Below are 500,445 nucleotides of genomic sequence, written 5' to 3'. Positions count from 1 at the left end.
AACCTACGGTTTCCTTTCCTCTCTGGTATTTTTCCAAAAAGCCAGTGAGAAACAGAGACACAGAAAAAGATGCATTTCGAAAAAAAGAAAAAAGAAAGAAAGAAAAAGATGCATTTGAAAATCTTCCACTAAATCCAGGTGGTGGTGTGTGTGATCAGTCTGCAGGGTATGGTTGAGAACACCTTCTGACTGACTTCAAATGTGGTTCAGGCTGTGAATCGTGGTGCATCATGTACTATTTTAAGACCACAAATTCTTTTTTTTTTTTTTTTTTAGAGGAAAATATGGGATATAGCAATCTGTCCTTATGTTAGGTTGACTTAGTTATGATAGCTTGCTTTAAACTTTTCCTTCTCCAGATTTCTAAAGTGTAAACTCCTTGAAGGAGGGACCTAGTCATGTTTGCAACTTCTTTCCCATAGCTCAAAATCCAGAAAAGTTCTTTGCATATGATGAGTGCGCAGTGAAGATTAGTAATTAAGCATTGCACAATAGGCCAAGTGGCTTACAGTTTGCTATTTGTTGGTACATCTTTCAAAGGATGTCCTTAAATGAAGAAAATTTTTCTTTAAATGGCGGGGAGGGGGTGTTACTGATCAGGTGAAACTGATCTTGGTTATTTATAAACAGTCAAGAAACTTGACAAGCCATTTTCTCTTGCTGTCTAGCTTCTTCACTATTTTTTCAATCAGGTGGACATCTCTGATTTATTTGATACAAATCTCTTCTGAAAACAGAATCTTCTTCCTGTTCTACTCTCCCCACACCATCCATGCACATAGTCTTCTGATAACTGCTATGTTATCACATCAACCCAGTTAACCATCTTGGTTATTTTGGAAGGAGACTTCTGACCAAATGACGGAACATCCAGAGAATCAGAGGATCCTGACTGTTCAGACCCTAGATTCTGCCTGTTCCTAAGTCACATCTTTAGTTTCTATGAGATAGCCAGTGGTGTGTTGATAATACATTGTGCTGTTTGTGTATGTCAGTTTTATTTGGTTTTTCTGTCAGTGCAACCAAAGATTCTAAATATTTAGTCTTTTATCTTAGTCTTTATTCCCCCTTGTTTTCTAAAATAGCCTCATTTGGGGATGGTCCACAAATAATCTTGTACCAACTATTTGGATGATGGCAGCTAACCTTTTACCAGGCTTGGTCTTTAGTACTTTCCAATCATTTCACAAAGTTAATAGAATTCAAATGCTTAAGAAAAGTGGGGAAATAGAAATGCCCCCTTATAAAATAATATCACTATTAGAAGGAAATTGATCAGTTTCATCAACAAATCAAAAAAAATTTAGAACCTATTTTTTAAATTTTTGTCCTCAGTGAACATACCAGATCATACAGAGTCTTCCATGTGTAAGACCCAGCTCTTTTACTCTCACCTGAAAATGGAGTTGCGGGCAAGTTGTAAAAATCTAGCTTATTAAGAATGGCCGATAGCATGGCCATCTAGGGGTATCTCTTTTTTTTGAAAGTGTAGTATTCTAGATTTTTTTAATTTATTTTTATTTATTTAATTGAATTATAGTTGATTTACAATATTGTGTTAGTTTCAGGTGTACAGCAAAATGATTCAGCTATATAGATATACAGAGAGATTTATATAATCTTTTTCAGATTCCTTTCCATTATAGGTTATTACAAGATACTGAATATGGTTTCCTCTGCTATACAGTAGGTCTTTGTGGTTTATCTGTTTTATATATAGTAGTGTGTATATATTAATCCCAAACTTCTAATTTACCCCCCCATCTTTCCCCACTGGTAACCATAAATTTGTTTTTTATGTCTGTGAGTCTATTTCTGTTTTGTAAATCAGTTCAGTTCAGTTGCTCAGTTGTATCTGACTCTTTGCCACCCCATGGATTGCAGCACGCCAGGCCTCCCTGTCCATCGCCAGCTCCCAGAGCTTGCTCAAACTCATGTCTATTGAGTCAGTGATGCCATCCAACCATCTCATCCTCTGTCGTCCCCTTCTCCTCCTGCCTTCAATCTTTCCCAGCAGCAGGGTCTTTTCCAATGAGTCGGTTCTTTGCATCAGATGGCCAAAGTATTGGAGTTTCAGCTTCAGCACCAGTCCTTCCAATGAATATTCAGGACTGATTTCCTTTAGGATTGAGTGGCTTGATCTCCTTGCAGTCCAAGGGACTCTCAAGAGTTCTCCAACACCACAGTTCAAAGGCATCAATTCTTCGGCGCTCAGCTTTCTTTATAGTCCAGCTCTCACATACGTACATGACTGTGGAAAAACCATAGCTTTGACTAGACAGACCTTGGTGAGCAAAGTAGTGTCTCTGCTTTTTAATATGCTGTCTAGGTAGGTCATAGCTTTTCTTCCAAGAAGCAAGCATCTTTTAATTTCATGGCTGCAGTCACCATCTGCAGTGATTTTTGGAGCCCCCCAAAATAAAGTCTGCCACTGTTTCCCTTGTTTCCCCATCTATTTGCCATGAAGTGATGGGACCAGATGCCATGATCTTAATTTTCTTAATGTTGAGTTTTAAGCCAACTTTTTCACTCTCTTCTTTCACTTTCATCAAGAGGCTCTTTAGTTCTTCGATTTCTGCCATGAGGATGGCTTCATCTGAGGTTACTGATATTTCTCCCGGCAATCTTGATTCCAACTTGATTCCAGCCCAGCATTTCGTGTGATGTACTCTGCACATAAATTAAATAAGGATGGTGACAATATACAGCTTTGACGTACTCTTTTGCTGTTTTGGAACCAGTCTGTTGTTCCATGTCCAGTTCTAACTGTTGCTTCTTGACCTGCATACAGATTTCTCAGGAGGCAGGTAAGGTGGTCTGATTTTGTAAATAAGTTCATTTATATCATTCTGTTTTAGATTCCACATATAAGGGATGTCATATGATATTTGTCTTTCTCTGACTTACTTCACTTAGTATGATAATCTCTAGGTCCGTCCATGTTGCTGCAAATGGCCTTATTTCATTCTTTTTTATGACTGAGTAATATTCCATTATATATATATATGTGTACATCATCTTCATCCATTCATTTGTCAAGGAATAGTTAGGTTGCTACCATGTCTTGGCTATTGTGTTAATAAATAATTCTTCTATGAACTTTGAGGTGTGGGTGTCTTTTCAAATTGGAATTTTCTCTGGATATACGCCAAGGCAGTTGTGTCTGTCATAGTCCCGACTGTCCCCTCCAACCACAGGTAGATAAGTGCATCCATCAAACTCTCCTGAAAAGTGAAGGAAAAGCACTCCAAAACTATAGGCAAATAACAAAGCTTTTGACTCCAAAGGCAGCACATCAGGGCTGTGCTGTGTGCGCTAAGTTGCTTCAGTCATGTCCGACTCTTTGTGACCCCACGGACTGGAGCCCGCCAGGCTCCTCTGTCCATGGGGATTCTCCAGGCAAGAATACTGGAGTGGGTTGCCATGCCCTCCTCAGGGGATCTTCCCAACCCATGTATCAAACCCAGGTCTCCCACACTGCAGGCAGATTCTGTACCGTCTGAGCCACCAGGGAAGCTCTTTTATCTTGCTTCATATTATTCTTTAGCCTCTCAGCTTCAGTTTTCTCCCTCCTTCCTAAAAAAGAACCAAGAATATTTCCTGATTAATACCACCTTTTTTACTCCCTCCACAGGCTCTCAGTACTAAAGTTTTCTCTTTGTACTGTATCTGTAAATACTTATCAGTAAATATTTATCTGTAAATGATCAGGGTATGTAGGTTGTATTCATTAACTTTCAAGTACATCATTAACTTTCAAGTACATTCATTAACTTTTAAGTACATCAAATGCAGAGCTCAGTTCTTTTTTTTCCTAAGAAATTCAATAAATAATGTTTGAGATATTTTTATATTATAAGGCAACTAATAATACCAATGTGAATTTCTCTGAAGATAATCAATACTTCCTTGGCATGTTTAGGAGATTTTATTTTATTCTATTTTGCATTCCAAAACACTAATCTAACAAAGCAAACTTACGTGAGAAAAATTAGAACAATGTCCAGAGTTTTTCATTAAAGCCAAATGCATTCAGTTTTAAGAATTGTATATAAGTGTTGAACTGTATGTGTAAATATGACATCATGCTTTCCTATTTTTTTTCCTAGTGGAAAAAATAAAACAATGGTAATTCTTGCCAAATTAGTCTATCCTTATTTGGGCAAAAAAGAAAAATGGGCTACTAGAGTTGGCTTTCAAAATCAATATTTTTAACTGAATTTTTTTCCTTATCCTTGAAATCAAAAAGTCTATAAACTACTTGCTTAGATTCTTGGTTTTCTTTTTTTTTTTTTTTCTTTTAATAAACTTTTTATTTTGTATTGGAGTATAGCCAGTTAACAGCATTGTGATAGTTTCAGGTAAACAGTCAAAGGACTCAGCCATACATATACATGTGCCCATTCTCCCCAAACTCCCCTCCCACCCAGACTGCCACATAACTTTGAGCAGAGTTCCTTATGCTATACAGCAGGACCTTGCTGGTATTCCATTTTAATAGATTCTTGGTTTTCTTAAAAGAGAGTTAGACATACTGCACTCCAGCTACCTGCTTTCAAGCTTTTTCTCAAGCTTTGCTCACACCAACTGTAATCTAATGTATTTTCTAGGCATTCTTGTTCCAGGGTTTATCATTAAGTCTCAAAAGAAAATATTGTCTGCCATTTGATTTTAAAAATATTTCACAGATGACTATTGTTCAGACCAAAACTTTCTTTCTACTCCAACCTCCCAATAAAAATCCTCAGTCCCCTCACAGAGGCTTATTTTCCCTTCTCAATGAGAAATCCTTAGAAGCGACTGCGGTGGCCAGGCCCCGCTCAGCTGTTTCTTCCAGTTCTCTCCAAGATAAAGCAGAGCTCTAGCTCCTTGACCAGGGAGTCTTATTTACGGCTTCCTTTCCACGGCAACTTCTATTAAATGGAAAAACCACAAAATCGGGGCCATCGAGATAGCAGTCTCTAAGAGGCTCTCTGAATGACCAGAGAGGAGCCATCTGTGAATGAGTTGTTTTATGGGCTTTAATCTGTGTGCTAGTTCATAAACATACTTGGGCTTAGGATAGAATGCCAATTTTGCATGACTTTTATTATTTTTAAATAATATTTTTAAAAGTACATGTATATATGATATAGCCAATTGTGTAGCAGAAAGATAGCATTCTGACCTAGTACTTATGAGACATATAGCATTTGGAAAGAAACTATGAGGAAAATATAGTCTGGATCACTCAGGTGAGAAAACGTAATAAGAAGACTTTCTTTGGCTTAATGAGATTGATATCTCCTTAAGGAAAAAAATATCAGTGACCAACAGCGGACCCTCTGGTTCCTGCCGGAAGTTTGTTAAGTGGCTACTAGGGAAAAAATAATGGGACAGTAAGGACAGAAGGGGCCCAGCTAACTGGACTTTGATTTATAAAGAAATGTATTTTACATACTGACTTTTTAAAGATGTGACTATATAAATGTTAGGTCATATGTAGGAATAGATAATAGCTTTACTGTGATTTATTTTTCCAAAAATTCACCTATTCTTTATATTAGCTTATTCGTGTATACATAATGCATATTATGTTATTGGTTTGTAGTGTAATGGATATATGAAATATTTAAGGGAACCAGCTGTTTGTATACAAATAAATTGGTTAACTTGCATGCAGAAACTGAAGCAGCACTATCCTTTATATGTACCCCTGAAGATCCCCTGGAGGAGGATGGCAACCCACTCCAATATTCTTGCCTGGAGAATCCCATGGACAGAGGAGCCTGGCGGGTTACAGTCTATGGGTTTCCAAAGAGTCGGACACGACTGAGCAACTAACACTCAGGAATCGTGCATAAAGGGCTTCATTGCCAAATAAGTTTGAGTTCAAAAGGTTTAGAAGTTATTTTACTCTAGGACCTCTCAGAGCCTTTGATATGTTAACATGCATTGTGAATATGCAAGAGGGAGAGAGGATGTACATCTCTGGGGTGCCAGCAATGCAGGAGTTTGATCCCTGGGTCAGGAAGATCCCCTGGAGAAGGAAATGGCAACCCACCCCAGTATTCTTGCCTGGGAAATCACATGGACAGAAGAGCCTGGCAGGCTACAGTCCATGGGTCTCAAAAGAGTCAGACATGACTTACATGTATAAATACATAGGATTGGCCAAAGAGTTCATTTGGGTTTTTCTAGTGAGCTGTAAACAAAAAACCCGAACGAACTTTTGGCTGACTCAATATATATATAACATTAACATGTCTAACATGTGCTTAGTTATATATGTTAGCATATGTGTAACAATCATAATGAGGCTTCCAAGGTGGCGCTAGTGGTAAAGAAACCGTCTGCCAATGCAGGAGATGCAAGAGACGCGAGTTTGATCCCTGGGTTGGGAAGATCTCCTGGATTAGGAAATGGCAACCCACTCCAGTATTCTTGCCTGGAAAATTCCATGGACAGAGGAGCCTGGGTGGCTACAGTCCATGGGGTCACAAAGAATCAGACACGACTAGAACACACACACAGCAGCAGCAACATACCTAATAAATAACACACGTATATAGCATAACTATGTATATAATAAATAAGAATTTACCACCAAATCAATATTTTAAATAGGCCAAGTGTCACTAACGCAGCACCTCCAGTAAATACTGTTCCAGGCCTATTGTTCATTAGGTGGATTTTAAAGGAACTAAGAAGTCTTCCTATTTATACTTAAGGTACTTTGCATCTAACTAAAACAGTAATTTATATGTTCCCTCGGGACAGCTTTAAGACTCTTGATGTCATTACAGGGCTATTTTCCAAAGCCAAGGCTATCATTACTGCCTTGTCAGATGCAGAACTGGGTTGGGGGGTGGCGTCCCAGAGTGGCTGCTCTTCCCCAATTTAGTAGGAAATGCACTCTGGCTCTGAGGACATTCCGAGCTGTATCTCAGATCATTCCAATGCATCATTTGAAGAGGGGTCAGACCTGGACCCAGGAATAAGGCCTGCTGATGAAGTGACATTGCAAAAACAGGAACAGGATCATCCCAGGCTTATCTCCTGGCAACCATATCAATGGGGAGCGCAACCTACCGTGGGTTTAGAAGCAAAACCAGTTAGAACTTCCAGCAGTTTCTGGTTGGTGCAAAAAGAGCCAAGTCAGGATTAGTGGGATTCAGACTGGACCCCTGACCAGAAAGGAGCTTCACTCCAGGGAGGGTGAGCAGTGCTAGAATCCCTCACAGGAGCCACAGGGGGCGTGTGGTCTGAAGGTCCGTCCCAGACACCGGCAGCCCCAGACAATCGAGAGAGAACAAGGACAGTTTCAGGTCTGCAGCTTGAAGCAAGCTGCAAGGGTGTGTCCTTAGAGCCCAGCTCTGGGAGAAGTGTCCAGGAGGCAAACGGGCTCCCCAACCCAGTGGTTGGAAGATGGAGCCCCAGGCCCAATGGTGAGCTGCAGGCCAATCAGGAAGCACTGCATCCACGAACTATCTCTGCAAAGATGGGCAAGGATGTATAAGAAACTGCTAACAGTGATTGCTCCTGGAAGGAAAACTCAGAGAAGGGTAGAAAAGAGATTTTATCTTTCTCTGGTACCTTTTGTTCAGTTTAAATGTTTCATTTGTGCATCCATGGGCTTCCCTGGTGGCTCAGACAGTAAAGAAGGTGCCTACTGTTACAGGAGCCACAGGAGACTCGGGTTTGATTCCTGGGTCGGGAAGATCCCTTGGAAATGGCAACCCACTCCAGAACTCTTTTTTTCAAGCAATTAATTACATTTTTTAAAATACCCATTGAGAAGATGGAGCTTGGGTCAATAGTCCCTGGGGAACTGTTGGTGAGTCCTGAGGAAGAGTGCTCTATGGGATAAATCAGAAGTGAAGAAGTGAGCCAGAATATTGCTGCAGTGAAAGGGGGGTGAGATGAGAAGGGCTTGGACTGCAAGGAGACACAGGATGGGAAATACCTGGAAGAGGCAACAGAGCCTCAGTTTTCAGCCAAGGTTTGCTGAGTCACCAATGCTGCTGCTACTGCTAAGTTGCTTCAGTCGTGTCCGACTCTGTGCGACCCCATAGAAGGCAGCCCACCAGGCTCTGCCGTCCCTGGGATTCTCCAGGCAAGAATACTGGAGTGGGGTGCCATTTCCTTCTCCAATGCATGAAAGTGAAAAGTGAAAGTGAAGTCGCTCAGTCATGTCCGACCCTCAGCGACCCCATGGACTGCAGCCTTCCGGGCTCCTCTGTCCATGGGATTTCCCAGGCAAGAGTACTGGAGTGGGTTGCCATTGCCTTCTCTGTGAGCCTCTGCTAAGTCAGGTCAATGCTAGGCACTGGACGTGAATGGAGGGACATCCTATCTATACCCTGCATTTATATCAGATGCCAGAGGCAAAGAGGAGACGTAGAAAGCCCTGCTTGGAGAGAGCAAATACAGAGCAGCTTATGAACATCCAGACTGCAGACACTGGAAGAAGACAAGGGAAGCAGAAACAGGAGGTATAAGCTATTTACTGGGCTTCTCAAGTGGTGATAATGGTCAAGAACCCATCTGCCAATGCAGAAGACAAGACATAAGAGAAGCAGGTTCGATTCCTGGGTCAGGAAGGTTCCCTGGAGGAGGATATGGCAGTTCATTCCAGCATTCTTGCCTGGAGAAGACCATGGACAGAGGAGCCTGGCGGGTCCATGGAGTTGCAAAGAGTTGGACGCAACTGAAGCAACTGAGCACTCAAGCACACAGCTATTAACTCAAAGGATTAGGAGATTGGGAAAAGGAAAAAGTTTGAAAAGTGGCTAAAAAGACAAGTAGGCTTCCCCAGTGGAAAAGAATCTGCCTATAATGCATGAGACGCAGGTTCAATCCCTGGGTCAGGAAGACCCGTTAGGGGAGGGCATGGAAACCCACTCCAGTTTTCTTGCCTGGAGAATCCCACGGACTGAGGAGCCTGGCGGGCTTCGGTCCATGGGGTCACGGTCAGACACGACTGAGGTGCACCAAGTACGCGTGCGTGTACAAAAAGGCAAACAGAACAGAGAAACTGGTTTAATGTTTAAGATAAGGAAGATCTGAGAAGACCTGGGAAGAGAATGGAAAGCCCGTGGGGAAGGCAAGATTGGAGCCCCCATAGGAGAAAGCAGCATGAGTGTGGAGCGGAGGGTTAGAAGTGGGACATCCAAAAAGGGGGTGGAGATGAGAAGGATGGAGTCCAGGAGAGAATAGAGGACGCAGAGCCCCCTCTTTGAGCCTGGAGTGAAAAAGTCAAGAGACCTGAGTACAACTGATATGCCAAAGTATTGGTTCAGAGCACTTAGGGCTTATACGCTGAGCAGTTTAGAATCTAAATGTATATGATCTGCTAAGAACAGAACTGGAGGTTGGAGGCAGGAAGGGAGATGTGTGAACAATATTTCCAAATCAGAAAACACACATTATAATCAGAAATATTTGATCTGTGACTCTCGGATCTAACGAGCACATTGACCCATCACTGAAACCTTGATGGTGTGCTCAAGTGATGTTTTTCCTCCTGGACGCATATATTTTCTTATAATCCTTTCCTAATCACAAAATCCAACATGTCTTAAAACATGTAGCTTGGTGTTTAAGATGGAAGAATAAACTGGCTCCTAATAAAAGACCCATTCCTTTCTGAATACCTCCCACAGGCAGGGCCACACCATAAAGCTTGTCCACAGCCTGTCACGTCCTCAGCTATGGAGGCCTCAGGAATCCAGTCCAACTTCCCCATTCTACAGACTAGGAAACTGAAATAGACGCGCTTCCCCATTCTACAGACTAGGAAACTGAAATAGACGCATGAGGGTGACTTGCCCAGTGCTGCGTGCTGGCCAGTGCAGACATGTGGACCAGGACTCGGGTATCCATTTCCTGTCCGCTGTGTTCTCCTTGTCCCTCGTGAGACTGGAAGTTAACTGCCTGCCATGACCTACCCTGCTGGAAGGTCTGCTCTTATCCTCCCATCATGATGGATCATTTGCTTTCTGCCTGAGTGCAACTTTATTATAGGGGTGTCATCTAGGGCACTAGCTCACAGGGGTGATGCTGGACAAGGGCTGTGTTGGGATCTGGTTGGAGGGGCCTGAGATGGTCTAGCTACTTGACTCTGACACAGGCAGTGCGCCCTGGGCCAGCTGAAGGGTGATGAAGATGGAGGTACCCAGAGACCAGGCGACATACAAGACCATGAGTCATCCCACATCCACTTCATGTGCAGTAACCCTCCAGGATTCTTTCTGTTATGATCAGAAAGGCTGAGTTCAAAAAATTAAAGAAAAGTTGAGCTCTTCTGACCTTTATTCAAGTGGCTACAAAATATTTTGGAGTCATGGATCTTTCGAGGTTCTTTGGACACAATTTCAAAGGTATTTGAGGCTTTCTGAATCATCTAGGGCAGATCAAGCACCACTATTCAACTCTGACCAAGCCTTCTTTATTGAAAAAAAAAATTCTCAAGCAGTCTGTTCCATGATACAATCTCAAAGAAGATTCTACTTTTTATGTGCAACAAGTTTTTCTTGTCCTGAACCCCTGACCTTTCTTTTGGGCACAGAGGGGACTGGGTGACGTTGGAATTGTCTTCCCACTCAGAAGTAGAAGAGGGGATAGCTGAGGTAAGGCTGATGCTGAAGACTCCCCCAGCGCCCCCATTTTTAACACCTTCAACACCTGCTCAAGCTTCTCCAGCCCTGCACCGGCTTTGATCCCCACCCAGCTGGTCCTAATTGCCTCCCACAGCCCAGATTAGATTATTCATGTGTGCTCAGGCCTTTCCCAGCATTGCTGCCATCTGGCTAATGACGGGGCGCCATATGTCAGCAGCAGGGTATGGGTCCCCGCCTGTGGGTTGGGGCGCAGACCTGCCCTTGTGAACAGCATGGCTTCCCAGTGTGTGGCTCACTCCCCGCTGGCACAAGGCGTTTCTGTGACGTGAGTCTGTACCTAGGACACAGATGATGGAGCTTCCTCCCACACTGAACTGAGGTGGTGGTAAACGGCATAGATGTGTTTCCGTTCCCTTCAAGTCATCCATCACCTTCCATTTACCCAGAGCTGCTTCCCATATAGGCCCAGAGATTATCTAACTAAGCAACCCATTACCCCTGCAAGGTTAAAAATCAGAAGTGGATGCATGCTAAAGTCATTTCAGTCATGCCTGACTCTTTACAACCCCATGAGCCATAGCCCATGAGTCTCCTCTGTCCATGGGGATTCTCCAGGCGAGAATACTGGAGTGGGTTGCCATGCCCTCCTCCAGGGAATCTTCCCGACCCAGGATTCAAACCTGTCTCTTGAGTCTCCTGCATTGGAGATCTCGTTCTTTACCACTGCTGCTGCTGCTGCTAAGTCACTTCAGTCGTGTCCAACTCTGTGCGACCCCATAGACGGCAGCCCACCAGGCTCCGCCGTCCCCAGGATTCTCCAGGCAAGAACACTGGAGTGGGTTGCCATTTCCTTCTCCAATGCATGAAAGTGAAAAGTGAAAGGGAAGTCGCTCAGTCGTGTCCGACTCTTCACAACCCCATGGACTGCAGCCTACCAGGCTCCTACGTCCATGGGATTTTCCAGGCAAGAATACTGGAGTGGGGTGCCATTGCCTTCTCCACCACCTAGAAAGCATCCCCACCACCCCCCAAAAAATCAAGAGGCAAACACTTTACTATTGAGTTCAGTAGATGCTATGGTAAACACCCAACACCCTCCCCAAGGGGTTCCAGATTACTCAGGTCATGCAGTGAATTATGACTGAGAGGAAATGCACTTTTCAAGCCTGATGATAAAAACATATTAGATATCTGTAACAGAAGCAGGTACTTTCTGTCTTCATACTTCATCAGATGGGAAACTGTTAAGTGTGTTGGTTACCTTGTGTGAGTGGCGCTTCTATGTGTAAACACAACAGGGGAATCGAAAAGTGCAGGTTTATGGTAGCCTCATGATCGGACAGGGGAGAAACACACTTCTTCCAGGTCCTTGATTAGGCTATGCTGTGCTCCATTGGCTCTTTCTAATTACACGAGCCTCTTCCTGTAGAACAGAACCATTTGGGTCCACATGACTGCATTAAGTCCTACCTGTTTCCTTTTATCATTCTTGAAAATCCAAGAGATCCTCTAGGCTTAAGGTTTTCAGAAAATAAAGCCTGGCTTTCCTTCACTTCCCCTGGCCCAAGCTTCCTTTTCAACTAAATAATTATTTGAATGCAAATGAGTGGTATTAAATGCAAGACTCTTCATAATGGGCCATTTTCTTGAACTGTTGACTTTAGTAGGCAAACAAATGTGTGGTCAGTATCCATTGGCCAATCCAGTCTAACTTGAGCAAGCCCAGGAAAACTCCAGAAGGCCTTCGTAACATGGAGGAAGGTGGAATGTGTGACAGTCATAAGATCTAGTCCAGTTAGTTGTTCTCACAATAACAGTGAAAATCTGGTGTTCACTTAAAATTTATTTTTGTTGTTGTTCTCACAACAACAGTGAAAATCTGGTGTTCAAGTTGTCATTGAAGTGCAAATTTGCTGCCATTGACCTTGTCCTTGATTTTTCCTTCAAGTACCTAAAACAATAAGCTTTTTTAAATTGCATGATTTCGGAAGACCAGAGAAGTTCAGGAAAATAATGTGTGTTATATAGTTATATAGTTCAGTTATTAACTACTGAACTAACCAGAGTTCTTGAAGGCCAAGGTTATTGAAACGCTGTGTATCATGGAAAGAGAACTGAACTGAAAATGAGGGGGCAGCCCTCTTCCTAGCAAAGCCCACAGTGAGCTGTGTCACTGTGACCAAGTCATTTAATTTCTCTGGAATTCAGTGTCTGCTATGTCAAATGAAGGGATTGCACAGTGCATACCTAAGATCTTTTTTTCTCTAAAATGTCATTATTCTCAAAAGTATAGTTTAATCAATTATTTCAAGTTTCTGTACTACCAAAAGTATTTTGATAGTACTACTTATCTAGAAGAAGGAAAAGACACATTTCTTTTTTTTTTTTAGTTCTATTTTTTTTTAAACTGGAAGATAATTGCTTTACAATGTTATTTTGGCTTCTGCCATGCAACAAGATGAATCAGCCATAAGCATGCATCTGTCCCTTCCCTCTTGATCCTCCCTCCCACCACCCAGCCCATCCCACCCCTGTAGGTTGTCACAGGTCATCCAGTTGCGCTCCCTTTGCTATACAGCAGTTTCCCATTGGCTGTTTTACATATGGTAATGTATGTATTTCAGTGCTACTCTCTCAATTCGACCCACCCTCTTTTTTCTCCACTGTGTGCACAAGTCTGTTCTCTAGGTCTGCATCTTTATTCCTGCCCTGCAGATAGGTCCATCAGTACCATTTTTCTAAATTATATTTATATGCATTAATATACGATATTTGTTTTCCTCTTCACTCTGTGTAACAGGCTCTAGGTTCATCCACCTCACTAGAACTGACTCAGATTCATTCCTTCTCATGGCTGAGTAATATTCCATTTTAGAGAGAGAGAGAGAGAGAGAGAGAGAGAGATAGATATATAGATATGTACCACGACTTGTTTATCTATTCATCTGTGGATTGCTTCCACGTCCTGGCTATCGTAAATAGTGCTGCAGTGAACAGAGTAGGGTAAAATTAGGAATGGCTAATGAGAAGCCTGAGGAAATGGCAACCCACTCCAATGTTCTTGCCTGGGAAAGCCCACAGACAGAGGAGCACGGTTGGCTGCAGTCCATGGTGTGACTGAAGCAACGTGACTGAAGAGTCCTCATGACAACGAGGAGCCTAAGGCTGGCAGAATGAGAAACTAGTATCTTGAATAAGCCAGGAAACACATAATCATCTGTCATACAATGAGGAGTATGAAGTATTGCAGGAAAATTTAATTCTAAGATTCATCGTAATTAGACTATTATTGGATCTTTCCCTTTTATTTACTTTTTTGAATATTTATTTATCTATTTGGCTGTGCCAGGTCTTGTGGCATGTGGGCTATTTAGCTGTGACATGTGGGATCTAGTTCCTAGGCCAGGGATCAAACCCTGGCTCCCTGAATTGGAACACAGAGTCTTACCCACTGGACCACCAGGGAATCACTGAATCTTCCCCCTTTGAATACTGTGTTGTTTCTCTGGAAGCAGTAAGCAAGGAATCTTAATGTTGCAGAAAACAAAATCCATTTCAGAAGGAAATAAGAGGATGCAATGTTAGCACTGGAGAAGAAACTGAGGGAAAGACCATCTCAACGTCAATCTCAAAAGCTAGCCAGTTGAGTGAGTTTAAGCAAAGTCCAGAATTTTCATATGGCTTGATATGTTAATGTGGTGGGCACCTAAGTTATGAAGAAGGAACCATGATAGTGAAATAACGCTGACACTGTTTCTGATTATATTGATGCATGTACACAAAATAAATTCTATTAAAATAACTTTTATGTGTAAAATTAAGAGTGTCATCCGTACATAAAATAAACACATCAAGGAATTTAACTCATTAATGCATCATGTTTCAGCTGCTTCAGAGGAGAATTCAAATTAGGGACCTCCCTGATGGCCCAGGGGCTGAGACTCTGCTTCGAATCCAGGAGGCCGAGGTTTGAACCCTGGTCAGGGAACTAGATCCCACATAGCTCAACTAAGAGCCATGCCACTCAACTAAGAGTTCGCATGGCATACCTAAAGATCCCAGATGCTGCAAATTAGACCCAGCATAGCCAAATAAAATAAATGAATAAATATTCTAAAAATTAATACACAGATACAGATACAGATAAGGCATGCTGAAGTGAATGCATAAGTAGCAAAGGTATCCACGGGGCACTTGTCAACTGCCCTCCACCAGATACAACTGATTTGCAATTCTGTGGACAAGAATCATTTTCATTATTACTGGTTTCCTACAATTTACAGAGTTGTAAAATAGCTCTGAGGCAGAAAAAAAGGGGAGATAACTCAGAAAAAATGCACTGGACAGAACATTCAGTAATCTTTTTCTTTTTTTTAATTCCTTCCAAGTCTTTCACAATTTTTCCTGCCAATTTATACTGAAGGGCTGTAACGCTGTAGAACATAAGGAACCCAGGACATGGCCATAGGCAGCCCTGGGTTTGAATTCCTTTGTTATTTTGATCAATATACTCGACTCCTGTGAGTATCAGTTTCCTTTTCAGTAAAATGGGGGAGGACAATCCCTACCTTTCAGAGTTGTTGTTAGGATTAAATAAAATAAACATATAAAGAAATGAATGCCATTCACCAAATAGTTCAGAAGAAGCGCCTTTATTATTACTGCCTTTATTTGGCAGTAATAATTACACAGAAAAGTCCATAGCATACCAAAGAAATAATATGGCTTTATTGTTCAAGAAATGTGTCTTTCTGGGATCCAGAAATAGACGTAACAGTGCTCTGTAAATTACAAAAATCATGTATAAAAGCTTAGTTATTTGTCATTACTTGCTGATGGGAGTAGAAAACTATATAGTCCTTTGGAAGACAGTTTGGGAGTTTTGTAAAACTAAACACACTCTTACATATGATATAGCAATCAGGCTCATTAATATTCAGCCAAATGAGTTGAAAAGTTATGTCCACATAAAAAGCTTCACAGGAATGTAGGTGGCAGCTTTGTTCCTAACTGTCAAAACTTGGAAACTACTAAGATGTCCTTCAACTGAAAAATAAATGGCGGTATATCCACACAATGGGATATTATTCAGTGATGAAAAGAAATGAGCTATCAAGCCACAGAAAGTCACAGAGGAAGCTTAAATGCATATTGGTAAGTGAAAGAAACCAATCTGAAAAGGTTACATACAGTATAATTCCAGTTATATGACATTCTGTAAAAGGCAAAAATATGGAGATAATTAAAAGATCAGTGGTTTCCAGGGGTTGTGAGAGGGAGGGAGGGATCAATAGGAGTACAGAGGATTTTAAGGGTGTTGAAACTCTGCTATGTGCTATTTTCATGCTGGGTTCACATCATTATACATTTTTCAAAACTCATAGGAGGTACACACTAAGAGTGAACTCTAAGGGGAATTTGGGGGGAATGGACACATGTATATGTCTCGTTGAGTCCCTTTGCTGTCCACCTGAAACTGTCACAACATTGTTAATCAACTATAATATAAAAAAAAAAGTTAAAAAACAACAGAGTGAACTATAATGCAAACTATGGACTTCAGATGATAATAATGTGTCGATATCAGCTTATCAAATATCACATGTACTACACTAGTGCAAGATGTTAAGGGATACACTGAAGGTGCACAGGTGAGGCAGTGTGTGCGAACTCGCTGTACCTTTCACTCAACTTTTCTGTCAACCTAAAACTGCTCCCTTCAAAATCCATTAACTGTTTAAAAATTAATTACTACCTTGTACTGAGTGTGTGATCTTGAGCAAGGTCTCATTTCCTTCTGTGTAAAAAGGATATAAATGTAGGATCTTCCCTCACAGAGCCGTGGTGGGCACAGGGCGTGGCAGTTCTGATATTCAGCAGGTACTTGGTGCATCTGGACCATTATTCAAATATGGATCACTTCCTTACCCTTCAGCAAATGCCTTCCCTGCACACATGCTCCCCACCACAGACACCCTCCCCCTTAGATTCCTCACACTTCCTCAGGTGGTTAGCTGCTCTAATCATGGTACATAATTCCTTTATCCTTCCTGTAACATTCAGAACCTATTGGGCCATCACTAGAGATGAGAATCTTGTCGCTCCAGTGACACAAGTCAACAGCACTGTCATTAATTTGGATGACTGTTCTTAGATGTTGCCATCACCAAGAAATAATTTTAAAAAAGAGACTGTCAGAGTATTCCCAGTGAATCTGAGGCTCTTGCTTTGGAGACAAAGTGAGAGGAAGAAGTGAATTTATTTAGAGAGAAATACTCCACAGAGTGTGGACCATTTTGGAAGGCGAGAGAATCCTGAAATATGGTGTGGTTCATTTTTAAATTTTTGTTTATTCATTTGTTTAATTTATTTTTGGCTGCATGGGTCTCTCACGGCAGTGGCCTCCCTTGTTGCAGACCACAGGCTCCAGGTACGAAGGCTTCAGTAGTTGCAGCACTTGGGCTACAGAGCCTGAGCTCAGTAGCTGTGACCCACACACGACAGGTGAGACCCTCCCGGACCAGGGATCGAACCCATGTCCCCTGCACTGGCAGATGGATTCTTAACTACTGGACCACCAGGGAAGTCCCTGGCATGGTTCGTCTTTATGGACTGGGTAATTTCATAGGCTAATGAGTGGGGGGATTATTCCAATCACTGGGGGAAAGGGGCAGTGGTTTCCAGGAATTGGGCCACCACCCACTTTTTGGCCTTTCATAGTCAGCCTCAGAACAGTCATGAACCTGGTGGGTCTGTCATTTAGCATATGCTAACATAGTAAAATGAGCATAAACGGAGGCTCAAGGTCTACTGGAAGTATATCTTCTCTCATTTTTAAAATGTCACCTTTCCATAAAGTATCATTTTTATATGGGTGCCGAGAGCATGTCTAGGGATCATTAACTCACTGAGTTCACTGGGCAGGATGTGGGTCTCATGCCACCATTATTTTATTGTTTTGGGGCATGCCTCGTGCTTCTGTTGCGTGCTTTGGTTGCTAAGCAAGTCTGCCTGGTTTTGCGGTTAAGCAAACCTTCTTTCTTGAGTGATCATTAACTTCCAGGGATCTCCCAAACTTCCTTCTTTACTAACAATCCCCTAGAGGGATTAACTCTTTAATTACCTACTTTGTCCCTCCCTAGCATTATTCTCTCTGACCAATGCACCAGTCACAGACTGAATGGCCAAGGACTCAGGGTCGGAAAGCTCTCTGTTGGGCTGACGGAATAAAAGGAGGAGGGAGGGAGGAGATCTCTGCTTGTTGGCAGATAAGAGCCAGAGTCCTGGTCTCATTATTCCCATGGGTCTCTCCACCATGGGGAGGAACCAGCTAGAATGTTTCCTCCCAGCTTTTCTCAAAGAGGGCTGAAGGGCTGGGTGAGTTCCTCAGCATCTCCGGGAGTGTCCAGGAATTTGTACTCCACAGCCAAGGAGGCAGAGCGCTGCACAAGAATGAAAAGAAATCCTACTCTGTTGTGACTTAGGTTTCATTCATTCATTTCTTTCTTTCTTGGCTGATTGGTCCCCTGGCAGATGGACTGTGGGCTCCATGAGAAGAAGCTTCTAATGGGGGAAAAACTTAGTGTGGAACGGAGATGAAATCAAGCCAATTTTTAATGTACCTGACATCCTCAGAAAATGAATTATCTACATCGTAGCCCTTGTATTATAAAAAGCAGCCTCTGAAGTTAACACAGAGACATAAGGCTGCGGAAAAAAGTAAGGCTCAGTCTTCCCTCAATCTCACTGAAATGCTATCTGGCTGTTTCAGCTAAAATGTAATTAAATGGTAATCACTGTGATGAAAGCCAGCCATGCAAAATGAATATCAAATGGACAGGATTATGAACTTAAAATAGCATGAGAAAGATTTTTATCTTGAAAATTTCTCTCTCCCCTCTCTTTTTTTGGTCTTATTTTTATTTCAGGAAGAGGAAAGACGTGTATGGGCGAATAGCACTTATAACAGAAAGAAACATTTTACCCAGCAGGCTTAATCTAGTCTAAGGAACAACACAACTATGTGACAATAGTTTTAAGTTCTTAAAACCCCTGCAAAACCTTGGATGAAACGAATCGATAAATGATTCATTAAACAACCCCATTTTTCCCCCAAGAGTCTGGAGAATAAACATTGTGAAGTTAAATCACCTTAGGGACCTCAATAATCTGCTCTAGTGCATCTGCCCTTGGAACACGTTGACAGAGGTGTTGGAGGCGGGTGTTGTCTCAGAGGAAGGCTGGGTGCAGACACCAGAAGGGCAGATGGACTGTGAGCAGAAAAACAATTGGGAACTGTTTCATCTGCCCGTGTGTGCCCTACCTTCATGCTCCACCTCTGCTTAAGATGCTGCCTTTTTTCTGGCCACGAGGCGGCATGTGGGGATCTTAATTCTCCAGTTCCCCCACCAGGGATCAAACCCACGCACCCTGCATTGGAAACATGGGGTCTTAACCACTGGACCACCAGAGAAGTCCCTGGTGCTATTCTTCTTAATCCACTTCAACACTTGGACAATTCGACTTTGAAGTATCTTCACTGGGTGCAGGACTCCATAAAGACTAACAGAATTCCTTAGGATTCAAGCAAAGGGACAAGAATCCCACGGCTGCCATGAAGTGTCACCTATATGAGTGATGAGGGACAAAACAACACTCTTTTTCATTTTAAGGAAAAATTTTAAGAAGTATCATTTCAAACACAGACAACACTAACAGAAATTGAGGTAGAAGAAGAAAAAAAAATTCAGCCAACTCTGCTGCTGCTGCTGCTGCTACTAAGTCACTTCAGTTGTGTTCGACTCTGCAGCTGCATAGACAGCAGCCCACCAGGCTCCCTGTCCCTGGGATTCTTCAGGCAAGAACACTGGAGTAGGTTGCCATTCTATGTCCTCTAAAATACCAAATAGTTTTTAATCTGAACTCCCTTTTTAGTTCTTTTTCATACACATCCATATTTTTTATAAAATTATGGTAAATGAGCCTGAGTTCTAGGGCCAGGAAGCTGCAAATAATGAGCCAATCCTCTGCAACAAGAGAAGCCACTGCAATGAGAGAGAAACCCGCTCTCCACAACTAGGGAAAACCTGACTGAACAAAGCGACGAAGACCCAGTGCAGCCATAAAAAAATACGTAAGATAAAATTTTGTTAAAGTAGAAAAACGTGACATGAATCGTCTTCATTCAACTTGTATCACAGTCATTTCCCCATGGTTTCCAGTTGCTGCTGCTACTGCTAAGTCGCTTCAGTCGTGTCCAACTCTGTGCGACCCCATAGACGGCAGTCCACCAGGCTCCGCCGTCCCTGGGATTCTCCAGGCAAGAACATTGGAGTGGGTTGCCATTGCCTTCTCCAGTGCATGAAAGTGAAAAGTGAAAGTGAAGTCGCTCAGTCGTGTCCGACTCTTCGAGACCCCATGGACTGCAGCCTACCAGGCTCCTGCACCCATGGGACTTTCCAGGCAAGAATACTGGAGTGGGGTGCCATTGCCTTCTCCTGGTTTCCAGTTAAATCAATGCAAAAACTTTCATGAGTCATTATACAAAATGAGTACTTCCATTATTCTCCGTTTCTCCATAAAATAACACAAGTAAATAACGTTTGTATAACTAGGAGTTCTACACTTTGTTTCACCTGAGGCTTCCAGCAACTCCGTGAAGATGACTTTGTTATTCATTTCCTTTTCACAGCTGAGGAAAGAAAGACTCTGAGAGATGAAGTTACCTGTTTTTGAATACAGAGCCTGGAGGCCTTGGGTGTTGACTTGAGCCCTGTGCTTCCAGGGCTCAAGACTCCATTTGCTTTGCAGATGTTGGTTCTGGAAGATCTTTACTTTTAGAACCTAACTGCCCAATAACTTCTTACCCGTGACACAAGTATCCCTGTCAATAAGCAGAGCTCTCTGGCTTTATGAAAGGACCTCACAGCCCCCTACATGGGGTAATTTGAAGACTCTGAGACGTCTTTTATGCTCCTAAATATCCCATCCCTCAGGCCTCCTGCAATGCCTCTATTAGAAAGGCATTTCTCTGAGCTTGGGTGACCTTTTGGTCTTTAAGAGGCCCTTATTAAAATCTCCAAAACATTGACAGGGATGACTGCATAAACAAGGTTTTGCTAAACCTAGCAAGAGATTGTTTTCCAGTCCTTGATGTGCATGGGCTACCAGACATCTGCTGTTTTCTTTGCTCCGTACCCTTCCCCCACTCTCACGTAATGGAATTGCCTCTCCCTCCCAGTGACATGGTTATTATGGAAACAGTCGTGTTAGAATAATATAATTATTGGTGCTGCTCGTTCCAGTGTCAGGATTGAGTTATTCAAATCTATCTTGAGACTTTGGGATTGAGATGCAGAGAAAAAGACACCCCCCTCCCCACCTCCTTTTTTCTCTTGCTCACTAAAAACCAATTTTACAGTCCTACTGAAAGCAAAAGCAGAAACTCTCTGCTCAGAGGATTGGGAAGACAAAAATTGAGTCCAGTTCTAAAGAAACCTATAAAACCACAAGTTTTGAGCAGTTTTAATTTCAAGAAGGAGTTAAATAAATGTTAGTAATCACTCACACATCATCACAACTTGCGTACATTTAGTTCATCCTCTAGTCAATAAACACCGACTGAAAACTGACCATTCCAGGCCCCGGAGACACAGAGATGAAATCAGCTTCCTCCTCAAGGCTGATGAGAGAGCCTGGCAGGCAAACAAATTATTTCAATACACGTGACCAGCTCCCTAAGGACAATAAATGTGTTAGGTACTATAACCAAGGAAGGTATGATTATGGAAGAAGAGGGGCCCAGCATGGGGTCAGATGAACTTCAAGAAGGTGTTAATGTTTTTTAAAAAATAAGGTCTTTTTAAAAATTTATTTATTTATCTGGCTGCATCGGGTCTTAGTTGCAGCAGGTGCTCTAGATCTTTCCTTGTGGCACTCAGATGCTCTCGTTGTGGGCTCCAAGGCATGTGGGATCTTACTTTCTGGATCAGGGATTGAACCGAAGTCTGCTGCATTGAAAGGAAGATTTTTAACCACTGAACTCTACCAGGGAGGTCCCAAGGCATTAACTTTTGAGCAATCTTTGCTGGATGAGTGGGGTTTTCTGATGAAAGACGCTGGGCATATAGACACCGAGTCTGGGTGTGTACAATGCTCCATGTGGGGAGAGCAGGGTATGTGAATGAACGGAGGAGAATAAAGTGTGGTGTTTGGGGGAAGACTTGCAGCCTGTGGGGATGAACCTCAGGATGCAGGAGGAACAGGAGCCCTCAGGGAAACAGAAGGACAGGAAGCAGAAAGTCAAGGAAGAGCCATCCTGTGCTAGGCTTCGCTCTGGGCTGATAGACTCCATCCTGTGTTTGAGGATGATTTCTTTGAAGGCAGAAGAGTAAGAGGTTAAGCACATGGGGTCTGTGGGCAGCTAGACTGGGGTTCAGAGTCCCAGCTCTGATGCCAGTAGCTGTGTGACCTTGAATAAACTGATGATCCTCTCTAAGCAGTAGTTTTCTCATTTGCAAATTGGTGCTCTTCATGGTATATAGCACAAGGCTTCTTGAGAGAATTAAATAGTCATGTTTTGAAAGCACTTAGCACAGAATCTGACAACTGTACTGATGACTTAATATAAAGTAGATCCTATTAGTACTTTGAGTAGCAGTAGGTTGATGGCTCCAAAAGGGAGTAAAGACACAGGGTATATCTAAGGATCTCTCAGGGCTTCCCAGGTGGCTCAGTGGTAAAGAATCTGCCTGCCAATGAAAAAGACCTGGGTTTGATCCCTGGGTCAGGAAGATTCCCTGGAGGAGGAAATGGCAACGCACTCCAATATTCTTGCCTGGGAAATCCCATGGACAGAAGAGCCTGGTGGGCTACAGACCATGGGGTTGCAAAAGAGTCAGATGTGACTCAGTGACCAAACAGTAACACGGATCTCCCAAGGAGGAGAAAACTATCACCACTTCTGTAGAGAAAGTTTAGAAATCTTGTTCACCGGACATCATTTCCTGTCCACCTTGCAAATTGTCTGGAAATGTGTTTCCAGGTAGCCATGCAAGAGAAAAACTATTAGGAAAACCAGTGAGATAAGTTTCATCGAATAGTTTATGTAAAATATACAAAACCAAAGACACTTGAAAATTGCTAAGAGAGCAAATAAATCTTAAAAGTTCTCATCACAAGAAAAAAAGTCTTGTAACTATGTATGGTGACAGATGTTAACTAGACTTACTGCAGTGATCATTTTATAATATATACAAATATCAAATCATCACATTGTACCCCCTGAAACTAGTATCATGTAACATGTCAATTAATCCTAAATAAAGAATAAATTAAATTAAATAAATTCAAAGACAAGAGTCAAGGAGGTTTAACGTGTCTTGTTTACATCAGTTTGGGCTTCACCACACTGGGGAAAACCAAGATTTCATTTTTTTTCTCAACAGAAGAACAAACTGGCCTTTGATGCAGATGTGTTTAGCTGATTAAAGAGTTTGTAAAATGTGCGGGACCTTTTTCTTTTTGTCAGATTGGCAAGCAACAAGGAAAGACGATCGATGCACTGGAAAATAGAATGTGTGGGGGCCTTTTGTTGTGGGCTACTTTGGGGAAGCTGAAATATTAAAATCTAATCACTTCTAAGCAAACAACGAGTCTGCAGAATGACAAAACATTGGAGCATATGTTGATTATTTAGATGACAATGGACTATTTGGCCAAAGAATCAAAGCTTTGTTGTCCATGATGCCAAACATCTGGATACTTAGAAGCAGCTGTTTGGCAACCTGTGGACCAAATAGAAGCATCATTGTACCACTGTGGGTCTAGACTGCTTTCTGTCTGATCTGCCCACTGTCCATAAGATACGATCCCACAAACACTGTTGACAAAGCAAGGGCAGATATTAGCTTGGGTTAAGGTCAGGTAGTAAAGTCAATGGAGACAATTTTTCACTGGATTTAGATCTAACCAGCAGATGTGGGGCAGATCTATTAGACAGACCGAACCTCTTAAATGCAATAGAAATGCAATTCAGAAAGCTGCAGTGCATCAGTACAATACAGGAAGTAGTCTGGAACCCAGGGCAAGAGTGATACCTCCTTGCTTCATCTTTTGCTGTCACTAGCATGGTGTAATGAAAAGAGCATAGGGGACTTCCCTGATGACCCCATGGTTGAGAAGCCTTCTGCCAGTTCAGGGGATCTGGGTTTGATCCCTGGTCCCAGAACTAGGATCCCACGTGCCTTGGGGCAGCTAAGCCTGTGCACCAAAGCTCCATACCTGGCTCAGAGCACACACACAGGAGCTGCTGATATCAGGTAAGCTTCTCATCAGGGACAGGCTGAACCCCAGTCCCTCCAAAGTGTTGATGGTATGTGAGGAGGTTGGACAAAATGATTTCTAAATGTCCTTCAAATTCAAAACTCCCCTGAGTTCCTTTTTTCTTAATTTTTAATTAATTTATGTACTTATTTGGCTATGCCAGGTATTAGTATTCAGGATCTAGTTCTCTGAGCAGGGATTGAACCCAGGTCTCTCACACTGGGAGCTCAGTCTTAGCCACTAGACCACCAGGGAAGTCCTCAACAGCCCCCTCCCTGAGTTTCTGACATCAATATTCAATTGGAGGAAAGCAGCAAGAACTAAACTTGATTCCTGGAAAAAGATCATTTCATTTACATGCAGAATGAGAAACTCCATATGAATAAACATCAAACGTGACTCTCCAAAGCTTTTTACTAGCTCCGAACCCAGACTATTACTTAGCAAAGCCTAACACAAACAACTCACCAGCGTGTTCACAATGTCCTGTGCTTTAAAGTGTCAGAATTTCAGCTTCTCCCGCTCTTGTTGGGTTGGCCCCAGAACAAGATAAGGGACCAGAGGATCTTGTTGGCAAGTGAAAGACTGAAAACAGTAACAGCGGTTATCAGGGTAGCTGTGCCATTCAGCCTCACTTAGGCTGTAATTACTGGCTGCCCAGATAAAAGTTCTTTGGAGCGGAGCTATCAATGTCTCTTGCTTTGCAAACAAAATGCCATTCTTTCCATCAAACTCGCTTTTAGGCGAGAGAAAGGACAGCCCAGCTTTGGACACAGAGCCCTTGTTGAAAAATCAGTGTTGTGAAGAGAAAAATTCTCTTTGGAAAAACGTGAATTTCTCTTTGTCAGAAGTAAAGTGTACTGTGAAGACTTCAAGAAACATAAGTTTTCTTTAAATATTTTTCTTCACATTTTCTTAAATTCTTTCACTCCTTTTTTCCTCCCAGTTTTATTGAGATGTAATTGACATACTGCTGCTGCTGCTGCTAAGTCGCTTCAGTCGTGTCCGACTCTGTGCGACCCCATAGATGGCAGCCCACCAGGCTCCTCTGTCTCTGGGATTCTCCAGGCAAGAATAGTGGAGTGGGTTGCCATTTCCTTCTCCAATGCATGCATGCATGCGAAGTTGCTTCAGTCGTGTCCAACTCTGTGCGACCCCATGGACAGCAGCCCACCAGGCTCCTCCGTCCATGGAATTCTTCAGGCAAGAGTACTGGAGTGGATTGCCATTTCCTTATTGACATACTGCTAAGTCACTTCAGTCGTGTCCGACTCTGTGCGACCCCATAGACAGCAGCCCACTAGGCTCCTCTGTCCCTGGGATTCTCCAGGCAAGAATACTGGAGTGGGTTGCCATTTCATACATACAGTGCTGTATAAATTTACAGTGAACAACATTATGACTTCACTTACACACGTTAATAAACGATCACCACAATAAATTTAGTGAATATCCATTATCTGATATGATACAAAATAAAAGAAAAAAATTTCCCATGTGAAAGGAACTCTTAGGATTTACTCTCTTAAAAAATTTTGTATATAACACACAGCAGTGTAATTATATTAGTGACATAACACATTACATCCCTCATACTTACTTATCTTATAATTAGAAATTTGTATCTTTTTTTTTTACTTTTTATTTTATACTGGAGTAGAGTTGCTTAACAGTGCTGTGTTAGTCTCAGGGGCACAGCAAACTGACTTAGGTATACACATACATGTATCTATTCTTTTTCAAATTCTTTTCCCATTTAGTTTGTTATATTTAGACTGTTTATTAGTCTGTTATTGAGCAGAGTTCCCTGTGCTATACAATAGGTCCTTGTTGCTTATCTATTTTAAAGATAGCAGTGTGTACATGTCAATCCAAACTCCCTAACTAGCTCCCCCCACCATTCACTCTTTTTTATTTTTCCGTGTCGACTATGTGCTCAGCACACTGCTAAGCCTTCTATGTTTTGTGCTGGGGATTCTCCACATGCTGCTCCAGATAGACTTTCAAACCCTGCTCTGAGCCCCAGGAAGCTGACCTCATGTGGATGGCATCCTCTAAGCTCCACCGACTTCTGGTTTGTAGTTTGACCATTGAGGGGCAAGAGCAAGAGTCAGAAGGATGGGAGGACAGAGAAGTTAGGCTATTTGTTCCCAGCCTCCCATCTCATATCCACTCCCTGAGTGGCAGCTACTGAAAATCCAAGACCTCCGCTGAGTTGTTGGCAGCTTTGGTAGGTCTCATCATCTCTTGTGGTTTCTTTTAACCCTGCTTTGCGTGCTCATGTTCAATCACTACTTGTATGCGACTCTCTGTGACCCTACGGTCTGTAGCCCACCAGGCTCCTCTGTCCATAGAGATTCTCCAGGCAAGAAAAATGGGAGTGGGTTACCATGCCCTCCTTCAGGGGATCTTCCTGACCCAGGGATCGAACTCACATCTCTATGTCTCCTGCATTGGCAGGTGGATTCTTTACTACTGATCCACCAGATAATTCCCTTAACCCTGCTTACAGTTTTGTAAATAACCCATTCAATAAGTGGCCCTTCAAGGGATGTTTACTTTTTACTCCAATTATGACTGATCCACATGCTTATTTCCAAAGGACTACAAGCAGAAAGGACATAGTTACTTTGAGACCAAGGGTGTAAAGAGCTAATGCAGAGCCTACATTCACTGGGAAGCAAAGACCTTCAAGACGTCAGAGATGCTATCTGGAAGCAGCCCAGAGCCTTGATTACCTTTGAAGGAAAGCCACCTGCCCACCCCTCAGACTGTAAAAGAAGTAAAGATTTTCAGGTAGAGCCACTCAAATATTGGGGTTCATTTGTTACTGCAGCAGAACCTATAATATCCTGACTAATCTTCTTATCTAAGTCTTGGGAATTCCCTGGTTGTCCAGTGGTTAGAACTCTGAGCTTTCCACTGCCAAGGGCCCAGATTCGATCCCTGGTGGGGGAACTAAGATCCCACAAGACACACTGTGGCCAAAAAAATTTTTTAATTGAATTCAAAAAAAGAAAACTGTAATTTTAGCCTTAGAACCAACCTAAGAAATAGTAATATTAATCCTCATTTTGTAGCAAAGACCTTAAGTAACTTGCAACAGCGACAGAAGCAGTAGAGCTGGTGCTCAGATTTTTCTGACTGCAAAGCCTAGGTCTTAGAGGACATAGTACAGTTTTACCCTAATCCATACTCCTTTATGTCGGATGGGGGAATGACTGAAGAGACTCCGCACGTAGGAAGATGTACTTCCTATCAGTGAATCTTCAAACGGTATGAGCCCAGGACTGGCCTGCTTGTCAGGCACCCAGTATGTTCAGAAAATATTGGAGGAACCTTGCCTAAAGCTGAGAGGTGAGTGGAGATCCCCTTAATACCCTAGCTCACCTTCCCTACCACGAAAAGAATGATACGGGATTTTTTCCCCCTTGCTCTAGGCCTGTAAATTATTCATATGAAAGTATCACACTTTTCCATCCTTTTCTAGAATAAAAACCGTAGCTCTTTTTTGGTTGCCTTTATTGAGTATATTTCTTCAGAGAGACTTAGGGACCTATTTATATTTATTTTAAAAACATGATTCTTAATGTGCATAATGCCACTGAATTGTACACTTTAAAATGGTTTAAATGGTCAATATGTTACGTATGTTTTACTGGAATAGAAAAAAAATTGTTTTAGATTCTTCAAATTTTGATTGAAAAGGGTCCAGGACTGCACCCTTGCATGGGATGATTTGCTTCTGAAAATGCAGGCCTTTCCAGGGTTTCATTATCAGCTGGAGGAAACAGGCTTTGTCACTTGCAGGAAGAAATCATTGACTCCAGGTCAGATCAGTTCCTTGCATTCAACAATAATGGCTGTTTTTTCTGTTACCAAAGGAAATTCAGCAACACAGTGACTTCTGAAATTTTGCGCATAGGAAGGAAAAGCCAAAGGAGGGCTTGGTGGCCCAAGCCGGAAATGTGACCTATTGAGCTTTTCTGAGGCAATGAGGTCAGAGAAATCCTTTTTCCTTTTAAGCTGGATGGTCCAAGCCTCAGCAGTTTGCATTCTATGGCTTTGTGGAGGATGAACTCCAAGGCTTAACATTCTGATCCAAACGTCCTCTGTGTTTTCCCATAATTAGTTTGCCCTGGTTTCTTCGTTGAGTTTACAACACATATGGAGTAGGTCTTAGTGTGTGGAAATCATTCACTCCTATTTATATTTTCTTAGATATGAAAGTGGTCCTTGGAAAAGAAAGCAGGAATTTACTTGGAAAAACCAGCACTGTTCCTAATATTTAGAATAGTGTCTGAACCATGTATACTTGCCCAGGATCCTTTAAAAGACTTGTCAGGTGAAGTGGGAGTTGGAGGTCAGATTCTCTGGGTGGTGTCTGCAGCCAAAGCGGGCAGGGAGGGAACTATCCTGAGATGGCCACCACACCTACTGTTTGCTTCCTGGAGGTCAGGGTGTCCAAGAGGCCAGTCAAGAGTGGCCTTATCCCTACTCTGTCCTTATGGATGATCTGTTTTAAAACAGTCACACATCTCTACAAAGAGGATGAGAACTCACAATCCAGTTTGAAGCTTTTATTCTAAGAACTGATGAGCTGCTTAAGTTTTCCACTAACCAGCCCCTATCCATTTCCCGCCCTTTTCTGACCTGCTCTGACACTGTATAACCTGGCTCTTGCAGAGCCTAGAGCTAGTTTTATGCTTCAATCACGACAGAGTTCTGGTTTGTGGTCATGAAATTTTACTCCGAAAGAGATTATCTAAGCTTTTGCCACCCAGCGGCCTCGGCATCACCAGGAACTTGTTGGGAAGCTCAGGCTGCACTCAAACCTCTTGAATTAGAGTCTGCATTTCAATGAGATTCCAGGCAATTGCCCTTCTGGACAAGCACTCTTGTAACCCAGAGACTGGGCTTCCCAGGAAGCTCAGTGATCAAGAATTCTCCTCCCAACGCAGGAGACCTGGGTTCGATCCCTGGGTCAGGAAGAGTCCCCTGGAGAAGGAAATGGCACCCCACTCCAGTATTCTTACCTGGGGAATCCCATGGACAGAGGAGCCTGGCGGGCTGCAGTTCCTGGGGCCGCAAAAAGTTGGACACGATTGAGCGACCAAACAACCACCCACAGATTATTGGGATCACTGGATACTACTGCAAGGCTGAGCCTAGCTGCCAAAGCCTTGTCAGAACACAGGGGCTCTCTAGCCCATGGCTCTCCCATCTCTCCACGTGGCCTTTTATGCTTGCCCACCGCCCGGGGCGACCTCGGCACGCGCAGGCGCACCTGCTCTTTGCCTGCCTTGGCAAGGCCCTGCGCATGCCCAGTGACGCCGCCACGGCCCTCGTGAAGGATCCCAGGTTCATCCCCTGGTGTCCTGTGTGCCGCAGAGACTTCGCCCAGAGCTTCCAGGAAGCTCCTGGTGGGCGGCCCAGACGGTGAGCCCTTGCGCAGGTACAGCCGCCGCTTTCTGACCCTGGACACCGATACAGAAGCCCCGCTTCCCTAGGGCCCCGCTGTGCCCAGGGCACCCCTCCTAGCTCTGCTGCCTAGCAGTCACAGGGCTGCTCCCTGGGGAGTTTATCTGTGAGGGTGTTTTCCTCCTCTAAACGTGCATGGAGGACCGCCTGATGTCCAGGGAAATCTGCCGAGAATGGGAGCTAGTCCTGTCCATCCCATCCCCCCGCCTTTCTCAGACCTCGGTTCCTCACCAATAAAGTACTGAGTGTCAGGAAAAAATAAAAAAAGACAGGACAGAGGAGCAACTTTGAAGTATTTCAATGAGAGGCTGAGGAGAGCAGAGGAAATTTGGGTTATATCCCCTTTGATCATGCCTTCCTCTCAGGCATCTCCTGAAATCCTGTTCTATTTTCCCTCTTCAGCTCAACTCTAGAAGAGTCTGATCGTCATTTACCCCATAGTAAACAGACAGGAAGATCCTTTTTCATTCAGGCAATAATAAGGGTTGATAAGGGTGTCTTAAGACTGCTTTACAGGAAGAAATGCTGAACTAGCAATGGAAAAGGAGAGAAGGCTGGTGGGAGGAACTGAGAATGAGTTAGGAGATAAATTAGCCAGAATTTAGTAAGTGGTGCTGGGGTGGAGGGTGGGATTGAAGGAGAGTGTGGGGATGAGATGGTCTCTCAATTTTTAGCCTGTGTGGCTAGGTGGTACCAATACCAGAAAGAAGACAGAGGAGATAGTCAGAAAAGGTGCACGTTTAGGGAAGAGGAGGAGGAGTTTAGCATTGCCCAGGCTGAGCCAGGCATCTTATGGGCATTTAGTTATATGAATCTGAAGTTTAGGAAATGAATTGCAAAATGAACCAACAAGGAAACATATGATTGACCTGGAGCTACAGTGTGGGAGTAAGTGATTGTTCCTCTAAATTTGTGAATAAACTACAGGACATAGCCCTCCTGAAATCTGTAAGTTTAAGCGCATGCGTGCTCCGTCACTTCAGCCGTGTCCGACTCTTTGCGACGCTGTGGATCATAGCCCGCCAGGCTCCTCTGTCCATGGGATTCTCCAGGCATGAATACTGGAGTGGGTTGCCATGCCCTCCTCCAGGGGATCTTCCTGACCCAGGGATCCAACCCGCCTCTCTTATGTCTCCTGCATTGGCAGGCAGCTTCTTTACCACTAGCGCCACCTGGGAAGCCCAGGTTTGAGTGGGGTCAGGGCACTCCTTGTCATCCTCTCTTCACACTTCCTCCCAGCCCGCAGCACGATTCTCCCTCCACACCAGGATGGGGAATAGGATGTGACTGCCCTGGTCTCCATTCTCGGTAGTTCCTGGACGTGGCACGCAAGCCTTCGGTTTGGGGCTTTTCATGCCGATCCCTATAGGAAATAAGAGAAGGAGGAAAATGAAAGCAAGAACAAAAATGGTCTCCTGTGTAGTATTTCTACTCGGAGTCAATAGATTTTCTGAACCATTTAATTTGGCGTTTTTCCTGGACACCCCAAAAATGTGCCTTGGGAATTAAATGGGAAAGAAAACATGTTGGCTGCCTCCATTGAGGGTGAAAAACAAGGGAGTTCTAATCATGAAAATGATGGTATGTGTTTTCTTCCTCGATTAATAGGTTGCTGTTTTTTTTTTTTTTTTTTTCTTCTCTTCCTTTTAGCTTTGTTGTGTGTGTGTGTTTTATTTGTCCTCCTCTTGAGACCAAATCTTGACTCTTGTATTAAATCTAATGCATGCAGATCGCTGTCTGTGAGGTCCCCTCATTGCTCTGGAGAATGAAATCAGAGCCCCCAGCTATAGGTATTATGAACCCAAGGCTAGGAAACTCAGATAAATGAATTCCAAATGCTGCCCTGTGCGTGATGAATAGCAATTCCTTGCACTGAACAGGATATAGGATTCATGTGACATTTTGTGCTGAGAAATAAAGTGTCGCTAACCAGGCAAATCGCTTGTGGTTCCTCCTGTTTTCTCTCAAATTATAATGATATTCATTTTTCTCCTCTTTTTGACAAAGGGAAAAAAAAAAACTTGACCATCAGCCCTTTAGCCTTCCTGCAGAGATTTTGTGCAGCAGGAAGTAATGCTGGCTTTTTTTTTTTTTTTTTTTTTGTGAAATTCAGTAATAAAAAGACTAATCTGAATAGTTTCTCTCAGTTGACCATCCTTCACCCTCGGTTACTTGAGTAGCTCAGGTGAAAGTCATTTCTCCTGAATTAACAGAGTATTTGTTGTAGGGTGATGATAGTTTTTTGAAAAGGTTTCTGGGAAAATCCTTTGGGTTTTTCATAATGGAGGTAAACATACCCTTTGTATTTGATTGCTGGAGATAACTGGTGGACTTCCACCTAACAGAAAAATGATCAGTGCATTTTATTTACACACATTCAATCAATAACATTCCTTGACATGTATGATGAACACAGATTATGCTTGGTGTGGAGAGAGTCTTGCTCTTGGGAAATACATGTTCTTGGCAGGAAACAGATATATAGTGATGAAAATAGTGTGAGAGTGATGCAATAGAATGATGTAGAAAGGGCCAAGTGGGCGTGAAATTGTTGTTAGTCGCTCAGTTGTGTCCGACTCTTTTGTAACCCCATACACTATAGACCACCAGGCTCCTCTGTGCATGGGATTCTCCAGGCAAGAGTACTGGAGTGGATTGCCATTTCCTTCTCCAGGGGATCTTTCCTGCACAGAGAGCCAACCCACGTCTCTAGCATTAGCAGGCAGATTCTCTACCAATGAGCCATCTGGGAAACCTGGGGAGGGGAATAGAGACATGCTAGTTTTGTGGGAAGGAGAAGAGATGGATTGGGAAGCTTCATAGTAGAGGTGTCATTAAAGCAGGGTTTTGAAGGACAAGTAAGAGGAAGACAGGTAGCCTGGGCAAAGAAAGAAGAGTGAGAAGGCCATGGGTTTAAGGTATGTATGAGTTTAGGCTATGGATGTAGGGGAGGGAAGAGGGCAGGGTGACTGTTGGGTGGGCTAGGTCAGTGCAGTTCAGTACAGCAGCTCAGTTGTGTCTGACTCTTTGTGATCCCATGGACCGCAGCACACCAAGCCTCCCTGTCCATCACCAACTCCCGGAGTTTACCCAAGCTCATGTGCATTGAGTCAGTGATGCCATCCAACCGTCTCATCCTCTGTCGTCCCCATCTCCTCCTGCCCTCAATCTTTCCCAGCACCAGGGTCTTTTCAAATGAGTCAGCTCTTCGCATCAGGTGGCCAAACTACTGCAGTTTCAGCTTCAACATCAGTCCTTCCAATGAACACTCAGGACTGATCTCCTTTAGGATGGATTGGTTGGATCTCCTTGCCATCCAGGGGACTCTCAAGAGTCTTCTCCAACACCACAGTTCAAAAGCATCAATTCTTCGGCACTCAGCTTTCTTTATAATCCAACTCTCACATCAATACATGACTACTGGAAAAACCATAGCCTTGACTAGATGGACCTTTGTTGGCAAACTAATGTTTCTGCTTTTTAATATGCTGTCTAGGTTGGTCAGGAAGTTTAAATGTTATCCTGCAAATAGTGATGATCTGCTGAGAGGGTTTTAATCAGGTAAACTGCTGCTTTCTTTTATTTTCAGGGAAACATCCAGCACTTCTATTATTGCACTCTGGTACTATAAATTAAATACAAGTAGGATTATGCAATTTATATAGGATTATACAGTTTATGAAATGTTGCTTGCTGTTGGGATGTGAAAGTCTGGTTCCATCTAGCTCCAGGTCTCCCTTTTTACTTGTGTATGCAAAGCACACCCACATGCGTGCATGTGGATATACCTATGTGAGTGAGGGTGGGGATGGGGCTGGAGATACTACTCCTGGACACCCACCAGACAACAGTGCCTGCTTAGACATCTAACTTCCTTAAAGTCTACCAGCTCTTTTAAGCTAGGGTTCCCCCATAACATTAATCCTTAATGCCTTAAGGCATCTGATGTATTTTTAATAAATCAACTTCTCTCTTATGTATCTAGAATGGAACTAGATATGGACTTGGAGTATTCTTGGGCTTCCCTGGTGGCTCAGCTGGTAAAGAACCCTCCTGCAATGTGGGAGACCTAGGTGGGGAAGGTCCCCTGGAGAAGGGAATGGCTACCCACTCCAGTATCCTGGCCCAGAGAAATCCATGGACTGTATAGTCAATGAGGTTGTAAGAGTCGGACACGACTTAGTGACTTTCACTTCATGGACTTGGAAGAACTGAGAAATGTCACTCACATCACTTTCTGTGGGGCTTAGTTCTTCATTCTCTTCCAGTTAATGAAGACTGGAGACAGGGAGACAAGTTAAGATGGCACTTGAGCGGCCCAGGTGTTGGATGTGTCGTCTTTGTGTGGTTCACAACAGAAAAGTGGGCCCCCAGGAACAATGTCTGTTCTGTGCAACTGTGTCCTCAGTTATAATGGACTTTAAGGGAAGACATCTCGCAAAGACTGGGGAATCCTCTGAGCTGATTCAGTATGGCAGAACTTGGAAGCAATGCTGTTGAATTCTTGGTGTTGTCTTGCTTTCTGCCTTCTGGAAGCTGGGTCAGTAATTTCTTTTAAAATTTCAATGTTAACATATGTATTTCATCACGAATAATAAAATGAAAAAATAAATTACAAGGTAAATCCTCCCCCCATACATACACTCTGTCCATTATTTATAAAATGTGACTATGTAAAAGTCTATAGAAGTATGTACATATACAGGGGCCGTTTACTGTTTTATAATATGGGTCAGAGTTTTTTTGGGTTGGTTTTGATTTGATTTTGGTCAAAAAATGTATTGTGGTTATCTTTCCATATCAATTGGTACAGAACTTTTAACACTTTTTAATGGTTTCATAACATTCCATTACATAGGTAGAATATAATTTATTGATTGTTAATTTCTTCTTGGGCTTCAATTAGAAGCATTCCTAAAAACCTAATGAAGTTTTACTGAGTAAATAGTAGAAGGGCTATGTAGATCTGTGAAGCATAAAGACGAAGAGTCCAGAAATAACCCTCATCTTTATGATCAATTGATTTTCAACAATGATGCCAAGACAGTTCAGTGGGGAGAAGATCAGTCTTTTCAACAAATGGTTCTGTGATAAATGATTATCTATATGCAAAAGAATGAAATTGCATGCCTCCCTCCAACCATATAGAAAAATCAACTCCTATTGATCAAAGACCTATATATAAGCATTAAAACTATAGAACTCTTATAAGTAAACTTGGGTGTAAATATTCATACATAGTTTTGAATGAGTTTCTTAAACATAATATCAAAAGCACAGGCAAGAAAAGAAAAAACTAGACATCATTAAAATTAAAAACGTTTGTGCTTCAAAAGGCACCACCAAAAAAGTGAAAAGACAACCTACAGAATGAAATTTTTTGGTAAATCATATCAAAAAAGGTACTTGCATCTAGAATATATGAAAAACTCTTACAACCCAGTAATAAAAATATGACTCAATTAAAAATGGGCAAAAAATTTGAGTAGACATTCCCCATTTGTATAGGCAGATGCACAAATAGCCAAGAAGCATATAAAAAGATGCTCAACGTCATTAATTCTCAGGGAAATACAAATCAAATCAACAATGATATTCACTTGTACCCACCGGGATGATATAATCAAGAAGACAACTAATAACAATTGTTGGCTAGGAGGTAGAAAGGTTGGAACTCTCCTACATTGTTCACAGTAAGAACATACTATGATGTAGCCGCTTTGGAAAACGACCTGACAGTTCTGCAAAACTTAGAGCTACCTACCTCAGGACCCTGAAATTCTCCTTTTAGACATATACCCAAGAGAAATGAAAAAGTATGTCCATACGGAAAATTGTGCTTGAATAGTCATAGCAGAATAATTCATAATAGCCAAAAATCAACAGTGCAAATAGCCATCAACCGAAAAATAGACAAATAAAATGTAGTATATCTATACTATGCAGAATTACTTGAAAATAAAAAGTTTCAATACTGATACATGCTGCTGCTGCTGCTGCTGCTGCTGCTAAGTCACTTCAGTCGTGTCTGACTCTGTGTGACCCCATAGACGGCAGCCCACCAGGCTCCGCCGTCCCCGGGATTCTGCAGGCTAGAACACTGGAGTGGGTTGCCATAACATGGATAAACTTTGAAAACATTATGCTGAGTAAAAGAAACCAGTCACAGAAGACCTCATATTCTGAGGTTCCATTTATATTGAAAGTTCAGATCAGGCAAATCTAATAGAGACAGCAAGTAGCTCAGTGGTCGCCCTGGGCTGGAGGGAAGGAGGGAAGGGTTGTTGAGGAAAGCTGGGAGGTGACTGCCAATGAATTTCTTTCTGGAATGATGAAACTGTTTCAAAATTGACTGTGGTGATGGTTGCATATGTCTGTGAATATCTTAAAAATCATTTGGTTTACATGGGTGAATTTGATGAAATGTGAATTCTCTCTCATAAAGGTGGTATTTAAAAGTCTATGGAGAAGTGGGTAGCAAGATGATTTTGTGAACTCCTCAGCAAGCTTGGGGTTCGGCAGAGACTCTCCTGGGACTCAAGGCTCAGGCTCACAGGTGTAAGGACCTAAGGTGTGGTAGCGGGCACGACGCTGTCCCAGTGACCCCTCTGGGATTGCTCTAGCAGCGTATGTGGGTCCAGCTGTGCTTGTCCTCTGATCCCAGGGCCCCTGATCTGCAGGGAACAGATCAAACCTGAGCCCCAGGTGTTAGGAGAATTCCTGGATTCAGCATCTGGTGACGTTTCATTTGGCCTTTGACCTCAGCAGCTGGAGCCTAACATTCTTTGTGCAGAAAATGAATCAGTGCCTCTAGGTTTGCTGTCATGATCAGGGCAGGATACCGTTGCCATCTGAGGCCAGCCCTGTCTGCCATTAATCAGAATAACTCAGAATACCCAAGATAGAGCTCTGTGAGGCCTACCCTGTCAGACTAATGAATGGGAGGAATGAAAACCATGTTTCCAGACCTGGCGTGAGTAGTTTGAAAACTCAGTCATGCCATTCAGACCATGTAATTCACCATTAATATTCCGAAGGAGAGATCTCCAAAATGGAAGGTGTCCCCCTCAAAGTGAGGCAGGAAGATCTACTGGGATACAACAGCATCATATGAGAATTTCTATGCCTTTTAAAAAAATTTTTTATTGATTTATTTATCTGGATATCCTGGGTGTTTTTGTGCAGGCTTTTCTTGTGACAAGTGGGGGCTACTCTCTAGTTGCGGTGCACGGGCTTCTCATTTCTGTGACTTCTCTTGCTGCAGAGCTCAGGCTTCAGCAGTTATGACACGAGGGCTCAGTAGTCGGTTCCCGGGCTCTAGAGCACAGGCTCAGTTGTGGTGCATGGGCTTAGTTGCTCTGCCGTATGTGGCACCTTCCCAGATCATGGATGGAACCCACCTCTTCTGCTTTGGTGGGCAGATACTTTACACTGAGCCCCCAGGGAAGCCCTGTGCATTCTTTATTTCGTCTTTTTTAAGTTTCTATTTTTGTTTTTTAATATACATAATATTTCAGGAAAGTGTACACATATATTACTTATACATGGATAAATTAATGTAAATGAAGGTGCTCAAAAGCTTTTTACTGATGGTTGTACACAATTTTTCAAAAAAATGTTTAGAGACTGCTGCCCTAAAGGATGTTTTGGCTTTCAGCTAGATGGAGGAATAAAGATAGACTTAAACGATATGTTGATTCACATTTGAGACCTAGCCCCCAGAGAAAAATGAGGTTTGCAAAGATTTCTTTTTCAGTATAAATCCATCATACCAGAATTCAGATCTCTAGAGTTGAAACTGTCCTCCCACAGTGAATGAGAGTAAACCTCCTGTGGCTGGCCCTGCTTGGGATCCTAAGCCTTTTGTCCCTCTTTTTCACTAATCAGGCAATTAGGCCTACAATGATAGATTCGCCATTGCCCTAACCTGAAAGATCTACCCTGAATTTTTTTTTAATATTTATTTTTTGGGGTGCACCAGGTCTTAGTAGCAGCATGTGGCATCTAGTTCCCTGACCAGGGATTGAACCTCAACCCCCTGCATTGGGAGCTCAGAGTCTTAGCCACTGGACCACCAGGAAAGTTCCAGCATGTACTCTGACTTTGAACTTACGGATTTAAAATGCTCGAGAACTATGTTCTTAGCCAAAGTTATCAGCTTGCCCTCATCTCTAGTCTAACTTCAGGCCGCTTTTCCCATTCTGAGACCTGAGCTTGTGTTTTGATCCTGAGACTCATTGCAGTCAACACACTGGTTCTGGTCGTTGAATCGAATCTTGTACCCTGTGTTTAAGTCTAAATCCGAAAACCCACCTACTACTCTGTCCTACAAAGGTTGGAACCGCAAAGGCCTCACCAGTCTCCAGGCAAATGATTAGGGCCTGGGTACTTGCTGACTTAGGTTTCAATGTTTTGGATTTTTGGAATGTTTTACATGTAAGTGACAAAATAAAGCTGTGTGTAACCATCTCCAAGTATTCTCGTAACTGGTTTTTAGTACCGGTAATCAGAAGGACTGTTCTTGATCAGCATTTGAAGGTTCTCTTTAAACGAAGCTCAGCTTTCGAAGAATATAAAGCTGCTGGCCAGCACCAGTTCCTTTCTAATTTAAAGCAAAATCAAAGAGTATACAGTCTCCAAGTGTATACAATCTGGAGACCATAGATAGCAATTTGCTAAGCCCCCTTGGAGAACTGGGTGCTGCTTACAATGGTGAGGAATTTACCATGGTCAGCCCACTCCCTGAAGCTTATTTGCACACTTGCAGATAAGCTCTCTGCTTCTCCATCTCCAATCCTTCTTAGGTTGATGCTTATAAAATGCATCTATGAATTTAATTAGCTCCGATTTCCATTAGTAATGTCTTTTTCTGCTTTCCAACTATGTTCACTTTTCATATGCTCTCCAGATTGAAAAAAGAAAAATTAACTGTAGGAAATAGGCCCATGAGTTACCATAAAGTGTTCTGAGGAGAATTTAGATCTGTCTCACTTGTATGTCAGTGTTCTTTTTTAACTTCTTCGTCGACCTGAGCACATGCCCATTCATTAGATTTCATGGCTGACTAAGAGAACTGGATTTTATTCCGGTTCAGGCGGGGTCTTGTTGGTTTAGATCCATTATACCTTAACTAATTACACCTATCAGAGAGGCAGGTTTGATCACTGATGACCTAATAGCCAAACAACTCCTGGAGGTGTACCTAGGAGTTACTACACCTTGCAGAGTTACTTCATTTTTCAGTTACTTCATATCTTAACATTGTTACAGTAATCTACCTCACAGGATGACTGGGAGTAAAGACTGTTAAAATTATTACAAACCATTCTTATTTCCCAGATGTCATAATAGCTAAAACACAACACATCAAGTTCTCCAGATTTTTTGTAAGAATTTTTCATATGAATATTTGTGCATCTGACTATACAGGGTGAGAGTCCTTTTTAACGTCTAACTTAAATTTTTCTTCAATAGTCCATCAGCCTTGCTGTCTCAAACTAAGATCATGGCATCAGGTCCCATCACTTCATGGCAGATAGATGGGGAAACAGTGGAAACAGTGGCTGACTTCATTTTTCTGGGCTCCAAAATCACTGCAGATGGTGATTGCAGCCATGAAATTAAAAGACACTTACTCCTTGGAAGGAAAGTTATGACCAACCTGGACAGCATATTAAAAAGCAGAGACATTACTTTGTCCACAAAGGTCCATCTAGTCAAGGCTATGTTTTTTCCAGTGGTCATGTATGGATGTGAGAGTTGGACTGTGAAGAAGGCTGAGTGCTGAAGAATTGATGCTTTTGAACTGTGGTGTTGGAGAAGGCTCTTGAGAGTCCCTTGGACTGCAAGGAGATCCAACCAGTCCATCCTAAAGGAGATCAGTCCTGGGTGTTCATTGGAAGGACTGATGCTGAAGCTGAAACTCCAATACTTTGGCCACCTGATGCAAAGAGCTGACTCATTGGAAAAGACCCTGATGCTGGGAAAGATTGAGGGCGGGAGGAGAAGGGGACAACAGAAGATGAGATGGTTGGATGGCATCACCAACTTGATGGACATGGGTTTGGGTGGACTCCAGGAGTTGGTGATGGACGGGGAGGCCTGGCGTGTTGCGGTTCATGGGGCCGCAAAGAGTTGGACTTGACTGAGCGACTGAACTGAACTAAACTTGCTGTCTCTAGGGGCTCTCACCATCACTAAGACTAGACCTTTCAGCAGATGGAAGCTAACTGTGACTCTCTCCAAATTTTACCCAATAATAAGTAGCATTCAGATAAGAAAGAGGTCCTTTAAAAGAAACAATGTTTGATATTTTATTTATTAATAGCACCTCACCTTTCAGAGTGTAAACCATATACTGACTCTGAGTTTTTATGAATTGCCTTCAGTGAGCAGTAAAACTCCTAAGGAAGCAAATGGAAAGATTTGAAGTTCTGAGATGAAAAAGCAGAGCAAAACCAATTCAGGAGGGAAAAACATTCTCTGATACCTGGAGTTGAATTACCTGGCAGCTTGCATTCTAGCTGTGGAAACCAGGGGAAGGTATATGAGTCCTCCGATCTTCATTCCCTTGTCTGTAAGATGGATGTATGTGTTAGGTTAATCTGCTGTAGCAAAGAGACTTAAAAATGCATCCCCCTAAAGAATCTAGAAGCTCATTTCTAGCACATGTAATAATTTCTGAGTGAATAATCAGGTTGGCTGGGCAGTTCTGCTGCTGAACAATCACTTAAGGATCCAATATCACCTTGAAATCCCACATGTAACCCCATAAAAGTGTCTGCAAAAATCCATTCTTCATTCTTCTGGGGCATGTGGCTGCCCACTTATGCTTTGCCCCCTACTTTGTGACATGAAGTGGCGAGGGATTTCAGAATGCATCTTGAAAACATAAACCGTGAGGCAAAATGTGATGAATTTGATTTGTTGAATCACTCAGTTGTGTCCAACTCTTTTGTGGCCCCATGGACTGTAGCCTGCCCAGGTTTCTCTGTGGGATTTCTTGGGCACCAATACTGGAGTGGGTAGCCATTCCCTTCTCCAGGGGATCTTCCCCACCCAGGGATCAAACCTGGGTCTCCTGCATTGGCAGGAGGATTCTATACCACTGAGCCACCTAAAAATTAAACATTATTGTACTCATGCTATAAGAAACCCAGGTCCTATGGAGGGACCATGGTAGATGCTCTGATTGACAGACTCAGCTGGGCTCTGACTTAAGACTCAGCAGAAACTGCCATCGTCCCATCCCAGATGGAGAAATGGAAGTGAAGAGGCCATCGTGAAGTGGCTCCTCCAGCCCTAGTGACTCAGCTAATGCTACAGAGATACATACTAACCACTCAGCTGAGCCCTTCCTGAATTCCTGACCTGCAAAATGCAAGAAAGACAAAAAGGTGATTAAGCCAAAGTACTGGAAGAGAATTGAAGACAAAACCTGAGTCAAAAACATAGATCTGAGACTTACAAGCATACACATGGTGATCGAAAGCCCTGGAAATAGAAAATATCCCTAAAAATGGAGAGTAATAACAAGTAGGAGTCAGTGCTAACCCTTGTGTGTGGTCTGAGGAGGAGGAATCGACAGAGGAGACTGGAGAGAAAAGAATAAGGAAGAGGACATAGAAAACAATTTTGCTTTGTCAGCTTGTTCAGTAGCTCCATCGTTGTCGGAGTCTTTGCGACCCCACGGACTGCAGCACGTCAGCCTTCCCTGTCCCTCACCATCTCCCAGAGTTCGCCCAAACTCATGTCCGTTTTTACTATTTAACTCTCAAAGGGTTACCTGAAACTCTGTAAGTGAACTCAGAGCAACACATTCATTCAGATAATACACCTGTAGAACCCATATGAGGCAGGGGAGAGAGAATAACTGCTTCCCTATTGAATAACTAACCGGAAGGAAGAAGTTGCCTATGGATGAAGATACACAACTCTTTCAGAGGAGGAGAAAGAGGTCAGAGGAGTTCACACCCCTTTCTGTTAGTTCATAGAGAGCCACAGGGAGCCTTGGTGAAGTGCTTGCAGAGCAGTGTTACTCAAAGTGTGGTTCTCCCAGTGGCAGAACTGCTACCAGCCCACCCAAGATAGCTCTAGAAATGGACAAGAAGCATTTAGAAACTTGTCGGGCTTTAGTATTGCTGTGAAATGCAAATGTTTGGTCACCAGACTCTTCTTACTGAGCAGGGCGTGGCCCAGTTGGGATGTTGTCAAACTCCTTTTGCGAGTGGGATTCCAGCGTGAGCTGGCGGCTGGTTTGTGGGGTAGGTCCCCATTTGTTGTCGTCGTTTAGTTGCTCAGTTGTGTCCAACTCTTTTGTGACACCACAGACTGTAGCCCACCAGGCTCCCCTGTCCGTGGGATTCTCCAGGCAAGAATACTGCAGTGGGTTGCCATTTCCTCCTCCAGGGGGTCTTCCTGACCCAGGGCTCAAACCCCCGTCTCCTGCATTGGCAGGCGGATTCTTTACCACTGAGCCACCTGGGAAGCCCGGTCAACTTAATTAACAGAAAAGAAACAAATACATTTGTCATGTTAAACATGGATACAATGGTATTCATTGAAAGTATGCATTTAATAACTGATATTTAGGGACAAAATTAAGTAATGGAAGGAATTCTTGGGGAGACAGAATTGAGAACCTCCCCTAGTTCAACCTCTCCTTAAAGTGGTATCATTACCTTGAAGTGATACTATTCATTGAAAGGTTAATTTGTGTCCTATTTTCCTTGGATTCTAACCTTCTCTTTTGATTCTAGAAGATGGCTGGGGCCTTATATTCTTGTATTCCGAGACCCAAAGCACAGGTGTCTTAGACACAACTCCTCTAAAACCACTACCTTCCTGGCATTTGCTCTTAAAAGCCTAAAGTATCTTCCTGGAGAGGGAGGAGAGGAGCGAATGCCTTTGTGGAAGTAAGTAGTAGAAGCTGTGCTAATAGGGTGGGGAGAAGGCTTCTCCTGAGCCCGGAAAGTGGATGGGGTGCAGTAATGATGACCTGAACCTCCATCCTTTGCAGCATCACGAGGGGGTGACCAGGCTTTCAAAGGGTGGGAACAGCAACGTTGGGTGGGCACCCTACATGGCGGCTCCCATACCCAGCCAGCACCCTCTGCTGGTTTGGCTGAGAAGGAGCAGAGTGACCCGTCTTCAAAAGGCTTGGACAAAGGACAGACCACCAATGCAACTCTTGGACTAAAGACAGAAGGCCCTTTCTCCGGTGTTGGTTGGGGAGAGAGGAGCCTATTAACAAGACTGAGACTAAATTTCCTCCCTCCCAGATAGGGTCAAGCTAAGAGTAAACTTGGCTTTAGAAAAACAGAAGATTAGTATCTAGTGCACCCCAGGTTATGGAGTCAATTGGTATCTGCTTCTTCATCATTATACAGATGATCGCACTAAGCTTTGAGATTAGTGATTTAACGATTTCTCCAAGGTCAGGTAATGGCAAGGCTGTTGGATTTTTCTATCGCATGCTACCTTATTGTATCTGCTTAAGAATAAGAGAAAACAGATCCAATCACAAAGCCATTTAGTAGTAATAGTGATACCAAAAATACCACTGTGCTGGGAGTTGACATTTATCATTTAATGTAATTCTCATAACCCTAGGATATCATTATGATTCCACCTTATAAAAAATGGAAGCTTGGGGACTTTAGCTTATAGGCTATACATCTTGGAAAGGTTGGACCAGGGTTTAAACCAGGCAGTCTGATTCCAGGGCCTGCCCACCTAACCCCCACAATATTCCTGCAGCCGACCCACAAAACCAGGCTTCCAGGAATGAGGGCAAAAGACTTGCCATCTGTTTTCTATTCAACCAACCTGATTTATCTTAGGCTCAAGGCATTGAGAATGCACTAATATGAAATCCTATGTTAGTCGTCTGTTTCAATTAGGGGGAAAGGGGAGCTTTGTACCAGTGATGCCCTTTATTTTTAATGTGGAATTCTTTTAGCCTCGCAGTGAACTGTGCCCAGACCCCAGTTCTGCCATTTCACTCTTTGCCTCCAGAAAGTTTTCCGGCCGAGTGGGGATTTAAGCAACTGCAAACCTCCAAGAGAGTCACACAGCTGAGGCACTCTGCAAATAGAACCATATTATTTTACTGTAGGTTTGGCAAATGCTCTCAGAGTCAATATATTCCTTGTCTGGTTTCCAGCAGCAATGCTTTTTGCCAGTGGGTCACCTACGTGCCTCCAGTCTACCTTTGAGTAAGAAATAAAATTCTTCGAACAAACTGGCTTTGATTTTTCTCCTTCTCTCAGAAATCTAATTCCTCACGACCACATCACTGAGCAATTCCACATGGTTGTAATTAAGACCACATTTCCCATGCTTGGCTTTCTGGTCTCTGATAAAATGGCATGAATGGAGTATTCAGGTTCGAAACTCCCTGGACACACGGCCCATTTTTCTGCTGGCCTCTCGTGTTGCCGCTCTTTCGGGTTAGGAGATGCTGTGAGCTGAATGTTTGTGTCCCTGCCAATTCCTCTGTTGAGATCCTAGTCCCCCAGTGTGAGGGTGTTAGGAGGTGGGCCTTTGGGAGGTGATGGGGTCATGAGGGCGCCACCCTGACAAATGGAATTAGTGCCCTTATAAGAAAAGACCCCAGAGAGTTATCTCCTTCTCTTTCTGCCAAGCAAGGACCCTGGAGAAAGCAGTCATCTGCAACTCGCAAGCAAGTCTTCACTGGAACCCAACCATGCTTGGCACCCTGACCCCAAAACTGTAAGAAATAAAACCACTCAGCCCAGACTCACACTTATGCAAAACGCTATGAATATTTTATATTTCTAATTTTATGAGACAATAAAAATACATGTTAAGTAAGAGGAGCTAATTCCCTTCCACTGTGACCTGCATTTGTACCTTGCATTGCCCACGTGGTTTCTTCATCTAGAAAAGTGAAGTCTGGTGCCCTCTTGTGGCCTTTCATTTTGTTGTGCTAGGAAATTTTTATTCCACTAAATCGGCAATGGCACCCCACTCCAGTACTCTTGCCTGGAAAATCCCATGGACGGAGGAGCCTGGTAGGCTGCAGTCCATGGGGTCGCTAAGAGTCGGACACGACTGATCGACTTCACTTTCAGTTTTCACTTTCATGCATTGGAGAAGGAAACGGCAACCCACTCCAGTGTTCTTGCCTGGAGAATCCCAGGGACGGGGGAGCCTGGTGGGCTGCCGTCTATGGGGTCGCACAGAGTCGGACACGACTGAAGCAACTTAGCAATAGCAACAGCAAATCACATCTGGCGTCTCTCTGGAGGAAGATGGCTTCCTTGAGCAAAAATCATTGCTTCTACTGCTAGCCATGTCTCTCAACAACTTCAGATTGGAATATGCCACCCACCAAAGATGTAGTAATACTGGTTGGGACTTTTCTGTTAGTAGCCAAGGGCTCCAAAATCACTGCAGATGGTGACTGCAGCCATGAAATTCAAAGACGCTTGCTCCTTGGAAGAAAAGCTGTAACCAACCTAGACAGCATATTAAAAAGCAGAGATATTACTTTGCCAACAAAGGTCTGTCTAGTCAAGGTTTTTGACTAGATGATTTTTCCAGCAGTCATGTATGGATGTGAGAGTTGGACTATGAAGAAATCTGAGCACTGAAGAATTGATGCTTTTTAACTGTGGTGTTGGAGAAGACTCTTGAGAGTCCCTTGGACTGCAAGGAGATCCAACCAGTCCATCCTAAAGGAGAACAGTCCTGGGTGTTCATTGGAAGGACTGATGCTGAAGCTGAAGCTCCAATATTTTGGCCACCTGATGCAAAGAGCTGACTCATTTGAAAAGGCCCTGATGCTGGGAAAGATTGAGGGCAGGAGGAGAAGGGGACAACAGAGGATGAGATGGTTGGATGGCATCATTGGCTCAATGGACATGAGTTTGAGTAAACTCTGGGAGATGCTGAAGGACAGGGAAGCATGGTGTGCTGCAGTCTATGGGGTTGCAAAGAGTTAGACATGACTGAGTGACTGAACAGACAACAACAGCTAGAGCAGATACTTTGAGGTCCTAGGGAGTTTCTTTTCTTTTTTTTTTTTTAGTTCTACCAGTTTATTGCTACCAACCCTCATCCTCCACCCTCATGCACACATGCTCAGTCATATAACCCCATGGACTGTAGCCTGCCAGGTTCCTCTGTCCATGGATTTTTCCAGGCAAGAATACTGGAGTGGGTTGCCATTTCCTTCTCCAAGGGAGTTTCTTTAAAAAAAGAGAATGTACTAGTAGGGAGAGACCAGTTGGCTAGGTGGCGGTGGTCAGGCACTCTCACCCCACTCCACTCACGTCCTACAGCTGGGGTCATTTGGGGCACTGTGCACACGCATCCTGGTGTGGTCCCCTGTAAGCACCACCAGAAAATCTCCTGTAGGAGGTCAAGTCTTGTAGTTGTTGTTAACCATTAGAGAGTAAAGCATCTCTGTCTTGCTATGGTAAATAAAGAATGTCTGCAGTTCCTACAGCTCCTCGCATCTTCTTCCAACTTCCCCTGCTCTCGCCTTGCCTGCCCTGGGTTCAGCGAACAGCAGAGATACAGTGAGACACAGTGAGACAGTACTTAAATGAGATGATTCCAAAATTCTGACAGGTCAAGCCCAGGTATCATACGAGGACCGTCATGATCCAACCCACGTCTTGCTTCCAGTCTGTCCCCATCCTCGTGCCTCTCGACCCTCAGAAAACCAGCGGCTCATCTTGCAAGACCACTAAAGTGCCATTTCCTTGTTAAAACATTTTCTAGGTGAAAAACAAGTGTCTATTTTTTCCTTGGTGCTCCACCCCCTCCGACCTTCAGTGATGGCCAGCAACTACTGTGCTGCTTTGTGCTATGTTTATCTGAGTCCTTTTTTTTTTTTTTAATGTTTATTTTTATTTTATTTTTTTTTCCAACTACAATTTTATTTTATTTTTAAACTTTACAAAATTGTATTAGTTTTGCCAAATATCAAAATGAATCCACCACAGGTATACGTGTGTTCCCCATCCTGAACCCTCCTCCCTCCTCCCTCCCCATACCATCCCTCTGGGTCGTCCCAGTGCACTAGCCCCAAGCATCCAGTATCCTGCATTGAACCTGGACTGGCAACTCGTTTCATACATGATATTTTACATGTTTCAATGCCATTCTCCCAAATCTTCCCACCTTCTCCCTCTCCCACAGAGTCCATAAGACTGTTCTATACATCAGTGTCTCTTTTGCTGTCTTGTACACAGGGTTATTGTTACCATCTTTCTAAATTCCATATATATGCGTTAGTATACTGTGTTGGTGTTTTTCTTTCTGGCTTACTTCACTCTGTATAATAGGCTCCAGTTTCATCCACCTCATTAGAACTGATTCAAATGTATTCTTTTTAATGGCTGAGTAATACTCCATTGTGTATATGTACCACAGCTTTCTTATCCATTCATCTGCTGATGGATATCTAGGTTGCTTCCATGTCCTAGCTATTATAAACAGTGCTGCGATGAACATTGGGGTACATGTATCTGTTTCCCTTCTGGTTTCCTCAGTGTGTATGCCCAGCAGTGGGATTGCTGGATCATAAGGCAGTTTTTTAAGGAATCTCCACACTGTTCTCCATAGTGGCTGTACTAGTTTGCATTCCCACCAACAGTGTAAGAGGGTTCCCTTTTCTCCACATCCTCTCCAGCATTTATTACTTGTAGACTTTTGGATCGCAGCCATTCTGACTGGTGTGAAACGGTACCTCATCTGAGTCCTTCTTTAAGGGTTGTTGTCCTTCAGTGCAGACTTTATGTCTTGAGATGAGGCATCTGCTCATGCCCATTTACCCAGTGTTTAGCACAGAGATGCAATTAATGTTGATTAAATTACTGTAAATTGAAGATCAAGGCAGTAAGTTGCAAAAAACAGGCAAAAACTAATAGTTGTCCTGGTGTGGTGTGTGCAATTCAATTGTGTCCAACTCTTTGCAACCCTATAGACTGGCGCTGACCAAGCTCCTCTGTCCATGGGAGTCCCCAGGCAAGAATCCTGGAGGGAGTTGCCATTCCCTTCTCCAGGGGATCTTTCTGACCCAGAGATCAAACCCATGTCTCGGGTCTTCAACATCGGCAGGCTGATTCTTTACCACTCTGCCACCTGGGCTTCTCTGTATTTGTCTCCAAGGGCTCTCCAGTTCCCCTTCCTTTTGATCTCACTAACCCAGCTGTTGGTACAGAGACTCTAAAGGCAGCATCACTTGCCGGCAGATCCCCTTGGCCTCACAAGCGAGGAAAATGTCCATTTTCCATCGCCTCTCTCTGCACTTTGGAAAGCATTGAGTCAAGCCAAACTCTTGAGGCAAATAAAGGTTAAAGAGAGCTAGTAAGCACTGCATTTTTCCTGTAATACTAATATGTGAGGAGGGCAGGGCTTGAAGCACTGGTAAAGAAGACAGGCTCAGAGGTTATGCTTGACCTAGGTTGTGTGGCTTTTGAGTGATGGAGCCAGGACTGGAATGTGGGCCCTCCGATGCCCAATTCCCCACTCAATTCGCTGTGTTGTGCAGGGCCTCCTCCTGGCAGGGGGCTCTACTACTGATCTGGACGTTTCGACTGTCTGTGTACCACAGACACACAATAGCTCAGTAAACATTAAGAGACTGTTAGATACCACAGGCAACTCTCACTGCCCAGGCAGCCCCACCCCCAACTAAAGTAAACGAAACAGCCCCACCAAGGAAAAGCACATTCCCAGAGGATCAGCAGAATACCAGGAATATGATGGAGGAATCTAGGCTCCCTGGGCCTGCATTTGGATCTGTGCTTTGCCATTTACCTGTTTGTGGGCCTTGGCAATTGATTCTTCTCTGCCTTCACTTCTTCATACATAAAATAAATTAAAAACTGTGTGTGTGGAGAGAGTTGGGTGAGTTCTGGTATGTAGTCAAATATTTGATCAATTTTAGCTATTACTGCTATTATTTAAAGAATTGTTTCAGTTTTCCAGACCTTCGACATTGCTGAAACTCACTGCGCAATTTAAAATGTTTCTTTGTATTGGCTATAGTCTTTGATGGGTGATTTCTTTAAAGAAAGCATATTTGAGCACACAGGCATGCACACACACACACAGTTATTTTACCTCCTGTGCTATATACAGCAGAGGACCATCTGGTCCCTCTCTGTCTCTGTCTCTCTCTTTTGATTTCAAAGTTGAGAAACAGTTTCAATACCATCATTTCATGTAGGGTAAGCCCTTCTGTACTCTTCCGTCCGTCCTGTTTCCAAGGTTCAGGAGCTTAAGGTAAGACACTCTTTAAAGAACTGGCTAAGACTCTTGTCAATACAGAAAAAGGAAGCCCTGCCTATTTGCCTCCCAGAGGCAGCTGTTCTCTATTCAGACTCACCCCCAAAGGGAAGTTGGGTCTTGGGGCGTTATTTGATTATTTTTATTTCCCTGCAAATGGCTCCATCGCTGTGACCTGTCGTCTCCTTTAATACTGATTCGTGATACAAATGGCCCTTGATGAATCAGAGAACTAATACTGCCTTCCAGCCAGCTGACTTCTGCATCCAAAAACGCCCGCTAGCAATCACAGCTCCCTGACCTCCCGGAGCCTCCCTTTCACTGTTGGATGGAGCAGACCTCCTTCATCTTAACACACGCAATCTCCCATCAGACATTGGTTCCATTAGGCAGTGTGCGTTTTCGCCCCAGAAAGTGAAAAGAATGTCTCTCTCCCAGAGCACGGGATTAAATCTTTTATCTGGAAGAAGTCAACAAATGGATTTGTGGTGAGATCTTTGAACTAAGTCTTAAGAACATCTACCCTTAAGACACCACTTGAAAGTGGAATGCCACCGAAAGTTTCCTAGAAAAAAATGAAAAATGAAGTGTGGGACTAAACAGACTTGACTGTTACCCATGACAACCTTGAATTTAATAAAACAGAGGAATCTCAAAACAGGCGCCTGTCAGTACCTAAGCACGTAACTCCTATAAGGAGCCCTAGAGCTGCGACCCGAGTGTGTAGACAGAAACTTGGGCTGATATTTCCTGACTTTGCACTCCAGTATCCTGGTTAAACTGCAGCCCCACAATCTGGTAGACTTCTTCTCTTAAATTCAAACCACATGTAGTGACTTATTAAATAAGCATTTGTCATAACATATCCGGGTAACTATTGGGCAAACGAGAAGGTTGGCAGCAGATCTCCTGAAAGTTACTCCATCGTCTGGTAATGTAGGGTGGCTTTTGAAAGCACGGCCATTTGCCATTTCTTGAAATCCTCGATGTGAGCAGCTGCAGGGTGGATGAAGACTGAAAAAGTTGCTTTTCTCTTCCTGGGTGGGTGAAGAGGAAGGTGTGGAGGTCCAGGCAGGGCTGTGTCTGTGCTGTCTCTAAGAAAGATGGAGCCCAGCCAGGCCCCACGCTCTGCACCAGATTTACTGGAGCGATGGGTGAAAACCCAGAAAGCTCATCCAGGCAAGTGTGCTGAAACTCCTGCCCTCTGCAGCTCTGAGAAGTATGTTGGAAGGCTGTTAGATTAGTTGGGAGCCTGTTCTTGACTCTTAGTAACTTGTTTTGTTGTTGTTCAGTCGCTACGTCATGTCCGACTCTGCGACTCCATGAACTGCAGCACGCCAGGCTCCTCTGTCCTTCACTGTCTCCCAGAGCTTGCTCAGATTCATGTCCATTGAGTTGGTGATGCTATCTAACCATCTCATCCTCTGCCACCCTCTTCTCCTTTCGCCTTCAATCTTTCCCAGCATCAGGGTCTTGTCTTCACATCAGGTGGCCAGAGTATTGGAGTTTCAGCTTCAGCATCAGTCCTTACAATGAATATTCAGGGTTGATTTCCTTTAGGATTGACTGGTTTGATCTCCTTGCAGTCCACAGAACTCTCAAAGAATCTTCCCCAGCACGACAGTTTAAAAGCATCAGTTCTTTGGCACTCAACCTTCTTCATAGACCAATTTCATATCCGTACATGACTATGGGAAAAACTATAGCTTTAACTATATGGACCTTTGCTGACAAAATGATACCTCTGCTTTTTAATACCCTGTCTAGTTTGTCATAGCTTTCCTTCCAAGGAACAAGCGTCTTTTAATTTCATTGTCCACAGTGATTATGGAGCCCAAGAAAAGAAAATCTGTCACTGCTTCCACTTTTTACCCTTCTGTTTGCCATGAAGTGATGGAACCAGATGCCATGATCTTAGCATTTTTTTAAATTTAATGTAGTCATTTACACATGATGAAAAATACCAAGTATCCCCTAAACACACTCACCCACATCCTCCTTGCTGATGTACAGCAGCCAGAAAATACAAAAGTGTTTATTGAGTCATTTGGATTTGCAGGTTTGTTGGAAGTTCCACTGCTTCTCTGTGATTATTGTGGCTGCTCAAGATGATGGCAGAAAAATAGGCCTATATGTTGAAAGTCAGCAGGCCAGACCCTAGTCTCATCTCTACAGCTACTGTGGTAGCCTCTTCCTGCATGTGTGGGATGGCAGGAAGTGATCAGGGGAGCCTGGAAAGGGAAGCATTTGGAAAAGAATAGCATTGTCAGATTCCCCAGATACTCTGGATAAGTCAGTATAGGACCAACTTATCTAGATAAGTCGGTATAGGACTGATAAGTACATGGGGCTTTTAGAAACAACTTTATTGAAGTACTGACCTGGAGTAAGACATACATATTTAAAGCACATAGTTTAAAAGTTTTCCTGTATTTATCAAAATTCTGGTGGTACAGGACTATCAGTCCTAATTTCATTTATTATTCAACTTTTACATTATGTACATCTGTCATCTTCTAGGCCAGTGATTTTCAAATGGGGTTTTATAAAAATATCGATATCTAAACTTGATCCCTTTCTTACTGAATCTCTTTTCTTGATATTCTTGGTATAATTCCTGATACATTAGGTCTCAGGATTATTATGTTATATCTCAAGACTTTTTTCATCTAGAAAGAATTATTCATATTTATAAAACAGATGAAGGAATCGCTCTTCTCTTTGAGAACAGACTTAATCATCCTCTGTAGAACTATTCTTGTTTAGAAACTGTTTTGGAATACAGGCATAGCTCACTTTATTGTGTATCACAGATATTGTGGTTTTTATAAATTAATGACTTTGGTAATTGATGATTTGTGTTGTCAGATAATAGTTAGCATTTTTAGTAATGAAATATTTTTAATTAAGAAAAAAATAAAGCATATAGATGGTTCTCACATATGTATAAACCCTAAAACCCTCACCTCAATGAAGCTAATGAGCACATCCATCACCCCCCAGATTTCCCTCTGCTTCTTTGTAACCCCTCCTCCCCACCCTCTCCTATCTGCCCTCCATAGAGAGCCACTGTGAACTAGTTTAGATTTTCTAGAGTTTTATATAAATGAAATCACACAGTTTTATATAAATAAAATCGTAACTCTTTTTAAAATCTGGTTCCTTATTTTGAGAGTTGGCCTAATTCTTTTGAGACTGAGACTCACCCTTGTCGAAGCATCTATCAGATAGCTCTCTATCTTTCTCCAGCACTTGCTCTCTCCCCCGCCTTCTGGCCCTGTCTCTCTTTCTTTTTGCTGACTGGTCTTCCATTATAGATACACCATGGATACATGGATAAATCTTTGGTGCTTTTTAAATGTTTTTTTAAATGTTTATATCCCAGTTTGTTTTTATTTATTTTTGTTTTGCCACGCTGCACCACGTGCAGAATCTTAGCTCCCTAACCAGGGATTGAACCTGGGCCTCTGGAGCGGAAGCTTGGCATCCTAACCACTGGATTGCCAGGAAAGTCCCTATCTCTGCTGAGCCATCCTCCTGTTAGTGGACACTTGAGTTGTTTCCAGTTTGCAGTTAATACAAATAAAGCTGTTTTGAATATTCACATTCATGTTTTTGTGTGAACACATGCTTTCTTTTCTCTTGGATAAATACTTAGGCTGGCTTATATGGGTGTGTGTATATTTAACTTTTTCAGAAACTGCTAAACTGTTTTACCAACCGATTGTACCATTTTTCCTTCCCACCAGCAGTGTCTGAGAATTCCGGTTCCTTCACATCCTTGCCAGCACTTCGTAAAACAGGCTTTTTAACTTCCAGCCATTATTATATGTGTTCTTCATGAACTCTGACGATCAAATGTTCTGATAACCTTTAGAAAACATCTGTGTTTTAACTGTGGACGCATAAACGAGACAACAGAGGGAGGAGACAAGGAATAGAGGCTGTTTTCAGAGACTTTTGGTTATAAGGGCATGCTCCAAATCTATGCAAAAGTCCTGGATATACTCAAAATAGGTCCCATCTCCATCTGCATTACAACAGTTTAAAGTTTATTATTTGCCCAGTTCACAGTATGGTAGTTAGGTAGGGACTTAGAGGGTAAAATACCTCTTTTTTAATTTTACCAAATCATAAGGCCACATTGCTTCTTGAATAGTATCTAAGTATGAAGGTTGGATAAAAAAAATCAGCTGAAGTTCCTCACAGTCCTTTCAGCAAGCTATAAATACATCCCGTGTGTCCTCATCCTTTTCAACAGGGCACACCCACACCGATGACAAACACGGAGGCTGGACAGGAGAGATGAGACAGAGCGAGAAACAGAGAGGGTGACCGACCATCTGTCCCAGTTTGTGGGGACTGACCCAGTTTTAGCACAGAACGTCTTGAGTCTGCGAGTTCGTGTGCCACTTTGGTCAGAGCGGAAGCAAGAATCAGATCAGTAAAGCCTGAGGGCTTGGGTGGAGGAAAGGCGATGTCAGACAACCTCAGACTGGCTTAGGGAATGCTTCTCATTGCTCCCTAGAAAGGGGAAGTGTCGCTTTCATAGATCACCAGTGAGCTATGTGTGGAAGAGCTGACTAATGAACTCCAGCTCTGCTTGTTCCTCAAGTCAGATGAATGATTTTCCTGACTATTTAAACTGTGTGCCCTCCCTTTGGGCCAACCACATATAACTCACATTTCTTAAATGTGTATGTCACTCTATTTCCTTGTACCTACAAGCAGCTTTGTGAGGAGAAAAAAAAATCGTATAGAACTGAGAGATAAGGGGGTAATGTTTGAGTGGAGACAGGAGTAGAACTACCCTTACGGGTTAAATGGAATCAGAATGGGCACGATTCCACAGCTGCTACTTCGTTGGGCATCAGCTGTTTTCTTTTCGGCTTCTCCATACCTTAGGGTGAATGGTTACATAGTTAGGAGACACAATTATAGCTCCACCTATAAACTATAGAGACGGAGAAGGCAATGGCACCCCACTCCAGTACTCTTGCCTGGAAAATCCCATGGACGGAGGAGCGTGATAGGCTGCAGTCCATGGGGTCACTAAGAGTTGGACACGACTGAGTGACTTCACTTTCCCTTTTCACTTTCATGCATTGGAGAAGGAAATGGCAATCCACTCCAGTATTCCTGCCTGGAGAATCCCATGGACAGAGGAAGCTGGCAGGCTATAGTCCATGGGGCAACAAAGAGTCGAATACGACTGAGTGACTAAGCGCACACACACATGTAAATATACAAGCTCTTATTCTATAGACAAGAAAGAGAATTCTTCAGGCCATTTTCCTGGTAGGAAAAGTATATTGATGAGTTGGCTGATCTTGGATTAATAACCACCAACCTGAAGCAACTAAATCTCTTATGAAGAGAAGCTTTTCTCTAGGGCTTTAAAAGGGTACACACTAACACATTTTGAAGTACCCCAATTCTAGAGTATATTCGTATCACTTAAAGGATATTGAGATCATATAATTCTAGATTATAACAACTTTTTGAAAGTAGTGATGTGAGCGAGTGTTTGGTTCAAGCTGAAACTTTTGGGAAACCTGCATGTGCAGCTATATTTGTGTCACACAATTATATCAATAGGACCCAAGTGTGTTCTCTGTTGCCATGAGTCATGAAAGTCTCGCCTCTTGTCGTTGTTCCAGACATAGCTTCCTGTATCAGTGGTGTCACCCAGAACTGACTTACACTGAGTGTGGTCATTTTGAGGCAGAGAATGAAAAAAATAAAATGAAAAATTAAAAACCTTTTATATTGGCAATCAAGTCAGATACTTCCATTGTGGTTTGGAGAAATTGTTGCATAAATGCACCCAATGCTCCGAGCTCATTCATGCTCTGCACTGGGGCAGCGTGGGCCAGAGTGTGGTGGTTACAAAGGCCTGCATCAGCAGGTTCTATTTCTTACCCAAGCTCCCAGCTGCTGAGGTCTGAAGAGGGGTCTGACTGTGCAATCTTAGCAAAACACTCTTTTTTTTCTACTTCTTCTTCTAAATTTATTTGGCTGCACCAGGTCTCAGTTGCAGCACTGGGAATCTTCAGTTACAGTTTGCAAACCCTGAGTTGCAGCATATGGGATCTAGTTCCCTGCCCAGGGATCGAACCCCAGCCCCCGGCATTGGGAGCATGGAGTCTTAGCCACTGGACTGCCAGAGAAGCCCCCAAATACTCTTGACTTTCAGGAATAAGAACCTGTAGCACCACATTCCCAGGCATACCCTCACGACCCGGATTCCTTGCACAGCTGAAAATTCTTTTACCAATAAGATAAGGAACGGGTGAGATTAACTTTCACATACCCTTTTGTGGGCTATCAAATACAGGAAAAAAGAGGAAACAAAACATGAAGTTTATGATGACTTCTTGTTCTCAGACAGACTTCAAGTCAGGACCTCTCCTTCCTGAAGCAAAGACATCTGGTGGCTCCATGCAGAGGGACATTGGGTGACTGCAAAAAGCAACTGAAGTTGTCTGCGTTAGCCACGAAAGTGGGATCCTGTGACTTCTGGAAACTTCATACAGCAGAATTTAATGTAAAAATACCCTTCAAAGGGCTTCCCTGGTGGCTCAGTGGTAAAGAATCCGCCTGCCAACGCGGGAGACTTGAGTTCCATCCCTGGTCCAGGAAGATCCCTTGGAGAAGGAAATGGCAAGCCACTCAAGTACTCTTACTGAAAAATCTCGTGGACAGAGGAGCCTGGAGGGCTACAGACCATGGCAAAGAGTTGAATGCGACTGAACAAGAGCAACCCTTCAAAGAGTCAATGCTGGGACTTCCCTGGTGGTCCAGTGGTTAAGAAAAGTGAAAGTGAAGTTGCTCAGTCGTGTCCGACTCTTCGCGACCCCATGGACTGCAGCCTACTATGCTTCTCCGTCCATGGGATTTTCCAGGCAAGAATACTGGAGTGGGCTGCCATTTCCTTCTTCAGGGGATCTTCTCATCCCAGGGATCGAACCCAGGTCTCCTGCATTGCAGAAAGGCACTTTACTATCTGAGCCACCAGGGAAGCCTCCTTCCAATGTAGGGAGTTTGAGTTCAATTCCTGACTGAGGAGCTAAGACCCCACATGCCTCGAGGCCAAAAGACCAAACCATAAAACAGAAGCAATATTGTAACAAATTCAATAAAGACTTTAAAAATGATCCATGTCAAAAAAAAAAAAATCAGCGCTGAGAGTTTAATTTCAGAGCTGACTTTACCTGTGCAAGCTGGTAACACACCCAAGCGGGGCTGGGAGTTGTGTTCTCCCTGTCCTCTCCTTGGCTGCCATCAGATTAAGAAAAGAAAAATCCCAGCACAAAGTGATTAGATGTCCTTCCCCTCCTGCTGCCTCCTTCTCATCCCTCTCCCAAAGTTCCTCTTCATTTCCACTTGCCCTGGATAAAATCTAGTCCATGCACATCCCACTCCACCAGAATGTAGGACAACTTTTTTTGTTGTTATTACTGAATGAAAGATTATTTGAATTCTATAGCGCTGTATAAGTTTCAAAAATAGTGTAGCTGGGTATATGGCTTCCTTTGAGTGTTTTAGATAAGGATAAAGAGATGTTTGCAGTGATAGGGTTTTATAGTCAATTACTCTCACCCTCAGCTGCTCTATCAATAAGAGACTATGATTAAAATGAGCAGAAGCAGTGAGCAGAAGGTTTCTCATAAGCCCATCCCTAGAGGGCCAGGGAGAGCTCACAGCTGGGGGTGGTGGGTATGAGGGGCTGGCATGAGGCAGAGAGTGGGGCTGGGGCTCACGGCAAAGCTAGGCGATGCCAGAAAAAGAGTTTTAATGAAAGAAAATCAATTGACACCTCACCTTTGAAAATAAAAGGAAGAGCTAGGTATGTTTAGGATTTATAGGAAGAGTTTACATTTGTTAGGTTGTTTTTAAAGCTTTGTATTGCTTTTTAAAAAGATTTTAAATTTTTTATACAAAGGTTGTTTTCCATTTGCAGCTATTCCAAAATATTGGCTGTATTCCCCATGTTGTATAATGTATCATTGAGCCTCTCTTACACCCAAGAGTTTGCAACTCCCACTCCCATTATAACCCCTGAATTGCCGCTCCCCACTTTCCCATTGGTAACCATTAAAGAAGATGTGGTATATAGACACAATGGAATAGTCGGTCATAAAAAACAATGAAATTTTGCTATTTGCAGCAACATGGATGAATTTGGAGGGAATTATGCTAAGTGAAATAAATCAGACAAAGACAAATCCTGAATGATATCACTTATAAGCAGAATTTAAAATGTACATTTAACTTAGTTTGAGTATTCCTTTTCATTCAATGGTAAATACCAATCTCCTCTTACATTAGAATTCATTCATCTGTAACTCAGCACAGGCAAGAGGAACAGCAACAATTGGTAGGAGTTAGTTTATCAAGTGAACTAATAATTAATTGACAAATGGGGCTTTATTATTTAGGATCCTCTGGGAGCGACTTCACTTTCACTTTTCACTTTCATGCATTGGAGAAGGAAATGGCAACCCACTCCAGTGTTCTTGCCTGGAGAATCCCAGGGATGGAAGAGCCTGGTGGGCTGCCATCTATGGGGTCGCACAGAGTCAGACACAACTGAAGCGACTTAGCAGCAGCAGCAGCAGCAGGGAATACGTGAGGGAAAAACTAAGAATGGGAATCAGGTAAAAACTTACAAGGTGTTTCCCTTCAAGGCAAAGTTTAGGGATTGTGAAAAATGGAGATCTAGTCAAAGTACTTCTTTGCTGTCATTTCTTATATATCTTCCACTTCAGGTATTTAAACTATTACAGTATCCTTTGGTCTTTAACTACAGAAATAGAGCTTGACTCACCCTTTGCATTAAAAGACCAAATTATATCCCCAGAAAGAGAATATATATTAAGCAATACATGAGATGCATTTCTTTCTTCCCATTAATACAAGATTCCCTGTGGTGGAACAATAATTTTATCATCTGAAGAAGTGAGTGTTGTGGAGAAGGAAATGGTAACCCACTCCAGTATTCTTGCCTGGAAAAATCTCATGGACAGATGAGCCTTGTGGGCTAGTCTATGGCATCGCAGAGCCGTACACAACTTAGCAAATGAACAACACAACACACAGTCAGGCAGATTGTGATTTAGGGAAATAGTTTTTGATGGAAATGTGACATAAAATGAAGAGTGAAGAGACCTAGCGATATGGAATACAGAGCTTTGTAAGAAATTAATGTTTGTGTATAGAATAATAATTGCAAATAGTCAAACAATAAAGTCCATGGCTAAAGAAAAAAAAGAGGTGACTGTTGGTTAAATAAACTGTGTGTCAGTTGTATGATGGGCTGCCACACAGTCACTCAAAATCAAGTCTTTTTCAAAGATATTTCATGAATTGCAGAAATGTGTATGCTATAGTACTTTTTAAATGAATAATACTGTACATACATTTCTTATTTGTAATATGTGTGTATACATATACATAAACATACGTACATATGTATGCAAAAAAGATAGAAGTAATATAACACAATATTAAGCATGGTGGTTTGTAAGTTGTAAGATTATGTATGGTTTAGAAATTTAGGATATTTTTCCATTCCAACTATCCTTTAATGGATTCATTTTATTTAAAATCAGGGGGGGGTACTCTTTCTGCCCCCTTCTGATGCCTATGTCAGAAGCTTTCTCTATCTCCTTTATACTTTAATAAAACTTTACTACACAAAAGCTCTGAGCGATCAAGCCTCGTCTCTGGCCCGGGATTGAATTCTTCTCCTCCGGGGGCCAAGAATCCCGGTGTATTCGCGTGATTCAACAACAACCTTTCATCTTCCTTATAAATAAATTCAGAAATTACATGAAATTCTTAGAATCTGAGATGTTCTAATATAATGTCATATCATAATTCCATCTTAAAATTTAAACTTTATCTTGAAATATTCTTATATCACACACACACAAAATAAATAAATAAATAAATAAAATCAGGGGGGGAAAATCTACATTTTGAATATTTTAAAGAATTGTAACTCCCAGATTAAATAATATATTTTCTGGAACCACTAGCAAAGGTGATTAAAGTAGATGTCATTAAGGCCAAGAAGATAAATTTCATTGTCTTGTGAACTGTTCACTTTGGTTTCTGGGCCACATGCTACAGAGTTGTCTGTAAAAGAAAAGCCACTGAAAACTGCTGAAGAAGCAGTTCAAAGTCCTTTTCCTTTAGAGGGTCAATGGCATGATCACTGCCAGGAGATAAGTGATGCCCAGGAATAACCTGAAGGTGCTTATTTGCTTACAACTCCATTGAATACCCTGCATAACTGGTGTGCTGGCATTGAGGGGGTTCCTCCCAGGAAGCCTAGAGATTGGTTTGGACTTGCACTCACGGTGTAGGCTCTGACAGGAACTGCAGGAACCTGGGGCCCTGCGCTCTACTTCCGCTCTACCTGGGTCTACACAGAGCACTGCAGGACACTGGAAATGGTGACCACAAAGATAAATGTGTAGTGACTCTATGGGAAATAGGAAAACTTTCTTTCCTATAAGTTAGATGCCTTTAACAGATAATTCGTTGTCTAAAATAAGAATAGGACTGTACTAAATATTCATACTATCAAATTTTCATTTTTAAACCAAGACTAAGAGAAATTAACCATCTTGTCCAAGATAAAAAAAAATGCACATCATTTATCAGTTCAGTCGCTCAGTTTTGTCTGACTGTTTATGATCCCATGGACTGTATGTAGCACACCAGGTTTCCCTGTCCATCACCAACTCCGGGAGCTCACTCAAACTCATATCCATAAAGTTGGTGATGCCATCCAACCATCTCATCCTCTGTCATCCCCTTCTCCTCCCATCTTCAATCTTTCCCAGCATCAGGGTCTTTTCAAATGAGTCAGCTCTTCGCATCAGGTGGCCAAAGTATTGGAGTTTCAGCTTCAACATCAGTCCTTCCAATGAATATTCTGGGTTGATTTCCTTTAGGATGGACTGGTTGGATCTCCTTGCAGTCCAAGGGACTCTCAAAAGTCTTCTCCAGCACCACAGTTCAAAAGCATCAATTCTTTGGCGCTGAGCTTTCTTTATAGTCCAACTCTCATATCCATACATGACTACTGGAAAAACCATAGCCTTGACTAGATGGACCTTTGTTGACAAAGTAATGTCTCTGCTTTTTAACATGCTGTCTAGGTTGGTCATAACTTTTCTTTCAAGGAGTAAGTGTCTTTTTATTTCATGGCTGCAATCACCATCTGCAGTGATTTTGGAGCTGCCCAAAATAGTCTGCCACTGTTTCCACTGTTTCTCCATCTATTTGCTGTGAAGTGATGGGACTGGATGCCATGATCTTAGTTTTCTGAATGTTGAGTTGTAAGCCAGCTTTTTCACTCTCCTCTTTCACTTTCATCAAGAGGCTCTTTAGTTCTTCTTCACTTTTTGCCATAAGGGTGGTGTCATCTGCATATATGAGGCTATTGATATTTCTCCTGGCAATCTTGATTCCAGCTTGTGCTTCTTCCAGCCTGGCATTTCACATGATGTACTCTGCATAGAAGTTAAATAAGCAGGGTGACAATATACAGTCTTGACGTACTCCTTTTCCTATTTGGAACCAGTCCATTGTTCCATGTCCAGTTCTAACTGTTGCTTCCTGACCTGCATACAGATTTCTCAAGAGGCAGGTCAAGTGGTCTGGTATTCCCATCTCTTTCAGAATTTTCCACAGTTTATTGTGATCCACACAAGCAAAGGCTTTGGCATAGTCAATAAAGCAGAAGTAGATGTTTTTCTGGAACTCTCTTGCTTTTTCTGTGATCCAGTGGATGTTGGCCATTTGATCTCTGGTTCCTCTGCCTTTTCTAAAACCAGCTTGAATATCTGGAAGTTCACGGTCCACATATTGTTGAAGCCTGGCTTGGAGAATTTTGAGCATTACTTTGCTAGTGTGTGAGATGAGTACAATTGTGTGGTAGTTTGAGCATTCTTTGGCATTGCCTTTCTTAGGGATTGAAATGAAAACTGACCTTTTCCAGTCCTGTGGCCACTACTGAGTTTTCCAAATTTGCTGGCATTTTGAGTGCAGCACTTTCACAGCATCATCTTTCAGGATTTGAAATAGCTCAACTGGAATTCCATCACCTCCACTAGCTTTGTTTGTAGTGGTGCTTCCTAAGGATCATGTGACTTCACATTCCAGGATGTCCAGCTCTAGGTGAGTGTGAGTGATCACACCATAATGATTATCTGGGTCGTGAAGATCTTTTTTGTATAATTCTTCTGTGTATTCTTGCCACCTCTTCTCAACATCTTCTGCTTCTGTTAGGTCCATACAATTTCTGTCCTTTTTTGTGCCCATCTTTGCATGAAATATTCCCTTGGTATCTCTAATTTTCTTGAAAAGATCTCTAGTCTTTCCCATTCTGTTATTTTCCTCTATTTCTTTCCACTGATCACTGAGGAAGGCTTTCTTATCTCTCCTTGCTATTCTTTGGAACTCTGCATTCAGATGCTTATATCTTTCCTTTTCTCCTTTGCTTTTAGCTTCTCTTCTTTTCACAGCTATTTGTAAGGCCTCCCCAGACAGCCATTTTGCTTTTTTGCATTTCTTTTCCATGGGGATGGTCTTGATCCCTGTCTCCTGTACAACGTCATGAACCTCCATCCATAGTTCATCAGGCACTCTATCAGATCTAGTCCCTTAAATCTATTTCTCACTTCCACTGTATAATCATAAGGGATTTGATTTAGGTCATACCTGAATGGTCTAGTGGTTTTTCCTACTTTCTTCAATTTAAGTCTGAATTTGGCAATAAGGAGTTCATGATCTGAGCCACAGTCAGTTCCCGGTCTTGTTTTTGCTGACTGTATAGAGCTTTTCCATCTTTGGCTGTGAAGAATATAATCAATCTGATTTCGGAGTTGACCATCTGGTGATGTCCATGTATAGAGTCTTCTCTTGTGTTGTTGAAAGAGAGTGTTTGCTATGACCAGTGCATTCTCTTGGCAAAACTCTATTAACATTTGCCCTGTTTTATTCTGTACTCCAAGGCCAAATTTGCCTGTTACTCCAGGTGTTTCTTGACTTCCTACTTTTCCATTCCAGTCCCCTATAATGAAAAGGACATCTTTTTTGGGTGTTAATTCTAGAAGGTCTTGTAGGTCTTCATAGAACCCTTGAGGTTCTATGATCGTCGAGGGACTCTCAAGAGTCTTCTCCAACACCACAGTTCAAAAGCATCAATTCTTTGGCACTCAGCTTTCTTTATGGTCCAACTCTCACATCCATACATGGCTACTGAAAAAACCATAGCTTTGACTAGACAGACCTTTGTCAGCAAAGTAATGTCTCTGCTTTTCACATCATTTATACTCAATTGCTTTGTTTCATTGCCACAGAACAACAGAACACAGTTCCTTTCCTAAAAATATGTGGAGGAGGAAAAAATGTATTGAGTAATTACTATATTTAGCCACTTAAACAAATGCTCCTTTGTTAAAAAAAAAAAAAAAGACATTTACTGGGACCCATTACCACATTACCAAGTTACTCATACGTCTCAACATAAAAGTCTGTGAAAAAAGATGATGTGGATTCACTGAGAGCGAAATGACCTGAGGGCTGATGGACAAAGACCACACCAGTTGGGCTTTATGAGCTGCCAGATGGGAAGTGACTGGCTTCTTATGACAATGACTTGGGGAGAGAGAACAAGCCCACAGGGAAATCTGTGTTTCAAACAGATTATGTGGTTTATGATTTCCATTTGGATTGGAGGGGGTGGAAATCAATGGACATAGGATAAATAGAAATGGCCCTTTTATCCCTCAAAGTACAATCTTTTTGATGCTTCCAGGAATTTTATTTTATTTATTTTTACTAAGTATAGTTGATTTATAATGCTGTGTTAGTTTTAGGTACACAGCAAAGTGATTCAGTTATATATAATATGTATCTATTCTTTTCAGATTATTTCCCTTTTTAGGTTATTATAAAACCCCCAAGTATAGTTTTATTCAGGGAAAAGAATACATTAAAATGGACACCCCTTTTGTCCCTTTTCAACAATATCAATGGTGACAAGGGAAAATGCGCATACAGGTGTGTGTGTGTGTGTGTGTGTGTGTGTGTGTCTACGTGGCTAGTGAAATAAACAGCTAACAAAAGTTTGTTTTAAAAAGCTAGCATTTAGTAATTTCTTACACTGATCAGAAACGGTACCACACATATCTTAAAACATTATCTCATCTAATATTCATAAAGACCTATACAACAGGTATTTTATCCTCTTTTACAGATGGAGAAATTAAGTCATAATGAAATCATCAGCATTAAAAATCAACAACGTTTTGAGTGTTTACTATACAAGAGACTATACTAAATATTCATATATGTATTTTAATCTTCATAATCACTATTTGAATTAGATACTCTTCTCACTGAACATGCTTTATGAATAAGCAAATGGAAGCTTAGAGACCTTAAATGTCAGGTCTAATGTCAAACATACATCATTTATACTATTATTTTTTTTATCCAATTAATAATAGGAACTTTGTTATAAGATTCTTCCCACAAACTGAACTATTCCCAAGTGCAATTATAAGATTTTTATCTTATAAAATCTCATAATTATATCTCACAATTATAAAGATTTTATCATCTTATTTGCACTTTATGTTCATAACTGCAATTCATTAAAAATTCAAAAGCTGATGGCTGTGAATTCGACTTCACAGCTGCATCAAGTATAATTTAGTGTTGCTCAGTCGCTCAGTCCTGTCTGACTCTGCGACCCCATGGACGTCAGCACGCCAGGCTTCCCTGTCCTTCACCATCTCCCAGAGTTTGCTCAGCCTCATGTCCATTGAGTTGATGATGTCATATAGTGTAGTATATACTATTGATTGCTCTGCGTCCTTGATTAAAAAAAAAAAAAATTAGTCCCCTTTAGTCCTTGGCCTATCTCTGTGAAATACATTCCAAAACCAATAGACAAATTTGGGCAAGTTACTTTTCCATTGATGATCATCAGTGAATGGCTGGGATAAGGAGGATCCCCATATCCTCAAACTGGCATCTCAGTCTCTTAAAGGTGTCCATTTTTCTGTAGTTTCCACAATAATGTGATGTACACTAGTGTTTGGGACACGGAGAAGCTCAGATTCTAGGAGTTAAGGAAAGTCTGACTGCACAGGAAGCCTTTGGGGGTTGAATCTTATGGAGTCTCAGTGTAGGGTGAAAAGAGAGTGCAACTCTGGAGCATCAAAGAGGTCTGATCATCCCATGAATAGTTAGCTTCCCCGCTCCAGACCTTGTGCTAAGATCCGGATGTCTAATGCTATGTGCTAAATGGTTTTAGTATTAGGTCTGTTTTGCAAATAAGGGAAGTAAGGCTCAGAGAGAAGTATTTTGCTCAAGGCACATAGCTCATAAGTGACAAAGAGGATGGGAACCTACAGATATTTGCCTCTGAGCCCCAGCACTAAACACCCTGCTCAGCATTTCCCCAAACAAACAGGAAGACTTCTGGCCGAGGAAGAGAGACTGGGCTTAGATACCAACCCTGTTTCAGCTTGTTCTTTTTGTTAACTTTGAAATAATTTAAGGAGGGAACCAAAAACCATAAGGGGAAGACGAGGATTTATGGAAGAAACTAAAATGAATAAGGTGGTGTATGAAGTCAGTGAATCAAATGTGTGACGTAAATTTTAGCTTGGAAAAAAGCAGTTAAAGTGATAAAGGATCAGACTTTCCTGATTAAGACTCTGTGCTTCCACTACAAAGGGGACTGGTTCAATCCCTGGTGGGGGAAGTTCTGCATGTTACATGGTGCAGCCAAAAAAAAAAAAAAGGTAATAAAGAATCATGATGTTACAGGGCTTCCAGAAATTATCTACTTTATTGTCCTATTTTTCCGATAGAGAAATCCAATGTACCATTCATTGCACAAATCATGGTCTTGCATTTTATTTAAAGACTTCCCCAGAACTACCCACCTTTTAATATTAGTAAGTTCATCCTTAGGTCTGATGGTGAATCACCTCCTGAAAAAAGTTTGAACAAAGCAAGATCATCACTCCAGCAGCTGGGAGGGTCCCGTGACTCAAGTCCTGCTGACACCCCACCAGCAGCTCTGTGCACTGAGAGGTGGTTTTCTTTCCATCCTATGGCCTTTTTAGGGGGATTCTAAGAGCGCAACTGATTCCTCTTTTTTGTTCTTTCTCTCGTAAATCATGAGTTGGGAAAGGTCTGGTATTTTGCAATTGTCATGCAGCCATGAAATCAATGTGAAATGTAATGCTGTGTGTGTGTGTGTGTGTGTGAGAGAGAGAGAGAGAGAGAGAGAGAGAGAGAGAGAGAGCGAGCGAGCATCTGGATCCATCTGAGTAGTCATTCACAATACCTTGTGAATCTCTAACAAATGAAAACCACAGCTGATACAAAAGACAGCTAAATTGTAGGTATTATTAAATGTATTATTTCAAATACCATCATATCTTTTATGATTAGTGCTTCTTATGTCCTGATTAGGTAAATCTTTGTTCACTTTCAAATCATAAAGCTATTTATTCTTCCATGTGAGAGGTCTTTCCATGTGGCTTAGTGGTAAAGAGTCCGCCTACCAATGCAGCAGACACCAGAGAGGCAGATTTGATGCCTGGGTTGGGAAGATCCCAGGGAGTAGGACATGGCAACCCACTCCAGTATTCTTGCCTGGATAATCCCATGGACACAGGAAGCCTGGTGGGCTACTGTCCATGGGGTCACAAGAGTTGGACACAACTGAGCAACTGAGCACACAGGAATGCAAATAGGATTGAGCTGTTACCAAATCATATTTGAGCCCATCAATGACTACTTTAGATAGGAAATAGAAAAGAGAAGAAGGCTTAACGTGTGTTAAAGTAAATCTGTAGCCATTTAAATTTGAGAAGAAAGAAAAAATAGAATCCCAAGCATACAAGCTGATGTGGAGAATTTGAGCTGCTTTTAGAATTAGGCCCATTAGCACTTGAACCAAACCCATATGGGCAAGGTAGCCTTCTTTCATGGATTTTCCAGGTAAGTGTGATTAACTTCCATTGTTCTCTTTCCAACAAAAGCAAATTAGTAAATGTTTAAGTAAGTTTAGTGTAATTTTTTATAACTTTATAAATTCTATGATTACAAATCAGAAAAAGTCATTTATCAGACATTCTCTTAATACCATATTTAAAGGTATTGCAGACCTCTCTTGAACTCCCGACTATGCTTTTTTCCTTCCTTTTTCCCCAGAAGTGTTATCTAATAGCCTATTATAATTGCATTAGGGTCAGCTGCCTCCGAGGGCTCTGCTGCTGTGATGTGATCCAAGGGATCCAAGACAGGCGCCTTCACTCATCAGAATAGTGAGAGCGGATACACATGTGTATCTGGGTTGATAGGGGTGATGAGGAGAGATTAATTTGCAGAACAGGATTCAATTCCCCTTGGTATGAGTTAAAAAATAATTGTGGTTACCTGGATACCCCTGAAAAAGTAGGCTGTGAACTTTTGGAGAGCATCTCCTTACATCCTAAGGAGTTAAGAGCATTCTAGAGCTGGAGAGAAGCACCCAGCACCCTGACTTTGAACTTAGGTCACTCCCTGGTCACCATCCTATTGAATTAACCTAATAGGCTGGGGAAGGGCTGATGTGTCATTATGTCAAGGAGATGCCCACAACCTGTTCCTAGGGCTCATTTCTGTCTTGTGTGCTTGAGAAGTGACTGAGGTTGAAAGTTTTACTTTTATTTTTTGATAAGAATTAGCCATTTAGAGACTTGCCTGGTGGTCCAGTGGCTAAGACTCTGAGCTCCCAATGCAGGGGGCCCAGGTTTGATCCCTGGCTAGAGAACTAGATCCCACATGCCTCAAGTAAGACACAGCACAGCCAAATAAATAATTTTTATTTGAAAGACTTGTGACTCAGCTGGTAAAGAATATGCCTGCAATGCAGGAGACCTGGGTTCAATCCCTGGGTTGGGAAGATCCCCTGGAGAAGGGAAAGGCTACCCACTCCAGTATTCTGGCCTGGAGAATTTCATGGACTGTATAGTTCATGGGGTCACAAAGAGTGGGACACAACTGAGTGACTTTCACTCACTTCATTTTAAAGATATAGCCATTTACTCTAGTACTCTTAGAGTAAGAATGCTGTATTCTGATAAAACTACATTCAGTTCCACAAATGTTAGCTAAGCCCTCACGATGTTGTGGGCTCTGTGCCAAATACTGTGGAAGCCATGGTCAGTTGAGTAACTTGAAGTGGTGGTAAAAAGTGGTATTTGGAGAAGGGGGATGCTTGGGTGTAGATTCTGGGTATAATGAGTTAGAGGGGAGGGGGAAAGGAATTCAATGAAGTGGGGGTGGGGTAGAGTTATGAGAGGGATCACCTTTGACCACACTCAAGAAATGCCAAGAAAGGGTTTGACTTACGTTGTAATTGTTGGTTGTCAAAATGAGCTTAAGCATGTTACCTGACCTCCTTCAGTGCAAGCATAGTTGCTCAGTGGTGTCCGACTCTTTGCGAACCCATGGGCTGTACCCTGGCCAGGCTCCTCTGTCCATGGAGTTCTCCAGGCAAGAACACTAGAGTGGGTGGCCATTCCCTTCTCCAGGGAATCTTCCCAACCCATGGATGGAACCCAGGTGTCCTGCATTGCAGCAGATTACCTCCTTAATCCTCCTGAAGTCTCATCATAGGAAGACAATTCTATTGAGAGAAAAGGGAATGGAAGCTCATCATCGTTATACCCTCTTCCTCATTATCATCATCACATGATTATAACCAAGCAGGACCCTATGGTTGGATGGCATCACCGACTCAGTGGACGTGAATCTGAACAAAAACTCCGGTAGGAAGTGAAGGACAGGGAAGCACGGCGTGCTGCAGTTCATGGGGTTGCAAAAAGTTGGACAGGGCTTAGAGACTGAACAACAAGAACCCTATGGGGCCTTCCCAGGACAGACCACCATGGCCCCCGCCACCATACCCTCTGCTTTAGCCCCTATCTGGAGTACCTAGATAATAGTATCTGATGGACATTTCCTGAGCTGTTTTGCAGATGGGAACCACCTGCCCCCTCAGATGGAGGAAGTACTTGCTGACCATGAGCACACAGCCTCAGGCCTCCTGGAGCCCAAGGACTGATAACCTCTGTGATACCACCTGACTGTCTCAACATCAGCCAATCAGAGAATTGGCCGTGCACAAGCTGATCACTACCTTTCGACCTCCTCTTCACCTGCCCTTTAAAAATGCTCTGCCAAAACCTTTCAGGGAGCTCAGGGCTTTTCAGGGCATGAGCCACCTCGTCTCCTTGTGTGACCTTGCAATAAACCTTTCTCTGCCCCAGACTCTGACATTTCAGTTTATCTGCTCTCACTGCGCACAGGGGCACACGAACTTGCATATACATGATTGCTGTAGTGTGATTGACATCTGCCGTGTGCGATTCTAAGTGCTTTTCACATGTTAGTTCACTCTCACAGCTTGACAAGTACATATTTTGATAATAATAGCTGCTGTATATCGGATGCTTCCTGTGTGCTAGATAGACACTGTGCTAAATACATTTACCATTTCATTTATACTATACAATGGTGTATACGTGTCCTATATTGACAAAACGAAGGCTGGAAGAGTCCTGTGTTTGTCTCTGCACTATCAATTTAAATGAACCTGTTTGTTTATTTGCAGCCTTCCTTCACATCCCTAAATTAACCAAACCACAACACGGTGATCATTTTTGAAGAATGTGAAGTTGTTGGTTTGGTGTCACCCTCAAGAGTTCTGGAGAAATCTATCCTGCTCAAGACAGCAGGAAAAAAGAATTTCAACGCCTATTTGGTTACTAAGTACACAGAGAGCAAGACGAGACAGAGAGTTCTGAGCTCAAAGTGCAGAGAGTCCGAGTAATTGTCCAGAACAAATGAAGCGCTCAGAATGAATGACTAAGGACATTGCCACAATGTTCTCTGCTCAGGCTATTAGATCACCCCAGAAAAACACACAGCTATTTTTGAGGATGGAAAGGAGCTTTGTGTTTGCGCTCCAGCTGCTCCCTTGCCTTCTGGTAGGCTCTGAAAAAAATCCATGATGCATGCAGACAAGCGATTCTGTTCCAGCCTTTGCTACTGAAAGCATAGTCTAAGGCTCAGCAGCCCTGGCTTCACCCAGGAACTTGTTGCAGCCTGTGGGGCCCCACCTGAGAACTACTGGATTGGAATCTGCATTTTATGTAGACTCAAGGTAATTCCTACACACCTGGAAGTTGTTGTTCTGTCACTCAGTCATGTCCGACTCTTTGCAACCCCATGAACTGCAGCACTCCAGGCTTCCCTATCCTTCGCTATCTCCCTATCCTTTGCTATCTCCCAGAGTTTGCTCAAACTCATGTCCATTGAGTTGATGATGACACCAGCCGTCTCTTCCTCTGTCGCCCCCTTTTCCTCCTGCCTTCAATCTTCTCCAGCAGCAGGGTCTTTTCCAATGACTCAGCTCTTCGCATCAGGTGGCCAAAGAATGGGAGCTTCAGCTTCAGCATCAGTCCTTCCCATGAATATTCAGGACTGGTTTCCTTTAGGTTTGATCTTCTTGCTGCCCAAGAGACTCTCAAGAGTCTTCTCCAACACTGCAGTTCAAAAATGTCAATTCTTCAGTGCTCAGACTTCTTTATGGTCCCACTCTCACATCTGTACATGACTACTAGAAAAACCATAGCTTTGACTATATGGACTTTTGTCAGCAAAGTACCAGTTAGGAATGATGAATATACAAAAGAGGTTTCCTAGCTCATAGAAGCCTGGTAAGTGTGGATGTGGTCAGGTTCAGGGCATTAGCTCTGCACACAACTCAGTTTGAGAAGCACATCTCTTCCCAGGAGGGCTCTTGAGTCAGCAACTTGCAACTGATGACATTTTCCAAGGGACCTTTTTATTTACGGACTTCCCTTGTGATTTGGGTGGTAAAGAATCTGCCTGCAATGTGGGAGACCTGGGTTCGATCCCTGGACTGGGAAGATCCCCTGGACTCCAGAATTCTGGCCTGGAGAATTCCATGGACTGTTTAGTCCAGGGGGTTACAAAGAGTAACACGACTGAGTGACTTTCACTTTTTTATTGACACTTGGTTTGACTCTCTGACAGCAGCTTCAGCTCCAGAGAATGACTACAGGACTCTTGGGAGCCCTTCTTAGCTGACCAAGTGTTGTGATGATTCACTGATACGCTCTACTTGCCTTTCCTCCTTAAAAAAGGCCTAGCGTTTAGTGTTGGAGGTGATATGGGTGTCAGCTGTGTTGACAAGAATGTCACAAGCTCTTCCACCAGCCTGAAGAGGTTCCACATGCCTCAGAATAGAAATGAAGCTTCCTCTTGCAGCGGCGAAATTACTACTGGAGACGAAGACTAGGCGTTGATTTTTTTTAAATTTTATTTTATTTTTAAACTTTACATAATTGTATTAGTTTTGCCAAATATCAAAATGAATCCGCCACAGGTATACATGATTTTTTAAACTGAATCCACATTTTCCCTGTAACTGGAAAAGATAGCCAGTCATTCTCATCACAAACTCTGTGTTACTTCAATTCCATATAATTTAACTATACATTTTTTGATAGAGGAGGCATTCATACATAACTGGAGAGAAAGAGGGTTAAGCCTTAAATGTTTTAGACTATCAAAAACACACAAGTTATGGCTCACAGTCTCTATATTTTGCCAAAAACTCATTGATTCACCACATATTTTTAACAGCCTGTATTATGTTTAGAGGAATTTGATGATCAGAGAAGGGGGAAAAACATTGAGCTATCTTCAGGGGAGTCCAGGAACCAATTTGGCAGGGATACCATACTGTAACTCCAGGAATAGTATTCATCAGTGTGAGCAAAATCACTCAGTCCCTTGGGGTCTGTACTGGTTTCCGCCTGCTCGATGTGATAGTAATAGTTCCCTATCATAGAGCTGTAGCAGTCTCCTATTGCCGATTCACACCGTTAAGAATTTAGTGTCTTAAGGGACTTCCCTGGTGGTCCACTGGGGGAGATTCAGCACTCCCAGTGCAGGGGGCCCAGGTCCCATCCCTGCTTGGGTATATGATACTGCACACTGCAACAGGGGGCCCAAGTCCCATCCCTGCTTGGGTATATGATACTGCACACTGCAACAAACACTGAAGATCCCACATGCCACCACTAAGACGTGCTGTGGCCAAAACAAACAAGTAAATACATAAACATTAGGGAGAAAACAGAATTTAAAAGGATACAAATTTGCTGTTGGACAGTTCTGGAAGTCAGAAGTCTAAAATGAATCTCATGGAGCCAAAATCAAGATGACAGCTCGGCGACGCTGCAGCACTCAGGCTCAGTAGCTGTGGTGCACTGGCTTAGTTGCTCCAAGGCATGTGGGATCTTCCCGGACCAGGGATTGAACTCGTGCTGCCTGTATTGGCAGGTGGATTCTTCACCACTAGACCACTAGGGAAGTCCTCTCACTGGATGAGTCCAACCCACTCTATCTGCAACCTAAACTCCCCCTTGCTGTGCAACATAACTACATCCTAATCCCTAACCTGGGGACTAGGATGTGGACATTTTTGGGGGACCATCATTCTTCTGGGGCTTCCCTGATAGTTCAGTTGGTAAAGAATCCACCTGCAATGTGGGAGACCTGGGTTTGATCATCTGGATTGGGAGATCCCCTGGAGAAGAGAAAAGCTACCCACTCCAATATTCTGGCCTGGAGAATTCTATGGACTGAGTTGGACACAACTGAGAGACTTCTTTTCATTCTCCCTATCAGAGGATGTGATTTAATCTGAAGAAATTCTCTGGAGATTCATGTGTAAGCAAGAATGATAATTTATTACTATTTACTGTGACACATAACACCCAAAAAAGATGTCCTCTTCATTACAGGGGACTGGAATGCAAAAGTAGGAAGTCAAGAAACACCTGGAGTAACAGGCAAATTTGGCCTTGGAATACAGAATGAAGCAGGGCAAAGACTAATAGAGTTTTGCCAAGAAAATGTACTGGTCATAGCAAACACCCTCTTCCAACAACACAAGAGAAGACTCTACACATGGACATCACCAGATGGTCAACACCAAAATCAAACTGATTATATTCTTTGCAGCCAAAGATGGAGAAGCTCTATACAGTCAACAAAAACAAGACCAGGAACTGACTGTGGCTCAGATCATGAACTCCTTATTGCCAAATTCAGACTTAAATTGAAGAAAGTAGGAAAAACCACTAGACCATTCAGGTATGACCTAAATCAAATCCCTTATGATTATACAGTGGAAGTGAGAAATAGATTTAAGGGACTAGATCTGATAGAGTGCCTGATGAACTATGGACTGAGGTTCGTGACATTGTACAGGAGACAGGGATCAAGACCATCCCCATGGAAAAGATATGCAAAAAAGCAAAATGGCTGTCTGGGGAGGCCTTACAAATAGCTGTGAAAAGAAGAGAAGCTAAAAGCAAAGGAGAAAAGGAAAGATATAAGCATCTGAATGCAGAGTTCCAAAGAATAGCAAGAAGGGATAAGAAAGCCTTCCTCAGTTATCAATGCAAAGAAATAGAGGAAAACAACAGAATGGGAAAGACTAGAGATCTCTTCAAGAAAATTAGAGATATCAAGGGAATATTTCATGCAAAGATGGGCTCGATAAAGGACAGAAATTGTATGGACCTAACAGATGCAGAAGATATTAAGAAGAGGTGGCAAGAATACACAGAAGAACTGTACAAAAAAGATCTTCACAACCCAGATAATCACAATGGTGTGATCACTCATCTAGAGCCAGATATCCAGGAATGTGAAGTCAAGTGGGCCTTAGAAAGCATCACTGCGAACAAACCTAGTGGAGGTGATGGAATTCCAGTTGAGCTATTTCAAATCCTAAAAGATGATGCTGTGAAAGTGCTACACTCAATATCCCAGCAAATTTGGAAAACTCAGTAGTGGCCACAGGACTGGAAAAGGTCAGTTTTCATTCCAATCCCAAAGAAAGGCAATGCCAAAGAATGCTCAAACTACCGCACAATTGCACTCATCTCATACGCTAGTAAAGTAATGCTCAAAATTCTCCAAGCCAGGCTTCAGCAATATGTGAACCGTGAACTTCCAGATGTTCAAGCTGGTTTTAGAAAAGGCAGAGGAACCAGAGATCAAGTTGCCAACATCTGCTGGATCATGGAAAAAGCAAGAGAGTTCCAGAAAAACCTCTATTTCTGCCTTATTGACTATGTCAAAGCCTTTGACTGTGTGGACCACAATAAACTGTGGAAAATTCTGAAAGAGATGGGAATACCAGACCACCTGACCTGCCTCTTGAGAAATCTGTATGCAGGTCAGGAAGCAACAGTTAGAACTGGACATAGAACAACAGACTGTTTCCAAATAGGAAAAGGAGTACATCAAGGCTGTATATTGTCACCCTGCTTATTTAACTTCTATGCAGAGTAATCATGTGAAATGCCAGGCTGGAAGAAGCACAAGTTGGAATCAAGATTTCCAGGAGAAATATCAATAACCTCAGATATGCAGATGACACCACCCTTATGGCAGAAAGTGAAGAGGAACTAAAAAGGCTCTTGATGAAAGTGAAAGTGGAGAGTGAAAAAGTTGGCTTAAAGCTCAACATTCAGAAAACTAAGATCATGGCATCCAATCCCATCACTTCATGGGAAATAGATGGGGAAACAGTGGAAACAGTGTCAGACTTTATTTTTTGGGGCTCCAAAATCACTGCAGATGGTGACTGCAGCCATGAAATTAAAAGACGCTTACTCCTTGGAAGGAAAGTTATGACCAACCTAGATAGCATATTCAAAAGCAGAGACATTACTTTGCCAACAAAGATCCATCTAGTCAAGGCTATGGTTTTTCCAGTGGTCATGTATGGATGTGAGAGTTGGACTATAAAGAAAGCTGAGCGCCGAAGAATTGATGCTTTTGAACTGTGGTGTTGGAGAAGACTCTCGAGAGTCCCTTGGACTGCAAGGAGGTCCAACCAGTCCATTGTGAAGGAGATCAGCCCTGGGATTTCTTTGGAAGGAATGATGCTAAAGCTGAAACTCCAGTACTTTGGCCACCTCATGTGAAGAGTTGACTCATTGGAAAAGACTCTGATGCTGGGAGGGATTGGGGTCAGGAGAAGGGGACGACAGAGGATGAGATGGCTGGATGGCATCACTGACTCGATGGATGTGAGTCTGAGTGAACTCTGGGAGTTGGTGATGGACAGGGAGGCCTGGCGTGCTGTGATTCATGGGGTCGCAAAGAGTCGGACATGACTGAGCGACTGAACTGAACTGAACTGTGACACATATAACTTTGGGGGCATGGAGGAGGTGGGAATGCCCATGTTGGCTAATCAGCATCTCCTTTCCCTGTGGGCAAATGGACACAGAGAATCAATTTTTAAATAAAGATAGCTTGAGGAGCATGAAATCAGAACATCAAATCAAGCTGAATGATTTTAAAGACTACTGAAATGAATTGGTGAGAAAGAAGATGTTGGTTGGATCCACCTATGTTATAAAGATATAACCTCCATTCATCCATTGGTATTCATTGTACTGGTACAATGCATGTGTTTTAATTTTTAAATTTTATGTGGCAAAATATTGAGAAATTCAGTTGTTGTGTTCTTACTGCTTTGCAGAAAAACTTGAATGAATGAGATCACTTTTTTCTTACCTCCTTGAAAAGGATGGGCAGGGATTTGAGTCCCCCAGGGCAGAATTAAGATATTTTTATATTTGGTATAATTGTGGTTTTGTCATATAATAAGAAGAAAGGCAGGAGTCACCTGAGTGGGAAGTAGCTTCCTCAAGAAGGAGCTAAGGAAGAGAGATTTTGTTTTGTTTTCTTTTTTTTTTTGAATGGAAAAGACATAGAGAGCCTGTGAGAGAGAGGCAGATTCTCTGAAGGGGCATTTGGTTGCTAAGTAAATGCATCCCAAAGAGTTTGGTTAAGGAGCCTTGTGCCCATGTTTGGCAGAGAGTGATGGAAATTTCCAAATTAATAGACTTCAGAACATGCAATGAGAGGCCTTCCCTGGTGGTCTAGTGGTTAAGAATCTGCCTGCCAATGCAGGGGCCAAGAGTTCAATCCCTGGTCCGGGAAGATCCCACATGTCTCGGAGCAACTAAGCTCATGTACCACAGCTGCTGGGCCCGAGTGCTGCAAATACTGAAGCCCTTGGACCTAGCGTCCATGGTCTTCAACAAGAGAAGCCACTGCAGTGAGAAGCCCGAGCACTGCAACTAAAGAGCAGCCCCTGCTCTCTGCAACTAGAGAAAGCCCTCGCAAAGTAGCAAAGACCCAGGGCAACCAACAATTAAAGGGGAAAAAAAAACAAAAAAACATGCAATGACCATGATGGAACAAAGACCAGAAATCTTCACTCGGATGTTACATAAGCATCTGGGCTCTTGAGAAACTCTGGGAGGAAACAAGTCTCTCTACCACATGACAGATTTTTCTTCCCACTTATTCCAGTGGGAATACCAAGTCCAACTTACTTTACTTAAGAGAAAATTTTAGAAAAATTGGGTAACTTTGTTCTGGTAACAGAATTATGGAGAAAATTCAATACAAGCCATACAGGATTTTTTTTCTAGGTGTTTTAGCCTTCTTTTTAATAAAATAGTCCATGGGGAAATGACTTGAGGTATTGTCTGCCCTGGGCTAGGAGGCTCCCGCAGAAACGAATGCAGTGTTAGGCATGAGACTGGGAAGCAGGTGTGCAAAGTATAAGATGTGGCTAATGGCTTGAGATACAAAGGTAGGAAAATATGGAGAATTCTCCCAGAGCAATTGGTAAGCCTTTGTGGATCTTAGGGTAACTGAAGCAGGGGTGGAAATGAAGTGAAATTGTTAATTGTTCATTCTTGTTTGACTCTTTGCACCCCCGTGGACTGTAGCCCACCAGGCTCCTCTGTCCATAGATTTCCCAGGCAAGAATACTGAAGTGGGTTAGCATTCTCTTCTCCAGGGGATCTTCCCGATCCAGGGATCAAACCAGGGTCTCCTGCATTGCAGGCAGATTCTTTACCATCTAAGCCACCAGGGAAGCCCTGAGGCAGGGGTAGAAGAGACTGAAAATTTGGGTTGAGATTATAGTGAAGAACACTTTCAATGTTGACACTGAACTTTGAGCATGCTAACTGTCCCCGAACATGGGATCATCTTAGCTGAACGCCTTCCTCTTTTGTAAGATGGCATTTAAACCACACCCCATAAGCCATGTGAATAGTTACAATTTTTATGAAGCACCTAAAACATATGAAGCACAGGACTAGGTTCTGGGGAGGAAGCGACATGAGGGAAGGAATTCAGAAATGAATAAGGTCCCCTGGAGCCACCATCCAGTGGGCAAAAACAGAATACTAACAACTCAATATTTTTAGTCCTAATGCAAATAACTGTTTACCACTGCACTCATGCGAGACGTCAGATTTTTATGTATACCACATTTTTTGTCATAAAAATAGACCACAGGACAGGGGAAGCTTCCGGTTCTACTCGTCCAGCTAAGGGCATCTTCAAAGAGGAAAAGCAGGACCTGTGTAATGAAGACAGAGGAGGAGGACTCGAGGACAAGAATTTCTCATTATCTGTCAGACAAGGGCACAGTCCCTCATCCTAACATCTCAGTAGAACACGCTGACCCTGCGGATCAGGGTTTGCTTGAAGCTGTGGGACTGCCGTGTCTCTTTCTTTTGTCTTAACTGCTTCGGTCCCTTAAAGGTAAAGAGGCTCTTTCGGGGTGTGGCATCTCTGTGAGCCTCGCAAAGCTCTGATTTGAACATGGCAGGGCTCTTCTTCCTTCTGAATGGGGGATGTGCAATAAACAACCTGAAAGCTGGGCTGTGGCACCTCTCAATGAAAGCAAAAGAGAGCAAGGTTTATTAAAATTTAAGAAACTAATACCCAGGGGTCAGAGCCCCTCTCTTATTAGTGTATTGCTCTTACCTGGTCTTTCACTCTGGGGAAGTATCACATTATGATAGTAGATTTTCTTTTTTCTTTTTAAAATATTGTATTTATTTTTTGGCTGAGCCACTAGGCATGTGGGATCTTAGTTCCCCAACCAGGGATTGAACTCACATCCCCTGCATTAGAAATGCAGAGTCTTAACCACGGACCATCAGGAAGGCCTCGTGATAGTAGATTTTCAATACACATGTATGTATTTATTATAAAATACAATAAAATAATTATAAAATACAATAAAATATTAAAATATTTTATTATGGTAAGATATTAATGTGTGAGTGCTCAGTCATGTCTGACTCTTTGTGATCCCATGGACTGTAACTTGCCAGGCTCCTCTGTCCATGGAATTCTCCAGGCAAGAAGACTGGAGTGGGTTGCCATTCCCTTCTCCAGGGGATCTTCCTGACCAAGGGATTGAACCCATGTCTCCTGAACTGGCAGGTGAATTATTTACCACTGCGCCACCTGGGAAGCTAAAATAACCTTTACTATTGAAACTATTTTCCCTTTTTCAGTATGTTTTGACTGAATATTCAAAAATCTTGGAGTCCAGTCTCACCGAGTCACTTGGCATGAAGTGAAATAAAAGAAGATGGCAAGTTGGACAATTTGTTAAACATTTTTTAAGACTATAATTCAGTGGCATTTAGCACACTTGTAATAATGTGCAACCGGTTATCAGCACCATCCATTTCCAGAACTTTCTCAGCATCCTAAACGGATGCTCTGTACACATGAAACAACTCGCCCCTCCCCCTCTCCCAGGACCTGGTACCCTCTGTTCTACTTTCTGTCTCCATGAATTTGCCTATTCTAGCTTCCACATGTAAATGAAATCATACAAATTTGGGGTTTTGTGGATTAAAAAAAAAAAGTGGGTATCTTTCAGGCAGACAGACGGGAGGAAAGGAAAGGGAGACAAGCCAAATGCCACTTTCCTTGGCTCTTTCACTCCCTGGCGCGTGTCCTGGCTTCGCTCCCACACAGGATGGTCCCTCCTTCCCTGCACATCTGCGTGGCGACGCTGCCCATGAGGATCCTCCTTGCAGCCCCTTCTGCTGTTCATCTCAGCTTGTTTGGTTTCCTTCCTGTTCTGCAAGAGGCTGATTTCTCCTTGGCCGGCTCTATCAGATGAGCTCAAAAGCAGGGCTGCCTCTCTCCTGCTGGCACAAATCCCTTCTTGTGCAGCCTGGCAGGGTTGGGGCGGGCGGCTGCCAGGCTTCTAGTCTCCTCCAAGGGCGCCCTGGCCACAAAGGAACTTTGTGTGTGTGACCATCGGGCACTGGCGGAAGCCCGGCTGGCTAAAGCGGTGAGTCGTTCCTGGTACTCGCTCTCACTGCCCTTGAGACCTGGGGCCTGGGGGGCACTGCGACCAGGAAGACGACCTTCTCCAGGAAAAATAAAATCTGCCTCTGCTTCTCCTGCATGGTTCTTGGTTTGTAATTACCTGTGACTTTCATAGGACTGACCAGTCGATGAGGCAGTCTTGGAAAGGCTATTCCTCAGCACTTAGTGCCTGGGAAATTCTGCTTCCAGATTCCTGGGGGCTGGGGGTTGGTGGGGAGAGGGGAAGGGTGAATAGAGCAGATTTCCATGAGTATTCCTAATTTGGAAAATCTGGGAACTTCTCTGGTGGTCCAGTGGTTAAGAATCTGCCTTCCAGTGCAGGGGATTCATGCTCGATTCCTGGTCTGGGATCTAAGATCCCACATGCTGTGCCAGGCAACTAAGCCCGAAGCATGCTACAACAAAGACTCAGCACAGCCAAAAAAAAAAAAGAAAGAAAAAGAAAATCTGTCCTCTAACTTTCTTAGTTCTAGAGATACTCTTCCAGAATGTGGGCCTCCTCTGTCAGTGACTAGACATGGAATGTGGATATTCAAATTTTAGGATGCCCCTCACAGCAGTGCAAGGCCAGTATATTTACCTCTCTGTGAAAGTTAGTTGTTCAGTCCTGTCCGACTCTTTCAACCACAACTGTAGCCCACCAGGCTCCTCTGTCCATGGAATTCTCCAGGCAAGAATCCTGGAGTGGGTTGGCATTCCCTTTTCCAGGGGATCTTCCCAACCCAGGGACTGAACCTAGGTCTCCTTCATTGCAGCCAGATTCTTTACCATCTGAGCCAGCAGGGAAGCCCATATACCTCTCTGCTGCTGCTGCTGCTGCTAAGTCGCTTCAGTCGTGTCCGACTCTGTTCGACCCCATAGATGGCAGCCCACCAGGCTCTGCCATCCCTGGGATTCTCCAGGCAAGAACACTGGAGTGGGTTGCCATTTCCTTCTCCAATGCATGAAAGTGAAAAGTGAAAGTGAAGTCGCTCAGTCGTGTCCGACTCTTAGTGACCCCATGGACTGCAGCCTTCCAGGCTCCTCCGTCCATGGGATTTTCCAGGCAAGAGTACTGGAGTCGGGTGTCATAGCCTTCTCTGATATACCTCTCTACCTGTTAGTAAAGATGATTTCAAAGTGGCTTCAGAGGGAACTGACCAAACCATACCATCTTGGTCTAAAATCTCCTAGTCTCCCTCCAAGAACACTATCCTAATCTGGGACTCTGTGCAGTCTACCACCGACTCAGTTTGTTTACTTGTTTTTTGCTTTGTTTTTTTGACTAGTAGACTCTCTGATTTACTTTGCATGACGTTGGCCTCCTTCATTTCATTCTTCTGTGTCTTGCTAGTGACTGGCTGGCAACTGGATACACAGTTTAACGTTAGATACCTGCCTTCAAAGCCTGACTCTGCTACTTCCTAGCTGTGTGACCCTGGGCAAGTAACTTAACCTAGCTTAGCCACAGATCCCTCCTCTGTGAAAAGGGAACAAATGATTTTTCTCAGGGATGTTGCTAGGATTGCTGAAAATAATTAGGAAAAGTGCCTGCTGCATACCAGAGACTCAGATGTTAGTACGCACCCCATACGCTTTTCCTTCTTGATTTAATTTAATGCAAACTGTTCCCAGCCGGCCTTCAGTGGACTTGAGTTCCTGGGACAGAACACCAAGCCTCCAGAGTTCTTTCAGGTCAGGCCAATCTAGGCTCAGCAAGAATGCAGTGTGTGCTAAGAAGCTTCGGTCGTATAGGAGTCTTCCTAACCCTATGAACTGTAGCCCGCCAGCCTCCTCTGTCCATGGGATTCGCCAGGCAGGAATACTGGAGTGGGTTGGCATCGCCTCCTCCAGGGGATCTTCCCAACGCAAGGATCCAACCGGGTCTCTTATATCTCCTACATTGGCAGGCGGTTTCTCTACCACTCAGGCCACCTCCTCAAAGGAAGCGGGTAATTGATAGCACGCACTCATTTGGCTCGTGATCCTGATTCTCACTTAGGGCTTCATCCAAGAAGCCACGTCTACGCGGCGCTGCCCCTTAACTACTCCATGCCAGGCTGCACCTAGGAGGGGGGGTGTTCCGAAGAGACACCCGGCAATATAGCCCCAAACACCTGCGACGTGGTTACACAACCTGGAACTGACACAGGGCAAAGCCAAAGAACCTAAAAGGAGTGCGGTGCGGGTTTGGTTTTACCGAGCAGAAGGGCCTCTTCTAAGCCAGCCAGGACTGGCTCACCTGTGTGTTGTTACCCGGCAGGTAACTGGGAGATTCTTTCCCCAACAGACGATGGGGGCGCTGCTGGAGCGCGCTGAAACTCCCTGGGGGGTGGTGTGGGACGTGATGCATTCGGCCGTAGAAACTGTCAGGGCTTGGGCTTCTATTTGTGAAAACTTTCTGTATTGGTTGGTTGCTTCTCCCCAGCCTCCCCCGCGATGCGCGTGCTCCCCGCGGCACAGCTGTGATGGGATTCTAAACCCTGGCTGCCAGCGGACAAGGACGTTTAGGTTGGACGGATGCTGACCCTGGCGTCCTCCGGGTGGGGTTCCGCGGGGTGCAGCCCGCTGAGGTCAGTGAGACGTGGCTCACGCTCCGGGTAAGTTGCAGGTCCCCGCCAGGCCCAGAGCTTGCAGCGCACACTTGAATCCAAATGGCTAAGATAATCATTTCAGGCAATTGTACTGGTGCTAGAGACCACCCGTCTGGGACTCTGGGGTTGGGCGTGGACGTCCGCCAGGTCTGTGATGATCTCGTTTCCACCCCGGAAAGCAAGGTTCCATCCGAGTCCCCCGGCTAGGGTTAGGGAGGGGTTTCCGGAGGCAACCGGGCGGAGAGCTGGGGGCGGGGGGGGGCGGGGTGCACAGCTGCTCCGGCGGACCCCAGCCCGCGCCACCAGGGCCCGGGGTCGGGAGGAGGGCAGGGGGCCCGCGTTCCTTCCAGCTCGCCTCCCCGTCGCCTCCCAGCGAGCAGCAGGCGGGGAAGTGGCGCTTCGCTCCGCTGGGGGCGTTTCTCGGATTTGCTGCTGGAGCCCGGGATATTTTTGGCTGGCGCGGGGAGATGTGGGCGGGGGACGGTGTCAGGGCGCCGCTACCCCCTCGTCGCCCCCTCTCTCCGTCGCTGGGGGGCGCAGTGACCTCGCGACGCCGCTCGGAGCCGGGCCCGTAGAGGAGCCGACGCGCGGCGCCCAGCTGGCTTTTCCGCCGCTGAGGTGAGCGGAACCCGGCCCGGGAGGCGGGGGAGGGCGAGGAGGGTGGTGGAAGGGATGCCAGAGAGGCGTGCGCACAGCGGAGAGTGCGGGGGAGGGGGACCCCAAGATAGGTCAGGGCAATGCTGAGTCCCCCCGACCCGGGGAGATCTTTGCGGAGTTGACCTGCAAAGGGATGAAGTGCGGGGTGGTGGGCGACCCTGTGCTCGGCTTGGGTCCGGAGGGGCGCAGGAGCCGGACCGCCAGGCATGCAGGGCGCAGAGCGACTCTCCCGTGAGCGCAGACCCTGAAGCGGTCCCGGATGCAGAGTGGCTTTTCTCGGTTCCACAAAAGCGCTTACCCAGATGGCGAGGGCCCCCCAGAGGACCACGTCCCCAACACGCCCCAATAAACTGCTGGCACAGCCACTTTCTGCGGCTTAACCGAAGTAGGTGAGAGCCCGAAAGCGGCGCACGGGGCTTCTCTTCGGCCGAGCGCCAGGTGTGGGATCCACCTGCTGAGATTGCGGCGGGGACGCGCCGGTTGCGTTTCACCCTCACCCCACCTGGCCGGTGACCGCACGGGAGGTTTGCTACCGATCTCCCGCGGAGTTGATGCTGTCAGCTTGGGGACTGTAGAGAACCTTCCGAAGAGGGGTCATCTAGCCTCAATGGGAATGAAGACCCAAAGGAAAGGGGATGATCAAGCGCTGCCCTATGTTACTACAGTGCAATTTGAAAGGATCTTTAAATAGGTTTGCAGGCAAGAGTGCAAAGGACTGGGGTTCGGCCGACTTGGGTGTCTTGGACCCTGTCCTGAAGTCGAATAATAGGTCTCGGCAAATCAGGAAACCTCGTTGAACTTCAGTTTGCTCGCGTGAGACGTGGGAGGATCGGAGGTGCTCCACCTCCCTGGGTGGTTTGGAAGATAACGGAGGGAGGGTGGGGTTTTGAAAAGCATCACCTGTGGTTTCTACAAATTTAGCATCGCAGACCACACCTCCTTCCTGGCCCCTAACCGAACCTTGCTTGTAGCGGAGATAAGGACCTTCTCAGCAGCGCTGGAGTTTTCCTGGTTACCTGCCGGGTGAGATGTGCCGATTTCTCAATTTCTTGTTGCAATTCCTCTTCACGGCACAGGCGCCAGTTACTCTGCCCAACAGAGTGTGACATCAGGGCATGAGAACTTTGCTTGGTTCATCAACTTTAGGACGTGTACAAAGTGGGGGCGGTGCTCTGAGAGTTGAGCAAAGTTGAAAGTCGTCGTTGTGGCGGCTAGGTGGGGGGGACTTAGAGGTTTTTTAAAATTTTTATTTATTTATGGCTTTGCAGGGGTTTTCCTGTGTGCAAGCTTTCTTTAGTTGCAGCGAGTCGGGGCTACTCTTTGCTTATTTTAGCTGCATTTGGGGGCTTCTCATTGCAGTGACTTGTCTTGTTGCAGAACACGGGGCTCTAGAGCACAGACTCAGTAGCTGTGGCTCGCTGGACTTAGTTGCCACGTGGCATGTGGGATCTTTCCCCATCAGGGATCCAACCGGGCCTCCCTCATTGCCAGGGAGATTCTTTCCCACTGAGCCACCGGAGAAGCCCCTGAGGGGTTAGATTTGATTGGGCATATTCTCTGGGAGATCAGTTAGCTCCAAAAACATTTTCTGAAGTTGGAGTTCTTGTTTTCTGACGGGAAAATTCTGTCAGAGCCAAGGGTCGACATCCAAGAATAAGCATTTTAATTCGAACATCTTCAGAGGAAGATGGGAGCTCTGGATATGTTTCCTACACAAGTCACACACAGCACATGATAATAGCAGGGAGGAATCTGAATAGTTTCTCTTATTACTAATTTTAGATTCATATTTCTAATACTGAAAGGAGAGATTTGCATGGTTGGTTGGTTGCCTTACTGTTAAAATTTAAGCAGTCCTTTTTAGATAAGCATGTTCAGCCTTCCAGAGATTATAAACGTGAGCAATACTAGAGCGCTTGTGTCATATTTTATCTTTTTATGATACCAAATAGGACCTCTGATTGGCTTTTCCATTTTAACTAAAAGGAGTTGAAAGATGACTCATTTAAGAGTTTGGGAAATACAACTGAGACTGTCTTGCACAGAACTGTAAATCTTATAAAATAACCCTGATGGTGATAATAAAGCCAACTTTTAGACTGTTGTGTGCCAGACTCAGATATGCATATTACAGTCCATTTAGTTCTCACAACAATCTGTTAAGAAACTGAAGCACAGAGAGTTTGAGTGCCTTGCCCAAGGTCACACAGTGAGCAATGAGGAATTTCTCTTCGATTGGCATAATGATTGTAATTGATTGGTACTCTTTTTTTTTTTTCTTCTTCTTCTTCTTAACATCTGCACTGGGTTTTCTCCCAGCCGGGGTGAGAGAGACTGAAGGCTTTGGAGCAGGGATCCTGGATGCTGAACTAGTTGCCAAATTGCTGTGTGGTCTTTATTTTTTTTTTAATTTTATTTTTGGCCGTGCTGGGTCTTCATTGCTGCTCCCTAGGATGGCTCTTCAATGCGGTGCGTAGGTTCTTGTTGTGGTGGCTTCTTTTGCTGCTGGAGCATGGGCTCTAGGGCTCACGGGCTTTCGTAGTTATGGCTCTTGGGCTCAATAGTTGCGGCACATGGGCCTACCTAGTTGCTTTGGGGCTTGTGGCATCTTCTCAGATCAGGGGTCGAACCTGTGTCTGCAGCATTGGCAGGCGGATTCTATACCACTGAGCCACCAGGGAAGCCCTGCTGTGTGGTCTTTACTTCCTTTTTCTGATCCTCACTTCTCTCGTGGACAAAACAGTGCTAATAATCCTATTTTGCTGCTGCTGCTAAGTCGCTTCAGTCGTGTCCGACTCTGTGCGACCCCATAGACGGCAGCCCACCAGGCTCCCCCGTCCCTGGGATTCTCCAGGCAAGAACACTGGCTTGGGTTGCCATTTCCTTCTCCAATGCATGAAAGTGAAAAGTGAAAGTGAAGTCGCTCAGTCGTGTCCAACTCTTCATGACCCCATGGACTGCAGCCCACCAGGCTCCTCCGTCCATGGGATTTTCCAGGCAAGAGTACTGGAGTGGGGTGCCATCACCTTCTCCGATCCTATGTTGAGTGAATGCTTTATTTCTCACTGGAACGTGGAGTGTGAACTGGAAAGAAATGCTTCTCAGAGTGTAAAGGGAAGTTGCAGAGTCCTGTTTTTGTCAGCTGTAACAAATGACTGGCAGATGGCAAATAAATAAAACCTGGAGGGAACTACACATGGGGTGATTTGCCCAGCAATTATGTCTGAAAATTGTTTTTAAAAAAGTCTTTAGTTTCTTCTCTTAGATCCTTAGCATTACCGTCATTAAAAGAGATAAACGCAAATTAGACCTCAATCGTTTTCTGGCAGGGAACATTGAATGGCACCCAGGGCCAACTCATGCTTTTCTGTGGTTGATTTCAGGCGATGAAAATTGGAGGGTGGAGGGTTTTATTTTTTTATCCTTATATTCTTATACGTTCTTTTATTCCAACAAGCTATAGTGAGTCAGAGAACAACTAAGTCCTGAAAATGTATGTAAGTTATTCCTGTGTTCTCTCTTTGTTTGGAAATTGAGGACGGCCACTTTAAATCTGGTAGGTGAGGAAACTTGAACTTCTGAATATACTTACTTTTAAGGGCATTTTTTTTAAGTTTGCTTTTTTTTTTTTTTTTAATGTGGACCATTTTTAAAGTCTTTATGGAATTTGTTACAATATTGTTTCTGTTTTATGTTTTGTTTTTTTGGCCTGGAGGCATGTGAGATTTTAGCTCCCCAACCTGGTATGAATGCACATCTCCTGCATTAGAAGGTGAAGTCTTAACCACTGGGCAACCAGGGAAGTCCCAAGGGTACTTTAAACAATATGGTTCAATTGTCAGATCATTTGAACTGTCTATGACCTACATACAATCTTTTTCTGGGGCTGGGGTTCTCACTGTTAGTTTAGACTCTGGTCTGTAGGGAGATTTGGGCTGGGGGAGGTCACTGTGTCAGTGTTACCAATGTTACCCGGCTCCCAGCAGCTACTCTCTGCTTGGTGACTGATAATCTTCTGGAGAGATGGTTAAGTCCATGAGATGTAAGTCTTCCCTTCACCCCTGTGGTGTTGTGGGTAAGAGCGTGGACTGGGAGCAAGACTAGCCTGGGTTGGAAACTGGCTCCATTGACTAACTGTGCCTCAGTTTCTCTTCTGTGAAATAAAGATGGTGTGGTCTTATCTACCTCTTAGGTTGTTAGGAGGATTGAGTGTGTGTGTATGTGTTTAGAAAGCTTAGAACCGTGTCAGGCATGTAGTAAACGCCCTCCAGGAGTTAGTAATGAATGACTGCTGATGGGTAAGCAATCAGAGGCTAAGTGCTATGGAGCACAGTAGGTCAGTAAATGGGGAGAGTGTACACTTGTAGGGATGCACCTTTTAAAAGGGTGATGGGGAATGTCTCAATCCAAAGGTAGACTTGAATAAGATCAGGACAGGGGTGGGAAGAGGAGGGTAGAAGGGTGTAGGGTGCAGAGGGGTATAGAGGCGTAGGTTGTAGAGGTGACAGGTGAGGAGGACAGACAGGTAACTCGGGGACACAGAAAGACATAGCACATGTTGAAGGTTGTTCGTTTGTTTTTAACCTGGGAATTGTCTTATCGAAAATTTCAAACAGTAAGTAGAGAGAACAGTCCATGTGCCCTCCTCCCATCTTTAACAATGATCAGCGTGGCCCATCGTGTTTCAACCATATCCCTCCCTGGACCTTCCCGCTGTATTATTTTAAACACATCCAAGAAATTCTATCAATTCTAAATCCTTCTGTATATGTTTCTGAAAGATAGGCACTTAACTGAACATGACCATGATACCTAACCGCTCTGACTTTGTCGTCCCATCTATAAATTGGGACCAGTAGAAGCTCCCCTGCAGTGCTGGTGTAAAGAGAAGGGTGGACGCCTGGAACCCTCAGCGCAAACAAGCAGTGCCCGGAACTCAGCCATCTCACCGATGGTGGTGGTGTCGTTACCGGCCCTTGGGGGTTTTCCTGCAAGGTTCAGTCGTGGCATTCTTACTTCTTGCTCTCTCCCTCTCCATACTTACTTTCGGCATATTTATTCCTGCTCCCTTTGTCTAGTCTCTATTTCCCCTTTCACCTTTCAGTTCCACTGTTCTCAGCCTGACTCTCAGCTCATGCTCCTTGGATGCCCATGGTCCACAGACTAACAGCATCTCTAGTCTTTCTAGACCTTTTGGAAGGGAGATGGCCTTGGCCCATTTCATTTTTTCAACAGCATTATTGAGATGCAGATAGAATTGACATCGCATAAATTCACCCATTGGAAGTGTACAATCCAGTGGTTTTCCTATCTTCACAGATATGTGACAGCATTACCATAGTTGATTTGAAAACATTTAGAACCTCAGAAAGATATTTTTACCTGTCGCCCCTATCTTCCCATCCCCCAAAGGAACTGCTAATGTACTTTCTGTCTCTATGGGTTTGCCTATTCTGGACAATTTCATTCATTCATAAAGAAATAACTATTTTTTGTCAATGAGTTCTTTCACTTAGTAGGATGTTTTCAGGGCTCAGTCATATTGTAGCATGTATTAGTACTTCCCTTCTTACTATGGCTGAACGATATTACACTGTATGGCTGTCTGTCTGTCCAGTTGCTGTGCTGTGTTCAACTCTTTGCGACCCCATGAACTACAGCATGCCAGGCTTCCTTTTCCTTCACCATCTCCTGGTGTTTGGTCAAACTCACATTCATTGAGTTGGTGATGCCATCCAACCATCTCATCCTCTGTCGTCCCCCTTCTCCTCCTGCCCTCAATCTTTCCTAGCATCAGGGTCTCTTCCAGTGAATTGGCTCTTCACATCAGGTGGCCAGAGTAGCATCCTTTATTTATTGATAGATGGACATTTGGGTTGTTTCTACTTTTTAACTGTTCTGAACAACGCTGCCGCTAACACTCATGTGTGTATAGAAATAACAAATCACTGTGTTGTGTAACAGGAACTATTACAGTGTAGGAGGTCAACTATACTCCAAAAACAAATTTTAAAAGAGGAGATCAGACATTTGGTTGCCAGTGATGACAGTGGAGGGAGCGGGGAGGGACACCTGGATAAAAGCCGTCGAAGGTACAGACTTCCAGCTCTAAGATAAATAAGTACTAGAGTTGGAATGTACAACAGGATGAATATACGTAACACTGCTGTGTGTTATGTGTGAATGTCGTCAAGAGGGTGAACCCTGAGCGTTCTCTTCACGAGGAAAAATATTTCTTTCTCTTTCTTTACTTTTATGACTTTATGAGAGGATGGATGTTCACTAAACTTACTGTGATAATGGCTTCATGATGTATGTAAATGAAATCATTATGCTGTACCCTTAAACTGAAATATATCTCAATTTAAGAATATTTACATGGGAGTTTTTATGTTAACATATACTTTTGTTTCTCTGGGACATGTAGCCAGGAATGGGATTGCTTGCTCATGTAACTGTGTGTTGAACCTTTTGAAGAACTCTCAAACTGTTGTCTAATATGGCTCCCCACTTTATTGAACCGGCCAAAAAGTTCATCTGGATTTTTCCAACCCAATATTTGGCCCAAACATGGGAATCTAGCCATTTTTCAAGTACAGGTACCTAGCCTTACTTTGGGTAAACTTTTATATTAATATTTTTCTAAGTCTTATTTAGTTATCTAATTATATTCATGTATAAGTCTTTTTTGTTATTGACTTTTGTATGTAAGATTTTGAGTAAAGCATTACTTGAGCAGTGGCCCCTAAAGGGGAAGTTATGTACCTTTAGGGTACAAGATGAGTCATTGGAAAGCAAGAACAAAATGCTATGCTCTTGGATCTGTTTCAACAATGCCTTATAGTTACACAATGTATCAGAATATCTATGCATATGTAAGATTTATAAGTAAATAGTCATATCAAATAGGAAGTCATATAAAATTCTGGGGACAACTGTTCTAAAGGCATGGGATCAAATATATGCAGCGGTGTGGTTCTTAATCCCATGCTTGTGACACATCTGATGGGGAAATTCTTAAAATTACTTTGCTAAGGAAATTGAAAATATCCTGCTACTTTCAGCCCACATGGAACACGTAACTACCAGGGGAAGGAGCTTTGCATCAGGTGTCGGACTTTTATTTTTGTTCTGCTGATTGCTAATAGACTTTGGGTGAGTCCCTTGATGGGCTGCACTTCAGTTCCCAGACTGGCCTAAGAACACCTGAAACGTCATAACTTTTCACTGTGCAGAATGAGAGTGTTAAGTGTGACATATGCAGTGACCACAGCGGAAGTCAGTCATTTGTGCATCTTGGGCAACCCTGAAGTCTTCTTAGGCAAATATCTGGGGTTCCTTGACCTCTGCCCTGGCTGGGTCTTCCCCTTCCCACCCCACCCTGCTTTCTGTCCTTCCTCTGTGTTCTTCTGACAAATGACCTTCACGAGTAAGGGTCACTGCCAAGGTTAAGCTGCCCAGAGAGGAGTCAGGTGGTGCCACCAGCCACCTCTGCAGGCTGGTACTGCTTGCTCCCTGCGCTGTTCTCTTGAGAGCACAGTGTGCAGCACATGCGCAGGGAAGGTACAGCTGTCTGCAAACTGCAGTTGACTCCGATTCCCAGCCCCTGACATGGAAGCCGCGAAGTCTCCTTAGTGGGCATCTTGATGATTTCTGGGTGAGCTGTGATTGCTGGAGTCTGCAGATGTCCTGGAGGGATATGAGCCTTTGTTTAAAGTCAAAACACAAAGGGAAGTGGATACAGAGAGATGGGAAGAGGTTCTGGGGAACTGTCTTAACCAAAGGGCTCACGTGGCATGGCTCAAGATCGTTTCAGTCTCTGGTTGCTTCTGTCTCTTACTGGGCATGCTCACTAAGACACCACAAAGCTGCAAAGAATGAATGTGACCTTTCACGCTCAACTCTTGTGTGCGATTTCTCTTCTCTAACATCCTCTGTTCTAAGGAAATTGTTGGCAGCCGTTTTAGGTCGTGATCTCCAGTTTCTTCTACAGGGTGATGCCTGTTCTTGGATTCCTTTCTTAGGCAACAGAAATAGCCAATATAACCATGCTTAGGTACTATTGGTGAGTTTGTTCATTCTTTTATTCATACACTCAATGTATTTGTTGGGCACCTATCTATTATGTGCCCCTGTTCTAGATACCAGGGGCAGAGCAGTGATCAAAATAAAAATTACATCACTGATTCACTTCATTGTACAGCAGAAACTAACACAGCATTGTAAAGCAATGCTTCTCCAATTAAAACAAAAAAACCCCAAAACCTGGGGACTTCCCTAGTGGCTAAGACTGCATTCCCAATGCAAGGGGCCCGGGTTTAATCCCTGGTCAGGGAACTAGGTCCTACACTCCCCAACAAAGGTCAAAGATCCTACATGCTGCAACTAAAACCCAGTGCAGCCAAATAAATAAATAAAAAGAGCCCTCAAAGATTTTACATTCGAGTGGGTGTTAGTCATTGAGGTTAAACAAAATGATGATTAGTGGTGAGGAGTAAGGAGGAAAAAAATAGAGTTGCCAAGGGGGAGAGGAGCTATTAGGGATGGGCAGTTGCCATTATTTATAGGGTAACCAGGGAGGCCGATCTGAGAAGATAACATTTAAGCTGAGCCTTTACTCTGATGCTCCCAGCGATGTGTTCAGGCACTAGTTAATGCTGAGGCAGAGAAAACCCCAGATCCTAAACCTGACGTACTTTACCTATTCATCGAGTATCTTTAAGATTGTTAGGGGTATTGGCTGCTAAAGGTGTTTATCTACCATTAAAACGCTGGCTGCTTGGGCCTCCCTGGTGACTCAGATGGTAAAGAATCTGCTTGCAATGCAGAAGACCTGGGTTCGATACTGGGTTGGGAAGATCCCCTCTTGAAGGGAATGGCAACGCACTTCACATTCTTGCCTGGAGAATCCCATGGACAGAGGAACCTGGTGGGCTACAGTCCGTGGGATCAGAGAGAGTCGGACACAACTGAGCGACTAATACTGTGATCTACTGGGCTTTGGGGGGCCACTCTAGAGGTCATGGTGGCTCACAATGAGTCATCTTCCCCTTTTGCAAAGGTTGCATCTTTGGAGTGGATGTTGTACCCCAGTCATTCTCTGTGGGACCACTGAGTCCAGTGCACAGGGACCTTCCAGAATGACTTAGGGTGGGTGGGGGAAGTCCTGGAGTCTCTCCTTTGTCTAGGGCCTTTGCTGCTGCCCATGTGTTGGGAAGTCCTGGAATCTCTCCTGTGTCTAGGGCCTTTGCTGCTGCCCATGTGTTAACTAGTAATCTGGCCTGTGTTTACTCTCAAAAGGAAAATCCCAGTAGCAATGACAGTAAGCTTTGCAGCTAAATTTCTCTTCCTTTAATATGTGGTTGGAGATTGATTTTTATCTTTGCACATAAGCATCTCTGATCCAAAGGAGCTCATTTATGACAGTGGGAAGGACTTTGAGAAGATGCCAATCATTCCTTAGATTCAGATGATCTACTGCCAGTCAGTACCTGTGATGTATCAACGTATGTGCTTAGTCCCTGTCCCCTCTCTGGCAGAATGTAGGCTACTGGAAGGCAGGAAGCTTATCTTAGTCACCACTGTTACCCCCCCGTGCTACCAAAACAAAAACAATGCCAGTCATGTAGTATATGCTCAATAAATATCTGTTTAGTTGAATTACAGTTTGTAACCAGTGTGGCAATAAGCAACATAACCAGCAACAATTTCTTGATAGCTCATGAATCATCTGTTGCCCCAAAGATCAAGAGATAGAGACGATATCTTCTCACCAGGAACTGGACTTTGTTTCCAATCATTGCTGTACCCTCTGTGTTCAAGTGCCTCTCAGGGAAACTCTTGCTTCTTAATGAGTGTTCAGCCTGGCTTGCCATCCTTTCTCTGCCACTACCCAGCTGTGACCTTAGATATAGCTTGAATTTCTGTGGTTCTATTCCCGCTCTAAAAAGTTCTTATTTTATAACCTGGCACAGCCAAGATCTGTGGGCTCTTTGTGTGAAACAAGAACATTTTTCTAGAAGGAAGTAGAACAAGCACCTGCTTCTGAAAATTACTTTTTATAAGAAAGTCTGTTTTTGCTCAGTGCAGTTGTTTCCATATCTGAGAGGCTCATAATTAACATCATTCTCTTTGAATTATTAACTTTAATCTGTTTATAAAAACACAGGGATCACACTATTACTTACCATATGATTTCTCAGCTGTAATCATCTATCACAGAAAACTAAATATGATATGTAGAAATATGAGAATAAAACATGACTTACATAGCTCCATTCTTTTGGAAGTAGTAAGATTATCACAGGCCATGGGCTGAGAACTAAAATTAGAAGTAGTAAAAGAAAAGATATAATAAAAGAAAATCAACAAAAGCTATGTGAAGATGTTCATTGCTGTATATTTTATTATAGTAAAAAACTGAAGATAAATTTTCATTAATAGGAATATGACTAAGAAATTATGATACATTTATACCCTAAAAGTGGTAAGATAGTTTAAAAAAAAAAGAGTATGTGCCCTCAAGACATATTATTGAGAGAAAAAGAAAGTATATTCAGCATATGTCCCATGTGATCACGTGTGTATAAAAAAGAAAACATGACAAATCTTCTGATCTGACATATGTATGTTAATTCATAGAAGATCTGGAAGGAATAAAATGGTTAACAGTGTTATTTCTGGGAAAGAATTGGGGTTGGTGGGGCTTGGTGTGATGAGAAGGCCTCACTTTTTACTCTAGACTTCTATGTTTGGGGCATTTTATAAAACCATAGTCATGGGTTGGCTTTTTTTTTTTTGTAATTATAACTTGAAATTACTGGAGAGGAAAAGATGTGTGACAGAAATTGGGGCACAGGTGGGATTTGAGCTCAGGAGAAGGAAGATGAAACACTTCAGATAGTGACAGCTGGCAGTTTATCGCCAAATCCTGTGATATTTTGTGACTGATGATCTGGAGATTGTGTTCTCAGGATGGCATATATATACACATTCAGTTCAGTCCAGTCGCTCAGCTGTGTCTGACTCTTTGTGAATCCATGGACTGCAGGACGCCAGGCCTCCCTGTCCATCACCAACTCCCGGAGTTTATGCAAACTCATGTCCATTGAGTTGGTGTACACACACACACACACACACACATATATGTCTGTCTGTCTGTCTCCTGCATCAGTCTTCCCTGGTAGCTCAGTGGTAAAGAATCTGTCTCCCAATGCAGGAGACATAGGTTTGATTCCTGGTCTGGAAAGATCTCCTGGAGAAGGAAATGGCGAGCCGTTCCAGTATTCTTGCCTGGGAAATGCTATGGACAGAGGAGCCTGGTGGATTACAGTCCATGGGGTCACAAAGAGTCGGACACGACTTAGTGACTGAACAACATTGTCTCCTGCATCACTCCAAAAGCTGTGACCTAGAATGGAAGACCCCCAAATCAAGAAAACCCAAAGATTTTTAGAACGATTTTCACATTGCCTTTTTGGGTCTATTTGTAAGCATTGGGTGAGAAAAATTTCATATCTTTAGGAAACAGGGACTCACTCTCATCTCTGATGAGAAGGTCTGCCATGATACTACAGCAGTTGTATCAATCACAGAAGTCTTTTCTCTAGCCTGTAACTCTGTTTTCATTTTGGTGGATTTGTTCACTCAGTCTGTAGCTCTTACTGAGCCCCCATTGGCCACTCTGAGACAAGGCCCCTGCTTTCCTGGAGCTTCTAGTCGGGGGTGGAGAGCTAGACGAGGATGACAGTAAGCAGCAGGAAGTGACAGCTGCTGTGCTGAAGATTAAGCAAAGTGGTGTGATAAGGTGTAACCAGGGAACTGTGTGGTGGTTAGGAAAGACTTCTTTGAGGAAGTCATTCATAAACCCAGGAGTGTATAAGACAGGAAGGTGTCAGATGTGTGGTCATTTGAGGGGAGAGCCGTCCACGCAGAGGGACTAGAACAGAAGCTGAACAAGAGCTTGTGGGAGTCAAGAGCTTGCTTCGTAGCTGGGACTGACAGAGGGTGGACAGGCCAGAGAAGTCTGCAGGACAGGGTTGTGTCGTGCGTGGAGAACAAGGTAAGGATTTTGGATTTTATTCAGGATTTAATGGGAAGCTATGATGGAGGTGGGAGTTGTCAACTTTAAAAAATATACGTGAGAGTTACAAGTTAAGTTTTATTTTATATAATTTTATTTATATTAATATAATTTATAATTATTAATATAATTATTGATGTGATTTATAATTATATAATTTTCATTTATATATTTTTTAGCTGTGCTGGGTCTTTGTTGCTGCACAGGCTTTTCTCTAGTTGCAGCTCATGGGCTCAGTAGTTGAGTTCCTGGGCTGTAGAGCACTGGCTCAGTGGTTGTGGTGCACAGGCTTAGTTGCTCGTCAGCAGGTGGGATCTTCCCAGTCCAGGGATCGAACTTGTGTCTCCTGCATTGGCAGGCGGATTCTTTACTACTGAGCCACCAGGGAAGCCTGTGAGTTAAGTTTTATTTGAGGCAAAATGAGGGGTCTCGCCTGGGAGACAGCACCTCTGATAGCTCTGAGAAACTGCTCCAAGGAGGCGGGGGAAGGTCAGTATATATGTGATTTTAGTATTGCGAGAGTATATGCAATCAAGCACATATTTTCCCAAAAGTTTTCTGCTAGTCTTCGTGATGCTTTCTGCTAGTCATGAGTAGTCATCACCATGAAGGATTTTAGGGCTTTTCTAGATATGAGGAGATATACGAGTTGGATCATAAAATCAGCTCCTGAAAACATCTAACTATCTGGAGACCTATCCTGCCGGTCCTGCTCGCCCCCGGAGCACAGGGTGCCTCCTTTCTGCTCTCCACCCTGAACCCCTTCAGGGAGTGTTGAAAATCAGTAGCTTCAGCGTCTCGTTTAATCCTTGTAGAGGTAGACGGCAAGTGCCAATGTGTAGTTGACAGGGTCAGATAGGGGATTGATTTAGATTTATAAAAGATATCTCTGAATAACTTGATTATAAGCAGGTGAGAGAAGAATCAGGGAGACCACTGGAAAAATGGTGCCTTAGACTAGGTGGCAGCTATAGATGTAAGCTCGTTGTTGTTGTGCTCAGTCACGTCTGACTCTCTGTGACTCCATGGACTGTAACCTGCCAGGATCCTTTGTCCTTGGGATTTCCTAGACAAGAATACCAGATTGGGTTGCCATTTCCTCCTCCAGGGATCTTCCCCACCCAGAGATCGGACCTAAGTCTCCTGCCTCTCCTGCATCAGCAGGCAGATTCTTTACCTCTGAGCTACCGGGGAAGTTCAGGAATAAGCTTGCTGGTGGGTTAAAGATGGAGAGCTCTGGAAGATAGGGTCATGATGACTCCTAGATTTGAGACTTCAGCAACTGGGGCGGGGGTATGTTTCCTGAGATGGGGAAAACCAGGAAGGAGCAGATTTGGCTGGAGGGGCGGGGTGGGGGGGCAGTGCAGAAATCGGTGTTTCTTTGGATATATCAGGTGTGATGCCCCTAGACAAATGTCAAATAAGCAGTAGGATACACTCGTCTGGAGTTCAGGGGAGGTCAGGGGAGGTCAGGAATACAGATCTATGTGGGAGTCACCTGTATACATAAAGATGACGTTTAAAGCCCTGGAACTTTATGAGGACCAGAGCCTCGGCTCATTGAACTGTACCCATGGACTTCACCCTTCATTTAGGCTCAGTGTCCAAGCAGACACCTTCATTGCTAAACCTTCCCCTTGCCAATCTCACAGTGACTGTTGAAGGCTCAGCTTTACAATGTGAGGGACAGTGGGAGAGTGTTAGGAAGACACACGTGCTGGGCTGTAATTAGTGACGAGTGCTTCTCATCTGTGTCGCTCTCAACATTGTAATCATTGCCTAATTTACTAATGCTAAAAATGGAGCTAAAAAGCGAGTGGACCGTTTTAAAAAGACAGCATCTAGATCACAGTGTGTTCTTTAGATATTGTAAGCAAATCATGAATTTTTATTGCTTTTATAATCTAAGTAAGTTTCATAAGCTCGTGTAAAGTTACACAAAACCAAGTTTTTAGTGCTGTTGGTTGTTCTCGGTTTCACATGCCATGGGTCCACTTTGTTGAAATACGACCACAAACTAAATAAAAAGAAGAAACATAAATATACTACCATATGTAAAATAGCTAGCTAGTGGGAACCTACTGTTAAGCAGGCAGCTCAGCTCAGTGCTCTGTGATGACCCAGAAGGGTGGGGTGGGGGTTGGGAGGAATATCCAAGAGGGAGGGGATATAGGTATACTTAGAGCTGATTCACTTCTTTTGTACAGCAGATGCTAACACAACATTGTAAAGCAATTATACCCCAACAATAATAATTTAAAAACCTACAAAAACATGTCTTTACTCCTAGGCAGCATTCCCATTTTGGGTTTGACATTTAATTTTGAAATAATGCATGGGATGTTTTACATTTTGCTGTTGTTTTAGTTTTTTATCAGCAGTATCCTTATACGGCTTTATCCTTGCATGAAAAGAATTATTTTTATGCTTTGAAACCCCTTTCCTATCTCAGTGTCATATCCCTTACATTTGCTGCTAGTTTTATGGCAAACTTATTTATTAATATTTTACTTGTAAATCTAAGTGGAATTTACTGTGTTGTATAGGGAAAAATCCAGACTCTGTTGAAACATGAAGTTTCTTTGCTTCCTCATAAGAATGTGGAGTTAAAAAAATATGACTGAGCCCTTGTTTATGGTAAATGTTTCTCACTCATTGCAGATAAGCTCTCCAGCCCTCCAACTCACCATGTGGTGAGTTCAAGGTCCAGTCCAACAGCACAGGGGAATTCACACTAGCCCTGAGCCCTGAAGATGGTGTCACAGTCTTCGGGCCGGCAGGACTCACCTGTGGACCCCTGGGAAGGGGTCAGCGATGACCCAGGCAACACTGATGGCTTGCCCAGCCTCCTGGACACTGAGCACCCCTTCTGCCCCTCAGACATCAGGTTCACAAGGCACAGAGCTGCCTGGATTAACCCTCCGTGTGCGCAGCAACAGCTGCAGGATGCATCCCCCCAGGTGCTCGCAGTGGGGAACAGAGAGAGCCACACTGCGTCCAACACCAAATCTCCCTTGGGCACTTCACCCTTGTCTCTTGGTGACTCCGTGGTGGAGACATCACTGCCGAAGGGCACCACAGACTCTCTGGGCAGCTCCTCTGCCTGGGGCACAGCTGGCAATGGCAGTGACTCCTCTGTTACCTTGAAGGAAGAGCGGGCAGGGCTTCCAAGACGCTGTCCTCACACATCTCTGATCACGAGCTCCAAGACTGTGTCTGGTCCCCCATGTCCTGAGGATGGCAGGGCTTTTTTCAAGCCTTCCCAGCTGACAGCTTCTGCTGATGCAGGTAACTCTAGTTTGGACTTCCACCCTTCCTGTCTGATCTCACACCTGCTCTTGCTTGGGGCTGAGGCTGAGTGTTCCTCGTGAGGAAAAGGCTACCGGTTTTCCAGGATGCTCACCAGCCAGGGCACCAGCTCAGTTCATATCTTCTTTAGCCCAGCCACTGGGAGGGTCACAACTGATGGAGTCAAGAATTCCCTTTCTCCTGAGACTGTAGGAGAACTTACTCAATAATCAGTGTCAGCTGTCATCTTGGAGCATGGGTATGGGCCCTGCAGGAGAGCACCAGAAGTGCTCTGCATTTAGCATGATGGTGGAAGGTGATCCCCACAGAGTGAGCCCCGGTTCACACCAGTGCTCATGTGGGAGAGGAACACGCCTCACCTGTTAGATTTACCTGGACAGGGTGTGACTAGAAAAATAGTAAGGTTTAAAAACAGGAACCACAATTCCTCCAAACTGGACAAAACTTTTTTCCAATTAAAACCAGGTCTCCCGTTGCTCTAAGGTCAGGCACATATTCCTAAAATGCCAAAATTCTGAAACCCAAGTAATCCATGCCAGATGCCACTTGAGTCAATAAATTAAGCTGTTCTTGTTATGATTTCTGGCATGGTTAGGTAATTTTAAATATTAATTATACTATATTCACACTTTGCATTAATTTGTGTTTTTGTTGGAATCCTAGTTCAAATAGTCAAGGAAGTTTATTTCAAAGCAATTTAAAAGCTGCCTGTGTGTGTGTGTGTGTGTGTGTGTGTGTGTGTGTGTGTACACGCACGTATATTTATTTCTCATTAGCAGAAACCAGTCCTCTCCCTTTTCTAAGATATGAGGTTTATTTGTTCTACTGAAACTTTTGAAAACTCAAAGATGGTGACAATCTTTAACATACAATTTAAGAATAAGCAGATTCTGGACAATCTTTTCAATGAGCTAACTTTGAGATAAGAACCAAATTTGAGCAGTATGGCACAGTCAGATGGCGTGCGTGCTCAGTAGCTCAGTCTGATTGCAGGCCTTTTTTCTCCTTTTGCTCACCTGCCTGGATAGTTCTCAGGAAAAAAGTGACTTGCAAATTTAGTGGTTGAAAACTTAGAAATTAGTCTCCTACTTGATTGTCTCACGGGAGGGTGAGGAGAAAAGAGAGAAAATTGGAAGTCTTCTTTCCCACAGACCACCACCACGACAAGTTATGAAGAGCAGATGATCTTTAGGACCTAGGGTACCCCTGCCCCAAATAACTTTTTGGCTCCTGTGCAAGAAGTTGTTCTGCAGTTTAAAATTATCCTTTCTGGGACTTCCCTGGTGGTTCAGTGGTTACAACTTCGCTTTCCAGTACAGAGGGAGCAGGTTAAATCTCTGCTCAGGAAGCTAAGATCCCACATGCCTCTCAGCTTAAAAACAAAACAAAACATAAAACAGAAGCAGTATTGTAACAAATTCAATAAAGGCTTTAAAAAAAATGGTCCAAATCAAAGGATATCTGTAAAGAAAAGTAAATAAAATTATCCTTTGCCCCAGAAAGAAAACAAACACACCAGCCCCTTTTGTCCAAAGACAGTGACCCTAGCAATCTCTCTAAGGACCTTTAACAAACCACTCAATTTTTGTGGCCACCTGTCTTAAACCTGGCGAGGGGATTCATTCCCCGGGCTTAAGGAAAAGAAGTCCCGAGTGACCTGGTCCTTTCTTTCTTTGGTGTAGGGGCAGCAATGGGCAGAACAGGCATTTGCCATTATGAGGCATTTTCCTGTATCGGCTGCATCTCAAATGGCAGTAGCGGGAATTTCCTTTCTTAGATTATATGGGAAGGAAACACAGCTGAGCCTGTCTGCATTTCCTGAGGCTGTAAGAAACAGTTCCTTTTGTTGGCAAAGCATCTACACGTTTACAGTGCTTCTACATTCCTTAGCTCCTTCGGTTTCCTAATAAAATGATTATCCTAATTCCTAGGATGAGGAAATTTTACTGTAGAGGCACGGCTGGTGTGTAGAGAGCTGGAACTGGAAGCCACTGCTTGACTTTTCTCTGCATTTCCCCCTCTATCCTCAGAGTCCCCAAACCAGGACCTGTAACCAAATGCCACCAGACTTCTGATTTTATAGATAAAGCTGTGTTTGTTTTGTTTATAGCTGCTTTCTCAGGGCAATGGCAGAACCAAGTAATAATTGCAGCAGGTGCTGTGTGGCCCTCAGGTCCTACATTTATTATAATTAGTCCTTTTCAGAAAAAGTTTGCCCACCCCAGATGGCTTCTGAAGCTAAGAGGACCAAAGTCTTCAATGGAACACTGGAGTTCTTGAACACGAGGCAAGGAAGGGGTTATGTTACTGAGTCCAAACCCACTCTGCTCATCACACGACAGGTCAATTAACTGAGAGATGAGGTATTGCGGCAAGGACTATGACTTTATTCAGAAAGCTGGCTGACCCAGAAAATGGTAGACTAATGTCTCAAAATAACCATCTTATGAGGGTCTGGATGCCAGGTTCTTTTATAGAACAGAGATGGGGGAAGTGAGGATGTAAAGTAAAAAAAGACCATTAATCTTACAAATACCTCCTGGAATGGCCAGCCTCCAGGAAGGAATGTGTTAATTTCTTCCTTCCTATAGCCATCCACTGGAGGACAGGGTCCTAAACAGAAGGCATTTTGGTTTAACATTCAGGCAGAGCAGCAGGGTTCCCTGAGGCAGACCATTAGGTATGGACAGGATAGTGAACCAAAGCAATGGGGAAGCACAGGTTAAAGTAAAAGCAGCAGACCCGTCATGGAGTCAGTTTTCCCTGCAATAGTTGGAGGAATCCTGCTTGCCTGTCTGCTTGCCACCCCGAGAGCTTTAAAACCATCAAGACATCTGTAGCACTTGGTTCTGATTCATCAGGTTGATACAGCAGCGCTCATGGATGTCACAGAAATGTTTTGCCTTATGTGCTGCAATCAGATATCACATGACAGACCTCATTTTTGTCTTGGTGGCGTTCATTGCCAGTAATGCAGTGGCTTAATAAGGATGCAGAATGGATGAGTCAGCCGAATATAACCTCTGCAGTTTCTTCTTGTTTCTGACTAGAGGAAGATCATTTTAGAGAAGCGGTGCTGACCTTTTTCAGATAGATTTTGTTACTGTAAACAGGAAGTTTTAGGTCATTTGCAGTGAGCTGGAGGAAGGATCCCGTAATTCTTATGGTCTTGCTTCCAGACAATTCCTTCTCACCCTCCATCTCCTGTAGGTAGTTTCCATGACTCTCTTCTCTTTCCCCTCTTTCCTCATTGCTCTCCTCCATTCCCATGGTTCTCCCGTGCCTTCTCTAAGGGTTCCTCTCAAGTTATTCAATAGCTTCTTGCAGAAATAATGACCCTCTGCCACCTACAAGGCCTACCATCAGAGGAGTCTTTCTTCTTGTGTCATCCTATTTTATTCTAGAATTGTGCTAATATTTTAAACAACATTTGAAAGTCACTCCCTAAAATTGTTTTCGTAGATAAACTTTGAATTTCTTTTTCTCCATTTTTAATAACTTGCTGTATTGGCAGATGCTGTTCAAGTTGGCGGAAGAACTGTTTCCTCAAATTCCTTCTCACCGGAGGCATTCGTTCTTCCTGTTGATGCAGAAAAGGTGAACATGGCTTCCTTCTTCTTTTTAAAACCACCAAGAGGGTTAACACTTTGGAGTATGCCTGTTCTGATTTCAGTCTGTAAACCGCACTGGAGGAGGCATGGCAAATGTTTCATTTCAACATTTGACTGGTAGGGTCTGACCTCAGCTGGGAAATTTTCCATGATTGATGAGTAATGTCTCCCATTGCAACACCACCAATCTAGGATTTAATACCACAGGAAATTCAACTTGCATCATCTTTTGGTTGCAGTGGGCTAAATCTTCCACCTCTGGAAGATATGGGCTATTCTTGATGTAATGACCTATGATAACACAGTGAAATAAATACATGTCTATGCATTAACTTCACGTAAATATAACTTCTTGATGTTTCAATCTAATACACCCTCACTGGGGGGAAAAAAAACCAAGTTGATTATGCTTGTGAGAACTTTAACTGATCATCTTTGCCTCTGCAGGAAAATGCCCACTTTTACGTTGCAGATATGATTATATCAGTCATGGAGAAAATGAAGTGTAATATTCTAAGTCAGCAGCACACAGAGACCTGGAGTACAGAAGAGGCCGGCAGGTCACTTGGGAACAGTCGGGCAGACTTGGAAGGGACCTTTTATACCCACGTAAAGCAGGAATCTGGGTCTTCCACTTCGTCTGACAGTGGCTATGAAGGTGAGTGGGGGAAATATGAGGAAGCTTTCTGCTGTATTCTCCCCACACATCTGTCAAACCCTGTCCTTCTGGAGTAACCTGATGATCCCTGCCATTTCTGCTACTTGGCTTGGAATTGGTCACCATGTACCACTCAGTTGTGAAATCCACGAGCTTTTTCTTAGGCTCCATCCTGCTCTTCCCCTTCCTCTGTCTTGTCACCCAGCATTCCTCTTCTTTACACTGGCTTCCTTCCCCACGTTGTCCTCTTTCATTCATCCTGGTAACAAGGAGTCCGTGATGCACTGGGGTATCCACAGATGTTGGGAATCCACAGGTAGGGCTTTGCCTGAAATACTTTATAAGTATGTGTTGAATGGTTGACTGGAAGCTCATGTCTAGCTGAAATTTTTTTAATATTAATATATTCAATAAAAATTTAAAATATTTCTACCACCCAGATAAAAAAATTGATCTTATATCAAGTATCACCCTTGTGACATTTGTGTTCATAGAGGTTACTTCATGAGGTAGAGCAGAGTTCAACAAATTGCAGCTTGATCCAGACAGTATTAAAAAGGCAAGCAAACAACTGCACAGTATCAGCACATGCCTCACATGGGGTGAGCGATGCTTCCTGGAACTTTATCAGTTATATATATTTTATGCCTGTGCCAGGTTGCAAAGTAAATTGTATGTTACTGCTGATCATGATCAAAAGAGTGTAAGAAACACAGAAGTGGGTGAAACTGCCCCCATTAACCCAGGAGGAAACCAAAGCTGAGAAGCTGATATCCCCCAGCTAGAATGGTTTATCTGTGATCACAGTTTTTCAGTGAGGGTGTTTCTTGAAGTAACAGCATGATTTGCAAAGTCTTTCCCCAGTTATTTGGCATTTAGGTGGCTTTCAATATTTTAACACTTTAAATGGATTTAAAAACTCCTTTGTGATCACAACCTTCCTTTTTCACTTTTCTGTCTCTCTGTGTAAAGACATTCTTAGGCTAATTCTCCAAACTGGTATTAGGGATAGGAAAGCATGAACATATCTGTATTAGTGTCTTGAAGGTCCTGTAGCAAAATACTCAAATTGGGTGGCGTAAGACGACACAAATGGATCCTTTCACAATCATGGAGGTCACAGGTCGGCCATGGAATTGTCTGGAAGGTTGGTTTCTTCTAGAGGCTTTGAGGGAGAATTTGGTCCCTGCCTGTTTCCAGACTCTGGGCCGTTGCTGCTGCTCCTGGCTTGTAGAGCATCCCTCCATGTTCACAGGATGTTTGGTCTCTGAGTATCCGTGTCTGTGTACAAACTTCTGTCTTTTTTACAACATCACTCACATTGGCTCTAGGACCCACCCTGATCCAGCATGACCACAGCTTAACTTGATTACAATGACCTTATTTCCGTATGAAGTCATGTTCACAGGTGCTGGTAGGGGACATTTAGGGGAACATATTCAACCTAGTGGGCTCCCCAGGTGGCTCAGTGGTAAAGCATCTGCCTGCCAATGCAGGAGACACAGGAGACATGGGTTTGATACCTACTCCAGTTATTCTTGCCTGGGAAATCCCATGGAGGGCTGCAGTCCACGGGGTCACGAAGAGTTGGACACGACCGAGGGAGCGAGCACGCACACTCAACCTAGTGCAATGTTCATGTCACCTGTACTCCTTTCCTTACTGTGAACGACAACAACAAAAGATTGTTTCTCCCGTCTCTTCCATTTGTTAAACTTTGTATTGTAGAAATTTTCAAACTTCCAAATAAGTAGAATACTCCTATGGACCCCAATAGACTCATCAGTCTGTTTCACTTAATCTTGTGAACATAAGGACAACACAAAAATAGCTCCCTGCCCTTTCTAATTGGAGGATAAGTACTTTACAATATTGAGATGGTTTTTGCCATGCATCAACATGAATCGGTCCTAGGCATACATGTGTCCCCGCCATGCTGAACTCCCCTCCCACCTCCCTCCTCACCCCCTGACCTTCCTGATTATTGCAGCTGAATTTTAAAATTCTTTTCAAGTCAACGCAGCCCTTTCATTCCTCCGTTTCAATTTAGCCGGGTGTTGCAGGTTGGACAGTCTTTTTCTCTTCTTCCTTTCTTCTCTAGGTTGCGTGTTACAGGTCAGCCCGGTGGTTGAAACACCTACTTTCTCTGAGGTGACGGAAGAGGACTGCAAATGTGACTTTGATGACTTCGTTATCGTAGGTGAGATTTGGAAACTCGTGGGCCGTGACGGAGGCACCCTCCCCCACACGCCTGATGACACGCATCACGCACGATACATGACGGTGTCATTCAGGGAAAGCCCTCCCCAAATCAGACCGTGTCCCTGGTATTAAAAAAAATACGATGTCTTGATATTAATCCCTCATCTCACGTAGATTTGAATGCAAAAGCAGATACCATTAGGGTCTGATATCTGTTTGGCCCCCTCCTTTATATTTTGGTGAAATTTCAGATAAGCATATATAAAATCCCATCTGTGGCCTCATAATAGCTGTTGTCTCACAACAGAAACGCAAAAGAACCTGAAGGATGGAGATCTTGAATAACTGGTCCTTTCTGAGATGTAGGCAGCTAGTTTTGTGTTAGGAGAAGGCAGTGGCACCCTACTCCAGTACTCTTGCCTGGAAAATCCCATGGATGGAGGAGCCTGGTAGGCTGCAGTCCATGGGGTCGCTGGGAGTCAGACAGGACTGAGCGATTTCACTTTCGCTTTTCACTTTCATGCATTGGAGAAGGAAATGGCAACCTGCTTCAGTGTTCTTGCCTGGAGAATCCCAGGGACCCAGGGACGGGGGAGCCTGGTGGGCTGCCGTCTACAGGGTCACACAGAGTCGGACACGACTGAAGCGACTTAGCAGCAGCAGTTTTGTGTTCGTATCAAATTGACTGTGGTTAAGAGAAACAGACTAAAAGCCCTCCATTACCTTTTCTTTGATTTTCCCACAGAACTTGGAGATTTCAGCAATACCACAGAGCCCTGTGGATGTTCCTCCGACACCTCTAAGAGGTATCTCTCCCTCCCACTTTCATTAGCACACAGACCCCTGGGCCATCACACCAGGCCTCTGACATCTTGGGCCAAATTCAGTCAGTTCCAATGACAGGGATCACTGTTTAGAAATGAAACAATCACCACGAAAGTTCCTACAGTGTTTTTAGAGTGTTTGAAAGACTTTTGTACACATTCTCATTTAATCCTCATGGGTGGGATGGGCAGGGGTTTTTAAACCCAATTTTATGGGTGTAGAAACTGAGGTTCAGATGAGATGTACATCCAGACACCATGCTGTTAAATAGCAGCGGGGGAACTTGAACTTGCTTCCCAGTTCGTTCAGTGGAGAAGAATCCACTTGCCAATGCAGGAGACATGGGTTCGATCCCTGGGTGGGGAAGATCCCCTGGAGAAGGAATGACAACCCACTCCAGTATTCTTGCCTAGGAAATCCCATGGACTGAGGAGCCTGCTGGGCTGCAGTCCATGGGGGCACAAAAGAGAGGGCTTGAACCCAGGTCTTCTGACTTTAAACCTGGTCCTCTTCTCACCACCCCTCCCCACCTTGGTACCCTCAATAAACACAAGCTGCTCTGTGGAACGTGGAAGGATTGAGTTAAGTAAGATAACCACTGGGGTGTGGTTGACACACACATGGTCTGCTCTGTGTCATCTCCTCTGCTTTTTTCAAGGGGGGAGGGGAAATAGTTAAAAACCCGCAGCAAAAGACCCTTAACACACTTCTTATGAAAATAATTTTCCATGTTTGCATCTCTTACATTGCAGTGTCATTCATGAGCCAAACTTCAATTCTGCTGAGCTAATAGCCAAAGAGTTATACCGCGTATTCAGGAAATGCTGGATGCTGGCAGAAGTTCATTATCAGCTGACAGGCTCTCTCGATGCAGCTGGCTCCATAGTAAGTCTCAACAGAATTTGATCTTCAGTTCTTAAATTCTCATTTTGCCTGCTCTCCACATCAGAGGTTTCTGTGTTTCCTTGTATGGCTGCTGGGCGTTAGGGGAGACTCGAAAGGAAGGACGAATCTGATGTTTATTGGGCATTTGTAATGCACCAGGGCCTGTGCTCAGCAATTCATGTCTTAATCCTCACATATCTCCTGTGAGGTAGATGCTATTGTTAATTTAATTTAATTTATTTACTCATTCATTTATGGCTGTGCTGGGTCTTCGTTGCTAGGCACAGGTTTTTCTCTAGTTGTGGTGAGCCGGGGCTAGTGCAAGGGCCTCTCATTGCAGTGGCTTCCCTTGTTGCAGCGCATGGGCTCAGTAGTTACAGCTCACAGGCTTAGTTGCCCTGCGGCATGTGGAATCTTCCCGGACCAGGGATCAAACGCATGTGCCATGCATTGCCAGGTGGATTCTTAACCACTAGACCACCATGGAAGCCCGTTATTTTAAGTTTAAGGTGTTAGTTGCAGACCCTCAGTGGGGCTGGTCAGTGGTAAAGCAGGAGTTGAGCTCCCAGGCTGCCTCATTTGAAAGTCCAGGCTGGTCCCCTTGTGGAGTGCTCTGCCCTCCAAACAGGCAGCTCAGTGCGGGCAGAGGATGGGGTGGCAGAGGCTGTCATCGGGTAGGAGAGAAAGCACACTGGAAGTGCAAGGGAGGCGGTATTCCACGTCATCAGGGGAACCTGGAAAGGCTGAATGGAGATCTCAGGACTTGAGCCAGGTATCAGGCCAGGCAGAACTGTAGCAGGTCAGGTAGGGGTGTATGAAGGGCACTCTTGGCAAAGGAGCAGCTGGAGTAGAAGTGACTGGGAGGTGCCCGGTGCTTCTGGGTTTTGGTTCTTTTGGCTGCGTCATCTTAGTTCCCTGACCAGGGATCGAACCCACGCCCCCTGCGGTAGAAGCACAGAGTCTTCACCACTGGACCACCGGGGAAGTCCCCGTGGTGTTTGTTGAGCAGAGTCATTTAATGTAGTTGGAGAACATGTTTGTGGGTAGTGGGGTATGTTTGGGGGATCGTTCATCTTAATCTTCCTGGGAAATAAGGCTCAAAAGCGGCCAAACTGTGGAGGATGTGGATGGTAATCAGAGAAGTCTTGATTTTAGATGCTAAGAGATAAGTTTCATGGTCAGAGGTGGGGTCTGCACGTGTACAAGCTGGGCAGTGTCTGCAGAGAACAATTCCTGGAGAAGGAGATTCAGATCCACAGTGTCTGTCAGCTCTTGACTAGGCAGGGTGAGGCTTCGGCTTCTGCAAGGCAGGAAGGCATTCCAGTTCACACTGACCTACTTACAGTAATTCGCAGTCTGGAAACAAAAGAACTAACTAAAAATACCGAGCAGAGTGATCTCAGCTGGGTGGCGTCTGAAGCAGTTCTCCTGCAGAGGGTTTTAGACACAGAGACGGCTCTGGCCAGGTTCTGTTATTCACTTAAAGGCAGTTTTTATTTTTGAAGGTAAAGGTTAATGTTGGGAATACATCTGAACATTCTTTTTATTTCAGTTCCTGAAATGTGCTTGTTTAAGTTGCTCCTGAATCCTTTTCTGGGTTATTTATGCAGGTTATAAATGAAGAGCGGGTTCAGAAAGACTTTGAATCCAGCACAGATGTTGTCCAGGAAATTAAACTGAAGTCGAGGATCAGAGGGACTGGAGACTGGGCGCCCCCTAGGTTTCAAATCGTATTTGATATTCATCCACCACTCAAGTAAGTCTAGGTTGCTGCTTGGACCACCAGTCCAGTTAAAACAAAAGTTGTGATGGGTTCCTTCTGTCTCTTCATAGAGATGGGTGAAGGCAAAAAATAAAACACCAAGGGACAAAGGAAAATTTGTTTTAGGAAAAAGAAACTTGGGCACATTTTTCTGAGTTAGCTTTCTTGGCACCCCATATATAGTGGGCTTTTGGTCTCTGTAAGTTTTGACACGTTGAGAACTTAACTATGTTTCCTTAACTATGAACATTACATAACAATTGAAAAGTAAACAGGCTCATATTAAGTGGCTAATGGTGAACCTTAAAAATATCATACAGTAATTTTAAGACTAGACCACTCTATTTTCCAGGGCAATGTGAAATAAAGTCAGTGAATTCATTTTTTTAAAGGAAAATTTCATCTTGAGGAGAGCTCTTACAGTTAAAAAACGTGACAGAATGCAAATGAAAACATCTCTGTTCTCTAAGAAGTAACAAAATTCTAAAAGACAAAGAAATAAGATGGTGCAAAAAGGATATAGATATAGATATATATATATAAATATATACAATAATTTAAAGTAGTGCTGTGCTGAGTTGCTCAGTCATGTCTGACTCTTTGTGACCCCATGGACTGTAGCCTGCCAGGCTCCTCTGTCCATGGAATTTTCCAGGCAAGAATACTGGAGTGGGTTGCCATTTCCTCCTCCAGGGGATCTTCCTGACCCAGGGATGGAACCTGCATCTCCTGCATTGGCAGGTGGGTTCTTTACCACTGAGTCACCTGGGAATCCCATAATTTAAAGTAGTAGTTTAATTTGTTTATTCTGAGAGTATATGACATTGTAGACAAAAGGATATTTTAACCAAATGCATTCTTTTTCATTCCTCTTGGTTGGTATTTAATACAGTGTACAAACTGCAGAGTTATGAAGGGGCTGGCAGTGGTCATTGCCTGTGCCCCACAGAGGTGCCTTATATCCTTTTTTCCTCTTGGGAGAGTATGAGGAAGTTCTCTGGGGCTGCTTAGGGAGAAGAGTTCCCTCTCCAAGCCTTGGGCAGGGTCACTTCCCTTGACGTGGATTGTCTTTCCTCTGGGATTTTTCTGGGTTCTCTCTAAAGCACACATTTTTTACCACGCACACATATTTTTACCATGCATTTTTACCTTGGCCATTTTTCCTGACCTTAAACTGTATTAAAGTGTTACAACTTTCTCCATATTGCCAAATCCCATATGGAATTGTAACACTAACAGTTGAATAGCAAACACTTCAATATTCTATCTTTCACCAAAAATCTTTGACAGCATTGTCTTACAATACCTCATATTCATCTAAATGTCCCTGGATCCATTTGTAAACTTCCCAAGTAAGTTTGGGGATGGTGTCTTATCCCCCTGAACCTCCTCCCATGTATTATATGCTTCTAGTTCTCTCAGGAGAGAGAACTCTGTGATGCCCCATGAGAAGTCTCTAAAGACTCTTTGGTGGAATGGTTATTTGTGATACTGACATCTGCTTTGGTGGTAGCAAGAGCTTTTAAAAGACCCAGAGATTTCAACTGGAAAGCTCTGTTCTTGGGAACGAAAAATTTTATTTCTTTCCCAAATGAAAAAATGATAAAATTAAGCCCTGAAGCTAAGAAGAACATCCTCATGTCAATTTCTTTTCCAATCAGTGAAAAATGCTCTGTTGGCCTTTTTTGAAATATAACTGTTATCATTTTCTGTCCTCAGGAGGGATCTCGTGGTAATAGCCCAAAATTTTTTCTGTGCTGGCTGTGGAACTCCAATAGAACCTAGTAAGTATGGATATTGGGTTGCTTACTTATTAGGCAATGATATTTTTACCTTAAAGCATAAATATTGGTATATTCATTTCTCTCAAGTGCATGCAAGACAATATATAGCAACAAATCTTTTGTTCAACAGTGATTTGATTAATAAGCATATGAATGAAATGTACAAAATTTCATAGCCATACTCTTACATTTTTAAATATCATAAGTAAAAAAGGCCCCCAAATAACCAATTTTAGATTTCCTATTTATCTCTCTATACATCCAAAGAAAGTTGAGCAGTTTGCATCATTATTTTTTTAATGTTTTTTAATTGTCTTGAAAGTCACATAATATAAAACATACTCTTGTTGTTGTTCAGTCACTAAGTCCTGTCCAGCTCTTAGCGACTCCATGGACTGCATTAATGCAATCTTCCCTGTCCTTCACTATCATCCTGAGTTTGCTCAGATTCATGTCCATTGAGTCAGTGATGCTTTCTAACCATCTCATCTGCCACCCTTTTCTCCTTTTACCTTCAATGTTTCCCAGCATCAGGGTCTTTTCCAATGAGTCAGCTCTTCACATCAGGTAGCCAAAGTATTGGAGCTTCAGCATCAGTCCTTCCAGTGAATAGTCAGGGTTGATCTCCTTGCTGTCCAAGGGACTCTCAAGAGTCTTCTACAACACCACAATTCGAAGGCATCAATTCTTCAGCTCTCAGCCTTCTTTATGGTCCAACTCTCACATCCATACATCACTAGTCCATCCACATTAGTCATGTATGGATAAAACATACTATTTTAACCATATTCAACTGTATAGTTCAGTGGCACTAAGTATATTCACACTGTTGTGCAACTCTCACCATCATTCATCTCTCAAACTTTTTACCTTCCTAAACTGAAACTCTGTCCCCATTACACACTGTCCCCATTCCCTCTGCCCACCTCCTATCCCCCAGCCCCTGGCATCTACCAATGTACTTTCTGACTCTATGAATTTGACTTTTCTTGGTACCTCACGTAAGTGCAATCAAATAGTATTTGTCTGCACCTAATGTATATTGTAAGCTGAAGCTGAAACTCCAATACTTTGGCCATCTGATGCAAAGAACTGACTCACTGGAAAAGACCCCGATGCTGGGAAAGATTGAAGGCAGGAGGAGAAAGGGACAACAGAGGATGAGATGGTTGGATGGCGTCACCAACTCAATGGACATGAGTTTGAGCCAGCTCTAGGAGTTGGGAGTTGGTGAAGCACAGGGAAGCCTGGCATGCTGCAGTCCATGGGGTCACAAAGAGTTGGACACAACTGAACTGAATGTATACTGGAATATGTATTTAAGGTTCACTTAATGTATGTCCTACAAATAGACTGTACCTTCTTTTTTGGGGGTTGGAGATTGGGATTGATGTATGTATACAACTATGAATGAAGTACATGACTAGTGAGAACCTAGTGTATAGCACAGAAAGGGGGGACATGCGTTGTTTTTATGAGAGGTGTCCACGATGAGAAGTTGTTATAGTCATTTCATAACACTGCCCTCTCTTTGCTGAAGAGGCCACTGTGACCTTCACTGTGACTGCCCATTACTTTCCAACTCTCATCTCCCAGCTCTTGCCCCATCGGGCGTTGAGCTCAAGCCACATGGCCTCCCTGCTGGTTCTTGAAGGTGACAGGCTCACTCCTGTGAGCATCTGTGCTTTTCTCTCCCTGGAATGCCCTCCCCTGGTCACGCACCCCCCCACCTCCCCCAACCAGGCCCAGTTCCCTTCCTTCCTTCCCATCTGCACTCTCAGGTCTTCCTTGGCTGCCCTATTGAAACTCCACCTCATCACCCTCTTGGCCACAAACACACACATACACTTGATATTCGCCTTCCTTTTTGTTTTTATTCAAGTCCTTATCTCCCTAAAATACTCTTATTGATTTTTCTTACTATTATCTGTCTCTCACTAGATTCTAAGTTCCATGAGGACAGATACATGGTTTGTTTTATTTTAATTGACTGTTATTAAAGTATACTTGCTTTACAATCTTGTGTTACTTTCTGCTGTACAGCACAGTGAATCCGTTATATGTTTACATATATCCCCTCTTTTTTGAATTTCCTTCCCATTTAGGTCACCACAGAGCACTGAATAGAGTTCTCTGGGCTATACAATAGGTTCTCATTAGTTACCTATTATATACGTATTATCAATATGTGGTCTGTGTTATCCATTGCTTTATCTCCTGCTCCTACAAGTATGCCTGGCACACAGTTGGGACTTGAAAGATATTTGTTAAATGATTGGATGGCTTACCTAGGACCTAACCAGACTCCTCTGAGAAAGTTTGAGGGAGTGGCCTGAGGGCCTAGAAAATCAGATTTCACCCAATCAGAAAGGCGAGTTGCCCACTTGAGAGTGGGAATCACTTATTTTGCTGTGAGAGCATCCATAGGTCTGACCTGTGAAAGCCTAGGAAGAGATTTGCTGGAAAGGGTTCCCTTGGCCTTTGATAGGCGTTCTGGGATGGAGTAAGACTTTGAGCATCTCCACCTCAAGAAATAAAAACAAGAAGCATAAGTCCATCTGAACTTCCTTCTACCATGCCTGCCATGGTAGAATGATAGTGCCTGCCATGCATCAGAGTTGGAAGTGATTTTCTTTCAATGACTCATCTTCCCAGCTGAAGTCTAATGGGGACCATATCTCTCTGGTTAACCACTGTATCCTGGTGCCTCAGTAAATACTGAATGTATGAGTTTGAAACTGTGAAGATGTGTGACTATGATTCCACCAACTTTTAAAGTACCTCCCAGAGTTTGTTCAGATGTGAAGATGTAGGTGTGCAATGTTGATTGGAATGTGGTCCTTCCCTCTTGGAGCTTGCTGACAGGATGTCATCAGCCAAGTAAACAACTGGGTGATACTTTCAATGAAAGAGAAAGTCAAGAATGCTATGGTTTTTATAGCCAGGGAACTTAATCCAGGCTTATTGGCTTGGGAGTGAAAAGTTGCCTAAGGAAGTGATTGTCCCCAAAGGAGTGTGTGTGTGTGTGTGTGGAAGTGATTGTCCCCAAAGGAGTGTGTGTGTGTGTGTGTGTGTGTGTGTGTGTGTGTGTGTTTAGGGGATGGGGGTCACCATATATGTTTTTCAGATCTTTACTGGTTATGTTTTCTCTTCCCATGTATTTCCATCCTTTGTGCATTTTTCTGTTTGTTTTTTTTTCCTCATGGATTTATCCAGGAACTCTTTTAGGGTACTACTTTTCAATAGCATACATAGAATGCGTTATCATTTACAAAGCATTTTTCATACCTGTGGTATCACAGAATCCAATTCTGGGCTGTTTTGGTGGCTTCAGGACAATTAGCCTGAAGAGATTCGGGCTTGTCAGAGTCTTCCTGCCAAGTAGGAGGTTGGGTCTGCACGCCCACCAAATCCCCAGACCTTGAATCTCATGTTCTGTTGGCCCCGTGTCAGTTTAAAGGCCCATATTCCAAATCCAGGAGTGCTGGGGGGAGGGTTCTGTTTTCCAACACCCATTCCACAAAAGTGAAGCTCATGACCCTCCGTGACTCAGGGCCTCCAGTGTCTGCTGTTCTCCCCAGCATGGCTTCAGCAGCATGAGGACAGCCATCTTGAGTCTTGACCTTGCGCCGGCGTTGGAGGCGAGGGCGGGGCGCGGGTGGGTTTCCGGCCTCAGGTGACCTGGTGCTCATCGTCCTTTGCACCCCGGCAGAGTTCGTGAAGCGGCTCCGGTACTGCGAATACCTGGGGAAGTACTTCTGCGACTGCTGCCACTCCTACTCGGAGTCCTGCATTCCCGCCCGGATCCTCAGGATGTGGGACTTCCGGAAGTACTACGTCAGCAACTTCTCCAAACGCCTGCTGGACCACATATGGCACGAGCCCATCTTCAACCTGCTGCACGTCAGCCACGGCCTGTACACCAAGGCCAAGGAACTGGACAGAGTGAGGGTGAGCAGCCACCTTTCCTGGGGGAGGGAGTCCAGCGGCCGAAAGGGCCCTGCGGCAGTAAGTGGACGTCTCCCCTGGCTCCGGCGATCCAGACAGACCCTTGAAGGGGTGGACTTACCATACAGCAGCTGGAGCTTATGCTTCAGAGACCTTCTCCTGCTTTGGCTCTTTTCAAAGCCCCTACCCAAATCTTACCTTTATGCCTAGTTTTGTTTGTAACCTAGCTTTTGAATTTTATTATCTTTTAAATGGGGCTTCCCTGCTAGCTCAGTCAGTAATGAATCTGCCTGCATTCCTGGAGACCAGGTTAGATCCCTGGGTCGAGAAGATCCCTTGGAGAAGGAAATGTCAACCCCACTCCAGGATTCTTTCCTGGAAAATCCCAGGGACAGAGGAGCCTAGTGGGCTACAGTCCATGGGGATGCAAGAATTAAACACAACTCAGCGACTCAACCACCACCATCTTTTAAAGAAAAATTGTATGTGTTTAAGGGGTACTACCTGATGACTTGATGTATATATATACACAGTGAAATGATTGATAGTCAAGCTAATTAAGACATCCATCCCCTCACAGGGTTACCTGTGTATGTGATGAGAACACCTGAAACTTACTCTCCTAACAAATTTCCAGTTTTTAATACAGTCTCGTGAATTATAGTCATCATGCTGTACATGAGATCTCTAGACTTATCCTTGTTGTTTAGTTGCTAAGTCGTGTCCAACTCCTTCGCGACCCCATGGTCTTATCCTAGGTAACTGTAACTCTGTGTCCTGGACCAATTATCTCCCCATTTCCCCACCTTCTCAGTCCAGGATCCACCCTTATAGTCTGTGCTTTTATGTACTTGACATTTTTAGATTCCCTGTATAAATGAGATCAGGCAGTTTTTGTCTTTTTGTATCTGACTTCACTCACTTGGCATTATGTCCTCCAGGTACATCCATGGTGTCTCCAATCACAGAATCTCCTTCTTTTGTACATAGTTTGGTGTTTTTTAAAAAGAAGGCCCCCAACATTGTGTAAGCTTTAGAGTCCCCAAGACCTGGGTCCTTCTTGGACCCTCTGTAGATCTCTGGACTCAGTCATGGGCCCCTTTATAGACTGTGCATTATATGCTTTATATATATGCACAGTCAATATGCTTTATAGACTGTGCATTTCAAAGGCTTATTGTCTAGAGTTGTAGCATTTCAAGGTTAGAACTAACATTTAATTTTGACTTATGCATGTCCAGTGTTACTAATCATATTACACTTCCCCCCCTCCCCCCGTTTGGTTTCTCACATTAGGAAATCCAGGAGCAGCTGTTTCATATCAAGAAGCTGTTGAAGACCTGCAGGTTTGCTGAAAGGTACTGCTGCGGGCTGGGCTGGGCTGGGCTATGAATGGGAGGTCTGATAACCTCCACACTCTGTGGTCCGTCTCCACCAGTGCAGAGTGACCGTCTCATGCCTCTCCTTGGCGATGTAGACACTCTTGAACGTTGCTAAACGTTCTTACTCACTACCAGGGAATTTAACACATTAAGAAGAATGGACCAGTATAAGCATAAAACAACCCTAGCCAGTGGACTTTTATTATTATTTTGGGGAAAAAAAAAATGAAAGTGAAAGTCGTTCAGTTGTATCCAACTTTCGTGACCCCATGGACTGTAGCCCACTAGGCTCCTTTGTCCATGGAATTCTCCAGGCCAGCATACTGGAGTGGTAGCCTTTCCCTTCTGCAGGGGATTTAAGTTGTGATAAAATACACATAACATAAATTTTTAAGTGTACAGTTAAGCGGTTAGGTACATTCATGTTGGTAGGCAACCACCATCACCATCCATCCACAGAGCTCTTTTCATTTTGTAAAACTGAAACTCTTTACCCACAGTAGTTCTCCACCCTCTGTTCCAGCCTGTGGGAACCACCATTCTCTGTTCTGTCTCTATGATTTTGACTATTCTAAGTACCTCATATGAGTGGAATCACAGTGTTTATTGTTTTGTGCCTGGGGTTTCATGTAGCATCATGTCTTCAAGCTTCACTCACACTGTGGCCCATGTCAGGATTTCCTTTGAAAGGCGGAGTGATGTTGAGTATTCATACATTGTCTGTATAGTCCATCTTTTGTTGATTGATCCATCTATCTTGGGTTGCTTTCTTTTGGTTTTTGTGACCAGTGCTGCTGTGTTCATGGGTGTACCACTGCCTTTTAAAACACTGTGATAAAGAGGCATGTCAACTTTTATTGGCTGTATAATATTTTTCTGTACTATGATGTGGTATTCATTTAAGTATTGTCCTGTTACTGAACACCTAATACATTTTAAATATCTTTTGTTATCCAAAAAAAAAATATCACACCCAAACACTAAGCTTCAGCTGAATCTCTGACCACGTCCATAGGTATGTCCTGAGGATGAGTTTTTGGAGGCCATGACCATAAAGGCACAGGCATGAATTCATTCAGCAGAGATATTGTTAAGAGGAGGGAAAGTAGCTTACTCAAGGAGTTAGGATTATTTGTTTTAATAGCTGAGCTCATAGTGTTAGTCTCTCAGTTGTGTCCAACTCTTTGTGTCCCCATGGTGCGTCCATGGGAGTCTCCAGGCAAGAATACTGGAATGGTTGCCATTCCCTTCTCCAGGGGATCTTTCTAACTCTGAGATTGAATCAGGGTCTCCTGCATTGCAGGTAGATTCTTTAGCATCTGAGCTACCAGTTGGGATTACAGGTTTTCAAAAAAATTTTGTTCTCTTTTAAAGCTGCTTTCTGTTTCTGATCTTTATTTAATGATGCACTACTTCTGAATTACATTTCTTGGGGAGGAGGTTGTCCTTTATAATCATATGGCCTTGAGCTCTACCACCTGGCTTTGGGGTGAAAAATTAGTTTCTTCTCAGGGCCTCAGTTTTCTCTGTAACATGTAACAACATCCACAGTTCTTACCATCTGCAAAAATGTCTTGAATATCCACTCTGTGCTTCAGATGAAAAAGCCACAGGACACGTGTTCAGAGGAAGTCTGGAGAGGAAGTCAGCACAGAGAGATCTTTGCCAAAGATTTGCCTGTCACTGGTGCACGTGCTCCTGAGGGCATGGGGGAGGGGCAGCACATATTTTTTAAGGGACAAGGTGGGGAGGCAGGCACACAAGGCTTCCTAGGGACAAAGCCAGAGCTTGAAGAGCAAGTCAGAGGGAAAATGAGGGTTCAGGGGCCCTCCGGCCGAGGAAATAGTGTGAGCCAGGACCACCCGTAGCTGGGCAGAGAATTAAACTGGGTTCAGCAGCAGTATCCCTAGAGCATCAAGTTCAGTGTAGGCTTGGGAATGCAGTGCATGGTGATGCTGCTAACTGACATAGGGGGTTCAGAAAGAGCCCGGAGGGCTCGGAGGAGATTACATACAGTTCTGAATGCCCTCGGGGCATCCAAGTGCCTTTAAGCAGCCCGCCCTTTGGTTGTTGCTTAGTTGTGTCCGATTCCTTGTGGGACTGCAGCCCACCGGCTCCTCTGTCCATGAGATTTCCCAGGCAGGAATACTCGAGTGGGTTGCCATTTCCTTCTCCAGGGGATCTTCCCAACTCAGTTGGATGCTTGTGTCTTAATATCAGTGCTGGACCTGAGGTTTGGGAGTCATAGCATCAATAACTCTTCCTGAGATATCCATCAGTCACACTGATGGACTTGAAACTGAGCTGGAGTTGAAGAAAGTGGTCATTATTATCTCAGTACGTGTTGTCAAGACTCAAAAACCAAATTTTAAGTTTTCTTTCACTCAGAGTGTACATGGGCAGCTGTCAGGGACACTTTTCTCATTCAGCTTTTTGAAATCATTATTTACGGAATTTTAACTTTCTGGCTTCCAAGCAAAACTTGCAAAATGTAAAGTAGGGAGTTAACTTGTTCCTACGGCTATTTTTTTTTTTAAGTTGAGTTGAAAAATTTCAGTTTTGAGAGCCAGGAAAAAACAAACCCTTCTCCCCAGTCCCTGGTTCCTGCCCCGACCTGTGTGGGTGGGTTTCTGATTTCCTCTGGTTTTCTCTCCGGAAGCACATTAAAGGAGTTTGAGCAGCTGCCGGGACACTTGACGGAGGCGCTCCACTTGTTCTCCCTGGAGGACATGGTCAAGGTCAAGAAAGGGCTGCTGGCGCCCTTGCTCAAGGACATTCTGAAAGCTTCCCTCGAGCACGTGGCCAGCTGTGAGGTGAGATCTGCTTGCCCCAGCGGGTGTGTCCCTGAGCTGTCCTTTCTGCGGCCGATCCTGGGTGGGCTGTTTTGCACTTAGCTGCTTTACCCTCACAAACTGAGGAAAGTGCCAGCAACACTTTTCATTGCCGTAGTTTAGTCACTAAGTCGTATCCGACTCTTTGCGACCTCATGGACTGTAGCCCCCCAGGCTCCTCTGTCCATGTAATTTTCCAGGCAAAAATACTAGAATGGGTTGCCATTTCCTTCTCCAGGGGATCTTCCTAGTCCATGGATTGAACCCACGTCTCCTGCATTAGCAGGTGGGTTCTTTACCACTGAGCCCCCAGGGAAGCCCCTGCACTACTTACAGATGAGTGAAATGAGGTTCAGAGCTGTTCAGTACCAGACCAAGAGTGTCCTGCTGGTATGCAAGCCTGGGCCAAGCGACTGGTTGTCTGAGCACCCAGCCCGGTGCGTGGTCTCCCTCCATTCTCGTCTGCTCTGGTGTGCCAAGTGCAGCCACATAGACTCAGGATCCAGTGGGACAGGAGCTCTGTGTCTTCACGGACTGATGAATTGCAGGGGAGCTCCCAGAAATAACATGAAATCATTTAAGAACACATGTTTAAAATCATGATCTTTCTCTGGTGCCTCAAACTACCCTGATGCAGTTGTCCAGACAAAACGGACGCACATTCATTGCTCTGACCCATCCACTGTGGCAGGAGATAGTATTCTGTTCCTTCTAGAGGCTGGAGTCACAGACACTTAAAAAATGATGTTTTTGAAACTGTATCATTAGAACTCTTGCATAGTGAGAGGAGTTTACCATCTTGGCTTATAGAATACCAAACTGAAATTTTTCTTTCATTTGACATAGACAGGTTTTTTAATTGTTACTTGTATCCATGACATTTGGTGGCCTTCTGCAAATATGATCTGTTGCTTAGGCCTATCTTTTGTCCTGTGCAGAATGTTTCATTTTGACTTCTATGAAAATTGCAATTCACAGATTTATATAAACCTTTTAAATGCAGAAACGTGTTACTTCCACAACCAATTTAGGGGATTTTAGAATAAGAACTTTTAATACCTGGGGTGGAGGACTGTGGAAATCTGGTGTTTATAGAGTTCTGTGAAAGTGGAACTCAGTTTCTCCATCAGGAGAAATGTTAGCCATGAAGACTAACTTTTGACTCCTATTCTTACAGCTATGTCAAGGAAAGGGCTTCATTTGTGAATTTTGCCGGAGTACAGCTGTCATTTTCCCATTTCAGACTGCAACGTGTAGAAGATGTTCAGGTATCTTAATACCATAATACTGTACGCTTAATAGCAGTATAATAACATAAGCGCAAAGTTTGTTAGCTTAAGCTTGAAACTGAAAGTCGCTCAGTCGTGTCCAACTCTTTGGGACCCCATCAAACTCAGGTCTCCTGCATTGCAGGCGGAGTCTTTACCAACTGAGCTATCAAGCTTAATAACAGCTTAATAACTAAAGCATAGTGTGATTTCCTTAAGGTATAATGATCTAGTGTGTGCTTCTCTGTTGAATTGGAGCTGGTAAAGTTTTGGATGCACAGGGAGGAGGTGTGAGTGGGGCAGGGATAAAGGATGATGTCTCAGGCAACAGAGTTCAGAGGTAGGAGGTGGCCCTGCTTGACCTGTCCCCCACTTCTTCTACATCAGGGCAAGTTACAGCTGCACCTGTTTTGTAATTGAACAGTCAACCCCAAGTTCACTGCAGGGGTCCCCAACCTCTGGGATCTAATGCCTGATGATCTGAGGTGGAGCTGACCTAATAATAATAGAAATAAAATGCACAAAAAATGTAATGCACTTGAATCATCCCAAAACCATCCCCCACCCTGACCCATGGAAAAATTATCTTCCACAAAACTGGTCCCTGGTGCCAAAAGTTTGCAAACCGCTGCCCTGGGGTTTGTTCTCAGGCTCCACACCCACGAGGGTATGAAGGCAGCAGGACTGGGCCAAGGAAGAAGTTGAAAATGGTATGGTTGTCATGAAGGCTCAGTGCATCTCTCAGGGAATTCTAGAGCTGGGGTGGATTTTCACCATTTTCCCAAATTAAGGACAGAGAGCCAGCCAGGCCTTTAAACCTCATATTGACCAGTCACTGGATATGGTCTGGGACCAGCAAGGGGGCATAACCTTGATAGAGGCAGCTCTCTTTAGTTAGGGTCATTTCTAGAGAAGGGATGTCACCTCCTGAGCCATCAGCCACCAGCTCGCCCGGCACCCATGGTGGATGGTCTTTGAGCAGATCTGGGAGGCACTGCAGTCCACTACCCAGGCTCTTTGGGCCGGTTTCACTGGTCCTCATGGCCTTGTTGTTGTTTTTGTTTAGTTGCTAAGTTGTATCTGAGTCTTTGTGACGTCATGGACTGTAGCCTACCTCTGTCTATGGGATTCCCCAAGCAAGAATATAGAGCAGGTTGCTATTTCCTTCTTCAGGGTATCTTCCCGACCCAGGGATGGAACCCGTGTCTCTTGCAAGTGGATTGCAAGTGGATTCTTTACCACTGACCTACCAGGGAGGCCCATCCTCATGATCTACTGGAGACAAATCCTCTTGTCTTCAAGGGACCTCTTGGCTTTAGGTCCTCTTTCCCCAGGCTGGGGATGAGTGTCTGTTACATATTTGAGAAACCAGCTACCCATTTGCTGACGGCTCTCCTCCTTGCTTGCAGCGTGCAGAGCTTGCTTTCACAAGCAGTGCTTCCAGTCCTCCAAGTGCCCCCGGTGTGCGAGGATCACAGCGAGGAGAAGACTTCTGGAAAGTCTACCCTCCGCAGCAACATGATGTACTTGACTATATCGAGAAAGACCATGCAACATGCCTTACGATCACATCGCTTGTGTCTCCTGTTGATAACATTGTTTGACTATTGTCTATTAAGAAAAAAGATGACCAATATTCTCTTTATTATATATATTTAATATTTTTGGAAACTTCGGATCTTTGTTATTAAGAGTAGAGTTGTTACTGGTGCCAAAGAATGCTCAAACTACCGCACAATTGCACTCATCTCACATGCTAGTGAAGTAATGCTCAGAATTCTCCAAGCCAGGCTTCAGCAATATGTAAACCATGGACCATGAATGTTTCAAGCATGGACCAGATGTTTAAGCTGGTTTTAGAAAAGGCAGAGGAACCAGAGATCAAATTGCCAACATCTGTTGGATTGTTGAAAAAGCAAGAGAGTTCCAGAAAAACATCTATTTCTGCTTTATTGACTATGCCAAAGCCTTGGACTGTGTGGATCACAATAAACTGTGGAAAATTCTGAAAGAGATGGGAATCCCAGACCTCCTGACCTGCCTCCTGAGAAATCTGTATGCAGGTCAGGAAGCAACAGTTAGAACTGGACATGGTACAACAGACTGGGTCCAAATAGAAAAAGGAGTAAGTACGTCAAGGCTGTATATTGTCACCCTGCTTATTTAACTTATATGCAGAGTACATCAGGAGAAACGCTGGGCTGGATGAAGTGCAAGCTGGAATCAAGATTGCTGAGAGAAATATCATAACCTCAGATATGCAGATGACACCACCCTTATGGCAGAAAGTGAAGAACTAAAGAGCCTCTTGATGAAAGTGAAAGTGGAGAGTGAAAAAGTTGGCTTAAAGCTCAACATTCAGAAAACGAAGATCATGGCATCTGGTCCCATCACTTCATGGCAAATAGATGGGGAAACAGTGGCTGACTTTATTTTTCTGGGCTCCAAAATCACTGCAGATGGTGATTGCAGCCATGAAATTAAAAGATGCTTACTCCTTGGAAGGAAAGTTATGACCAACCTGGACAGCATATTGAAAAGCAGAGACGTTACTGTGTCAACAAAGGTCTGTCTACTCAAGACAGACTATGCCAAAGCCAAAGCCAAAAAGACTATGGCTTTTCCAGTGGTCATGTATGGATGTGAGAGTTGGACTATAAAGAAAGCTGAGCGCTGAAGAATTGATGCTTTTGAACTGTGGTGTTGGAGAAGACTCTTGAGAGTCCCTTGGACTGCAAGGAGATCCAACCAGTCCATCCTAAAGGAAATCAGTCCTGAATATTCATTGGAAGGACTGATGCTGAAGCTGAAACTCCAATACTTTGGCTGCCTGATGTGAAGAGCTGACTCATTTGAAAAGACCCTGATGCTGGGAAAGATTGAGGGCAGGAGAAGGGGACGACAGAGGATAAGATGGTTGGATGGCATCACTGACTCAATGGACATGGGTTTGGGTGGACTCCAGGAGTTGGTAATGGACAGGGAGGCCTGCTGTGCTGTGGTTCATGGGGTCGCAAAGAGTCGAACACAACTGAGCGACTGAACTGACCTGAACTGTTACTGGTGATTTTGTTTACAAATGTTCAATGTTTTTGCTGCTACTGGTGTTTTTTTTAAGGGTTTTTTGATACTTCTTAAATTGTATTTAAATGGTTGTATTTAGCTAATGGTGGAGCCTGTTTTTTATGAATTATAACTGACAAGGTGAATTACTCAGTTCCTATTCCTATAAAGCTTGTTTTGTGAAAGGAATTGTTACTTTCAATGAACAAAAACTGAAAACAAAAATCTGTATTCTCTGGCTTTGTTTCTGGCCTAAATTCAATTTTGTAACTGTATCATAGAGACTTTACTTCTTCCAGGGTTTGTGTCCGGGGTATGCTTTACTTTTGCAGTTACATGTATGTATGGATGAGTTTTGAGTTTCTTGAACAGAGCATGGAGGTGCTATTTGAAGTACTTGCCTCTAGATGGCGCCCTTCAAAGGGCACAAATCAAACCTCTTGTCAACTCTATTCCACAAAGTCAGAGGATGTGTGGGTGACTAGAACTTTATCCCTGCCTTTCAGAACTTCGTCTTGCAGATATAAAATTGAACATAAAGTAGTTGAAAACGTAAATAAGCTATTTATGTCTTCAAATACAGGGGAAATGCTGTTAATGAACAATGTGATGCTAGTAATAACTACAATCACAGACATTCCATTAACAAGGTTCGGTGAATCACTGAACCTTTATGAATCCCTTTTTCCTATTATTTCTTTTTTTTAAATTTTATTTTATTTTTAAACTTTACAATATTGTATTAGTTTTGCCAAATATCGAAATGAATCCGCCACAGGTATACCTGTGTTTCCCATCCTGAACCCTCCTCCCTCCTCCCTCCCCATACCCTCCCTCTGGGTCGTCCCAGTGCACCAGCCCCAAGCATCCAGTATCGTGCATCGAACCTGGACTGGCGACTCGTTTCATACACGATATTACACATGTTTCTATGCCATTCTCCCAAATCTCCCACCCTCTCCCTCTCCCACAGAGTCCATAAGACTGATCTATACATCAGTGTCTCTTTTGCTGTCTCGTACTCCTATTATTTCTTATATTTGCATGCTTTCTTGAAACATGTGAGCTTGTTTTTTCTTCCACCTCCTATATACTTTATCCTGCTTGAGAAAGAGCCCTGGGGCTGGGTCCCTTCTCAGCACATCTTTAGTTTGGAATGTGGTGTCATATCCCCGGGATTCCCATGCCCTGAGGAAACCTGCTCGGAATGAGCCTGTCAAACATCACGGCCGGCAGTAAAGTGGGACAGGCGGTTCCCCCCACCACCACCCCCCCGAGTCCTGTGTGTGTGTTTCATTCAGTGGGTTAATGTTGTTGTTTAGTCACTAAGTCATGTCTGACTCTTTGTGACCCCATGGACTGTAGCCCACCAGCCTCTGCTGTCCATGGGATTCTCCAGGCAAGAATACTGGCGTGGGTTGCCATTTCCTCCTCTAGAGGAGCTTCTTGACCCAGGGATGGAAGCCCCATCTCCTGCATTGGCAGGTAGATTCCTTACTGCAAAGCCACCGGGATAGTCCTGGGGTGAAATTGAATCCATGCAAGAAATGAGTGTCTCCTATGAAACGGGTATTCTCTCATTCTGTCCATGTTTTCTTGTCTCAGGTACCTCTGCCAAAACAGGGCCCCTTTTCATTATTTAAGCTGGGTCTTTTTTAAATAGAAATTTAGGCACATAGATGGACAGGGAAGCCTGACGTGCTGCAGTCCATGGGGTTGCAGAGTCAGACACGACTGAGCAACTGAACTGAGGATAAGTGAGATGAGATTTAAGACAATGTTTTATTCCTTTAAAATATTTTATTTATTTATTTGGCTGTGCTGGGTCTTAACTGTGGCATGTGGGATCTAGTTCCCTGAGCAGGGATGGAACCCAGGCACCCTGCATTGGGAGCGAGGCGTCTTAGCCACTGGACCACCAGGGAAGTTCTGATAATCTTTTAGTCTTACCCATAGCTTACATTCCCTCTTAGGAACTCAGAGTCCGAGGGACATGTTGATATTCCTGAGAACAGCTCCACAAGGTTCCTGTCATTATCTCCTCTTTGCAGGTGAGCACACTGGGACTTAGAGAAGAGAAATAACTTCCCTAGGTTCCCGCAGGTAGCGTATTCTGCCTGCCTCCAAAGACTGTCACAGCCTCCACTTCTTCCGTGGTCTCTTTTGGAAATGATAACAAAGACACCTTTAACTTGTAAGAGCTGGTCACCCCCAAGTTGGTGGCATCGTGCCGAGGGCATTCTCGCATCCTTCCCTTGTGTGTATTTGCGCGAGTTGCTGTGGCTCACGCGTTGCATGAAGGGCTCTGTGTTCAGGCTGCCATGTCTGTGAGGCACTGGTGAGTGTGTGGGTCTGTGTGAGTATGTATTCGTGCTTGCGCACGGGTGTGTGACACATCTTTTGTTGAGGAAGAGTGCACAGGAGCTACCCAGGAAGTGATACTTGTGAATTTTTGTTTTGAGGAAGAATGCAGCCATTGGAATAGCCAGTGTACACATCTGACTGGACTGTGGTTCCTCCCAGCCATGGTAATAGAGGCTCTGTCTCACTCAGGTGCCTGCTGGAACAGAGAAGCGGCCTGAGCTCACGTGCAGCATCTTGGGGGGAAGTAATCAGCTGTGACTTTTGTTGTTGTTTGGTTTGTAAGTTGTGTCTGTCTTTTGCAACCCCATGGACTGTAGCCCACCAGGCTCCTCTGTCCATGGGGTTTTCCAGGAAGAATACTGGAGCCGGTTGCCATTTCCTCCTCCAGGGGATCTTTCCAACCCAGGGATTGAACCTGAGTCTCTTGGGTCTCATGCATTGGCAGGCGGATTCTTTACCACTGAGCCACCTGAGAGGCCCTTGTTGTCACATAGATTGCTCTTTAATAGGATTTACTCCTTGCCTGGTTTGCCCATGTGATTCTTCCTCGATTGCCGGAAGGAAGATGAAGACCTGGCATTTCTCATCAGACCATGGTCCACTGTGGGGCACCGAGATGCAGAACCCGGATCCCAGTGATTAACTTTGTGCCTTTGTATTCTTCACTTGGAAAATCCCAGTAACATATGCTTTACAGTCCGATGCTCTGCAGGTAGGGAGTTATACCAAGGCACATGGGGTGAGGAGGGCGAGCCATCCCAAAGATGTTCTGCTGTGTTGACTTGGGTGAGAATCATTGGCTGAAACTACGGATCAAATCCCACATCTGTGCTTCCTACCCAAGTGACTCTGACCACACTACATCCATGACCTGAGTTGTTTGGAAATAAGGGGATGGTAACAGTGTGTAGTTGATATGAGGATCTGACATGAAAACAAATCACCCAGCAGAGGGCTGACTGACCCCAGGCGGGAGCGTGGAGGCAGGAACCCAGCTGGATGAGGGTCGTGGTGGACCTGGGGCGCGAGGCCCCTGGAGGGCCTGGCAGAGGCCTAACATGATGCAGAGAAGAGCTCAGGACTGGCTTCAGCTCTGTGATTAATCTCTGGGATCCCTCTGCATTGGAGAACTGCCCCTTCGTGTGTGAGGAAGCGGGGAAGTGTGTTTCTCAGTTTAGGCTGAGGTTTTCCAGCTGTGTTTGCACTCTGCCTCCCACAGCACCACTCATGAATACACTGCTTGAGTTTCTGGTGAAGTGAAAAAGAGAACTCTGCTTCTCCTTCCCAAACCAGTTGGGGAATTATTTCAATAGAGAGGTCCTTAAATGTTTGTTTTGAGGAAACATCTCACAAGGATGTTGACAATGAGGCGTTGCAGTGCTCCCCCACATTCCGCTTTGGAGAAGACCTTGAGAAGTCTCGTGATGGAGGCTTCCTGATGTGGCATCTGGCTGGCCTGAAACCCACTGCACCATGGTGACTGGGACTGAAGTTCCCAACTCTCTCCTGACACGCTCACAACGTGCCCCTCGGTGAGAAGAGGAAGCCGGTTGCAAGAGTCTGGGATACGTGGAGTCACCAGCCCCGCCGTCTGGGGCCCTGGGCCTGTAAAGCCTTCCTGCCACACCCAGGCAGGGACAGAAAAGCTTCTAACTGCTCACTGGGAAGAGGCCCCTTCTCCACCTGCCTGAAGTGAAGTGAAGGGTCCAACTCTTTGTGACCCTATGGACTGTAGCCTGCCAGGCTCCTCTGTCCATGGGATTCTCCAGCAAGAATACTGGAGTGGTAACCATTCCCTCCCTCAGTGGATCTTCCCAACCCAGGGATCGAACCCAGGTCTCCCACATTGCAGGTGGATTCTTTACCAGCTGAGCCACCAGAGAAGCCCAAGAATACTGGAATGGGTGCCCTTCTCCAGGGGATCTTCCAGACCCAGGAATTGAACTGGGGTCTGCTGCATTGCAGGAGAAGTCTTTACCAGCTGAGCCACCTCCCTTCCCCCACTCTGTTGTTCTCGCCTGCAGTCTCATTCACTTAAATAAGTTTCAATATTAAAGGGAACTGCTGTATAGCACCGGGAGCTCAGTTCCATGCTCCGTGGTGACCTAGAGGAGTAGGGGCACGTAGGAGGGAGGGGGTTCTCAGACGGGGGGGATATGTGTATACATCCAGCTAATTCACTTCATTGTGCAACAGAAACTAACACCACATTGTAAAGTAACTATACCCCAATTAAAAAAAAAAAATGAAGCCATTCCATTGGCCACTTGTTGAGTGGGTGCTGTTGCCAGGCAGATAAAGGTGACTTTGGGAAAGGGCTGGACTCCAGACTCCAGTTACCCGGATCTGAACTCCTTCCCCTGAACTCCGTTCATTACGGGCCCAAGGAAGGATCAAACAAGAGTACCTTGTCTTCCCACTAAAAGGGGGAGACCCTGGGGATAGCTTTTCAATCAAAAGTCAACAGAAGATGGCTTATTAGTAGCTGGTGGACAATCTTCATTATATTAAGGGAATGGACAATGGCTCCCATTAACCATGGGCCTATAAAACACAAAAGGAAAGATGTGTTTACAGCTTGCAGCATGTCCACCAATATCTGCTCTTCTCCTAGGTACACCGTCCTAGCCTCGTGCGTCTGGTTGAGCCAATGCAGCCAAAGAGGGACCAGTGAAGTTCAAGTAGAGGTAATGCCACTACTTCCGGTCTGGCCTTGAAACATCCTGCCTTTCCTTCCACTCCTCTGTGCCCTGAGACCCATCTCTGACATTTAGCCTGAGAGGAGAGGGCTAATCTGGATCTGGAGTGTTTGTTTTCATACATGTGGATTGGTGATAGCTGTGAGGAACCCAGGCAGTGGGCAACTGGATAAGGATGTAAGAGGAACAGGTCAGGCTGTGGGGGAAGGGTGGCTGTGGCCCCCAGCCTTCCCTGAGTTTAGTCCAGTTCCTTTAACAAGGTTCTCTGGTGTTCCAGCTAGACCCCCTGTCCCAAGGATCTCAGCCTCACATGGACACAAGCTGAACTCACCTACTTATGACTATGCCCTTAGTCTTCCCAACTTTACTAAATTATGCTAACAGGTGAACGTGTCCTCCCAGTTCTGTACCACCTTCAGAACTGGGGGCAGGTGAGGACTTCAAATGATAATTCTTTCTACCCATGGCTTTGTCTGTGTTAACAGCACTAGAGCCTTAGATGTCTGGAGAAAGGAAGAAAAGGAATACTCATTGTGCATCTGTTATGTAGTAGAAGTAGGGGCTTCCCAGTAGCTGGGCTCAGCTGTGCAGAATCCACCTGCCAATGCAGGAGACACAGGAGACATGGGTTCGATTCCTGGTTTGGAAGATCACGGAGTAGGAAATGGCAACCTACTCCAGTATTCATGCCTGGAGAATCCCATGGACAAAGGAGCCTGGTGAGCTACAGTCCATGGGGTTGCGAAGAGTCAGACATGCTGCACAACTGAGCACACACTGCAGTAGAGACTGAGATTTTCATTTTAAAATGAATGGCCAGAAATTCTCTCTGGCGAAATGACTTTGATTCTGGGCCATAAATAACAAAAAGTAGACAGGCGTGCAAATGTCTGTGGCCTGAGCTTTCCAGGAAGAATGGCAAATGCCAAGGTCCAAATATGCCTGCTCTGTCCCCAAACCAGATCATGACTGGAGCAGCCTAGGCAGTGGTTAGAGAGCAGTCAGGAGCTAAATCTCCTAAGGCTGCAGAGGCCATGGGAACAAGTCCAGATTTAAATCTGTATGAACCTGGAGCCCATTGGAGGATATATGAAGGGGAATAGCATGCTCTTTGTTGTTCAGTTGCTAAATCATGTCCGACTCTTTGTGACCCCATGGACTAGAGCACACCAGGCCTCCCTGTCCCTCACCATCTCCCAGAGTTTGCCCAAGTTCATACCCATTGAGTCGGTGATGCCCTCCAACCATCTCATCCTCTGTTGTCCCCTTCTCCTCCTGCCTTCAGTCTTTCCCAGCATCAGGATCTTTTCCAGTGAGTCGACTCTTCACATCAGGTGGCCAGAGTATTGGAACTTCAGCTTCAGCATGCTCTGGTCTACATTTAAAAGTGATCACTTCAGAGAAGGGTGTGTTTAGGGGAAGACACAGTGGCTGGGTGATCATTTGGAGACCATCCAGGTTCAGGGAAGGGCTAAACCTGCAGTGGCAGCAGTGGGGTTGAAAGAAGCTGATGGGTCTGTTGTCCAGACATCACTTTAAGACTTCAGAGTATACCTGTGCTCACTCGTGAGAAGAAATGCAGTAACACAATTGTGTCTTTGGCCATGACCACAGCTAGGCAGCGACTCAACACTTAAGGAGAGTGATTGAAATTGATCATCTCCTCTCTCCCTTCTTTGTTTTTATGACTGTTAACATTGTTTTAGGAAACAGAAAAAAGTATCAGCCCATCTCTACAGCAGATGGCAGTCTTGCTTGGAGTTTGAGCCTTAATGATGCATGTGCGTATCAAAGCTACCAAAATCCACAGTACTTCAAGCCTGATTTGGTGTCTCCATGGGAAGAGAAGCAGCTAATCAATAATTATCATTATCTAGAAAATCACCCTTTAGGAAGGTGGTCGATGGGAGTATAAACATGTCATTTTCACTAAGGATAACATGTCACCTTTTTATAAGGAAGAGTTGGTTTTTCCTGCCTTTCCAGTCATTACAAAGCAACACACCGCACCAGGAGTGTTTCCTGGTAAATCTTCACTGTCATTATCTCTTTAAAGGTGGGGCTCCCAGGGCCGTTTTAGAGCTGGGGTGTAGGGTATGGGTGCCGGACAGCACAGAGGTTCAGAGCCTCAGACCTCTTGGGTTTCAAAGCTGGCTCTTACTAGTCTGTGACCTTGTGCAAGTTATGTAAGGCTTATGTCTCAGTTTCCTCATCTGTAAAATGAACATAACAGCAGCATCTGCCATGTGGGGTTGTTGTAAAGATTAAATGAGTAGTAAGTGTGAAATATGGGCTTCCCTGGTGGTAAAGAATCTGCCTCCCAGTGCAGGAAATGTGGGGTTCAATGTTCAATCCCTGATCCAGGAAGATCCCCTGGAGAAGGAAATGGCAACCCACTCCAGTATTCTTGCCTGGAGAATCCCATGGACAGAGGAGCCTGGCAGGCTACAGTCTATGGGGTCGCGAGAGAGTCAGACACAGCTTAGCAACTGAACAACAGCAAGTGTAAAGCATGTAAAACAGTACTGGCCGCGTGGAGGTGACAGCATGAAGTGAGTGACGGTGAATGTTGTCGATACAGCGTATATGCATTTCAGGGGTGGGAACAGCTTTGCAGTGCACCGAACTGCTCATCACCCCAAGCCAGGGACAGCTGACCACAGAAACTTCCTCTCCCCCAAGGAGAATCTAGGTGGTAGAAACCTCAAGTTGGAGTGGACGGAGAGGCATGAGGTGTGTCTCTGCTTTTAGAATGGACTACACACCGAACTCGTGGAGAGGCAGTGCTCAGTTGCTCAGTTGTGTCTGAACTCTTTGCAGCCCCATGGATGGTAGTCCACCTGGCTCCTCTGTCCATGGAATTTTGTCCATGGAATTTTGTCCATGGAATTCAGGCAAGAATTCTGGAGTGGGTTGCCACTTCTACTCCAGGGAATCTTCCTGACCCAGGGATCAAACCCTCCTCTCCTGCATTAGCAGGTGGATACTTTACCACTAGCGCCACCTGTGGAGAGGCAGAGTAAAACCTAAATTTGTACCTGGTCCAACCTCCCGCTCCTGTGAAGTTCTGGTCTCAGAAAGCACAGTGGCGCCCCCTCTGCCAAAGTCCCCTGACTCCCCTGCCATCTATACCCCAGTCCTAACTGCACATTCAAATCAGCCTCAGTAAATGGAAATCTGCCCCCATTCCAAAGGTTCTGCAGGGAAAGAAAGCGTGAGATGCAAACTTTGCCCCAACACTACCACTGCCACAAAATCCATGAGGAGAAGGGACTATTGGAGAATTCAGTAAGGAAAAGGACTCTTTCTGAACTTAGCCTTTTTCTTTTGTTTGAAAAACAGAAATTCATTACGGTAGGACTTTTACCATAGGGTCAACCATGAGCTGGTCTGTCCTTCAGTGAGTGTCCAAATGCTCTGGGTCCATAAGCTGCTTCAATAGGAGAGGGAAAGACGTGTCCAGTATTGTGTAGCTGTGAAGCAGCACCAGTGAAAAGATAGCGCTTCACAGAGCTGAGTTAGGGCTGTCCCCTGATCCCATCCCCAGCCCATACTGCCAGCATCACCTAAGAGAAGCTAGGCTAGTCTTGAAGCCCAAAGAACCAGGGTTTACTTGGAGCCTTAGTTTTCACACACATCACTCAAGTTACATGATGGACATAAGCGAGTCACCTCACTTCCCCAGGCCTTCATTTCCTCTCCCATAAACTGAGCATAAACGAACCAAGTCAGTGTTTCCAGAAGTGAATTCCCTGGAACATTAGTCCTTTGAGTTGCTCCATGAAGAAAAGAGTTCTATGGTCTAAAGCAGTAGTTTCAGTCTTGTCCCTCTGGAAACAGCTGGCCGTGTCTGGAGAGAATTTTTTTTTTAATTAAAATTTTTTTTAATTTATTTTATTTTTTGGCCACACCACACGGCATGTGAAATCTTTGTTCCTCAAACAGGAATCGAACGCACACCCCCTTGCAGTGGAAGAATGTTTTCCTATCCACTGGACTGCCTGGAAAGTCCCTGGAGATAACTTTGGTTATCAGGACTTGGGAATGGGGGCTGTCCTGGCATAGAAGCCAGGGATGAAGCCAGGAATGCTGCTAACTATCTCTCAATGCATAGAACAGTCCCCACAACAAAGAATTATCTGGCCCAGAGTGTTATAAGGTTGAGGAACGAAGATATAATGAGCGTGCTCCCTCGCCCTGTGGTGACCCCACGGAGTGGGTTGCCATTTCCTCCTCCAAAGATATAATGAGAAGCCCTGATCTGATGAGTTTGAGATTTATGGAGCACATCCCATCACTTTCTTTATCCACATATATTAGTGCAATGAAGACAGAAAGTGTTAGTCGCTCAGTCATGTTCAACTCTTTTGCAACCCCATGGGCTGTTGCCCGCCAGGGTCCTCCATCCTTTGAATTCTCCAGGCAAGAATACTGGGGAGTGGGTTACCATTTCCTTCTCCAGGGGATCTTCCCGACCCAGGGATCGAACCTAGGTCTCCTGCATTGGCAGGCGGATTCTTTACCATCTGAGCCACCAGGGAAGCCCTTGAAGACACAAGTGTCACCATAATTTTTTTTTCACCCCGTGTTTCATTTGATCACGGAATATTCTGCTTTCCCACCCCCACCATCACATACCCACAACCTTATTATCCTCATGCAGAATGCCCTCCAGATAATGGGCCACTGGGGGAAAGGCTGGCAAGACTATCTCCAACGTGGTTTTCCATTTTCAAAAACATCTGAAGGAATTTTCCTCTGATGAGGCCTCCGAGGCCTCACGCTGAGTCGTGAGGACAGCTCTTGAAATCCTCCTCCGTGAGTTGGGTCCCTCTGTGCCCTGTGTGCTGCGTGACTGGACTGCTGGCTTCAGCCCTGGGTTCCTCGGTTTCCTCTGCTCCAAGAGGAAGTAACATCACCACCACCGGGCAAGGGTGCCGTGTGGTTACCGCAGGGAACAGGTGTTGACATCCGTAGACCAGCGCCCTCGCTCAGTGAGCTCTCAGGTCAGCTTCACCCATTATCTTTAAATTTTGTTCATTTCCTCAAGGCGCTGAGATGTCAGATCTGCCCACAAGAGGGCGCGAGGCACACGGTTTTTGCCTCAAAGCGTTTTCAAATCCATTTGGAAGGCCCTGCAGGCAGTTTTGCCAGAATGCACCTCCTCGGTCAGATTTCTCCTGAACGACTGAACCGCGGACTTCAGAGCTGGAAGTGTGTGTGTCAGTCACTCACTCATTGTCCGACTCTTTTCGACCCCATGGACTCTCCAGGTTCCTCTGTCCATGGGATTCTCATGGCGAGAATTACTGGAGTGGGTAGCCATTTCCTTTTTCAGGGGATCTTCTCAACCCAGGGATCAAACCCACGTCTCTTGCATGGCAGGCAGATTCTTTACTGCCTGAGCCAGAAGAGACCCTGCAAAGGATGGGATGCGACCATCAGATTTTGCAGTTAACAGCCACAGAAGGCTAACTGTGAAGCTGGTGAGAGTGACTTGCAAAACCAACAGAGTGGCAGGGAACCGACTCCAGGAACATTCTCTGTGGAGTTGGATGGCCTGGCAGAAACAGTGTTTCTGGAAGGAAAAAAATAATGCATCAAGTGAGTTAACAGCAATGTGAAGCTGAAATGAAAGGATGCTGCTGGTGCGTGACTGTGTGTGTATGTGAGACAGATGTCGAAAAAAAGAGAGAGGAAAGAAAACACCAGATTCTGTACTGTTCCTTTCCTCTGGACCAGCTTGGTGGTGGTTTAGTCACTCAGTCATGTTCGACTTTTGCGACCTCATGGATTGTAGCCCACCAGGCTCCTCTGTCCATGGGATTCTCCAGGCAGGAATACTGGAGTGGGTTGTTACTTCCTTCTCCAGGGGATCTTCCCAACCCAGGGATCAAACCTGCGTCTCCTGTATCGCATGCAGATTCTTTACCACTGAGCCTTTTGGAGGACTGAAGTATTCAAGACTACATTTGACAGACTGAGCCCACACCCACAGCCCCTTTAAGGGACATCGTTCCACCCACCCCGCTGGGGTTCAGACACCCATATTTTGTCCTTCTCTCTCCTCTCCAGCCACACCTGACCCTAGGTGTCCAACCCTTCAACTGGCTGGGACCTGTGGTTCATTGCCTGGTGGGGTGGTTGAACTGGGTCCCTTGTTCCCTGAGATGTAAGTTATCAAAAGATAGAGGTGATGAGGGGTGGGAGTTCCAGGTGACAAGTCACAAGGTGGAAAGGGACAAGGGTGGCCTGAGTGACCACACCAGGCCAGAGGGTGAGGGGAGAGGATGGAGGTGTCCCAGAGCAGTACACACACCCCGAGAAGCCAAAGTGCTGTGAGAGGGGATGAAACCGCACGCCAGGGGAGGGCTAAAGGAGAGGGAGGGTTACTGCAACGTTCTGTCCTCCGTGTTTTTTCAAAGCAAATTGTTTGGGTCTTTAGGCTGCCCTGATAGGTTAGTGGTAAAGAATCCGCCTGCAATGCAGGAGACACAGGAGACGGGGGTTCGATCCCTGGGTTGGGAAGATCCCCTGGAGGAGGAAATGGCAACCCACTCCAGGATTCTTGCCTGGAGAATCCCATGGACAGAGGAGCCTCGTAGGCTACAGTCCATGGGGCTGCAAAGAGTCGGACACGACTGAGGGACTGAGCACACACAAACTAGTTTCCTACAATTAAGTTGCTTAGTGAAGATGAAGTTTTGAAGGCACTGTCAGATTGGAAATCTTATGACAAAAGCGACTCTGACGGTGTGTTTATAGAGTGAAATCATATTGCAGGGGAGCCTGTGGGTGTGTGCGGGCTCAGGGGGCACAGCCTTCCTCCCCTCCGCCTCCTCCCCCTCCCTCCCCTCCCCCACCCCTTCCTCTTTCCTCTTTCTCTTCCTCTTTCTCCTTTACTTTCTCTTTCTCTCCCTACTTCTCCTTCTCCTCCTTGGCTCTAATACCTTAATTTTTAAAATCTTTCATATTTTGAAATAGTTTCCACATTACAGAAAGTCGCATTCTGCTGCCCACCTGCCCTGATAGCTTCAGGGCTGACTCCCTTTTGTCTTTCAAATTTGAGCTCAAACATCCCCACTTTCTGGCTCCCCAGGTGGCGCTAACGGTAAGGAACCCCCTTGCCAGTGCAGGTGACAGGCGTGTAAGAGACTCGGGGTTGATCCCGGGCTTGGGAAGATCCCCTGGAGGATGGCAAGGCAACCCATTCCAGTATTCTTGTCCGGAGAATCCCATGGACAGGGGAGCCTGGTGGGCTCCGAGTTGCAGAGTCTCTGGACACGCAAAGGACATGACTGAAGCGACTGAGCACAGCACAGCACATCACCACTTTGAGACAGCTCGTCACTCTTAACTTCTTGTTAAGGGAATTTATATAAGGATACACAGGGCAATCGGGGAGGGTGAAGGGATCCAGTGTTGCCTAACTGAGTCAAGGAGTTGGCAGGTTTTGCACAAGGACACTCCTGCTAAAAGTGGGGGTTGGAGGGCTGTGACGAAAGACCTGGAGCAGCGAGCTCTGGCAATAAATACAATATTAGGAAAATGTGGGCCGCTTGCTTGAAGAAGTTGTGAGACTATTACTTGTATCTGTGGGCACATGGGGGCAAAGTCACCACGAAGGATAAAACTCTGTTTGTGGTGGACATGCACCACGAACAGGCATCATGTCTCAATGTATCTGCTTGCATGGGTTGTGAAACTGGAGTCAAGAAGCGACCCTGCAAACCGGCCCAGAGCCACCGAAAGCTCTAGCATGCACGCATGTGTGCGTCCTCAGTTGTGTCTGACTCTTTGTGACCCCATGGACTGTAGCTCGCCAGGCTCCTCTGTCCATGGAATTCTCCAGGCAGGAATACTGGAGTGGGTTACCAATTCCTTCTCCAGGGAAAGTGCTAGAGCTGTGGCCAAAACAAATGTAAGATTTTCTTAACCCAGGGCTCACTGGGACTCCCACTGAAAAGAAACCCTTAGTAAAGGTGAGTACAGTTAAAAAATAGTCTACTCAAAAGAGGAAATGAGGGACTTCCCTTGTGGTCCAGCGGCTAAGACTCCACACTCTCAGAGCAGGGGACCCAGGTCTGATTGCTGGACAGGGAACTAGACCCCACATGCCACAACCGAGGGTTCTCACGATGCAACTAAAAACAAAATATCCTGTGTACCACGGCTAAGACCTGGTACAGCCAAATAAATAAATAGTTATTTTATTTTATTGATGTTTATTTATTTATTTTTAATTTTATTTTATTTTTAAACTTTACAATATTGTATTAGTTTTGCCAAATATCGAAATGAATCCACCACAGGTATACCTGTGTTCCCCATCCTGAACCCTCCTCCCTCCTCCCTCCCCATACCCTCCCTCTGGGTCGTCCCAGTGCACCAGCCCCAAGCATCCAGTATCGTGCATCAAACCTGGACTGGCGACTCGTTTCATACATGATATTATACATGTTTCACTGCTATTCTCCCAAATCTCCCCACCCTCTCCCTCTCCCACAGAGTCCATAAGACTGGTCTATACATCAGTGTCTCTTTTGCTGTCTCGTACACAGGGTTATTGTTACCATCTTTCTAAATTCCATATATATGCGTTAGTATACTGTATTGGTGTTTTTCTTTCTGGCTTACTTCACTCTGTATAATAGGCTCCAGTTTCATTCACCTCATTAGAACTGATTCAAATGAATTCTTTTTAATGGCTGAGTAATACTCCATTGTGTATATGTACCATAGCTTTCTTATCCATTCATCTGCTGATGGACATCTAGGTTGCTTCCATGTCCTAGCTATTATAAACAGTGCTGCGATGAACATTGGGGTACACGTGTCTCTTTCCCTTCTGGTTTCCTCAGTGTGTATGCCCAGCAGTGGGATTGCTGGATCATAAGGCAGTTCTATTTCGTTTTTTAAGGAATCTCCACACTGTTCTCCATAGTGGCTGTACTAGTTTGCATTCCCACCAACAGTGTAAGAGAGTTCCCTTTTCTCCACACCCTCTCCAGCATTTATTGCTTGTAGACTTACGGATTGCAGCCATTCTGACTGGCGTGAAATGGTACCTCATAGTGGTTTTGATTTGCATTTCTCTGATAATGAGTGATGTTGAGCATCTTTTCATGTGTTTGTTAGCCATCTGTATGTCTTCTTTGGAGAAATGTCTATTTAGTTCTTTGGCCCATTTTTTGATTGGGTCATTTATTTTTCTGGAGTTGAGCTGTAGGAGTTGCTTGTATATTTTTGAGATTAGTTGTTTGTCAGTTGCTTCATTTGCTATTATTTTCTCCCATTCTGAAGGCTGCCTTTTCACCTTGCTAATAGTTTCCTTTGTTGTGCAGAAGCTTTTAATGTTAATTAGGTCCCATTTGTTTATTTTTGCTTTTATTTCCAATATTCTGGGAGGTGGGTCATAGAGGATCCTGCTGTGATGTATGTTGGAGAGTGTTTTGCCTATGTTCTCCTCTAGGAGTTTTATAGTTTCTGGTCTTACGTTGAGATCTTTAATCCATTTTGAGTTTATTTTTGTGTATGGTGTTAGAAAGTGTTCTAGTTTCATTCTTTTACAAGTGGTTGACCAGTTTTCCCAGCACCACTTGTTAAAGAGATTGTCTTTAATCCATTGCATATTCTTGCCTCCTTTGTCAAAGATAAGGTGTCCATATGTGCATGGATTTATCTCTGGGCTTTCTATTTTGTTCCATTGATCAATATTTCTGTCTTTGTGTTTTGGCTGTGCTGGGTCTTCCTTGCTGCAAGGGCTACTCTCTAGTTGCGGTGCGTGGGCTTCTCACTGTGGTGGCTTCTCTCGTGGTGGAGCACAGACTCTAGGGCACAGGGCTTCAGTAGTTGTGGCTTGTGGGCTCAGCAGTTGCGGCTCCCAGGGTCCAGAGCACAGGCTCAACGGTGGTGGCGCATGGGCTTAGTTGCTCTGTGGTACGTGGGGTATTTCCAGACCAGAGATCGAACCCGTGTCTCCTTCATTGGCAGGTGGATTCTCTACTGCTGAGTCACCAGGGGAGCCCTATTCCTGCTTTCTTAAAGCAGTCTTTACATTATCTTTTGGAAGACAGAGCTTTTTGCAGGACACACCTCATAGTATTATCTGGGGGTAGAATATGCTCTAACAAAACCAGCCAAAGCAGAAAGCCAGCTTCTTTTTGGAGTGTAGCTTCTCTCCTGCTGCTTCTCAATTGCTTTGAGCTACTTTGGTTAGAAAACAATGGCTTCTTTTGGGAGTCATCCCACTTGGGAATTCAAATGTCCTCTAAAATGGCTGATAAGCTGTTTTTTTTTTTTTTGCCTGATTGTACATTTTAGTTAGAGTGGCCCTCTCATGCTGCATCAGACACTGTTTGCCAGGAAAGGGTTGAGAGGGTGTCAACTCTGAGGTTCCGCGGTGCCTGGCAGGGGTGGCAGACGGTTTGTGATCTCTGCCCCTTGCAACACCCAACATCCTGTTTGATGCAACCCTTTGATGCAGAGTGAAAGGCAGCAAGCGCCTCTATTTGACCCACTTCCTTATTCTCGAGGACAGGTATTGGGATTGCATGTGTGATAACTGGGTATTCATTATGTCGCACTAAATTCTTAGCACGTGGAGATACCACAACATGACCATTGGCAGTGATGGGTTTTTATTAAAAAAGGAGAAAAGGCAGAGTGAGGCTCCACCTAGTTTTGACACAGAACTTGCCCACTTGCTTCCATTCACATGGATCTGTCGCCCTCAGCTTCTCCGGTGACACCGATGCTGGTGGGGATCCACTGGCTGTTGAGAAGAGGAACAAACTTTTTTCTGGTTCTTCAGTGTACAGGAGCTGCTTCTGTTTCCGGAACAGCTCTGGAAATGTGGGATACTTTAAGCTTCCCCCTTTTCTAATTTTTTTTAAAGAATAAAACAACTAAATCTGGCTCCAGGTAAAATAGTGAAGCATTTAATTCCTTTCCTTAGGATTTGTACCGTGTTCGTTCCCCCAAAAAGAAAGACTACAAAAGTAAACTAGTAGAAAACGGGAGATTTTTAAGAGAGAGTTAAAATAATCACGACAAAGCACCCATTTCCCCTGCCAAGTGATTCTATATTTTAAAGTACAATCCTCAGTGTTTTGATGAGTATGTGGTAGAAAAGATGATGTTGGCTGCTGGTGTGTACATGAGTAGGGGCATGAATTTTCCAGAAAGCAGAGTGACTTTCTGTATTAAGAGCCTTCAGCAAGTTTATACATATACATACATATATATATGTATGAAATGATACTATTCAGAATATATCCTTTTTAAACTCACCCTTTCAGTTTCCTTGTGTCCAAAATAGAGATATTAACAGGGACTATTTCACAGAGTGATTTGAGAATTAACTTCTGGAAAACTAGCACACAAATGTGTGCTTGACAATTGCTAGGCATAATTACTGATGAAAAACTAAGCATCTTTTCAGATAAAAATTATTACAATATGGTGGCCTGAAAATTTGGAGTATTGTTACTCTATGTTCTAGAGCAAACCTAAATACCACTTTAGGATGAGATCTCTGGTCTACTCCCTGCCCATTCACTTCTGGAAATAGATCTCTTTAAATGTCTCAAAGTTATGTAAACTGGAACTTTCAATTTAATTCAGACATATTGCCATAAAAAGGGGTGAGGATTTCTTCGACATGAAACTACACACGTAAGCTTTATGGGTTGCTTTTAGGGTAATCTTCGTGTTCCGAGGGAGCATTTTAGCGAACACTGAGTGCCTGAAACTGTGCGTTTCATGTGAGCTGATGAAGCTTTCTAAGCGGCAGGTTTGTAGGATCAGGCTCTGGATCTCTTTGAAGGTTTTCAAAGGTCTTTGAAGACCAGCCTTCTTGGCCCCCAAGGAAAGGCGGTTCAGATTAGCCTTGGCTGGTAATGATGGGGTTGTGGTTAGGATGAGCAAGTCAAGGCCTGTTGTGAAAGAAAAGAGAATTCGGCTGTTTTGGAAGGCAGTAAAGTGAGTGTTCAACAGGAACTCACAGAAAATACGGAAGAGAACACTGCAAGCAGTGTTTCCGGGATGGAGAGCTAGTCACCTGGCACTTGACAAAGAGGGAATGGTCAGAATGGGGAAGGGCTGCCTGAAAGCGAGAGGAGGGTAGACTAATCGACCTGTCCCAGGTCCTTCTTAGGGCACTTCTTATGCATCTAGAAGCCTCCTTGAATGGTGTCTTCAATCACGGATCCTCAAGCCTTCTTCACACGCTTGGAGACTTCTGTCCCCTCCACCTCAGAGCTGGGTATAGAGTAAACCTGGGCTTCACCTGCCCTCTGCTTTGTCAACTGAAAGATTAGATCCTCAGGCTGGGACGGTGCTTAATGGTATCCCCATTACCATTATAAGGTGCATTGTCGTTCAGTTGCTAAGTCGTGTCTGATTCTTTGTGACCGCATGGACTGTAGCACGCCAGGCTCCTCTGTCCTCCTAGAGGAGGACTCTCTCCCAGAGTTTGCTCAAGTTCAAGTCCATATATAAGGTAATATGGTTTTCCTATTTTTTAAAAAACCTATTTGTCTTTTACACAGGATGTGCTCTCTGCTTGCGTCCACTGGGAACTACAAATAGCTGTAATTCCATTTGCACTGTAAAAAGCGGGTCGAAGAGACAGATCCAGTGGTTACGATAACAAACAGCCTCTGTTATTATAATGGAATGAAAGCAGCTGCAATCTAAATTCAGGGTTGTTTGAGGGGTCTTTGAGAAGTTGCCAAAAGGACTACTAGAGATCATTTGGGGTCTCTTTCTCAGTGGTCTTGCCAAGTGGAAAGGGAAAATGAAATTGAAAAGTTCCGGTTAAGGCAATTCTGCCTATGATACATGATGTTACAAAAAAGTGCCCTTGTCTGCATGCTGTTTCAAGGACTGTCTATTATTGTGCTTTTGGGGCCAAGAGAATCTTCAGTTAAGGTCAACTGAAAATCTGGTGTCTGAGCATTTATCTCCCAATTAGATAATGGCTTTTTGTAACTGTCTCTGCATCTGCCCTAGGCCTTATGGAGACTATTGATCTGTGTGCTGGGCCAAGTTTTGCATTGCTATAAATTACTCGGGTAATTCTTACTTTTTAGTGCCTCACTCCTTAAATTAAAAGTTTATGACCGAAGCAAGAGTAACTCAGGGATCAAAAAATGCAATTAGTGTACATCTCTTTTTAGTACAAAAAAAAACCTTTTACTAAAACCTATATGGATTGAGCTAAAAAAAGGAAGAAAATCAAGCTGATGATTATCTGTACAGTTTTAAATTAGCCCATGGTTCTTACTGAACTTTTTAAAATTATGTTAAGTGGCCTGAGTTCCTGAAAAATATGCCAGTTGTCCCCATAAAGTTCCAACTGTGGCTTCTGCAGAATTTCCTAATGTCAACTTTCTGTCTTTGAAACAGTAAAAATTTAATTGGTTCAGCTTTTCCAAGTGATCAACATATTCAGGCTTCCCAGGTGGCTCTAGTGGTAAAGAGACAGGCTGCCAATGTGGAAGCGTTAAGAGACGCAGGTTCAATCCCCGGGTTGGGAAGATCCCCTGGAGGAGAGCATGGCAACCCACTCCAGTGTTCTTGCCTGGAGAATCCCAGGGACGGGGGAGCCTGGTGGGCTGCCATCTATGGGGTCGCACAGAGTCGGACACGACTGAAGTGACTTAGCAGCAGCAGCAGCAGCAGCAGGAGTGAGTTAGCATGCATACAAACATATTCAGCAATTGTTAAGGAGGGTCAAACAACATTTCAAAACTAATGAGACATTTTGAGGAGACTTATCCTTATTCTTTTGATGAAAGTGAAAGGAGAGAGTGAAAAAGTTGGCTTAAAGCTCAACATTCAGAAAACGAAGATCATGGCATCTGGTCCCATCACTTCATGGGAAATAGATGGGGAAACAGTGGAAACAGTGTCAGACTTTATTTTTTTGGGCTCCAAAATCACTGCAGATAGTGACTGCAGCCATGAAATTAAAAGATGCTTACTCCTTGGAAGAAAAGTTACTACCAACCTAGATAGCATATGGAAAAGCAGAGACATGACTTTGCCAACAAAGGTCCGTCTAGTCAAGGCTGTGGTTTTTCCAGTAGTCATGTATGGATGTGAGAGTTGGACTGTGAAGAAAGCTGAGCACCGAAGAATTGATGCTTTTGAACTGTGGTGTTGGAGAAGACTCTTGAGAGTCCCTTGGACTGTAAGGAGATCCAACCAGTCCATTGTGAAGGAGATCAGCCCTGGGATTTCTTTGGAAGGAATGATGCTAAAGCTGAAACTCCAGTACTTTGGCCACCTCATGCGAAGAGTTGACTCCTTGGAAAAGACCCTGATGCTGGGAGGGATTGGGGGCAGGAGGAGAAGGGGATGACAGAGGATGAGATGGCTGGATGGCATCACTGACTCCATGGATGTGAGTTTGAGTGAACTCCGGGGGTTGGTGATGGACAGGGAGGCCTGGCGTGCTGCGATTCATGGGGTTGCAAAGAGTCGGACACAACTGAGCGACTGAACTGAACTGAACTAAACTGATCCTTATTCTTCTCACACTCTGGGTGCCAGGAAATATCCTTTCCAATTGTAGAAGCAGCTGGGGTGGAAATCCTCTCAGAAAGGACCCTGCACCCATGCAGTGTCCGTGGGCCATGAGGGCCCAATGGTGAGGGCGCTGCAGCTGCTTTTTTGAGCAAGTGGGACCCAGCGAAGGTGGAAGTAGTGGCCACGGATTAACTTGACCCTTTTTCTGCACATACAACCCTTTATATCCACATCTAAGGACTGGTTTTTTTTAACTTTTTACTATTCACTCATTTATTCATCTGTGCCAGTTGCAGTGTGCAGGATTTTTAGTTGCGGCATGTGAACTCTTAGTTGCAGCATGTGAGATCTAGTTCCCTGACCAGGGGTCGAACCTACCTAGGTCCCCTGCATTGGGAGTGAGGAATCTTAGCCACTTCCACCACCAGAAAAGTCTCTAGAGCTTTGCAGATGAAGCACATGGTGCTCATTATCTAGTAGGTGCTCAATAAATCACTGATGACTTGAACCAGCTGAAAAAAATTAGTTTGAAAGTCTTATTTAAATAATAGTGAATGTGACTATTATTTGTTTTCTTCCTCCCTTACCAAAAAAAACAAAAAACAAAAAACACTAATCTTCAGGTCTCACTGGAAGTATGAGCAAGACCTGTTGAATCCTTTGACCACCTACATATATATGTTTCCCAGCCACCATTTTCTGGTCAAATATATAGCAATTCTTATTGGTGGGAAAATAGAGATTTCCAAAACATGTTAGAAAAAGTGGTTAGGTAGTAAAAATGGGCTGGCACTCTTGATTTGTGGAGGTATGGATTTCTGAGCGGAGAAGGCAATGGCACCCCACTCAAGTACTCTTGCCTGGAAAATCCCATGGACAGAGGAGCCTGGAAGGCGGCAGTCCATGGGGTTGCCAAGAGTCGGACATGACTGAGCGACTTCACTTTGACTTTTCACTTTCATGCATTGGAGAGGGAAATGGCAACCCACTCCAGTGTTTTTGCCTGGAGAATCCCAGGGACAGGGGAGCCTGGTGGGCTGCTGTCTATGGGGTTGCACAGAGTCGGACACGACTGAAGTGACTCAGCAGCAGCAGCAGCAGGATTTCTGAGATTAATTGCACTGGGAACATTTGCACTGCTGGCCTAGCCAAAGGAATCCTATTTAAAGATTAGAAGTGCTTAACTAAGCACATCTTGGAGAAAATAGAAAGAAGAATCAATTTTCTGTCATTAATCTTTATATCATCTCCCCCTACTCAATGTAATGAAAACAACAAATAAAAATAATCAGAGATCCTCAACTGACATTCAGTCAACTGGAAGCATCACTGTGTCAAGAATTTTAAAAAAGAAGTTGGAAAATATGTTTAAAATCTGTTTAAAAAAACAAACCATAGGACTCCCCTGGTGGTCCGGTGGCTGACTTTTCCTCCCAGGTGGCACTAATGGTTAAGAATCCCCCTGCCAGCGAAGGAGGTGCGAGAGACTCGGATTCCATCTCTGGGTCAGGAAGATCCCCTGAAGTAAGGAGTAGCAGCCCCCTCCAGTATTCTGGTCTGGAAAATTCCACGGACAAGGAGGCTGGTGGGCTACCTTCCATGGGGTTGCAGAGTCAGACACAACGGAGCACGCATGCGTGAAGTGCGAGCAGTCCATTGCAGGCAGCAGGAGCTCCATCCCTGGTTGGGGAGCAAAGATCCGCATAACTTGTGACCAGAAAACCAAACATAAATAGCAGAAGCAATAGTCTGACAAATTCAACAAAGACTTTAAAAGTGACTTAAATGAAAAAAAAAAAATCTTGAAAAAACAAAAACCCAAAACATAACTCTCTTGAAGGCAGATATGGAACAGAAGTGAGGACTGGGCTGGGGCTGAGGAGCCACATACTGATGTTAAAAGTAAGAGCTACCCTTTTCTGAGCCCCAACTCTTGCCAGGTCCCATATTAGGGATCTTAGCAGTCCTATATCGAGTGGAGGAGCTTTGGGCCTCTCACCTTTTCCTGGCCTTTTTTGAAGGATGGACTCTGAATCTCGGCTTTGGGACAGGAGAGAATCGACTCCTTTCCCCCCACCAGCCCTGCTGCATAGCAGCTGCCCAAGTGGTGGTGTCTGCTGGCTAGAACAACTCTGCACACATATGTGGCTTTCCAACCAAGCATCAGCCCTCGCTGCCAGAAAGTGGGAGGAGAGAGAGGTTGGGGAGGGATGGATCATTACCAGAGGAGGGTGGTTGGGCTGTGGAGCACCTGCTCACCACAGGACACTTGTCTGCCCTTTGTGAGCAAGCCAGAAGGGATCTGGCCCCCGAGCCTGCAGGCAGCAGGGCCCTGGGGGTGGGGGACCACCTGGAATGCTCATTGCAACTGCCCCAGCCAGGGCTGGAGAAAGCCCCGGAAGGTGAAGCTTCCCCACCCCCACCTCTGCTATCTCAGTGACAGTGAGTGACCCAATGGAGAACCTTCAGATGTCATTCATGGAGTGTTGTAAGAAGGGCAGTATATGTAAGTCAGATTATCAAGAGTCCAGGCTCAGGGTGTAGGATGACAGGTGTATGAAAAAACCCAAAGCACTGCCTCTATGGGCAGGTTATGGTTAAACTGGTTAAACAGTGACATCAGTGAGTGACCTCTGACCAGGAGATGTCACACACTCCTTAAATTCTAAGCAGCGGACTTCCCTGGTGGTTCAGTGGTGAAGAGTCCGCCTGCCAATGCAGGAGACATGGGTTCGATCTCTGATCTGGGAAGATCCCCATGCTGTGGAGCAACTAAGCCCGTGTGCCATATAGTTGTATATATTAAAATAATTTCATCTCATCAGGTTTCATTAGAAATAACATTTTAGTTTTAATTGCACTTTAAAGTTATGCCATACATGAAACAATTCTATGCCTTTCTAAAATTGTTTGTTATATCATAATGCCCTTTTACCTTCCTCTTCAGTTCAGTTCAGTCGCTCAGTCGTGTCCGACTCTTTGAGACCCCATGAATTGCAGCACGCCAGGCCTCCCTGTCCATCACCAACTCCCGGAATCCTCAAGTTCTACTGTATGCATATGTTGCTTTGCAATGTAATTTTGTACTTTATTTTCTTGCCGGACCATTACTGAAAGCCTAATGAATGCTGACACGGGCCTATGGATTCAGGCTTTACGAGATGGTGGTCAAGATAATTGAAAGATGGTACCAATTTTCTAAGAGCCTGGGTAATGAATTCAAACAACTAAATATAGTATTGGAATTAATCCTTTATTCTCCAAAGCAATCCGCAATTAAGACAGTTGGCACTGGACAAATTTCCATAGAAATGCACAAATATTGAGAACCTGGCTGCATGACTTTGAATCCATATAGGCTCAAGCCCCACCAATGACTAAGACCAATTGTAAGATGAATCCTTTTTGCAAAGGATTTTAACATTTTTCTTTTTAGACTAAACATGCTCTGAAAGAAATTTTCTAGATCTTTTTCGAAATCCTCAAAGACTTTTTTACTAATCCTTCTCAAAAAAATATTCTGAGAAGATTCCCTAACAATCACAAACGTTCATAAGGAGCTAGGATTACAAAGAGGATTCATGTGAGAAGACATCTCCACACAGAAACTGTGCTCTTAAAGACATGAATGATTGTATATGTCAACTTTAATGGTTTTTAAAGTGGGATTCATACATCACTGTAGGATTCATCAATTCAGGATTTAGAGATATTCTTTTTTCAGGAACATGATCGAAAACAATGTTGCTTTCCTTTACTTTCCTATAGCAGGAAGAGGAACAGACATAAAATATAACAGGAAGCTGTGTTACTCCAAAAACATCGTAGGATCGGATGATGCGAAAGCCTTCACCGAACATTGGACCATGACACCACTCGCATTGTGATGTGCTGCAATGAAGGAAACATGACTGTCTACTAGAGGAAAGACATTTTGCTTGAGGCTATGTCAGACTCAAAGCAGTATGAAACATGGCCTTTCCCATTATTGATCTTACCCTCTCTCTGAGGATTTGACATACACAAGTGAAAAATAAAATGCTAAAAAAAATCTGTACAAAATAATCCTAATTTTCTAGAATAGGAAAGTATAGCTTTAGAGTAAGAAAACACCCTAAGGACAATTCCCACAAAATGTGTATAAAATAATCCTAATTTTCTAAAACAGGAAAGTATAGCTGCTCCTATATGTGACCCCAGGGAATTTTTCTGTATTTTCCAAATTTTTTATAATACATACATATCTTATTTATCACTCAAAATAAATATATATGTTGTTTTAAAGACAAAGGGACTATTATAACCTAGTGTAGGATTAGTAGCCACATGCATATATTCCGTGTCTGTGAGGTCCATATATATTCCACAGTCCATGGAGTCAGAGTCAGACATGACTGAGCACACACGCACGCAGGCATATTTCTAAAGGCTCACAGTTCAGTTCAGTTGCTCAGTCGTGTCCAACTTTTTGTGACCCCATGAATCGCAGCACACCAGGCCTCCCTGTCCATCACAAACTCCTGGAGTGCACTCAGACTCACATCCATCGAGTCAGTGATGCCATCCAGCCATCTCATCCTCTGTCGTCCCCTTCTCCTCCTGCCCCCAATCCCTCCCAGCATCAGAGTCTTTTCCAAGGAGTCAACTCTTCGCATGAGGTGGCCAAAGTACTGGAGTTACAGCTTTAGCATCATTCCTTCCAAAGAAATCCCAGGGCTGATCTCCTTCAGAATGGACTGGTTGGATCTCCCTGCAGTCCAAGGGACTCCCAAGAGTCTTCTCCAACACCACAGTTCAAAAACATCAATTCTTCGGCGCTCAGCCTTCTTCACAGTCCAACTCTCATATCCATACATGACCACAGGAAAAACCACAGTCTTGACTAGATGGACCTTTGTTAGCAAAGTAATGTCTCTGCTTTTGCATATGCTGTCCAGGTTGGTCATAACTTTCCTTCCAAGGAGTAAGCGTCTTTTAATTTCATGGCTGCAGTCACCATCTGCAGTGATTTTGGAGCCCAAAAAAATAAAGTCTGACACTGTTTCCCCATCTATTTCCCATGAAGTGATGGGACCAGATGCCATGATCTTCGTTTTCTGAATGTTGAGCTTTAAGCCAACTTTTTCACTCTCCACTTTCACTTTCATCAAGAGGCTTTTGAGTTCCTCTTCACTTTCTGCCATAAGGGTGGTTTCTTCTGCATATCTGAGGTTATTGATATTTCTCCCGTCAATCTTGATTCCAGCTTGTGCTTCTTCCAGTCCAGTGTTTCTCATGATGTACTCTGCATATAAGTTAAATAAGCAGGGTGACAATATACAGCCTTGATGTACTCCTTTTCCTATTTGGAACCAGTCTGTTGTTCCATGTCCAGTTCTAACTATTGCTTCCTGACCTGCATACAGATTTCTCAAGAGGCAGGTCAGGTAGTCTGGTATTCCCATCTCTTTCAGAATTTTCCACAGTTTATTGTGATCCACACAGTCCAAGGCTTTGGCATAGTCAATGAAGCAGAAATAGATGTTTTTCTGGAACTCTTTTGCTTTTTCCATGATCCAGCAGATGTTGGCAATTTGATCTCTGGTTCCTCTGCCTTTTCTAAAACAAGCTTGAACATCAGGAAGTTCACAGTTCACGTATTGCTGAAGCCTGGCTTGGAGAATTTTGAGCATTACTTTACTAGCGTATGAGATGAGTGCAACTGTGCGGTAGTTTAAGCATTCTTTGGCATTGCCTTTCTTTGGGATTGGAATGAGTGCTCGCTTCGGCAGCACATATACTAAAATTGGAATGAAAACTGACCTTTTCCAGACAGGTCAGTTAAAAAAAGACACCGGCTCATTAGTACTTTTAACAGTAGCACATGAACAGACTATTCACAGAAGTAGAAATTTGAACGTCCAAGAACCTCCAAAAAAATAAAATTTCATTAGTAATTGGGGAATACAAAACAAAATAACAAAGGAATGTGTTCAGTCGTGTCTGAGTCTTGTGACCCCACGGACTGTAGCCCACCAGGCTCCTCTGTCCATGGAATTTTCCAGACAAGGATATGGAGCAGGTTGCCATTTCCTCCTCCAGGGGATCTTCCCAACCCAGGGATTTGAACCCAAGTCTCCTGCATTGGCAGGTGGATTCTTTACTATTGAGTCACCAGGAAAGCCTCGTGGTTCACAGAAGAGACTTAACTAAAACTGTATAGAAGTTGCCAGCTCCATCTCTGCAATCCGTCCTTCACCTTAGATTTAAGTAATAGCTTGAGAGTATTAGAAGATCGGCTGAATATATTATTATGCCAGAAAAGCCAGAGGAACAATCTAAAGAATTGCATGTGTGGTGTGGTGTGGTGTGAGGTGTGTGTGTTGTAACTATAAAACTATCATCTGGCCCTATAATAAACTGTATTTTAAAAGCTTAAAAGTGTGTCTTGGTAAAAAGGACTTCAGAATTTGCTCACCATTTTAGTAACTTCTGGATTTCCTCTGGGATCACATTATAATATTTATGTAGATTATTCTTTAGAAAGAACAAAGCTGCAATTTGAGTAAGATGTTGTGGATCATTCATAGAGTTCTCTTTCCAAAAAATAGGATTAGTGAAATTATTCTCAAATAGGATTTTTTTCAGGTTAAGCTTTAAAATTCCATGTGGAAAGCTAGTCAGTTCGTTTCCATCAACCATCAATTTTTCAAGTGATCTGCAAACAAAGGAAACCATATTTTAAAAGGAAAAAGTGGACATCTGTCCCTGTGCGCCCCAAAATTGGTATAAAATTTAGTAGTAATAAAATATGAGTGTCAAGTATTTCCTTAAAATCCAGAGATTTAACTTAAAAAGCAACCAACCGATATATTACGCAAATTAGCGCATTTGTGTAAAGGGTAGCGTTAAAGCACATGTTTTGTGCAACAAGTCATCACTGTGGAAAAAGAAAGAATCACAAACATAGCAGAGTGAATGTTATACTACATAACGTATAATATAATAGGGATACAAAGAAAATTTATTTTCATAGACAAATTAAACATCAACACATGCATTTTGTTTCATTCAGGGGAGAAGTCTCAACTATTAGTTGAGGCAGAAATGGGGGGGGGAGACAGACCATTGTGTTAGGTGAAGCTTTTTATAAAATATTAAGGAAAAAATGTGTTTATGAATTTTAGGGAAGGAAAGATAGCCAGTAATAGACTTGGAAAATTCAGTGGAGTTCCAAAATTAACAAGGGAGAAAAAAAAAAGAGAGAACAAATAGCATCTTGAAAAAAAAAATCTCCAAAAAAAAAGAAAGAGATATGAAAAGGAGAAAGTGAAGAGACAGTAAATACAATGTTAAACAGAAGGCAAAAAATTAAATATATCAGCCATAACAAATATGAACAGGCTGAATTCTTCTATGAAAATATGAAAATTGTTACACAGGAAATTAAATAATTGGTCAAAATATTAGAAAAGCAGAAATAAAATTATCAAATTTTACTAAAGATAATAATGCTCCTTAGAAATCAACTAAAATCTAGTAAAAGGCATTCAGAGATAAGATAATATTTACATAGTTTGATTTTAAATGAATGTAAAGAAGTAAATAACTGTATTTTGCTCTATCCTTAAGGGGCATATGTCTTGTGGGTACTCACTACTTGCAAAGTACCTGAGTTTCTGGATATCATTTGGAATAAAAGCAATACTATTGTAGGAAATATCAAGTTCCTCAAGATAACGCAAGCAAAATAGCCTTTAATAGAAAGAGAAAATGAATTGTAAAAATGTTTATATGCTTATCATTACTGGATATAAATCATTTCATTCCTCAGTAGGTGGAAGTACAGAGATAAATCATATATTTTTAAGATCTTGAAACTTATACAAATAGGCTTTTGTTTGCATTATAGATGGTATAATTACAATAATTTTCCTAAAATAATTCATCTATCCCTTAAGACTAATTAGAAATGTTTGGAGTGGATAAAGCCCCACCTAGAAAAAAAACCACCTGAGAAATTCCTTGTACTCAGCGGTGTCTGACTCTCTGAGACCCCATGGACTGTAGCCCGCCGGGCTCCTCTGTCCATAGGGTTCTTCAGGCAAGAATACTGGAGTGGGTTGCCATTTCCAAGGGATGTTCCTGACCAGGGATCAGATGTCCTGTCCCCGGCATCTCCTGCATTGGCAAGCAGATTCTTTACCACTGCGCCACCTGAGAATATGCTGAGAAATTCTTAACAATATTTTAAAATATATATTTTATTGGTTGCTGTATTAGTTTCTAGGACTGACGGAACAAATTCTCACAGTCTGGGTGGGCTTAAAACAACAGAAATTTATTCTCTCACAGTACAGGAGGCCGGAAGTCCGAAATCACGGTATCAGCAGAGTGGGTTCCTCTGGAGGCTCTGAGGAAGAAGCTGTCCCTTGCCCCTCTCCTAGCTTCTGGGGGCTGCCAGCAGTCCTTGGTGTTCCTTGGTTTGTGAGGCATAACTCCAGTCTCCATCTCTGTCTTCATGTGGTCTTCTTATGAGGACACCATTTATTGGATTTAGAGCCCCCTCAAATCCCACCCTAATCAAGTATGACTTCTTGTTAACCAGTTCCATCTGCAAAGATCCTATTTCCATATAAGGTCTCATTCTAAGGTTCTGCACGGAGATGAACTTTTGAGGGACACCTTCCAACCCAGTGCAGTCTCATTAAGACTTTCCTAGGGAAATATCCTTGATTTTTCCTTCCATTAAGCGAAGTATGGTGCTCAGTTGCTTCAATCGTTTTCGACTCTTGAAACCCCACGGACTGTAACCCACCAGGCTCCTCTGTCCATGGGATTTCCCAGGCAAGAATATGGGAGTGGGTTGCCATTTTCTTCTCCAATTAAGTGAAGTACTTAAAAGTAAGAACCAAAGAATACGAAGACTAAGGCAGAGAGCCCTGTCTGGGGGAGAGAAGTGGGAGTTGCTTTTTGAAGACTGGAATGGAAAGGCTGAGTATGACATTCACCAAAATCCCTAGTAATTATCCCCTCTTTGTGAATGCTGTTATCAAATACCTTCCTGTTTTCCATAAAGATGAAAAGTTACTTGCATGATTATTAACTAAAGCACCATGAACAGAATATTTCATAACTTCCTACTATTTTTGTGTGGATTGTAATGGTCCTCATGATCTGTCCCCAGGCTACTCGTCCAGTTCACCCTATATTCACATATAGGCCAGGATTTGTTTGCTAAAATTCCCTGAATTAGCCCAGTTCTCACATATCTCCAGTTCCCCAAAATTTGACCCTTTGATAAATAGCTTCCTTTTTTTAAGTCTTGACTTGGAAGTCAACTCTTCCAAGGAACTCTTCCTGAATTTTTCAGACTAGGTGAGCAGCCTCTTCTGTGCTTCTCTGTTTACCTCTATCAGAGAATTTGTCACGCTATATGACAAATGCCTGTCTCCTAAACAGTGACATTCTGCAGGCCAAGGATTCAATTTTACATTTCAATGTATCTAACGCTTTGCATGCTGCCAAGCACATCAAAAGTATTTAGGAAATCACAACTGAACGAAAAGCATGGTGGTTATTGTTCAGTTGTGACCCCACAGACTGCAGACACCAATCACTGTCTCCCAGAGTTTGCTCAAGCTCATGTCCATTGAGTCAGTGATGCCATCCAACCGTCTCATCCTCTGTCACCTCCTTCTCCTCCTGCCGTCAATCTTTCACAGCATCAGGGTCTTTTCCAACGAGTCGACTCTTCACATCAGGTGGCCAATGTATCAGAGCTTCCGCATCAGTCCATTCAATGAATATTCTGGACTGACTTCCTTTAGGATTGACTGGTTGGATCTCCTTGCAGTCCAAGGGACTCTCAAGAGTCTTCTCCAGCATCATAGTTCGAAAGGTGTGGTGATCCTGGTTAATTTTAAATCATTTGCTCTGAGAAATGAATGAGATCAAATAGAAAAGCAAAAAAAAAAAAGGATAAACAAACCTTTTCAGTTTAATGTTCATCTTAGACTTTTTCACCTCTGGAAAGAAAATATTAACACTGTCTGTTCCAATTTTTTATTTATTTAAAATTATGTTATTTCACTTTTTTACCTCAGGAAGTTTCTAGAATCATTTTGTCTTCCTTTATTTCTTTAGTACAGGCAAACTAGTCTGATTCCAGGCTTTCATCTTTGATGATATATTCTTGTTGATTGTGATGTTTAATTGGGCTTGTAGGCAGCACCGAGAAAGCTAAGAAACTTTATAGGCTCTAGAGATGAAATTTATCTCATTTATATAGGATTTTAGAGAGCAATCTGTTTTAGAGAGCGATCTGTTTTAGAGAGCAATCTGTTTAAAAATCCTCAGTTTGGTCTGACAATCTATACCCTACTAGTAAAAAATCTATCACAATTTTTAGGATGTATAGAATGTTTTACATTTATTTCATTGTTTTATTTATCAGCACATCATTGAGCAATGAGCTATTTAAACCAGACCCCTGGTGATGGCTCTGAAGATTGTGCCAGCATTAATAATTGCATGTAATAACATCACACTACCATGGAAATACAACTTATTTATTGAGAGCCTATCATATGTTCATGGCAATTTAGGATGATCTTAGTGCTCACTGGACCACTGCATTACTATTATTTACAGATTTTTAAAAATGGAAGCTATAAGAATATTAATAGTTTATCCAAGTTAGTATGAAATCAAACATACCACTCAGTTCTTCAGATATATGGGCATAAAGTAATTCAATCCCTATCTTTAATCAATGGCAATATGGGAAAATAAATTTGTTCATTTTCAGAATCAGCTCTTACTTCAGGTATGAAGTAAGTATGTTCACAAGCATGTTCTTAGGTTCTTTATTTCAAACAGCTTCTCTCTCCCAAAGAACATGCTGGCTAATCAAATCAAACTGTATCAGAAAAGCAAGGCAAAAATTTCAGTCTGTCAGTTAAAAGTGGTAATTTTCTATGTCATTTTTCTCCTGTTATTCACTGAGAAAAAAATTAAGATTTTTTTTTTAACCTTTGTTACAGTCACGCCTGCATAACTTCAGAGGGTGAGTTGTGTGTACATATGTGTGTATGTACACACAGAAACAATTATAGACATGTGTGTACACACAGATTAATATACTTCAGTTACTTATCTCTGTCCACTGAGAGTATCTACAAGCAATATCATTCCAGTAGCAACTGGACTATCCAGCACCCAGCTCTTGCTTTTGAAATACCATCCTCCAATTAAAAAGGAAATAGGATTTCCTAAGAGAAATGGCTGATTCTCATATCAAGGCAGGGCAAGGCACTACAATTTATGTTACTGTGGAGATATAGAGGAGTTAAACAAAAATAAAACCCATAATGCAATATCTTTACTCCCTTAGAATTGATTCTTTCTTTTTTAATACATTTTATGTGTGTTTAATACATTTTATATGTATACAAGTATTTTTACACAGTAATGATATAATTTTTACATACTTTTTAATTTTTTAAATGACCGAATAGTTTTACAATGTATGAATATAGATCTTGTTGGATTGTTAATTGCAAACAATGCCAGATGAACAATTTTATAAACAAATTTTGATGTACATTCTTAATTACTATAAGAACCCTCTTTTGCAAAACATTATTCAACTCTTTAGGAGTCCCTGTGCTCTTAACTTGTTGCCCTTAACTTACATTCAGTTTGTTAAAATCTAACTAGAAGAAATACCTTGTTTTGGCATTTGGTTAGGGTTTTGGTTCAAAACTTTCGTTAGGAGTTAAACAGTTACCAGTCCATATGTGGAAAAAAAAAAATCCATCTCTTTTATATCCATATGTCAACATTCTTATTGGAGTTTAAAGTATCTGAGATATCATACAGGTAGATTCTTAGTTTATAGATTAGGAAATTGAGGTCTAGAATGGTTAAGTGATTTTCTCCAGATCAAATAGAAAATTCTCAATTATAAGGCTAGAATTCTTAATTCCAAGTTCAGAGTTCTTTCCATATCCAAAGAGGCTCCCCAGGGATAGGTATAAAGTTCTCACCTGAGCTTCTTTAGATGACTTCATCCATACTCAGACAACGCATGTCTAGATGTGCATTTACCACCCCCACATTAATTGCCATCAATGTAGCTTATAGGTTTTTGGTTTTTTTTAAACAAGATAAAAAGAATCAAGTCAGCTAATGGGAGCAGAAGAAGAATTATCAAATGGCTCAAAAGTAGCTAGCTGCTTTCAAAAGGGAGATTGATCCTTTTCTAAATTATAAATTCTTTATTTTCTCTGTTTATAATCTCAGACTATCAACCTTACCCGGGTGGAAGAGTGGTAATCAAATTAAAGGCAACATTCAAAGATTTAAGGAGCTTAAGTTGTTGAATTGTAGACGGGATTTCTTTGATAGGATTATTTCTCAGATTCAGTATTTGTAAATGTTTGAGACAATATATCTAAGGAATAGAAAAGAGAAATAAACATGAGTAGGACAATAAACCCTTTGAACTAAAGCAGAAAAATCAGTAGCTTACACTCATTTTTCTCAATATATCACATATCTCAATAGGTACCTTTGCTAAGTCTTCAAAATAACTAACCCTCCTCATTCATATCTATGATCTGGTAAGATAGTGTAACTACTATACTTATATATCCTTGACTTAAGGATGTTCCTTTTCTAAATGGGGAAATCATCCTGTTTAATCAATCTCGTGGTTTTGTAAGAAGCAACTATGCAAAGAATGAGGAATGTAAGAGATACCTGTGTGATATATCTTCTCCTATACTTTCATTTTTAACCTCTTTGTTTCTTTCACTCTATCTCCTTTAGACAGAATATCACTGGGGCTTGTTTTTTTAAATCCAGTCTGACACACTGTAGTTTTTGACTGGGGTGTTTGAATGTACTCACATTTAATGTTACTATTGACATGGTTGGGTTTACATCACAGTTTAACTCACAGTGTTCTATATGTCTTGTCATTTTTGCTCCTCCTCTGCTGTCTTTGTCTGCATCAACTGAATATTTTATAGTACAGCATTTTAATTACTTTAATGATTTTTTTCCCACTATATTCTCCCCAGTTACTAGTGATTGCTCTAAGGCTTGTAATATCCACCTTGACTTATCAGAATCTACTTCAGATTTACACTAACTTAATTCCAGTGAGATATGGAAATGTTACTAAATAGCTCTATTCCCTCTTCCTTTTTTGTACTATAATTGTTATACATACTACATTCGTATATGTTACAGACCTGCATTATTTAATTACCACTGTATGTGATTTTGTGGCTAAGAGAAGAAAGGAGACCAAGTAAATATTTATACGGTTTGTTACATTTACCATTTTTGCTTTTACTTTTTTCTATCCTAAACTATTGCAGTAGGCTCTGTCCTCTGCCAGCATCTACCACCTTGAATTTTCCATGAAACTTGTAATAAATCCAGTTACCACATTTATGCCAGCCTCTGGTCTTCTATTCATTTCTTTTACACTAAGCATCATTTAACTTGGCATCATTTGCCTGCCCCTAGTAAAGCACTTCCAAGTCTGGATATTGCCATTTTCAATGGAATATTTTATCTATAGCTATACAGCACGGATTTGCCTTTTAATGGCAAGTTCTACTTATTTCTATCACTTTAAAAATGAGCACTTTATATTTTACAACAGAAAATCTCCCATACAGTTATATGTTTTAGTGGTTAAAGTAGTCTTTGACAGATCCATATGTCTCACATATAACTGTTTAGAAGAAAGGTTAAAATTAACATGAAGAACTAAGATCCCTACACTCCTCAGGAATTCTTGTCAATTTGTCTTAGTCAAATTAAGCAAACTAGTGTGACATACTCAAAAAGAAAAAATAACTCTTCTAGCAAAAATAAAAACACAGTTGTTGTTGAGTCTCTAAGTCCTGGCCAACTCTGCGACTCCATGGACTGCAGCAAGCCAGGTCTCCCTGTCCTTCACGGCCTCCCGGAGTTTGCTCACACTCATGTCCATTGAGTTGGTGATGCTGCCTAACCATCTCATCCATGGGACACAGTGAAGAGTTCTGACAAAATGTGGTCTCCTGGAGGAGGGAATGGCAGACCACTCCAGTATTCTTGCCATGAGAACCCCATGAACAGGATGAAAAGGCAAAACACAATATTATAGAGAAATTATGAAAATGTGTGTTTTCAATACTGCATATTTGAAACAGAAAGCAAGTCAGTTTGCTGGAAATCAATTCGCTTTAAAAGTCAATATTCTGGAAATCAATTCACAAAACAACAAAACACCCCATGACCAATTAAACAATGACTAAAGACACAGAAAACATAATCTGTCCTGAGCTTCCCTGGTGGCTCAGATGGTGAAGAATCTGCCAGCAATGCAGGAGACCTGAATTTGATCCCTGGATCACGAAGACCCCCTGGAGAAAGGAATGGCTATAATTGTCCTCATTAGTCATAATGACTTATTTATATAAAATGACACTGAATTACCTCTTCCCATATCTGATTATCCTTGATATGTTTTACTGAGCAGAATATCCTATTTCAGCCTACGATAATTAATACTTGTTACAACATCATATTACCTGGTCACTAAAGATTGTCTTTAAAACTTCCAATTAACATAGATAAGGTATATCTTAGATTTTATTCAGAATCAGGAAAAAAATAATTTTACATGCATTGTTTAATTATGAGAACATATTTGAGAACCAGACTGTAACACAATCTTTTGAGGATTGTGTCATTCGGACAGCCTAAGAAAAATGTACTATACTTTTGGTATTTTTGAAAGTAAGTCTTTTGGGATGCAATCCAAAATACATTTACTCTACAGTAACTCCAGGGTACCATAATTGTCTATTTTAAACTAATAATTATTATAAATAGTAAGAAATTATGACAATCTATACAATAATAAAATGGACTTACTTCTGTGGGGAAGTAACAGATGTTATTATATGATAAATTAAGATATATCAACTGGAAAGCCAAAGGTGTTAGATCTGGACAATTTAGGAGAAAAAAGCCCTAGAAGAAAGTGACAAGAGAAAAAGTTATTTACCATGCACAAAATATTTTATACAAGAGTTTAAAAAGATGAGCACATAATCTAAATGACAATGTTTGATATAATAGCAAGCCTAGAATAATCTTCCATTCATTTACTTTAGCCTTTCATGATAATAATTTCTTAAATATGTAAATAAACAAAATAGAAAAACTACCAAGTATTTATGCATGTAATAAATACAGTGTCATATGTGTGACAGGCATTATTTCAACTGATAACAAGCAAACTCTTATTGACTGTCCACTACATGCTGAAATAAATAAATATATTTTATATTTAATTCTCTCTTTTTTTTTTTTTTTATGTGCCCCAGGCATGAAATAGCTCTGGCCACCAATCCAGGCATCAAGCTAGGATGAACAAAGGACTAGACATCTGCTTTGCCCCTGACTGATATAAGAGCAACCAACCAGGTGCCTCTTTGCCCATTGCCAGGGAGTTATTTAATTCTCTTTACCCTCTATTTTTCATGTCTCTACTTCTACTTCTCTGTTATCTTTTTATTAATCTAACATCTATCTAAGATTTTTAACTGCCTAAATATGCTAGTTTCTGACTTAGGAAGATGTATCCCTTAATTTGGACTAAAATTTTTCCATTTTATCACAGTTGTATTTATTGGGAAAATACTGTTCTTATTATTTCATTATTTTCTATTTTAATGTCTGAGAAAATGTGATTTCTCCTTAAGTTTTGAATTTGGTGTTCAGAGTTTCTTTTTTTCTTAATCATATCATGGATTTAGCAATTTTATTAATTAATTAACAAAGTGTATTGATCCATAGTTTTCTTGTGGTGTCTTCATCTTCCTATGATATCTGGGTTATACTGATAGCATAAAATGTGTTCTGGATTGTGATATTTTTACTTAGTAAAAAATACATTTAGTCATCTGAAAGACCAAAATATATTTCTTATATATAGTTCGACTTCGTCCATGGTTCCTGGCTACCAGCTCCCGGAACCCTTGGAATTTCCTAGACAATAAGAGCAATGTGAACATTTTTTGCCATAATAGTTATTTCCTTATCTTCAGTTCCTGAAGTTGCTTCAGAGCCATAAAAGCAAAATGGGTGTCTTGTTATTCATAACAAACCCCTTTATAGCACAACTGTCCTTATGTAAATGCAGTAAATTTTGAAAAGCTCCTAAGAATGGAGACTGGTTATCAGAGGAACCCACCATGTGATTAGAAGGTTAGAACTTTCAATCCCCTCACCTCTGAAGAGGGGGATGATTAAAGACTAAGCTCAATCACCAATGGTCAAAAATTTAATCAATTATACCCATAAATGAAGCCTCCGTAAAACCAGAAGAACAGGGTGTGGAACATTCCAGGCTGGTGAACACATGGAGATCTGGGAAGAGCAGCACCTGAAGAGAGTGTGGAACCTCTGAACCCTTTCTTCATATCTTCCCCAATGTATCTCTTCATCTGGCTGTTGATTCATATCCTTTAATATCCTTTGTAATAAACCAGTAATCAAGTAAGTAAATCGCTTTTCTGAGTTCTGTGAGCCACTCTAGGAAATTAATGGAAGCCAAGAAGCGGGTTGTGAGAATTTCTGATTTACGGCCTGTCAGTCACAAGTATGGGGCTTCCCAGTGGCACTAGTGGTAAAGAATCTGCCTGCCGGTCAGGAGACGTAAGAGCCGAGGGTTCAGTCCCTGGGTTGGGAAGATCCCCTTGAGGAGGAAATGGCAAATCACTCCAGTATTATTGCCTGGAAAATCCCATGGACAGGGGAGTCTGGTAGGCTACAGTTCATGGGGTTGCATAAAGTCCAACATGACTGAAGCAATTTAGCATGGACATGGTCAGAAGTATAGGTAACACCTTATGATTGGCATCCTGAGTTGGAGGGGGTCCTTGGAACCTCCAATCTGTAGATGGTTGGTCAGAATCGCAGGTCAACATCCTGGGCTTGTGATTGATGTTCGAAGTGGAGGGCGGTCTTGTGGGACTGAGCACTTTCCCTGTGGAACCCAATGTTATCTCTGGATAGACACTGTCAGAATTGAGTTGAATTGTAGAACACCCAGCTGGTGTTCAAGAATTGTTTTGTGGCATGGAATTCCCCTATTCAGCAGTGGAATTGGATTGTGTCCCTATCTCTTTTATTTTCTGGAAGTTTTAGGGAAGTATAGATGTTCATTTTCCTTTAAACAATTAGCAAAATCCACCCATGAAGCCAGTCAGTCCTGCATTCTTCTTTGTTTGGTAGTTTTGTTATTTATTAAATCTATTTACTTTTTAGGGGTCTGCTCAGATTTCTAGTTGTCGTTGAGTCAGTTTTGTTAATTTGTGATTTTCTAGAAAATGTTTCATTTCATCCAGGATATTTAATTTGCAGGCATATAACTGTTCCTACTGTTCTCTTATAATCCCATTTACTTCTGTGTTTACTTATAATCCCATTTACTGAAGCCAGTAGTAACTTTTCCATTTGCATTCCTGATTTTATTTATTTGTCCCTTCTGCCTTTCTTTTTAAGTCTAGCTAAAGGTCAACTTTGTTGATCTTTTCAAAGAACTAACTTTTGGTTTCTTTGATTCTCTTGCTTTCCTTTCCTATTTCATTTATCTCCATTCTAATCTTTGTTATTCCCTTCTGCTAATTTTGGGTTTAGTTTGCTCTTTTATTCAAGTTCCTTAAAGTACAAAGTTAGGTTATTGATTTGAGATCTTTCTTTTCCACATATCTATTCCCCACACATACCAGTGTATCTCCCAACATCAATATCTCACATACCAGTATGTTTTGTTATAATCAACGGACTAATGATGCTATTGCTCAGTAGCTAAGTCATGTCCAACTCTTTGTAACCCTATGGACTGCGGCATGCCAGGCTTTCCTTTCCTTCACTATCTCCGGAATTTTGCTCAAACTCATGTCCATTGAGTCGGTGATGCCATCCAACCATCTCATCCTCTGTCGTCCCCTTCTCCTCCTGCCCTCAATCTTTCCCAGCATCAGGGTCTTTTCCAATGAATCAGCTCTTTGCGTCAGGTAGCCAAAGTATGAGAGCTTCAGCATCAGTCCTTCTAGTGAATATTCAGGGTTGATTTCTTTTAGGGCTGACTGGTTTGATCTCTTTGCAGTCCAAGGGACTTTCAAGAGTCTTCTCCAGCATCACAGTTTGAAAGCATCCATTCTTCAGCTCTCAGCTTTCTTTATGGTCCACCTTTCAAATCCATATATGACTACTGGAAAAATCATAGGTTTGACTATACAAATCTTTGGCAGTAAAGTGATGTCTCTTCTTTTAATACACTATATGGGCTAGTCACAGCTTATTTTTCAAGGGCAAGTGTCTTTTAATTTTGTGGCTGCAGTCACAGTCTACAGTGATTTTGGAGAAATCAAGAAAATGAAATCTGTCACTGTTTCCACTTCTTCCCCTTCTATTTGCCATGAAGTGATGGGACCAGATGCCATGGTCTTTGTTTTTTGAATGTTAAGTTTCAAGCCAGTTTTTTCACTCTCCTTTTTCACCCTCATCAAGAGGCTGTTTATTTCCTCTTCACCCTCTGCTATTAGGGTGGTATCATTTGCAGATTGTTGATATTTCTCTTGGCAATCTTGATTCCAGCTTGTGATTCATCCAGTCCAGCAATGTGCATGATGTACTCTGCATAGAAGTTAAATAAGCAAGGTGACAATATACAAGGAGCCTTAATGTACTCCTTTCCCAATTTTGAACTAGTTCCTGGTTCTAACTAACCATTGCTTCTTGTGCTGCATACAGGTTTCTCAGGAGGCAGGTTAGGTGGTCTGGTATTCCCATCTCTTGAAGAATTTTCCAGTTTGTTGTGATCCACACGGTCAAAGGCTTTAGCGTAGTCAATGAAGCAGAAGTTTTTTCTTGGAATTCTCTTGCTTTTTCTATGATCCAACAGTTTGATCTCTGGTTCCTCAACTTTTTCTAAATCCAGCTTGTTCATCTGGAAGTTCTCGGTTTATGTACTGTTGAAGCCTAGCTTGAAGAATTTTGAACATTACTAACATTAGCACATCATTATCAACCTAAATCCAAAATTTATGTCAGAGTCCAAACTTTGTGTCATAGATTCTATGGGTCTTGACAGGTGTATAATGAAATGTGTCCATTATGATAATATTAAATCATACAGGATAATTTCACTTCCCTAAAAAACCCCTTTGCTCCTGCTGTTCATGCTTCCCTCCCTCCCCCCAAAACCATTACAAGCACTGACAGCGTTACTGTCACCATGGTTTTGCCTTTCTAGAATTTTGCTGTTGTTGCTATTCCTCGTTCACTCCATTACTACCTCCTTGGCATTCAATTAATTTTTTGTAATCTGTCATGTTGATTCCTTTCTCATGCTCTTTTGTGTATATTTTATAGACAGCTTCTTAGGAATGGTTACCATAAAAATTAAATTGGCACCCTAAGTTTAAATCATCTAGTTTGGATTGATACCAAGTTAACTTCCAGAGAACACAAAACTGTTCTTACTATACAACTCCATTGCCCCAACCACTTCATGTTATTCCTTCAATACCATGGAGAGTAACCTAAGTTAGGAAACCTAAAGAAAAAATACCTGACAATACAACAGGAAATTGCCATTAAAAGTATCCAGCATACCTTAAGATTAAGTGCATTTCTTCCATGGATTTGACAGTTTATTATGGCCAGGTTGGTCATGGCTACTATTGTTTCATAGCGTGTTGCCACAACAGTCTTGAAACCTTCACCTTGTATGACAGGTGCCACGGTGGGTTCTATTTTTTTAGATTTAATGCTACCTAAATAAACAAAACAAAACAAAACGTGAAACATAAATGCGTCATCACTTAGAATGAAACTTAAAAGGTATTTTTGTATTGTAACAATTGTTGCTATTGTTGTTTAGTCACTAAATCATGTCAGACTTGTTTGTGATCTCCAGGCTCCCCTGTCCATGGGATTTCCCAGGCAAAAATACTGGAAAGGGTTGCCATTTCCTTCAACAGAGTATCTTCCCAACCCAGGGACTGCCGGCATCTCCTGCATCTCTTGCATTACAGGTAGATTCTTTAACACTGAGCCACCATGGAAGCTTCTATGACAGCAGTGAAAAGTGAAGGTGTTAGTCACTCAGTTGTGTCTGACTCTTAGGAACCCATGGACTGTAGCCTGCAGATCCCTCAGTCCATGGAGTTCTCCAGGCAAGCACATGGAACAAGTAGCCATTCCCTTTTCAGGGGATCTTCTTGACCCAGGGATCAAACCTGGGTCTCCTAGATTCTTTACCATCTGAGCCACCAGAAAAGCCCAGTAAGTCAACAGAAGTAGGTTACCTAGATACATCCTTTGGAAGAGATTCCTTTTAATCTTCAAACCTCATGTTAGAAATTCCCTACAACCTTCATCCACCCAACCTCAGTTGGTTCTACTGGCCAAACTTTTTAATATTAGATAGCGCAGATGTCTTTCAAAAAGAAAACCATAAGCTACTAGATTTCTACCTCAATAATTTAGATTCCATCAGACTTTTGTACTATATATAAAAATATCTGATTTTACAATGAATTACAGAAACAACTTCTTGCTTCACAAAATGAAGAAAGGGCATCATATAAATATATCTCAGATAGAGACCACATCCCAAGGAGCAATCTTGCTTTTTTCCTTAGTATCACCTTGACACATGATTCCAATACCCTATGTAACTCGGTTTGAAGACCTCACACAGGGAAAGGAAAATAAAAACCTAAACAACTCAGGAGTAGCCACACAGCAACCACCTGCATTTACTTTATCATGATCCTTGTGGGTTTCACCTTTCCTCAAGAATGGTCTACTCAAGGGATTTCCCTGGCGGTCCAGTGTTTAAGACTCTGAACTTCAAATTCAGGGGGTGAGGGAGTGGTGGTTCAGTCCCTGGCTGGAAAACTAAGATCCCACATGCAGCTTGGCCAAAAATAAATAAATAGAACTATCTTTTTTTTTAAGTCTTATTTAAGCAGACAGCCAGGAGTGGCAGGAAGATATTTTGAAATATATTTTACATTCCCAGCCATTCTTGCTGTATTACTTGTGCCAACAAATGTTATCATCTCAGCAGCTCTTATATTATGCTTCAGTGAAAAGAAATGGGGCATGCTAGACCAGAGACAACAATGTTCAGTTGTTAATTTCTAAAATAGACCCACTTCAGATCAACAGATGTGAAAGTTAGCCACAGAATGAAGACGTATGATGTGATACAGAGATTCCTTGTCTTGTGGGAGGGACTAGAGCGACAGGAATGGAAAATGAGTGAAGACATTAGTCTGCGGCCTGCTTTCTGTCCACCCACACTCATAGCTAAGCTTACACAGTTGGTTTTTGATTGAAAGGTAGGGAGATGGAGGCGGCAGAGGTGGTTAGAAATTCCCTGACAGATCTCTGAAGGATCTGAGGATGCTAAAACTCACCTGGAACTTTCAAAGAGGGAAACATCAGAGAGGAATAAACTCTGTAAGTTAGAGACGCTAACCTGATTTGTTCAGGCCTATGATATCGAGGGGCTTCTCAGTGGTTCAGTGGTAAAGAATTTGCCTGCAATGCAGGAAATGCAGGAGATGAGGGTTCAATTCCTGGGTCAGAAAGATCCCCTGGAGAAGGGAATAGCAACCCGCTCCAGTATTCTTGCCTGCAGAATCCCATAGATAGGAGCCTGGTGGGCTACAGTCCATGAGGTTGCAAAGAGTCGGACACAGCTTAGCGACTAAGCACACACACCCACGTGACATGGAGGACACCCAGAAGGTAATTTATGTCACAGACAGGGACAGGAGTGGCTAGAAGGCTAGTGTGCGCAGACAGCCCTGTGGTTGCTACAGTTAATGATATTACACACAAATATTTGAAACTACATCTGAACGTTGCTGAGAGAGTAAAGTTTAAAATTTTCATCACAAGAAAAAATTGTGAAGTGATGGGTATTAACTAAATTTATTGTGGTAATCATTTTACCATATATTCATGTATCAAATCAGTGTGCTGTTCCCTTTAAATGTATACAGAGTTACATGTGAATTATATCTCAATACAACTGAGGAAAAAAGAAAGTTTTATGGTTGGAGTGTTCTTCTGTGTAAAGTGTGAGATTGAAAAGTGTTAGCCACTCAGTTGTGTCTGACTCTCTGAGATCTCAAGGACTACAGCCCGCCAGGCTCCACTGTCCATGGGATTTCCCAGGCAAGAATACTGGGCTGGGGAGCCATGCCCTTCTCCAGGGGATCTTCCCAACCCAAGGATCAAACCTGGGTCTCCTGCATTACAGATTCTCTACTATCTGAGCCACCATCTCCTACTAAACCCATCCATTGAATCACTAATTTGTTATGTTATGCTTCCTGTTCTAAAATTTTATGTGATTATTTTTAAAAACAAAAATTTTTGTTCTCTGATAAAATTCTCCAACTATTTTTTTTCAACATAGTAATCACAATTATTTTAAAATCCTTGTTTGAAAATTCTAGTATCTGAACATGCGATTCTCATCCTATTACCTATTTCTTTCTACTGGTTTTCAGACATTTTATCCTGTTTCTAGGATGTTGAAAAAAATTGTGATTTTACAATTTAAAGCTGGACATTCTGGATAACAACTTTAAAGGGTCTGGACAATATCATCTGTCTCTAGGTTTTCTTTGACTGGACAGGAAGTATCACTGTGATTTATCAAGGATTGGTTTTGAGTTTTGTAGGGGATAACCTATTTTAGTTTTGTCCTTTCTCCTCAAACACCATTCTTATTGCCAAGGCATGGGTCCTCTGGGTCTTCAGCTGAAAGCTTACCAAAGCCCTTGCACTTCAACAGAACTTGAAAACTTTATGAATTGTCTCCTGTGCAACTGGTAAAATTCATGCTCACTTAGCGTCTCAGCCGATGTTTCCTGCTGTGTTCCTTAGTGCGTTGTCCAGCGCAAGCCCAGTTTAGAGACACCCAACACCCTTAACACCTGTGGGTCCGTTTCTACTGCTTACTCTTTCTGCCAGTTCCCATTCATTTTGTCTTTCTTTGTGTACCTGAAAACTGTGAACTGTTAACTACACACTATTTGTGAAATTGCTTATAGAAATAATGTGAGGTGTAGGATGAAGTAATCTTTCTTTAAACACGATTTTTCATTTGTTTCTGCTCAGTAACTAAGGTCAAAGCATTTAAAACAGTGCTGGCACATGGCAAGGAGCTGTCATGATGCCGTATCAGTCTTCCCCACTCAGATTAAGAATACTCTAGCTTTTATGATCCCAACATCAGTACAAAGTTGGGTTTATAGTCAGCACTTTAAACACAGTAGCTGGGGACTTCTGTAGCAGTCCAGTGGTACAGACTGTGTTCCAAATACAGGGGGCCCAGATTCCATCCCTGGTCAGGGGACTAGATTCCGCATGCTGTAACTGAAGATCCTGCATGCTGCACCCAAGACCCGGCACAGCCAAATAAATTAAAAAAAAAAAAAAAAGTTGCTGAGTAAATAGTTTAAGGACTGATAATGAGGTGTGACATATATGTGAATCACACACATATACACAAATGCACAAAATCACAAATACTTCCATGGCGAGAGAATCATACATATAATTTTTTAAAGAACAATATAAACCTTCTATTTACCTTCATGTAGGCTCAGCATGCTTTGCTTTGGGACAGTTTCTATATGTTCGTGTTCTGTTACACGGCTTTCTAGAAAAAAAATTAAAATAGGACCATGGTTAGATGTGCATGAAATTTCATGTTGAGGATGTTAGGACATTATTATAATTGTTCATCTTTTAATGAATTGAGGTTACCCATGGAAAAAAATGCACCCAGGAAGGCATCCATCTGCACTGGCATTCTGCTTCTAGAGTTCATCAAAACCACCTTACAGAGGCCCATTCATTCCTACTGCTCCTTTTTATGAGCTTCTGTCCATCTAGTCAAGGCTATGGTTTTTCCCGTGGTCATGTATGGATGTGAGAGTTGGACTGTGAAGAAGGCTGAGCACCGAAGAATTGATGCTTTTGAACTGTGGTGTTGGAGAAGACTCTTGTGAGTCCCTTGGACTGCAAGGAGATCCAATCAGTCCATTCTGAAGGAGATCAGCCCTGGGATTTCTTTGGAGGGAATGATGCTGAAGTTGAAACTCCAGTACTTTGGCCACCTCATGCAAAGAGTTGACTCATTGGAAAAGACTCTGATGCTGGGAGGGATTGGGGGCAGGAGGAGAAGGGGACGACAGAGGATGAGATGGCTGGATGGCATCACCGACTCGACGGACGTGAGTCTGAGTGAACTCCGGGAGTTGGTGATGGACAGGGAGGCCTGGCGTGCTGTGACTCATGGGGTCGCAAAGAGTCGGACACGACTGAGCGACGGAACTGAACTGACCCTTTGAAAGGCTTGATCTGGTTCCCATCACCACCGTCGGGGGTGGAGCTTCCAGTCTGTCCTTGCCAGACCGGCAAGGTCAGGATTCCTGTCACTGCATTCTGCCCCATCTATTAAACATACAGGCGAAAAGGAATCCCGTCATTCTATCCTGCAAACCCAAGCGGGAACCACCATGTGCTGGGATGCACCTCTGCCTTTGCTCTACTTGACCCCATTATTACAGACCATCTCCAGACTGGATTTACCTATCACAGACTGTCTTAGAGGTTTCCTCGGTAAAACTGGTGACGGTATGAGCATGGGACCTGGGAAATCAGTAATATTGAGTGTCACCGTTCGGCTGCGTACACGGTCAGACCACTGACGGGCTTTCACAGGCGTCCTCGGTACAGGGATCGGCACTGTTGCGCTTAAACGAAACAGGGGCTGCTTAAAAGTATAGATGTTGCTCTCTTGTAAAAAGTGGTCGGAGTGAACCTCCTTGAGCTTGGGACTAGGCGCTGAAGGAGTGGCACTTGGAACTCTGGAGAACTCCGAAGAGAGAATCAGAATGTCTTTTAAAATGCTGGCGTAAATGTTTTGTATTTTTAATGGCCCTTCTGATTTCTCTGGACCTTCCATTTTGCTTATTTCTTTCCCAAAAACCCGAGCTGAAGCTGAACGACACCTGGGGAAAAATATGGAACCAGTAGCAGTCTCTGGAATGTGCCAATAGACTTGCTTAGAAGATTTTCTAGTTGTTGAAATAGTCATCACTCTTTGTTGTACATGATGATCAAGGAAGAGGTTTTGAATACTGACAGGGGTTTGTGCTCGATCCCTTGGAACGACAGGAAAACTAGTTTTATCTCTTTCAAATGAAGTGGTTTTTTCTTGAACGAAGTGTACATGTGGTAGGCTAGTTTCACCAGTCCCGACTAAACCAGAAAAAGAAAAAAGAAAGCAGAATTAGATTATGTTTATCAAGGTGTCAGGAGCAAAACTATTAATGTATTAGCATTCATAGCTTTTTTAATCCACTCACCCTCCCTCACCTTCTTAAAATGTTTCTGTAATACTCACTCAATTATCAGGACTTTTGTTTAGCTAACAGGGATAAAGTTTGAGTGAATAACTGGAGAACTAAAAAGGCTAAACTGTGTTAGAGTATGGAGCTATTCTTAGAAGAATAGAATGGATGGAGAACAGCATGACATAAAGGGAGATTTTTGAACAGTTGCCACTAAAATCTCTGGCAATATAGAAGGTTAAAATGGCTTGAAGTTGGGTTGTTTATTATTTATCATTATCTCTTCCTCATCTGAAACTTCTTTGAGGAAGGATTTACATTTCTTTTCAAAGCCAGATGTCAGACCAAGGAGTCTTTTGAGCATGATAGCATTCTGATGCTGGCTAAAGGTACCACAAGTTCATCCGGGTTACAACCAGAAGTATTCTTTTCTCTCTTAGGTCCAGAAAATGCAATGTGCCTGCATTCTTAGGGACTTCGCTATATCCTTTCTCTTTCTGATGTGATGGAATGTTAAATGACATTTTTGTCTATTGTCTCAGTTGAGCACAATAAATGATGAGCACTTCAGTATTCTAATGAGGAGACAGTAGATTCGTTAAGGCAAGATTTGGCCAAAGAGATGGCCAAAGCAAGACCAACTCTCACCTGTTGTTCGTACATTAGAGATGGCAAGAGCCTGATCTGTATTTGTAGAGAGAATTTTCTCTGAATAGAGCTCTTGGAGTGTTTTGTGTTTCCCTGATCTTCCTCTCCTTATGGTGGGTGGAAGAAGGATTTATCCCCACTTCCAACCAAGTTAGGGTCTAAATCATCTATAGAGAACAGGAGTGTATGCCACAAGGAGAAAATAATATCTCACCACTCCCTACCATGGTTTCCCCACCCTCATACACCTACAGAGTAACAAAAATGATTCGGCCCTTCCAGTGCTGTGTCCCAACTGCAGGAAGACAAGAGAATCCTTAAAGCTACTTGACCTCTACCTCCTGGCATTTGGCTGGGGGGGGGGGGGGAGGGGGAGCAGTGCAGAGACTCAGGACTGACGGTCACATTCACTCTTAACTCCTTAACTCTTCCTCCCCCATAGCCCCCACCGATGAAAATACCAGAAATTATGAGTGAGGCAAGAGAAGCAAAAGAACAAGGTATTTCTCTGGGCTTGTCTAAAAATTAGCAGACCTAGTCTGAGTTGGGTGAAAGGGCAAGGTTTAACTGCATGCTAGATGAAAGTATCGATTTAGATTGGACTTGTGGTTTAATAGGACTTCCCTGGTGGCTCAGACGGTAAAGCATCTGTCTACAATGAGGGAGACCCAAGTTTGATCCCTGGGTCGGGAAGATCCCCTGGAGAAGGAAATGGCAATGCACTCCAGTACTATTGCCTGGAAAATCCCATGGACAGAGGAGCCTGGTAGGCTACAGTCCATGGGGTCGCAAAGAGTCGGACACGACTGAGCGACTTGACTTCACTGTGGTTTAGTATCTAAAAATGAGACAAGGCTAATAGATGAAAGTGACTAGAAAAGCCTTGGGAGAGAGATGTCACATCTGATAAAGGGCTTGCATCCAAATAAAGAGCTCTTAAATTCAACAAATAAGAAAACACGCTAGGACTTTGCTAGTGGTCCAGTGTCTAGGACTCTGGGCTCTCAAGGTAGGGGGATCAGGTCTGATCAGTGGTCGGGGAGCTACATCCTGCACTCAGCAACTTGCAAACAAATGAATAAATACTTTTTTTTAAAGCCAATGAACATAGATACTCCAGAATTCTTTTGATTAGTATTAGTATGAGTATCTTTCTCTGTCCTTAAGATATACCCATTTGAATGCAGAGTTCCAAAGAATAGCAAGGAGAGATAAGAAAGCCTTCCTCAGTGATCAATGCAAAGAAATAGAGGAAAACAATAGAATGGGCAAGACTAGAGATCTCTTCAAGAAAATTAGAGATACCAAGGGAACATTTCATGCAAAGACAGATTCAGTAAAGGACAGAAATGGTATGGACCTAACAGAAGCAGAAGATATTAAGAAGAGGTGGCAAGAATACACAGAAGAACTGTACAAAAAAGATCTTCACCACCCAGATAATCACAATGGTGTGATCAATCACCTAGAGCGAGACATCCTAGAATGTGAAGTCAAGTGGGCTTTAGGAAGCATCACTACGAACAAAGCTAGTGGAAGTGATGGAATTCCAGTTGAGCTATTTCAAATCCTGAAAGATGATGCTGTGAAAGTGCTGCACACAATATGTCAGCAAATTTGGAAAACGCAGCAGTGGCCACAAGACTGGAAAAGGTCAGTTTTCATTTCAATCCCAAAGAATGCTCAAACTTCTGCACAATTGCACTCATCTCACACGCTAGTAATGCTCAAAATTCTCCAAGCCAGACTTCAACAGTACTTGAACCATGAACTTCCAGATGTTCACGCTGGTTTTAGAAAAGGCAGGGGAATCAGAGATCATATTGCCAACATCCGCTGGATCATCGAAAAAGCAAGAGAGTTCCAGAAAAACATCTATTTCTGCTTCATTGACTATGCCAAAGCCTTGGACTGTGTGGATCACAATAAACTGTGGAAAATTCTGAAAGAGATGGGAATCCCAGACCACCTGACCTGCCTCTTGAGAAATCTGTATGCAGGTCAGGAAGCAACAGTTAAAACTGGACATGGAACAACAGACTGGTTCCAAATAGGAAAAGGAGTACGTCAAGGCTGTATATTGTCACCCTGCTTATTTAACTTCTATGCAGAGTACATCATGAGAAATGCTGGGCTGGATAAGCACAAGCTGGGATCAAGATTGCCGGGAGAAATATCAGTAACCTCAGATATGCAGGAGAAACCACTCTTATGGCAGAAAGTGAAGAACTAAAGAGCCTCTTGATGAAAGTGAAAGAGGAGAGTGAAAAAGTTGGCTTAAAGCTCAACATTCAGAAAACGAAGATCATGGCATCTGGTCCCATCAGTTCCATTCAGTTGCTCAGTCGTGTCCGACTTTTTGCCACCCCATGAACTGCAGCATGCCAGGCCTCCCTGTCCATCACCAACTCCTGGAGTTCATCCAAACTCATGTCCATTGAGTTGGTGATGACATCCAACCATCTCATCCTCTGTTGTCCCCTTCTCCTCCCACCTTCAATCTTTCCCAGCATCAGGGTCTTTTCAAATGAGTCAACTCTTCGCATCAGGTGGCCAAAGTACTGGAGTTTCAGCTTCAACATCAGTCCTTCCAGTGAACATCCAGGATTGATCTCCTTTAGGATGGACTGGTTGGATCTCCTTGCAGTCCAAGGGACTCTCAAGAGTCTTCTCCAACACCACAATTCAAAAGCATCAATTCTTTGATGCTCAGCTTTCTTTATAGTTCAAGTCTCACATCCATACATGACCACTGGAAAAACCATAGCCTTGACTACATGGACCTTTGTTGACAAAGTAATGTGTCTGCTTTTTAATATGCTGTCTAGGTTGGTTGTAACTTTCCTTCCAAGGAGTAAGCATCTTTTAATTTCATGGCTGCAATCATCATCTACAGTGATTTTGGAGCCCCCCAAAATAAAGTCTGCCACTGTTTCCACTGTTTCCCCATCTATTTCCCATGAAGTGATGGGACCAGATGCCATGATCTTCGTTTTCTGAATGTTGAGCTTTAAGCCAACTTTTTCACTCTCCTCTTTCACTTTCATCAAGAGGCTCTTTAGTTCTTCTTCACTTTCTGCCATAAGGGTGGTTTCTTCTGCATGTCTGAGGTCACTGATATTTCTGCCAGCAATCTTGATCCCAGCTTGTGCTTCTTCCAGCCCAGCATTTCTCATGATGTACTCTGCATATAAGTTAAATAAGCATGGAGACAACATACAGCTTTGACGTACTCCTTTTCCTATTTGGAACCAGTCTGTTGTTCCATGTCCAGTTTTAACTGTTGCTTCCTGACCTGCATACTGGTTTCTCAAGAGGCAGGTCAGGTGGTCTGGGATTCCCATCTCTTTCAGAATTTTCCACAGTTTATTGTGATCCACACAGTCCAAGGCTTTGTCATAGTCAATGAAGCAGAAATAGATGTTTTTCTGGAACTCTCTTGCTTTTTTGGTGATCCAGCAGATGTTGGCAATTTGATCTCTGGTTCCTCTGCCTTTTATAAAACCAGCTTGAACATCTGGAAGTTCACGGTTCACATATTGCTGAAGCCTGGCTTGGAGAATTTTGAGCATTACTTTTCTAGAGTGTGAGATGAGTGCAATTATGTGGTAGTTTGAGCATTCTTTGGCATTGCCTTTCTTTGGGATTGGAATGAAAACTGACCTTTTCCAGTTTTGTGGCCACTGCTGCGTTTTCCAAATTTGCTGACATATTGAGTGCAGCACTTTTACAGCATCATGTTTTAGGATTTGAAATAGCTCAACTGGAATTCCATCACCTCCACTAGCCTTGTTTGTAGTGATGCTTCCTGAGGCTCACTTGACTTCACATTCCAGATGTCTGGCTCTAGGTGAGTGATCACACCATCATGATTATCTGGGTTGTGAAGATCTTTTTTGTATAGTTCTTCTGTGTATTCTTGCCACCTCTTCTTAATATCTTCTGCTTCTGTTAGGTCTATACCATTTCTGTCCTTTATTGAGCCCACCTTTGCGTGAAATGTTCCCTTGGTATCTCTAATTTTCTTGAAGAGATCTCTAGTCTGTCCCATTCTATTGTTTTCCTCTATTTCTCTGCACTGATCACTGAGGAAAGCTTTCTTATCTCTCCTTGCTATTCTTTGTAACTCTGCATTCAAATGGGTATACCTTTCCTTTTCTCCTTTGCTTTTGGCTTCTCTTCTTTTCACAGCTATTTGTAAGGCCTCCTTGGACAGCCATTTTGCGTTTTTGCATTTCTTTTTCTTGGGGATGGTCTTTATCCCTGTCTCTTATACAATGTCATGAATCTCTGTCCATAGTTCATCAGGCACTCTGTCTATCAGATCTAGTCCCTTAAATCTATTTCTCACTTCCACTGTATAGTCATAAGAGATTTGATTTAGGTCATACCTGAATGGTCTAGTGGTTTTCCCCACTTTCTTCAATTTAAGTCTGAATTTGCCAATAAGGAGTTCATGATCTGAGCCAAAGTCAGCTCCTGATCTTGTTTTTGCTGACTGTATAGAGCTTCTCCATCTTCGGCTGCAAAGAATATAATCAATCTGATTTCGGTGTCAGCCATCTGGTGATGTCCATGTGTAGAGTCTTCTCTTGTGTTGTTGGAAGGGCGTGTTTGCTATGACCAGTGCATTCTCTTGGTGAAACTCTATCAGCCTTTGCCCTGCTTCATTCTGTAGACCAAGGCCAAATTTGCCTGTTACTCCAGGTGTTTCTTGACTACCTATTTTTGCACTCCAGTCCCCCATAGTGAAAAGGACTTCTTTTTTGGGTGTTAGTTCTAAAAGGTCTTGTAGGTTTTCATATAATTGTTCAATTTCAGCTTCTTCAGAGTTACTGTTTGGGGCATAGACTTGGATTATCTTGATATTGAATGGTTTGCCTTGGAAATGAATAGAGATGGTTCTGTCGTTTTTGAGATTGCATCCAAGTACTGCATTTCGGACTCTTTTGTTGACCATGATGGCTACTCCATTTCTTCTAAGGGATTCCTGCCCACAGTAGTAGATATAATGGTCATCTGAGTTAAATTCACCCATTCCAGTCCATTTCAGTTAGCTGATTCCTAGAAGGTCGACATTCACTCTTGCCATCTCCTGTTTGACCATTTCCAATTTGCCTTAATTCATGGACCTAATATTCCAGGTTCCTATGCAATATTGCTTTTTACAGCATCGGACCTTGCTTCTATCACCAGTCACATCCACAACTGGGTATTGTTTTTGCTTTGGCTCCATCCCTTCATTCTTTCTGGAGTTATTTCTCCACTGATCTCCAGTAGCATATTAAGCACCTACCAACCTGGGGAGTTCCTCTTTCAGTGTCCTATCTATTTGCTTTTTCATACTGTTCACAGGGTTCTCAAGGCAAGAATACTGAAGTGGTTTGCCATTCCCTTCTCCAGTGGACCACATTCTGTCAGACCTCTCCACCATGACCCACCCATCTTGGGTGGCCCCACACGGCATGGCTTAGTTTCATTGAGTTAGACAAGGCTGTGGTCCATGTGATCAGATTGGCTAGTTGTCTGTGATTGTGGTTTCAGTCTGTCTGCCCTCTGATGCCCACTCTCAGTGCCTACCCTCTTACTTGGGTTTCTCTTACCTTGGACATGGGGTATCTCTTCACGGCTGCTCCAGCAAAGTGCAGCTGCTGCTCCTTACCTTGGATGTGGGGCATCTCCTCACGGCTGCTGCTCCTGACCTTGGACGTGGGGTATCTCCTCTCGGCCATCACTCCTGACCTTGGACGTGGGGTAACTCCTCTTGGCCACTGCTCCTGACCTCGGACATGGGGTAGCTCCTCTTGGCTGCTCCTGATTTTGGATGTGGGGTAGCTTCTCTTGGCCACTCCTGTGCCGCGCATCCGCTGCTCCATCACTTCATGGCAAATAGATGGGGAAACAGTGGAAACAGTGGCAGACTTTATTTTGGGGGGCTCCAAAATCACTGCAGAGGGTGACTGCAGCCATGAAATTAAAAGACACTTATTTCTTGGAAGAAAAGTTATAACTAACCTAGACAGCATATTAAAAAGCAGAGACATTACATTGCCAACAAAGATCCATCTAGTCAAGGCTATGGTTTTTCCAGTGGTCATGTATGGATGTGAGAGTTGGACTATAAAGAAAGCTGAGCATCAAAGAATTGATGCTTTTCCATTGTGGTGTTGGAGAAGACTCTTGAGTGTCCCTTGGACTGCAAGGAGATCCAACCAGTCCATCCTGAAGAAAATCAGTCCTGAATATTCATTGGAAGGACTGATGTTGAAGCTGAAACTCCAATACTTTGGCCACCTGATGCGAAGAGCTGACTCATTTGAAAAGACCCTGATGCTGGGAAAGATTGAAGGTGGGAGGAAAAGGGGACGACAGAGGATGAAATGGTTGGATGGCATCACTGACTTAATGGACATGAGTCTGAGTAAACTCCAGGAGTTGGTGAGGGACAGAGAGGCCTGGTGTGCTGCAGTCCATGGGGTCGCAAAGAGTCGGACACGACTGAGCGACTGAACTGACTGACTCATTTTTATATTTAAAGGGAGTTTCTTGCAGACAATATGTAATTAGCTCTTGTCTCTTATCTACTGTGACAGTTTCTACCATTTAATTGGCATACTTAGACCATTCACATTTTAACAAATGATTGACATTGCTGACTTAACATCGGCCACATTTGTAAAGTTTTCTATTTGTTGCAGCTGTTTTACTTTGCCATCTCTTTAAAAATCTTCCGTTCTTCTTCTATCTTTTCTGGTTTTAGTTGAGAATTTTATGAGTCAGTTTCTGTCCTTCGGTTTTATTCCTCTGTTAGCATATCAATTACACTTATAAAATTCTTTTAAATGCTTGCCCTAGAGTTTGCAATAGATATTTACAATGAATCCAAGTCTACTTTCAACAAACACTACACTGCTTATTGGCGATGGTCAGTATCTTTTTAACAGTGTAGTCCCAATTCTTCCCTCCTTTCCATATAAAATTGCTGTCATCCATTCCATTTATCCCTGTACTATACTCACCCAATACATTGTTATTATTATTGCTTAGAATAGTTACTTATTAGATTGAGTGAGATCACTTTTCCTTTTCTGACACTGTTCTTTTTTTAGGCAGACCTGAGTTTTTTGTCTTGATCAAACAGTGTGTAACACCTTCTCTTACTAACCAATTTAAATCATTTTCTTCTTTCAAAGTATACCTTAAACCTTATATTGGATGGCTAAAATTCAGGGTTTTTTATGTAAGATATTACCAAGCCAATACAATCCACCTTTCTTGATTAACACAACCCATACTTTTTGTTCTCATTAATTAATTCAACAAACATTTAACACCTCCTCAGACAGTAAAGAATCCACCTACAATGCAGGAAACCCGGGTTCGATCCCTGGGTTAGGAAAATACCCTGGAAAAGGGAATGGTTACCCACTCCAATATTCTTTCCTGGAGAATCCCATGGACAGAGGAACCTGATGGGCTATAGTCCACGGGGTTGCAAAGAGTTGGACACGACTGAGAGACAAACACTTTTTCACCTTTTTACATGTGCTAGCTGTACACATAGTGCTGAGAGTACAATTACACAGCAGAAATCTTACTCCCATCAAAGGTCTTGCAATTTAATATAGAAAATAGGCTTCCCAGGTGGCGCAGTGGTAAAGAATCTGCCTGCAATGCAGCAGACTCAGGTTTGATCGCTGGGTCAGGAAGGTCCCCTGAAGAAGGAAATGGCAACTCACTCCAGTATTCTTGACTGGAAAATACCATGGATAGAGGAGCCTGGAGGGATACAGTCCATGGGGTCAGAAAATAGTTGGTTCTGACTATTTAGTCAGACACAATAATAGTAGGACACGATTTAGTGACTAAACAACCAGTCTTCTTGCCTGGGAAATCCCATGGACAGAGGAGGCTGGTGGGCTATGGCCCATGGGGTTGCAAAGAGTCAGACACAACTGAGCAACAGATACTACTAGGCAGAAACAGTTAAACTAGAGAATTAGAGGTCAGCAGAGGGTAGGTCGGGGATACTCTGGGACCATAAAGGAAAGTACTCTGACTGGATGCAAAGAGAAGAGGTGCTTAGGGAAATCTGCTCAATGAAGATGATATCTGTCTTCTCAGTTCAGACTTCCCTATTTTGGGATACATTTCCCCATGATTTCTATTTTATTTTTTCTCTTAGAATGTTAAAATTCTACTTTTCCAATAGACTATTCTGCCGTCAAAAACTATACCTCTATAATTAAATATATAATTTATTTATAATTAAATATATTTCACTTCACTTTTACTAATTTCTCAAGTCTTAGCTCATACCCCATTGCTGCCCCAGGGTTTCTCACATTTATGAACTACTGCTGTCTGTACCATTAATTGGACATAAATTCTATGCTGCTTTGTATTGTTATTTTAGGTTCTCATTGCATGCATATCAATACATACAATAGAGTTTAACTAAAGGTCTTGAAAAGTCCTGAAAGACAGGGACCAGATTCATGTCATTAATTCTCTACAGCATTTAGTGTTGTATGCCAATTGTACATATTTATTTCAATTTTATTTCGATATTTGACTACTCATTTTTATAAATCGTACTTCAGACATTTTAGGTATTCATTCATTCATTCATTCAACAAGTATTTTGAACACCTATTACATACAAAGTACTCTGCCAAGAGCCTTTGGGGACATAGGATTAATAACAGTCAAGGTCATTAACTATCCGAGTTGCCAAAGCAAGATGATCCATCCCTGCACTCCCCCTACCCACCCCCCTCCCCACCATAAAAAGAATTATCCAGCTCAAAATGGCAATAGTGAGAAACTCTGTGCTAGATGATGAACTTCAACAGAAAAACAAATGGAAAACTACAGCCAAAGAACTGGTAGTGAGAAGTATATCTATATAACTGTGGGTATTACTATTATAGAACAGATTGTAAATGCAGAAATATAAAACACTGTAGAAATATATAGAAATGATATAACAAAAGTAGGTGGGAAATGTAGGAAAGAAAATTGTATATAACATAGGTGTATTGATTCACACATCTTTTATGGCCATGCATCAATAGGATTTAGCACTGTACATCAAGTTATAGACTAAGCATATTTTAATATGCTTATAAATGTTGACACTAAAATAATTAATATAATCAACTAAAATCAGGTGATAGAAGAGAAAGAAAAGGGGGAAGAAAAGGATGTATGCTAATTTTATCATTGCTTATCAGTAAGGAGTCAATATATACCATATAGAGAAATAGAGGATTAAGAGTATTATATAAAGTTATAATCATAAGTGGCTCTCCTTTACTTCATAGCATTTATCACAGGGTAATTTTACATTTAATTATATGATTGTTGGATCTCACCAAAGGGTAACTAATAAAGAGAATTGGCAGAGTTTGTTTTACTCACTATTATATCTCCAGTTCTTAGCACTGTGCTTATAAATACAGTCAATTCTCATGATTCAGGGCAGTTCTGTTCTCTATCTCAGTAAGCACTGAATTATCCAACACTGAGCTATTATTTCTTGGGGAAATACAGGGTCAGGTTCCTGCAAGCCTCTGATCTCAACATTATCAGCAACCAATCAATACACACAACCTTGTTTTAAGTATGCTCCTATTTAAAGACACTTTAGATTGTTGATTCATCAACACTGAACTTTCAGCCAACAACACTGTAACTCAGGCTTGAAGGAAGGTTATCTAAAGCATATGTTCTCTCTGGAAGGCACATCATAGCCTTCTTGGGGGCTATTTTAGACAATTAAATCACCAACCAAAAGTACAGAATTCAGAAATTATGGCACTATTTATACCGGAAAGGTGGCAGCTGTTTATGGGAGCTAAAACAAGAAGGCAGAGCAGTATCCTGTTCCCACCACTGTTGGGAATATGTATGCTTTCACTGCCTTGGCTGTATCCAAGAATTACCATATACGCCCTCTTGCTGCACACAGTCTCACTATTATAAAAGGAGAGAGAAAGAGCTCCATATACTGCTCCAAAGTGTTCTTCATGGTATATTTTGAAGTTAAAAAGACAAAACATAGTACAATGTTCTGGGTTGGGGATTACAAATGGATTCTAGCAGTTAGGTAAATTCACTCCTACAGAATCCACAAAAAATGAGAATCAACTGTATTTGTAATTTGAATTAGATGTTACCATATTACACAAAAATCTGTAAGTTGTAGTCATTAGTGAGTATCTTTATATTTATTTATTTGGCTGCTGCAACATGTGGGGTCTAGATCTAGTTCCCTGACCAGGCATCAAACCCTGGGGGCCCTGCATTATCAACTTGGAGTCTTCACCACTAGACCACCAGGGAAGTCCCCAGTGAGTGTCTTTACTGTGATGCTGAACTGTGCAGGTTGAGAAAATTCTATGAAAAACCAAAAAAGCTAATAACATATCTGATTAATACACATACCTGCATGGACTTTCTTCTGACATAAAGACAGCTTAGGGAGATTTGGAGGTAAAGGTCTTCGAAGAAGTTGTGGGTGTTTTTGCATTTTAATAATAAGCACTATTTGTCACAGCTATGGGTGAAGAACTTAAAAGTTTTTGAATATGTTTCAATTGTTGCTGAAAAATTCATTCGAATCCAGATTAAATCCTAATGAAAATCATTCCGTGCTAATACTATACTGAGTCCAAGCAGAATTCTGTAAAAGAAAAAGAGGGTAAGAAAAACAATTCCTTAAGTCTTATAGAAAGAATCTAGATAAAATTTTGGCTTATAATTAACACAAAATGTAAAAATACATAGACTATTACCAATCAGGACCATCTTAAAATTTCAAATGTTAACCAAAAATTCAATCTGGCAGTGTTATTTCAGCTAGTAAATACTGCTTTTCCAGAATGGTAGAAATGACACTCATTTTCTCTTCTACCTCCAAAATGTTATCAATTTATAAACTAGGAAGAGTTTTTCGTCAAAAAAGGTGAGGAAGTCCCTCCATGGCCTCTGAAAATCCACAATATCTAACTCTTCACCAAAAAGTTGTTTTCTTTCTGTAATAATGACTTATTTTAAATTCAGTCACTACAGTTGGCCCGTAACTATTTAACCCCCAAATAAAATGCCTTCAATATAATGAGATTTTCTACAATCCCAGTCCCGATTAGTACTGTTTAGAAATGATGCCTGAAGATCGAACCAAATATTGTGTGCTTCGTCGTATCAAAGAGCCTAGTACATGGCTATTCTGTTGTCAGTCTAGACGGGTACGCTCCGGAGCACAAATGGCCTGCTTTATACCCCTCCAAAGATGACTTGGCACGCAAGCACTCACGATCTGTTTCCTGGTAGTACGTCCCACTTGATGCTGGTAATTTCCCGTTCTTATTTTTGGAAGAGGTGCCTGGAAAAGTTGGACCCCGATGCTATCCTTTAGGGCAATCAGCTGCTTTTCAAAACAATCAGCTTTTCCTTTTTTAATCTCCTCTTCCTGGGAACGGAGGCAGATTAAGGTGAAGTGAGGTCGCAGGTCTTCCGGCGGGATGCTGTCCCGAAAGAAAGCACTCACCCAGGTCACCTTCACCCGCCGGCCAGGTGGGGCCAAGCGGGCAAGTCTCCTAGCAACCAGAAGCCAATACCCACGTCCCTTCTGCCGGGCGCGCAGGCGCAGGAGGGAGGGCGGGGCCGGGCGGGGCGCGCACCCGCCCGCGGAGCCCCGCTCAGCTGGTCCCGCCCCAGCGGGCGGCGCGCGCGGAGCCCTCTAGCCTTCGTCGGCCGCTGTGCGCGACTGCAGGAGAAGCCCTCTCCACGTGCACCTGCTGTACGGAACCCCGTGGTGACGATCGTTATTACTGCTTTTATTCTTAATGACAGTGACCACTATCATGTATTTACTTTTCTCACTTGCAAGATGCTTAACTCGGGTATCTAGGGTCCGGGCTGGTGTTCTTTCGTCCTGCACTTCTGCGCAGCCTTAGTCGCCTGGCTGATTTTGCAGGGCTCCAGAATAGCGAGCATTCTGTTTCTCTTCTTTTAATGCAACCTGTTTTGTCTTCCTGATCCTTTAAAGTTCTTCGCTGAAGAGGAAACTTGTAGAAAGAAATAGGGCATAAAAGGATCGAGCGGGCTTTGAAAGAAACCCATTTCTCACTGCCCTCGTTATTTATCCTGATTCATTTCGTGATTTGTGACCTGGGTCGTGGTGTTGATGAACCTGCATGTCCAGTAATTGATACATCGTGTGTGTTTGCATGAATGTGCATACGTCTCTTTGGAGATTTGAGGGAGAAAGTGTGAGAGAGAAAATTCATTAGGCAGGTGTGTGAATCCCAACTCAGAAAGTAAAGTAGATGGAGTTTCCTTCCAGTCTTGTGTTTTGTTGTGCTTTATTTTACAAGTGTAGGAACTTTAGTAACAGCTGTTGGAAGATGAGACTTGTGTGTAAATCTTTGTAACTTTAGGGATATTTGAAGATTTTCTCCCTAACTACTCTTCCTTTTTCTCCGTAGGAACAAGCATACATTTTTAAATAGTCAATTTTAAAAAGTGGAAAAGTCAAAAAAGTATTTAATCAGATTCTGGGAAATATTCTGCACCTTCTTTTCCTTTGCATGTGGTTTCTTTTAATTTTAAAATAGCTATGTCCCGATTACACTGCTGCCCCAGACCATGAATTTATTCCATTTTTGTCTGTATCCACTGCATAGATGAATTAGCTTCTCAGCAAGATGAGAGAGTTGACAATACGCAAATCTGATTTGCTAGATTTTATCTCAAGTAATATGTGTTGTGCATTTTTTGTAAGTGTGAAAGATGTTTATATTTTTACCCATAAAAAAGGTTTATGTTCCAATAGATAGAGCCGGGTTCCTATCCTCTTGGGGCTTCCCTTGTGGTTCAGATAGTAAAGAATCTGCCTGCAATGCAGGAGATATGGGTTCCATCCCTGGGTCAGGAAGATCCCCTGGAGAAGAGAATGGCTACCCACTCCAGTATTCTTGCCTGGAGAATCCCATGGGCAAACGAGCTGTCGGGCTAGAGTCCATGGGGTGGCAAGGAGTTGGACTTGACTGAGAGACTTAACACTTGCACTTTTTACCCCCTCTGTCCTCATAAAAGTTGTTTGAACTGCAAGAACTACTGAGATTAAGTTTTACCCACCAGTGCTTGGCCTTTGAAATTTATGCTTAGGATTGCATAGTCAAAAATCAAAGCAATATGCTTATCAATAGTTTTTTAAAAAATGCTTTGTCACACATGGAATCAGGCATCAGGCTTCATTGCCTGCAGATTTCTTCTAGCAAATACCAGGCAGAAACTAGGGCTGATTAATATGTAACCTCCAGAGGTGTGAATATTTTGTCTTCCACTGCTTCCTACTTCTGTTATTTAGCATGCAATGTTTAGGCAAATGAGATTGTGATTATGAAAATTAAATTCATGGCTTGGTGTTATATGTGTGTATATATATACACACACATATATATCAGTTTTTCTAACACAAATTATATGCTTTATCTATGGAAATGATATACAAGTGCAGGCCAGATTTAGAAAGTACACATTACATTCAATTTGGGTTCTTTTATTATTTTTACTTAATTTATTAATTAAAAAAATTTTTTGGAGAGTATTGCAGCCTCAATCTCATTTTCTCCTTGTTTTTGTTTAAATAATCATGTCTCTTTAAATAATACAACTCCCTCTTTGATTTTAAAGGCTTCCTTTACCTGATGTACAGTATAGGCAGCCTTTTGATTGTCCCATTAGCTTTGCAGTTTGGCAGAACTGTGCGATGAAGCTTGACAAACTGAACCACAACACTTTTAACAGATTGTGTTCAGGAGGCCACGGTAATGGTGAGTGCCAAGGTTGTGTACATCCTGCATTTTTTTAAAAGTGTTGCTAAAAATGAGATAAAAGCCTTATGCACAAGCAACCTTGTACACCCAGCAGGTAGTGCTATTGATTTTTCTAATGAGTGGGGGATACTTGGGGGATCTCAGATTTGCTATTGGTGAAAAGACTCAGTTTTGTTGGAATCGTGTAGAAACTGTTGGTAGAAATTTTCTCTGTTTTCTATATAAGGCTCTGTTAATTTGTTTTCCTTTTTAAAAGGATTGGAGGTTTCTGGAATAGTTTGGTCAGCGTAAATTTAATTTAGCATTTTACTTTATGGAAATAACGGCAGTGATTTTTATGTTTATGCTCGTGTTAATTCTTAGAAGTTCTTTTAAAAAATGAATAGTTCATTTTGAGAGCACATTGGGTAAACCGTTAAGTCTCCAAGGTAAGCCAAGGCACAAAAATGCTTTTGAAAAGGAGGTATTTTCTTGACCTGAGTTTTTTATATATATACTAAAAAATGTCTTTACTCTTTTTATCAGTCACAGTGGCTTAAACATATACTTTTGTTTCATGTTCTTTCATTCTGCTTCATACAGAACAATTTTGTATTTTCTTAAATGTTAATAAAGATATTTTAAAGTAGCTTCTTTTTTTTAAACCTCTCCTATCTCACGGTAAAGAGTCTGCTTGCAATGCAGGAGACCTGGGTTCAATTCCTGGATGGGGAAGATCCCCTAAAGAAGGAAATGGCAACCTACTCCAGTATTCTTTTCCAGAAAATCCCATGGACGGAGGAGCCTGGTGGGTGCAGTCCATGGGGTTGCAAAGCGTTGGACACGACTGAACGACTAACACACACTAACACAAACACGTCTTGTTGCACAAGCAAAAACTTCATTTCTGTTCTTAATTTTTAACCAGTTATTTAGTTTTTTCTTGTTGTCTTTCAGGATGATAGTCCTGGGATTTTTTTTTTTCCAAAAAAATTATTAATAAGGGAAGGTCATACAACCTGCCAGAGAAGGCACTGGCACCCCACTCCAGTACTTTTGCCTAGAAAATCCCATGGACGGAGGAGCCTGGTGGGCTGCAGACCATGGGGTCGCTAGAGTTGGACACGACTGAGCGACTTCACTTTCACTTTTCAGTTTCATGCATTGGAGAAGGAAATGGCAACCCACTCCAGTGTTCTTGCCTGGAGAATCCCAGGGACGGGAAGCCTGGCGGGCTGCCCTCTATGGGGTCGCACAGAGTCGGACACGACTGAAGCGACGCAGCAGCAGCAGCAGCAGCATACAACCTGCATCACAGAATAAAAAAAAAAAAAAATCCCAAACGTAATGAAAGAACAATGTCTATCTGTTTTAAAAGCACATTCATGAATTCAGCCATTCATTCCAGAATGATTTATTGGAAATTATGCGTAAAGCTCTTTACTAGGTGCTCAACTTTAAACTTTAAGAAAACAACAGGTGATTCACTGGGAAGCTTTATAATTTTAGACATTAAAATGACATTTTAAATCTTTTCAAAGGCTTTATTTATAAATAGTTATGACAACTTGAAGTTTTTAAATTTTCAAACATTTTTTATTACGTTGGTCAGGTAGAATAATGTTATTGAGTCACACTACCTGGAATACTCAGAAAGACTTCTGTATTTCCTTAGTTTCAGTGATTGTTTTAGGTTATCTGTGACCTGCTGATATTGTGCGTGCGTGCACGTGTTGCACGCATGCTCAGTCGTGCCTGACTCTTCGCAGCCCCATGGACTGTAGCCCGCCAGGCTCCTCTGTCCATGGGATTCTCCAGGCAAGAAAATTGGAGTGGGTTGCCATTTCCTTCTCCAGGGGATATTCCTGACCCAGGGAGCGAACCTGTGTCTTCTATTGTTCTGGTATTGGCATGCAGATTCTTTACCACTGAGCTACCTGGCAAGCCCTTCAGATGGTATTAGGCATCTGTATATGTTGTATGATTGTGTCCTTCACCAGAAAAAGGTAAATAATATTTGTTTCCTTAACGTTAAGTTGACTAAGCATTGTCTTTCATTCTGTGAGTGATGAAATGTTGATGGTGGTTACTTACCATGTGGAAGGGACTCGTCTAAGTGTTGATTTTATGTTGTATATTACCCCAGAGTTCTCATGTTAATTGAAAATTGTGTTATCTGCATCAAGTCTCAACCAAAAGCAGCATAGCTCAGCTCTGCTGTGTTCAGATCCCTGGCCACCGCTTGATAACTCTATGCCCTTGATCCAGCTACTCAACCCCTCTAACCTCCTGTGGTTTCTTCACTTATAAAATTGGGGTAAAATGGTACCTGACTCAGCGTATTGTGAGGATTTAAAGAGAGAACTGGGTCAAGGACTTAAGTTCTTGCAGGGTAGAGTTGAGTTCTCATTAGATGCTAGTGATTAAAAACAAATGGCTCAGATTTCCCGTCTGTGTTGTCCCTGCTTTATGTGATTATAGTTGATGTTAACTGAAGTTATTTGGAGGGTTCAAGGGTGACTCCTGGGCAATTATCCATAAAATATCACACTTGGTGTGCTAACATCTCTGATATGTTGGTGAAAGAGGCATGCAGTTCTCAGGTCGTTAACCAATGCTCCGGGCAGGGCCCTCTGTTCTGTCATTGGTCTGTATGCCCCTCTGGGCTATGGAGCAACCGTGGGACAGCTCGTGCCTGACAATGTCCTGGTGCAGGGTGTGCCTTGACCCGTGTCGTTCAGGTGAGTGGAGTCCGTGAGTTGCCATCCACGTGGATGGAACTGGACCTAATCCATGATGGATGTCAACCAGTGACCCAGAGATGAAAGCTGCCTTGTTCTCCGTGTCCTCCAGGCCAGCTGGCGAGCCAGACAAAAGTGAAAAAGCCCAAAAGAGCTGCAGAGTGACCCTCTTTGGAATTGCTAGAGGGAAAGATGTTCTGAAAGCATATATTTTTCTGTTTTTTTTTTTTTTCTCTAATGTGCGCTCCGGACTTTGGGAGAACAATCTACTGATTCCTTGGGACCTTCTAGGGTTTTGTACCAAACTTCAAAGGCACATGCAGTTCCCATGAGGTGTAGAAGTTCCTTGCTCTTGGTTCAGTCCTCAAAAAAAGACGTCTAGCATTTAGATCCGTAGGTGAGCAGAAATGCTTTGTAATGAACTTACTCTTCATTCTAAGGCAAGTAGCAATTTATGATCATAAACAGTAAATATGGTGGATTCGTTTTTCAAACCTATCGTTCTGTTTTATGCCCTTGGTCCTAAGTGTTGTTGATTAGTTGCTAAGTTGTATCGGACTCTTGTGATCCCATGGGTTGCAGCCCGCCAGGCTGCTACGTCCATGGAATTCTCCAGGCAAGAATACTGGAGTGGGTTGCCATTTCCTTCTCCAGGGGGTCTTCCTGACCCAGGGGTCATACTCACATCTCTTGCATTGGCAGGATTCTTTACCACTGAGCCACCAGTGAAGCCATATTATGCCGTCTGTCCTAAGTTGCGTGGCTTAAATTGTGTGTGGGGACCGTGGGTAGGCAAGAGCACCGGTTGCCTGGACCTGTTGTGGTGCTTGATATGCTCTGTGTTGGTGAAGAACTTTTCACTTGTTACATCACAACTGGTCACACAGAACCATCCCTTTTATTTCAGTATCATACAGCAAGTTTGCTTTTGACAGTTCAAGATTTACAACAGTCTCAATCACCCCACCTTTATGCTTTCTTTTAAAGATTTTTTTTTTTTTTTGATGTGGACCGTTTTTAAAGTCTCTGTTGAATTTGTTATAATATTGCTTCTATGCTTTGGTTTGTTGGCGGTAAGGCACATGGGATCTTCGCTCCTGGAAGTTTTGATGTCGAACGTTATATCAGGATTGAAATCCATGAGTCCCAGGACGTTGCTCTTTTCCTCACCCTGTTCCTTCGTTTCCTCCACCCTGCCAGTTATTCCAGGTGAACCAATACCCTCCAATGGGAGAGATATGGAGTCCAGCTCTGCTCAGGGGCTTTAGGGAAGACAGATTATGGGGCTTTATTCTTCCCTCCACTGCAATTCCAAGCAAAGAAACTACCCTTTTAATCTGTTTGACATGTTAATATATGGCTCTGCATAAGACTTGCTTTAGAGAAGAGGTTCCGTAACTACAAGAGATTTTCAGCCAACCACCAAATAGCATGAGAGTAAGTCTGTGCTCCTGCTTCTCGTTAGAGGGTACCTTGTCCTGAGTCATGGAGACCTTGCATGCCATTTCTGGTGGGGTACTTCCCTTGCACCCAGGAACCCCGCACCCCCATCACTCCCCAAACCACCTGTATCAGACCCATCCGGAGATACTTTTAGTCACTTCTTCTTCCAACAACATCTAAGGAAACCAGACCATCCCCTTCTTCCCAAACCCAGACTCCCTGCATTGCAAAGGACTGCTTCCAGAGAGGATTTGTACCTTTGCATATCACTTTGCCCAAGTGATCCCTTTGGGGAGGAGAAAAAAACATCTCTTCACTTTCGGTCTCTGCTTCTTCTCAGCACATAGTTGTGAGGCACTTGATGTCCCCAGTGAAGGGAGATGGGGTCAGTGAGGAGCTAAGGTGAGCCACCACAGTGATTGAAAGTGGAACCACGCGTGTAACAAATCCGGCTTGCCACCATTTGCATAGTAGGAATTATTTCGTTAGGAACAAGAAGGACCGGTTTTGCTAATCTCGTCCTGTGAGCTGTAAGAAGAGATTACAGCTCTTAATGATTTAGAGCAGCTGTAATTTCTAGACCCACACCTGAGGACTAGACTTGGTCCAAGGTGTTTTTAATACATGCATTTTGGGAATTCCATGGTGATCCAGTGGTTAAAACTCTACACTTTCACTGCGGGGGATAGAAGTTCAATCCCTGGTCATGGAACTAAGATCCCACAAGGCATGTAGTCTGGCAAAAAAAAAAAAAATTATTTTATTTATTTATTATTTTCAAGAGGAAAAAGTCATTTTCAGAGAGAAGTGTTTTCTATAACATGTGGAAGTATTAGAACACTGAATGCTTCAAGAACTTGCTCTAGTTGTGAAAGGTATGTCTATGAAGAGGTTAGAATTTTTCTGAGTTAACCATTTGTGGCTGGAGGATGAGGCAGCCTCAGAGGGAAGGACTTTGGTTAAATGCAAGTGAGGACTGTGTCTCCTGCTTGACCTCTAGGACTCCCCCAGATGACCTGTGCCCTTCAGGAACATCTGCACAGAGATGAACAGGCACCTCTCTGCCAGGTGCCTCATAGTAACTCTCTTAGAAAGGACAGGCTTTTGAAGGGGTCTGGGTGAAGCACAGGAAGTTCGAAGTACCACAGCCCCAATCAGAGATAAGATCAAGATCCTGTCTCCTAAAACAGTAAATTGCCCTTTATAGGGTTTTATACATTGTTTTTTAAACAATGGGTATGTTTGTTGAATGTGCGATGGTGAAATAAGAAATACCTTTACTGAGTCACTCTAGGAGAGCTCCATCCTCAGTCTCCATAGGAAGAGCCATTAGAACTGTTGGGATGGTTGTCATCTGTGTTATCCATCTAGAAATTTTCTAAAACTGAACTGGGACTCAGGGGACTATTACTGCCTCCCATGGTCTTCTTCTGAGAACCTGTTGCCTCACCTCTAAGCCTCCTTCCATATTCATGCTCTGAGGTTCTATGACTAATTTACATTCATGAGCTGTTATTGATCAATTAATCAATAGGTGTGTGTGTGCATGGTCAGTCACTTCAGTTGTGTCCAACTCTTTTGACGCTAAGGACTGTAGCCCACCAGGCTCCTCTGTCCATGGGATTCTCCAGGCAAGAATACTGGAGTGGGTTGCCATGCCCTCCTCCAAGGGATCTTCCTGACCCAGGGATTGAACCTGAGTGTCCTGTGTCTTCTGCATCACAGGCGAATTATTCACTGCTGAGCCTCCAGGGAATCCCCAATTAGCATGTGTAGCTAAATAATTATTGAATATGTTAGTACTTTCCAGCATTGACCAGTATTTTCCAATATTCAATTCAGTTATACCAACATTGGTATATTTCCATATACTAGTCTTAGAGTAAGAATGTCTATAAATCTATTTGATTTTCAGGTATTAGACTGGGTAATGTTATTTGCCATTAAATAACATCTGTTAAGCTTTGGTGGATGGAAGCACTTGAGTTTGATATTTCTGTGATTTAATGAACAAAAATATGTGCCTGCTTGATGGATTTTGATCAGCGGCTCTTCCAACTTTCATATTTTTAATTGAATGTTTTAATTACAAACTGATTAATGCTTATTGGGAAAAAATAATACAGAAGGATAGAAAATAAATGTCTTCTCTGGCTTCTCCCCAATCCTAAATGTTTGGTGTGTATAATAATCTAGAATTTATATATATATATGATGTATATAATATATAACTTTTATGTGAAGAGATTATATTATCTATAGTATTTGGTAACTTAATTTTTTTCACCTGATATTTTATCTCAGCCATCTTATGGGACAGTACAGACCTACTTTACTCTTTCCAATCCCAGCCTTTGATTTTTCAGGCTCAGGAGTCAGGAAATTAATGTATGTTTATTGTCGAAAAATCAATTATACAGATTAAAAAAGAGAGAGGAAAAATTTCCTGTAACTCTTTCAAATAGCGATAACTACTGTTAACAGTTTGATATGATGTAGATAATTAACAGTATTTTATATACATGTACACACACACATATATATATTTAAATTTTAAAATATTCTGCCCCATTGCTATTTTATAACCTTACTGTTCTCTCAAAAATGTGAGAATTTTTTTCCATATTACATATTCCCTATTTGTCTTCTAGAAGTCTTGATTTAAGCACCCACCAGTTGTATGTAAGAATAGTTATTTTCCTTCAGTCTAACTGATCCTGGGAATTCATCAATTTGTTAATCTTTGCTACACTAATAGGTGGGAAGTAACATCTTATTTTAATTAGCATATGATTGTTAATGAGCTTAAACATCTTTTTCTCTGTTTATTACTGTTTTATATTATAAATGACTTCTTCTAGTGTCTTGCCTACGTTTATATTTTAGTATTTATTCCCCCTGATGATTTTGAAGGGATCTTTGTGTGTGTGTGTGTGTGTGTGTGTATGTGTATGTGTGTACCTAATGTACCCAGTTTATCAACCTCAGCTATTTAAGATGAGATATTATGTATATTTGGGCCCCAAAGCCAAACAAGCATGGTTTGAGTACCATCTCCACCATTTACTAGCTGTATAACTTTGATCAAGTTTCTCAACCATCTGGCTGTTAATGTTCACATCTGTAAAACTGAGACAGTAATGGTGCCTCCCCTACGTGGAGTTATTGTGAGAATTAAATGAGAATGTCCTCAAAACTGACACCCATTCTCCAGAACTAGAAAATCTACACCTTAGCCAATGAAGTGTCAAGGAAGTGGACCATTAGGCTGGGCAAAAAGTATACGAATATTGCAAAGTAGTCTCTCATGGACTTATTTTTTAAGGATGCAAGGAAATGATTCATCAAGATGATATGCCAACATCAGACTGTCTGTACCAAACAACATAACTTCTAAATGCATGAAAAAAAAATCGACCAAGTTACAAGGAGATGTTATTGATAAATTCACTTCTAAAATGGGGATCTTTTAAAAACACGTTTCTCAGTAACTAAGAGCTTGAGCAAACAAAAGATTACTAAGGATATAGAAGAATTGAACAACCCAACTGATGTTTGATCTGACAGGCATTTATAGATAACTGTATCCAGTAATCAGAAAACACACAGTGTCTTCAGTACACAAGAAATATTGACCAAGATTGATGCCTCAGTTCAGTTCAGTTCAGTCACTCAGTTGTGTCCGACTCTTTTCGATCCCATGAATTGTAGCATGCCAGGCTTCCCTGTCCATCACCAACTCCCGGAGTTCACTCAAATTCATGTCCATCGAGTCAGTGATGCCATCCAGCCACCTCATCCTCTGTCGTCCCCTTCTCCTCCTGCCCCCAATCCCTCCCAGCATCAGGGTCTTTTCCAATGAGTCAACTCTTCGCATGAGGTGGCCAAAGTATTGGAGTTTCAGCTTTAGCATCAGTCCTTCCAATGAACACCCAGGACTGATCTCCTTTAGAATGGACTGGTTGGATCTCCTTGCAGTCCAAGGGACTCTCAAGAGTCTTTTCCAACACCACAGTTCAAAAGCATCAATTCTTCGGCACTCAGCTTTCTTCACAGTCCAACTCTCACATCCATACATGACTGCTGGAAAAACCATAGCCTTGACTAGATGGACCTTTGTTGGCAAAGTAATATCTCTGCTTTTCAATATGCTATCTAGGTTGGTCATAACTTTCCTTCCAAGGAGTAAGCATCTTTTAATTTCATGGCTGCAATCACCATCTCTGCTGCTGCTGCTGCTGCTAAGTAGCATCAGTCGTGTCCAACTCTGTGCGACCCCATAGACGGCAGCCCAACAGGCTCCCCCGTCCCTGGGATTCTCCAGGCAAGAATACTGGAGTGGGTTGCCATTTCCTTCTCCAATCCATGAAAGTGAAAAGTGAAAGTGAAGTAGCTCAGTCGTGTCCAACTCTTAGCGACCCCATGGACTGTAGGCTCCTCCATCCATGGGATTCTCTAGGCAAGAGTACTGGAGTGGGGTGCCATTGCCTTCTCCGACCATCCCTACTTGGCCATAAAGAAAATCTCAGCAAGTTCTAAAGGAATATTTTGCAAGTGTCTTAGTCTTTTCTAGCTGCTATAGCAAAAATACCACAGACTGGGTGCCTAGTAAACATCTATTTCTCATAGTTCTGGAAGCGGGAAAATCTAAGATCTAGGCACCAGCAGATTCGGTGTCTGCCGAAGCCGATTTTCTGTTCCGTAAGTGACTGTTTTCTTGTTGTGCCTTTACATGATGGCATGATGGAAGAGACAAGGGCGCTCTCCAGGTTTCTTTTATAAGGGCACTAATCCCATTCATGAGGGTTCCACCCAGAGACCTCACCTCCAGAACCATCACCCTGGAGATTAGGTTTCAACATACAAGTTTTGAAGGGACATGGAAATTCAATTTATGATGGAGTTCTCCTAGGTTGGCTAGAGAGAAGTTGGGTAGGTAAGGCTGAAAATGTAAGTCTGGGAGAGACTTAAATATTAGGATCCTGACAGGCAGTAGAGAGTGACTAAAAGACTTGGAGCTGGGAATCCATGGTATCGGCATTAAGAGACGCATCTGGAATTGAGGCCAGCTTCCTCCCATAATTTTCAAGAGCTAATGAGAAAGAACCAGCTCCAAGTAAATCATGAGTTCATGTAAAGTGAAGGCCAAGCGATGCCATTGAAGGCTGCAGTAGGTCAAATAAAGTGAAGCGGGAAAAATGAGAACACAGAAGACAATGTGAGTGGTGAACACAAAAGGGCTGCACCACAGGGGAGCGGCACCACGTTCATGAGGCGATTTGATTCCAGAAAATCACCACTAGCCTCATTAAAATGCTTAATTTGATTTGGTTCTTATTGTTTTGAATTTCATTTTAACCTGATTTTGGATTTATATTTTAGGAATCTAATGGCATACGCAGTTTATGCCAAGTTTTATGTTTGCTTTTTAATAAAGATAAAGACAACTCGCAAAGTTTGGGATCATTTTTTCCAGATTTTTATTCATGTTAGGGAAATTCTGGTCTAGTTGCTGCCATTCATTTTACAGTTATGTAGAATGAAGTGCAGAATGGTGACTAATAATAATGCTGCTGCTGCTGCGTCGATTCAGTCGTGTCCGACACTGTGCGACCTCATAGACGGCAGCCCACCAGGCTCCCCCATCCCTGGGATTCTCCAGGCAAGAACACTGGAGTGGGTTGCCATTTCCTTCTCCAATGCATGAAACTGAAAAGTGAAAGTGAAGTCGCTCAGTCGTGTCCGACTCTTAGCGACCCCATGGACTGCAGCCTACCAGGCTCCTCCGTCCATGGGATTTTCTAGGCAAAAGTACTGGAGTGGGGTGCCATTGCCTTCTCTGGACTAATAATAATAGTAACCATAATGAAGATTGTTAGCTATGACTTTGTTCGGTGCATATGCTGTGTATTGTTCATTTTGCTAAATTCGCTCTGTGCATCTCTTCGTGTAGCTTGTAACTAGGCTAGGTTGTGAGTGCTGTTTACTGCTCCTGTTGTGATGAAGAAACAGACTTAGAGGAATTGAGAAGTTTGTCCAAAGGCACAAAGACAATAACCCTAGTAACTAGGTTAGGAACCTAAGCTTGTGTAACTCCAGAGCATGCGCTCTTAATCACCTTGCTCTGCAGACTTCATCGGCCACACAGGTTGAAACTCAGTCAAAGTTAGATCCGGGCTCTCTTGACTTGTAGTCTGGTATGTTTTTCATCTCGCCCCTGGCCATTTCTTTGAGAGTATACAGCTGAAGCCACATAGTAGCTCAAGATCCTATCTCAAGAAAAATGTGTAATAAGGCACATCTACTTTATCAGAAGTTCAGGATATTTCATCGTATTTTCAGTTTCATTTGGGAGAACCTTGACTTTTCGCTTCCCTGGGGACTCAGCTGGTAAAGAATCCACCTGCAATGTGGCAGACCTGGGTTCGATCCCTGGGTTGGGAAGATCCCCTGGAGAAGGGAAAGGCTACCCATTCCAGTATTCTGGCCTGAAGAATTCCATGGACTGTATAGTCCATGGAGTCACAAAGAGCAGGGCATGACTGAGCAGCTTTCACTTTCACTTGATTTTTCATGGAGCCCCTGGAATGTTTTAATTAGGTATTTGGCACATCTTTTTTTTTTTTTCTATGACCTGTAGTACAAATCAGGTGTTCAAATTTGGGACCTGATATTGGACAGGGAAGCCTGGCGTGCTGCAGTCTGTGGAGTCCCAAAGAGCCGGACACAATTTAGTGACTGAACTACAAATTGGTCCAATAAATATTTGTTAGATGGATGAATGAAAGTCTAGAACATCTTTTCTACTTATGAACAGGATATATTTCAGAAGGCTGTTTTCAGATATACTTATTTTTTTATAAAATATTCTTTTTTTCTTAATTAAGTTATTTATTTTAATTGTAGGACAATAACTTCACAAGACTATGGTGGTCCCTGCCACACATCAACAAGTATGCTTACTTAAGTCTGTTATGACAAAAATGGATTTAAGAAGTATTTCCCAGAAGTATTTCCTGTAAAGATGGGTATAAATCAACCAGTCTTGGAAAACTTTAAAATCAGGACAGTTTATCTTCTTTGATAATCAGTCTGTCAAACATCTTTTTCTGTAATTGATTATCTTGATTTACATTGAAAATCTATTGAGGCTGTTAACCCTTCTCTTTAATGGCATCTGCAACTATTCAAGGTTATAACTTGATTGAGGTCCTCGCTTAATAAACCACGTTTTTAAATCAGCCCTCCACCTGCTCAGTACCTACTCCAGTGGAGATGTGTGGGGGTGGGGGGAAAACCATGCAGAATGCTTATATTTTAAAATCCATGATCACCTAATTGTCACTATTAATTACAAAGGAAACCGTACCTTTACAGTGGAAGACCCTGGCAGAGGTCATGTGGCCCATGATGCAGTGAACTGAAAAGGACACCTCACTTTTGTCAAAAACACAGATCTGATTTAAATTGTGAGGAGACAGACAAGCCCAAACAGAGGCATCTTCTGTGACTAGCCTTTTCGAAGGTGTCAAGGTGATGAAAGACAGATTGAAGACTTGTCCCAGATTAGAGGAGACTGAAAAAACAACTAAGTAGAATATGGGATTGTGGATTGAATCCTAGTCTAGAAAAAGAACATTCATACGACAGTTTGCTAAATTTGAAAGTTTTTTTCAAAATTTCAGTAGTTTCAGTCTGTAGTTTAGTGAAGGTAGATCTGTGATAACTTTCTGATATGGACACTTATACTGTGATTAAATAAGATGTTAACATTTGGGGAAGCTGAGTGAGGTGCATATGGAAATTCTTTTGAACCATTTTTGTGTCTTTTTTGTAATTCTGAAATGACTTCAAAAATGAAAGTTTAAGAAATTAAAAGAAAAATATTTTTTAAATGTAATCCCTAGCCTTGGATATTGCTCAGCAATCATACCCTCTGTTCCTAAAGCATTCACTCTTCCAAACTCCTAGACAATTATTTGTATTAAATAGTTTTTTACAACCCTTCTACGGCTCCTTTCCCCAAATCCTTCGTTGTGAAAATAGAGGCAGTGGTTAAGACTTCGCCTGGCAATCCAGTGGTTAAGACTTCGCCTTCCAATGCAGAGGGCAAGGGTTCAATCTCTGGTCTGGGAGCTAAGATCCCAAGTGCCTCTCAGCCAAAACATCAAGACATAAAGCAGAAACAATATTGGAAAGACTTCAAAAATGATCCTCAAAAAAAAAAAATCCTTTAAAAAAACGCACCATAATTGATCCTTAAAAAAAAAAAGCGATCAGAATTCCCACAGTCCTGCCTCTCAGTCCCTGTGACCATTCACTCTGTCTGTGGATGAGTTGTCCCACTCCTAACCAAGGCCAACCCCACCTTTTGTCCACTGGAGCTCATCTTCTCTTATCTATTCAAGAAAATTGCTCCAACAGATCTCTCCTCTGTCTCTTGGATTATTTTTATCTTTCTCTCTGCTGGGTAATTCCTGGAATCATAGGAACAAACTGTTATTACTCCTGTCTTAAAAAAAAAAAAATCTCTTAAGCCCACTTCCCCCTTGAATAAGCTTCCGCAACATTTCTCTGCTTCCCCTTACAATAAGCCTTTTGAAATCGGTTTATAGTTGCTGTCTCCAAGTTCATCCCTCCCATTCTTTTGGAGCCGTGCTCCCATGGGACTTTAGTCCCTCTCTTCCACCAAACTGCTCTCGCCTGTTTACTCACGGCCTCCATGTTTCTGGGTCCAGTGGTCAGTTGCTGTCTGTCCTCATATGACCATCAGCAGCTTTCCAGAGGTTGAATCTTCTCAACTTGAGATCTATCTTCCCTAGGCCTTAGGTCATCACAGTCACCTGATTTATCTCCTATCTCTCTTCGAATTCCTTCTTAGTATGCTTTACTGGTCCTCTTCATTTTCCTAACCTTTTATGTTGGAGTGCCCCAAAGCTCAGAACTTGATCTGTTTTCTTCTTTATCTGTATTTACCCTGTAGGTGATCTCATCCAACCTCACAGCCTTAAATACTGAATATATGCTGATGACTTCAAATTTAAACCTGCAGTGTGGACCTCCAGATGCTGTATCCAACTGACTACTCAGCATCTCTTAATTGGATCCCCATCAGGCTTAAAGGGTCTCAAACTGAATTCTTGCTGTTCTTCCCCACCCTCTCAAACCTGCTCTTCATCCAGTCTTCCCCATGTCTGTTAATGCCAGCTCCATCCTTCTGATGACTCAGGCAAGAGCCCTTGGAGTCATCACTGACTCTTCATTTTCTCATGTGCTGCAGAGCAGGTCAGCAAATCCTTTCAGCGCTGATGTCAAAATCTACACAGAATCTGATGCCTTCTTGCCATCTCCACTGCCAAGACCTTAGTCCAAACCACTGTTGTCTCTCACCTAGATTATTGCAACAGCTCCCAGCTGGTCTCACTGACCCTGCTTTTGCTCTCTTTTAGTTCAATCAAGACAGCAGTCCAAAGGATTCTTTGAAAACATGTCAGGGATTTCCCTGGCAGTCCAGTGGTTAGGACTCCATGCTTCCATTGCATGGGACTTAGGTTTGATCCGTGGTTGGGGAACTAAGATCCTGCAAGCTGTTTGACGTGGCCAAAAAACAAAAAGAAGTAAAAATAAAACATATGTCAAATCCTGTAACTCCTTTTATTAGACCGCCTTCCCTGGAGTGACTTCCTGCAGGGAAAAAGCCAATTCTGGTAAAAAGCCAACCCTTTGTGTGATCAGGCCTCTCTGACCTCAACTGCTACTGCTCTGGCCCTTCCTAGTTCTTGGCTTCATCGTGTTGTTATTAAGAGTGACGCATGCGCCTTTCCCTTGGGGCATTTGCGCTTGTTCCTTCTGCCTGGACTTTTCTTGCCCTGCCTCAAGTCTTGGTCCATTTCTGCTCCCTCACCGTCAGCCCTCACCTCCCTCATGTGTCTATGCAAATGTCACTTTCTCAGTGAGGCCGTTCCTGTCCCCTTATTTGGAATCTTAAATCCACTTCACCCTTCTCTCTGCAGAAGGATGCACACATTCTACACACAAACTTCTATTCTCTTTCCCTGACTCAATTTTTTTCTCCCTAAGACGTATCACGTATCATCTAATATAGAATAAACCAGTGTATCTTGTATTAATATATTATCTGCCTCAACTGGAATGCCAACTTGAAAAGGTCAGGAACTTTTTGTCTGATTCATGCAGTATCGTATCTCCAGTGTCTCTGATGGTACTTGGCACATAGTACTTGCTCAATAAATACTTGTCAAATGAATGAATGGATGCATGAATCTGTGCTAGAACCTTAACACAAGCTTTAGTGAAACAGGCCTTGAACCAATGGACTTACCCATACTTTGCCACAACTTTCAGCAGTCATTTGCCGTGGAATGTTATTACTCAAAATACTTAGCTTTCATCCTCTGAATTAATATTAGATATACGATATTTATCACACTAAAGACTTTCCCCTAGATTCTAGCAGATGATGATGGTAGTGATAATTAAAACATAGGTCAATCCTGTTTCAACATTTTGCATGATTTGCTATCAACCTTTTAGTATCATTTTTACTATCAGCCTTCATCCAGTATGTACACCAGTAATGGTCATTATTTTTTCATCTTTCTAAAGTTTTAAATTTTTCTCTTTTTTCATTTCAATTATAGCTGTATGCCTCTTCCTTTGGGTCATTTTAGCATTCTTATGTATCTTGCACTGATTTCCAGCACTAAGATGAATCATGTTTCTAAACCTGTAACGAGTTCCGTGTTTCCGTGCAAACACAGCAAAGTTGCCATAGACCAGCAGCTGTAAATTGATGACCTCTGGATGAATCACAGATTGACCAAGATGACATTTAAGTTTTTTAAAATCCATTGCTGATATTTAAAAAACATCAGGTGGTTTCCCGGAAGAATCCAGATTATTGGTTTCTCTCATTTTCATTCCTTCTTCTACTATCTTGGATAAGACATACATTTTCCAGAGTGTGTCGGCCCCTGCCACTTACACTTGGCACCTTTAGCTCAGTTTAGTTACCTCTCTGGTCTGGGGAGGTATTTGAGAATGACTCAAATCACACACAGGAAAATGGCTTAGAGATTGGAACAATCCTGTGTGCTCACTGATGCCTGCTGCTGCCATCTTGCTAGAGTAAGCGGAGTTGGTACACTTCCTCTGAAGTTTGCTTCCTCTCTCTGAATACTTACAAAATGAAAATTTATAAATTCAGTAGCTTCAGTGAATCTACCCCACCCCCCGAAATAGTTTTGGAGAAGTTCATTCTTCCAGGGCCTGTTTTTGTTTTTATTCTTAATTTTAAAAATATATATTTTTTCATCTTTTTAAAGATTTTTTGTGTGTGTGAACCATTTTTAAAGTCTTTGTTGAATTTGTTTCAATATTGCTTCTGTTTCATGTTTTGGGTTTTTGGCCGAGGCATGTGGGGTCTTAGCTCCTTGACCAGGGATCGAACCTGTAACCCCTGCATTGGAGGGCAAAGTCTTAACCGCTGAACCGCCAGGGAAGTTCCTGTTTATCTTTCATTTATCCTTCATTTCTCTTGATTTACATGGGAAGGAGCAATGTGATGAGAAAGATGAGGTGACAAAGGATTCTTCTCCGTCTCATGTTCTTATTCCTCTCACTGGTTATAAAGGACTAGGAGGCCTCTGTTCTCCTTGAGAGTCCCTTGGAGAGGAAGGAGAACAGAGGCCTCCTAGTCATTTCTAAAGGAATTCAACCCTGAATATTCACTGGAAGCACTGATGCTGAAGTTGAAGCTTTAATATTTTGGCCACCTGATGCAAAGAGCTGACTCATTGGAAAAGACCCTGATGCTGGGAAAAATTGAGCACAGGTGGAGAAGGGGGCGACAGAGGATGAGATGGTTGGATGGCATCACCAACTCAATGGACATGAGTTTGAGCAAACTCCAGGAGGTGGTGAAGGACAGGGAAGCCTGACGTGCTTCTGTCTGTGGAGTCTCAAAGAGTCGGACACGACTGAGTGACTGAACAACAACAAGGAAGCCTCTGTAAGGCCCCAAACCTCACTGTAGCAACCAACACAGCCCTCTGGAGTGGTAGCAGGAACCACACAACTACTCAGGTTTAAATGTGTAACCACTGGGGCATATATTTGTCCCATTTTCTGACTAGTTCATCTAAAAGAAGTTCATCCACTTACTGGTTACCACACCCTCAGCCTTCATCCATAAGAAATACAAGGGACTTCCCTGGTGGTCCAGTGGTTAAGAATCCACTTTCCAATGCAGGGGATATGAGTTCGATCCCTGGTCTTGGAACTAAGATGCTGCATACCGCAGGGCAACCAAGCCTGTGCACCGCAACTAGAGAGCCTGCACAGTGCAAGTAGGGAAAGCCCACGTGCCACAGTGAAGACCTAGCGTAGTCAAAAAATAAAAAGAAGTACGTGACCAAAGGACAATAGAGATGTCACTGAGGTTCAATCCTGATTGCTTTGGGGTGGAAGCAAAGAGGCAGGTTATAAACCATCATGGACTAGACTATGAACTCCACAAGAGCAGTGTGTCCATCTTCACCACCACTGACCTTTTAGTGTCCGGCTGAGTGCCTTGCAGTAAGGAGGATGAGTGAGGAAAATAGTGGGTGAATTTGTTGGGATCAGTGCGGCAGAAGCACGTTTTCAGACTTGCTGAACACTTCCAGGGACTTGCTGATGGAAGCAGGGCTTACACATTGGTGTAAATGGAAATGGACTTTTAATATTCCTATTTGGTTCAAGAGACTTCATGTTCAGCTGTCATTTCCGTTCCCTGAGTACAGTTCTTCTCAAAATGGACAGAATTTAAAGTGTGCATGCCTTCTCTCTTATTGATACTTAACCTTTACTGGATACAGAAAAATAAAATGTAGTCCTTTATTATCGTATCTAATCTATAAAGTAATAGAAATAACAAAATAGCCTTATTTAAATATAGTCCTGTACATGCCAAAAAATTGAGCAAATTGGCTCTTTTCTCCCTCTCTTTTTAAAAACTTTATTTTTAATGAAGGATAATTGCTTTACAATATTGTGTTGGTTTCTGCCACACATCAACATGAATCAGTCGTAGGCATACATATGTCCCCTCCCTCTGTAGCCTCCCTCCCACCTCCCAGCCCATCCCACCCCTCTAGGTTGTCCCAGAGCCCGAGTTTGAGTTCCCTGAGTCATACAGCAAGTCCCCACTGGCGATCTGTTTTGCGTATAGCAGTGTATCTATTTCCATGCAGCCCTCTCCGTTTGCCCCACCCTGTCCTTCCCCAGCTGTGTCCACAAGTTGGTTCTCTCTGTCTGAGTCTCCATTGCTGCCCTGCCAATAGGTTCCACAGTACCGTCTTTCTAGATTCTCCCACTTAATGTTAAGATGTCAGTCCTGGAGCTTCTGCTCATGTACTTCTAAGTGCTTTTTCCTGCAGGAAGGTGGACGCCATCTCATGGTTTTCGTTAGCTCTATGGTGATGAAGCTCCAGTCTGTATCCTCTGCCTTCACCCAGCCTCACTCTCCAGTTACGTAGCTTGCATTTTGCACGGGTGAGCTCCGCTGAGCGTTTTCAGTGTGGCCCTAATCTCCTTGTGGCCCAGTGGATTTCATCTCCTTGTGGCCCAGTGGATTTCACCCTTGCCTTGCCTGAATGCCACATGTCTATCCAAGAGATCCCTCTTCCCTGAATTCCTTAGCTGACTGACCTCAAAGTCATCCTTGAGTCACCTTCTCATGTATCTTCTGGAGGTAGTCAGCCTCAGAAATATCTCTTGCTTCCGTGCCCACTGCTACCATCCAGGCCGGGCAGTTGTTGCCTCATACCTTATCCACAGCCCTGTTTTTCTATTCTTCCTGTTTCCAATCACTTCCCATCTGTTCCTTTTGTCTGCCACCAGACTAATCTAAAATCTTCTATTTCATGGTTTTACTTTCTACCACACAAGTTTCCTAAGATTCTCTTTACCTCGGTGATTTGTTTTGTGTCTTCCTTGTCATATCGTTGTACACAATAAACACTTGCTTGATGAGTGAGTGATTGAAATCTGGAAACTGTGTCGTATGAGTTCACTGACGGAGAAGGCGATGGTACCCCACTCCAGTGTTCTTGCCTGGAGAATCCCAGGGACAGAGGAGCCTGGTAGGCTGCAGTCCATGGGGTCATGAAGAGTCAGACACAACTGAGCGACTTCACTTTCACTTTTCACTTTCATGCATTGGAGAAGGAAATGGCAACCCACTCCAGTGTTCTTGCTGGAGAATCCCAGGGACGGGGGAGCCTGGTGGGCTGCTGTCTATGGGGTCGCACAGAGTTGGACACGACTTAGCAGCAGCAGCAGCATGCTGACTTTCCTTTGGCCTGGAATGTAGAGAATTAGTGGCTGATTCATACCTCTCTTTAAAGAATGGAGAACTTGACTAGAAATATTTTCCTGTTACAGTGCAGATAAACAGAAAGCACAAAGACTTTTCATCTGGGCCTCAGTTTCTTTACTTTAGAATAGAGTAAGGACTTCCCTGGTGGTCCAGTGGTTAAGACTCTGTGCTCCCAATGCAGGGGCCCAGGTTCAATCCCTGGTCAAGGCACTAGATCCCACAAGCCTACAACTAGAGATCCTGGCAAGTGGCAACAGCGATCCTGCTTGCCGCAGCTAAGGCCTGGCAGAGCCAAATAAAAAAACAATAAATAGATAAAATAAAATAAAGGCCACTTGGGTTTGTTGAAAGTATTCAATAAGATGTGTTATGGTACCCAGCACAGAGCAAGAGTAGATGCAAAATCAATTCCAGTTGAATTTGAGTTTTAAAGATTGACTGAATGAATTTGAATCAATATAGTGAAATATTTCATTATTTTCATATAAATAACAACTTATGAATTCAGAGTCAAGTAAAATTTGGCACTAACAAGGACCACAGTTAGTGTGTGTCAACTGATTTAATTTTTGAAGTTCCCCTATGATATAGGTGGTATTTTTCTCCAATGTACATATAAGTTCAGCCAAGGAAAGAGGAAATGCCTGACTCAAGATCTGCTAGTGTACCCTGGAATCAGGATTTGTCTTTAAAATTTTAAATTTCAGTCCTTTTGCTTTTCCTGTCTACCGTCCTCAAATATTTTTCTTGTGTGTTTTAAAATTTTGATTATTTTTTGGTTTGCATTGATAAAAGGCTCTGGCTTTCTATCTGAATACTTGCTTCACACTTTTTCTTTTATTGTTTTCTATGTGCATGCTCAGGCACTCAGTCATGTCCGACTCTTTGCGGTCCCGTGAACTGTAGCCCGCCAGGCTCCCCTGTCCAGGGGATTTTCCAGGCAAGAATACTGGAATGGGTTGCCATTCCCTACTTCAGATTGTTTTGTTGGTGCTTATTTAAACATTCTTGTCCTTGTATTTCTATTCTTGGTGGTTGGGAACGTCTCAAACATGGTCTCAGCTGCAGTAGCAGCATACCTGTTTACAAAAGTTGAAAAAATATTGTATTTCCTGCATGAGAAGTTGAACTTAGGTAGCATACGTTTCAGCCTGCATCCGTTTTAATGATTCTGTTGGTGCCAACGGGTTATTAAATGTCAGTGAGTATCTAGGGCATTGTTATAAACTAAAGATGCACAGACCTTCTGCTTTTGAAATGGTCATAGCCCACGTAGTGTGCTGGATTCAACTTTTTAATAGTTAGAAACATTGCAGAGATAATATTTTTATGTACTTAACATTTTGTGAAAATAAAGTTTGCAGCTATGAGCAGCCTCTTCCTTTTATAATCTACCTGGCGATAAGAGCTCTCATCAGCTTTCACTGAACTGTTGTCAAAAACGGATAGTAAAATTAGTATTAAACAGGTGTAAGAGTCAGTCTTTATATGGCAGCTGCATATATAAATTCTCTAGAAGTACTGTCATGCTTAGAGAGTATAAAGTTTAGAGGTATATTTGAAACATCTAATTACTTTTGCTCTCTGATTTAACTTTGAAATGCCATACTGTTTATAGAATCAACCTACCTTCTCACTGAACCAGATATTTATTGTATTTTTGCTATGAGCAATGAATCATGTTAGGTGCTAGGAGAAGGTGCAATTCCTGTCCTCTGGAAGCTGACGTTTCAGTTGGGAGAGGCACGTAACATCCTCTGCACTATCTGTCTATGCTGGTCCCTCTTTCTGAAATGCCCTTTGTCACTCTCTTTCCGCTCCTTTGCCTGGCCAGCGTCTGTGCACTTTGGCAAGTTCAGCTCCACATCTTCTAAGAGGCCTTCCTGCCTGCTTCTCGATTCCCATGCCACTGGTACCCCGGGCGTGTCTCTGTCACAGTGTTTGTCACGGGGGATGATAATTGTCAGTGTGTTTGGTAACCTCCCAGATTGTTAACTCCTCCAGTTTGTGAGACTGAGTCTTTCGATCTTATTTTCTGAGGGCTTGGCACATAGTAATTTCCTAATAACAGCTGGGAGGCTTCCCAGGTGGCACAGTGGTAAAAGAATCTGCTTGCCAAGCAAGAGATGTGGGTTCAATCCCTGAGTCAGGAAGATCCCCTGGAGTAGGAAATGGCAACCCACTCCAGTGTTCTTGCCGGAAGAATCCTGTGGACAGAGGAGCCTGACAGGTCACAGCGCATGGGATCACAAAGAATCAGACACAACTATGCATCTGAGCACAGCATAGCACACCACCACCACCACAACAAAAGAGCTTGAGGAACCAGCAAAGATGCTGCAAACACAGAGAGTCATAGAGATTAACTGACAAAGGTAGTATGCTGTCAGTATAAAGAATGGGTTATAAACAAACAATATGGATTTTAGGAAGGGAAGAAAGAATAGATTGATGGTCAAGGAAGGGTTCTTGGATCGGGGGTCACTTCATGAGCGTGTGGCCCATGCCACACTGGGCCCTGTGCTCAGAAGGGCTCCATGCTCTGCTGTCAGGGTCTGAAAATTCTTAATCATTTTTGAACAGAAAGACCATGTTTTCACTTTGCACTGGGGTTCATAAATTATGTAGCCAGTCTTATTGTTGATTCTAGGAGAATGACTGAGATTTATAGATAGGAGGTGGGGAGACCAGGTAGGAAGAGGGCACGGGAGTCTGACACATGAAGTGAGAGGTGTGCCAGGCATGTCAGAGGGTTGACAGACCAGTTGAAGAGCACCAGAGGGTTTATGGTATTAGTATGAGGCTTGAAAGATGGATGGAGGCTGAGTTTGGACACTGTCCTGGAAGTGATGAGTGCTGTCAGCTGATTCACAAGCAGGACAGTGTTGGGAGGACAGTGTAGCTTTATGAAAAGTAATGCAGTGAGTGGTGAGAGGCAGGGTGGGTTAAGGAGCAGCCAGGCAGGAAATTGTGAATCGGGAAGCTGATGCAAGGCCCAAGGGTTATGGTAGTAAGGGCTTAAATAAGGTAGAAGAGGCAGAGAGCACAAGATTGGAGAAGGCAATGGCACCCCACTCCAGTACTCTTGCCTGGAAAATCCCATGGACGGAGGAGCCTGGAAGGCTGCAGTCTATGGGGTCATGAAGAGTCAGACACGACTGAGTGACTTCACTTTCACTTTTCACTTTCATGCATTGGAGAAGGAAATGGCAACCCACTCCAGTGTTCTTGCCTGGAGAATCCCAGGGACGAGGGAGCCTGGTGGGCTGCCATCTATGGGGTCACACAGAGTCGGACACAACTGAAGCAACTTAGCAGCAGCGGTAGCAGCAGCATGAGGGAAAAAGGGGCTTCCCTGGTGGCTCAGCAGTTAAAGAATCTGCCTACAATGCAGGAAATGCAAGTTCGATCCCTAGGTCAGGAAGATCCCCTGGAGGCAGGCATGGCAACCTACTCCAGTGTTCTTGCCTGGAGAATCCCACGGACTGAGGGAGTAGGACATGACTGAAGTGAATGAGCATGCACGAACGCTTGAGAGAAAAATAGAATCAATTTTGACCACGTGTGAGAATGAGAAAAAAATATGGGTCGAGAATACTCTGGTCTGTCCTGGGCTAACGGTAGACCACTGGCTGGACTGAGGTTAGGGATGGGGTATGGATGAGCTTTTTTGTCAGAAGAACTATGAGTTCAGTTTTAGGTATTTGAGGTGACAGCAGGATTTCAAAATGGAATTATTCATTTTGCAATTACATATAAATAATCATTCATGGAGGAGAGAGTTTGCAAAAATAAAAAATGGGTAACAGGATCAAATATTGCAAGGCCATTAAGACTGAGTCAAGTCCTTCAGATCAGTTTTAGAAGAGCTAGACCTATAAAACCTTTGAGAAAATTGAGGAAATAAGGTAGCATTTCCTAAATTCAGAATCCTCTTTTCCAAATGCACTCCTCCTGAATTCCTGTCTTGTGTGTGTGTGTGTGTGTGTGTGTGTGTGTGTGTGTGTGCACCTGCCTAGCTGCTCAGTTTTGTCTGACCCTTTGTGACCCCATGGACTATAGCCCACCAGGCTCCTCTGTCCATGGGATTCTCCAGGTAAGAATACTGGAGTGGATTGCCATTTCCTTCTCCAGGGGATCTTCCTGACTCAGAGAGTGTACCCTCGTCTGCAAATTCTTTATCACTGCGCCACCTCCTGACTCATTGAACGGTACCATTCTCCACACCCAGGTTCCCATCCAGAAATGGGGGCATCCTTGATCCCTCCTACCCCTTATTACTCTCATCCTATATGTCCACTCAGTCCTTTCTTGTCCTTTCATCTGAACACATGTCCCTTGAATCTACCCACCGCTTGTCATCACCTTATACTGTGTGGAAGCAAGCCACCTGCAGTGGTCTGATCTTTATCCTCCTTTCCCTGACTCCAGCCCTCAACATCTCCTTCTTCTCATTGGAGGTACCGTTATTTGTCTGAAATACAGGTCTGACTGTGACACTTTCTAAGACCCTTATGAATTGTGTCCCCCCAACTGCCACTGCCCAACACACACACACACACACACACACACACACACACACACACACACACAGGATGTTGAAGTTCTAATCCCCAATGCCCATGAATGTCACTTTTATTTAGCAATAAGCCGTTTGCAGATGATCACGTTAATATGAGGTCATCGGAGTGGGCCCTCAGCCAGTATGACTGTCTCCTCATAAAAAGGGGAAATTCAGACACGGCTGGCATGTGGGTGATGCCTCTGCAAACCAAAGAAACCAAAGGCTGCCAGCAGCCAGCAGAAGCTGGGAGAGGGGCATGGAACGGATGGTCCCTCACAGCCCTCAGGAGGAACCAGCCTTGCTGCCATCTTGACACACCACCATCTTGTCTCTGCTACACTGTCCAGCCTTTCCTCTTTCTTTGCACCCTCACCCACCCCCACCCCTAGCTGCCTTGCATTTTTTTTTAATATAAATGACGTAAAATTTTTTATATATATATATATTTTTTTGCTGCACCAAGATCTTAGTTGCGAGATATTTCGTTGCGCCATGTGAACTCTTAGTTGCCGCCTATGGAATCTAGTTCCCCAACCAGGGATTGGATCTGGGCCCCCTGCATTGGGAGAGCAGAGTCTTAGCCACTAGACCACCAGGGAAGTCCCTGCCTTGCACTCGTCACTGCAGGAATGCTCAGCTGTGTCAGGTTCTAGATGTTCCTTGCTTTCTGTCACCTACGACCTTCTGCACATGCCAGCCCCTGTGGTCAGAGTACATTTCTGCCTCTCCTTTCCATCTCATCCTTGAAAGCTCAGCTTAGCCCTCTTCACTTTATTTATTCAACAAATACTTTTGAAATGCCAGGTGTCGTGTTTAGAGGTTAACAAGACAAACCCAGCCCTTGGCCTCATGGGATTCCCAGTCTAGTAGGAGAGACCAATATCAAATGAGGCAACATCAGCAGGATGTTGAAGGCGTTAAATTGATGGATTGTGGAAAGTGCCTGAGCACACATGCCAAAGTTGGACCCCAAGCTTGTAAAGAGAGAGAACACGAAGGAATTCAAAGCCTACTGTAGACTCTCACAAAGCTCAGGCCTCTGAGGTGACATGTGTCTTTGAAGGCAGGGGTGCAGGAAAGAGCTGTCAGACAGGAGGGCTGGTAGAAAGCTTATATAAGGATCACCAAGACACTCCTCACCCCATCCTGACCCCTACCTTGCATTTAAAAAAGGGAGATTCAAATAAAGAGCTTTGGGTTATTTTTAAAAATGATAAAAGAAATAAAATGTTCAATAGGAGTTTTGAAGAAAAGGTTAAAAAACTTCCCTGACTGTAGAACAGAAAAAACCAAGGGGGCAGAAAATTAGAAGATCAGTTCAGGAAGCCCAACACCCAAATAAAACTAATCCCAAGGAAAAAGAACATCAAAAAAGTAAGGAAAGAAGAGAGAAAGAGGGAGAGAAAAACTTCCCAGAACTGAAATACTTGAATTTCCAAATTAAGAGACCACTGAGTCCCTAGCACAGTGGATGGAAATGGACCCACTTTAAGACATAGCATAAAGTCCTGCAATGTCAGGCATATAGTAAAACCCTTAAATATTTCCAGAAAGAAAGAAAAAATGATATACAAGGGTCATGTCCTTGTGGGTATGGTCCCAAGCCAGGGCCATATGTTGGCAGACCTCTCAACAGCCAGCACTGGAACAGTTTCTTCATAATTTTGAAAGAAAATGATTGTGTGGACTTCCAAGAACGAAGGTAGATTGAGTATGTTTTCAGCTATAAAACATCTCAGGAAGTTTCTGTCCCATGCAGTCTTCTTTGGGAATCTAACTAAAGGATGTGCTAATGAAGAAAAGGAAGTAGACCAAGAAAGTGGAAAGTCTGTGGTCCAGAAGCAGAAGATCCAATGCAGAGGAAGAAGGGGATTCCCAGGATGATGGTGAATGGAAGTTTCTAGATGGCAGCTGGACAGCAGGACCAGAGAGCAAAACAGAAGACTCTCGGAAGGACCTCTCCAGGAGGAAAAAAAAGAGCACTGGATCCATTGTTTGGATTTTTGGTTTTTCATATTGTGTTTTAGCTCTGTTGGAGAGAGTTTGGTATAGAATTAATAATGGGCACACAGAAGCCAAATAGATGGAAAAGAAAAGATACAAGAAAGGAAGTGTAAACATTTTTCTCTACGGAACTCAGCTCTGAATATTTACATAGGCGTTGTGAAAACTGCGCGTTGGTTTGAAGAGCGTCATAGCCTTTAAGATCTTGTTGTAGAGAATGGTGGGAAGGCTGATGTGTACACAGTGTGAGGGATAAATCTCCACCTCCCAAGTAAGAAGTTAAAAAAATATATTGAACCTGAACAAGCAAGGCATAGTATAAGCAAAGCGTCAAGAAATATGACGCGGCAGAGAGATGGCCAAACTGTTGAAAATAATTGTTTTGGTGGAATGGGTGTCAGAGGTAGAGAAGAAGTGTGTCAGGAGACCAGTGTTTCATTATAAACCAGGAGGTAATATTTGACTTCTAAAACTATGCACATGTATTATTTTATTAAAAAATTGAAACTAATATCCACACAAAAGACATGTACACAAATGTCCATAGCAACGTTATTCAGAATATCTAAAACATGGAAGAAATTCAAATGTCTATCAGTTAATGAATGAATAAATAAAATGTGATATCTCCTTATGGGCTTCCGTGGTAGCTCAGATGGTAAAGAATCCACCTACGATGCAGGAGACCCAGATTCAATCACAGAGGAGCCTGGTGGGCTACATACAGCCCATGGGGTTTCGAGGAGTCAGACACAACTGAACGACTGGCACAACATATCCATACAGTGGGTATTATTCTCCTGTAGGAAGGAATGAAGTGCCCATGCAAATATGCTGCTAAGTCGCTTCAGTTGTGTCTGACTCTGTGTGACCCCATAGACGGCAGGCCACCAGGCTCCCCCGTCCCTGGGATTCTCCAGGCAAGAACACTGGAGTGGGTTGCCATTTCCTTCTCCAATGCATGAAAGTGAAAAGTGAAAGTGAAGTCACTCAGTCGTGTCTGACTCTTAGCGACCCCATGGACTGCAGCCCACCAGGCCCCTCCGTCGATGGGATTTTCCAGGCAGGAGTACTGGAGTGGGGTGCCATTGCCTTCTCCATACAAATATGGATGAACCTTAAAAATATTCTGCTAAGTAACAGTGTCAGACTATTTTTTTGGGCTCCAAAATCACTGCAGATGGTGACTACAGCCATGAAATTAAAAGACGCTTACTCCTTGGAAGGAAAGTTATGACCAACCTAGATAGCATATTCAAAAGCAGAGACATTACTTTGCCAACAAAGGTTCGTCTAGTCAATGCTATGGTTTTTCCTGTGGTCATGTATGGATGTGAGAGTTGGACTGTGAAGAAGGCTGAGCGCCGAAGAATTGATGCTTTTGAACTGTGGTGTTGGAGAAGACTCTTGAGAATCCCTTGGACTGCAAGGAGCTCCAACCAGTCCATTCTGAAGGAGATCAGCCCTGGGTGTTCTTTGGAAGGAATGATGCTAAAGCTGAAACTCCAGTACTTTGGCCACCTCATGCGAAGAGTTGACTCATTGGAAAAGACTCTGATGCTGGGAGGGATTGGGAGCAGGAGGAGAAGGGGACGACAGAGGATGAGATGGCTGGATGGCATCACTGACTCGATAGACATGAGTCTGAGTGAACTCCAGGAGTTGGTGATGGACAGGGAGGCCTGGCGTGCTGCGATTCATGGGGTCGCAAAGAGTCGGACACGACTGAGCGACTGATCTGATCTGATCTGATCTGCTAAGTAAAAGAAGCAAGTCACTAAAGACCACATGTTGTATGATTCCATTCATATAATATGTCCATAACAGAGAAATCTGTTGGTGCAAATAATAGCTGGCAGTTTGGGAGGTGGGGTTAAATGGGGAGTAACTGCTGATGGTACAAGGTGTGTTTTGGGGGTGATGAAAATGTTCTGGAAGCACATAGTGTGATGTTGCCCAACTCTGTCAGTATACTAAAAACACCTGAATTTCACTTTTAAAAGATGAGTTTTATGGCATGTGAATCATATCTCGAAAGAGCCATTATTAAAAAAGAAGAATTAGGTTGCATGAGGATAGAGTTGGAAAATAATATTTTTACTGAATAATTTATTGCATCTTTTACATTTTGAGCCCCGTGAAGATCTTATTAATCAAAAAAGTAATTTTTAAATTTAAATGAATAGTATTTAAAATGTGATGAAAGAGAGTATCCTAATCAACACTCATGTATTCAACACCTACTTTTGCCAAGTCTCAACGTTTTACTGTGGACATAGTTGGATTCTTCTGCCTGCCTTCCCACTGTCTCCCTAACTTGCCAGAGGTAACTATGTTCTTGAACTGCTATCTATTATTACTTAGACATGTTTTTATTATGAACACCCACATATACAGAGACATCCAGAAACCACACTATAATAGTTCTTTAAAATGTATAGATTATATTGGTATTATTCTGCAATTTTGCTTTCCACCACCTTTATATTTTTAAGATTTTCTCTTGCTTTGGCAATCTAGTTCTACTTTACTCATTTTCCCTGCTAGACACTATGCTGCTGCTGCTGCTGCTAAGTCTCCTCAGTCGTGTCCGAGTCTGTGCGACCCAATAGACGGCAGCCCACCAGGCTCCCCCGTCCCTGGGATTCTCCAGGCAAGAACACTGGAGTGGGGTGCCATTGCCTTCTCCACTATACTGAACCACAATTTATTCACTCCCCTGTTACTTTCATATTTTTGCTGTTAAGCAAAAGTGCAGTAAACATTCATTCACTACTTCATCTCATTCCATAACTGAGCCACTAAAGACCTGCCTATAATTAAGCTTATGTTATAAACTTAATTACAATAAAGGACAGGAATGGTATGTACCTAAAGGAAGCAGAAGATATTAAGAAGAGGTGGCAAGAATACACAGAAGAACTGTACAAAAAGATCTTCATGACCCAGATAATCACGAAGGTGTGTTCACTCACACTCACCTAGAGCCGGACATCCTGGAACGTGAAGTCAGATGGGCCTTAGGAAGCATCACTACGAACAAAGCTAGTGGAGGTGATGGAATTCCAGTTGAGCTATTTCAAATCCTAAAAGATGACTCTGTGAAAGTGCTGCACTCAATATGTCAGCAAATTTGGAAAACTCAGCAGTCACCACAGGACTGGAAAAGGTCAATTTTCATTCCAATCCCAAAGAAAGACAATGCCAAAGAATGCTCAAACTAACCACACAATTGCACTCATCTCACACACTAGTAAAGTAATGTTCAAAATTCTCCAAGCCAGGCTTCAGCAATACGCGAACCATGAACTTCCAGATGTTCAAGCTGGTTTTAGAAAAGGCAGAGGAACCAGAGATCAAATTGCCAACATCTGCTGGATCATGGAAAAAGCAAGAGAGTTCCAGAAAAACATCTATTTCTGCTTTATTGACTATGACAAAGCCTTGGACTGTGTAGTTCTGAAAGAGATGGGAATTCCAGACCACCTGACCTGCCTCTTGAGAAACCTATATGCAGGTCAAGAAGCAACAGTTAGAACTGGACATAGAACAACAGACTGTTTCCAAATAGGAAAAAGGAGTATGTCACGGCTGTATGTTGTCACCATGCTTATTTAACTTCTATGCAGAGTACATCATGAGAAACGCTGGGCTGGAATAAGCACAAGCTGGAAACAAGATTGCCGGGAGGAATATCATAACCTCAGATATGCAGATGACACCACCCTTATGGCATAAAGTGAAGAAGAACTAAAGAGCCTCTTGATGAAAGTGAAAGAGGAGAGTGAAAAAGTTGGCTTAAAGCTCAACATTCAGAAAACTAAGATCATGGCATCTGGTTCCATCACTTCATAGCGAATAGACAGGGAAACAGTGGAAAACAGTGGCTGACTTTATTTTTCTGGGCTCCAAAATCACTGCAGATGGTGATTGCAGCCATGAAATTAAAAGACACTTACTCCTTTGAAGGAAAGTTATGACCAACCTAGACAGCATATTAAAAAGCAGAGACATTACCTTGCCAACAAAGGTCCGTCTAGTCAAGGCTATGGTTTTTCCGGTAGTCATGTATGGATGTGAGAATTGGACTATAAAGAAAGCTGAGCACTGAAGAATTGATGCTTTTGAACTGTGGTGCTGGAGAAGACTCTTGAGAGTCCCTTGGACTGCAAGGATATCCAACCAGTCCATCCTAAAGGAAATCAGTCCTGAGTGTTCATTGGAGGGACTGATGTTGAAGCTGAAACTCCAATATTTTGAACACCTGATCTGGAGAGCTGACTCATTTGAGAAGACCCTAATGCTGGGAAAGATTGAGGGCAGGAGGAGAAGGGGATAACAGAGGATGAAATGGTTGGATGGTATCACCAACACAATGGACATGGGTTTGGGTGGATTCTGGGAGTTGGTGATGGACAGGGAGGCATGGCGTGCTGCGGTTCATGGGGTCGCAAAGAGTCGAACACAACTGAGCGTCTGAATTGAACTAAACTGCATGCACGTTGAGTCTCTTCGTCGCTTTAGTCATGTCCAATTCTCTAACCTTCTGGAATGTAGCCCTCCAGGCTTCTCTGTCCATGGGATTCTCCAGGCAAGAATACTGCAGTGGGTTGCCATTCCCGTCTCCAGGGGATCTTCCTGACCCAGGGATCAAACCCGAGTCTCCTGAATCTCCTGCATTGACACGTGGGTTCTTTACTGCTAGTGCCACTGAGCTTATGTTTGGAAGGAGACAGTACGCTTAATTTAAAAGGCTATACTTTAGAAGGTATTAAATCTGTAGAAGCTATAGAGCAGGATGAGGGTGATTGAAAATGACAAGAGTAGGACTGCAATTTTAAACGGTTGGGGAAGAAGTCCAAGTCATCTCTTTTTAAAAATATTTATTAATTTAATGTTTATTTGGCTATGCTGGGTCTTAGTTGCCTCAGGTGGTGGGATCTTCATTGCCACCTGTGGGATCTTTAGTTGCAACATGTGGGTTCTAGTTTCCAGACCAGGAATTGAAGTCAGGCCCCCTGCATTGGGAATGTGGAGTCTCAGACACTGGACTTACAGGGAAGTTCCCATGTCATCCATTTCTGTGTTAAGGCTGCCTAGTAAACAACTTCCAAATCTCAGTTGTTTACAGCAAGGAACCTAGGTTCCTGGGTCAGCTGGGATGACTCTGCTTCGGAACATGGGTCAACTGGAACTGGCCTGGGCTGTGCAGTGGGTTCAGGTTCACCTCAAGCATCTCCTCTTTCCTGTTGAACAAAGATGTGGTTTTCTCAGGGCTTCCCTGGTGGCTCAGTGGTGAAGAATCTCCCGCAATGCGGGAGACGTGGGGTTCAAATCCTGGATCAGGAAGATCCCATGGAGGAGGGCATGGCAACCCACTCCAGTATTCTTGCCTGGAGAATCCCATGGATAGAGGAGCCTGGTGGGCTACAGTCCATGGGGATGCAAAAAGTCAGACATGAGTGAAATGACTGAGCCCACAGGCATGCTCGTGGTTTTCTCATGGTCAGTGGACTCAGAAGTACAGGAGACCAAGTCGAATCATGGAAGCACATTCAAGACCTCTGTTTGTGTTTTTTCTGCTAACAGTCAAAAGCTCAAACAAGTTGCATGAAACAAGCCCAGGTAGGAGGAGAGCACGGAGAAGGCAATGGCACCCCACTCCAGTTCTCTTGCCTGGAAAATCCCATGGACGGAGGAGCCTGGTGGGCTGCAGTCCATGGGGTTACTGAGGTTAGGACACACTGAGCGACTTCACTTTCACTTTTCAGTTTCATGCATTGGAGAAGGAAATGGCAACCCACTCCAGTGTTCTTGCCTGGGGAATCCCAGGGACAGGGGAGCCTGGTGGGCTGCCGTCTGTGGGGTTGCACAGAGTCAGACACGACTGAAGCGACTTAGCAGCAGCAGCAGCAGTAGGAGAGCATGCTGTACCAGCCTGGGTGGGAGGTCCTGAGTCATCTCAGAGCAAAGATGTCAGTGTATAATTCTACAGTGGAGAGGTAGTGTAGATTTGGAAACTGTAGTTTTAGAAAAATTGAAGGAAATTTAAAAATAATACCTAATTCATAGGATTTTTTGAGGAATAAGTAAAATAATGTAGGTGAACTATCTAGTCCAGAAAGTGAAAGCGTTAGTCGTTGAGTCATCTCTGACTCTTTGCATCCCCATCCATGGACTGTAGCCCACCAGGCTCCCCTGTCTGTGGAATTACCCAGGCAAGAATAGTGGAATGGGTAGCCATCCCTTTCTCCAGGGGATCTTCCTGACCTAGGGAATGAACCCAGGTCTCCCATTTTGCAGGCAGATTTTTTTTTTTTACCATCTGCGCCACCAGGGCATCCAAGTCCAGAGCCTGGTCTAAAGAGTAAAAGACTAGTTAACACTTACATTGCATTTCCTATGTGCCACACGTTCTTCCAAGTTCTCTGTGTGCATCAGTTGATGTCACCCTCACAGCAGCGTACCAAACAGACACTATCCTTCTCCCCACCTTCTAGATGAAAAACAGTAGATAATTTGCCCAAGGTCACACACCTAATACAGCAGTGCATTCTCAGTTGCTAAGTCATGTCTGGCTCTTTATGACCCCAAGAGCTATAGCCTGCGAGGTTCCTCTGTCCATGGGATCTTTCAAGACAAGAATACTGGAGTAGATTGCCATTTCCTCTCCAATACAGCAGTAGAGTTGAGGTTTGACAACCAGAGAAGTGGCCCAGCATCTGTACTCCTAGTCTTTATTCTGCATGCCTCCCAGACCCTGAGTCTGGGTTAGTAGTGTGTATTCCCATGGGCACCCAGCTTTTCTTCTGTCGTGGTTCTGAGTACCACTGCGAAGTCACTGGTCTGCATCCTTGACTACAGTGGACATTCTGCAAAAACGGAGATTATGTTCATCTTAATTACTCTTATGCCCTGCGCATCAAATATCAGGGGCAGGGGAGGGGCAGTAGGGTGAGGTAGAGGTGTTGTCCCCTTTGATCAATTCCCACAGTGTGTGAAGGGCAGATGGAGAAATCATAAGCAGCTAAAGATGCTAAAAAAACACGAGATAATTGATGGAGCAATGTATCGAAACAGATGATACAAGATAAAGATTAAAATGCAGACCTATTGACCTTGAAAGGAGAGATGACACCTCCCCCTCTAAGCATGAACGAGAAGGAGAAGGTGGGTCTTGTGAGAGTTGAGGAGGCTGGAGAAAGGGATTCACACCTGATGACTTAGGTATCATCTCAGTCAACAGGGGCAGGAATCTTGGGGCAGGAAAGGATGCAGGAGGGTGGAATGAGAGATTGAGGTGAGAGACGAGAATCTCTTCAGTCTAACTTTGGGATTCTGTGATGATCTCTTTGATACTATGATAAATAGTTTGATGAAGCCAGAAAAAAAGCCCACATACACAAAATCATGCATAAAATGCTTGGAGTCCGTGAACCCCAGTTTGAGGATGCCTGCTGTCAGGCAGGAATGAAATTGAACAAAAGTATGTCTAAGAAGTAATTCAAAGGCAAGTAGCTTGAATTTATAGCATTTCAACTCTGTTTCTGGGACTTTCTGCAGCAGCGGTTCAGTGGCTGGAGCATAGCAGCTGATGTTTTAGGGACTGAGGCTGTGAGCATACGGGGGTGGGATACAGGAGGGAGGGCTGCAGGAGTAGAGGGAAGGCAAAGCACAGGCCAGGGGAGTGGCGGAGGTGGCAGGACAGGTGTGTGCATGGTGGGGTAGGAGGTGGGAGGAGTCCTCTCTGAGCACAGGCCATCTTCGGGGCATGATTTATAGAAAGTGAAAATGAAAGTCAAGCAGCATCAGTGGGGCATGATCTATAGAAAGTGAAAGTCACTCAGTCGCGTCCAAGTATTTTCAACCCCATGGATATACAGTCCATGGAATTCTCCAGGCCAAAATACCAGAAAGGGTAGCCTTTCCCTTCTCCAGGAGATCTTCCCAACCCAGGGATCAAACCTAGGTCTGCCACATTACAGGTGGATTCTTTACCAGCTAAGCCACAAGGAAGCCCAAGAATACTGGAGTGGGTAGCCCATCCCTTCTCCAGGGGATCTTCCCGACCCAGGAATGGAACTGGGGTCTCCTGCATTGCAGGTGGATTCTTTATCAACTGAGCTATCAGGGAAGCCCCTAAGAATAATGAAACCCAGATGGGTCTACTGTTCATTAGCATGCTGCACAAGCAATTTTAAACACTGACAGAGATAAAATACTCCTCTGAAAAAACTTTGGTCTAACACGCAAACAGTTGCCTGCCTCCACTGGGTGGCCTGGTGCTGCTGGGAGGCAGATGGTGAGATTACAACTGAAGGAGTGGCTCAGGATGTGGGTGAGGTGCTGGTGGTTGGCTGAGGTGGGGCCAGGGCTGAGCCAGTGCTCGCATGGAGGGTTCCTGCAGGTGGGTGGTTGCAGGCAGCACAATTCAATGGCTTTCATCTAGAATGTAGATGTCGCCTGGAGTCCGATGTGTGTTGTTTTTTTTTTGACCTGAATCAGCTGCTAGGCATAACCACACATTTCACCCTCTTCCAACATCCTCTCTGCTGACATCTGCCTCTGGCTCAGTGTTCCACTGCCTTTTCACCTCTTTCATCGATGACATTTACTGACTTACATGTTTTTCTCCTCTAGACTGTGTGCTCCTTGAGAGCTGCGGTCGTGTCTTACTCATTTCTGAATCACCAGCGCTGCCAGACAGGCACTCAAACACCCACTGAAGCCACGCTGCAGTGTATATTGTTCTTCCTTTAGATCCTCGGAGGTCTGATGACCAGGCTCCAGTAGACACGGGAGAGCAGAGGGTAAATGAGATGAGTCTCTGTTCTTCTTTATGAAACATTACTGTCACCCCTCCATTCCATCCTGAAACCACAAGGGAGATCCACAGCGATCTCACATACTTTCATCCTTTAGGACCACTACATTATCTGTGCTGCTGCATGGATGACCGATGATTGACCCACCAAAGTGGAAACCACCAGCCTTTGGCTGCTTCGTAGGGTGATCAGTCCTGTCACAGTGATGCATGGATGTGTCTCTGGTGTCCTGAAAGAATTTAGGTGCCTCTTGAACCCCAAACTCCTTGGAAGGAAAGTTATGACCAACCTAGATAGCATATTCAAAAGCAGAGACATTACTTTGCCAACAAAGGTTCGTCTAGTCAAGGCTATGGTTTTTCCTATGGTCATGTATGGATGTGAGAGTTGGACTGTGAAGAAGGCTGAGCACCGAAGAATTGACGCTTTTGAACTGTGGTGTTGGAGAAGACTCTTGAGAGTCCCTTGGACTGCAAGGAGATCCAACCAGTCCATTCTGAAGGAGATCAGCCCTGGGATTTCTTTGGAAGGAATGATGCTAAAGCTGAAACTCCAGTACTTTGGCTACCTCATGCAAAGAGCTGACTCATTGGAAAAGACTCTGATGCTGGGAGGGATTGGGGGCAGGAGGAGAAGGGGACGACAGAGGATGAGATGGCTGGATGGCATCACTGACTCAATGGACATGAGTCTGAGTGAACTCCGGGAGTTAGTGATGGACAGGGAGGCCTGGCGTGCTGTGATTCATGGGGTCGCAAAGAGTCAGACACAACTGAGCGACTGAACTGAACTGAACTGAAAGATGCAATGGAGAAAATGAGGTCTAGTTCACCCCCTCAGTCTTCCCTGGGGAGTCACAAAAGGGTTGAGGGTTCTCTGTGAGGTGAAGCACTCTAGAACAGGCTGAATCTCCACCATCTCTTCCTGTTCTTCTGCCCACCCTCTCCCCAGAGATGGCCCCTGTAGGGTTCTGACCAAGACATTGTCACACCGCTGGCGAATGAAGTAGATGGAGATACCAGAAGGGCTTGATCTGACATTTGAGGTCAGAAGCAAGAACTTTCTAGAGGAGAAATCAAAGAAGCAAAAGAAGTATAAGGGCAGCTCCCCGCCCTGCCCCAACCAGAGCCTTTGCAAATACAGAAACTTATTGAATGATCAAAACATCTTTAACTCACTATCAGCTGGAGCAGAGCCTCAGATCCTCTTTCCTCCATAGCAGGCTGGTCGCTGGAGCTACACAGGCTCCAGGCAACATGGAGACAGGCAATGAGTAACATTCTGTCATGCATGACTCAGGATGCTACACAACCTTCACAACCAGTGTTTAGGCTTTTTGAGCATTGAGCACTTCCCTTTGAAGATAAGAATTAGCCCTCAGGATGGGCAGTCAAGGTTTTGGCATAGAGTTGAGTTTTTTTATTCTTTTGCTAATTTTATAAAATGTGTATTCAGAAAATAAACCTGGTCCATAGGATTAATTTGTGTGCTCAGTCATGGAATTTTTGTGACCCCGTGGACTGTAGCCCCACCAGGCTCCTCTTTGCGTGGGATTTTCCAGGCAAGAATACTGGATCAGGTTGCCATTTCCTCCTCCAGGGGATCTTCCCTGACTCAGGGATCAAACCTGCATCTCTTGCATCATCCTGCATTGACAGGTGGATTCTTTACTGCTGAGCTACTTGGGAAGACTAGGAAGGAATTTAGCCAACCCACTGAACCTGGTCACTGCTGTAGGTGTTCTTGGTAGGAAACGTCTAAATAATTGAAATCTTTAACTGGGTTAAAGAGATCCCTAGTACATAGGTGTTCTATAAATAAAAGAGTGAGTAAATAATATATCTTTCTTTTTGAGCCCTTTCCCTTAAAGAGATCTTTTTGGTTTGTTTGCACCAATAAGATCATTGTTCAGGACTCTTAAGAGGGGTTTGGTTTCTCCTGGGGCGAGGCTTTCCCAAGGAAATCCCTTTTAGCTGGTTTTGGGGACACCGCCACCTCTTCCTTTGGCTCTTTCATTAAAAATGAATAATTTGTTTATCTCTGCTGTCAGAAGCTAAGCACCAGAGCATTGCATTCTCAATTAGGGTCAGAGTGAAAAGTCAAGGTAGTTATCTGAAATCAAACAGGTTTCAGTAGCCCAGCGTCTACAAGCCAGCTAGAGGAGAAAGAAAGGGAGGGAGAGAGAAAAATGCTTTATAAAGAGGAAGTGGTAAGAAGCTTCTGGATTTCAGTGTGACCTGTCAGGTGATTTTTGTGGGGGAGGGGACATGAGGAAAAAAAAAAAAAACAACACGTTAAGTAAAATGTCCTTATAAAGACAAAATCTATTTCTTTCCTGGCTGATGATTTGTCATTCTAGTCACTTCCTGCCTTGTGACCACACACCCGGGGTTAACAAAGTTGTTCTCCAGATCAGAAAGAAGGGGTTTTCTGGTCACACGCCAGCACCACTGAGAACAGTTTGGCTGCCAGGTAAATTTTCTCTCTGTCTTTTTTTTACCGTTCCCGAGTGCTTACGATGTTCTGCTTGTTGGGCGGTTCTGGTTCTCTGGGTTGTGGACTCTGCTTTCAGGGGACTAGAGATCCGAGCACCTGTCACGCTTGTCCCCCGTGAACTCTGCCCCCACCCCAGGTGAAGTGCTTAGCAAAGCTGCAGCCACCCCGTGTGGTCGCCTAGAGGGGAACCCCTCCCGTCCCCTCCGATCTTGCTCTGGGAGGTGACTTCTCCAGCTGTCCACAGTTATCACTCCTCCCCCAAAAGCTATGTTTTGTTTTGTTTTTCCTTTTTAAAATCTTTTTGTTTTGTGTTGTTGTCATTCAGTCGTGCAATCCTGCGCTCAGTCTGCAACCCCATGGACTGCGGCGTGCCCGGCTTCCCTGGCCTTCACCATCTCCCGGAGCTTTGCTCAAACTCATGTCCCGGTGCTTGCTCATACTTTGCATTGAGGGGTAGCCAGCTAACACTGTTGTGATGGTTTCCGTGAACAGGGAAGGGACTCAGGCTTACATATACATGCATCCATTCTCCCCCATCCAGGCTGCCACATAACACGGAGCAGAATTCCCTGTGCTATGCCCTATAGCACATGATTTTTTTTTTTTTTTTCGTTTTAAAACCAAACCATGTTCTGATTTATTTCTATTGCTTTATTTCAGGGAGGCTGTTTACTGTGATTTTATCTACTTTCAAATGTTCTCAGGAAAGTGGATATTGATCATTTAGATGGTCATTACTGCTCATTGGCCTGATGGGGATAGTTTAATTTTAGCTCCTGTAGTTATGTTTTTCTTTAAAGGAAAAAGCTTCTTTACGGTACTTTAGTGGATATGTTAACGTCTTGAGTGTGACACTGGTGGTTTGAGTGATTTTTGGTGCCAACGGTTTTTAATGGGTGTGCTTAGTAGCCACATTGAACTAGAGGCTGTCTCTTCTCCATTTATTCTCTAAAAATAAAAGCAATTTGTGTTGCTTAATTGTACTGCTTTGTAGAATTGTCTGAACTACTTGATGTCCTCATAACCATACAAATGACCGTTAAGTTATGGAGGAAGGGCTTCTGTTTGCAATAGAAATTCTTATAAAGTTGCTATGGGATATTTATTCCAGAAACTTTGTTGAAACTCAGTCCTTGAAACTTGTAACATCAGCCTTGATTAATTGTCATTATTCAACGATATTAAGAACCGTTGACAAATGATAAACATAAAAGCCATTCAGATTGCAAATGGATTCATTTATCAGCATACTTATCAAAACCTAATTTTTCTTAATTAAGTATGTGCTAAGTTGCTTCAGTCAACTCTTTGCGACTCCGTGGACTGTAGCCCACCAGGCTCCTCTGTCCACAGGATTCTCCAGGTAAGAATACTGGAGTGGGTTGCCATGCCTTCCTGCAGGGAATCTTCCCAACCCAGGGATCGAACCCATGTCTGTTATGTCTCCTGCATTGGCAGGTGGGTTCTTTACTACTAGAGCCACCTGGGAAGCCCAATTAACTATAGCAACTTGTTTTCTAAAATTACCTCCTCAGGACAACTTAAAAAACTATCATTAAAATAAAGGTGGTTTATCCACACACACCTTGATTTTGAATTTGCATAAATTTATCATAATTGGTTTCTAGTAAATAAAATGGTTTAAAGAACGTCTTTGCACAAATTTGAATGGAATTAACGATTTACCTGTAAATGTGAATTTCTGAAGTTGTAAAATGTGATCATCAATATTGTTGGACACATCTCACTTGAACCCGTTTTAAACTAGCAAAAATGTGGAGTTGAGGGAGAAGGATTGAACCCCCTAAAAGAACAGATTGAAAATATACTGTGTCATGTTTTAAGTAAAAATATTGATGAGAAAAAAATGAACTAGGATGCAAAATTATGTCAGTATTTTCTTTACATTGGGAGGAAGTGAAAATGGAATCAAGTTTAGATTGTTAAATCATCAATTATCATGATATGTTACAAAATACCATTTCTCTTCATTCTCGTTTACCCCCAGTAATATCAGGGAAAAATGTTCTGGATCATGCCCTGTGAACAACACTGCTGAGGTGGGACATTTTATTAGCTATCCCAAAGATGTTTTCTTTTGTCACATTTTAAATTTTGTCTCCTTCATAGATTATGCCTCGAAACAATCTGTAATTTGGGAAACAATTTCAGTATTTTAACACCATTTCTAATTTCCAGGTGGCTCAGTGGGAAAGAACCCGCCTGCCAATGCAGGAGACGCAGGTTCGATCTTTGGGTTGGGAAGAACTCCTGGAGGAGGAAATGGTAACCCACTCCAGTGTTCTGTCCAGCATCCCATGGACAGAGGAGTCTGGCGGGCTGTAGTCCATGGGGTCACAAAAGAGTCGAACATGATTCAGCGACTGAACAACAAGCTAATTCTTTTGCTGAACCCTTTGGGGAATGGAAGACCAACAAGTAACGTTCTCATTCAAATATATTTATTTAAATTAGAGAGGACAAAGAAAGTAGTAATAACACTTACTGTTGATAAGTGCACTGCGTAAGCCACTCTCTATGCGTGACTTCATTTAATTCTCCCCCTTCTCCCTGCCCACACCCAACAACCTTTAGAGATGAGGAGTGGGCTTAGTTGTTGAAAGAAGTGGCCCAAGGTCACTGGGCAGTTGGAGGTGGGGAGGGGCTGTGAGAAGCCAGGATTTCAGGCTCTATCCTGCCTCTCTGGAAGCATCTGTGTATTCCAGGTCCTCTCTTCCACACCAGCATCTTTTCCCCAGATGTAGATCGTGATAGGTTTTTAGTTCTGAAGCTGAATGAAGAGATGTTGGCATTTACGATTTGAAGAAAGAGAGAAAGAAGAAAAGAAAAAAATTGCCGTAAATCCAGAAACATTTTCATAAGTAAGAGATAGCACTGTGGGTTTCATATAATAATCGAATGAAGAAGTGTTCTCTTTTAATGAATGCGTAATTTTACTCAAGAGTTGTGCGCCTCCACCGACCTGCCTCAACCACTTCCCCAACCTCATTTCTTTGTCACTTCCTTCTGCTCTAGCTGCCGCCCACCATCTTCTTACTCCCCTGACACCCACATTCTAGGTGCCCAAGACCACAAGCCGCCAGAAAGTTCCGTGCTCTTTTCACTTCTTTTCACTCCAGTGGTTTTTCCAAGTGCTTTCTTTTTTATGTAAACACCTCTGTCCTTTTGCAGGTCTTTCCTACTGCTTCCTGCCCCACCTTCCTTGCCTCCATTTTTTCTTCTGTGTTTGTTTGCGTAATGCTTTAAGTAGGGCAGTAATCATATTGTTTTCAAGCCCTTAATTTGCCGACAGTCTGAGCTCCTGCTCTGTGTCCATCCTGGCAGGTAGGAGGTGCTCATGATCTTTATTCAGTTTTTCTCAGTTCCTTAGAAATGCATGGAAGTCTTTTTGTAGGTCTCACTTGTTAATTTAATATTTACTGAGTTCCCCCAGTGACTGCTATGCAAGAAGATATAACAACAGTATAGTATTTTACATTCTAACACGTTTCCTTTTTGTCAAAGCACTAGTCTTCATTTTAGAGCACTAAATGGACATTGACTTCAAGGAATTGAAGAAAGTGTCTGATGACTGTAGCCAACAGGCAAAATCAATCTCATTATTTTAGTTTAAATACATTAACTGAGCTTTAAATGTTTTAAACACATTAGCTTAGCTACCCATACCAAAATTATGTACCTGATCATAAGCATATGACCAAGAACACAGGAACAGGTATCATTGATTTTTCCTTATTCACTTTGCACTCTTCTCAGAAAAATCTCTTGCCAACTTCTTCTTGTTACAAAAAGAGCAAAGGCCTCTCTGTGTATATAGGAGAGGTGGCAAATGAATATTTAAAAAAATCAAGTTTGATAAAATAAAACTAAGACATTTTCTCATAAGATTATATTTATGAAGAGTCAAAAGTCTGTGAAGATTATAAAGTCTAATGACTTTATGACTAATAGATTTTATAGCAAAATGACATTATTTATTTATTGTACTTTTCACAGAAAAATCATGTTTTATCCTTCCTTGGTTTTAAATTCAGCTACTTAAGAAAAAACCTTTTGATTTTATATTGGGATATAGCCAGTTAACAATGCTGTGACAGTTCCAGGTGGACGGCAAAGGGACTCAGCCGTACACATACATGTATCCATTCTGCCCCAAACTCCCCTCCCACCAGGCTGCCAAAGTGACATTTAGGTTCATCTAATTGCCTTCTTAGGATTTTTTTGTTTGTTTGCTAGCTTTCCAACTCACAGATACCATCCAATGATTCTATTCTATCTACCTATTGAATCCTGAAGAAATAAAAATTAGAATGGCCCACCAAAATATAAAACTAATCAGTGTCTGCAGTTTACAAGAGTTTCAAGTTTCCCTATTTTGCCAGATGGCAATGCACTTCTTTTTCTTTTTTTTTAACACACTTCTGAAATCAAAAGATTTCATGTTTCTCGTTGTTCTCATTTGAAGTTCTAAGAAGTTCCACTTGATCAGATATTCATCATCTGGGGCATCTCCCTCCAGTTACTGTGAACACCGAGTTCCCCGGATGGCCATCCCCCCTTGCTTTCCTCAGTCCCCTCCTGATTCAACTTCCTTATGCTACTGACCGTTCCCCTTGTTTTGTTAGTCAATTTCAGTCATTACATCAGTCTTCCCAGTAATTTCATAATCGCTCCGTCTTATAAGATACTACAAACAGCATATAGGGAACAAAGAATTTCAGTTCATTACCTTTATAGTAACAGCTAAGCCTTCTGTAGCACTATTTTGAATTGTTTTTCTAAGTGTTTTGACCATATTAATACATTTAGTCATCCCAGCAATCCTGTGACATAGGTACTTCATGTATGAAAGCAGGTTAATGCTTCGAATATTTGATATTACTTCACTTTTCTACAGTTGAATCAACTTTGTATTAACTGCTAAATTCCAGGGAAAACCTCCTGGAATAAACAGGTAGCAGACCATGATGGTTATTTGTGCCTAGACCCTTGAGTTGCACTCAAGTAATAATAATGTATCCCAGATAAATGCATCTGTATTATTGTTTTTTTTAAAGACTCTTCTTTGTCAACATCATCAGTATTTACTCAGTCCCTCTTTGCTCTTGACTGTTTTGTTTTTACCAACTTATAGACCAGAGCCTAGGTCACAAAATATCTCTACCCCTAAAGCTTTGAAAAGTTCTCCATCCTAGAAGGTTAGAATACTTTAGCCAAGTGGCTTTCCCATTTTCTAACTATTGTGATTGATAGACATGAATAAATTAAACAAGTTTGTATTTATACCCAAGCACACAATCTTTCACAGTTTTAGGACACCTATATTTGGCTATAACTATATAATTATAGATATACCAAGCACACATATCTATAATTATATAGTAATGGCCAAATATAGGTGTCCTAAAACTGCCAAAGAATAAAAGATTGTTTTAATTGTGAGCTGAAGAATAGAGGTAAAAAGTGACCCACTTACTGAGTTAAAATGAGTTTTGCTCAACTTCAGAGCCATGCCTGCCTCAGCCCCACTTTAAGTTCTAAGGAGGCTTGTTTCTCCAATATGGTCGGTTGTTTTTTCTGGCGGAAGGAAAAGCTAAGATGTTAAATTGAGGAACCTGCAAAGAAAACCACAGTTTTGTGGCTGCAACATTGATTCTTGTTTTAGTCTAGCAGCGGTTCCACGGACAGATGGACACACTCTCATGCTGTCTCTCTTTGTCTGTCTGTCTGTCTGTATTATCTCCCTCTACCTCCCCCCTCAACACCTGTTTTTGTCTCTCTCTCTCTCCTTCTCTCTCTCTCTCTCTCTCTCACACACACACACACACACACACACACACACACCCACACACCCACACACCCTCTTGACTGGCTGAGCTAAAATGGAAAAGAGATTATGGATTACATTCTCTACAGGCAGAAAAGCCAAGACACCAAATTTGACAGACAAATTAACGCTGCCTGTGAATTGCAACCTCCCAAATAATTTATGTTCCTTTTTTTTTCTCCTGGTTGTACTTTCGAGAGGGAAGTAAATGAATGAACTAATTACTTTACAATTCAATGATAGCCTGCAGTTGGATCCCTCAGTTTGGTAGTTGTCACCAGTATTTATCCAAACTGTAGATCCAAATGAAGAGAAGAGGTGCACGAATGCATTTGTATACTATCTGCATCCTCTTCGCTTTCGCCATTCCTCAGGCAAAATTTCGAACTAGAATTGCATCTTTGTTAACTTCAGGTGTCACATTTTAAAATGTGGATCCTTTGCATGTCCTTGATGTCATCTGCTCACATTACCTTCACCAGGGGGGCCAGATGAGAAAGAAGAGTGAAATATACACTCCTTATAGAGAAAGCTACATCATGGAAGCAAAGAGAAAGTGAGAAGAAAATGAGGAACACGTATGCAGTTTTGCATATTGAGCCCCCTTTTCGTCATCTCAAAGACGTGAATGAACTTTCCCCTCACTTCCCATGCTTTATAACATTTAAGAAAATTTCCCTTTGACAAGATGGACAATCATAGGCACCTTTGAGGACTTTTTTCAGATTTTTCCCTTCCTTCATTGTCTTTTGAGATTCTTCACCAAAATATCCCTGAGTCCCTGTTTCTTTCCTGTGACCATGGAGAGAGATAGTTGGGACACTTAATCTGTCTGGTGATTGAATATAATGCATGTAATATAAATGGATTAAATATCATACATAATGTCAGTTTTTTTTTAAAGCTTGTGAGTCTCAGTATCTACAGTTTCTGTGCATGAGACAAATAAGCATGGTATAAAAAGCAAGCAAATTTGGGTTCCCTTTTCTAGTTTTTCACTAAACGTGGAACCCCAGCAGGTCTCTTAAGCTTGGTTTCCTCATCTACAAAATAGAGGAAAGTGCTTTCTACTCCCTGGCTCTGCTCTTGGGTCCATTTCCTCTTCCGTTTCCCCAGTTCATCAGTCTGTATACCTCTCACTCTGCCACACTCACCATCAATGCCAACTCGTGTGTGTGTGCACGCTCTGTCGTGTCCGACCCTTTGTGACCCCAAGGACTGTAGTCCATCAGTCTCCTCTGTCCATGGAATTTTCCGGGCAAGAATACTGGAGCAGTTGCCATTTCCTCCTCCAGGGGATCTTCCCCACCCAGGGATCAAACCTGCATCTCTTGCACTGGCAGGTGGATTCCTTACCACTGAGGCCTCTGGGAAGCCCCACTGACTTGTTGAGCCCTTACTATTTGTGGGGCATCGTGCCAAGCACTTGACAAGTATTTGCTTTTATATCTCTACACAAAAACTGCCTAAGAGCGATGTTATCATCATCTTACGATAGATGACCAACTGAGGTTTGGGGAGACTTACGTCCAAGGTCACAGAGCTGGTCGGAGTGGAGATTGATGCCTTGCCTCTTTCCCATTCTAATATTCACAGTTTCTTAAATGTGTAAACCTCGCCTGTTTTCTTTGCATTGTATTTTCTCACATGATCCACTGGCTGCTTTCTAATAAGTCTAAGTTTTCCTTTCTGTGATGGAATATTCAATGATTATTCCTAATTTTCTATCAGGCAGAGATCCGAACTCTGCTTTTCATGGGTCTCCTGGTATACAAAACATAATTGACAAACAAATATATAAATGCTTGAGGATTCGATGGTGCAAAGTCCTTAAAATAAGAGTTAGGAAGGGATTCAACTAGGCTATTTAGTTATTTAAAATTTTGACAAAAGAAATGTTACAGCATACCCCATGAGTAAACTGGAATTGGTAAATATTTGCCCCCTGAACTGTGGCTTCCAACAAAGTGAAGATAAGTATAGTACATCAAACAAATACAAATTTCTGCCTCAATTTACCTGTAACTCCTGTCTTTTTTTTTATGAGAAGGAGCTTGTCTTTAGAGATTCCAAAAGAACTATTCCCAGGAGCCCATAGAAAATGAGGTTGCCTTATTGAGAATAAATAGAAGCTTCCGTTGTCGGCCCTAGGACACGATTGTCAACTGCACAATGTTTTAGTGTTTTTCCAAAAAATGCCTGGAGAATTCAGGAGTGGATAAGAGATAGAGGCAGAAAAAAGGCCAACAGAATCAGCCCCCAAGCATCGGTGTACCCAAGAGTGAGGAGTCGTAGGCCAGCGGTCTTCATCACCAATACTCAGAGATCTCTTCTCGTTTCATGACTCATAATGGATGTGGTCAGGCTTTTCTTAAGATTGCTAATCTTAAGATTAACATTTTCCCACTCTGGCCACACTTCCTCAACTGTTAGAAGGTACTTTCCACAATAAGTATCTCAGGCAAGACTGAGCCCAGAGTCCCTTGACCACTCAGCATGAGATCAGCCAATAGTGTTCCTGTTGGCTTCTGGTGGGTATCATCTACTAATTCCGCAGTTGCTTTTGAAACTGACTTCAAGGACTCCGGAGGAGAGAAGTGGTACAGGAGCCAGAGCAAGCCAAGCTAAGATCATTTGAAGATAAAGCATAAGTGTGAAATCTAGATTTACACACACACACACATAACAAGTGTGAATTTTAAGCAGTGACTCTACATAATATTTCATACAATTCATAATGGAAATTGGGTTTTTTCCCCCAAGATAATTTTGTAACAGAAGTTCTGGTCCTTTTTTATTTGTCTCTTTCTTCCCTCCCTCCGTCTGCCCTTTCCTTCCTTCCTTTCTTCCTCCTTCACCAAGCACTGCTTTGTGCAGTTGACACACTTTGTCTTGTTCTATTCTAACACAGCTCTATGGATGAGCACTGTGACATTATTATTTTCGTGGGAATGTAATTGTGTACAATAGAGTGAATCAGCTATAGCTATTTAGTTAGTTCAGTCACTCAGTTGTGTCCAACTCTTTGCAACCCCATGGACTGCAGCATGCCAGGCCTCCCTATCCATCACTAACTCGTGGAGCTTGCTCAAACTCATGTCCACTGAGTTGGTGATGCCATCCAACCATCTCATCCTCTGTCGTCCCCTTCTCCTCCCACCTTCAATCTTTCCCAGCATCAGGGTCTTTTCAGATGAGTCAGTTCTTTGCATCAGGTGGCCAAAGTATTGGAGTTTCAGCTTCAGCATCAGTCCTTAAATGAATATTTAGGACTGATTTCCTTTAGGATGGGTTGGTTGGATCTCTTTGCAGTCCAAGGGACTCTCAAGAGTCTTCTCCAACACCATAGTTCAAAAGCATCAGTTCTTCGGTGCTCAGCTTTCTTTATAGTCCAACTCTCACATCCATACGTGACTACTGGAAGAATCACAGCTTTGACTAGACAGACTTTTATTGGCAAAGTAATGTCTCTGCTTTTGAATATGCTATCTGGGTTGGTCATAACTTTCCTTCCAAGAAGCAAGCATCTTTTAATTTCATGGCTGCAATCACCATCTGCAGTAATTTTGGAGCCCAAGAAAATAAAGTCTGCCACTGTTTCCACTGTTTTCCCATCTATTTGCCATGAAGTGATGGGACCAGATGCCATGATCTTTGTTTTCTGAATGTTGAGCTTTAAGCCAACTTTTTCACTCTCCTCTTTCACTTTCATCAAGAGGCTCTTTAGTTCCTCTTCGCTTTCTGCCATAAGGGTGGTGTCATCTGCATATCTGAGGTTATTGATATTTCTCCCAGCAATCTTGATTCCAGCTTGTGCTTCATCCAGCCCAGCGTTTCTCATGATGTACTCTGCATATAAGATAAAGAATCAGCTGTGTGTATATACATATGCTCTCCCTCTTGAACCTCTATTCCACCTCCACCCTCAGCCTGCCCATGTTGGTCATCATGGAGCACTACACGGGGCTTCCTGTGCTGTACCGCAGGCTCCCGCTAGCTGTCTGTTTAGCACATGATAGTCTGTGAACCCTAATCTCCCAGTTCATCCCACCCTCCACCCCCGCCCTGTGTCCACACATCTGTTCTCTACATCTGCATCTCTGTTCCTGCCCTGAAACTAGGTTCATTTGTATCATTTCTCTAGTTTCCTTATATGTGCATCAATTTATGATAATTGTTTTTCTCTTTCTGACTCACTTCACTCTGTATGACAGGTCCATTCACATCTCTACCAGTAACCCAGTTTTGTTCCTTTACATGGTTGAGTAATGTTCCATTGTATATACGTACCACATCGTCTTTATCCATTCACCTGTTGATGGACACTTAGGTTGTTCATGTGTGTGTATGTGTGTGTGCGTGAGTGCTCGGTCATGTCCGACTCTTTGCAACCCCACAGAGTGTAGCCTGCCAGGCTCCTCTGTTCATGGGATTTTCCCAGCAAGAACACTGGAGTGGTTTGCCATTTCTTCCTCTATGGAAGAGGTAGTTCATATGGTAGTTCATATGGTAGTTCTGTTTTTGGATATCCCCGTTTTACATATAAAGAAACCGAGACTCATAGAATTTAAGTAATGTGTATGCAAGTATGCAGGAAGAAGCCACTGCATCAGAAAATCCAGCATCTTTTTGCTTTATGATGTTATTTCCTAGTTCACTCTTTTTTATGTATATAGCAAGCCTAATTTCATAAAGAAAGATAAGATCATCAGTGGTTGGATGAGGTTTGTAAGAAACCTGTCATGCCCTCACACTCGCTTAGACTGGGGGAAAGTGGTCTTGTTATAGCCTCGGTAAAGCTTTAAACTAAACGTGTGCTGTTCTTGAAACCAGTGGAAGAAACTCCTCCCATTATCCTCTTCCCCATCCACATATGGAATACAGAAGATGTAAGTCCATCTTACATTTCATGGACTGTGCATCTCAGGGTTGTTTTTTTTTTTAAACCTCTTTGACTTTGGTAGGTGCTCAGTTGTGTCCAACTCTGGGACCCCATGGACTGTAGCCACCAGGCTCCTCTGTCCATGGGATTCTCCAGCCAAGAATACTGGAGTGGGTTGCCATTTTCTGCTCCAGGGGATCTTCCCGACCTGGGGATCGAACTTGGGTCTTGCACGTTGCAGGTAGATACTTTACCATCTGAGCCACCAGGGAAGCCCATAATTGACTTGTGTTTTTCTCATACTTTTTAGACCAAAGTAGGATTCTGGAGGCTCTTCTCCTCTTCTCTGATGACTCAGTGACTCACTTTGAGACTTTGGGGAGGAGCGTCCCTTTTCAGGGCCCCCATTTTCCCATTTTCTTATGCTGCAGGGCCATACTGTCTGAGGTTTCCCTGGTTCAGAGCGATGTAACCCCGGGCCAGTTACTTAAATCTCAGTTCCCTCATCTATAAAGAGGAAATAATCGTTATGCCACATAGAGTTGTGGTGGAATTCAGTGTGATACTGCATAGAAGACATTTAGTGTTGAGTAACCACTGAGGGAACATTAGCTCGCCCTCCGTTTGTCCTTTAGCTGTTGTTTTCTCTGGCCCAACGTAGATAACCTTTCTGTGGAGAGCGTACGGCTTCGTTGCTCTGTATAAGGAAAAGACTGATCGTTAAGCAGGCTCCTCCCATCTGTGGAAACTCAGGTCACATCTCACTACTTCCGGGGCACCGTGCATGTCTCCCCTGGGGAGAGCTGTGTTCCCCCTTCCTGCGAATCTAAAAAGTCCCCCTGTTTTCTAGTGACTGGTGTCTTTCTCCCTTACCTAACAGGCCAGGGCCGCATCTTGTATTTGCATCACCAGCATCCAACCACGACCTAGAATAGAGTAGGTACTTGGCAGATGTTGACTGAAAGCAGAAGTGTACATTCATACACGGTGTATATTTATAAAACATGTAAAAGCATATACACCAAAAGAGATCAGTCGTCACTAGGTGTGGGAGTTACAGGTGGTTTATATTTTATTCTTTTTACTCATGTACGTTTTCTAAGATGAACATATATTACTCTAAGATAAACATGTATTACTCTAAAAACAAGTTAGTAAAAACAGCAAAATGCCAAATATCACATAGCTATTATTTACTGACTTAGTGAAAGAAAGTGAAGTCGCTCAGTCGTGTCCGACTCTTTGCGACCCCATGGACTGTAACCTACCAGGCTTCTCCGTCCATGGGATTCTCCAGGCAAGAATACTGGAGTGGGTTACCATTTCCTTCTCCAGGGGATCTTCCCGACCCAGGGATCAAACCTGAGTCTCCCACATTGGAGGCAGATACTTTAACCTGTGAGCCACCAGGGGATTCTCCATCCCTACTGACTTAGTGGGGATGACAATTCAGAGGGCCTTATTCAGGAATTTGTTCTTCAGTTGGTTTGGTTTGTTGCATGCTCTACTGAATGTAATAAGCCAATTTATTCACCCTTTGAGGGGGCTTCCCTGGTGGCTCAGTGGTAAAGAACCCGCCTGCCAATGCAGGAGACGTGGGTTCGACCCCTGGGTCAGGAAGATCTCCTGGAGAAGGAAATGGCAACCCACTCCAATTTTTGGCCTGGAAAATCCCGTGGACAGAGGAGCCTGGCGGGCTAGAGTCCATGGGGTCCCAAAAATCAGACACAACTGAGCAACTAAAACAACTTAGCGGTGGACACTTAGGATTACCAGAGGAGCAATTTCACAGTCCGGATAGTGATGTGCAAATTATATTCTGGTGAACTCTGGCAGCCATTCCTAGTTCTTTCCTGCTTGTGTTCCTGTTGAGTTTGTGCATCCAGGCTGATTTTCCCCTCCTTTCTGTCCTGATCTGTCTCCACGCCACAGTCCCTTCCCCCGCAGCAGGACTCGGCTCCAGAGACACTGTACACTGAGATAGGGACCGCGGCACCAGCTGTGGCCAGCAGGGTTCACAGAAACTGCTCAGCCCCAGGCCCTGCTATCTTGGCCGGAACCTGCCCATGGCTGGAGGCGAGGGCCCAGGAACACCCCCAGCCCAGTTCAGAGACAGCCGAGGAACACTTGCAGAGTCGCTTTTCCCGCCAAGTGTCCTCATATAAACTTGACGCATCCGCTTGCCTTGTTTTGATGTTTGTATCTCTCAGTGGAAGGGATATGATAAGTGTGAACACAAGAATGGCCTCCTTGGTGGCTCAGATGGTAAAGAATCTGCCTGCAATGCAGGAGACCCCTGGTCAGAAAGGTCCCCTGGAGGAGGAAATGGCGACCCACTCCAGTATTCTTGCCTGGAGAATCCCATGGACAGAGGTTTTTGTCCATGGGGTCGCAAAGAGTCAGACATAACTAAGCAACTAACACTTTTAACTTTCACATGAAAATGTTAGTATTTAGCTCCTCAAAGAAGGTGACCGTAGCCTTCTCAAGCCCTGGGTACCATTAGTTTATGGGTTTGCTTGTTCACACCTACAACTGATTTCCTGCGTACCTACCTAGCACCAGCCACGAGGCAGTGCTGTGAGATGACTAATGGTTTGTGATCTCAGAATCTGCTGGGAGAAATGGAGGTGTTGATGTGGGGGCTGAGCCATAGAGGTCTGAACCGCACCTCAGAGAAGGAAGGACTCACAGAGCCCCACTCAGCAGCTGGAAGGACAGGATGTCTCAAACCTTGCTAATCTGAGATGTCTGAGGGTGTCATTTTCATATTCCCCTATGAATTTGGCATTTTGTTTTTAGAATGTTATGCCTCAGTGTGAGTTATCTTACTGTGGTTTACTTTTGGGCTGCTTAAAACTATCAGAAGTCCTTCCTGCAAAGTAAAAAATGAAGTTGCAGATAAATACACAGGGTGTTCGTCCTGCCTCAGTCATTGTAACCCTGAAAGTGCCGGTAGGATTTGTACATTGTAATGGGCATGTTTTGTTTGTACTCTGTACCTGGACACTGCCTTCTCGTTACCTAGACTAAGTTCTCCTTCCAGTGCAAGAAACATACCTGAAATTGTATTCATAAGATATTTGAAATCATGGGGCGTTTGTACTTTCCCATTACATTGAGCAGGTCTTACTTAAAGAACAGCATTCCCTCCTACGTTTGAAAACTTATTATCAAGGAAAGAGGAGAGGTAAGGAGCCCTGGACTGCAGTCCCAGTGAGCTCTGTGACACTGGGCACATTCTTTAACTTGGGTGTCATTTCACTCCTCTGTGATAGGGGAGTGACCAGATAGGAAATCTGGTCCTTTTATCTCTACATCCTATGACTCTTGTTATTCTTGTATTCTCATTTAAGGAACTTGGCATAGACCCAGAAGATAGCAAAGAAAACTATTTAAAGATTGGGAGAAAGAGAGCCTCCAAAAACAGGTCTAAAGACTTTTTTTTTGAAGGTCCAGTGGCTCTCACCAAGGCATGTGACGGAATTTTTATGAATCGAGCCGCTTCTGTAATTCCCTCTGAGAATAGCCCAAGAGAGTGCACTTTCATCATATCAGCGAAGATTTAGGTTACAGGGTAGGGATGTGAGACACCGGAGAGTTTGTCGGCTTGCCTTATTTGGATATTTTTGAGAAAATAGTAGATGGCTGTCTTTCTGGGACAGCGCGCGTGCAGTCTTGCCTAGAAACCAGGAGTGAACTGGAGCAGCCAGACTTAAGATGTGTGCAGCGACCTCCCAGAAAGCAGAGCTCACGTGGCGTTCTGGAAGCTTCCCTGCTCTGGGATGAGCAGTGGAGCCGCTGAGCCATGGGCATCTGCCTGGGTCAGTGAGGAGAATGCATGAGGACAGAGCTTTTCCCAACGCTGAGGTAAGAGCAGGAACCAAGTGGGGCTGGGAGATGCTGGGTCTACTGCAGAGAAGGTTCTTCTCCCCAGAGGTGCTTCAGGGCCACGGCCACAGCTCCTCATGGCCCCTGGCCCTTATTCTAGGCTCACTTGAAACACACCTCACCCTGGCTCTAGCTTGTACTTTACATTTGTCAGCTAGTGAACAGACTTGGAACTTTTAACACGGAAGGGACTTCATCTCCCAATTTACAGATGAGGAAGCTGAGGCCCAGAGAGGCTCAGTGGAGCCTGATGTTGCACAGACAGGTAGCAGCCTGGGTCTCCCAATCCCCAAGCTCTCTTTTCTACTCCCTGCTAGTTTTGTGGTTTCCTTGGAGATGTCCACATGTATAAATGATCTGCTTCCCTGTATTGCACGGGCTGATTGCCATGTTTGGTGTTTTTATGTTTTGATAAGCTTCTGTGCTAATTCCTTACTCTTATCTCATCTTACCCCCCTCGACCCTTGCAGCCCTGTGCTTAGCCTTTTCGTGGGTTCATTTTTGATCTTCAGAACTCTTTTCATTCTGTTACCCATTTGGCAGTAACGAGCTGTCATCTGTGTTGGATCTGAAACTTGACGTTTAACTGTGGGCTTCATGACGTCCCAGGGAGTCCCTTGCTTGTACCTAGTAACCAGGGCGGTACTTTGCACATAGACTCATAGGTGGAGTGAATGAATGAAGGAAATGAATGACGTCTGATACTGAGACAATGCTGTCATAGTGCCTTATCAACTAGCCCTTAATAATATTCAGCTTTTTGAAAAGACGTGTTTGGGGTTCCCTGAGCTTCCAATAGGTGAAAGTCTGGATCTTAAGTCCTTGTGGTTGAATGTGGAATGAAGGGTAGCTGTGGTCTTTCTAGATGTGAAAGCCAAGACTATCACTGTCTACAGCCCCAGGAAGGAGACAGAGGCCAAGGCAAGGAGGGCCTGGCAACTCCAGCCTGGAGCATCCCTTTTGCTTGCCAGAGGTTTACCCTGTGTCGCATCCTTAGTGGAGTGGGCGGCTTGGTAGAAAACAGGCATTGGGGTGTGCTGGGAGGGGAGGTGGGGAGCTGGGCACTCCTTAATTGGGGCCAGAGCTGGGCTCTGTGTGCCATTGCTAATGCAGCTTCAGAAGCCCCTCAGCTTCTGAGGCTGATCAGATCACAGAGACCCCACAGCAAGGTCAGGTCCATCAGGTTTGGAGGAATTGGGGCTGCCGGCTCCCCGGGGGTGTTTTCACCACATGAGATAGAGAGAGAGCCGCTGAGCCTGTGCGGGAACAGTGTCCCATGCTTCACTGACTGCTGCGTGTTTCCCTCCGAGACTTGCAGAGAAGAGTCCTGCCCTCTGCAGAGCCTTGGGAGAACCAGTGGTGTCTGCGGGGAGAGAACAGGCAATCTAAAAGAGATTCTGACCTGACCGCAGAATTCACAAGGACCCCTTTAAATGGTTGTCTGTATTTGAGGACATTTATAGTTATTTTGGGGCTTCCCAGGTGGCACTAGGGGTAAAGGACCTACCTGCCAGTGTAGGAGACATAAGAGACCTGGGTTCGATTCCTGGGTGGGGAAGATCCCCTGGAGGAGGGCGTGGCAACCCACTCCAGCATTCCTGCCTGGAGAATCCCACGGACAGAGGAGCCTGGCGGGCTACAGTCAGTCCTTGGTGTCTCTAAGAGTCAGGCACGACTGAGCGGCTTGGCACACACGCATCGTTATTTGGTTCTTAAAAACAAAGGCATTTGAAAAATACGTGTTGAGAATCATCCTGTCTGTGAAAGTTTGGAGTATCTGTATCCACAGAGAAATGGTATTCCAAGCATACATAGAAAATTATGCCCCCTGCGCCCCCGCTGACCACACAGTGTTCCGCTTTGTAAAGGAAAGGGAACAGGATTAAGGGAAAGCAAAATTCCTTCCTTATCTGATAACAACTGTAGCATGATTGCTTTTCCAAAAATTTATGGGGATTTTATTTGGCTTTGGAATCCTAAGCATTGTATGTTTCACTTCGTTCATCATCAGAGTGCAGGGCTAGAGATGGTAGATCGATGATGTTTTGGATGTCGTGTTGTTTGGGGTTTACTTAGTGCTCAGTGAGGGGTTTGGAAGTTGTACAGTTTTCTCCTGGATACGTACTGAATCAGAGGGAAAGCTGGGAACCTGGGTCCCCAGTTTCCTGTTGTACTTTCCCCACTGTGTCAAGTTGCAGAAAAAGTAGGGCACATTCAAAACAGTCCCTTGGCAATGTAATGCCAGGTTACAGATAGGACTCTGATCCCAGCAGTTATGTAATTGGGTATCAATCTATCGAATCAAAGTACCCACCCACACAGCATTACCTGCTTTCAAAAATGACGTGAGCCCAGGTAGCCGTTCCACTCTGCACAGATCACGTGTTATCAGCCTTTCTGCTTCTTTTCATTGTCAGTTAGGAAACTCCTCAGAGAAAATTCAGCTTCCATTTTAACATTCATTTTACAGTATGCATTTCCTTCTGTAAGTTCTCCAGCACTGTGTTCTGTAATAAACTCCTACAAATAGTTTCTACATGTAGATTTCAGGGAACTTGAGTGAGATGCTTTTAGTGTAAGAAGTCATTCTGAGAAATTCTTTTTCACTACCCATCTGGAAAATACCAGCCTCCTTTAAACAGAGACTTAGAACTCGATGACCTAAAAGAAGGAACAGGTTTTGTGGCTTTTGAAGCTTGGAGAGGAGGGTAGGAGTGGTAATTTGATTTTCCTGAGGCTTTAAAAATAACCTTCTGAAAAGAACGACTGGTTCGTTCTTTGGCCAAATGTCCTGGGATTCTGTAATCATTGATTTAATAAATTTAAGTGCTTGCAGAAAAATGAGCGGCCAGACATGACTTAGATGAATGATGTGAGGTTTGTCTTCTTAGATTTATGATTTGGGCAGTGGTTCAGAAATGGGGTTCCAGAACTCACCACTGATTTTCAAAAGACCTTAAAGTGGTTCTTGGCAAAGTTATAGTTAGATGATGCAATCATTTAAAAGGACCCCACTTACTGCAGAAGCTGCGAGAAAGGGCTCGTTCACGCCCTGGAAGGGACACGCCTTCCTCAGCCACCTCTCTAAGCTCCACATGGGAGCTTCCAAATGACCACAGCCAGTCTCCTTACTGCAGTGACCTCTCTAGAGTCAGCTGCCAATAGGGTGCCAGTAATTTACAAACAGACCCTCGTCAATTATCTTTATGAAACTAACTCACATAATTACAACACAAGCCATCAAACACACAAGAATTAACATGGGCAAATGTTTTTTTCATATTAATAGACTGTGTGAAGTACCTTATGAGTGTAACCCCAGCCATGTCCTTCTTAGAAATGGTCCACTCTGCAAATTTTTCCATTAATTACCTCTTCTTCCTGCCCTGCTCTGTGAAATGCTGTTTAATTAAAGGGTCTGTTCTGTAGTTGTGGATCTTAATGGCCCGATTAATGGTCACTCCTGCCTTCTGCTGCTCTGCTCTTTCTGTTACAGACCCTACCCGGGAAGTGCTTTGAAGACTTATAAGCAAAGCACTTCATCTCATTGGAACTTCAGTCTGTCTCTCTATAAAATGAGGGAGTTGTGCTAAATGATACAAGTTGGATTGTGTTTCCAGGATTTACAGCTCACTCTGATGGTAAAAGAGATACTCCCTCAACATCTATTCCTGTTTGGGCTCAACAAACAACAAACAGTATCATAGTAATTTAGTTTGGTGACTACTTCTCTGCTTCTCCTCTCAAACGAATTCAATCTATTCTCTTTCCCTTTAGCTTTTAAATCACTGAAAAGCGGAAGTGTTAGTTGCTCAGTTGTGTCCAACTCTTTGTGACCCATAACATGAACTGTAGCCCACCAGGCTCCTGTGTCCATGGAATTCTCCAGGCAAGAATACTGGAGTGGGTTGCCATTTCTTCTCCAGGAGATCTTCCTGACCCAGAGATGGAACCCCGGTCTCCTGCATTGCAGGCAGATTCTTTACCTAAGCCACCAGGGAGGGTTTTGAATTTTTTTCACTGAAAGGCTGTCTCACTATTTGGCATCTTGGTTCAGTTCAGTTCAGTCACTCAGTCGTGTCCGACTCTTTGGGACCCCATGGACTGCAGCACGCTAGGCCTCCCAGTCCATCAACAACTCCCGGAGTTTACTCAAACTCTTGTCCATTGAGTCGGTGATGCCATCCAACAATCTCATCCTCTGTCATCCCCTTCTTCCTGCCTTCAATCTTTCCCAGCATCAGGGTCTTTTCAAATGAGTCAGTTCTTTGCATCAGGTGGCCAAAGTATTGGAGTTTCAGCTTCAGTATCAGTCCTTCCAATGAATATTCAGGACTGATTTCTCTCTGAGAGATCCTCCCCTGAGATCCTCTGTCTGAGTTAATCCTCCCCATTTATATACATCTTTTAGAAGGTTTTAAAATAACCCTATTTCCTTCCCTAGATCTTTTATTTGAATGGGCCCTGCAATTTTCATGCTGAAGTATTTTTTGTTTTTCCACTATACCATGATCTTTATTTTTTTATTTTTTGATGTGAACCATTTTTAAAGTCTTTATTGAGTTTGCTATAATATTGTTTCTATGTTGTGTTTTGGTTTTTTGGCTGTAAGGTACATGGGATATGAGCTCCCCAACCAGGGATGGAATCCACACCCCCTCCATTGGAAGGTGGAGTCTTAACCCCTGGATCACCAGGGAAGTCCTCTGAACCTTGATCTTTAGATGTTCTTTGTCACCCAACGCTGTAATTCTTTGCTTTTTCCTCAACCCTGCCCTTGATCCTTAAAAGGCAGTCTCATTCCCCGCCTCTTTACACGTCTTCCTCACCAATCACTCACGTGCTCTAAAATCTAAAAGTCCTCTATCAAAGAATAGGCCAAGTTTAGATTCAGAGACCCCGTTCATTCTCTTGATCTTTAACATTGGTTCATGTTTTCAGAGTAGCTAGGGCAGCACACTCACCTCAAATGAAGAACAGTGCCTGCCTTGTAGTAGGTTTTCATAAATATTTGTAAGTGAATTGATGTATCTAGTAACCCTGTGAACATCTGTGAACCAAGAAATAAGACACCCCCAAAACACGAAGGGCCAGGCTTTACCAAAGACTTTGCTAAAATATAATGGAGGAGAGCCTTCTCTTATTGGTATTGAGTACAAAGAAGAATCAAACCAAATTAGTCATAAGAATTTAGTGAAGTATGCAAAATTACACACTGGTATCTGCCAACAGAAGCCTTAATTTCTTAACACAGGAAAGCAAAAACTTCCTAAGCTAGAACACCTGGATACACACTTCATATTCTAGTTTATTTTTTTTTTTAATCTCGCATAGGCCAGACATGTTATATATTGGGTTGGCAAAAAAGTCTGTTCAAGGTCAGCAGCTAATGCAAAGACCCGAACGAATTTTTTGGCCAACCCAATACATACTCAATTATTGCTGGATGAGTGAATGGGTGGATGAAATGAGCGTCTAAGAGAGATGCAAAGCGTCCTGAACAGACAGCATGGGAGAGGAGAGGAGACTCTACCCGGCTTTGTGGTCTGAGAGATGAATCTTAACTTCTCTGAGCTTCTGATTCCTGCTCTATGAAGTGCGAATGCGTGTAGCCAAGCCGTCAGTCTTCACTGTGGGACATTACAAGAAACACAGAACTTGCATTCACAGGACACCCCGTGAATGTCCTCTTACCCAGTTTGGGTGAAGGTACTGCCCTCGGGCTTCAGTTCCGCTGCCCTAAGAAAACTGACTTTTCTCACATAAATAGAGTGAATTGTGTAAGTGATAGCTCCTTTTTCGCCTTTAACCTCTAGAGAACTTGGAACTAGATTTTCACAATGTGCAGTGTTTGAAGTATTAAGGCTGTCCCTCGCCGTTGTTTTGTTTCACCCGTGCTTATTACTCTTATGCTCGATCACATTTTGTTGGGTGTCGGTCTAAGGCTTGCGTCTATCCTTGTACCTGGGCTCAAATGGGTTTGGAACAAGTGCATGGTACCCGCGTGTGCGCTCAGTCATGTCTGACTCTTTGCAGCCCCGTGGACTGTACCCCACCAGGCTCCTCTGTCCCTGGGATTTCCCAGGCAAGGATACTGGAGTGGGTTGCCATTTCCTTCTCTGGGGGAATATTGGAATATTCCTGACCCAGGGATCTAACCCATGTCTCCTACGTCTTCTGGCTTGATTTTTAAAAAGGAAACTAACAATAACAACAAACCTCAAGGGAAGAAAGAAAAGAAGGAAGGAAGGGAGGGAGGGAGGGAGACAGAGAAACAGACAAGCACAAAAGGAAGGAAGAGAAGTGAAAGCAAGAAAGTCAGGTAACCGGTGCTGCCGGGCTCTGAGGTTATTGTGATGGGTGAGATTGCGTTTCCTTACACAGTTAAGCGCTCAACGGTTTCTGCCTTCTGTCAGAGAACCTAATGGGCCAATACCTTTTTAGATATAAGGTAAATAATAATACCATAAAAAAAAATACCATAGATACTTTTGATAATAAAAGATTGAAATAATAGCAATATATATAATTCCACAATTATATATATATTGAAAAATGGAAATAATAACCATATATAACTTAAATTATATATTGAAATAATAACAATATAAATTGAAATAGTAACAATATATAAAATCCCACAATTTAAAGGAATCAAAATAATAACAATATATATAATTCCACAGTTTTAAAATCATGCTCTTTGGAGTTCCCACCAGTGTGTAAGGTGGCAAGAAGATGGGATAGTGGAGGTGGAGGGGGGGGGCATTTGGGTTTTTTTCAACCGAAGTCTTTCAGAGTTGTTTTTTTTTTAGATTGGATTTACAATATTATATTTTAATATAATAGTTATTTTATGTTTAATTTTATATTTTAATGATATTTATTTTATATAATAATTTACAATATTATATTAGTTTCAGGTGTACAGCACAATGATTCCTTTATAAATGTCTGTTCTTTTTCAGATTCTTTTGCATTTTCGGTTATTGCAAGGTATCAAATATAGTTTCCTGTGCTATTCAGTAAATCCTTGTTGTGTGTGTATTTTATATATAGGACTGTGTATCTGTTAATCCCATACTCTTAATTTATCCCTCCCCAGAGTTATTTTTGTTACTGTTGTTTACATGTAAGGATTCTGTTCACAGAGGATTGCTTAGGAAAATGAAAGTTTGAAACTATTAATACATGGGATAAATGTATGAGGCGGTATAGTGAGTTGGTGAATACGGGATGTGTATTTGCAAAATTGAGCATAATGCATTTTTTTTAGCCAACAGTTTTGTGTTAAAACTCTTCACTGTCTTGTGTGGTTCGTTGTCACTGAGAAAAAGTACAGCAGAAATGAAGTGCAAATATAAAAAAGGAAATCCATTTAAAACAACATTCTGTCACAAATTTTAAATATTTTTTTAAAGTCAGTAACTTCACTAAAATGCCCCAAATGTAAATAGAAACACTTCTCACCCCACTTATCCCTTCCCCATTGGGAAATTCCGTAAGCTTTAATGGAACTCCTGTTTGAAACATGGGCCTGTGAATTAGCTACTGTGTTAGTACCTTAGTCGTTTCGACTCTTTGCTACCCCATGGACTGTAGCCTGCCAGGCTCCTCTATCCATGGAATTCTCCAGGCAAGAATACACTGCTGCTGCTACTGCTGCTAAGTCGCTTCAGTCGTGTCCGACTCTGTGCGACCCCATAGACGGAAGCCCACCAGGCTCCCACATCCCTGGGATTCTCCAGGCAAGAACACTGGAGTGGGTTGCCATTTCCTTCTCCAGTGCATGAAAGAGAAAAGTGAAAGTGAAGTCTCTCAGTTGTGTCCGACTTTTATAAGGTGACCCCATGGACTGCAGCCTACCAGGCTCCTCCATCCAAAGACAAATCCATTTTCTGTTGCATTCTCTTTCTGCCCACTAGAGGGCAGCAATCATGCGCAGGGAAAGGGAAATTACTCCAGTACTAGCAAAGTTTCTTAATCAACACTAGCCTTTCTGAGAATACCTAAAAAGTCCCTCAAATTCCCATTAGACTTCTTAGACAATCAGATTCCCTTCCTCTTTTCTAAAATACTTAGAGAAATTTGATAACTGCCTTTGAAGTTATCTTGCCTTTGAAGTTATCTGTTGACTTGGCCAAACATATTCATTTGAAATATGAACATAACCATATCCCTAAAAATGACATTTATGTGAAAATTGTGTTTTAGTCATATATTTCTGTGTTTCAAACTACTCCAAAATGTCGGGGTTTTAAACCTATCTCTCAATTCTCTTGGTATCAGAATTCTGGGCAGTTCTGCTTCATGTGATGTTGTCTGGGACTGTGTTCATCACCCAGGGGCTTAAATGCGCTGGAATGTCCAAACTGGCTCGCTCTGCTGGCTGGCAGTTGATCCTGGCTGCTGCTTGGGAGTTCAGCAGGGACCATTAACCAGAGCATCCAATTATCATTCTTCCTGTGGCTTAGACATCTCAGAGCATGGCAGCTGGTTTCCAAGAGGGACCATCCCAAGGATGAGCATCCCAGAAGGAGGGAGCATTCCCGAACACAGGAAGCAGAAGTTTCCAGCCCAGACATGGCTTTCTCCAGCCCTCTAAATACTAACAGTAGTCACAGAGTCAGCCTAGATTCAAGGAGAGGAAATCAGCTCCATCTCCTGACGTGAGGAGCAGCCTGGATCACAGGGAGGAGAGAAACAGTGTGGACCTTCTTTCAGTTCAGTTCAGTTCAGTCGCTCAGTCGTGTCTGACTCTTTGCGACCCCATGGACTGCAGCACGCCAGGCCTCCTTGTCCATCACCAACTTCCGGAGTTTACTCAAACTCATGGACTCATGTCCATTAGTTGGTGATGCCATCCAACCATCTCATCCTCTGTCGTCCCCTTCTCCTCCCGCCCCCAATCTTTCCCAGCATCAGGGTCTTTTCAAATGAGTCAGCTCTTCGCATCAGGTGTCAAAGTATTGGAGCTTCAGCTTCAACATCAGTCCTTCCAATGAACACCCAGGACTGATCTCCTTTAGGATGGACTAGTTGGATCTCCTTGTAGTCTAAGGGACTCTCAAGAGACTTCTCCAACACCACAGTTCAAAAGCATCAATTCTTCTGCGCTCAGCTTTCCTTGTAGTCCAACTCTCATATCCATACATGACTACTGGAAAAATCATAGCTTTGACTAGCCGGACCTTTGTTGACAAAGTAATGTCTCTGCTTTTTAATATGCTGTCTAGGTTGGTCATAGCTTTTCTTCCAGGGAGCAAGCCTCTTTTAATTTCATGGCTGCAATCACCATCTGCAGTGATTTTGGAGCCCCCCAAAATAAAGTCTGTTACTGTTTCCATTGTTTCCCCGTCTATTTGCCATGAAGTGATGAGACCGGATGCCATGATCTTAGTTTTCTGCATGTTGAGGACAATCTCTGGGGACCAAAAAGTGGAGTCCAGTTAAGACAAAGGCTATTTCTTTGATAATGAACAAGGACCTTCTGTAGAGCACAGGAAGCTCTGCTCAGTGTTATGTGGCAGCCTGGATGGGAGGGGATTTTAGGGGAGAATGGGTTGGGAAGATGCCCTGGAGAAGGGAATGGCAACCCACTCCAGTATCCTTGCCTGGAGAATTCCATGGATAGAGGAGCCTGGTGGGCTTCAGTCCATGGGGTCGCAAAGAGTCAGACATGACTGAGCAACTCTCCCTCACTCACTCATATGTGTGTATAGTTGAGTTGCTTTGCTGTCCACCTGAAACTATTACAACATTGTTAACTGGCTAAACTCCAATATAAAGTAAAAAGTTAAAAAATTTGAAAAATATAAAATAAGAAAAAGTCTGTTTCTTACCTTTTGGGAAGATAATTATAAGTCATAAGGGGTGCAAAGAAATATTTCTTTACTTACTAAATAAGAATTTCTTCTCGATGTGGTATCTTAAGAAGATGCATATCAGTCACTCCTGTGTTGTCGCCTCTCTGCAGAACTGTTGCCTAACGCAGTAAAAAATGGCCAGAGGATCAGTGTCCGAGGAAGAAATGCTGGAGCTCAGAGAAGCTTTTGCCAAAGTGGGTGAGTGAACCTGATACCTCAAGTCACACAATTCTCTACTTTTTTAGTAGCTTCAGGACAGAATCAATGACTGGTAACATGAGCAAAATAGTAGAAAGGGCAGGAATACAGTGCTATTGATTACAGGAGCTAGGGAAATATTTTTGAAAGCTATTCTTCAAGAAAATTACTTCTTTCTCTATCAAAACATGGCATATGAGCCCTTTTTCACCTGTAGCTTTTCCTGGAAATGACCACTAAGTCTCAGCTTTTATAGCTTGTCTTTTTTTTTTTTTTTTAATTTCCTTTGTTTTTATAGTATTCCTTATTTCCCAGATGACTCAGTGGTAAAGAATCCATCTACCATCTAGTAAGAGATTCGGGTTTGATCCCTGGGTCGGGAAGATCCCCTGGAGAAGGAACTGGCAGCCCTCTCCAGTATTCTTGCCTGGAGAATCCCATGGACAGAGGAGCCTGGTGGGCTACAGTCCACGGGGTCTCTGTAGAGTCAGATATATAACTTAGTGACTGCTGCTGCTGCTAAGTCGCTTCAGTCGTGTCCGACTCTGTGCGACCCCATAGATGGCAGCCCACCAGGCTCCACCATCCCTGGGATTCTCCAGGCAAGAACACTGGAGTGGGTTGCCATTTCCTTCTCCAGTGCATGAAAGTGAAAAGTGAAAGTGAAGTCGCTGAGTCGTGTCCGACTCTTAGCGACCTCATGGACTGCAGCCCACCAGGCTCCTCCGTCCATGGGATTTTCAGGCAATAGTACTGGAGTGGGGTGCCATCTCCTTCTCTGAACTTAATGACTAAACAACAACAAATACTTTTTCTTAATCTGTAGCTCCAAGTCTGTGATTTATTTTCCCATCTGTTTCTGTAAGAGTCTCTTCAGCTTGTTGGCAGAACCTCTTTGTTGAAATTTTGACTCTTGGGTGCTGGAAATGATGGTAACACCCATTTATAATAGCAGGAGGTCTCTTGTGAGATTCTGACTTTGCATGGGGTCAGCTCACAACCCCCGAATGACCCCTTCTCCCCACCACTGTCCTCCCATCAGGCCTTCTCTCACCTCTCTTTGTGCTGTGACCCAAATTGCCCTGAGCCATCAGCTCCTCATTTGCCTTACAGATACCGATGGCAATGGGTACATCAGCTGCAGTGAACTGAATGACTTGTTCAAGGCTGCCTGCTTGCCTCTGCCTGGGTACCGGGTGAGAGAAATTACAGAAAACCTGATGACCACAGGTGACCTGGACCAGGATGGGAAGATCAGCTTTGATGAGTTTATCAAGGTGAGTAGGATGCAGAAGCCAAGGAGATGCATTTGAAACATGGAAGTTCAATTTGAGAAATACCAGGAATACAAAATACAGTCTCACCTTTCTTGCTTCAGCATAGCTTATTGTTTCCTTTATGGTTTTCTACATCACAGATTAGGTTTCTAAAGAGACATTATGTTTTTGCAGGTTTTTCATGGCTTGAAAAGCACAGAGGTTGCCAAGACCTTTAGAAAAGCTATCAATAAGAAGGAAGGGATTTGTGCGATCGGGGGCACTTCCGAGCAGTCTAGTGTTGGCACTCAACACTCATACTCAGGTAGGTGTACCAGCGTGGGAGCCGGGAAGCAGAGGTGGAGAGACGGTTGGGTGAACTGGGGACAAGGGGAGAGCGAACCATGTCGAAAGGATCCACATCTTTTGTGGTTACAGATTCCAGACTCAGCATTCAAACCTAAAGGGTGCAAAGAAAGACAGAAGTTAACCTGAGTTTATTAACTACTGCTTATCTTCCTGTGTATAAGTGGGCCCACAGTTCTGGCTCTAGATAGGGTCCAATGCCAAGTAATTTCATCAGCATTTAAAAAGTACATTACAGGGGCTTCCCTGGTGGTCCAGTGGCTAAGACTCTGCACTCCTAATACAGGGGCCCTGGGTTCAATCCCTGGTCAGGGAACTAGATCCCACCTGCCGCAACTAAGACTCGGTGCAGCCAAATAAATACGTGAATTAAAAAAAAAATTTTTTTTAAAGCATATTAAAGGCTGCCAAAACTCCTCTGAAAATCTTTTGAACAAAAAGGCTTCTACCTCCAAAATTCATGATGGTTCTTAATTCTTGCTGAGCAGTCCAAAAAAAAAATTGTGTTTTCATTGATTTGGAGGAAAATTGTGTATTTATTCTGAAGGCTGCCATCCATCAGCCTTCATGGAAACTTCTAATAGCCCAAACAGTACAGTAATCCAATAATTCCAGTAATTCCTGAGGTCTTCAAAACACAGTTTGATCTTAAAGATCAGCTCATGGTTATGTATCATTCTTAATGGCAAAGACCAAGTTCAGTCTTTTATTTTTAAATATAGCAAATTTTACAGGCTTTTGCTTTGTAAATGTGCATAGGAATCTTCAAGACAATAATATGCTGTGTGAAATCTTCAAGACAGTAATATGCTATGCATTGTTTCCCAAACTGTTGTGAGTCAGAATTCTTCTGAGGGACATTCTTGCTTTCAGTAATGCACAATTTGGGAAACACAGTGCTGGGCTATAAGGCATAACTTGAAGCTTTATTAAAATTTCTAAAGTAAATTTCTAGCAGCTTTACTGATACGAAAGAAATATCATATCACAAGTGATTTCATTTCATAGCAATTTCATCATACAATTTTCCCCCACTATCTGAAAGTACAGTGTTTCTATGAAACCTTCTGTAAACCCAAGTGGTGCAAAGTGAAGAAGCAGTTGCTGCTGCTGCTAAGTCTCTTCAGTCGTGTCCGACTCTGTGCGACCCCATAGACGGCAGCCCACCAGGCTCCCCCGTTCCTGGGATTCTCCAGGCAAGAACACTGGAGTGGGTTGCCATTTCCTTCTCCAATGCATGAAAGTGAAAAGTGAAAGGGAAGGTGCTCAGTCGTGTCCGACTCTTCGCGACCCCATGGACTGCAGCCCACCAGGCTCCTCCGTCCATGGGATTTTCCAGGCAAGAGTGCTGGAGTGGGCTGCCATCGCAAAGTGAAGAAGCAGTTACCTTAGGTCATATCTTGCTGATGGATGCACGGAATACATTGAGATGAGACAGATGCTCACAGACTCAGTTCAGAGCGATAGCGGCTTGATGCTGGGATGCTGTGTGTAGTCCCAAGAAAGGAGCTGGGCGGCAGTCCTCTCCCTGCTGGGATACCCACTGCTTCTGCAAAACAAACACTGAGCACTATTTTTACTTTTCACCTGTTTTCAAAAAAGCGAAAATCCCCTGCGGGTTTCTCGTGGTGAGCAAAAACAGGTACTGATGTAGCTCTTTTGCAAAAACAAGGTGGCATCAAGTGAACTTTTGAAAAGCAGAGATGCCTGTAATTGTGTAAAGAATCTCAGAGACATTGCAAAGATGGCCTGTGATCGCCCCACGCTGAAAGCAGCAGGGTGAGAGGCTGAACCCTGAGTTTTATCATGTAAGCATTGGACCGTATTCATATTTAGATTGTATAGAAATACACATAAACATTTAATTATTTATGTATTTACATATATAAAAATAGATAGTGGCTCAGACAGCAAAGGGTCTGCCTGCAATGCAGGAGACCTGGGTTTGATCCCTGGGTTGGGAAGATTCCCTACACAGGGAGTAGGAAATGGCAACCACTCCAGTATTCTTGCCTGGGAAATTCCATGGACAGAGGAGCCTGTTGGGATATAGTCCATGGAGTTGCAAAGAACTGAACATAACTGGGTGATTTTCACTTCACTTCACTTCATTTTTGCATTTACTTCTAAATATATTTGCATATCTATAGCTTCTGAATTTGCTTACTATATGTATGTTTTATGACTTGGACATAAAAGAGATTCTGTGCCTATTTCCCAAATCATCTGAGATTTTTTATTATCAATAAAGGTGAGATGATAGGATAATGGACCTGATGAACCTCACAATGTCTCTTCTGGGCATGAGAATCTAAGAGCCATGTGTGTATATGATTTTGCTTGTACCAGATTTTCACTTTGCAGATAAGTCACTTTAATCATTTACTTGCAGAGGAAGAGAAGTATGCCTTTGTCAACTGGATAAACAAAGCCCTGGAAAATGACCCCGATTGTCGGCACGTCATCCCAATGGATCCTAACACCAATGATCTCTTCAGTGCTGTTGGAGATGGCATCGTGCTTTGGTAAAAAAAAAAAACACTCCCTTCTTGGCTTCCAAAAGTTTCCCTAGAATTTTCTGGAATACCCACCATCACTGTGTTGATCCTTTTAGGCTCACTTCCTTTGATGCTAAGCTGGATCTGATGCTTTTCTGGATTTTCATGTGGAAGGTCCAGGAGAGCAAACTGATTTCAAAAGCAATTTATGGGACTTCCCTGGTGGTCCAGCAGTTAGAACTTCCGCTTCCAACGCAGGGGGTGGGGGTTCAATCCCTGGTCAGGGATCTAAAATCCCACAGGCCTCTCAGCCAAAAAACCAAAATATAAAGTAGAGGCAATACTGTAACAAATTCAATAAAGACTTAAAAATGGTACACTTTTTTTTTTTAAAGCAACTAATAATGAGAAATATAAAACTACTCTCACTCGGGTGGAGGAGAAGGAGGCATAGATCAGAGAGAAACGTGAACACAGGGCCATAGGAACACAAGGTCAATAGCAATTACTTTTGGATTCTATGCCATTTTTCTTCATCTGAGCATGGCCCGTCATGAGAGTGCATAGAATTGAATAGGAAACAGCAGCATGATGATCAAAGCACCTGACGCCAGTCCTCAAGCAGAGGGACTGTTGAGTGGTGCTCACATGCTGGGGGCGCCTGGAAGAGGAGGGCTGTATCCTCTCCATGGGAGGCCTCTCAGCGCCGTCGGTCCGTTCAGGACGGTGTCTTTGAAAGAGCCGCTGTGGCTGTTGCTTTGGCAGCCTCTCTGACATCGTGAAACGTGGAGTAATTGAGGAGGCTTGAAATGCCTCGTCTCAGGTGGGCTCAGGAATTGAAGGAAAGGATGAGTGGGCAGGACTTTAACCAACCTCCCCCCTCCATCCTTCCTCTGCTCTGACCCGAGCAATTGAGATTTCATTTTTATAAAGTTCAACTTAAAAAAAAAAAAAAGGCATCAAGAACCTAGCGCACAGGATCAGGTCCTGACTCCTTCCGCGGGTACCCCATGCATCGCCTGGTCTTCCCTCAATCTCCTAGCCCTACCTGCCAAGACCTGCATGACTCAGGCCCCCAGTCCAGGGTACCAGTGAAGGGCTCCACCAGCAGCCATGCTCACTCTTCCCCATACACAGCCTGCTTACATCTTGCAACTCTGGTTTTGCCTTTTATTTTCCTTTTTAAGAATGCCCTTCCCCACCCTCTCCTCCTACATGAATCCATTTACTATAAAGGTTTCTGGTCTGTTCCAACTCCTGGTGATCTCTCCCTTCACTGAATTCTTAAAGCGCATATAGTTTGTAGTCCTTAAGGAGCCATTATAGTGCTCTGCTTTGGGCTGTTAACATAACTTTATCTTTTGTCTCTGAAATTTGACTATAAGCTTTTCTTTTTAATAAATAAATTTTATTTATTTTTAAATGATAAAATAAGTAAAATTAAATAATAAAATAAATTTATTTATTTGGCTACACTGGGTCTTAGTTGCAAAACACAGGATCTTTAATCTTAGCTGGGGCATGCAGGGTCTTTTTAGTTGAGGCATGCAGTATCTAGTTCCCTGAGTAGGGATTGAACCCTGGCCCTCTCCACTGGGAGTGTGGAGTCTTAGCCCCTGAACCACCAGGAGAATCCCCCAACTATAAGCTTTTCAAAGACAGGGATATCTTTTTCTTTTCTGAGCCATGCTGCTCTCCTTCCATCTCTCATAGCTTCCAGTTCACTATTAGTTTCGTATTTTTCAAATAATGATTTAGGGGTTTGGTTTGCCTAAATTCCAGTGAAGTGCTTTTTATTTAAATAATGTACACACACACACACACAGCAAAGTTGTGGAAATACATACTTAAAGAACAACCATAAGAAAAGGTAGTTGCTTAAAAATTGTTAGGAAAGATGTCAATGCTGATTTCTTTTATTTAAAAAAAGGAATAATCACATTCAAGGTTGTTATTCTTTGATTTTGTTGTTGTTCCTTTGGATTTTTTCCCCCAACTTCTTTAAATAAGATGGAAGTGGCCAAAGAACTTTTATTTTTAATAACCTCATGGAGGTTAAACCAATGCAAAGTGGATAAAATCAGTTTTTCATAATTAATAATTGCTTATTTTGAATGTCTGGTCAATATGTTAGATACTTAAGTGGCAGACATTTCTAAAGTACAGATACTGTAATGATTACAGGAGATAATAAAACATTTCATCATATGGTTAGTTGAAGGTATAGAGTTTGACCAGATATCAAATAGAAATTTAGACATTATATACACTCAGATTATGTATGGATAATCTATATGGTGGGGGCAAGTCTCATGACTGAGAAAGAGAAGAACTCATGGAGAATTTGCTTTGGCTATCCACCCAGAATTTCCTAATTAAAGGAACCAGAATAATTGTTCAGCTTTTTGGTGAATGAATGAAGTAGGATCCTTATTTCTTACTTCACTGTATTAGTAAGACTTCAAGGAGGATTAACCTTTTCCACAAATAGTTTGAATCTAGTTAAATTGCATGACTGATTTTATATTTGAACACTGAGTAGTGCAGATTATGGTGCTGTCTTATCTGCTTATGGCATCACTAGAATTTTAATTCCATGTCATTAGGCTCTTTTATTTAGAAGCCTGCTTTCTTTCATTGTTTCTCTTTCAGTAAAATGATCAATCTGTCAGTGCCAGACACAATTGATGAGAGGACCATCAACAAAAAGAAACTCACCCCTTTCACCATTCAGGTACATCTTCCCTGTTTCCTTAATTAATGCAGCATTGTGCTTAGAAGGCATGGGTCATCACTGCCAAGCTGGGCTTTTTCAGATGCTCAAACATTATTCCTCCAACCCAGGCTCTGGGCTGGTGATCTGTCATGACCAGTGGGCACAGGGGAAAACATTTTTACTTCATCTTTTATTAATATTGTGGGGCTAGGGGGAGTTGGTGAGTGTTAGTCATTGGGGGTAGACTTTGTTTGTTTTGACCACTTATGAATAAAATTCACACTGGCTCAAGTTTTAACTCAGACTTCCCCTGGCAATTTATCTTTGAGCTGATGCCAGATACACAGCATTTTATCTGAAAAGATTAGCCTTTCTAAGAAGTGAGGGGGTGAACACGGGAAGTGCTCTGGCAGCCTCCACAGTGGTGAAGGGCGCAGCCACCAGTGTGATAAATATAACTTATTTTTATGCCTTCGATTTGTTGATTAACTGGAACAGTGACTGGTAGTAAGTAAGCTGCGTTTCTGTGCTGTGTTCCAGCATTTTAACATTATTATAATCTTCTCGCTCGGAAGCCACGTCTCACTTCTTAAATCATGAACAATAAATTATGTCCTGTTTGGATTTAAGCAACCCTGTGTTCCTAAAAGATGGAAGCTGCGATCAAAGCAAGAACTATGATTAAATGTATATGAAGGCACTTAACGTCATATTTAATCTTGCTGTTAAATTTTAGTCTTTGCCGTAACTGGACCCCGTATTTTTTTTACTTGTCATCTGAGCTCTGTGTGTGTGTGCTCAGTCGCTCAGTTGTGCCCGAATCTTTGTAACCCCATGGACTGTAGCCCACCAGGCTCCTCTGTCCATGGGATTTCCCAGGCAAGAATACTGGAGTGGGTTGCCATTTCCTACTCCAGGAGATCTTCTCGACCCAGGGATTGCACCCACATCTCCTGCGTCTCCTGCATCGGCAGGCAGGTTCTTTACCATGGAACCATCTGGGAAGCCCTTTCTTCTCCTGCGTCTCCTGCATTGGCAGGCAGATTCCTTACCATGGAGCCATCTGGGAAGCCCTTTCTTCTCATAGCTCTCTTCCAAATTCCCTGGTGGCCTGTGTTTTGTAAACAAGTTCTGTAGATCTTTGATTCTGGTAAGTCCTGCTTTGCAGACCCAGAATGGTAGTACAGTTGAGCCTTGAACAACAGGAGGGTTGGGGTGTCAACCCTCTGCTCCATCTGAAATCTGAATATAATTTACAGTCTGTGCTTCCTGTACTTGGTTCTTCCATAACCATGGTTCTTCATCTGTGGATTCGACCAGCCATAGATCATGGAGCACTATAGTATTCACTATATTTATACATTGGAGAAGGAAATGTATACTCCAGTATTCTTGCCTGGAGAATTCCATGGGTGGAGGAGCCTAGTGGGCCCTAGTCCGTGGGATCACAAAGAGTCGGACATGAGTGAGTGACTAACACAATATTTGTACATGGTGGGTCCATACACTTATGTGGGTCTGAGCAGCTCAAACCCATGGCTTTCAAGGTCAGCTATATAAAAACCCTGATTGAAAACTTCACTGACCCTATTCCAACTGTATATGTGTCACCTTACATAGATTGTTATTAGTTTATAAGAACATATAATCTGTATGTGTGTAGATAGGCATATGTGTATCTTTATATATGTTGTGTGTACTCAAGGACCCTAGATATTACGGATACTCAATAAATTATCCTAGTAAAAACTACCATGTCTTTTCCAGGAAGTTGATTTGTATCTTTTTCATTCCTTCAGTATCTAGTCTGCAAGTCAAAAAGCTGTTTTGGTGTTCTCTTTTATGACCTGATTTTCATCAACAGCTGGGTTATTGACAATAACCAGTGACAAGACAGTGACTGTCCTCAAAGGTGCCCCTTGACTGCTGGCTGATGGAGATGCTGAGTGTGGAGGCTCCATCACAGAGCAGTGTGAAAAAATAGGACTCGTTAGTTTCATCCTGACCAGGGTGAGCTGCCTGATCCTAGTATCTAGGTTGCTAGATTTTCTCTTCCAGACATTCCTGCTTTTTTCTGATATTTAAGCCTAGTGAAGACAATGCCTCTAGACCCGTGAACTTTCCAGAAGCAAAACACTGTTGCTTTGCCAGTCAATAATGATCATTTGGCATCTGCAAAGTCAAAAACAAGACTTGCATTACTTTTTCTCCTTCAGGAAAATTTGAACCTGGCTCTGAACTCTGCCTCAGCCATCGGGTGCCACGTGGTTAATATCGGCGCTGAGGACTTAAAGGAGGGGAAGCCTTACCTGGTCCTGGGACTGTTGTGGCAGGTCATCAAGATTGGGTTATTTGCCGACATCGAGCTCAGCAGAAACGAAGGTATGAACAAAGCCTCAGACGTGAATAATGGCCTGACTTTTCATTAATGCCGATGTTGAGGGTTGTACAAGGAAGATGTCATGAGTTGTCAAGCTCAGAATCTTCAGTTTTTGAAACTATAGTTATATCCAGTCCATTTTACTATAACCCATTCTGTCCACACTGCCCACTTTTTAAAACAACAGAGCAAATGTCTTTTAAAGACCACAGACTCATAAGGAGGCTTGTTTAGAGCCTGTAGCTCTGTCTAGCTGTCTGGGACTCCAACCTCAAGAGTTTTTCTGAGTTCACTTTGCCTTTAGACGCTTTGTAACAAATTAGGCTATTTTAAACTTGGATTTTACAAAGCAATTCGCGTTCATATACAGCAGTGATAGTACCAGATTAGGAGAAATGCAATCTCTTTTTACCAAGGTTGTAGGAAATTATATTTAGGGGTTCAGAGTTCTCAACCAGATATTGTAGCTGTCAGTCTTACTCCATCTGCTGTCAGCATCCTAACTGTTTCAACATTCAGCCTGTTCCTTGGACAGAAGTAGTATTGACAGATTCAATACTAAGCACTGTTACCTTTCATTTTTCCTGTATAGATCCTACTAATATGACATCTGTAGCCAGATTCTGGCCTTTAGTTATATATACATTTTGTGAACATGTCCAAATCAAAATACCCAGTGAAGACTTCTGGGGTACCATTTGAAAATCAGTGTATTATATTAAACAGAATATAAAGAATTAAAAAGCAAATAGGGAAACTTAGAACACATCAGAATGAATATTGATTTGCAAATAATGACCTCAGCTACATTTAGACCTTCTCGCTGAGCAGAAGTGATTTAATTCATCCAGGAAACACAGAGGAAAGAGTTAATTGCACTTTTTTGACTTGCTGTCATTATGCAGGTAAGCATGTGAAATATAAAACACGTATGAAAATACACAAGAGGACATTGTCGTTATCACAAAATTGATCTCTTGAAAGTAAAAATGCCCTATCATGAAATGTGTTCTAACAGACCCAGCAGAGCATTCCGAGTCGATGGTCTTGATCATCCCCACAGCTCTGCCCCTGTACTCTTAGGCCTCGTGCTGACGTTCACTGGTGTCATGCCTTCTCCACCCATAGAGGCTTCCCTGGTGGCTCAGATGGTAGAGAATCTGTCTGCAATTCTGCAGGAGACCCAGGTTCGATCCATGGGTCAGGAAGATCCTCTGGAGAAGGGAATGACTACCCATTCCAGTATTCTTGCCTGGAGTATTCCATGGACAGTCCGGATGTCGCACAGAGTCAGACACGACTAAGCAATTCAATTTCACTTTCTTCTCCACCCCCAAAATGGGGATAATAAATAGGCTCATAATACCTTATACCTCTTTTTAGGGAATACTACTAAGATGTTTATTCCATGGCCAAGGCTATACATCCCTCTATCCCAGAGAGGTAGCTTGCTACCTTTGCCTTCCCAGCAGGGCTCAGTTTAAGTTGTTACTAACCCCCCACTCCTGATCCCCTGCATTGATTTAAGTTGTCACTGATCCCCCCCACCCCAAGTATCCCCTGTGTTCATTTTTATTCGGTCGTTGTGTTTCTTCAGCGCTGGCTGCTCTTCTGAGAGAAGGGGAGAGCCTGGAAGACCTGATGAAACTCTCTCCCGAGGAGCTCCTGCTGAGATGGGCTAACTACCACCTGGAAAACGCAGGCTGCAACAAAATCAACAACTTCAGCAGCGACATCAAGGTAGGAGGACTGGAGTTGGAATGCGATTAACCACAGCAGTGGAGGGAATATGGGCGTTAATGGAGACAGACAAAGATACAGGCTTCATCTCTTCAGAAGTTCAGGGCTGGTTGGAGTGGCCGTTCTCAGGTCCGTGTGCAGCCCCAGCTCTGGGCCACATGCAGATCTGTCCGAGGCCCTAGTAACTGCATGGCATCAAACATGATGGGTGTTCCCTAGAGTTTCAACATCCCGATACAGAGCGATGAGGGCGAAATAGGCAAAGGGCAAGAGATAAGACTGATTTTCAGGTGAAGGGAGCCTCCATAGGATTCTAATGTCTTTCTGATTTTGTCAACGGGAGCATCAGATGGGGATTCCTTTCCAAAGAAAATCAAACCAGGATTACTCTTCTAATTACACTAATCATAGCAAAGACTGCACGCCAGGTACTCTTCTAACTGCCTTATGCATGTATCGACTCTGCTAATCCTCATGACACGTCTTTGAGATAAGAGTTATTCTTTGCTCATTTTGCAGGTAAGGAAACCCAGGTAAAGAGAATATAAGGAACTTGTTCAAGTTCACAGAGCTGGAGAATGGGGCCCAGGCTCTACTTGAGCAGTTGGTCTCCATGGTCCTTGACCACCATACACAGTGCTCCTCTAAAAACAATTTGTAAACTTCTTGAAAGCTTTGCATTTGTAGAAACCAGAGTGATACTGTAAAGATAATGATTCTGGAAATAATCTGCAATGAGAATTAACCCCAGAAAATGTAGAAGACACAATTAATCCTACAACAGGGATCCAAAGGTTGAAAAGCTAAGGAAACATGCTTTGCGGTTTGCAAGTTTGTGAAAAGTTCCATGTCAGGGTGAAAGGACCAGCTTGTTGGCATTGATGATAGATATATCCAGATAGAAAGAGCTTAAGGAGCAGGAAGGAATGTCAGTCCCCAGTAGGAAATGGTATGAGATGATGGTGTGCAACATGAGGAAAATAATTCAGTCTTCCACTTTCTCAAAAGTTAAAAAAAAGACATTTTCTCCAAAGACGAAGGGTCAGAGGAAAGGTCACGTGACTCACTGAGCATCAACTCCAGCTTTGATTCTTGAGTGACAGCTTCCCTGTTTCTCTGGCTTTTAGAATTCAAGGTCTGCCATCTAGAGCAAAGCTTCTAGATGGAAAGTCCCCTATTCCTTAGGACATAAGCTAGTAATGCCATTTTTTTTTTCTAACTACACAATTTCATTGGTTATTCACATTCTTCTGGCATGAGCAGCCAGCCTAGAATTAGCAGTTGGACAGCATTATCTCCCTCTGCACTCAACAGTTAGACTTGGCCATTATTTCAGCCACACTTTTCAGACAAAATTAGGATGCTTAGTCTGAGCCATAAATGTACCTGATTTCCTGTGACTGAAAGGCTGTGTTCTTTAGAACATGAGATGGGAGCTGGCAGGCTGAGCACAGGTACAGGGGTTGTGGCTGTTCTCCAGGAGCAGCTGCATCACCACCTAGGTCAGTGCTGAGATGTATAAGTCAACCTCTGGCAACTTGAGGGGATGCCTTTAAATCACAGCAAGTCAGCAAAGGAGGGGAAAACACCCAACACAGAGTGAAACACGTTTCTTAGGGTCCCATGAAATGAGATGACTCTTAGCAAAGCTAAATGGATGTGACATGTGACATGCAGATTTTATTCATGCCTAACATCTGCATGGAGGGCTTCCCTGGTGGCTCAGATGGTAAAGAACCCGCATGCCAATGCAGGAGACCTGGGTTCGCTCCCTGGGTCGGGGAGATTCCCTGGAGAAGGAAATGGCAACCCACTCCAATATTCTTGCCTGGAGAATCCCAAGGACGGAGGAGCCTGGTGGGCCACAGTCCATGGGGTTGCAAGGGTAGGACACAACTTAGGGACTAAACAACAGAGCAGCTGCATGGAACTTTCACTGACTTTGAAAGAGCTATAGCAGAAAGTAAGAGAAGGGGAGGGTAGCATGAAGAGACTCAAATCTGGTCCCGGATGCAGCATCAGGGCCTGGCACTGTCTCTTCTCATCTTTCCAAGGTCACAAGGGTGAGCGTACCTCTGGTTTCCTCAGGCTCTACCCAGTTTTCAAAAACAAACAGAGAAACAGATGTCTTTCAGCGATTTAAATAACAAATTACCTGAAAATTTGTATGCTTTCATTGAATGAGAAACTTTGACTGTGATTCGGAAAATTTCTTGTCAATAAACCTATTTCCAGAATCTAAGAAAACATGATAATTCAATATCTATATCCTGAGATAATGAAATTTAATCACTTTTTCTAGCTTCTTGATCAATATTAAGTGCACTTAATATTTCTCCTTTGGCATAAAGACTGCTTGTGAATGCTTCAATTTTTTGTCTGTGAAATCTTTTTCTTTTGCTGATTGTCCATTTAAATGTATTTTTAAACTCTGCTTTAAACTTCTGCTTCCTTTTTCTGTCACTTTTTTTTTAAATTAAACCTTAGCTGACTGACTTCTACAGCAATATAAAGGTATATATATTTTCCTGTATACAATTTAATACATGTAAATAAATTATTTTCTCCCCTGAGGGCAGCAGAATAGTATTTGCTTCTTTGGGTTGCCTTTTATGTATGTCCTGTATTTTTAACTGTTATACTTCTTTTAGAAAGAAAGGCAAATAAATATAATATGTAAAGGACAAGGGGAAAATGAAAATTAGTGAATGTTCCCAGCTTTGTTAATTAAGTTGCATTCTTGAATGATAGTTGGATAAGAAATGAAATATGTTTGCTTTGGGGAAATTATTGTTGTGCTAAGTGTCTAATTAGCTATGCCATCTTGAAATTGTAATTTCCTCATTTCTCACAGGACTCGAAAGCTTATTACCACCTGCTTGAACAGGTGGCTCCAAAAGGAGATGAAGAAGGTATTCCCGCTGTTGTTATTGACATGTCAGGACTGAGGGTAAGTCCACACCCCAAGTCGTGTGTCGATGCCATTGTTCTTCTGCATTGGTGGTTCCATTGCCCTGCGTGATGCTGGCTCGAGGTCCATGAGTGGACATCTCTGCTTAGAGCCCTGTTAAATTTTTAAAAACTGTTAACAGTTTGGGGTAGTAATTGTGGAAAATTGAATCTGGAAATAAACATTAAGCAAAGAGAGGAGTGGAGTCCATGCGTTGCAACAAAAGGTCCTGAATTACACAGTGTAGTTCCTACGTACCACAACCAGGACCTAACTCAGCCAAAAAATAAATAAATATTGTTTAAAAGAAATTTGAAAGAAAAAAACTCATTCCTGAATGAGAAGTAAAGCATCTGAAATATATAATCGATAGTATTAACTAGTAAAGCATCATATTAAGAGATAATTCCAGTTTTAGTAAGTTCTGGTTGTCTGAAAATTAGTGCTTTCATAGACTTTTAAGAGCATTAAAAGGCAGTAAACTGTGTTTCAACAAAACTTAAGTCTTCTTTTACAAGAGTCTGCTTATAAATTACTAGAAATTCTCTAGTCCTATTTGAATAGACTTTTTTGTTTGTTTAAAAAAAGCTTTTATTCATTTTTGATCAGGGGAAGGACAATCTCAGTGTCAACTTGTCACCTAATCATATATTTGAACTTACAAGATTTACTGCCCTAAAGACACTGCACCTACTGACTTGACAACATAACTTAAAATGAAAATCTCCTTTCTGTCCCCTAAGGTTGCATGTTGAAAGAATAAACAATCCCTTGCAATAGCCAACACTGGTACTTGGCTTAGGTTTAAGGTCAAATAGCAAAACAAGGCCCAAAGCATTATAACTTGATAGCCCATCAAGTACAAACATCACTGGAATAAAGAAAGTTGCAAGCACCAAGGAAAGCAAGAGGCAGGTTCATTAGCACAAAAACATTTACACGTGGCTGAAGGTGAGGTGAACTATTCCACAGGTAAACATGCATGCCAATCCTAATGGCGAACATGAAACCAAGGCAACAAGACCGAAAACATTAAACTCAGTTAACTACACTGAATGTAAAATTCAAGACTTGAACTTATCTAGGATATCCTCCCAAATCTAGAGCTAAAAGGCTTTCTTTTTAATGCACCAGGAAGATGTGTTGTAATGACATGACTTGGTCACACTAAACTTGCATTTACATGAGAATCAAGGGTTAGCCTTCTCCATTATTCTTTTATGTCTGAGTGTGATTATGCTCAGCTACTCAGCTCATGCACTAACCACATAAAAAAATGACTGAAACCCACTACCCATGCCTTCTAAGAACTCACACCATCTAACAGTTAACACCCAGTACAGCTTCCTAACAAGGCCCCAAGAGAAAACATTTTGTTCAGTTTGGTGCTTGCTGTGACATTAAACCAACAGAATAGAATACAATTAATTGACTTAGCTACTACTTCAAATCTTTTAATCTAAGTTTTGTTCAAACTTTAATAACTTCATACCTATTTGCCAAAATTGTTGTGTAAAATCTAACCATATCTGCTATTCTTAACCTGTAGCTCTTATAACACAGCTTTAGGCCCCCGACTCCGCAATGGGTATATCTGGACATTTAAATCAAGAAAACAAAGTTATGATATTATGATTAGTCAAAGCTCTTTCTAGCAGACCACTGAATACAACAATCCATTGAAAAATGCCTTTCCGAAGACAAGAACAAAGCAAAACATTTTCTTCATAAAAGGAGCTACCAGCATGCTTTGTGCCATTAAAAATGTACTTTTCAAAATATAACCAGAGACTCATGGTCTACTAGAAAGCTCCCACTAATCACAACAGTATAACAATGCCACAGAAGCTTTCATGACAATGTCTCCAGATAGGCAGAGGGGAAACAACATTATAGGTTATGATGGAAGCCTCGGTTAGAGAGGAAAATGAAGTCTTAAGAGCATGCTACTGCTAAGTTGCTTCAGTCGTGTCCGACTCTATGTGACCCCAGAGACGGCAGCCCACCAGGCTCCCCCGTCCCTGGGATTCTCCAGGCAAGAACACTGGAGTGGGTTGCCATTTCCTTCTCCCTTAAGAGCACAGAATACATCTAACAAACAAGGGCAACAGAGCAGACACTGTAGCTGCCTATTCATAAAGGACCACAGTTTTCTCTTCCTATGGAGCAAGACTCCCTACAAAATAAACTGTGCATTTATCATTGCTTATTTAAAATTACACTTTTACAGAGTTATTTAGTACCTGATATAGAAAAACAATCACATAAGGAAGCATTTATTTGGGGTTTAACATGTAATCATACAAACAAAGTCTGTATAAACACAAATCCACAGAGTCGTAACACAGATAGCAAAAGACAAAGTAAAAACCAAGAAAACTAATTGGCGGCTATATACAATTGGACACAAATTGTGTCTTGTACACTAGAAAGTCTTTTACAAAATAATCATCTTAGATCAACAGAAGACCAACCTTCAGTGTCTTCCTGCAAGATGGTTACTTTAGCAATCCCTTCCTGTTTTCGGCAGTTGTCCCCTTTAATACGGCTGGTAATTGTTTCGGTGATTGCCACCCCCTCGGGATGCCTTGCCGTAAGTGCTCTGTTGGCCACTGTAGTCTGCATATCCCCGTCCATATTCATAGTTCCCATAGTTATACCCAGTATAATCATAGCCGCCATAGCCACTACAGTTTTGATCACCACCATAGGCACCATTGTAATTTCCATATCCTTGATCATGATAGTTATTAAATCCTTGGTTCCAGTTTTGGCCCTGACCTCGGCCTCGAGCCCTAGTACCACCTCGCCCACCAGCTGCAGCACCTCTTCCTCCCTTTTGTTGCTGCTGTTGCTGGCTATATACCTCTTTGGGTTGTGCAACTTTGATTTCACACTTCCCAGAACCAGTTTGATGGTATCTGCTTTCTAACAATTTCTTTACTGGCTCCTCGTCTATGTATGTAATAAAGCAAAATCCTCGTCTTTCATTTGTTTTTGTATCCACAGGAAGTTCAATATTTTCAATCTCTCCAAAGGCTCCAAAATATTCTTTTAATTTGTTCCTCCGAAGTATCTGGGCTCAATCCACCCACGAAAACCTTTTTTGGGGGTTCCTTCCCCTTTAAAACTTTGCCTTTTAGGGTCTATCAATTTGCCATCCAGTTTGTGTTCTTTCAGTTCCAAAACCTTATCAACACTAGCAGCATGCTTGAAAAGCACAAATCCAAATCCTCCTGATCTTCCAGTAACAGGATCTGTTTTCATCGTGCAGTCCACAACTTCCCCAAATCGAGACAAATATTCAGTTAGATCTTTCTTGCTTGTATCCCAGCTCAAACCTCCAATAAACATTTTACCGTCATCCTGCTGGTTCTTGCTCGCGTTGATCTTGGATCCCTCTGCGAATTCTTCTATGTCGCTGTACTCGTTCATGTCTTCCATAGCTGCGGAGTGGTCCGCCGGAGGGTCCTGGCGCTGAGACCAAGTCGCGGCCGCAGTGGCGGAGGAGCGTTCTATTGTATCAGATCAGATCAGATCATATCAGTCGCTCAGTTGAGTCCAACTCTTTGCGACCCCATGAATCACAGCACGCCAGGCCTCCCTGTCCATCACCAACTCCCAGAGTTCACTCAGACTCACGTCCATCGAGTCAGTGATGCCATCCAGCCATCTCATCCTCTGTCGTCCCCTTCTCCTTTTGCCCCCAGTCCCTCCCAGCATCAGAGTCTTTTCCAATGAGTCAACTCTTCGAATGAGGTGGCCAAAGTACTGGAGTTTCAGCTTTAGCATCATTCCTTCCAAAGAAATCCCAGGGCTGATCTCCTTCAGAATGGACTGGTTGGATCTCCTTGCAGTCCAAGGGACTCTCAAGAGTCTTCTCCAACACCACAGTTCAAAAGCATCAATTCTTCAGCGCTCAGCCTTCTTCTCAGTCCAACTCTCACATCCATACATGACCACAGGAAAAACCATAGCCTTGACTAGACGAACCTTTGTTGGCAAAGTAATGTCTCTGCTTTTGAATATGCTATCTAGGTTGGTCATAACTTTCCGTCCAAGGAGTAAGCGTCTTTTAATTTCATGGCTGCAGTCACCATCTGCAGTGATTTTGGAGCCCAGAAAAATAAAGTCTGACACTGTTTCCACTGTTTCCCCATCTATTTCCCATGAAGTGATGGGACCAGATGCCATGATCTTCGTTTTCTGAATGTTGAGCTTTAAGCCAACTTTTTCACTCTCCACTTTCACTTTCATCAAGAGGCTTTTTAGTTCCTCTTCACTTTCTGCCATAAGGGTGGTGTCATCTGCATATCTGAGGTTATTGATATTTCTCCCAGCAATCTTGATTCCAGCTTGTGTTTCTTCCAGTCCAGCGTTTCTCATGATGTACTCTGCATAGAAGTTAAATAAGCAAGGTGACAATATACAGCCTTGACGAACTCCTTTTCCTATTTGGAACCAGTCTGTTGTTGCATGTCCAGTTCTAACTGTTGCTTCCTGACCTGCATACAGATTTCTCAAGAAGCAGATCAGGTGGTCTGGTATTCCCATCTCTTTCAGAATTTTCCACAGTTTATTGACGTTCAATCTGAAGTCTGCAAAGCCAAATTGGTGTTATATATTCTATCAGTGACACTATGTAGGTTAAATTTTATCTTGTCAGAGTTGCAGGTACACCAGCTGAATGTGGGTAAAGAAGTTAAACTAATCAAAAGCACTTGTTTGCAGATGTAAATATTTTTAATGAACTAAAAATAAATGTAATTTATTATTTAATAAATGAACTTTTTGTGAAGTCTGTACAAGAAGATTGCCTGGAGAAGGGAACAGCTACCCACTCCAGTATTCTTGCCTGGAGAATCACATGGACAGAGGAGCCTGATGGGCTACAGTGCATGGGGTTTCAAAGAGTCGGACACAACTGAGCGACTAATATTACTACTGCTGCTGCTGTGCCAGAAGATAATAAAAAGAAAGCCTAATGGTTGAAAATAATTAAGATCAACTTAAATGATAAAATTGTAGAATCTATTGCATCTCCTTAAAAACGAGACAGCCATTCATCTGAAATGGTCCTGCTCTGTATAAAGATAGGAAGACTCGATTAATTAAGTGGATATTCCTCTTACTTGAAACTCTGATTTGTGTGTGTGTATGTGTGTTAATCACTCAGTCATGTCTGAATCTTCGTGACCCATGAACTGTAGCCCACCAGGCTCCTCTGTCCATGGGAGGATACTGGAGTAGGTAGCCAGTCCTTTCTCTAGGGGATCTTCCCAACCCAGGGATAGAACCTGGGTCTCCCACATTGCAGGCAGATTATTTATTGTCTGAGCCACCAGGGAAGCGCCCTTGTGATGTGGGTCCAGGCAAATGGAAGGAATGATTTGGTCTTATTAGGTGTCTCCCTGAGGTCGAACACTGAGGGTTTTGGTAAGATGCCCGTCTGTTTTTCATGTAACCTGTGTCTGCTTTGTGTCTGGAGAAGCTCTGACCCAGCCTTGAGATGGGTGTCCTTTTCCATCGCAGGAGAAAGACGACATCCAGAGGGCAGAATGCATGTTGCAGCAGGCGGAGAGGCTGGGCTGCCGCCAGTTTGTCACGGCCACGGATGTTGTCCGAGGAAACCCCAAGCTGAACTTGGCTTTTATTGCCAACCTCTTTAACAAATACCCTGCCCTGCACAAGCCTGAGAATCAGGACATCGACTGGGGGGCTCTTGAAGGTAACTGAAAACCAGTTGCGTAAATGTTCTGAGAAGCAGTCACAGTTGTAATTCAAGAGTAATTCAGAATCACCTCCTAAGCAAACATAGGCCCCGCACGTGGGAGATTTGCGAACAGGTCATCAATTCTCTGGTACCTAACAAAGAGGATAAATAGATTAATCAAGTCAATTACAGCCAAGGAGGAATAATCAACTACCATTCTATCGCATCCATTATACATGGGCTTCATCCATTATCAGAATTAAATGTTTTAGGGAAGACAGTGCATTTAATTATTGGATGAAATAAATCCTGAGTTCCAAAAGCCTAATTTATGTACTTAATGGACTGAGTGTTAATTCCTAGAGGCAAGAAATTGCAGCCACTTGTCATCTAAAAGTGATATTTAACTTATGCTAAGAGGTGCTTACTGAGGTTTTTGTTTTGTCTCTGATTTGGGTAATGGGGGTCATGGAATAATATTTTGAGGCAAAATCCATGACAGTTATATTTAGGGGGTTAATGCCCTAAACCTAGATAAAAGTCACATAGCTTTTAGTCAGGTTCTAATAGGTGAAGTTGCCAGAGATGTTTTTCTCTTTTTTCCATTGTGAATGAGTCCCAATATTGAGATAGAAAAATCAATGCAAAAATAATAATAAATGAATATCCCCCAAGAAAGGAAATCTACATTTTAAAGATTAATCCTTTTCTGCAGTGCTTTACTCCAGCTGGAAATGCAGTCAATCCATGTTCCAGCGCTCTGCATTTGTATGATTGATGTGTGGTGGTCAGGGGCCCATGGATTCTGTTGACTACCAAGTTTGTATGCCAAGCCCTCTCACCACCCATTTCCAGCTGCTTCTAGATCATCTACATTTGGGTCCATCACTGTCACTTGAAATTCAGCGTATTGATCAGAATTGATCAATATGAAAAGCAGAATTGACCATTTCCCCCCTCCTGCATTGCCTCTCTACCCACCCCCCAACCTCCCATCCCATCCACTCTCGTTTAGAAATTCTCCATTTCCATGAATCATACCACATTTTTCTCTCTTCAGTCACCAAAACCCTGGGTTCCACTTTGGTGTCTTCCTCTCCTTCACCCCTAAATCTCTTGAATCAGCAAATACTAATAATTCTTCCCACAGAACGACTTTTAGATTGTTATTTTTCCTTTCTGCTCTTCCGGACTCTTACACAAACTGTTTCAATAGGTCTTAGGGGCCTAGCCCTCCATCCATCAAGCACTTGAATGCGCCTATGTGCTGGTGTCAAACACTGTCCCCTCTGTGTGTTTAATTTAAATGCATATTGCCTTTCAGTAATTCTGCGCACTGCTGCCAAACACATCATAGTACTGCTTTCATTATAACTCTGCCTTGCTCGAGAATTTATTATAGTAATTAAAAAAGAACCCATAATGACTGTCATTGTCTAATATATCAACCAAATCTGCTACCTGGCATCCAAAGATCCCCGATTCTGGTTCCAGCCACTAGACAGCCTTATCGGTGTGGACTGCACTACACAGATATCTGAAAAGTCAGTTTCTAATAGTCTTAATACAGACCTTGTCTGTCGTTCCCTTTGTGTTCATATTTACATAATCTCCTACCCCGTCCCCCCACATCCCCTCCTATTTTCTCTTTACCATCCAGATTTTACTAGCCCTCTAAGGTAGAGCTCAAATTGCACTGCCTCCAAATGTAGCCTGTACAATTTTCTCCTTTATCTGAACTCAAATATAAATATCCACCTCATATGGTAGCCCTCTAGCTTGCATGATCCCTCTTGGATTCTCAAAACACATATTCTTCCAGAAAGAATGTAAGCCTTTGAGGGACAACCCTGAACAGTTTACCCTCATGGGCTCTTGTACGCTGTTAATCATAATAGATGCTGTTCTCATTGAACTGAAATGGAAAAACAATTAATGCAGAATAGCAACCCTCATTCAAATCCCTTAGGGTTTTTATATTTTTTAATTCTACTTTTGGTGTTTGTGACAGCTGCTTTAGTTAAACTTTGATCATAAAAAAGCATATTTTCTTGGTGCCTGAAAGATAACTAGCCTTCATTCATTTAGGTGAGACGAGAGAAGAGCGGACGTTTAGGAACTGGATGAACTCCTTGGGTGTAAACCCGCGAGTCAATCATTTGTACAGGTAAGAATATTGAGGGCCTCTTCCTGAATATGAGATACCAAGACCTGTGAAGATGCCCAAGATTTCAGATATCACTCTGGTGTGCAGTTCTCTTCGAAAAATGTGCGCACCTCAGTGAGAAGAGGGGAAACGCCGAATTGAGCAGCAGGTGTTGAAAAACTCACTTGCATACACCAACCTTGCTATGTATTTAGTATAGCAAGTCCCCTACATATGAATGAGTTCCGTTCGGAGAGGGTGTTCATAAGCCCATTTTGTTCAAAAGCCCAACAAAGTCAGCCTAGGTAACCAACTAACGCAATCGGCTATGTAGTACCGTACTGTAATAGGTTTATAATACTTTCCACACAAATAATACATTAAAAACAAACACAAAAATAAAGAAAAACATTTTTAATCTTATGGTACCTTGGAAAGTATTGTGGTACAGTACAGCAGCTGGCACACAGGGGCTGGCATCAACGGACAGGCAAGAAATAAAGATACTGTACTCTATATGCGCATCCTACGAGCATGTTCAGTCGCTCAGTCGTGTCCGACTCTTTGTTCCCCCATGGACTATAGCCTGCCAGGCTCCTCTGTCCATGGAATTTCGCAGGCAAGAATACTGGAGTGGGTTGCCATTTCTTTCTCCAGAGGATCTTCCCAACCCAGGGATCAAACCCACATCTCCTGCATTGGCAGGTGGATTCTTTTCCGATGAGCCACTAGGGAAGATGAAATGAAATCACTCAGTTGTGTCCGATTCTTTGTGACCCCATAGACTGTAGCCTACCAGGCTCCTCTGTCCATGGGATTTTCCAGGCAATAGTACTGGAGTGGATTGCCATTTCCTTCTCCAGGGGATCTTCCCAACCCAGGGCTCGAGCCCGGGTCTCCCGCATTCTAGACAGGCGCTTTACTGTCTGAGCCACCAGGGAAGCCTGTACAGTCAAGTACCCAGAAGCATAGCCACTTGTAGAGGGTGCAGGCGCATGACAATGTATGCCAGACACATGCTCTAACTTATGTGATTAGACATGCAAACATACATTTGCGTCTTTGAAAGTTTGCAACTTGAAGGTTCATATGTTGGGGACTTACTGTACAAAATTCATAATCCAGCAGCAAAAGAACAAATCGACTCTCTGACACATCTACCCAAGATCTGCTCACAAGCAGGCCAAACAGTAAATGTTCAGTTTGTGGGCGTGTCTCCAATGCTGTTGGAGCTATTTATTTTTCTGGAGAATATATGTTTCTGCTGAAGAGGTATTAGTGGTCACACCTGGAGGACACTTCTAGGAAGCTCCCTCCCTTTCTCTGAGTCAGAATTTCCTCCCCTCTAAAGATGAAGTGACTGATACCAGTGTGGCCAAGTTGCTGGGAATGTTCCTTGAACTAATATGTAAAGAATTGCCTGGCCCGCTCCAGGCCCTCCATAAATGTTGGGTATCTGAGAATTCTTTGTGTTTGTTTTCATTTAGTGACTTATCAGATGCCCTGGTCATCTTCCAGCTCTATGAAAAGATTAAAGTCCCTGTTGACTGGAGCAGAGTAAACAAACCACCATACCCCAAACTGGGGGGTAACATGAAGAAGGTAAATGATGACTCTTGTGAGGTTCTGGTCGTCAGATGAAGTCATAAGCCCACAAGAGCACTGTGTGAATACTTTTATCAGGAAGCCAAGCTCAGATAAGAAATGCTTATCCAGGGATTAACTTAAGAGTACAGCAATCAGAAACCTGAGTGGTTTTTATTAAAGGGAGTTCATTATTTCAGCTGATTGCTTATTTATAATTCTGTGTTGGATGTCTTTAAGCGTCATGATGTAAAAATTCTAATTAAGATAATTAGAGCAAGCAGAGCTGTGGGGTGCCTTTCCCTCCAGCAAGATCCTCATTCTAATTTTCTAAAGGATCGAAACCTGTGCTAACAGTTTGACATGTACAAATAGTATGTCTAGTGAGAACACATTGTTTTGTAAAAGCAGCCACAGCCATGGGGGTGGCACGAACATTTCCCACCATTTATCGTCCCTGTGACCCAGTAATCCGTGAATCGTAGCCACGGGAACACCCATCCCATATGTCGGTCTACTGTGTGCTTACAGGATCTGGATTTTCCAGGCCAGTCTCTACAAATGCAACTATTTTAGGGATATTATAGACAGGTTATTTAGTATGGCTTTCTAGTTATGTCATGGGATAGAGCCATGAAAATGGTCATCATAATAACTCATTTTGGCTTTACACCTGGTATACTATGAATATTTTTTTTTCTTTTGATGAGAGTGAGTGGCACTCTTTAAGAAAAGGTGGAAATAAATCAGGCTTCCCTGATGGTCCAGTGGTTAAGACTCCAAGCTCTCATTGCAGGGGGTCTGGGGTTTCAGTCCTGGTCGGGAAACCAGATCCTGCATGCCCCAACTGAGACCCAGTGCAGCCAAATAAAATTTTTTAAAAAGATGGAAAATTATTTGACTAATTTAGAATCCTAGAATTGCTGAACTAGAGACTTGAGAGATTATTCAGTCTGACCTTATTATTTCATTTTGTGTCTATTTTTATCATCTTACTTCCTCTGGTATTTATCATCAAAGAGATGATGACATTAGATTGTTTCCTGCTCATTAACAGCTTGAGAATTGTAACTATGCAGTGGAACTGGGGAAGAATCAAGCAAAGTTCTCCCTGGTTGGCATTGGGGGACAAGACCTCAATGAAGGAAACCGCACCCTAACGTTGGCCTTGGTCTGGCAGTTGATGAGAAGGTAATACAGCTCAGGAAAATGGCATCTTGTTGAACAAATTCTTTATTTTTTAAATTATATTTGTTTATTTTTAATTAATTGATGGTTGCTTTACAATATCGGTTTGATTGAATGTATTTTTTGATCTAGAAAAGTACTAGCAAATTTCAGGAATGTGATTTAATCCAGTAAAACTATATTTTAAGCTAAAATGAAACCCAAAGGAGTGTGTGGGGGGGCTGGGCGTGTCCTGCTTTTTGTTTGTTTGTTTGTTTTTTCTTTCATTTCTATCAGTTTTGTTTCAGGTACTTTGAAATTCTATTGTCAAGTTCATCAGCATTTAAGCTTGTCATAACAACCTTAATTCTTAATGAATCACCCTTTTTCATGTGGAGTTACCCTATGCCTGATGATACTCTTTTTCTCTAAAAGCTATTTTTCCAGATAGTGATACAGCTTCTTGATTAGTTTTAGCATGATACGTTTTTCCCCCATCCTCTAACTTTTAACTGATTGATGTAAATACAGTTGCTTATCCTTTAAAGGGACTTTCAAAATAAAGGGGGGAAATATGCTATATTTACCTACATATCTGTCATTTCGGGTGCTTCTCTTTTCATGCTATAGATCCAGATTTCTATCTGATACCATTTGCCTTCTACTTGAAATATTTCTAGTGGTGCAGATCTGTTGGCAAGGAATTATTTCAGCTTCTATATGTCTGATAAACTCTTTATTTCATTTTTGCAAGGTATTTTATCTGAGTGTAGAATTCTAGGTTGATAGTTTTTTCTTTCGTTATTTTGAAGGTAGTGTTCACTGTCTTCTAGCTTGCATTGTTTCCAGTGATAAATCTATTGTATTTCTTATCTTTGTTCCTCAGTGCTGAGTCGCTTCAGTTGTGTCTGCTTTCGACCCTGTGGACCATGGCCTGCCAGGCTCCTCTGGCCATGGGAGTCTCCAGGGAAGAATACTGGAGTGGGTTGCCATTAACTTCTCCGTTGTTCCTCCGTAGGTCATGTCTTTTCTTTTCTGGCTTCTTTCAAGATTTTCTCTTAATCATTGCTTTTAAGTAGTTTGATTATGATGTACTTTGGTGTTTCTTGCACTTGAGGTTTGTTGAGCTTCTTGCATCTGTGGGTTTACAATTTTCATCAAATTTGGAAAAACGTTGGCCTTTATTTATTCAAATTTGACTCCTGTATCCACCCACCCTAGTTTTTCAGGACTCTTAAGTATTTGATCATTGAAGTTGTCCCAGAATTCATTGATACTCAGATCATCTTTTTATGTTTCATTTTTTCTTCTCTGTTTCATTTGGGATAATTTCTATTGTCTTAAATTCACTACTCTCTTCTACAACGTCTACCATTAATTCCATTTGGTGTATATGTTTTTCATCTCAGACTTTATAGTTTTCATATGTAGAAATTTGATTTAGGTGTTTTTGACATCTCCTATATCTCTTAACCTTCTTGAGCTATAGAATATAAGTACAATAACTGCTATTTCTGTTTCTATTAATTGATTTTTAACCTCACTATGGCTCATACTTTCTTGCTTCCTGGAATGCCTACTGATTTTTCGCTGTATGTAAGGCATTGTGAATTTTACCTTGCCATTTGCTAGATATTTCTGTATTCCTTTAAAGAAAGTGAAATCCCTCAGTCGTGTCTGATTCTTTGCGACCCCATGGACTGTAGCCTACCAGGCTTCTCCATCCATGGGATTTTCCAGGCAAGGGTACTGGAGTGGGTTGCCATTTCCTTCTCCAGGGGATCTTCCCAACCCAGGAATCGAACCTGGGTCTCCTGCGTTGCAGACAGACGGTTTACCCTCTGAGCCACTGGGATGCAGTTCAGTTCAGTCGCTCAGTTGTGTCTGACTCTTTGCAACCCCATGAACCACAGCAAGCCAGGCCTCCCTGTCCATCACCAACTCCCGGAATCCACCCAAACCCATGTCCATTGTGTTAGTGATGCCATCCAACCATCTCATCCTCTGTCATATCCTTCTCTTCCTGCCCTCAATCTTTCCCAGAATCAAGGTCTTTTCAAATGAGTCAGGTCTTTGCATCAGGTGGCCAAAGTATTGGTGTTTCAGCTTCAACATCAGTCCTTCCAATGAACGCCCAGGCCTGATCTCCTTTAGGATGGACTGGTGGGATGCAGTTACGTTACTTAAACAAAATTTGATCCTTTGGGGGCTTACTTAAAATCTTAATTAATCTCGAGCTCATTTTGCTTCTCAATACTGAGATAATCTCATCTGAGTACTTTACTTGATGCTCCATATATCATGAGATTTGTCTACTCTGACTGGTGGGAGCCAGATGTAACCCGCGCTTGTGTGAACTCCAAGGATTGCTCTGCCCATTCATTTCTGCAAGTTCTTTCCCCAGCCGCAGTGTATTTGCTCAAATGCATGCACCAAGTCGCACTCTGCTAAGCACGCGAGGCAGAACTTCTGAAGATCTCTGGAGCTTTTGTTCTAGATGACTCTACTCTCTGGGCGGCTCTCTTCTCTCTGCTCTTCTGCCACACACATTCTAGCACCGTGGCTTCCTTGAGTTCGCAACCCTGTCCCGTCAGCTCATCGAGACTGTCATGCTCTGTTTGAGTTCTCTTGCCCTGCACTGCCGCCTGGGAATTCTCTGTGCGATCAGCTGGGACAATCTTAGGGCTCACCACATTCGTTTTCCTTCTCAGGGACCCCTGTTTTGTGCTTTCTGTCATCAAGTCTAGACAACACCATTTCATGTTTTTTCATTGGGTTTTATGTGTTTAAGGCAGAAGGGTCAGTCTGATTCCTGTTATTCCATCATGACCAGAAGCAGAATTTCCTGCTACTTCTATAACAGAGAACTTTGGATACCTTTTAGTTGTTGCTGAGTCACTCAGTCGTGTCTTTGAAACCCCATGGACTGCAGCACACCAGGCTCCCCTGTCCTTCACTGTCTCCCGGAGTTCACTCAAACTCATGTGCATACCTTGTAGAGCCAAATATAAATTTGATTAAAATGTGAGAGCTCTGTGGACAAATTATTTAATCAATAGTAGAATATAATAAGATACACAAATGCAAGATAAATGATGAGAAAAGTAAACAATTTTTGGTACAAAAGCATGAGCCTGGGGAGAATTCTAGATAGCAAAGCTGTCAGCATTAACTTGTTCACTTTTACATGCTTTGCTCCTTTCCTCCTATACTGATAGCCCTGAGCAGGCTGAAGTCTTCCATTCCTTAATTAGAACCTATGTTGCTGCTGCTGTTGCTGCTGCTAAGTCACTTCAGTCGTGTCCGACTCTGTGCGACCCCATAGACAGCAGCCCACCAGGCTCCCCCGTCCCTGGGATTCTCCAGGCAAGAACACTGGAGTGGGTTGCCATTTCCTTCTCCAATGCGTGAAAGTGAAGTCACTCAGTTGTGTCTGATTTTTAGCGACCTCCTGGACTGCAGCCTACCAGGCTCCTCTGCCCATGGGATTTTCCAGAGTACTGGAGTGGGTTGCCATTGCCTTCTCCGAGAGCCTAAGTTAGAATGACTTAATTCATTTTTCTACCTGGAAGGAAGCCCCAGAAACCATATGTCACATTACATTATATCTAACAATGTAATGGCAGAGACAAGGGTTGTCATTTCCTGAAGCACAGAAGCTCTATTCCCAGGCCACTGTCTGCAGGTCCTAATATTTATAATGGTCCTCAGAGTAATTATGTCAGTGTTCCCAGGTGATGGAGGGTGGTCAGAAGTGATCATAATCACTACCTGATTTACATTTGCTTTATCAAATATGATGCTCCATTACCCTTTTCTCAACTGGGATCTCTTTAATGATCAAAGGCAGATGTCATAGGCTTCTCTGGCACAGAAAACACCAGAGCTAAAGCAGCTTTAACTCTAGTCCCTGTTACAGTGCCTGTATCTAGAACATTGCTGGAAGTTCCTAAGAGCTGTTCTTACCAGTGTATTTTCAGAAACGCCTTCTGAACTCCCCACTATTTTATTTCCCGTGTGTGTTTAATTCTTAACAGAATGGCTTTTGGTACTGATTGCTTTGAAAACCAAAACCAAAGTCTTTTTAGTTGCCACAGTTAAATTGACTCTTGGGTCTGGAGATGAAAGCATCTTTGATATTTTGTTTTAGTGACTTAAAAAAATACTCAGGCCAACTCTATTCTATTTTGAATTTCATAATATCTGAAAATCACCTTGTAATATGATCTTTGTTTTGAGTTTTATAAAAATGTGACCCAACAACAAGGCTGGTATATATATATATAACAAGGGCTAGTTTGAGCTGAGTCTCTTCCTGGTTAATAAGTCCTATTTCTCATGAATCTTTACTGTATAAGAATTGTGGGGACTTCCCTGGTGGTTCAGTGGTTAAGACTCCAAGCTGCCAATGCTTGGGGCACGATTTGATCCCTATCAGGCAACTAAGATCCCACATGCTGTGTGGCATGATCAAAAGATTAAAAAATAATAATAATAATTTCGTATAAGAAAGTGCACAGAGAAATTCCTTACTGTTGAAGGTGATGAAATGACTGATTATGTAAATTCCAGCAGAAGGGGATTTTTTTCTTTCTCTGTGTGCCACATATTAACAGATCTAATAAATTTAGACCCAGTTCTAGCTGAAATTTATGTCACTGGTTTGCACAGATGTGTTCATTTGGTCATTGATCTGGACAATAAATGGCATGTCATTTTCCCCCTAAAAACAAATGAGAGCCTAAACCTCCCTTTCCCCTTCAGTAGCCTAGAAATTGTTCTCAGATTGGAAAGCTGGCAGATTGCGTGTGTGTACATTTGGAGACAAAAGCCTGAGGCAAGTAGACTGCCAGCAGACAGCAACAGTAGACTCCAGCAAAGGAGCGTGAGTCTGCAGCAGGCAAAGGAGGGAATTCTCTCCACATCAAAGAGGCTGTGGACAGCGAATTGGGGATAGGTCTGTGAAAAACAAAGCAGCTAGGTTTGCCCCTCCGGGTCACATATTATATCAATAAACCACAGTTCCATGGCAGGAAAGCACGAAAGTCATAATCACAGCCCCTCCAGCCCCAAATCCCATCCATCCCCTGCTGTTGGATGAGGCCCAGCCTAAAGCTGGGACTCATGGGGCCATTTCATTTCTTTAATCTTTATTGGAGTATAATTGCTTTACAGTTGTATTAGTTTCTGCTGCTGCTGCTGCTGCTAAGTCGCTTCAGTCGTGTCCGACTCTGTGCGACCCCATAGACGGCTCTGCTATACAGCAAAGTGAATCAACAATAAGCGTACGTGTGTGCGTGCTCAATCTCTCAAGTTGAGTTTGACTTTTTGCAACCCCATGGACTGTGGCCCGCCAGGATCCTCTGTCCGTGGGATTTTCCAGGCAAGAATACTGGAGTGGGTTGCCATTTCCTCCTCCCAAGGATCTTCCCAACCCAGGGATTGAACCTGCATCGCTTATGTCTTCTAGTTTGGCAGGCAGATTCTTTACCACTGAGCCACCAGGGAAGCACTACCCCCCCCGCCACCGAATTTTATTTTTTGCTAAAGACAAGTTGCAGAAGCTCTTTTCCTCCTCATCACCAGTGATGGGGAAGTGCTTTCATCTGAAGAAAGTGGGTCATTACTCCTTTTTCAGAGATAACACTTGAAAGCTGTGTGGGAGATCATGAAGGACGGTGTTTTCCACAGAAGCATTAACTGGAGGAAGACACCCGATGGGTTATGTAAGCAAAACCCCGGGCGGAGGGTGACCTCATTTAGGGAGGCCCTCCAGACAGGCCGGAGACTTGAATTTCAGTTTGGACGACGCACACTGAAACCCTAGTCTTTCGTGGGTAATTTGACCACCTCCCTCTCCCCCTTAACAAGACTGAACCCTGAGGCCAGCCGACCTGCCCACTTGCTCACTGCTTGCCTCTCTATTTCCCTTTTGAGAGGGATCAGCTTGGGGAATGGTGAGCCTTCTCTGCTCCCTGGAATTTTAAGAGTTTGAAGCATCGTAATGTTCCCCACCACCACACTTCTCATAATCGTGTGTCTCAAAGGCAGTTCTTTTTTTTTTTTTTAATTTTATTTTATTTTTAAACTTTACATAATTGTATTAGTTTTGCCAAATATCAAAATGAATCCACCACAGGTATACATGTGTTCCCCATCCTGAACCCTCCTCCCTCCTCCCTCCCCATACCATCGTTCTTACTCTCAAACTAGAGATTAACTAGAGATTAATTTCTACTTCTGTCTTATACCGGGGAAACTTTTATGTTTTTTCTTTCTTATGTTAGCTGGTCGGGCTTTTCCTTTTTTATTGACCTGTAGCTGATTTACAATGCTGTGTTAATTTCTGCTGTACAGCAGTGATTCGGGTATACATGCATATGCACATATATATATGTATGTTTATACATTCTTTTCCATATTTTTCCCATTGTGGTTTGTCACAGGATGTTGAATACAGTTCTCTGTGCTATAGAGTGGGGCCTTGTTGTTTATCTCATTCTATAATTAACAGTTTGTATCTGCTAACCCCAAATACTTCCAATACCTCCCTTCCCCACCCCTTTCCCCCTCGGCAGACAGAAGTCTATTCTCCGTGTCTGTGAATCTGTTTCTGTTTTGTAGATAGGTTCATGCATGTCATATTTTAGATTCCACGTATAAAAGATATCATATGGTGTTTGTCTTTCTCTTTCTGGCCTACTTCACTTAGTACGATCACCTCTAGTTTCATCCATGTTGCTGTAAATGTGTTATTTCATGCTTTTTGTGTCACGTAATATTCCTGTGTGTATGTGTGTGTGTGTGTCTCCTTTATCCATTATCAGAGGACATTCAGGTTGTCTCCATGTCTTGCCTATTGTGAATGGTGCTGCTCTGAACATAGGGGTGCATACGTCTTTTTGAATGATAGTCTTGTCTGAATATATGTGCTTGGGCTGTGGGCTTGCCTAACATTGAATTGTTCCTTGATTTTCATGGTTCCTTTAAGAAAAGCACCACTGGTTCAAAGCCTTTGCTTCATTTTTCTCTCCTTGCTTCCCTTCTGCTTTGCCTTCCCACAATGACGGTGGTATTTGCTCTGCATCACACTCTACATATAAAGTTCTATTTTGTTATTCTAAAAGGAACTAGTGTTATTACATATTCTTTGTTCCTCAACTGCAATGGTATCCAGGCCATCTTCTGCGACAGGAAAAAATAAAAACTTCTATGCTGGCAACTCTGTGAATAGTGAATTCTTCTTCATATATTTTTTTAAATTTTTATTGGAGTATAGTTGACTTACAATGTTGTGTTACTTTCTGCTGAACAGCAAAGTGATTCAGTTATACAAATACATATATCCAGTGTCTTTTAGATTCTTTTCCCATTTAGGTCATTATAGAGTATTGAGACGGAGAAGGCAATGGCACCCCACTCCAGTACTCTTGCCTGGAAAATCCCATGGACGGAGGAGCCTGGTGGGCTGCTGTCTATGGGGTCACACGGTGCTGGACATAACTGAAGCGACTTAGCAGCAGCAGCAGAGTATGGAGAAGAGTTCCCTGTGCTATACAATTGTGAATTCTTTAGTGACTTTTCTCCAGAAGTCATTCTTGGTTTTGTTCAGGTACACGTTGAATATTCTTGAAGACATTGGAGGCGGGCAGAAGGTCAATGATGACACTATTGTCAGCTGGGTGAATGAAACACTGAAGGAAGCGGAGAAGAATTCATGCATCTCTAGTTTCAAGGTAACGTGCTTTGCCTCCCGCGCGGCCCCCTGAGCTTTATGCTGATCTTTATTGCTTTCACTCTGTCTTCAAGAGTGACCTTCAGTATGAGGTCTTTGAGGCACCCCTCCCATTTTGATTTTGCTTGAATGACCCATTATTGTTTTGATGTTCATAGGCCGTTTCATTGACAAATTTCTTGTCATTTTCCTCCCTAATAATTAATTTAAAAAACCCAGTCATTTTTTATAAGGGATTTTAGGCATCGTTCTTCCAAAGTAATATAAAATATAGTATTTTTTTAAGCGTGCACAGCTCCATGGTTCAGATTGTTAACATGATGAGGGTGAGATGTAAAATGCTAGAAGATCTCCCATGGGGTATTTTCTTTTTCTTTTTTTTTTTAAGAAAAAAAGCAAATTGTGTACGTGTATCCAAATCCCGTTTTTATTAATAACAGCATTATATTTTATTACATTTCTCGTCTCATGTTTTAAACATTAGCTGGATTCTTTCTCAAGGGCCCTGAGCACTTGATCCACAGTATAGTGTCGGCGTCCCGTCGTAACTACATTTTCTCTATTTAAAGGTCAAGATTGGGGGAGGGACCCCTTCAGAGTTATATTAACAGGGTGGATGAGGCAGTTTGTCATGATGTCGATCCTCTGCTTCAAAATCAAGAGAAAAGTGAAAATCTCTCCCCTCCCAGAAAGGGCAAGGGATGTATCTCTGGGCTGGGCTATACCAGGGGCGCCTGGACTCTGTGAGCTCAGCACAGGAAACAGCCAGCTCTGTCTGCCCTCCACCTACCATTTGTTTGGTCTGAAGAGCTGAGCAGCGGTTGAAGCAGAGACTGGTGATCGACATGAACAAATCTTTCCAGAAAGAGATCAGGGAAGGTGGTGAAGGGCGCTCCCAGGATGGACTGCACTCTGAGGACCAGGGCCCTCTTGTTTGTAAGGCCTTCTTGTTCACAGATATCGTGAAGATAGCGTTACCATTTCCCTGATTTTTTTTTTTTTTTTTTTACCGCTTTGCGTGGCATGTGGGATCTTAGTTCCCTGACCAGGGATCGAACCTGTGCCCCCTGTGATGGAAGCATGGAGTCTTAACCACTGATCCACGAGGGAAGTCCCACCATTTTCCTGATTGTGTAATGAGGAATCTGGGGGCTCATTTAACTCCTGAAGTCACAGCTAGTAATTGCAGGTGGTGTCCACTAGGGAATGGAAAGCACCTCTCTCTGCAAGGTGAGGTTCTAGAGCAGAGTGTATCTGTAGATCACGTGACCGTGGCTATGACACGATGGTTAAACAGTCCCGGGAGTGCGTCTCTTGGTAGAACAGCTGCCACTTTACAGGAATGCAGCCCTTTGCATTACCTGGCAGTTTCTGGGGTGTTCCTCTTCGGAATGTTTGATAATTTTTTTTCTACTTGTGATGCTCAGGGTGAATTTTCTCCTGTCTTCTCACCAAGGCATTACAGAATTGGTCAAAAAAAAAAAAAGAAAGAAACACGATTTATTTTTGTTGTTTTTTAATTTTTACAATGTTGTGTTGGTTTCTGCTGTGCAACAATGTGAATGAGCCATAATAATACATATATCACCTCCCTCTTGAGCCTCCCTCCCGTCCCCCTGTCCTCATCACAGAGCACCAGACTGGGATTTTAAGTGAAACCTTTAAAAAAATGAGCATAGCCCACCCCCCATTAGCCACTGTAGAAACAGTCCTGGTCCCCCCTCACCTATGAACGCTGCTGACTGCTGACCATCTCGCTGCCCATCAGCCCCCCAAGACTGTGGGAAGAAAGTAGGGAAGAAGCTGAAACTCCAGTCTCTCCATTTTGCTTTCCTTGTGCTTCTTCACCAAAAAATTCTATGGAGATAGAAGCTCTGGCTAATAATGGAAATTAGAAATGGTTATATGTATATTGATTTTAATTTTGTGGTAGGTCTTATATTACCTGGGCTTCCCTGGTGACTCAGACAGTAATGAGTCTGCCTGCAATATAGGAGACCTGGATTCGATCCCTGGGTTGGGAAGATCCCCTGGAGAAGGAAATGGCAGCCCACTCCAGTATTCTTGCCTGGAGAGTTCCAGGGACAGAGGAGCCTGGTAGGCTGTAGTCAATGGGGTTGCAGAGAGTTGGACACGACTGAGCGACTTTCACTTATATTACCCAGAAATAAGTAAAAATGGACCCATCGTATTTTTTACGTTGTTTTATTATAATTATTTCATTCATTTTTATTTCTTGGCCGTGCTACACAGCGTGTGGGATCTTAGTTCCCCGACCAGGGATCGAACCCTTACCCCTTCCATTGGGGGAGTCTTAACTATTGGACTGCAACCAAGGAAGTCCCTACCCTTCTGATCTTTCTTTCTTTCTTTTTTTTTTTTTTTTAATATTTTTGTACCTCTGCAGAGGGCCTGTGCTGGAGACCTAACATCTTGCAGGGGTCCTGTGTCTTGTTTCTTGGTTAGAATTGACTCTGATTTGGACCCTCGAGGTATGAGGTGTTTAGACTTCATTTCAGTTCAGTCGCTCAGTCGTGTCCAGTCGGACAACCCCATGAATCTCAGCACGCCAGGCCTCCCTGTCCATCACCAACTCCCGGAATTCACTCAGACTCACGTCCATTGAGTCAGTGATGCCATCCAGCCATCTCATCCTCTGTCATCCCCTTCTCCTCCTGTCCACAATCCCTCCCAGCATCAGAGTCTTTTCCAATGAGTCAACTCTTCGCATCAGGTGGCCAAAGTACTGGAGTTTCAGCTTTAGCATCATTCCTTCCAAAGAAATCCCAGGGCTGATCTCCTTCAGAATGGACTGGTTGGATCTCCTTGCAGTCCAAGGGACTCTCAAGAGTCTTCTCCAACACCACAGTTCAAAAGCATCAATTCTTCGGCGCTCAGCCTTCTTCACCGTCCAATTCTCACATCCACACATGACCACAGGAAAAACCACAGCCTTGACTTGACGGACCTTTGTTGGCAAAGTAATGTCTCTGCTTTTGAATATGCTATCTAGGTTGGTCATAACTTTCCTTCCAAGGAGTAAGCGTCTTTTAATTTTATGGCTGCAGTCACCATCTGCAGTGATTTTGGAGCCCCCCAAAATAAAGTCTGACACTGTCTCCACTGTTTCCCCATCTATTTCCCATGAAGTGATGGGACCAGATGCCATGATCTTCGTTTTCTGAATGTTGAGCTTTAAGCCAACTTTTTCATTCTCCTCTTTCACTTTCATCAAGAAGCTTTTTAGTTTCTCTTCACTTTCTGCCATAAGGGTGGTGTCATCTGCATATCTGAGGTTATTGATATTTCTCCTGGCAATCTTGATTCCAGCTTGTGTTTCTTCCAGTCCAGTGTTTCTCATGATGTACTCTGCATAGAAGTTAAATAAGCAGGGTGACAATATACAGCCTTGACGTACTCCTTTTCTTATTTGTAACCAGTCTGATGTTCCATGTCCAGTTCTAACTGTTGCTTCCTGACCTACATACATATTTCTCAAGAGGCAGGTCAGATGGTCTGGTATTCCCATCTCTTTCAGAATTTTCCACAGTTTATTGTGATCCACACAGTCCAAGGCTTTGGCATAGTCAATAAAGCAGAAATAGATGTTTTTCTGGAACTCTCTTGCTTTTTTGATGATCCAGCGGATGTTGACAATTTGATCTCTGGTTCCTCTGCCTTTTCTAAAACCAGCTTGAACATCTGGAAGTTCACGGTTCACGTATTGCTGAAGCCTGGAGAATTTTGAGCATTACTTTACTAGTGTGTGAGATGAGTGCAATTGTGCAGTAGTTGGAGCACTCTTTGGCATTGTGTTTCTTTGGGATTGGAATGAAAACTGACCTTTTCCAGTCCTGTGGCCACTGCTGAGTTTTCCAAATTTGCTGACACATTGAGTGCAGCACTTTCACAGCATCATCTTTCAGGATTTGAAATAGCTCAACTGGAATTCCATCACCTCCACTAGCTTTGTTCGTAGTGATGCTTGCTAAGGCCCACTTGACTTCACATTCCAGGATGTCTGGCTCTAGGTCAGTGATCACACCATCGTGATTATCTGGGTCGTTAAGATCTTTTTTGTACAGTTCTTCTGTGTATTCTTGCCACCTCTTCTTAATATCTTCTGCTTCTGTTAGGTCCATACCATTTCTGTCCTTTATCGAGCCCATCTTTGCATGAAATGTCCCCTTGGAATCTCTAATTTTTTTCAAGAAATCTCTAGTTTAGACTTGACTATGCTCAGATGGTGACATGCAGTCGCCTCTCCCTGTCTGTACTCTCAGGTACCCAAGAGAGAGAGCAGAGTTTTGTGCATTCACAGCTCTGGGTGAACGACTCCCTGCCTGTTGGCAGACAATGGGTTTCCTCTGCATAGTGAGCCACCAGGAAGCTACTGACGCCCCCTAGAGAAACAGCACTTGGTTTGAAATAGCAGGTGCCACACTGTGGCATTTCCCAGACCAGGACGTGTATATTTCATATTTAAAAGGAAAGAGAAGGGACTTTCTTGGCGGTCCAGTGGTTAAGTCTCCACACTTCCAATGCAGGAGACACAAGTTCCATCCCTGGTCAGGGAACTAAGCTCCCACATGGCACATGGAAAGTGAAAGTGAAAGTCGCTCAGTCTTGTCTGACTCTGCAACTCCATGACTATACAGTCCATGGAATTCTCCAGGCCAGAATACTGGAGTGGGTAGCCTTTCCCTTCTCCAGGGGATCTTTCAAACCCAGGTCTCCCACATTGCAGGTGGATTCTTTACCAGCTGAGCTACAAGGGAAGCCCAAGAGTACTGGAGTAGGTAGCCTATCCCTTCTCCAGCAGATCTTCCCTACCCAGGAATTGAACTGGGGTCTCCTGCATTGCAGGCAGATTCTTTACCAGCTGAGCTATCAGGGAACATGCCACATGGAGCAACCAAAAATTGAAAAGAACCACCCACTTTCCTTGAGCCAAACAGAAGTAACCTGGGAGCATATTGATGAAGCCCATGCTTTCTCTCTGTGCAGGACCCGAAGATCAGCACAAGTCTGCCGGTCCTTGATCTCATCGATGCCATTCAGCCAGGTTCCATTAACTATGACCTTCTGAAGACGGAGAACCTGAATGAAGAAGAGAAACTCAACAACGCAAAGTACGTGAACAAGCCCGAGGTCAGGGAGGGAAGGAGCGGGTGGCTGTGGGGTCGAGTGCCCATGCCTCCATGCAGACAATTCAGTTTCACTACTGATGCTTTTCCTTCTCGTGACTTACTGCGTCCCATCACCCTTATATCTGCTACTGTGCAGTGACAGTTTAAGGTTCCAGGTGTGAGAGGGAACAAGACAAGAACACAACTGGTAACAATTGAAATGGAAAACAGTTGACTTCCAACTGATAAGCAAGCCTACAATTTCCTAACACTAATTTCCTTATCAAAATCTATAGGAGGTTTCCTGAGTAGAGTTTGTACATGGTGGGTGCGGAGTTAAACGCCCTATTTGTGAATATCCATGGATGTACCTGGGCAGGGGTGGGGTTCAAGGCCAGAGTCGTCACTGGTTTGAGAGCAGCTGCTCTTTGCGTTATACGCAGAGTGAGGGTTGTTCTTGTGTAGTCGCTGACTCTTTTGCAACTCCATGGACTGTAGCCTGCCAGGTTCCTCTGCCCATGGAATTCTCTAGTATTCTTACTGGAGTGGGTATCCGTTCCTATCTCCAGGGGATCTTCCCCCATGGAACCTGGGTCTCCTGCATGCCAGGCACATTCTTTACCATCTGAGCTGCCAGGGAAGCCCCAAATATAGAATCCTAAAAATGGCTATGGTGGCAAGATCATGCATATTTTTTAAGTTCTGTTTTCTAATTTTTGAACAACTTTTCCTCTATATTTTATAATGGAAAAATTAATTGTACTTCATTAATCATTAATATGGAGGAAGTGACTGAGAGATGGACAAGGAGAAAGAATGGGGCTACCCTTGCCTGGAGCTCTTAAATTAATGTGATCGCTAAAGTATGAGTAAAGTTATTTCAGAAGAGTGGAGGGAGTCACGGGGCCTTGGGTGGAATGAAGAATCTCTGGAGCAACCATTGTAAGAGGTTGCTAGATAACAAATGAGCAGAATAAAAGAACTGCCAGATAATAATAGTGTGGGCTCATTTGCAAGTAGACTACAACTAATAAAACTATCTTCCTGTAACTATAAACAGAGCAAAAATATTCTGATGCAGCTATGGTAATCTTATGTGAAAAATGTGTAATATAAAACTCTGGTTATTCTACGATCATAGTAGCATAAATAAATACACATGCATGTGGGCAAGAATTAGAATGGAAAAAGGAAGAAAAGAATGGACGGGGAAGAAAAGAAAAGAAAGGGGGCAGGGTGAAATTCCCTGGAGCTCTAGTGGTTAAGACTCTGAGCTTCCAAAGCAGGGGGCGTGGGTTCGATTCCTGGTCAGGGAACTAAGATCCCATATTCCTTGCAGCCAAAAAAGATTTTAAAAAAATAAAGAATTGATGGGTAGGGTCATGGTATTACAGATGCATTTCCTCTTTTTTTCTTCTGCCTTGTAAACAATGTTCTGTAGCTGAAGTGGAGTCTGCGGTCCTTCCCATCACACACTCTTGTTCAAGTCTGTGACTTTTTCTGCCACAGTAGACCCCAAGCAAATAAGCACCAAAAGTGGTGGGAGCTAGGAAGCTCTTTAAGGACAAGTGATACATTTGGTGATTATCACGAGGCTGGACAGCGAGTTTGATGGAGTTGGGAGCTTTGTCAAGCTAAGACTTGCCCACAAACCTCGAGAGGAAGCCAGTGATTGATTGGCTGCAGCTGTACCAGGAGTGACCTCGGCACAGTAGGTAGTTTACAGTGTAGAAGGCTCCGCTGGAGGCTCAGATGGTAAAGAATCTGCCTGCAATGCAGAAAGCCCGGGTTTGATCCCTGGGTCCGGGAAGATCCCCTGGAGAAGAGAATGGCAACCCATTCCAGAATTTTTGCCTGGAGAATTCCATGGACAGAGGAGCCTGGCAGGCTATAGTCCATGGGGTTACAAAGAGTCAGACACGCCTGAGTCACCAACATTTTAACTTTCTTTCATAGAGTGTATAGTATATATTATATAGAATGACAATAACTCTGACCCTGAGGGGTCCCCTTCATACTTGCTTAGGCTCCCCTCATCCCTCCTCTTTTCTCTTTTAGGTATGCCATCTCTATGGCCCGAAAAATTGGAGCGAGAGTGTATGCGCTTCCAGAAGACTTGGTGGAAGTGAACCCCAAGATGGTCATGACCGTGTTCGCTTGCCTCATGGGGAAAGGAATGAAGAGGGTGTAAGGCCCAGTGGGCGGGGTAGGGGGTGTGTGTGGGTCTCTGGCTGCTCATGCCTGGTGCCCCCAGGAAACACGGGAGGAGTCAGCCATTCCAAAGTTTCAACTCGATGACATTATTCACAGTTCCAAAAAAAAATGTATATCTCTTCTGCCAAGTAGCCTTCATGTATTTAACAAAAAGTGCTTTATTCTTTGCAAAAGACCCAGTCTCTTACAAATATTTTTTTATCATTGAATTGATTGCTTCTTTGAAAACGTAGAGAAAAAGAGATCTTACTTCCCAGGCACCTTTCCTGCCTTTGCCGTTGTAGTCAGGTATAGAAGTCTCAAGTGTAGTTCATTTTAACGTAATCTTTCAAACCAGCTTACATTGTCTGCCTTCTTGTTCGGGGTGAGAACCAGGAGGGGAGAATCATCGGAGGGGAGAATCGTGAAACCAGCCTAAAGCTGGCTTCTGGAGGCCAGCGTTTGCTCTGTTACAAGCCTCCTTCCTGTTGCCCTTCTACCTGGGTCTACCTGTTGTGACTTTGCTCTCCACCCCGGCAGAACCTGCCCTCTCTGTGGCTCCCCTCTGCTGGCCACCCTCCTCTTGGGCCTTCTGGGTCATCTGACAAATCAGGCTGTATTGGGGTCCCCAAGAGTGTCTGGTAACCTCCAGACCTAAGACATATCATCAGAACATTTTCTTAGAACTGTGTTTACTAATCTCCAGAACGAAGACTTATCATCAGAACATTTTCTCAAAACTAGGGTCCCAGATGTCATCAGATTTTATTTTTTCAGTCAATGAGAAGCCCTCTGTTTTTAACCCTAGGATCTGGGCTCTGACCAGATCTACTATCTTAAATACCATGCCTTCAGATAGATTCTTAACTGTTGGTGGAAGGAAGCGTTCAAGGAGGGGGTCATTGAGCAGCAAACCACTAGAGGGCAGTGTGGAGTCATAACAAAGTTTCTGGTCTCAGGTGCTGCCTCTGTGCATTTAGCCCTGTGTATTATGGCAACCCACTCCAGTGTTCTTGCCTGGAGAATCCCAGGGACGGCAGAGCCTGGTGGGCTGCCATCTATGGGGTCGCACAGAGTCGGACATGACTGAAGCAACTTAGCAGCAGCAGCAGCATTAGATCTTGGAGAAGGAAACAGCAGCCCAGTCCAGTATTCTTGCCTGGAGAATTCGATGGACAGAGGAGCCTGGCGGGCTACAGTCCATGGGGTCGCACAGAGTCAGACACAACTGCGTGACTAATGTTTTATTAGATCTAGTTATACAGTGTGGCTAGATATCTGGCGACTGGGAACTGCTTGTTCTGATTTCATTAGCTCTTAGATCATAGTGCATATGATGTCTGCCGGGCCATAGGATCATGTTTACTTTTTTGGTACCCCCAAATGCCCAGGGGTCATATGTGCCAATGAACAGTGCCCCCACCTCAACCCCAAACTTGACCCCCACCAACACACTCACATATACACATACCTAGCCAGGTATCAAGCTGGCTAGGAACAGGCACAGTCGCTTTATTAAGAGTTAATTTACTGGATATTTAAAGAATTCTTAAACAAAACCCAAGGAACACTGTACTCTTGAGCAGTTCTAATAGCCTGCAATTTCCTTGAAAACTTACCAAAGGCTAAATAGCAACAGAGCATTGGGCACTGATGCCAGACCCCTTCTGTCATGGTGAACGCGTTCATGGAGGAGGTATCTGCTTTAGGGGTGGTGTGTAGTGGAACTTAGTCATTTTTCAAAGCAACTGAAATGCATTATCCCAGTCTGCTCCTTGTCAGTGGGCTCAGGAAGCCAAGATATGGCTTCTCCTAGCCCGTAATCTGTATTTCTAATGCATTTGATTGCAAAGTGGTTGGCTTTGTCTTAATCTGCACTTAATGTAGCCCCCAGACGATTCTCCCCGCCGTCTGCCTCCAGGAGGAATGTTATTGCCTTAATGGAAAATGAAGATAAAATAATGCTCAATCAAGATCTCTCCAAATAAAATGTTCCCCATATCGGACGTCTTCTGAAGGTTTCATGAGTTATTCATTCAGCCAACATGCACTGAGGCCCTACATGTGCCAGGTTTGGGAAATATGCCCGCAAATGAGGCAGGCCTTGAGCTCAGCTGATCAAGAGAGACTGATCAGGAAAAACACACCACTGCCAGGTGCTATGAGTAATTGATGAGGGCAGGGTGGGAGGGGCTTACAACAGAGAAAACCCCCAAAGGAGAAATATTTTAGCTGAAAGCTGAAGAGTAAGTTGGCGGGAGTCAGACCACGAGGAGGTCAAAATGAAAGGTAAGACACAAATTCTCAGGAACACATGGAACCCACTTGTGCCCAAAAGCCAGACTTGGGGATTGGTGTGAAAGGGCTTCTAAGTGATTCGAGGAGGAATCTTTGGGGCTGGCGGTCCCTGGCGTCTCCTCCCTAGTCTGGGCCTCACACTGGCTGGTAGAGGTGATGCTGCAGAAGGATGCGTGCAGAGGATGCTCAGAGTGCTGAAGAATTCTGCTGTAACTGGCTCCCTCGGGTAGGCTGTTGTTTGGCGTGGTCACATCCTGACTTCCCGAGGTGTCCCTCACCCACACAGCCACTGGAAAGTTGGGCTCTTGTGCTTAAGCTGTATGTCCCGGCTCCTCCAGCAGCAGTCTTTGGAGATGGCTTTTTTCTGGCCTAATATTCCCGCAGCTTCTACACATTCAAGGTAGTGGTCTTCCCTACATATCGAGAGGGCTAAGTGTTGTCTTTTGTATGTAAGACTGCCTTGATAGGTCCTGACCAGGAGGACTGAACAGCTGCAGGTAAGCAGAATACTATCAAGGGAAGAAAACTAGAGTCTTGCAGACTGGAAGGCAATGGAATATAGCAATCAAAGCAGGACAGTTTTTCTTAAAAGATTTTTTTTTTAGGTTTTTAATGCTAGTTCCTTTTTTTATTTTTTCACTCTAGTGGACATCCCACTAGTTACCTTTCTTTTTTTAACCCATGTAATCTCAGGATTATTTTTTTGAGATAAATTCTTTATTTGGCTGTGAGAGTTGGACTGTGAAGAAAGCTGAGCGCCGAAGAATTGATACTTTTGAACTGTGGTGTTGGAGAAGACTCTTGAGAGTCCCTTGGACTGCAAGGAGATCCATCCAGTCCATTCTGAAGGAGATCAGCCCTGGGATTTCTTTGGAAAGAATGATGCTGAAGTGGAAGCTCCAGTACTTTGGCCACCTGATGCGAAGAGTTGACTCATTGGAAAAGACTCTGATGCTGGGAGGGATTGTGGGCAGGAGGAGAAGGGGATGACAGAGGATGAGATGGCTGGATGGCATCACTGACTCGATGGACGTGAGTCTGGGTGAACTCCGGGAGTTGGTGATGGACAGGGAGGCCTGGCGTGCTGCGATTCACGGGGTCGCAAAGAGTCGGGCACAACTGAGCAACTGAACTGAACTGAGCTGAACCAGGTCTTCATTGCAGTATAAGGGGTCTCTAGTTGGGGCATGCGAACTCTTAGTTGCAGCATGTGGGATCTAGTTCCCCGACCAGGGGTGGAATGTGGGCCCCCTGCATTGGGAACACGGACTCTTAGCCACTGGGCCACCAGGGAAGTCCTTTCAAAATTTAAGAGTTTATTATTAACATTTTAGTCTATCCAAGTATGACATCAGAAAGTAAAATTGTACCAAAGGCTCTATAGTGGAAAGCCTGCCACCTTCCCACCCCTATGAGCCAGCTCATATTGGTTCTAGTTGGCTCCAGTTGTCAGACCGTATTATTTTGAAGTTGGCCAGGATGAGGGTATTTACACCACAGAAACAATCAGACTCTACAGATAGGGTTTTTTATCCCCTGAGGGCTGGTTCATCAGCCCACCACTCCCTCTGTCCCAGTCCCTCAGTTTGTATCCTTCTAGAAACATTCTGTGCTCTTGTTACACACACACATCTTTTTACTGGAAATGTCATCATGCCATACACAACATTGTGTGTTTTCGTCACACCGTACCTTTGAGATTGCTCCATGTTGGCAGATAGAGACCTGCCTCAATCTTTTCAACAGATGCATAGTATGCTGTCATATGGCTGTGCCAACCTGTATCTAACCAGTGGCCGATAAATGAATAGGTTGCTTCCATCCTTTGCTACAGCAAATAAAGCCACAGTGAAGACTGTGTCCACTTCTTGTGCTTGGAACATTCATTTTCATTTAACAGGTACTTAATCAAGTTTCTGCTCTGGCAAAGATATTGAACATTGGAAAGTAACGCTTAAATCCTCCTTTGAAGTTTTCTCAAAGTATTTGACAAAGAGCCCTGAGCTAGGATGGCTTGAACCCCTCCCATCGTCTCCATTTTCTGTCTAAAGCAGGTTAATCCAGCAAAGAGATAATATGCACGGGGAAGATGTAATCAAAAGCAGAATGTGATCCCTGCTATAACAAATTTATAAATGAAATATGGGGGCTTATGTGCGTGTATGCTAAGTCGCTTCAGTTGTGTCCAACTCTTTGTGACCCCGTGGACTGTAGCCCGCCAGGCTCCTCTGTCCTTGGGATTCCCCAGGCAAGAATACAGGAGTGGGTTGCCATTCCCTTCTTCAGAGGACCTTCCCCACCCAGGAATCAAACTCAAGTCTCCTGCATTATAGGCAGATTCTTTACCATCTGGGCTACCAGGGAAGCCTGTAGGGGTTCAGGGGGAAAATTATTTCTGAAGGAAAGATTAGCAACCTTTTACAGAAGAGTTGAGTTCTAACTAGTGAGACATGGGCAGGAACCATGCCCCGTCATGCTCATGTCCCCAGGAATACCAAGGACTTACTGGACTTTTAATGAGAGCTGGTTAACTTTTTAAAGTTGATTTGTATTAGACATAAACGAGTGTTTCCTGACTGTGAGAGATGCCAGCAGAGAGAAGTTATTGGGAGAAGAGTTGCGAAACAGACCTTTCAGCAGAGTGTTTAAAAGGGGATGGATTCCTGTTTGTTTGGAAATTATGCCATTCGAGCCTGGCTGAGGCAATGCACTGGACTAGAGGGGCTTTTCAAGTCTCAGCCAATCTAGTGATTTTATCGACCTAAACACACATGGGCTTCCCAGGTGGCTCAGGGGTAAAGAACCCGCCTGCCAAAGCAGGAGATAGGGGTTCAATCCCTGGGTAGGGAAGTCCCCTGGAGAAGGAGATGGCAACTCACTCCATATACTTGCCTGGAGAATTCCATGGACAGAAGAGCCTGGCCAGCTACAGTCCATGGTGTCGCAAAAAAGTGAGACACGACTTAGAGCACAGTTGTGGTCTCGATTGTAAAAAGTAAGGAAACTCAGTCCACCTAAAACAAGCCCATCTTGGACTGATCCTTGATACAGAAGAGACATTCCCTTGGACTCCTGGTGTACCTGGGTGGCTCCAAGGCCCACTCTCCCTGCAGTTACTCTACCTTGTATCAGTCAGCAGCTGTACAGCTGTCGTCAACCTTTGCTCTCTGCCCCCCGCCCCCAGGATGTGCAGTGCTCTCGGATTAAATGCTGGCACTGCTTAGGGAGTTGGACATGGTACGTCTCTGCCAGCCCGTGATCCCATAACCGCAGCTGATGCTCCGCACGAGTCAGCGGTGCTGACTGAGCCTCTTGTGAAATCTAGTTCCTCTGACAGTTTCCTAATAAAATTCCAATAATTAAACTCTCAGCTGCCAAGGACCGCTGTTTCCACAATGTTGTCTCTCCCCATTTTTTGTAAAACAGAGTTTACCAACTGAGACTGTGCGTGGGTGACCAAAAAAAAAAAAGGAAAAAGGAAATTGTGTAAATGTTTTCTCATGTCTAATGTCTACATATACTTAGTAATCCACGTTAGGTCCAGCATAAAAACACAGATAAACCAGTCAGTACCCACGATCTCACCTGTAACAACTGAGGGACAGGTTGGGAAAATGGCAGGGATTTTTATATTGGGTTGGTCAAAAAGTTCATTCAGGTTTTTCCATACCGTCTCACAGAAAAACCCAAATGAACTTCTTGGCCAATCCAATATTAATAGGCATGTAAAAAATGGAGAGTTCCATTTAAATAAGCATTTTGGTTAATAAAGAGTTACTGTATATAATTTTTGGAATAATAACTTTTTAAAGGATTAGAAATGCATGCAGATATTTAATTCTAAAGTTCTGTGCAATACAGCATAAGAGTTAATGATCTGGCTGGCAGCATTGTTGGGCTGGGCTAGACCAGGGGCCCCCTATTAAGAGTCAGAACGTTCAAACCTCCTTGCTCGAAGTTTGAGGCTCAGGCCAGGGGCACCCAAAAGCTGCTTAGAAAACAGAATCTCATCCCCACCCCAGACCTAATGTATCAGAATCTTCAGTTTAATAGGATTCCCTGTTAATCCATGGGTTTTCTCATTTAAGTTTGAGAAACACTGTCATGAAAGAGATGTCTTCTCTTTTTTAATATCTATTTATCTATATTTATTTATTTGGCTGTGCTGAGTCTTGCAGCACGTGGGATCTTCATTGCCACATGTGGGATCTCTTGGACTTCCCAGGTGGCATTAGTGGTAAAGAATCTGCCGGCCAATATAGGAGACATAAGAGATGCGGGTTCCATCCCTGGGTCAGGAAGATCCCCTGGAGGAGGGCATGGCAACCATTCCAGTGTTGCCTTGAAAATCTCTGTGGACAGAGGAGCCTGGAGGGCTACTGTTCACAGCAAAGAGTCAGACATGACTAAAGTGACTTAGCACAAATCTCTTAGTTGCAGCATGCAGGATCTAGTCCTCTGACCAGGGATCAAACCTTGGCCCCCTTCACTGGGAACACGGAGTCTTAGCCACTGGACCGCCAGGAAAGTCCTAAGAGTAGAAGCCTTCCTAAAAGATCTACAGTTGATAGGCAGCTAAATTTTAACCAATGTTAAATTATCCTTTCCCAATTACACTAGATTTGAGAGATTAAAATAGGCCTCCCCCAACATTTTCCCATCATCATTGTCCATAAGAGGTAGCCGATGTGGTCCTGCCCTCCACCTAGGTATGCCCCCATCGCTCAGCCTTACCTTTTGCTGTCCCTCTCCCCCTTCGTCCCTTTATTCTTGGTGACACCCACCCCCAGGCCTCCAAGAGTACATGCCCCTGGTCCTGCAGTGTACCCTTAAGGTGTCCCTTGGAAGAGCTTCTCTTACTGGCTGCCCAGAGCTACCGCTCCATCGCTTCCCACCCGCTTGGTGCCACGTCACTTAAGTCTTTTCTCCTTCCTTACCCTTGTATGTAATGTTCCTTCCATACCCGCATCAAGCCTGCTGACTTTTCTCCCACCATCTCTGTAGCAGTCTCTCTATGACGTCCAGTGCCAATTGGATGACAGTAAACCTAACTGTCCCCGGGGGAGGGGACTGAGGCCTTTCAGTGCCTACTCTTTTCTCCTCCAAGAGCCACACTTTACAGTGACTTTCTGGAGAGAGAGCTCCGTCACTGATATATTTGCCAGTTTCCTACTGGCAAAGAGACAGCAAAGTGCCTTCTGATCGAACAGGTATAATATGCAAAGGTCCAGAGGATGGAAGAAGCTGGTTACTTTTGAGGAACTGAAAGACTAGAGAGCCAGATTCATGAGAAAGAGATGGACTGGGACTTCCCTGGTGGTCCAGTGGTTAAGACTTCACCTTCTAAGGCAGGCGGTGCAGGTTCGATCCCTGGTCAGGGAACTAAGATCCCACCTGCCTTGCGACCAAAAAACCAAAACATAAAGCAGAGCAATATTGTAAAAATTTTAATTAAGACTTTTAAAAAGGTCCACATCAAAAAAAAAAAAAAAATCCAAGGAGTAGGGCTGATTATCAGACTCAAGGATGCTTGAGAATCACCTGGAGAGTTTTAAAGCAAATGTTTCAGATCCTACCATGAGAGTCAGTGCTTAGAGGGCTGGTGGGCCCTGGAGTCTGCATTTTCCCCAAATATCCTCAGAGATTAGGGGACTCCCAGGCCACCCCTGGAGAAGCACTGGTCCAGCCCAGTTGTTTGACGCCCTGGCTGCACAATGGAATCGTTTTGGGAGATTTATAAGATGCTGGCGTTTACGCCCTGCCCTCTGAGGATCTGATATAATTGATCTGATGGGCAGGCAGCTGTATATTTAAAAGATGTCCAGATGGCTTTTATTGGCAGTCAAGTTTGAGGACTGATGGGCTACCGCATCTTTAAAAAGCAGAGAGACCAATAAAAAGGAGCAATGGTTAGAAACAGGGAGTGAGGGAAGGAAAGTGTTTTAAGGACAAACCCTGCTTTCTTCACAATTTAACCATCCAGCCAACAAGCATTTGCCTGTTTGGGTACCTACTAACAATCGTGGTGCCACAAGTCCCCAACTCAGTATTTGCAGCCAAAGCATCAGAACCTGGGATGGAGTTCTCTGCCTTCAAGCCTCAAATCTCCTTCTTCAGTGGCTCCCGAATGGCATCATCTTTCCTCCCCTTCAGAAACACAGGGGGCTGGTGTATCCAGCCCTTTGTGTAAATTATAAAACCTTCGCTCTGCATGAATAAACATGAGAGAGGGTGCGTGGAGGGAAAAAACATTTATCAATTATGTGTCTTCCAAACCTCCTAAGATTATGCAGCTTTAATGGCTGAATGATTTTGAAAGGAAAACTTGTAAATTGAGCTGCACCTGAACTCATGATAAAATGCCATGAAATTAATTGACTCTCTCAGTGATTACCTAACAGGACGCCTGAGCTGCATATCCAAATCCAGGCCAGGTTGGATCATGGTTGTTTTGTCGTCGTTCAGTCGTGTCCAACTCCTTACAACCCCATGGACTGTAGCCCTCCAGGCTCCTCTGTCTGTGGGATTCTCCAGGCAAGAATACTGGAGTGGGTGGCCATTCCCTACTCCAGAGACCTTCCTGACCCAGGTATCAAACCTGCACCTCTTTCATCTCCTGCATTGGCAGGTGGATTTTCTACCACTGAACCTCCAGGGAAGCCCCCAAAACAGAAGTTTACAGCTCTTGAAGAAACACTTGCTATATTATTTTTGCCATCTAGTGTTCCAAATTGACTCAAGAGTAAATATACAAATTAGCTGGGCCCCAGGGGGCATGATTCTTTGAAATCAATCCCCCAGGACCAGATTGGCTTCTGGGGCTGTGTCTCATCCTTTCTTTGGGAGCAGCAGAAGGTGAGGACAGTTGTCCCCAAGGTCACCATGACCTGGATAAAGCTCTGGGCAGAGAACACTTTGGCCCCTATCAGCTCCCTTCCTGACTTACCTTTTTCTTGATGAATGGGACATACTGAACACCCGTTTTGCCAGTCACTTTCAGATGAGATACCTCTGAATTCCCACAATAGTCCTCAGAGATAGCTTATCATTAACCTCATTTTTCTGAAGGGGAAACTGCACCTCTGAGAAGCTAAGAGATTTGTCTGTGAGCTAGGGTGGATGGAGTCCTCCTGATAAAGCTGTTGTGTTTTCACTCTCTCTCTCTTTCTGTCTGTCTCTCTTGCTCTTCATGCAATATATTTAAGAGTTAAGTCAGGAAATTTGAGGAATTTTGGCTGTACACAATTGTGTAACTACCACTATAATCAAAACACAGGATTTTCCCACTACTCCAAAAAGTTCTCGTGTACCTCGTCATAGGTTAATCACTTCCTTCCCAGTCTCAACACCTGGCAACAACTAACCTATTTTCTGTATCTGCAGTTTTGCCTTTTATGGTGTCATATAGATAGATGTCGGAGAAGGCAATGGCACCCCGCTCCAGTACTCTTGCCTGGAAAATCCCATGGACGGAGGAGCCTGGTAGGCTGCAGTCCACGGGGTTGCTAGAGTCGGACACGACTGAGCGACTTCACTTTCACTTTTCACTTTCATGCGTTGGAGAAGGAAACGGCAACCCACTCCAGTGTTCTTGCCTGGAGAATCCCAGGGATGGGGGAGCCTGGTGGGCTGCCATCTCTGGGGTCGCACAGGGTTGGACACGACTGAAGCGACTTAGCAGCAGCAGCAGCACAGATAGATGTCCAGGGCTTTCTCAGGTGGCGCTAGTGGTAAAGAACCCACCTGCCAATGCAGGAGACATAAGAGACCTGGGTTTGACCCCTGGGTCAGGAGGATCCCCTGGAGGAGGACATGGCAACTCATTCCAGTATTCCAACCCATTCCAGTAGCACCCATAGATGTCCAGAGTATATAAATACCTCCTACGAATCAGTGATAAGACAAACTATCCGATTAAAAATCTGGCAAACAATTGGAATGCACGTGCACACGCACACACACATATAATTATGGCCGATAAGCACAGAAAAGTTTCTCAACATTATCAGTCTTAGAAATTTAATTTAAAGCCCAAACTAGACACCACCGTGCACTTACTAGAATGGCTAAAATGAAAAAGGCTGCATCAAATAACAAGCGTAGAGACCAACTAGAACTCTGACACATGGTAGTTGTTATTGTTCAGTCACTCAGTCATGTCCGACTCTTTGAGACCCCATGGACTGTAGCCTGCAAGGCTCCTCTGTCCACAGGGATTCTCCAGGCAAGAATACTGGAGTGGGTTGCCATTTCCATCTCTAGGGGATCTTCCTGACCCAGGGATCAAACCCAGTTCTCCTGCATTGCAGAGGGATTCTTTACCACTGAGCCACCTGGGAAGTCCAATATATGGTTGGGGGCATGTAAAATGATACAACCATTGAAAAAAGACAGTGGAGTTTCTTGTAAAACTAAGCATCTCTGACCTAGCAGTTCCCTTCCCAAATATTTATGCAAGAGAAACAAAAACATTAGTCCATCAAAAAAGCTCTGTGCAGGTATATTCATAGCAACTCTATCCACAGTAGTCCCCAGCTGAAAACATCTCAGATGTTCATTAGTAGGAAAATGGATAAGCGGTGTTATATTACTCAGCAATAAATAGCAATGAATTGCTCGCATATGCAGCAACATGAAAGAATTTTTTAAATACCCTGAGTGAAGAAAGTTTAACCCAGAAGAGTACATGCCACGTGATGTAGACTGAATGTTTGTGTCCCTGCCCCCGACCTGCCCCTCATTTACTTGTTGAAACCTAAGCCCCAGTGTGATGGTATTTGGATGTGGGGGTCTTTAGGAGATTAAATCATGATGGTGGAGCCCCCATAAATGGGGTTAGTGCCCTTATAAAAGAGACCCCAGAGAGCTCTCCATCTTTCTTTCTGCCACAGAAGGATACAGCAAGAAGGGGGCCAGGAAGCAGATCCTCATCAGACATTGACTCTGTGCCTTGATCTTGGATTCCCACTCTCCAGAACTGTGAGAAAGTGTTTATTGTTTAAGCCACCTAGTCCATGGTATTTTCTTTTCAGTAGCCCAAAGAAACTAGGACAACATATGATTCTTTGAAGTTCTAGATCAGGCAAAATTAATCAGAGCAGCTATTGTTGGGGTGGGGGGTAGTAATTCATTGGAAGGAATATGCAAAATTTTTCTGAAGTCATGAAAATTTTCTATACTAGGCAGAAGTGTGGGTTACTCAAGGTATGTGTTTTTTGGAAGCTCTAACTATATAACTTAATATCTGTATTTCATTGTATGTACCCCAATTTTTAAAAGACATTGCCCACTGCTGTCTAGGACAGTTTATAATGGCTACTGGTCTGTAGGAGACAAAAAAGTAACTAGACCAGGAGTAAATAAGGCAGTGACTAAGTCATGTCACCTGACTGATTACTGGATCTTTGAAGGTCACAGTGTTACCATGGCATAGAGACTCTGAAAACCGCTGTGAGACCTTTGGAAGCCCAGGGGTTTCTTGAAGACTTGTGCAAAGCAGAGAGGAGTGAGCAAAGAGAAAGAAAGACAGAAAAAGAAAACAAAAGGCTTCCAAATGAGTTTAGAAACCCAGGTTCCAAAACACAGAAGAAATCAAATGCTAAGGGAGGCAGCCAATAAAACCAAAGTCCAGAGCATAAAATCATCCCCAATACAATTAAACTTCTGGAGCAGCCTGGCACAGACTTAAAGATAAGTATTCTGACGATTCTCAGCAAGAGCTCTGAAGAAACAGTATTCATAAAAAATCAAACAATAAAATATTTTTTATTAGCGTATAGTTGCTTTACATCGTTGAGTCAGTTTCTGCTGTACAGCAAAGTGAGTCAGCCACACACGTACATGTCGCCCCTCTTCCTTGGATTTCCTTCCCATTTTGGTCACCACGGAGCACGGAGTAGAGTTCCCTGAGCTATACAGTCTCATCAGTTACCTCATTACTTATCTACTTTATTTATCTGTTTCATACACAGTATCAATAGTGTGTATATGCCAACCCCAATCCATCCGTCCTATCCCTCCTTCCCCCTTGGTATCCATCCATTTGTACTGCATGTCTGTGTCTCTATTTCCGCTTTACAAGTAAGTTTATCTTTACCATTTTTCTAGATTCCACATATATGTTTTAATGTGTGACATTTTGTTTTCCTCTTTCTGTCTTACTTCACCCTGTATGACTCTAGGTTCATCCACATCTCTGCAAATGGCACAATTCCATTCCTTTTTATGGCTGAGTAATATTCTGTGATGTATATGTACATCACAGCTTCTTTATTCATTCCTCTGTTGATGGACATTTAGGTTGCTTCCATGACCTGGTTACTGAACAATAAAATATTTTAAGTGATACTTTAAAATGCAGATGTAAAAACAACATGGATAAATGTGAAAAAGAGCCAGTTGCAAAACTTGGAAAATACTTACAGAGCTATTGACATTTTTAAAAAACCCACCTCAATTGAGTATGAGTCTAAACAAGACACAGAGCATGGATTATTGTATTTGAAGATAATGCTAAGAAATGAACCCAGACCTCAGCATGCCAAGACAAAGATGATGGTTTTGGGGCTTCCTTGGTGGCTCAGCTGGTAAAGAATCTGCTTGCAATGCGGGAGAGCTAGGTTCAATCCCTGAGTTGGGAAGATCCCCTGGAGAAGGGAATGGCTACCCACTCCAGTAGTCTGGCCTGGAGAATTCCATGGACTGTATAGTCCACGGGGTCACAAAGAGTCAGACACAACTGAGCGACTTTCACGCTCACACACTTTAAAAGCATGAAAGGCCATGGATCTCCAAAGGGAGACACTATAACCGTCCATACACGTGCTTCTTCTCAGTCATACATTTGAAAAACTCCCCTTCGGTGTTTTCGCCTAGGTTGAAAATATTGAAAAAGACAAAAGCGAGTGAGGACCTCCTTAGTACTCCCAGGGGACCTCCCCCAGCATGGGCTGTGATCCAGGGATCAATACTCTATGGCTATGGTTCTTCAACAAAGCAGACACGTTTCCGCCACATTACGGTCTTTTGTGTTCTTGGCTCATCTCCCCTGAAGAGTTAAAGACTTTCTGGATAGTTTACACGGAGAATAACAACTCAGCGTACTTTCTCTTTGAGGGTGGAAATGGAAGTGAGGTCGATTGATCACAGAAACGAGAGGGAACAGGCCATTACAGTTTAACCAGTGTGTAAAGAAGGCTCTTGTGTAACCAGCTATCTGGACCCTTCTCTTCGGAGAGTTTGGTTTTATAGCGAGTTGCTGTGGGGATGAAGCTTTATAGCTTGGGAGTCCTTGTCGCCACCGTCCTGTTCTGTGGGGAGCATGCCTTCGCCTTTCAGAGGTAATCCGCTGGGCTCCTAGGTGGTGGTGGGTTGTTTTCCCCATTTGCTTGACCCTCTGGAATCTAGTCAGTGCCCTGGGCTAGGGAGCAAAACATTCGAGTCTGAAGGTCACCTCTTCCTGAAACTTTCCATATGTTGCTCTTCCAAATTGTAGACTTCAGTACAATAAGGCTCTCACTAGATCTAGGGTCTTTTTTTCTTTTCTGGCTCTAGTTTTATTACTGAGAAAACTCTGAATGATATGTATATTCAGCAGCTATGCAAATTAAAGAAATTGAGTCTTCTGATTTTTTTAAAGTATTTAACTACTTGTACCTTAACACTTCACATGATTTATATTTTTCTTGTCTCCACATATATGATGTGTTGACTGCGGATGATTTATTTATTTTCGTACATGGAACATGGGAGGGGAAGAGGGTAAAGTTATCGCACTGGAGGTCTGGGCTGTGCATGGGTGTTCAGCATGGAACACGAAAGGAAGAACAGGTGTGGCATAAGAACACATGTGTGAACATATCTAGTTCTTATTTTGCTTGGCAGAGTGATTCCCTTAGGACTTTCTACTATAAACCACTCAAAAGTACTCTAGCATATATAAACATGATGTAAATACTTCTGAGGCTATACACATTATTGTTATTAACTAGTCAGTTTTTAAGCTTTTCAAAATTGATATTATTTCCTTTGGAATTATCTTTTTAAATTTTTCATTTATTTTTTTAGTTGGTAGACAATTGCTTTACAATTTTGTGTTGTTCCTGCTATACAACAACAGGAATCAATCATAATTAAATATGTGTGTGTGTGTGTGTGTGTGTATCCCTGCCCTCCTCAGCCTCCCCCCTTCCCCTCAACACACCCCTCTAGGTCATCACAGAATGCCAGGCTGGGCTCCCTATGTTATTTAGCAACTTCCCACTATCTATCTTACACATAATAGTGTATATATGTTAATGATCGGAGAAGGCAATGGCTTAGCAGCAGCAGCAGCAGCATGTTAATGATATTCTCTCAATTCATCTGACCCTCACCTTCCCCTGCTGTGTCCGCTAAGTCTGTTCTCTGCTAGGTTCATCAGTACTGTTTTCTAGATTCCATATGCATGTGTTAACATACAATACTTGTTTCTTTCTTTCTGATTTACTTCACTCTGTATAAGAGGTTCTAGGTTCATCTGCTTCACTACAACTGACTCAAATCTGTCCCCTTTTATAACTGAGTAATACTCCATTATTTAAGTGTGCCACAACTTCTTTATCCATTCATCTGTCAATGGATATCTAGGTTGCTTCCGTATCTTGGCTACTGTAAATATCACTGCAATAAACATTGGGGTATATGTGTCTTTTAGAATTGTGGTTTTCTCAGGGTATATGCCCAGTAGTAGAATTGCTGGTGGAGAAAGCAATGGCACCCCACTCCAGTACTCTTGCCTGGAAAATCCCATGGACGGAGGAGCCTGGTAGGCTGCAGTCCATGGGGTCACTGAGGGTCCGATAGGACTGAGCGACTTCACTTTCGCTTTTCACTTTCATGCATTGGAGAAGGAAATGGCAACCCACTCCAGTGTTCTTGCCTGGAGAATCCCAGGGACGGGGAGCCTGGTGGGCTGCCCGTCTATGGGGTCGCACAGAGTTGGATACGACTGAGGCGACTTAGCAGCAGCAGCAGCAGAGTTGCTGAGTCATAGAGCAGGACACAACTGAACCGACTGAGCATGAACGTATAGTAGATCTATTCCTAGTTTTTAAAGAAATCTCCATAATGGCTGTATCAGTTTACATTCCTACCAACAATGCAAGACGGTCCCCTTTTCTTCACATCCTCTCCAGCATTTATTGTTTGTAGATTTTTTTTGATGATGCCCATTCTGATTGGTGTGAGGTGATACTTCATTATAGTTTTGATTTGCATTTCTCTATTAATGAGCAATGTTGAGCATCTTTTCATGTATTTATTGGCCATCTGTATGTCTTCTTTGGAGAAATGTCTGTTTAGGTCTTCTGCCCATTTTTCAATGGGGTTTATTTTTCTGATCACCAAGTGTCAAGTAACAAATTCCACCACCAAAGAAGGATTGTTAAGAAATTGACACAGAAGTCAAATTGCTAGGGTAATTGGTTCCTTATATCTCTATGTAGTATCAAGAAATGAGATGGCTATGATTTCTAAGGTTCTTGCTAGTTTGAATATTGAATTACTTGGGTAAAGGATATAGTTTATCCAGGTAATTGGATATTACTTGGGTAAAGGAGAGGGATAGAAGAACTGCTATCAACACATCCAACCTGGATACTGTAGGCAACGGCAGCATCATTCCCAGAGAGGGAAAGGGGAGGAAGTGCACGAGGATTTAGCTTCTGTGTTGTCCCAGGCACTAGGATAGGCCCTTGGGAATGTTATCCTGTTAAACCCCCCAAATCCTCCACTCCAGGGATAGTTTCCCTGACATTCTACAGAGGAGGAAAATAGGCCTCCTGGGAGAAGAACATTGGCCCCATATCAAGCAATAAAGGTACAGTTTGGACTCAATCCCATTTTTTCATCATTTCAACTCTTTTTACTGCATAGCACTGCCTCTAAAAATTACAGAAATTAGGAAGAGAGCCAATTTGAAGAGGTCAGATTTAGTCACAGTGAGACGGCACAGATGGCTGGTCTGGAAGGTAGCCTGGGAGATGGGCTAGTGTTGGGGGTCTACGGCAGCAGGTATGATGGTGACCTCAGGGCTTCTCAGGTGGCTCAGACAGTAAAGAATCTGCCTGAAATGAAGGAGACCTAGGTTCAATCTCTGAGTCAGGAAGATCCTCTGGAGAAGGGAATGGCAACCCACTCCAGGATTCCTGCCTGGAGAATCCCATGGACAGAGGAACCTGGTGGACTATAGTCCATGGGGAAAGAATGGACATGACTGAGTGACTAACCCTTTCACTTCACTTCACACTTTTAGCCCAGCCCAGCCCCGCCTAGGACAAGCATCATCACCGCTGGCTGTGGCAGAGTTTGGTGGGCTCACCTACAGACCCCCATCTGTAGCCTAGAGTGAACTTAACTCCTTGGTAAGACAGCCATTAGCAAGATATACCAAAGCTTGAGCATGTTTTTACAAAATGAGTAAGTTTATAATAGTTCAGTAGGACTAAATATTAAAGAAATACACTGAAAGAAAGTAGTAAATGAATGAGGAAAATTCCCTCATACATGGCTGTTCTTACTTTTTTTTTTTTTTTTTGCTTTGGTTTGGTCAGAAAATTTGTTCAGGTTTTCCTATAAGATGTTTTAAAAAAATCCAAACAAAGCTTATGGCCAACCATATACTTTAACATCTGATTGGTTGTTGGTCAGTCCCTAGGTTGTGTCTGACTCTGTAACCCCATGGACTGCAGCAAGCCAGCCTTCCCTGTCCTTCACCATCTCCCAGAGTTTGCTTAAACTCATGTCCATTGAGTCGGGAACGCCATCCATCCATCTCATCCTCTGTCATCCCCTTCTCCTCCTGCCTTCAATCTTTCCCAGCATCAGGGCCTTTTCCAATGAGTCGACTCTGCACACCAGGTGGCCAAAGTATTGGAGCTTCAGCATCAGTCCTTCCAGTGAATATTCAGGACTGATTTCCTTTAGGATTGACTGGTTTTATCCTCTTGCTGTCCAAGGGACTCTCAAGAGTGTGATTGATACTTATGCTTGAAAAGAGGGAAGAGACTATGACTATATCTTAATCAAATTATATTATATTGACAACACTTAATATTTTGTGCCTACCATGCAGGTTCCCAAGTATTGGGGGAGGGAGGAACTGCAGCTTTGTAGGCAGATGCGTATCTGATTCTTGGGTTCCATTCCTCCACTAGAAATGAAATCACAAATCTTGATTCTGAGTAAAAATAATTTTTTTTACCAAATGTTTCTGAGCATCACTCTTCCAGGAATTGTCTATTACTGAAGCTAAAAGAAAAATCTAATTTTATTCAGGGTGACAGACTTGGATGAATTATTTCTGGGGGTAAAATTTATAACACCTCCTAAAAAGAGCTAGAGGTCTGGCTTTTTTCTAAACCTGCTCTTTGTTATCGTTTTCTTGGCATGATCATTTTCCTAATAATGCTTAGTGTTCAGGCAATGTCTGAGTGGCTGATTTGTAGGTGTGTTTTGATAAATCTCATCAGTGAAATGCTCTGGAACGGAAACAAAAAAAGTTTTAAAGGCATAAATACCATATGCCAAAGAGAAAGGCAGCCAAAAAAAAAAAAAAAAGGTCTCCATATTCACTTGCTTTTAAAGGCCAAACACTATAAAGGGTAAAAATAAAATACTAGCAAGAATCTTGTAAACAGTCGTTAATTGCATTGTGTTCTGATTACCTAAGTGCAGGCAGTCAGCTGAGGCTATTTATCTGGAAAGAGGAAATGAAAAGAAGTAGGAAGAAAAGAAGGACAACGAATTGGAGAGTGAAGAAGGGTTGAGGATTAGAGGGCTTTTGAATTATTAATAGACGAGAGGAAGTGTTCCTTCTGTTGACTTCATATACTATCTGCCACCTGGAGACCAGCTTGTTCTCTTTCACTTAGCTCCCACTGATATATTATTTTCATCTTAGAGAACAGGGCACTAGTAGCTTTAAAATGCTGTAATGCAGAAAACAAAATTGCAGCCTTGGGCTATGTTCTGCTGTTCAGAGGCATCTCACCAGCTTTTTAAATTACAAAACAATCTTTCAGAGCTAAGGCAAGGGTGAACCATCCCTGTAAACCATACACAGGACAGACCTTGAGCAGCATAATCATATTCTTAGAGGGGACTCAGCAGTTCAGTTCAGTTCAATTCAGTCACTCCATGTGTCCGACTCTTTGCGACTCCATGGACTGCAGCACACCAGGCTTCCCTGTCCATCACCAACTCCCAGAGCCTGCTCAAACTCATGTCCATTGAGTCCGCGATGCCATCCAACCATCTCGTCCTCTGTCATCCCTTCTCCTCCTGCCTTCAATCTTTCCCAGCATCAGGGTCTCTTCCAAGGAGTCAGTTCTTCACATCAGGTGGCCAAGTATTGGAGTTTCAGCTTCAGCATCAGCCCTTCCAATGAATATTCAGGACTGATTTCCTTTAGGATGGACTGGTTGGATCTCCCTGAAGTCCAAGGGACTCTCAAGAGTCTTCTCCAACACCACAGTTCAAAAGCATCAATTCGTCAGCGCTCAGCTTTCTTTATAGTCCAACTCTCACATCCATACATGACTACTGGAAAAACCATAGCTTTGACTAGATGGACCTTCGTTGGCAAAGTAAAGTCTCTGCTTTGTAATATGCTATCTAGGTTGGTCATAGCTTTTCTTCCAGGGAGCAAGAGTCTTTTAATTTCATGGCTGCAGTCACCCTCTGCAGTGATTTTGGAGCCCCCCAAAATAAAGTCTGTTACTGTTTCCATTGTTTCCCCATCTATTTGCCATGAAAGGATGGGACTGGATGCCATGATCTTAGTTTTCTGAATGTTGAGCTTTAAGCCAACTTTTTCACTCTCCTCTTTCACTTTCATCAAGAGGCTCTTTAGTTCTTCTTCACTTTCTGCCTTAAGGGTGGTGTCATCTGCGTATCTGAGGTTATTGATATTTCTCCCAGCAATCTTGATTCCAGCTTGTGCTTCATCTAGCCCAGCATTTCGCGTGATGTACTCTGCATATAAGTTAAATAAGCAGGGTGACAATATACAGCCTTGAGGTACTCCTTTCCCAGTTTGGAACCAGTCTGTTGTTCCATGAACAGTTGAAAAAGCAGGAAATGTTGCCGAGGTATTAAAACTCAGGAGCTGGAAGGTTGAATTTCAACCTCAGGACTGCTACTTGTCATAAGCAATTTGAGTTGTCTTTGAGCCTTGGTTTAAAGTGACCTGCTGTTTCACTGTGCTTGTATTTTTCACTCTATTTTTGATGCAAGCCTTCCCCCACCACCAAATAATTATTGCTTAAATCCTGTAACTCTATCCCTTCAGAGATGTCATCAAAACATATCTTTATTTTTCATCTCCCATTCCCCCCAACATATTCTACACGGCAGAGTAACCTTTCCCTGCCCTTCCATGGAAAGTTAGAAAATTCTATGGCTTTTTAGCCCTCTCTTAATTATCGACTGGGAGATTTTTGCAGAAATGCACACCTATGGTGATTTTTCTTTTGGCCAGCCAAAAATTAATTCTGTTAATCTACTAACACTTTGCAGGTTATTACATTCAATAGTTATGCCTGACACACCTGTGGTGTCTAATTTTTGTGAAATATTGTCTTCAATCCACTCTTCCATAGAAGTAAAGGAGCATTCTTCAGCACTGTGAGCTTCATTTTCACTTTCTTTATCAGAATCAGTCACTAAGGTTTTTTGTCTTTTTGTGGTCTAATATTCACATTGTCTGAATCAGAACTATCTTCTGAAGAATTATCATCTTCATTAGTATACATGTTGCTTGGACAATCAGAGAAAGGATATGCATAAAATTCACCAAAAAATTCTTCTTCACTTAAAATTTCACAATGTGTCATTTTTGAAATTTTTTCACTTATAATATACACTGTGTGTGTTATTGGCTCAGTCATGTCTGACTTTTTGCAACCCCATGGACTGAAGTGCACCAGGCTTCTCTGTCCATGGGATTTTCCAGGCAAGAATACTGGAGTGGATTCCCATTTCCTTCTCCGGGGGATCTTCCCGACGCAGGGATCAAACCCTTGTCTGCTGCACTGCAGGTAGATTCTTTACCATCTGAGCCACCAGGGATACAAGGTTGGAACAAAAACCTAACATAGCAAAATGTGAATGGGAACAATAATCCTAAATTCTGTAATGAACCCTTGATTAATCTCCAGCTCTAACACCTTCGCATGGTGATGTTAATTGTATCACCCTCTACAGGTAAAGTTACCTGTTTCTAGTCAGTTGTGATTCCATCTTCAATTCTAAGAATCTCGCTTTTACCTCCAGATTCTTGCCACTGTAAGATCTCGCCACTCCTTTAGGTTGGCACTATTGGATGGCATCTGAGCAAAAACTGCATCCCATGAAGTGATTTTTCTTTGGATTTTATTTACCAACCTGGACCCTTTTGGCTCAGCAGTAAAGAATCCACCTGCAGTGCAGGAGATGCAGGAGATGTGGGTTCGATCCCTGGGTCTGGAAGATCCCCTGGAGGAGAGCATGGTAACCCACTCCAATATTCTTACGTGGAGAATCCCATGGACAGAGCAGCCTGGAGGGCTATGGTCCATGGGGTCAGAAAGAGTAGGACATGATTGAAGCAACTGAGCACGCACACATAGACAACTGGAGGCCAGCCTTTGCAGGTTTAGCTTTTCTCAGATTTAGCTTTCTCAGGCACCAGTCCTTCTGTCTATAAATTTGAGGGCTGGCCCATCATCCTCCCTAGTAGGCTGAGTTGAAGGAAGTAACACCCCCAAACTTTATCCCTTTGGGAGAGTGGGAATTGAGAGAATCGCAGCAACTTGTTGCAAAGAATGTCAACTTAAAAATAAATGCACAATGTGAGAGTCTCGAGTTAAGTTTTTTGGGGGGCACAATGAGGACTGCAGCCCAGGAAAGCTCCAGAGAGCTCTGAGAGAGAGCTCTGAGAGAGCACCCCAGAGAGCTCTGAGAAACTGCTCCAAATAAGTGGGGTGGGGGGTGGGGGGTGGAGTTCAGTGTATCTGTGATTTTTGGTGAAGTGGAAATACATGCAATCAGGCACATATTTTTTCCAGATTTCTGCTGGTTTTGTGAAGCCTTTGCTAGTCATGAGGAGCAGCTGTTGCCTGTTGCCATGAAAGATTTTGATGCTTTTTTAGATATGAGGAGATACAAGAACTGGGCTCTTAAATCTGGTCTGGAGAACGTCTAACCATCTGAAGACCTGTCCTGACCATTTTTCCAGTTTGCCTCGTTTCTCCTCTCCACCCTGAACTCCCTTGGCAGGGGTTGAAGGTCAGCAGCACCTGATTTCATGCTTATAGAAATAGATGGCAAGCACCCTTGGCAAGTGCCAATTTGTAGTTGACAGAACTATTTTCACAAATCCTCCTCCTCTCTCCCCTATGACCACTTTTCCTGGTCTCTAAGTAAGGGGGCACAGAGCCAGGAAATGGATTTTCAAAAATGGAAGGCTCGACATAAGGTGCTCTCATTACTAAATGAGACGAAAGGCCCCCATCTTGAAGTCTGGCTGAACAGGAAGTCTGGCTGGGTCAGGAAGCTCTTTCCCTGCTCTGGTTCCTGTTGCCAATGATGAACCTGAGTTTGATGCAAGCAAGACAGACCTTTATTCAATGGTCAGAGGATGGAGAAAGAGAACTCAAACTCCAAAGGTACTTTCTCTCTCAAGGGAGGGGAGTACGGGAATTTAAGGGTTAAGAGGCAGCCTGGTCATTAGGGCTCAAGGAAGTGGGCGGAGAATTCCCTGGGTGGAGAATTCCCTGGGTGGAGAATTCCAGTGCCAGCCCTCGTGCAATCTAATACTCCTTTGAACCCAGCAAGAATTGTGCCAGCAGAGTACAAAGACCCCCTTCCAGCGGAGATCTAAGCATGGTGATGAAGCAAAGTTAACTCCAGGACTTTATCTGCGTGGGCGTGTTCTTGTGGTCAAGTCAGAGCTAGTTGGAAGTGGTTGACCCTTGTATGTCTCAAAACACAGCTGCAAAGCACCTCTGCCAAACTCCAGTACTTCTGAAACAAACTCAGAGAGAAATCAAGGCCAGGACAGCCTTTAGCCTATTTTGCCCTCTATCTAGGATCTGGCCTGTTCAGTCTGGTTTTGTTGTGGGCCTTCCTAGCGTCCTGTTGACAAAACCCAGGTAGGCTGTCTGGTTAAGACCAGTTTCTGTGCCTGGGGCCTGGGCTACATAGCATCTGACTGACCCCATCTCATTATTTGATTCTGCTGCATTGCCCTTTGGTCAAACTGGAGATAGGAAGAGTCCAGCTCACCACAATTGGAACTTGAATGTATTGTTATATTAGTGATATTATGGTAATTACATATTAATGGATGGTGTTACATATTAATGGTAAATTTATACCCCCATCATTGTACTCCTCCACATTTTTTATTTTTCCTTTTGTTGACTCATTTTAGTACTTTCTTGTCCCTTAATACATTTAAAAATGCCCAAGCATCTTATCTTCTAGTCAACACAAAATTTCCTTTACATGGAACTGCAATTCAACCTCTGTTCGAATAATGAAGAGCTCGTTGTTTTGTAAGGCATTGTATTGCATTGTTAGGTTAACTTGTAAGGAATTTCATTTTAAAATTTAGAAGTAAATTCTAAAAGTATAATGATTTAATTATACAAATCCTCACATCCTGTTTTTAATTGAAGTATAGTTGATTTTACAATATTGTGTTAATTTTGGATGTATAGCAAAGTGATTCAGTTATACATTACATATTTTTCAGATTCCTAGTTTATAGGTTATGACAAGACATTGGATATAGTTCTCTGTGCTATGCACTAAATCCTTGTTGTTTATTTGTTTTATATGCAGCAGTGTGTATCTGTTTATTCCATACTCCTAATTTATCCCTCCTCCCACCTGTCCCCCTTTGGTAACCATAAGGGACGGTTAAAAAAGGGAAAACAAAACCCCCTTTGTTTTCCGTCTGTGAGTCTGTTTCTGCTTTGCAAATAAATTCATTTGCGTTATTTTTTAGATTCCACATATAAGTGATATCATATTCCCTGTCTGACTTATTTCACTCAGTATGATAATCTCTATGTCAATCCATGTTGGTGTAAATGGCAATATTTCATTCTTTCTGTACTACTGAGTAATATTCCTTTGTGTGTGTATGTTGTTTGTTGTTTAGTCGCTAAGTCGTGTTGGACTCTTTGAGACGGCATGGACTATAGCCCGCCAGGCACCTCTGGCTATGTGATTTCCCAGGCAAGAATACTGGAATAGGTTGCCGTTACTTCCTCCAGGGGATCTTCCCAACCCAGAGACTGAACCCACATCTCCTGTGTCTCCTGCATTGGCAGGCAGATTCTTTACTGCTGAGCCACCAGGGAGGGAAGCCAGTGTGTGTGTGTGTGTGTGTGTGTGTGTGTGTGTGTGTGTGTGTGTATCACATGTTCTTTATCTATCTGGTGATGCACACTTAGGTTGCTTCCATATCTTAGCTTAGTGCTGCTATGAACATTGTAATACATATATCTCTTTTCAAATTAGACTTTTCATCTTTTCCGGTTATATGCATAGGAGTGGAAATCTTGAATCATATAATACTTCTATTTTTAGTTTGTAAAAGAACTTCCATACTATTTTCCTTCATGGCTGCACCAATTTACATTCCCACCAAGAGTGCAGGAGGGTTCCCTTTTCTCCATACCTTCTCCAGCATTTGTTTATAGACTTTACCATGAGAGCCATCGGACAGGTGTGAAGTGATGACTCACTGTAGTTTTGCTTTTCATTTTTTAAATAATGAGCAATGCTGAGTGTTGAAGAAAAATTAATCTCTTTGATCTAAGAAAGAAACAAAAAATTTTATTTGAGCCAAGTTGAGTATTATAACCTAGGAAGAGCATCTCAGAGAGCTTGGAGGATGGTCCATCTGTTAGAAGTTAAGGCACGGTTATATTAAATATAAGTTTCTTTTGAGATAGAGGGTTGACTATTAAATGACATATTACTGACAGTTTACAAAATCCAGATCTATGCATCATCGTGACCCTTATAAGATCAAGAAGGAGTGTTATCTTTTAAGGAGTTGTCTTACTGATGTTAGGAGTATGTTGCTCTTTAGACAGGCATGTCTCCTGATTGGGGATAATTCAGATGAAAGGTATGGGGGAGAGAGGAGGCCAAAGAACAGAGAAAATTTTTATGTTTAAATTTTTCCTGTCCTGCCATAAAAAATTAATTTTATTTCACCTGAGTATCTTTTCCTGTGCCTGTTGGCCATCTGTATGTCTCCTTTGGAGAAATGTCGATTCAGGTCTTCTGCTCACTTTTTGATTGGGTTGTTTGGTTTTTTTAATATCAAGCTATATGAGCTGTTTGTATGTTTTATAAATTAACCCCTTGTCTGTTGCTATTTTTGCATGTATTTTCTCCTAGTCGGTAGGGTGTCTTTTCATCTTTTCATATAGTATTGTCTGCAGTCTGAGAGGATTGTGCCTCCAGCTTTGTTCTTTTTCCTCAGGACATATCCCTACTTTTTTATGAAAGTGAAAGTTGCTGAGTCATGTCCGACTCTTTGTGACCCCATGGACTATACAGTCCATGAAATTCTCCAGGCCAGAATACTGGAGTGGGTAGCCGTTCCCTTCTCCAGGGGATCTTCCCAACCAGGAATCGAACCAAGGCCTCCAGCATTGCAGGCGGATTTTTTACCAGCTGAGCAACAAGGGAAGCCCACTTCTTTATACTTCACTTCAAAAGAAATCTTTGATTTGGTCACTTTTTTGTTCAAACTTCCAAAATGGTACCCAGGATTTAAGACCTTCAGTGATCAGATCCTAGGCTGCCCATTTATCCTGGTTATATTTCCTGGTATATCCCAACGTGCGCCCCATATTCCTGCCCTCCTGGGTCACATGCCGTTTCTTGAACTCTGATTTTGTTTCCACTTACGCATCAGCACTTAACACCATTTCATCTCCAGTTCACTTGCCAAAATTCCATCTGTCTTAGTGTTAGGCCATTCACTGCCCATTCACCAGTCAAATCCTACCTATTTCAAAAGTCCAGCTCAGAATGTCTCCATCCTCTGACTACCCCAGGCAACAGTAACTTCGGATGTTACATTCTTATAGCAGAGTATTGATACCATTTGTATAGCAATTTTTCATGTTTTATCTCACACAGTAGGCATTTGTACTTCTGTGGGTTAGTTTCCCCAGGAAGCAGGCTCTGAGATAGAGATTAGCGTGTAGGGAATTTACTGGAATAGGATCTCAGGGGCAACATGTGTGGAGGAATAAAGGAAGGAGATACGAGCTGAGGAGGAATTGAACTGTGATGCAGTCTTAACAAGGGCCTCAGCTGTGCCTTCATGACAGATTCTTAAAGACATCAACCGTAAAGATGTCAGGATGGTTGGTCTAATGAGAACCTACTGTGTAACACAGGGAACTACTCAGTGGTCTCTGGTGACCTACATGGAAAGGAAATCCAAAAAAAAAGAGGGGTATATGTGTACATAATAGCTGATTCACTTTGCTGTACAGGAGAAAATAACACAGTATTGTAAAGCAAATAGACTCCAATAAGAAAAGGAAAAAAAAAAACACAACCCACCTCCGCATGCTTAACTATTCCTCTTTCCCAGTGGGCAGAGTGACCTGAGTAAACAGCCATAGCTTTCTTTCGGAAAGGACTGAGGAAGCACGTTCTCTCTACCACAGCAGGTCTTTCTTTGTGGGGAACCTGACTCCTCCCTCAGGCAAGAGATCCTGGGCTAAGAAGTGGCCAAGGCCTGGGAGCTGGACAGTGGATTGAGCGTTTTGACTAGATCAACTGTCCTTAGCCACTGACACCCTCCCTGACTTCTTTCGACTGTAAAGATTGAGCAATACCTTTGTTGGCTGCCCTCTTTCTTGCCCCTAAGAACTCTGTGTTCTCTTAACTAATTCCAGTTTTCTGAGGGTCATGTCCCTCTGGGTACCACTCTGACCTTGCTGCTTTTTATAATAATTGTGTCGATCGTGTTACATCCGGTTAAGCACTGCCACCTGGCTTTAAAGCAAAGCAATCTCATCATCCCCGTTGCTATCAGGACTTCTCTCTGTAGTGTCATCTCTGACCATCAGCCTTCAGCGTCTACTCCTACCTCCCCCGACTGGTTTCCAAACTAATACCTAGGGTTAAGTCATGACAGATCTGGGTGTCCAAGTGCTGAGTGTGTTAATAAGAGAAAAGATCTCTGTCCCTAAAGGGCTGCATTTGCCCATGATACTAGATTTGACATTCTAGTTAGAGCCTTGGGAGGTGGTGCTAACGTGACCAGGATGACTCTTGGAAGCTTGGAGAAAATAATGGCCTGCTCTAAGTGAACCAGGAATGTCAGAACTATTGTGGCAGATGTTGAAAAGGGGGATCAAAATGTTCCTAGGGCATGGGACTTCCCTGGTGGTCCAGCAGCTAGGACTCCGTGTTCCCAATGTAAGGGGGCCCGGGTTCCATCCCTGGTCAGGAAACTAGATCCCACGTGCCATAACTAAAGATCCGGCATGCCGCATTGAAGGCTGAAGATCCCATGTGCTGCAGCAAAGACTCAGTGCAGCCAAATAAATAAATACTAAAAAAAATTCCAAGGGCAGGATATGCCAGAATAAAAGTACTATGGAAGGCTAGGAAAGTCACCAGTAACTATGTTCCAGTGATGAGCCAGAGACATTTGAAAACAATAAAGAATGTGCTTGTGAGAGGGCCACCAGCATTGTTAAGAAGCTTGGTAGTGTTTTTTTTCACAGCCAGAGTAACTTTTTTAATGTGGTTTCCCCCTGATTAAAAAATAAAGAGTTCTTTTTGGTTAGAGAAGTAAACAATATGGAAAATTATACAATTAGGAAGAAAAACACTGAAATTTCATCACCCTGAGAAGATATCACATTCTGGTGATTGTTCTTTCATGCATTTCTCTATACATTTATGTGAAAGCAAAAGTCACTCAAAAAGTCATGTCCGACTCTTTGCGACCCCATGGACTGTACAGTCCATGGAATTCTCCAAGCCAGAATATTGGAGTTCCCTTCTCCAGGGGACCTTCCCAACCCGGGGATGGAACGCAGGTCTTCTGCATTGCGGGTGGATTCTTTACCAGCTGAGCCATCAGGGAAGCCCAAGAATACTGGTGTGGGTAGCCTATCCCTTCTCCAGCAGATCTTCCCAACCCAAGAAAGGGTCAAACCAGGGTCTCCTGCATTGCAGGTGGATTCCTTACCAGCTGAGCTACCAGGATAACTGTGTACAATTTCACATTAGTTGAGTATCATCTCTCATGTGGAAGTATGGAGACCTTTCTTTTAATAACAATCTTTATTTGCTCCCTCTACTTACCTACCCAGTCCAATGATGGTGGTCATTCCCCACCATCCAAATCAACGTTAACAACGGGCTGTCCATTTGTTTAGAACTTTTCTCCTGTTTTCAACACTTAATAATTTTCTTTTTGCTTTCCAACTTATTATTTTACAAAAATGGGATAATATTTAATACAATTCTCCACTTATTTCTTTCTTCGGTCTCTTAATAAATAACGTAAATCTCCCTTAGGTTAACTGTTCTATTTATTTAATTTAATTTATTTATTTGGCCATGCCATGGAGCATGCAGGATCTTAGTTCCCCTACCAGGAATTGAACCTGTGCCCCCTGCATTGGGAATGCAGAGTCTTAACCACTGGACTATCAGGGAAATCCCTTAAGTTAACTATTTTAAATTGACTCTTTCTTAATAACAGCAACAAAACATTCTAGAATGTGGAGACACCACCAACATTTAAAAATTCACTTACTGATAAGTGCTTGTGTGGTTTCTGGACTTCCCAGGTGGCACAAGTAGTAAAGAATCCACCTGCCAAAGCAGAAGACTCAAGAGACGCAGGTTCAATCCCTGGGTCGATAAGATGCCCCTGGAGTAGAAAATGGCAACCCACTCCAGTATTCTTGCCTGGAAAATTCCATGCACAGAGGAACTGGTGGGCTACAGTTAATGGGGTCTCAAAGGGTTGCACATGATGGAGCACTCATATATGTGGTTCCCAGTTATTGTTACTATGAATCATCCTGCAACACATATCCTTGGACATACACCCTTAATCACTGGTTGAAGAGTTTATGCTTAAATTGTACCAATAATTGACACAAAACCTCTGAATTTATTGTTTCTGTGAGCTCCTCTTTATCTCTTTTGATAATCAAGTCTCCATAGATTTATTTCTAGAATTTAGAATCCTTTAATCAGGCTTTTCAAAATAAACCATCCTCCACCCTGTTGTCAAAATTAGTCTTACAAATCACATGTCACATGATATCAGTTTCCTAACTCCTAATTGCCTACAAGATAAAGGCTAAATTTCTCACTGTGCATTGGAAAACTTCTCTAGGGGAGAATGAACGTCAGTTTCCAAATTCACTTCTGTTTGGCTACCATTATTCTCTTGCCCTAAACACTTAAATCCTACACTTGGCAAGAATAAACATCTTTCCATCTCCCAAACAATGCCCTCTTGTCTTCTGCCAGCCTGCCTTTCAACTGCTAACTTACCCAGTTGCCTCTTCCATGGAGCCTTTCCTAATAGTGACAAGCAGAAGTTATCGTAACCTTTTGAGCTTCTAGAGTTCCTGATACACGTTTTTGTTTTAATTTTTAATTAAAATTTTATCTGAAATATTTTTAGAGTTACAGAAAGGTTGCAAAGATATTAGAGAGTTTTTGTATATACTGCACCAAGTTTCACCTAATGTTAGCATTTTATATCATCATGGTATTATTTGTCAAAACTTGGAAACCAACATGGGTACTCTACTATTAACTAAACTGCATGCTTTATTTAGATTTCACCAGTTTCTCCACTGTTCTGTTCCAGGACCCCATACAGGAAATTGTGTTTCATCATGTTTTATATGTTCAATTTCTTGAGTGCATTGTTTTACATGTGTGTGTATATGTATGCACACATATATATTAGTTTTCAGGTAGGAGGAAGGGTAAACTTGGTTCCTATTTCTCCACCTAGAGTGAAGCAAAATCTAGCTTATTTAAAAATCTATGGTGAGATACTCTTTTATTTCAATATTTTGTTTCCTTTTCGTAATTACCTGGAATCCCTTCCCTATATAATTTATCTTATTTTCATTTTTTACATAACCTCAAAATCCTGTGTGTGTTTTTCTCCCAGGGGCCAGGTTTTATCTGCTCTTCCTAGAACCTCCAGGCAAGTTCAAATTCTGCAGAATGTTACTACAACATACAAGGTAATTTCTCCATCATTTATCTTCATATTTCGTATCTTCGTATTAAGTTTATGAAAGAATGGTGTGCCCTGTTTTCGCCTATGTGTTGTCTGACTTGTATATATACAGTTGGTATATACCCCTCTTCTTGTAATTTTCTCTTCTTTCCCCTAATCACTTGATTCCCCAAATAACACTTTGTTCATTTGTGCTATTAACTTTACAGCCAGTTAAAATAATAGTGACTTGTGATTGAAAGTGCAAACTCACAAAGATGCTACAATAACAGAAGTCAATAGATGTTATAGCAAACACCGTCTTCCAACAACACAAGAGAAGACTCTACACATGGACATCACCAGATGGTCAACACCAAAATCAGATTGATTATATTCTTTGCAGCCAAAGATGGAGAAGCTCTATACAGTCAGAAAAAACAAGACCAGGAGCTGACTGTGGCTCAGATCATGAGTTCCTTATGGCCAAATTCAGACTTAAACTGAAGAAAGTGGGAAAAACCACTAGACCATTCAAGTATGACCTAAATCAAATCCCTTATGACTATACAGTGGAAGTGAGAAATAGATTTAAGAGACTAGATCTGATAGACAGAGTGTCTGATGAACTATGGACAGAGGTTTGTGACATTGTACAGCAGATAGGGATCAAGACCATCCCCAAGAAAAAGAAATGCAAAAAAGCAAAATGGCTGTCTGGGGAGGCCTTACAAATAGCTATGAAAAGAAGAGAAGTGAAAAGCAAAGGAGAAAAGGAAAGGTATACCCATCTGAATGCAGAGTTCCAAAGAATAGCAAGGAGAGATAAGAAAGCCTTCCTCAATGATCAGTGCAAAGAAATAGAGGAAATCTACAATGGGACAGACTAGAGATCTCTTCAAGAAAATTAGAGATACCAAGGGAACATTTCATGCAAAGATGGGCTCAATAAAGGACAGAAATGGTAGGGACCTGACAGAAGCAGAAGATATCAAGAAGAGGTGGCAAAAATATACAGAAGAACTGTACAAAAAAGAGCTTCATGACCAAGATAATCACGATGGTGTGTCACCTAGAGCTAGACATCCTGGAATGTGAAGTCAAGTGGGCCTTAGGAAGCATCACTACAAACAAAGCTAGTGGAGGTGATGGAATTCCAGTTGAGCTATTTCAAATCCTGAAAGATGATGCTGTGAATGTGCTGCACTCAATATGTCAGCAAATTTGGAAAACTCAGCAGTGGCCACAGGACTGGAAAAGGTCAGTTTTCATTCCAATCCCAAAGAAAGGCAATGCCAAAGAATGCTCAAACTACCACACAATTGTACTCATCTCACACGCTAGTAAAGTAATGCTCAAAATTCTCCAAGCCAGGCTTCAGCAACACATGAACTGTGAACTTCCAGATGTTCAAGCTGGTTTTAGAAAAGGCAGAGGAACCAGAGATCAAATTGCCAACATCTGCTGGATCATCAAAAAAGCAAGAGAGTTCCAGAAAGACATCTATTTCTGCTTTATTGACTATGCCAAAACCTTTGACTGTGTGGATCACAATAAACTATGGAAAATTCTGAAACAGATGGGAATACCAGACCACCTGACCTGTCTCTTGAGAAACCTGTAGGCAGGTCAGGAAGCAACAGTTAGAACTGGACATGGAACAACAGACTGGCTCCAAATAAGAAAAGGAGTACGTCAAGGCTGTATATTGTCACCCTGCTTATTTAACTTATATGCAGAGTACATCATGAGAAACGCTGGGCTGGAAGAAGCACAAGCTGGAATCAAGATTGCTGGGAGAAATATCAATAACCTCAGATATGCAGAAGACACCACCCTTATAGTAGAAAGTGAAGAGGAACTAAAGAGCCTCTTGATGAAAGTGAAAGTGGAGAGTGAAAAAGTTGGCTTAAAGCTCAACATTCAGAAAACGAAGATCATGGCATCTGGTCCCATCACTTCATGGGAAATAGATGGGGAAACAGTGGAAACGGTGGCTGGCTTTATTTTATGGGCTCCAGAATCACTGCAGATGGTGACTGCAGCCATAAAATTAAAAGACTCTTGCTCCCTGGAAGAAAAGCTATGACCAACCTAGACAGCATATTACAAAGCAGAGACATTACTTTGCCAATGAAGGTCCATCTAGTCAAAGCTATGGTTTTTCCAGTAGTCATGTATGGATGTGAGAGTTGGACTATAAAGAAAGCTGAGCACTGACGAATTGATGCTTTTGAACTGTGGTGTTGGAGAAGACTCTTGAAAGTCCCTTGGACTGCAAGGACATCCAACCAGTCCATCCTAAAGGAATTCAGTCCTGAATATTCATCGGAAGGACAGATGCTGAAGCTGAAATCCCAATACTTTGGCCACCTGATGTGAAGAGCTGACTCCTTGGAAAAGACCCTGATGCTGGGAAGGATTGAAGGCAGGAGGAGAAGGGGACAACAGAGGATGAGATGGTTGGATGGCATCGCCGACTCAATGGACATGAGTTTGAGTAAACTCCAGGAGTTGGTGATTGACAGGGAGGCCTAGTGTGGTGTGGTCCATGGGGTGACAAAGAGTCAGACATGACTGAGCGACTGAACTGAACTAAACTGAATAGGTGTTTGTTTTAAAAATTTAGCTAAAGTGTAAGCATAAAAACACAGAAGAAAACTGGCTAACATTTTCATGCCTGGAACTGAACTCCCCTGAATGTAGAAAACTGTTAAGAATTACAAAATATCATGATAAAAAAAATTGCTGGCTCCATGGATATCGGGCTAAGGTTTTCTGAGAAGATTAGAGATATAAGAGACTTGTTATGGGGTCTGCTTGTGAAGGATGAAGAAGGAGCTGGAGATGGCGGGGAGCACCCGCAGACCATTGAGCAGCCGCCACTGTGCAAAAAGGAGGGTCATGCCTGGACAACCTCTAGACTGCAAGACAATCCCAATGAAAGTTTGACTGGACCACGTAAGTCCTTAAGACAAAGTCAACTGCAAGAGGAAACCCTAATCTGGCAGGAATGGGCCTGCGAAAATATGCCTGCAGTATGCCATCATTGACTGGCTGCAGCCCTGGAGCCGTGCAACCTCAGCCTGTAGGGGATATAGACGGACAGCAGCACACAGGGTCAGAGAACTAGGCATTTCCCAGCAGAAGAGCGGCCGCTGTGTTTCCACAGCCACCACACTGCAGGCAGAGGAAGCACTGCCAGAGGAAGCATCACAGATTCAGCATTTAGGTCTTGTTTGGCGACTATTTGGCCTGTGATTTTTAGACGACTTAGCTTTGAGCCTTAATTTCTTCATCTGAACAATCAAAATAATAACTGCTGCCTAGATTATGGCAAAGAATTAGTAAAAAGATCATAGGCAATGGGTGTGAAAGTGCTTTGAAAAAGCACAGTAAAGCCAGAAAAAACAAAAAAACAAAAAACTCAAAACTGTAAATATTATGGAAAGGTTTTGCCCAAAGGCCGCAATTAGATTAAAGGAAAGAAACACCAATGTGATGTTAGAATCAAGGATATGGGATTTTTATTAAAGAAAAGCGCCATTAATCAACTTTCTTTCCAGACCAACTTTCATTTCTCTTTAAACATCTGACATACACCTCCAGTCCTACAGTTGGACTCTAAATATTCGTGCGTTCATTTATCAGTTCATTGCCTCAGCAAATATTTATTGAGTACCTAGTAAATGCCAGGGCCTCATTAGCCACTGGGGTTACAGAATAAAACAAGCCCCGTACAGAATAAATGTTTACACTACCACATGTGTGAATGGGATTGGTGACTGTGAGTGGACCAGTGACCAGAAATTATTTTTTCATTTCCTTTATAGATACTCTTTTATGGCATTAGCTACAGATGAGAACCATGTGAAAAACTGTCTTTATCAATTTTCCTTCTTGAAACTGCAGATTGTTCTCTGGCAGCCAGTAGCAGCTGAATATATTGTGAAGGGATACGAAGTCCATTTTTTTGTGAATGCATCTGATGTAAGCAATGTGAAAGCCCATTTAAATGCGAGCAGAATTCCATTCAGGTAGGCTTAATTCCATATTTATTGAGTAACTATTATAAGCACTAGGAAATGGAAACCTGCTCCAGAATTCTTGCCTGAAAAATTCCATGGACAGAGGAGGCTGGTGGGCTACAGTCCATGGAGTCACCAAGAGTCAGACACGACTAGCACCTGAGCATACAGACATTATAAGCACCTGTGATGCATTTGGGGCTTCCCAGGGGGCACAGTGGTAAAGAAACCTGCCAATGCAAGAGACTCAGGTTTGACTGCTGGATCAGGACGATCCCCTGACACAGGAAATGGCACCCCACTCCAGTATTCTTGCCTGGAAAATTCCATGGACTGAGGAGCCTGGTGGGCTACAGTTCGTGGGGCTGCAAAGAGTTGGACATGACTGAGCAACTGAGCACACACACACGCAACACACACCGTGCATTTGCTAGTGGATGGTCTCATTGCTTCCTAGAAAAATGTATACTTACATTAAGCATGCCACATGGAAATCTCTGGAATGGACTTGTGATGAAGCCCAAGAGGCTGGCTCCATGACCTTGAACGAGTGGTTTACTGCTCAAGACCTTGGTCCCTTGTCTGAAATGGACTGTTAGACTCAGTGATCTGTGGAGCCTCTTATGGTTTCTCCCAGTTCCTTCTTAAAATTCCTCTACTCTGTTCCTGGACTTAGGAAGCAAAATGTCATTCACTTTAGTAGGCTTTGTGATATCACTTAAAAAAGCAGCTGCTAAAGGGAATTTTGCTTCAAGAGGTCAGCAAGCATTCTGGAATGTCTGGCTCTAAACTAAAATATGCATTAGGTATGCTTTCTGTTCAAAGCCCATGCCTTCTTCCTTTTAGAGTCTCCTGTCCATATCTCCTTTCGCATCCATTACCCAAGCATCAGTGTTTTCCTGCTGCCCTAGCACTTCCTGGATGCCAAGCAATTTTTGGATAACGTATTATGATTATTATAATAACATGTTATTAGTATCTGATGCCTTTCAGGAAAGGTACTGAGCTTTTCTATACATTGTATCTTTTAACCCTTATTAAACCCTGTGAGGTAGATACTATCCTCACTGTGTGTAAGAAAAAATGTTTCAGATTTACAAAGGAATTTCTCAAGGTCAACCAGCTAGAATGTGGCACATCCAGGACTCTAACTCAGAACTTTCTGATGTCAAAGTCTTGGCTTTTACCTGTTGGTCTAAACAAAAGTCTGAGCCACCAGGGAAGCCCCTGGAGAAGGGAATGGCTACTCACTCCCCTATTCTTGGCTGGAGAATTCCATGCAAGAGAATTCCTCTTCCATGGAGTCACAAAGAGTTGGACACGACTGAACAACTAACTCTAAATAAAAGTACAGAAAGCTTTATTAGAATGGCAGCTAACTTTTTCTTGTTCATTCCAGGTGACAGAATGGCTCAATTTTGTCTTAGTTAAAATGTTTGTGCCTAAGTTAACTGTGTGACCCCTTGCAAGAGGAATTAAATGAGATCACTTTCCTATACCTTCCTTATTCCTGTGTTCATTTAAAAGGCATTAATAAGTCACCATCAAGAAATGTTGATAATGTTGGAGAAAGGGTCAGGTTTTGAAGGCCCTGAAAGCATACTCTACAGGAGCCACTGTCTCTCCAGCGCCCATGCGGCTCTATGCAGAGGGCTTGTGAATTTCAGCCCGTCATGCTAGTGGTGTTTTCACCTTGAGCTTGCTAGATTTCTTAGTGACTTTCCCCCACACTTGCCTGTTGTGTCTGCGATGGGCCACGAGGGAAAATTAGAGCCCTGTTTGGAAACCAGCTCATACTCTTGTTTCATCACCCAGGGTCCTGATGGAAAATGTGGAAGATCTTATCCGGCAGCAGACTTCCAATGACACCATCAGCCCCCGGGCATCCTCCTCCTACTATGAACAGTATCACTCACTAAATGAGGTAAGTTGTCAACGTTTCTCTCCAAACTGCCTGTTTTTATTGAATGAGCATTGCCATTTCAGCCATGGGAAATTATTAGAGAATCATAATTAGTGGAAGAGGGTGAAAAAAAATCACTATTAGATTGATTATACAGAGGTAATTGGTCCTTTTGTAGACATCTTGCCTGGAAAGATTGCATCATATTTTGGACTTTGCCCCTCTAAGCAGGCTATTTGTCCATAGCTAAGAATATCTCTGATTGTCAGGAGTAACACTACATTCTAAGGAACAACAGAAAATTAAAAAATAAGACCTTTTTATTGAAACTGCCACACACACAAAAAATAGCACTCCAGCCATTATCCTAAATGAATTCTTACCGAATAACTGCCACATTATCTCACTGAATTAAAGGAATTTATTCACTTATATTTAGGATGCAAAAGTGTTTAAGTGTATTTTATTCTTTTCAGAAGGAACCTGTTTAAAATACTAATAGTAATAGTAATGATTATGATGATGCCTGTATTTTAATATTTAAGAAATTGGTTTCTTTTCCTCTTAGTACTTACGGGTTCCAATTTTCCTAGAGGAAACCTAAGCTTGATACCATGTTCAGTTGACCTCAATAAGCTTTCACATCATACTTTAAGAGCCATTTCCCCATATTTGTTCCCTTAAAGGCTAAACCCCTTTCTTTTCAATATAATACTCTCCAAGTAGTATAAAATCCCTTGATACCTTTTATTCTTTCATAGGAGTACTGCTATATTCCTTAATAGAAGTTGTGTTTTTTTTTTTTTTTATCATTTTTGGCTAGGCGCCCAGAAACTGTTAAGAACCATATCCATACTTTTGTGACATCTAACATTTAAATAATAAGCATCAATTTTCTATTTAATCTTCAAACCCATCTGTTCTTTTCCAGTTAGTTAAACCAGAACTCAGTCTTCCCTAGTGGCACAGATGGTAAAGAATCTGCCTTCAATGCAGGAGAACTGGGTTCAATCCCTGGGTCGAGAAGATCCCCTGGAGAAGGGAATGGCTACCCACTCCAGTTTTCTTGCCTGGAGAATTCCAGAGACAGAGGAGCTGTCAGGCTACAGTCCATGGGGTCGCAAAGAGTCGGACATGACTGAGTGACTAACACTTTCTTTCAAACCAGAGATCAGCAGGCTTCTAGGACTGATGTGCCGGGCTGGTGGACGGGGATCTTAACATTTCAGCCCTCTCCTTTCTCTCTCCTACCTTGACTTTGTCTGTTCCACCTAAACTATCTCCATCCAGCCGCCTACATCAGCCCTGCATGAGTAACCTTGAGGCCTGGAGTTGAGAGGTTGGGTAGGCAGGATTGACAAGTGGAGAAGGTGACAGTGTCACTGCTGTGTTGGGTTTGGTGGGAAGAACGAGATGCCTTAAACAGAAGTATTTAAAATATGTTGCTGGGTTTTTCCTGGCAGACCAGGAAAAATTCCTTGCGTTAAGTGCCAAGGGCCTAGGTTCAATCCATGGTCAGGGAATTAAGATCCCACAAGCTGTGTAGTGCAGCCTAACTAAATAAACAAAGGATTTGAACATTTAAAAAGAGTATTTTTGGGGGTATATTTTAAGTATTTTGTTCAAAGAGGTTATTTTTTTTTTCTTATCCTCTCCCCAGGAAAGAGTTGGAAAGACATGGGAGGAAAACAGTATTAGTTAGCCACAGTAGTAGTAGTGTTAGTCACTCAGTCTTGTTCGACTCTTTGTAACCCATGGACTGTAGCCCGCTAGGCTCCTCCATCCATGGGATTCTCTAGGCAAGAATACTGGAGTGGGTTGTCATTCCCTTCTCCAGGGCAACTTCTTGACCCAAGGATTGAGCCTGGGTCTCCTGCGTTGCAGGCAGATTCTTTACCACCTGAGCTACAGTCTGTTGTAACAAAGTGCCATTTATTGAGTGGCTTAGACAACAGAAATTTATTCTCTCACAGTTCTGGAGGTTGGAAGTCCAAGAACAAGGTGTCAGGAGAGCTGGTTTGTTCTGAGACATCTCTCCTTGGCTTGTGGATGGCCACCTCCTCACATGGCCTTTTCTTAGTGTGCGCACATCCCTGAAGTCTCGCTGACCATTGTAGTCTCCACTTCCTATTAGAATCCCAGTCGGGTTGGGTTGGGGCCCACACTGACACTTCAGTGCAACTTAATTACCACTTTAAAGGCCCTGTCTCCAAATACAGTCATGTTCTAAGGTATTGGGGATTAATATACACATTTGAGGGGGAACACAATTCATTTCATCACAATGACATTTCAGAAAACAGTTTGGATATCTTCATCCTTCCCATCCTGAATCTTTTCTAAGAGGTTTGTAGCAATTGCGGCAATCTTTCTCCCCCAAATTCTGCCTTTCTTCCCCTTCAGCTCTGCTCTTCAGTCCACATTCATGTTCACTTGGAGAGCAAAAGGGGTTTCTTTTGTCATTGACTCTCACTAGGAAATTTTAAGTAAGCTACAGTAGGGGAGAAAAACAAATGACCAAAAAACACGTCTTAAAACAAATGGCAAAAGAAGAGCATTATTCAAAGGATGTAACCTTGATTATTGCAGATTAGATTTAAAGTTTTCTATAAAGCTGCCTTACTATAATTAATATAATACAGCCTCCCTTGTTGGAGGAAATCTACTGAACTATCAGTGCTGTAACACAAAATAGGTGGATGGAGCAGTTCTCTTAGATGTGTGCGTGCCTTAGAAGAGTAGCACAGTAAACAGAGGAAATCACAGATGGTTAAATTTTCAACACCACAGACACTGACAGCATTGGTACTTGGCAGCAGGTAGACCTTCCAGAAGCATCTTAATTCCTCACACAGAACAACCCATCACACATACCACTCGCCCTAGTTACGCTCCTGTAAGAAGACCCAAGGATAAATGGTACTCCTCTTCCCTTCAGCTAGGACTGCTATTTGAAATTACCTTCAGCAAATTTCCTAGAAACGAGGCCAAGGGTTGGTTATTTCCATTACAAAAGGTGTAAACATTTTTAAATGGCCCCTGAGAAGTTGGTCTACTTTAAAACATGATCAGGCTCCACCACTCAACACCTGCTTTGAAGTGGGGGCTAGCCTAAAGTCAGGACTAGAAATTTATTTGTTTGTTTCCTTCTACTATAATCTTGTCAGAATCGCAAACCACTAGACTTCCACCTAGGAGAGAGTTTTAGAATCAAACTCCTTCCCTGGATAGAAGAGATTCTTTTTTCCTCCAGACTGTTCTCCCCTTTGCTTCTCATCATTTCACACCCCTTGTTGTGAGTCCACAAGTCTCCACTGGGAAAAAAAGGCAGCTCCATTTATCCTGTGCAAAGACAGTGCCCGGGGCTTCCTTAGGTTACCCTTGAAAAGTGAATATTTTTTTTAAAATCTCATATAAAAATGAACTCTTGAATGGTAAATAGGATTTCATACACAGAGGTGAGGATTCGACATTATCAGCCTTTAAAAATAACTTAAGGAGTTATCCTTTAAAGATGATATTTCCCTACTTTGTCGTAAGTTTCTTAGTACATTTCCACTTTCCCTAAACCTTGATACTTCTCAAAAGTTTAATTTTATTGATTTTCCTAAGCAGCAGAAGAAACACTCTGCCTCAAGTGTTTTAGTTCCTCTTTATCTCCACAAAATTTTTTCTAGAGGGATAACCCTTCCTGGAAGAATTTGTCTGTTTCCTTTGTCAGGGAAATGCTTTGAACTTGCTCTGTGACCACTGGTTTCTGCTTTGATAGATCTATTCTTGGATAGAAGTTATGACTGAGCGGTATCCTGATATGGTTGAAAAAATCCACATTGGATCCTCATACGAGAAGTACCCACTTTATGTTTTAAAGGTATGGGAAGAGTCATTGATTTTTCAACTTTGGGGAGGTATTAATTCTCCAGTGGTGCTTGTTAGTACTTGGATTTTCTTTTGAGTTCTGGAAATATGTGTATTACAAATGATCCTCAACTTTAATATCCAGATCTTCAGTGATTGGTGATTACCTTTAAATTGTTTTCCTTTGCTACTACAGTGTTGACCTAAGAGTAGTAACCTCAGTTTTAGAATCTACTCTGTGACATAGGTAAGTCATTTAACCTTTCTGGGTTTCAATGCCTACCTTCATAAAACAAGGAGAGTGGTCTGGATTATCTTTCAAGTCCTCTTTTATTTATACCACCACAACCACCACCCTCAGCACCACCACTGACTGACTGACTTAGGCCAAAAAAAAGGAAAGGGATCTGTTTTGAATAAACATTGACATTACTATAGTTTTTAGAACCAAAGGAGTTGAACAACAGGAACTAGGAAAGAATAGGAACCAGAGCAATGCTGGGATTCTTGGCAGTAGGGCTGATATGACCGTTTCTGCTTCAGTTACCATCTGTTTGGTTATTTATTCTCAGCTGAACAAACTGGTCTTAGTAAAGTCAGTGAATTGGGCCACAGGAAGAATATTGGGAACCATGAAACCAAACTGATTTCTGCCTGTTCATTTCTAATTCTGCAGTTCTGTTGCTATTTTTAAAACCACTCTTTCTCCTAAAAAAAAAAAAAAAAAATTAAAAAGAAGGTCTGAAAAAATTTAATTATTGGAGAAATACATTTGATTTAGTAAAATTTCATTCACACATGGTTTCCTCACATGTTCTAAACTGTGAGAGGTGAGGCTCTTTGATTGTCCAAAGATAAGATTTGGAGTCAGGATTTCTGGGTTTTAATCTGTTCTGACAAGAGCTTGCAGTACAAAGTCAGACCCTAGGCAACATTGGGTTCTCTTGGCAGCTGAGTTAGTCTACTGGGCTGGATCCATGTAATCATGGCATACCCACCTATGACATTTACTTTTTGCCCTGTTGTATGTACTGTTTGGAACTTGTGTTTCTGGGACCTGATATACATGTTGGAAAACCATGCTTCCTGCAAGCTTTAGTCCCAGTCTCAATCAAGGATGTGCACATCATGGGAGTCCCTAGGGTTCCTCAGTGTCAGAATGGGTACCAAGAGAATTTGCTCAGCCACAGTTAAACAGAAGGTCGAATAAAGCAACTAGTCAAAACAACTCAGGATTGTCTTTTAAGTTGAGGAGATTAAATCAGTTGGGAAATTCTCTTTGTACAATTTGATCCTTTGTGGCCAAAGCTTTCCACACTTGCCTTTTTGTTGCACATCAGTAACTTCAGGTTTGTTAAGAAGAAAACTCCCTGAGTGGTATAGATGGCAATTTAAAAATGGAACCCTCTCTTTTTCTTGCTTTGGAATTCCAACCCCACATATTTCTTTGATTTTGCAACACTCTTCTCCCTTCCCTCCATACTCTAAAATTGTGTAATATTTAAAAGTAGATGAATGATGATTCATTTTATATAGAGGTGTTTGTGAGAATTCTTCTAAAGTCATCAAAGGCTATCATTGAAGACAAGTTGGTAGTTCTTATTCCAGAAAGTTGGCGGCTTACACTAGTACCCTACATGGTAAATCAGAATAAGGTCTCTGTCCCCAGACCTGTTGATAATAAATTGATGTCAAGTTAGATGTGTGTTTATTTTTGTGTGAAATAAGGAAATGATCTACACGTTAAATAAAAGTGTGCACCCTGGGAAAATGGTGAGGGAGTCCAAGGTTGTCTTAGGCACCACTAACTTCCCTCTCCCAAGCCTTTCTTTGTGCCCACTTCCCACAGAGAGCTGCTCACCCAACACAGGCTCATTTTATTCTAACTGCAGTGTGAAGATATGGCCTGAAGCACTAGTTCTCGGGTCTCTACTTCTGCAATTTCTCAGGTAGCTCTGGTATCATCGGGTATTTGTTTAGGAATGAAAAGAATTTTAAATCAAGAATTCTCCAAGGAATGAACAGAATAGGGCGTATTTCATAGATTTGCTAAAAGGATGAAATCGAAGCTCTATTATTCAGGAAGTTACTATCCTAAAGCTGCTTCTTACTTGTTTTTTGGTTTTCTCTGAGCAGGTTTCTAAAAAAGAACAAAGGGCCAAAAATGCCATGTGGATTGACTGTGGAATCCACGCCAGAGAGTGGATCTCTCCTGCTTTCTGCTTGTGGTTCGTAGGCTCTGTAAGTATTCACATTCTCTGAAAGCCCAGAGCTTCTCAGGATGTGGCCTCAGACCACATGCAGTAGATTCAACTGGCCTGTTTATTAGATGCGTTTTCCTAGGTCACCTCCTAGAATTCTCAGCTTGAAATCTCTGGGGGTGAGACTTGGGAATCTACAATGATCTCATGCTTCTTAGGTGACTTTCATGCGTATTGAGAACCATGAATTTAAGCATTTTTTAAATTACCCTAAAGATTATCTGTCTTATCTTTTCTACATTTCCAGCTGGTACTAAACACTGGCTTCCCCAGTGGCTCAGATGGTAAAGGATCTGCCTGAAATGTGAGAGACCTGGGTTCGATCCCTGGGTTGGGAAGGTCCCCTGGAGAAGGGCATGGCAACCCACTCCAGTATTCTTGCCTGGAGAATCCTCGTGGACAGTGGAGCCTGGTGAGTTACAGTCCATGGGGTCACAAAGAGTTGGACACGACTGAGTGATTAAGCACACAAACACTGGAGGGCTTCCCCGGTGGCTAATATGGTAAAAGAATTGGCCTGTAATGCAGGAGACCTGGGTTTGATCCCTCGGTTGAGAAGATCACCTGGAGAAGAGAATGTCTGCTCACTTCAGTATTCTTGCCCAAAGAATTCCATGGACAGAGAGAGCCTGGGAGGGTACAGTCCATGGGGTCGCAATGAGTTGGACATGACTGAGTAACTAACACACTTTTCAAACACTGCAACATAATTAAGAAATAGTATCAGGAAATGGCAACCCACTCCAGTATTCTTGCCTGGAAAATCCCATGGACAGAGGAGCCTGGAAGGATACAGTCCATGGGGTTGCAAAGAGTTGGATGTGACTGAGCGACTGAGCATACACACCTGCAGTTGTAATACATTTACTAACTAAAAGAAAGAACTGAAGCAATTGTCTAAATTGAGTCCCAATTAATTTTTTTCTTTTGCTTTGAATTATCCAGGTATCTTTTGCCATATTCTGCTCTTAGAAATTGAACATAAAGTACCCCATTGCAGAGCAGATTATATTTTTTTTCCATATATCGTAGTAGGTACTTTTGTCCCTAAAGAAGGCCTTGTAATCAAAAAAATCCATGTATGAGACAAAGAGTATGTCATAATAGTAAAAATTATAATGACTGTAAATCTATATAACAAATGAAAACAGTAAAAGTCACTTTTCTGTTCCCTATAACTATATTTTTTTGGCCCACTTAATCAGTGCTCAACATCCGCTTCCTGCATTGGAAATTTAAATTAATGCTGCAGGTTTAAACTGAAATACAACTCTGGGGTCCAGAGAGGACTTAAACAGTACCTACTATTGGGTTAAATAGGTTCTTACCATTGGATAAGGTCTAAATTATTCATCCACACACTAAGACTTGGATAGCTCTTTGTTGTATTTTTAATGGTCATGAGCATGATAGCTTATTTCAGAATCTTCCATTCAAAATGTCTTATATGCTTTTATGTACAGATTTATTCTTTGTCGAATGGTTATTGGTTAACTTGTTGGCAGGCATTGTTATTCTTGTCTAGGATTATAAGAAAGACAAAGCTTCAGTGTCCCCCAGGCAAAGAGAGCTGCGTGATCATCTGTCACAGGATGGGAATTAGTCAAGCCTTTATCTCCTGCCCTCTAATTGCTCACTCGCTCTTGTGCTCTCTCCTCTGCCACCCTTGCTCCTCATCTTTATTCTTGTTTTTTGCTTTTTTAACTGCAAGACAGTGGTTTCAGTTATATTACTTATCTTTCTGGTGAACCATTCCATCAACGAACATTTATGTGTTGTCTTTGTATGTCAGACATTATTTCTGTAGCGATCATCCTCACTGAGTGATTCATTCACTAGATATAGAACCATAACTGTAAATATATTTATAGATTACTGTGAAAACTCATCAGAAAACATATGCTTGGAGAGCCCCGTGATACACAGATTAAATTCATAGTAAAGAATTAGATTCATGAACATGTTCAACTTGGTTGAAAATGTTATTTTTAAAAATCGTGTCTTTCAACACAGTTAAAATACACCAAGTCAGAATTTTAAGGCTTATAGAGAGAGATTACATGACTTCAGGATCATGATTAAATATCTAGATGGCATACTTTTGAAGTATAAATAACTGGATAAATGGCAGATATGAAAATATTTTTATAAATAACAACATCATTCACAAAGTTAATTAAGAATATTGATTTCGCCCTGGTAGCTCAGATGGTAAAGCATCTGCCTACAATGCAGGAGACCTGGGTTCAATCCCTGGGTCGGGAAGATCCCCTGGAGAAGGAAATGGCAACCCACTCCAGTACCTTTGCCTGGAAAATTCCATGGATGGAGGAGCCTGGTAGGCTTCAGTCCATGGGATTGCAAAGATTTGGACACGACTGAGCAACTTCACTGGTTCACTATCCCTCCTTGTTTTATATTTTATTTATTTTAGGTAGGATTTTTTCAGCGAAATATATGACTTTAACCATTTGGTTTTTATTTATTTAAAAATATTTTGATTATGTATTTATTTGGCTGTGTTGGGTCTTAGTTGCTGCACTTGGAATCTTAAGTTTTGGTGTGCAGGATTTTTTTTTTTTTTTCTTTTCAGTTGTGGCAGGTCAACTCTTAGTTGCAGCATGTGGAATCTAGTTTCCTAGCCAGGGATCAAACCTGGGCCCCCTACATTTAAAGTGTAGAGTCTTGGTTGGTGGACAACTAGGGAAGCCCCTCCAACCACTTTTTCTTATTGAAGCATAGTTGGTTTACAATGTTGTGTTAGTTTCAGGTACACAGAAAAGTGAATCAGTTTTATATACTTTTTTTCAGATTATTTTCCCTTATAGATTATTAGAAAATATTGAGTATAGTTTCCTGTGCTATACAGTAGATCTTTGTTATCTATTTTATATATAGTAGTGTTTAGAGAAGGCAATGGTACTCCACTCCAGTACTCTTGCCTGGAAAATCCCATGGATGGAGGAGCCTGGTAGTCTGCAGTCCACGGGGTCGCTAAGAGTCGGACACAACTGAGCGACTTCACTTTCACTTTTCACTTTCATGCATTGGAGAAGGAAATGGCAACCCACGCCAGTGTTCTTGCCTGGAGAATCCCAGGGACGGGGAAGCCTGGTGGGCTGCCATCTATGGGGTTGTACAGAGTCGGACACGACTGAAGAGACTTAGCAGCAGCAGCAGCAGCAGCAGCAGTGTGTATATGTTAATCCCAAACTGCTAATTTGTTCCTCCCCCACTTCCCCTTTGGTAACCATTAGTTTATTTTCTATGTCTCTGTATGTAACCCTACCTTTAATCCCCACATGCCTGAAGGAAACACAGGTTGCCCCATTACCAAGTTCCCTTGGCCAATCAGAAAAATACCCCAGGTCCTGAGGATCCTGAAACGTTACCTGACTAATCCATTCAGGTCATCCTTCCACTGGGGCCCACATCTCCACTTACAGGCGTTAAGAAGTCTCCTCATTGCAGTTTCTCTCTACTCTCCCTTTCCTCATCCGTTCCTCTGAGGTCCTGGTTTCATTCTGTTGTTGCTCCACAGATTGTCACCGATTCCCACTTGCTCTGGACTGTCATCTTCTTTAATCAAAGACCTGAAGAGGCTCTCCATCAGTCCAGATGGTGCCTTTGTGCATAATCAAAAGGGGGCATGCACTGCTGAAACAATCAGCTCCCCATATGCCAAAAAAAAAAAAAAAGAATCTGGACTCCTATCTCACACCATATGCAAATATTGACTAAAAGTGGATCAGACACCTAAGTTTAAAAGCTACAATTACAAAAATCTTAGAAGAAAATTTAGAAGTAGTGAATCTTTGTAATTTTGGATTAGGCAACGAACTATTAGATCTGACACCAAGAGCATAGCAACCAAAGAAAAAAGAGATAAATGAGACTCTATCAAAATTTGGGAGAATGGCATAAAAACCTTTCTGCTTTTCAAAGGACACTATCCAGAAAGCTAAAAGACAACTCACAAAATGGGAGAAAATCTTTGCAAATTATAGATGATGAGGGACTCATATCCAAAATATATAAATAAATTTAACAAATAAACAATGCAAAGATAAATAATCTAGTTTTTAAATGGGCAAAATATCTGAAAAGACAATTCTCAGAGAAGATATACAAATAGTCAATAAGCATATGAAAAGATGCTCAACAGCATTAGTCATTAGGGAAATGTGAGTCAAAACCACAGAGATACATACCACTTCCTACCCAATGAAGTGAAGTGAAGTAAAAGTCGCTCAGTTGTGTCCAACTCTTTGCGACTTCATGGACCATACAGTCCATGGAATTCTCCAGGCCAGAATACTGGAGTGGGTAGCTGTTCCCTTCTCCAGGGGATCTTCCCAACCCACGGATTGAACCCAGGCCTCCTCCATTGCAGGCGGATTCTTTACCAGCTGAGCCACAAGGGAAGCCCTCCTACCCAATAGGATGACAAAAATTTTTAAATAGCAAATAACAAATATTGGTAAGAGTGTGGAAAAACTGGAACTCTTATCCATTGCTGTTGGGATCATAAAATGGTGCAACCATGTTAGAAAACAGTTTGACAGTTCCTCGAAAGTTTGAGCATAGAGTTTCCATTTGACCCAGCAATTCCGCTCAGGTATATAGCCAAGAGACTTGAACACATATGTTTACAAATGTTCATAGCAACAGTATTCATAAGTCCCAAACTGGAAACAGGGACTTCCCTGGCAGTCCAGTGCTTAAGAGTCCATGCTTCTAAAGCAGGGGGCACCATTCAATCCCTGGTTGGGGAAATAAGATCCCATATGCTGCATGCTGCAGCCAAAAAATTGAAAAAAAAAAAAGTGGAAACAATCCAAATGTCCATCAGCTTATGAGTGGACAAATAAAATGTGGCATATCCTTATAATGGAATACCATTCAGCAACGAGAAGGAATGAAGTACTGATTCAGGCTATAACATGGATGAATCTTGAAAACATTTTGCTAAGTGATAGAAGTCAGACAGAAAAGGCCATATATTTGATTATTCCACTTACATGAAAGGTCTAGAATGGGCAAATGCACAGAGACAGAAAGTTGATTAATGGTTGCCAGAGGCTGGGGGAAGAGAAGGGAGAAAGGGGTAACTCCTAAGGGAGTTTTTTGTATTGATGGGGATTGTGAGAGCTGGACCATAAAGAAGGCAGAATGCCAGAGAATTGATGATTTAGAACTGTGGTGCTGGAGAAGACTCCTGAAAGTCCCTCGGACAGCAAGGAGATCAAACCAGTCAATCTTAAGGGAGATCAACCCTGAATATTCACTGGAAGGACTGATGCTGAAGCTGAAGTTCCGGTATTTTGGTCATCTGATGCGGACAGAGTACTCACTGGAAAAATCCCTAATGCTGGGAAAGATTGAGGGCAGAAGGAGAAGAGGGCATCAGAGGATGAGATGGCTGGACAGCATCACCGATGTAATGATCATGAACTTGGGCAAACTCTGGTAGATGGTGAGGGACAGGGAGGTCTGGCGTGCTGCCTTCCATGGGGTCACAGAGTCGGACACGACTGGGTGACCGAACAACAGCAACATTGATGGGGGTGGTGATGAAATTATCGTATAATTGGACAGCGGTGATGGTTGCTTAATTCTGTGAAATATAAAACCTGCTGAACTATGCACTTTAAAATGCTGAATTTTCCGGTATATGAATAATGTCTCAATAAATTGTTAAAAAATAATAGGTCCCCCTTCCTCTGGGATTCCAGCTGCAGCCCCACATGATGCTGTATTTCAGCTCTCACTCACCCTTTCTGTTTGGAGCCCTGCTTATTAAACAAATTTCCGGGCTAATATTTGATCTTCTCTCAGAGACTAACTTTTTGCTGAAAGACTTCCATCCAACCATTGCTAAAGTAGGAAGGAAATAAGGAGAATGAAAAAGACAAAGAAACTGACCATGACATACCTATTAAAAGTCCAGCAATCGCTGTAGAAATAAAAATGATACTTTCTCATTTTAAAGAAAATAAGATCTCCCAATTTTTTTCTGATAATGAATGCGACATTATTATTGAAAAAAATGACTCTAACATAAATTTACTGATTTATAGCATAAAAATGATTTCACTAGTTGCTCAACTACTTAAAGTATTACTTCTTTCGTTCTATAAAATTGCTTCCTTTTCATTAAGCTTTTCTTTCTGACCTATAGTGGGCCAAAAATTAACTTGTACTTTTTCTTTCCTTTCTCCCATATTTAGTAAGCGGTTCAGTTCAGTTCAGTTCAGTTACTCAGTCGTGTTCGACTCCTTGCGACCTGATGAATCTCAGCATGCCAGGCCTCCCTATCCATCACCATCTCCCGGAGTTCACTCAAACTCACATCCATCGAGTTGGTGATGCCATCCAGCCATCTCATCCTCTGTAGGCCCCTTCTCCTCCTGCCCCCAATCCCTCCCAGCATCAGAGTCTTTTCCAATGAGTCAACTCTTAGCATGAGGTGGAGTTTCAGCTTTAGCATCATTCCTTGCAAATAACACCCAGGATTGATCTCCTTCAGAATGGACTGGTTGGATCTCCTTGCAGTCCAAGGGACTCTCAAGAGTCCTCTCCAACACCACAGTTCAAAAGCATCAATTCTTCTGTGCTCAGCCTTCTTCACAGTCCAACTCTCACATCCATTACATGACCACTGGAAAAACCACAGCCTTGACTAGACGGACCTTTGTTGGCAAAGTAATGTCTCTGCTTTTCAATATGCTATCTAGGTTGGTTATAACTTTTCTTCCAAGGAGTAAGTGTCTTTTAAATTTATGGCTGCAATCACCATCTGCAGTGATTTTTGAGCCCAAGAAAATAAAGTCTGACACTGTTTCCCCATCTATTTCCCATGAAGTGATGGGACCAGATGCCATGATCTTCGTTTTCTGAATGTTGAGCTTTAAGCCAACTTTTTCACTCTCCTCTTTGACTTTCATCAAGAGGCTTTTTAGTTCCTCTTCACTTTCTGCCATAAGGGTGGTGTCATCTGCATATCTGAGGTTATTAATATTTCTCCCATATCTGAGGTTATTAATATTTCTCCCTGGAATCTTGATTCCAGCTTGTGCTTCTTCCAGTCCAGCGTTTCTCATGATGTACTCTGCATATAAGTTAAATAAGTAGGGTGACAATATACAGCCTTGACATACTCCTTTCCCTATTTGGAACCAGTCTGTTGTTCCATGTCCAGTTCTAACTGTTGCTTCCTGACCTGCATACAAATTTCTCAAGAGGCAGGTCAGGTGGTCTGGTATTCCCATCTCTTTCAGAATTTTCCATAGTTTATTGTGATCCACACAGTCAAAGTCTTTGGCGTAGTCAATAAAACAGAAATAGATGTTTTTTTGGAACTCTCTTGCTTTTTAGATGATTACCTATGGCAAATAATTTAAATTTGACTATTATGGTTGTTCTAGGGAGATAAGGATATAGTATTTTAAATATTTAAAGAAAAATGGTAACATTTAGCTATAGCAAATGTAAGATTTAGAAGACATTTTTCTTGGATATTAGCCCCTTATTGATCATATCATTTGCAAATATTTTCTCACATTCAGTAGGTTGTCTTCTTATTTTGTTGATGGTTTCCTTTGTGGGTGTATGTGAACCTGTATTATACACCTGTAACTTATATAAAATTGTACAGCAAATATACTTCAATTTTTTAAAAAGACATTTTTCTTCTATCAATAATGAAAAATGTTTCTTAACAAACTCTTTTGAGTAAGTTTAAATCAGCAAAAAATTGTGAACTAATTCACGAATTTAAATGTAGCAATGTAACCACAAATGAAGAATTCATGCCAAAGCTTTGTTGTTGTTTAGTCACTAAGTTGTGTTCGACTCTTTTGGGACCCCATGGACTGTAGCCCACCAGGCTCTTCTGTCCATGTGATTTCCCAGGCAAGAATACTAAAGTAGGCTGCCATACCCTTCTCCAGGGGATCTTCTCAGCCCAGTCATCTAACGCTCCTGCGTCTCCTGCATTAGCCATGCAGGTTCTTTACCTCTAAGTCACCAGATGAAGTCATTTAACTACCTGAAATTTGTCTTTGTGGTTCTCCTGCATCTATAGTCAGTCATTTGGGGATTAATTTCTTAGTCACTGGAATGTGGATGTCCTTGGATCATGTGAAAATATGCGACCCTAGCTGGGTATGAATCTAAAGCACAGAAGAGCAGTGTCAGATAATGTCTGATAGGAAACTCATAGTCAGTACCTAGGAAAAGCTACCACCTACTTTAAAGCCAAATGACTGAATGCTTGGGAAATACACTCAATTCTAGCAAACATTTAGCTCACGACTTATAAGATAATGCAGAAAATATTATCTAGACATGTCTGGGAATGAGACAAGGTTAGTTTAAGTGGTGACTGATGCAGATTATTATAAAAAGAGTAGAAATATATCTAGGTTTTGTTTCCTTAAATCTTTGTGGTGGGCTTTATGTATTAATAAAGAATTCTGTTTCTTGAAGGAAGTTTTAGAAAACATATAGTTCTGTCTTCTGACTCCATTAAATAGGAGGACCAGTTGTCCCATGTCCAGGACATTCACCATCACTTGTCAGAGTAGTCGGAAAAGGCAATGGCACCCCACTCCAGTGCTCTTGCCTGGAAAATCCCATGGACAGAGGAGCCTGGTAGGCTGCAGTCCATGGGGTCGCTAAGAGTCGGACACGACTGAGTGACTTAGTAGTAGTAGTAGTCAGCATAGTACCCTAAGTCTAGACTTTTCAAGGAATTAATACTCTTCCTGAAAGTTAAATGTGCAAATCTAAATGTCAAATTAAAAAAAAAAACAAACCATAGACCAAGTTTAGTGGATGTTAGCTAGATGGATATTAACTAGACTTATTGCGGTGATTCCTTCACTATATATACAAATATTGAATCATTAGGTAATACACCTGAACCTAATATAGTTGACCCTTAAACATGCAGTGGTTAGGCGCACCCACCCTCCATACACTCAAAAATCCTCACATAAGTTTATGTGTGTTTATAAGTAGACCCTCCATCTGTGCACAGTTCTGCCTATGTGAATTCAATGAACTGCAGATCGTGTAGTTCTCTAGTACTTAATATTGAAAAAAATGTCTACAAGTGGACCCACACAGTTCAAACCTGTGTTGTTCCAGGATTATGTGTCAATTATATCTCAATTAAAAAAAAGAAACAGGCTAAGTTTAAAAGGAGGTAAATGATGCGTTATCAAATATACTTGGTTTAATCCGTAGGTAACTTATTACTACGGGAAAGAAAAGATGTATACCAATCTTCTGAAGCACATGGATTTCTATATTATGCCAGTGGTTAATGTGGATGGTTATGACTACACATGGAAAAAGGTAGGTGAAGGCAAAGAAAACAAAACACACTCCTTTAGAGCATACAGGATACACAGACAGAATTATTCATAGAATCCTGGATCCCAGCATAATGGTTTTATTATGAAAAAAAATTGTTTAATTCATTATGGGAAAGTTCAAACATATATGAGTGGAAATAATTGTATGGTAAACTTTGATGTGCTTATCACACAGCGAATCAATTCATGGCCAATCTTTTTTCATCTGTATCCCCAACTCCCTTCTATCTTACCCATATCCTTTTGAAGCAAATCTCAGATATCATTTCATCAATGAATATTTCAGGATGCATCTAACTGAGGTTTTAAAAAATAGCAATACAATTATACCTAAAAGTGAACAATAATTATTTACTATCATAAAATTTCTAATCAGTATTTAAATTTCCTATCATACCACAGCTTTTTAAAAATGTTCATTTCTTTGGTGCAGGATCCAAATAAGGTTGATATATTGTGATTGCTTTATAGCCTTTATTTTTATTTTAATCCATAGATTCTCTCCCCATATCTCTTTTTCTCTATTTCCCTGCAACTTGTTTCACTGAAGAAGAGAGTTTCCTGCCTGGATTTACTCATCATGTTGCCGTGTTGTAGTTTAACACGTTCCTTTGTCCTCTGTATTTTCTGAAACTTGATATTTGGATTCTGGAAGATTAATAAGATGTAGGTTTGGCTTTTTTGGCAAGGCTACTTCATTGTAATGGGGTGTTTTCCCAGCAAGAGTGGCGCAGGTCTGGTTTTATCTCTTTTTTGATGTTAGCTGCCTTGATACATGGTGCCCCCATCCGTTCATTCTTACTAGTTGTTTGGATGGTATTTTGATTTATAAAAATCATGAATTGCAAGAATTAGAACGGCATTCTAATGGAATGTGCATCAGAACAGAATTGCACGCTAATCAATGTGCAAATTTAATCCTAGTACGCTTTAACTCAATCATGAACATATGTAGGAGTATATTGGTCAGTCTTGTCTACACTGGAAACCGTTTTAATCCAACAGCATCATGATTCACATAAAATTACTCAAGCAATATGAAGTACGGCCCTTTCTACTTTAATGAGGAGCACATAAAACTCTGGCCTGTACACTTCTGCAAACTTCTTGCTTGAGTTTATTAATAGGTGTGTGTGTGTCCAAGTGCAGGCATATAAAAACTTCAATTTTCTGACTTGTGAATGTTGGTTGAAATAAATTAATTCTTGTGTGTAAAAAAAAAAAAGAAAAAGAGTACATTGTAAAGAACTAAACTCTAATAATAATTTTTTATTAAAAATTTTTTTAATTATAAAAACAGTCAAACATATATGAAAAACATACTTGAATAGCACATTTGAACACTCAGGGGAATGGGCATAATTGCTGTGATTAGAAACATAAGGAATTATACAGGAATTATTTTATGTAGTGGTTAATTTAAGCAGAAGAGATGGGAATGGTGAAGGAGATTGATGAAAAATCTCAGGGAAGCTGAATACTGTGAACAAAAGTTTTTAGGTAGGAATGAGCAAACCCTGAACTAGGTAAATGGGAAATACCTTGTATAGTATCTAACATAAAATTGGAGTTCAATAAGTGGTCACATTTATAGATTGCTATTACAATAAATTTATGCCTTCACTGGACTCCCAGTGGAGAGTTCAGCCACGCTTTAGATAGTCTTACTCTGCAACCGTCCTTTGTATCTTAACTCTGCCAACTAACTCCTGAAGTATGAGAACCCAATTTCCTCAGAGCAACTGTTGCTGCCAGACTCACAGGCCTGGGGTTGGAAACAGACCGGGAGGCTGGGCAGAAGGGTTGGTGGAATAGGGGAAGGGTGCCATGGCATCCCAACCCGGAACTCAAACAAAGTCTATGCAACTGTTTACAAGACTAAATTCCCAGATTACCCCAAGAACCCAATGGGCTATTTTTGCTTTACATTTAGAAACCGGAGTTGAATCACTACAATCACAGGCACCATCAAACTAGAGATATTTTCTGCTTCCTGTAGGTTTTAAGTGAATGTTGGATTCAATCTAAAAAGAGCGCTGAAACTCATGATTCAACAACATTGTATTATCATCATCAAACTTGCTAAAAGACTTGATCTTAATCGTTTCCACCACAAAAAAGAGAGAATTAATGTGACAGGTTAGAAGTGCTAATTATCCCAATAGTAGTAATCATAATATGTAAATAAATCAAATGAGCATGTTGAACATCTTTAATTTATACAATGTTGTATGTCAAATACATTTCAATTAAAAAAAAAAGAAACTCATGACTCATAGTTTTGAGTTGAAACACCAAGTTATTTTACTTTTCTTAGAACGACAGAAGATAGAAAATGGCAATGCATAAAATTAAAGGAAACGAGACCTAACAAGAAGGCCAGTAAGCAGCCTACAAAAACCAGCTGACATTTTTTTTTTTTTGGTAGGTCAAAGCTCATCAAATATCACCATTTCATTTGATTCAAGTTTGAGTGAACCCAATTAAGACCTGAATAGAACAGGGGCCATGCAAGAAGTACTGTGAAGACAGTGACCGGGTGAAGAGATGGGGTTAAAGGAGAGAAACACAACACTGGCCACTTTGTCATCAAAAGTGGCGTCTTTTCTAAACCACAAACATGGGTGCTCTGGTAATCTGTGTTTTGTTTATTTAGGATCGAATGTGGAGAAAGAATCGTTCTTTACATGAAAAAAATGCTTGTGTCGGAACAGACCTGAACAGGAACTTTGCCTCCAAACACTGGTGTGGTAGGTTGTTTGCTTAAACTCTAGCAACGTCTCTTCATTTAAAAGGCAATATTCCTAAAAACCCATTGCTGCTGCTGCTGCTGCTAAGTCACTTTAGTCGTGTTCGACTCTGTGCGACCCCAGAGACAGAAGCCCACCGGATTCCCCCATCCCTGGGATTCTCCAGGCAAGAACACTAGAGTGGGTTGCCATTTCCTTCTCCAATGCATGAAAGTGAAAAGTGAAAGTGAAGTCACTCAGTTGTGTCCGACTCTTTGCAACCCCATGGACTGCAGCCTACCATTAATTCAAGCTAATTAGAGGGGAGGACTATCTGAATCAGGAAATAATTGAAATAAGAAACTTTTTGCTTAATGCAATGATGTGAAGGTTGGCTAAAATCAGCAGAACATCCTTAACCTGTGCTCCCTGTTTTAATAGCCATGTCTTTAAAAGAAGCCAGTTGGACCAGTTCTGTAAGGTTCTTTCTAGCTTCAAAGTTCTAAAATTCTTTTTCTCTAGAATCATAAGGGATTGACCGCTAAATCTCCTACTTTCATAAACAAATAGCTTTCATTATGGGGATATCAAAGACAAGAGTTGGATAGGTACCTCTCGTTTTCAATTGTTTAGGAAAATATTTACTTCTATAGTGTTGCAAAACCTTTGTTTGTTTGTTTGGCTTGTGAAATCTTAGTTTTCCCGACGAGGACTAGGGATCAGACCTGTACCCCCTGCAGTAGAAGTGCAGAGTCCTCACCATTGGATGGCCAGGGAAGTCCCCAAACATTTTGTGTTCCCTCTTACCATTCACTTTCTTAAGTTCTTTCTTTCATGAATATCATAAACAGAAACTTGTGTTCAGCACAGTAGGAATTCCTTGTTCCTTGATTCAAATGAGTTACAGTACTCAGTGAACACTGACTTGGGCTTTCAAGGATATTGTCTGCTCTCAGGGAGGTAGGTGTTAGTTCGCCCACTCTCCAAGGATATTTCATAGTTGCTACATTTGGGAAACAACTACAAAGCTAAACAATGAGCTGGAATCATCTATATTTTTGAAAGTGGGAGCATGTGGCTCTATGAGGACACCATAGAGGGAGCAAAGCTGTTGAAGCCACGCAAATAGCCTCTTCTTCCCATTCCTTTACCATACGCAGTCATAGCCACATGATCCTCTGTATTTCCTTTAGAAAAGAAGTGCTGCCTGCTAAGCTGCTTCAGTCGTGTCTGACTCTCTGCAACCTCACGGACTGTAGCCCACCAGGCTCCTCTGTCCATGGGATTCTCCAGGAAAGCATCCTGGAGTGGGTTGCCATTTCCTCTTCCAGGGGATCTTCCGGACTCAGGGATTGAACCCATGTCTTTTATGTCTCCTGCATTGGCAGGTGGGTTCTTTACCACTAGTGATGCCTGGGAAGCCCAGGTGAAAACTCATAATTTCATCATTGTCACAATGTATCGGGTTGGCCAAAACCTTCATTCCAGTAAGAGCTTAAGGACAAACCTGAATGAACTTTTTGGCCAACCTAATAGATACAAAAACTTCACAATAGAGTACTTTTTTCTTGATTTCCTCTTCCCTCTTCAGTCAGAAACTCCATGAGGGTAAGGACGATTATCCATTACCTAGCTCGGTACCTGGCACGTAGAGCAGGTCTCAGAAAGTTATTCAAATGAGTCTGTGCATTCTAAGAAAGCCACAGACATAGTAAGAAAACACAGGAAATAATAGCTGATCCTGCCTCAGGCTCAAGGGAATCATTTAGTGGTTTCTTTGTAAAAGCCATCATTAAGATTGTCCAATAAAAGTGCCCACCGAAGCATAAAGACCCCCATGGGCAGTAATAACTGGGGAGGGAGTCAGAGAAGCAGCAGCTAATTATCAAAGGCCTCTGAATAAACAGAGCTGACAGTTGCTAAGTGGTGAGTAGTTTATATACTTCATCCCCTGGGTTTCATTATCTACACATCATTGATGAAGAAACCCAGACTTGAAAAGGTTAAGTCCCTTGCTCAAGAGCACAGAGCTAGGAGGCGGCAGAGCTAAGATATAAAGCCAGGCTGCCTGGCTTCAAATTTGCTGAAATTCTTCTGAGTCTGACAATCACTCTTCAGATATAACTTCCTTTTTGAAACTCCTTTTATCTGCAAGCTTTTTTTGTTTGTTTGTTTTTTACTACTCTATTTTACCTAATGTTTTTTATGGTAAATTAATGTTACCTAATTTGAATAACCAAGTAGTCAAAATATCTTCTGTTATTGTCATCAAAAAATATCTCAGACCCCTGATTAGGCCTGCGGTTGTATTATTATATGTCACAAGAGTTAAAAGCAGGAACAGAAGCAGCAGTAATATATTATACATAAGAGAGATTTCCAAATAAAAAATAACAGTAAGGAACTCTTTTTTTTTTTTTTTTGCTGAGTGCCCCAGAATCTCTTCAGTACTTTATGAGCAAGACAGTGAGAAAGAAAGAATGAAATTTTATCTCTTCCTTGTCCCTACAACTATTAATAGAATGTGTCTTTATAATTGGAGAAGGCGATGGCACCCCACTCCAGTACTCTTGCCTGGAAAATCCCATGGACGGAGGAGCCTGGTGGGCTGCAGTCCATGGGGTCGCTAAGAGTCGGACACAACTGAGCGACTTCACTTTCACTTTTCACTTTCATGCATTGGAGAAGGAAATGGCAACCCACTCCAGTGTTCTTGCCTGGAGAATCCCAGGGATGGGAGCCTGGTGGGCTGCCATCTATGGGGTCGCACAGAGTCGGACTTGACTAAAGTGACTTAGCAGCAGCAGCAGCAGCCTTTATAATACTTTGTAAAGAATCTGAAACAGCACCTCACTTAGGAACAGGAAATGATAATATCAAGCCTATTTATTATTTTTTTAATTTTTTTATTCCTTTTTATATTTAACTGAAGGATAGTTGCTTAACAGTATTGTGTTGGTTTCTGTGAAACAACAACATGAATCAGCCACAGGTATATATGTCCCCTCCCTCTTGAACCTCCCTCCCACCTTCCTCTCCATCCCACCCCTCTAGGTTGTTACAGAGCCCCGTTGTGAGTTCCCTGAGTCATACAGCAAATTCCCATGAGCTATCTATTTCGCATATGATAATGTAGGTTTCCAAGCTCCTCTCTCCATACATCCCACCCTCTCCTTCCTCCTACCCCAGTCGTGTCCTAAAGTCTGTTGTCTATATCTATGTCTCCATCACTGTCCTGCAAAGCCTACTTACTCATTTTATGTTCATTTTACCTTTCCTCTGCATTAAAATTGTGTGTATGTGTGAGCTGGAAAAAGAGGTCAGTTCAGTCAGTCAGTTCAGTCACTCGGTCGTGTCCGACTCTTTGTGACCCCATGAATCGCAGCATGCCAGGCCTCCCTATCCATCACAAACTCCCAGAGTTTACCCAAACTCGTGTCCATTGAGTCAGTGATGCCATCCAGCCATCTCATCCTCTGTCGTCTCCTTCTCCTCCTGCCCCCAATCCCTCACAGCATCAGAGTCTTTTCCAATGAGTCAACTCTTTGCATGAGGTGGCCAAAGTACTGGAGTTTCAGCTTCAGCATCAGTCCTTCCAGTGAACACCCAGGACGTGTCTCCTTTAGAATGGACTGGTTGGATCTCCTTGCAGTCCAAGGGACTCTCAAGAGTCTTCTCCAGTTCAAAAGCATCAATTCTTCGGTGCTCAGCTTTCTTCACAGTCCAACTCTCACATCCATACATGACTACTGGAAAAACCATAGCCTTGACTAGACGAACCTTTGTTGGCAAAGTAATGTCTCTGCTTTTGAATATGGAGTCTAGGTTGGTCATAACTTTCCTTCCAAGGAGTAAGCGTCTTTTAATTTCATGGCTGCAGTCACCATCTGCAGTGATTTTGGAGCCCAAGAAAATAAAGTCTGACACTGTTTCCCCATCTATTTGCCATGAAGTGATGGGACCAGATGCCATGATTTTAGTTTTCTGAATGTTGAGCTTTAAGCCAACTTTTTCACTCTCCTCTTTCACTTTCATCAAGAGGCTTTTTAGTTCCTCTTCACTTTCTGCCATAAGGGTGGTGTCTTCTGCATATCTGAGGTTATTAATATTTCTCCCAGCAATCTTGATTCCAGCTTGTGCTTCTTCCAGCCCAGAATTTCTCATGATGTACTCTGCATATAAGTTAAATAAGCAGGGTGACAATATAGCCAATCTGATCACACAGACCACAGCCTTGTCTAACTCAGTGAAACTAAGCCATGCCATGTGGGGCCACCCAAGACGGATGGGTCATGGTGGAGAGGTCTGACAGAATGTGGTCCATTGGAGAAGGGAATGGCAAACCACTTCAGTATTTTTGCCTTGAGAACTCGATGAACAGTATGAAAAGGCAAAATGATAGGATACTGAAAGAGGAACTCCCCAGGTCAGTAAGTGCCCAATATGCTACTAGAGATCAGCAGAGAAATAACTCCAGAAAAGAATGAAGGGATGGAGGGAAAGCAAAAACAATACTCAGTTGTGGATGTGACCGGTGATAGAAGCAAGGTCCGATGCTGTAAAGAGCAATATTGCATAGGAACCTGGAATGTAAGGTCCATGAATCAAGGCAAATTGGAAGTGGTCAAACAGGAGATGGCAAGAGTGAATGTCAACATTCTAGGAATTAGCAAACTAAAATGGACCGGAATGGGTGAATTTAATTCAGATGACCATTATATCTACTACTGCGGGCAGGAATCCCTCAGAAGAAATGGAGTAGCCATCATGGTCAACAAAAGAGTCTGAAATGCAGTACTTGGATGCAATCTCAAAAATGACAGAATGATCTCTGTTCCTTTCCAAGGCAAACCATTCAATATCACGGTAATCCAAGCCTATGCCCCAACCAGCAACGCTGACGAAGCTGAAGTTGAATGGTTCTATGAAGACCTACAAGACCTTTTAGAACTAACACCCCAAAAAGATGTCCTTTTCATTAGGGACTGGAATGCAAAAGTAGGAAGTCAAGAAACACCCGGAGTAACAGGCAAATTTGGCCTTGGAGTATGGAAATAGAGGTAGGGATATCTTAGTCTGCTTGGGCTGCCATAACAAAATATCACAGGGTGGAAGGCTCAAACAAGAGAAATGTATTTCTTGTAGTTCTGGGGGTTCTAAGTCCAAGATCAAGGTTATCAGCAGGGTGGGTTTCTCTTGCAGCTTCTCTCCGTGGCGTGCAGATGGCTGCATTCCTGCTGTGTCCTTACACAGCCTTTTCACTGTGTGCATACAGCCCTGGTGTTCCTTTCTTCTTATAAGGACACCAGGTATAGTGGATCAGGGCCTTACTTTATGACTTTATCACCTCCTTTAAGGCCCTATCTCCAGATATAACACATAATGTCTTATGGCTTCAGCACAGGAATTGGGGGTAGAGTGGGGCTTCCCAGGCAGTGCTAGTGGTACAGAACCTGCCTGCCAAAGCAGGAGTAGTGAGAGACTTGGGTTTGATCCCTGGGTCACGAAGATCCCCCAGAGGGGGGCATGACTACCCACTCCAGTATTCTTGACTAGAGAATCCCATGGACAGCAGAGCCTGGTGGGCCACAGTCTATAGGGTCACAGAGTCTGACATGATTGAAGCGATTTAGCACACATACAGGGGAAAGAAGAATTCAGTCTCCAACAGAGGGTATTTGTGAGGACCTCTGGTCTCAAACTTCTTTTAACAAGTTTTTTGAAACGTGAAGTTAAACTACAAGGTTTTGCAACTGGTGTGAGATAGAAAGTATTTCATTTCTTTTCCTAGAGACCATATGGTCTTTTAATTTTTCTAATCATAGTAAAACATATATAACATAAAATTTTGCCACTTCTACCATTAAAAACTATAGTTTAGTGACTTTGACTGCATTCCCAATCTTTTGCAACCATGACCAACATCCATTCCCCAAATTTTTAATCATCCCAGACAGAAATTCTAAAACAGTTAAGCAATAGCTTCTTGTTCTCCACCCATAGGAGCCCCTGGTGGTTTCTAACTAACTTTTTGTATCAGTGAGTTTGCTGTTCCAGGTATTTTTTGATCCCACTTTTTATAGATCAAAGAATGATTGAACATGAAGGGACCTGGAAGACCAAGCACCTCTTGGTACAGATGAAGCATTTGGGCTGAGAGCGATGCAGTGGCTTGTCCATATTAACATCCCTATTTAAAGGCAAAAAAGAATCTGAAAAACAGATTGACTCTAGATGACTCTTTCGAACAAAAGTTTGAAATCTCTAGAATGACAGTCATAAAATGAGAATCTGAGGTGACACTGTTCATTACAGTAGCCTCTAGCCACATGTGGCCATGGAACACTGGAAATGTGGCTTGTCCAAACTGAGACATGCAATGAAGGTGAAATATACACCAGACTCTTTGAATGAAAAAGTAACACAAAATATCTCACAAGTAATTTTTATGTTGATTACATTTGAAATGATAAACTTGTACCTATGGGGTTAAATAAAAGTATTCAAAGGTAACTAAACTATCAAATATGGTTTGTCCAATGACATTATTTATTAAAAACTAACAAAAATATATGGAAAGACCTGAGCACAACATTTCCTTGGGTGCCGGGTTGGGGGGGCGGAATGTTTAACAAACATTAAGTTTGTTTCTGTTGCAATAAAAGGAAGAAAATGAAGCAAGCTTAAGTAAGAAAGGCAGACTCTGTAAGGATAATGGAGTAGCCCATGGAACCCAAGGACCAGGATTCAGGCAGACCTTGGAAACAGACTGAAACTGGGCCTGGAGCACCTTAGGGGACTCAGTGGGTCCTTTCTCTGCTCATCTCATCTCTGCAATGCACACTGGCCTGCTCTGTGTCCCAATCCATGTGATGATGACGACAATGATGATAAACAACAGTTACTGAACATTCCGTATATACCAGGCACTGGGCAAAGCATTTTATGATTTTTCCATTTAATAGATAAAAGAAATTAAAGTATAGATAGGTTTGTAAAAAATCAATATCGCTTTGCCTCTTAGGGCATGTACAAGAATTCTACTCTTTCTCACCTATTTGAAAAGACTGTGACACTGGGAAATATTGAGGGCTGGAGGAGAAGGGGATGACAGAGGATGAGATGGTTGCATGGCATCACCGTCTCAATGGACATGGGTTTGGGTAGACTCCAGGAGTTGGTGATGGACAGGAAGGCCTGGCGTGCTGCGGTTCATGGGGTCACAAAGAGTCAGACACAACTGAGCGACTGAACTAAACTGAACTGAACTAGAAGACTGATGGAAATACAAGTGAGGGATAAACAGCTTAATGGCCAAAATAGAAGATTAGAATTTTTTTTGTTCTTGTTACTGTTGAGTCTTAACAATTAGCAGTGCCTTATGGAGTAAATGGCATTTTAAAAATAAAACCAAAAAATATATATTTGAAATGAAAAGTTCTAACTTGTTAGAAGTTGATGGTGCCAAATACCCATGTTGTGCCAAAAGTGGCTTTTTTTTTTTTTTTTTTTTTAAACGTAAAGCATCCATTGAATTAAAAGAATTTGTCTTGCTTGGCTGCTTCAGAAAGCCAGAGAACATATGGGCAGTCAGATTTCCTGTGGGGCTAAGTAAGTTCTCTTGATGTTACATAGAATGGAAATTCCTGACAGTCCTTATAATGAAAGTCTAAAAGTGGTGTTCAATTTAAGGCCTCATCTTTAATTACCATTATTCTTTTCTATAAAGACTAATTTGGACAACTTTTGACTCATAGGTTAAAAAAAAAAAAAATCACCCAAGCCAGATAACTATTAAATAAAAATGCCAAGATTGAAATCAAGTGATAAGCTGATTAACAGTATGCTCCATAGCATCTACTGTAAACAATGGTCACCACCCCTAATGCCCAATTTGCATCTCCTAAAATAACAGCCTTTGCTTCATAGATTTGCTGTGAAGATTGAATGAGATATCCCTATAAGTTTTAGCAGAGTTCCTGACATACAACTTGTGTTCTTTGCAAGCCAGCTGGCACTGTTATTGTTATCTTCTTTGTTTTCAAGAGAGCAGCTTAAAACTAGAAACTGCATTTCCACTTCAAGCTATCGGTGGAGGATTCTGATTGGCAGAACACAAGTGAAGGAGGCAATTTGAGGCTAATAAACTGTTTCTAGAAGAGATAATCTTTGGGGACAGAGGTGGCTCCCTGGGCCCCAACCCTTGACTTAGGTACAGAAAAGTGTTAAGAGTCAGGCTGCCATCTAAAATGACGTTTACTCTAATTTCTCAAAGGAATAGACGTGCATTATTCTGGCACCAAATATTGCCATCCCATTTTATTTACTAATCTTTTTAGCAGGTTAGAAGAAGCACTGAAAGCAGACCTGAGTTCCCAAATGAGACTTTTCTATTGTGGGCTATATTGTGGGTGATCTTTAAACTACACATATCTGGCTTTCCCCGTGGCTCAGCAATAAGGAATTTGCCTGCAGTGCAGGAGACGCAAGACACATAGTAGGTTCGATCCCTGGGTCGGGAAGATCCCCTGGAGAAGGAAAAGGCAATCCACTCCAGTATTCTTGCCTGAAAAATCCCATGGACAGAGGAGCTTATAGTCCAAAGTGTCTCAAAGAGTCTGACTCAACTGAGCACAAGAACAACCAAACTATACACTTCAGAAAAACCAACCTTACAATGATTAGAGATCTTTCTCATGTAACCACACATTCAGAGGCAGAGGTGGCATTTCTGACATTCTCACAGCCACTTTCTTGAGACTGCAACATAGCTGCAAGATAGCAAGATAGGCCATAACTGGTGGATTGTTTGCTATGAGGGCATATAAATTTTGAATTCAAAATAAACACAGACAACATTTTAAAAAATAATTATTTATTTATTTGGCTGCACTGGGTCTTCGTTGTCTCATGAAGGATCTTCAGTCTTCACTGTGGCATGTGGTTTCTTTGTTTTTCCTTTTTTTTAGTTTCGGTATGTGAACTCTTAGTTGCTGCTTGTGGGATCTAGTTCCCTGACCAGGGACTGAACTCCAGGCCCCCTGCATTGGGAGTACAGACCATCGATGACATTGTCACAAACATGTTTAGAGCGCTCAACTAAATCTGTTTATCTAAAAATGTTACTCCCTAGATATTAGGAGAATACACTGCCAGGGAGATCATAAATAGGATGTGTGAAAGTTGCTCAGTCGTGTCCGACTCTTTGCGACCCCATGGACTGTAGTCTACCACACTCCTCTGTCCGTGGGATTTTCCAGGCAGGGGTTCTGGAGTGGGTTGCCAATAGGACATGTAGCCCCTTATAATTCCACTCCATCGATTTCACTCCAGGAGAGGGTGCCTCAAGTTCCTCGTGCTCAGAAATCTACTGTGGAACTTACCCTGAGTCGGAACCAGAAGTGAAGGCGGTGGCTGATTTCTTGAGAAGAAATATCAAGCACATTAAAGCTTACATCAGCATGCATTCCTACTCCCAGAAGATAGTGTTTCCATATTCCTACAGCCGAAGCAGAAGCAAAGACCACGAGGAGCTGGTAAGTGCTGCTTAATTCATTTTTTGTTAGCATTTCATAAGTAAAATAGTACTTAGTTCAAGAATCGAAAACTGTGGGGGAAACTATTCTCCCATAGAGTACGAAGGGGGACAGATGTTTTGTATCTTGATCTAACTCTTTTGAGAGTCACCCTGGGCCAGGGTTCATTGAGAGATTGTGAAGGACTGAGCCTTCCTCTGAGGACATGAACTTCTGTCCAGCAGAGGGGCTACCTAGGAAAGCGTCAGACAAGCTCTTGGGATGTCAGGAGGGAACCAGTCCACCTTGACCTGACCTGCATATGAAGCCAAGGACAAGACTTTCTGAAATTAATGGTCTGTTTGTGGTGACTAGTTTTCTATGGCAAGCCTGCCACAGGTCAAGTCTTAGCACAGTACTTACTGATCTGATATTAGCATTGGGAATTGCTTTTACACTGACCTCCCTTACTTGCAGGGATTTGGTCCTATTAAAAGCAACTCCAATTTCAGCATTGAGGCAAGACCATCCCTCCTTTTGTGGAATGCAGTGGATGGTACAGTGAGTTCAAAGAGGACTCACACAGCCTGCTAGTCCCTGAACCACTCTTTAGTCACAGATATTCTATGCTTGGGTAAGATGACAAAAGATGAGGATGCAAAGGTTCTTGATGGATTGTGATTAGGTTTGAGCAAATCATCACCCTAGATGCTCTCTAGTCAATGGAGGTGCTGTGGCAACATTCCAGTTCTTGCCCAAGTTCTGATCTTTATGTAGTGGTTTATTTCTCATTGACTTGTTTTGTCCTGGTTCTCTTAACAGAATAAACTATAGCCATGTTAGGGGCTAGCAATTCCTGATGACAAATGTAAAGTTCTTTGCAGTTGCTAAAAATAACTCCTTTAGAACAGAAACATACTTGATACTTCAGTTCAGTTCAGTCGCTCAGTCGTGTCTGACTTTTTGTGACCCCATGAATCGCAGCACGCCAGGCCTCCCTGTCCATCACCAACTCCCGGAGTTCACTCAGACTCATGTCCATTGAGTCAGTGATTCCATCCAGCCATCTCATCCTCTGTCGTCCCCTTCTCCTCCTGCCCCCAATCCCTCCCAGCATCAGAGTCTTTTCCAATGAGTCAACTCTTCGCATGAGGTGGCCAAAGTACTGGAGTTTCAGCTTTAGCATCATTCCTTCCAGAGAAATCCCAGGGCTGATCTTCAGAATGGACTGGTTGGATCTCTTTGCAGTCCAAGGGACTCTCAAGAGTCTTCTCCAACACCACAGTTCAAAAGCATCAATTCTTTGGCACTCAGCCTTCTTCACAGTCCAACTCTCACATCCATACATGACCACAGGAAAAACCATAGCCTTGACTAGATGGACCTTTGTTGGCAAAGTAATGTCTCTGCTTTTGAATATTCTTAGGATTCCTTTTTCTTCTCAAGGGGAAATTTTTAAGGAAAGCTCCTTGATTGGTGATTGGAGAAGTGAGAGGGTATTTATCATGACCTGGAAATAGATTTAATGTGATTTTGAGTTATTTTTGGACTGCTGTTTGATAACTCAACAAGTGTTTGTTGAGTTATTATGTGTAAAATACTGTGTTTGATGGGCACTGAAAGAAGCACTGGGTAGGGCCCTGCCCTTTAAGAGAATATTATATGGTTACAGAGCTCATGCATTAGCAAATGTTACAGATTGCTATACTCTAAGGCAGTGGTCCCCAACCTTTTTGGCACCAGGGATCGGTGGGTGGGGATAGTTTTGGGGTGATTCAAGCCTGTTATGCCGCTGCTGATCTGACAGGAGGTGGAGCTTAGGCTGTAATGCGAGTCAATGGGGAGCAGCTGTACATACAGATGAAATTTCACTAGCCTGCCTGCCGCTCGCCTCCTGCTGTGTGGCCTGGCTCTACTCTGTGATCCGGAGGTTGGTGACCCTGCTCTATAGTATGAAAAGTGGAAGTGTTAGTTACTCAGTCGTCTTTGACTCTTGGCGACCCCATGGACTGTGGTCCTCCAGGCTCTTCTGTCCATAGAATTCTCCAGCCAAGAATACTGGGAAGGAGAGCCATTCCCTTCTTCAAGGGAGTAACTGTTAAATAAGTGGCACAGATGGTACAACTCCCTTCTGACTGGGATAGCTAAGGGTGGCCTTATTAATTCATTCAGAGGGAAACAGATAAGTGAGGGGATAAAGTCTCCACCTTGAGGACTTATAATGGCATCTGGTCCCATCACTTCATGGCAAATAGCTGGGGAAACAGTGGAAACAGTGGTTGACTTTATTTTTGGGGGCTCCAAAATCACTGCAGATGGTGACTGCAGCCATGAAAAAGATGCTTACTCCTTGGAAGGAAAGATATGACCAACGTAGATAGCGTATTAAAAAGCAGAGACATTACTTTGTCAACAAAGGTCCATCTAGTCAAGGCTATGATTTTTCCAGTAGTCATGTATGGATGTGAGAGTTGGACTGTAAAGAAAGCTGAGTGCCAAATAATTGATGCTTTTGAACTGTGGTGTTGGCAAAGACTCTTGAGAGTCCCTTGGATGGCAAGGAGATCCAATCAGTCCATTCTAAAGATCAGTCCTGGGTGTTCATTGGAAGGATTGATGTAAAAGCTGAAACTCTAATACTTTGGCCACCTGATGCGAAGAGCTGACTCATTTGAAAAGACCCTGATGCTGGGAAAGATTGAGGGCAGAAGGAAAAGGGGACGACAGAGGACGAGATGGTTGGATGGCATCACCTACTCAATGGACATGGGTTTGAGTAAACTCCGGGAGTTGGTGATGGACAGGGAGGCCTGGCGTGCTGCGGTTCATGGGGTCCCAAAGAGTTGGACACGACTGAGTGACTGAACTGAACAGAACTGAAGATGTAACGTACTGTAAAGAAGAAGGAATGGTAAAGTGCTAGTGAAGTCAAGGACCAGGTACGGTTTCAGACAATATTGAAAGATAGGATTTCTGTAAGTAGACAGGGAAGCGAAGACATTCTAAGCAGAGGCCATAGCTTCCCCACAGGAATTACGTTCAGGGAAATGTAGGGGCAAGAAAAGGAAGTTGATCCCTCAGAAAGCAGATGAGGTCCATTTGTGAAGAACAGTTAGCTTGTTTGAATGTCAGAATAAATTTACATTTTATTCTGTAGGTCATGTGGTTCCATTAAAACTTATTTTGAGCAGGGGGTGACACAGCATCATATCCACTGATATTCCTCGGGGTCATTCAAAGGAGTGACAGTAAATACTATAATGTTAGTGCCAGTTTCAGGAAAGATCTGCATAAGCTAGAAACAAAAATAACGGAGCAGGGAATTTAGTTACCATCTTGCTGCACTCCAGGGATATAATCTTTTTTATTTGATGAGTCTTTGCACATTTTACACACAAAAAGAAATAGAGTGTGTGAGAAGGATGAGGAGGGAATCATCCATACCTGAGATGTGCATGTTGTTTAGAGAAGCTGAGTTTAAAGCTCGGTGATAATTTTGCCTAGTTGTTTGTCTTTGAAATATAGTTATACTTTGTCTTACAGTATAACTTTGTTATGCATGCTTTGTTTTACAAAATAAATGAAATCCTTAAAAAGGCATGTTAGAATTCTTTTTTCTTCAAATTAAATAAGAATTTCATTATATTGGAAGGATCTGTGTTTTTAGCCACCCAACTGTGATTTCCATAAAGAGAGAAACATTTTTAAAAGTTAATTTATTCTTTTCAATTTACCTTTTGGATAAATGCAGATTTTCATTGTACCATTTTCCCTCAGCTTTATTGAGATATAAGTGACTTTTAATTTTGTGTAAATTTAAAGTGTACAGTGTGATTATTTTATACATATATATATTGTGAAATGATTACAATAAAGTTAATTAATATATTCATCACCTCACATAATTCTTTTTTCTTTTGTGGTGAGAACCCTTAATATCTATTCTCTTAGCAGCTTTTAAGTATATAAAATAGTATTGTTAACTAGAGTCATCAGACTGTATTTTAGATCCTTAGAAATTATTCACCATATAACTGGAAGTTTGTATCCTTTGACCAGTATCTCCATTTTCTTCCTACCTCCACCCCAGCCCCTGACAACAACCATTCTGCTATTTCTTCATATCTACAGCCTGATTCAACTACTATATGATTTTTTTTTTTAGAAACTTGTACCTGTCTTGTTTTAAAGCTGCACATTAACTGAAATTCCATATTCTGTTGATTTCAGTCTCTAGTGGCCAGAGAAGCAGTCTTCGCTATGGAGAATATTCATAGAAATATCAGATACACACATGGCAGTGGTTCAGAAAGTTTATGTAAGTATTTCTTCTTCAGATCTTGGGGGACTGTGAGGTACTAAGAAATTTGTGTTTGGTTTTTCTGTGTGGATTTAATTTTTCTAAGCAGAATCTTTTAAAACATGGTCACATGTAAAACAATTGGATTATAACAACTGGAGATGGAAGAATAATAGCTATGACATTGTTGAACAAAGCTACATTAATATACATACTAAAAAGGAACCAAAATGATACTTAAGAAATTATGCTCTTTCCTATAGAGTAGGGATTATAGAATTGGTATCACATTAGTTGACTGAAGCAGAAAAGGTCATACAAGTTCAAAAGAATGTTTAAGATGTCCAAGGCCACCATGTAAGGTTGTGCAGGTTGAACACTGTGGAAATCTAGGCATGCCATTTACATTAGGTGTTTTTAACTGACAACCTGTGTCCAAGAGTATAGCTCATGGCATGCTGGAGTTGAACATCCTTTGTTTATATCACACTGATGAGAACATGTATGTGGCAAGTTCTTAACAAATATCTTAATCTCTGCCGGGAGGTATTTATTGAGGGATTCCTTTGTGTCCACAGAGGGAATAACAAACAATTTAGCTCTTTTTGAAACTGGAGGGGTTTCAACAGGAGAAGAGAAAACAGAAAATAAGCATGTAAGAAGCCATCAGCAAACTATAATCCACAGGCCAAATCTAGCCCACTGCTTGTTTTTGGATAGCTTGTAAGCTAAGAATGGGTTTTTCCATTTCTTAAATGGTTGAAGAAAACCAAAAGAAGAATAAGATTTTGTGACATGTGAAAATTACATAAAATTCAATGTCCACAAATAGTTTTATTCGAGCATACCACACTCATTCATTTGCATATTGTCTATATAACTTTCATGACAGTGGAATTGAGTAGCTGTGTCATAGACTATGTGGCCCTCAAAGCCTAAAATATTAATTATCTGGTTCTTTACAGAAGAAGCTTGCCAATCTCTGATGTAAACAATTAAATAGTAAAATATAATCCCATTGATAATGAAGAACATAAAATAAGCATATTTGTTGTTGTTCAGTCGCTCAGTCATGTCCAACTCTTTGTGACCCCATGGACTGCAGCACACCAGGCCTCCCTATCCATCACCAACTCCCAGAGCTTACTCAAACTCATGTCCATTGAGTCAGTGATGCCATCCAACCATCTCATCCCCTGTCATCCCCTTCCCCTCCTGCCTTCAATCTTTCCCAGCATCAGGGTCTTTTCCAATGAGTAAGTTCTTCACATCATTGGAGCTTCAGCATCAGTCCTTCCAATGAATATTCAGGGTTGATTTCTTTTAGGATCTACTGTTTTGATCTCCTTGCAGTCCAAGGGACTCTCAAGAGTCTTCTAAATAACTGTAAAGGTTTGAAAATGACTGCCAGAGAGAGAGGCAACTTAGCCCAGGTGGCCTGGGAAGATCTTTCTCGGTAGGTGACGTGTCTGTGAGACCTACCCTGCAAGTGGCTGCCAAACAAAGGTGTGGGGAAGATACAGGGAGTGGGAATGGCATGTGAAAAGGCTTTGAGATGATATACTTGAAGTCCCAGAATTTCCTTCAACTGGAATGATCTACAGGGGGGTGAAAACATTCATACTGAATAAATTACCTGAGTACATGAGGCTTTATTACCAGAAAGTTCAGAATCTTCCTCTTCCTCCTCAGTCATTCCAGACAATCTCAGTACAAACTGAGGCTAGACTGGTCCACATGGTATTTCTGTCTCTTGCTGTCACAGTCTGTCTCTGCCTTTGCTGACCCAGGTCCCTGCTCTGGACCACAGCTTCCTTTCACAAATCACCCCTTTCTTGATTCCCATCGTCTTCTCTACTATTGTTCCTTCAGGGCTGGAGGAACTTGTAGACAAACATCCTGTTTTGATGAAATAATTCCATCTTCATGCATGCATTCATTCAATACAAATCTGTGTGTATGTGTAAGTATAAAAATATAGTTGGAAGAATAAATGCCAGATATTAATAATAACTATTAGAAACATTTGCTGAATGAGTAACTTAACTAATGCACTGTTGATTAATATTTTTCAGCACTTCAGTAAAGACTTGTGTAATTAATTCAAGTACAGGTATTAGAAAGAAAAAAAGTGGTCACTTTGCTTATTATATGATTGTCTACCTGGAAAACAGTAGGAAATCAACCAAAAATATTATTAACATTCCAAGAGTTGAGTAAGATGACTGACTATGAACTGCTGCTGCTGCTGTTGCTAAGTCACTTCAGTCGTGTCTGACTCTGTGTTACCCCATAGACGGCAGCCCACCAGGCTCCCCCATCCCTGGGATTCTCCAGGCAAGAACACTGGAGTGGGTTGCCATTTCCTTCTCCAATGAATGAAAGTGAAAAGTGAAAGTGAAGTCGCCCAGTGGAGTCTGACTCTTCGCGACCCCATGGACTGCAGCCCATCAGGCTCCTCCGTCCATGGGATTCTCCAGGCAAGAGTACTGGAGTGGGGTGCATATTCAAATGCAGAGACATTACTTTGCCAACAAAGGTTCGTCTAGTCAAGGCTATGGTTTTTCCAGTAGTCATGTATGGATGTGAGAGTTGGACTGTGAAGAAAGCTGAGTGCCGAAGAACTGATGCTTTTGAACTGTGGTGTTGGAGAAGATTCTTGAGAGTCCCTTGGACTGCAAGGAGATCCTACCAATCCATTCTAAAGGAGATCAGCGCTGGGATTTCTTTGGAAGGACTGATGCTAAAGCTGAAACTCCAGTAGTTTGGCCACCTCATGCGAAGAGTTGACTCATTGGAAAAGACTCTGATGCTGGGAGGGATTGTGGGCAGGAGGAGAAGGGGACGACAGAGGATGAGATGGCTGGATGGCATCACCGACTCGATGGATGTGAGTTTGAGTGAACTCCAGGAGATGGTGATGGACAGGGAGGCCTAGCATGCTGCGATTCATGGGGTGGCAAAGAGTCGGACAGGACTGAGTGACTGAACTGAACTGAATACAAACAGCTGCTCAGGATAGATTATGTTTAGAAATGTTACTGAACCGCTTGCACAGAATGATCTTATTTATGTAGGAAAAAATTATGTTCAAGTATGCACTGAAAAAGAAAGCACTAGAATATAAACGGTGATCATCAGTTCTTGGTAGGGTTACATGGATAATTTTTCTTTTCTTCCTTAAACTGCTTTCCTTCAATCTCTACTTTCTTCCAGAAACTTATATAATAATCAGAAAAAAAGCAAGGCTATTTTCATTTTTAGAAAAAAAAATCCACCTTATTAGTTAACTCGAAACATCTGTATTTCAGAAAGTAATTTCTTTTTTTTCCTTTTTGTAGATCTAGCTCCTGGAGGTTCAGACGACTGGATCTATGACTTGGGCATCAAATATTCGTTTACATTTGAACTTCGAGATAAAGGCAAATATGGATTCTTGCTGCCAGAGAGTTACATCAGACCCACGTGTTCAGAAGCTCTAGTTGCTGTCGCTAAAATAGCTTCGCATGTCGTCAAGAATGTTTAATGCCCTTGATTTTTTCACTCTGTTCCCATATTTTAATTTACTGATTTCAGCCAAACCATTGTACCCATTTCTTTTTGAGTTTTATCAGTAGTTTTGATCAAAGGTTTTCTCATTCTTTGGTTTTGTCAAAGAACAAAATAAACGGTACCTTGAAATTAACGCCGACCAGGGTTTACATTTTTCTTTTTTTTAATTTGTGAGAGGCTAGGTACTGGGTTTTTCTTGATCCGTGACATTTGACTAGCCATCTCAAGCAATTTCAGTAACTAACTTCATGCAGATCATTGTATCCTAAACAAGGAAAGAAGGTTGTTAGAAGTACAGTCAAGGTTTCTGCTCCCAATTTACAGTAAATTTCTGCTGGCTCCTTTAAAGACGCAGTCGTGCTTGCCTTTTACTCCACAGTAATAGGCGACAGCTGTTACTGTCTGAGAAGTCAGAGGGGCATGAAAAACAAGACAAATACCGCTCGTCTCTCCAGTTCAGCTGCTCAATAAAAACTTTGAGGGAAATGAATGGCTGCAGTTATTTCGACAACAAATGTGCCATTCTGCACATTTACAATAGCCGTTTATTGTAAGAAATTATGTAATAAAAGGAGAAAGCTCTTCCTCTTAAATTCACTTTAAAAGTGGGAGTTTCTGCTCTCCCGGATTCCTGGTTTCTTCTCCAGGGTTTTCAGGTAAAGTACAGATTTGTAGCACAGATTTGTTGATTTCACCGAACGCCTCAGGGCCGACGTCACGCCAGGGAGGCGTGTCCACAAGGGAGGCGGAGCCTGCGCTCTGACGACTAATCTGGAGGCCGGAAGTTGCCTCGGTCTTCTGAGGAACAGGGCAAACTCTTGACTTCCGGTGGCGTTTTGAGGCCTGATAGTGTTTTCCTTGTCTTTTCTTACTCCCCAGTCTCTTTCTTTCTTTCTTTTTTTTCCCTACGTCCCAGGCTGGCTCGACCCTGGCGAAGCGGCGAGCAGGCTCTGCTTCCCAGCCGTCCCGGAGTCCCTCGCTAGCCGAGGGCCTGTTCCCGGGGGCCGCGCGCGCACCTCCCTCTCGCCGTCGTCTCCCCGGGGCCGGGCGCGGGGACAGAGTCTCCTCCCCCGCTTCTCGGAGCTGAGGTGGCCGTGCCACCTCCGAACTGCGCTTGCGAAGGAAGCTCGGGGAGGAGGTAAGCTTGAATCCTGTGAATTGGTGTGGGTACCGGGGGGGAAGGGGTTGGTTGGACGCGCCCAGGATGGGGAGGCCCAACCGGTCCTCCATCCTGCTTGGGTCACGCCGGGCGTTTCATCCCTCCGTGAGCGTCCCACCCTTAACTCTGCAGAAGACCCTTGTGCTAGTGCCGGGTTTCTCGCTGTCATCCTGAGGGAGCAAGTGAATTCAGACGGAAAACTTTGCTAGGTCACTACCATTTAATGTGAGCCTGAGAGCTCTTGCGTGGTATTCTCATTTGTGTGAGATGGAAGGGTGCCGGAATATGGTCACGCATTCCCCAGACCTCTTAGGGAAAGGTGTCTTTACTTTTGGTTATATTTGGGCTTGCTTATTTCCCGGCAGTGATACCGACTCAGTGTTCTCGGAGTTAAGGAGTGCTACTTTGTCTTCATAGTCCCTCGGTAGTTACTTTTGGCAGCTATCTGTCAGAAACCAGGAAAGGCGGGATGAAAGGCGAGGCTCATGTTTTGGCATCAGCTCTTTCTAAACAGGTGCACACAATTTATGTGGCTGGAACTTTGAGTTGATGAGACCGATGCTGTCGCTAGGATATTGGTTGTGGAGCCTAGGGTCAAACCACTGGGTTATATTCTGAGATTTTCAGATCATTTGAACTGCTTTGAAAATTGTGGGCGTGCTCACCCTCTTTAGGTTTTTTATTTGTTTTTGAAGAAATAATTTTAAAAGTCTGGAAGGATCTTCACACCTCAAGTTTTCAAAGTTTTGCCAGACATACTGTTGCAGTAAACCCAGATGCTTATGCAGGACAGTTCATTCGTGTGTGGTGCCGGCTACCGGGGTCTCCTGCAGTGTTTCAATTTACTGACTTTAGAATCTACGCGTCAATATTTTGGACAGTTTTGTGGACATATCTCTTGATTTTCGAATAATTGAGAATTTAATGAAGTATTTAGATGATAACGACAATTTCAACAGGAAACTAAGAATGTAGATGCTGGGATGTAGCGATTTGTGTCTGCAGAAATAGTTGTGAAAATTTTGTGAAAAATATTGTGACATTAAGACTGGGGGGATCTGGGAGGATCTAGTTTTGTCAAATGCACGCCTCTTTCTCGCCTCCGAACTATTGGTGTTTTGAAATGAACATTGCGGATTTTAAGATATGCACGTTTATCTGATTTGCATATTTGTAAATGAAAACTAAAATCCCACAGGTGGATGCTGTTTTAATTTTTGTACAAGTTATTGAAAATTTAACAGTCTGGTGTTAATTTGTATTGTAATATGCACTGACATTTACTTATAGAAAGCAGTTGTTTAGCATATTTATTTACAGAATTGGTTTTCAGTGTTAGTCTTTCCTACCCGCTCCCATCCCCGCCCCCCACCTTGCTCTCCTTTTCCTGTAGAGTTGAGTTGGAGCTATTTCAGCAGATATTTAGTAGCAGTTGAAATGTTAACTGGTTGGTTTACAAAGTGTATTTTATTCTTTGTTTTGGTAGTTTTGTTTGTTTGTATTTCACTTTATAGTAGTTGCCAGCATGGGATACTCTCCCTACATAGTCTTTTTAACAAAATGTGTCTTCCACACAGCACTAGTATGCTTGCATAGTCAGTTTAGATCTGACAATTCTGTTCAGAATTTGCTTTTATTCAGAATTTGCTTTTATTAAGTTGTTTTAGTCTATCCACATATAAGCAATCTGCAAGATCGTTTGTGAAAATTCTTTTATTCTAAAATTCTGAAGGAAAAACTCACAGTATGCATCAAATAAACTTTTTTCTTTCAAAACTAAGACATAAATATGATGAGATCTTTAACACTTTTAGAGTGCCAGTGGATAGGGATTTATTCTCCTACCAGTTGGTACCAGGAATTCTGTAGCTGTAATTGCTTAGTTATTTGACAGTTTCCTAATATGTGCTTCTGATCCAGATTGAAGTGTTTTCATGCTTTCATTTATGCTAGTGGAGGATGAGATCTCAAAGATGTAATTGTGGATTGAAGTGAGACTACTAGAACTAATGTTTTATTGAAAGGTTTTGGTTATCAGGCTTCAGAAATAATTGTTTAAAAAGAGGCCCATTTGTGTTTTTCTTTTCACAAATATTTTTGTAATATGAAGCTATGAATACATTGTGATATTTGTAAGTTTCCGGGGGAAGGAAGACATTTCCCGTTTATTAAGACTTTTTGTTGTGTCTTAATAGATTCAAACTTTGTGGCCATGTTTTCCAGTTTTTTGTTTTTTGGCCACACTTCGTGGCTTGCTTGATCATAGTTCCCTAGCCAGGAATTGAACCTGGGTCCCTAGCAGTGAAAACGCTGGGTCCTAACCACTGCACCACCAGGGAATTACCCTTATTTTCTTTTTCAGTTGAAAAAATATTAAAGCTTCTGATATTTATTTCTCTGCAAATGGAGAGAAAAATATGAGAATTACTCAATGGACTTTCATCAGTGGCACTGTTAATGCTGGTGTTTGGTAAAGGCATGATAATGTGAGTGGGAGGGTGATGCCAACTTTAAAGAATAAATTGAAAACTGAGGGGAAGCCTTCAAAGTCTCTGAGATAGGGAAGACTTTATTTACATTTTAATCATATTTCTAATTTTTCCCATATACGTTGAAGCATTTACTTATTGAAGTCTGTTCATATATTAATTGAAAGAATTTTCCCCTTCTCAGTCAAATCTACATTTTATTCTTTTGTGGTTTGTCTTTCTCTTTGTGCCAAATCTTTAGATTAAAAATTCTAATTCTCACATTATATGCAACCTAATTTTTAATTAATATATATGAGCAAATGCTTTTCTGTTGTACTGTAGATTGTGTATATTTAGACAAATAGGATTTAAAATTATTTTATATTTTTAATGCAAGCTTAAGGCATTTTATCTGTACAAAAATCATAAATGCTTCATAGTAATATTTAGATAATTTGTTGACTACTGATAGAAGTTCCTAGATAGATGATCAGAAAAATTTCTCTATCAATTAAAAAACTTCAATTTCTACTTTTTCCCGCAGGGTTTTGTTTTTTTTCTGTCTAGGACCTCCCTGTAACCTAGACCTGTTTCTGAAACTCAGTGTCATTTTAGGTCATGTTTTGGTACTGTTGACTCTCTGAGAGAAGTGACTATGTCTTTACTTTGTTGCTCATCTTCCCCAAGTTGGAAGACTCAACAATAGCAGAAGTAGAATTCTTGGGATAATCACCCTATAGGTGAATCTTGTAGTACTCCATGTCTCTGGTGAAAGCTACTTTGTTTCTATGGGAAGAAACTTTTACAGTCAAGAATACAAAGGAGGGGTAAGGTTGGATCATTAGTTCTCACTACATTGTCTGTTGCAGTCCAAACCCCTTGAAGTCTTCAAAGCTTGTGTTAGGGATGGATCTAACACGGGAGAAAAGCTGTGGGACCATGCTTCCCAGCAGAAGGTCAGAGAAGGAGAGGGTCCTGATCCAGCTAACAGGTTATAGGCAGGGAAGAGGCAGTTAATATCTGGAGCCCTCAGAAAGACAAGAAAAGAGATAATTGATGACCAGTGTTTCATGTATACTAAGAAATAGCTTGTTACCCCAATTGTGGAAAACACTACTGTTGATTTTTTTTTTTTTTTTTTTTTTGAGGAGGGAAGACGTGTTGGAAGTGGGGTCCGGTTGGGGATAGAGGTTTGGGGGGCAGACATGATCGTTTCCTTTGATACTGGAAGGAAAAATGTAAAGTTAGGGTTAGTCATCTTGATGCAGCGTGGTGGGATAGTGTGCCTACTCCCAAGTTGCAGATAACTAGAAATAGCTAATCAACTTTTAGAACACATTCATTTTTAAGTTATTAATGTTTTTCAATTAGTGAATGTGAATTTCAGTGTATGCCTATGTATTTTTATAGTAACAGATGATGAAATTTAAAAAATTTATCTTGTTACATATTTCTTATTGAATCTCAGTTATAAATTATAAAAAAGTTGTTTTTCTCAGTTAATCAAAGCTCTGCATTTTCTAGATCTTTTTCAACTTCATTTATCACTTATCTTGGCTTTTAGTTCTTTATGTTCAGTAAGTCAAATGTGTGTATGGAATTTACCCACCTTTTCCTTTATAAATTCACATTAGGACTGAGAATGAGCTCAGGAAAAGTTAAATCAAAGATGATAATATTCACTGTTGTGTGGAGGCTGAAGAACATTTGATACATAAGTGATTTTATGTTGAACAGATTCTTGTTCACTTACGGATGCTTTACATAATTTTTAAAAATTTGTAATTTAAAGTTACTTTCTAACTTTTTTGAATCACTAAAAATAGATTCTAACCCTAATGTTTACAGTGTATATTAGAAAATAATCATACATATTTCCATTTTAAAACTACCATATTGTATCATATCATATATTTTTCTTTTGGTTCATTACCTGTTAGTTTGTCAACTGTTGTCCTTAATCTTTGGACATTTTTAAAATGTGACTTGACAAGAAGTATCTAACTGGACCAAACATTGTTTGTAATTTTTTTTTATAAGTTTTGATTCTGTACTACCATGATTTAACTTCCTTGCAAGTCATGGGACCTTACTTTGACATCACAGTAACAAACGTTGTAAACTTTATAGAGACCAGTTCTTTACCAAATGGAGTTTTTACTTCTTTAGCTGACATCATTCATTCTAGTAGCATTTGACTACTAACAAAATTTCAACTAATGTTTAGTGTATAAATGTGATATGATTGGTTCCTTTTCTTTTTCTTAGGCGTTTCTTGCCCATCTAGATTATTCTAGGTCTAGAATTTAAGATTATTTTCTAACATTTATCATAGTGCTTTTATCTGATATTTTCATTTCCAGTTGAATCACCTGATTGTATGTTTTAGTTTCTAATGTTTTATTTGCTTTTGTAAAATATTTTCATAATTTCTTTTCTTGTTACTAATAATGGTAAAATAGCCTGTTTATTTCTTTTAGCACCTTTGGCTTTTATGTCAGTGCAGTATAGATTATCAAAACATCTTCACTGTTTCTAGTTGTTCATTCAGCCTGTCCTATTTTGAAAGAAAGTCATTTTATCAAAATTGAGGGTTTTTTCTGTTTTTTGTAATACTGCAAAAGAATATTCCTGATTATACTGTTCATCTTTGGCTTGTGTAAAACAAAGAAAATACTTAAAAATTTCTCCCAGGCTGATTTTTGGAATGTACCTGATGTTATCACTTAAGTTGTATAAAACACAATTTCTACTCTAAAATTGAAAGAAATTTTTGGCATAGCTTTCTTTTCCAGTAGACCAGTTGATGGAGAATGATAGCACACTTTTTCTTTAAAAGATAATTACTAAATTTTGAAACAGCTTTTATAAGGAACTTAGAAACTTTTTCATAGTGTGTTCTGAAATTGAATGTACTGTGGAAACTGTGTGAGTGGAATATTATTCATTCTGTAGAAGAGGTAAAATTCTAGCTCCAAAGAATCAAAGTCCTAATAAATTCATTAACAAGGTGTGTCTTAGAAGATAGTTTCTTCTGTTCCTCTGTTTACTTGTGACCTCTTCTATGTCTTTTTTCCTTCTGAGAAAAATCCCTTGTAATTTTATAGTGTTACTTACCATCTTATTTACTTGTAAGTTATTGGCTCAGATATTTAAAACTAAACAATTTTACAGTTTGCCTCTCTCTTTTTTGGTTAAAGTAGTACAAAATGTCAAAAATTAGAAGGAAGGTCACTGTGGAAAATACCAAGACCATATCTGATAGCACATCCCGAAGACCCAGTGTATTTGAAAGGCTTGGACCCAGCACTGGCAGTACAGCAGAGGTGAGTTGTCACTAGCATAGTCACAGGGGTTCTCTTGAATTACTGTTCTTCAGATCCTTATTTATATCACAAAAGTGAATAGGATGTTGTAGGAATATTGGTTAAATGTGTTTCATAGCAAAGGAGTGAGATGGGCATTAGGGTTTATAGGCCTCTTTTTCCTGATGTTTTCATTATTTGGGGAGTAATGTATCTCAGGTTAGCTGGATTTTTGATAGCATTTATTTTAATTTTGTCCCACTAGCATTTTTTTTCCAGAAATAAATATGACTAAATATGAAATTCACATAGTAATATCTGTCTCTTAGACACAGTGCCGTAACTGGCTGAAGACTGGCAACTGCCTCTATGGAAACACATGTAGATTCGTACATGGCCCTTCACCCCGTGGTAAAGGTTATAGCAGCAATTATAGAAGGTAAATTGAGAACTTTGAATTGTTCCTATGCTATTAGAAGATGGCTGTTGTAATTTTTTTTTTTTTTGGCTTTTGTAATTTATCTAATATAAAATTTGAAATACTGCTATATATTTGGTCAGGTTTTCTATTTTGGTGGTAGTCTTATCAGTAGTCAAGATTGACAAGATTATTTTACTTGTTAATTTCAAGATTAATAAAAATGTTTGCTTTAAAATTTATTTGCTTAAAAATTTGTTTTTGTAATATGTGTATGGCTTATTTTCATGCCCTGCTCCCCAGTTATATATGTTAAAATGCTGTTTAAGATGGCAGAATTTCATGGATTTGTTTTTAGTGAGGAGAGACTACTTTCAACTCTTGAAATAGTAAAATTTAAATAGAATATAATTTTTAGCTTTTTAAGATGTTCAAAATTCAAAACTTCATTGCAAAAAATAATATAATGCAAGCTTCATAGGTTAAAATACATTTGCCAAATCTCTTATCACAATATACTGAGGTAGATGAAAGTATGTATTTATATGTGGATAAGTATACTACCTATTTAGAATGTCATTTTGCCTTTAATAAAGGCATGGCTAAATTAGACCTTCCTAATAAAAAATCTTTTATTTTTCTTTCGGCTCCCTCATGATGATTTTGTTACGGTGTTTAAAGATGTCACATACATAAAGATTGTCACAAGAGTTTAAACTTGATTGGTAAACAACTAATTTACCTAGTCTTAAAATTGGATGTGCTGATTGCTTTGGTTTCAGCATCAGTATAAAAACTGCACATTAACCTTTGGAGGTGTGTTTTTTAATTGGGTGAATTTTTGTGTATGTGTACTGAGTTTGAAGTTTAATACAATTTAAAATTCACCATAACATTAGCTGATTTTCTGTTCCCTTAAATGTACATTTTAGTTTACTTGTGATGCTGAATACTCTGTTTTATTTGTATTTAGATTATCATCTGTCCTTTCTGTCAATGTGGGAAAATTAATCTTTATAAGTTTAATATGTATAAGTAAATACATACCTGGGGAAACTGTTACAGTAATTTTAATGTCTTGCTTATATTACTGTATTTTTAGTACATGCTTTATTTCATCTTTGACTTTTATTATCAACTTACTCAGAATTTTTATACAAGTGGTTGTAAGGAAAATGGGCACAGAAATTTGTCTAAAATGGAAAAAAGTAGTGTCATTACTAGATATAGAATAAAGGATTTCTGTTATAATTTTGCTATTTTGTGCATTTTTCCCCTGATAACTTTCTTTGTATTTGTGTATTTTCCCTTTTTTGTAAGGAAGGAAGAAAAATATAGTTCATAATGTGATTCAAAGATGAAAAGAAAAGCATTGTGTTTCAGAAATACTTGTTTAGTCACAAATGATTTAAGTCACTGAGCATTTACTATATGTGGAGAATTCTGTTAGGTACTATTTAGGATAGAAACAAGTTATCATAAACTGTCTTATTATATAAAGGAAACTAGGGTACATAAAATTGACATGTGCATCATAATTATAATTTAAAGCAGTTAAGTGCTGGTTCTTAATAAGAAATTCCATTTACCAGTTCAGCTTTAACTGTTAAAACATTTAATATAGATCTATATAATGTGCATGTAAATGTAAATGTTAGGAGATCCCTTAAAAAGAATTGACTAAAATTATTTTTTCACTAACCATGTGATTTGTATTAGTGATTGATAAAGGAGTTGATTGATCAACTATTACTTGAAATAGATGTGAATATTTATGTAATTTGTTTATATCTTTTAAAAATATTATATACAGTATTCTTTGGTGGCTAAAGAGGGCCATAGCATTTCTTAATAATTCTTGCCCTCTTTTACTGGTGCTCTAGGAATATTTTTTAAGGCAGTATGTTTTCTGTCTCTACTTTTGTTTTTCTTCTTAGTGATGGTGTGAAAATGATTGAACAGCCATTTATCAAATGGCTAGTATAAATTATGAAGCTTTACCAGTATTGAATATTAATATGTGTATTTTCCCTAAATAAAACCAGTCCATAGCAAAGTATAAAAAGTATAAAATTCAAATCTTACTTTGAATTTTTCAACTGCTTTTTATTCTGAAATAATTTCAAATTTAAGAACAATTAAGAATAACATTAATTAACATTAACATTAAATAACATTTAAAATATAGGAATATTTGCTTTGATTCTTGAGATGCATAAAATATTTTCATAGTTGATGTTGCATCCAGCCACATACATGTGTAAATAATATTGTTGTTTCTAGATTAATTTTGCTGTTTGCTTTCAAATATAACTAGTATATTTGTGTGATTAATAGGAAAACAAACTGTTAATGACAACTTCCTTTCTCTCAGCTCATGTATAGTTCCTTATTACTATCACCAGCACCTGCCACCCCATGGAATTTTAATGTATGCATTTTGATTGGTATTGGGAGAAAACTTGTAAGTGATGCTCATATTTTTTATATATTAATGTTTAAGCTGAAATTTACTTTTCTGAACTTTAGTAGTCATGGATAGTAGAAAAATTAGAGTTTTGTAGGGTTGTTTCTATAAATATATTCTTATGAAATGTTATATAAATACAGATTTTTGTTATTTTGTTTTTTTGTTTTGTTTTTGTTTTTTTGGTTTAAAGGTCACCAGAAAGACCTACAGGGGATCTTAGAGAAAGAATGAAGAACAAGCGCCAAGATGTGGACTCTGAGTCCCAGAAACGAAATACAGAGGAGTCATCCTCACCTGTTAGGGTAGGAATGAATTTCCTGAAACAAAGTTAAATTTTAGCAGTGATTTATTATATATGTTCTATTTTAAATATTAGCTTATGTGCTAAATATATGGTAAGTGTGTAATATTACATTATAATGTTCTATATGGATAATGTAGTTTAGAGGAAAAAAGTCCTCTGGGAAAATTCATAATTTCACCATTTTAGTTCTTGGTTAAGATGATGGGAACTGGTTGGCAGAGCGCCAGCTGCACTTCATAGGATTTCTGTACCTTGGTGGACATCATGAATATCTAAATGTATTCTTAAGTTTTCAGAATGTAACCAGCCATCAATTCCGGCCTACTTCCAAGAAAGACTGAAAAGGCTTGCAGTAAAACACTTTTAAATTAAAACAATGAAGGCAAGGCATGGTGGTGGCAGAAACTGAACTATGATCACAGAATTTAGTGTGAATTTCCTGCCAGTGAAATGAAAAGAGAGCACAGTTTATGATGTAGTTTATTGATTAAAAGAAAATACAGATGTTTGTCAGGAATGGAAATTTCCCAGAAGTAAATATTTTTAAAAGAAATATATCATGCTCTTGTGTGTGCATTTGAAACAAATTTATAGAGATACAGTTCACCCATTTAAAGTGTACACTTGGGTAGTTTTTCATAAATTCATAAGAGTCCTATATCCATTACCACAGTCAGTTTTAGAACAGTTTCATCACCCCAGAAAGAAAACCCCGTACCCTTTAGTGATCATTTCCCTGGCCCCTCAACTGACCACCAGCCTTAGGCAACCACTGTTCCAGTTAGACTGTCACATAGATGTGCCTGTTCTGGTTATTTCATATAGAGTCATACTGTATGTGGGGTTTTTGGTAACTGGCTTCTTTGACTTAGCATAGTGTTTTCAAGGTTCATGTCAGCTTATGGGATGTAGCAGTATTTCATTCTTTGTTTTTGCCAAACAACATTCCATTGTATTGATACATCACGTTCTGTGTATCCATTCATTCAGTTCAGTTCAGTTCAGTTGCTCAGTCGTGTCCGACTCTTTGCGACCCCATGAATGGCAGCATGCCAGGCCTCCCTGTCCATCACCAACTCCTGGAGTTCACTCAGACTCACATCCATCGAGTCAGTGATGCCATCCAGCCATCTCATCCTCTGTTGTCCCCTTCTCCTCCTGCTGCCAGTCCCTCCCAGCATCAGAGTCTTTTCCAATGAGTCAACTCTTCGCATCAGGTGGTCAAAGTACTGGAGTTTCAGCTTTAGAATCGTTCCTTCCAAAGAAATCCCAGGACTGATCTCCTTCAGAATGGACTGGTTGGATCTCCTTGAGGTCCAAGGGACTCTCAAGAGTCTTCTCCAACACCACAGTTCAAAAGCATCAGTTCTTTGGCGCTCAGCCTTCTTCACAGTCCAACTCTCACATCCATACATGACCACTGGAAAAACCACAGCCTTGACTAGACGGACCTTTGTTGGCAAAGTAATGTCTTTGCTTTTCAGTATGCTATCTAGGTTGGTCATAACTTTCCTTCCAAGGAGTAAGCATCTTTTAATTTCATGGCTGCAGTCACCATCTGCAGTGATTTTGGAGCCTAAAAATATAAAGTCTGACCCTGTTTTCACTGTTTCCCCATCTATTTCCCATGAAGTGATGGGACTAGATGCCATGATCTTCGTTTTCTGAATGTTGAGCTTTAAGCCAACTTTTTTACTCTCCACTTTCACTTTCATCAAGAGGCTTTTTAGTTCCTCTTCACTTTTTGCCATAAGGGTGGTGTCATCTGCATATCTGAGGTTATTGATATTTCTCCTGGCAATCTTGATTCCAGCTTGTGCTTCTTCCCGCCCAGCGTTTCTCATGATGTACTCTGCATATAAGTTAAAAAAACAGGGTGACAATATACAGCCTTGACGTACTCCTTTTCCTATTTGGAACCAGTCTGTTGTTTCATGTCCAGTTCTAACTGTTGCTTCTGACCTGCATACAGATTTCTCAAGAGGCAGGTCAGGTGGTCTGGTATTCCATCTCTTTCAGAATTTTCCACAGTTTATTGTGATCCACACAGTCAAAGGCTTTGGCATAGTCAATAAAGCAGAAATAGATGTTTTTCTGGAACGCTCTTGCTTTTTTGATGATCCAGCAGATGTTGGCAATTTGATCTCTGGTTCCTCTGCCTTTTCTAAAACCAGCTTGAACATCAGGAAGTTCACCATTCAAGTATTGCTGAAGCCTGGCTTGGAGAGTTTTGAGCATTATTTTACTAGCGTGTGAGATGAGTGCATGTGAGGTTGGTGAATATTTGGGTTATTTCTGCATTTTGGCTGTTACGAATAACGCTGTTATGAACATTGGTATACAGGTTTTTGCGTGGCCATGTGTTTTCATTTCTCTTGAGTTTATGTGTGGGAGTGAGATTGCTGAGTCATATGGTAACTATATTTAATCTTTCAAGGAATTGCTGGGATGTTTTCCAAAGCAGCTGCACTATTTAAAATCCTTAGAGTAGTGTGTGAGATTTCTAATACTCCACATCCTTGCCAACATTTGTTATCCTACTTTTTGATATAGCTGTTTTATTGGTAATGTCATGTGGTTTTGACTTACTTTTCTCTGATTGCTAGTGATGTTGAGTATCTTCTTGTGTGCTTATTGGCCATTTGTTTATCTTCTTTGGAGAAATGTTCAGATCCTGGGTCCATTTTTAGATTGGGTTATCTTTTTATTGTTGATTTGTAAGAATTCTTTATGTATTTTGGATCCAAGTCCCTTATATATACAGTTGGCAGAAATATTCTTCTATGGATTGTGTTTTCATGTTCTTGATGGTGTCCTTTAAAACACAAATGTTTTTAATTTGATGAAATCCAATTTATATTTTTGTTGTTACTTCTGCTTTTGGTGTCATATTTAAGAAACTGTTGTCTGATTCAAGATCAGAAAGATTTATGCTTGTTTTCTTCAAAGAATCTTAGAGCTTTAGTTCTTGCATTTAAATCTTTGACCCATTTTGAGTTAATTTTTAATGGGTTGACCAAAAAGTTCGTTCAGGTTTTTCCAGAGGTGTTATGGAAAAACACAAGCTTACTTTTTGGCCAGTCCTTTTTTTATGGTGTGAGAGAAGGGCTCAACCTCATTCTTTTGCATGTGGATATCTGGTTGTCTCATTATAGCCTTTTTATGAAAGTTACTGAATTGTTTGAGCAACAACCTCTTTGATAGTTTTAGAAATATAGAAGCTTTCTTATGGCTGTTTTGATCCTGAAAAAAAAAGCTGTGTCACAATTTTATATTGTAGCTTGTAAAGACTTATCTTTGGGGACTTGAATACTGTCTTAAGTATGTAGTTTTCTAATGTCTGATGTGATATGTTAAGCCCTTTTAGAAATCTCACATGGTAGTTCTCGGCTGGTGATATGTATCAGAATTCTTTTGGAGGAGAGATGGTCTCTTTCAAAACACACATGCAGATACTCTACCCTTTTTTTTTTTTGATACTCTACCCTTAATCTACTGAATCAGAATTTCTGGGTAGGAGCTGAGCAAGCATGTGTATTACATATTTAAGGGACTTGGATCCAAAATATATAAAGAATAATGAAATGTGTCAGGATAATGAGTGGACACCGTGGTTTGCTGGTAAATGTTTGACAACCACTCAGAAAAAAAAATTGTAGGATTTACCAGTTTCTTTGGCGTACATACTCCCATCATGGTTAGTTTCAAGCTACTAAAATGGTATCACTGAGTACAGAGTTGGAAAGTGTGGGAATACACACACACACACAAAACCACAAAAGAAACTATAGTAAAATATTTAGAAAGTGAGTTTTGAGTAATTATTGCCTTTGTTTTTAATATTACTTAATTGTTAGTTTATATGATTTAATTTTTAATTACAGCTTGTGCATTTTCTAAAAATTTAACAGTTGCCTCTTATGAATCAGTGTGAGCTGGCTCTAGCATACCATTAGCTGGATTGTACTTAATGTAAAAGGCAGACATCTAGAATTCATATTCTGAACACATTACTTTAGGAATTATTATTTAATGCTACTGTCATTTTTCTTATCTGTAAAACGGAGGTGATATCCATATTATTGTGTTACTGTGAAGAAAATATATGTAAATCAAGTAACATGACTGACTATGATGACAGCTTAATAAATGGTATGTTCTTGTATAAGAATAGCTCTTTAGGTTTTTCTCTCTATTATAGTTTGAGGCTGTTAATAGAAGATGAATATAGACATTGAAGATTTAGGTTTTTAACAGATACCTAAATGTAAGTAGTTATTGATCATAAAAGTTTATATGTTCATATCATTTTAGTAGACAGCAAAGTTGCTATTTTGTTAAGAAATTCAAAGCCTGATTCTCCCTTTTCCTTGATGAGAAAGCCCTCAAAGACACTGAGCTTCATGTACACCTAAGGGATAAAGTCTCAAGATTGACAAGTAGTCAGGTTTTAGGGAATTCATTATTCAAATTTAGAGAAAACTGTTAATAAGTTAGGATGCCAGGTATTAATTATATTGAGTTACATATCTGGCATGAAAACAGGTGTTGATCATTTCTGTGATACATTCCCTATTGTAACATGTATGACTCTTGATCTTCACGTGATGAATTTCTGTGGGCAAATCAGATGTAGTTTAGGTGGGGGCAACTATAGCAGATAACGTAGCGTAACTAAGATAGCATGTGTGTGGTTTTCCACAAACTGTGAGTCCACTGTTTCTCTGTCACTGGTCTCAACTCCAATGTGTCTGAATTAGGAGGTTGACACACCCTGATTTTGTGGAGAGACAAATTCATAGACTCTAATTCTATAGAGTGTGGTAGTGTTAGAAAGATGAGCAAAGCTCACAATGGAGGGGAAAAAATAACTGCCTGGGGAAGCAGAGTACACTTCAGAGAGAAGTGACATTTGCAATGGGTATTGAAGAATAGATGGAGGGGAGAGGTGAAAGTCTAGGAAGAGGAAGAAAACCAACACGTTATAACAATATGGGGTTTTAGAGGACTGGTGTGTTTGAGAACCTGTGAAACTGAATTGCATGCGTATGTGAGATGAGGGCTGACGAGATCTATCTTGTTTACCAATTCTCCTCCATACCCTGGAACTAGTAAGGTCACTTATTGAAGGAATGAAAAGTCATTCTAATGTGTAGCCAGTGTTGAGAACTCCTGATGACCTAAAGTGTAGCTAGTCTAAATTGAGATATGCTGTTAAGTATAAAAAACATACTGAATTTCAAAGACTTAGTATGAAAAGAAAGTCAAATATCTTGTTAATAACTTTTATGTTGGTTGTGTGTTGGCAGTATTTTGGACGTATTGGCTGGTCTGGGTGATCTAAACCAAATTTGATATAATGGAACTGAATTTAACATGGTGAGAGGCTTATACGAGATAGAGCAGGTAGGATTTGATGACTAACAGAATGAGTGGAAGGAAGCTGTTAAGTGTAACTACAGGCTTTCCATGCCATTAACCAAGATGGAAATGAGAGAAAATTGCTTTCTGGCTCTTTTGTACACTCTGCTCATAGCATCATGGACAACTATTTTTTGACACTGTTTTCTGTATTTGCGCAGACACTGTTATGTGATTTTAGAACATTTATGAAATAATATGTGTATTCTTACGGTGCTGGAAACTTTCACCCAATCTGTACAGCTTTCCAGATGCCGTAGTTGAATTGTGTTTTCTCTAACAGAGGTTTGTTATTTTATGTAATTCGAAAACAAAGATAAATAGCTTTGAAAGCCAAATTCTGTTGTAGAGTCAGGAGGAATATTTAAGCATTTGTTGATGATTAAGGCATGCATTGAGAACTGATTTCTAACGTGAAGTTTTCTATCTCTGGGATCTGTACCTCCCAGAATGTATACAGAATCATTAGTTTTGCTTCATAGTCCCCCACACAGTTCATTCCTGTTCCCCATTGCCATCCCCTCATCACCTAAAAAAATTTCCTTCTTGTTTTTCTGCATCTTGGTGCATCTGCCTAGATGAAAAAGAAGTCGCACTGACTAAGGAAGAGCACAAGACTAGATCTGTTACAAAAAGCTGACTCATGTAGTGGAGGACTTTAAGTCACAAAGGGTAATTAAAGTTTTATATCTATTCTTAAGTAAGTGTCTTGGCCTTGCTTTTCATCTTTAGAATAAAGATACCTGCACCAATATGTCACAAGTTATAGTGAGAACATAACTATAACTGCATATATGTGAAAGTTCTTTGGAATTTACATACATGTGAAAATTCTCTGGAAAGAATAAAGCACAGTAAATGTAAAACAGGAAGAGTAGAGAGTCATCAAATTAAAACTTTGAGAAGTGAATCTATAGGATTAAGTAGAATGGGTGAGTAGTCTTATTTATTTCAAAGGAAAAGGTTTAGAAGAGAAGGATAAGGGTATAAGTGGAAATACAGTATAAACCACCTGGAGCCTCTTGATGAAAGTGAAAGAGGAGAGTGAAAAAGTTGGCTTAAAACTCAACATTCAAAAAACTTTAAAATCATGGCATCTGGTCCCATCACTTCATGGCAAATAGATGGGGAAACAATGAAGCAGTGAGAGACTTTATTTAGGGGGGGGGGGGCTCCAGAATCACTGCAGATGGTGATTGCAGCCATGAAATAGACTCTTGCCCCTTGGAAGGAAAGTTAGGACCAACCTAGACAGCATATTAAAAAGCAGAGACATTACTTTGCCGACAAAGGTCTGTCTAGTCAAGGCTATGGTTTTTCCAGTGATCATGTATAGATGTGAGAGTTGGACTATAAAGAAAGCTGAGCGCCAAAGAACTGATGCTTTTGAACTGTGGTGTTGGAGAAGACTCTTGAGAGTCCCTTGGACTGCAAGGAGATCCAACCAGTCCATCCTAAAGGAAATTGGTCCTGAATATTCATTGGAAGAATTGATGCTGAAGCTGAAGCTCCAATACTTTGGCCACCTGATGCAAAGAACTGATTCATTTGAAAAGACCCTGATGCTGGGAAAGACTGAAGGTAGGAGGAGAAGGGGATGACAGAGGATGAGATGGTTGGATGACATCACGGACTCAATGGACATGAGTTGGAGCAAGCTCCAGGAATTGCTGATGGACAGGGAGGCCTGGCTGCAGTCCATGGGGTCACAAAGAGTCAGACAATACTGAGCAACTGAACTGAAGACTTTGATAATGTATAGTACAGGAATGATTATGGTAATTTTTAAGTGTAGATAAAAACGTTTATTTTATATAAAAAATTAGTATGTTTTTTAGTCTTGCATGATCTGCAAATACTTCTTTGATAGCATTAAAAGGAGTTCCAGTTAGCAAACCTTGGTGTAAAACAACCATTTGTTTTGTTCATGTATTCTGTCAGGAAATCAGAAAGGATACAGTAAGCATGACTTACCTCTTCCTTTATGTCTGTAACCTCAGTAAAGTACTAGAATGCTGGAGGTGGGAGTCATTTGGAAGTTTCTGTACCCACATGTCTGGTTGTGGATGCTGGTAGTCAGCTGGTGTCTTTAGTTTCCATGTGGGCCTATTTGTATTGGTAGCACAGGGTTTTTCGCTGATGGCTGCTGCTACTACTGCTGCTAAGTCACTTCAGTCTTGTCCGACTCTGTGCGACCCCAGAGACGGCAGCCCACCAGGCTCCCCCGTCCCTGGGATTCTCCAGGCAAGAGCACTGGAGTGGGTTTTCATTTCCTTCTCCAGTGCATGAAAGTGAAAAGTGAAAGTGAAGTCACTCAGTCGTGTCTGACCCTCAGCGACCCCATGGACTGCAGCCTTCCAGGCTCCTCATCCATGGGATTTTCCAGGCAAGAGTACTGGAGTGGGGTGCCATTGCCCTCTCTGATGGCTAGGAGAGAGCAAAAATCTGGGTGCTAGGTGTGCTTGTTCCTGCTGGATTGGTCTTCCTTTTAGGCCCTCTCAGCTGACAGAGCAAAGAAATACATGTGTGTATACTAACTGATTTATATCCATATATCTATAAATATTACTAGTAAGAGTCTTTATCTGTATTGAGCTAAACATGAGTTCTTATTGATGTCTCTGACTTAATCTAAGACTGCTCAGATCAGAGATCAGATCAGATCAGTCGCTCAGTCATGTCAGACTCTTTGCTACCCCATGAATTGCAGCACGCCAGGCCTCCCTGTCCATCACCAACTCCCAGAGTTCACTCAGACTCATGTCCATCGAGTCAGCGATGCCATCCAGCCATCTCATCCTCTGTCATCCCCTTCTCCTCCTGCCCCCAATCCCTCCCAGCATCCCAGTCTTTTCCAATGAGTCAACTCTTCTCATGAGGTGGCCAAAGTACTGGAGTTTCAGCTTTAGCATCATTCCCTCCAAAGAAATCCCAGGGCTGATCTCCTTCAGAATGGACTGGTTGGATCTCCTTGCAGTCCAAGGGACTCTCAAGAGTCTTCTCCAACACCACAGTTCAAAAGCATCAATTCTTCGGCGCTCAGCCTTCTTCACAGTCCAAAAGACTGCTACTATTCTTTTATTCTTTTTTTTTTTTTTTTTGCTCAAATGTTCCTTCCTTAGCTTGTGGGAGGTCTTGGTATTAGATCCTGAGCTCTTAAAAAGTTTGCTGTGAATAATTTGCAAAGAATAAAATGTATTTATTTAAAGTGTACCATTTGAGTCTTGACAAATGTACACAGCTGTATAACCACCACCACAGTCAAGATATGAGCATTTCCATCAACTCCAGAACCTATCTTCATGTCCTTTTAGAGTCAGTTTCCTCCCAAACCAGGCTCCTGACAACCTCTGGTCTCTCATTATATGGAGTCAGATGTTATATATTCTTGTATCTTGGTTCCTTTAGCATAATACTTTCGAAATGCAGCCATGTTGTAGTTTGTGTCAACAGTTTATTCCTTTTATTGTGGACTGGTGTCCTATTATACAGATGTAATGGGGCAAATGGATAAACAGAATTTGTTTATCCATTCCCCAGTTGATGGATACTTAAGAGTTGTTTTCTAGTTTTGGGCTATTATGAATAAAGCTTCTATTAACATTTGTGTACAGGTCTTTGTGTGGATGTATGTTTTCTGTGGGTAAATACCTAAAAGTGGAATTGCTGAGTCTTACGTCATGTGTACTTTTAGCTTTATAAGAAACTGCCAGATAGTTTTCCCTAATGGTTATTTCATTTTACATCTCAGCCCGTAGTGTATGGGAGTTTCAGTTGCTCTACATTTTGGCCAACACTTGACATTGTTCTGCTAGGTATCTAGTGGTTTTAATCTGCATTTCTCTGTGTTTAGTGATGTTGAGCATCTTTTCATGTGTTTATTGCCTTTTTTTTGGTGAAGTGTCTGTTTCCATCTTTTGCTTATAAGTTGTGCTGTTTGTCTTATACAGATTTATGGTTCTTATATGTTTTGAATAACACCAGTCATATGGAAGATATATGTACTGCAAATATATTTTCCTGGTACGTGTGTGTGTATGTGCACTCAGTTGTGTCTGACTCTCTGCCTGACTCCACCGCTAGGCTCCTCTGTCCATGGAATTTTCCAGACAAGAATACTGGAGCAGGTTGCTGTATCTTTCTCCAGGGGATCTTCCTTACTCAGGGGTGGAACTCACGTCTCTTGTGTCTTCTGCATTAGCAGGCGGGTTCTTTCCCAGCTGAGCAACCAAGGGAGCTGTTTCCCAGTATTGTGACTTGGTTTTTCATTTCCTTGGTCGTGTCTTTTAAGATATCTTTTAATTTTGATGAAGTCCAATTATTAATATATCCTGCCGTATATTGACACAGCTTCAGTAGTCCTTGATAGTTTCTTTGTTTCTGTTAAGATGTTTGCAGCTCATTTTGTGTATTTTATACCCTCTGTTCAGTCAGCCATTTTCCCCTATAGTCCAGGTTCTTTTATTGGGGGATGGTATTTCAGGACCACTACTTGGAAACCACTAACTTAGTCATTTTTTAGGACTTTTCATTGCATTTCAACTGGGAAGTACAAAAGTACAAGTACTTTTTAAAAGTACTCTTTAAAAACTTGCAAACAAGCACAAATTCAAATAATTCAAATTTAGAATTGAAAGGCTTTTACCTAATTCTTTGATTTTATAGTTGTATCACTTTTGTGCTAAAGATTTTAGTCCCTGCTGACATTCATTTGCATTATCTTACTTTTTAATAGTTACAGAATAATTAACAATAGTGTTACTAATAATACGATTACTTAGAACAGTTTAAGATCTTTGTAGTTCTTAGACTATAACCCATGAGGGAAATATCTGTGAAATTGATGTTAGGGATGCTGTGCTTAGTCACTCAGTAGTGTCTGACTCTTTGTGACCCCATGGACTGTAGCCTGATAAGGCTCCTCTGTCCATGGGAATTTTTCTGGCAAGAATACTGGAGTGGGTTGCCATGCCCTCCTCCAGGGGATCTTCCCAACCCAGGTATCCAACCCAGGTCTTTCGCATTGCAGGCAGATTCTTTACCATCTGAATCACCAGGAAAGCCTAAGAATACTGGTGTGGGTAGCCTATCCCTTCTCCAGGGGATCTTCCTGCCCCATGAATTTGTTAGGGATAGATAGTCAGATTATTGTATTTTTAAAAAATTAATTTTCATTAACTTACAGTGTGTTTCTGCTGTACAGCAAAGTGCAAATTATTGTATTTTAAGTCACTTGAGCAGTCTGTGTGGTTAAACCACAAATATGATGTGGTTGAGTTGATTCATTACAGTTTGATTTTAGTTTTAGGGTTTTTTTAAATTTTGTTAAATATGTAGAACATTTCCATGGTTTCAAAGTTATGAGACTGATTCCTACTGCTCTAATGAGGACCTCATGGTTTCACAGTTAAATCTACAGAATGGGTTACATTCAGAAAAATCTACCTTTTATCTTCTTGATCTCTCTACTTGTTTCTCTATAGGTAACCTAGAAACTAAATGATTGGATTATCCTGCCACTTCAGTATACCAACATATACACACACACATATACCTGACTATTTGCAAGTGACATGGTAGTATATATAGAAAACCCTAAAGATCCATCAGAAAGCCGATAGAACTAATGAACAAATTCAGTAAAGTTGCAGGATATGAGTATACAGAAATCTGTAGCATTTCTATACACTAATGATCTATTAGAGAAATTAAAAACCTATTTACAGCTGGATCACAAAGATTAAAATACATAGAAATAAATTTAACCAGGGAAGTAAAAGATCTATACACTGAAAACTGTTAAGACATTGATGAAAGGAATTGAAGACAACACAAATGGAAAGATATATTGTACTCATGGATTGGAAGAATTAGTATTCTTAAAATACCTGTGCTATTCAAAGCAACCCACAGATTTGTTGATTCTTTCTGCATAGACAGTCATGTCATCTGTGAACAAAGACACATATTTTTTCCTTCTCAATCTGTATACTTTCTTTCTTTTATTGCATTAGCTAGGACTTCCATTATGATGGGGAAAAGACATGGTGAGAGAAACATGTTAGGAATCCTACTGGAAGAAAACTTCTCACCATTAAATATAATGGTAACTGTAGGCTCTGTATAGATGTTCTTTATCAAGTTGAAGAAGTTCCCTTTTTAGTTTGCTAAGGATTTTTAATCACAAATGTGAGTGTTGCATTTTGTCAAATACTTTTTATGTTTATTGATATGATCATGTCATCTTTTCTTTTCTTTCTTATTAGTCTGTTAATGTGATGGATTACCTTGATTGATTTTTGAATGTTGAACCACCCTTGCATATCTGGTATAAATCTCACTTGGTTGTGGTGTATAATTATTTTTACATGTTGTTGGATTTTATTTGCTTATATTTTGCTAATATGTTTAGGGTTTTTACATTGATGTCCATGAGAAATAATTGTGTGTTTTTGTTGTTGTTGTTGTTATGTCTTCATCTGGTTTTGGTATCAAATACTTAGATACTAATGCTATCCTTAGAATAATTCAGAAAGTATTCCCTTTGCTTCTGTCTTCTGGAAGAGATTGTAGAGAATTGGTATAATTTCTTTCTTAAATGCTTAATGGAATTCACACATGAACCCATATGGGTTTGGTGCTTTAGGTTTTGAAAGATTTACTATTAACTCAGTTTCTTTAATAGATATAATTCTGTTCAGATTGTTTATGGTTGACGTGTGTGTTTTGGCAGATTATGTCTTTGAAGTAATTAGTCCATTTCGTCTAGGTTATCAGATTTGTGGGCATAGCATTGTTTATAGTATTGCTTTATTCTTTAAATATCCTTGGAATCTGTATTGATGTCTCTTTTTGTTTCTGATGTTGGTAATTTTTCTCTTCTTTTTTTCTTAGCTTGCATAGAAACTTGGATCTTTTCAAAGAAATGACTTTGGTTGATTTTTTTTTTCCCCATTGATTTCCTATATTCATTGTTACTGATTTTTGCTCTACTTGTTGTTTTTCTTCTACTTTAGATTTCAGTTGCTCTTTTTCTAGTTTTCTAAGGTAGAAACTTAGATTATTGATTTTAGAACTTTCTTCATTTCTACTATATGAATTCAATGCTATAAATTTCTCTCAACAGTTTTCACTTCATTACACAAATTTAGAGAAATTGAATTGTATTTTCATTTAGTTTGAAATATTTTGAATTTTCTCTTGAGATTTCTTCTTTGACCCATGTGTTAAGTAGAAGTATTTTATTTAATCTCCACATATTTTGGAATTATCCAGCCATCTTCCTATTATTGATTTCAAGTTTAATTCCATTGTGGTTTGAGATTAGACATTATATGATTTTTATTCTTTTAAAAGTTTGTTTTATGGTCCAGAATGTGGCCCACATTGGCGAGTATTCTTTGTGAGCTTGAGAAGAGTGTGTATTCTACTGAAGTTGCTTTACAGTGTTGTTTTAGTTTCTGCTGTACAGCAAAATGAATTAGCTGTATATATGAGAGTGAAAGTTGCTGAGTCACCTCTGACTCTGTGTGATCCCACCCATGGACTATATAGTCCATGGAATTCTCCAAGTGAGAATACTGGAGTGGGTAGCCATTTATTCCCTTCTCCAAGGGATCTTCCCAACCCAGGGATCAAACCCAGGTCTCCTGCGTTGCGGGTGGATTCTTTACCAGCTGAGCCACCGGGGAAGCCTGTACACATATCCCCTCTTTTTTTGGATTTCCATCCTGTTTAGGTTACCAGAGCATTGAGTAGAGGTGCCTGTGCTACACAGGAGGTTCTCATTAGTTATCTATTTTATACATAGTAGTTGCTCTAATAATATCTTAAGTGGTATTGTGATTTTCTGCTCTTGAAAGATTTGGTAAAATTCCTATGTGAAACCACCTGAGTCTGGTACTATTGTATGAAGAAGTTCTTTATTTTTAAGAATTTATTTTTCCAATGGAAATGAATAGACTTTTGGTCTTTCAGTCAGTTTTGTTAAATATTTTTTTTAGAAAATTGTGTATTTTGAATAGACTTTTAAACTAGTTTGCATAGAGTTGTGTGAAGTCACATTTTTCCTTTTTCTCTGTTCTAATAACTGTTTTCACATTGTCAGAGGATTTTGAATACTTGTTATTTTCTCCCTGTTTTCTTCATTAGGTTAGTCAGTAGTTTATTTTCAGAGTAAGCTTTTGGATTTATATATTGTTTCTCTTTCATGGCTGCAGTCACCATCTACAGTGATTTTGGAGCCCAGAAAAATAAAGTTAGCCACTGTTTCCCCATCTATTTGCCATGAAGTGATGGGACCGGATGCCATAATCTTCGTTTTCTGAATGTTGAGCTTTAAGCCAACTTTTTCACTCTCCTCTTTCACTTTGATCAAGAGGCTCTTTAGTTCTTCTTCACTTTCTGCCATAAGGGTGGTGTCATCTGCATATCTGAGGTTATTGGTATTTCTCCCGGCAGTCTTGATTGCAGCTTTGTGCTTCCTCCAGCCCAGTATTTCTCATAATGTACTCTGCATATAAATTAAATAGGCAGGGTGACAATATACAGCCTTGACATACTCCTTTTCCTATTTGGAACCAGTCTGTTGTTCCATGTCCAGTTCTAACTGTTGCTTCCTGACCTGCATACAGGTTTCTCAAGAGGCAAGTCAGGTGGTCTGGGATTCCCATCTCTTTCAGAATTTTCCACAGTTTATTGTGATCCACACAGTCCAAGGCTTTGGCATAGTCAATAAAGCAGAAATAGATGTTTTACTGGAACTCTCTTGCTTTTTTGATGATCCAGCGGATGTTGGCAATTTGATCTCTGGTTCCTCTGCCTTTTCTAAAACCAGCTTGAACATCTGGAAGTTCACGGTTCACGTATTGCTGAAGCCTGGCTTGGAGAATTTTAAGCATCACTTTACTAGCATGTGATATGAGTGCAATTGTGTGGTAGTTTGAGCTACCACGTCCGAGGTCAGGGGCAGCGGCCTAGAGGAGCTACCCGATGCCCGAGGTCACAGGCAGCGGCTGAGAGGATGACTAGAAGGCTTGTATAAGAGTCCTGATGGGGGCACTGGTGGTGGGGAAAACTGGGTCTTGTTCTGATGGGCAGGGCCATGCTCAGTAAAAGCTGTGACAAACCTAGACAACATATTAAAAAGCAGAGACATTACTTTACCAACAAAGGTCTGTATAATCAAAGCTATGGTTTTTCCAGTAGTCATCTATGGATGTGAGAGTTGGATCATAAAGAAAGCTGAGTGCCGAAAAATTGATGCTTTTGAACTGTGGTGTTGGAGAAGATTCTTGAGAGTCCCTTGGACAGCAGGAAGATAAACCAGTCAGTCCTGAGGGAAATCAGTCCTGAATATTCATTGGAAGGACTGATCCTGAAGTTGAAACTCAATACTTCGGCCACCTGATGTGAAGAACTGACTCATTGGAGAAGACTCTGATGCTGGAAAAGACTGAAGGCAGGAGGAGAAGCGGATGACAGAGGATGAGATGGTTGGATGGCATCACCAACTCGGTGGACATGAGTTTGAGTAGGCTGTGGGAGTTGGTGATGGACAGGGAAGCCTGGTGTGCTGCATCCATGGGGTTGCAGAGTCAGAAGACTGAGCCACTGAACTGAACTGATGGGTGAGACTGTGCTCCCTTCCTGTTAGTTGTTTAGCCTGAGGTGACCCAGCCCTGGGGTCTAGAGGCTCTGTGTTAGAGTTGATGGCCACCTCCAAGAGGATTATGCAAGGGGGCCCCTTCCAGAACTGCTGCCAGTGCCCCAGTCCTTGTGGTGAGCACCTACCGATGCACGCCTCCACAGGAGACCCTCCAGGACTAGCAGGTAGATCTGGTTCAGCCTCTTGTGGGATCACTGCTCCTTTCATCTGGGTCTTGATGCACACAGGATTTTGTTTGTGCTGCCCTCCAAGAGTAGAGTCTCTGTTTTCCCCAGTACTGTGGAAATCCTGTAAGCACATTCCACTGACCTTCAAAGTCAAGATTCCCTGGAGATTCCCTGTCCTTTTGCCAGATCCCCAGGCTGGGAAGCCTGACATGGGGCTCAGAACCTTGACAACAGTGGGAAAATTTCTTAGGTATTATCGTTCTCCAGATTGTGGGTTGCCCACCCGGTGTGTATGGGATTTTATCATGTCGGTGCCCCTCCTACCATCTCATTGTAGCTTCTTTGTCTTTAGACTTGATATACTTTGGGGTATCATTTTTTGGAGGGTTCCAGCATCCTCCTGTCAATGGTTGTTCAACAGCTTGCTGTGATTTTGGTCCTCTCACAGGGGGATATAAGCGTACATCGTTTTACTCTGCTATCTTGAACTGGAACACTGAGGATGCCTTTTAAAGTATCTTAGTAGCAGTGTGTTTCTATCTAGTTCTCTCCCTGTCCCTGTTTGTGCTGTTCAGTGCAATATTATTAGGTACACAGTTACAAAGATATTAATAATTGTCCTCTCCCGTTTGTATTTTTAAAATGTGGTGTTTGAAGATGACCTGATCTTTGTTATCTGTTGAATGTTTTTTGAAGTTTATAATCTTATTTATTTGTGACTCTGCTTATTCTGAGACAAGCTAGGTTTTCTTTTTCTTCATAAAAGAAAACCTCTGATAACCCTATTATGGGATTTTTCTTCAGTATAGTACAAATAAAATATAGTTTCCTAAGTGTAGATCTAAATTTCTTTGCTGTCCATATTTCTATAATGTTGAAATAATCCAAAATTTCACATCTGTGAATCACTTTAAAATTTCAAAATGTCAGTTATGTGTATCCTAAAAGGCATATAGTGAGCTAAGTTGTTGGGCTCGTGTTCAGGCCAGAAGCCACAATGAAGCATTGTTCATTTAAGTTTTCAGCCTTGGTCAAAAGTGTCCCAACTGAAAAGGTTTGAAAACCTTAAGGTGAGAACCATAATCTCCAAACAGAGAATTGGTGAGTTGGAAAGTGGTGTTGAAGAGTTTATCCAGAATGTAGCCTATAAAGACAAGGTTATAAAAAATATGTAAGAAATTCATAATTGTGGGTGAAAAACTTAGTAAATCTAATGTACATCTAATTGGAATCCTTGGGGGAGGGGAATAGAATATGGGAAAGGCAGTGTTGAAAGAAATAGTGGCTGAGAATTTTCCATAATTGATGAGACATATGCCTGCAGATACAGAAAGCACAATACATATCATCAAGTAGAGTATTAAAACTGCAGAACATGAGAGGCATAGAGAAAATATTGGAAACACCCAAAGATAAAAGGCAGATCTTTCTACAAAGGGATGATGGGCAACATCAGTAACAACAATAGAAGCCAAAATACAGTGGAATGATATTTTCAAAGCTGAGATGAATATGTGAACCCATAGTTATTTGCCCAGAAAAACTGTTTTTCAAGAATGAAGATATAATAAAGAAAATTTTTGGTAAAATTGAGGGTGTTGATTACTAGGAAACTTTGATTACATAATTTCTAAAAGGATATACATCAGGAAGATGGAAAATGACCTTAGAATGAGGGTCCAAAATGCATTAGTAAAGGTGAACAAAGAAAATCTTCAGTAGGTTGGAAAGTATATTTTTTTACTTTTATGGCCTCTGCGGTTGTCAGAAGTGTTGTGGTCAGTCCATCAGTCATGTCCGACTCTTTGCAACCCCATAAACTTCTGCAGCACGCCAGACTTCCCTGTCCTTCACCATCTCCTGGAGTTTGCTTAAACTCATGCCCATTGAGTCAGGGGTGCCATCCAACCATCTTACTCTCTTCTCTTCCTGCCTTCAATCTTTCCCAGCATCAGGGTCTTTTCCAGTGAGTCAGCTGTTTGCATCAGGTGGCCAAAGTATTGGAGCTTCAGCTTCAACATCAGTCCTTCAATGAATATTCAGGGTTGATTTCCTTTAGGATTGACTGGTTTTATCTCCTTGCAGTCCAAGGACTCTCAAGAGTCCTCTCAAAAGTGTTGTATTGTACAGTACTTTGAGGAAGTAAAGTGTAGTTCCAAAGGTATAGTGTAAATTACTTTGAACTTCCCAGAATCCATTCGCTTTTTCGTTTTGAAGCTGCATTGCTATTTGGGGAATTGACCCCAGATTCACTGCTGGACCCTCATTGGTCATGGCACCCCACTCCAGCACTCTTGCCTGGAAAATCCCATGGATGGAGGAGCCTGGTGGGCTGCTAGTCCATGGGGTCGCTAAGAGTTGGACACAACTGAGCGACTTCACTTTGACTTTTCACTTTCACACACTGGAGAAGGAAATGGCACCCACTCCAGCGTTCTTGCCTGGAGAATCCCAGGGACGGGGGAACCTGGTGGGATGCCGTCTGTGGGGTTGCACAGAGTCGGACATGACTAAAGCGACTTAGCAGCAGTAGCAGCAGTCATAACAATCCCCTTCTCCTTGCTAATTCAGTTGACTTAGGAACCAGGCCTAATTGATTTAGCTGGTGGCTGTTATCTTTATTAATTATTGATTCAGATGTGGCCATGTGACTGAAGTTGGCTTATTTAGACTAAAAGAAAACATTATTTTTTGATTGGAGAAAGGCGCATACTGGGTGAATCTAGATTGCTTGTCCTTGTGGTAAAAGAAATGTGCCTTCATGTGAAGTCAACAATAGGAATAGCAGTGTTGTGAGAAAGGAGAAAAACAGTAAGAAAATTTGATCTCCAATGATTTCACTGTATTACTACTTTACCCAGCCCTGAAGTTTACCCTATTTCTAGGCTTCATTTTGATGGGGCTTCCATGGTAACTCAGTGGGTTAAGAATCTGCCTGCAATGCAGGAGACCTGTGTTCAATCCCTGGATTGGGAAGATACCCTGGAGAGGGAGATGGCAAGCTATATACAGTCCATGGAGTTGCAAAGAGTTGGACACGACTGTGCGACACACAGGCTTCATTATATGTGAAATTGTAGTTTACATTTATATAGCTTTTAAAATTATAATTTATTTAAACTCCACCCAAAACACCTCTCCCTCCTCCAAACACCTTTCCCCCAAAAAACAAGTTCATTAACACAAGAATAATTTCGATTCTGTACTGGGAGAGGTAGAAGCTATATACTCAATGCTACTCTGGCAAGACTAAATTAATTTTAGTTATCACATTTTATTGAAGCAACATTGCAAGATTAGTGTGTCAGAGAAAATGAGAGAGTAGTAAAGGGTATGAAAATATGAAATGTTAATATATGATCAGTGTGAAGAGTACTTTTGTCCTGATATAAGAAGATATTGAAAAGATTTAGTACTAGTATTCCACTTTCTAGTAATGTGGAAGAATTACTAGATTTTACATGATTTAGATGTCAAATCATGTAAATTGATTTTTTACATGATTGTAGAGGTCAAAAGTAGTTCCAATCAGTAGACATTCTGGAGAGGTAGCAATATAAGAAAGTTGTGATCTGTATATGAAATAATTTTCTAATGTTTAGAACTGTCTAAAAATGGGAGCAATGCAGTAGTGGAGAACTATCAGTGGAGACCTTGGGAGTAACTTTTTTCCCCTGAAATTCTTCTAATAGAAAACTTGTACAACTACACAAAATTTAGGAAAAAATTTTCTACATGGGGTATGAGGTTGGATTATGTTCCTTCAAGGACCCCTATTATTTTATTATTATGGTTGCTAATCACTTATTATATTAGTAATATTGTCTTTCTGTTCTTTTAGCCTCAATACTTCTTTTCAAATCATAATCTTGTTAATGGCTCCTTACTAGCTAGAAATAAAATTTGTAATAAATATAATCTGTCCATACATATAATGTTTAAGAACTAAATATGAGTGATATAAAGTAGAAATAAAGTGAAAGTAAAAGTTCACAATTATTTACTGCATTTCTGAAACGTAAAAGACTTTTACTAAAAGAAACATTTTTCCTAAGTTAGGTAAAGACTTATTTGGCAACAAAACCAGATCTTAATTGTTAAGAAGCTTATTATATAGCCTTTATCCAGTTGGTGAATTCATATATTTTGCTGCAAAAATAACAGAATGTTTGATCACAGGTTGCTGCTCCAGACCCTGTTGGCATTGTTACTTAGTATATTTTGAAACCCAAATAATTCTGAATTCATAAAATATCTCATCTCATAGGTATTGGCTAAAATATTGCGGTTCTTTAACAAATATTTCAGCATGTACATGTTCCAGAATGATTAATTTAGAATACATAATAATCAATGGTTGTACTTGTAATTTGCATTTAAGAGTAGCAAGATGACAAACCATTCTATTCAAGAAATACAAGAAGTTGTAGAGCAAACCATTCTGTACTACATGAGACAAGCAATGGCAGACCCCTTACATTTGAATATGACAAGAGGAGAGAAATAATTTTATTTTACAAGGAATAACATGCCTAACAAGTTATACACTATTGTTTGAAGAGGAAAAAATGAGGAAATACAACATTTTAAAAGATGACCTGAGCCTTAGGTATTATCAAAATTGTTTCCTCTGTTATGATTTGAGGTGTGCTTAATCCATCAGTCATTTCCAACTCTTTGCCACCGCATGGACTGTATCCCACCAGGCTCCTCTGTCCATAGGATTTTGATTTGAGGTGAGATAGTGACAAAGTTTTAGGCAAAAGCATATCTCCTAACTTGAAATTCCACCACATATTGAAGCCTACCCTAGTACTTAATAACAGTTATATATGATCTTTGGAGACAGTATTAGAGTCATACTGGAAAACAATAGGCAATGCAAAAATTGTATAATTTCAATATGTAGGGTAAATGTTATTAAATATTTACATAAATATATTTATATACACACATTTGTATGTGGGTTTAATTCACAGAACATTCAAAAGTTGCATGGCATATAGAATAATTCTTCATTAATATTCCACAATATATTTTAAGAGTAAAAATAGATGGTGTTCCTTTTTCTCCTTTTATCTCATGTACAGATAGGAGTGCATTTATTTTTTCCTTTTCTTTTTTTGATCTTTCACCATTTTGTCGTGACTGGTTCTGTTATATAGTCTTTTAATATTTGTCAGCCTCTGTTGTATCAGCAACTATGTATGTCATTTAGCAAGTAATACTTAAAACATGACTTCCTACTTAAATAAATAAAATTTAGGGGCACTAGAGTTCTTTAAAAATAAGACAAAGAAAAGTTAATTTGTGTTGTAGGCAGCCAAATTTTATGTCTGGTAATGCCCGGAAAGAATTTACAGCACTTAATATCCTTGTGTATTAGTGTCTTTCATAGTCAAGATTTAGTCTTAATAAAAGTGAGACACTGTGATGGGAAGGTGAGAATTCCATGACACAGGTTATGTTTTCTTTCCACTTAGTAAAATGTGGTTTCAAGTTTTCATCTTAAATAATAGGATATTTCATTAAATTTTACAAGCTGAATTACTATTATCCTGCTTTGTGTGTAGGCTACTGTTATACCTGGAATAAAATGTTAAACTTTTTCACTTTGCGGCTGCAATATAAAGATAACTTTTCTAAATATTGTAGTTACTACACCAAAATAGGGAAAATCCCCTCTTTTAAGGCATTTATAAAATTATTAGATGACTTTGGATTTACCTTTAGGTGTCTTTAAATGCTCGTTTGTTAGTAATATATAACACGTCCTGGATCAGCAGTTATTTTTGAGACTCTACTGTGAACAGTGTAACCTTTTTCTAGTTGTTTTAAAATATAATCACAGTTCCTCCTGTTGTATTTTATCTGTTTTAAACTTTACCCCTGTAATGTTCATATAGAAACTGAATATGTAGTATACTACCAAATGCATATTAAAGTATTTGATTTTCATTGTATCTTTTAAAAACTTCATACATTTGCTGTTTTTTAGTAAAATAGATAATAGTACAGTCTTTTCATTGTGATGATACTCTAGAATTTGTTACTTCCTCCACTTAGTGGATGAGTGTTTGCAAAAATGATTCTTTAATGAAACAAAGATGAAGTTAGAAATATTCTGCATTATAGTAACTACCTCTTGTAGTTTTTATAAATGTAATAACCCATATGTATATATGTATGTACTTTTTAGAAAGAATCTTCAAGAGGGAGACATAGGGAAAAGGAAGACATAAAAATCACTAAGGAGAGAACTCCAGAAAGTGAAGAAGAAAATGTAGAATGGGAAACTAATAGAGATGGTGAGTTTCAAAAATCTTTGCTTATATAGTCAGTGTATTGATTGTTCACTTTGTAGGTTTTTCTGTGGGGTTCAAAACACTTTCTAGCTGTGATCTCCCTATTGTTTCAGAATCTAATTGACTTGTGTGTCTTACTGAGTTATAAGGCAGGAAATAGCATGTAGCTGAATAAAAGCCAAGAAAGCTGTTCTCTCTAGAACTTACCTGTTAAGCATCATGCTACTTTGAAATTTATTGCACTTGTCAATCTTTAAGTTTCTCAGTATCAAGGTTTAAGAGAATTGAAATTTATGTTTATTGTTTTCCATAAAATATTAAAAGTGAGATTTTTAAACCTTAAAGACCTAGGAAGATTATTTGCAAGAAATTGTTGGATTTCATCTTTCAAGAAAGTGATATCAGATGATAACGGGGGGATTTGTTCATGGAAAATTAGGAAAATCACCTTTAAGTCATTGTCTTTTGACAAATAAGCATTTGTTTTCCACCCCATGAGTGTTCTGCCTTCTCTTCTGTGATCTAGAAGTTGAGCACTATAGTCTCACACTACCAAATACAGAGAGAGGGAACTCACATCTGTAGTTACACTGAGCATTTTAATATGATTTATATAATTATTTTAGTAATTCAGCTTTGTTACTCTACTGTAGTTGACAAAACTAAAGACTTTAGAATGTAACTTCCTTCCTCATCAGATAGCCAAAAACTTAGTCCAGGGGCTAGGAAATTATAACTTGTGGACCAACCACCTGTTTTTGCAGTAGAATTTTATTGGAGAACAGCCATGTCCATTGGTTACGTATTTACTGTGACTGCTTTTGAGCTGCAGTAGATGAGTTGAATATGTGTGACAGCCAAGAGACTGCAAACCTAAACTATTTACTATAATATTTAAGAAATATCCCTGAAAACTTATAGACTAATACTTGAAAAGTACCTTAAGAGTTCAGTTCAATTGCTCAGTCGAGTCCGACTCTTTGCAACCCCATGAAATGCAGCACGGCAGGCCTCCCTGTCCATCACCAACTCCCGGAGTCCAGCCAAACCCATGTCCATCGAGTCGGTGATGCCATCCAACCATCTCATCCTCTGTCATCCCCTTCTCTTTCTGCCCTCAATCCCTCCCAGCATCAGGGTCTTTTCCAATGAGTCAGCTCTTCGCATCAAGCCAAAGTACTGGAGTTTCAGCTTCAACATCAGTCCTTCCAATGAACATCCAGGACTGATCTCCTTTAGGATGGACTGACTGGGTGGATCTCCTTGCAGTCCAAGGGACTCTCAAGAGTCTTCTCCAACACCACAGTTCAAAAGCATCAGTTCTTCGGCACTCAGCTTTCTTCACAGTCCAACTCTTACATCCATACATGACCACTGGAAAAACCATAGCCTTGACTAGACGGACCTTTGTTGTCAAAGTAATGTCTCTGCTTTTTAATATGCTATCTAGGTTGGTCATAACTTTCCTTCCAAGGAGTAAGCGTCTTTTAATTTCATAGCTGCAGTCACCATCTGCAGTGATTTTGGAGCCCAGGAAAATAAAGTCAGCCACTGTTTCCACTGTTTCCCCATCTGTTTGCCATGAAGTGATGGGACCGGATGCCATAATCTTAGTTTTCTGAATGTTGAGCTTTAAGCCAACTTTTTCACTCTCCTCTTTCACTTTGAACAAGAGGCTCTTTAGTTCTTCTTCATTTTCTGCCATAAGGGTGGTGTCATCTGCATATCTGAGGTTATTGATATTTCTCCCTGCAATCTTGATTCCAGCTTGTGCTTCCTCCAGCCCAGCGTTTCTCATGATGTACTCTGCATGTAAGTTAAATAAATAAGCAGGGTGACAGTATACAGCCTTGACGTACTCCTTTTCCTATTTGGAACCAGTCTGTTGTCCCATGTCCAGTTCTAACTGTTGCTTCCTAACCTGCATACAGGTTTCTCAAGAGGCAAGTCAGGTGGTCTGGGATTCCCATCTCTTTCAGAATTTTCCACAGTTTATTGTGATCCACACAGTCCAAGGCTTTGGCATAGTCAATAAAGCAGAAATAGATGTTTTACTGGAACTCTCTTGCTTTTTTGATGATCCAGCGGATGTTGGCAATTTGATCTCTGGTTCCTCTGCCTTTTCTAAAACCAGCTTGAACATCTGGAAGTTCACGGTTCACGTATTGCTGAAGCCTGGCTTGGAGAATTTTGAGCATTACTTTGCTAGAGTGTGAGATGAGTGCAATTGTGCAATAGTTTGAGCATTCTTTGGCATTGCCTTTCTTTGGGATTGGAATGAAAACTGACCTTTTCCAGTCCTGTGGCCACTGCTGAGTTTTCCAAATTTGCTGACATATTGAGTGCAACACTTTCACATCATCATCTTTTAGGATTTAAAATAGCTCAGCTGGAATTTCATCACCTCCACTAGCTCCAGCAATTTGAACATTAGTATTTTTTAAGGAAATCCATTTCATCTTTATACAGTATTGTCTGTTAAAAAGTTGCTTCTAAGAATAGGAAACTTCTCTATTAGTTCATTGGGATTTCAAAAGTAACAGTAATACCTCCTACAGAATAGCAGTAAATATTCCAAACCTTGACTGTTCAAAAATGGCTTTTTCTAAATTCTAAGGGATTAACGCTTAAGATTTTCCTTCTCATTTTAATTATTTTTTTGAAAAAAGCATTCTGAAATACATTGGATACTTATTTTTAAAAATAGAAACTTCTGTATTTCCATTACAGTAGTACATCCTAATTGTTGAATATTTTAATGGTTCAGAAAAGCCTAGGTCAGTTTGCTCCTTTTTTCATAGTAGCTCTTTCGAACCCTATCCTTAAATCTCCACCCTTCCAAGCCCTTTCTCCTGCTTGCTATTTATAACACACAAATAATGTAACTCTTTATCCACAGACTCTCTTAGCTTCCTGCCAGCACATCTGTAAACTAGTTTTTATTCACTAAAGTTTTTAAATTTCCTTCGTGTTCTTAATAAGAGGCTTAATATAGGTTAGAGTCCCCTGATTTCCTTCCACCTCTGCAATCTTATTCATTTATCTTACATTCTGTTTTTTAGCTTTAAGATCCGTCTTGGCACATTTTCTCTTTTCACCATATTATTTTTAGTCATTTCCTTGTTTATTCCCACTTTACAGCTAAATTGTACCTTTTCACTTCATGTTTATTCCGTCTTCTGATGCGCATCTTCACTAAAACTGCTCTTTAAGGTCACAATAACCTCCTTTTTACTAAATAAATGAAGACATACTTGTCCCTCTCTCCTGTAATCTTCCTGCAGCATGTGACACATCCCATAACCTTTCTTCTTGAAACACTTTCCCCTTGGCATCCATATGTCACTCGTGGGGTTTTCTGTCTTCCTCTTCAAACTCTGGCCTTCCAGAGGCCCCTTGTGTGCTATCTATCCCTTCCCAACGCTTTGCTCTAGACTCATCTTTAAAAAAACTAAACTGATTTTTACTGCAAGAGCCTTTTATATGTAAAATTCTTCTAAAAGGTGAGTAAATGTCTTTTATAGTACTTTTACATACAAAATATTCACATGGCTGTTTCTTAGGTTTTCTTTTGATTTTAAAACTCATAGGTTCTGATTATTATAAATCGCTGTGGTTTAAAAGTTTCTGTCAGCAGATGAATGGATAAGAAAGCTATGGTACATATACACAATGGAGTATTACTCAGCCATTAAAAAGAATACATTTGAAGCAGTTCTAATGAGGTGGATGAAACTGGAGCCTATTATACAGAGTGAAGTAAGCCAGAAAGAAAAACACCAATATAGTATACTAATGCATATATATGGAATTTAGAAAGATGGTAACAATAACCCTGTGTACGAGACAGCGAAAGAAACTGATGTATAGAACAGTCTTATGGACTCTGTGGGAGAGGGAGAGGGTGGGAAGATTTGGGAGAATGGCATTGAAACATGTAAAATATCATGTATGAAACGAGTTGCCAGTCCAGGTTCAATGCATGATATTGGATGCTTGGGGCTAGTGCACTGGGACGACCCAGAGGGATGGTATGGGGAGGGAGGAGGGTTCAGGATGGGGAACACATGTATACCTGTGGCGGATTCATTTTGATATTTGGCAAAACTAATACAATTTTGTAAAGTTTAAAAATAAAATAAATAAATAAAAGTTTCTGTTTGAAGAAATGTTGAAGCATAGAGTTAGAGAGTGGACTGACCTCATTTAATGTGCTTACCCTCTGCATTTTCAATCTAAATAGCAATTTTAGCTGGACTCAGAAGAAGTTTGGTCTGTATGAGTAGTTCCCAAACATTTTGGTCTCAGGACACTTGTTGCTCTTTTTAAGGACCCTGGAGGGCTTTTCTTGTTGTGGATTATCTGCTTCAGTAGTTTCCATTTTAGAAGTTAGTGGTTAAGAAGTTTACTTTAAGAAGTTAGAATGATTTGGAAAAACATTTAAAACATTGCCACCTCCTCCAATTTTTATTTTTGCTTTGCAAAGTATGGCTGTTTTCCATAAAACTGACAGTAGTAAATCTAGCATACAGTTTTATGGAAAACAGCCATGCTTTGCAAAGCAAAAATAAAAATTGGAGGAGGTGGCAATGTTTTAAATGTTTTTGCAAATCGTTTTAACTTCTTAAAGTAAACTTCTTAACCACCTTAATGAAAGATACCTAGATTTTTGTGTCTTCTTCCGGATTCAGTCTGTTAATGATATCACATATCATGTGACACCTGGAAAATGCCACAATATACTCTAGAGATTGAGTGGACCAGGCAAATAGTGTAGAATTATGGAAATACTTTTGATCTTCTGGAACTCCAGAAATTGTCTTGGGGATCTCAGGGAGTCCTCATACTGCTCTTTGAGACCCACTTGTCTTTAGAAGCTGCTTTAAAAATTTTTAATTGTTTCCCCTTCCCACTTTCCAAAACTTTTTTCCCCCTCACTTTCAGTTTTTCTCTCCAGATGGAATCATGCTCCCAGGGCATCATTAACATCTACATATTAATGACTCCAATATGTAGAGCTCTTAATTGAGGCATTACCAATTAGATATCTCTACCTGAGTTCCATATCTTAAAGGCACCAGTTTTCCTACTGGTTTCCCGAAAGTCTAAAGGTCATTATTGAGAGTCCTTCTGATCAACCCAGACACTTAAGATAAATCTAAACATTTCTATCTGTTGAGTGTCTTTCAAAACCACCTGTTTCTCTAAATTATTAGTACTAATATTCTAGTTCTTAAGATACTTATTTGTTGGCTATAAGTGTGTTTTACAAATAATTCTCTAACCTCATGCGTTAAGGTTAGTCTTGTCTTCTAAATCATTCTCCACTTGAACCCCAGACTAATCTTCACAAAAGATTTCTTTTCATTAAAGTATAATAATAACTTTCAGAAGAGTACATGATTCATGTGTACAACTTACTGAATTTTCACTAATAGAACAGGCTTGTGTAAGCAGCACACATCAATACATATAAAATTACTCATATCCCATAAGCCCCTTCGTACTCCCTTTTTTCAGTCACTACTTTCCCAGCCTCCACCTCCTGAAGGTACTTGCTGTCTTGATTTTTACTACCATGGGTTAGTTTTGTCTGTTTTTGAAGTCTACATAAATGAAATCTTTAGCATGTACTCTTTCTATACTTAGCCAAAACTATATGTTTGTGAGATTTTTGAACATAGTTATAGTTCATTAATTCTTATTGGTATATAGTAGTTCATTGTATGAGTATACCATAACTTATTCATTTTTCTGTCAATAAACATTTGGTTAATTTCTAGTTTGGGGCTATTTTGAATAAGTTGCTACTCCTAATCATACCTTTGATAAACATGTACTCATTTCTCTTGAGTTTATGTTTGGGAGTAGGATTGTTGGGCCATTGAGTCTACATATGTTCATCTTCAGTAGATAATGTCAAGTCAAAAATAGTTCTCCTTTCTGTGGTATTTTTTGCCTTTTTCATCATAATCATTCTAGAGATAGGTGGTTGTTTCTTACTATGGTGATTTTAGTGTACATTTCCCTAATGAGTAATAAGTTGACAGTTTTCTCACATTTACTGGCCACTGTACCACCTGTTTTGTAAACTCTATAGACTTTTGCCTACTTCTTTATTGTTACTGCTTTTTTTGATTGTTGAATTTTCTTTATATTGGAGAAGGAAATGGCAACCCACTCCAGTATTCTTGCTTGGAGAATCCCATGGACAGAGGAGCCTGGCAGGCTACAGTCCATAGGGTCACGAAGAGTCGGACATGACTGAAGCACACAGCACGTTCTTTATATAGTCTGAATATGAAATCTCTTAATCAGTATACATATTATACATATCTTCTCTCACTCTGTGAGTTAGAGTGAACTTCTAAAAGAATAAATTAGTTCATTTCACTCCCCTGTTTAAAATTCTCTGATTTCCCATTGCCTACAGGATCAAATATAGATTCTTATGTACCTGTAAAACTTTTCATCATCCCAGTTGTTTTATGTATTTCCAGCTCCCATTCCCCAAGTGGTTATTTTTTGTTTGGTTCTCTAAACTTACCATATTTGTTTACTACAAAATACAATGCAGTAATATAAAAAGCAAAAGTACCATTGTAGTAGAAGAGAAAATGTATGAACATATTTAGGAAATCTTGGAGGTATGTACATTCTCCTAAAATAAGCATAAAATGCAGAATCCATAAAATATTTGATTGTATAAGGATTTAAAATTTTGTATCTAACTAAACATAGACGTCATCTATTAAAAATAGATCACAAAAGAAAATATTTGACGTGTCATGTGTAGGCATATAGTAAAAACACTGTATTAACATATAATGAACTTCCACAAATACATGAGGGCAAAAAATAAAAAAATTGAATATGTGATTCATAGTGGAAATAGAAATGGCCAGTAAATGCTCAGCTTTACTATAGGGAAATACTGGTGAAAATAGATAACATTCTTCACCCATCATACTGGAAGAAGTGAGAGATAATTAAGTTAATTAAATTAAAATAATTTAATAATAAAATAATTAAAATAAAAATTAAAATAATTTTTAAATAATAAAAAAATATTATCTCACTAATATTATCAAGTGGAAGTTTACTTTGGTAAATCTGTTTCTGAGTATGAAAGTGGGGTCTCTTAGTCATGTCCGACTCTTTGTGACCCCATGGACTGTAGCCCACCAGGCTTCTATGTCCATGGAATTCTCCGGGCAAGAATACTGGATTGGGTTGCCATTCCCTTCTCCAGGGGATCATCCTGACCCAGGGATTGAACTGAGGTCTCCTATATTGCAGATAGATTCTTTACCATCTAAGCCACCAGGGAAGCCCCCAAAATTTCTGAGTATAGTTTGGCAATATTATAAAAATATAATATAAATTATATTAATATAAATATTAATATAATCAAATTCTGAGTATATCTGGCAATATACTACTATTTGGCAATAGTATAGTTTGTCAGGAAAAAAAATATATTGTTTGCCAAACAAACAAGTATAGTTTGGCAAATTAAAAATTACACTTACTCCAGCAAATTTAATTCAAGAAATATGTTCTGAAAAGAAAATATTTGCACTTGTAAACCAAAGTAGGTATCACAATGTTCAATGAAGTCTTGTTTATAATAGCAAAATATTGAAAACAAACTAATTGTCAGAAGGAAAATGGTTAAATAAACTATGATATGTTCATATCATGAAATGTGTCGCAGATGTTAAAATGAAGTTGTTTGACCTTGTGTATGACATGGAGAGATCTTTCTGTACGGCAGTGTAGAAGACTATAAATTTAAAGCTTTATTTTTATATCTATTATTAGTTGCAATAGATTTCTAAAAGTAAAATTGTGATATTAAAGGGTATGAATGTTCTTAAGGCTTTTATTCATGGCTATCAAATTATTGTCCAGGCTGGATGTATTAGTTTACATTGCTACCTCCAGAGAATGAACATGGCTTTTATCTGTACCTTTGCCATTACCAAATATTACCATTAAGGGGGGAAAATGGCTCTTTAGTACATAAAAAAGACTTATTTTTCTATCATCTGCATTTCTTTTTATGAATTGCCTGTTCATGTCCTTTGACCATTTTCCCTTTTAATTAGTAGGAATTCTTTATATATAAAGAATGTCAGTGATGTCCATATTTTTGTGCTTTAAGCAATCAAGTAGGACTCCTTTATCTTTGTTTTTAGTTCTTCATTTTATTTATTTACCCCAGGTTAAGAAATGATGATCTTAAGTGCTAAAAGTGTGACTTGAGAAGGCTCTTCAGTTTGTAAGTGGTCAGTCCCAATGTGGTCAGGTGTTAGGATACCAGTCAGTGAAATTTCCTCCTCTAGGCTTGTTGACATTAATGACAAAGAGATAACAGTGCCAGTTGGCTCTGAAGACATCTATATGCATTTGTAATGAAATAGTCTGTACGTCACTCTTCCTTGTTTTCCCCTCTTTAATCTTCATATTCTTTTCTTTGAAAGGGTAAATAGAAATAGATACATGGTATCAGATCTATTGAAGAGATGGACAGTTCTAATCTAAGGAACTGCTACAAACTACTTACAGTGAAAATGTTATAGATCATTCAGAAATGAGCTCATGTACACATTAGTATTAAAATTACTTTTAGTAATGATATTAATTTAAAAACAAAACTACAGAAACAGGATTGTACATTTAATATAACCTTAATACTAATGAGTCTTTAAGAAAAGCAGGGAGATAATGAATCACATCATTTACAGTATGAAATATTAAAGGTTTTGGTAGCCTTAATACTTAGAATTTGTAGCTGAGTATTTTAATTATATCTTTTAAAAATTCCATCGAACCAAAAACCCAACCCCCAAACAACCCAAAATGACTTACAGAAAACTAGGAACCTTAAGACTGGTTTTTCATAAAGAAATTAGCTATATCAATTTTAAGTGTTTATAGAAACAGTATGCTACTGTGCTTAGTCACTCGGTCGTGTCTGACTCTCTGTCACCCCATGGACTGTAGCCCGCCAGGTTCCTCTGTCCATGGGGATTCTCTCAGCAAGAATACTGGAGTGGATTGCCATGCCCTCCTCCAGGTAGAAACAGTATATTTTTTCTTTATTTTTTAGAAGTGTGTTACTCTTATTAAAGAATCTATGATTTTAACTTGTATAAAAAATAGTTGAAAAAATTGCTATAATTTTTGGTATAGATAACTATAATAGTTTTTGAAAAGTAATGGAATTTTTATTTTAAAGATTCTGACAACGGAGATATTAATTATGATTATGTTCATGAGTTGTCATTGGAAATGAAGCGTCAAAAGATACAGAGGGAATTAATGAAGCTGGAACAAGAAAACATGGAGAAAAGAGAAGAAATTATTATTAAAAAAGAGGTATGCTATTTATTGAAATATGTTAGTAATTAACATCAACATGGATATTGATTGGAGAACTCATTAACTGCTTGCTACATCTAAAATTGTATTGGGATATTGATACTTATACGTGTTAATCAATTAATCTTCACATTACTCTATTAGATAAATAGGGCATATTTTTAATATTAAACAGATAAACAAAACTAAGTTTCTGTTGCCTGGAGTTACCAACTAATGTGAAATGGAACTTGAATCTATATACACCTGATTTTTAGGCCCATGTTATCTCTATAGTGGAGAAGGCAATGGCACCCCACTCCAGTACTCGTGGCTGGAAAATCCCATGGACGGAGGAGCCTGATAGGCTGCAGTCCATGGGGTCGAGAAGAGTCGGACACGACTGAGCGACTTCACTTTCACTTTTCCCTTTCATGCATTGGAGAAGGAAATGGCAACCCACTCCAGTGTTCTGGCCTAGAGAATCCTAGGGACGGGGGAGCCTGGTGGGCTGCAGATCATGGGGTCGCACAGAGTCGGACACGACTGAAGCGACTTAGCAGTATCTCTATAGAGTACTTGTTTCTTTTCTAAAGAGTAGAAAGAGATAAAATATATTTGAATATAATTTGTGATTTTTCTGAGGAGATTTTGAAATTTCATAATTTTAGTTTGCTTTATTGATACTCATGTTAATAGCTGTGTGGCAGATATAGAAGGGGCTGGAGAACCTGATGCCCCCAGGTGCTGAGCAGAGTTTTGTTTTAGACTGTCTGTGATGAACTTGAACATCCTGCCCCAGCCATGCCAGCTCCAGTCAGTCCTCTCTGCAACCCTGCTGTCGCTTCCCTGTTAACAGTCATAAGCTCCAAATAATAGCCTACAAACTGCCTATGACTTCCCTGGTGGCTCAGATGGTAAAGAGTTTGCCTGCGGTGCAGGAGACCTGGGTTCAGTCCCTGGGTCAGGAAGATCCCCTGGAGAAGGAAATGGCAACCCACTCCAGGATTCTTGCCTGGAGAATCCCATGGACAGAGGAGCCTGGTGGGTTACAGTCCACGGGGTCACAAAGAGTCAGACATGACTGAGGAACTTCACTTTGACTTTTGATATTAATGTTGGGGCAATTAGGGTATTGGTTAACAGTATAGGTTTAGAAGCCAGGCTGATAGTAATGTCTGGTGGCTGTCATAACACTTAATGTTTTATCTGAAGTTTGTTGTTGTTGCTTTTTGTCTGATTGAAGCAACCATGATTGGTATACTTTCTGACTTACTGAATTCTTTTGAAAGGTTTCACCAGAAGTGGTTAGATCAAAGTTGTCTCCGTCACCTTCTCTAAGAAAGTCTAGCAAATCTCCAAAGAGAAAATCAAGCCCTAAGTCATCATCTTCAACTAGCAAGAAAGACAGGAAGACAACTGCAGTTTCCTCTCCATTGTTGGACCAGCAGAGGTCAGTAGGGTGATAAATAGTGCCAGAATGAAATAGCTTTTTCTGACATGATATTCAGAAGAATTACTTAGTAGATTACAAAAGGATACTTTTAAATACATTGAGCATTTCATATAAGCTTTTTTCTTAAAAAATAAAAAAGTATGGAAAGTTTCCACTTAAAATTATAGAGAACGATGAAACAAAGATCTGTGTCATACCTATATATGCTTCAGAACATTTTTTCCCCAAAAAACTAAGCAGGTGTATTTCCTGTCCTTCCCTCTTGAATTTGTTGTTTATGATACTTGTGCATGTGTGTTTATACTTCCATATCGTATTATCTTACAGTATATAATATTTTCATTTATTTAGTCTTAATATAGATATAACTTTTCTTCTGCAATTTACTGTTTTACTTAGCTTTTTTTTTTTTGCAGTTTTTTACATTTACCTATGTTGATATATATAGCCATAGTTCTTGCATATTAATATATATATTTACTTTTTTGTTATTGAACATTTACGTCATTTCCAGGTTTTAGTTATTACAAATTATGCACAGTGAACAACATTCTTCTGTCTCCTGGTGTATGAAGCAGTATGAATGCATTTTTTAGAATTGTTGTAGTAGCCAGTTGAAAGAATAAGGATAGAAATAAATTACACTGGAGGGTTGAAAATAAGGCAGGAGATAGTTTTCCATATAGTGTCATCTGTACTCTTTAAATTTGATTTCAATTAAAGGGCATACAGTAATTTATTATTTAAGAACAAGGCTAAACCTTTTCTCAATATTTGACCAGTTGATAGATGTCTGTATGATCCTATAATGAAATTTATATTCTAGTTTCTGGAGGCTTTAACCCTATTCTAGACTTCATTTACTTCTTGCCTAGTTTATTATTAATATATCATCCTACAAACTATATTTACTTTATCTAGGGTCCATTCCTTCACACATGAAAACATATTCATTCAGCTGCCATAACCGTTCACTTTACAAATGTTGTAAGAGTTATCTTAAAAGAAAAATTCCTATTAATTTATTATGCCATTGAAAAACTTAGTAGTTTTCCATTCTGTTGAATGAAATTCAGATTTTTTAGAAGGGAATTCATACATTGATCTTCTCAGTCTTGTCCATATTTTTGTCCAATGTTCCTCCTACACTCATCATCTTTAGTCCTTCAGTGTCTAGCTCAAATTCTGTCTTTCCATTAAGATTTCACATTTCTCCTTACTGAACATAATTTCTGCTCCCTTTGTATATCAGATTTTATTTATACCTTTTGCATAATACTAGCTGCTATTTCTATTATTATATTTTAGCTGTGGCATACATGTTTTACAACTTCTATTAAACTTAAGCTCCCTGAAGACTGGCATCTTGATGGTTCACTATTCTGTCTTTCATAGTACCTACTCTTCAAAGAGCTTTGCGCTGTAATAAGACACTTTGTAAAGCAGGCTTAATTCTCTCCTTTGCTCCTGGAATTGAGTAAAGGGATATGAAAGAAGTCAAACTACAGAGTGATACTATTTAACCCACCTGCTCTTTTTCCTTTTAACTAACCAATTATATAAATTCCCCTAATTCCATTTATTTCCCCCCCAAAACCCAGCATGCCAGAAATACTCCTTTTTATTTTCTTATCCGTGTTTATGAAATCTTCAGTATTTAATCTCTTCATAGAAAGTTTTGATACCTATTTAGTTGAAGGGTTAGTTTCATTCTGTTTTTCCTATAGTCTTCTCTAACACTCTTATTGGTGATTCACTTATCCTTTCAATATTGAGCATGAATTATTGGGGGCTGCCCAGGTGACATTAGTGGTAAAGAACCCGCCTGCCAATGCAGGAGACTTAAGAGACGCAGGTTCAATCCCCGGGTTGGGAAGATCCCTGGAGAAGGAAATGGCAATCCACTCCAGTGTTCTTGCCTAGAGAAGCCCATAGACAGAAGAGCCTAGCAAGCTGCAGTCCATGGGGTCACAAAGAGTCAGACATCACTGAAGCAACTTAGCATGCACACATGAATAATTATATTGATTTAACTATTATATTTCTGTATTATGTGATCCTGAGTTTAAGATGCATCATTAATTTAATAATAGAAACAGAAGGATCTGAAAAACAGTACATTGAAGATACAAAGAAAACACTGAGTTGGATATAGCACTTCTGTAGTCATGCAGTTTAAATTGCCTAGTGTGTGTCAGATCATCAACTTATAGTTTCATTGTGGATCATATGATAAACTGTTTGAAGACATTCAACAACAAATAATGATTAGAATTTCAGTTAAAATTCAGTGGAATATTGCAACCAATGCCAGTAAGTAAACCGAGGGGGAAATCAGGTAAACTAACTCCTTGGTTTTACGTGGTTATCATATTGAAGGGGCAGAGATAATCACAGACAAATTAAGACTCACACTTCTCCCTGAAAGTTAGCAGTTTTCTGTGACATTTGTTGTGAGAGATAGTCTGATACTAAGCTTTATGCTAAGATGATACATGAAGTATGTCAAAAGCTATTCAAAAGAATTAAGTTTTGGGGAGAGAGAGAGAGAGAGGCTCTAAAAAGTGGTGGAAGTAGATAATTGAGCTCTGTGCCACAAATAGGAAGTGGGCTCTGTGCCCCTAAAAGGACGATCATTTGACTTAAAAAAATGTTGAAAGATCTTGCTGACTGCAGAGTGCACAAGACCAATTTTGGCCCATTCTGTTGGAACACACTTGTAAACTCTTATCTGTAACACAACTGTTTCCCAGCTATTGAATACATATATTTTTTAAGGTATTTGAAGAAATTCTGCACTTGAATGAGTGTAATGGCATAATCTTGGTTGTTATGATAGCTTACTCCCAGAATGTGAATTTATTTATTTTTTTTTTAAATTAAAAGTTTATTTGGAGTTAGTTGAACAGAAATAAAAATTTCAACATTTTCCAATTATAGTTCTACTGTTACTTTTATTTATTTTTTTTTTTAATTTTATTTTATTTTTAAACTTTTAACACAACCAGAAGTTTATTTCTCACTCAAGTAAGAAATGGGTGTTTCTGATTAAGAGGTGACTCTCCTATACATGGATATTGAGTAACTAAGCTCCTGACTGTGGCTTCACTATCCTATATTATTGGGATCAAAAAATGAAATATGCAAAGAAAAAAAGAGTATTGTACTTATTTAGTTATATAGTCTATAATTACCTGGAATATGAGAGGCTTTTTTATTAATTAGGCCTGGAAGTGGTATACATCACTTCTTCTTATGTTCTTTTGGCCAGAACTTGGTCATTTGGTCACATCTAACTTTATAAATGTCTAGAGTATTGTTCAACAGTATGGCCAGGACAAAAGTTTAGTAAATACCTAGTTAGTCTCTGTCACAGGCAGTAATGTGAAAATACAGTTTGTGTCAAGAATTCCTCTATCATTTTGAAATGATAATGGTTAAAAATGGCTTTTTAGTAATTTTGATACTATCTGTACCAACTGTTGATTAGTGTGTCATTTTTTTAATTGGAAGACAATTACTTTACAATGTTTCAGTTTTTGCTATACCACAACTGCTGCTGCTGCTAAGTCATGTCCGACTCTGTGCGACCCCATAGACAGCAGCCCACCAGGCTCCCCCGTCCCTGGGATTCTCCAGGCAGGAACACTGGAGTGGGGTGCCATTTCTTTCTCCAGTGCATGAAAGTGAAAAGTGAAAGTGAAGTCGCTCAGTCGTATCTGACTCTTCGAGACCCCGTGGACTGCAGCGCACCAGGCTCCTCCATCCATGGGATTCTCCAGGCAAGAGTACTGGAGTGGGGTGCCATGGCCTTCTCCAATACAACAACTAGAGTCAGCTATAAGTATACGTGTCCCCTTCCTCTTCTGCTTCCCTCCCCCACCCCCAGTGTGTCTTTTAAATGGAAAAGACATTTATCACTTATCTGTTAAATACATTAAAAGTTTCAGTCATCTCATAAATATGCAGTGAGATAATGTAGCTAATAATGGTTTTTGGCAGAAGACGAAGATGAAAAGCAGATTTGGTCATATTTTAATAATTTCTGACTTGCTAGATGGTTTACCCTGTCTGTGATAATAAGTAGGGAGAAAGACTAAGGCAAATTTTCTGAATGCCCACTCTGAGTCAGTTGCCTTTTTTTATCTGTTTTTAGTCTCATCAGCAATTTTGAGGAAGATACTACCAGTTACTTTTTAATTTAGCTAAGGAATCTTGGGCTAGAGAACTCTAGGTCACAGGTAGTAAGTTCTGGATTTTGGCTTAGGTCATCATTTATAAATATCAATAGGTACTGAAATAAATAGCTAGTGAAAACTTTCCAGATATCTGAAAAGAAAGGACTCCTTTAAAACTCAGTACCAGACTGACCATCCATGTTTCAGAAAATAGGAATGAATTTAGACAATAAATTCATTCAAAATTTTAGTACGATTTGAGAGGATATTGCATTGATCTATTGAGAGCAGTTGATCGTGAAAAAATTAAAGCAGTCTGTGAACAAGGATATTTTGGAATGAAAATGATTTTTGTACTGGGAATAGCAGAATAATGAGATTGCCAAATTTAGAAATAAAAGAAAACTTACTGAATTTGAAAACACATTTAAGATACTGGAAAGCAAAGGGAGAGATGGGAATAATGAAAAATAATGAAGAAGTGGCCTAGGAGATATGCAGTAACTGCAATAAAGCACACTAGAGAGACCTAGTGAGACCATAGGTCTTTTTAGGAGGTCCTATGTCCTATGGAGAACGGATGAAATAAGAATAGGAAAAACAATGAGCAAAACACTTAAGGTTTCAGATTGAAACAGCACATTGAGTACTGGAAAAGTTTAAAAAAGAAAACCTAGATTTATCTTGATGAAAATTTTAATTTCCAAGGAATAATGTATTACAAGCATACCAACAGCAAAGCTGAAAAACCTGCATAGGAAAAGTAATTGACTCTTTGGACTTTTCATCCAAAACACTAAATGCTGCAAGATACTGTAACAGTATTTATAGAGCTCTGAGGGAAAAGGATATCATTCTGAAATGCTCTAGTATTCAGTCAAACCACTGTCAAGGTATGAAGACAGACAATTTGTAATGTGTAAGGGCTCAGAGTTATAGCACTTAGTTCCAGATGGAGTAAAACCATGAAAGACAAAATTCTAAAATTTAAAAGATCATCTCTGTAGTCTAAGAGTTGGAAAAGGTTTAAATGAATATTTAAGATACAAAACAAAGATTTAAATAAATATTTACTAATAATGCTTAGGGTTTCATTTATACTTGATGTCCTTTATAATGCTGAAAACATGGAAGCCACCTAAAAACCTTATAAATGTGAAATTGTTTAAAGAAGTTATAGAGCATATCTATTAAGGGAATTCTGTACAGTCCATAAGAATAATTATAGGAATCCACTTTTTGTTATAGAAATGTACCAATACTGTATTTAGTACAGACAATTTTTAAAAAACATTGCATTATGACTGTGCGTATGGGGGTGGGCAGGGAGGAAAAAAGGAAAAGAGACAGAAAAAGTGTGGACGTTTATCCATGGTGTTACTATTGGCTGTCCTTGGGTAATGGAATTGTAGGTGATTTTTACTTTTCTATCTACTTTTTTATAATCTTAAATTTTTTTCAGTTTTTTTTTAATGACATTTTCTTTCCTGAATCTCTTCCTATTCCACCTCTTTCTTTTCTCAGAAATCTACCTTTTAAAATTATATAGTAAGCACTGTTAATGAAATAGGTAGCAAGTAAATCTTTCCTCATTTCTCTGTTTTTTTTTTGTTGTTGTTGGGGGGGGGGGATATTGATTACTAGTATATAAAATAGTAAATGGCAAGTTACTGAAAGGAGTGCTAACCATTCTTTAATCATGCTTTGTTAAAAACAAAAAACAAAAAATACCTTATTTCACCTTCTAAAAGTCTTTAGACTTCTGACAGCTTTGTGTTAACTTTAGGAATTCAAAAAGCAACCAAAGTAAGAAGAAAGGACCTCGAACTCCTAGCCCTCCCCCTCCTATACAGGAAGATATTGCTCTGGGGAAAAAATACAAAGAAAAATATAAATTGAAAGACAGGATAGAGGAAAAACCAAGAGATGGAAAGGACAGAGGACGAGATTTTGAAAGACAAAGAGAAAAAAGAGACAAGCCGAGGTAAGTGGGATTTTTAATAATCTTACTTTCTTAAAATCTGTAATACTATTCAGAAGCTTTCAGGCATTACTATCCTGGATTTTTTAGTGTTTTTTAAACTCTACCTAATAATTACCATATTGAAGTATGACTACTTCAATAAATGTTAATAACATAACAAATCATTATTACCTAAGAAACATAAAATTTCTAATTTTACCCACTTTTAAATGTGCAGTTCAGTATTGTTCTATGTATGCGTGTGTGTATATATATATTTTTTTTTTCCACAGTGTCATGAAACAGATTTCCAAAACTTTTATCTTGCAAATCTGAAACTCTGTACCCCTAAAACAACCTATCCCCGACTCCCCAGTCCCTAGTAACCACTATTCTGTCTGTTTCTGTGAATTTGACTCCTTTAGATACCTCATAAATGGAATCACTTTGTCTCTTTGCGACTGGCTTATTTTACTTAGCATTAGGTCTTCAAGGTTTACCCACGCTGTGCACATAACAGGATTGCTTTCCTTTTTAAGGGTGGATAATATTCCATCACCGATATGCCACATTTTGTTTATCCATTCATTTGTCAGTGAACATACAGGCTGCTTCCACCTCTTGGCGATTGTGAATAGTGCTGTTATGAATATGGGTATGTAAACATCTCTTTAAGACCCTTCTTTCAGTTCTTTTGGACATAGACTCAGAAATGGGATTTCCAGATCATATGGTAGTTTCGTTTCATTTTTAATTTTTGGAGAAACTTTCATAACTGTTTTCCATACCAGCTGCACCACTTTACAGTCCTGTTAAGAGGGTTACAGAGTTTGAGTTTCTCCACATCCTCATCAACACTTGTTGTTTTCTGTGTTTTGGATAGCAGTCATCCTGACTGGTGTGAGATGATACTGTGACTTTGATTTGTATTTTGCTAATGATTGGTGATATGGAGCATCTTTTCTTTGCCTGCCACTTGTATGTCATCTTTGGAGTGATGTCTATTTAAAGTCCTTTATGCATTTTTGCATTTTTAAATTGAGTTAATTTGATTCTTCTTGTTGAATTATAGAAATCCATTATTCTGGATGTTAACTCCCTATCAAGTACATGATTTACAGGTATTTTCTCCCTTTTCATACGTGGCCTATTCATTCCTTTGATGGTGTTTTTTGATGCGCAGAAGTTGTTAAAGTATGATATGTCCTGTTTGTTGATTTTGGTTTTGTTGCCTGTGCTTTTGATATGAGAACTAAGAAATCATTGCCAACTCCAGTGTCATGAAGACTTTCCTCTATGTTTTCTTGTAGGAGTTTTATAGTTTTAGACCGTACATCTAAATCTTCAATACCTTTTAAGTTAATTTTTTGTGTATGGTGTAAGATAAGCTTCCAACTTCATTTTTTGTGTGTAGAAAAGCACACTTCCCAGCACTGTTTTTTGAAGGAACTTTTCCTTTCCCCATTGAGTGTTTTTGGCGCCCTTAAAGATCATTTGACCATATATATGGAAGGAAGGATTTCTGGGCTCTCTGTTTTACTCTGTTGGTCTTCTTGTCTGTTTTTGTGCGAGTACCACATTGTGATTACCTTAGATGAAAGTGAAAGAGTGAAAAAGTTGGCTTAAAACTCAACATTCAGAAAACTAAGATCATAGCATCCAGTCCCATCACTTCATGGCAAATAGATGGGGAAACAGTGGAAACAGTGACAGACTTTATTTTCTTGGGCTCCAAAATCACTGCAGATGGTGACTGCAGCCATGAAATTAAAAGACACTTGCTCCCTGGAAGAAAAGCTATGTCCAACCTAGATAGCATATTCAAAAGCAGAGACATTACTTTGCCAACAAAGGTCTGTCTAGTCAGAGCTATGGTTTTTCCAGTAGTCATGTATGGATATGAGAGTTGGACTATAAAGAAAGCTGAATGCCGAACAATTGATGCTTTTGAATTGTGGTGTTGGAGAAGCCTCTTGAAAGTCCCTTGGATGGCAAGGAGATCCAGTCAGTCAATCCTAAAGGAAATTAGTTCTAAATATTCACTGGAAGGACTGATGCTGAAGCTGAAACTCTGATACTTTGGCCACCTGATGCAAAAAAGCAACTCTTTGGAAAAGACCCTGATGCTGGGAAAGATTGAAGGTGGGAAGAGAAGAGGACGACAGAGTATGAGATGGTTGGATGGCATCACCTACTCAAGAGTTTGAGTAAGCTCCGGGAATTGGTTGATGGACAGGGAAACCTGACATGCTGCATTCCATGGGGTCTCAAAGAGCCGGACACAACTGAGTGACTGAACTGATAATACTGAACTGCACTGATTTTGAAATCAGGAGCATGAATCCTCTGACTGTTATTTTTGAAATGATTTTGTCTATTTGGAATCCCTTGAAATTGCATGTAAATTTTGGGGTGGTTTTTTAATCCTCTGCAAAAACTACCTTTAGGATTTTGACAGGGATTGTATTAAATTTGTAAATTACTTTGGACAGCATGGACCTCTTAACCATATTCAATCTTCCAGTCCGTGAGCATGGAACGTCATTCTGGTTATTTGTGTCTAACATAGTTTTGTAGTTTTCAGTATACAAGTCTTTGACCCCTTTGGTTAGGCTTATTCCTAAGTATTTTTTATGTTGTGTTTTTTGTGTTTTCTATTGTAGATGGAATTATTTTTTAAATTTCCTTTTCAAATTGTTTGTTGTTACTGTGTAGAAACACAAGTGATCTTGTGTGTTGATTTTGCATCCTCCAACTTTGTTGAACTTGTTTATTCTAGCAATGTGAAATTTGTAGTGTTTTCTAAATATAAGATCGTGCCATCGGCAGGTAGAGATTTTATTTTTTTCTTTCCAATTTGGATGCCTTTAAAAATTTTTTCTTAGCTGATTGTCCTGACTAGAACTTCGAGTACTGAGTTACATAGAAGTGGTGAAAGTGGGCATCTTTGCCTTGTACCTTAGAGAAAAGTTTTCAGTCTTTCACCATTGAGAGGGATGTTTGCTGTGGATTTTTCATAAACAGCCTGTGTTATATTGAGATCATTCAGGATAAATTATCCACTCAGTAAGCAGTTAATACAACTTTATAATATGTAAGTTCAATAAAACCCATCCTTTTCCCCAAAATAGATTTTGGTGATACGCTTAACCACCCCCACCCCCGCCACCACTTTTTTTGTCTTTGTGAGAGATCATCTTGTCTAACTCATTTAGGTGAAATTTTTTTTTTTTTTCTTTCTGTCCCCCCTCCGGTGACTTGAAAGAACCAGAATGATTGTGTCAGCTGTTGTAGGATCTAGCAACATTATGTCTTAGTGGAGCAATAAGAATTGGTTAACTGGAACATCCATAATTCTTGAACATATTTTCCTAAAATATACTCTTTATCTTACTCAGTCTGATAGGTTAGTTTTTGAAAATGACATGTAAATCAGGTATAAATCATGTTAAATGTTCTTGCTGAAGTCTTTATTCTTCTCTAATGATTCTTAGTGCTGTTATTTTGTTATTTTGACCCAGAAATCTGTTGTGAGAGGTGATTCTTATGTCCCTGGGGTAGTTTGCCATTCCATGTTTTTCTCCTTGACTGTCTGTATCAGAAGTAATAAGATATGTCTAGGACTCACCTGTTGCTCTCTGTATGGAAAACTCTGAATTTGGTTTATTTCTTCTGTGTAAGGAAACTAAGCAGCAGATTACTGAAGGGCTGCACAGGTACCCTGTTGGCACTGGAGTCCTAAAGCCTGAAACCCCTAAAGGGGTCCAGTTTGACTTTGGTGTTCGACAAGGTTGAAAGGGCCCGCTTTGAGTTAGGAGAAACTGATTTGATTAATAGGTTTTTGTTTATTTTTAAGGCAGATTTGTTAACTTATCTCCATTCAGTTGAGCTCAGTTGTGTCCAAATCTTTGTGACCCCATGAACTGCAGCTTGCCAGGCTTCCCTGTCCATCACCAACTCCTGAAGCTTGCTCAAACTCATGTCCATCCAGTTGGTGATGCCTTCCAACCATCTCATCCTCTGTCGTCCCCTTCTCCTCCTGTGTTCAATCTTTCCCAGCATCAGGGTCTTTTCCAATAAGTCAGTTCTTCACATCAGGTGGCCAAAGTATTGGAGTTTCAGCTTCAGCATCAGTCCTTCCAATGAATATTCAGGACTGATTTCTTTTAGGATGTTCTGGTTGGATCTCCTTGCAGTCCAAGGGACTCTCAAGAATCTTCTCCAACACCACAGTTCAAAAGCATCAATTCTTCGGTGCTCAGCTTTCTTCACAGTCCAACTCTCACATCCAAACATGACTACTGGAAAAACCATAACTTTGACTAGATAGACCTTTGTCAGCAAAGTATCGTCTCTGCTTTTTAATATGCTGTCTAGGTTGGTCATAGCTTTCTTCCAAGGAGCAAGTGTCTTTTAATTTCATGGCTGCAGTCACCACCATCTGCAGTGATTTTGGAGCCCAAAAAAATCCTGTCACTGTTTGCATTGTTTCCCCATCTATTTGCCATCAAATGATGGAACTGGATGCCATGATCTTAATTTTCTGAATATTGAATTTTAAGCCAACTTTTTCACTCTCCTCTTTCACTTTTATAAGGAATTTATTAATTCTAAAGCCAAACCATGTATTTAAGAATCTTTGTCATTGCTTTCAGATTCTGGGATATATGGTTGAAGATTAGTATCTAAATTCCTTTTGGAGACAATTGTACTTTAAAATTAATTTAGTTGTTAAAATGGGCTTATTGGGAGTGTTTTGGTTATCAGAATGTGCTGGGCTTAAGTGAAAGTATGCTGATACATTTATTCATTCAATTGTTACTGACTTCCTAGTGTGTGGGGTGTGGGGGGGGACACTGTTTTAAAAGATAGTGATGCACCAGTGAACTAAAATGTTAGCCAAAGCTTTGTTACCACAGGTGGAAGTAATATAGTAATCATGTATGTGTAAAATAACATCTTTGCACGTATAGGGTTTTTTTGTTTTTTCCTTTCAAGTAAAGAAGACTTACTAGGCCTATTGGATTTAGGGGATCACTTACATTTCTTAAAGGGTGGTCCAAATGTATGTGCCTACATGTGAGACAGATGATGCCACAAAGCCACACGATTCTATGACTTTGAAGTCCTTCTCCCTGTCTTCTGTGTCTCAGTTAGTTCTTCAACTTTCTATATCAAGGGCGACTGACCTGGATTTTAGGGTCTGATTTGTGAGTTAGAATTTGCCTGTGTGTGTTTTGGTGAGGGGGAGTATGTCCATAGCCTTCTAAAAGTTTTTTAGAATTATTAATCATTCTTTAGGCCTTTGGCACTACTGGCATCGAGAATTCAAGTACTTTCCTCCTAAATCTTTATTGTCCATGTCAAACTTAAGAATATACTCTGTTCCCAGAATAGTTTGTTAATTTGAATAACACTAAATTCTGTCATGTAGTTGTTTTTGAAGCAAATAATGTCCATGAAAATATTCTATACACTTTGCTGAATCTCAAATGTGAGGCAGTATATTAGTGTAGTTTAAGAACAAGGGATTAAGCAAACACAAAATCCTTTTGGATAGTAGTTAACCAGAAAAGTTAGCTAATTATTGCATATAGTTCATTCTGCTGGTTAAATACAGTTTTATGATGGTTAATATGCTTTAATCAGAATACTAGGTTGCAGAATTTTATGGTTTAATAAGATAATATAAAGAGCATAGTAAGTTTTTTTTTTATCACTTTATTGTAATTAACCTGAATATGTCTTGATAGAAATATAAATGCCTGTATGAGTCTTACCCAGATATTTTAAAGACAGGTGTGATCATTCAGAATTTGTTGACTGACATCACCTTACTAGAATAAACAGCTTACCACCAAACTGATAGTCTTATTTTCTTTCAGTGATTGTGCACATCGGAATAATTAAAATCAGAATGTTTCAGACCTTTGACAAAGACTGTTACATATTGGATTAATTCTTTGGTTTATTCAGCATCTTATTTATTAAGTATCTGCCATTCATAGTGTGGACTGGTGAATCTTATTCTGTGTCCATTAAGGACAGGTCAGGGAGGAATCCATGGGTGCACTCAATAAGCATTTCTATAAAATGAACTGATAGGTTTCTTGAGTAAGTGTATGCTAATGTTACTCAGTTATATAGAGAGAATGGAAAAATGTTACAGTAACATTATTATGGAGCATTTCACACACACAAAAGTAGACAGTAGTATAATGATCCTCATATCCATAGTTTCATTTGTACCCCTGTCTTCTTCCCCACTCCAGTGCTATTTTGAAGCAAACCCCAGACAACTTCCTGGAGAAGGAAATGGCAACCCACTCCAATATTCTTGCCTCGAGAATCCCATGGACAGAGGAGCCTGCAGGCTACAGTCTATGGGGTCACAAGAATCAGACACGAATTAGTGACTAAACCAAAGCAACAGACATCTTCAGTTCAGTTCAGTCGCTCAGTTGTGTCTGACTGTTTGCGACCCCGTGGATGGCAGCACGCCAGGCCTCCCTGTCCATCACCAACTCCCAGAGCTTGCTCAAAGTCATGTCCATCAAGTCAGTGATGCCATCCAACCATCTTATCTTCTGTCATTTCCTTTCTTCTCCTGCCTTCAATCTTTCCCAGCATCAGGGTCTTCTCCAATGAGTCAGTTCTTTGCATCAGGTGGCCAAAGTATTGGAGCTTCAGCTTCAGCATCAGCCCTTCCAATAAACATTCAGAGTTGATTTCCTCTAGGATGGACTGGTTGGATCTCCTTGCAGTCCAAGGGACTCTCAAGAGTCTTCTCCAACATCACAGTTCAAAAGCATCAATTCTTCGGTGCTCAGCTTTCTTTATAGTCCAACTCTCACATCCAGACATGACTACTGGAAAAACCATAGCTTTGACTAGACAGACCTTTGTCAGCAAAGTATCATCTCTGCTTTGTAATATGCTGTCTAGGTTGGTCATAGCTTTTCTTCCAGGGAGCAAGTGTCTTTTAATTTCTTGGCTGCAGTCACCATCTGCAGTGATTTTGGAGCCCAAGAAAATAAAGTCTGTCACTGTTTCCACTGTTTCCCCATCTATTTGCCATGAAGTGATGGGACCAGATGCCATGATCTTCGTTTTTTGAATGTTGAGCTTTAAGCCAACTTTTTCACTCTCCACTTTCACTTTCATAAAGAGGCTCTTTAGTTCCTCTTCACTTTCTGCCATAAGGGTGGTGTCATCTGCATATCTGAGGTTATTGATATTTCTCCCAGCAATCTTGATTCCAGCTTGTGCTTCCTCCAGCCCAGCATTTCTCATGATGTAATCTGCATATGAGTTAAATAATCAGGGTGACAATATACAGCCTTGACGTACTCCTTTTCCTATTTGGAACCAGTCTGTTGTTCCATGTCCAGTTCTAACTGTTGCTTCCTGACCTGCATACAGATTTCTCCAGAGGCAGGTCAGGTGGTCTGGTACTCCCATCTCTTTGAGAATTTTCTAGAGTTTGTTGTCGTCCACACAGTCAAAGGCTTTGGCATAGTCAGTAAAGCAGAAATAGATGTTTTTCTGGAACTCTATTGCTTTTTTGATGATCCAGACATCTTACTTTATTTCATTTGCATATATTTTAGTATATATCACCAAAAAGAAGATACTTAAAAATATATAGTCACTGTACGCACATACGCAATCACCAGAAATATAACTGAATCACTTTGCTGTACACCAGAAACTCACACAATGTTGTAAATGAACCGTACTCCCAAAAAAGAAAAAGCCAGTATCACATCTATAAGGAAAAAAGGAGTGTAATATAAATTTAAAATTCAAACTTTAAAATCATTGGTGAATTTGTAATATCTTCCTAATTAGTGGACTTTAGCACAAATAATATCATGAAGGATATGCAAACCTTTTAATAGTAATATGGAACCTTTGTATTCAGGTAGGGAATTGATTGAGTTGGTGTCTTTTTTTCTGCATTTATTTGAGCCTTGTCTGTAGACCTAAAAAGTATTTTTAGGTGCATAATTTAGGCTAGGGATATAAAATTAAGACACTTAAATAAATATAGCTCAACATAATTATATGCTAAATTCATAATTGTTGTTTAGTCACTAAGTTGTAGCTGACTCTTGGAATTCCATGGACTATAGCCTGCCAGGCTCTTGTGTCCATGGGATTTTTTAGCCACGAACACTAGAGTGAGTTGCCATTTCCTTCTTCCCGGGATCTTCCCAACCCAGAGTTTGAACCATGTCTTCTGTGTCTCTTGCATTGGCAGGCAAATTTTTTACAACTGCACCACTTGGAAGCCCCTATTCATGGTAACCTTGTGTTAAAATGAAATTATTTTATAAATATCAAAATAACTGCATTGAGGGGGGCAAAATCTTTTATATTTAGTCCAGTTGATCAAGGCTTGGGCTCTCTTTTATAGGTGTGATATTGAAAAAATTTGTTGAACCAAAAGAGAAGCTTGTATTTTGCAGCCAAAATCTAGAATGGTATTTATGTTCCAGAAGTTGTGCTCTCAACCCTTTGTCTATGATGTTTAGAGACTAAAGAAGAAAATTGTTTTTCAGGGAGGTTTTCAGTAGCATTAAGTAGTTGCAAAGTTTAGCCCTATTTAATGATTGATCCAATCAGAAATGCATAAAATAGCATATAGAGGCTGAAAATTCAATCCAGTAAATATGTGGGACTGTGTTGTATGTAGTGAGATTAATGAAATAACAGATAACCAGCCACACTATCGAAATCTATTGCTGGCTATGGTTCGATTCTGTCTGGTGGGTTTTTTTTTTTTTTTTTTTACTGACAGTTAAATGACCTGTCATTGGATAGAACTCCCGAGACAGTGGCAGGGATTTCAAGAATCTCCCTAATTTGACATACAGTTTGTTGGCCTGAGCTGAAAACATTGTGAGTCTGAGTAGTTGGTCTAGGGACTTGAAAACCATTCTTTACCTCTCTCTCCCCCAAGACTGGATTGCTTGCTGTTCCTTGGCAGGGGCTGATCCTCTATCTCTTCACCACTCCATCCTATTTCAGGAGAAAGGGATAACTTTAACTTGATGCGCCAAATAGAAGATAGGAGCCAGTTGTCTTAAATTTGTGTTATGCTGGTGTGCATTGTTTCTGGGCTTTATTACATTTTAACTACCAGCTGTCTTACTCTTCAGTTCAGTTCAGTTGCTCAGTCGTGTCCGACTTTTTGTGACCCCATGAACTGCAGCACGCCAGGTCTCCCTGTATAACACCAACTCCTGGAGGCTACCCAAACTCATGTCCATTGAGTCGGTGATGCCATCCAACCGTCTCATCCTCGGTCGTCCCCTTCTCCGCCTGCCTTCAATCTTTCCCAGCATCAGGGTCTTTTCAAAAGAGTCACCTCTTCGCATCAGGTGGCCAAAGTATTGGGGTTTCAGCTTCAACATCAGTCCTTCCAATGAACACTCAGGACTGATCTCATTTAGAATAGACTGGTTGGATTTCCTTGCAGTCCAAGAGCTTGGAAACAGTCTCTTCATGTGCTAGGGATGCTGAATATTTTCTTCTGACTTTTGATCACAGTGATGGGTACAATTTTTAGTTCACTCTAGTCATGTAAGTCTCTTGAGCCAGATTCTGAAAAATCACTTTATTTAAATGGCACCTAATTCTGGGCTTGAATATGGTTGAAGGGTGTGCTGATAATAAGTCTTAACATTCTTCTTTATTCTTTAATTGAGGTTTTTTAAATAATTCATTTCTACATAAATACAAAAATGAAATTGAACCACAGTTATCAGTACTTGGACAGAGGAGCCTGGCGGGCTATAGTCCATAGGGTTGCAAAGAGTCAGTTGCAACTGAGCGACTAAGCACATACTCTACAAAAATGTTGAATCACTATGTTGTACACCTGAAACTTACAATAAAGAAGGCTCCTCTGTCCATGGAATTTTCCCGGCAAGAATACTGGAGTGGGTTGCCATTTCCTTCTCCAGGGGATTTTCCCAAGCCAGGGATCAAACTGAGGTCTCCCACATTGCAGGCAAATTCTTTACCATCTGAGCCACCAGGGAAGCCCCTGTTTATATAGAGTCCGTTTAGAGCTATTATAAAATATTGGCTATATTCCCTGTGCTGTACAATAAATCCTTGTAGCTTATTTTATACCTAGTAGTGACTTACTTTTTAAAATAAGTTTCTTATGTAAACAATAAAGCGTAAATATTTCTATGTGTGAAATGTGTACCATTTTGTGTTCTATTTTACCACTGAAAGGAGAGTTGATTTTGATAGTGTCCATAGTTCATTTAGTGTTTTTTAAGTGTGCTTTTTTGCATGATGATTTTAAAGGTTGAATTATGAATTTTAGCTCTGATAGCTTACAGTGAACAATGTTAGATTTGTGATCGCCAAAGAAGATTTAGCTTCGGGACCAGGAGCCAGGCTTGATCACTCAAGAGCTTTTGTGTAGCAGAGTTTTATTAAAGTGAAAAAGGGACAGAGAAAGCTTCTGACACCAACATCAGAGGGGGATGGACAGTGCCCCCTGCTAGTCTTAGCAAAGGGAGCTATATACTTTTGTAATTGGTTATTACAGTAAATCAAAAGAATGTTTAAAGGTTGTAAAGGCCTTATCAGACCCACTCCCATAATATACATTTTAAAGTAACGGAATTAGAACTAACAATAAAAAGATTTTATAAGACCCACTCCCACAATATACATTTTAAGATGACAGGATTAGTCAGAAGGTTCTCAAGAAGGAGAAACACATCCTCAAGCAGGTTATGTTCAGTTCAGTTCAGTTCAGTCACTCAGCCCTGTCTGACTCTGTGATTCCATGGACTGCAGCACGCCAGGCTTCCCTGTCCATTACCAGTTCCCAAGCTTGCTCAAATTCATGTCCATTGAATCGGTGATACATTGTTGTTATATAATCCTTAGTACAGAGTTTAAGCTGAGTTGTTTTGTTGTGTAATCATCAGCTCTGGGCTTAAAGAAAAAAACATGTGTCCTTTTCTTTTCCTCCTCCCCCTCCTCCTCCTCCTTCAGGGACCCCGGACTTCTTATCAACCTAAGAATTGACTCTCTTAGTTACATTATATAAGCATATTTTCATATTTGAGACATAGAAACCATTTATTGAGAAAAATTGGTGTTACAAATTTTAAGAAAGTCTGGAGTAAACATATCAGTTTGTAGGTGGAATTACTTGCATCTCAAATGAAAGGAACTTTCATTTTAAATTGCATAAATTTTCATATCTTTTCCTCAAGTATACCCTGAATATTCTCATTCCATGTTGTGTCGTAATTATAGCAGCGTTAAAAAGCTTTTGAATGGCATCAACTCAAGCTAAAGATTAGCTTTCCTTGTGTTTTATAAATCACAGTGCACTTGCTGACAGTCTACAGTTTTCTGTTTTAAGGTATTGAGGCTTCTGTTTGTGCAATAAGCTTTCCTTTGTTCTTTATTTGAGTGTCAAATGTCACCTCTTTTTTCCCTTCTGATAGGAAATCATTCAGTTTTAGAGTGTACTCAGTTAAGTTCTATTCAGTTGCTCAGTCATGTTCAACTCTTTGAGACCCCATGGAATGCAGCACGCCAGGCCTCCCTGTCATCACCAACTTGCTTGCTCAAACTCATGTCCATCCAGTTCGTGATGCCATCCAACCATTTCATCATCTGTCATCACCTTCTCCTCCTGCCTTCAGTCTTTCCCAGCATTGGAGTCTTCTCCAGTGAGTCAGTTCTTCACATCAAGTGGCCAAAGTATTGGAGTTTCAGCTTCAGCATCAGTCCTTCCAGTGATTATTTGGGACTGATTTCTTTTAGGATCAACTGGTTGGATCTCTGTGCAGTCCAAGGGACTCTCAAGAGTTTTCTCCAACACCACAGTTCAAAAGCATCAATTCTTCGGTGCTCAGCTTTCTTTATAGTCCAACTCTCACATCCAGACATGACTACTGGAAAAACTGTACCTTTGACTAGACAGACCTTTGTTGGCAGAGTAATGTCTCTGCTTTGTAATATGCTGTCTAGGTTAGTCATAACTTTTCTTCTAGGGAGCAAGTGTCTTTTAATTTCATGGCTGCAGTCACCATCTGCAGTGATTTTGGAGCCCAAGAAAATAAAGCCAGCCACTGTTTCCACTGTTTCCCCATCTATTTCCCATGAAGTGATGGGACCAGATGACATGATCTTAGTTTTCTGAATGTTGAGTTTTAAGCCAACGTTTTTACTCTCCTCTTTCACTTTCATCAAGAGGCTCTTTAGTTCTTCTTCACTTTCTGCCATAAGGGTGGTGTCATCTGCATATCTGAGATTATTGATATTTCTCCCAGCAGTCTTGATTTCAGCTTGTGCTTCCTCCAGCCCAGCATTTTTCATAATGTACTCTGCATATGAGTTAAATAAACAGAGTGACAGTATACAGCCTTGACATACTCCTTTTCCGATTTGGAACCAGTCTGTTGTTCCATGCACAGTTCTAACTGTTGCTTCCTGACCTGCATACAGATTTCTCCAGAGGCAGGTCAGGTGGTCTGGTATTCCCATCTCTGTGAGAATTTTCTAGAGTTTGTTGTCGTCCACACAGTCAAAGGCTTTGGCATAGTCAATAAAACAGAAATAGATGTTTTTCTAGAACTTGCTTGCTTTTTCGATGATGTTGGCAATTTGATCTCTGGTTCCTCTGCCTTTTCTAAAACCAGCTTGAACATATGGAAGTTCACGGTTCACATATTGCTGAAGCCTGGCTTGGAGAATTTTTAGCATTACTTTACCAGCGTGTGAGATGAGTGCAGTTGTGTGGTAGTTTGAGCATTCTTTGGCATTACCTTTCTTTGGGATTGGAATGAAAACTGACCTTTTCTAGTCCTGTGGCCACTGCTGAGTTTTCCAAATTTGGTGACATACTGAGTGCAGCATTTTCACATCATCATCTTTTAGGATTTGAAATAGCGCAACTGGAATTCCATCACTTCCACTAGCTTTGTTCATAGCCTTCACATTGCAGGATGTGTGGCTCTAGATGAGTGATCACACCATCATGGTTATCTGGGTCTTGAAGATCTTTTTTGTATAGTTCTTCTGAGTATTCTTGCCACCTCTTCTTTCTATCTTCTGCTTCTGTTAGGTCCATACCATTTCTGTCCTTTATCGAGCCCATCTTTGCATGAAATGTTCCCTTGGTATCTCTGCTTTTCTTGAAGAGATCTCTAGTCTTTCCCATTTTATTGTTTTCCTCTATTTCTTTGCGTTGATCACTGAGGGAGGCTTTCTTCTCTCTCCTTGCTTTCTTTGGAACTCTGCATTCAAAGGGGTATGGCTTTCCTTTCCTCCTTTGCCTTTAGCTTCTCTTCTTTTCTCAGCTATTTGTAAGGCCTCTTCAGACTGCCTTTTTGCATTTCTTTTTCTTGGGGATGGTCTTGATCACTGCCTCCTATACAATGGCCTGAACCTCCATCCATAATTCTTCAGGAACTAGAGTGTACTAGTTAATGTGAAATGTATTTTACTACATCCCTGCAATATTCTAGAAGCCTAATTGCTAATAGTTTAGGTCAGATTTCAAAACTGTTTTATAACCTAGAGTCATGTCTTTTATATATGCAGAATGAACATAGGTGTGGGACCAATTAGGCTTATATCCATAATTTGACTCATCTTGTTTTGGTAATAGATCCTCTCTGTCTTTTCACTATTTTTCAGTCTTCAGACTTAAAAAAAAAATAGTAACAGAAAAAAATGTAAAAATGCTGTGATTTTTACATAATATCATAGACTGGGTAACTTAAACAACAGGCATTTATTTCTCACAGACCTGGTTCCTGGGTAGTCCAAGGTCAAGGTGCTAGCAGATTTGGTTCCTGGTGAAGGCCTTCTTCCTGGTTTGTAGGTGGCTGTCTTCTCACTGTGTCCTCATTTACAGGGGAGAGAGAACTCTGTAGTCTCTCTCTTTGTCCTCTTATGTGGACACTATCCCCTTATGGGAGCCTCATCCTCAGGACTTCATTTAAACCTAATTATTCCCAAAGGCCCTGCCTCCAAATAGCATCACATTGGAGGTTAAGGCCTCAAACATATAAATTTGGAGTAGGAGGGGGAGGGGACGCAAACATTCATTTGATAACAGATGATTTAATCAACAAACTCCCCTCTCCCTGCCCAAAAGGATAAGTAGAAAAATATGGTTAAAATGCTGAACATAACTTGACAACACATTGGTGTTCAGTCCTTAATATGATAGCTTGATTATCTAAGCTTGAACTGAAGTTTTTCTTCCATTTTTGTGTGGATCACAACAAATTGGAAAATTCGTAAAAAGATGGGAATATCAGACCACCTTACCTGTCTCCTGAGAAACCTGTATCTGGGTAAAGAAGCAGCAGTGAGAACTGGACATGGAACAACTGACTGGTTCAAAATTGGGAAAGGAATATGACAAAGATGTATATTGTCACCCTGCTTATTTAATTTATATGCAGAGTACATCATGTGAAATCCTGGGCTAGATGAATCACAAGCTGGAATCAGTATCACGGGGAGAAATATCAATAAGCTCAGATTTACAGATGATACCACTCTAATGGCAGAAAGTGAAGAGGAACTAAAGAGTCTCATGATGAGTGTGAAAGAGGAAAGTGAAAAAGCTGGCATGAAACTCAACATTCCAAAAACTAAGATCGTGGCATCCATTCCCATCACTTCATGACAGTTAGAAGGGGAAAAAGTGTAAGCAGTGACAGATTTTCTTGAGTTCTGAAATCACTGTTAATGGTGACTACAACCATGAAATTAAAAGATGCTTGCTCCTTTGAAGGAATGCTATGACCAGCCTAGACAGTGTATTAAAAAACAGAGACATCACTTTGCCAACAGAGGTCTGTGTTGTCAAAGCTATGGTTTTTCAGGTAGTCCCATTTGGAAGTGAAAGTTGGACCATAAACAATGCCTAGTGTGTAAGAATTGTTGCTTTTGAATTGTGGTGTTGGAGCAAACTGTTTAGAGTCCCTTGGACGGCAAGGAGATCAAACCTAAAGGAAATTCACCCTGAATATTCATTGGAAGGACTAATGTTGAAGCTGAAGCTCCAATACTTTGGCCACCTGATGTGAAGAGCTGACTCATTGGAAAAGTCCTCGACGGTGGGAAAGATAGAAGGCAAAAGAGAAAGAAGCAACAGAGGATGAGATGGGTAGACAGCATTCCCAGCTCAGTGAACACGAGCTTGAACAAATTCAGGAAGAGAATGGAGGACAGAGGAGCCTAGCATGCTGTAGTTCATTGGGTCACAAAGAGACATGTCCTAATACCTGAACAACAGCAACAGTAGGCACCAAATTTGAACAGAGGTGTGATTAGACTGTAATGTGTTTTTTAAAAGACAGTATTGTGAACTGTTTAAGTCTGTGAACAAATCACCAAAAGGAGTTGCAGACATTCCTGAAACAATTTGAGTTTATCTCAGAAATAAACTCAAAGTTAAGCAAAATGTCAGTTCAGTGGAGAGCTACATTGTTTATTTTTTCAATTTAGGTGTTTCCAAATTGATCAGAACCTAAGGAAATTGAATTTGGAAAGCACCAAACAATAGTCAAATTAGAATGAGAATTTCTCAGTCCTGCAATAATTTTTCTGTTCAGTATATGAGTAGCCTTTGGTCATAAATGGTTTTCCAGATTTGGCTAAGACTCATGGAGCATTTCTGCTCATACCTGTTAGTAAATATATTCCAGTTTAGAGTCAGTTTAACTCTGGTGGTTTATGTCTTATTTTTTGTATATAAGGAAAGAATAACAGTTTTTATTAAAAGTATGAAAGTTTTGTAATCATAAATAGCTAGAATGTTTAGATAAGTGTGGTGTTCTAGTTAGCTGATATTTATTGATTGTTGTTGTTTTACTGTCAACTTTTATCCAAAAAGTGTTTCTGTTCGCTCAACTCATTATTTTACAAAATCCTTTCCAATGTATTAGACCACTTTCCTGGCTCAGCAACATGTATTTCATAGATTTAAACCTTTTATTGATAAAAGTTCTACTAAGGCATCATTTATAAACAACATAGTTTAGGGCAAGGATTCTCCAGAAGGTTTGATTTTACCTGCCTGGAGACATTTGGAGCTATATGAAGTAATTTTTACTGGTATGAATGGGGGTGGGAGTCAGATGGTACTGGCTTCTATGGGTAGGGGCCAGGGATGATCTCAACATCCTCCAATGTACAGGATAGCCCCCAGCACAAAGAAGCACTGCATACAAAATGCCAGTAGTTCCAAGATTGAGAAATCTTGGTTTAATAACTTTGTCAGCATTGCAGAAGTTAAAAAATACTCATCATAGACACTGAAGGTAATTCCATAATATGTTAACAGGAACTCATAATTTTTTTGAGCAACCATGTAGCCTTGAAATGATTGCTTTGAGAAATATGATATTTATCTCAGTATGTGGTATCTCAGTATGTGATGTCTGGAATGCTGTTTTTTTAAATGTTAGTCATGTTTCTTTTCAGTTAATGTGCAAATGCATGTGTTCTAGCTCTCCGTCACACTTAACTTTTACATATTCATTGTAGACAGAGCCCAGGACCTAACAAATCATAGGAGTGATTCAGATGTGCTTCATGTGTTTTTAAGTTATTTCTCTGGCAGCAGTCAAGCAACATGATTTGAAGGGAGTAGAGGGAGCCTTAGTTAAACCAAAGCTTATGAACTAAATCTCAATTTGTACTGCCCAAGAGTGAAAGGTAGGTTATTTAAGATAAAGACAGTATAGGCAGTATGTCCTGTCCTTAACCCTAGTGTTCTTTCCCCATCCTACATGTCAGCCCAGGCAGTCAAACTTTATGTTTGGTATAGCTGGTGATAGCTTTTCGTTTCTCCCACAACCCTGAATTATAGGCATTCTCACAGCCAGTAATATCTATCTAGATCTCACTGGTATGTTTTCTCTTTAGTTCTTTGTGGATTCTGTCCTCTAAGTACCCATTCACACTGTCAGAGATCATCTCTGGTTAAGAGTGAATTCTGTACTTTATGTGATAATAAGAACCGTTTGTGATCAGGGAGAATGTTACCTGGAAAAAGGAAGTGTGCCTTGGAGCCAAAGCTCAGGAAGTCAATATGTGTCTCATCTAGAACTGTTGCCTCAAACTGACTTAAAAATCAACCTGTTAATGATTTACATCATTTTGAATTAAAATTATTATTCACACTTTTAGCTTTAACTTTTATATTCAGGGTTTTGTTGTTGTTTTAAAAGACTTTCCTTTGGTGGAAAGTGAAGGCTCTTGAACCCAGTTTTTTATTGTTTCTCTTTACAGATCCACTTCCCCAGCAGGACAACATCATTCTCCAATATCTTCTAGACATCACTCATCTTCCTCACAGTCAGGATCGTCGATTCAAAGACATTCTCCTTCTCCTCGCCGAAAAAGAACTCCTTCACCATCTTATCAGAGGACAATAACTCCACCTTTACGCCGCTCTGCTTCTCCCTATCCTTCACATTCTCTGGCTTCTCCTCAGAGAAAGCAAAGCCCTCCAAGACATCGCTCTCCAGTGAGAGAGAAGGGGAGGCACGATCATGAGCGAGCTTCACAGTCTCACGATCGGCGTCATGAAAGGAGGGAAGGTAAATACTCAGCAGTGTTGTGGGTTTTTTAGAGTTCTTTTATGTAAGTGGATATTTTCTTTATTAAAAAATCGGACATTCAGATTTATTGTTAGAATAAGGGATAGAAGAGAACTGTGTTATATACTACATTTTCTGTAACACGTGGATCAGAGCTCTTTAGGGCAATAGGCAATAGGCAATTTCCATGCTTAAGGACATGGAAATGTAAGCTATAGATATATGTAATTGGGCATTTATATGTATATTAAGTTGTTGCTTTCTTTCGGTACATTGTTTTACTTGAGTAGTCTCAAGTTCTAGAAATTTGGGACTATATAGTTCTTAAGAGTGTCCGTCTAATTGCTTAGTTAATTCTTTAAAAACAACAGAAGAGGTTAAAAGAAAAGCAACAAACCAGGGAGCAGAGTTGGAACATATCAGAGATGTCTTAACAAAGAGGTGTGGGCTGGGGGAATGTTCAGCAGGTCCATGGGAACCAAGTGATCAATTTTCCAGGTCTAACTCAACAAAGAAGTAAGCAAGACAGTTTTTAGATTCCTGAGCATTACATTAACTTTGAATTTGCTATTCCGTCTTCAAGCTGAGATTGAAGTAGTACAGTTGAAGCAGTACAATTGAATCACTCTCATCTCTTTCTGTAATTCTTGTCTAAGCTTCTTGTTGTTTATTTAACTTAGCAAGCCTTTTTCCTAAAATCTTCTAAGTTAGTTTTTTTTAACATAAAGAATACTCAGGAAATATGTGCTTACTTGCAACAGCATTTCTATTTAATGTGCACTTTTAAAGTCTCTGTATCACATAGCATCTCCTATGAAACATGTTGAACTTATTCTCCAGTCAACAGTGCAAGAAATAATTATTTTTTTTCTAGAAATGATGGATGCATAGATAGGGACTAGACAGGGCATGTATTTTAGAGAATTATTGCTTGTATACATGATTTTGGAACCAGATCAGCACAGCAGTATATATAAAACATTGGTAAGTGGGGAAAATGCTCTTACACCTATCAACAACTAAGGTTGGCTGGGAATATGGTATATTTTTAGTGACTACTTATTGAATGAAAACTCTTAATTATTTCAAAATACTATTTATTAAACACAGTTTCCTTAATGAAAGGGAAATTTAGTATGCAGTTGATTCTTACAAGAATGCTTTGTTTTGTGGTAAGGGAGTTTTATGGTATATGAATCCTTTTAATAATAAATCATACACTTTTTGATTGTTTGTAAGGAGGATGTTTCTTTAATCTTCCGAAAGTCATTTTTTGAAATAAGAATAATTTTAGTGAAAGGATGGGAAGGAAGGTAAGGAGCAAATACAGGAACTGAGGGTCTTTGGTAAAGACAGCTGGGGGCATCATAAAAGAGAACCTAGTGCGAAGTGATCAAATTTCTAGGCACACTTGGTATTGGAGGAGGACTTGAAGTCATAGATGTAGTCAAAAAAAATTGAGACATTGTCAGATTCTTGCCTAGGGCTTCTATCCTTAGGTGGCGTTTATGGATGTAGGCAGAGGAGATAAGTTATTGATGAGGATCTTGTGGATACTAGACAGGGAAAGTCTACGGACCTACCCATAGGTCCTAGGCTACTATAAAATGGCTAAAATAGCGTCAGATCTTGTGGTTGTTCCAGAGTATAAGAGTAATTTACAAAGGAATCTGATTAAAAAAAAGTACAGGGGTTGTTCTTTGAGGGTCTCTCATTAATTCTTTCAGTTCTTTTCAATTTATGCTGTCATCAATTTATGTTTCTCTAGATGTCTCTAAAGAATAGTTTCTAATCTTTGCAAATTCCCACCATGTATGGGGCTGACTAAACCACTTAAGCTCTTGACCTCTGTTCCTTCATGTATACAGTGATGAGTTTGAATTAAATAACTATTGAGGTTCATTCCAGCTTTTTTAAAAGTGAAGTTGTTTTTTAAAGTTTTCCCATGAAATGTTAGAAAGTGCTTTAAGTAGAAAAAGCTTTAGAGATGGGAGTGTGAGTCCATTAAATAGCTTAAAAAAAAAAAGAGAGAGAGAGAGAGAGAAAGGGTGAATAGCAGTATCTCTTTGCCACCAGCTTATTAAGTACAGGTTACTCTCAAGTGCTTAAGTACATTGGAGGTCATGTGTGAACTAGTCTGGCCTAATACTTAGTAGAGATGAGTTAAAGTCACTTGTACCTTTGAATCTCAAAGTGATTTCTAAAAGTAATCCATCATTGATAGGATTGATAGGAGATCAGCTTACTTGTTTCAGATCTTACCTATGGGTATGTTGATACCAGAATATCTTGTTCAATCAAGACAAATAATCCAGGTGTTAATAAAATTACCTTTGGAATTTTAGCTTACAGATAGGTTTAATTTTCTTATTTGCCCATGTTTTCTCCTTTTAGTTTTTGTAAAGAACATGAATTACCATTGTAATAAAAATTAAAGCTGTGTATTGAATACATTGTCTAGTTTCCTACAGTTTTGTGAAAGGAATTACAGTGTATTTCCTAAATTATGTTTACAGAGACTAGAGGTAAAAGGGACAGAGAAAAGGACACAAGAGAAGAACGAGAGTATGAACAGGATCAGAGCTCTTCTCGAGACCACAGGGATGACCGAGAACCTCGAGATGGGCGGGATCGGAGAGATGCCAGAGATACTAGAGACCGAAGGGAACTAAGAGACTCTAGAGATGTTCGGGACTCCAGAGAGATGAGAGATTATAGCAGAGATAACAAAGAGAGCCGAGACCCCAGGGATTCTCGGTCTACTCGTGATGCCCACGACTACAGGGACCGTGAAAGTCGAGATGCTCATCGAAAGGAGGACGCCTATCAGGAAGAATCCCGAAGTTATGGCAGAAACCATCTGAGGGAAGAAAGTTCTCGCACTGAAATAAGGAATGACTCCAGAAATGAGTCTCGAAGTGAGATTAGGAATGACCGGATGGGCAGAAGTAGAGGAAGAGCTCCAGAGATGCCTGAAAAGGGTAAGGTGTTTGACTTGTCAGTGAACTGTGTCTTGTATGTTCATACAGAAATTATGAAATCTCCTAAGATTTATTTCTGACATTCATTATCACTTTGTCAAAGTAATTTTCAATTAATTGCATTTATCATCTTCTCTATAAATTCTGAGTAGGAATTATTAGCTAAAATTGCAGAAGATAAACGGGGCCTGACTTAGGGACCCCTCCCCCCACCCCCCCAATTGAATTATGTCCAGTCATGGCTACCATCTTGGTTAATGTGGAACACTAAGAAAATTGCTATCAGGAAATAAAAATCAAAAAGAAGTAATTTCTAATAAATAGGTAAATATATGATAAAATGATCATTAAAATGGAATTTAAAACGATAGACTTTCAAAGTTGGTGGTGTCAGAAATGACTGACTCATGTGTTCTTCAGTACTTGTGCTTGCTTCAAAGCCACCTCAAAACATCCCATGTCAGAATCTTGAGCCATTTTTTCTTACCTTCCTCTAAAAAGAATTTGGCATCACCATTATCATCAATAACCACCTACCTAAGTGAATTTGACTATCTCCACACTTCCTGGACTGGGTCAACTTTGACATCTCTCTTCCTCCACCCACTTTGCTCCCCTCCCCAAAACACTGCTGCAGAGTTCTGACCATTCTTACTCTTTCTATAGGCCTGTTGGTTTATTATAGTTTCACAGTAAGATGAAGGCCCGCCACCTTCTCCTTCATAGTTGTCTTGGCTTTTCTTAACCTTTTGCTTTTTCATATATATTTTTTTATATAAATTAATTTATTTTAATTGGAGTCTAATTACTTTACAGTATTGTAGTGGTTTTGCCATATACTGACGTGAATCTGCCACGGGTGTACATGTGTTCCCCATCCTGAACCCCCCTCCCACCTCCCTCCCCATCCCGTCCCCCTGTTTCATGCATCGAACCTGGACTGGTGATCCGTTTCACATATGATAATATACATGTTTCAATGCCATTCTCCCAAATCATCCCACCCTCGCCCTCTCCCACAGAGTCCAAAAGACTGTTCTATGCATCTGTGTCTCTTTTGCTGTCTCATATACAGGGTTATCGTTACCATCTTTCTAAATTCCATATATATGCATTAGTATACTGTATTGGTGTTTTCCTTTCTGCCTTACTTCAGTCTGTATAATAGGCTCCAGTTTCATCCACCTCATTAGAACTGATTCAAATGTATTCTTTTTAATGGCTGAGTAATACTCCATCGTGTATATGTACCACAGCTTTCTTATCCATTCTTCTGCTGATGGACATCTAGGTTGCTTCCATGTCCTGGCTATTATAAACAGTGCTGTGGTGAACAGTGGGGTACACGTGTCTCTTTCAGTTCTGGTTTGCTTGGTGGGTATGCCCAGCAGTGGGATTGCTGGGTCGAATGGCAGTTCTATTTCCAGTTTTTTAAGGACTCTCTACACTGTTCTCCATAGAGGCTATACTAGTTTGCATTCCCACCAACAGTGTAAGAGGGTTCACTTTTCTCCACACCCTCTCCAGCATTTATTGTTTGTAGACTTTTGGATCGCAGCCATTCTGACTGGCATGAAATGGTACCTCATAGTGGTTTTGATTTGCATTTCTCTGATAATGAGTGATGTTGAGCATCTTTTCATGTGTTTTGTTAGCCATCTATATGTCTTCTTTGGAGAAATGTCTATTTAGTTCTTTGGCCCATTTTTTGATTGGGTCGTTTATTTTTCTGGAATTGAGTTGCAGGAGTTGCTTGTATATTTTTGTGATTAATTCTTTGTCAGTTGCTTCGTTTGCTATTATTTTCTGCCATTCTGAAGGCTGTCTTTTAAAAATGAATTTTTTTAAAGCTTCATGAAAAAACTGTTGGGTTTTTACTTCAAATACATTAAATTTATTGATTAGTAACTTTTTCTATTAAGGTCCTGTGCATGTTTTATTCCTGGGTAACTTCTATTTTTGTTGCCATTGTAAATGGTATTTTTTTAAAAAATTCTCTTTTTTTTAAAACATTTATTTTATTTGGCTTTATAAAATTTAAAATTTTGTTATGCATTGGTATATATGTACCAAAAAACTCACACTGAATGGTAATTATAGGGTATTAGCTAGAAACAGCAGAGTATTATAAATTCTGACTGTTTAAACAATAGACTTTCATTTATGTCAAAATTATCCTAACCCAAACTCTAGTGAAATAAAAACAAAAGAATAGATTATAGGTGGAATTTTAGCACCATGGTATATATTTTCATTAGCAGCAGCCTCAACATTTTCTTTTTTTAAAGAACTCTATTTAAAATCACATGTGTATCAGCACGTGGATGGATACCAAGCAGATGCTTCTGGGTTTCTGTTCTGGAGGCCCCACAGGGTAGATTTGCTTTTATTTAGAAATTTATAAAAAGTTAATACCTGATTGATGCCAAATCAGTGACAAGTTTGAAGTCCTTAACAACATTTTGCCTTAGAGTTTACAAATGATATATAAGGCATTATGATAATTTTCTGTGACCCAGGTCATGAGTCTTGTGGCTTCAACCTATATGTTAACTGTAACAAGATCACCTTAATTTTAGCCCCAGCCAGTATACCAATAACGAATCAAGTCTCCCACTTGACTTTTAAACTACTTTGTGTGTGTGTGTGTGTGTGTGTTAGTCTCTTAGTCTCTTAGTTGTGTCCGACTGTGTGTGACCCCATAGACTGTAGCCCACCAGGCTCTTCTGTCCCTGGAATTCTCCAGGCAAGAATACTGGATCGGGTTGCCATCCCTTCTCCAGGGGTCTTCCCAACCCAGGGATTGAACCCTCATCTCCCACATTGCAGGCAGATTCTTTACTATCTGAGCCTCAAGGGAAGCCCCAAATAAGGCATTACTCAGGGCATTATAGAGTAAACAGAAGGAGAAATAAACCAAGATTCCATTAATTCTCAAATTCCATACGTTCGTTCTATTGGATATAGCTTTGGCTTTAGAAAAGGAAGGTACAGGGCAGGAGAAACTCAAACACTTTGATGCCTCTTGTCTCTCTCTTCCATAGGGATGTAGTTATTTTGGTCAAAAGTGAAAGTGAAGTCACTCAGTCATGTCCGACTCTTTGCGACCCCATGGACTGTAACCTACCAGGCTCCTCCATCCATGGGATTTTCCAGGCAAGAGTACTGGAGTGGGTTGCCATTTTCTTTTCCAGAAGATTCTCTTTTTAATAATGTGTTCACATGGTGCAGAATTTCAGAGCTATGAAAAGATACATAGTGAAAGCCTCCCCTCTGTTCCTGACCTGGTCCTAGCCAATTTTGTATGTAACCAGCTGAAGAACATGCTATACAAGCAAATATGTATGTTTATTCACTTTCTCTTCTGGTTTTACAAATATAATTTTTAAGAATTTTTTATTAAAAAAAAAAAAAAACAACTATATATTCTGTACACTGCTGTTTTCCCTTTAAAATATCTTAGAGATAGTTACATATAAGTCAGCTTGGTAAACATCCACATCCTCCTTTTGGTGCATAGTGTATATTGTAGGGTATGCCGTAAGTTATTGAATCCTTTATGTTCGAGCTTCCCAGGAGGCGTTAGTGGTAAAGAACTCACCTCCAGTTTAGGAAACTTGAGAGACACGGGTTCGATCCCTGGGTTGAGAAAATCCCCTGGAGAGGGGCATGGCAAACCACTCCAGTATTCTGTCTGTAGAGTCTCATGGACAGAGGAGCCTGGCGGGCTATGGTCCTTAGGATTGCAAAGAGTTGAACTTCACTGAAGTGACTGTTTTTTTTTTGGTTTTTAATAGTGCTTAAGTAAATGCATACAGGCACACCAAATGATATATTTTAAAACATTTTCTGATGCTTATTGCTGGTGTATGGAATGTTAATTAAATTTTTTATATTCATCTTACATTATGATGTTGCTGTATTTTCTTGGTAGATATAATTAGATTCTCTTAAACATTTACATCTGGGAATAGACATATTTGGCTGTTCTTTCTGAGTAATATTTATTTGTTGTCAGTAACCTGCTGAGCAGCTGTTTCAACGCACTGTTGACTACAAGTGGTATAATGGGCTTCTTTGCTTTGTTTCATATTTTAAGGAATTATTGCTGACATTTCACCATTAAGCATGGTGTTTGTAGATTTTTGTTGTTTGTTTAGTTGCTAAGTTGTGTCCAACTCTTTGCAATTCCGTGGACTGTAGCCCACCAGGCTCCTCTGTTAGTGGGGTTTCCTTTTCCCAGATAAGTATACTGAAGTGGGTTGCCATTTCCTTATCCAGGGAATCTTCCCAACCCAGGAATCAAACCCTAGTCTTCTCCCTTGGCAGGGGAGTTCTTTTCCACTTGCAGATGCTTTTTATTGTGTTTAGGGTGCGTGCATGTGTGCCAAGTCGCTTCAGTTGTGTCCGACTCCTTGCAGTCTCAGGGGTTATAGCCAGCCAGATTCCTCTGTCCATGGAATTCTCCAGGCAAGAATCCTGGAATGGATTGCCATGCCCTCCTCCAGGGGATCTTCCCGACCCAGGGATGGAACCCGTGTCTCCTGCGGCTCCTGCATTGTCAGGAGGTTTCTTACAGCTAAGCTACCAGCAAAGGGAATCTCCTATTTTCCTAACTTAGCCGGCAGCTTCTGTCATGCCTGTTTTTTTGTATCTTGAGAAGATCATATAGTCATTCTCTTTTACCTTGTTACTTATGTTAATTTTTTTTTTTAATTTACAACTGTTCTTCTAAATAGGTTTTCCTGGTGGCTCAGATGGTAGAGAAACCACCTGCAATGCAGGAGACCACCTTTAACTGAGGTTCAAAGAAGAGCTAATAGCTTGAAGCTACAGCAGCAGGGCTTCTTTGGTGGCTCAGTGGTAAAGAATCAGCCCGCAAATGCAGGAGATGAGGGTTTAATCCCCGGGTCGGGAAGATCCCCTGGAGTAGGAAGTGGCAACCCGCTCCAGTATTCTTGCCTGGAGAATCCCATGGACGGAGGAGCCTGGTGGACTGCAGTCCATGGGATTGCGAAGAGTCGGATACAATTGAGCGACTAACACTTTCACTGTCAGAACTATTCTTGCATTTCTAAAATAAATTTATATTTCATTTCTTTTAAAAGTTCGAAAATAGGTTTGTTAAAATTTAATTTTGAAATAAAAAAATCTTTTTCTATAATTGAGGTTGGTATATAATCACTGTATGAGTGTAAATATTTAGCAACTTACTCTTCAGAAAGAAAGCCCTGGCTTGTAGCTAATGCCAGTTTCCATAGTATAAATTACTCCTACCATAGCAGATTTTGAGCTGCTAACAAGGCCACTCAGTGTGAAGATGAGAAGAGAAGCACACTGGTGGCTCTTTGGAGCCAGCATACCATTGCATAGGTTTTAGTTTTTAATACTGTCTTTGTTTGGTTTGGAGATCAAAATGTGTTGGAAAGTGTTGCTTCTGTTTTTTCTCTTTTCTAAAAGAGAACAGTTTGTGTATAAATGAGCATTTATCTGTTCTTTGACAGTCTGATTATATTTATATGTTCTAAACACTTTCTGAAGTTTGGTATGGTTTTTTTCTTTGACTCATGAGTTGTGTAGAAATAGGATTTTAAATTTCCAGTCATGCTTTTTAAAATAAATCCCCTACCCTCAATTTTAATTGTTATTGGAGGAGACTATTTGAACTCAGTTTTTTGGCATTTTTTTTTTGTTGTTAGGACTTATTTTGTGGCTTGTCAGTCAGTTTTCATGTATTCTGCATGTGCTTTTAATGGTTGCAAAGTATGTAAAGTGTGTCTCTGAAGTTAGGTGTGTTAATCATGCTTTCAAAACTGCATTTCATTTTCTTTCTAGTCTGCTTTTTCTATCATTACAGAGATGTGAGCCAAATCTTCCATTATTACTTTGAATTTGTTGATTTTTGTATGATTTGATCAATTTTTGCTTTGAATATTTTGAGGCTTTGCTCATAGGCACATGTAAGGCAAATTATTCCTTTTATTGTTACAGAATGATCCTGTTCATCCTAAATGTTATCTTTTTGTCTAAAAAAGATTATCCCACTCACAGATTTCTTTTGGTTAGTATTTGTATGATATAGCTTATTCTATCCTTTCAATCTTTCTGTCTTAGCATATAGTTAGATATATGTTTGAGCCCCTCATGGCTCAGAGAGTAAAGAGTCTGCCTGCAGTGTGGGAGACCTGGGTTTGATCCCTATGTCAGGAAGATCCTCTGAAAAAGGAAATGGCAACCCACTCCAGTATTCTTGCCTGGAGAATACTTCTCATGGACATGGGGTTGCAAAGAGTCAGACACAACTGAGTGACTTTACTTTCACTTTCAGACATTTGTTCGGTCTTCCCATTGTGTTCTCCTTGATTCTTAACTTTCAGGTTTTCCATCTCTGTTTCTCTCTTTCATTTTCTGAGTTGTATCCTCAGACGTGACTTTTTTTTTAACCAATTTTCTCTTAGCATCTATCTGACATTTACCTTTTCATTCCTTGATGTTATATGTAGCTCATTTGTAGTCTTTTTTAAATTTCTTTCTCTAGTCTTTAATTATTAAAATAGTCTTTATAGATATTTTGATTATTAAAACATCACAATTAAAGCATTTAGAATTATACTATAATTCTTTCAGTGCTCAAAACCTGTTACCTGTAAGATGTGTGTGTAGCTCTATGCAGTTTTTTTAAAATCACTTTACTGAGGTATGATTGACATACAGAAATCTATACACAGTTAATATATACAGCTTAATAAGCTTGGAGATAAGTGTATACCCTTGAAACCACCACCGAAATCTGTGCCATTAACATGTGAAAGTTTCCTCTCTATTGTTATTTGTGTGTGTGTGTGATGAGAATGTTATTGATATAAGATCTGTCCTCTTACCAGATTTTTGAGTTTCCAGTACAGTATTATCGACTGTAGACACCATGCTGTACAGTAGGTCTCTGTGACTTACTCATCTTATACAACTGAAATTTTGTACCCCTTGACTAGTCCTCCATGTTCCCCCTCTGACCAGCCCCTTGGTAAAACCATTCTACTCTCTGATTCAATGAGTGTGACTATTTTAGTTTCCACATGTAAGTGGTATCATGTAGCATTTGTCCTTCTGTGTCTGACTTATCTCACTTAGCAAAATGTCTTCCATGTTGTTGCAAATGGCAGGACTGTGTTCTTTTTAAAGGGTGAATAATCCTTTATAGGGCTTCCCAGGTGACTCAGGGGTAAAGAATCCACCTGCCAATGCAGAAAACGCAGTTTCCATCCCTGGGTCGGGAAGATCACTCGGAGAAGGAAATGGCAACCCACTCCATATTCTTGCCTGGGAAATCCCATGGACAGAGGAGCCTGCTAGGCTCTATTCCATGGAGTTGCAAAAGAGTCAGACACCACTTTGTGACTAAAAACAACAAAGAGAAATCCATTATATATATATATCTGTTGTTGTTCAGTCGCTGAGTCACATCTGACTCTTTGCGACCCCATGAACTGCAATGCGCCAGGTTTCACCGTCTCTTGGAGTTTGCTCAAACTCATGTCCATTGAGTCAGTGGTGCCATCCAGCCATCTTTTCCTGTCATCCCCTTCTCCTCCTGCCTTCAGTCTTTCGCAGCATCAAGGTCTTTTCCAATGAGTCGGCTCTTCGCATCAGGTGGCCAAAGTATTCTATGTATATACGACATTTTTTCCCCATTCATCTGTCATTGGGCATATAGGTGGTTTCTGTCTTGGCTGTTGTGAATAATGTTGCAGTGAACCTGGGAATACAGATATGGGAATACAGATACCTCTTTCAGATCCTAATTTCAGTTTCTCTGGCTCTGTACCTGGAAGTGGAACTGGTGGATCAGATAGTAGTTCTGAAATTTTTTTATGAACTTCCATACTATTCAATATTTTCCATAGTGACTCTGTAGTCTTGCATTACCATCACCACAATCAGGATCCTCAACTGTATCATCATGGGACTCCCTTTGTTATCCCTTTGTTGGCACATTCAGACCCCCTCCCCTGTCCTTGACCCCTGGCCACCACTAATATGTCTATCATCTTGTAATTATTATTTCACAAGTATTACATAAACTGAATCCTGCTGTGTGTATCCTATTGAGATTGGCTTTTTCACTAGCAGAATTTCCTTAAGTTTCCAAGTAATTGCATGTATCAGTAGTTTGTAACTTATAATATTCTATGATCTGGATGTACCACAGTTTGTTTAGCCTTTCACCATTTGAAAGACATTTGGGTACTTTATGGTTGGGGCTATAATAAAGCAACTGTGAACATTCATTTCCCAATTTTTTTAATGAAAATTTTCAGGTATCACCTACTGTCAACAAAGTACCTTGGTTCTTTATTAGAATGTTTTCACTATAAAGTGTAGTCAATGTGATATATCCATAATTCATATTTTAAATGTTTTTATGGTATTTCTGTAATTTAGATATGCATTAATAGTTTTTATTTTTTGTTTCATTGTTTTTGGCTTAATTGAAATGAGTCTGTTTGCTTTATGATTTCATTATGTGTCCCTTTCTTTTATAGGAAGGGAAAACGAGGACTTAAGCTTACTCAAGTCAGTCATTAGACATTTTGAGTATTCTAATCCAGCATATAATATCGTTTTCAACGTTATCACACTTTCAAATATTAAAAACTCACCAAAAAGAACCCAACAACAACAACCCACACATATTTATATGTTTTGGGGGAGGAAGGATTGTGACTTACAACTTGTTGAATGAAGTGTACGTATTAAATATTTGTGTGAATATTCTTTGTTTAGGAAGTCGAGGCACAAGAGGTTCTCAGATTGATAGTCACAGTAGTAGTAGCAACTATCATGACAGCTGGGAGACGCGAAGCAGCTATCCTGAAAGAGACAGATACCCTGAGAGAGACAACAGAGAGCAAGCAAGAGATTCTTCATTTGAGAGAAGACACGGGGAGAGAGACCGTCGCGACAACAGAGAGAGAGGTTTGTTAACTGAGATACTATTAAATAGTCACCAACAGTGATTGGGAGAATTGTAGTTTTTTCCAACCATTATCAGTTTACTTTTTAACATAAAATATCTTTTAAGTCTTTTGTTCGTTGGCACATTTTAAACTATTTATTCATATAATCTTTTTTTACTTAGTTTAGTAGAGATTATCTAAATAACTGGCTACCAGTACTCACTTGGTAACAGAGCAGGTACTGAATTAGTAGGTACTTGTATACTGCAAGAGTTGAGGTGCCTTGCTGTATGCCTCTTACCTTAACCAAACAGCTCACAGTGTTTTAAAGAACATAGGTGCTTGGGTGCCATTTCAGGTATTTCTGATTCAGGAGATAGCGTCTCATCTGAGTGTCCTGAGCACTCACTCACTCACTAGCTGTGATACACAGACTTGTAAGGACCGCCAGGGAGGGACAAGACAAAGGCAGTGATGATAGGGTTAGGGGCTGCCTGGAGAAATAGTTTATTCGTGTTCCTTCCTGAGAATATGTAATACTTAGTTTAGCTAACTTTATATTCTTGTATATGTTAAGCTAAGCTAAAACATTTTCTGTTATTCTACTAGAAGACCTCTTAAATCAGTATTGAAGCAAGATACTAGAAAGCAGTTTAGAAGGGTTATAAGTACTTTCTTAAACAAGCTTTTATTGTCAGTATGTGTTAGGCCTTTGAGCATTTGTGACCTTATGAAGGTCTTACTAACTTTGCCTAGTTACTAAAGTAAGGTTTGCTATAATGCTGAAGTTAACATCATATATAACTTGGAGTAGGGGACTGAGTGTTGATGCTTCAGAGTGGGCTGCATTATATATGAGGCAACATTCATCTTGATATGGGTAGGAATAAGAGGAGAGCAAAGACAGTAAGAAACCTTGTACTTTTGAGAGCATAGATGAGATCAGAGACATAGATGCGCGCTGCTGAGTTGAGTTTGTTATAGCAAGCCTAATACGTTTGGGTTGAAAGATGTGTATGATTTCCTTAGTTACAGATGAGGCTGGAGTTGATACGATCTGTGTTAATGCCTGAAATGATTTCTTCCCAAACACTGATTCACCAGTCTTTATTTTCTTTAATCTAACACTGTGTTCTGGTAATGCTTTTTTAATATCTTATTTATTTTTCTTTTTTTTCTAGTTTGATGTCCCTCTCAGATTTTTCTCATCTCATGCCTGAATTCAGTATAACATTTGGTTTCAGCCTTATTTAGTTCAACCACATATGTATTGAGTTACCAAGAACTTTGAAAGTTGCTCTTTATATACTCTCTGGCTTAATATTTTTTTACAGTATTAAGTCAGAAAATGTATGTTTTAAATCCTTTTATCTTTTAATGTTTGTGAGCGTAGGTATAATAAGGAAATCTGTGTTTATAATTTAGGAGACTTGGGCCAAGAGAAGGGTAATGATTCTTTTCATTGTCAGAGAATAAAGTTCTAAAGCTAAAATTCAAACTATAGGTTTTCTGACTACATGTCCTGTTGTTTCTATTTTACTTTACTATAACTACCTCAGTAAATATCACTTGTACAATTGAAATATACTTTTGATTATATATTCTACAAATGATTAAGGAGTACAACCACACTTTGCTGGGTTTTTGGAGTACAACAGTTCTTGCACTTGTAGAACTTTATAAAAGGGACAGTATGCCTCCTGAAGAAAGAAATGATTGGTGGATGCTATGAAGGAAATACACAAGAGATCCAGATAGAAATAAAGGATGAGTGGGACCTACTTTCCTTAAATAGTGTGCTTATGAAAAATTTTGAGATGACATATATTTAGAGGCATAAATGCAAGGAAAGAAGCTAGCATTGTAGGTATTGAAGGTAGAAACATTATATGGAGAGAAAAGAATATGTGCCAGTTCTCTGAGATGGGAAATAACTTCATGTGTCCTAGAATTTGGAAGATGATCAGTGTGACTAGAGTACAGTGAGCAAAGGGAGATGGGTAGAGGTCAGAGGTAGAGATGTGCTCAGGACCTTGTTCTTGTGCTCAGGAATTTAAATCTTCTCATGTTCTTCACAGGCTGATTAGGGTAGACAACCAGATATGATAAATACTGCTACTGTGTGAAGTTCTGTGAGAAGACAGATGCACACAGAATTCTGAGGCAATCCACAAAAGCATCCTGAAGAAGAGACATCTGAATTAGGGCCTGAGGGATGAATAGGAGTTGGCTAGAAGGAGCCATGAAAGAAACACTGTCAGGTAGAGAGTCTAGCATGTGTAGACACACAGGACTGGAAAAAAAATATGCTTTGGAGAGTAAAGAATCATGAGGTTGGAGCAGAGGTGTGCTACAATTGGAAGGAAAGGAAAGAAGCTAGGAAAAAGGATGGGTGAGAGACCATAGACCATGTTGTAAATAGCCTAATAAGTCAGGCTAAAAATTTTGGATTTAATTGCCTTTTTCACTGCCTATAATAAGTGCTTTTAAACAGCCTTTTTTTTTTTTTTTTAAGCAGTTGGGGAAAAAAATTAGTTTTCATCAATAAAAATAAAAACATTAGAGAGTCTACGAAAAGACCAAAGACAACATTAGACCCCTGATAACATGGGCATCCAAGAACTGACCAAAGTCTAAGTTAATAATATGAATTGTAGGAATTGAGAGAGGAAATGGAAAAAAGAAATATTTTGAGAGTGAAATTTATGGTACTTGAATACAGTGGGACTTGGACAACTCAGAATGGGTTTCATGAGTGGGCATGCCATTCATTAAAGTAAGGAAGTATATGAAGAGAGGTGTACCTTTGAAAAACACATTTTTGGGGAAGGATACAGAAGATGAGATGTATTAAGTGATGTTCCTTTTCATTTTCTTTGAAGTATGGAACTTTGTCAGCGTGGTTGGGAAGATAAGTTTTCATTTGTCAGAAAAAGCTTGCCTGAGTAAAGCAGTCTATTTCCTAACATTGCTATAATCAGAAATTTCAAGTATGAATTGCTATAAATTACAGTATTGAATTTGTTTCAGGTTGTTTTGTAAGCTTTGTGACATTAGTATGACCCCCAAACCAGGAATTCAGACAAAGACATGAGTATATAGCTTTCCAGGAACTAGAGTATAGTACATGGAACCATTTTAAATTTAAATTGATTTCAGAAAAAAAAAAAAAAAAAAAAGAGGGGGACTGGGTGTAAGGGAACTGACTTCTAGTCCTGAGAGCCTCATGTATTTACCATCTCTGTGACTTTGATAAATCAACTTTTGGACCATAAATTCTAAGAAGAACAGGAGGAAAGGAGGGGTGGACAGAGTTTAGTTTTCTTTCAGTTTTAAGTTTTAAAATTCTGTGAACTTTCATAGCTTGATATATAAAGAATAAGCATGGATAATTCTGATTTCTTTTACCTGTGATAAGAAAGGAAATTCAATATTACTATATTGGCCGCTTCCCTACAGATATCCTAAAATTATTCTGATTAATAAGTTGATGCTAGAGATTTCATGTACCAACCCTGTTGGCCATATTGTTTTGGACCTTTATGACTAACTAGTAAACATTACTTTGTAGTGTGAAAATAGAGACATCATAGTAGCCTAGATCCAGGCACAATGACCTGCTTTTCAAACATGGCTATCTCTGTGGAAAGGTTCATGCCATTTTCTTAGACATTTTTTGATCCCAGACTAATTTTTTGCTCAATTGGGCATATTGGGCAGCATGCATTCAGTCTGTGTTTATATGATTCGTGTATTAAAATATATATATATATATATATATAAATTTGATGAGGTTATCATCATTTAGCATTTTAAGAAAACAGCTCTTCATCTGAGTAATTATATGATTAAAGTTTTCAGTTTATTAGTATTTATAAATATAGATCACTAATATGAAACACTTTTTATATTTATTTCAAGATGGCTAAGCATCAGTACCCTTATATTCTATTTTATGATAAATTGACATCACAGCAACAATTACTGACAGATGTTTTGTTCTTCTATATTTTCCTCACATAGTAGCTACACTTTGTGTATATATTTTCAGCCTGAAATTAGAGGTGTGACTTACGAGGGAAATTTTTTTTTTCCTTTAGCTTCTATGTTCTACACCTCCTGCTGCCCCTATCCTTTGCCACCAGTGTTCTCAGGCCCTGCTGGGGGGACAGAGAAGATCAGAGGTGAAGGGTAGAGATGGCAGAAAATGGGGTTGGAGCAGTGGGCTGGAGGCAGGGTAGGGAGCATGCAGAGAAAGATGAAAGGCGGATCAGCGGGAGGTGGGAGCGGGGTTGATGGGAGCAGAAAACGCGGTAGTTAGAGGGCAAATAAAGTTGACCTTTAAGAAAAGAATACTTTTAAACATCTAGTGGTGATTATTTGGATGATTAAAAGTAAATATAGTACCTGATTTATATTTGTTGCCAGTGTGACCCTATACACAGATAAAGTTTAAGATTTGCCATACTGTCTTAACAATAGCTTTAATCTGTCAAATTAATCACTGATGAAACTTGATTTTCATTGTAGATCAAAGACCAAGCTCACCAATTCGACATCAGGGAAGGAATGACGAGCTTGAGCGTGATGAACGAAGAGAGGAACGAAGAGTAGACAGAACGGATGATAGAAGAGACGAAAGGGCTAGGGAGAGAGACCGGGAACGGGAGCGCGAGCGGGAGAGGGAGCGCGAGCGGGAGAGGGACCGGGAGAGAGAGAAAGAGAGAGAACTGGAAAGAGAGCGGGCGGCGCGGGAGCGCGAGCGCGAGAGAGAAAGAGAGAAGGAGAGAGACCGGGAGCGAGAGCGTGACCGGGAGCACGACAGAGAGAGGGAGAGAGAAAGGGAGCGCGAGCGGGAGAAAGAGCGGGAGCGCGAGCGCGAAGAGAGGGAGCGGGAGCGTGAGCGGGAGAGGGAGCGCGAACGCGAGCGCGAGCGGGAGAGAGCGAGGGAGAGGGAGCGCGAGCGCGAGCGCCAGAGGGAGTGGGAAGACAAGGAGAAAGCTCGCGAGGACCGCAGGGAAAAGCGGGAAGATCTGCGAGAAGACCGGAACCCCAGAGATGGCCACGAGGAGAGAAAGTCCAAGTAAGTGACCGCGAGCCAGGCTTTTACATTTTAGTGGAGGAATTCAGAAAGTTCCTTACATTAAGTTTCTCAGCGGCACCTAATACCCTGTTCATTCTTTTTCCTCTCTGCATTTTCGTGTATCTCAGCTTTATTTTCTATATTTGGCATGCAACATCTTTTGAATTGTCGACGGAAAAAAGTAACAGTTTTCCCATTATTTTATTTCTGTATCCAACAGATACAGTTAATAATTTTTGTTTACTGTTTGATTGCAGCCATTTTTGATGGCACATTGGTTTGACTGCTGGAGACTTGTTTTTAACAGGAATCCAACCTAACAGTGGTAGAACCAGTGGATTTGTATCCCATCCCTTCATATCCACTGTACAACAAGTTAATAGAGTTGGCTTGTCACCAGGACATAATGCTTGTCCCGTTCCTGATAGTCCTTTATGAGTTTGGTGTACTTAGAAGTTTTGAATCACCGCTGGCAGGCTACAGAAGCATTCATAATGTCTTAGAACTGAGGAACTTCTGGAACCACCAAAGAAGAGAGAGAGAGAGAGGTCCTCTCTGGACTGTGGAGTTATAGTTGTTTTGTTTAGTATGGGCTTCCCAGGTGGAAGAGTGGTAAAGAACCTGCCTGCCAAGCAAGAAACGTGAGTTAGATCCCTGGGTTGGGAAGATCCCCTGGAGAAGGAAATGGCAACCCACTCCAGTATTCTTGCCTGAGAAATCCCATGGACAGAGGAGCCTGGCGGACTACAGTCCATGGCATTGCAAAGGTTCAGTTCAGTTCAGTCGCTCAGTCGTGTCCAACTCTTTGCAACCCCATGAACTGCAGCACACCAGGCCTCCCTGTCCATCACCAACTCCCGGAGTTCACCCAAACCCATGTCCATCGAGTCGGTGATGCCATCCAGCCATCTCATCCTCTGTCGTCCCCTTCTCCTCCTGCCCCCAATCCCTCCCAGCATCAGAGTCTTTTCCAATGAGTCAACTCTTTGCATGAGGTGGCCAAAGTACTGGAGTTTCAGCTTTAGCATCAGTCCTTCCAGTGAACACCCAGGGCTGATCTCCTTCAGAATGGACTGGTTGGATCTCCTTGCAGTCCAAGGGACTCTCAAGAGTCTTCTCCAACACCACAATTCAAAGCATCAATTCTTCGGTGCTCAGCTTTCTTCACAGTCCAACTCTCACATCCATACATGACTACTGGAAAAACCATAGCCTTGACTAGATGGACCTTTGTTGGCAAAGTAATGTCTCTGCATTTGAATATGCTGTCTAGGTTGGTCATAACTGTCCTAGGGAGTAAGCATCTTTTAATTTCATGGTTGCAGTCACCATCTGCAGTGATTTTGGAGCCCAAAAAAATAAAGTCTGACACTGTTTCCACTATTTCCCCATCTATTTCCCATGAAGTGATGGGACCAGAAGCCATGATCTTAGTTTTCTGAATGTTGAGCTTTAAGCCAACTTTTTCCCTCTCCTCTTTCACTTTCATCAAGAGGCTTTTTAGTTCCTCTTCACTTCCTGCCATAAGGGTGGTGTCTTCTGCATATCTGAGGTTATTGATATTTCTCCCAGCAATCTTGATTCCAGCTTGTGCTTCTTTCAGCCCAGTGTTTCTCATGATGTACTCTGCATAGAAGTTAAATAATCAGGGTGACAATATACAGCCTTGATGTACTCCTTTTCCTATTTGGAGACCTAGATGTGTTGTTATTATATACCGAGGACATTTCCCTTTCCTTTTCTCTCTTACTCTTTTTTTTTTTTTTAATACCAAAAAACTTATTGCTCAGATATGTGGGAAGTCCAGGGTTTTTATTTGTTCTGATGTGATTATACTCAGATTCTCAAAGCATCAAGAATGGTATTTCTGCACTATTTTCTTATGTGTTAGTTTTAGACTTAGAAAGCTTTTCCCCAAATGACGGCTAGGATGACCCCAGGGTTATACCTGTCAGCTCAGTTAAAGCCTTCATTTGAGGAGTAAACAAGAGAGCTAAGCCAGTCACTATAGCCACAAGAATCCCAGACTCTGATTGGTCAGTTTTGAGGTTTTACAGACCTAAAACCAAACATCCAAATTAAAGGCCTTTTTTTTTCTTTTAATGCCAACTAGAATAGAGGACGCAGTTAAATTTGTTAAGACAAACTGAAAATCATTTATATAGCTTCAGTTTCTTTGCCCCTACTTCTAGCTCATTTGCCTCATGGTGAATACACTCTCTGCTTTAGGCATTTTCATCATTGCTGTTATGGATTTTGGTTATAAACAAACAACATACCACAGAAATGGAGGCTTCTTCCATTAGGTCTTGCCTTCCCTTCAGTCTGCAGTGGTGGTTTTCTATAGTTCACTCTCTGGCTTCCCTCACTCTGCATTAAAAGAAAATATCTCACATTAAACATAAAATTCAGATACTACCTTTAACACATGTAGAGCAAAATATGTATTATTTCTCTTTACTCTGGCCTCTTTAACTCTCTGTCTTCTAAGATTAAAATTCTGAAATATTTGTTATTTTTTTAGTCCTATGCTTTGATTATATTTTCATGCTTCTAATCTCAATATACAGTAGCCAGAATTTCTTGGAGCTTGTTGTGGTTAAATATTCCAAGCATTGACAAGAGCCCCAGAAATTTAGTAGTCAGCTGCTCAATAAAGTAACTTGGTATATGAGATAAATATCTTGATGTTTTTATCTATTGTTATCTCAGTATATTGTCATGGTGGAAGTTTAAAACCACCACCATTTATTTGGTCATGATTCTGTGGGTTGGCAGTTTGACTCAGCTCAGCAGAGTGGCTCTTCTGCTGGTTTCATGTAGGATCACTCTGTTTCTCCAGTCAATCTAGCAGGTCAGCTAGGTCTGAATGACCCCAAATGGCCTTCCTCACATGTCTGGCGATGTGCTGGTTGGTGCTGGTTGTTGCTTAGGGCATCTTGACCTCTTTTCCTCTAATACTCTAAACTCTGTTTTTGCATATGATAATAGATACATACCAAGAAGGCAAAAGCAGAAGCTGAAAGGCCTCTTGAATCCTAAATCTCCAGACTTACACGGTGTCATTTTCACCACATCCTCTTGTCATATATAGTAAGTCACTGGGTTAGCCCAGATTCAGAGGATGGGGAAATAGACTACCTGATGATGGCAGGAGCTTTAGATAAGGAATTGTTACAAGCTTGGGCCTGCAGGCGTCATACTACATCTGGGGCCTCATTTTCTACCTGGTTGCTCATCTGTATAAATGAGCCATCAAGAAGGTACATGTGCTACAGTGTTACTCAACTTCTGGTCATAGTATTTATAAACAGTGTTTGTTTAAAAAAAAAAAAAAGTGGTCAAAATTCAGTGAAAATATAGGAAAACACTAGAATAACGCAAGTATCCAGAGATACAGAGAACACTAGTCATCTAAAGTTTAAAGAGTAAGAAATAGTGAACATATGAATTATTTTATTAATTTGTCATTAAGTAGATGATTTAGTTCTAAGAGGTGAGTTAGAACCAGTTTTTCCTAGTGTGCCCACAACATGACAGGCACTGGGCTTATGACATAACAAATGTATTCCTCACTGCAGTTTTATGAGATGGACCCCCATTTTTCACCTATATTCAGATGAAAAAGCTAAGAATGACTTCAAGGAATTTACCTAAAATTGCATAATAAGTAACATGACTAAAAGTTGAACTCAAGTCTTATTTGACCACAAAGCCAATACTAGGTTTTCTCATTTGTCTTTCCAACGAAAGGTATTTCTATATCATAAAACAGTAAAACTGATGAATAAGTTTTAGTAGAGTTGAATCCTCTGCTGTGTCACCACTTTACAGTAATTAAACTGGGCGAATTTCAGTGAGCGATTCTACATGTATGGTAAAAAAAAAAGCAGAGATGGCACCATGTATTTTAAGTCCACAATCATTAAGTCTCAACAAATGAAGAATTTTGTTAAAGATACTAAATAAATGCCCTTTGTATGATACAGATAGCTCTGATAGTATTGTTATCCTGCAGTTATATCTTATAGTTATAGTAAAAAAATAATAGTAAAAAACAAGGAAATCTTTTTCATCCCCTGGAATCTTACAAATTATGTTTGTCTGATTTAGGAAGCGCTATAGAAATGAAGGGAGTCCTAGCCCTCGGCAGTCACCTAAGCGCCGGCGAGAGCATTCTCCTGACAGTGATACCTACAACAGTGGAGATGATAAAAGTAAGCAGAATCTGTGTTCCCTGTTTCTAGAGTCAGACTCATTTGTAACCATGAGACAGTTCTTTTACATCAATAGGAAATGATGAATTAAGATTTAAAATTTTTACTTGCTCTGCTACTTCTGAATATATCACATTGCGACTAAAAAAAGTATGTGTTCGAAATATATAGTCATTTTACCACAGTGGCACTTGTCATTTCCCACTAGTTGTAGTAAAGCTGTACTTCGGTTTTTACTGAAATTATTGTTATTTTTACACTTAAAATGAAAAGGGAGACTCTGGTTTGTTATTTATAGGTAACATGCAGTATTGTTAACATGATGAAAGTCTGATGACTTTTATCTTTTGGTCTAGATGAAAAACATAGACTCTTGAGCCAGGTTGTTCGACCTCAAGAATCACGTTCTCTTAGTCCATCACACCTTACAGAAGACAGGCAGGGTAGATGGAGAGAAGACGATCGTAAACCAGAAAGAAAAGAAAGTTCAAGGCGCTATGAAGAGCAGGATTTCAAAGAGAAAGTTTCTTCTGTAGATAAGCAGAGAGAACAAACAGAAATCACAGAGAGCTCCAGAACTCGTTCACAAGACCTGACAGGACACCACCCATCCGAAGATCGAGACACCTCTGATGGAGCTTATGAGGAGAGCAAGAGAAAAGCAAAGATTCAAAAGAAACCTATTAAGAGAAAGAAAGATGATGATGTTGGAATGGGGAGGGGTAACACAGAGATAGCGTCTGAAGATGGTCAAGTATTTTCACCAAAAAAAGGACAGAAGAAGAAAAGTGTTGAAAAGAAGCGTAAGCGGTCCAGAGGTGATTCTGACATCTCTGATGAAGAAACGGTGCAGCAGAGTAAGAAGAAAAGAGGCCCGAGGACTCCCCCTATCACAGCCAAAGAGGAGCCGGCTGACATGCCCAGTGATAAGGATGGCGCTCTGGAGGACCCTCAGAAGAAAGAGGATACAGCGTTCAGTGACTGGTCTGATGAGGACGTGCCTGACCGCACGGACCTGACGGAGCCAGAGCACGCCGCCACTGCCACCACCCCTGGAAGGACCCCTTCGCCGTCTTCTCTCCCTCCTCCACCACCTCCTTTGGCTGCTACCGCGGCCACCCCTGCCACAGCCTTCAGCACATCGACCACCACCATTTCCACCTCCGCCCTCCCCACCACCAATACATCTTTTACCAGTGAAGACTCCCATAGGAAGTGCCACAGAACACGGGCGGAAAAGGTAGAGGCGCCTCATGTTACTATAGAAGACGCACCACATCGCAAGCCAGTGGATCAGAAGCGGAGCAGCAGCCTCGGCAGCAACCGGAGCAATCGCAGTCACACGTCTGGCCGTCTCCGCTCCCCATCCAACGACTCTGCTCATCGAAGTGGGGATGACCAGAACGGTCGAAAGAGAGTGCTGCATAGCGGCTCAAGAGACAGAGAAAAAACTAAAAGTCTGGAAATCACAGGAGAGAGAAAATCCAGAATTGATCAGCTAAAGCGTGGAGAACCTAGTCGAAGTACTTCCTCAGGTAATAAAAACAAATTATAACCTAACCAGTGTTTCTTATGTGAGTATATTTTGTACATTTTTATGTTTTGTTCGAATTATAATTTTAAAGTAAATGCTAAGTTGTTTATACACTGCCTTAAATTTTTCAAGGAGCTTAAAAAGCTTAGCCATCCCACCATGATGTTACCTATTATCACATTAATACCAATAGAGTAGAGGTACATTCAGTGATGTCACTCAGTTTAACACCAGCATATTAGTAGTATATCTTGGTGGAAAGCACTTACATGTTAAGGGTCTCTCTATTGATGCCTAAAAATTTTAACCTTCTGGTTCTGCTTCTTGCAACCAATGCTTTTTCTCTGTTGACTGCGTAAATAAGGTAGGGGGAGAGGAGGAAGTACATAATGAAATGATCAGTTCTGTTAATGCTTACTTATTTTTACATACTTATTTCTTTAAAGATCTTTTGTGGTTATAGTGGAAATAAACAAGGAAACAAACATGCCTTTTGCATATTTGACACTACTGAAGAGTGGTGGATGTCTTTCTTTGAGATGGACTTTTTCCTTAAGATGAGTTCTTTAGATAATTTAAAATAAGTACAGAAAAAGAGAAATTGTAAGTTTTAAAAGACCTTGTATTAAAGCGTTTTATTTCTGTTTTATCATGTGTTAAGTCTTTGTATATGCTTCATTGATTTTAGATCGCCAGGATTCAAGAAGCCATAGTTCCAGAAGAAGTTCTCCTGAGTCAGATCGACAGGTCCATTCAAGATCGGGGTCGTTTGACAGCAGAGAGAGGCTTCAAGAGCGCGACCGTTATGAGCACGAGAGAGAGCGGGAGCGAGAAAGGAGGGACGTCCGGCAGAGAGACTGGGAGCGGGATGCCGATAAAGATTGGCCCCGGAATAGGGACCGGGATCGACTGCGGGAACGGGAGAGGGAACGGGACAAAAGGAGAGACTTGGACAGGGAGAGGGAGAGACTACTCTCCGATGCCCTGGAAAGGGACCGGGAAAGGGACAGGGACAGAACGTTTGAGGGTTCTCAAGTAGAGTCTGTGAAACGCAGTGAAGTCAAACTGGAGATTGAGCATGACAGAGACCTAGAAGGCAGTTCCCGAGACTCTGGAGCTTTGGATAAAGAAAGGCTGGATAAAGATCTGGGATCTGTGCAGGGATTTGAAGATACAAGTAGAGCTGAGAGGACTGAGAGTGTGGAAGGTGAGTGTCACTCCTTTCCGTCTCTTTCACTGCCCCATTTCTTCTCAGATCTCATAGGAAACCAGCACTTCCCTTTTGAAGGGTCATCTGATAAGATTATTGACTCCATTGTTTTAGGGAAAATAGATTTTATAAGGAAAAGGCCTATGATACTTAAAAAACTTGTTCCCCTTGTTAGTACTTTTAAGGTAGACTTGGTTCTAATAAGCCTAAATGAGATAAAATTATAGTCATCCTTCAGTCTCTCAGATTCTGCAGGAGTGGGTTCCAGAGCCTGCCACAGGTAGTAAAATCTGAGGATGCTCAGGTCCCTTATTAAAACTGACTCCCAGCTCCTAGAATGAGGGACTCTGAGAAGGCCACGTACACCCTTTTACCCAGTCAGAGCCAGCCTCCGCTGTGTGGCCCTCCGTTGTCCATCCTTCACCCCCAGCCTGCTGTACAAACTGACTCACCTCTGTGTTCTCTGGATGGTCTCCCTCCTCAAGCCTTCTCTGAGTCGGCTCTTCCCATTGCCTGACAGACCTTTTCCCTTCTATCTTTTCTTACTCAAACAGCAAGTCCCAGTTTATGCATTATTTCCTCTGTGAAACCGTCTCTGCTAAAGGTGCTCTTTAAAATTGCCAAAGCACCTTGTTTATACATCTTTAATAGCATCTCTGCACCATATTGTAAATTATTTTTCCATGGTTCTCTCCCCATTATATTGTACTCCTTTGTTAGGCACCATAGGTTTTTATTTCTTTATCTTCGAGCCGCTAGCAAGGACACAATAAATAGCTGATGCGTGAAAATCTGTCCTGCCTGTCCATACCTGTCCTACGTCTTATTCTGTGGTGAATTATAGCCCAGGGTAACAACAGTAATGGCCTCCCCTGAGAATGCTCCTGGAAATTCTGCCTCCATGAACTGTCCAGTTCTGATACCAGTGCTTATGTGCCCTTTCCACTTCAAGCCCCCAAGAAACTTCTCGGATGCTTAGTACATGAGCAGTAATATTTTACATTCCTTTTATTTGCTGTATTGTTGTACTAGTCCCAGAATAAAGTTGTTCACATTCTTTTAAAACTATAAACATCCTTGTATCTTTTGGTTATTTGGTTAGATATATTTCAGTACACCAAACTGTTAACATATTTTTTCTACTTGACAAAAACGTTTCTACCTCGTGGTCGTCACAATCATTTTTATCTAAAATTTGAATTTCAGTAGCATCAATTTGTGAGCCATAGTACTATTGGAGGTACAACCTTGGGGTATAATTGAATGTAATTTGAATTAATCATTATAATCACTCTCCTGTGACTAGAATTTGTGCCCTTCATCCCTAAAATATACCATTCATTGTTTGTGATCATGGATAATGTGGCATGGAGATTTAGAAGTGAAATGAAAAACTTTACCCACTTAAAGTAGGACAGTTTGATAAGCTTGAAAAGTTAAAAACCCTTTTATTTGCATTTATGTTTAGATGTATATTTGTATAATGAAGTTAAAATTGTTTAGAAGTGAATTGGTAGGGGTATGAGGAGATTAGTACAGAATTTAATACAGTAGAAAATTATTAGAAATGACTAGAAACATCCCATAGTTTATTTGCTGCAAGTTTATATCTATAAAGGATACTGTTGCATTTTGAAACCTAGTGTTGTAAACTCAGTAAAGTATATGGATAGAACCTGCTTAGAACTCTTAAATGTACTGTGTAGTACTGTGATAATTGAAGTTTACAAGTAACTCACCAAGAGACAAAGCTTTAGTGTAGGTAGTTGAGACAAGTTGGTAAATAAAGAAATGGAAGATACACTAGTGGTTAATAACAAAAATACTTTAAAATTATATTACAGCAATCTTTTAAAATTGCATTTATTAATTAAAGGAAAACATTGGCATAGGGAAGATAATTGGGAGATCGGTGGTGGAGGGGGATGGGGATTAATGGCACTTACATTTCTACCTCTCCACTGTAGAGTTAGGTCTTCATATCATGAATAAAATATTATGAGCTAAGACTTAAACTTCGAATTAATTCTAGTAATTAGTTTGCAAGCTTTTAAAAATTGAATTAATTTTGATAAATTAATGCATCCTTTTGAAATTAGTAGATTTTCTGAATCAGTTTTATTAAAGTTAACTAGTATTAATGTTCGTGGTAGATTTTATTTCTCATATTTTAATTGTATTCTTATAACCTATTTTAATATTGCTGTCCATACTGTGTTCTTGTCATTAAAACTAAATTAATTCATTTTTAAGTTTTCTTTTGAAATTATCAAGTGTTTTGAATAATTAAGAAAAGTAGTTTTAAATTAAAAAATGCTTCTCAATTTTTTAGTGTACCCAGCCTCTCCTCTTTGGTTTCACTTAGATGTCCCTTTCTTTTAATGCTCTCTTTGGCATGAAATTAATTTTTCTGTTTAGCAGGAGACGACGAATCCAAGCTAGATGATGCACATTCATTGGGATCTGGTGCTGGAGAAGGATACGAGCCAATTAGTGATGATGAACTAGATGAAATTCTGGCAGGTGATGCTGAAAAGCGGGAGGACCAACAGGATGAAGAGAAGATGCCAGGTAATCATTGCAGAGGTGGTTAAACATAAAAGGTATTTAATTAAGATATTGAGGTATTCTTTGTTTCCTTTCATGCTGTAAGAATTGATAAAACACAGAATCTTCCCAGTTGTGTTTTAATTAACATTGAAAGGCCAATAAAGTGAAAATTATAGTTATTATGCTCTGTTCATTTTTAAATAGACATTGCTTATAAATTGAAAAGGGCAGTATCTAAAATAGCACAAGTGTAAGATTTCCTTTCCAGAGTTTGATTCCTATTGTAGGACCTGGAATTTAAAACAGATGGTAGGTATATGGTACAGAGCTTCACAACTGTGTTCCACAAACTGTTGAAATGACCATTCAGAAACTTAGTAACTTGAGGTTGTATTTGAACACTATTTCTATACTTCTCTTGATTTTCCAAATTCAGTAATATTTTCACTTACAGTGTTTTATTCATTGCCAGAGCTTACTCCAGTGACTACACCATGAATCAACAACCTTTATTGTTCTTGTTGAATCATCCCAATTAGTCTAATTGTTACTAACAATTTATCATAGTAAGGGTTTTGGGGTATGTAGAATATTAAATCTTTATTTTGACTTAATTTGCTCTTGTATTTTACAGTTTTTTATACTAATGTATAATGTATGTATGTTATCTTTATTATTATCAGCTATTAGGTGTTTCTGAATAGAACATTATTTTGTTAATTTCCTAAACTGTTCCTTGTCAGTGGATAGATTATTCTCAATTTTAATTATAGCCACTGCCTGATTCTTAAAGTTTTCATAATGAATTATTTGTTTTTTAAAAAGTAGTGTCTGTGTATTTGTCTGTTTGTGCATGTACACATTCAAACTAAATACATTCCTAGATTTAATTAACCCTTGGATGATTCTGGTACCAAGTTTCAAAATGTCAGACCTAGTCTTAGTGAAATAGTGGAATTCTTTCATTGAGACTCTCTCAAGCAATTTAAAGGCATTATTTGTAGGAATGGGTTTGCTTAGGTGCTTGTTTGCTTGCGTTTTGTTTGTTTTGGATTTTTCTTTATTGAAGTATAATTGACATAAATTACATTAATTTCAGGTGCACAACATAGTGATTAGACATTTGTATATACATCGCAACATGATCACCACATTGTCTAGTTACCTTGACATGGTATCATCTACCGCCATGCAAAGTTACATAGTTTTTTTCCTTGTGATGAGAACTTTTCATACTTTCTAGCATCTTTTAGGAGAAGGCAATGGCACCCCACTCCAGTACTCTGGCCTGGAAAATCCCATGGACGGAGGAGCCTGGTAGGCTGCAGTCCATGGGGTCGCTAAGAGTAGGACACGACTGAGCAACTTCACTTTCACTTTTCACTTTATTGCATTGGAGAAGGAAAAGGCAACCCACTCCAGTGTTCTTGCCTGGAGAGTCCCAGGGACGGGGGAGCCTGGTGGGCTGCCATCTATGGGGTCGCACAGAGTCGGACACAACTGAAGTGACTTAGTAGCAGCAGCAACTTTTCATGTTGGAATACAATGTTGTTGACTAGAGTCACCACACACTACATTGCATTGCCATGATTTATCGTTGCAAGTTTGTACCTCTTGATACCCTTCACACATTTTGTCTGACCTTTGGATCCCTCCCCCTCTGGAAACCACCAATCTCTATATCTATGAGTTTGGATTTCTTTTTATTTGTTTGATTCTTTTAGATTCCACATATAAAAGAAATGCAGGTGGGTGGGAGCACTTGCCTATGACCTCTTTACTATTTTCCTTTAGTGAGGAAGTTTATTTGTAAAATTTCTTAGACTCTAAATACTAGTTTTTATAGAAAATCTTTTTAAGAATATGCCTTTTTTAATTTAAATTACTTATCATTTGCTTTCCTGTGTCTTGCAATCTGTATTTCTCCCTGGATAACAGGAATGGTATTTCTTGGTGTAAGAAAATTCTGTAACTTTTTGTAGATCCGCTAGATGTGATAGACGTGGATTGGTCTGGTCTTATGCCAAAGCATCCAAAAGAGCCACGAGAGCCTGGAGCCGCGCTCTTAAAATTCACACCTGGAGCTGTTATGCTGCGAGTTGGCATTTCTAAAAAGTTGGCTGGTCCTGAGCTCTTTACGAAAGTCAAGGAAACATGTCAGAGACTTTTAGAAAAGCCCAAAGGTAATTCCATCCCAGTTTAAGTGTGTAATGTCTAATATAAATATAAAGATGCCTTTGAAAAGGATTCTGTTCTGTTCTCATGTAGCAGTTATGATATAAGAATTTTTTTTTAAGAATCACTTATTTTCATTATTTAATCCTCATGGTCAAAGTTTGTTTTATTTTGAGAGAAATTTAAACCTACAGATGAGTTGTAAACATAGCGCAATGATCTTTCTGCATCACAATTACTTTTTAACAGGTAAGTGTGAAAGTGCTCAGTGGTTTGCCCAGGGCCAAATGAGGTAGATCTTAGGAAAGTGAACTTAGATATTTCTCATATCTAAGCAGATTGATAATCTTGGCAGGGCTTTCCCCTGGGAAATGGAGAATTTTGCTCAAATGCAGATGTTTAGATTGAGACTTACAAAGTGCTTAAGAACTCAGTCTGTGAACCAGATGGCCTGGATTCCAATAGGTACACCACTTAATAGCTATAGGCAATCTATATGTTACTGTCACCATCTGCAAACTGGGAGAAATTATACTGCCAAGCCACCTGATTGTTAGGAGGAGCAAATGAGTTATCACAAGTAAAACACTTAGAATAGTTTCTGACATGCAGTGATGCCTAGTAAATATTACTACTGCTGTTTAGTTTGAAAGTATTTTATCACATTGATTTTAGACAGTGAAAACAGCTACAGCTTTTTATTATTCCAGAACATTTTTAGTTTGTAGAATTTTTTTTTCCTCCTGTTATCTGAAACCTACCTCACGGTGTTTTGGCAGCTTATTGGGCTTCCCTGGTAGCTTGGCTGGTAAAGAATCCACCTGCAATGCAGGAGACCCCAATTTGATTCCTGGGCTGAGAAGTTCCCCTGGAGAAGGGATAGGCTACCCACTCCAGTATTCTTGGGCTTCCCTGGTGGCTCAAATGGTAAAGAATGCACCTACAATGCAGGAGACCTAGTTTCAGTCCCTGGGTTGGGAAGATCCCCTGTGTTTTGGCAGCTTATTAATACTTTATTAATGGGGAAGAGGAATGTGAAAAGGATCGGGGGTAAAAGATGAAAGCAGTAAGATTATTTAATGTTTTATCATGTTCATGAGAGTGAAAAAGTTTGAGGTAAAAGAATTGAGCTTTTTACTAATATAAAATTGGAAAAAGTTTGTTTTATGTTTCATGAATACATGTTCTCTCTTCAGCTGTTAGCATAAGCAGAAACTGTCTTGATTTTAATACGGCCCAATATACATAGAACATAAATTATAAGTGAATATGTGTTAATCTGACAAATGACCACTGTCTTAAGTTCTTGCCCATTCTTTCCCCCTTGTTTGATTGGCTCTGTGATCTTAAGCATGTAACTCCTGTGGGCATAAAATGATGTAGTGAAATCCCTAAGGTCTTATCCATATCTGCAGCTGTTTGCTTCTGTGACTTTTGTTAATGGCATTTCAAGTTAAAATCTGTTGCATAGTTAGCAAAATTAGACTATAGTTTGTCCCTAATGATCACTTAAACAATGAAAATATACACTGTGAAGAAGGATTTGATTTTTCCTTACCAAGTAGTCCAGGCTTCCCTGGTGGCTCAAGACAGTAAAGAATCTGCCTGCTATGTGGGAGACCCAGGTTCGATTCCTAAGTCAGGAAGATCCCCTGGAGAAGGAAATGGCAACCCACTCCAGTGTTCTTGCCTGGAAAATCCCACGGGCAGAGAAGCCTGGTGGACTACAGTCCATGGGGTCTCAAAGAGTCGGACACGACTGAACGACTAACACTTTACCAAGTAGTCCTGTTTTTTGGTGGTGAGTAGCTTTATTAGACAACTAATATATGATACTGAATAGAAGTTCTCTAAGGAATAGGACTGTATTTACTGCTATATCCAGTGTCTGATGATCTGTACTATTAATTTTGCCATCGCCTTGAATAGTATGTGACACATAGTATTTGATAAATATTTGTGAAATAACTGATACTGATTTTTTTTTCTAATCCATTTTGTCTGTTTCTGTGTCCCAATACTGAAGAAAGTATATCCCTACTCAGTATGTAATTTTTTAATTGGAGTATAATTGCGTTACAATTTTGTGTTAGCTTCTTCTGTGCAGTGAAGTGAATCAGCTATATGTATACATATGTCCCCTCCCTCTTGGACGTCCCTCCCACCACCTCCGCCGCCCCCCACACCCTGATCCCACCCTCTAGGTCCTCACTGAGCTGGGCTTCTTGTGCTGTACAGCGCTTCCCAGTAGCTATTTTACACACAGCAGTGTGTATATGTCACTCCTAATTTCCCAGGATATGTTTTAAATTCTAAAGGCTTAAAGCAGAAAACTTGCATGTGTACTAAAATCTAAATTTCTTTTGTCTTAGGTTTTTTGATTATAGTATGATTAAGTACTTTTGAACTAAACTTTCCCAGTTATTTTAGTTTCTTTGGTTTACTTGCACTTAGGTTTAATCTTCTCGAGTCATTTGGTACTGGTCAGTTTAGATCCAGGAAGGGACTAAGGCTAGCCATGTTACACTTTCCAGTGATGTTTGCAAGTGTGTTTTGTACTTTATAAAAGTAATTTGTCCTAATGAGCAGTTTTCAAGGAAGTGCTTGGACTAAATGCAGGTTTCTTTCTTTGTAGTTACAGTAGAATGGTTGTTAATGTTTGTTTTTTTAAATAGTGTGCATTATATGGCTGTGTCATCGGCTCAAACACTGCTTTGTGTGAATCACGTGAGGAAGTGCCTTTTCCCAAGGTAACCTAGTTCCAACTGTGGAGAGTCTGTAGATCTAGTGGGAAGATGCTCCCACTGTATTTTAAAAAGCTCTGCAGATGATTCAGATAGACATCAGAGTTTGTGAACTATTTTTGAGTTTTTATTTACATTTTTGCTTTTTATCATCAACTATATTACATAAGACAACTTTTTTCTTAACTAAATATCTTATCTCACTGTTTATGCCTAGCAGTTCAGGAAATGAAATATATAATGCAAGTCCATCAATTTTTAGTCACATGTGTCCATTTTGTTTTTATCTGGTGGTTCTTTACTCTTTTCCTTGCTAGCAGTAACCTGTTTGATCGTGTTGTTATAGAAACACTACCCAGTACCATTTTGCACTCTTGACCAGCTCTTAGAGTGCTAGCTTTGAAGTTACTATTCTTACTCTTTTCAATTATTGACTGGTCCTATTTTCTGAATTTTTCTTTCCTTTTTGTCTACTTTTAACAGATTTTCTCCTCACCTTGCAAGCTGTAACTTACAGTGATTTTAATTTGATACCTTGTCCCTGGTTTTTATAGTGACTGAATATTGGATAAAATTTGTAGATCTAAACACCTCATCACTTTCCTAACGGAGATTTTCGGGGATCACACTGTAGTCACATTATTATAGCAAGATTCAAATGTAGTAAAGTCCTGAACCTAAAACTTTCAGTGGTTGATGGTAAGCAATATATTGAATTTGACTTTACTAATTAACTTGAACTTTTCTTCTCATAGTTCAGTTCAGTCGCTCAGTCGTGTCCAACTCTTTGCAGCCCCATGAATCGCAGCACGCCAGGCCTCCCTGTCCATCACCAACCCCCGGAGTTCACTCAGACTCACGTCCATCGAGTCAGTGATGCCATCCAGCCATCTCATCCTCTGTCGTCCCCTTCTCCTCCTGCCCCCAATCCCTCCCAGCATCAGAGTCTTTTCCAATGAGTCAACTCTTCGCATGAGGTGGCCAAAGTACTGGAGTTTCAGCTTTAGCATCATTCCTTCCAAAGAAATCCCAGGACTGATCTCCTTTAGAATGGACTGGTTGGATCTCCTTGCAGTCCAAGGGACTCTCAAGAGTCTTCTCCAACACCACAGTTCAAAAGCATCAAGTCTTCGGGACTCAGCCTTCTTCACAGTCCGACTCTCACATCCACACATGACCACAGGAAAAACCATAGCCTTGACTAGACGGACCTTTGTTGGCAAAGTAATGTCTCTGCTTTTGAATATGCTGTCTAGGTTGGATATAACTTTCCTTCCAAGGAGTAAGCGTCTTTTAATTTCATGGCTGCAGTCACCATCTGCAGTGATTTTGGAGCCCAAAAAAATAAAGTCTTACACTGTTTCCAGTTTCCCCATCTATTTCCCATGAAGTGATGGGACCGGATGCCATGATCTTCGTTTTCTGAATGTTGAGCTTTAAGCCAGCCTTTTCACTTTCCACTTTCACTTTCATCAAGAGGCTTTTGAGTTCCTCTTCACTTTCTGCCATAAGGGTGGTGTCATCTGCATATCTGAGGTTATTGATATTTCTCCCGGCAATCTTGATTCTAGCTTGTGCTTCTTCCAGTCCAGCGTTTCTCATGATGTACTGTGTATATAACCCATGTCTAAATTCTGTCTCTCCATTTTGCTTTTCTTATATCTTAAAAAAAGTGACTATCAGAATATTTATTTTTGTTTGAGACTAGCAGTAAAACTAGGCTTCCCTGGTGGCTCAGTGGTAAAGAATCTGCCTGCAATTCAGGAGATCCAGGTTTGATCCCTGGGTCAGGAAGAGCTCCCGGAAGAGGGCATGGCAACCCACTCCAGTATTTTTACCTGGAGAATCCCCATGGACAGAGGAGTCTGGAGGGCTGCAGTCCATGGGGTCGGTCACACAGAGTTGCACATGACAGAAGCAACTAAGCAGCAGCAGCAGCAAAGCTATATGTTGGCGTTCTCTCACAGAGCGCAGGTCGCATTTAATATTACAAAATAATTTTCACCAATGTTGGTGAAGTGAGGCGAAGTCACTCAGTTGTGTCCGACTCTTTGCGATCCCATGGACTGTCACCTACCAGGCTCCTCTGTCCATGGGATTCTCCAGGCAAGAATACTGGAGTGGGTTGCCATTTCCTTTTGCAGGAGATCTTTTCAACCCAGGGATTGAACCCAGGTCTCCCACATTATAGGCAGATGCTTTACCATCTGAACCACCAAGTAAGTCAATGTTGGTAACTTCGATAATATATAGACTTTGTGGACTATTCATCCAAGCAGTTAACACTTCTGTTTTCAGAAGCCTTAATGTGTGTTCTTTTTTTGAAAGATACAGACAGTCTCTTTGAACATGAACTTGGGGCTCTCAACATGGCTGCATTACTACGAAAAGAGGAAAGAGCAAATCTGCTTAGTAATCTTGGACCATGTTGTAAAGCATTATGCTTCAGACGGGATTCTGCAATCCGAAAGCAGCTTGTTAAAAATGAGAAGGTACTGTTATTTCCTTAGAAAAATCGGAAAGTGTTGAGTCGTATGGACATATTTTTCATTTGATTGCTTTACAGTGAGGTTCAGGTCTCATTATCTGTTTTTATGCATTGGTTTCCCAGTCATATACACATGTAAGAGAAAAAATTTTATTAGAATTTATAATACCTTTTATTTTACTTTAATACTGTTGAAGAACATTTGTTTTGAATAGCAAATTGTTAGAGGCTTAAAGAAAATTTAAAACATTCCTGTGAAATACTTTTCAATTGTAAAGTTTCTTTCAGTAATAAAATATACTAGAAATTTATTTAAATTGAAGATCAAGGAAAAACATTTCCCAGATACAGAGTGGTAAGGAGATTGTATTACTATATAGAGCATGTTTATATATATAGTGTTTATGAAAATATACCAAGTTGAAGAGAGGAAACAAATAGAAGTCATTATGTGTAAGCATTTACTTGAGCAGAATAAAGGGACTTGAAACCCAGCTATTTTCTGTTTGATTCAGGTAAGGAACCCCAGTTGAGAGGCTGTATGGTTTGCAGTATCATCAGACTCCTGCTCCCTTTTTATAAAAAATATTTTGTAACATTTCCTTGTTCCTTCTCTAATGTGCCATAGTACCCTTCAAAAATTATGATGCCCAAAAACACCCCTGCAAATTTCTTGTTGAGAACCATTGTTCAGAACCTTGTAAATCCTTCCAGTTCAGGGTAGACCATGGATATGACATTATCAAAGTTCTGTTATGGTTTGGCCCTTGTATCATTGGTTATAAGGGCTTAGAGTTGGGAAGACGGTGGAGTACAGAGGGAAAACAAAGGAAGGTTTTGTTTTTTTTTGAATGATGAAATTTCTCTATTCTATTCTGATTGTGGTCATGGTTTCTTAACTATAAACATGAGTTAAAAACTCATAGAACTGTATACATAAAAACCTAGTTTTAGTGTATCACAACTTAAAAAAAAAATCTTTTTTTGTAATGCAAATGTGACCAAGGCATCATTGTTCCTTTAAGGATTCTAGAAGAGAAATAGCAGAATGCTGGAAATAGCAAATCTTACCTTATTTCATTATTCATGGTTGGAGAATGTTAAACAAAATTTCACGACAGTAACTTTCAAAACTTCTAAGATAGTTTTGCTGCTGCTGCTGCTAAGTCGCTTCAGTCGTGTCCGACTCTGTGCGACCCCATAGACCGCAGCCCACCAGGCTCCACCGTCCCTGGGATTCTCCAGGCAAGAACACTGGAGTGGGTTGCCATTTCCTTCTCCAGTGCATGAAAGTGAAAAAATAAAGTGAAGTCGCTCAGTCGTATCCGACTCCTAGCGACCCCATGGATTGCAGCCTACCAGGCTCCTCCATCCATGGGATTTTCCAGGCAAGAGTACTGGAGTGGGGTGCCATTGCCTTCTCCTCTAAGATAGCTTTAGGTTCCAATAATAGAAGTCTACCTCTTAGAACAAAGGAGATGGTAGTTTCGCAGTAGATGGCGTGGATCAGCTGTCTTTGGAGAATTTGTTCAGTTCTAGAGCCTGCATCTTATGGCACATTAGCAGACCAGTAAGGAGTGTGGAATGTTCGATGCCCTGTGAAAGTAAGATTGAATTAGTGTGGAACTTCATACAATGTGCCATGTGTTTTTGTTGTTTTGTTTTGTCATTGGAAACAGTGAAGTGAAAGCTACTTGATTACCTGTCAGGGATTGTCAAGAAGATTGCTTTCTTTTGTAAGATTCCTTGAGTCTGAAAACAGCATTACTTAATTTTGCTTTTAAATATCCAGTACAGCCCATGTGGCGCTACTAGTAAAGAACTTGCCTGCCAATGCAGGAGATGTTTGATCCCTGGGTTGGGAATGCCCCCTGGAGGAGGGCATGGCTACCCACTCCAGTATTGTTGCCTGGAGAATCCCATGGTCAGAGGTGCTTGGCAGGCTACAGCCCATGGGGTCACAAAGAGTCTGACACGACTAAAGCGACTGAGCATGTACACACAGCTAACTTAATACCTATCGCAAACTGATTTTTCTTATAACTGATTTTTGTTAGCAGTTAAACCTGTCTTTTCTACTGTCACCTAATCTACATCTTTTTAAACTTTTTCTCCAAATAGGGCACCGTAAAACAAGCTTATACAAATGCTCCAGTGGTAGACAATGAACTGTTACGACTGAGTCTTCGATTATTTAAGCGAAAGACTATGTGCCAAGCCCCAGGACCTGAAAAGACTGAAGATGATAAACTTTCACAGTCCGGTATCCAACAGGAACTCTGTGTATCTTAAGACTGAAGTCCAGGTACATTTGTGGTACTATTTTCCTTCAGCAGTGTGTATTCTTTTTCAAAGTTCTTTGGTTTGACAAGCATTATTAGTGACAAAGACAGAAAAGACTTACCAGCCATGCTAAAATAGTGATGAACTTTTTTAATAAAGTTTAAAGACACTAGTTTGGCGAGCTTAAGATTTTACATAAATTTTTACACTGTCCAAAATAATGTGAAAGCATCTAGATTGAGTTGTAATTTATTCTATACCTTTTGGTAAAACTGAAGCTTTTGAAAACAGTCATCCTTACGCTTCTAGCCTACACAGATTTTTTTATGAAATGGAGCCAGAGCCACTGACTTATGTACTGGATCATCCTTACAGAAACTGCGATTTTCTCCAGAAACAGTGTGTTCACTGAATACACATACACACACCATGCACCACCGTGATGCACAGGACACAGAGGGGTGCTGCTGTGTGTAGGCTGGCCTCCCGCAGGAGCAAGCCACAGTCCTGTTTTCTGAAATTCTAAGTAGAACTACTTAATGACTCTTCAGTTTTTTAAAATGTATGTGCATTGTTACAATGTATATTGGATATATTTCAATTCTCAATGGTTTTGTTTGTTATCAGAGATTGTCAACTTTTTATTTTTAATAAATGTACCTTCCCTTTCCTTGTTCTAGATCTACTTTGTTCATTAATCTTATTCCTGATGTTCAAAAACATTTGTCATCAACATTATATGTTTCGTACTTAACATATTTTACTGCTTGAGTTATTGGACAGCTGTAAATAATGTGATAAGAGTTGAGGATGTACTTTAAGTATAGCTCAGTAATACTTGAAACAAACCATACTTTTCAGAACTGTAACCTTTGATTATATTAATCTGCCTCTAACCTATAATATATAAACAATTTACTTTTTATAAGTTACAGTATATCTGCTTTATTTTGTATGTACATATTTAACTCATGAAGTGGACTCCTAGAAGTATCTGAAATGGACTCCAAAGTGCAGAATTTGTGGGCAGACAGTAAAAATAATGAAGGAAACCAATCAAAATTGTAATTTTCCAATTGCCTTTCCCAGGTTTTTGTTAAAACTGTAATTCTACGTTAGCTGTCTCAGTAGTTTTGTACCTTGTCTCTGTGGGTAATATACTGTAACAGGTTGAAAGTTTATATTCAGGAACATATATTGTAGTCATTGTGCACTTAATTTTTATAAAATACTTAACCAGAAAAGGAAGTAGTCATATTTCCAAATGACCTGGAAAGCATGTATAAGAAAACTGCAAGTAGCGAAGCAAAAACCAAAAAGGTAAGCAAAAAGATTTTTCAGGTGTCTGTTTCTTCTTACCAATTGGTAAATCTTTTGAATAAGGAAAAAATGTAAAATTCTTTAATGACCTGGAGAATGAATACCCTTTAGAAAATTACCTTCTGTTTTAGTGGATAATAGTGTTCTCTGTAGCATAAAGATTTAAAGTCCTAGATTCTCTGAGTTCAAAGACATGTGGAGTATAACAAAAGTTATGGTTATCCTGTTCTGTCCATTGACTTTTAGGAATATTTCTTTACAGAATGAAAACTATACAGGTAGATTTGCCATTTAGTCAAATCTGTTGCCTTTTTAGTTTGAATATGTTAAGTTGTAAAAGAAAAATTTTAAACTCTTTCTTTGCTTATTCACAGTACTCAGAGCTTTATGCTCCCAATGGGAATGCAGTGTTAAGTCTCATAAACATTCTATGTATTGCTAATCATATACCCATAAAATTTTTCTAAAGTGAACTTTTGTTGGATTTTCCATAAAATTTCTTGGACCAGTATTTGTGGAAACATCTTTTGATCTATAAACTATTTGTTAGTAAAGTCTTCTGTCTTGTAACTGATGAAGTTTGTCCACTTGTCACAACTGGACTCGAGCTGCTTGCAATAAGGAGTTGTCCAGCTAGAGAAGAGGCAAGACTATGTCTGCAATCCACAGTAAATAAAATGACAGTTAACAGATACTTACATTCTGTTGAATCAGTTGGTTTCTTTTGCGAAGGACAGATTTCCTATTTTGTAAAGTCTTGTACTAACTTTTTCATTAAAAAATTCTCACCATACTCAAGTAGTACCTTAATATGTTAAAATCTGACCTGTCACTTCTCTTTATTCTGATCAGTAACTGCAGGTTATCTTTCCCATCCTTCCTCATGACCACTTGTGACTTATCTCTATTAATCTGAGAATTTGTGGCATCAGCAGAACATCCTCTGTTATTCCTTACTGTTCAGTTGGGTAAAGATTAAGGTAAACAGTATCTATAGTGTCAGTGATGCTTTCAATTTGTTATTTTAAAAGGATATGGGTTCCAGCTCAAGATAACAGTTTCCTCTGAAAAAAAGAAAAAACAGCATTAGCCGAGAGATTCCTACAAGGAAAAACCCATTTCTAAGCTGGTAGAGGCTGAGACAAAAATCTCACCATCAACGCCACTCTCAGTGTGGAGACCCACAATCAGGAGGGAAGTTGCAACCCTGCATTCTCCCTGAGGAGTGAAGAGTTTGAACTCCACATCTTGCATCCCAACTTCTAAGACCTGCCCTGGAGAGACAACGCCCCTAAACAACAACATAAATTATGAGACCCACACTGAGACACCATGTAATTAAGGTTCAGGTTAAAGACCAAGAGAGTATCTTATCGGCAGCAAGGAAAAAACCACTTGATACTTAATAAAGGAAGCCCTATACGACTATTAGCAGACTTCATCAACTGGAACTTTACATCCGAGAAGGAAGTGAGTGGGATGAGATATTCAAAGTGCTGAAAGGAAAAAAACTTCGAACCAAGAATTCTCTGCCTGGCAAAGTTAATGGAGAGACTAAGACTTTCCTAGACAGGAAACGCTCAGAGAAGGCAATGGCATCCCACTCCAGTACTCTTGCCTGGAAAATCCCATGGATGGAGGAGCCTGGTGGGCTGCAGTCCATGGGGTCACTAAGAGTTGGACATGACTGAGCGACTTCACTTTCACTTTTCACTTTCATGCATTGGAGAAGGAAATGGCAACGCAGTCCAGTGTTCTTGCCTGGAGAATCCCAGAGACAGGGGAACCTGGTGGGCTGCCGTCTATGGGGTCGCACAGAGTCGGACATGACTGAAGCGACGCAGCAGCAGCAGTAGCAGACAGGAAACACTAATGTGGTTAATCACCACTGGTCTCAGCTTTACAAGAAATGTTAAATGGACTTTAAGCTGAAATGAAAGCACTATTAACAAGAAAAGCAAAGTATAAATCTCTGGTAAAAGTAAATATATAGTAGAATTCAGAAAAAGCAAATGTAACAGTAATGGGTTAAGTCCTTATAAGGCTAGTGTGCAGGTTAAAAGACAAAATTAGTAAAAATAACTTCTGCCATAATGATTTGTTAATGTTTGTTAATAAAAAGGTACAAATTTTAACATTTATAAATAAATTTTAAAATGGGATTACAGTGTAGAATTGTAATTACCATTAGCTTGAGCTCATACTTGTCATCAACTTAAAATAGACTGTAATAAATAAGTTGTTTTATGTAAGCATCATGGTACCACAAAGCAAAAACTATAAAAGATACACAAAAGATAGAAAAATCTAAGCATACCCACTACAGAAAATCAAATCACAAAGAGATCAAAAGGAAAAAAAGGAATTACAAAGTAGCCAGAAAACAACAAAATGATAATAAGTACATAAGGCGATGGCACCCCACTCCAGTACTCTTGCCTGGAAAATCCCATGGACGGAGGAGCCTGGTAGGCTGCAGTCCATGGGGTCGCTAAGAGTCGGACATGACTGAGCGACTTCACTTTGACTTTTCACTTTCACGCATTGGAGAGGGAAAAGGCAACCCACTCCAGTGTTCTTGCCTTGAGAATCCCCGGGACGGGGGAGCCTGGTGGGCTGCCGTCTATGGGTCTCACAAGGTCGGACACGACTGAAGTGACTTAGCAGTAGCAGTACCAATAATTATATGTAACGAGACTACATTCTCAAATCAAAAGACATCAAGTGGCTGAATGGATTAAAAAACCAAGACCTAGCTATAGTCTGCCTATAAGAGATTCACTTCAAATCTATGGACACAGACTGAAAGCAAAGGAATAGCAAAAGATATTCCTTGCAGATGGAAACCAAAAGAAAGTTGGAGTAGCAATACTTATATCAAACAAAATAGACTTTTAAGACAAAAACTGTAGTAAGAAGCAAAGAAGGTCATTGTATAATGATAAAGAGGTCAACCTGACAAGAGGATGTAACATTTTATAATATTTACATACCTTACATAGGAGCACCTGCTGCTGCTGCTAAGTCGCTTGAGTCGTGTCCGACTCTCTGCAACCCCATAGACGGCAGCTCACCAGGCTCCCCCGTCCCTGGGATTCTCCAGGCAAGAATACTGGAGTGGGTTGCCATTTCTTTCTCCAATGCATGAAAGTGAAAAGTGAAAGGGAAGTTGCTCAGTCGTGTCCGACTCTTCTCGACCCCATGGACTGCAGCCTACCAGGCTCCTCCGTCCGTGGGACCTTCCAGGCAAGATAAAGCTAATATTAATAAACCTACAAAGAAATTGACAGTAATAGTAGGTGACTTTAATATTCCATTTTCATCATGGATAGATCATCCAGATAAAAATTAATGAGGCAATATTTGCCTTAAAAGGACATGTTGTACCAAGTGGACTTAGAAGAAAAATACAGAATATTCCACTCAAAGTAACATTCTTCTTAAGCACACATGGAATACGTTGCTGCTAAGTCGCTTGAGTCGTGTCCAACTCTGTGCGACCCCATAGACGGCAGCTCACCAGGCTCCCCTGTCCCTGGGATTCTCCAGGCAAGAATACTGGAGTGGGTTGCCATTTCCTTCTCCATATATTAGGACACAAAAAAATAATAAGTTTAAGAGCAAAACAGTATCAGTCATTTTTTCTGAGCACAATAGTATGACTAGAAGTCAATTACAAGAAAACTGGAAAATTCGCAAGTATTTGGAGGCTACTTCAGTGGGTCAAAGAAGAAATCAAAAGAGAAATTTTAGAAGCTTTGAGACAGAGTGGTTCAGAGACATGCCAAAGATGTGTCAGTTGGCTCGTCAGGAGCTCAGAGCACAGGATAGGAAACTTCAGCTTTTTGCTTCTGAAAAAAGTTATGGCTTCTAGGTCAGATTTTCCTCCTGACATTAATGTACATTAGATATATCTGTTAGCTAGGTAGATAGCAAAGTATCTACTTACCTATCTACTTCTCCAATTAGGAAAATGGAATGGGAAAAAATTATTTACAATGTGACTCATCAATGGCTTAATTTCTAAAATAAACAAATAGCTCATACAGCTCAACAAAAAACCCCAAACAACTCAACCCAAAAATGGACAGAAGCTCTGAATAGACATTTCTCCAAAGAAGAGATACAGATGACCAAGAGGCACATGAAAAGATGTTCAGCATTGCTAATTAATAGAGAAATGCAAATCAAAACTACAATGAGATACGTTTAAAAGTCTACAAACAATATATGCTGAAGGGGGTGTGAAGAAAAGAGAACCCTTCTACCTGTTGGTGGGAATATAAATTGGTGCAACTGTATGGAAAACAGTATGGAAGTTTCTCAGAAAACTAAAAAGAGAATTACCATATGATCCAGCAATCCCACTCCTAGGCATCAGTTCAGTTCAGTTCAGTTGCTCAGTCATGTCCGACTCTTTTCGACCCCATGAATTGCAGCACACAAGGCCTCCCTGTCCATCACCAACTCCCAGAGTTCACTCAAACTCACGTCCATCGAATCAGTGATGCCATCCAGCCATCTCATCCTCTGTCGTCCCCTTCTCCTCCTGCCCCCAATCCCTCCCAGCATCAGAGTCTTTTCCAGTGAGTCAACTCTTCCCAAGAGGTGGCCAGAGTACTGGAGTTTCAGCTTTAGCATCAGTCCTTCCAATGAACACCTAAAACTGATCTCCTTTAGGATGGACTGGTTGGATCTTTCAGTCCAAGGGACTCTCAAGAGTCTTCTCCAACACCACAGTTCAAAAGCATCAAGTCTTTGGCACTCAGCTTTCTTCACAGTCCAACTCTTACATCCATACATGACCACAGGAAAAACCATAGTCTTGATTAGACGGACCTTTGTTGGCAAAGTAATGTCTCTGCTTTTGAATATGCTGTCTAGGTTAGTCATAACTTTCCTTCCAAGGAGTAAGCATCTTTTATTTCATGGCTGCAGTTACCATCTGCAGTGATTTTGGAGCCCAGAAAAATAAAGTCAGCCACTGTTTCCCCATCTATTTCCCATGAAGTGATGGGACCAGAAGCCATGATCTTAGTTTTCTGAATGTTGAGCTTTAAGCCAACTTTTTCCCTCTCCTCTTTCACTTTCATCAAGAGGCTTTTTAGTTCCTCTTCACTTTTTGCCATAAGGGTGGTGTCATCTGCATATCTGAGGTTATTGATATTTCTCCCGGCAATCTTGATTCCAGCTTGTGCTTCTTTCAGCCCAGCCTTTCTCATGATGTACTCTGCATAGAAGTTAAATAATCAGGGTGACAATATACAGCCTTGACATGCTCCTTTTCCTATTTGGAACCTGTCTGTTGTTCCATGTCCAGTTCTAACTGTTGCTTCCTGACCTGCATACAGGTTTCTCAAGAGGCAGGTCAGGTGGTCTGGGATTCCCATCTCTTGAAGAATTTTCCATAGTTCATTGTGATGCACACAGTCAAAGGCTTTGGCATAGTCAATAAAGCAGAAATAGATGTTTTTCTGGAACTCTCTTGCTTTTTCTATGATCCAGCAGATGTTGGCAATTTGATCTCTGGTTCTTCTGCCTTTTCTAAAGCCAGCTTGAACATCTGGAAGTTCACAGTTCACGTACTGCTGAAGCCTGGCTTGGAGAATTTTGAGCATTACTTTACTAGCATGTGAAATGAGTGCAATTGTGTGGTAGTTTCAGCATTCTTTGCTGTTGCCTTTCTTGGGATTGGAATGAAAACTGACCTTTTTCAGTCCTGTGGCCACTGCTGAGTTTTCCAAAGTTGCTGGCATATTGAGTGCAGCACTTTCACTGCATCATCTTTTAGGATTTGAAAGAGCTCAACTGGAATTCCATCACCTCCACTAGCTTTGTTCATAGTGATGCTTTCTAAGGCCCACTTCACATTCCAGGATGTCTGGCTCTAGGTGAGTGATCACACCATCGTGATTATCTGGGTCATGAAGATCTTTTTTGTACAGTTCTTCTGTGTATTCTTGCCACCTCTTCTTAATATCTTCTGCTTCTGTTAGGGATATACCATTTCTGTCCTTTATCAAGCCTATCTTTGCATGAAATGTTCCCTTGGTATCTCTAATTTTCTTGAAGAGATCTCTAGTCTTTCCCATTCTGTTGTTTTCCTCTGTTTCTTTGCATTGATGGCTGAGAAAGGCTTTCTTACCTCTTCTTGCTATTCTTTGGAACTCTGCATTCAGATGCTTAAATTTTTCCTTTTCTCCTTTGCTTTTCGCTTCTCTTCTTTTCACAGCTATTTGTAAGGCCTCCCCAGACAGCCATTTTGCTTTTTTGCATTTCTTTTCCATGGGGATGGTCTTGATCCCTGTCTCCTGTACAATGTCACGAACCTCCGTCCGTAGTTCATCAGGCAGTCTGTCTATCAGATCTAGTCCCTTAAATCTATTTCTCACTTCCACTGTATAATCATAAGGGATTTGATTTAGGTCATACCTGAATAGTCTAGTGGTTTTCCCTACTTTCTTCAATTTAAGTCTGAATTTGGCAATAAGGCATACATCCATGCAAAAACTAATTCAAAAAGATACATGTATCCCTGCGTTCATAGCAGCACTATTCACAATAGCCAAGACACAGAAACAAGCTGCATGTCCCTCGCCAGATGAATGAATAAAAAAGATGTCCATATATGCGATGGAATACTACTCAGTCATTAAAAAAAATGAAACAGTGCCATTTGCAGCAACATGGATGAACCTAGAAATTATATACTAGGTGAAGTCATAAAGAAAGATACTGAATGGTATCACTTATATGTGGAATCTAAAATAGGACACCAATCTATCAGTGAAACAAATAGAGTCACAGACATAGAGAATAGACTTATGGTTGCCAAGGGGAAAGGGGTTGGAGGAAGGATGGAGTGGGAGATTGGGGTGAACAGAGGCAAGCTTTATATATAGGAGGATAAAAAAGATCCAGCTGTGTCACACACACAACTATATTCCATGTCCAATGATAAACCAGGATGGAAAAGAATATTTTTTTAAAGTATATATAACTGAATCACTTTAATTATCTAAGCCAACTATACTTCAATTTTAAAATAAAATAATTATGGGAACTCCCTGAACATGGACTGGACTTGACTCAAAACAAATGGAGAAACATGAATGGTAAAGGTGAGTGACTCTACGCCTAGGTCATAAAAGACACAATAGTTTCTTATTTGCTCTCTTAGATCACTTACTCTGAGGAAGCCAGCTGCCATGTCATGAAAACATTTCAAACCATTTTGCAGAGAAGTCCATATGGAGAAACCCAGGCTTTGTGTCACCAGCCAGTTGAGTACACCATCTTGGAAACAGATCCTCCAGCCCCAGTCAAGCCTTCAAGCCTTCTTTATAGTTCCTTGGCTTAGTTTAATGCTGTTTTCACTGAATTTGTTCCTCATCAGAAGAGGTAAAAGATGTGCCATTTAAATCACAGTTTAAACATTTGTGTATTATTCTCAATATAAGCTATACCTAGAGCTAGCTGGGATTTGAAGATTACTAGAATATATTTTGCAGATCCTTCAAGCTGTATCCTTTAATCATTCCAGATAAATCTGTCAGCAGAATCCTTCTGTAGGTACATCTATATCCAAGAAAACTTTGGACCAGATAACAAAGGTCTGTTCCAATTAAATGAGGTAAGCATGTAAAACTGCTGTGTAAATTGTAATCTACTCTACAAATACAAGATACCTGCAGCTCTCCTTTTCATCTGACCAGTTCTTTGTAATGTTAATGGGCTGAATTACGTCCCTCTGTCAAGTTGGTATGTTGAAATCCCAACCCCCAATACCAAGGAACAAATACATCAGAAGGTAACATATTTGGAGATGTGGTCTTTAAAGAGGTGATTAAGTTATGATGAAACAGGATGGGCCCCTAATCTAATATGACTGTTGTTGCCCTTATACGAAAAGGAAGAGACACCAGGAGTAGTGTGTATGCCTGAAAGAGGCAGCAAGAGAGAGAACCATCTGCACACCAAGGAGAGAGGAAATCGCCCTGTCGGCACCTTGGTCTTGGATTTGCAGCCTCCAGAACTGTGAGAAAATAAATTTCTGTTTTACAGCCAGTCTGTGATGTCATGTTATGGCAGCCCTAGCAAATGGATACAGAGGGTCACTTCACTTAATCCATCCTGTACGTCCTCACAGCCATAGTCCAAGTATAGGTCCACAGCATTATTGTTAAAATACTCAATGTATTTTTTATTAAGCATTGCAGATTGCATCCAATAACTGTTAAGTATACCCCCAACAATCTACTAATTAATCAAGCCCAACAATAGTTCATTCTTGCAAAACCAATAAGTTAGGGCCAAACACCCTACAGTTTATACAAGACAGCTCCTAGCACTTGCAGGCAGGGAGTGGGGAATTCCACCTTATTTAGTGCATCATAATAAGCATCAGATGGCATCCCTAATAGCTCAGCGGTAAAGAATCCCCCTGCAGTGTAGGAGAAACAGGAGATGAGGGTTCGATCTCTGGGTCAGGAAGATCCCCTGGAGGAGAAAATAGCAACCCACTCCAGTCTCCTTGCTTGGGAAATCCCATGGACAGGGAAGCCTGGTGGGTTACAGTCCGTGGGGTTGCAAAGAGTCAAATGTGACCAAGTGCACATGTGTGCACAAGAAGCATCAGGAGAACTGTACGGAAAGGGATATGAATGATGGTTCTGATTTTAAAGCCCATTATGTTTGGAAACGAAACAAAAACTTCTAAATGACAGAGAAACATCCATTAATACTAAATCCTAGGTCTCATTTCTTGATTTGGACCATGCTGCTTAATATTCAGACATCCTATCTTAGCCCCAGCTTCCTCATCCATTCTCCATGCTGCCATCAGAATAAGTTACTCTAAAATACAGATGTTATCGACTTGTTTTTCTGGCTGGGGCCTTGCCACTGTCAAGTAATAAGCTTAAGTGAGTCACTTAATCTCTCTTAAGCATCACTTTCTCAATCTATAAAGTAAGGAAGTTGGGTTGTAGACTGTTTTAAGTTTCCAGGACTTTCTCTGTCACTCCTCCACTTAGAAATCTGTGAACAGTTCCTGTTTTCCATAGAACAAAATTCAAATACATAGTTGGTTTGTGAAGGCCCTTCACAGTCTCTCCCCAATCCACCTTCTAGCTGCATCTCCCTCCCATCACGATTTTTCTTTCACACCCAGTGGACCTCAAGTGACTCCATGTGCTTGCTCATCCTCTGTGAGACTACTGCTGCTAAGTCGCTTCAGTCGTGTCCGACTCCGTGCGACCCCATAGATGGCAGCCCACCAGGCTCCGCTGTCCCTGGGATTCTCCAGGCAAGAACACTGGAGTGGGTTGCCATTTCCTTCTCCAGTGCATGAAAGTGAAAAGTGAAAATGAAATCGCTCAGTCGTGTCTGACTCTTAGCGACCCCATGGACTGCAGCCCACCAGGCTCCTCCGTCCATGGGATTTGCCAGGCAAGAGTACTGGAGTGGGGTGCCATTGCCTTAGCATCGTGGCTATTGTATCTTGCCTACTTTTGTGTGTCTGATATAGGACACTGACAGGGTTCAGAACAAGCTACCCCCAAATATGCCCCTTTGGTGTATTAACTATTTTAAGCTGAAGGAATTTGAGAAAAACAGCAGAAGCAGAAAGATCTCTGACCTTCTCCCACTCCCTTTCCTGTGAAACAGGTCACAAGACCCTCGTGTGAGAGGTGCCCTCCCTATCTCCAAGATGGTGAGATATGGAGAAGCATCTATGCAAGCAGGTCTTGCAAAGCTTTCACCAGTTTCTTACATTTAGGTCCTAGTCCCTTTGTCCTGTTGTATTTCTCCACAACTTTCCACTCAAACCTAGTAGAAAAACTTGAGTGTACCTGCTGCTTCAAGTCACTTTCTTATGTAAGCTCCTGTGTTGCATACATTTATATTAAATAAATCTGAATGCTTTTCTCCTGTTAATCTGTTTAATTTTCAGACCCAGCTAGGGATCCTAAGAGGGTTGAGGGAAACTTTCTCCCCTACGGCCAGACATGTAAATACTTTATTAATAAATGTTGATGTTTGCCATTTCCTCCTTGAATACACCTGCCTGCTTACACTCCAGTGCCTCCTTTATTATTAAATTGGTGTTTATCCTTTAGATACAGTTAAATGCCACCTGGTGAATTTTTTCTTTTCCTGTTTCCAGTCAAACATTCTCCTCTCTGCACTTTCTGTCTGTCACGGCACATCTCTTCTGTACATTATCACAGTCCCTGTTATGTCACTCCTGTAGTTAACATTCTCGCTGGTGGGATGTCTGTCCAGATTGTTTTCCAAATTAGGAACAGCTTGTATTCAAACACCATTTGTAACTGTACCTTTTAGTCCCCGTTTCCATCTCATTCTAGTGGTTTTTTTTACTTGAACACAGTGTTAATTTAACAAGAAGGCCATTAGACTGACGAGGCTGTAATGCCTTAGCAGCTTATGTAAGCCACCTGAAACCGCAGCCCAAAATGCTTCACGGTTAAGAAATCAAAGTCTAAGGACATACCATGTGCTGTCACTTACACGTGGAATCTAGACTGTGACACAGATGAACTTACCGACGAAACAAACAGACTCACAGAGAGAGCAGACTTGTGCCATCGGGGAGGGGACGTGGGAGAGGGATGGATTAGAGGTTTGGGGTTAGCAGAGGCAAACTTACACATAGGGTGGATAAAAACAAGGTCCTGCTGCATAGCACAGGGAACTGGAGTCAGTATCCTGTGATAAACCATAATGGAAAAGAATATAGAAAAAGAATGTATCTACGTGTAACTAAGGATTCCCAGGTGGCCAGTGGTAAAGAATCTGACTGCCAGTGCAAGAGATTCGGTTCAATCCCTGGGTCGGGAAGATCCCCTGGAGGAGGGCATGGCAACCCACTCCAGTGTTCTTGCTGGAGAATCCCATGGACAGAGGAGCCTGGTGGGCTACAGTCTGGGGTTGCAGTCAGACGTGTCTGAACACACACACACACACGAATAACTGTTATCACTGCTACACAGCAGAAATTAACACATTGTAAATCAATATTTCAATAAAATTAAATTTTTATAAAATATCAAAAAAAAAAAAAACCAACCCCAAACTTAAGGATAACCAATCACAAACAGCCAACGAACGTCTCCCAAATGAGGCAGCTGCTTAAGCTACAGCCCATCAAATCATTTCCTTGCTTTGCTTCACCCTCTTCTCTATAAAAGTCACGTCACAGCTCCCCTTGGAGAAGGGGGCTCCTAATCACTTCCGGTTTGGTGCTGCCCATTTGAAACTCTTTTAAGAATTTTTAAAAACTGGGCTTCCCTGGTGACTCAGATGGTAAAGACTGCCTGCAATGCAGGAGATACTGGTTGATCCCTGCTGCTGCTAGGTTGCTTCAGTCGTGTCTGACTCTGTGCGACCCCATAGATGGCAGCCCACCAGGCTCTTTCCCTGGGATTCTCTAGGCAAGAATGCTGGAGCCCTGGGTTGGGAAGAATTCCCTGGAGAAGGGAGTGGCCACCCACTCCAGTATTCTTGGCCTGGAGAATTCCTTGGACAGAGGAGCCTGGTGGGCTACAATCTGTGGGGTCGCAAAGAGCTGAACACTGACTGACTAACACTACTACTACTTTAGTAGAATTACGATGCTGTGTTAATTATTGCTGTACCGTAAAGTGACTCAGTTATATGCATTCTTTTTCATATCCTTTTCCATTATGATTTATCACAGGGTATTGACAATAGTACCCCGTGCTATATAAGAGGACCTTGTTGTTTGTCCATCCAATGTATAATAGTTTGCATCTGCCAGTCCCAGATTTCCTGTTCATCCCTCCAGCCCCTCGGCAACCACTAATCTAGTCCCTATGTCCCTGATTCTGTTTCTGAATCTCTTTTAAGATTAACATGCTTTAGTTTTATCTTTTAACAATAGAGAATACAAGTGTTTACTGAATCCAGGCATGGGAGGAGCTAAAACTTTTCTACTCTGTCTTACAATTTGTGGAGAGTTTTTTCCTTTGGATTTATTCCTCTAAGTAAGGACAGGAGTTTTGTGATAAAACCATTATAAATGGTCAGATTTTAGCTGAGTTCACTTAAAATTGCCATCCTTTTAGTGTAGCTTTTTTTTTTTTTTCATATTAACATGCAAATACAGGTCATGGAGATTTCTTAGGCCTCATTAAATTGTACTCTGTAGTTCCCAGACTTTAGTTCTCTGCATTATTTTTTCCACGGCAGTTTCATCTGTAAGTGATGGGGGGAGGACAAAATGATTAAAATAACAATTTTTTTAATGAAAACTAGAGGTTTTACATTGGTGGCAGCAATCTTGTCTCGATTATGATCTTCATTCTTGCTCTGTCTCAGGTCCCCCCATGAATAAATGCCAATTCTTTCCATCTGCATTGCTGTCTCATGCGAAGTATTTATAAATTCATTACAACTGTTCCAAACTATCAAGGGCAATTAAATGTAGCAATAAACTTTGTCAATACTGTTACTATGGTTAACCAGCTGCCTAGAACATTCACCACCATGGATTTAGGTTCTGGAAGTTAACTAGCAAACCTGGTAACAACCACTGGTGAGGAGCCTTGAAGAGATGATTGTTTAATTAATCTTTGAATTGTGTTAATGAAAATGTTAAATAGGTTCATTCTTGAATTGGATGGTTCAGAGAGAATGTGAATTCCCTAAGGGGCAAATGTGGACAGGTTTCCTATTAAAGTCAGGCATCCAACCAAGAAGCTCTTTTAGTCATTTTGAAGTTAAAAGGGCTAGTGGATAATTTCATAATAAGTCGATGACATTTCTAGTGGCTACATATAAGATTATTACCATCTCGCCTGAAGATCTTTGTTCCTTTGGAAAAGAATCTCATATTACAATTCTTAAATAGATACTGGCTTTTATTTTCCATCAGACTCCACAGGACACAGCATAAATTAAACTTGGGGCACTTATCTTCAACAAGCAGACTTAGCAGGGATGGGAAATAGCACATGCCAGTGGTGTCACTGTTCAGTCAAGAATCTGTTAGGTTAGGGGAAATTCTATGCAGAACTTCATATAATTAAAGCAGAGGAAGCTGGTTTGCTTTTTAATTGAGAGAGACCTGTTTACTGGGCATTGGTCTGTCACGTGGGGTCCATGTATGGGGAGGAGTGGCCCTGTGGGTCAGGGCTTGTACCCATGCCCATGCACACTGGTATCTAGTGTTGCACGGGCTTTCCTTCCCATTCAGAACGTGAACTAAACCAGTCATTAATGGAAACATGAAAGGCCCTGCCCCCAGGGGTGGGTGTGCGCAGGGAAGGAGACTTTAGCAGCACAGGTGAGGTAGGGGTGCCTATTTTTGAAGTGGCTGACAATTGCTAGCCATTAACTCCTTTCTGCCGTTTCCCCCACCCACACTCCAAAAACCATCTGTGTGGAAATTTCTTTCCTCTTTGTGTGGGAAGAGAAAATTCCTCTGTTGATGATACCGAGGATGGGTAGGAGGTACTTCCATGATCTTGAACATGTTTTGTATGCATAAGTTGAGAGTTGTTTCAATTATGAAAATGTTTCTTCCTGCTGTTGGTACATAATGTAGAGTAAGCCTTTTTGGTATTTTAACTGTGAAGAGCTTAAATACTGGGAATTGAAATGAACCTGCTGAGCGTAAGTAATATCAGCCTTTAATGACTAAGAGTGAGTTCATAAAATATAAGTTTAAATAAGAACTCTCTAAGTGCATACATACTTTAAGCTGTAGATAGCTTAAGCTGGTTTAAGACTTCTTCAGTCGAAAACAGTTTTTAAAACATTGAAAATGGGGAACTAAAAACATTATATTGAATCAGAAAGACTTCAACCTAATCTTAATCACAAGCAGGCTGAACTTCTATTTTTATTTGAATTAAAATCCCAAATGCCAGAGGCTTTCTGGATAACACTGAAATGTAACATCACTGTTTCATAACTCATAGTATTGTCCTAATCCTGGTATACTTTGTCCTAGATGTATATCCTTTCTAGGACTTAGCATTATGATGTATTCAAATAGATCAGAGAAGTGAAAGTTAACTACCGGAGTCAGCTGTTTTTCTTTCTCACATTCCTATCATTTACATAATTCTTGGTATTCCGTTGACAATGTTGAACCAAGCTTTGTCCTGTGGGTCCCAGAAATGGCTTTCTGCAAAGACCCACCGTTCCCCACAAACTTAAATAGACTCGCGGATGACCCGCTTGTCTATCCATGACAAGGCTAGACCTAGACCCTCCAGATTCCCACTCTCTGTCTCATAAGTGATCAGCTGAACTGTAAGCTGAACTGTTGGTCCCCATGGCCAATTAGCACTACACATCCACTAATTTAACCTAACGAAACTTCAATCAGGCTTGCTTTCCCCTCCCCACAAACCTCTGGGTCTTGACCTTCATCTTGAAGAACAGGGAGCCATCCCTCCTTACACACCCTCATGAGAATCGCCTACCTTGCCTGCAGAGACGAACAGTCCCTGATCAGCGCTCCAGTCGCACCACCCATTCATCCCCAGTGCTCATTCTTGTCCTCTCCAGCCCTGTTTCTTGTCCCATCAAAGAAAAGCCCTCTTCTGGGGCCTTCCCTGGTCCTGTGGCTAAGACTCCATGCTCCCAGTGCAGGGGGGCCCTGAGTTTAATCCTTGGTCAAGGAACTAGATCCCACATGAAAGTGGTAATGCCAAAAAAAAAAAAGTGGTAACCTCTTTGAGAAATAGAGGCTTGAATACAATGAAATTAGGTGATTTGGGCAAAAATATTTCATGGGTGGTGGTGTGTACTTCCAAAAGGAACATGTACTATCTGCTTATGTTTTGGTTTGTGATAATACTAGGCATTGACTATTATTATCTATATCCATTACTTTATTACATGTTGAAAATATACTGATATAATTACATTCCATCATTCTCCATTTATAAGTTGGAAGCCTTTCATAAGGAGAAGCTTTCCTTATCAATTGTTTGATTACAATAAGATATAATTCATATGGGTAAAAAGATAAGCACTTATAGTTTCCTTCTATTCACCAGTCACCACCACCCCTCAAAAGTAACTGAGTGGTTTTTTTTTAATTGAAGTACTGTTGAGTCGATTTACAATGTTGTGTTAGTTTCTGCTGTACAGCTAAGTGATTCAGTTATATACTATATATATATACATATATATGTATTGTTTTTCATTATGGCTTATTACTGGATATTGAATATAGTTCTCTGTGCTATTCAGTAGAACATTTTTGTTTATCCATTCTATATATAATAGCTTACATCTGAGGGTTTTTAAAATATAATCAAATACTCATGCATTTACACATCTGATCTGACTAAATCCAATGGAGTTACTATTCCTGTTGATGTGCAGTTAGACCCATCTGGATGAAGGGAACCTTTTGCAAAATGACTACTAAACTTTTTTGACACGACTCCATTCTTTTTTTAAGTTTCCCTAGTTTCTAGTATAAGATGTTTCCCGATTATTTTGTACATTTCTTGCCATTTTTGGAGAATCAGCCATTTCTCCAAACGTCCATCTTTCTTTTAATGAGGGTGGTATCTAAAGACCAAGATCTTGCCTCTAGGCCCTTTCAGTAGAGAGATCTAGGAAATACATATACTTCTTTGGAAAGATGAAATACATTTTATGAGTTTACACTTAGAACTGATGCTCACAATTCAATTCACAACTACAAAGTTTCCACTTAATCTTTTCTATCTTACATCAGTATCGTTTTTCTTTCATATTAAAAATTCTGCTTTCTCCCACTGCAGCCACTTTTATTCAATATATTATTGAAAGTCCTAGCAAGAACAATTAGGAAAGAGAAATGAAAGGCATCCAAATTGGAATGGAAAAAGTAAAACTGTCTCTGTTTGCAGATGACATGGTAGTATATATAGAAAACACTAAAGATGCTGCCAAAGAAGCTGTTAGACCTAATAAACACGTTCAGTAAAGTTGCAGGATACAAAATCAAGGCACAAAAGTCAGTTGCATTTATATATAATAACCTATCAGATACAGAGTTTTTAAAAATCCCATTTATAAGTGAAAAAGAATAAAATAAGGAATCCCTTGGCAGTCCAGTGGTTAGCACTCCATGCTTCCTCTGCAGAGAACACATTCAATCCTTGTTTGGGGAACTTAGATCCTGCAAGTTGCATAGTGTGTCCAAAAAAAAAATACCTACAAATAAATTTAACTGAGGAGGTGAAAGACCTATGCACTAAAGACTGTTAAGATATGGATGAAATTGAAGACAAAAATGGAAATATAGTCCATGCTCAAGGATTGGAAAAATTAATATTGTTAAAATGTCCATTCTATGCAGTTCCTCTCCAAATACCAACGGCATTTTCCACAGAAATACAACAAACTCTTAAAGTGTGTATGGAATCACAAAGACCGTTAAAAATCAAAGGGATCTTGAGAATGAAGAACAAAGCTATAGGCATCACACCTCCCGATTTCAAACTACATTATAAAACTCCAGTAATCAAAACACACACACATAGATCTATGGGACAGAATAAAGAGCTCAAAAATAAACCCATGCATACAGTCAATAAATTTACAAGAAATAAGATTATACAGTGGGGAAAGGATAATGGGTTAAAAGACTTAAATGTGAACCTTGAAACCATAAAACTCAGAAAAAGAAACCCAGTGGCCAGGCTTCTTGATGTGAGTCTTGGCAACCATCTTTTAGATTTGACATCAGAAACAAAGGCAATAAAAGCAATAATAAGTGAATCTGCATCAAACTAAAAGGCTCTGTGCAGCAAAGGAAACCATCAACAAAGTGAAAATGCAACTCATCAACTGGGAGGAAATATTTGTAAATCATATATCTGATAAGGGGTTAATATCAAAAATATAAATTATATAAATCAATGGCAAAAAAAAACCCTAAATAGATTTAAAATGGGCAGAAGATTTGAATCGACATTCTTTTCCAAAGAAGATATGCAAATTGCCAACAGATACATGAAAAGATGCTCAAGATCATTATTCACCCAGGAAAATGCAAATCGAAATCATAATGAGATATCATGTCACACCTGTTAGAATGGCTATTATCAGAAAAACCAGAAATAACAAATGTTGGCTAGAGTTTAGAGAAAAGGAAGCCCTTTCTCACTGTTGGTGGGAAGGTAAGCTGGTGCAGCCACTACAGAAAATAGTATGGAGTTTTCTCAAAATACTAAAAAGTATCAATATCATATGATCCAGCAATTTCACTTCTGGGTATTTGTCTGCTGCTGCTGCTGCTTCTAAGTGGCTTCAGTCGTGTCCGACTCTGTGCGACCCCATAGACGGCAGCCCACCAGGCTCCCCTTCCCTGGGATTCTCCAGGCAAGAACACTGGAGTGGGTTGCCATTTCCTTCTCCAATGAGTGAAAGTGAAAAGTGAAAGCGAAGTTGCTCAGTCGTGTCAGACTCTTCGCGACTCTATGGACCACAGCCTACCATGGTCCTCCATCCACAGGATTCTCCAGGCAAGAGTACTGGAGTGGGGTGCCATTGCCTTCTCCTGGGTATTTATCTGAAGGAAATGAAATCACTATCTTGAAAAGATATCTGTAATCCCCTGTTCATTCTAGCATTATTTATAAGAGCCAAGACATGGAAACAACCAAAGTGTCCATCCATGGTCAAAGAAAGTGTAGTATATGTAACACAACTATTATTCAGACATTAAAAAGGAAGCCCTATTATTTGCAAAAACACAAATGAACATTGAGGGCCTTATGGTAAATGAATATTTAGCATAAAAGGCAAATACTATATAATCTCACTTATGTGTGAAATCTTTAGAAACTCGTTAAAGCAGACAAAAAAAAACTCAGATACAGAGAACAGATTGCTGGTTGCCAGAGGCAGGGTGTAGGTAGAGGTAGGCAAGATGAGAGAAAGTGGTTCAAAGGCACAGACTTTCAGTTTTAAGATAAATAAGCCCCAAGGACACACAGCATGGGGACTGCAGTTAATACTGTAGTGTATATTTGAAAGTTGCTGAAGAGAGTAGATCTTTAAAATTCTCACCACACACAAAATTGTAACTGTGTGGTGATCAATGTTAACTAAACTTACTGTAGTAGTAATTTCACTATATATACAGCTGAAGCTAATACAATGTTATTTGCCTGTTGTGCTCAGTCACTCAGTTGTGTCTGAGTCTACAATCGTATGAACTATAGCCCGCCAGGCTCCACTGTCCATGGGATTTCCCAGACAAGAATTCTGGAGTGGATTGCCACTTCCTTCTCCAGGGCATCTTCCCAGTCTTCCCAACCCAGGGATCGAACTCTTGTCTCTCACGTCTCCTGCACTGGCAGGTGGCACCGTGGCACCACTAGTGCCACCTGGGAAGCCTGTTATATCTGAATAAAAAAAATTCTGCTTCTCAACATCAGCATAACTAGTCATTTACTCCCTGCCCTCAGTAGCTAATGTAGTACCTCAGAATATTGATACAAACACTGCTGTGCTTAGTCACTCAGTCATGTACAACTCTGAGACCTCATGGGCTGTAGCCCGCCAGGCTCCTCTGTCCATGGGCTTCTCCAGGCAAGAATACTGGAGTGGGTTGCCATGCCCTCCCTCCTCCAGGGAATTTTCCCTTTTCCCAACCCAGGGATCAAACGCAGGTCTCCCGCATTGTAAGTGGATTCTTTACCATCTGAACTGCCAGGGAAGCCCAAGAATACTATACTGTCCAATAGCCATTATGTTGGACAGCTGAAACTAATACGATGTTATTTGCCTGTTGTGCTCAGTCACTCAGTTGTGTCTGAGTCTACAATCCTATGAACTGTGGCCTTTCTCCAGGGGATCTTCCTGATCCAAGGATTGAACCCGAGTCTCCTGCGTTGCAGGCAGATTCTTTACCAGCTGAGCTACCAGGGAAGCCCCACAAACACTTACTACATGATTGCTAAAATAGGTTTGCATTTTTTTCAGTTTTCATCCTTTTATTTTTAACCTATCTGAATCTTTGTTTTAAAAGCAATTTTTAAATACAGCCTAATTTAAAATTTTTGCTTTGTTAGTCAGTCTGAAAAGTGAAAGTGGCTCAGTTGTATCTGGCTCTTCGTGAGCCCATGGACTATACAGTCCATGGAATTCTCAAGGCCAGAATACTGGAATGGGTAGCCTTTCCCTTCTCTAGGGAATCTTCCCAAGCCAGGCTTTGAACACAGGTCTCCTGCATTGCGGGCAGATTCTTTATCAGCTGGGCCACAAGAGAAGCCCAAGAATACTGGAGTTGGTAGCCTATCCCTTCTCCAGGGGATCTTCCCGACCAGGAATCGAACCAGGGTCTCCTGCATTGCAGGTGGATTCTTTACCAACTGAGGTATCAGGGAAGCCCATCTGAAGGCCTTTTTTATTTTTATTGGTAAATCAAGCTCATTAACTTTTGGATAATATATTTTGCCTCATATTCTTTGGTTATGTAAACTCCTGTCTTACTCGCTGTGTTTAGGAAGGTTTGTGTTTTTGTCCTTTAAATGAACGCTTCTTTTTCATACCCTTATTCCACTTTTTTGGATACCATCAATCTTTTTTTTTTTTGGCAGTACTGGGTTTTCATTGCTACACGCAGGTTTTCTCTAGTGCAGCGAGTGGGACCACTCTCTAGCTGCAGCGCCCGGGCTTCTTGTTGCAGCGGCCTCTCTTGTTGGGAACACAGGCTCTGGGGTGCACAGGCTCAGCAGTTGTGGTGCATGGGCCCAGTCACCCTGTGGCAAGTTGAATCTTCCTGGACTAGGGATCAGACCCGTGTCTCCTGCAGTGGCCAGCGGAGTCCTAACCACTGGACCACCAGGGAAGTCCATATTCTTTGCTTTGAGCAATCTTGACAGTAGCAAGTAACTTCTTTCCCTATCATTCAGCATTTAATTTGAAAATTATGTTTATTCACAATAAATATTACAAAGTCATCAGTTAGCTTTTCTACTTTCCATATGCTCTCCATGTTCTCTATATATTGATGGTTGTGCTCCACACAGTGTCAACTCCTAGTTCTTCGTACACTATCTCCCATATTTCTATCATTTAGTATTAGTTCTATGCATTAATATTTCCCATCAGTCCTTATGCCCATGTCTCATTCATCATTTTAGTTGGTTCAAGCTTGTTCTCAAAAAGATTCCTCATGGGAATGATATTCCCTAGATTCTAATATTGGAGAAGCCAATGGCACCCCACTCCAGTACTCTTGCCTGGAAAATCCCATGGACGGAGGAGCCTGGCAGGCTGCAATCCATGGGGTCGCTAACAGTCGGGCACGATTGAGCGACTTCACTTTCACTTCTCACTTTCATACATTGGAGAAGGAAATGGCAACCCACTCCAGTATTCTTGCCTGAAGAATCCCAGGGACGGGGGAGCCTGGTGGGCTGCCATCTATGGGGTCGCACAGAGTTGGACACAACTGAAGCAACTTAGCAGCAGTAGCAGCAGCAGCAGATTCTAATATATTCATAACAACATGTCTGTGGACATTCTTCTTGAAAGCCAGTTTGTCTCAGTTTACAGTGCTTGGCTTGCATTTTCTGTTTTACATTTGCTACCCCTTACCTTATGGTGTAAAACATTGTAGTTCAAAAGTCTGACATTAATGTTAAGTTTTGTCCCTTAAAAGTAACTTGATTGCCAGTCTCTGGTCAGTATGTAATTTTGAAAATGACACTCTGTCTCTGCAAGCTTGAGAGATGGGTTAAACCCTCCCTCCTCTGAATTATAGCTGCTGTGACCTCTGCTGAGTTAATAACCTTCTTATGCCCCAGCTGCAAAGTGGGGATGGCAGTAAGATGATTCTGAGGACTCTTTGTAAAGGACCCCAGGAAGCCTGTTGTGCTGACAGGTTCCCTCTGAAGAGGACAGCTCTTTCTGTCAAGTTTTAAAACTTAAGACCAAAGTTTTTGGCGCCACCGACAAATCATAGTCAATAGTGACTCATATTTCAGTAACTTTATAAAATGCTTTTGTGACTGGAAGCAACTTAAAGAGAAATTAGCTTAATATTGAAGAAAAATGGTGTATCTTCCTTTCTGTTATAGTCCTTGTATTTCAATAGGATTTTTTTTTTTTTGGCATTGCTTCTTTCAACTCTTGCCCTTCTCCACATTCTGAAAAGACTCCCAATTAGTGCAGTCCCTTGAGTTCTTTAAATAATACTGATCAAATGATCAATATTTAGCCAGCTTTATCAGTTCTTTGGGGCAGACCCATTAACTAATGAAAATATCCTGTTAGCATGAAGGGTGGCCTAACAGTCACAAGAAATTTGTTTGCTAGATTCTATCTCTCACGCACAATTTCTTACCAGTTATCTAAATTTCCAATCAACAAAGCACTCTGCTGGATGTTCCCTAAGGATGCATTTCTATTATTCAGAACAAGAATAATCTCAAAATGTGTTTCTGATGAGCAGGGTTTATTCTGCAATGGGCTGACACACACAGTGATAAGCATCTGGGAACTCATAGCGTCACTGATAGCTTGACATCGCTTCAGAGCTTCTGCAGCTAACAGTCTGATGAACAAGTTTTAACCTTGGAGATCTAAGCTGGAAAAGGGGAAAGTTCCTAACCTTGGATGGATGAAGCAGCCCCTCCCTGACTCCCAGTTTTCTCTCTCACTTTATATGAACTCTTAAAAGTTCTCACTGGGGAACTTCCCTGGTGGTCCAGTGGGAAAAGAATCTGCCTTGCAGTGCAGGAGATGTGGGTTCAATCCCTGGTCAGGGAACTAAGACCCCACATGCCAAGGAGCAACTAAGCCCGTGTGCCACAACTAGAGGGTCCGTGTGCCACAACAAAATGTACATGACACAACTAAGACTCGGTGCGTCCAAAGGAATAAATACTAAAAAATTAAATTAAGAAATTCTCACTGCAACTAATCTTTTGAACAAGCGGGGCACTGATTGGGCCCAGGGGTTGCAGATATACTCTGCCAATCGCCTTTTTCATGCAGGAGTAAACACACACTTCCCTGTCTTCTTGTGAGCACAGCATACACGGGATACCTCTGGTTTTGGTGAGCAGGACCTCTGCCTCCCCTTTAATTATCGAAGGAGCGCTGCTGGGTGTACTGCTCCGTCAAACACCGCTGACCTGTGTTTTATATACACATCTTATAAGCGGGCTTCCCTGGTAGCTCACTGGTAAAGAATCTGCCTGCCAATGCAGGAGAGGCAGGTTCAGTCCCTGGGTGGGAAAGATTCCCTGGAGGAGGGCATGGCAACCCGCTCTGGTATTCTTGCCTGGAAAATCCCAGGAACAGAGGAGCCCGGCAGGTTATAGTCCATGGGGTCGCAAAAGAGTTGGACATTCCGTGTATGGTTGGTTCCTTTGCTTGTCATATGAAGCATCTTACATTAAGTGACCCCAGCAAAGGAGCTTTTTGTCGCAAATGGGATGAACCCTGAGGACAAGAGAGCCTCACATTCTCCCACTGGGTTAGCCTCCCAGCTCCTTCACCTCCAGGGCTTCCCTGCTGGCTCAAAGGGAAGAATCCACCTACTAATACAGGAGACCTAGGTTTGATCCCTGGGTCGGGAATATCCCCTGGAGAAACAAATGGCAACCCACTCCAGTATTCTTGCCTGGAGAATCTCATGGAAAGATAAGCCTGGCAGGTTACAGTCCATGGGGTTGCAAAGAATTGAACACGACAGAGAGACTAACACTTTCCTACACCTCCAGAAAGGCCAGCATGTGTGATTTTGGCATTTTCCCTTATCTCCAGCTCTTGTCTAACTCTTCATGGAATTCTTTATCCTCGATTCTCATGCTGAGGGACTGCGTGGTGTTTGTGACACTGCTGAACACAGTCAGTGTCATCAGAACGAAGTCCTGCTCCTGGCGGTGCAGTCGTGGGCCGGTGGGTCTGGGTTGCCACCTAGGGACAGCCAGCCTCCTCCAGCTGGCAATGACCAGCCCTTCCCCCGACACCACCTCCCTGACCAGGAGAGCTGGTCTCTCATTGTGTTGTTGTTTTTTTTATTTTAAATTTATTTTTAATTGAAGGATCATCACTTTACAGAATTGTGTTGGTTTCTGCCGAACGTCAGCATGAACCAGTCATAGGTATAGCTATGTCCCCTCTCTCCCCGTCCCACCTTCTAGGTTTTTATGGAGACCTGGTTTGAATTCCCTGAGTCATAACAGCAAACTCCCATTGGCTGTCTATGTTACATATGTCATCGTGGTTTCATCCCTGTGTGAGATACACTAGGGGAAGCCCTGAGTGCTTGACTTCTGCCTTTTTCCCAGAGGAGAAATGAGAGAAGAGAACAAAGCTGGAGGGGCTTCTGTGGGGAGCTGGGAAGAGGGGAAACTGAAGAGATGGGATAGGAGGTAAGGAGGAGAGAATAACAAGGAGTCAGAGAGAGGACGATGGGAAGGGGGGGACCTCACATGGCGTGAGCGCAGAATGAGGCGAGACCGTGTGGTCTCTGGACAGCAGCGTGCCCTGGCTGGTTAAGTCAGCAGAGCTATTTAATTCCATTTTAGGGTAAAAAAAACAAGCCAAGATTCTAATTCACTGTATTAAACTGTATTGCAGAGAAGGAAATGGCAACCCACTCCAGTATTCTTGCCTAGAGAATTCCGTGGACAGAGGAGCCTGGTGGGCTGCTATTCATAGGGTCGCACAGAGTCGGACATGACTGAAGTGACTTAGCATGCATGCATGCATTGGAGAAGGAAATGGCAACCCGCTCCGGTGTTCTTGCCTGGAGAATCCCAGGGACAGAGGAGCCTGCTGGGCTGCCGTCTAAGGGGTCGCACAGAGTCGGACACGACTGAAGCAACTTAGCAGCAGCAGCAAACTGTATTGAGGAAGGGGCTCTGGAATCCAGACTCCTCATCTATGGTGGTGTCAGGAGGGGCCCTTTAACCCAAGACTCTGCCAAAGCTTCTCAAAAGCCTCTGCAGGCACCTGCTGGGGTAGAACAACAAGAAGCCAGCCTCTCTTTATGTCTGGAGGCGGTGACAGCGAGCTGCCTTATGTGACCCTCGTGAATAAGCCTGAAGAGTGCAATGGCACTTCTGAGTTTTTCAGGCTTCGTTGTCATTCCTGGTAAAGTGGAGGCTGTCCTTCCCTGGCATGCAGAATTTTGGGGTGGGGCTGACTGTGAAGTTGCAAAACAAACAAACAATCCAGGGGCTTCCTGAGACTCCAGGGACAGTCCCCAACCTCCTCTTTCTGATGCTTGAAGTTAGGAGCCCCTGTCAGTATAAACCACTGCGGTCCTGAACATGCCCTGTGGAGTAGCTGCCTGAGTCGGCGGTGGGGGAAGGGTTGTACCACTGACGTTGTACACCCTGGAATACTAGTGAGAACAGGGCCCAGGGTCCCCAGGGGGCTTGCTGTCATCTGCACACAACCAACCTTCCTTTCAGCCATGCCCCCTTTTCCATTTTCGCGATGAGAACTTGAATGTCCTTTCTGGGACTTGGATGATATCCCCTCCTGCCTTCTCAGGAAACTTCCACGGCTGAACAGTCCCCTTCTCCTCAAACCTCCTGTATCTTCCCCTGTATCTTCCCCGAACCCTCAAGGTCAGCTGATGACCATATCTTGGTCCATTTCGGTTGCCATAAGAAATTCCCATAGACTGGGTGGTTTAAACAACAGAACCTTGTCACCTCACAGCTCGGGGCTGGGGGGCCCCAGATCAGGGCAGCAGTGGATATAGAGTCTGTGCTGAGCATCCACTTCCTGGTTTGCAGATGGCCATCTCCTCCTTTTGCCCTCATGTGGTGGGAAGGAGGGGAGAGGGGGGATGAGTGGGGAGAGAGGGTGCGCACACACAAGCTCTCACCCCTCTTCTTATAAGGCCACTAATCACATTCATGGGGGCCCCATCTTCCTAACCTAATCATTTGCCTCAATACCATCCCCTAGGGCGTTAGGTTTCAACATATGCATTTGGGGAGGACACACACACTCAGGCCATAACAGCTTGCCTCCCATTTTATCAAGAAGACAGGAGTAAAAAACACAAGAATGTCCACTATTCTCCCACAGACTGTTATCGCTGTTCGCCTAGATTTATACAGTAGCTTCCTTGTCTTTCGTTTGCCCAAGAACACTCACGCCCCACCAGAATAATTCTTTGCACACAATTCTGAAGTCCTTTCCTGCCTGAAACTCTCCATGGTTCTATGCAGCCATCAGGATAAGCTCACTGTTTGACATCACGTCCTAGGTCCTCACACTCTGCCCCTTCGGGGTCTTGCACACAGGTTTTCCTTCTGGCCTTTCCTCTGCTCAACTTTCAGATGCTACATGTGGCCTCTTTCACAGCCCTGTGTGGTTCCCCACATGCTGCTCCTCTGCCTGACATCACTTCTTCCCCCTTTACTCTGCATGTGTGCTCAGTCATGTCTGATTCTTTGTGACTCCATAGATGGTAGCCCTCCAAAAATGCAATTTTTTGAGGCAAGAATATTGGAGTCGGTTGCCATTTCCTACACCACAAGATCTTCCCGACTCAGGGGTTGAACTCATGTCTCTTGCATCTCTTGCATTGGCAGGTGGATTCTTTACCACTGCGCCATGTGGGGAGCCCTTTTACTCTAAATAATGATTATTTTTCAAAATGCACCACATCCAAGAAATCTCCTGGGATCACTATCTCTGACCAATTTTTCAGATGGCAACTTCCTGTGCTGTTGGAGCATCTGTGACATTTGGGACATTATTTGACTCAAATGTGTGAGGATGAGCAATGAAGCATGGAGGGCCCATGAGCTGGGTAAAGATATATGTGTGATCAGCTAGAGGAGGGGTCTTGGTAGCATGTAAGCAGCTCACAACAGCTGCTGCACCACCCCTTGGGTGAGTGCAGAGATGAAGAGGATAAGAATGGTGTTCTTGGGGAGTTTGAAGGCAGTGGACACCATAAACTGGGTTTTGAAAGATTCCTGAGAACCAAAGAACCAGTGACCAAAGGCACAGCGAGTATGAACCACTGTCTCGTGCCCAGTGAGGAAAGTCTTCCTGAGCCAACATCCCAAAGGGAAGCTGGATAAACAGCTCCCACAAGGAAATATTCCCTGGCTGGTGGGAGCCAGTCTCCAGGCCTTTGTTTCCCAGAGGACCTGAGGGACCTTCTGGAGAAGACCTTTGATTTAGAAATAATTTAAGATACAAAAGAAGTTGCCAAAAAAAAAAAAAAAAAAAAGCATCAGGAGTTCCTATGTACCCTTCCCCAAGCTTCTTTCCAGTGATAACATTTTATGCAACCACAGTCCACTTCCACAACTAGGAAACTGCCACTGGTACAATACTGTTAATTAAACTGCAGGTCTCAGATGGCTACAGGCACATGAAAAGACGTTCAACATCAGTAATTATTAGAAAAATGCAAATCAAAACTACAACGAGGTATCACCTCACACCAGTCAGAATGCCCATCATTAAAAAGGTCTACAAATAAATGCTGGGGAGGGTGTGGAGAAAAGGGAACCCTCCCACATGGTTGGTGGGAACGTAAATTGGTGCAGCCACTATGGAAAACAGTATGGAGAGTCCTCAGGAAACTGAATATAGAGTTGCCATATGATCCAGCGATCCCACGCCTGGGTATATGTCCAGACAAACTAATTCAAAAAGATGCAGGGGCCCCTGTGTTTACAGCAGCACTATTCACAACAGCCAAGACGCAGAAACCTAAAGGCCCATTTACAGATGAGTGGACAAGGAATACATGTATGTGTATCAATACAATGGAGCACAACTCATATAGAAGAGGAGGGAAACAATGCCAGTTCCGACAACATGGATGGACCTAGAGATTACCATAGTACTAAGTGGAATAAGTCAGAAAGACAAATGCCATGCGATATCATTTACATGTGGAAACATAAACTATGTCATAAAATCTACGAAACAGAGACAGAGAACAGACATGTGGTTGCCAAGGGGGAGGGAGGCTGGGGAAGGGATGGACTGGGGGCTGGGGATTCGCAGATGCAGATGGTTATATATAGAACAGATAAACAACGAGACCCTACTGTATGGCACAGGGAACGCTATTCAATATTCTGTGGGAAATTTTTATGAAAAAGAATGTATACGTACATATAACTGTATCACTTTGCTGTGCAGCATAAATTAATGCAACACCGAAAATCAACTCTATTCAAGAAAACAATTTGTTTAAAAAAAGAAACTGTTTCAAGATTTACGGACAAGGGCAGGGGAGAGGAAGGAGGGGGTGAGATGAATGGAGAGAGAACCATCGAAGCATCTACACCACCGTATGGAAAACAGATAGCCAACGGGAATTCGCTGTGTGACTCAGGGAACCCTAACCGGGGCTCTGTAACAACCTAGAGGGCTGGGATGGGGTGGGAGGCGGGGTGGATGTTCAAGAGGGAGGGGACATAGGTACACCTATGGTTGATTCATGTTGATGTATGGCAGAAATCAATATTGTAAAGCAATCATCAATCAATTAAATATAATTTTTAAAAAGAAACTTTCATTTGGTTTTACCAGCTTTAATATGCACATGTGTGTGTATATGCACAAGCGCATGGTGCCACAGAATGACAGCACACGCATAGATCTGAATGGCCCGTTACGATGTGGAACCGTGATGAGACACTACTGCAACGTCAGTGTTGAATGTCAGTCCTGAAACCGATCCTGACAAACCAGTAAGACTGGGTCCCTCCTCTGCTGCGCCTCCCTCTTGGCCAGCAGGGAACTTGAGACAGCATCTGGCGGTGGAGAAGGGAGGACTGTGTCCAACAAATACCAGGAAACACCTGTCAAGGTGGCTGTAAAACAGGGGTGCAAATGCCCAAAGCAAAGCCATAATTTGGAGAGTCTGGTGACTGCTGTTCAGTAGAGAAAACGTCTCATCACCGCTGGTGAAGGCAGGCACGGTGACCCCAGACCGTCTGGTGAGGTCATCTCACCAGCAGGCTCTGCAGCTGGAGGGCACGAGGGCCACCAAGGTGCTGGCGGGCACCACTTCCCCCTCCCCGTCTGGACTTGGGAGGAGCTCTCAGGACACTTGGGATGACCTACCAGCGTCTGTGTCCCTTCCCTCCATCACGCCCCCCAGGGAGTGACCAAATTATAAGAAATGACAGCATTTCATAAAAAATGACAGCATCACCAACTCAACAGACATGAATTTGAGTGAACTCCAGGAGACGGTGACGGGCAGGGAAGCCTGGTGTGCTGCAGTCCATGGGGCCGCCGAGAGTCGGACACGACTGAGCGACTGAACGACAAAGTGCCGACGTGAAAGTGAACGTTGGGGTGTTCTCTGGAGCTTTGCCCGACTCTCTGTAGTCTGCTGAGAGCTTCCCCCTCAGGAAGTTAAAAGCCCCAGAGGTCTTTCTTTTGTGAAAGAAACTGTATTTGCCCCAAAGTACTAATAAAGTATAATCATTTTCTTTCACAAAAATTGGTTGAAAACCCCAGGCCAAACTAGGGCACTGCAGAGAAACATCTAAAGAAAAGAAAGCCCAAGAGGTTAGACGAGAAGTGATTTCATGGTGGGAGGGGGGCACCTCTGGCCAAGAATCGAGGGGGAACAGGCAGTCAAGGTCACAGCTCCTCCCGGGTCACATCCCAAGGCGTGGCCGTGGCTGACCCTGAACAGGCTGGACAGGCAGACGCGAGGGGGTGGCCCAGAGTGGCCCTGTGCGGTCTCCTCTCCTTGGCGACAAGGGGGACACTCCCTCTGTTCTCAGCGTGGTGTCCTCCCCTAACTCCCCAAGGACTTGGGGGGTCTGCGTCACACGAGCTGAGTTCAGGGGCTCCTCATGTGGACCCACTAGGTACCAGCTTGGTTGCAGCCACGACGCTTTTCTAGGGCTTCTGGTCTAAGGAGGAATCTGCCTTGATTTTTTTCTCCCAGAGATTTGGGGCTCAAAACACTTCCATTTCCCAGAGCACGGGTCTGGGAGATTCCTTTGATGGTTAAAACGTCAGCTCTCTAACGACATCACCTGCCACTGTAAATGCTGTAGCTGCCATCCAGTAGGCTCTGAGGAGGGAGACAGAGGCGGGAACAGGTATTTGTTACAACCTCGCTGTGTGTCAGACATCGAGGCAGATGCAGCACATGTTAGAGCATGAAGTTCTCATAAAACTGTGTCAACAAAAAACAATTAATCAGTCGATCCAAGAAAGAAATGGAAAATTTTATTTGAGCCAAACTGAGACTTATAAGCCAGAATCAGCCTCTCAGAAAGATCCAGGAATAGTTCTACCCGTTAGAGGTCAAAGCACACTTACATAAATTTTGGAGACAGACGCCTGTACATCAAATGATGTGTTATTGACTGTTTATACAGTCTAGTGAGTAGTGGGTCATGGGTCTTACAGGATTAAGAAAGAATTATCTTTTAAGGAGTTGTCTTGTTGATGCTAAGGGAATGTTGCTCTTTATGGATGAGCAGGTATTTCTGCCAATGGGGAGGGCTGGTCAATGCATAAGGCAGATACCCAGTGCACGGTAAGGGGTGAAAGAGGTCATCAAAGGGCAGAGGAAAAATTTTATGTTTAAATTTGTCTTGCCTTGCTATAAAATATGAATTTTATTCCACCGCTGCAATGTGGGCTCTTGCCCCCGTTTTCTACCATGCAAATGGAGGTGATTTGCTTGGTAGACCATCCTGGATAGAAGGCTGAAACGCAGCTTGAACCTGGCTCAGCTTGCCTCTAGGTCTGCCTGCTGTCCGCTGCCTGGACACAGCTCTCAGGAAGTCATTTCAGGTCATCAGATGGGAAAGGCAGGTGTCAGACCCAGCGAGGCAGCGAGGCTCCCTCATACCACAGCTTTCAATTTTTCCAATGCTCTCGTACGTTTCCTTTCTAGAGCCCTTAGCAGTGTGCGCCCAGGCTAAGGGCAATCGGATGTGTTCAGGTGCTCTGCTCAGGCCTTGATCCAAACCAGAGAAGCCTCCTTTCAGCCTCACTGTGTCCCAGGAGCCCCTCCCTTCTCTCCCAGTCCTCTCCTCCAAGTGCTCAGATTTCCAGCGACCTTCAGATGTGATATATTGAACACCTCTGAAGGATATTCCCATTGACATTGAGCATGCCGCGGTGTGGAGCTCAGCAATAAAAAGGGGAAATTAACGGGCATTTAAATTCTGAAATTAATGACGAGAGGTCAGAGATTTCCGAACATCTGTTTCCAGCATTTTCAAGGGGGCCTTCAATTTCCAGGCAGCATTGAGCCATGTGATTATCGCAGTTGCTGGTGACTCCCCACCATGCTGTGTCCAGGAGCTGGGAGTGGATAGTGTGACCCAGACACCACGCTCACGTGCTTTGTGGTCCGCTTGGAGCCGTGTGTCCACCGAGATGCAGGGTCCCAGCCCTGAGTCCAGATATCCCTAAGTGTCAGAGTTCTGGAAACTCAGGATTCAGAAAAGAAGTCCTTGTGCCAAAGGAGGGGACTTAACGAGGCTGCGCCATCCATAGGGCATCCGACAAGGCTGTTGAGTATTTACAATGTGGCCAGCCTGAACTCAGGTGCACTGTGAGTATAAAATGCACACTGGATTTCAAAGGCTTAGTATGAAGACGAGTAATTACCTTTTATGTTGATTGTGTTGGTGAAATGGTAATATTTTGGCCAAACTGGGTTAAAGAAAATATTAAAGTCAGTTTCATGCAAACTATTATGTATAGAATGGATGAACAAGGTCCTACTGAATAGCACAGGGAACAATATTCAATACTCTGTATAAACCAAAATGGAAATATGAAAAAGAATATATATATAACTGAATTACTTTGATGCACAGCAAAAATTAACACAACATTGAAAATCAACTATCAGTTCAGTTCAGTGGCTCAGTTGTGTCCGACTCTTTGCAACCCCATGAATCGCAGCACGCCAGGCCTCCCTGTCCATCACCAACTCCCGGAGTTCACTCAGACTCACGTCCATCGAGTCAGTGATGCCATCCAGCCATCTCATCCTCTGTCGTCCCCTTCTCCTCCTGCCCCCAATCCCTCCCAGCATCAGAGTCTTTTCCAATGAGTCAACTCTTTACATGAGGTGGCCAAAGTACTGGAGTTTCAGCTTCAGCATCAGTCCTTCCAGTGAACACCCAGGGCTGATCTCCTTCAGAATGGACTGGTTGGATCTCCTTGCAATCCAAGGGACTCTCAAGAGTCTTCTCCAACACCACAGTTCAAAAGCATCAATTCTTTGGCGCTCAGCCTTCTTCACAGTCTAACCACATACATAACCACAGGAAAAACCATAGCCTTGACCAGACGGACCTTTGTTGGCAAAGTAATGTCTCTGCTTTTCAATATGCTATCTAGGTTGGTCATAACTTTCCTTCCAAGGAGTAAGCGTCTTTTAATTTCATGGCTGCAGTCACCATCTGCAGTGATTTGGGAGCCCAAAAAAATAAAGTCTGACACTGTTTCCACTGTTTCCCCATCTATTTCCCATGAAGTGATGGGACCGGATGCCATGATCTTCGTTTTCTGAATGTTGAGCTTTAAGCCAACTTTTTCACTCTCCACTTTCACTTTCATCAAGAGGCTTTTTAGTTCCTCTTCACTTTCTGCCATAAGGGTGGTGTCATCTGCTATACTTGAATAAAATAAACTTGGAAAAAGTCAACATTAACTGCTTCATTCTCCCTTTTTTTCAATATTGTTACAACAATTTAAAACTACATTGTGTGACTCACACTTCGGTAAGACACTAGTGCTCTAGAATTTCTGTAGCTTGGTGTTTCTTAGGTGGTGGGAGGCTGTTATCACTCGTGGAAGGTCTTGTGGAAATTTTGGAGAGTTCTTTGGGGTCACACTGCCTAGGAGAGATGCTCCAGACATATAACATGTTGGATGTGAGGAACGTGGTTAGTCCCACAGTTATCAGAACAGTCCAATGCAACTGAAAAGTTATCCATGACGTGCATCATTGAGTGTCCCATCAGATGTGAAACAGATGAAAAATTGGTTATAATGAACGCCTAGACCAAACTCCATTTTACATGTAAGCACAGTTTTTGTTTTCTGTGTTTTTTTGCACCAACTAAGATTTCCAAGGACACAGCTACTGTGTAAATCAAAGAAATGGTGCACTTTGTGTCATCTGGAACATACCAAACATCGTTCACTGCTTTAGAAATTCCCAGCAGTGTTGGCAACACAGCTCATGGTGTCTGAGTTGCCAACACGATCATCACCTTCCACTGTCATTCCACCGGGAGGTGTAATATTCTGCCTACTTCATCGGATCTTCTAGTGTAGTCGTGCTTGAGCACTTGTAAATGGAAATGCAGTCCATTTTACTTAAACTACTTTCCCTTAGAACTTTCCTGGCGGTCCAGTGGTTAAGACTCCATGTTCGCAATGCAGGAAGCATGGATCTGATCCCTGACTGGGGAACTAAGACCCCCACGTGCTGCACAGCATGGCCAAAAAAAGAAAACAAAAACCAAATACCAAAAAAAAAAAAAAACAAAAAAACAAGCAAAAAAATCTCAAACTGTTTTCCCTTTGCTTCTTCTATATTACAATTAGGACTTTATATTGTTTTTTTTTTAATTATACATGTAGATAAATTACAACTGAAAAGAGCTTTCATACAATTTAAAAACAAAACAGAAAATGGCATATTGCATCTGATAGAATTACAAACCCTCAGGCTTCCCTGGTGATCCAGTGGTTAAGAATCCACCTGCCAATGCAGGGGACACAGGTTTGATCTCTGTTCCAGAAAGATCCTACATGCCTCAGAGCAACTAAACCCAAGAGCCAAAACTACTGAAGCCCATGTACCATAGCAAGAGAAGTCACTGTAATGAGAAGACCATGCACGGCAATGAAGAGCAGCCCCTGCTCACCACGACTAGAGAAATCACGTGCACAGCAACGAAAACCCAGCACAGCAAAGGAAAAAAAAATTACAAACTATCACTCAAACCTAGTCATGCCTCTCTTGACTCAGAAGAGTTGAGTCTTTGCCCCTTCAACACCTTCTCATTCTTTAGGTTTCAGATGAAGTGGCCCTTCCTCCAAACAGCACCAAATATCACCGCACGCTGCTTCCCCTCACCCCATCCTTCATCACGTGGACATTTCTGCCTGTGTAATTATCTTCCTTCCTGGACTGTGGGCTCCAAGACAGTAGGTTATGCACATTTGATCCATTGTCTACATCCCATTCCCAGCTCACAGCTGAGCACACTAGTACATGCCCAATACTTGGTGAATAAATGAACAAAGATGAAGATGAGTTGGGATCTAGAGATCCACGAGGGTGAATGGGAGTGAGGGCCAGCAGCAGGGAAGAAATGGTTGATGATGCACAATCCAGTGCCTTGGATGCTGGTAAATGGGGGAGCCCACGATGCCTAGAGCAATGAATGCACTTTTCAATCAGGTAGATGTGGGTCTGAGCCCCAGTTTTGCCTTGCACTTCCTTGATCATCTTAGGAGTTGACCTATCAAAGGGTGAAGAGGGTACTTCCCTCATTTGTCGGGAGACTTAACTGAGAACTGCTTGGAAAGCGCTTACTGCCATGTCCGGCAAATAATAAGAGCGCCATACATATTCTTGTTATTAAAACTCTTCATAGAGATTGGGTGTGACTGTAACAGAGGCCCTGGTTGGCCCAGTGTCAGCACCCACCCCCACGTGCAGGGAACTCCTACGGTTCAAGGGCCAAAAAACAAAAACAAGAACACATGACCTGATTCTAAAATGGGCAAGGGAACTGAATAGATATTCTCCCAAGACGGCACATAAACGACCAGTAGGTATGAAAAAGGTACTCAAAATCAGTAATCGTTAGGGAAATATAAATCACAATGAGATTTCACCTCAACAAATTAGGATGGATACACACACATATTTTATATAAATATTTATATATATATTACATATATATTATATATATATATTACACACACATCTAGCCATCATCTGAGCCTCCAGTGAGTCATGATTTTCTTGCAATAATAAAGATCACTGATCACAGATCACCATAACAAATATAATAATGGAAAAGTTTGAAATATTACAAGAATTACCAAAAATGTGACATCAAGAGAGGAAGTAAGCAAATACTGTTGAAAAAATGGTACCAATAGATTTGCTCAATGCAGGGTAGCCAAAAACCTTCAATCTGTTTAAAAAAAAATACAACATCTGCAAAGTGAGATAAAGCAAAGCTCAATAAAAACGAAGTCTGTCTGTAGAACTGCCATATGACCCAGCAATCCCAATTTCTGGGTATATACCCAGTGAGTATATTGGGATACTCTGGATACTGTGCTTTGCTTCATTGCTTTGCTTGGAATTGAAACCAAGATCTTAAAGCTATATCTACATTCCCATATTCCTTGCAGCACTGTTCACAATAGCCAAGACGCGGAAGCAACCTAAATGTCCACCGATAGATGAATGGGTAAAGAAAATGTGGTATATTCTTAAAATAGAATATTTTTCAGCCATAAAGAAGAAAATCCTCCTTTTGCAACTTCATGGATGAATCTAGAGGATAATATGCCAAGTGAAATCCACCAGACATGAAAAGGAAAAATGCTACATGACACCACTTGCATGAGAAATCTAACATACTCCAACTCAGAGAAGAATTTGGTTGTCAGGGGCTGGGGGGAGGGGGAAACAGAAGTATCAGTTGAAGGGTACAAAGTTTCATTTATGCGAGATAAGTCTTAGAGATCTCCACCTCCACCTAGAGCTAACAATACTGGATTGCATACTTAGTAGATCTTATGTTAAGTGTTCTAATCACACACAAATAATGAGGTGGGAAGACACTTTTGGGAGTGATGGACATACTCACCGCACAGGTTGTGTGGTTGTGATAGCTTCACGGGTGATAGACACACTCATCACACAATTGTGTGATGGCCTCATGGGTGTACACTTATCTCTGAACTTATCAGGTTGTATACATTAAAACTGCAGCTTTTAGAATATCCACATACCTCAATAAAATAGTTATATGAGAAAAAAAAATAACAAAGATCAGTTGACTAAAAAGATATTAACCTCATCCAAAAAACGCCCTCACAGAAACACTAGGAATAACATTTGGCAAATATCCAGGCACCCTGAGGCCCAGGTCAGGCTGACACCTAGAACCAACCATCACAGTTCATGTAAAGTCGTCCCCACTAAACTGAGTTCTTGGAGAACTGGTTCCTGGGGTAGCAAAGAGTCAGACACAACTTAGTGACTAAACAACAACCAGTGTCTTCAATCTCCGAATGTCAAGATGGAGCCCAGACAATACCACCTACTGACCCCGTGGACAGTGGTTCTGGCCCTGATCCGAGAACTTGAATTTCTAGGTAATAAAATGCTACCTCCTCGTGGATACTCAGTTTTATAAGTCTTCCTTCATCCAAAAGTCATTAATTCTTAGGTCTAAAAGGAAGCCTTGAACTGTTCATGCTGAAATGTGAGCCCATTAAATTTTGTATAATCTTCAATATGGGAAAAGGGATAGCTTACCATGGTGTCTCAGTATTGTAACAGCATCACCCCAGGAAGAGCAGGGCCATCTTCCCTGTTCAGCCTCCGCTTGTGCATTCAAGATCACCATGCCTTCCTCATGGAGGAAAGTTATCTCATCACACATTTCTACCAAGAAAGGGACCAAGATTTCTTGAAGGATACTATGCGCTACATACTGTACATACATATTATCTAACTTGATCATCACCACAGCCATAAGTAGTACTCTTTACTCTGACAAAGAATTTCAGAGAATTACTTAATTTATAGGTAAGTGGCACTAAATGTTGTCTATTATATGGTGGGAATGGTCCCTGAATCCAGTTTTACCTGGTTCTGTAGCTTCTAGTCTTGCCAGGACTCCACACTGTCCCCCTTACAGGCAGTACAACTGCTCTTGTCATCCATGGAAATAAGAAGGGTTGCCTGGAAAGAGCCCGAGGACTCTCTCTGGGTGGCCTATGATGAGCCAGCAGTTATCAGAGGCTAAAGGAGTACATCAAGGCTGTATATTGTCACCCTGCTTATTTAACTTACATGCAGAGTACGTCATGCAAAATGCTGGGCTGGATGAAGCACAAGCCAGAATCAAGATTGCTGGGAGAAATATCAACAACCTCAAATATGCAGATGATTCCACCCTTATGGCAGAAAGTGAAGAGGAACTAAAGAGCCTCTTGATGAAGGTGAAAGAGGAGAGTGGAAAATCTGGCTTAAAACTCAACATTCAAAAAACTAAGATCATGGGTTGGATGCCATCATTTCATGGCAAATAAATGGGGAAAAATGGAAACAGTGACAGACTTTATTTTCTTAGGCTCCAAAATCACTGCAGATGGTGACTACAGCCACAAAATTAAGACACTTGCTCCTTGGAAGGAAAGCTCTGACAAACCTAGACAGTGTATTAAAAAGCAGAGACAGTACTTTGCCAACAAAGGTCCATATTGTCAAAGCTGTGGTTTTTCTACTAGTCATGTATGGATGGAGAACTGGACCATAAGGAAGGCTGAATGGCAAAGAATTAATGCTTTTGAACTGTAGGGCCAGAGAAAACTCTTGAGAGTCTCTTGGACAGCAAGGAGATCAAACCAGTCAATCCTAAAGGAAATCAACCCTGAATAGTCATTGAAAGGATTGATGCTGAAATTGAAGTTCCAGTCCTTTGGCTACCTGATGCAAAGAGCCAGCTCATTGGAAAAGACCCTGATACTGGGAAAGATTAAAGGCAAGAGGCAAAGGGGGCAACAGAGGATGAGATGGATGACATCACTGACTGAATGGACATGAGTTTGAGCAAACTCCGGGAGATGGTGAAGGACAGGGAAGCCTGGTGTGCTGCAGTCCATGGGGTCACAGAGTCAGACACGACTTGTGACTGAACAGCAACAACACCCTCTTTCCCTAGCAGATGGACAGAGCCAAGCTCCCCCAAGGTATCCAGCTGTGGGCAGCCGACTTTCCCAAGCATGGCTGCAAACAGCTGGCACCAAAGCTAAGATCATTTGCTGCCCAAACATAGACTGGTTTTGCTCTGAGCTTCAACTCCACCCTTAGGCTTATTCTAATGAAAAGGGAGCTGGTGGGACTTCCCTGGTGGTCCAGTGGTTAGGACTTGGTCTTCCAATGCAGGGAGTGTGGGTTCAATCCCTTGCTGGGGAGCAAGATCCCACATGCTCTGTAGCCAAAAAAAAAAAAACCCAACCCAAAACATAAAACAGAAGCAATATTGTAACAAGTTCTGTAAAGACTGTAAAACAATGGTCCACATTAAAAAAAAAAAAAAAAAAAGCGCGTTAGTGGAAGGAGTCTCCTCTGCTGGCGAGCATACCTGTACACCCGCCTCCCAGCACCTCACCCCGGGCAGGGGTGCACGACTGTTGGCCCTTCCAGTGGCGGTTCTGTCTGTACCAGTGAGGCTTCCGGATGTGTACTTGACGCTGCTGGCTCAGCCTCATCACCCCACAGTCCCTCACTTTTCAAAGACACTTTACAGTTGACTTTCAAATCCATTTCTGGTCTCATCGGCTAAATCAGGAGCTGACAAACTGCCCCCCACCCCCCACCAATGGACCACATCCTGCCTATTTTTGTTCCTTGAACTCACCCCACCCTCTTCTCCCACGTTTTGTCTACGGCTGTTTCCCCCAAAATGGCACAGTTGAGTAGTCGCTGCAGAGACCATTATGCAAAGCTTAGGCTAGTTGCTAGGAGGCCCTTCACAGAAAAGCTTTGCCAGCCCTGCTATGAACAGTCCCAGGAGGCCAATGCAATTACTATCGTTATTTCCAAGTGACAGGTTGGGGGGGGCGGGGGCGGGAAAACCTGGGATGAAAGCAAGTGGCTCAGAAATGTTTTCTTAAGGATACAGAACTGGTTGGCAGAGCCTAATGGAAAGCCAGATGCTTTTGTTCCACATAAAGATTCACATCGAAGACATCCGGATACAAGCGAGGCTCAAGCCACAGGGTAGTTCTTTGAGCAAGTCTTTCCGGCTAAGTGACATTGTCTTGGTGGAAAGAAAGGCAAGTTTGTTCTTAAAACATGTCAGACAGTGAACACGGAGCCTGTAGCTGTTGGGACCCAGCCCTGAGCTCAAGGCCTGCAGGGACTGAAATATCAGCCAGAAGGGCCTGGAGTATTCACAGTTGATATATTTATTATTATTATTATTTTTGGCTACACTATGTGATTTACAGGATCTTAGTTCCCCAACTAGGGATTGAACCCACGTCCTTAGCAGTAAGACCATGGAGTCCTAACCACTGAACCACCAGGGAATTCCCCAGAGTTGACATTTTATTAACTTTTTATCTTCTGATTGAAAAAGCAAACAAAAGTCTTGCAAGCCATAGGTATGTGAGAAATAAATGGGAAAAGATACACGTAGGAAAGGAAGCTGTAAGCTCTTCCGGTGTCACCAGGGAAGCAGACTTTCAGGGAGTGGTGTTTCTCCTGTAAGATTCTCTCCTCCCTCTCACCCCGTCCCTCACTGTGAACAGTGTTTGACTGACAGTCAGGGCCAGAGTCCTGGCAAAGGAAGTGACAACCCACTCTAGTATTTTTGCCTGGGAAATCCCATGGACAGAGCAGCCTGGAAGGCTACAGTCCATGGGGTCACTAAAGAGTTGGACATGACTCAGTGACTAAACAACAGCAGAGTCAGAGTCACCACTTCCCCATGCTGTCTAGGACTAGAGATGCTTCTCCTAGGCGCTGCTGGTGCTGACTGGTGTGTAAGAACCTGTCATTTCCTAATGGTGTTTAGTGGCAGGCAGATGCCATCTCCTTGGGGCTTTACCCAGAACAGTGTCACTTCCTCCGTCCTCCTGGGCTGCTTAGAATAATCTGGGAATGATGGTGAAGGGTGGAGGGGGCCCACAGGAAATTTTGTTCTTGATCCTAGAAACCAAGAGTCTGTGGAGCTCTGAGCAGGCAAACCCAATACTCTGTCGAGGCAAACATTTAAAGCAGGAATGCCACGGGAGAGGAAAAAAAAAAAAGCTGGCTGGCCTAGGTTAGAGGTTGAGGCCAACCAGGAAGGGAGAAGGGAGGAGGTGGCTGACAGTAGTCAACCCTCCTGGGCCAGTTGAGTGGTCACGTCTGTAAATGGTGCTTCCTGGATTGTGCAGTGCACACCCTTAGCAACCATACTTGGCAGCTCTGAGAAGCACTACCTTTGCTCAAAGCCTTCCAGAAATACCTTTGGAAATAGAAGGTTGAGTCAAGCTTAGTGAGAGAGAATACACACATGCATACATACACATATGCATGGATCTTTTGTAAATATGTGTGAAAGGAACAGAATAAAAATAAAATGAGCAACTCCAGGCTCTTTGTACTGAGCTGCATTATTAATCATCAAGGCTGGGAGACAGTGAAATAAAGGTTTTAAGAAGTCACTTTCCAAGAGCAGGTCAAAGGTGAGGAACAAGAAAAAGGCCAGTTTGAGACTCAGGTTTCTCCCTGGGACCAATGGTTCCTCTTCTCTCAACAAGAAGCTCAAACCAGCCAGCCCCACTCTTTGCCTCCACATCAATATTTTCCATCAATTTCCTTCCCGTATCCTAAAAAACAAGATGCTATCAGCTGTAGCCAAGTTCACATGGACATTAAGGAAATTAAGCCTCAGACTTGCTGGAAGACCTGAGGGCAGTAGTTCTCAATGTTCCCTGTGCTCAGAATGTCCTGGAGAGGTTGGGAACACCTCGATGAGGGCGCTCCAAGCTCCGACTTTCAGATTCAGTCGTTCTACAGGTGGCGCCCAAGAATTTTGCATTTCTAATATATTCCCAGGTCAGGGTGATGCTACAGGGAGCACACTTTGGGAAGTACTGGATGACAGACTAGTCAGTTTAAAGCACAGGCTTGGCAGTCAGACGGCCTGTGCGCGAGTCCTGGTCCTGTCTTCCACCACCTCTGTGACCTGGAGCAAGGTGCTTACACTCTTCACATCTATTTCATCAGCGTCAATGTGGTGGTTTGGCAGGGATTAAGTTAATTAATAATCTATGCAAAGATTCCCAACCCACAGAATGCTGTGAGTGAGCCACTGCCTATCTCTGCCTCATTTAAAAAGGAGAAAGGGGATTTCCCCGGTGGCCCAGGGGTTAAGAATCCACCTGCCAGTGAAGTGGGGACATGGGTTTGATCCCTGGTCTGGGAGGATTCCACATGCCACGGGACAACTCACTCCTCTGTGTGCTGCTGCTAAAGCCTGGGTGCCCGAGTCCATGCTCTTCAACGAGAAGCCACTGCAGTGGGAGGCCCACACACCGCAACTAAAGAGTGGCTCCTGCTCGCTGCAACTAGAGAAAGCCCACCACAGCAACAAGACCCAGTGCAGCCAAAAATAAATAATTTTTTTAAAGGAATAATTTTTTTTTTTAATAAAGAGGGGACAGGAAGAAGAGGAGGGGCAGGAGGGCAGACAGGAAGGGCCAGGGGGTGGCCTGGGACCTTCGGCCCTGTCTGCACGGTGGCTTGGGCTGTCTCGGCCACCACCACCCATTTCCTGCCCGAAAGCTGCCCTCAGACAGTGAAGGTGCTACCTTCCCAACGCCAGGAGAACAGGAAGAGGAGCGAACGGGCCTGACACCTTACCCACAAGGCACGGCCTCCCCTGCCCACGTGGCGTGGTCTTCACCACCCCAGGCTGTCAGACTGCAGAAACCTGAGGCTCAGAGTCGGGTGACACCCCGGCGTCAGGAAGCAGTGGCCCTGCTGGGGGGGAGGAGGGGGACCTTACTGCACAACCGGCCAATATCTCAGTTAGACCCCCTTCCTTTTCTCTTTCCTTCCAAAGCCAAGGGTCAGGGTCAGGGTTCAAGGGCTCTTCCTGGGAGAGGGCCCTGGCAGGATGGCAAAGGGTGACGCTCCGTTCGGCAGGCGGTTAGGACCTCCCAAGACAGCGCGGGGAAGCCCCCTCCCCAAAGAGGCGAAGGAGACAAGCGTAGAGCGGGCCCCTGTCCCTCAGCGCGCCCTGATGAGACAGGCCAACTTCCCAAAGCGGCGGCACAAGGCGGCAGGGCCGGCCGGAGGGCAGTCGCTCGGCCCCGGGGCGGGGAGCCACGCAGGGGTTTGCGCCCGGTGTTTGGAAAGAGAAGGGTGGGGTGGTAGCTGCGGGCTGGAGGTGCCAGAGTGTCTCAGGCTGGAGGCCCCTGCCCCGGGCCGCCCTCAGGCTGTGGAAGGCTGCCCCACTAAGGTGTGTGTGCGTGTGGAGATGGGCAGGGAGGCGGCAGCAGAGCCCGGAACCTTCCTCCTCAGCCCGGCCCAGTCTGTCAGGGACTCTTCCGGCCCCTCAGCTCGGCCCCAGGCTTCCGTCCTCACTTCCGTCTACCCCCTGACTTCCTGTCTCACCATTGCCGGGACCCACGCTGCTGCCGCTGCGAACGCCTGGCATTTGACCTCCCCGCCCATGAACTGGTGCGAGGACAGCCCTGGTGCCTACTGGGCTGGAGGTCAGATAGGCCAGCTTCCAGGCTCACTCTTTCCTCATCTTTGCTTGCTGCACCCTGCGCGAGGGAATGTCAGGGAGGTCCTGAAAAATTCCCCAAGTCCTAGGACACATGCCACCTCTTTGTCCTGACCTATGGCCTCTCTGTTCCAGGAAAGGTGTCATTTTCTTTCTGATCTAATTTCAAACAAAGCAACAACCATCATCAGAGGGACTTGAAATGCTTGAAGCCACATACACTGTTATTGTGAATCTCTCTCTGACCCAGTCAACCCAAAATATTATTCCAAGGAACGCTGTAAATTGCAGCTAGATGACAGCTAAATACAACACAAACAAGTCATAAACCTCATAAGCTCAGTGAGAATGACAGAAACAGGCTGAAAAATTAATATGTCACACACATATCTCTTGCCTTGTCTCTTTTTTTCTGATTTAACCACACTTATCGGCACTAGATAATCTTAAGCCACAAAATTGTCCTTTTGGGATTGTAAATGTCTTTTGAAGTGAGCGTTTCCACACCAAACTCCCCTGACGTATCAGAAGAGTTTGAAGGAGTTTCATGATGTGATCTGAAAGGTGCTAAAAGGCAGCCTTGGATCCCAGAACTTCTTCCTTGCCACAACGCCTGAAATTCCCACAGTTACAGGGATGTGGTATTGAGTTCAGAAGTCGTCTGCTAAAAGTCAAGTCCATTACTCAAAACAGACTTTTGGGCTAACACAGTCCTCTCTCCTCGCTTTCACTTCTTCCTTCTTAAAATATTATTGGGTGACCATCTGTATCTCAAGGGCTGTTAACTAAGGCCTGCCCTTCAGTGGTTTCCTGACATGCTCTGTCACTTCAGTGCATGTATTGCAGACACACGGCCCTCTAGAGAGAGGCCTCTAGCTCCCATTGTATTTTCAAGGCAGTCCATGACTCCCCAAAGAGTGTGTATGTTGTGTGCGTGCTAAGTTGCTTCAGCCATGTCCAACTCTTTGTGACCCCACAAACTGGAAATCACTTTGGAAAACTTCTCAGGAGCATCCAGTAAAGTCAAACATATAGTTACCCTACAATCCTGAAAAGTGAAAAGGTTAGTCACTCGGTTAGTGAAACAGTTGGTCTGACTCTTAGCAACCCCATGGACTGTAGCCTGTCAAGCTTCTCTGCCCATGGGAGTCTCCAGGCAAGAATACTGGAGTAGGTTGCCGTTTCTTTCTCCAGGGGATCTTCCTGACCCAGGAATTGAACCCAGGTCTCTTGCATTGCATGCAGATACTTTCCCATCTGAGCCACCAGGGAAGCCCATATAATATAGCTACATAATTTATTACATGTATACAGCATGACAGGTACTCTGCTTAGCACTACTTCCATTATCTTATTTAATCCATACAACATAAGATCTATTACTCCCCCATTTTACAGATGGTGAAACTGAGGCTAAAAGTGATTGGTTACCTTGGTAAAGTCATCCAGGTAATAAAGAGTCAAACTGGATAGTCTTACTCTAGAATCCATGCTTTTGACCAATGTGTCAATATTTCTCAAACATGAGTGGGTCTCACAATCACCTAGAGAGTCTAGGAGGCACTCAGATATCAGGGCTCCACTATAGAGTTACTGATTAAGTAGCTTTGTAGTGGGGCCCAAGAACTGGCATTTCTAACAAATTCCCAGATGCTGCTGCTGGCCTGGGGACCCCTTGCCATATGGTGAGTCTCCTTCTCTTACAAAGACCCCTAAAATGTTTTCATAATATTTATAAACTTAAGAAGACATTTGTATGTTAATTTCTCAAAGCAGATCCTTAAAGTTGTATAAGTCCCACTTCCCCCACCACCAAAGACTTAAGGTGCCCCAGACCCTGGTGTCTTCCTTCAGTCACATGGCTCCTGATTTTATCTCAGACCTGTAACCTCAGGTTACAGTCCATCCCCGGGAGCAGGAGTCACCCCCAGTCGCGGAGGCTAGGATTTCGCCAAGTTCTTCAGTCTGTCAGAGTCTATCTGCGACCATGATCTGTCTGCAGGTTTCAGATAAAGAGGGGATGAAAGTAGTTTAATGTATTAAAGTGACCGTCTTAGCCATCCAGCCACCCTGGCAAGCGTGGGGGTCTTAAGAATGCTGCCAGTGTCCCTGAAGAAGGGAGGAGAGACGGGGAGGCCCCTGGACCAGGGAGAGAAGCCCTTCCTTAGTACAGGATGGTGAGGAGGGAGCGGGGCCCTGCACGCCGGTTGCTTCAAATCTTCCCCTGGGAAGAGCTCAACACCACCCCACAAGTCAGTGCGCATGGCATTTAGGAAGTAGGGAAAAAAAGGGGAGAAATAAAAGCCTGACTGGACCTCTCCACAGCGACTCAGGCCTGGAAGATCCCCCAGGAACCTGGCTACCCCCACCCCTTCTCCACCGTGCAGCATGCTCTCTTCCAGCACTGGCCAACACAAACACAATACTGTCCCAACAGATGTAATTTTACATTTCCTCGTAGCCCCATTAAAAAGGCTGGAAACAAGGCCAAATCAACTTGAAATAATAAACTTAATCCAATATATTCAAATTTTGATCACATCAACATAATATAAAAACCATTCATGAGAGCTTTCACGCTTTCTCCTAAGTAGGGAGGGAAATCTGGCATCTTTATACTCAGAGCACATCTCCATTCACATGCAAGGTGTTCAACAGATGACGTGAAATGTGGTTCTAACAAAACAACAAGGCTGTGTTTAATGGGAAAATATTTCATGTTGGTCCCATTTTAAAATTTGTATCGAAATAAGTTAAATTAAAACTTCAGATCCTCAGTTGAACCAGCAGTATTTCAAGTGTTCCACACACACATGTAGGTAGCATTGGGACAGACTGACATCCTGGGCCTTCTGGAAATCTATACGGAGTACAGGAGGATTTCCATCCCTGAAATAGTGTTA

The 500,445-nt window shown here is 41.7% G+C and overlaps 5 protein-coding genes, 3 non-coding genes and 1 pseudogene across 25 annotated transcripts; 5 read left to right on the top strand and 4 right to left on the bottom strand.

The window, feature by feature from the left end:
• The first annotated feature begins 77,826 nt into the window (after positions 1-77,826).
• RUBCNL (rubicon like autophagy enhancer) lies at positions 77,827-119,821 on the top strand. 5 transcript variants are annotated; one of them, XM_027557223.1, is made up of 14 exons: positions 77,827-78,012; positions 96,024-96,650; positions 100,186-100,268; positions 100,730-100,940; positions 103,042-103,140; positions 103,888-103,948; positions 104,720-104,852; positions 106,463-106,608; positions 108,334-108,398; positions 112,111-112,349; positions 113,643-113,704; positions 116,388-116,541; positions 117,737-117,827; positions 119,237-119,821. In XM_027557223.1, the coding sequence occupies exons 2-14, from the start codon at positions 96,116-96,118 to the stop codon at positions 119,347-119,349; spliced, it is 1,992 nt and encodes a 663-aa protein (XP_027413024.1). In that variant the 5' UTR covers positions 77,827-78,012; positions 96,024-96,115; the 3' UTR covers positions 119,350-119,821. The 5 variants fall into 5 exon arrangements, with proteins under 5 accessions (XP_027413024.1, XP_027413019.1, XP_027413020.1 ...); XM_027557218.1 differs by lacking the exon at positions 77,827-78,012 and adding an exon at positions 80,412-80,629; XM_027557219.1 differs by lacking the exon at positions 77,827-78,012 and adding an exon at positions 80,957-81,241.
• A 23,901-nt stretch (positions 119,822-143,722) lies between these two features.
• On the bottom strand, positions 143,723-178,209 carry LRRC63 (leucine rich repeat containing 63). 4 transcript variants are annotated; one of them, XM_027557214.1, is made up of 10 exons: positions 177,908-178,209; positions 177,037-177,274; positions 165,176-165,847; positions 164,172-164,240; positions 160,166-160,326; positions 155,411-155,509; positions 152,788-152,924; positions 148,139-148,222; positions 146,946-147,185; positions 143,723-144,379 (listed from the first exon to the last, which is right to left on the bottom strand). In XM_027557214.1, the coding sequence occupies exons 2-10, from the start codon at positions 177,119-177,121 to the stop codon at positions 144,136-144,138; spliced, it is 1,791 nt and encodes a 596-aa protein (XP_027413015.1). In that variant the 5' UTR covers positions 177,122-177,274; positions 177,908-178,209; the 3' UTR covers positions 143,723-144,135. The 4 variants fall into 4 exon arrangements, with proteins under 4 accessions (XP_027413015.1, XP_027413017.1, XP_027413016.1 ...); XM_027557217.1 differs by lacking the exon at positions 143,723-144,379 and adding an exon at positions 146,239-146,396; XM_027557216.1 differs by lacking the exon at positions 148,139-148,222 and having other exon boundaries at positions 177,908-178,208.
• LOC113902638 lies at positions 155,853-155,992 on the bottom strand. Its single transcript, XR_003513897.1, has one exon. It is a non-coding gene; the product is annotated as a small nucleolar RNA SNORA48 (small nucleolar RNA).
• Positions 178,210-178,299: 90 nt separating the features above from the next.
• Positions 178,300-283,130, top strand: LCP1 (lymphocyte cytosolic protein 1). Of its 6 annotated transcripts, none has more exons than XM_027557209.1 (16): positions 178,300-178,393; positions 241,464-241,551; positions 242,665-242,828; positions 243,003-243,132; positions 245,566-245,698; positions 248,324-248,405; positions 250,604-250,769; positions 252,365-252,507; positions 255,362-255,457; positions 260,990-261,185; positions 263,259-263,337; positions 264,804-264,918; positions 265,958-266,091; positions 273,680-273,803; positions 278,810-278,934; positions 280,990-283,130. In XM_027557209.1, the coding sequence occupies exons 2-16, from the start codon at positions 241,488-241,490 to the stop codon at positions 281,120-281,122; spliced, it is 1,884 nt and encodes a 627-aa protein (XP_027413010.1). In that variant the 5' UTR covers positions 178,300-178,393; positions 241,464-241,487; the 3' UTR covers positions 281,123-283,130. The 6 variants fall into 6 exon arrangements, with proteins under 6 accessions (XP_027413010.1, XP_027413011.1, XP_027413013.1 ...); XM_027557210.1 differs by having other exon boundaries at positions 178,385-178,408; XM_027557212.1 differs by lacking the exon at positions 178,300-178,393 and adding an exon at positions 178,441-178,459.
• TRNAG-CCC lies at positions 199,116-199,187 on the top strand. Its single transcript has one exon. It is a non-coding gene; the product is annotated as a tRNA-Gly (tRNA).
• LOC113902214 lies at positions 257,984-258,985 on the bottom strand (annotated as a pseudogene).
• An 11,494-nt stretch (positions 283,131-294,624) lies between the features above and the next one.
• CPB2 (carboxypeptidase B2) lies at positions 294,625-352,367 on the top strand. Of its 2 annotated transcripts, XM_027557205.1 has the most exons (11): positions 294,625-294,761; positions 310,649-310,724; positions 314,612-314,736; positions 316,543-316,651; positions 320,400-320,501; positions 322,625-322,729; positions 332,002-332,112; positions 334,789-334,882; positions 344,195-344,397; positions 348,607-348,694; positions 352,018-352,367. In XM_027557205.1, the coding sequence occupies exons 1-11, from the start codon at positions 294,688-294,690 to the stop codon at positions 352,200-352,202; spliced, it is 1,272 nt and encodes a 423-aa protein (XP_027413006.1). In that variant the 5' UTR covers positions 294,625-294,687; the 3' UTR covers positions 352,203-352,367. The 2 variants fall into 2 exon arrangements, with proteins under 2 accessions (XP_027413006.1, XP_027413007.1); XM_027557206.1 differs by lacking the exon at positions 314,612-314,736 and having other exon boundaries at positions 294,644-294,761.
• TRNAG-CCC lies at positions 309,090-309,162 on the bottom strand. Its single transcript has one exon. It is a non-coding gene; the product is annotated as a tRNA-Gly (tRNA).
• A 640-nt stretch (positions 352,368-353,007) lies between the features above and the next one.
• ZC3H13 (zinc finger CCCH-type containing 13) lies at positions 353,008-456,828 on the top strand. Of its 5 annotated transcripts, none has more exons than XM_027557201.1 (20): positions 353,008-353,366; positions 359,062-359,184; positions 359,493-359,602; positions 362,242-362,353; positions 383,810-383,918; positions 393,160-393,299; positions 394,574-394,734; positions 400,702-400,899; positions 418,183-418,493; positions 421,010-421,474; positions 430,259-430,450; positions 434,532-434,615; positions 434,962-435,514; positions 439,628-439,731; positions 440,088-441,266; positions 441,954-442,472; positions 444,894-445,046; positions 447,008-447,208; positions 452,273-452,436; positions 454,554-456,828. In XM_027557201.1, the coding sequence occupies exons 2-20, from the start codon at positions 359,068-359,070 to the stop codon at positions 454,722-454,724; spliced, it is 5,043 nt and encodes a 1,680-aa protein (XP_027413002.1). In that variant the 5' UTR covers positions 353,008-353,366; positions 359,062-359,067; the 3' UTR covers positions 454,725-456,828. The 5 variants fall into 5 exon arrangements, with proteins under 5 accessions (XP_027413002.1, XP_027413003.1, XP_027413001.1 ...); XM_027557202.1 differs by having other exon boundaries at positions 359,059-359,184; positions 444,897-445,046; XM_027557200.1 differs by having other exon boundaries at positions 359,059-359,184.
• Positions 456,829-500,445: the final 43,617 nt, after the last annotated feature.

Source organism: Bos indicus x Bos taurus, chromosome 12, assembly GCF_003369695.1.
Source record: "Bos indicus x Bos taurus breed Angus x Brahman F1 hybrid chromosome 12, Bos_hybrid_MaternalHap_v2.0, whole genome shotgun sequence".
In the NCBI taxonomy this organism is placed as follows: domain Eukaryota; kingdom Metazoa; phylum Chordata; class Mammalia; order Artiodactyla; family Bovidae; genus Bos; species Bos indicus x Bos taurus.
Note: the sequence above shows the minus strand (reverse complement) of the source record. Positions and strands in the feature narration are given on the sequence as shown.

Coding starts and splice junctions, on each gene's coding strand:
- RUBCNL (XM_027557223.1), top strand. CDS start 96,116: ATGGTGTCACAGTCTTCGGGCCGGCAGGACTCACCTGTGGACCCCTGG. Junction 104,853..106,462: donor TCGATGCAGCTGGCTCCATA/GTAAGTCTCAAC, acceptor TTATTTATGCAG/GTTATAAATGAAGAGCGGGT. Junction 112,350..113,642: donor AGGAACTGGACAGAGTGAGG/GTGAGCAGCCAC, acceptor TTCTCACATTAG/GAAATCCAGGAGCAGCTGTT.
- ZC3H13 (XM_027557201.1), top strand. CDS start 359,068: ATGTCAAAAATTAGAAGGAAGGTCACTGTGGAAAATACCAAGACCATA. Junction 400,900..418,182: donor GAAAAAAGAGACAAGCCGAG/GTAAGTGGGATT, acceptor TTCTCTTTACAG/ATCCACTTCCCCAGCAGGAC. Junction 439,732..440,087: donor CAACAGTGGAGATGATAAAA/GTAAGCAGAATC, acceptor CTTTTGGTCTAG/ATGAAAAACATAGACTCTTG.
- LRRC63 (XM_027557214.1), bottom strand. CDS start 177,121: ATGCAAAAACACCCACAACTTCTTCGAAGACCTTTACCTCCAAATCTC. Junction 165,848..177,036: donor TCAGAAGAAAGTCCATGCAG/GTATGTGTATTA, acceptor TTTCTGGTTTAG/TCGGGACTGGTGAAACTAGC. Junction 160,327..164,171: donor CATGCTGAGCCTACATGAAG/GTAAATAGAAGG, acceptor TTGTTTATTTAG/GTAGCATTAAATCTAAAAAA.
- CPB2 (XM_027557205.1), top strand. CDS start 294,688: ATGAAGCTTTATAGCTTGGGAGTCCTTGTCGCCACCGTCCTGTTCTGT. Junction 294,762..310,648: donor CATGCCTTCGCCTTTCAGAG/GTAATCCGCTGG, acceptor TTTTTCTCCCAG/GGGCCAGGTTTTATCTGCTC. Junction 322,730..332,001: donor GCTTGTGGTTCGTAGGCTCT/GTAAGTATTCAC, acceptor TTTAATCCGTAG/GTAACTTATTACTACGGGAA.
- LCP1 (XM_027557209.1), top strand. CDS start 241,488: ATGGCCAGAGGATCAGTGTCCGAGGAAGAAATGCTGGAGCTCAGAGAA. Junction 252,508..255,361: donor ACTTCAGCAGCGACATCAAG/GTAGGAGGACTG, acceptor CATTTCTCACAG/GACTCGAAAGCTTATTACCA. Junction 263,338..264,803: donor CGAGTCAATCATTTGTACAG/GTAAGAATATTG, acceptor GTTTTCATTTAG/TGACTTATCAGATGCCCTGG.